At 40.3% G+C, this 512,659-nt stretch overlaps 3 protein-coding genes, 2 non-coding genes and 1 pseudogene across 7 annotated transcripts; 4 read left to right on the forward strand and 2 right to left on the reverse strand.

The window, feature by feature from the left end:
- Positions 1-10,682: 10,682 nt before the first annotated feature.
- Positions 10,683-54,917, reverse strand: SNX3 (sorting nexin 3). 2 transcript variants are annotated; one of them, XM_034991748.1, is made up of 5 exons: positions 54,497-54,917; positions 19,447-19,542; positions 12,834-12,958; positions 12,405-12,437; positions 11,370-11,456 (listed from the first exon to the last, which is right to left on the reverse strand). In XM_034991748.1, exons 1-4 carry the CDS (start codon positions 54,656-54,658, stop codon positions 12,407-12,409), a joined length of 414 nt encoding a protein of 137 aa, XP_034847639.1. In that variant the 5' UTR covers positions 54,659-54,917; the 3' UTR covers positions 11,370-11,456; positions 12,405-12,406. The 2 variants fall into 2 exon arrangements, with proteins under 2 accessions (XP_034847638.1, XP_034847639.1); XM_034991747.1 differs by lacking the exon at positions 12,405-12,437 and having other exon boundaries at positions 10,683-11,456; positions 54,497-54,912.
- LOC118001663 lies at positions 49,054-49,157 on the forward strand. The gene has a single exon (XR_004676772.1). It is a non-coding gene; the product is annotated as a U6 spliceosomal RNA (small nuclear RNA).
- An 18,032-nt stretch (positions 54,918-72,949) lies between the features above and the next one.
- AFG1L (AFG1 like ATPase) lies at positions 72,950-299,249 on the forward strand. The gene is made up of 14 exons (XM_034991745.1): positions 72,950-73,138; positions 73,215-73,358; positions 113,761-113,984; positions 149,345-149,396; positions 161,199-161,300; positions 162,223-162,353; positions 172,050-172,149; positions 195,058-195,116; positions 232,582-232,664; positions 261,349-261,419; positions 261,676-261,776; positions 293,494-293,634; positions 296,737-296,850; positions 298,807-299,249. Exons 2-14 carry the CDS (start codon positions 73,223-73,225, stop codon positions 298,933-298,935), a joined length of 1,443 nt encoding a protein of 480 aa, XP_034847636.1. The 5' UTR covers positions 72,950-73,138; positions 73,215-73,222; the 3' UTR covers positions 298,936-299,249.
- On the reverse strand, positions 194,382-194,515 carry LOC118001756. The gene has a single exon (XR_004676833.1). It is a non-coding gene; the product is annotated as a U4 spliceosomal RNA (small nuclear RNA).
- Positions 299,250-334,785: 35,536 nt separating the features above from the next.
- FOXO3 (forkhead box O3) lies at positions 334,786-460,313 on the forward strand. Of its 2 annotated transcripts, XM_034991749.1 has the most exons (4): positions 334,786-335,021; positions 336,131-336,880; positions 440,712-442,147; positions 455,495-460,313. In XM_034991749.1, the coding sequence occupies exons 2-3, from the start codon at positions 336,263-336,265 to the stop codon at positions 442,110-442,112; spliced, it is 2,019 nt and encodes a 672-aa protein (XP_034847640.1). In that variant the 5' UTR covers positions 334,786-335,021; positions 336,131-336,262; the 3' UTR covers positions 442,113-442,147; positions 455,495-460,313. The 2 variants fall into 2 exon arrangements, with proteins under 2 accessions (XP_034847640.1, XP_034847641.1); XM_034991750.1 differs by lacking the exon at positions 334,786-335,021 and having other exon boundaries at positions 335,889-336,880.
- A 17,472-nt stretch (positions 460,314-477,785) lies between these two features.
- LOC118001346 lies at positions 477,786-478,313 on the forward strand (annotated as a pseudogene).
- Positions 478,314-512,659: the final 34,346 nt, after the last annotated feature.

A 512,659-nucleotide genomic window follows, 5' to 3' on the forward strand; every position in this document is an offset into this window, starting at 1 on the left:
GGGGCTCAGTCCCACCATCCCGAGATCGCAACCTGAGCCAAAATCAAGAGTTGGAGGCTCAGCCAGCTGAGCCACCCAGGGGTCCCTCACCTTATTTCTTTTTTTAAAATCCATCTGACCTGCAAGTGAAACTCAGACACTGCTGAAGAAAGAAAATGGTAATGGTCCAGCCCACTCTATAACGCTGCCTCCGTGAGAGTTGAGAAACGTAAGCCGTCAGCACCAGACGGGATGAGGTCAGCAGGCTCTGTCGCCCAACAGCTGGCCGAGGCCTGGAAATAGCACCTCTCTTCCAGAGAGCAAGCCAGCAGAGGACTTAGAGTGCCAACTTCACCTCCTAGCTGAGTGAATACACCGACGAGGAGGGCACCTTCCCCAAAGGAAAAGGTGCCACAGTGAATTAGGCATTTTTACAAAATGCTCTTTTTAAAAAATTTTCTACTACTCTTTTTTTTTTTTTAAGATTTTACTTACTTACTTGATGGAGAATGAGCACAAGCAGGGGGAGTGGCAGGCAGAGGGAGAAGCAGGCTCCCCGCTGAGCAGGGAGCCCAACGCAGGGCTTGGATCCCAGGACCCTGGGATCATAACCTGAGCTGGAGGCAGATGCTTAACCGCTGAGCCACCCAGGCGCCCCTACAAAATGCTCTTAACAGTAAGTTAGTACACAACTTAGCAACTTATATCACAGGCCAAAGATATTCACTCATGTGAATGAATAAAAATTCATTCATAGATATACTTCTGGAACTCTGGCTCAAAAAACCCCCTGAAACATAGCAAGAGCTTTATGCATGGAGATGCTCACCATACTGTTATTTATAGTAATGAAAATAATAAAAACGTCCAATAATAGAAGGTAGCACAAATACATCTTGTGTACCCTCCACATTTATTGTTGGATCTGCAAAATTATGTGGAGGTATTAGTATATGAAATTTGCACAGAAAAGATGGTGGGATTATGGGTAAGTTTTTTAAACTACTTTCTGAACAATCAATCAGCTGGTTTTATTATTTTTAATAGATTGACATATTTCTTATATTTATATCTGCATTAGTTTTTGCATTATTTAGATTTATTTTTTTGGTTGACAAATTTATTTAAAATTTCCAAAGCCAGAGGGGTGCCTGGGTGGCTCAGCTGGTTAAACCTCCGACTCCTGATTTCGGCCCAGGTCATGATCTCAGGGTCGTGAGATCAAGCCCCACAGCGGGCTCCTCGCTCATCTGGGAGTCTGCTTGAGATTCTCTCTCTCCCTCTGCCTCTCCCCCTGCTCTCGCACCCTCTCCCTCTCTCTTTCTAAAATGGATAAATAAATCTTTAAATTTTCCGAAGCTGGAGCACTGCCTGCCTTAGTCCTGGCTGTGGCGGATGCAGGGTGCTGGAGGGTCTGTGGAGGTAATAAAGAGGTGCCTGCCTTCCTGGGACTTCTTAGGCAGGCTCAGGGAAACTCTTTGCACAGGGAAGTGAAGGTATCCCTGGGGCTTTCACCTCCCAGCGTTCTTTCCCACTACTCCCCCTTCAGCAGCCTGGGGCCTGACCACTCACTGTGCTCGAGTGTTTCCAGGAAGGGAAGAGAGTTCGGTCTGTGGTGTCACATTTCTGCACAAGTAGAAATCAAAGATGAAAGAATACTTTCTTTTCTCAATAAATTCTTAGAAATCATGACTACTTCCTCAAAGAACTATTGTTTGTTTGGTCTTTTTAAACAAATTACTGGACACATGCAACAACATAGCTGAATCTTAAAACATGTTGAGTGAAAGAATCCAGACAAAAAAATACCTACTGGGGTGCCTGGGTGGCTCAGTCGGTTGAGCACCCAACTCTTGGTTTTGGCTCAGGTCATGATATCGGGATCCTGGGATGGAGCCCCGAGATGGGCTCCAGGCTCAGTGGGGAGTCTGCTTGAGAATTCTCTCTCCCTCTGCTTCTGCCCCTCCCTCTCTCTCTCGGATAAATGAATAAATGTTGCTTTGTTTTTTTTCTAAGATACCTACTGGCCCAAGGACACACAGCTGGGATTTGAACCCAAGTGTAGGTGACTTTGAAGCTTATCCTCTTTCTACTACTCCCTGGCCCCGCCTCTTGGCTTCTGGTCTGGGCTCTGGGTCTGCTGTTAGGGGAGGGCCTGGGACAAGTCCCTTCCTGTGTCTGAATAATGAGAGGCTTGGATTGGACTGATCCCGAGATTCCTTCCAGTTCTAACATCCTATGAGTCCGTCTCTTTTTTAAAAAAAAATTTACTTGTTTTTTTGGAATACTTAATAGTCACATGAGACACAATTCAAAAATTTCCAAAGGTATACATGTCACAGACCAGAGAGGCTAGAGATGTGACCACTAACCGCCACATGGTCTCCTGGACTGGATCCTGGAACAGAAAGAGGATATTAGTGGAAAAGCTGATGGAAGTCGAAGTTTGGAGTTTAGTGAATAGTGATGTACCAATGCTGGTTTCTTAGAGTTGCCAAAAATACCATGGTCATACAAGATGTCAACACGAGGGCAACCGGGGGAGGGCGTATAGGGGAACTCTTTGTGTTATCTTTACAACTTTTCAGTATATCTAAATGATTTCAAAATAAGAAGTGGTTTGGTTTGAGTATCCAGTGAGACATTGTCCTCTCGCCCCTGCCCTTGGGCCGCCCAGTCTGCCCCCCAACCAGGCAGCCAATGGTACCTGTTTCTTTCATAACCTTTCAGAGATACTCAACCGACAATCAAAGAAAGTATCCATATTGTATAAATATCATCTCTCAAAACAGAAAGTATGTCTGTGAGATAAATTCCTCAAAGTGGAATTCCTGGGCTTATAGTGTTGTTATTGCCAAACTGCCTTCCATGAAATTTGGGCCAATTTATCCCTCGGGCAGACAATGTGTATAAGGACCCGCCGTTTCACCAACAGACTCGTCCGAGAGACCGATTCACCTCCGTTTATGTCAGACCACCAGCTCTCAAAATGCTGCTGAGCAGACCGCTCCAGAATGCTGTCCCAGAATGGTGGGTCCCTTCTGAAGCACGCAGCTGAGGCGAGGGGGGGTGGCCATGCGTGGCCAGGGGCAGCGAGGCTTGGGGAGTGATAGCCGGGTGGTTTATATTCCCCACGGCAATTACTACTGTCCTCCGGGGAAGCCATTCACAGAAGGGCATTGTCTCGGCTCCACGGCACACAAAGGGTCAAGCCTCACAAATTTGCTCATTGTGGGGGGAAAACACCCCACGGGCCAGAATGTTCAGATTACAGGTCCAAGAAAATCCCTTTACAGAAAGAAGACAGCAAATCCCCAGTGCAGTTGAAAGGACAAAACTTTCTTCACCTCTGAGATTCTCCAATGAATAAACCGGTTAAACATGGTTTGGATTTACCGAACATGAAAACAACTGGATTAAAGTATAATCTAGCTAGAAAGGAAAGGAAATGTACCGAGAAAGCTAAGTAATGACAAAGCTGCAGTGTTTATAGGTGCCAAGCATGGATGGACATTCCAGTTTTATAACCAGGTTCTCTTCAATGTTTAACTTTCCTTTAGAGGAAGATAATGAGTCTCGGCTTGCATTGGCCTCTTTGATAACAACACTGCTGTCAAGGCAACTGTGGGAGCGCTGGGGACATGCGTGCCCAGGAGGCCACAGGCCCCGGCCCCGGGGTCTGGAGGCCCCGGCTGTCGGGGTGGATGCTCACCGTGGGTCCCAACCTCACGGCCAACGGCCGGTGCAATCCATACTGGGGCCAGCATCGCCCCGGTACCGGTTCCAGAATTACAAAGACCGGGGTTTGTATGCCACTTTCACTTTTTACTGGCTGTGTGACCTTGGACAAATAACTTACACCGTCTCAGCTCTTCTCTTGGTAGCATGAGGATAACACCCACCCAGTAGGTTTTTTGAGGATTAAATGAGATAATACAGGTGAAAGCCCAGGCCGAAACCTCAGCACTCGACAGACAGTAGGTTGGTTGTCTTCCAGTCTCCTTCGCCCTCTCTCTTCTCAGGCACACGCACCCGAACAGCAAGCGAAGCCACGTCACTTCGCGCAGACTCAGGGCATGTCCAGGTCTCGCTCTGGGGTGGGAGCCTTTGGGGGTTGTGACATCACCGGCTCCTCACCCGATTTGTACCAAAGATCCCTATTCAGATGCTTATAAAAGCATAAAACACACCGGATTATGAATAAAACGAATTTGTTGAAATCATTTATTAAAGTGTTTATTTTTTTACTTTTTTTGAGAGTGCCTGCGTGCGCAGGCGCGCGCACACACACACACACACACACAGAGTCGGGGGAGGGGCGGAGGGAGCGACTCTCCAGCAGACTCCCCACTGAGAACGGAGCCCGATGTGGGGTTCGATCTCACAACCCTGAGATCAGGACCTGAGCCGAAACCAAAAGTCGGGTGCTTAACTGACGGAGCCACCCAGGTGCCCCATTAAAGTGTTTTTTAAAACTTGTGATAAAATAATATGTGCGCCTCTCTTAAACACATTAAATAAGATTCAGGGGCGGGTCTAATAACTGCAATCATTTTCAAGTGGTTATCAGTGTATTTCAAGATCTGCAACAACACGTGACATACACATTTGTATACTATTACTACCCTGGTTTGCTCCTACCGTCATAATGGAAGAAACGCTAAATCCCAGTTAGAGAATACGGAGTATAGAGATGCGACTTTTTCCCCCATCCAAATCCAGATTCCAGATTAAACCACGACACCACCTCCGGCCTCCAGACTGCTGATGAAAAGCATTTAAAAACTGTCAAACCAGCATTCCTTTCACTCGTTCACTCTAGCTTCTCTCAAGATTTTTCTGTTGGTCTGGGATTTTCTGCAATTAGAAAATGATATGCCTACGCGCTGTTTTGTTTTAAATCAGTCCTGCTTACTACCCTCTCAGCTTCCTGGTCCTGTGGTTTGGTATTTTTAATTTTGGAAGGTTCTCAGCCATTATTACTTCAGTATTTCTTTTGCTCTGTTCTCTTTCGTGCCCGGTGTTCAATACTTACACCTTTTGAAAGGATCCCACCGTTTTTGGAAGTTCTAGGTTTTTTGTTTTGTTTTTTTAGTTTTTCTTTGCATTTCAGTTTGAGATGTTTCTATTGACCTATCATCAGATGCACAGATTCTTCCTAAACTATGTCAAACCTACTCATGAGCCCCTGGAAGGCATTCTTCATTTCTATTACAGTGACTTTGATTTCTAGCACACCCTTTGGTTTTTAAGAGTTCCGTTTCTCTGATTATATTACCCTTCTGTTTTTGCATGTGGTCTTCTATTAAAACATTTAACATGTTACATAGTTATTTTAAATATAGTTATTTTAAATTCCCTGCCTGACAATTCCAAAATCTGTGTCATGTCTGGCTCTGGTATTGATGACTGCTTTCTCTCTCCAGACTTTCTGCCTTGTGACATGCCTTGTAAATTTCTCCTCGAAAGCCAGACATGTTGCATTGGATCACAGAAAGGGAGGTCAACAGGCCTCTGTGAAGATTTATGGTAATCTGGCTAGGGAGTGGATGTGTTCGGTTTTTGCTGTGGTTATAGGTACCCGAGGCTTCAAATTCCTTTAGGTCTGCTTTTGTCTCTCTTAACTTCGGGTTTCCCTCCTCAGAGTCTGTCTTAACAGTACTCAGCTATGATCCACTGGGACTCCACTGGAGCTCTGGGGGTGTGGTGGTGAAGTAGGTGGAATGTATGCATTCTATTGTGCCCAGGTTAAATGTCCATGTTGTAGTGGGCCTGTGACCCTCACCAGTGTTCCCCCAGTGGTAGAGCCTTGCCCCTCCCCCCTGCCTCGCTTCTCTGGCTCCAGCATTCCCAATCTGTTTGCTTTCAGTCTTGACAACCTTGTTGACTATATATGTATTTCCCCCCCTTAGGTGAGACAGGAAGGGGCTGGTGTGCAAAGAATGCCTTTCCCCCAACAGGGATTCCGGTAGGCCTTTGTAATAGAGAAGGTTCTGGGTGTACTTCACAATGATTATTCATCTCCTCTCCCTGCCAGAGCCAAAAGATCTTCCTTGATCTTCACTGTGGCTATCTGGTGGGGTGCCTGGAGGTAAAAGCCTAGGAACATATGCAGCCCCTCAACACTGCAGTCTCCAGGAGCTTCTCACTCTCACGCTAGGCCACACTCAACTTCCAGCAACCCAGTATTACTGTGTTTAAGTGTTCCTGCCAGTTTATGGCTCCAGCAGTTTCTGCTCCAGGTAAACAGATTTTGACTGTCAATTCTAGAGGAGCTCTCACTCTCCAGATTTTGGGGTGATGGTGTGCCCTGCAACCTCAATTCTAATGGGTTGGGTCCAAGGAAAGACATTGATTTTCAGTTTGTCCAGCTTTTCTGAGAGAAGAGTGCACGTGTGCGTGTGGGGCAGGGGACTGTGGGCACAGGGAGAGAGAATCTTAAGCAGGCTCCACGCCCAGCACAGAGCCCAGTGCAGGGCTCCATCTCACCACCTGGGATCATGACCTGAGCCAAAATCAAGAATTGGACGCCTAACTGACTGAGCCACCCAGGCACACGTCTGGCTTTTTCTCGTAAGGACAAGAGTGACAACTTTCATCTCCTTTCACATCAGAGTTGGAACTGGAAGTCCCCTTTATTTAAAAGATTTTATTTATTTATTTGACAGAGAGAGAGACACAGCGAGAGAGGGAACACAAGCAGGGGGAGTGGGAGAGGGAGAAGCAGGCTTCCTGCCGAGCAGGGAGCCCGATGCGGGGCTTGATCCCAGGACCCTGGGATCATGACCTGAGCCGAAGGCAGACGCTTAACCGACTGAGCCACCCAGGCACCCCTATCCCCTTTATTTTGAATAGCCATTCCCTTGCCTCCATCTGAACTCCCACAGCCCTTCTTGTCCTCACATCTGCCATATCTTCTCTCCGGCTAGACTCTCAGTGAGTCTTTTCATGATGATGTCCTAACAAGACTGAGTTTCTTGAGAAAAGGGGCCCTGGTTAGCCCCTTGCCTATGTTAACACTTTGTACATATAAAATGCTTGGTGTTACTGTTTGATTTTATTGCATCGTTTCCATTTATGACCTTCATTCTAACAGGAGAAAGCCTCTGGTGAGCTGTTAACCAGCATCCTCTAAACTTCCTTTTGTGCTGTTAAATGAATTTTCCTAGTCTCTGAATCAAGGTCTTATTTTCTTAACAAGGTTGGAATAGCGCGAATTTCACTTACTGTAAATTGAATTGCAAAAGTAACTTCTCAAGATCTGGTAAGTCCTGACTCCCTTGATTTCTTTTTTTAAGTTTTTACTAAAATTCCAGTTAGTTAGGGGCAGCTGGCTGGCTCAGTCTGTAGAGCACACCACTCTTAATCTCGGGGTCGTGAGTTTAAGCCCCATGTTGGGTGTGGAGCCTAAGAAATAAATACAAACAAATAAATTCCAGTTAGTTACCATACACTGTAATACCAGTTTCAGATGCACAATGTAGTGACGCACCACCACAGAACACCCGGTGCTCATCACAAGTGCCCTCCTTAATCCCCATCACCTATTTCCCCCCTCCCCTCTGGTAACCATCAGCTTGTTCTCTATAGTTCAGAGTCTGTTTCTTGGTTTGCCTCTTTTTCTCCCCCTTTGCTTGTTTTCTTAAATTCCACATAGGAGTGAAATCATATGGTATTTGTCTTTCTTTGATTCTTGACTTTGTTTTGTAATGACTTAAGTAGCTAGGTTAAGATAAAATCTGACCAAATTCTAGGAAAAGGGCCTTCTAGGTAAGTGTCCAAACTGGTGGTTTCATAATTATCTAGGAAGCTTAAAAAAAAAAAAATTCTTGGACTCAGTCTTAGGGAGCAATTATGGTACACAGCTAAGTGTAGGAAAAAAAGATACTTCTGATCAGCAAGGTATTCATGTCCAAAAATGTTTTTTATATCCACACTTAAAAAATCTAACCACAAAACAAAACAAAACCTATCCATTCATTCATTCATTCATGTTCAGCCTAGAGGACACAGGAAATGTTATTGAAAATTCACCCTTTCATGCATTCAATAAATGTACTGAGCACCAAGTAAAGGCTGGTTACCAGGTCTTGGGCCCGGTCCAAAAGAAGCAAGTGCACTAACTCAGGGCTTTAGAGTCAGACATCCTAGTCTTCATCCAGAGCTGTCACATCCCGGGTAACCATGAGCGTGTCACTTACGCTTGCATGGCCTCAGTCTTCTCACGTGGAAGAGACAGTATCATTCACTTCCCCGGGAAGCTCCGTGACAGAGATCACAAAGGAAGTACTGAGAAAGACTTAAACTTCATCCTCCCAGAACAGTTTCTAACTCATTTCTCAGCCCAAACACTGGCACTCTGTAATCTTCACAGCTAGCACCCACTGAGCAGTTCATCCACATGCCAGGCAGTGCGCCACGCTATCTGTCCATCCAGATGTCAAATTTTATCTGTGAAGGTCTAGAGGCCAGCAGCCTCCCCCTTCCATTGGCTGTGTTTATCCTCACTCCTGTAACCAAAATACTGGCAAAGCAAGCTGAAGCAACAGGACAAGGACTTTTTATCTACAAGAGGGCTGAGCTCAAAAGCCACAGGATGTAATAAAAAGGAGATCCTCCCCTGCGTCCCACCGCCCCCCAGAGGTCCTCACCACAACTGAGGGTCATGATGGCAGAACCTCCATGAACGAAGGCAAATACCAGATAAACCTATCTAAGAACTGCCATGGGTTTAATGATACCCTTTGCTGCTACTACTGGATCAGTGACTACCACCGCCATCAGATAACTATTATTAAGTCTTTACATGTCCCAGATACTGCTGTTCTAAGGATTTTACATTTAGTTCTCCACAACTCTAAGTTACTAAAGCCTTTATCACTGATGCTGACCCTTCCCAACAGCTGAGACAAGGCAATTATTAACCGAGAGGACACAGAGCCTGAGACTCTTGTAGCACAACTCACTGCCAAATTAACTTCTACTTTTAGGAAGACCCTTAAGGGCTTCTAGAACCTCCACCTATGTGGTTAGAGTTAATAGCACCTGCATTTTCACTTCACAGGGTTAAAGATGTCATTTTTATTTTTTTAAAAATTTATTTGAGCGAGTGTGTGCCCATGTACGGGGGGAGGGGCAGAGGGAAAGGGATTAGCAGACTCCCTGCTGAGCAAGGAGCTTGACTCAACCTGACTGCGGGCTCCATCCCAGGACCCTGAGATCATGACCTGAGCCACAATCAAGAGTGGGACACTTCACCAACTGAATGTCATTTTAATATGGACCATGGTTTCAATTCTCTAAGAGACAACACTGAGAAGTACTTTCCCACATCTGGCAAAAACATATCATCACCTGAAGTAAGCACCTTTTCACCTGACTTGAAACCTTCAACTTTCTAAGAGCATCCCTGCCCTCAGGCAATTGTAGAGGTTAAAAGTAAACAGGCCAGTACAACCCCTTCGAAACCACTTTATTCCCTTGTCTATAAATGACCAAAATCAAAAGAATTCCATAAGGAGTGGAAGCCTCTGCACTCCTGGCATTTTTCTGCCGTAGGACGGCTGTCCGGTGCGTGGCAGGAGGCTCAGCAGCATCTCTAACTTCTGCCCACTGGAGTCAGTAGTGTTCCCCAGTGTGACAACCAAAGATGTCTGGGGGATATTGCTACATGTGACTTGGGGGCAAAACCATCCCTGCTTGAAAACCACTGCTCGAGAGGAGTTAATTCAGAGCTACCATTACTCCGTTCTGCATACCAAAAATTGACAGCCTTTGATGTTACTTCTCCAGCGCACTGAAATAAAGTTCACCTGTTGTTTAGCTTTGTGCCTTCTTAATTTATAGTAATTGAAATGTCCGGATATGGGATTGTGAAATATTATTTAAGCAACAAAAGGCCTTACAGGGCAGCTCTAATTCCTAGGACTTCCAACCTGCTTGGTGGATATCCTAGTTTGGCCCAGACCTAAGCTGGTTTCCTCTCAAATGGACGGACGTGTTTCCAGAGGAGACAGCTCTGGAGTGGGAGGATAAACTTTCCTTACCTTGGGGTTTACCTCTGGGTCACAAGAGGTCCCCCCATGCCACCAGATGTTGTACAGATTCAAATCAGAGACCGCATTCTGGCTGCAAAGGTCTGGCTGCACCACAAGTTAGGCAGCAAGGAGTCCTGCATTTTTTGGTTTCTTATCACTTACACAAGTCACGGGCTAGAACACTGTGCCCTTCTCCCTTGGTCAAAGGGGATACAGTGTGCCACGATCCCAAACCAAATTAAAGAGAAAGCAAGAATCTGCTGACCCAGAAAAGGGTTATTACACCCTTCCTAAGTGTGTTTAAACAAGTCACTCAGATGAACTAGGAAAAAAATTCCTCTGAAAAACAGGAGTCATGGTACTGACTTATCTTAAAAGGCCTTTTAAGAATGACTTGAGATTATAAAGCATTTTTCAAATACACAAAGTGCTTCATAACAACTCAGTAAGCTTTAAGGAATGCTTCTTTTAGTACATCACTTTTTTTGTTGTATAAAAGAAAATACCCCAATTCAAAGGGTGGTAGCCTATTTGATAGCACCACTGTTTAAGAGGAATGGAGTTACAGGAATGAGAAGTATATAATTCGTAAATAATCCCTCTCGACAGTGAGTTAAGCAGGACAGCCAGAAAGGGGGAAAAGCAGCCGGGAACACCACAATCCGTGCACATCAGAAATGCTTTTTTATTTTTATTTGAAAACAACTTAAATTTTTAGACAAATGATTTTAGTATATAAATTTGATTTTGTTTTTATACAGAATATAAAGATTTCCCTCATTGATCTTCCACGTGAAAGGTATTACAAGCCTGAAGGGAGAGACTTTCTGCACACAAGTGTGTATCTTACACATGGGGGACTGGAAACCAATGGTGTAGTCCTTCTACACATAAATTAGGTCAAGGGACATCACATATTAAAAAGGAGTAAGAGAAATATTCTAGTTAATCAGATTCAAGAAGCAAACAGGACACAAAAACTGTGCAGATAAGACCAAGTCAGTAACTTTAGTTAGGACACTGCGGGTTATGCTGGAGTAACAGGTCTGTGAGGCGATGGTGGGTACCACAATAAAACAGCAAGGAAGAGCTATTTATATAGAAAGGCTGGAATGAGGGATTTTCACTAAAGCAAATTAACTTCTTGTCAACTGCCAAAACAAAACAAAACAAAACCGAGCATATGAATGTTAGTATACTGAAGGCATGTTATACCAGTTTCTGTGCAGCATGCTAAAAGTTAGTTAGAACTTCTTCACTGGTGCATATCAATAATAGTCACGGAAAGGGGTTTTTTTATTTTTTGTTTTGTTTTTGCCCCTTCTCACCAAATTTCAGGCATGTCTTATTTTAGATGGAGTATAGCTTTTATCTATAATTTCATCCTGTAAAAACATGTGAAGACAACGTTCATTCTGTGCCAGAGGATGACCAGCGACCCTAGGAATTAAAAAATACAAACTTAGTCCAACAGTATTTTTCAAAAGTGGGGCTGGGGGTCAAACACATATATTCTAAGGTTAAAAAGCACGTACGATTTAGCAATAGTAAGTGTTATTCTGGACTGCTCACAAGGCTATGCTCTATCAACGAATGGTAGGTATTTCCTTTCCTTTGGCTCACTAGGTCATTTAGAAAACATTTAATCGCTAGCTTTGCACTGCTTCTAGAAAATGTACCCAATTAACTTCTTTATATATTAACGGGTATATTCACAAGAAACCTAAATGAATTTTAATGTTCAAAGTGAAACCTGTCATTAATTCTAAGAACCCATTTTAAAGAAGGAAAAGACACAGGATCAGAATTAGAAATATACTGAAGTTCAATAAAGGCTGAAAATACTAAGAAAGGGGCGTAAGTGTCCATTTTCTTCTTCTTTTTGTTTGCTTTAAAGGTTTCCATTGCAGACTGAACATAAGATGAAAATGGGTAACCAGACTTTAATTTCTGAATTTAAAAAACACCTCTGCTAGCACTGCCTTCTCCCAAAGGAAAACAGGTTCGTAAGACAACGAAGGTTAACGTGCTACAGCAGATAACTAAAAGTTATAGGCTTTGTACAACTTTCCCTCCTGTTTAACCACTCACAGATCTTCAGTCTTTATTACTAGATAAAAACTGAAGTGTTGAATAATACTAAGCTCACACAACCATTACTCTCCAGTATTTGACCTTATTTGGTTAAATTTAAGGCCAATGCACAATTATAGCGACCCCTTTTCCTGGCATAATTCTATCACTTTGGTTTCTAAAAATGGCTATGTTTCAAAAGGAGTAAACTTAAAAGCTAGAAATTTTGCTTTAAGAGTTTCTAAAGTAAAACAATCTCAGGTCTTCTTACATGTTGAAAAAATACATTTTGCCATGAAAATTTTAAATGTGTACCTTTACACAAGACATGCTGATAATAACCTCCATCTGCAATCAAACAAAATGATTGCAAGTGTACTGTAAGTTTTATTGTTCACGCTAGAACATACCTTAAATGAGAAAAAATCATAAGTAAAACTGTATTTTTTAAATGCTGCAATTTTAAATGTAATTTGCATAAATTAACCATGAAAAACAAATACAAAACTTAGGTCAACACAAAGATACTCATTTTAATCACTCAAGTGTGTTAATATTTATCACATGATCTTCAACTTGTTATATACTTCTACTTTATTTAAATGGTACAAAAAGTTAGTTAGGAAATGGCCAAAAAGAAAAGTAGTGTTACCGTTTAGCTTAATACCTAAATTACTAGTATTCACTTGAAGTCGTCTCGGAACACTATTCCCTCTTACACCTTGAGGTACAGAAAGTACTTACTTGTTTATAAACTGCTCCAGCCCTTGCTTCCTTTCTTCAATAAAACTGTCATCAAATATTCCATCATCTCCTCTAAAAGGAAGCTGACGCAAAAATGCTTTTCCAGGGAGCGGGGGGACTACAACCTGAAAAAATACAGGAAAGAAAGTTCTTGAAGATGCTGACTGGGCTGTGAAAATTAGACAGCACAACATGAAAACAAAGTATGTGTTCCCTAGGACAGCCATTCTTTTATATTTAAACTGTAAACCAGTTTAAATATAAAAGAAAATCAGTAAAAACACACTGAAAAAAGATTCAGTGTTTGGAGGCAAGATAACCAAAATGCAGAATAGCCCAGCAGACCAAGGCTCCTCAAGGGCATGGCCCATAACTTAATTACCATTTCTGCTGAACGTGTCGAGGCACAAGTGTACAAAGAGAACATTCGAGCAACCATAAAGGCTGCGGTGCCTCCAGACAATCCGGAGGCCACTTAGGGGAGACAACGCTTTCTCATGGTGGAGACTGCAGAGATCAAGATCAACTTTCAATCACACCAAGAAATGAAGTATTAACAAATTCTCTCCAGCATGGGCAGATAAGAATTCTGTGGTCTATTTCCTCCACCTCATACCATCTGCATATAGTCTTTCCTACTTGTGTTCGAGCAGCATTTAAAGAATAAAATAATCAACAATTCTGTCACCACTCTTCCATTTTCTAGGCTAAGAAACATGTCAACTTTCTCCCACATCCATTACCCTCTCTCTCCCCAAGGACCTGTCATTTCTTTCTTCCTACATAGGAATATCCCAATTTTCCCCTTCAAAGTCTGTCCTCTAGCGCCCACTTACACTGATCTCTCTTCTAGGAATTACCTGGAGCTCAAATATCTGTTTGAGTTAAATAGCACATAGCTATTTATTTCACAGGTTAGTTTGGTTTCTCAACCATGGCACTATTAACATTTTGAACCAGATAATTCTTTAGGGGCAGGGTGGGGAGGGCTTTCTTGTGCACTGTAGAATGTTTAGCAGCATCCCAGGCCTCTACCCACTAGACTGGGTAGCACCCAGGAGCACCCCCTTGTTGTGACAATAAAAACTGTCTCCAGACATTGTCAAATGTCTCCTGAGGGACAAAATTGCCCCTGGTGGAAAGCCACCAATTTATCCTATTAATGCCTTCAAATAAGGATCCTGTGTCAGGCTTCCTATGGTTATTTTAAGAAAGGCTGGGCACACAACAGAAGCTCAAATATCTGTTAAATGACTAACCACTTAGCTGGATCCATATCTTACACAAACAGAGAAAAGGTGTAAGCAAACAATTCAGACAAGAAGAAATATAAATAGTAAACACAAGTAATAAAATTGTATGTATTCTAAAAATTTTAAACTCTTGACGTAGTTTCTATCCTAAAACAATAATCCAGCAGGGTAAAAAAAGGAAAGATCAAAACAACTTCATACAGAATAACAAAGAACAAAATAAGAGCAAAAAAGAAACACAAAACCAAATGCCAGACATGAACTTCCTAAATCCTTCCTAGATCTACTCTTCTCCCCAGATGACCAATGATTAAGACATCTAAAGATTTATCTCCATAACTCTGCCTTAGCATTTTCGAAACTCTCTCTCTATTAGCATTTGTGAAGTTGAGTGTTAAAACCTGCAGGGACCTTACAACTGAGAAGCAGAGATCATGACCACTAACTGAGCTCCAGTAGAATGGCTATCTGATGGGCAGGGAAAAACATCTGTATGTATAAAGCTATTATTAAAAAAGAAGCTAGAACCAATGTACTAAACAAATAACTACCATTAATTCAGGGCATAATTTAGCATGAAACTTAAGATTACTATGTGTTATCTTCAGAGATATATTCTTCCTAACATAATATTCAAAACAGTCACTGAAATGGATGGTGAGGTTGTAGGTAACAGGTTGTAGCTAAGAAAAGTCATGAGTGGCTTGTTCCGCTAAAATTCCAAAGATCCTCTTCAACATCAAATTACTTTCACTTAAGCAGTCTGAAAAGATCTAGTTAGAGTTCTTACCAATTTAACAGTCATTAATCCAAAGATGTTTGTGTACATGTGGGGTGAGAAGTAGACAGGAAGTTATTTGGGCCAGCATAATAAAGAAAAGCATACTAAACTAAAAGCTAAAAGATTTCACCATAATGACCAGTAAACACTAAATATCACCTACTTTCTATTTCTAGCCTCATGTAACAGATTTTGGTTAAAAGTATTAATATATAAACAAAAATACTTGATTGTTCTTAGCAATACTGTAATAAAGTACAACTTTCACACAGGTTAAATCCTTCAGATATTTAACTGGTCTATTACTAAAAGTGGAGGATTGTGCTTCAAAGGACAGCATCATGTGAAAACAATCCATCAAATGGGAGATTTTTGCAAATCACGTATCTGATAAGGGACTTGTAAGAGTTTTTATATATTCTAGATACAACTCAATAATAAAAAGACAAGGGCGCCTGGGTGGCTCAGTCGTTAAGCGTCTGCCTTCGGCTCAGGTCATGATCCCAGGGTCCTGGGATCGAGCCCCGCATCGGGCTCCCTGCTTGGCGGGAAGCCTGCTTCTCCCTCTCCCGCTCCCCCTGCTTGTGTTCCTGCTCTTGCTGTGTCTCTCTCTGTCAAATAAATAAATAAAATCTTTAAAAATAAATAAATAAATAAATAAAAATAAAAAGACAAAACACGCTATTAAAGGGGCAAAGGATCTGAAAAAAGTATTTCCCCACAGAAGATTATAAATGACCAGTACATACCTGGAAAGATTGATCAACATCACCAGCCCTCAGGGAAATGAAAATCAAAACCACAATGACACTGCACTTCACACATACTAGGACAGCTATAATAAAGACAGATAATTGTTGGGGCACCTGGGTGGCTCAGTTGGCAGGTCATGATCTCAGGGTTGTGGGACTGAGCCCCGAGTGGGGCTCTGCACTCAGCAGGGACTCTGCTTGAGATTCTCTCTCCCCCCACGCACCCCTCCCCCCCTGCGTGTGCACACGCTCGCTCTCTCAAATACATACATAAATCTTAAAAGAAAAAAAAAAGACAGATAATAGTAAGTGTTGGTAAGGATATGGAGAAAAGTGGAACTCTCAGCCATTGGTGGGACTGTAAAAATGGTACAGCTACTTTGGAAAACAGTCTGGGAGTTCCTCAAAGTTTAACAGTTATAGAGAAACCAGTAAATCTACTCCCACATATATACTCAAAAGAAATAAAAGCGTATGTCAAAAAAAAAAACCCAAACCTATACACAAATGTTCACAGCAGCATTATTTGCAATAGTAAAAAAGTAGAAACAACCCAAATGTCTAACAACTGATGAATGGATAAATAAAATGTATATCCATACAACAGAATATTATTTGGCAACAAAAAGAAATGAATTAGGAAAAAAAAAATTAATTAGGGATTAATGTTAAAAACACCCTCAGTGAAAGAAGCCAGACACAAAAGACTACATATTCTATGCTATTTAATGAAATGTCCAGAAAAGGCAAATCCATAGAGAAGTCAATTAGTGGTTGTATAGGGCTGGGTGAGGAGGGGTTGAGGGAGAAACTTGTAGTGACTACTAATGGGTATGGGATTTCTTTTATGGAATGATTAAGATGTTCTAAAACTGACTGTAGAGATTGTTGTACAACTTTGTGAATATACTAAGAACCAATGAATTTTACTCTAAATGGGTGAACTCTATGGCATGTGAATTATATATGTCAATGAAGCCGTTATTTTTTCCATAAGTGATGTCTACATGTCCCAAATGTTTAGTGTGCACCACATGCCATGTTAAGCAAAGCCCAAAACCTATCAAGACACTTCTTCCCATAAATCAGAGAAAGACAAATACTGTATGATCTCACTTATGTGCGGGACCTAAAAAAATCTAACTCCTAGTAACAGAGAGTAGCAGATTAGTGGTTGCCAGGGGTTGGGCGATGGGAGAAATGGAGGATGCTGGTCAAAGGCCACAAACTTCCAGTTACAAAATGGTCTGGGGATCAAATGTAGAGCATGGTGACTACAGTTAACAATACTGTATTATACACTTAAAAGTTGCTAAGACAGTAGATCTCAAATGTTCTCACCACCACCAAAAACAAAAACAAACCTATGTGAGGTGATGGATATATTAACTAAGCTTATTGTGGCCATCATTTCACAATATATACATATAACAAATGCCATAAACTTGCACAGTGTTGTCAATTGTATCTCAATAAAGCTGGGACTTCTTCCCTGCGATCATAAATAATTTCGTTACCCAAAACTTTCCTAACTAGTTTTGTACATTTACAACTTCAAACCACCTATAATTTATACACAGTGAGTTATAAATTTTTATTCCTAAATAGACAGCCAAATGTTTCAACCCCATTTACTGAATATAAATTATTCTCCCTACTGACTATGTTATCTGTATTACAAACTAAATTTCCAATAAACATGCAAGTAGGCTTCTAAGTTCTATTACATTCTGCTAAATCTATCTGCTTATCCCTAAAGCAATACCTGACTGTTTTAATTACTATAGCCTTAAGAGAAACTCTGATGCCTGCAGGTGCTCAGTACATGCTGAAAATATATACATATATTTTTAAAGATTTTATTTAGTTATCTGACAGACACAGCGAGAGCTGGAACACAAGCTGGGGGAGTGGGAGAGGGAGAAGCAGGCCTCCCGCGGAGCAGGGAGCCCGATGTGGGGCTCAATCCCAGGACCCTGGGACCACAACCCGAGCCGAAGGCAGACGCTTAACGACTGAGCCACCCAGGCGCCCCCTGAAAATAATTTTTTACTCTTCTTGGTGTTCTCTTTGATTGTAAAGCTCATACATAAATCTGCAAGTTTATAAAAAAACCCACTAAGATTTCTATCAGAATTAGGAGATAATGCTTTACTTTGATCATGTCTACTGCTAAAATGTCACCTCTAAGAGTGAGGCCTTCCTTTGACGACTCTATGAAAGAGTACTCTCCTACCACTCCCTACTTCCCTTGGTTTTTGTTTTCTTTAGAGCATATCACCATACTATTTATCTTACTATTTTTTCTGCTATCCCTTCACCACCACCTGGCTTCCCCAACTGAATGTAAGGACCATGAAAGTGGGGGACTTAATGTGTTCACAGCTCTATCTATAACTCATAGAACATACAGAATAGCTCTCAAATGTTTATAGAGTAAATGAATCTTCAAAGGTGAATATTCCAAACTAAGAATGTAGTATTTCTATTTATTAAGTTCTGCTTTTATCTTCCAGTGAAGTTTTAAAGTTTTCTTTACATCGGTCTTATATTTCTAGTTTTATTCATTTTTTATTTGACAGAGACAACGAGAGAGGGAACACAAGTGGGGGAAATGGGAGAGGGAGAAGCAGGCTTCCCGCTGAGCAAGGAGCCTGATGTGGGGCTTGATCCCAGGACTCTGGAATCATGACCTGAGCCGAAGGCAGATGCTTAATGACTGAGCCACCCAGGCACCCCTATACTTTTATTATATTCTTTTGAGCAAAACTCCTTTACATTTCAATGGAATGCTATGATTTGTGTAATATATTGCTCTTGTATACAGCCACAAGTATCTGGTTAAGGAAGTTTTCCTTCCATTTCAACTTATCAGACTTTAGAAATGAGCATAAGCTAACCTTAACTTACTTCAGGGCTCCTACATATCAACTTCTGATGTCCTTCTGAAACAGTGCTGAAATTAGGGACATTAGAATGAGACCTTGCCTTGCCTTGATTTTTTTTTTTTGCAGCCAAAGCCACTAAATTTTAAGAGAAGACTCTTACACCAAGGTATACAACAGTGTTTTTAAACTGCATGTAGTAACCTATTAGAGCATGGCCATCATTTAAAAAAGCTAAGCTGAAGAATATCAGCACTATCACAGAGTAAGTACTGGTTTATGAAGCTTTTGTTATATGTACATGTGTGATGATGAAAAAATGTATTATGAGTCAGTAAAAGAAAAAAACTGCAAATACAATGATATATGAGATGTACTGAGGAAGAGAAACTTGGCAAGGTGTGGGGTTGGGGGGCAAGACTAAAGAGGAAGATGAGGGAAAGGAAGTAATAGCAAAAGACTTCTGAGAAGTAAGCGTTATCCAAGTATGAGTCAGCAAAGGCCTCAATTGAGCCATTAAAGTAGACAAGAGAAGAACGAGTTCTAAGGAAAAATTACAGACTTCATCCATCTCCCATAAAATAAGACAAAATTGAGCTACTAGAAAAAAAGAAATTATACTTGCTTTTACCCCCTTCATTCAAGATAAGTTTTCTGAAAGGTCCTTAAAACATTAAAATCCAGAGTGTTTAAGGGCGCCTGGGTGGTTCAGTCATTAAGCGTCTGCCTTTAGCTCAGGTCATGATCCCAGGGTCCTGGGATCGAGCCCTGCATTGGGCTCCCTGCTCAGTGGGAAGCCTTCTTCTCCCTTTCCCACTACCCTGCTTGTGTTCCCTCTCTCACTGTGTCTGTCAAACAAATAAATAAATCTTTTAAAAAATAAATTAATTAAATAAAATTCAGAGTGTTTGGCTTTAAAATCCCATTACAAATAATTCTTACCTTGCTCTCTCTTTCTAATTCACTCCGCAGCCATTCAAAGTCACTGTATCTTCTTCTAACAGTAGATTCCTTCAGCTTGAAAATAGGCAGATTTGTCTGAAATTAAAAAAAAAAAAAAAATCACTCCTAAGTTGAAGCATGGGACAGGGACTTCAAAAACAGGGCTGGGGTGGGGAATCTGTTTGTCAAACTGATAATATGGCAAGTCTGGTTACCTTAAGATAAGAAAATCATAAAGTTATTATGATGATATTTTACCTCTAACAAAATAAAACTTGGCTAAACGTTAAACAAGTATATTATTTACACTGGAGTACAACTTTTAAAATGCATGTCTGCACATAGGCTTTAGGTAAGGTCATTCTGCCTGTGGTCAGTTACATAAATAAGGCCATTTTTTTCAATTTCAGTGAGCTGTAGAAATGTCAACTGAACAGGAGTGAGATAAAGCTAGCTCTGACTGCTATCCAGGTTAGATAGTACCTTACCATACAATGCTCACAGGGGAAAGAGACCTTAACTACTTTGACATGATATACAAAATACTTTATTATTATGACTAAATAAGACGTTTCACAATGAAAGAAATGAATAAAGGATTATGCTTAATATTCTTCTAAAAATGCCAGAAACTAGCAGGGAGAGTGTGTAATGTCTGCACTGTTACTACTAGCAGGAAATCAGCAGTCATACACATTAGATCAGGTTCAGAGATCCACAGTTTTATAGGCTGAGGGCAACTTTAAGAATTGAAAACGTAATGCCCAGTACTTTGGGGTTATGTTGGAATGGAGACTGTTCTTTATAAGACTGCAAGGACCACTTATGTCAACTTCTAAAAGTAACAAGAAAGATTTTTATTATCTTTTACTGATCCCTATAAAAAGAGAAAATACACCACCAAACCTATTTTAAAATGGTTTATGATTAAGGACTATTAGCAGAATTTAAGGGCGTCTGGGTGGCTCAGATGGTTAAGCGTCTGCCTTCGGCTCAGGTCATGATCCCAGGGTCCTGGGATCGAGTCCCACATCGGGCTCCAGGCTCAGCGGGGAGCCTGCTTCTCCCTCTGACCCTCTCCCCTCTCATGCTGTTTCTCTCTCGCTCGCTCTCTAAAAAATAAATAAAATCTTTAAAAAAAAAAAGAATAGAATTTAAAGTGCACATATCACAAAGTTTTTATGGCAATTAATGCCATACATACCATACTGAAAATGCTATTTAATACTATATACTCTTAGATTATATTTTGTTTTTAATTTGGTCTTTGCACTTGTAGAACAGCAAACTGTTTTACAGCTGAAAAGAAAAAAGGTAAGCGTCACCAGAAGAGACATCATCTACCACGTAAACCTTACTCTTAAGAAAATACCAATCATTTGTTAAACTTAATGCCACTGATAAGTTATTGTCATTCAGCGAAAGAAAATCTTTTTATTCACGGCCTTAAACCCATTTTGTAGTAGGTCTCAATTTTTTCCAAAGTGTATTAACTTCTCCGTGTTGTATACCTTATAGCTTGGAATCTACAGATGCTATTGGGCATAACACTGAATAGGTTTCAAGCATGAAACCAAATCTCGCAAGAGGTTTAAAAGCACTTGAATTTTCTTTCCCAGGTAACCACAACATTTGTTCATTGTATTAATGACTAAGAGCAAAACTGCACATAACAAGACTCTTATTATACTAAAAGTCAAGCTTATATTTAGAGATGCTGGCTTGCTGTACAGAAGGGTATTCTCATTCCCCACAGGGAATAAAATTAGGTCCCCTGGGGAGCAGGATGATAATTCCCAGAAAGAAAGCACTGGATTATTTCTCTCTAATTTCACCCATTGGCTTTTTAACCAAGTTCACCCTTCCGCATTAAAATATTAAGTCTTTCTAAGTGTCTAAAGATAGAAAGGCTTTTATAGAATTGAGTGTTTTCTGCAGGTGAGATTTTACATTTTGAATTCCCTCCTCTCAAATTACTTTACAAAAGGGATTAGCTGCTCTCTTTATTCAATATGTTAAGATCAAGCTTGTGAAAAGAGTTCCCTAAGAATTTTCATACTTCTGGGTACGGAAGTCCATAAAGTTAATCTCTGAAACAACATATCAAGCTTACAGGTACAATGTTGAGGGAAGAGTGCCAATTCAGCTCATTTTACCTTCCATTTTCCCTTTTGAACTTTTGACACAATCATGATTATATCTGATTCACTTTAATAAGAGGGGAGTGGGAAGGAGAAAAAGTCCATGACTGGCTAATAATGATAGATCATATATAAAAAAGGGTCACAGTTAAAGAAAATTCTTATATTTAGTTTGCTCTCTGGCTAGGATTTTTCTTTACATGATGACTGCTTTAAAGTTTTGATAAAGTCACATCATGCAATTCTTAATATTATTTGCCCATTACATTTGGAGTGGCAAGTTTGCCAGTTAACTTCCTCCTGATCAACACCAACATCTTTCAACTCAACTTGATCAAAATAAAAATGAAAAATTGTGGAGGTATTTTCTTTAAGCTCTGTTGATTATAAACTCTTGATCGGTCACTTTCAACTTATTTAACCCTCATAAAATGTTCCATTTTGGTTTTCTAAATAGAGAAGAGTAAGGATGATTACCTTTTTACTACAGTTTTAGGAGGATTCAACTATGTTTACAATTTGGGAACATTTATAAAAGGGCTAGTACTACTAGGTAAGTTGGGGAATATAATGCCTGAGATGGAGCCCTAACCCTTTTGAAATTTACAATATATTAGGGAGGTTAAAGGATAAGTATACAAAAAATTTAAATTTACGTGGTTAAAACTACCATATACCATAAACCAAAAAAAAGTTGAAAGACCAAGAACAAATTATAGACAAAATATTTGCAACATAAAACAAAGGGATAATTTTATTAAAATGTTTACTTAGAGACCAATTAAGGATAAAAATGAATAACCTGACAAAACAGGCAGACCACAGAAAGACTAACGGCCAGTAATGTTCAACTTCACTCACACAAGAAATGCTAGTTAAAACAGTAAGATCCCATTTTCACTCAGACAGGCAGGTATTACATTTTAATACCTAGTGATGATGAGGAGAGAGAGAGACAGACACTTGAAAAATCTGCTGATGGTAGTAAAAACTGGTCCAACCCGTAAGGAGGCCATTTTGGTGACATCTATCACTCTTTTACATGTGTGTATCTTAAAAAGAAGATGAAAACAGGGAGGCAAACCATAAGAGACTCTTAACTGTAGGAAACAAACTGAGGGTTGCTTGAGGGAGGTGGGTGGGGGATGGGATAACTGGGTGATGGGCATTAAGGAGGGCACTTGATGGAATGAGCACTGGGTGGTTTCTTTGTTTTAAATGACTTTTTTATTTTATTATTTTTTTGAAGATTTATTTATTTATTTATTTGTCAGACAGAGACACAGTGAGAGGGAACACAAGCAGGGGGAGTGGGAGAGGGAGGAGCAGGATTCCTGCTGAGCAAGGAGCCTGGTGCGGGGCTCGATCCCAGGACCCCAGGATTATGACCCAAGCCAAAAGCAGACGCCCAGTGACCAAGCCACCCAGGCGCCCCGAGCACTGGGTGTTATATGCAACTGATGAATCATTAAATTCTACCTCTGAAACTAAAAATAGTAATAATAACAATAAATAAAGGCATTTACCTTTTAAGCCAACAATTCCACTAGGAATTAATCCTACACATATTTCCACATATACAAAAATGTATCAGTATGTAGTTTACTTAAGCATTGTTCACGTAATAATAAAACAAACAAAATCTACTAAACTGTTACAAACATAAAATGAAATATACAGCTTTTATAAACTAAAATTCAGCCATAGGCTGATCAGAAAGCCTGCCTGAGATGTGTTAAATAGAAGTTTCAGAGCATGCGACCTTTTTTTTTTGAGCATGTGACTCTTGATCTCAGGGTAATGAATTCAAGTCCCATGTTGGGGGTAGAGATTGCATAAAAAAATAAAATCTTAAAAAAAAAGTTTCAGAACAGTATATACAGTATGATACCATTTGTGTAATAAAAGCACAAAGGAATTGATACTGGATTTGGCCAGTATTCTTTTAACACATGGAGTAAGCCATACCGTAGGAAGATAGTTGAGAATAGTGTGAACTACATGCTGAGTATTCTAAAGCACAGATCATGGGAAAACTGAAAAGGTTAAACTGTGCCCTGAGTATCTGGTTAAGGTATGTATCTGTTAGCACCAGGAGTTAATAAACATCTCTGAACAGGAAAAAAACTTTGGAACAGAAAAACAGCACAGAGAAATTACCACAAAAGTTGAAACCACAGAACTGGACAGATTAGCTATATGTTTGTGCATGAGGGCCATTAAGTACAGTTGGTTCTGTTCTCATCACAAGAAAGAAAAATTTTTTGTAACTATGTATGGTGGGAGATGTTAACTAGACTTACTGTGATCATTTCACAAAGTATGCAAATATGGGATCATTATGTTGTACACCTGAAACTAATGTAACATGTCAATTATATCTTTTTTTTTTTTTAAGTTTTATTTAGTTAAATAAACTCTACACCCACCATGGGCCCAAACTCACAAACCGGAGATCAAGAGTCACTAACTCTTCCGACTGAGCCAGCCAGGTGTCCCATGTCAATTATATCTTAAAAAAAAAAAAAAGAACAGTTGGTTCTAGCCATTTCTAAGGTTTATCCGCTTGAAGAATATGCACAAGAGCCAGACTACTGAGGCAAATTAAAGCAAAAATTCCTTATAGGTTTTACTTTGGATTTCATTTAAACTGCTTTATAGACTTATCCAGAGAGAAATAAAGTGGTGAATTCTGAAAGTAAATGTAAATCAGACTTAAATATGGTTAACTTATTTAAGATGACCAAAACTTTGAAACTTTTAAAAGGCAACATTTAGTATTCTCTCATCCTGACATTCGTATTTTCCCCTTAATTTTAGAAGTTGTTCTAAATTGCTCAGAATGAGCATAAACTAGAAGCCACTATTTTCTGCCTAACTACTGTTATTTTACCTAATAGGTAAAAGTGTCAAACTCAGCCATTTGTATAAAATGACAATTTTTTATTTGGAGGAACAGCGATCAGAGACAGGCAAGATCAGAGACAAGTAAAACTAAAGTCCATCAGGCAAGAACCATAAACTAAGCCATAATCTTTACCTATCTGTATAGGTACCTATTATCAGTAAATGCTGAAGGTGAGTTTGAGTAACCTTGGTCTTTTCAATTGCATTCATGTAACTGTGAAAGTTGTACAACCTATGTTTCATTATAAATCTGAAGCAAAGACACAGGCTCCTACAAACACATCAACTATTCTCATAAGATCTACGTAAGAAAGCCAGTATTAAGAGTAATTTAAAATTATGTCAGGGCTATGGCCCAAACTAACATTTAAAAAGCAAAGAATTATAATTATCTGCCTCTCAAAAAGATAAGAAGGTTGCCAAGAATTCATAAAGTTTGTAAAAACCATTTTATCCACTGGGGAACCAGGGTAGCTCAGTCGGTTAAGCATCTGCCTTCAGCTCAGGTCATTATCCCAGGGTCCTGGGATCAAGCCCCGAGTTGGGCTCCCTGCTCCACGGGAAGTCTGCTTCTCCTTCTCCCTCTGCCCCTGCTCCTGTTCATGCTCTCTCTCTCTCTCAAATAAATAAATAAAATCTAAAAAAAAAAAACAAAACAAACCTGATTTTATTCACCATTCCAAAATATGCCTTTTTAATTATTACAACCCAAATACTAGTTAATATGTCACCACTACTTATTAACATTTTTGGGGGGATGCCTGGGTGGCTCAGATGGTTAAGCATCTGACTCTCGGTTTTGGCTCAGATTGTGACCTCAGGGTCACGAGATCAAGCCCCTAGTGGGGCTCGGTGCTCAGTGCAGAGTCTTCTTAAAACTCTCCCTCTGCCCCTTCCCCCTACTCTCTCTAAAATAAACAAATAGATCAAATAAATCAAATCAATAAATACATGGCACAATGTTAAAAAGTCAGAGAAAAAGAAACCAAAATCTCTACTCTATATCCTACCCCCACTACTAAAATTAAAGATATCAGTGGTTCTTAAATCAAGTGATGCTTCAGAATTACCTAGGTACTTTGAAACAATTTCTTAAGTAGAAGTATAACATAAGCATAGAAAAGTGAACAAATAACATCGAGGGTATAGCTTGGTAAGTTTTCAGATGGTAGCCACATCTGGGTAGTCTTTAAAAACAAACAAAAAAACCAGTCTTGAGGCCTGCCTCAGAGCAACTAAATCAGTTTTTAGGGGAATGAACCCTTTAAAGATTTTACTTATTTTTTTTTTAAGATTTTATTTATTTGACAGAAAGAGAGAGAGAGGGAGAGAGCGCGAGCTTACGTGACCACAAGCAGGGGGAGTGGCAGGTAGAGGGAGAGGGAGAAGCAGACTCCCCACTGAGCAGGGAGCCCAATGCAGGGCTCATTTCCAGGACCCTGGGATCATGACCTGAGCCAAAGGCAAATGCTTAATTGACTGAGCCACCCAGGCACCCCAAGATTTTACTTATTTTAGAGAAAAAGAGAGAGGGCAAGCTCAAGGAGAGGTAGAAGGGAGGGAGAGGGACAAGCAGACTCCGCATTCAGTGCAGATGCAGGATGCAGGGCTCAGTTCCACAACCACAAGATCATGACTTGAGCTGGAATCAAGAATCCAATGCTCAAATGACTGAGCTACCCAGCACGCCGGGAACGAACCTTTTAAAAAAGTTCCCCAGGTGATTAACACAAAGTTTGGAAAATATTACTGTAACATGTCTGATTGGTTCAAATGATCATCCAACAAGCAGCTAAACCAGTGCTTAGATGGAAATTTATAGCTGTAAACGTCTGCATTAAAAAAGATGAATATCTCAAATGAATAAACTTCCACCTTAGGAAACTAGAAGAACTAAACACAAAACAAGCAGAAGAAAGGAAATAATACAGATCAGAGTGGAAATAAATGAAAAAGAGAATAGAAAAATAGAGAAAATGCAAATGAAAAGCATTCAATGTGGGGCGCCTGGGTGGCTCAGCCGATTTGGCATCTGCCTTGGGCTCAGGTCATGATCCCAGAGTCCCAAGATGGAGCCCCACGTCAGGCTCCCTGCTTGGCAGGGAGTCGGCTTCTCCCTCTGCCCCTCACCCTGCTCGTGCTCTCTCAAATAAATAAAACCTTAAAAAAAAAAAAAAAGCATTCAATGCTTCAGATAAAGAAATGAGATTTTAGTCAAATTTAAGATTTTTAATATCTTGTTTTACAAAACTTTATAGTAGTCATACTATTCCTTCTGCAGTCAAAGAAAATTAAAGTCAGTAACCCTACTCTTTCTCAACCACAACAGTGGTTAAGAGCTCAGTCTCTGTCTAGGTTCAAATTCCGGCACTGTCACATAGCTGTATGACTTGGGCTAGTTAATCTATTTTTCAATTTGCTCATCTATAAACTGGGGATAATAGTGTGAAAGTGTATCAAAATAGATGGTTTAGAAGTTGAACGAGCCCAGACAATTTCTTTTCTACTGCTTGGGAAATCATTCAAGGGATAAATATTTTGAAATAAATTAGATGTGTGGTTCTGGAAGGCCATGTTCTTATAATCATAAGAATGATGTTGTAGGGGCGCCTGGGTGGCTCAGTCGTTAAGCGTCTGCCTTCAGCTCAGGTCATGATCCCAGGGTCCTGGGATCGAGCCCCGCATCGGCTCCCTGCTCCGTGGGAGGCCTGCTTCTCCCTCTCCCACTCCCCCTGCTTGTGTTCCCTCTCTCGCTGTGCCTCTGTCAAACAAATAAAATCTTTAAAAAAAAAAAAACAAGAATGATGTAATGATAAAATGAGGTAATATATATAAACATGCTAGAATCATACACCCAACAACTGCACAGTAAGTCTAAGTTGTTTTTCTTACATTACCGCTTTTGTATCTTTTAACACTCAGCAAAAAGTTCTCATAATACTCTCCTTTACCTTTAACCAATTGTTGTTATTGTTACATTTGCTTTCTCAATCTTCTACACGCAGTTATTTTTGCTGAACCATTTGAGAGCTAACTGCAGACATCATAACCCTTTACCATCAAGCACTTTGGTGTGCATTTCCTAAGAACATTCTTTTATATAACCACAGAACAAGGACCAAATACAGGACATTAACATTGATATACAGTCCATATTCAAATCTTACAGTTGTCCCTTTAAAACTTTTTAAAAATCGGAATCCAATTAAGAATCAAGCTCTGCCTTGTTGTATCTTTAATCTCTTTCAATTTAGAAGTCTTCCTGATGCTTTGCCATTCAAGACACTGACAATTTTATTTTTTAAGATTTTATTTATTTATTTGACAGAGAGAGAGAGAGACAGAGAGAGAACACAAGCAGGGGGAGTGGGAGAGGGAGAAGCAGGCTTCCCGCCGAGCAGGGAGCCCGATGCGGGGCTCGATCCCAGGACCCTGGGATCATGACCTGAGCCGAAGGCAGACGTTTAACGACTGAGCCACCCAGGCGCCCCGACACTGACAATTTTAAACACTGAAGGGCAGATATTTGAGATACATTATACGTTTGAGTTTGTCTGTTTCCTCCTGACCAGTTTCATGTCCTGCATTTCTGTCAGGAATGTTCCTAATGGAAGGAACGTTGAAGCCTTCTCAGTACATCACATCAGAAAGACATGATGTCAGTTTGTCCTATTATTGGATCACCTGATTAAGGTTAAGTCAGCCAGATTTATCCAACTGTAAAGTTACCTTTTTTTCCTCTTTACAGTAAGTTTTTTTTCCTTATTCTTGCACTTGCTGTCTAATAAAATTTAGTGCCATTTGGAATTTATCCACTTAAATTTAAAGCTTATAGAATCGTCAGAGCACAGAATGAATCCTGCTTCTTGGAGAAATTCACATTTTTAGGTAAAGTTATTTGCCTCACTTCAACCATGCGGAGACTAGCTTACTGCACTACCAAATAATAGTGTCAACATACAGATATGTTAAGTATATTTTGTTCACAATTTGATTTACTAAACAGATTCAGAAGAGGATTTACAGTCTATTTGGCTAAAATGAAGCCCTGGATATTTGTACTTGCCTTAGGAAAAATTCAGGGCAATTCTCAAGCTTCTGTGTATCTTGCCTTTTCATTTGCAAGAAGAAAATATATTTTGCAGAGCACATGAAAAGGTAATGGACTAATTACACAAGATACCTGGGACATTCAACAATTCCCAAAGAATAAGACTAAAAACTTGAAGGAAACTATTCAGTATTATCTGTTATATAATAATATACCAGAAACAAAACTCCAAAGGGATGAAAGGTTATGAGACGTCTGTATACCTGTACTCTAAAACTGCTATTTAGTGGTGAGCATGGCATAACCTATAGACACTCTGAATCATGATGTACACCTGAAACTAATATAACACTGTGTCAACTATACACGGATACAAAATTTTTTTAAACCCTACCATTTATATAAAAGAGAAACCAGCCATTTCCCAAAAGGTATTACTAATGACAAAGAGTAAAATCATCAGGAACCCAAACAGGTATTATATACTATAGAGGAGATTTTTAAAATCATGGTACAGACCTCTAAAAAAAGTGCTCCCTTCACATTTAAGCAGAGGAAACTGTCACACTGGTCTCCAAAAAGCTGGGTCTTACACACTTACACAGGCCGACCTATTAAAAGTCAGAAGCTCACAGATACCCTATATGTAACCTGATTATCACTGATAGCCAAATAGAAAACCAAGCCTCAAAATGTGATCACCTGAATATAGCTTAACAATAGATATTAGAAAAATGTTTACTAGGTGTTTCTAGTATTTCTTCAGATAGTGTCATGTATACATTTGAAAAAAGAGACTGGCAACAACATCAAAAGTATACTCAACAGACCTTACTCTATTTAACCAATCCTAAGAGATGTAAATGGATGCCTCACTCAGGTTCTCATTAAAGGGCTGCATTTCTCCAAATATCTACATCTAGAGATAAAGGATAAGCTGAGAAGTGCTTAAGCTATTATCTGGCCCGTCAGTACTTTTGATACTTGTTTTACCCAATCTGGAACAGCATGAATAACTGGAGATATGGTTTATAACCTAGATGAACTCTAAATATGGCTGGGGAGAAGTCATTTAAGTGAAGAATAAGCTTTTAGTCCAGAGAACCTTTGAAATGTAGATTGTCAGTAAGCCAAGGTATTTAGTTTAGTTTCTTTCTTTAAAAAAAAATAATAAAATAAGGACATGGCCTTCCAGTGATACAATTTCCCATTATTTTAAAAGAAGTATTCTTTTTTTTTTTAAATTGAAGTATAGTTGACATACAATATGATATTAGTTTCAGGTGTACAACATGAAAGAAGTATCCTTTACAGCATAATATCCAAAACAGTAGAGAAGAAATAATCTAGACTGCTTTAATGCATAAATCAAGTAATTCCATATACTCTTCCTTTTTTTTTTAAAGATTTATTTATTTGACAGAGAGAGAGAGACAGTGAGAGAGGGAACACAAGCAGGGGGAGTGGGAGAGGGAGAAGCAGGCTTCCCGCTGAGCAGGGAGCCCGATGCAGGGCTCGATCCCAGGACCCTGGGATCATGACCTGAGCCGAAGGCAGACGCTTAACGACTGAGCCACCCAGGTGCCCCTACTCTTCCTACTTTGACCATATTCTTCATCTGCGAATTGGCAACAAGACTCACAAGGTTTTCACCTTTAAACCTTTAAGGAAACTGCAGTAACAATTCCACTGTAAAGAAAAATTTGTTCCTAATAGTTCATGAATATTTATACAATCCCATATAGGCTTCTGAAAGAAAACTGCTTATTAATAGTCTACGACCTTTTTTGAACTATTTGAAAAGTGCAGAACTATCTTCTGTATCTTCCCTACTTGCCTCATGGTGAGAATTGTCTCAAGAGTTGTAAACAGCCACCCATTACCACACATCCGAAGTGCCACCACCTACAGAATCTCATTCAAATTAGCCTGAGGTGGAACTCTAACATCAGTGTTTTTAGGTAATTCTAAGGTGCAGCCAGGGTTGAGAATCAGTGCCCTAGAACCACTGTCCTAGACCTACTAACTGTGAAACAGGGTACGGGAACTAAGGAATCTGTAATGATCACCAAGTCATTTTAGTTTAGCCAAAATAATCATAGGCAATAATATTTTACCTCCTCAAGTATAGTGATTTGGAACTAACCATTATGAGGATAACTGGAAATGGGATGCAAAGTCATTGTAGGTAAAACTATAATGTGGAAACCAGCGGAGGAATATTAGTTAAGAAACTCTATTCAGTAAGTGTATTCTAAACTTCTATATATGCACATATGGACTACAGGGATCTAAAAAGGATCTCCTCCTCAAGAGATATGTATAGCATGAACTCGGGAGGGTGGGGAGGGATTAAAGAAATAGAGCAGAATTAAAATAGATCTAAGGGGTGCCTGGTTGGCTCATTCGGTGGAGCATGCAACTCTTGATCTTGGGGTTGTGAGCTCAAGCCTCATGTTGGGTGCAGATTACTTAAAAATTAAAAATTCTTTAAAAAAAAACCATATACATATGAGGAATGTATTAAGTTTGCATGGCAGGCTCATAAAAAGTATCTTTATAATTGAAAAAATTAGAACAGTAATACACATTCCTTTGTAGATATTTTGATATATATCCTTTCAGATTTTTATATATACTTCTATTTTTATTAAATATGTTATAAGCTTCTCATTTATATCATTAACATGATTATATACAGACATTATCTACATAACAGGTGGTATAATACAATGATTAAGCACACAGCTCTGGAACCAGACAATCTGGTTTTAATCCTGCATTAACCAGCTACTTCACCCTTGGCAAAATGCTATGGATGAGAGTTAGATGAAACCTTGATACAGTTCCAGGAAATTTATATACTTTCCTTAAGACAAACCGCTAGAGGTGAAATTACTGAGCCAAAGGCTATGAATGTTAAGGCTTCAAAACGGCCCCCAGGGAGGCTATTTCACTACAGACTGAGGAGGCACATAACTGTAGTAGGCTATTAACTTTGGTTACCTGCAATAAATCATGCTTTCTGTATCCTTTCTCTCATCGACTTGGCCATGTAACCGCCTCTGATGAATGGCATATTAGTTAAGTATTTGTGAACTGAGGCTTGTCCTCTTGGAACATCTGTTCACAGAAAGACTTTCTCTCTTGGAACCCAGACACTATTCTGTTAGAAGTCTAGCTATCCACATGAAAGAAGACTCAGGACTTGATCAACAGCCCCAGCTGAACTCCCAGTTGGTGCCAGCACCAACTTGCCAGCCAGCCATATGACTGAATCATCTTGGAAATAAATCCTCCAGCCCGTCAAGGTGCTCCAGCAGATATCAAGGAAAACAGAGATAAGCTGTTCCTTCTAAGACCTGACCAAACTGCAGAATTGTGATAAAGTGAATGTCAGTTGTTTTAAGCCACCAACTTTTGGGGCTGTCTATTACACGGTAACAGGTAACTGAATCAGTAACCTGACTTTGGTAGAATTATGCTAAACAAGCAGCATACTGAGAGGACAGTATTTCACATATAAAAACGTGGTACCTAATAAGTATATAGACTTCTTTTTTTTTTAACCCTTTGCTGTTAACTTTTTTGCTTATTAGCTCTTGACTATGTTCTGAGCAGCTGAGGTTCCCAGAAAATCTTTAAAAAGTTCATTGATTATAGATTATTCAATTACGGAAGTGTTCTTCCATAATTTAAGCAGGTGATAAGATGAACTGAATTTTTTTTCTTTTTTTTAAAGATTTTATTTATTTATTTGAGAGAGAATGAGAGAGAGAGAGAGCATGAGAGGGGGGAAGGTCAGAGGGAGAAGACGACTCCCCGCCGAGTAGGGAGCCCAATGTGGTACTCGATCCTGGGACTCCAGGATCATGACCCGAGCCAAAGGCAGTTGTTTAACCAACTGAGCCACCCAGGCACCCAAACTGAAATTCTTCTACTCTAAACAATAGCAAGGTCCTAAAATAAGTTGTAATTTAAGATTAAATTGCTTTCTCTGCATTAACTTGATAAACCTCTAAGAACAGAGTATGAAATAATTTACCACCTACATTATAAAAGAATTACACTGAGGTGTTTGTTCAAAGAATGAAATATTACCTGGAACATGAAAACAGGTATTTAATGAGTCTTAATTCTTGAAGACACGAGTGATGCTTATGTTAATAAACCCTTTCTCTTCTGAGAGTGATTAGCTATAATAAGACCAACTAGACAATGATATTAAATACTATATACACGCATGCTTTAAATTTAGAGACTGACAGCAGTATCATTACAATACTTTATTCCTTCCATAAAGCCCCACAAAGAGTGATTATTGTTCTTATAACCCAAAAGTACTCAAATCACTAACACAAAATCCTTTTATTAGAAACCGTTAACTCTCTTAAGAACCCTCATAATACATCATTGGAAAAAGCACAGGTCACAAGAGTTTTGTAACTTGTCATCAAAGATTTCAATACAGGACGCCTGGGTGGCTCAGTCAGTTAAGTGTCTACCTTCGGCTCAGGTCATGATCCCGGAGTTCCAGGATCAGGTCCCACATCGCTCATTCTCTCTTTCTCTCTTTCAAATAAATAAAATCTTAAAAAAAAAAAAAAAGATTTCAATACATTAATAATTAAGTCAGTATAAGCCAAAAAATTTCTTGCCAGCATACTCTCTTTAACTGTTAGGTATTATCAGTGTTTGTGGTGGGGCTGGGTTCTGTCCCTCAAAATTTAAGTTCATTTCTGAGTACTTAATCTAGCCTCTTTTCTCCTCATACTTTCCATCTCTTGCTCTCTCCTCTGAGTTGTAAAGTTTGTAAGAAAAGGAAATCATTCCAGATCCTTCACCTCTAGCCCCCAAACTATTTGGAAGTGTGGTAAATATTTTAAGTCATGACACTTATAAATATTAATTATGGAGTCTCATAAGCCACTGATGTTACTTATAATGTGAAGAACCATACAGAATAAAAGTATTGAGAATCTACCACAAACGCTGACTAAATACATGGACATGGCCCCTGATTAGCAGACTTTATATAGACAAGGATAGATAAGGGTAAGGAGAAAGAAATTATAGATACTACAATACCATGGGGCAAGTTTCTGTAAGACTACACAATCTTGGGAGTACATTATTATGATAAAGACATATATGTACAACCGTTTAGGCTTAGAGGCTTTAAGACTAAAAATTTTTCTGAGGCACCTGGGTGGCTCAGTAGGTTGAGCATTCGACTCTTGGGTTCTGCTCAGGTCCTAATCTCAGGGTGCTGGGATCAAGCCCTGCATCAGGCTCTATGCTAAGCGGGAGTCTGCTTCTCTCTCTCTCCCTCTGTCCTTCCTCGGCTCTCGCTGTCTCTATAAAATAAATAAATCTTTTAAAAAATGTTACTTTCCGGGCACCTGGGTGGCTCAGTTGGTTAAGCGGCTGCCTTCGGCTCAGGTCATGATCCTGGAGTCCTGGGATCGAGTCCCACGTCAGGCTCCCTGCTCAGCAGGGAGTCTGCTTCTCCCTCTGACCCTCCTCCCTCTCATGCTCTCTGTCTCTCATTCTCTCTCTCAAATAAATAAATAAAATCTTTAAAAAAAAAAGTAACTTCCCTTCTCTAAATCTCAGTTACATCATCTTTAAAATGACGATACTGCCATTTACATCAATAATTAAAGAGAAACTATTACTACTTCACACATATTATCACTTCCTGGGTATTGAGTGTAGAGCAAATACCATGCCACATTTATCTTTTTTTCAAATTTTTAGTTAAATTCTAGTTAGGTAACATACAGTGCAATATTGGTTTCAGGAGTAGAATTCAGTGATTCATCATATACATACAACACCCAGTGCTCATCATAACAAGTGCCCTCCTTAATACCCATCAACATTTAACCCATCTCCCACCCACCTCCCTCCAACAACCCTCAGTTTGTTCTCTATTTTTAAGAGTCTCTTATGGGGGGCACCTGGGTGGCTCAGTCGTTGGGCGTCTGCCTTTGGCTCAGGTCATGATCCCAGGGTCCTGGGATCGAGCCCCACATCGGGCTCCCTGATCAGTGGGAGGCCTGCTTCTCCCTCTCTCACTCCCCCTGCTTGTGTTCCTTCTCTCACTGTCTGTCAAATAAATAAATAAAATCTTTTAAAAAAGAGTCTCTTATGGTTTGTTTCCCTCTCTCTTTTTTTTGTCCCCTTTCCATATGTTCATCTGCTTTGTTTCTTAAATTCCAGAAATGAGTGAAATCACATGGTATTTGTCTTCTTCTATCTGACTTATTTTGCTTAGCATAATACATTCTAGCTCCATCCACATAACTGCAAATGGCAAGATTTCATTCTTTTTGATGGCTAAGTAATATTCCAGTGTGTATGTGTGTTCGCGTGTGCGCACATGCACACCACTTCTTTATCCAGTCATCAGTCGATGGATATTTGGGCTCGCTCCATAGTTTGGCTATTGCTGATAATGCTGTTATAAACATCGGGATACATGCACCCTTTCAAATCAGTATTTTTGTATCCTTTGGGTAAATACCTAGTAGTGCGTTTACTAGATCATAGAGTAGTTTCTATTTTTAACTTTTTGAGGAACCTCCATATTGTTCTCCAGAGTGGCTGCACAAGCTTGCATTCCCACCAACAGTGCAAGAGGGTTCCCCTTTCTCTGCATCTTTGCCAGTACCTATTGTTTCCTGTGTTGTTAATTTTAGCCATTCTGACAGGTGTTAGGTGGCATCTCAATGTGGTTTTGATTTGTATTTCCCTGATGATGAGTGATGTTCAGCATCTTTTCATGTGTCTGTTAGCCATCTGGATGTCTTCTTTGGAAAAGTGTCTATTCATGTCTTCTGCCCATTTCTTAACTGGATTATTTGTGTTTTTTGGGTGTTGAGTTTGGTTAGTTCTTTATATATTTTGGATACTAACCCTTATCAGACATGTCATTTGCAAGTGTCTTCTCCCATTCCACAGGCTAGCTTTTAGTTTTGTTGATTGCTTCCTTCACTGTGCAGAAGCTTTTATCTTCATCAAGTCCCAACAGTTCATTTTTGCTTTTGTTTCCCTTGCCTCAGGAGACATATCTAGAAACAACTACTATGTGCAAGAAGCTAAGTAATATTTGATCAAGAGGCCTTAAAAAACATTTAAACATTGCATAAAAAGTGCTTCTGAGCACACATAAATTAACATTAAAAGCACAGTAATATTAGTAAGATCTCTTCAAAATATAAAACCTCAAAAAAAGGTAGAATGCAAAACGGTAAGTTTTGGGGGGAGTGAGAGAAGGAGAAGCAGGCCTCCTGCTGAGCAGTGGTTGCTGCTGGAATGGTGAAGAGCTAAGCAAAACCTCTCCCACCTCTCCCCCTGCAAATCAATGATAAAACTAGACCAACATGTCAAAAACAACCATATCAGGATTCTGAAAATTGGCTGAAGACATATAACAAATCGAAAAGCATTTATTTAAGAAAAAATCGTGAACCTCAGGTAAGAGCACAAGTCTGTGGTGTTTTAATCCATCAATGATAGTTTTACCAGTGTGGGGCAAAACCAGCACCATCACTGCTAGAGGGGGATAACTGATTAAGAGAAGATTGCAGAAAAATTCCATATGCAGGGGGTACTGTTGAGAAGAACAGTGATCTTGGTGGCAAACAATGGGGAAGGCCAATATTGCATCAGCCAATGGTTCCAAGATTGACTAGGGCAAGAAACAAATGAATATACTTGACGGAAATTTAGCAGAGAGGTCCTGAGAATGGCACAACCATGACGGACCTTAATACGTTATCCTGGTGGTCTGAAAGGCTCTGTGCTTGCACAAAGTGGCATGCAGGCTTAGGAAAGACTGGCAAGGACCCTACTTATCTCTGGCTGTGGGGTCTTTCACAGATACAGAAGAATCATGGACATGAGAAGACTTGGCACAAAGTAGAAGTTGGAACTTATAAATTGCCTATGCTTTGAATTCATTCCCCAACCTACATACAAATTCATTGTCTAAAGGCAGAAGCCTTATGGCTCAAGGTGCTTACGCAGAACCTCTGACCAAGTCACTGGCTAACCACTAAGCTATGCTGTCCAAGGCTGACCCCTAGGAAACCAGGCTTAAAAAACAAACAAGAATTGGGGGAAAAAAATCAGAGATACTGGCAACAGCACACTACAGACTTTGTGCAGGCAGGTCCTTAAAAAAATATATAGAAATAGACCCCCTCCCGTGTGGGAGAGGTGGGAGATGATATAATTCATGAGTCCCTAAAATGTATTATCTAGGGGCGCCTGGGTGGCTCAGTTGTTTAGTGTCTGCCTTCGGCTAGGGTCATGATCCAAGGGTCCTGGGATTGAGCCCTGCTTCAGGCTCCGTGCTCCGCGGGAGGCCTGCTTCTCCCTCGCCCACTCCCCCTGCTTGTGTTTCCTCTCTCGTTATGTCTCTCTCTGTCAAATAAATAAAATCTTTAAAAAATAATAATAAAATAAAATAAAATATATTATCTAAGGGGCACCTGGGTGGCTCAGTTGGTTAAGTGTCTGACTTCTGCTTGGGTCATGATTTCAGGGTTCCGGGATTGAGCCCTGACTTGGGCTCTGTGCTCAGAGGGGAGTCTGCTTCTCCCTCTCCCTCTGCCCCTCCCCCTGTTCGTGCTTGCTCACGCTCTCAAATAAATAAAATATTTAAAAAATAAATAAAAATATATTGTCTAAAATGTTCAAACAAAATAAAAGGTTCAGCTTAAAAAAAAAGTATTATGAAACATGCAAAGAAACAGGAAAGCGTATTCTATACACAGGGAAAAAACAATTGTTTTCAATAGAAACTCTCTCTGAAGAGGTTCAGCTGCTGAATTAGCTGACAAGGATTTCAAAGCAGCTATTATAATAAATATGTCAAGTAACTAAAAGAAACCACGCTTAAAGGAAAGTACGGCTTAAAGAAAACCATTCAAGGAAAAGTATGATGACAATGACTCAATGAATAGAGCATCTCAACAAAAAGAGATTATAATGAAGACCCAAGTCTTCTGGAGTTGAAAAGTGTAATAACTGGGGCGCCTGGCTGGTTCAGTCAGTAGAGCATGCAACTCGTGATCTCAGGGTTGTTGAGTTCAAGCCCCAGGTTGAGTGTGGAGATTACTTAAAAATAAAATCTTAAAAAAGAGAGAGAGACAAGTGCAATAACTGCAATGAAAAATTCACTGGACGGGCTCAACAGATTTGAGGGGCAGACAAGAGGAATCAGCAAATGACGAGAGATCAATAGAAATTGTTCATTCTGAAGAACAAAAAGAGAACAGAACAAACAGTGCCTCAGAAACCTGTGAGACTCCACCACAGGTACCAACACACAAGTAATGGGAGACTCACAATAAGAAGAAAAAAAAGAATAATGGCTGAAGACTTCCCAAATCTGATTAAAATCTTTATACTACACATCCAAGAAACTCCATGAATTCCAAGTAGGAGAAACATAAAGAGATCCATACCTACAAACATCATGGTCAAACTATTTTTTTTTTTCATGGTCAAACTATTAAAAGCCAAAGACAACCAGAAAATCTTGAAAATGGTAAGAGACAAATGACTCATCACATATAGGGAGACACACAATAAAATTAACAGCTGACTTCTCCCCTTAAACAACAGAGACTAGGAAGCACTGGAATATTCAGAAGGCTGAAAGAAGATACAACAAAGTCTATATTCAGTGGTAGAGAGAAATCTGGTATGCACCTCCCCACCAATTCCCATCCCTGGTATACACACCTCCCATATGAGTGTGGGAGAGGCCTACAAATACGATGGATGTCACTTTCATGACTGAGTTACATTATACGGCAAAGATGAAGGACTTCTGCAGATAAGGTTAATCAGTCTTTAGAGTTCATCAAAAGAGATTTTTTAGTGGACTTGACTTAATCAGGTGAGCCCCTTAAAAAGAGGACTTCAGGCCACTATAAATTTTACAGCTATAAGAAAATGAATTCGGGGGTGCCTGGGTGGCTCAGTCATTAAGCGTCTGCCTTCGGCTCAGGTCATGGTCCCAGGATCCTGGGATCGAGCCCCACATCGGGCTCCCTGCTCTGCGGGAAGCCTGCTTCTCCCTCTCCCACTCCCGCTGCTTGTGTTCCCTCTCTCACTATGTCTCTATCAAATAAATAAATAAAATCTTTAAAAAAAAAGAAAAAGAAAATGAATTCTCCCAACAACCATGTAAGCCTGAAAAGAATCCCAGGCCTCACATGAGACCACAACACTGATCAAACCTTGACTGTAGATCTTAAGATCCAAGCAAAGGGCCAAGCTAAGCCAAACCCAGGTTTCTGACTTAAAGAAACCGGTGAGGCAGTACTTTAAGGTGCTACATTTATGATAATTTTTAATGCAGTAACAGAAAACTAATATATCCACCAAAATTATCCTTCAAAAATAAAGAGAAGGGGCACCTGGGTGGCTCAGTTAGTTAAGCCTCCAACTCTTGATCTCAGCTCAGGTATTGATCTCAGGGCTGTGAGTTCAAGCCCCACACTGGGCTCCAGACTGGGCATGGACCCTACTTAATAAATACATACATATATATGTGCGTGTGTGTGTGTGTGTGTGTATGTGTGTATATATATAAAATAAGCCATTCCCAGATGAACAAAGACTGTAAGAATTTATAGTAAGCAGATCTGCCTTACAAGAAATACTAAAGAAAGCCCTTCAGGGGTGCCTGCATGGCTCAGTCGGTTAAGCTGAAGGCCATGATCCTAGGGTCCTGAGATCAAGCCCCACGTTGGGCTCCCTGCTCAGTGGGGAGGCTGCTTCTCCCTCTCGTCCCTGCTCGTGCTCTATCTCTGCCTTTCTCTCTCAAATAAATGAAAATCTTTAAGAAAAAAGAAAGAAAAGAAGGAAAGGGAGAGAAGGAAGGAAGGAAGGAAGGCAGGCAGGGAGGGAGGGAGGGAGGGGAAGAAAGCCCTTCAGGCTCAAAAGAAATAACAACAGATGGTTACTGGGATCCACATGAAGAAATAAGAGAAGCAGTAAAAGTAATTACACAGGTAAATGTATAAATGTGTTTTTCTCCTCTCTTACACGATTAAAAAGACAACTGCATAAAATAATTATAAACCTCTTTGTTACCCCTGTACGACGTAAAGATAAATATACATGACAATATAAAACAAAGGAAGGGGGAGGAACTGGATGTATTTGGAGCAAAGCTTATATATTTTACTAGAATTAAGTTAGCATTAAAGTGAATTACACTGTGAAAGGCTGAGTCACTGTCCTTCCTAGATCAAACACTAATAATCTTAAGAAGAATTTTAAAAGGTCTTAAGAATTAAAATGGTATGCTAAAAAAATCTATTTAATGAAAAAAGCAATAAAGGAGGAATAGAAAAACAAAAATGAGATATAATAAATAAGTATTAAGAAGTGCACTTGTAGGGCGCCTGGGTGGCTCAGTTGGTTGAGCGACTGCCTTCGGCTCGGGTCATGATCCTGGAGTCCCAGGATCGAGTCCCGCATCGGGCTCCCTGCTCTGCGGGGAGCCTGCTTCTCCCTCTCCCTCTGCCTATTTGTGTTCTCTCTCTCTCTGTCAAATAAATAAATAAAATCTTTAAAAAAAAAAAAAAAAAGAAGTGCACTTTTGGGGCGCCTGGGTGGCTCAGTCGTTAAGCGTCTGCCTTCGGCTCAGGCCGAGCCCCGCATCGGGCTCCCTGGTCAGCGGGAAGCCTGCTTCTCCCTCTCCCACTCCCCCTGCTTGTGTTCCCTCTCTCGCTATATCTGTGTCAAATAAATAAATAAAATCTTAAAAAAAAAAAAAAATGCACTTGTGGGGCACCTGGGTGGCTCAGCTGGTTAAGCATCCGACTCTTGATTTTGGCTCAGGTGATGCTCTCAGGGTTGTGAGACTGAGCCCTGCCCTTGGCATGGAGCCTGTCTGAGATTCTCTCTCCCTCTCCCCATCTGCCCCTCCTGCCCAGCTCATGCTTTCTCTCTCTCAAAAAAGCAAAAAAATAAAAAGGGGCACCTGGGTAACACAGTTAAAAATCTGATCCTGGTTCTGGCTCAGTTCGTGATCTCATGGTTGTGAGATCAAGCCCTGTGTTGGGCTCTGCACTCAGCATGGAGTCAGCTTGAGAGTCTCCTTCCCTCTCCCTATTCCCATTCCACTTGTGCGCACTCTCGCTCTAAAATAAATAAGTAAAATAAATAAGTAAATCTTTAAAATAAATAAGTGAAGTAAAATTAAAAAGAAGTGCACTTGTGATGAGCACTGGATGATGTATGGAATTGCTGAATCACAATACTGTACACCTGAAACTAATTAATGTAACACTGTACATTAACTAACTGAAATTAAAATAAAAACTTAAAAGAAGAAAAAAGTATCAAATGGCAGAAATAAATCCATCACACCAATAATTTCATTAAATATAAAACAAACCTTCAATCAAAAGACAGAGCTTGTCAGCCTGGATTTAAAAAAAAGATACCATTCATTACATCCTGTCCACAAGACACACATTTAACATTCAAAAACAGGTTAAAAGTGAAAGGATGGAAAATGATATAGCCTACAAGGAACCACAAAAATGCTGGAGTGACTATATTAATAACAGATAAAAGACTTTAAAATTTTTTTAAAAAAAGATTTTATTTTTGGAGAGTGAGAGGGCATGTGCAAGTAGGGGGAGGGGCAGAGGGGGAAAAAGGGAGCGGGAGAGAGAATCCGAAGCGGACTCTGTGCTAAGCATAGGGCTCGATCCCACAACCTGGAGATCATAACCTGAGATGAAACCAAGAGTCAGTTGCTTAACCAACTGAGCCACCCTGACACCTCTAAAACAGACTTTAAGACAAGATAAATGGGTAAGGACTGAGATTCTTGTTAAAAGGTCATGAAGAACTGCTTTCCTCCCCTGCTTTGGTAACTTGAAAGAAAAGATTATATTAACTTAACTGCTCCTCCTCCATTATTTGTGTTTCCCTGTTTTTTTATAGTGATACAACACACATAACAGAAAATTTACCATTTTATGTTACAGAGTATACCTTTTTAAGTGCACAGAACTCTGAAGTATTAAGTACATTTACACTGTTGTGCAACCATCAGTACCATCCATTGTCATGTTTAAATAATATAAGAGATTCTATAGAGTTTTGACTTTTCCTTAAGAACGTTTCAATGATATATCAAGAGAGTTTGGGAGAAAAAAATGCAAGTCTGGCAATGTATGTCAGAAAACCATTTACTGAAATCAGTACTTTCTTTTCTCTTTTTTTAAAGTAACCTGTACCCCCAATGTGGGGCTCAAACTCACAATCCTGAGATCAAGAGTCATATGCTCTATCGACTGAGCCAGTCAGGCACCTCCTTCTCTTTTCTGATAGTGCAATAGAAAGCTAGAGGCAACTCAGTAATTAAATAATAGCAACAGCTAATATTATATAAATGAGACAGAATTTTTTTTTTTTTTTAAGTAGGCTCCAGGCCCAATATGGAGCCTAATGAGGGGCTTGAACTCACAACCCTGAGATCTGAGCTGGGATCAAGAGTCAGACACTTAACTGACTGAGCCACCCAGGCATCCCAAATGAAACAGTATTTAAAGTCCATAACACTTAACATCATTTAATTCTCATGTAATCCTAAGGAAAACAGTTAACACTGTCATCTTTAGGACAGACAAAAGGTTCAGAGGGGTTAATTGTCCAAGGGCACTCAATTAACAGGCTGGGCAAACTGGGATATGAATTCAAGTTCACAATCTATGTGTTCTTAGACTATGTTAAACTATCTCCCAAAGAACAAAAACTTAATGGAGGTTCTAAAAGAATGGAGATCCACGCTATGTAAGCGGTCAATAGTTTTGCCCCTCTGCTACAACCTCTGCCCAGCGCGCCCTCACACATACAATACTCAAGTCTGTTGCCAGTTCTTTTCTACCATCCCTGGGTAGGGAAAGACTGCCCCAGATGCTTCGACCAATTTAAAGAGAAGTTTAGCTTCCTTGAGAATGAAACTTGAATATCATAAACACAGCAGTCAAAACCCAACAAGAAAATGAAGTCTGTCATTGCGTAGGGGTAAGGAGCCCTACACAGGGACTGATAGAGGAGAGAAACAAAATGCAGTATCAGGGCAAGTGTACGAATTAATAGTAATAAATAATAGCGACTATAAATTAAAAGAACAAAATTTCTCTGCACATTCTGACACAGGATATACAATTTCTGGCAATACTGATAGCAAAAAACTACCAAGATGTCTCTGAAACCACATGATACTGATAAGAAACTGTGCTCTTTCAATAAAGTCTGGTGAAACTAGGACAAACACTAATCAGAAACACAAGCCATCAAAAATTGCCGAAGAAAGTGTAACAATTTAAACCATCTTTATAACAAGGTGACTTGTTCAACAACCAAGAACTTAGGAAGTTATAAAAATGGAAGTGCTCTAGGACATTTCAATGAATCTATAACTGAAGCTGTTTTTGTTTTGCAGCTTGTTCAACCCTTTGCAGCCAACTCTGACTCCTCACCAACTTCAGGTGTTTACGAAAAGAATATATTAACGTGTAAACTGAGGGACAAAACCGATTTATCAAAGTGCTTTACAATCTAAATTTAATATCCACTGCTGAGTTGCTTTTAGTTTGCCTACATGAGAATTTAGATGTAAGACTTCAACATTTTAATCTAACAGATTTTTCTGAGGCCTTTAAAAAGAATCCTTGAGGAAGTGGGGCAGAAAAGGATTTTGGGAAGCATTTCCTCTTCTACTGGCCACAGCAAGACCTATAAGAGACCCAACTTCATTGGAAAACAGGAAATTACTTCAGGGGCCTGAGCTAAATACCATGGGAAGGCCCAGTGCTCTAAACAGACCTGAAAGCAGCTATAACTGAAATCTGTCGGCACCACACATATTTTACATCTACCTGTATAGGACTGAAGAGAAGTAAGATTCTATACACTCTGAAAGGCACCATTTACTCTCATCCCAGTTCTCTTTGGTTAAGCTATAGTTTAACTATAGTTTACAAACTTGTGCTCAATTTCCCAATATAATAAAATTATCCTATAAAGGAAATACGTCGCTAACCTTTGACTGGATTAAGAAATTTTCTCTATCTTAATCAGCAGAGAACAGGGTGTGTATCAGTGCATGGGAGTTTGGCCCAGAGGTAACAGTGAACAGACTGTGAGTGATCAATGACTGGAAACACAGTGAGATGGGGCAAAAAGGTTACAGAAACTCAAGAGAAAAAGCCCTATATACAATGGTCCCTTTATATATGACATATCCTGTAATTCAAGCCCAATTATCACTTATAATTAATTAAAGACAAGTCAAACAAGTCAACTCTAATTCTAAGGAAACAAATAGATGTCTGATAGTTTGAATCTAACACTTCAATTTAAATAGACTCATATGGCTAATGGCTACTATATTAGAACAATTTTAGACAAAGGCATATCAAAAGTTCTAGAGAAAAGCAAATCAAAGAACATATTCCTTCTAAATAATCCACTGAACAGTATTCATAACTAATAGCCTACTCTAACCTATAAATCCTTTCTTAATTTATGAAAGTTTCACCAGATTTTATAATTATAATCCTTCTTCTACAATGCTTCCTTAGTTTTAACATTCTTGAACTTTCTTCATACAGAAGTTCTGGGTGCCTTACGTATTTGATACATATATTTTATATACCTCATAGCCTTTTAGGTTGCATTTTTAAAATCTATCCTGTCACAAATGGATCTGGATATTTTAAAAGAACAGACCGTTTCTGCTCACTATAAATAAATGCCTGAAGCTAACTGCAGGTTTCTTTCCAAAATAGAAACCAAGAAAAAAAAATTGTAACATCAAAAGAAATTGTGTAGTTATACATTTTCTGCCTGAAATACTTAAATATATTTTAGACTTTGAGACCTAGAATCACAAGATGCAGAATTCAAAGTACTTTTCTCCTAATGTGTGCAATGAATGGAAGATACTATTGCTTCCAAGACCCTGCCTGGAATTATGGAGGGTCAGAGGCCTAGTAATAAAGAATAACACCTTTTCTAAGTTAAATTTTAACCAAGAGCCAATAATCCACAGTATTCATCACACAGTACTCATAATTTTACATCTGCCTAGTCTCAGAAGTTGGCTCCCTCTCATACAAGAGCACCAGAGTACAACAGCAAGGATAAACGACTGTATCAAAGATTATGTGATTCTTTCTCTTATACTCAGTTTTTTAAAAAGATTTTATTTATTTATTTGAGAGGGAGAGAGCAAGCAAGAGCACAAGAGCAGGGGGAGGGAGAAGAAGACTCCCCGCTGAATAGGGAGCCCAACATGGAGCTCAATCCCAGGACCCTGGGATCTGAGCCAAAGGCAGATGCTCAACCATCTGAGCCACTCAAGTGCCCAGGAAATGATTTTTAGTACAGGGGTATGGTCATTCTTATTAATTTCCTATTGCTGCTGTAACAAATTATCACAAACTTAGTAGCTTAAAACACAAATTTATTGCCTTAAGTTTTGGAAGTCTTCCAATAAAACTACAAAAACAGGAAAGCCCACAGCTTGCTCACTCAAGCTCTAGATCTATCAGTGTATTATTAATAATGTTCTCAGTGGGGTGCCTGGGTGGTCAGTCAGTTGGGCTTCTGACTCTTGATTTCAGCTCAGGTCATGATCTCAGGGCGGTGAGATCAAGCCCCGTGTCTGGTTCCGCACTCAGTAGGGAGTCTGCCTCTTCCTTTCTCTCTCCCTTTGCCCCTTCACCCACTCATGCTCTCTCTCTCAAATAAATGAATCTTTAAAAAAATGTTCTCAGTTACACAATATGGGGGGATCTCTGGGTGTAAATTTATCTATTTAAGATTTTATTTATTTATTTGAGAGAGTGCACTCACACAAGAGAGAGCTTAAGGGAGAGAGGGAGAAAATCTTCAGCAGACTCTGCACTGAGCACAGGGCTGGACACAGGGCTTGATCCCACAACCCTGAGATCATGATCTGAGCTGAAAGCAAGGGTCGGATGCTCAACAAACTGAGCTACCCAGGCACCCCTGGGTGTAAATTTAAATAAAGGCCTGACAATACATAATATATGCCTAGCCAACAAGACTTTTATCTACTTCTGTTTCTACTTCAAGATAATGAATAATGTCAAGGCAAGAGAGGAGTGAGATGCAAAGAACTGGACATAAGGAGGGGAGCTTTGAGACTCCTTTTTTCCTCTGTATGGATTAGAATTCCCAAATTTACTATGGAACAGAGAAACTCATCCCACAAGGCAAGAGTGGGAAAAAACATAAAGCAAACAATCTATAGGTAGCAGGTGTGGAAATAATTTAAGGAAAGCCAAGCAAACAGAGATGCTATATCAGTGATAAAAATTATTTTAAGTCTTCTATGATTCTCTGGTAAGAGACACTGAACTCACTTATTTTGGTGGCTCAAATTATATACTCCTTCATTCGATACCATCAACTAAAATGCTGGTCCTAAGTAAAACTGCCTCCATAGTTTTAAACAGCCATTGAAGAAGAAAAAAATAAAAGATTAATCATGTATTTTCAACACCTCTAATCCAACCCCATACCCTATCAGATATGCCATGTCTTCATGATTGTCTCCTTTCTCAACTCACCAAAATTAACTTTCAGGAAGAAATCAAAGAAATCAAAACTCATTCACATTTAAAATTGTCAAAACTGGGGCATCTGGGTGGCTCAGTTGGTTAAGTGTCTGCCTTTGGCTCAGGTCGGGGTCCTGGGATTGAGCCCTGTGTAAGGCTCCCTGCTCAGTGGGGAGTCGGCTTATCCCTCCCCCTCTCGAACTGCCCCCCCCCCCCCCCATGCTCACTCTTTCAAATAAAAAACCTTTAAAAAAAAAGACTGTCAGAACTAATGAGAACTCAATTTCATTTCTTACAAATCAAATGACCTTTTCTCTAAACTTTGAAATATCAGGCATCAGCAAAAAGTAAAGAATTAAGAGAGATGATCAGAATGTTGCTAAAGCCACACACCCTAGAAGGGCTGATCCCAATTACTTCTTTGCTATTGTGGTAAAGCAAAGAACTGTGCCTGTCCGTCCTTTCTTCACATGGTTGAAGATGTGACTAGATTTCCCAGCTTCCTTTGAGGAAAAAGGCAATGGGGCAGGAATACGTTTTCCCCTTGGCTAGAAGATGGATGTGATGCTGGCAGCTGAGAGTCAAGCCATGATACCAGCCCAGGCCTGCCTCTGAGACCTCTCATGTGAAAAATTAAACTCTCTATTGTTGAAGTCTCTGTGAGAACAGCCCAAACTGTATCCTAATGGATACCACCTTCCCTGAAAGTTACATCAAATGTCACATTTTACCGCCATGTCAAAATTCCTAGGTTCTAAATATTTCCTTAAGGAAGTAAAATTCTAGTTGAGAGCATTAAGTCATTTAACTAAGAAATCAGTAAAAAGTAATACCAAGATTATAGTATTGCTTTTCTTGGACACCATCTTTCTTATCTGATGTTCAAAAAACTGCTGGCTCTGGGGCGCCTGGGTGGCTCAGTTGTTAAGCGTCTGCCTTCGGCTCAGGTTATGATCCCAGAGTCCTGGGATCGAGCCCTGCGTCAGGCTCCCTGCTCTGCGGGAAGCCTGCTTCTCCCTCTCCCACTCCCCCTGCTTGTGTTCTCTCTCTCGCTGTGTATCTCTCTCTGTCAAATAAATAAACAAAATCTTAAAAAAAAAAAAAAATCTTTAAAAAAAAATTGCTGGCTCTGCTTACATGAAAGCAGCACAATATGGTAAAACATCAAAGTACCTAAAAACAGTTCAATTTTTTTTTCTTTCTTTTTTGGTAAGCATGATTATGAAGGTGAAGACAGGGAAAATTTCTACTACAAAGAGTCACCAAGACTGCTAAAAGTTAAACATTTTAGACTTTTCCACTTAAAAGGTACAGAGTGGCAATATTAACAAAATACAAGAATTTCTTTCTTGGGGCACCTGGGTGGCTCAGTCAGTTAAGCGTCCAACTCTTGATTTCAGCCGGGTCATGATCTCAGGGTTCTCCGCCCTGGGTATGGAGCCTGCTTAAGATTCTCTCTCTCCCGGGACACCTGAGTGGCTCGGTCGGTTAAGCGTCTGCCTTCGGCTCAGGTCATGATCCCAGCGTCCTGGGATTGAGCCCCGCATCAGGCTCCCTGCTCAGCAGGGAGTCAGCTTCTCCCTCTGCCCCTTCCCCTGCTTGTGCTCTCTCCCTCACTCGCTCTCTCAAAATAAAATAAATAAAATCTTAAAAATAAATAAATAAACTACCATTTCCCAAATCCCAACCCTACCCAATGAAGTAAGAATCAAAATAGTTTCAAAAGCTCTCGAGGAGAATGTTCAGGACAGGCTCTGAAGGTCAGAAAATGCAGACTCAAATCCCAGTTTTGCCATTTAATACCCACGACTTTGGGCAAGTTACTTAACCTTCCTAAACTTCATTCATTCATACTGTCCACTACATACCAAGTACAGTGCCAGGTGTTGAATAAGAAGGATTATGACAGTCCCTGTCCTCTAGGAATTTATAGTGGAAGATACAGGAACTAAAGGAAGCCACAAACAAGCAAATAAATTTAATCCTTATAGGGCTACAAGGGTACACAGGAAGGAAATCCAGTCTAAATTCCAAGGATCAGCAAAATCTCTAAAAAGATGATAGTAAGGGGGCGCCTGGGTGGCTCAGCCAGTTACGCGTCTGTGTATAGCGCAGGTCATGATCTCAGGGTCCTGGGATTAAGCCCCGGGTAGGGCTCCCTGCTCAGCTGGGAGTCTGCTTCTCCCTCTGCCCCTCCCCACACTCGTTCTCTCTCTCTAATAAATAAGTAAAATCTTTAAAAAAAAAAAAAAGATGATAATAAGGCTGAGTCCTGCAGGACAAGTAACAGTAGCCAGATGAGGCCACTAAAGGAAGACCGTTTTATTTTTTTTTAAAGATTTTATTTTTGGGGGACGTTTGGGTGGCTCAGTCTGTTAAGCATCTACCTTCGGCTCAGGGATTGAGTTCTCCATCGGGCTCCTTGCTCAGTGGGGAGCCTGCTTCTCCCTCTGCCTGCCACTCCTCCTGCTTGTGCTCTCTTGCTCTCTCTCTGATAAATAAATAAAAATCTTAAAAAATAAATAAATAAAAGACTTTCTGTTTTTAAGTAATCTCCACACCCAACGTGGGGCTCAAACTCACAACCCCAAGATCAAGAGTCATACTCTCCACCAATCAAGCTAGCCAGGCACCTTAGGAAGGCTGTTTTTAATGGCGGAGGAAGTAGGTAGACACAAGAGGCCTGGATAAAAGAGAATTCAGCTTATTCAGGAGATACAAGTAGTTCAAGAGAACTGGCACATAAAGTAAAAATGAGGGAGGGACAAGAGATGAGGACCAGATCAACAGGGACCCCAGCTTTTACAAAAGCAAAACAGGAATATTATCTATTCTCTTCAGTTACCTCAAAGATCATATATATATAGCAGTGCTCGCTTCAGCAGCACATATACTAAAATTGGAATGATACAGAGATTATCATGGCCCCTGCACAAGGATGACATGCAAATTCATGAAGCGTTCCATATTTTTTATATATAAAGCACAGTGCCTTGAATAGAAGAAGTACTGAAGTGAAAAATCTCTTTAGCTTCAACACGCAAAGAAAAAAAAGTTTGCCTTTTATAACATCACTAGCCAGCCACTCAACAACACGTTCTCTTCAGGTCATCTCATCAGAGCACAGAATTTAATAGCAAGCTCTTTGCAGCTGTTCATCTCTCCTGGGTGCATCTTACCCACTGTGCATTACTGAAGAGTCAACTCAGGTCTCAAGAGTACCAACTTGGGATTTCCTTCAAATGTTCAGACACCTGAGGGTGCCACCAAACTAGGCTGTAGACAACAAAGGTTTTAATGTCCTGTTTTAAATTAAGTGAACTGCAGCTGTGAAGCCATTCTGAACCAGGACCAGACTACTTCAAATCTAACCTTAGCTCTAACACTAGTCAGATAATTTACTTTGGGTGAGAGACAACCGTCTGTGCAGAACAATATAGAACAGTCCCTAATAACCCAATACAGCAGGACTACTTTTTAACTGTCATTGCCTCCCTCCCCAATCTTAAGGCATGGATGAGGTAAGAACAGAACCTTCAAAGGTAGTAACATGCCCATCCTTCAGGGAGATCCAGGAAGTCAGCTGAAGCTACCAGCAAAGATGTGTATCAGACAACATCTGATGGCCAGCTGATAAAGCTACCTCGATTCTGCGAGATGTCCTTTGGCACGAAAACACCTTGATTCTTTAAAATATTATTTTGAAAAAATACATTTGGGCCCTTTAATAATATGTTCTTATAAATCCTAAAAGCAAGTCTAAGAATTAATTTATTTCTCAGTTTCCAATCTGGATATTAATAACTTCCAATTTAAAATGAGAGGACTCTCCCAGAGTAAAATCACCAATACAGGTTTAGAATGGAAAACGGTTAAGATGCTACTTTTACTGATGATCTTTCCTGTCAAAATGTTTATCAAACTTGCGGCACCTGGATGGCACAGTCAGTTAAGCATCCACTCTTGATTTCGGCTCAGGTCCTGATTTCAGGGTCCTGGGATGGAGCCCTGTGTCAGGCTCTGGGTTCAGTGTGGAGTCTACCTGAGATTCTCTTCTCCCTCTGCTTCCACCCCCCCACCCCCCGCCAACACGCACGCACTCTAAAATAAATAAATACAATCTTTAAAAAAAAGTTTACCGGGACGTCTGGGTGGCTCAGTGGTTAAGCATCTATCTTCGGCTCAGGTCATGATCTCAGGGTCCTGGGATTGAGTCCCACATAGGGCTCTCTGCTCAGTGAGGATTCTGCTTTTCCCTCTCCTTTCTCCCTCTGTCCCTTCCCCTGCTCATGCTCCCTCTCTCAAATAAATAAAATCTTTAAAAAAAATGTTTATCAAACTTCAGTATTCAGCTTTATGTTTTATTTTTTATTTTTTTATTTTTTAAAAGATTTTATTTATTCATTTGACAGAGAGAGACACACAGAGAGAGGGAACACAAGCAGGGGGAGTGGGAGAGGGAGAAGCAGGCTTCCTGCTGAGCAGGGAGCCCGATGCGGGGCTCGATCCCAGGACCCTGGGATCATGACCTGAGCCGAAGGCAGACGCTTAATGACTGAGCCACCCAGGCACCCCAGCTTTATGTTTTAATAAGCCTCAATTTTAAAAGGCTACTCTGTAACTATGTGAGGAGTTGAATGTCGGCTAATCTTATTAATCATTTCACAATATATGCACATAAAAAATCATTATGCTGTACACCTTAAATACATTATATATCAGTCATATCTCAATAAAACTGGAAAAAATAGGGGTGCCCGGGTGGCTCAGTCATTAAGCATTTGCCTTTGGCTCAGATCATGATCCCAGTGGGATCAAGCCCCGCACCGGGTTCCCTGCTCAGCGGGAAGCCTGCTTCTCCCTCTGCCACTCCCCCTGCTTGTGTTCCCTCTCTCATTGGGTCTCACTCTGTCAAATGAACAAATAAAATCTTAAAAAAAAAAAAAAAAAAAACTGGAAAAAATACTAGTATAATCATCACAGGAAATGTGCTACCTTAAAATATGAAGTATTCTATTAAGTATTTTTGGGCTTAATATGAAATTTACCACCTTCCAAATGACATCACAACTTTCTACATGGAATCACACAAAATAATAAAAACTGAAAACAAACAAGTTCCTTGGTTAAATACTAAACAAGATGGCTTCTTTTATACTCCATCTGCCTCCATGAAAGTATACTTCCATGCCAAGAAAATCTAACAATTTCAGTAACTCAACTGCATAGTAATACAGAAAATGTAGTTAGTTGATCACTGTCTTTTAAATTAGAACATATCTGTTTTTAGAAAGAGGTAACTTTTGAAAGCTTAGTATGTACCAATTAGCTAAAGAGATTTATGTACATTATCTCATTTAGTCCTATGAGGTAGGTGCTATTGTTAGCATACCTATCTTTCAGAGGTGAAGTGGAGTTTAGATTGTGTACCTTACTCTGCTTATAAATGATAAATCTATTCATTGAATTCAGAGCTCAAGAAAGATCCTTAACTTCACTCCTGTTCGAAACAATTGTCTCTAGTTACAATGGATCTTAACTAACTTAAAATCCCCAGAAAATTAAGGTTACATTATAGTACAAACTTCATAAACAGTGACTGAATTTCTCCTTTAAACTTCTCTTTAATATGCAAAAATAATTCTAGACCCTGAGCTTTCCTAAACCTTTCATCATTTATGGTGCTCTCTGCTGCACCTAGCCATTAGAACAATTTTTAAAAACATTAACACTGTACCAATTATTTTCAAAAGCCCAGAGATACTAATCAAGTGATCCTAATAGTCTTAAACACTACCCTCAAACCAAAAGATAAGTGGAGATTGGGAAACTTGCATTCTAAAGTGCCACTATCTAGATAAAATTACTCTCTGAATTAGAGTAATTTCAATCAGATTCTATAAAAATTGAACATTTTTCTCAAGACCAGAATTAGAAAGTAACTATAAGATAGTTTAAGGGCCCAAACTCCACATGGCATTTCAATAGCCAAAGGCAGGCAATAGGGGCTAGGGAGAGAAGCAACAGTTTAGAAAGTAGTAATAAATAAAATTACAAAATGACTTACCTATTCATCTTGCTGGCCATTTTACCTTAACACAAGATTGTCATTACACTCAAAAATCATATGCTACTTAAATACGACCTATTGTCGTACTATATGGTGTCCTGAGTTTTAAATTAACACATTACATATTAAGAAAAACCCCAATGGCATTTCACGACCATTAGAAACTCAATTACACTTTTTTAGGATACCTGCATTTATGACTATAAACATCATTAACACACAAAAAAACTGGTTTATATAACACAAACCAATGCAGGTGCATACTTTGTTAATTCCATAACTTATTAACCACTCTTAGAAAGGATTCTTAAAAATGTAAATGATCATACCATAAACACTATTTTTAAAGTGTCACATCAGCTATGCAGTAATAAAGTATCAGATGTATTTTTTAAATAATTAAATTATACTAGAATGCACTTATTACAATGCACCCAGCAAGATAAACACAAAGTTATTAAATGGAGGAAGTGGAAGCAGGAGATTTTGCTTCGGTTGTATGACAGGAAGTACTAGCTATGGAAGTTTAGAAACAGGAATACCAAGTGTTTTAGCACAAGAAATAAAGGAAAACATGGCGGTGAATTAGGGTAAAAGAGGAAGTTCTTTTCAGTTAAAAATCTGCCATATATTTTAAAATCATTCCAAAAGTTAAAAAAAAAAAAAAAGGCCTTACTTTTTTACTAGGCTTATGTGGTAAAGTACTTCCGTAAGTATGCTGGAGCCTGGATTTTGCAATTTCACTATAACAAAACTGCTTATGGCTCAAATTTTACACATCCATAGGGGACACTAGGGTGACCTGGAACATAAACTTTAGTTTCACATCTTAAAGTCTGATTATTAAAAATCTTTTAGCAATACATGATACATTTTTTAAATGCATAAATTTCACAATTTGAATATACTTAACACTACTGAACTGTACACTTAAAAATAGTTGATGGTAGGGGCGCCTGGGTGGCTCAGCTGGTTAAGCGACTGCCTTCGGCTCAGGTCATGATCCTGAAGTCCCAAGATCGAGTCCCCCGCATCCCCCCGCATCGGTCTCCCTGCTCAGCAGGGAGCCTGCTTCTCCCTCTGACCCTCCCCCCTCAATGTGCTCTCGCTCTCTCATTCTCTCTCAAATAATAAAAATCTTTAAAAAAAAAAAATGGTTGATGGTAAATTATAGGTTGTTTTTTAACCATACACACAAAAGATGCACAAGTTAATGAGAAATTACTCCATTTAAAAATTAATACTAACTTCTTAAAGTTCAATTACTGTAAAATGAAATTATTACACTTAATTTTTAGTAAAATTTGTCGTTTTTAACAGCTAGATTCGTTTCATGTGATTAATTTTTAAAGATACTTCCATACATGAGAAAGTTCTTTAATCCTGAACTACAGTGAAAGTGAAGCACTATTCTCAATTAGCATCTTTCAAATCATCTGAATTACTTATTGCTATCAAATACTAGTTACGAAATTATAAGTGTTTCTACTTTTCTACTTCAGCTGATTCCTTCATTCAGTTAAGTGCAAATCTCTAAATTAAGAGAGCAAGATCCCTAAATGAATAGGCTTTCTTAAAGCAGATGTAGTTTTGGATTGTGAGGTAGACAACACTCGCCACACCTCAGGCTTTAGCACGATGATGGCCCAGAATGCTAAGGTCAATCACTGTTCTCTCCAGGCTCAGCCCTACCAAATTCGTCAGGCTTTTATGAACACCCACTAGATTCTGTTCCGAAAAATGTACAACCTAGGTCAGTTTGGTAGCTCGGAAAGGGCCTGGACCAACCATCCAGCTTGGCTCGGCCACCTCTGGGAAAAGTCTCCAGTTCAAGAAAACTGGGAAAACTTCAACTTTGCGCAAACCCCCTTCCTCAGTCACATCTAGCTCCCCTCCCAATGAAGCACTGTGTTCTCGAAAGATCTAGACCTTTCCAACTCAAATGTCATTCCCAGATCAGCTGCTTGAGGGGCAAGCGGGGCTCATCCCACGCCCTCTTCTTCGAGCACCTTCTCCAAGTACCAGTGCTGGGCTCAGCTCACTCTGCAGCCCCTTCCAAGCCTTAGAGGAAGAAGGGCCCTGGCCCAAGACCCCGCCCGTGGGCAAGGCTGCCCGACCGAGTCAGCCCGCGACTCCTGACCCGGGCGGCTGTAGCCGCCGGAGGGGATCAACTCGTGGGTCGGCTGGGGGAGACCACGGACGGCGGGAGGGGTCTCTCTGAAGGGGAGAAAGACGGCCTCACCTTGACCCTGATTTCGTAGGTGGTGAAGCGGCCCCGGCCGACCCCCACCGTCTGCGGGTTGCTCACATCGATCTCGAGGAAGTTGCTGGGCGGCCCGTAGGCATCATTCAGGTTCTGCGGCTTGGTGATCAGCCGCCGGGTGTCCGCCACGGTCTCCGCCATTTCTCTACTGCAGCCGCCGCCGCCGCCGCGGACTCCCTCCGCCCCCTCCGCGTTCCACCGACGCCGCCGCTGCTGCCCGCCGCGGGGACACCGGGCTCGCGCACAGCGGTCGAGGCGAACGAGCACGTAGGACGGGCGTTCTCCCCCGAGCGAAGCTCCTCCCTGCGTCTCTCCAGCTTCCGCCTCTTGTGCCTAGGGGAGAAACAGCTGACTCGCCGGGACGCCGCGCCCTGGGCCTGGGAGGCCCAGCTGAGGCCGCGGAGGGGGACTGCCGGTTAGGCGGCGGAGGAGCAGCGGCAGTCACGGGACTTGTAGTCGTGAACAGGTTCCGGCCAGACTACAGCGCCCACAATGCACCGGGCGAGCGCATCGCCGCCTGGCTGAGGTCGAAGTGCTGCGGGACCTAGGGGTCTGGGGGTGGGCGCTTCCTGTCTTTCTGCCGCCGCCTTGGCCTGGAGCGGTGGGAGGAAACACGGAATTGGGCTTCGTGGCCTTGGGGGCTGCGGAAACAAAAGTTAAACGGCGAGATTTGGGGGATTTGCCCGCAGTCGAAAAAAAACTCCCGCTAACTCTACGTCAACCTACCAAATGACTCACCGTGAACCACTGAAAATGCCTTTCTAGGTAACCATTAACGTGCCTCACATGATGAGTTTGACATCAACGTGACAGTTTGACCATTCGCGTGCCTGGAATGATAAATAGAAGGAGATAAAGTAGGAGAGTGGAATTCAGACAAAGACCTTGCCAAATCACCCCACTAAGGTCAAATCGTTTGGAGACTGTTGGGCTCTCTAAAACAAAATAACGTAGTAAGTGGGCTGAAACCTGCCTTTAATGACCTATGTTTGGGTAACCTGCAACTTTCTTCCCTCATTTCCCACAAAGTTCCAGTAAGTTAAAAAAAAAAAGTGGTAAATGTACACAAATTCTACAGCATTTGAAATGAAACTCAAGCCTTTATAAAAAATGGGGGAAAAAAAGATAAAACAAGTAGATGGTAGTTCATCTGTAGCAAATGCAGATTTCGAACTTTGAGGTAGAAGGATAAATTTCTATCCCTGCCTAGAGAGTTATCTCTGTTTGTATCATAGTTCTGCAACTATGTCTGCATTTTTAAAAGTATGTTGAGTTTCAGAAACCTCATTCACTTTAAATAATCTGACCCTTAAGATGAAAAATTGCCCAGATCATTAGCAACTATTCCTAATAACACTAAGAACAGTTGGAATAAAGGAATTACTTAAATATGATATAGACTATTTTCCAGAAAATTAACATTCATTAATTCAACAAATATTTATTGAAGGTCTAGTAGGTGTTTTTCAACTGTAGTACGAGAGAGTTAAGGGTAAATAAGACATGGAAATTCTCTGAATTCATCAGGTCTGCTATAGAGTCTATCTTGGGGAGACATAATAAGTCAATAAATAATATGACTGGTGCTATAAAGAAAATAAAGCTGGGATAATGTGATAGAGAATGAGACAAGCTCATTAGACAGGGTGGTCAAAGAAGCCCTCTCTGAGTATCTCTTTCAAAAGAGTAAGGGTAATGTCAGAATAAGTATGTTTAGACAGCACTTCCTGCTGGGCCTGCCTGCTGTCGCCAGAGACCAAATGGGAACTTGGCTGGTATGATTACAGCAGTGAGCTCAAGAATTGAATATAGATTGTAGGGGAGGAAAAAAATTTCCTTCTACCTTTCAAGATCATCCAGCTGGTTTAAGAATCAAATTGATATGAGACAGATTAACAGGAGAAAAAATCCAAAGTTTAATTACATGCTCATGGAGGCCCAATAATGAAATCGAGATCCAAAGAAATGACCAAGGCAGGCAATTTTTATACTTTTTAGACAATGAGACAATAAATCTGTGAGGAATTAATAGGACACAGAAAACAGAGGTTTGGGAGCTTTGATTAGTAAATCTGAGAAGAATTTGGGCTGGGATAATAGAGTAGTAAAAATTAACAAGGTTTTTTTCTATAACTTTCTAGACTTTAAAGTCCCAATCTCTGGTGATAAGGATTTTTAAAAAATTTTTTTTATTTCTTAGTGCAGGAAGGATACTTTCCATGTGGGAGATTTATTTCCTGCTTTCAGAGGGGAGAGAGGAGGGTCTGAGTGTGCTTGCACCAACTGTTTCCCAAGTAACTTTTACTTAAAATAATACGCCAAACTGGCACTTTTGGGGAGAGCCTGCCTTTGGCCCCTATGAGGTGACACTTTGAATTAGAATATATGTGAGCTAAGAGACCAGGAACCACTGTATTGTGCTATCATCTGTGACTCTTGAACAAAGCCGTCATGGGATATTCTCATAGGAAGCTTCTGTCTCATTCCTTGGAGGCCATGCAGAGCAGCTTTGGGCAGAGGCAACAATTGCCTGCGATGGGAAGCAGCTACAGAGGATCCAGCACAGCAACATAGCAGCCAGACAGCTAAGAAGAGCTTCCTGGTATAAACGTTGGGAGGAACATTATTTTTCAGAATATATGATTGTAGTCCTAGAAAAATCCCCAAAGAGTAAGCTACTAGAATTAACATGAGAATATAGTGGCTGAACGAAAGTACAGACCCTATTTATAGTTTTTCTCTGTCCCAGCAGAGAAATGGAGTCAGAATGGAGACTATATCTATTTTTAATTATTGGAATTAGAAGAGGAATATTCATGATGTATTGGTGAGGATCACAGAAAAATCTGTCCAGTATGATGTCATTTGGGTAAACAAACAGAACAAAAATAATATATAAATATATGTACATCTATATTGCAGATTTTTATATGTGCATGGGAAAAAGTATGGAAAGATATATAACCAGGCTGTCAACACTGGTAACTCAAGAGAGAGTGGCATTTGCAGTTGGGAAAGGAATGGGAAGACATCACCGTGTTCTAGGGATAGACTAAAATGTTAGAAAACTATTACCAGCTTTATGTTTTCCTAAATGGCCTAATTCTAGAAAAATAATTTGTTAGTATACCTGTATTACTATGGGACCATGAGAGATGAGAATTGTGTCCCTTCAGAAGTATACTACAATATATATATATATATACGCACATATACTTTTGTATCTTGTTTCACTTAACAGTGTATCTTGAAGATAGTTCCATATTTGTACTGCAGCAAAGTATTCCATGACATGATGTGCCATAATTTAACTTGTCCCCCTATTAACAAATATATATGGGATCTCAAACTTTCACTATTACAGTGTTGCAATGAATAGCCTGAATATGCTATCATCACACACACACAGGATTATATTTGTAGGATAAATTTCTGTAAATGGAATTACTAGGTCAAAGGATATATATATTTATGAAAGGTATTGCAAAATGTCTTCTGTACAGGTTTAACCAGTTTACACCCTGTTCAGCAATGTATGAAAGTGCCTGTTTGTCCATAGCTTCACCAGCATGAAGTGGTATCAAACTTTTTAATCTTCACTAATCTAACTGGTATCTTTATTTGCATGTTCCTTATTCAACTGAGCACAGTTGACCATCTTTTCATATGTTTACAAGTCATTCATATTTCCCTTTTTTGGTGATATATTTATTTGTTCAGATTCTTTGCCCATTTTTCTTTTGACTTGCTCTTTTTCTTGATATGTTGGTATTTATTAAATATTAAAAGGTAACCATTTTCTGTGATATAAATTGCAAATATCTCCCCCAGTTTAACTTTTAACTCTGCCAATGATGGTTTTTACCATGTATTTTGTAATTTAATTTTTTTTTTAAGATTTTATTTATTTGACAGAGAGAGACACAGCAAGAGAGGGAACACAAGCAGGGGAAGTGGGAGAGGGAGAAGCAGACTCCTGGCTGAGCAGGGAGCCCAATGCGGGGCTCAATCCCAGGACCCTGGGATCATGACCTGAGCCGAAGGCAGATGCTTAACAACTGAGCCATCCAGGTGCCCCTGTAATTTAATTTATGTAGTTGAATTTATCAGTCTTTTTTCTTTTATGGCTTGTGAGTTTTGAAGCATGCTTAGAAAACCTTCCTCCTCTTATAAAAGAATCCATTTTTTTCTAGACTATAGGTTTTTAATTTTTTAAATTTATTTTTTAAAGATTATTTATATTTGAGAGAGAGAGAATGGGGGGCGCAGAGGGAGAGAGAGAGAGAGAGAGAGAGAGAAAGAGAGAAGCAGACTCCCCACTAAGCAGGAAGCCCAATGCAGGGCTCTATCCCAGGACCTGGACATCATGACCTGAGTTGAAAGCAGAGGCTTACCAGACTGAGCCACCCAGTCACCCCTATTTATAGGGGTTTTTAAAAAAATATTTGATCCATCTAGAATATCTTTTGGCATAAGAGAAATATGGATCTAAATCCCCCCACCCCATTTGACTACCTAGGTGTTGCAGCACCATTTATTAAACAATCTATTTTTTTATCATTATTTTATTTTTTTAAGATTTTTATTTATTTCTTTGACAGAGAGAGGGAACACAAGCAGGGGGAGTGGGAGAGGGAGAAGCAGGCTTCCCGCAGAGCAGGGAGCCCAATGTGGGTCTCGATCCCAGGACTCATGACCTGAGCCGAAGGCAGACGCTTAACGACTGAGCCACCCAGGTGCCCCTAAACAATCTATTTTTCAAAAATCTATTCTTGGGTGCCTGGGTGGCTCAGATGGTTGAGCGTCTGCCTTCAGCTCGGGTCATGATCCCAGGGTCCTGGGATCGAGTCCTGCATCGCTCCCTGCTCCTTGGGAGCCTGCTTCCCCTCTGCCCCTCTCTCTCTCTCTCTCTCTCCCTCTGTCTCTCATGAATAAATAAATAAAATTTTTTTTAAAAATAAATAAAAATAAAAATCTATTCTTTACTCAGTGATTTGAGATGGTTGTATTATACTTGAAGTCACATGAGAATTGTATTTCTCTTTCAGTCCTGTATCTGTGACTGTATCTGGTATAATAAAAAATATATAATTTTTGTCCCTGGATCCCAGCACTGAGTTCCTAAAACCTTTGGAATTTTCTGAGTAGTAGGAGTGTCTTTTGTTATTCCTAAGGGGCCCCTTTTGACTACACCTGAGTTTATGCTAATGAGGTGACTCCCAGGCAGGACCCCTAGGTAGCTTCGGGTTGGGAGCTGGTCACCAGAAAGGCCTAATACTTGAGGAGAGGGTGCGAAATTTCAACGTCCTGGAAGGTGGCAGTCAGGAGAAGAAATAAAAGTTCCACACACCCCCTCCCCAGACCTTGCCCTATGCATCTCTTCCACTTGGCTGTTTTTGAACCAAATGAAAGAGATAAACCAGCAAACATAAGTAAAATATTTTTCTGATATCTGTGAGTCGAATTATCAAAACTGAGGGGGAGATTATGAGAACCCCTGCCCAAATCTGTATTTGGCTGAGCAGACGTGGATAGCTTTGGCACCCCATTTGCGGCTGTGGGGACAGTCTTGTGGGACTGAGTCCTTAACCTGTAGGGTCTGTGCCAACTTCAGGTAATTGGTGTCAGGATTGATTTGAATTGTTGGACACCGAGTTGGTGTTGGGGAATCAGAGGCTTTGGAGATGGTATTAATCTGTTCTAGTAGCACATCCCACAGTCCCTCTTTTCTCAAAGGTTAACTGCTCTACTTCCACAGTCAGGGAGATCAGCATGGGGTTTCCTTTTAGACAGTCTCAGTGTTTGGAATCTCTGGGAGGCTTATACTTCAGCTGAATACATTTTCACACTGATTTTCTTTGTATATTTGTTTACAGTTTTATTTAAAGAGGCTAGGTGCTGGAGCTAGTCAGGCCCAGGTTGCATACCCCACTCAGCAAAGAAATCCTGCTGGTAAGATGACTCTCACTCTCAGCCGGCAGGTTAGTAACCACCTGTTGTGTTTTAGGCATGCCCTTTGAGGGGTCTTAATCCCCACCCTGAGATCCTCTATAAAACATCTCCTCCAAAACACAAACAATTCTGCATTTTGTTATTTTGTGTGTGTGATTTAGTGCCTCTTCTGTATTGGTAAATCAGGCAGTGCCCAGCTGGTTGTATTAACATCAAAACCACTCTCTCTTGCTTTTTCCAAGTTCTTCTCCACTAATTATTCCTTTTTTCCTGTATCTTCTCCTTACTCTTTGTGGTAGCCATGAGAATGTGCCTCTCAGATCTCCAGCCTCAGGAAACATAATTAACCTATGACCTCAGCTGCTGTACTCTGAAATTTATTACTGCATTTGCTCCAAGGCCTTATTTCCCACAGGCTGCTCCCAGCCAATGGCTGAGGATCGCTCAGACATCAGGGATATAAGGCCCATTCCTGGGAGAGGAAAGACTCTTCTGATAGATAACATTGAATTCACTGTCTAGAAGTCAAAAGCAGCCATGACAAGGAGAAATTCCTGTTTCCAGTTGAGAGGTTGATTTCCAGGGTGGGGGAGTGGGAGGCAGGCACAGGATTCCTTTTGAGATAGAAGGGCCCCTGACATGCAGAGTGACTTACTTCAAACATGTAAGGACAGGCAAGATTGGTGTATACCTGGATCAGGGCAAAAATAAGTCCTCAGCCGTGGGAGCACTGGAAACCAGGCATTTGCATTCCTTCTCTCAAGGAAATGGATTACCAGCTTTCTGAGTAAAGAACCACCAATGTTATCTCAAGCAGTGTTTCTCAAATATTACTGTGCATACAAATCAACAGGGGATCTTGCAAAAATGCAGATTCTGATCCAGGAGTTCCAGGATAAAGTCTGAGGGAATACCAATACTGCTGGTCTCCAGACCACAATGAGTAGCGAAGATCTAGAAATCTCAGGAATGTGAGATACATTAATTAATTGGTGGGGTGGGGAGAGAGTCCCATTCCAGAACCAGTGGCATCATATGGTCTCTTCAGCTGAACAGATATGTCCCTCTTAGGACTTCTAGGCCCTTCTGGCCATCCATGTGACAACTATGTACTGAGCACCTTCAATAAACCAATGTGCTCGGTGCTGGGGGAAGGGAGAATATGGAGAAGTGGGAAGGTGGTAAATAAGATACAGTTTTTGCTTCCAGGATCTTTCAGACTGGTCATGGAGACATAAAAATGAATAAGCCACATCAATAGAGTGGGATAAGAGCCACTTAGCCCAGTCTTGAGGGTAGTATGGGAAGAATTCCAGAAGAAAGCAGCAACAAAACTAAGACATAGAGTTGGTGTTTGAGAGGCAAGATGCCTGTGATTGGGTGTGCATGTGTGTAGGAGGTGCACTCTGGAGATAGAGATAAACACATGCAGGGGCCCAGAGGAAAGAAAGAACATGACATAGCTAGGGAGCTCCACACAGTTCAGTACTACTGGAATGAAAAGGGACTAGAAAGGACTAAGGCCAAGAAGGACAAGTCATTGAGGGGGCATTACAGTCTATGTTTATGGTTCTGGATGTTATTTAAAGACTTTCTAAAGGAAACCACTGAATAAGGGTGATTTGATTTGATTTTTGGTTTAGAAAGATCACTCTGGTGGAATTAAGCTGGTAAGCAGTGGGAATGTAGAAAAGTGAATAGTCTTGAAAAATATCTGCCCCCATTTCCCTGGTTTGACCCAAAGAAAGTACTTCACTAAGCAACTGAAGACTGCTGAGACCAAAAGTTTGTGAGATGCCAAGTCAAAGGAGGATGTTGGGATGCAAACAGCACCACAACTCCTATTGGGACATGGAAGGCCCGGCAAATCTCTGTGAATTGGTGCCGGTGTTCTCATGAAAGACCTTAGCCTCCAGGCCATACACTCCCAGGCATACCAGGTTGGTTCCTAATCATATTTGTAAAGGAAGTAAACTCTTCTAACTAATCATTTGGAAACTTACTTGCGTAAGAGATATATTTGTCCAGAACTTGTGGGTTGGGTTTGGTAGAGAACTTGACCAAACCTGCTGGACCACGGCTTGATCTACTAGGCTGTTTAATGCTCCCGAATCTATAAAGATCTCAACTTGGAGTGGGTGTATCACTACAATGTTTGCCACTCATTGCATTACATACTCATGCAGGTACCCATATGCTGTTTCCATTTGTTGTCCAATTGGCTAAATCCAACTCAACATATCTAAAATCAGTCCCATCCCATTTACTCTCAAGCAATATCTAATATTTATATCCTTTTTGCTGTAAATATTATCAATATTTTTCTAATCACATGGACTTATGACTATGAGCTGTCTTTTTTCTCTTCTTTTTCATCCACCCTTTATTCCCCTGCCACATCTTAGTTTTGGTTAATGTTGGACTGCAGAGGTCTCCATAGTGCTTTGTTTTCCCTAATCTCTCCTATCCATTATTTACATATTACCATTCTGATGTTTTTATATTATAAATACCTCTTGGATAGAATTTTATATTTTATATAAATGTGTGTAACTTGTATTAAGACAATACTATGAGCAAATCAATTCTGTTTAATCAGGGCTTAGTAGAGGAGATGGGCAAATCCTTATAGCTGTGTAACCCTAGAAAAGTTATTTGCCTGTCTGTGCCTCCATTTCTTCATATATAAACTCGGGAAAATAATAGTACCTATCTCATGAGGTGGTTATGAGCACTGAGAGAGTTAATATTTGTAACGCATTTAGAACAGCGCTAGATACATGCTAAGCCCTGAAATCTGTATAGGAGTCTATAAGGAAATAGGCTTATCTAGAAAGAACATGGATGGAAAATCATAGAATGAGGCCCTGAACCATTGAGGATATTGAATGATTATTGTATCTAGATGAATCTAGTAGTGGAAAGCTTGATGATCCTCTTGACCAGAAACCTGAGCTTAAATCTATTAACAGAATGTTTCAAAGCCTTGATTTATTTACTGTTGTTTTAGATTCACAACATTGGTTTTCACAGGCATTGCAATGTAATGCAATGTCAATTAATTAGGTCCCAACAAGACAGCTGTCACAGGAGGTTTAAATTACCATAGCTTACATTTGAGAAAGTAAAAATTTTCAAAAAATGGTTAGTTCCAAAGTATATTTTTGATAAACCAGCTTGAATACTGCATTGTGGATAACAAGGTTAAATAAAGGTTCTAATAAGACAAACGACAATTTAAATAAATCAGATGTTTTTGCGGAAGATTACTCTGTGATTTTCTCCAATTATTCATGACATTTCACCCATTCATATTGTGATCTGCTTTAATAGTGGAAAGAAAAAAAAAAACCTTGTCTCCTTGTTTATTCTTTGTTCTCAAGGAGATAAGCTGTTTATAAAGATACGTTATTTGTTATTTAAATCACTTTTACTGAAGTTGTTTATTTCCTTGTTTCAGTTTCTAAAAATATTGCAACAATTGTAATGCTTCTTAGAGATGTCTATTCAATTCAGGAATGATTTGTACTGAAATTCTTTGCTAAATGGGCACAGGTGCTGATGTGTATAACATGCTAGAGTTAGTCAAAACTAATGCTAAAAAAAAAGATAACGGGGATATACTTATGTCAACTTTTGAAATTTGCAATTAAAAATAGTTTAGACCTAAAGTCTCAGGTATTTGTAAAGGTTATCTCTATACTTGCCACTTCATAACTATTTAATAATAGTAATAATAATGATAGTAATAAATTAGATAACACCAAAACTATAAGCAGAAAAACTGCATAATTTAAATCTAGAAATCTATTTCTTAGAAAATGCCCTTTAATTACTTTGTAAACTTTCAAGATCATAATTATTATATAAAAGTAATTACATTAGAAGATAATTTACCTGGTAGTAAAGTATCAAATTAAAGCTGAAAACAGTACTTGTAAACAGAATTATATTTAAAAAAAATTGTTGAACAGCAGACATGGAAAATTATATCTCCTGCTTCTTCTCTCTTTGCTATACATAAAATTACCTCCAGAAAAAATTCTGGTAATTTGATACTATAATGCTACATAATAGTATAGCATATAGCTCGGTATTACAAGTCTTGCATATCAATGTACAAACCCAAACTATGGCTTATCCTAAGTAATCAACAGGATTGATGTGTAAAATAAAGCCAAGTGGATTTGATATTTTAAGGGATAGTTGATTATTTGCAAGAACTAAAGCTTCAAAATCCAGCTGAGTTGATTTGGACTAAAAAATGAAGCCTGGTACCAGAAATTATAGTATGTATTCCTGCTGAGTAAGCCCTGGATACTGCAAACTTGGATCTGTGGATGCACATCTCTCCCTTTGAAGCTGATGAGAATTGCTTGGCCTAAGTGAGATACATGCTGGGAAAATTGGGTCCTTACAATTGGTGTGTATAGACATTAGAGGTCTCATGACATTTTCCTTATCTGTTCCCTTAGTTTTCCGCACACATTCTTGGTTTTGGCAGAAGACACTCAACTTTGGAATGAACCCTTCTTGAATTAGATATGTCCCATGACTAAAACGTATTCAGGTTTTATCATCTAGAGAGTCTAGATTAAGAATGTCTCTGTTGTTGGGGCGCCTGGCTGATTCAGTTGGTTAAGCGCCTGACTCTTGATTTCGGCTCAGGTAGTGATCTCCGGGTTGTGAGATTGAGCCCCATGTTCAGGCTCCACGCTCAGTGCAGGGTCTGCGTGTCCCTCTCCCTTTGCCCCTTCCCCTGCTCTCTTTATGTCTCTTTCAAATAAATAAGTAAATAAAATCCTTAAAAAAAACAACAACAACCAACTTCTCTGTTGTCAGTAAAGTTGGATAAATAAAACTCACCTTGATTTAAAACTTATCCAGGTAATCTCCCCAAGATGTCCAGTTGAAAACAAAACCAAACCCAACTGATTCTTTTGAAGTCTAGGCCAAATCATGGCCAATTTTGAGACTAATCACCTGGTGCAAGTACAAATACTGATTTAAACAAATGAGTTCATACAGTTTTATGATTGCATCTTTGAGTTTCAAACGCTGGTTGCATTTTCAGCCAACTTAAATTCCTCTGAATAAGCAGTCTATAGAACTGAAAAACATCCAGTCTATTTGATTGCCTGGATGCATTGCATCAACCAACTAACCAACCGACAAAACTAGATTGTTTTGACCATCACTAAGTGTGAATCAAAATTCTATGTAGCATGATCCGATTTAAGGGCTATTTGAAGAACTATCTCATTGAATAGACAAGGTATTAGCCCCTATTACTACTCAATTTACTTCAAAAAGGAGTAGTACCTGTGTTATTGTGGATAAGTCGTTTTTTTTTTTTTCCTCATTAAGTCTGGATATCCATTTATGTGAAGTTTTGGTTTTGTGTGTGTGTGTGTGTGTGTGTGTGTTTGTAATGATGAATACTGAGCATATATGCAGTATTAAATCTGGAACATCCTTGGAATTGCCCTGGAAGTATTCAACTTCAAATTTTTTTGGTAAATTATTTTTGTAGTTATTTTTATTAATATGATTTTTTTTTTCTAATTACAAAAAGCACCAGAACGCACTTAGGAAATAAAGGGGGTAGGGAGTTGGGGGGTGGGATCAGTTTTCCAGTTTTTCCAAAATAATATGTATATAAAGTTTCATGAAAAAAATAAGATATTTGGTAAATCACTCACGACCTGTTTTCTGGTTTTCTGAATCTAAATCATTTGACTGATAGGAGAAAATGATAGGTAGGAGCCAGAGCTTGATTTTCTAAAGGCTTATAATAAAGAAATTGTATTTAATTCTGTAGACAGTAAGAAGGCATAGCAAATTTAGAATCTGTGATGGGATGTGGTCAGATAGGTCATATTTTTGGAAACAAATCTGACAGCAGGTTGGAGTGGAGGAGAGAGATGTAGCCAGTTAGGAGGTGACTACATTTAGTATTGGAAAGACAGGAGGAAGACCCAATGATAATGGATGGGTTTATGCCATATTGAGATGATAGGATTCAGGTTTATCTGGTGAAAGATTGGATGTGAGTGATGAGGAACAGAAACTAATTGAAGGTGGCTGCCAGATTACAAATTTGCATATGAGGTTGGGGGGTTAGAATTGGTTGGGGGTCACTGCTCTTTTAAAAAGAAAGATGGCAGAGAGGGCATGTGGAGAAATTATATAAGGAAAGCTTCAACTCCCCCCCCCCCAAAAGGTTGGGTAAAGAACATTTAAGGAGGAAAAATACAGGTAAATACAGACATGTTGTCCTGTGGTTCAAATTATTATTATTATTATTTTACATTCATGCAATGTAATACTCTTTAGCAATAAAAAGTTATAAACTCTTGATATAAGCAACGATAACCAATGTGGTTCAAATTAAAAAGGAAAAGAAAAGAAAGAATAGCCCAGTAAAGGATATTAAAAACTGAAAGACAAACACAACCAGTTATTTTTAATCTGTTGTTGAGAATAAGGTGAAAGTAAATAAAGATTTGAGCATGGGACTTGACTTCCAAATATTTTCTCTTTGGGCAGTCCCTAGTTACAGGTTAAACAATGTTTCAGTAAAGGAAAAAAATGGTAACTTTAGTTGGGAAGTTAGCAAATATATAATTCTTACTTATTAGAAGGAATACACTTCTTGCAACAAAATTTATACTTCATGTAAATTCATGTTACTGAAGTAGGTGTATCTTGTTTAGAAGTTTCCATAGTGGGGTGCCTGGGTGGCTCAGTCATTAAGCGTCTGTCTTTGGCTCAGGTCATGATTCCAGGGTCCTGGGATCGAGCCCTGCATCCGGCTCCCCGCTCAGTGGGAAGCCACCTCTCCCTCTCGCACTCCCCCTGCTTGTGTTCCCTCTCTGGTTGTGTCTCTCTCTGTCAAACAAATAAATAAAATCTTTAGAAGTTTCCATAGTTAATGAGGCACTTAACCATTTTTAATTAGTTTGTGGAAATTAAGTAACTTAAATTATATTTTTGGTTCAGAATCTTTAAATACAAACGTTGGAATTTAAAAGCTGGATATTTGATTTTACTTTACAAAATGAATTGTTATAGTTTTAAATTGTTCCTTATGTGTCTTTGAATGAACCATATTGTTTCTTGTAGCTCTGAAGTATTTCTTTTTTTTTATTTTATTTTTTTATTATTTTTTTATTTTTTTTTAAAGATTTTATTTATTTATTTGAGAGAGAGAGAATGAGAGAGAGAGAACACATGAGAGGGGATAGGATCAGAGGACGAAGCAGACTCCCTGCCGAGCAGAGAGCCCGATGCGGGACTCAATCCAGGGACTCCAGGATCATGACCTGAGCTGAAGGCAGTCGCTTAACCAACTGAGCCACCCAGGCGCCCTGAAGTATTTCTTAGTTAAATTAGAAGAACCTATAATTATGAGGCACAGTAATTATGAGGAGTCATGTGTAATGACAAGTCAATGAATAAATAAGTGGAAAATAAGTGCCGTTTGATTGTATTCCATTTCTGTGATACTGAGTTTGATGGTGTTTTTAATCTTTAAAATGGACCAATTGGGTGGCTCATTTGGTTAAGCATCTGAATCTTGATTTCAGCTCAGATCCTGATCTCAGAGTCATGAGATTGAGCCCTGCCTTGGGCTCCACTCTCAGTGGGGAGTCTGCTTGAGATTCTCTCTTCCTCTCCCTCTGCCCCCCTTCCTGCTTGCACACTCTCTCTCTCTCTCTTTCTCTAAAATAAATGGATAAATCTTTAAAAACAAAATAAAATGGGCTTGAAATATTAGGAATATAACTGATTTCTTTTTTTTTTAAATTTTATTTGTGAGAGAGAGAAAGAGAGACAGAGAGCATGAGAGGGAGGAGGGTCAGAGGGAGAAGCAGACTCCCTGCTGAGTAGGGAGCCCGATGTGGGACTCGATCCCAGGACTCCAGGATCATGACCTGAGCCGAAGGCAGTTACTTAACCAACTGAGCTACCCAGGCGCCCTATAACTGATTTCATGAAACAAGTTATTTGCTTTTTTTTTTTTAAAAAGATTTTATTAATTTATTTGAGAGAGAAAGAGTAAGAGAGCATGAGTGGGGGGAGGGTCAGAGGGAGTAGCAGACTCCTGCTGAGCAGGGAGACCAATGCGGGATCCCGGGATCATGACCTGAGCCGAAGGCAGTCGCTTAACCAACTGAGCCACCCAGGAGCCTGTTATTTGCTTTTTTGTAGAGACTGAAACAATACATTTTGTAGTTTTACTAAGACTTCTCATTCAGTCATCCAACAAACCTTGTTTACTAACCTAGGTGTTATCCTAAACCTTGGTTTTACAGCAGTAAACAAAACAGACATAAATCACTGTCCACATGGAGCTTAAATTCTGGGAAGAGCAGATAATCAACTAATAAATTAGTGAAGTATGTATTATGCCATGATGGTAACTGTTGTGGAGAAAATAAAGCTGGGAGGGAGGAAAAGGAGTGCAGGGTGAGACTAATTTTATATAGGTAGCCAGGGAAGGCCTTAACTGAGAAGATATAAGGAAGTATGGACATGCGGACGTGAACTAAGTAGATCTCTTGGAGGAGAGTATTCTAGTCAGAAGGCATAAGAACTGCAAAAGCTTTGGGGTGGTAAGCAGACTTGTGAGTTCCAGGAGTAGCAAAAAAAAACAATGTAGATGGACTGAGGGAAGATAAGGAAGAGTGGCATGAGATGAGATCACAAAGCCAGTTGTGGGCCAAGTCATGACGCCTTGTAGGATGTTTTAATAATTGAGTGACAGGGGAAGACACTAGTGGATGTTAAACACAGGAATGGCATGATTCAACTTAACATTTTATTTTATTTTAGAGATTTATTTATTTATTTGGGGTGAGGGGCAGAGGGAGAGAAAGAGAGAATCTCAAGCAAATTCCATGCAGAGTGTGGACCCCAATGAGGGGCTTGGACTCAGGACCCTGAGATCACTACCTGAGCCGAAACCAAGAGTTGGATGCTTAACTGACTTTGTGTTACCCAGACGCCCCTCAATTTAACATTTAAAACATAAATCTGGCTGCTGTGTGGAGAATGGACTGTAGGGGACAAGAGTGGAAGCAGAGAGACAAGTTGGAAGGCATCTGCAACAACCCAGCAGGGAGATGATGGTGACTTAGACCAGTATTGGTGGTGGCAATGTTGATGGTGTAAAGTGATAGGATTCTGAATACTTTCTAAGGTGAAGCCAACAAATTCACTGTTGGACTGGATGTGGGATGAGAGAGAAAAAGGATGACTCTCTTATGATAGATGGCCTGAACAACTGGAAGGCCAGTTGCCATCTACTATGATGGAGGGCCTACAGATAGGGTAGTGGAAGTGGGAATGAGGGATTAGGGTATCCTGTTCCCCCAAAGGAAATGGTCAAAGAAGAACAATAATAACAATATTAGCAAATGGTATCCTGGCTTGTTCATGCCAATGGCCTATTCTGTCTGCTCCTCTGCAGTCTAGTCTCTGCATGGCTAAAAAGCACTTTCTAAAATGGCAACCTCGTGAACCTAGGGTTGGAAAATTATAGTGTATTAGAGCTGGAGAAAAATTAGATATTCCAAATCATCCAAATTTATTGTGGATTATCATCTCATTTATTTAAATCCTATTTAATTTTTTTTTTTGCTTTTAATGAGTGTCATAAATTTGCCACTTGAAGTATTAAGTTTCAGTAGAACTTCTTTTTTTTTGGTCTACCAAAGGTATGTATGTATGTATGTATGTATGTATTTATCTGAGTATTTCATTTTTTTTATTTAAAAAAATTTTTTAAATTAACATATAATGTATTATTTGTTTCAGGGGTATAGGTCTGTGATTCATCAGTCTTACACAATACAAAGTGCTCACCATAGCACATACCCTCCCCAATGTCCATCAACCAGCCACCCCATCCCTCCCACCCCCCTCCACTCCAGCAACCCTCAGTTTGTTTCCTGAGATTAAGAATCTCTTATGGTTTGTCTCCCTCTCTGGTTTTATCTTGTTTCATTTTTCCCTCCCTTCCGCTATGATTCTCTGTCTTGTTTCTTAAATTCCTCATATCAGTGAGATCATATGATAATTGTCTTTCTCTGATTGACTTATTTCACTTAGCATAATACCATACCCTCTAGTTCCATTCATGTTGTTGCAAATGGCAAGATTTCTTTTTTTTGATGGCTGCATAATATTCCATTATATATATATATATAATATATATATAATATATATATATAATCTTCTTTACCCATTCATCTGTTGATGGATAGAACTTCTATTTATTAAAATTTCTCCCTATGTTTTACAAGCTTTAGAGTACATTCCGTATTTTTACAATTCTTGGATATCATGAATCCATGCTGTCCTAGGCCCATTATTTTAGATTTTGACCTTATCCCCTTTCAGTTTCCGTTTATAAGTATATTTGACTAACCCTTTGTGTATATACATTATCTCATTTAATTCTCACAAAACCTTTGGAAGGTAGTCAGGATAGACATTATCTTAATTTTATAGAAAAGGAAAATAAAGGGAGAGGTTAATTTAGTGACAAAATCAGAACCCAAATATAACTTCTGACTTCTGCCATAGTATGTTTTCTATGGACCAAACCACTTTCTTTCCCATTTCCTTCATTACTTTATTTGTCCTTCTGTTGATACTTTCAGTTTGGTTTTGTCCTTGAGATTAGATGCCAGAAGTACTTGGCATTTTCTCTAGGGAGGTTTTTAAAATAAGGACAAGATAATGCTTTCTGGTTTTCTGATTTACTACTTCTACTTTTTCTGATAATGTTAAAAAATTACTTTCAGGGTTATTTTTGCTTTTTCATTTGTTTTAGCAATTATAGGAACTGCAGGAACACAGGATTAATGTTTTAATAAAATGGTTTACAATGGCTACTTAATTAGTCTTCTGGTCATAATGAATTCTCTTGAATACAACAAATGTAATCTAAGTTACCTCATACTGGCACGCAATAAAGTTCATTTGCCATGTTTCTGTTCACTTGCACAGCCATGTGAAAATTTCTTGTAGATGTTCCCGCCAATTTGTCATTAAACTGTCTGAGTGCTGTTTCACTTTCATAATTGTTAAGCTGTTGGAATCTCTAATAAAAAGTAATTTCATTGACCAAGGCAAGCAACTATTTTCCCAAAGCAAACAAAATGATACATAGATAATCTCTGAAAGTCTGAAGTGTGATAAATATATAAGTCAAGGAAGAATAGTTCAATCTTTTTTTTTTTTAAAGATTTTATTTATTTATTCATGAGAGAGAGAGAGAGGCAGAGGGAGAAGCAGACTTCCTGCAGAGTGGGGAGCCCGATGCGGGACTCGATCCCAGGACTCCGGGATCATGACCTGAGCCGAAGGCAGACGCTTAACCATCTGAGCCACCCAGGCGCCCTAGTTCAATCTTTTCAAAAGGTTTTTCATAAGGTGTCACACCCCAAATTAATAACATTAAATGAAATAAAGAAACATTCACTGTAGTATGGAGGAATAGTCATGTCAGACAATAGAATTAAAGATAGAAAATAGTGTAAATTGACTTATTTTGACAGATACAATCAAAATAACTTTTTCATAAATAATTTGACAGTAGAGAGTCTCCAAATTATACCATGCTATGCTCTCTTTTTCTGTTTCTTTGGAATTTTCTATTGTGGACAAACTGCTTAACTTCCTGGAATGCTTTCTAGGGTAGTTGTTTTAATTTTCACTCATCTGAAATGTGGCTTTGTCCTTCCTATAATTCAGACTTTCTTCCTGCCTGCCTTAGTTCTATTTCCTGTTCTTGGAAGGTCTTCATCTCCTGTTAAAAGTAAAGCTTCCAGAAGGCCTTCCTGATTTCCCAGCCAAAGTGCTCTCCTTTCATTGATTCCACAACATGTGGTAGAATCTTTTGTTGCTTTTTTCATCCCTCCTGGGGATTGCCCGCCTCTTCTGGACAGCAGTTTGTATTCTTAATGCACTTATAATAACTCAAACATTTTTTGTTTAATCAAATTAGGGCAACCACTTAGAAATTCGTTTTTGGATACACTATCCCATGGCCACTCCATCCACTAATTGTCCATCCTGGGTCATTGGTTTTCCCATGACAGTTACAAATTCTTTCAAAACATTTGAATGTATGCCATATTGAAAATGATTTATGCTATTCAAATATAGAAAGTAAAAGTGGAAGGAGCACATTTCAGGTACTCTGCCAAAGATGAGTTGGACGCTGGAGGCAAAACAATTAGGGCTACCATTTAGGGAGTGTGACCAGGTAGGTAACGTCAATATTTCGTTAAAATATGAGTGCCCACTGGGTCACCTGCATTTTATTTAGGTCTCGAAATCTCGGTCAGGTACTTAAACCGAGAAGACTCAGGGGTGGTTCCGTGACTACACATCATAATCCCGTTACAATTCCCCGAATCGTTTCGAGATCCTGTGCCGCGAAAGTGGGCCGGCACTGGGCGCAGGATTGCGCTCCTCCCGAGCCCATCCTTTGCCTCCGGCGCCCCCGCGCTGCCGCACTGCATGCCGGGAGTCGTAGTTCCGGCTGGAGGCACCCGGAAGGACGGAAGGGCCCCGGAGTCTAGCCAGCTCTGTCGCTGGTGGAGGTCGCGTTCTTCCTGTGGCTCTCTTTCGTTCTCTCCGGCGTAGCCTTATGTGAGCACCGCTTCATTTGTCTGTGCCGCCGTTTTTCTTTTGGGTTTCAATAAAGTTTTCTTCTTCCCTTGTACAGAGCTCAAGATGGCGGCCTCCTGGTCGCCCTTGGTTACCCTGCGCTTAGCGCAGAGCCGGCTGAGAGGGAGATGTGTTGGGTGCCGGGCCTGGGCTGCTGCTCTCGCCCCTCCGGCCACCGCCCCAGGAACTACCTTTTGGAAAGGTCAGTGACTGTGCCCTGAGTAGGCCGAGCCGACTGCATATGACCGGGGAAGTCTCCGGTCAGTCACCGTCCCTACTCTGTTTCTCCCAGTTGCCTCCTGGTTTCACGATTTAAGGAGCTAGGGGCCCTTGGAGAGGAGTTTCAGCCTCTCTTGTCCTTGTCTGGCTGCTCGTGAAGGAGCCCTGAGCCTTGAGGAAGCTGACCCAGGGCGACTTTCATTTTGAGGTCAGAGGTCGACTAAGAGTTTGGTCTCTTCAGGCTGTTAGAGTTAACACTAGGTGAGCCCAGGTGTAGGAGTGCCTGGCTGAAGGGATGCAAATGTGGGATAGGGGGCTGGGGACCCTTATACTTGCGCCTTCCTTGCTTTCTAGACCGGTGACCCGGAACTGCATCTAAAAGCCAAACCTCGGACTTTTTCTGCGGGCCAAGCTGGCTCTCGGGATTCTGGGAACGCAAGTGTGCAAGTATTCTCAGTCTGAGGAAACAATTCTTATTCAAGTCACTAGAGGCTTCAATGGGGTGGATTTTGTCACTGGGCTTGCTCCATTCATTCATTCAAATCGTTACATGTTCGTGAGTGAATGATCATATATTATGAGTAACTAAGTCTTCAGGAGTGCTGATTTTGCTGCTATATTCATATACTCCCATTAAACTGCGGGCTACTCAAAAGCAAGGACCAGGTGTCTTGTTTCCTCAGCACTTGGCACAGTGTTTGGTGCCTGATGGTTAAGGTGTATTTCCTGAATGAATGAATGAAGTTATTCTTATTGTCTTTTCCCTCCACATACTTGTTTTTTTTTTCTTATCTCCAAGCACCCCTTCTTCTGTGTCTTAATAAATTGATTCTCGTTGGCTTACCTAGCTAAAACCTTATCAGTCTTTAATTATTACCACCAATAGAGTTGAAATTAATACTAGAACTCTGATTAAGTCACCTTAGGTTCTTCTGCAAAGTTTAGCATAATTCACTTACTATGTGGATGGAATATTTTGGTAGTGTAAGGGTTGGGTCATAATATATATTTTATTTTTTTTTTAATTTATGAAATAGGTAATAAAAGCAAATGATACAAGAAAAAATATGGTAAAATGTTCCACCCCCTATCCCTTAGCCACTTAGTTTTCCTCCCTAGAGGCAACCTCTAATACTAGTTTCTTATGTATTCTTCGGGTCATTATGTGTATGAAAAAACATGTATGTGTATATGTAAGCGTCTATATTTAAAAAAAATGTGGTAACATACATATCCTCCTGTACCTTTTTGTTTTGTTTTGTTTAGTATATTTTGGAAGTCATTACATATTAATACATATAGAACTGCCTTATTTTATTTTTTAAAAGTAAATTAATTAATTAATTTGATAGAGAAAGAGCACAAGCAGGGGGAGTGGCAGGCAGAGGGAGAAGGAGAAGTAGGCTCTCTGCAAAGCAGGGAGTCTGATGCCGGGCTCCATCCCAGGACCCCAGGATCATGACCTGAGCCAAAGGCAGTTGCTTAACCGACTGAGCCACCCAGGCGCCTCTAGAACTACCTCATTTTATTTTATTTTATTTTATTTTATTTTTTTAAAAGATTTTACTTATTTATTTGAGAGAGAGAGAGAGCGTGAGAAGGGGGAGGGTCAGAGGGAGAAGCAGACTCCCTGCCGAGCAGGGAGTCCGATGCGCGACTCAATCCAGGGACTCCAGGATCATGACCTGAGCCAAAGGCAGTCGCTTAACCAACTGAGCCACCCAGGCACCCAGAACTACCTCATTCTAAATGGTTAAAATAGAATTTTATTCAATGCATATACCATAATTTATGAAAATTTAAGATTTAAGGAACATCATCGTAATAACATAAGATTTACTGAATGCTTATTCTGTGCCATGTAGTACGCAAAGTGCTTTCTACATACTTTATCTTATTTAATTCTTACTATCCTCATTTTGGGGTTGATGAATCCAAGGTTGCAGAAGTTATACAGCTAGTTAAGTGTCAGAACTTTTGGCTTCAAGTAAAGGGTATACTTGGATTTACATCTGACCATAAAGGCTTTGCTATTAACCTGTACTCATATTTTTTAAAAATTAAATCAAGATATTATTGCATTCAGAATTATCTCTTAGAATTTCAAAACTCACTAGAAACCAAAGGGTTAATGGGACTAATTGCAGCTGCAGACTGATAAGCACAGCTGCAACTTTCCCTCCAGACCTTTTTCATTTGCCTTTAAATTTTCCTCCTCCTTCGGAGAGGTGGATTTGAGGCTTGTTCTCCCATCTTCTCATTTGGCTGCCTCTCTAGTAAACCCTTTTCCTGCTGCCTACTTGATTCTCATTGATTGTCTTTGCTGCACATTGGACAGCCAAACTTGGGTTTTGTTACAGTTTTGGCAAGCTAGCTAGGAGTTCTTTGCCTGCCTGTGGGTGGTTTGTTGGCCCCCAGTTGGTGATGGGGGCCTGGTGACAAGTCGAAGCAGCTGCCGAGGTTCTTTGCCCTAGGGACTGTCCCTGAGTCCCCACCCCAACTGGGTACCTTTGACTTTCGGCACCTAATTTAACCTTTGTGGCAAGGAAATATTTTCTTGGATTCAGTTTGGACAGATGTCTCTTGGTGAGTAGTAGTTCATGTGTGATGGCGTGTGAGCTTATTTCTTCCTTCTGTTTGGTTTGGCTCTCAGATTTCTTCCTCCCATTCGGTTGCCTCCAAATAGTGCAGTTTGGTTCTCTTAGCCTCCTTTTCCTAAGAAAAGGCTTGACTAGGAAGCCATTTGGTTCAGTCTGTGAAGCCCCAACTTTTGGGGAGGAACTGATGTTCACGGAGGTACTCTGGGCTTCATTTTGTTGTTGTTGTTGTTGCTGCAGCTTTTGGTATATTTGAATAAAACAAGCTGTGTTCTAATTGGAAAATGGGAAATGACAGTTTCATCCCCACATGAAGCCTTTGGGCTGTATTCTTCAAAATTGGGCAGTCTTTTTTGGCAACACTGCTTGGCCACATCCATTAATTATAATACCATCTTGCCATTAGATTTGTGTTGGGAAAGGCAGATATTTGGAAATTGGGCCGTTAAGGTTTTGTTTGCATCTTGTGTATTTGTGTGTCCATGTATGTTGTAAATGTGAGATATTTTCTCTACCTCTGGATGTTATTGCTAAAATTAATTTTGTAAAAGAACTCTAGTTGGTTTAAAGGCAAGAACTTGTAAGAACTGGGCATTCTAAAACTGAGAAAGATGGAAACTAACCCAGCTGTTTTTTAAGTTCACATGATCTTGGAAAATATTCAGTATTAAGGCTAATTCAAGGTTATTGGTTTAATTAAAATGGACATGTCTTTAGAATTAGCAACATTAAATGTAAAGGTTTTATTCTGCCTGTCTTTATTGAAAGTCAAATAAATTCATGTTATCTCCATTGCAAAATTTGTTAGAAAAGAAAAAAAAAACCTTAGAACTTTCTTATTAAGTTTTATGGGCAGTCTAAGAACAAATAAACGGATGTAAATAATTTTAATAAATGTAATTAAGACTACTGGAAATAATAAGGGTAACAACTCTATATGCAAGGAAAGTTAGCTGGGTTACCTAAAGAGGGAAAACTCAGGACAAAATCTGAATGTGAAAAGTAAAATTGTTGTGAGAAGTTGTTGTGAGAAGTAAAGTTTTAGAAGGTTTGTAAGAAGGGAATTTTTGGAAGGGAATTTTGTGGAGACTAAAATTATGGAGATTAGTATATAAAGAAGTTTATTAGTGATCAACACTGGAAGAAGAGAAGGGAGCATAAATGAGGCAGAAGTTGAGCAGCGATATAATATCAACAGAAGCCTTAACTGATTCTCTTGAGGAGTTTCAAAAATTGAATTATCCTTCAGAACCATCCTAAATTGAGACAAAAGGGCTGGACTTTTATAATAGTGATTGGACATGACCACTTGGAAAGAGGGCTTACCCTTGGCAAGGCAGCTGTCTTCAGTCAAGACAATCCTGATAGTGTCTGAGAGTTGAGGACTGTTGGAAGCATTCCTACAGCTGAGAGTCTTTCACTCCTAATGGAGATATGTTTATGGATGGGAACAGTTTTATGGATTGAAGACAATGAAGAGCTGGATGCAATGGTGACCCATCAGCTATTGTCCATTGCTGAGGACACCAGAAATTGGACTGATTGGTCAAGGGAACAATGGATAGATTAAGCTGCCAATTTGGCAAAGACTCCAAAAATCTTCTATAATGACTTTAATGCCAGACATGGGCTTAACTAAATATCAACCCAGTATTCCTGGGAGGACCTCAAAATAGCTAAGATATGGGAATTTTTTTTTTTTTTTTTTTGGAACAGGAATTTGGACACCATGTTGGCACTAAAGCCGTTTGGAACTAAGATGAATCCTTACCCCAGAACATCTTATGGAAGAAATGATTAACCATATTCACCAAAGCACCCCTTATGATTAAGATACTACTCTTTTTTTTTTTTTTTTAAGATTTTATTTATTTATTTGAGAGAGAGAGAATGAGAGACAGAGAGCATGAGAGGGAGGAGGGTCAGAGGGAGAAGCAGACTCCCTGCCAAGCATGCGGGACTCGATCCCGGGACTCCAGGATCATGACCTGAGCTGAAGGCAGTCGCTTAACCAACTGAGCCACCCAGGCGCCCCTAAGATACTACTCTTAAGTGGATCCAGAAGTATATTGTGGGTCCCAATTTTTAGAGCACTGTTCAAAAATGTGACGTTTGTGCTAAAAGCCATCCTAAGACTGGCCCCCACCAGCTCTAAAAGGTATACAACTTAGAGGTACCGAACTTGGAGAAAACCAGCAGGTAGACTTTACTATTATGCCAAAAAAACAGGTAATTTTCAATATTTCTTAGTATTTGTAGACACCTTTACAAATTGTGTTGAAGCTTTTCCATGCCATTCAGAGAAGGCCTCAGAAGTTGTCAAAAACACTTAAAAAAAAAAGATTTATGTATTTATTTGAGAGAGAAATTGAGAGATTGAGAGAACGAGTGGGAGGAGGAGCAGAGGGAGAAGCAGATTTCCTGCAGAGCAGGGAGCCCGATGTGGGGCTCCATCCCAGGACCCTGGGACCAATTGCAGTTGTAGACTAAAAAGTGCAGGTGCAACTTTTTACCCAGACCTTTTTTCCTTTGCCTTTAGATTTCCCTGTCTTTCCTCCTCCGGAGAGGTGGCTTGCCATCCTGTCTCCTTGTTTGGCCACATCTCTAATAAACCCTTTCCTTGCTACATACTTGGTATCTCAGTGGTGGTCTTTGCCGAGCATTGGACAGGTGAACTTGGCTTGTTATAATACTGCCTCCTATACTCAACATTTAGCCGGTTTTGTGGGTAGAGATTTAATGAAAATACAGTTAAGGTAGAGGTCGATTTAATTGTAACTAAAGGTGCTCCCTCCTTCTCTTTAAATGAAAAGAAAATTTAAGTTGAAATGCTTTTCCGTATTTAGAGTCCCAATTTTATTTTATTTTTTAAGATTTTATATATTTATTTGACCGAGAGAGACACAGCAAGAGAGGGAACACAAGCAGAGGGAGCGGGGGAGGGAGAAGCAGGCTTCCTGCAAAGCAGGGAGCCCCATGCGGGGCTCGATCCCAAGATCCTGGGATCATGACCTGAGCCGAAGGCAGGCGCTTAACGACTGAGCCACCCAGGAGCCCTCTTTTAAAATGGGTCTTGTATCCCTCAATTTTGGGCGGGGGGGTATTTACTGTTTACATTTATATTTGCATTTTTTTCACCTTTTCAAGTCTACTTTTTACTACCCTGTAATGTGCTGGAAGCATTGACTTAATGTTTTTTTTTTTTAAAGATTTTATTTATTTATTTGACAGAGAGAGCGAGAGCAGGAACACAAGCTGGGGGAGTGGGAGAGGGAGAAGCAGGCTTCCTGCAGAGCTTGATCCCAGGACCCTGGGATCATGACCTGAGCCGAAGGCAGATGCTTAACGACTGAGCCACCCAGGTGCCCCAGCATTGACTTAGTGTTAAATAGAAGAAGGAAATAGACCAAGGAAAGGAATGAAGGGAAAGGAAGAGCATGTTCTTTGTTTTTATGTCTCATCTAAGCTTTAGGGCCAGCCCTGGCTCCAAGATGTTTGGGAAGCTGAGCTATGAAGAATTTAGGGGTCCTAAAATGCTCTTCATCCAAATCAGCCTACCTGATTGCCTAACTTTAAATTCCTTAGGAGATAGAACATTATGAATTCCTTTTTGGGATGTGTATTTCCATTAGTTTATTAAAATTTGAATTGAGGGGCGCCTGGATGGCTCAGTCGGTTGGGCTGGCCCCAGTTGGGCTCCTTGCTCAGGGGGGAGCCTGCTTCTCCCTCTGCCTCTGCTGCTGCTGTGCCTGCTTGTGCGCGAAGCACACGTGCTCTCTGTCAAATAGAGAAGTAAAATCTTTTAAAAAAAATACTTAAATTGAAAATTTGGTATCATATTGTAATTTAAGTATAGATGCTCAATTTTTATTTTATTGCCTGTTTTCTTTTAGATCTAAGTGTATCTTTGTTTAATGTAATGGTTGTTCAACCTCCAAATGGTTAAGGGGAAACATTTTTTTAGAGATTAGAATGGCCATGGTGTGGGTGGAAAATGCCTCAAATTTGCTAATTCAGTTGAAGCCTTGTATTAAGTGTGTGGGTGGGTAGGGGTGGTGGGGGTGGGGGTGGTGGTGGTGGTAGGGGAAGTGAATGAAATTGAGTCCCAGCCCTTGAATAGCTCACAGTCTTGGAAGAGCGATGATATTATAATAGCTAACATTTATCGAGCCTTTTCTATGTTCCAAGCGATCTGCTAGCAGTTTCTTTCTCTCATAATTTAATCTTCATAAAAACCCTGTAAAATTACTTGTTAACTCTATCTCATAGATGGATAAACGGGCATGACCACCCAACTGGGATGTGAACCCAGGCATTTTTTGCTCCAGAACCACAAACTTAACCATTGTCTTCTGGCTCCTTTTTTTTTGGTTAAAGATTTTATTTATTTATTTATTTATTTATTTATTTTTTATTTTTTTAAAGATTTTATTTATTTATTTGAGACAGAGAGAATGAGATACAGAGAGCATGAGAGGGAGGAGGGTCAGAGGGAGAAGCAGACTCCCTGCTGAGCAGGGAGCCCGATGCGGGACTCGATCCCAGGACTCCAGGATCATGACCTGAGCCGAAGGCAGTCGCTTAACCAACTGAGCCACCCAGGTGCCCTAAAGATTTTATTTATTTGACAGAGCAAGAGAGCACAAGTAGGCAGAGCAGCAGGCAGAGGGAGAGGGAGAAGCAGGCTCTCCGTTGAGCAGGGAGCCCGATGCGGGGCTCGATCCCAGGACCCTGGGATCACATCCCAAGCCGAAGGCAGACGCTTAACTGACTGAGCCACCCAGGCTAATATAACAATAGACATTAATAACCCATCATTTAGGCTCATCTTAAGTGTTGCAGGACTATGGAGGTGAAAGCAGCTCTGGAGAGGGGAGAGTGTTGTAGCACAAGCGTTGAAGTGGGTTGTACATGGCCCTTATTGGATTATGGGCCCTCAGGGAGAGCAGCTAGAAATGAAGCTGGGAAGGTGGCCTGGATCTGGTTAAAAGTCCTGTATAGTGTGCGAAGACATCTAGGCTCAGCAGGATGCTGGTGGAGGTTTTATAAGAAGAAAAGTTGTATCGGTTTTAGCATGATTATTCTTATTGCTGCCTGAAGAGCGGATTGGAAATGCCGTGGGTGGGGAATACTGGAAGCTCAGTGGTGATTTAGGAGGAAGTTGTAGTTCTGGAGAGAACGGTTCATAGCCTGAATTACTGATGTGGTAAGGTGGGAAGTAGGGCAGCAAGGGAGGGGATTCAGAGACAGTTCTTTGGTGGAATTGCCAGGCTTTGGGTGAGACAAGGAAAGAGAAGAGTTAAGATCAACTTAGGTTTCCTAGTTTGGGTAATTTGATGGCATCACCATCTGTCAGGGTAAATAAACACACAGAAAGTAGGGCCAGAGGCATTTTAGGCAGCGATTCCTTTTTGGACTTGTTAAATTTGAGGTGGTTATGACAGTTCTGGATAAATAAATTTAATTAGTTGTAGGAAATATGTGGGTCTGAGATTAAGAAAGGAAATATGAGGTGTTGAGAGCCATGAGAATGAAAGAACTAGCCTGGGAATATTTGTAGAGAGAAAAGGAGAAGACACTGACAGTGAGTCCTTGGGAAAATTGACATTTTGTGATATGAACATGACCTTGTCGGAGATCATTAAGAGAGGTCATAGGAAAACTAGAAGAGGAACCAAAGAGGAGAATGTTTCTAGGTTTTCTGAAACTGAACATTAGTGTATATGAAAATTCTATTTTATTTAAGCTAGCCTTAAATAAATTGTTTCATGGAGGCAAGGTACTGTGAGAGCCACATCTCGTGATTTTTTTTCCCATAGTTTCTTTTTGTATCTCAATGTTGTATTTTTAGGTGTCTTTATTAAATGATGACTCATGTTCACCCTTGGTTCCACAACCTCTTTACTATGTGTATACAGGAGATCTCAATTAGGCATTAATATGAGAACTAATGTACCTCAGCCATATGAATTCATATAATTTATTGGTAGTATATATTAGTGATTAAGAAAATGGGCTTTGGACTTTACTACCCAATTAGATGAATATGCTTATATGAAACTTCATGTTTCTTGGATTTTCATTAACATCTATTATATTAGAAAAGAATGTTCATGCCTACTCCTGAGACTGATAACTTCATGATAATGTTTTTTTCCAATTAGTTTTTGAAAAGCACAGCTTATTACATAGGCAAAGCTGGTGCCCTAGACATTGTTCCAGGGGAGGGAGGGGCAGATAACAAAGGGTGGGTCTAAGAATAGAACTGATAGGAAGGAATGTAAGAGGTCCAGAAATGGGTGATTGATCTGTAGATTAGCACTGCTTTACACCTCAAGAGCTTCATTTTCTTTGTTTAAGAGAATAGTATTTAAATGGGGGTATAACTATTCTTTTGATTTGCCTTTTTACTAAAAGTACCACAGAAATAGTAGGTGTTAAGATTCTAGAAACTGGAAGTTCAGCCTTGGGCCCAGTGTAGTAATATGTTCCATCTATAAATTCTCTGACAAGTGATCTAGCCTCTGCTTGAATATATCTAACACTTGTTTTCCTAGGTCACTCATATTTTTCACTGACCTGTAACTAAGATTTATTCTAATTTCTCTCTTAAAAAGCCTTTTCGATACGTCTGTTCTTCCTGCTACGTTATGTCTTCCTTACCTAAGGTCCTCGATTGAGGTCCCATTTCTGCATCTACTGTCCTGGAGGTTCTTGATATTTAATCTCCAGAATCTTTTTCATAGCTTTTGTTCAGTGTCCTGCTCGTGCTCCCTTATTTCTTCTCTTCATTGAGCCTATTCTAGGAGTTACTTTTCAATGCATCTATCCATATTCTTGACCGGGTAGCAGTTTTCAACAACTTTTAAAGCCTGAATATGTAATTCTTAGAGTAGTTCCTTCATAGCTTCATAATGCAACTATATCTCAAATGTAAACCACGTAGATTCCATTAAAAAATTCTTATGTGTATGAGTATATAAAATTTAAGTAAATGAACTTTAAAAATGTTATTTTTCTTTAGCACTTGAAAGAAAATAGATTCCTTAGATCTCATTATTAAATAGTGAATGAACAGGGTGAATATTAAGGAGTTACTCAGTATGCTAGGCCATGCCTATAATTACTTCAGAATAGCTTTATTCAGATTTTTAGGCGGTATTTTACTGATTTGTTATCATGAAATTTAAAGTACTGTTTTTTCCTTTTGTAAAGTTATACACTGGCACATTAAGATTAACCAGCTTTTAAAGGAAAAGAATGATAACCAGCAAGCATTTAGTTTTAATTTTCATAATTTTTCTATTTAAATCAAAAGCACCCTTTTAAAGCCCCCAAATCAGCCTTTTATAAATAAAGTAAATCATCTTGTGATGCATTCCTTGATGATGGCTTATGTTGTTTTTCTAAAGAAAGAGTTTAATTAAGATTTGATTTTCTTCTATTCTGCACTTTGTTTATTCATCACTGAATCAAACATAGGTCTTTAATGTCACTGGTAAGTCTGACTTTTTGGGTCATTGATGACCATTGCAGTTTTCAAAAAAACAGCTGAATATTTATATTTGGGATATGATTAGAACATAATAGAGCATAAATGGGCTGCCTATGACCTTAGTATGGGCTACTGTCGTTGTAGGAGAACATTTCTGGTCAGTGGCCACTGTTTACAGTTTGTTAAAATCAACACAAATGTACAAATAACTCATGAATAATTGTGAACACAGTATTTGAATGGATGTTTAATAAATATGCATTAAAAATCTAATTACAGTAATGAAGCTTACAGCTGAAATTTTAATCCAGCCCTTTAGAAATATTAAATGTGCTTTTCCTGATTGTGCATTTTTCTCACAGCAGTTGGGTAAACATTTTAAACTGGAAATCTAAATTCCTTATATAGTTTTGATTTCATTTAACTAAGCATGTGTTCTTTTTGGCAACAATCTTCTTCCTCTTTGTGAAGAAGTGAACCTCCTTTTATTCCGTAACTGTTACTTTGAAGAATTTTGATCAGTTCTATCTTAAGACTGATGAACATATGGGATACCAGATGAATAATGAAATGTGACCTGCAAAGACTAGATTATGATTTTGGTTTCATTGAGCGTATTGGGACAGCCATTTAATTTGGCATTTTCCATTTGCTCATCTGTAGAAATGGGATTAATTATCCTAACTCTACCTTCCTTGCAGGTCATTTATGAGGCTCAAATAAGTTATTATGTGAGAAAGCACTTTGAAAACTATAAGAATTGTCATATAAATGTGGAGCTATGCTAGGAGTAATTGAAATATTATTAAAATGCCAGAGTTGGTAGATTCTAGTCAGTGAGTAGAAATGGAATGAATTCAACTCTATACAGAATTACTGAAGTAATTTTAACTTTGGGGAGGATTCATTAAATTAATGGCAAAGGACCCAGTCTGATTTCAGTGCTTTGAATTCTAGAAAATGCAGTTTTGATTTTTTTCTTTAAGATTGTGCAGAGGGCCTCTGTAGGTAACCAGTGATGGTTTTTGTTCTCCTGGATTTAACTACCTTTTCTCTAGATATTCTGAATACCTAGAGGTTCTTTGTCATGATGTTTCAAAGAAAGCTGTTGAACTTTGATTTATAGTACACAAGTAAAATATCTTCATTTAGTAAGAAATTGATACTGTTTTCAAAAGTAACTCAAGTATATGTGAATTATTTGCTGTGCAGAAAGATATAAAGATAATATTTTATAGAATCAAAGAATATTAGAACTGAAGAGGACCTCTGGGTCATGTAGTCAGATGGTGTTAGAAAGGCATGTACTTTCTGCCTTACCTGTTTCTTCCATTTTTGGCTGCCCTATAGGTTAGAAAATTATTATTATTTTTTAAAATTTTATTTACTTATTTTAAATAATCTCTACACCCAGCATGGGGCTTGAACTCACGACCCTGAGATTAAGAGTCTCATGCTCTTCAGACTGAGCAGCCCTAGAATATTCTTAAGTAGAAAGAAATTCGAGCTTTTTTTTACGTTCTTTCCATTCATCTTGAAATTTTGCTCAGGCACAGCATATATAACTCTAGTCCTGACTGCACATGACAGTTCTTTAAACATATCAAGACTGATAATATCATTTACTTATTTACTTATTTATTCATTCATTCATCATCCTTATCCTAATTCCATTTGACAACCTTTCAAACATTAAAGACTTAGATTTCTTCCATTCATTCATTTATTCCCCAAATGTTTCTTGGTGCCCTCTATATGCTAGACATAGGGTGCTGGGATATTGTTACTATGTCTCTTCTCAGTGTCGGCTGTCCCTGTCCTGTTAGTCAAATCTCATGACGTGGTTTCTAGATCCCTAGAACTACTTCCCTTCTTGAGATTACAATCTACTTTCTGAATGTCGCTCTGAAAATATGGCCCCCATATCTCAATATATTCCTTCAGATATATCTGGCTAGAGGAGTGTTGTAGGTTACCTTTCCTGTGTCCTATTATATTTATGTCTCACCTTAAGACTCCTAGGGCTGTTAAGACAGATCTCTCCAATTTGTATTTGATTGATTTTTTCTTTTTAAAAATAAGTATTATAAAAATAGTACATGTGCATAGTAGAAAATACAGAAGAGACAACTATTAAGTATACTCAAAAAATTAAGAAGTTGTGGTGTGCCTGCCTTTGGCTCAGGTCATGATCCCCAGGGTCCTGGGATTGAGCCCCAATTGGGCTCCCTGCTCAGCGGGGAGCCTGCTTCTCTCTCTCCCATTGCCCCTCCCCTCACTCATGCTCTCGTCTATGTCTCTCTCTCCCCCAAATAAATAAATAAAATCTTTTTAAAAAAAATTAAAAAGTTATTGAGGTATAATATTCATTTAGAAAAGTACACATGATAATTGTAAAGCCTGCTGAATTTTTGTAAAGAGAATAGATCTGTGTAAATACAACCTAAATCAAGAAATAGAACATTTTTAGTGCCGGAGGCAACTGTTGTGCACCCTCTGAGTCGCTAGCCCTTTACTTGCAATGGTAATCAACATCCTGATATATATTACTATTAATTTATTTTGCCTGTTTTTAAATTTTATGTAAATAGAATCATGATTCTGGCTTATTTCACTTAACATTATGTTTGTGAGGTTCATCAATGTTTTCCATATAGCAATAGTTAATTCATTTGCTGACTATAATATGACATTGTATAATTATACCACAGTTTTCTTAAAGGTCTTTTATTTTTTTAATTGCAGTATAGTTGGCATACAACGTCACAGTGGTTCCAGGTGTACACCATAGTGATTGGACAACTCTATGTGTTATGCTGTGCTCACCACAAGCATAGCTACTATTGGTCACCAGACAATGCTATTACAGTACCGTTGATTATATTCCCTATGCTCTTTCATTTCCATGATTTCTGTGTTCTGTAACTGGAAGCTTGTACCTCCCAATCCCCTTCACCCATTTTGCCCGTCGCCCACCTCCCTTTCCTTTGGAAACCACCAGTTTGTTCTGCGTTTATGGGTCTGTTTCTGCTTTATTGTTGTTGTTGTTCATTTGGTTTTTAGATTTCACACATAAGTGAAATCCTGTGGTATTCGTCTTTCTGTCTGTCTTATTTCACTTAGCATAATACTCTTGGGGTCCATCCATATTGTTGCAAATGGCAAGATCTCATTCTTTTTTTATAGCTGAGTAATATTCCATTGTATATAAATACCATATCTTTTTTATCTGTTCATCTATTGATGGACACTTAGGTTGCTCCATATCTTGGCTATTGTAAATAATGCTGCAATAAACTAGGGGTGCATATATTTTTTCAAATTAGTGTTTTTGTTTTCTTTGGGTAAATATTCACTAGTGGAATTACTGGATTGTATGCATTTCTATTTTTAATCTTTTGCGTTATCTCCATGTTTCCCACAGTGGGCGCACAAATTTACATTCCCACCAACAGTGCATGAGGGTGCCTTTTTCTCCACATCCTTGCCAACGCTTATTTCCTATCATTTTGATGCTAGCCATTCTGACTGATGTAAAGATTCTACCAGATTTTTAAATCCATTCTACAGTTTTAGGTGTTGAGGTTGTTATTCAAGTTTTGGCTACTGCTATGAAAGTTTGTACATATATTTTGGTGTGCATACCTAAATGCTTTCTGGTGGGCAGATACCTGAGAATTGCTGGATCATACAATATATGTTCATCTTTAGTAGATAAGGCCAGTTTTCCAAAATGATTACATCAAAATATATTTCTACTAGCGGTGTATGAGATTTCAGCCGCCATGTGTCCTCATCAATACTTGTATTCTGGGCACCTGGGTGGCTCAGTCGTTAAGCGTCTGCCTTCGGCTCAGGTCATGATCCCAGGGTCCTGGGATCAAGTCCCACATCGGGCTCCCTGCTCTGCGGGAAGCCTGCTTCTCCCTCTCCCACTCCCCCTGCTTGTGTTCCTGCTCTCGTTATATCTCTCTCTGTCAAAAAAATTAATAAAATCTTTAAAAAAAAAAGCAAACTTGTATTCTTTTTAATTTTAGTCACTCTACTAAATGTGTAGTGATGTCTCATTGTGGTTTTATTTTGCTTTTCTCTGATGACTTTTGAGGTTGACTACCTTTTTTTTTTTTTTTTACATATTTATAGGACACTTGGATAGAATCTTTTGTGACACACCTTTTCAAGTGTTCTGCCCATTTTCCTAATGCATCTTTTTGGTCTATTAATAATTGTAGTTCTTTATATATTCTGGATATTAGTCCTTTGTCAGATGTATAAATTGCAAGTATTTTCTCCTGGTCTGTGGCTTGCACTTTAGTTTTTTTTTTTATGAACAGAAGTACTTAATTGTAATGTCCATTTATCAACCTTTTTTTTTTTTTGTATCCTGTTTAAGAAATCTTTGCTTACCTTAAGGTCATGAGGGTATTCTGATATCTTTTAAAAGTTTTATTATTTTTCTTTTCACACTTAGATCCATGGTTCATCTGGATTACTTGTATGTTATGTTAAACTGGGGTCAAGATTCATTTTTTTCTTTTCATGTGGATATTCATTGTCCTGGAACATTTTTTGAATAGAGTATCTTTTTACCAGGCTACTGCAGCATTACCTTTGACATAAATCCAGTGACTGTAAACAGAGAAAGACATGTATCATATGACCTCACTGATATGAGGAATTCTTAATGGCAGGAAACAAACTGAGGGTTGCTGGAGTGGGGGGTGGGGTGGGAGGGATGGGGTGACTGGGTGATAGACACTGGGGAGGGTATGTGCTCTGGTAAGCGCTGTGAATTGTGCAAGACTGTTGAATCTCAGATCTGTACCTCTGAAACAAATAATGCAATATATGTTAAGAAAAAAAAAAAAAAGAAGAAGGTAGCAGGAGGGGAAGAATGAAGCGGGGGAAATTGGAGGGGTAGACGAACCATGAGAGACGATGGACTCTGAAAACAAACTGAGGGTTCTAGAGGGGAGGGGGGTGGGAGGATGGGTTAGCCTGGTAATGGGTATTGAGGAGGGCACATTCTGCATGGAGCACTGGGTGTTATGCACAAACAATGAATCATGGAACACTACATCTAAAACTAATGATGTAATGTATGGGGATTAACATAAGAATAAAAAAAATTAAAAAAAAAATCCAGTGACTGTATATATATCTCTGGTTTGTATTTGATTAATTTTTTCTTTTTAAAAATAAATATTATAAAAATAGTACATGTGCATAGTAGAAAATACAGAAGAGACAACTATTAAGTAATAGTTGCTGTCTCTCTATAGATATATAAAAATATATAAAAAACACATTTATGTATTTATATATAAATATATAAAATATAATAATAACATATATAAATATATAAAATAGTTGCTCAATATATATATATGGGTTTCTGTTTTTTTTCCTTAGGTCTATTTTTGTGCTGATATCACAGTACCCTAATTCTTTAGCTTTATAATTTTAATATCTATCTGTTTGAGTCCTCCAACTTCACTCTTTTTCAAGATTGACTAGACCTAAGTAAGCTGTCTGGTATCACAGCCACTAGCCACACGTGGACATTGAGTGCTTGAAATATGGCTAATGTGACTAGGAAAGTAAATCTTAAATTTTATTTAATTTTAGTTAAATACAAATTTTAAAAAGGATACCTGATTCAGATATTGGAAAATGTTTTTTTTTAAAGACTTAAAAAAAATAAAATAAAGATTTTATTTATTTATTTGACAGAGAGAGAAACAGCAAGAGAGGGAACACAAGTAGGGGGAGTGGGAAAAGGAGAAGCAGGCTCCCCGCTGAGTAGGGAGCCCGATGTGGGGCTTGATCCCAGGACCCTGGGATCATGACCCGAGCTGAAGGCAGACGCCTAACAACTGAGCTACCCAGGTGCCCAAAAAGACTTTATTTTTAGAGCAGTTTTAGGTTCACAGCAAAATTGAGCAGAAGGTACTGAGATTTCTCACATATCTCCTGCCTTCATACTTACATAGCTTTCCTCTTTATTAACATAAATATTCTTGGAACAACTCAGGAATATGAATCTACTTTCTCGACTGTAGATTTTGTGAAGCCTAAGTACATATTAAATATTTCCAGTGAAAATTTAGCATCCAAATTGAGATATAGTCTAAGTGCAAAATACATACTGAAAAAAATATGAAAAAGATAACATATTTAAAAATGTAAAAATCTGAGTACATGTTGATTACAGTTCTTGATGTCAAGAACTGTGAAGGATCTGAGATTTTATCCTGCTTTCAAGAATCATGTTAGCTTGTCAGGATTTCATGAATGTTGGCAGAAGATGTGAAACCCTGGGTCAGAGACAAAGAATTTTATTACTCATGGCCTAGCAGGTGATGTATCATGTCTGCCTCCATTCCCCTTGCCCCTCAAGCCCCATGGGGGTGATGCAGAGGTTGGCCCAGGTGGATGCCGGCATACTCCGTGATTTTGTTTCACAATTGAGGAACCCTGAGCTTAGGAAACCCTATCTTTTATAAGGGTATTGCAAGCAAATCTTAGCTTTTGACCTGTAGGGAGACATTATTATACTAGACAGTAACAACTATTATTAAAAGACTCTCTAGAACAAAAGCTGTCTGCCTCTACTCACAGGTGTGCAGAAATGCAAAAGATCTATGAAAAATTAACGGTTGAAATATTTTGGATATGTTGGATTAAATAAAATACATGATTAAAATTATTTCATGTTTTTGAAAAACCTTTTTATTTTATTTTTTTGAAGATTTTTAAAATTTATTTTATTTTATTTTATTTTTTTAAAGATTTTATTTATTTATTTGAGAGAGAGAATGAGATAGAGAGCATGAGAGGGGGGAGGGTCAGAGAGAGAGGCAGACTCCCTGCTGAGCAGGGAGCCCGACGTGGGACTCGATCCCGGGACTCCAGGATCATGACCTGAGCCGAAGGCAGTCGCTTAACCAACTGAGCCACCCAGGCGCCCCGATTTTTAAAATTTATTTTTGAGAGAGAAGGAGAGAGAGGGAGAGAGCACAAGATGCAGGGGGAGGGGCAGAGGGAGAAGCTGACTCCCCACTGAGCAGAGAGCCTGATGTGGGACTGGATCCCAGGACCCCGGGATCATGACCTGAGCTGAAGGCAGATGCTTAACCGACTAGGCCACCCAGACACCCTTAAAAAACTTTTAAAAAAATGTAGCTCTTAGAAAAATTTAAATTATATATGTTCACATTATATTTCTTTTGTATAGCACTGGTGTAGGCTATTCTAGGTCCTGTGCATTGCTATATAAATTTGAGAATCAGTTTAGGAATTTCCTCAAAAAAATATGTTGGGATTTTTAAAAAAGTGAAGGAAAATTTACCTAGAGTGAAATGCACAGATCTTACATGTATTCAATGAGTTTTAGTAAATGTATTCACTGTTACTTGTACTCAGTGAAGATACAGAATAGGGGTTGACATACTTACCCTGTAAAGGGTCAGATAGTAAATATTTTATGCTTTGTGGGCTGTAGGGTTTCTATCACATTTTTTTCTTGCCCTTGTTGTGCAAAAGCAGCCATAGATAATATATAAATGAACATGGCTGTGTTCCAGTAAAACTTTTATTTATAAAAACAGGCAGTGAGCTGGATTTCACCCATGGTCTATAGCTTGCCGACTTCTGATAATGTTTCCATCACCCTAGAAAGTTCATTCTGCCCTTTTATTCATTTTTATATCCTATAAAGGTGATCTGTGTTCTGATTTCTATCACCATAGATTAATTTTGCCATAGATTAATTTTTCTATCACAGTGCTTTTATCTGTTCTTGGAATTCATAAATGGAATTATATAGTATATATTTGTTTGTGTCTGGTTTCCTTGACTTTACATGTTTTTCAGATAAACTGCTAAAACATGAAATCACATGAGTTAATTTTTGTTGAGTAGTATTCCTTTATATGCACATACCACAATTTGTTTATCCATTCTCCTTTCTTTTTAAAAAAAAAATTTTTTTTTTTAAGATTATTTATTTGCGAGAGAGAGAATGAGAGACAGAGAGCATGAGAGGGAGGAGGGTTAGAGGGAGAAGCAGGCTCTCTGCTGAGCAGGGAGCCCGATGCGGGACTTGATCCTGGGACTCCAGGATCATGACCTGAGCCGAAGGCAGTCGCTTAACGAACTGAGCCACCCAGGCGCCCTCCATTCTCCTTTCAATAGACATTTGAGTTATTTCCAGCTGCTACAATCTTATATTAATTATTTTTGGATATGTTTTCATTTCTCTTGGGTATATACCTAGGAATGGCATTTCTAGTTCATATAGAGAGTGTAGCTTAACTTTATAAGAAACTGCCAAACTGTTGTCTAAAGTGATCTTATTTCTTCATACTCTCAATAATGTATGAATGTTCTATGTGCTATGTATCTTTTTTTTTTTAAAGATTTTATTTATTTGAGAGAGAGAGAGAGAATGAGAGAGAGAGCACATGAGGAAGGGAGGGTCAGAGGGAAAGCAGACTCCCCGCCGAGCAGGGAGCCTGATGTGGGACTCGATCCCGGGACTCCAGGATCACGACCTGAGCCGAAGGCAGTCACTTAACCAACTGAGCCACCCAGGCGTATGTGCTATGTATCTTTACCAACAATTGGGGTTGTCAAGGTTTTAAATTTTAACCATTTGAGTGAATGGAAATGGTATCTTGTTGTGGCTTAAAATTGCATATACTGGGGCACCTGGCTAGCTCAGTTGGTAGACCATGTGACTCTTGATCTTGGGGTTGTAAGTTTGAGCCCCATGTTGGGTGCAGAGCTAGCTTAAAAAAAAAAGAACTTAAAAAAATTTGCATCTACGTAATGTCTAAAGATGTTGAGCAATTTTTCATGTGTTTATTACCGTTCATATATCTTCTTTTGTCAAGTGCCTGTTGATGCTCTTCTGTCCTTTTTATTATTTATTTACTTATTTATTTTAAAGCTTTTATTTATTAGAGTGAGAGCGCGGGTTGAGGGAGGGGCAGAGGGAGAGAGAATCTCAAGCAGACTCTGCAGTGAGCAGGGAGCCTGATGTGGGGCTTGATCTCATGACCCTGAGATCATGGCCTGAGCTGAAATCAAGTCAGCCGCTTAACCAGCTGAGCCACCCAGGTGCCCCACTTCTGTCCCTTCTTTTTTTTTTTAAAGATTTTATTTATTTGACAGAGAGAGAGAGACATTAGCAAGAGAGGGGACAGAAGCAGGGGGAGTGGGAGAGGGAGAAGCAGACCTCCCGCGGAGCGGGAGCCCAGTGCAGGGCTTGATCCCAGGACCCTGGGATCACGACCTGAGCCGAAGGCAGACACTTAACAACTGAGCCACCCAGGCGCCCCACTTCTGTCCCTTTTAAAATTGGGTTGTGGGGCTTATTGGGAGATGTTCTTTACATTACACTGGAAACAAGTTTTTTTTTTTTTTTTTTTTTTAATATGTATGTATTGGGAATATTCCTGTTGGAATTTTTTTAGAACTTTTTAATTAAAAAATTATATAATTCATATTCCATAAAATTCACCCTGTTAAAGTATACAACTCAGTATATTTAGCATATTTACAAAATTGTGGAGCTATCACCACTATCTAATACTTGTTAGCAGTCACTACCTATTCCCCTCCTACCCCCTTCTCCACACTCCCAGCCCTTGGCAACCACTAATTCACTTTATGTCTATATGGATTTGCCTACTGACATTTCATATAAATGGAACCATAAAACACGTGGTCTTCTCTTGACTTCTTTCACTTAGCATAATGTTTTTGAGGTTTATCCAAGTTGTAGTATGTATCAGTACTTCATTCCTTCTTATGGCTGTATTGATGGATATACCATATTTTTTTCATCAGTTGATGGGCTTTTGGCTTGTTTCCACTTTTTGGCTAATACGAATAATGCTGCCATGAACATTTGTGTATACATTTTTGTGTGGACGTGTGTTTTCATTTCTCCTGGGTGTATACTTAGGAGTAGAATTGCTGGGTCATGTCCTAACTTTTTGAGGAACTGTTACTGTTTTCCAAAGTACCTGCACTATTTTACATTCCCACCAGTAATATCTGAAGGTTCAAATTTCTCCATATCCTCTTCAACACTTATTATTGTCATTTTGATCTTCACTCTCCTAGTGGGTGTGAAGTGGTATCGTATTGTGGTTTTGATTTACATTTCCCTATCGACTACTCATACTGAACATCTTTTCATGTATTTACAGACCATTCATATATCTGTGTCTATTCAAATCCTTTGCCTATTTAAAAAATTGGGTTATAAAATTGAGTTGTAAGAATTTATATATTCTGGAGCCAAGTTCCATAGCAGATACGTGATTTGCAAATATTTTCCTCATTCTGTGGGTGGTTTTTTCACTTTCTTGATAATATTCTTTGTATAAAAGTTTTAATTTTGATGAAGTTCAATTTATTTTATCTTCAGTTGCTTTTTGGTGTCATTTCTAGGAATCATTGCCTAATATAAAGTCATAAAGATTTATAATTATGTTTTCTTCTAAGCATTTTATAGTTCTTTACATTTAGGTTTTTGATCCATTCCCACTGGCATTTAATTGGGATTCATTAAGTCTGAGTTTCACAGGTGATTGTGATGTCCAGACAGGACGGGGCTTAGAAAGTCCACACCTATTAGGAGAACAGATCAGACATTGGCAAACTTTTTTTTTTCTTTTTGTAAAGGAGTAGATAACAAATATTTTTGACCTTGCAGGCCATATGGTCTTTGTTGCAACTACTCAGCTCTGGTATTGTAGTGTGAAAACTGTCATAGACAATACATAAACTAATGAGTATGGCTGAATTTGGCCTGTAGGCCATAGTTTGCAGACTAATATACTAAATAAATAATCTTTTATTTATTTAGTTTCTTGTTTGTATTTAATATTTATATTTTAAAACCACCTGGAATTTATTTAGGTATGTACTATGAAGGGATAATCTAATTTTTTCTGTTGTCTCCCAGTGGTTCAAATGTCGCTTGTTCAATAATCTGTTGTCTCCCATTGCTTAATTTATTTATTCAACAAATACTTATGATGTGCCTATCATATGTCAGGCATTGTATGTGTTAGGTATATAGTGAATTGAACAGACAACCTATCCTCTTGTAGCCTGTAGTCTAGTTGAGAGGAACAGACAAGATGAATAACAAAAATGTAAGGTGACAAAAGAACAGTGATAAGATTTAATATGCCTCTTTTATTATATATTAAATTATGCCATGAAGACTTTTTTTTAGTATTCTATTTTCTTTTTAAGATTTATTTGAGATTGAGAGTGAGAGAGAGAGAGTGAGAGCGAGCAAGCACGCACATGTGTGTGTCTGCACATGCGGGAGGGGAAAGGGCAGAGGGAGAGGGAGAGAGACTCCCTAGCCGACAGCGCTGAGTGCAGAGCCTGAGGTGGGGCTTGATCTTAGGACCCCTAGATCAGGACCTGAGCTGAAACCAAGAGTTGGATGCTTAACCGACTGAGCCACTCAGGTGCCCCTATTCATTGATGTTTTGATCATAATGCTTTATTTTCACATCTGGTAGGCAAGGGCCCCTCTCATTACTTCTTCGCAATTTTCTAAGGATTTTTGGTGGAACTGTATTTAATCTGTAAACTGTGAAGAATTGAAGAATTGGCAGTGTTGGTAAAGTTGTGTGTGTTTCTAATATTATGTCTCTTTTTCCAAATTTTCATTTATGCCTTTGAGATTTTTTATATAAGTCTTACAAAGATAATATTGTTCATCTTTATTCTAGACCTTTTATTGTAAGTAGGATCCTTTTTTTTTTCTATTGTATTTTCCAACTGGTTATTGCTAGCGTGTTAGAAAGATAACTGTTAAGATATTTTTCCAGTAACCTTCTTTTTTGCTTAAGAGGGGACATAATCAAGCTACTGTGTTATTAAAAACTCATAAGTGGCTTCCTATTGTCTTCAAGGTTGAATTCCACTTGCTTATCATTGCAAGGCCCTGTGTCACCTGGTTCCTTTATAATTCTCTAGTATCTCATCTTTTGACCCATTCCCTTCCACTTTATATCTCAGCTGTACTGAACTTGTTTCATTTTCTTTAGTGTGTGCCATACTCTTGTGTTTTAGAGCCTTCTCACAGGCTGATGCATCTCATTCTCTTCCTCTGTCCCTCCCTCCCTTCACTGGCTAACATCCATTTGTCCTTTTGCTCTCAACTGAAACATCATTTCCTCTGAGTACCCTTCCTTAACTCCCTAGGCTAGGTTACTAGCTTTGGCTCTGTGATCTCTGAGCATCCTCATCTTTCCTTTACTACTTCCTATACTTCATTAGAGTTGTTGATCCACTTGTTTGTATCTCTCCCAGTACACAGTATTTTGAGTGCAGTTACTATCTTTCCAACTCACACCCGATTGTATTAGAAGTTTTTAGCACAGAACTTTGAGCTTTATAGATGCTTTATAAATATTGTTTAGCTGCTGACTGAATTCAGTTCTTTTATTTCATAGGTTTTCAATTGATTCTTTTCAGTCTAATTAAGCTTTTGAACTTAAATGCACCTTAGTTAAATTTTATGTTGGGAGTTTCATCCAATTTTTGTAGCATGTTAACATCCTCTTGAATCAGGATTGTGATCCAGCATTGATTTGTCTCCCAACTTTGTGTCCTCTTCATGTTTTTTTTTTTTTTTAATTTTATTTATTTATTTGAGACAGAGAGAATGAGAGAGACAGAGAGCACATGAGAGGGGGGAGGGTCAGAGGGAGGAGCAGACTCCCTGCAGAGCAGGGAGCCCGATGCGGGACTCGATCCTGGGACTCCAGGATCATGACCTGAGCTGAAGGCAGTCGCCTAACCAACTGAGCCACCCAGGCGCCCCTGTCCTCTTCATGTTTGAGGGCTAGGTCATTGTCTTATTTAGTGCAAAATATATTAGTATTTTACCATCAAAGCTCAAAAAGGTATACATAAGTCTGGTTTGTTGAAACCCTGAAAGCCAACAATGTGAAATATAAGGGCTTTTTGATTTATAGAGGGAGAGGAATTCTTTCCTCTAGCACTTCGGTTTGGGGCTTTTAATAGAAAAAGCTGCTGCTGGTGTGTTTTGGAAGTGCTGTTTCTTAGCAGAGGCAGGCTGACCCTAGCGTGCAGGCAGGGCAGAGCTCTGGCAGGGCTTGAGGAGGATGGAGATCCAGGAGAAGAAGGGGTTGGTGGTTGCTCTAAGAGGCTTGAGTACTTCAGATTAGAGGGCCTGAGAGAGGTTCGTGTTTTGATTTTCTTGCCTGGCTACGACAAGTGGGAGCACAGCCCTCACTTATCAATAGCATTATGGTTGTTTTAATGAGAGTGACATTCTGGTGGTTTGGGTCACTTAGCTTCAGATCATGGCTTGGTCATTCACTTAAGTTTTCTAACCTTTTAAGTTATTTTAGTTCCCTCATTTATAAGGAATAACAATAGCTACCTCAGATTTTTTTGAGAGAAGATAATGTACAGAAAGTGCTGTGTGCTAAGTACATAGTAGGCACTTCATAGTGTTAGTTTTCTTTACCTTTCAGAATTCTGTCACTCATGAATTTTCTTTTTTTTTTTTTCCACTCATGAATTTTCAAATGAATCCAAGTTTTACAAAGAAAACTTGAAGCTGTTAAAAGCATATAGCTTTCTGGGTTATATAAATACCTCTTGTAGTCTGTTGATTTTGTGTAACTTCTTTGATTATTCTACTGCAGTAAACACACATACTGCCTTGAAGTGGTCAGATTCATCACATTGTATTGAGTATTCTGGATATACAATCGTTTAGGAATGAATAATGCAAAAAGATAGTTACCTTGGAAACTCTTTATATTTGTATGGTTGTATGTTGTGTTGCATATCTTTAGTTCTTTCCATTAATCATAGGATATTTTTGAGCTGAGAAATCTTTATAGAAGATTTTTGAACTGAACCCCACTTTACTGACAAGTTATATGTAAAGTTTCTGCACATTAAGCCACATCTTTACTGATTTTGAGTATGAAGTTAGAGATAGGTTCTCAAAAAATATTTAACTTCGGGCACCTGGGTGGCTCAGTCGGTTAGGTGTCTGCCTTCAGCTCAGGTCATGATCCCAGGGTCCTGGGATTGAACCCTGTGTCAGGCTTCCTGCTCAGTGGGAAGCCTGCTTTTCCCTCTCCCTCTGCCTGCCGCTCCCCCTGATTGTGCTCTCTCTGTCAAATAAATAAAATGTTTAAAAAATATTTAATTTCAAGTACTAGAAAAACTTAAGGATGAAGCAGACCTTTAAAGTAACATTTTTAGAAAAATTTTTTAAGTGATCTCTCCACCCAGCGTGGGACTCAAACCCATGACCCCAAGATCAAGAGTTATATGCTCCATGACTGATCCATCCAGGCGCCCCTAAAATAACATTTCTTAATGGAAAAATGCTTACCTTCTGCTGAATTAGTCTGGTCTACCATTTTGCTTAAGTCTCTAAAGAGCATCTTCAAAATATTCTCAACTATCTACCTACGTGTAAAATTAGAAATCTGTTCCAATTTAAAGCACCAAAGAATACAAAGTTCACATATTCCCTTTGCTATTATCACTCCAGCTCTACAGAAACTGTGTTAATACAATTAAGCTTTATTAGTCAGGGTTCTCTAAAAAAACACAGCAAGTAGAATATATATACATTTAGAAAGAGAAAGAGGTTTATTGTAAGGAATTGGTTCATACGATTATGGAGGCTGATAAGTCCCAACATCTGCAGTCAGCAAGTTGGAGACCAAGAGTCCCAGGAGAGTCAGTGGTGTAATTCCAGTCCAAGTCTGAAGGCCTGTGAACCAGGAGAGCGGATAGTGTAGTTTTAGTTTAAAGACTAGCAGGCTTAACGCTCAGGAAGAGCCTGTATTTCAGTTGGAGAGCAAAGACAGGAGAAAACCAATGTCCCAGCTTAAAGGCAGACAGTAATTCTCTCTGACTCAGGGAGGGTCAGCCTTTGCTTCTATTTAGGCCTTTAGCTGATTGGACGAAGCCCATCCACATTAGGGAGAGCAGTTTGCGTTACTCAGTCTACTGATTCAAATGCTCATCTCATCCAGAAATACCCTCACAGATACATCTAGACTAATGTTTGACTAAATGTATGGGCATCTCATGGTCCAGTCACCTCGACACATAAACTTAACCATCACAACATATATCAAGACTATGATTGTCCTCCACGTATCACCCTTTTCCCTCACGTTCTTAAGATGCTTGTAGCAGTACAGGTATCCCCTTTGACAGATTCAAGTACAAAGGCAGGGGGTACCTGGGGGGGCGCTGCCGGTTAAGCATCTGACTCTTGCTTTCGTGTCAGGTCCTGATCTCAGGGTTGTGTAATTGAGCCCCTCCATTGGGCTCCATGCTCACTGCAGAGTCTGCTTAGGACTGTCTCTCCCTCTCTTTTATACACACCCCCTCCCTGCACTCGCTCACGCATTCTTTCTCTCTGTCCCTCTAATAAATCTTTAAAAAAGCACAAAGGCAGAAATGAATGAGTTCTTGTTCTGGTCTCCTTTTATTTATTTATTTATTTTTATTTTTTATTTTTTTTTTAAAGATTTTATTTATTTATTTGACGCAGAGAGAGAGACAGCTGGAGAGGGAACACAAGCAGGGGGAGTGGGAGAGGGAGAAGCAGGCTTCCCGCGGAGCAGGGAACCCGATGCGGGGCTCGATCCCAGGACCCTGGGATCATGACCTGAGCCGAAGGCAGACGTTTAACGACTGAGCCACCCAGGCGCCCCTCTGGTCTCCTTTTAAAGAGCACTGGGGGAAACTTTGGCAGAAGCTGACTTCCCCCTAGGCATCAGACATCATTGGCTAGGATGGTGATCACCTGCCCAATCTGCCATGGAGAATATTACCATGACTGAGAGTTGACTCCAGAGCCCATCCTGCCTCCCTGCTGTACCTGTTAGGGCAGATGCTTGCTCTGCCACTACCTGACTATTGGAACCCGGACCGGTTACCTACTTAGCCCCTCTCTGCCTCAGTTTCTTCACCTTTAAAGATAATGGTAGTACCTATGTCATAGAGTGGTTGTGAAGATTAAATGAGTTAATGTGTGAAAGTACTTAGAAAAGTACCTGGCACCTAGTAGGTGCTTAGTAAAGGTTAGCAGTTGTTGCTGCTACTATTATTGGCCACATGATCTTGGTCAGTTTACTTAACTTGCAGTGCTAACTCTGGTCAAATTATGGACTTTGAACTAGACTGTTGTTATAGTTTCCTAACTGGTCTCTGCTTCTACTTAAAAAATATATATGTAATAACTTTATTGAGCTATAACTCACATACCGTACAATCCATTCATTTCTGCTTCTATTTTGCATTCCTACCATCTTATTTTCTATAGAAGTAATCTTTTAAAAAATCATGTCATGCTATTGATCAACACCTACTTGTTCTTAATCCTATTTGTAAGTCTACACTGTTTACCATGGTTTATAAGACTCTGAAGGATCTGGTTCTTCCTCTTCTTTCCAACTTCATCTTATGATATACTCTATTTTGTTTATGTAAATTGGCCACATAAACTTATGTTTTCTCCCTCAAAAATGTAAAGCTTATTTCCATTTTCATTTGAGGGTTTTTGCAAGAGCTCTTCTCTACCTGGGGTGTTCTCCCAGATCTTCCTCAGGGCTGACTCCTTTTGGCATTCAGGTGTCAACTTAAATGTCCCTTTCATAGGAAGGCTTTTTCTTACAACTCTTAGGAGTCCCCAGTCATTTCCTAGCATTGTGCTTTTTAAACTTTAATGTGCATATGAAATGCCTAGGTATTTTGTTATACTGCACATTTTGATTCAGACCCCTGGTGTGGGGCCCAAGATTCTGTTTTTCTGTTAAACTCCCTGGGGATGCCCATGCTGTTGTTCAGAGACCCTAGGATATCACTTTTATTTTCATCAGTGTACTGATCACTGTCTGTTCCTTTCTTTAATTTTTTGTTTCTTTTCCCCTTGACTGGAGTGAAGGTTCCACAAGGAAAGGAATTTGTTTTTAGTGTTTTTTTCCACTGATAGTACCTCAGATGTAGTTGGTTTTCAACAAACAGTGAATGAATGAACAAATTTATCCATGGATTTTTTTAGTTATTTGTATAATACGATTATTATGAGGATTAATAAAAATAATTATGTTGTTACTTACCCTAGTCCCTGGCACAAAGTGAGTGCTCAATAAAAATGAGCTGCTATTAATAGATTTTCCTTCTAAAGCTCTAAGTTTTGGCAGTTCTTTAAAACAGTGGTTCTTGACCAGTTTTTGTTCACAAACTTGTTTGAAAATTTGAAGGAGGCTATAGTATGTTTAGAGATCTTGCCTCAGAAAAAATACACAATAACACACATACATACACATAATTTTCTTTTAGTAGGCTCCCAGACCTCTCCTCCCCGACCGCCGCCATGGACCACAAGTTAAGACCTTTTTAAAAAAAGAACTGTGTGTTATATAACAACTTTTGTCAGGGCTATTGGTGACAATTTGCCTTTTTCTAATTTCTTTTATAATTGTGCTGTTCAGTTGCCTTTTCTTTCTGCATTATAGGCTACCTATGTGCCATTAAGACAAGTGTAACTGTGGTTTATTATTTATTAATGTAGTGAGATTAGTTAAGTGGGGCATATTAGCTTGTTGACTGCAGAACTAAAGAAAAATTTTTTTCTTCCAAATTTCTGTCTTAAGATGAAAACTTAAGAATTGGGGGAGAAGAAACCCAACTCTTGCTCAGCTCCGGTCCTTGGGAACACAGTTTGGGCCAAGACACAGACAGGGACAGGAGCCAAAGAGAGGTTCTCCTGTGCAGAGAGCCAGGTACCAGTGAGTATGTTGCAATCCTGGAAGTAATTCTGCAAATTGCACTGTTGAAAAGGAACCGATATTCAACCTACTTTGGGTGAATCCAGCAGAATCTTCCCTCCAAGCACTCAACGCTTCCTCAATGACAAGATTCCGGAACTTGAATGATGTCTTTCCTCTTTCTGAGGACTATTTTGGATCTGACTGGATCAGGATGTGGAAGTGGCTCTGGAAGTGGCTTCCTAACTGAAATTGAATAAGAATACAAACCAGTAGATGAAAACAATGCTTTTTATTACAACTTCAGCCCTCTCAAGGGAAGTCTGCTCTCAGACAACCAGGACTTGGGCCAAGATGGACCAGAAAAGATGGTTTTATTATATAAGAGAGAGGGTTTCCCATCTTGATGCCTGGCAATGCATTCAATATATTTTATGTACCACAGTTAAATAATTAACTTTTGAACAAAAGGTTTTGTGGAAATTTTAAAACATCTGAAAAACAAGTTTAGGTTTTATCTTTTTTTCCCCCCATGAATTCTTAAAGCTTCCTTTACCTATCCCATTGTCCTGGAAAATACCTGTTTCCTTTGTATCATATTCAACCAACATCACTATGAAATTAACTAGACTGCCCATATCTATAAAATTGCTTTAAAGAATAAATTACGCTGTTTTTTAAAAAAAAATGTTTGAGAAGCAAATTGACAGTATTTTGGCAGTGTTTCATATCTCAGTCTTCAGAAACCGGACTCTAATGGTGAATTATAGATATGCCTCAATTCTTTTGAAAAACCCAGATGCAACACAGGGTGAATTTATAGAGTGGGTATTTGACAAGTCCAGTGTAAAATGCGCTAATGTTACCATTGCTTGTAGAGCTGGTGGACATTGTTGAGAAGTATGATTGCTGTTACAATTAGAAACTTAAGACCCAACTAAAGCGCAGTTATGCTTTCAATACTTCATACTGCTTTATTTTTTTCCTGGATATCTGTATATTTTCAAGTGTTACTCTATCAAAGCAGAGCTATAACCAATGAAAAAAATTGGGAGCAATCACTTTCCCTGCTAATAGTGCCCCAGCAGACAAACATGGTGAACATTCCCAAAAACTGTGGCGTTTCTTAGAAGAAGTGGGGCACAGAGTGACAAAAGGGGCAAAGATTCTTTGTATGTCCAGGGAAAGTGGCCTTTGATGTGGAAATGTTGAGGTTTGGAGCAAACAGTCCAGAAAGAATTCTTGAGATGTCTTCTGTGCAAAAAGGTGGTTTTATTAAAGCACAGGGACAGGACCCATGGGCAAAAAGAGCTGCATTGGGGTCGTGAGGAGTGGCCGATTATATACTTTCAAGTTGGGGGTAGGGGTTAGGGATAGTGTAAGTCTCTAAGGAATTTGGAAGTGAGGTTTCCAGGACCTTGAGGCGTCCTTTACTACGGTCTAGTAAAGTCTTAGTCATGAGACCCTTCAAGATGTATATCAGTGGGCCATATGCTTGGAGGATGATTGCTAACATATATCTTGGGGGGTAGAGTTAAAGGAAGTTTCCAAAGGGGTTTTATATGTTAAAGTAGACTTTTAGGATCCTGGAGGTCAGGATAATGTTAAGCTAAGATTGCCTTTTGCCCTTAGCAAAGTATTAACACTAAGGCAGTTGAGTTCCTAGATGAAGGTCACTCTGCCTGTCTCAAGGACTTGTCAGTGGGTTGTAAGTTATAAGGAAATTTAATTTTTTTTCTTCTGCCTTTGTTCCCCACATCAGCCTTATTACAGGAAGCAGAGAGGTTATGGTGGCAGACTAAGCATATTTTCTGGGAAAAAGCTAAAACTACAAAGGAGATGGTGCTGATGCCTGAATGCATTGAGCCCAACTGCAGATCTAGACAGTGCTGGCCATTAAGACATTTTAAACTGGGAGGTGGCAAGAAGAAAAAGGGTCAACTGATCCAGTTCTAAGCCTCATCTCTTGTTTAATATGAAGACAATAAAATCTTGAGGTTATGTTCACTTCCAAAAAAAAAAAAAGGAAATTGAAGTAATCACAAATGCAGTCAAAGGCTGGAGAAATTATTTTTTCTGGGGGTGGGTGTATGTGGATAGAAATAACTGTCAAAATACTATCTAGGAAGTTATAATCATTCAGACAGGAGGACATCTTGACTAAGTCTTGTGGCACATGGGCTATGGAGTTCAGTGGGATCTTCCTAAAACTTATTTAGGAGAAAGTAGTAAAGTAAAGTACAAAATTGAGATAATGCAGGCTTTATGGGCCTTAAAATCTTCCATTTATGTTTGTAGATCAGTGTGTGGATCTTCAGAATGGCATTTTCCCACTGTCCATTTGGAGTACAATAAGACAAATTAATACAAATCAAAATAATATGGCAGCAGCATCCCATAATTTGTGTACACTGATGTAGTAACAGATTTAATTTAGTGCAGCTTTTGAGAAGTCTTTTGTGTTTCAATTTATACAGCTGCTATCCAGGCCTAAGCTGGCCAATCTCTCAGCCTTGAGTGCCTTGTCTGACTGATTCTCTCTCTTTTTTAGACTTTTTTTTTTTTTTCAGTATCAGTTTTAGATTCATAGCAAAATTGAGAGGAAGGTACAGAGATTTCCCATATTCTCCCTACTCCCCCTCCCCCACACATGCATGGATTCCCCTGTTTTCAGTATCCCCCACCAGAGTGGTACATTTGTTAGAACTGATGAACCTATGTGGACTCATTATAATTACCTAAAGTCCATGCTTTACATTTGGGTTCACTCTTGAACTATGGGTATGTATGTATAATGAATGACGTGTATCCATCATTATAGTATCATACAGAGTATTTTCACTACCCTAAAAATCCTCTGTGCTCTGTCTGTTCCCTCCTCCCTGCCTCCCCACCCTTTGTCTACTGCTGATCTTTTTACGATTTCCATAGTTTTGCCCTTTCCAGAATGTCATATAGTTAGAATGTCTGACCTTATAATATGCAGCTTTTTCAAATTGGCTCTTTCACTTAGTTACATGCATTTAAATTTTCTCCATGTGTTTTCATGGCTTGATAGCTCATTTCTTTTTAGTGCTGAATAATATTCCATTGTCTAGATATACCAATTTATTTGTCCATTTGCCTACTGAAGGATGTCTTGATGGCTTTCAAGTTTTGGCTATTATGAATACAGCTCCTGTAAACATCTGAGTACAGGGTTTTTTTGTGGATTTAAGTTTTCAACTCCTTTGGGTAAATACCAGGGAGCATGATTCCTGGATATATAGTAACAGTGTGCTTAGTTTTGTAAGAAACTGCCAAACTGTCTTCCAAAGTGGTTTTACCATTTTACGTTCCCGCCAGGAATGAATGAGAGTTCCTGTTGCTCCACATTCTGGTTGGCATTCTTGGTGCTCTGAATTTTGGCCATTCTAATAGGTGTATAGTGGTATGCCATTATTGTTTTACCTCATGACATACGATATAGAGATTTTTTCATATGCTTCTTTGCCATCTGTATATTTCTTTGCTGAAGTGTCTGTTAAAGTCTTTGGCCCATTTTTAAATTGGATTGTTTGTTATCTTGTTATGAGTTTTAAGAGTTCTTTGTATATTTTGTACAATAGTCCTTTATCAGATGGTCTTTTGCAAATATTTTCTCCCATTCTGTGTCTTGTCTTCTAATGATGCCATGGCATTGGCTTTCACAGAACAAAAGTTTTAAATTTTAATGAAGTCCAGCTTATCAGTTATTTCTTTCACAGATTGTTCTTTTGGTGTTATATCTAAAAAGTCATCACCAAACACAAGATTATGTAGGTTTTCTTCTATATCTTTTATGTTTCTTCTATGTTACCTTCTAGGAGTTTGATAGTTTTGTGTTTTACATTTACAACTGATCCATTTTGAGTTGGAAGGGCGTAAGGTCTTTTACATTTTTCTTCAGATTTCTTCTTTGACCCATATGTTAGAAATGTATTGCTTAATCTCCGTGTATTTTAGAATTTTCCTATTATTTTTCTGCTACTGATTTCTAGTTAAATTCTGTTGTTGTCTAGAGCAGACATTGTATGATTTCTTTTAACTTTGTTAAGATGTGTCTAATGGCCTGGAATGTGGTCTGTTTTGGTGAATGTTCCATGTGAACCTGATAAGAAAGTGTATTCCACTGTTGAATGAAGTATTCTCTAAATGTCAATTATGGCTAGTTGATTGTTAGCGTTGAGTTCAATATGCCGTTACTGATTTTTCTGCCTGCTGGATCTGTCCATTTCTGTTAGGGGGATATTAGAGTCTCCAACTATGATAGTGGATTCATCTATTTCTCTTTATATTTCTGTCAATTTTAGTATCATGTAGTTTAGTTTGATATTCCGTTGTTAGGTGCACATGCATTAAGGATTGATTCTTCTTGGAGAATTGACTCCTTTATCATTATGTAATGCCCTTCTTAATCTCTGATAACTTTTCTTTGAAGTCTTCTGTGTCTGAAATTAATACAGCTCCCATGCTTTCTTTAGTGTTAGCATGTATATTTTTTGCCATCCATTTACTGTTAATCCATATGTCTTTATATATATATATATTTAAAGATTTTATTTATTTATTTGACAGAAAGAGACATAGCGAGAGAGGGAACACAAGCAGGGGGAGTGGGAGAGGGAGAAACAGGCCTTCTGCTGAGCAGAGAGCCTGATGTGGGACTTGACCCCAGGGCCCTGGGACCATGACCTGAGCTGAAGGCAGATGCTTAACGACTGAGCCACCCAGGTGTCCCATGTCTTTATATTTAAAGTGGGTTTCTTGTAGACAACATGTAGTTGGGTCTTATATGTTTTGATCCACTCTGACCATCCCTTTAAATCTTTCTTTTTTTAAAAAGATTTTATTTATTTGACAAAGACACAGCGAGAGAGGGAACACGAGCAGGGCAAGTGGGAGAGAGAGAAGCAGGCTTCTCACCGAGCAGGGAGCCCTATGCGGGTCTCGATCCCAGGACCCTGGGATCATGACCTGAGCTGAAGGCCCACGCTTAACGACTGAGCCACCGAGGCGCCCTCCACTCTGACCATCTCTATCTCTCAATTGGTGCATTTATATCATTGATATTTAAAGTGATTATTGATTTAGTTGGATTAATATCTACTATATTTGTTACTGTTTTCTATTTGTTGCCCTTATTATTCTTGTTTTTGGTTCTCTTTTTCTCTGTTTTGTAGTTTTGAGTATTTTATGATTTCATTTTCTCGCCTTTCTTGGCACGTCGGTTATACTGCTTTTGACTTTTTTCGATATACATTATTTTGAACAAACTGTTATGTGTTAAATCAGTTAAGAATAAGGAAAGTAAAAGTTTTTATTTTACTTTTACTTTCATTTTTTTCTTCTTAGACATTTTTTCTTTATGGATCTGAGTTTCTGACCTGTATTATTTTCATTTTCTCTAAAGAACTTCATTTAACATTTCTTGCAAGGCATGTCTACTGGCAACAAATTAATTTTTTATTTTTCTGAGAAAGTCTTTATTTCTCCTTTATTCTTGAAACGTAATTTTGCAGGATTCAGAATTCTAGTTTGGTAGGTTTTCTTCTCAGTACTTTTAATATTTCACTCTACTGTCTTCTGGCTTGAATGGTTTCTGAGAAGTATAGGTTGGGTGTATTTTTCTTCTGGCTTCTTTAAGGATTTTTTTCTTTCATTCTTTTTTTTTTTTTTAGAGAGATGAGGGGAAGAAGAAAAGGGAGAGCAAGAATCTTAAGCAGGCTCCATTCCCAGCATGGAGTTCTATGTGGGGCTTGATCTCATGACTCTGAGATCATGACCTGAGCTGAAATCAAGAGTCAGACACTTAGGGGCACCTGGGTGGCTCAGTCGTTAAGTGTCTGCCTTTGGCTCAGGTCATGATCCCGGGGTCCTGGGATCGAGCCCCGCATCGGGCTCCTTGCTCAGTGGGAAGCCTGCTTCTCCCTCTCCCATTCCCCCTGCCTGTGTTCCCTCTCTCGCTGTCTCTCTCTCTCAAATAAATAAATAAAATCTTAACAACAACAAAAAAGAGACACTTAACTGACTGAGCCACCCCAGTGCACCAGGATTTTTTCTTTATCCTTGATTTTTCTGTAGTTTAAAAGTTGTATGTCTAGGTGTAATTTTCATGGCATTTATTCTGCTCGGTGTTCTCTGAACTTCCTGGATCTGTGGTTTGGTGTCTGTCATTTATTTGGGAAACTTCTCTGTTATTATTGTTTCCAATATTTTTTCTGTTTCTTTCTCTTTCTTCTTCTTCTGGTATTCCCGTGATGTGTATGCTACACCTTTTGCAGTTGTCCCACAGTCCTTGGATATTGTTTTTTTTGTCCCCCCAGCCTTTCTTTGCCTTAGAGTTCTGAAGAGTTCTACTGATTCATCCTCAAGTGCAGAGATTCTTTCCTCAGCTGTGTCTAGTTTACTAACATGAAAAGCATTCTTAATTTCTGTTAACAGTGTTTTCAATCTCTAGCATTTCTTTTTGGTTCTTTTTTTAGGATTTCCATCTCTCTCCTTATATTGCTCATATGTTCTTCTATGCTGTCTACTTTATACATTAGAGCCCTTAGCATGTTAACCATATATATATATATATATATATATATATATTTATATATTGTTTTAAATTTCTGGTCCTATAATTCCAACATCCCTGCCATGTCTGGTTCTGATGCTTGTTTCATCTCTCCAAATTGTTGTTTGCCTTTTAGTATATCTTGTAATTTTTTCTTGGATGTGATATACCAGGTGAAAGAAACTACTATAAATTGGCCTTTGGTAATATGGTGAGCTATCTGGGGAGAGGAAGTATTTTATGGTTCTATAATTAGGTCTCCATGTTTTAGGGAGCCTACGTGTCTGGATTATGAGCTTCAGAAATGTTTTTTCTTCCCTCTTAGGTGGGAGAGGATGGTTGAGTGGGCTGGAGTTGAGTATTTTCCTTCTCCCACATGGAAGGCTAGAGTTGAGTGGAGTTGGGTATTTTCCTTTCCCCCAGGTCATTTAGGCTCTGCTAATACCTAGCAGGTTAGGTTCCTTAACTAGCTTCCCCCAAGGACAGGCCTTGTTAGGAATAACAAAGTGTTCTGGTGTATTTTTAAATGGTTTCTTGGGGTACCTGGCTGGCTCAGTTGGTGGAGTGTGTGGCTCTTGATCTCAGGGTTGTGAGTTTGAGTCCCACACTGGGTGTGGAGATTACTTAAAAATAAAATCTTAGGGACTCCTGGGTGGCTCAGTCCATTAAGTGTCTGCCTTCAGCTAAGGTCATGATCTCAGGGTCCTGAGATCGAGTCCTGCATCAGGCTCTTTGTTCAGCGGGGAGCCTGCTTCTGCCTCTGCCTGATGCTCCCCCTGCTTGTGCTCTCTCTTTCTCAGACATATAAATAAATAAAATCTTTATTAAAAAAACAAAAATCTTTAAAAAAAAAAAAAAGGTTTCTTTTCATTCCACATGCCAGAAGCATAAGGGGATTTTCCCTATATTAACACTAAGAACTTGGTTGAACTCCTGTAGGAAAATTCAGAAAAGTGTGAGGGCCCCTCTATGACTGGATACCCCTGGAGTTTTTAACTCTGAGTTGTCCATATTGAGCTTCCAGCAATTTGTCAACTAAGTTTAGGTTTTCCTGTCTGGTTTTGACTTGTGAGTCTCTGCTCTTATAAGCCATTATTTTCTGTATTTGCCTATCTTTCTCTTTAATAATGGGGGCAGTGGTTTGCCTTGCATCCTCCCTTGTCTTATGGATCTGAGAAGAGATGTTGGCTTTTCAGTCTGTTCAGCTTTTTCGTGGTTAGGATGGGGTGGCAACTTTCAGACTTCTTACATGTGGAACTGGATAACCGCTGTTTCCCTTTTTATGTCTGCTGACTAGCTCAAGTGATGTCTTCAGTGTGCCTTGGTTTTCTTTTTTAAAAAATGCAAATGAAGTATATACTACTAAATAAAGATCTTAGGCTAGTAAAAAATTAAAGTAGAAGCAAATAGCGTTAAGCCTCTCTAAAGGCAGATGCCAAGAGAAACAATGTACTTTCCCCGCAGTCCTGATCTTTCCAATGACTAATTTTAAAAATTAGATATTTGATGATTGTAAAAAGGAATATGAAGACTGAGGAGTAGCTTCTGGGTTTGGCAACAATAGGTCTTGGGTGGACTTGGCAGAAGCTATCTCAGTAGAAGCTTGACCACAGTGGGTTGAGAATTGAGCAGGATGTGAGGGAGTCGCCAGAAAAAATAAAGGTAACTTTTTCAAGTGGTTTGGCTCTGAAGGAAAGGAGGTAGAGCAGATGTCTCATGACTGTGGGTCAAGGAGGTTTTGTTATTATAATTTTAAGATAGGAAAGGGTTGAGCTGGTATGAAAAAGTGGATAGAGAGGGGAAGGTTGATGATATAATACAGGGCTGGTTAGTGAAGAGAATGACATCTCTGGAAAGGTAGGAACGGAGGAGATTCAAGATTATTTTTAATAAGCACCAGTTATGTACCAGGCACGGTTCACTGGGGAATACAGCATTGAACAAAGCAGATAAAAATTCCTGTCCTCAGAGAGCATATACTCTGGGGAAAACAAACATCTACTCTGGTGGGGATAGACAGAAAACAAAAAGGTAAATAAGTATAATATATGGCATTTAATATAACTAAATCTAGTGGTTCTTGGCACATATATATGTCATATATATATGTGTATATATATAGTAAAATATATATTAAAAATACCAGAGTATATAATACATAGTTGTTTTTTTTTTTTTTTAACCATTTCATACTGTTACTAAATCTCTTATTTCATGAAGTTTTTCAGTTGCATATATGTGTGTGAATATTTGGTTCACGATATTCAGGAGGGTTCCAAAATTTGAAAGCCACTGATTAGAGGACAAGAAGGCATTAATATCCTTGTTGGAATGAGCAATAACACCAGGGCTAAGGAAAGAGAAAATGATGGGGTAAATACAGGTGAATTTGGATGTTTGGTGGTAGGGAGCTGAGGGACTTTGAAGGATGGTAAGATTTTGTGAGGGAGAAATTAGGCTGGCAGAGATTGGAAGAGGAGGATGTCCAAGTCAGGGAGTCTATGAACAAAGAAAGGCATGACCATGAAGTGAAGTAACTGAAAGTGTTTCAGACACAGTAAGTAATCCACTTGACTAGAAGGCAGTTCACATTATTGAGTCTACCTTTGCATTTTCCATTCTAACTAGCTTCATGACATTTCTGCTATTGCCCATCCTAATTTGGGCCTTGATTATTTCCCACTTAGAATAGTTTCATAAGCAGTTTCTCTGTATCCAAATTCATTTTACTTGCTAAGGCCAGTTAATCTTGATACATTACTACTGCAATTTTTCCCCTCCACCCCCACTTAAAATAATAATTAAAAAACCTCTGATATTCTCTATTACCCCATTACACATTACATGTGGTAGACAATCATTTTTTGTATATGTGACTGCTTTTTGGAGAGTAGAGGGAGAGTCGTCTGGAAATGCAGGCTGGGGCCCTATTACAAATTTCTTAAACCCTAGAATGAGGACACTCTTTTTGGAGATCCCCAAAACTACCTCCAGGTTTGATGATTTGCTAGGAGGATTCACAAGACAGCATATAGTTGTACTCATGGCTATGGTTTATTACATCAAAAGGATATAAACACAGTCAGCCAAAGGGAAAGGCCTGTGGGGCAAGGTCTGGAAGAAATTAGGTGCAAGCTTCCAAGAGTCTTCTCCTAGTGGAGTCACATAAGAAATACTTAATTTCTCCAGCAATGAACTGTGGCAACAGATGTGAAATGTTGTCTATTAGGGAAGCTCATTAGAGACTCAATGCCTAGGGTGGTGGGGGGTCGTGGTGGGTACATAGCTACTCTGCATAGCATGTACCAAAATTCTGGCCACGTAGAAGGAAACTAGGTGTTCAGCATAAACCACATAGCTTGTACATGGTACAAACAGTTTAGGCACAGTAAGTCACCCTTTCCATTTCTGGGAATGGTGGGGACCCTCTTGGAATCCAAGTTCTCAGCCAAGAGCCCACCTTGCAAGCAGACCTTTCTGAGGACAGTAATCTCAGGCCTGCTGTGCTCACTCTTTTCTGGACACTGTACTTAACGTGCTTCTATCAAGTGAAAAAGTGGCTTCAGGGGCTTCTTTGGAAATGGGGGTGGTATAGTTATAGAAATGAGGGAGATGTGAAGAGGGTGGGACTTTGTGCCCCCTCTCCCATTTTTCTCTTCCATAAATTTAGGATTGCATGGAAGGTTTTATATGTAAAAAAAAAAAAAAAAGTGCTGCTGTTAAAATTATGTTTGATGTTTGAAAACCACTCCTTTAAACAATGAGATGAATTTTAAGAAAAATATTAATAAAATCACAGTTGGGATTTTAGCAAGATCATCTCTGTAGTTGATGGGAAGTATTTTCCAGATTGTGGTAGTGGTAAATTTGGGGCAGTGGAGGTGATCAGAGGCAGGGACGCCAAGCCAGAGATCATGAGAGCCCCAGGTAGCGTGGTAGCATGAGGAAGAGTGGGAGGGGATGGATTAGAGTATTTGCTCTACAAAGTGAGTAGTATTGTGATGGATGATTGGCTGAGGACCTGGTTGAAGAGTGAGATAGAAGTTTATTTTTTTACATAAAAATCCGGTAGGTGGCCCAGGGCTGGTTCGGCAGCTCAGCAATGTTGGAGAACTTTGCTCTGCTTTGTTCAGCATTCTGTGGGCCTCGCCTTGCCAGGTTGGCTCTTCCAGCTGCAGGTATCACACTTACATTCCAGTTAGAAGAAGGGGAGGGAGGGGAGGAGGGCATGCCTTTCTCTTTAAGGGCATGTAGCAGAGCTGCACAGGTTTCTGCTCACATCCCATTGGTTAGAACTGGTCATATGGCTGTGCCTGGCTGCTTGAGAGGCCAGAAATGGATTATTTAACTGGGCAGCCTAGTACCCAGCTAAAACTTCTATTCAGACAGGAAGAATAGCTATTAGAAGACAGCCCTAAAAAAAAAAGAAGACAGCCCTGCCCTCTCCCCAACACTCATGGCTTATTTAGGATTTTCTTTCCTTTCTTGGGAAAAAGATGGAAATACTATTGACTCTTAATTTTTTCCCCAGGGTATGTAATTTTTATATTACTGAAACAAAGGAAACATGGTATTCAATGAAACAGTGATAATGCTGGCAATGTATCTTTGCAAAATCTTTGACTCAAAGAAGGGCACCAGCCCTGTCCAAAAAATGTGCCAGTTTGCTGCTATTTATTGCTTCTAAAAAATACAGAGAAAGATAGTAATATTGTAATAACTCTGTATGGTGACAGGTGGTAACTACACTTACTGTGGTGAGAATTGTGTAAGGTATAGAATTGCTGAGTCACTGTGTTGTCCCCTCGAAACTAATATAACATTGTATATCAATTATACTTCTATAAAAGATGAACCGTGAGAGACTATGGACTCTGAGAGACAAACAGGGTTTTAGAGGGGAGGGGGGAGGGGGGATTGGTTAGCCCGGTGATGGGTATTAAGAAGGGCACGTACTGCATGGAGCACTGGGTGTTATACGAAAACAATGGATTGTGGATCACCACATCAAAAACTAATGATGTATGATGACTAACATAAAATAATAAAATTAAAAAAAATAAAAAATATATATATAAAAGAATAAATAAAATAAAAATAGAACAGAAGTTACTTGCTCATTGCACCTGGCCCAGATAAGGAATAGTTATGATTGATCTTGCCATGGCCAATCATTTCTCTCCCAGGAGAGGCTAAAAAAGGATCAGAAAACCTTACTGCTTTGCAACAGACACTCTGTTGTGTTTCAACTCTTTGTGTTCAACTTAAAAGTTATGGAAAAGGAAAGGAATCTTACAAGCATTGAAATCAGTGTTGTAATATCTGAATGCTATGTGGTTTGGATAGGGAATAAGGGGGCAGTAGAAAACCCTTTGTGACTAATCTCTGTCTCTGCCTTGGTACTCAAAAACCAGAATTAGACTTACCTCAAAGGTGCCAGCCCTGCTGTGGGGAAGGATCTGATGAATCCAGGTGGCCCATTTAATGGAGTGGAGGCAAAGCAGAGACTCTATGGCAGGTTAGGTTTTCTAGAAGAGGAGTTACAATGATAGCTTATGGGTTTGGGGTTTACTCTCTTTTGTTAAAATGAGATGATTATATTCATTGAACAAAATGTGTTTTATCTTTTTATTATTTTTAAGTAGGCTCCACGCCCAAGGTGGGGCTTAAACTCATGACCCTGAGATCAAGAGTCTCACACTCCACTAACTGGGCCAGCCAGGTGCCCCAAAATGTGTTTTATTTTTATCAAAATGAGATTTACAATAACTGTTCACATATATATACTTTTACCTGAAAGGTTTTAATGTGATCATTAAGAAACATGTGGAGTACTACGAAATATCTTCATTTAAGGAACTCTAAAATTTTATATATATTTTTGTTTATAGCCTATACAGTTCAGACCCCTGAGATTACATCTCCAACTGCGGCTACAGAGGTTTATTCAAAAGCTTTGGCTGTTTGCCATGGACCACTGGACCACTATGACTTTCTGATTAACACTCATGAGCTAAAGAATGATGAGAATCAAAGAAGAGTCATACAGTGTTTGCAGAAATTACATGAGGACCTTAAAGGATACAGTATAGAGGCAGGAGGCCTTTTTTCAAAGGTGAGTTTTGTGTGATATTAAAGATGGAATAGTTAAAAGTAAGCATTTTATAAAATGGATTAAATGCAGTTGGTACAATCATGAAACTGCTTGAAATTCCTCACCAGTTCCTTTTTTTTTTTTTTTTTAAGATTTTATTTATTTATTAGAGCATGAGTAGGTGGGAGAGGGAGAGGCAGAGGGAGAAGCAGACTCCCCGCTGAGCAGGGAGCCCGATGTGGAGCTCCATCCCAGGACCCTGAGATCATAACCTGAGCCGAAGGCAGATGCTTAACCAACTGAGCCACCCAGGTGTCCCTCTCACGAGTTCCTTTAAAGAAGCTCTGTTGGATCCCTATTCCTGACCTCTTGATGCTCCATAGCTTTCTTTTACCTTTGGGGGGATTCAAATAGCTTCATATTTAGGTAATGATTGATGCTATCTAGTCTGAATGGAAATTGGACAATTTAAAAATTTCCCCTCCCTCTAGCTCAGGCCTGTCCCAGGATCAGCAGTGCAGAAGGTGGAGTGATTTGTTCTTCCCCTCTCCCTCCTCCTCCTGTGTCTGCTTGCCTGGCTTCTCTGGGGTCAGGATGAGAAGATGGAAATTAGAGCAAAACAGCAAAGTCTTAAGTGAACAGTTAAGGGCCTTTTGTGTGGTAGACACTGATATGCTAGTGCTTTGTTGAAGGGGCACACTGGTGTGTTCTTTTGGACTCCCCTGGGGACCTCCCCACTGCTCCACTTTTGGACCTCTTATGACTCTGGTAGAACACCTTGCTTGCACCACTGCATTCTGCCGGTCCCCCTTGCCCTTGCACTTAACCTTCTTGGGTGGGCTCCTGTCAGGACAGCTCTACCCAGTGCGCCTTTTATGGTGTCTACTTAGGCCACAAGAAGCATAACATCTCCTTTCTCCAATCCCTACTCCAGCTTCAGTCAGCCTCCTGGAGACCTGTGGCAAGTTCTTCCAGGGACATTTCCATAGCCTGCTTTGGTTACTGCCTGTGGGATTTCCTCACCTAAACAAGCATCCCGCTGGAGAGGGGGATGCCCATCTCGTCATACACTCAATCCTAATCTCTTTGGACGCTTCCCTTGGGAGCCACCTGCTTTTGGCATGAGGTTTATCTGGGGGAGATGCCACAACATTCCTTACTTACCTAACAGCATTCTATCTTGATCGCTTTCTTCAGTTCCACTTTTTTTTAGGGCTGTTTTTGCTTCTTTTTTTTTCTTACAGTACTTCCTGCATAGATGTGACTAATACCTCTTTTTAGAATGGAGGGGAACTTGTTTCTCCTGTCCTTAGCTTTGAGCTTTTGCTGAAATTTTGAGAAAACAGGAAAACTCCCATTCCTTATCCCATTATAGAAGCCATGGCCATCAGTAGTGTTCTCTTCAAATTATGAGGGATATTAATAGTAAGAAAAGTTGGAATATGGTTCAACCAAAGAAACTAGTTTTCCTTTAATTGGCCAACCATCCTCCCCCACGTACAAATGTTCTATTATTAGGAGGTCTTTAGAGGAAAGGTAATATATAACATATGTTAGTAGTGCTTGATTTAAAAACTCTAATCGAAGTAATTTTACTTTTCAAAAAGCACTTTAGATTATACTTACAGAGTTTTATTTTTATCGAAAGAAAAATGCTGTCATCGCATTAACATCTTTTAGTTAAATGGACTAGGGATTCATTTAGATTACGGAAAGAAAGAGAGATTTAGAATAAGACTACATATGCAAATAACAGTGAAGGGCATCTCTGTTACACAGACAGGCCTCCCAGAGCCAGAGCCTGAGGCTTTGCATCAGTGGTTTTGAAAGTGTTGATGACTTGACTGGCAGGAGGCACAGGTACCTGCCGATTCTTGCTCCAGTGCTCTGCCATTCATGTAATTTGCTTACTCTGGTCTTCCTTCCCCCACGTCTGTTTCCACTTCAGTTTGTCCTGCCAATTTATTAATTCTCTTCCTGTATCTGTGGTTTAAATTCCTCAGTAAGAATCTGATAGGAAACCCAATCATGTTATCCCTGTTTGAGCAGAGCTTCCATACCAGGTTTTTTGGAGGGCACTAGCCAGTGTAAAGATCTGATCTCTGCCTAAGGTACCATCCAGGGCTCCCATGATTCTGCTGGTTCCCTCAGAAGTAGACTGTGACTGTGGTGGCCACTGTGATTGGCCGGCCCAGTGTAATGGTTATAGGAACTAATAAGGAATTATCCCTTTTGATGGCCAGCCTTTCTTCATCTTCCAGTATTTCCAAAAGTTTATAGGCGAGTAAAGAACTAAAAAGTTTGGAAAACGTAGACTGCTTATGTACTGCGTACCTAATTATAGTTTGTAATACAGATGGTCTTCCAAATAAAATACTGGCTTGGTTATATGTCATAGACAGCAAGCAGGATGTTTCACTTAACTGGGTTTTTGGTTATCAGAATGCAATTGCTTTCATGAATTTTCTATTTTGTTCTCTTTGTAGTCCTTTCCCTTTTAGAAATACAGTCCTTTTTTTCCCCCTCCTCCCCACTCTGTATCATCCCTAGGGCTCATCTTACTGTGATTGGTGAACTTACATCCAGTGAAAAGTATCCTTTAATCATTAATGTATCTGGTTGCCAATTCAACAACATTTTTTTTTTCTCTTAAGTAATTATTTGGCTCTTCTCAGGGGTATTCTCCCACACTTCCTCCTTTGATTTCTGAACTGGCAGTGATGGGTCTGCCTGGTAAATTGACAGTTATTTAGCAGTAAGTAAATGTAATATTTACTACCTAGAGTCCCTAGTTTTAATGTGTAGCTGTAATCTTATGTAAGTAAGAGATTTGACCTCTCAGGTAGTTTTATTTTATTTTTTTATTTTTTATTTTTTTTTAAAGATTTTATTTATTTATTTGACAGAGAGATAGAGAGAGAGCACAAGTAGGCAAGAGAGTGAGGGAGAAGCAGACTCTCCACTGAGCAGGGAGCCCGACGCGGGGCTCGATCCCAGGAACCTGGGATCATGACCTGAGCCGAAGGCAGCCGCTCAACCGACTGAGCCACCCAGGCGCCCCTCTCTCAGGTAGTTTTAAATGTGTCTAATGAAAGCTTGTATTTGTTTAATCCTAATGCATATGTGAATAAGTCTTTTGTAGATAGATCAGCATTTCTTTGTGGTAGTATTTGTCCTGTAGTTTCTTAAGCTTGCCAAATCTTCAACATTGAAAAAGACCCAAACATCTAATGTAATCTGAGTAAAACATATATAAAAGCTTTAGTTTTTGTTTACTTCTTTGTTTTTTAAGGAGATGGACAAAGGGGTCCTTTGGGCAGTCTGACCTGTTTGCCCTCAGACCTTCAGACCACACCAGGGAGCCACCCTGGCTGGAGACCTTCAGTTGTCTGAGGAGTACTTGGGTTAGACTGCTGGAAGCCCGAAGAGAGAAAGGAGAGGGAAGGAAGAATCCCTTCCAAGGGCAAGAGGGGAAATCCCTCACCATTTTGGGCAAGGGCAGTCTAGCTGGTTCCCCCCTGGGGCTTTGGATCCTCATCTAGGAGTAACCTCGGCCAGGAGGTGGGGGCACCAAATGTGGTGTCTCTCCCGATCAGGTGGAAACCGGCAGTGTGGGCGGTGAAAGAAGTCACCTGAGGCAGAACAAAGGAGACAGAAGTTTATTGAAAACACCGCAAGGGAGTGGTGGGCAGCATAGCAAAGCAGAGACTGTCTGCCTAAAAGCTTTAGTTTTTGAAGATTGAAAAAATGCCACAGACTTATTTCTTTCTTTTTTTTTTTTTTCAAGTTTTTATTTAAATTCCAGTTAGTTAACATACAGTGTAATACTAGTTTCAGGTGTAGAATTTAGTGATTCAATACTTACATGCAATATCTGGTGTTCATCACAGCACTTGCCCTCCTTTTTTTTTTTTTTTTTTAAGATTTTATTTATTTATTTGTTAGAGAGAGTACACAAGCAGGGGGAACAGCAGGCAGAGGGAGAGGCAGGCTCCCCCCTGAGTAGGGAGCCTGATGCAGGACTCAATCCCAGGACCCTGGGATCATGACCTGAGCCGAAGGCAGATGCTTAACCGACTGAGCCACCCAGGTGTCTCAACACATGCCTTCCTTAATCCTCATCTCCTATTTAATGCATCACCCTCTCCCTACCCTCTGGTAACTATCAGTTGTTCTCTATAGCTAAGAGCCTTTTTCTTGGTTTGCCTCTTTTTTTTCCCCCCTATGTTCTTTTGTTTCTTAAATTCCACATATGAGTGAAATCATATGGTATTTGTCTTTCTCTGACTTATTTTGCTTAGCATTATACTCTCTAGTTCCATCCACCTCATTGCAAATGGCAAGATTTCATTATTTTTTTATGGCTGAGTGACATTCCAGTGTGTGTGTGTGTGTGTGTGTGTGTGTATGTGTGTACATACCACTGTTCTTTACCTGTTCATCAGTCCATGGACATTTGGACTCTTTCCATAATTTGGCTATTCTTGATAATATTGCTGTAGACATCAGGGTGCATGTATCCCTTTGGATTAGTATTGTTGGGTAAATACCTAATAGTGCTATTGCTGGATCATAAGGTAGTTCTGTTTTTAACTTTTTGAGGAACCTCTATACTGTTTTTCAGAATGGCTGCACCAGTTTGCATTCCCACCCACAGTACAAGAGGGTTCCCCTTTCTCCACATCCTCACCAACACCTTTTGTTTCCTGTGTTGTTAATTTTAGCCATTCTGACAGGTTTGAGGGTACTATCTCATTGTAGTGTTGATTTGTATTTCCCTGATGATGAGTGATGTTGAGCATCTTTTCATGTGTCTGTTGGCCATTTGGATGTCTTCTTTGGAAAAATGTCTGTTCATGTCTTCTGCCCATTTTTTTTAAACTGTATTATTTTGTATTTTGGGTGTTGTTTGGTAAGTTCTTAATATATTTTGAATACCAACCCTTTATTGGATATATCATTTGCAAATATCTTCTCCCATTCTGTAGGTTGCCTTTTAGTTTTGTTGATTGTTTCCTTAACTGTGCAGAAGCTTTTTATTTTGATGAAGTCCCAATAGTGTATTTTTGCTTTTGTTTCCTTTACCTTAGGAGACCTGTCTAGAAAGAAGTTGCTACGGCTATTGTCAAAGAGGTTACTGCCTGTGTTCTCCTCTAGGATTTTAATGGCTTCCTGTCTCACATTTAGGTCTTTCATCCATTTTGAATTTATTTTTGTTTATGGTGTAAGAAAGTGGTCCAGTTTCATTCTTTTGCATGTAACTGTCCAGTTTTCCCAAAACCATTTGTTGAAGAGACTGTCTTTAGGAGAGACTGGATATTCTTTCCTGCTTTGTCAAAGATTAATTGACCATATAGTTGTGAGACCTATTTCTTCTAAAAATAAACACTGATATGCCAAGTATCAGAGAAGGAAAACTTGGGCTACTAGTTTTTGGTTTTTTTTTTTAGTGAAAGCAGAACTTTATTTGTAGGTTTGTTGATTTGGGAAAGTAAGATTTATGATTTTATTTTTTCTCTAAGCTTATTGAGAAATTATAATTCAAGGGATACAATGTGATAATTTGATACTCATGTATTACAAAATGATTACCATAATAAGGTTAGTTAATATCTCTATCCCCTCACATAATTACCATTTTTTTTGTGGTGAAAACATTTAAGATCTACTGTCTTAACTACTTTTGAGTATATAATACAGTATTTTAAAAAATTTTTATTTAAATTCAATTTAATTAACATATAGTGTATTAGTTTCAGAAGTAGAATTTAGAGATTCATCAGTTGCATATAACACCCAGTGCTCATTCCATCAAGTGCCCTCCTTAATGCCCATCACCCAGTTACCCCATACTCCTACCCCACTCCCCTCCAGCAACCCTCAGTTTGTTTCCTATGATTAAGAGTCTCTTGAGGAGGAGCAAGATGGCGGAGGAGTAGGAGACCTAAATTTCGTCTGGTCCCAGGAATTCAGCTAGATAGGTATCAAACCATTCTGAACACCTATGAACTCAACAGGAGATCGAAGAAAAGAATAGCAGCAGCTCTCTGAACAGAAAAGTGACCACTTTCTGGAAGAGTCATATTCTATCCCTTCGTAGTAATTAACCTTATTTTTGGTATATATATAAGTTGTTCTCTCTTTAAAATTTTGGGATACAGTTGCTTCTAACAGACCAAAATATACCCTAAATCTCTAGTGTATGGCTTTGTTCTAGTCTCCTGCCTGATCACATTCTTTACCCCCCCTTTTTTTAATTTCTCTTCTTTCTTTTTTCAACCAGCTTCTTACCATATCAATTCCTTTTATAAAATCTTTTATAATTTTCATCTTTACAGTCATATTCCATCCCTTCATTGTATTTACCCTTATTTTTGTACATATATAGGTTTTTCTTTCTTTAAAATTTTGGGAGGCACTTTCTTCTAACAGACCAAAATATGCCCAAAATCTAGTGTGTGGCGCTGATCTATTCACCAGCTTGATCATATTTAATCATATTCTTTTTTTTAATCTTTTTCTTTTTTTTCCTTTTTTCTTTCTTTCCCTTTCCTTTCCCCTGGTTTCAGGTCTCTTCTGATTTGTTTAGTGTATATTTTTCTGGGGTCATTGTTACCCTATTAGCATTTTGTTCTCTCATTCATCTATTCTCCTCTGGACAAAATGACAAGACAGAAAAAATCACCTCAAAAAAAAAAGAACAAGAGGCAGTACCGACTGCCAGGGACCTAATCAATATGGACATTAGTAAGATGTCGGAACTAGAGTTCAGAATGATGATTATAAAGATACTAGCTGGGCTTGAAAAAAGCATGGAAGATACTAGAGAAACCCTTTCCGGAGAAATAAAAGAACTAAAATCTAACCAAGTCAAAATCAAAAAGGCTATTAATGAGGTGCAATAAAAAATGGAGGCTCTAACTGCTAGGATAAATGAGGCAGAAGAGAGAATTAGTGATAAAGAAGACCAAATGTTGGAAAATAAAGAAGCTGAGAAAAAGAGAGATAAACAACTAGTGGATCACAAGGGCAGAATTCGAGAGATAAGTGATACCATAAGACAAAACAGTATTAGAATAATTGGGATCCCAGAAGAAGAAGAAAGAGAGAGGGGGGGCAGAAAGTATATTGGAGCAAATTATAGCAGAGAACTTCCCTAATTTGGGGAAGGAAACAAGCATCAAAATCCAGGAGGCACAGAGAACCCCCCTCAAAATCAGTAAAAATAGGTCAACACCCCAACATCTAATAGTAAAACTTACGAGTCTCAGAGACAAAGAGAAAATCCTGAAAGCAGCTCGGGACAAGAGGTCTGTAACCTACAATGGTAGAAACATTAGACTGGCAACAGACCTATCCACAGAGACCTGGTGGGCCAGAAAGGACTGGCATGATATATTCAGAGCACTAAATGAGAAAAATATGCAGCCAAGAATACTATATCCAGCTGGGCTGTCATTGAAAATAGAAGGAGAGATAAAAAGCTTCCAGGACAAACAAAAACTAAAGGAATTTGCAAACACAAACCCAGCCCTACAAGAAATATTGAAAGGGGTCGTCTAAGCAAAGAGAGAGCCTAAAAGTAACATAGACCAGAAGGAAACAGAGACAGTATACAGTAACAGTCACCTTATAGGCAATACAGTGGCACTAAATTCATATCTTTCAATAGTTATCCTGAATGTAAATGGGCCAAATGCCCCAATCAAAAGACACAGGGTATCAGATTAGATAAAAAAACAAGCCCCACTGATATGCTGTCTGCGATAGACTCATTTTAGACCCAAAGACACCTCCAGATTGAAAGTGAGGGGGTGGAAAACCATTTACCATGCTAATGGACAGCAAAAGAAAGCTGGGGTGGCAATCCTTATATCAGACAAATTAGATTTTAAACCAAAGACTATAATAAGAGATAAGGAAGGACACTATATCATACTTAAAGGGTCTATCCAACAAGAAGATCTAACAATTGTAAATATCTATGCCCCTAACATGGGAGCAGCCAATTATATAAGCCAATTAATAACAAAAGCAAAGAAACACATCGACAACAATACAATAATAGTAGGGGACTTTAACAACACCCTCACTGAAATGGACAGATCATCTAAGCAAAAGATCAGCAGGGAAATAAATACTTTTTTTTTTAAAGATTTTATTTATTTATTTGAGAGAGAGAATGAGAGAGAGAGCAGGAGAGGGGGGAAGGTCAGAGGGAGAAGCAGACTCCCCACTGAGCAGGGGCCTGATGTGGGACTCGATCCTGGGACTCCAGGATCATAACCTGAGCCGAAGGCAGTCGCTTAACCAACTGAGCCACCCAGGCACCTGGAAATAAAGACTTTAAATCTTTTTTTTTTTTTAAAGGTTTTATTTATTTATCTGAGAGAGAGAATGGGAGACAGAGAGCATGAGAGGGGGAGGAGGGTCAGAGGGAGAAGCAGACTCCCTGCTGAGCTGGGAGCCCGATGTGGGACTTGATCCCGGGATTCCAGGATCATGACCTGAGCCAAAGGCAGTCGCTTAACCAACTGAGCCACCCAGGTGCCCCTGGAAATAAAGACTTTAAATGACACACTGGACCAAATGGACTTCACAGATATATTCAGAACATTCCATCCCAAAGCAACAGAATACACATTCTTCTCTAGTTCCCATGGAACATTCTCCAGAATAGATCACATCCTAGGTCACAAATCAGGTCTCAATCAGTACCAAAAGATTGGGATCATTCCCTGCATATTTTTGGACCACAATGCTTTGAAACTAGAACTCAATCACAAGAGGAAAGTCAGAAAGAACTCAAATACATGGAGGCTAAAGAGCATCCTACTAAAGAATGAATGGGTCAACCAGGAAATTAAAGATTTAAAAAAATTCATGGAAACCAATGAAAATGAAAACACAACTGTTCAGAATCTTTGGGATGCAGCAAAGGCAGTCCTAAGAGGAAAGTACATAGCAATAGAAGCCTTTCTCAAGAAACAAGAAAGGTCTCAAATATACAACCTAACCCTACACCTAAAGGAGCTGTAGAAAGAACAGCAAATAAAGCCTAAACCCAGCAGGAGAAGAGAAATAATAAAGATCAGAGCAGAAATCAATGCAATAGAAACCAAAAGAACAGTAGAACAGATTAACGAAACTAGGAGCTGGTTCTTTGAAAGAATGAATAAGATTGGTAAACCCCTGGCCAGACTTATCAAAAAGAAGAGAGAAATGACCCAAATAAATGAAATCATGAATGAAAGAGGAGAGATCACAACCAACACCAAAGAAATACAAACAATTATAAGAACATATTACGAGCAACTATATACCAGGAAATTAGATAATCTGGAAGCAATGGATGCATTCCCAGAGATGTATCAACTACCAAAACTGAACCAGGAAGAAATAGAAAACCTGAACAGACCTATAACCACTAAGGAAATTGAAGCAGTCATAAAAAATCTCCCAACAAACAAGAGCCCAGGGCAAAATGGCTTCCCAGGGGAATTCTACCAAACATTTAAAGAAGAACTAATACCTATTCTTCTGAAACTGTTCCAAAAAATGGAAATGGTAGGAAAACTTCCAAACTCATTTTATGAGGCCAGCATTACCTTGATCCCAAAAATCAGACAAAGACCTCATCAAAAAGGAGAATTACAGGCCAATATCCCTGATGAACATGGATGCAAAAATTCTCACCAAAATACTAGCCAGTAGGATCCAGCAGTACGTTAAAAGGATTATTCACCACAGCCAAGTGGGATTTATTCCTGGGCTGCAAGGTTGGTTCAACATCTGCAAATCAATCAATGTGATGCAATACATTAATAAAAGAAAGAACAAGAACCATATGATCCTCTCAATAGATGCATAAAAAGCATTTGACAAAGTACAGCATCCTTTCTTGATCAAAACTCTTAAGAGTATAGGGGCGCCTGGGTGGCTCAGTTGGTTAAGCAGCTGCCTTCGGCTCAGGTCATGATCCCAGGGTCCTGGGATCAAGCCCCGCATCGGGCTCCCTGCTCGGCGGGGAGCCTGCTACTCCCTCTCCCTCTGCCTGCCTCTCTGCCTACTTGTTGTCTCTCTCTATCTCTCTGTCAAATAAATAAATAAAATCTTAAAAAAAAAAAAACTCTTAAGAGTATAGGGATAGAGGGTACATACCTCAATATCATAAAAGCCATCTATGAAAAACCCACAGCGAATATCATTCTCAATGGGGAAAAACTGAGAGCTTTCCCCCTAAGGTCAGGAACACAGCAGGGACGTCCATTATCACCACTGCTATTCAATATAGTACTAGAAGTCCTAGCCTCAGCTATCAGACAACAGAAAGAAATAAAAGGCATCTGAATTGTCAAAGAGAAGTCAAACTCTCACTCTTTGCAGATGATATGATACTTTATGTGGAAAACCCAAAAGACTCCACCCCAAAACTGCTAGAACTCATACAGGAATTCAGTAAAGTGGCAGGATATAAAATCAATGCACAGAAGTCAGTGGCATTTCTATACACCAACAACAAGACAGAAGAAAGAAAAATTAAAGAGTTGATCCCATTTACAATTGCACCCAAAACCATAAGATACCTAGGAATAAATCTAACCAAAGAGGCAAAGAATCTGTACTCAGAAAACTATAAAATACTCATGAAAGATCAAGGAAGATACAAATGGAAAAAAGTTCCATGCTCATGGATTGGAAGAACAAATATTGTGAAGATGTCAATGCTACCCAGAGAAAGCTACACATTTAATGCAATCCCTATCAAAATACCATCCACTTTTTTCAAAGAAATGAAACAAATAATCCTAAAATTTGTATGGAACCAGAAAAGACCCCGAATAGCCAGAGGAATGTTGAAAAAGAAAAGCAAAGCTGGTGGCATCACAATTCCGGACTTCAAGCTCTATTACAAAGCTGTCATCATCAAGACAGTATGGTACTGGCACAAAAACAGACACATAGATCAATGGAACAGAATAGAGAGCCCAGAAATGGACCCTCAACTCTATGGTCAACTCATCTTTGACAAAGCAGGAAAGAATGTCCAATGGAAAAAAGACAGTCTCTTCAACAAATGGTGTTGGGAAAATGGGACAGCCACATGCAGAAGAATGAAACTGGAACATTTTCTTACACCACACACAAAAATAGACTCAAAATGGTTGAAAGACCTAAATGTGAGACAGGAATACATCAAATTCCTAGAGGAGAACACAGGCAGCAACCTCTTTGACCTCAGCCGCAGCAACTTCTTCCTAGAAACATCGCCGAAGGCAAGGGAAGCAAGGGCAGAAATGAACTATTGGGACTTCATCAAGATAAAAAGCTTTTGCACAGCAAAGGAAGCAGTCAACAAAACCAAAAGACAACTAACAGAATGGGAGAAGATATTTGTAAATAACATATCAGATAAAGGGCTAGTATCCAAAATCTATAAAGAACCTATCAAACTCAACACCCAAAGAACAAATAATCCATTCGAGAAATGGGCAGAAGACATGAACAGACATTTTTGCAAAGAAGACATCCAAATGGCCAACAGACACATGATAAAGTACTCAACATCGCTCAGCATCAGGGAAATCCAAGTCAAAACCTCGATGAGATAACACCTCACACCAGTCAGAATGGCTAAAATTAACAAATCAGGAAATGACAGATGTTGGTGAGGATGCGGAGAAAGGGGAACCCTCCTATACTGTTGGTGGGAATGCAAGCTGGTGCAGCCACTTTGGAAAACAGTATGGAGTTTCCTCAAAAAGTTGAAAATAGAGCTACCCTACGACCCAGCAATTGCATTACTGGGTATTTACCCCAAAGATACAAATGTAGTGATCTGAAGGGGTACGTGCACCCCAATGTTTATAGCAGCAATGTCCACAATAGCCAAACTATGGAAAGAGCCAAGATGTCCATTGACAGATGAATGGATAAAGAAGAGGTGGTATATATATACAATGGAATATTATGCAGCCATTAAAAGGAATGAAATCTTGCCATTTGCAACGATGTGGATGGAACTGGAGGGTAATTATGCTGAGCGAAATAAGTCACTCATGGAAAGACATGTATCATATGTTCTCACTGATATGAGGAATTTTTAATCTCAGGAAACAAACTGAGGGTTGCTGGAGTGGTGGGGGGTGGGAGGGATGGGGTGGCTGGGTGATAGACATTGGGGAGGATATGTGCTATGGTGAGCCTTTGAGTTGTGTAAGACTGTTGAATCACAGACCTATACCTCTGAAACAAATAATACAATATATGTTAAAAAAAAAGAAAAAAAGAAGATAGTAGGAAGGGAAAAATGAAGGGGGGGAATTGGACGGGGAGACAAACCATGAGAGACGATGGACTCAGAAACAAACTGAGGGTTCTAGAGGGGAAGGGGGTGGGGGGATGGGTTAGCCTGGTGATGGGTATTAAAGAGGGCCTGTAGTGAATGGAGCACTGGGTGTTATACGCAAACAGTGAATCATGGAACACTACATCAAAAACTAATGATGTAATGTATGGTGATTAACAACATAATAAAATAAAATTTAAAAAAAAAAGAGTCTCTTATAGTTTGTCTCCCGCTGTTTCTGTCTTATTTTTCCTTTCCTTCTGCTATATTCATCAGTTTTATTTCTTAAATTCCACATATGAATGAAATCATATGATAATTGCCTTTCTCTGACTTGTTTCACTTAGCATAATACCCTCTAATTCCATCTATGTCATTGTAAATGCCAAGATTTCATTCTTTTTGATGGCTGAGTAATATTCCATTGTATATATACAGCACATCTTCTTTATCCATTCATCTGTTGATGGACATCTGGTTCTTTCCATAGTTTGGCTATTGTGGACATTGGGGCTATAAACATTGGGGTGCATGTGCCCCTTCGAATCACTATGTTTGTAACCTTTGGATAAATACCTAATAGTGCAATTACTGGGTCATAGGGTACCTCTATTTTTAACTTTTTGAGGATCCTCCATACTGTTTATAATACAATACTGTTAATTTTATTTTTTATTTTTTACTTTTTTAAGATTTTATTTATTTATTAGAGTGAGCAGTGGGGGGAGGGGCAGAGGGACAGAGAGAGAGAGAGAGAAGCAGACTCCCCACTGAGCAGGAAGCCCGATGCGGGCCTCAATCCCAGTACCCAGAGATCATGACCTGAGCTGAAGGTAGCTGCTTAACTGACCGAGCCACCCAGGCGCCCCACAATATGGTTAATTTTAGTCCTCATGCTGTGCATTAGATCCCCAGAACTTATTCATCCTATAGCTGGCAGTTTGTATTCTTTGACCAATATCTTGCCATTGCCCCCAGCCCCCAGTAATCACCATTCTACAAATTTGACTTTTTTAGGATTCTGCATAAAAGTGAGAAAATACAGCATTTGTCTTTTTTTGTCTGACATATTTCACTTAGCAATATGGGCGTGCGTGTGTGTGTGTTCAATGTACGCTTTATGCTCACTGTGGGGCTCGAACTCATGACCCTGAGATCAAGAGTCGCATGTTCTACTGGCTGAGCCATTTAGGGGCCCTTGGACATTTTTTAAAAAAAGATTTAGAGAGAGAGAGAGAGAGAGCGCACACACATGTGGGAAGAGCAGGGGATGAAGGAGAGAGAATCTTAAGCAGACTCTGCTAAGTACAGAGCCCGACGCAGGACTCAGTCTCAGCCCTGAGCAAAAAACAAGAGTCGGGCACCTAACTGACTGAGCCACACAGGTGCCCCTTGTGCATTTGTTTTTCATGCAGATATTTAAACATAAACATTCAATATAGTGAATGTCCTTTTTTTTTATTGTACTTCTAAGAAACTTGCTGTAAGGCTAAGGTATAATATTAAAATAAAATGCACCTTCACAAAATGTCTGAATTATTGATGAGGAGAAAACTGGTACCAGTCTATTAGGCTGCTTTTATGTATGAGTTTAACAGTGTTTCCTCTAATAAAAATTGGAAAAAATTAGCAGATGACCATGCTTTAGAAGCAACAAACTATGAGGAATGAGCATTTATGAACACTTTATCTTTGTTAACAAATAAAACGTAACAACCAGGTTAATCTGACACATGTAATGTATGCATAATTGTTATTGTGCTATGAGGTAATTAGGCATAAATGGTAAGTAGTTCATGTAAATCACTATAATTAGAATTACTTTTACATAGCCAAATCAAGCATTTCTGGAGTCAGGGAGGGAGAGAATTAGAGTGTGGAGCTACTCTGCAAGTCTCTGTTTCCATTAATCAGGGCTATACAGGCAGCCAGGTTTTCCATCTCTTGGGAGGCGACATCATAGCCCAAGACACTTGGGAATAGGAGTGGAAGGAACAATATTCCTTTCCTTTTCCTCCTGCTCTCTACAAAATAATTTTAAGTTTTTCCATAATGAGAAATTATTTCCAACTTCCCTCTACATCCTATCATCTTTTGTTTGGATACCTCTTCTTACCCTCCCAAGAACAATGTGTATATCACATAGAAAAGACCTGCCTTGCCTTTAAAGCCATCTAATCTAAGGTCTTGATGCTTTCCTTGTTCTGGCTTCTAGCCCATGGAGGCTATGAGTGGAATACCTGGAATGCTAGCTGTGGCCTTTTAGGAGATGTGGGAGGCCTAATCTGAATCCCTTTAGTTATTAATCCAAGACTAAGCTATTTGCTGTTTTTCCTCAGTTCTCCCCTTCTCTCTTCCATCTAAAGGACTGAGCACTTACTTTCTACATTCCTCTTCTTAGAACTGGCATTTCCTATAGGTAAAGTAGGTTGAGCAGCATGATTTGGGTAAAGTTTCCCTGATTCCTTTATCCGTTAGAAAATCATAAGCAACATTGAATATACAGTGGACAATATCTATAGCTACAGTTTTATTAAAAACCAGGAGTTTTTTTTATTTACATCCAGTGTGGGACTTGATCTCAGGGTCATGAGTTCAAGAGTCACATGCTCCACCACCTGAGCCACCCAGGCACCCCAAGACCAGGAATATTTTTAAATGAATGTTTCTTTTATCAAATTTTTATGACAACTGAAGCAAAAGCATTATGTCCTAATCCAATGATGGCATTGTCTATAAGAAGTGAGATCAGGAGTCAAACTACCTTGGTTTTTGAGAACTAACACATCCCAGACTCTAATAAAGTCTGAAATTTGAGAAACAGAGTGTAATAGGGCTGTTTCTGTCTCTAGAATAATTAACCAATGTATTCAATTACATTTTAAGTTTTATCATAATTCCTAAGGTGAAATTATGCCATCAACATAGGTGAGAATGTCTTTAATAAGTCCTTTGAAATGAATTTAAAGGAAAGGCTATAGCCCTATTTCATAATGTTTAGGATTGGAATTTTTTCTGTCTTTATCAACCAAAACTGACTACTTTGGTTATGAAAGCAAAATTATATAGGCTGTAAAGAGCCATCATGCTGAGATTATAGTCAGATCTCTAGATCAGGGGTTGGTCAGTATTTTCTTTAAAGGACCATGTAGGAAACCTTTTAGGCTTAGGGGGCCATATGATCTCTGTTCCAACTACTCAATTCTACCATTGTAGTCAAAACAGCCACAGAAATACATAAATAAATGTACTCCAACAAATACTTATTTACAAAAACAGGTGTCAGTCTGAGTTTGGCCCACAGGCCATGATTTGCTGACTCTGCTCTAGATGACTGCTGTTTGACCAGATTTTGAAGGCTGGTGGGAGACCATTAATTATATTCATGACTCTACTTGAACTGTACTTAGTCTAGCCTTGTAATCTAATTTCCCATTACTTGTCTTTATATATCCCTGCCTCTAGTCAACAGAACCACTCAGTGTTCCATTATATAGACAGACAAAAGAGACAAAGTACAAAGTTTGGAACTTGCATGAAAACTTAATACACCATTGAAGTAGCACACTGAAAATCAGTGGGGAAAAAGATGGTCTAGTCAATAAACAGGGATGAGACAATTGATTATGTGAAAAGTAAAATAAAATCAGGTACTTTTTTCTCTAAACATAAACATAAATTACATAGAATTAATGTCCTATACTTAAACTTCTTGAAGAAAATCTGGAGGAATATCTTTATGAACCTGGGAAAAGGAAGAATTTCTTATACAAGATATGAAAACCTAGGAGCACTTGGGTGGCTTAGTCAGTTAAGCATCTTACTCTTGATTTCAGCTCAGGTCATGATCTCAGGGTTGTGGGATCGAGCCCTCTGTTGGGCTCCATGCTCAGTGCGGAGTCTGCTTGTTCCTCTCCCTCTGCTCCTTCCCCAGCTCCTGCTTACACACTCACTTGCTCTCTTTCTCTCTCTCTCTCTCTCAAAAAAAAAAAAAAAAAAAAAGACACGAAAGTCTAAATTATGAAGGTAAAGATGGATACATGTGGTTATACTAAAATTTAAAACTTCTATCCAAGAAAAAGCATCATAGGAAAAGTGAAAAGGCAGAACAGACCAGGAGAAAATATTTGCATCAAAAATAATTGACTATGGATTGTTATCTGGAATGTAAAAACCCAGTAGAAGAATGGATGAAGAGTCTGTTTTGGGAGGATGCCACAAAAATGGATAAATAAATCAGAATGTATTTCTAAAATGGAATGTTGCATAGCATGGAATGATTTCAAAATCAGGGTTGTTAACTCTGAGGAAATAGGACACAAAGGGAGACTTCAGCTGTATCTAATGTTTTACTACTTAAATTTTGGGATAAGTATGTCAAAATATAAAGATTTAATAAAGCTGGGTGGTAGGTAACCAGTTACTCAATATTCTGTCCAATTTACCGTGTCTATTGTATTTTATAGTAAAAATATTTTTGAATGTAATTGTTGATATTTCAACAGGTTATTTTAATTCATTTTGAGGGAATTATAACTAGATAATATAATTTTAGACTTGTTCATCATTTGCTTCTTCCAAAAAGATTGAGGAAGGGGAACTGTGAGCACAGAGCTCAGGAAGGCGTAGAAAGTCCCTTAGACTTTTTAGCAATGGAAATGTTTTTCTGAAATTTCATAAGCTGAATTTTCTTGGCCTTAAATCTTTTTCATGAATGACAGATGTTTCTGAGTTCTATATGTGTAGTTATGTGTTCATTTAATATTGGATTTAATCTGACCTCACGTTCAGTAATGTTTTGTCTTTTTCGAGTAATGTACTCATTTCAAGTACTGGGGAAATAATGGGCCATGTGTTTTCTTGTCTTCTAAAGGAGAATTAATAAATCTCCACAGTGGACACCGGGGAAAGTAGTTCTATTGTGTAGCTGGGAAAATCAAATGATTTTTAGTTTTATGGAAAAGTCTATCATGCTTAGCTAGAATATATCTTTTTGCTTATCGGAGGACCCTGAATTGTTATACATGAATTCAATTCAACAAAAAGAGAGTTGGTCCTTACTACGTGCTAGGCTTCATGCTGGAAGCCAAGGATACAAATGTGAATAAGAGTAATGGTTTCTGATCTCAGTCATACCCTGTTCAATAGAGGAGATGATCCATAAACCGTTATAACTCAGTGAATTAAATAAAAATTCAGGTGGGTATGAAATGCATATGGGAACAGTCTTTGAGAGTGACTAAATAAAAGGATTTTAAATTTATTCTATATTATTGCTTCACTTGGGACTTAAAATTCTAACTCAATTATAAAGAAATTTTATGAATCAAAGTACTATTGATTTACTCTTGAAGGACCAGATTCCAAATGTGGATATATACATTAAAATCAACAGCATTAAAACCCACAAAAAATATATGGTACAAATTTATATATTTAAGTTTATATGTATTAACTGTGTACTCCTGAGAAGGATCAATATTACTATATTTAAAATACTGTATACAACATGTTTAAAAATGTGCCAATTAAAAATATATTCAAATTACTTTCACATTTGTGTTATTAAAATAAATGAAGATACTGCTGTAGGCATATGGTATTGGCTTTACCATATTAAATGTTTCCAGTTTCTGAATTGGTCATATGACTGTTTCAGTATTAAATAAATTTAGTAGTATTCCTATAATAATTATTAAATATTACCATTAAATGCAATATTTACTATCTACAGAGAATAAAATGTAAATAATGCACTTGATAAGATTAATAATTAAATACGTTATAAAACACTTCTGAGAACCATTCTGTAAAGCTTTCATTTGTGCTATTAAATAATAGCAATTTTTGAAACTAAAATTGAGAATTCAAAATTACATTTGAAGAGAGACAAAAGTCTCAGGGTTCTTCTCAGATTCAGAATGTTCAGTAGGTTTGTGTGAAGACTGAATGAAACCTAAAGGCAATCCTATCATTTTCAGGATGTGGGGATTGTAAGGGAAAATTCAGCACATAGAAAAGGAAAATCAGGATGGATAGATGGTAGGTTAGAAAGATCCCTTGGCAGAAAGTATTCATGGAGTAAGAAAACCGAGGTCTTCATTTTAAGAATTGTTCACTTAGATGCAGTGGCAAGAAGGCCTTTGATTTGGAGGAAGCAGTGGGTAAGGAAGCATGGTAGCAAGGGTGAGAGTCTGAGCAGTGGTGAGAGATCTCTTTGCAGATGAAGGCCGACCTTTGGGTGAAGGGCACACTCTAACCGGGAAAGCCATGTGATGTGATAGATTTTGATTTGTGTTCTAGAATTTCATTCTTCCTGTAAAGTCATCAGTCTGGTTCTGAATTGTTTAGATTTTCCTTTTATTTTCAGTTGTTTTCCCCTAACAATCTATTTCAGCCTGAAGTTCAGAGTTGTCCCTCCGAAGCTCTTTACTAGTTGCATTCACATTTGCTATTCCTGAAGATTCTCTATGAAGGCAGCATCTTTGAAGGATAACCTAAGAAGTTACTCCCTTTTAACAATATTAAGCCTTTTAAGAATGTGCCTTCATTTAGTTTCTTAAGTTGAATTGTAAGTGAATTTTGCCTTACACATTTTTTTTTAACTGAGTGAAAGCCTTTATTCTGAAACAAGAGGTGATAGAAGAAAAACTGAGCAATTGCAACCCATGCCCTCATCTCTCATGGAAATGTGCAGATACTAGGATCTGAACACATGTTTCAAGCCACACTGCCATGCCATGTACAGTTTCTCTAAGAGTAGCCTAAAGCACAGCTCCAAGGCAATCCGTACCTCCTTCATGGCAATGGAAACCACCACAGGGCTGCCTTCAGTTGCCTTTGCCCCAGTGAACCACACAAATGCCCCCACAAGTACTTCTTCCTGGACCACACTTTTACCTGGCAACCAGAATGCCTTGTCCGTGGAGCAGATGTGAGTGGCGGTGTCCTTGCCTCTAATTTTCTCCCATTCAATGTATTCTCCAGTGTATCAAGACCAGTGTTTCCAACACATAATCTGATTGTTCCATTCTCCTGCTTAAGACTTCTCAGTACCCTCAGGAGGAAGTACAAACTCATTAGTGTGTTCTCGAAGGTCCTTGAGAACCTGGTCCCTGCCTCTTGCCAGCTTCATCTTAGTTCTCTGCTGTTAATCAAAGTACCGGCTGTGACAGACTACTTGAAGATCCTTGACAAGACCAGGACCTTCTCTTGCCTCTGGGTCTACCAAGGCTACCCCTCACTCCATCCTTTGATATCATTTATTTCATATTGCCCACCTGGTGACCACATACTCCTTAAGGAAATACTTTGTTTTCTGGGTCTTTTAGGTCTGCAGAGCCCAGCTTATTGCCTGGTACAAAGTAGGTGCTCAGTCCTCAATCCATGTTTGCAGAATAAATGAAAAATGAGTAACAAAGCCATCACTGAAGATTCACAAAACAATCTCTGCTGACTCTGAAGGCTGTCTGAAGCTGTCAGTCTCTGCTGTCAGCCTATCTGTGTTGTCTGTGTGTGAGTGTTGGTGTCATATCTATGAGTTTCTATATCCATTTACCTCTCTGTGGATGTGTTTGTGTTCTCATTCCCTCTGTAGCATCAGTTCTTTGATAATCCAGGAGAAGTCTGGAAGCTCACTTTAATTCCTCAAATTCAGAACCTCAACCAGGTTCAGAATGAGGGATATTTTTCACATTTTTTTTTTTAAATGAATTCCAGATTGGTTTGAGAATTATGCTTATGTCTTGGACATCCATCTGAACTAGTAGTGGCCTGGAATAGATCACACCTAGCATAAAGTTGTCTAAGCCAGTCCAGACTCAGATTATCAGGTAGGAGTGAGTTAACATGAATGATTTGCTGAAGAAATTGCCTCCTGTCATTTGCCTCCTAGTGGCACATATAGACACTTATAAATGCTTGCTGCTTGAATGCATGAGGCATTAAAAAGTCATTTGCATCTTCAAACTCTGTTATAATGAGAAATTGAGCCATTTCTTATGCTAGTTATTCAAGAGGTTTAAGCTCACCCACTATACACACTTGCTAGTTATTTAGATACTTAGTCTTTTTTTTTTTTTTTAAGATTTTATTTATTTATTTGACAGAGAGAGACACAGCCAGAGAGGGAACACAAGCAGGGGGAGTGGGAGAGGGAGAGGGAGAAGCAGGCCCCCCGCAGAGCAGGGAACCTGATGCGGGGCTTGATCCCAGAACCCTGGGATCATGACCCGAGCCGAAGGCAGACGCTTAACGACTGAGCACCCAGGCGCCCTGATACTTAAATAGTCTTAATTCTACTAACAAACTGAACAAATTGGTGTACTTAAGGTCAAGGGTTCTTTTGCAATTCAGCTGAAGGCATTTAAAAAAAGATTTTTATTTGAAGAGAATTTATGGGTGCTAACATATAGTTCAGTTTTTTAGTTTTTAAAGATCTTCTTAGAAACCTGAAGTGATCTACTTTTATCAGAACGTGGTCTATGTTGAGAATGATATAATGCTAGTTTTTAAAAGATGTAATTATGCTCAGCATTCCAGCTGGAATCATTGTCTCTGATTCTATCATTTTTGGAGATAATGGAATGATGAGGGGAGTGGGGAGAAACAGGAAAAGTAGTATTCCTGCATTTTAAACAAATTGAAAACAACCCTTTTTATTTTAAAGCATCACCCTTATTATCTAATTGTCCTAATGGAAATTATGCTGGAGTAGCAGGTGGATAGTAACCCAGAAAGGTGGAGGACATGCTATTTCAATTTATAAGTTTGATGGGAGTCACCTTGGATTACTTTTTAATGCTAATATTTTAATATAAGGAACAAAACATAAGTTAAAATGATTAAATCAAAATATTCGGAATGAAGATGACAAATGTTTACTTTGTAGAAGTTAAAGGAATATTTTTGGCAATAGTTGTGAAAACACTCATCTAAAATGTAAATATGCAGATACTTTTAGAATAATTCTAGACTTAATTCAAAAGTGAAAGCAATTCACCAAAAGAAAGTAAAAGCAATTTAGTAATTAATCACCACGTTTCCCCCCAACTTTTTTATTTTTATTTTATTTTTAAAAGATTTTATTCATTCATTTGAGACACAGAGATAGAGAGAAAGAGCATGAGCTGGGGGAGAGGGAGAAGGAGGCTCCCCGCTGAGCCAGGAGCCCGATGTGGGGCTCGATCCCAGCACCCTGGGATCATGACCTGAGCCGAAGGCAGACGCTTAACTGACTGAGCCACTCAGGTGCCCCTCTTATTTTTTAATATATATATATATTTTTTAATCTAAATTTATTAATTATAACATAAAATGTATTAGTTTCAGAGGTAGAGGTCAGTGATTCATCAGTCTTATATAATACCCAGTGCTTATTATATCACATGCCCTCCTTAACCAACTGAGCCACCCAGGCGCCCCTGTCACATGCCCTCCTTAATGTCCATCACCTAGTTACCCCATCCCTCAACCCCCCTCCCCTCTAGCGACCCTCAGTTTGTTTCCTATGATTAAGAGTTCTCTTATGGTTTGTCTCCCTCTCTGATTTTGTCTTGTTTTATTTTTTCTTCTCTTCCCCTATGATCCTCTGTTTTGTTTCTTAAATTCCACATATGAGTGAGATCATATGATAATTGTCTTTCTCTGACTTATTTTGCTTAGCATAATACCCTCTAGTTCCATCCACATCATTGCAAATGGCAAGATATCACTTCTTTTGATGACTAATATTCCAAATATACACACACACACACACACACACACACCACATCTTTATCTGTTCCTCTGTTGATGGACATCTGGGCTCTTTCCATATTTTAGCTATTGTGGACATTGCTGCTATAAACATTGGGGAGCACGTAACCCTTTGGATCACTACATTTGTGTCTTTGGGGTAAATACCCAGTAGTGCAAAATGGATGAAAGGGTCGTAGGGTAGCTCTATTTTCAACTTTTTGAAGAACGTCCATACTGTTTTTCAGAGTGGCTGCACCAGCTTGCATTCCCACCAACAGTGTAGGAGGGTTTCCCTTTCTCTGCATCCTCACCAACATCTGTCGTTTCCTGAGTGGTTAATTTTAGCCATTCTGACCAGTGTGAGGTGGTACTTCATTGTGGTTTTGATTTGTATCTCCCTGATGCCGAGTAATGTTGAACATTTTTTCGTGTGTCTGTTGGTAATTTGTATGTCTTCTTTGGAGAAATGTCTGTTCATGTCTTCTGCCCATTTCTTGATTGGATTATTTGTCTTTTGGGTGTTGAGTTTGATAAGTTCTTTATAAATCTTGGATATTAGCCTGTTATCTGATAAGACATTTGCAAATATCTTCTCCCATTCTGTTGGTTGTCTTTTGGTTTTGTCGACTGTTTCCTTTTCTGTTCAAAAGCTTTTTATCTTGATGAAGTCCCAGTAGTTCATTTTTGCCTTTGCTTCCCTTGCCTTTGGAGACGTGTCTAGCAAGAAGTTGCTGTGGCTGAGGTCAAAGAGGTTGCTGCCTGTGTTCTCCTCTAGGATTTTGATGGATTCCTGTCTCACATTTAGGTCTTTCATCCATTTTGAGTCCATTTTTGTGTATTGTGTAAGGAAATAGTCCAGTTTCATTCTTCTGCAAGTGGCTGTCCAATTTTCCCAACACTATTTGTTGAAGAGATTGTCTTTTTTCCATTGAATATTCTTTCCTGCTTTGTCAAAGATTAGTTGACCATAGAGTTGAGGGTCCATTTCTGGGCTCTCTATTCTGTTTCATTCATCTATGTGTCTGTTTTTGTGCCAGTCCCATACTGCCTTGATGATTACAGCTTTGTAATAGAGCTTGAAGTCTGGAACTGTGATGCCACCAGCTTTGGTTTTCTTTTTCAACATTCCTTTGACTATTTGGGGTCTTTTCTGGTTCCATACAAATTTTAGGATTATTTGTTCCAGCTCTGTGAAAAAAGTTGATGGTATTTTGATGGGGATTGCATTGAATGTGTAGATTGCTCTAGGTAGCATAGACATTTTAACAATATTTGTTCTTTTAATCCATGAATATGGAATGTTTTCCCATTTCTTTGTGTCTTCCTCAATTTCTTTCATGAGTGTTCTATAGATTTCTGAGTACAGATCCGTTGCCTCTTTGGTTAAGTTTATTGCTAGGTATCTTATGGTTTTTGATGCAATTTTAAATGGGATCGATTCCTTAATTTCTCTTTCTTCTGTCTCATTGTTAGTATATAGAAATGCAACTGATTTCTGTGCATTGATTTTATATCCTGCCACTTTGCTGAATTCCTGTGAGTTCTAGCCATTTTGGAGTAGAGTCTTTTGGGTTTTCCAGATAGAGTATCATGTCATCAGTGAAGAGTGAGAATTTGACTTCTTGCTGATTCAGATGCCTTTTATTTCCTTTTGTTGTCTGAGGCTAGGACTTCTATTACTATGTTGAACAGCAGTGGTGAGAGTGGACATCCCTGCCATTGTTCCTGATCTTAGGGGAAAAGCTCTCAGTTTTTCCCCACTGAGAATGATATTCTGTGGGCTTTTCGTATTATGGCTTTTATGTTATTGAGGTATTTTCCTCTATCCCTACACTGTGAAGAGTTTTGATCAAGAAAGGATGCTGTACTTTGTCAAGTGCTTTTTCTGCGTGTATTGAGAGGATCATATGGTTCTTGTCCTTTGTTTTGTTAATGTAGTGTATCACATTGATTGATTTGCAGATGTTGAACCACCTTGCAGCCCAGGAATAAATCCCATTTCGTCGTGGTGAATCCTGTTGGCTAGTATCTTGGTGAGAATTTTGGCATCCATGTTCATCAGGAATATTGGTCTCTAATTCTCCTTTTCGGTTGGGTCTTTGTCTGGTTTTGGGATCAAGGTAATGCTGGCCTCATAAAATGACTTTGGAAGTTCTCCTTCCATTTCTATTTTTTGGAACAGCTTCAGAAGAATAGGTATGTATTCTTCTTTAAATGTTTGGTAGAATTCCCCTGGGAAGCCATCTGGCCCTGGGCTCTTGTTTGTTGGGAGATTTTTGATTATTGCTTCAATTTTCTTGCTGGTTTGGGGTCTGTTCAGGTTTCCTATTTCTTCCTGGTTCAGTTTTGGTAGTTTATACATCCCTAGGCATGCATCCAGTTCTTCCAGATTGCCTGATTTGTTGGCATATAGTTACTCATAATATGTTCTTATAATTGTTTGTATTTCTTCAGTGTTGGTTGTGATCTCTTTCATTCATGATTTTATTTATTTGGGTCCTTTCTCTTTTCTTTTTGATAAGTCTGGCCAGGGGTGTATCAATCTTAATTAATTCTTTAAAAGAACCAGCTCCTAATTTTGTTGATGTGTTCTGTTCTTTTGGTTTCTATTTCATTTGTTTTTGCTCTAATCTTTATTAATTCTCTTCTCCTGCTGGGTTTAGGCTTTATTTGCTGTTCTTTCTCCAGCTCCTTTAGGTGTAAGGTTAGCGTGTGTATTTGAGACCTTTCTTGTTTCTTGAGAAAGACTTGTATTGCTATATACTTCCCTCTTAGGACCACCTTTGCTGCATCCCAAAGGTTTTGAACAGTTGTGTTTTCATTTTCATTTGTTTCCATGAATATTTAAAATTCTTCTTTAATGTCCTGGTTGACCCATGCATTCTTTAGTAGGATGTTCTTTAACCTGCATTTGTGGTCCTTCCAAATTTTTTCTTGTGGTTGACTTCAAGTTTCATAGCATTGTGGTTTGAAAATATGAATGGTATGATCTCAGTCTTTTCATACTGGTTCAGGTCTGATTTGTGACCCAGTATGTGATCTATTCTGGAGAATGTTCCATGTGCACTCAAAAAGCATATGTATTCTGCTGCTTTAGGATGAAATGCTCTGAATATATTTGTTAAGTCCAGCTGATCCAGTGAGTCATTTAAAGCCCTTGTTTCCTTGTTGATCTTCTATGTAGATAATCTGTCCATTGCTGTGAGTGGGTTGTTACCGCCCCCTACAATTCTTGTATTATTATCAATGTGTTTCTTTAATTTTGTTATTAATTGGTTTATATAATTGGCTGCCCCATGTTAGGGGTATAAATATTTATAATTGTTACATCTTGTTGGAGAGACCCTTTAATTATGATATAGTGTCCCTCCTCATCTTTTATTACAGTCTTTGGTTTAAAATCTAATTTGTCTGATATAAAGATTACTACCCAACTTTCTTTTGCTGTCCATTAGCATGATAAATGATTTTTCCACACCCTCACTTTCAATCTGGAAGTGTCTTTGGGTCTAAAATGAGTCTCTTGCAGCCAGCAGATTGATGGGTCTTGCTTTTTTTTTTTTTTTTAAAGATTTTTTTTTAAAGATTTTATTTATTTGACAGAGAGAGATAGCCAGAGCAGGAACACAAGCAGGGGGAGTGGGAGAGGGAGAAGCAGGCTCCCCGCCGAGCAGGGAGCCTGATGCGGGGCTCGATCCCGGGACTCCAGGATCAGGACCTGAGCCGAAGGCAGTCGCTCAACCGACTGAGCCACCCAGGCGCCCGGGTTCTTGCTTTTTTATCCAAGCTGATACCTGTGTCTTTTGACTGGGGGCATTTAGCCAATTCACATTCAGAATAACTATTGAAAGATATGAATTTAGTGCTATTATATTACCCGTAAAGTCACTATTTGTGTATATTGTCTCTGTTCCTTTCTGGTCTATGTTACTTTTGAGCTCTTTCTTCGCTTAAAGGATCTCCTTTAATATTTCTTGCAGGGCTGGTTTAGTGATCACATTCTTTTAGTTTGTATGTCCTGGAAGCTTTTTATCTCTCCTTCTATTTTGAATGACATCTTTACTGGATAGAGTATTCTTGGCTACATATTTTTCTCATTTAGCACTCTGAATATATCATGCCAATCCTTTCTGGCCTGCCAGGTCTCTGTGGATAGGTCTGCTGATAGTCCTTGTAGGTTATGGACCTCTTGTCCCAAGCTGCTTTTAGGATTTTCTCTTTGTCTCTGAGATTTGCAAGTTTCACTATTCTATGTCAAGGTGTTGACCTATTTTTATTGATTTTGAAGGGGGTTCTCTGTGCCTCCTGGACCTGAATGCCTGTTTCCTTCCCCAGTTTAGGGAAGTTCTCTGCTATAATTTGCTCCAGTATACCTTCTGCCTGCCCCCCTTTCCGCTTCTTGTGGAATCCTAGTTATCCTAATATTGTTTCGCTTTATGGTATCACTTATCTCTTGAATTATCCCCTCGTGATCCAGTAGTTGTTTATCTCTCTTTTTCTCAGCTTCTTTATTCTCCATCATTTTGTCTTCTATATCACTAATTCTCTCTTCTGCCTCACTTATTTTAGCAGTTAGAGCCTCCATTTTTTATTGTATCTTATTAATAGCCTTTTTGTTTTAACTTGATTAGATTTTAGTTCTTTTATTTCTCCAGAAAGGGATTCTCTAGTGTCTTCTATGCTTTTTTTTCAAGCCCAGCTAGTATCTTTATAATCGTTATTCTGATCTCTAGTTCCAACATCTTACTTATATCCATATGGATTAGGTCCCTGGCAGTCAGTACTGCCTCTTGTTCTCTTTTCTGAGGTGAGTTTTTCCAACTTGTCAATCTGTCCAGAGAAGAATAGATGAAGGAGAGAACAGAATATTAAAATGGCAACAACGACCCCAAAGAAATATACATGAAACAAATCAGAAGAGACCTGAAACTGAAAAAAATATTAAAAAAAAAAAAGAATATAATCATACAAGTGAATAGAACAGAGTAATACACTGGATCCTGTGTGTATTTTGGTCTGTTTGTTAGAAAACTACATCCCAAAATTGTAAAGAAAGAAAAACTTATGTGTGTAGAAAAATAAAATTAAATACATTGGAAGGATAGAATGTAACTGTAAAAATGAAAATTAAAAGACAAAAAAAAGGGGTATAAACAGGGGAACAGAACAGAGCAGTACATTATATCCTGAGTGTATTTTGTTCTGTTAGAAGAAACTACATCCTAAAATTGTAAAGAAAGAAAAACATATATATATATATACATATATATATACACACATATATATATACATATATATATACACACAAAAATAAAATTAATTACATCAAAAGGGTAGAATGTAAGTGTAAAGATGGAAATTAAAAAAGACTTTAACAAAAAGAAAAGAGAATATGATCAGACGGGTGAAGAGAACAGAGCAATACACTAGATTCTCGATGTATTTTGGTCTGTTTGTCAGAAGAAACTGCATCCAAAAATTGTAAAAAAAGAAAAACTTATATATACAAAAATAAAATTAAATACAACAAAAGGATAGGGTGTAAGTGTAAAAAAGAAAATTAAAAAAGATTTAAAAAAAAGAGTTGATAAAATAAATTGGTTGAAAAAGGAAAGAGAGGGTGCCTGGGGGGCTCAGTCGTTAAGCATCTGCCTTCAGCTCAGGTCATGATCCCAGGGTCCTGGGATCGAGTCCCACATCGGGCTCCCTGCTCAGCGGGAAGCCTGCTTCTCCCTCTCCCACTCCCCCTGCTTGTGTTCCTGCTCTCGCTCTTTCTCTCTCTGTCAAATAAATAAATAAAATCTTAGGGGAAAAAAAAATGGAAAGAGAAAAAAAATTAAAATTGAAGGACTAAAGAATCATGGGGAAAACCCCATGAATTTTATATAATTTTTCCCCTAGTGCTGGAGTTTTGCAGTTCTGTGTGATCAGTAAACTTGGTCTTGGCCGGATATTCTTGCTGATCTTCTGAGGGAGGGGCCTGTTGTGCTGAATCTCAGGTGCCTTTGCCCCAGGTGGAATTGCACTGCCCTTGCCAGGGGGGCCAGGCTAAGTATGCTGTTCTGGATTCCTCTATGTGGCTTTTGTTCCCTGAAGGCTTTCTGAGCCTCTTTAGGGGATGAGAATGAAAATGGCAGCCTCTCAATCTGCAGCCCCAGAGCTGAAATCTCGGAGCCCCACTCCTCAGTGCATTCTCAGGGAAAAACTGTCAATCGCTCCTGTCTTCCTGGTCTCTTTCTGCACTCTGTGTTCACCCAGCTTGTGACCAAGCGTTTCTCTCTCAGGCATGGGATCCTGTTTGGAGCCTCCAAACCCAGCAAACTTCTGCCGTGCACACCTGCACCTTTCCTCCCCAGGTGAGGAAGTGGGAGGATCTCATGGTAGTTCTGCTGCTTGCTGGGCCCCTGCTTGGAGAGTGGTTGTGCTAACATGCTGGTTTATGGAATAAACTGAGATCCCACTCCTGGGCTCACTGATTGCAGCTGGCTTTCTTGCTCAGATGCCTGGGGACTCTGCCGCACTCAGGCATCCCCGGTCTTCCTGTGTCCCTGGGGATCCTGAGACCATACTGTCCCACCTAGGATTCTGCCCTGCTTCACACCTGAGCATCTTTCAGGCAGGGATGTCCCTCAAGGGAGCAGAGTTTTTAAAGTTTTGATTTTGTGCTCAGCTGCTAAATCACTTTCCAGTGCTGGCTGATGGAGGTTTACCCCCCTTCCCTGTTTATCTATCCATTTATTGCCTCAGATTGACTTCTCTGTACCTCCTACCTTGCAGAAAGTGGTTGCTTTTTTATTTGTAGAGTTGCAGCTATTCTTCAATTTCCCAGTTAAATTCACAGGTGTTCAGAATGATTTGATAGCTACCTAGCTGAATTCCTGGGACCAGAGGAAGCTAAGGTCTCCTACTCCTCCGCCATATTGGACTCCTCAAATTCCCTCCCCCACAACGTTTTATTTTGAAAAATTTCAACAATACACTTAAATCCATGAATGGTTAACATTTTGCCCCATTTGGTTTTTCTCTGTAAATATATATATAATTTTCTTTAATTAGCTGAAAGTTGCAACATAATAACACTCGACCCTTTAAAACATCATTATGTATTTCCTAACAAGGACATCCTCCTGCATAACTGTATTACCATTATCACACCCAAGAAATTTAACATTGATATGATAATATTATCTAAAATAGAGTTGCTTGATTTTACCAAAGAAAAACACAGGATGTCCAGGTATGTTATTCAGATAAATAATACTTTTTTAGTGTATGTATATCTCTTGCAATATTTGGGAGATACACACACACACATACATACATACTAAAAAATTATTTGATGTTAATCTGAAATTCCCATTTAACTGGACATTGTGTATTTCATCTTGCAACCCTAAATATGAAGCCCACATTTAAATTTCTTCAGTTGTTCCCTAAATATCCCTTTAACTGTGTGTGTGTGTGTGTGTGTGTGTGTGTTTGGATTCACACTTTGCATTGGTTATGTCTCATAAAATTTTGATAGAATGTTTGGATGTTTACTTTTTAAAATGTAAACCCCATGTTCAAAAGATTCTTTGGGTGAAAATCAGCTTTTATATACTGTATATAAACTTCAAAATGTAAATTTTACTAAACTTAGTGGCTTGGAGTGTATCACCAAATGCACAACAGCCAGGACCCCAAACGCTGGTGATATCAGCACAGTTCTTTTTTTTTTTTTTAAGATTTATTCATTTATTTACTTGAGAGAGAAAGAGAGAAGGACACTGAACATGTTGGGGAGGGACAGAGAGAGAGTCCCAAGCAGACTCTGTGTTGAGTGGAGAGCCTGGTCTCATGACCCTGAGATCATGACCTGAGCCAAAGCCAGGATTTGGACGCCTAACTGACTGCGCCACCCAGGTGCCCCACAGCACATTTCTTTATTGTACAATTGTTAGTTTAGCCATATTGTTTAAAACAATTTTAATGACATTCTTTTGACACCTGCTTTTCTTATCCTCCCTTCTGATTTAGGTTATTACAGTAAGTCTCCTAAACTTGAGAAGGCTGTCTGATTAGAGAGTTCTAGGAGTTTTACTTTTTGGTTTTTGTTTTGGGGATTCCAGAGATAAGTGATATTATTCATTATATGTGTTTTTCTTTTTTTTTTTAAGTTTATTTATTTTAAGTAATCTCTACACCAACGTGGGGCTTGATCTCACAACCCCAAGATCAACAGTCATAGGGTCTTCCAACTGAGCCAGCCAGGCACCCCAGTATATGTCTTTTTCTGCCAGATTTACTTTACTTAGTATAATGCCCTCAAGGTCCGTCCATGCTGTTACAAATGGCAAGATTTCCTTCTTTTTTATACCTGAATAATATCCCAATGTATATATTTTCTTTATCCATTTTCAATTTTTGGACACTTTTGTTATTTTCATGTCTTGGTTGTGCAGCAATAACATGGGGGTGCAGATATCTTTCTTAGTGTTTTCATTTCCTTTGGATAAATACCCAGAAGTGGAATTACTGGACAACTTTAGGGGTATCTCCAAAAGTGTACACGGGCGCCTGGGTGGCTCAGTTGGTTGGGCGACTGCCTTCGGCTCAGGTCATGATCCTGGAGTCCCAGGATCGGGTCCCGCATCGGGCTCCCTGCTCGGCAGGGGGTCTGCTTCTCCCTCTGACCCTCTTCCCTCTCGTGCTCTCTGTCTCTCACTCTCTCTCTCTCAAATAAATAAATAAAATCTTAAAAAAAAAAAAAAAAAGTGTACAGTGTGACCTCCCCAAAGGGGAGGACATTAAAATTCACTGTGCTATGAAAAAAAAAAGATTGCAGCAGTTCATATTCTTACTAATTTATGAGCCTGCCTGTCTCCTTACATTTTTGATGGTACTGTATTCTCTCAGACTTTTAGATTTTTGTCATGGCAGTATTTCATTGTTATTTTATTTTATTTTATTTTTTTAAAGATTTTATTTATTTATTTGACAGGGAGAGACAGCCAGAGAGAGAACACAAGCAGGGTAAGTGGGAGGGAGAGAAGCAGGCCTTCCGCCGAGCAGGGAGCCCGATGCAGGGCTCGATCCCAGGACCCTGGGATCATGACCTGAGCCGAAGGAAGACGCTTAACGACTGAGCCACCCAGGCGCCCTTCATTGTTATTTTAAAACATACCTCTTTTATTGTGAAGGAGAATAAGTATTCTTTCAAATGTTTAAGCCATTTGTATTTGTTTTCTTATCGGTTTATAAAAACTATGCTTACTAAGGAAACAAATTCTTGTCTGTAATATTGCCAGATTTTTTTTCTTGCCTTTTTACTGTTCTTAGCATTGTTTTCCCAAACAGATATGTTTAATTTCACTGCTTTTAATGTTTCTGTCTTTTCCATTATAGCTTTTGGGTTTATGTCTTGCTTACAAGACATTACACTTAATAGATTGTAAAAATAAATTCACAGGAACACATTTATAAAGCTGTTGCTGAAAAGGATTACAAGAGAAGTGAAACATTTAATTTGATGGGCATGGTTCCTGGGAAAGTGGTGGGGGTGAGGACTGAGATCCAGAAATTGATAAAAAGTTACATAGGAAGAAGAATCATCTTACTTCGTCGTAGGAGAGAGAGAGGAAAAAATGAGTGCAGATATGGGTGAGATTGCAATTTCTTTTCTTTTTTTTAAAAGACTTTATTTATTTGACAGAGAGAGACACAGCAAGAGAGGGAACACAAGCAGGGGGAGTGGGAGAGGGAGAAGCAGGCTTCCTGCTGAGCAGGAAGCCCCCCATGCGGGGCTCGATCCCAGGACCCTAGGATCATGACCTGAGCCGAAGGCAGACGCTTAACCATCTGAGCCACCCAGGCGCCCCAACATACAGATTTTTAAATCCCTTGAAATAATTTCAATAGTTTTTGGTAGACTGAAAATATATTAGGAGAAAATTAGCTTACCTCTCAAAGTGGAAATACTTGGAGTATATATTGTTTAGGTAGATGGTATCTAACATGTTATAGTTATATATTATAGTTACATAATTAGAAAATGTGTGTGTAATATATAGTGTAACATATTTGTTAAAATGTTCTTTCCAAAATATGTTGAGTTTGAGTGGGTAAAACAGAAGATAGAACCAAATGATATTTTTTTGGACAGCATTGATTGAGTTCTCTCTATGTCATCTTTTTTCCCCAATCTGTTAAATTTTTGCCTCGAACTTCATTTATTTAGCATATATTGATGGTATCATGTGAATAGTACTAGAGTAGACCCAGGACTATTCCTGCAAAATGTGTTGTGAAGAATTATGAATTGCTGTGACACTTCACAGAATACAGAATGTTGCTTTCTTTCTTTTTTTTTTTTTTAAGATTTTATTTATTTATTTGACAGAGAGAGACACAGAGAGGGAGGGAACACGAGCAGGGGGAGTGGGAGAGGGAGAAGCAGGCTTCCCGCTGAGCAGGGAGCCCGACGTGGGACCCAATCCCAGGACTCTGGGATCATGACCTGAGCCGAAGGCGGACGCTTAACGACTGAGCCACCCAGGCACCCCCTGAATGTTGCTTTCAAAAGATTTCTAATACATAGAATATACTTAGAGATTATGAGGTTGTATGCAAGTTTTCCAATTTGAAGCTGTTCTAAAATTATTTAAGAGCATAATGCTTTTTTCTGACAAGTTGAAAATAGAATAACCAGTGTACAAGAATGGCACATATAAGATTTTAAAACAAAACAAATTAAGAGGTTTTGGCAGGAGTAGAATCTGCTTTCCGTTGAAGTTTAAGAATAGATGGAGAGTTAATGTGCAGAAGAACACAGGGAAGGCATCCAGCTGGCAGAATCAAAGCAAAGAAGATCCTTTTGCCTAAACCATGGGGAAGGTTCTTCTGGAAGGGGCGTGCTGGAGTCAGGGGCTGGGTTCTCAGAGAAAGCCAAGAGGAGCAAGAAAGCTAGAGAGGTTTCTGAGGTATGTTGGAGTGAACCCACAGATTAAAAAACAAAAGCATTTTGTATAATCAAAACTAGATGATATCATAGCCTTTGAGAATGTTCTCTGCCGAACATCTGCTCTGGTTTGTGCTAAGTGGCATAGCCTTCACTTCTTTCTGCTTTTACCCTGTCTGAATTCTCTCTGCCCTGGCTTACCTTGGCTTTTGCACAGGTCTCTAGAAGCTGTTGCAGAGTTTGAAGATTACTCTTCTAAGTGAAACAAAATTTAGGATGGTTATTAGGGCTGATAATAATATCAGGCAAAGAGAAGTTCCACTTTGTTTCTTCCTTTGGAGCCCTCCATCCTCCTGTTTCCTTCCGGACGTGATTGCTTTCTTGATCTGCTTGTGCCTCTTTGCTTCTAGAGCAACCCTCCATCTTACCAGGGCTTCCTTCTCAGGCTCATCTGTCTTTTCTGGAGTCAAGGTGTTCCTATTTCTGACGGGGAGGTGTTTTTAAGACCCTCTATGTATGGAATGCCAATTTTCCATTTTCGTACTTGATGGAGAGATTGGATGGATTAGATTGGAAATCATTGTCCCTCAAATCTTATTCAAGTCTTTATCTGTTGTTTGTGATCTGTTCCCTTGCCCCTTTGTTATCCTCCCGAAAAGCCACCTAGGATGTTTGTAGGGTGTTCTTTGTATCCCTGGTATCTGAAATTTCAGGATTGGGACTTGGTATAGGTTTTATTTCCCTTCCTGTGCTGGGTACTTACTCTTTCCTCCCAATCTAGAAATGAAGTCCTTCAGATTTGAGAAAAAATCTTTGCATTCTTTCTTAGATAACTTCCTCCTCTCCTTTTTCTTCTATTTTCTCTTTCTGGAATTCCTTTTTTGTCAGATATTGGACCTCCTGATGAATTAATCCAGTAATTTTCTTATATTTTTCCATGTATTCTTGTTGCTGTTTATTTGTTGTATTTTTTTGAGACAGCTCCTCAAGTTTATCTTCTAATCCTTTTTCTGAAATTGTATTTCTGCTACCATACTTTTTTTTTTTTAAGATTTTTTTATTTTGGGGGCGCCTGGGTGGCTCATTCGTTAAACGTCTGCCTTTGGCTCATGAGGGTCATGATCCCAGGGTCCTGGGATCGAGCCCCGCATCAGGCTCCCTGCTCAGCAGGAAGCCTACTTCTCCCTCTCCCACTCCCCCTGCTTGTGTTCCCTCTCTTGCTGTGTCTGTCTCTGTCAAATAAATAAATAATACCTTTAAAAAAGGAAAAGATTTTTTTATTTTTAAGTAATCTCTACACTCAACGTGGGGTTTGAACTCATAACCCTGAGATCAAGAGTCACATGCTCTACTGACTGAGCCAGCCAGGTGCCCCCCTGCTACCATATTTTAAATTTCAAAATGTTCTTTTGTTCTTGATGTTCCTTTTTCAAAATTGCATTTTGTTCTTGCTTTACAGTTTTAATAGCTTCTCTTATTTTCCCCAGCATGTTAATTATGTTGATTGCAGTTTTATTTTTAAAAGATTTTCTTTATTTATTTGAGAGAGAGAGTGCATGTGCATGAACAAGGGTGGGAGAGGAGCAGAGGGAGAGGGACAAGCAGACTCTGCACTGATTGTGGAGCCCCACGTGGGGCTCGATCCCAGACCCTGAGATCATGACCTGAGCCGAGATCAAGAGGTGGATGCTTAACCGACTGAACCACCCAGGTGCCCCTGTTTCCTCTGAGTTTTTCTCCCTTCTGTACCCTTGTTCTGGTCTCCAGCTTTCATCTTGAACGTTTTCCTTTTCAAGTTTCTATTGATTGTTGTGTGTCAGTTCATTTTAGAATCTTTTCAGATACTAACAAGCCAACTGAAGGCTCTATCCGTAAGAGGTTGGTTGACTGGTGTGCTCTACTGTAAGGTGATCTAATAGGGACCAGTTATTTCTTTAAGAGAAGTCTGCACATAAGTACCTTCAGATTTTTGTTTGTTTGTTTTCCTTTTTTTCTGGAGACTATTCAGTGTCTCTAGAAAAATTCTTCTGATCTCTTGCTTGCTGGGAATGGTCTAGGCTATTATTGTTTGGGGAGCCCATTTAGGAAAGAGGGGGAAGATTACCTAGTTACTAAATGATGTAGGGGATGCAAACTCAAGTTGTGTCCCTTCAGAGCCCTTGCTCTGGGCTTTATGATTCTTGCCTCCTGCATTAAAATGTAACTTGGGCTTCATAGCCTTTTACATCAAATATTTTAACTTATTGTGTACAATAGCCCATTTTAGTCCTGTATCTGACAGTTAGGAACACTCTGTATGTGATGATATTTAATTATTTCCATGTAAGAGATTTATAATTTGTTCTTAATTTGCAGCTTTTTTCAAGGAGCAGACCTCCAAGAGGCCTATATGTTTATGGAGACGTTGGTAAGTATGTTAAAGTAAGTTTCGAGTGGTCTAAACAGGAGGCTCCCAGCTTTCACTCAGGGATATTTCCATTTCCACCCCTCAGTCCATTGCCAGCCAGGGAATAGGATGAAGCAAAGTAAAATGGGGGGGGGGGGGAGGAGGGCCATTATCTTAGTTTTCTTTTCTTTTTCTTCTCAGGGTGCGACTGTAGTTTAGGATTGGTTAGCATGGTAGGCTGCAGACATTGCTTAGTGTATAAACTGAGTTGATCTCAGGGAAGGTAATCATTTATAAATAGGTTACTAGATAAATAAGAATCTCATTTCTCAAAGCTATTTGACTCAGCTAATACTTAAAAAAAATTAGTTGTTCTTTTTTACTTTTAATTTCCGCTTATATTTTTACTCATAATCTAAACCCTTGTCCTCAATTTAGTTACTATTATCTTTCATTGAGTTATTAGTGGATATTCTTAATGAATGAGTGGTTATGTTTCCTTGGTCTCCCACATCCATATATTGGGTACAGTTTTCTTGGAAACTTTATAAGCTGTTGCTTACTTTTTAGATTTTCCTAATCAAAGAATGTCTTGCTTCTTTTCTGACTTCATTCTTGGTGAACTTGTCTGTTTTTTGGCTTCAGTTTCCTTCAAACAAATTCTTCTCTCCTAGTTCTAAACCTCTCCCTATTTACCCACCTTCACTGACGTCATGAAGGTGGCTCTTACTTTATCTGGTCTTATTGCTTATCAATCATTTCTTTTATTGGCTAACTAAAAATGCACATTTACATATAGCAAAATCAGTTTTGCTGCTCAACTGATAAATCTCAGGCTCCCCTATAGCCATAACAGATTTGTGTTATGAGGAAGTAGAGGCAAAGTTTCTTATCTTAGTAAGAATTTTAGGACAAGAAAAATAATAGGAGCCAAATAAGTAGTTATAGTGCCTTAAAGATCCAACTGTTCTTTTCTGGGTCCTCCCTCTTATTTGTTTTTGAATGCCTGTTTTACATTTATAGATTTACATTTATTTATTTAGCAAGTCTAATAAAAAGAATTGGTGAATTCATAAACAAGTGAGTGAGAGAGCTTGCCCCTTAAGATTCTTTATGTTCTTGGAGCTTACAGATTTGAAAACTGTTAAAGAAGCTCAAGCTGTTCTTTTTCTTAGTTCATTGGCTAATTGGTATTTTTGAGAACAGTGCAGGCTTACTTCTTATTTAAAAAGCAATTTATGCCAGGTGTTTGAGCAGTTTTATGTGTCCACACCTTTGGGTACTGCTAGCAGGTCTCATTCTGTTGTCTCTCATTCTTTGCCTCTTTGGAGAACAGTTACTTCCTATACCTTCACTTTCATGTTTAGTCATTGCTAAAATCAATATCTTTGTTTCTCCTGTTACTTCAACCACTTAACCATACATGGAGATGGTTAGTAAAACCCAACTGTTTCCACTTCTGCAAAAGGACTTAAAAAATAATAATAATACCCCAAACCTATAAAAGTTAATGGATTTTAGTCTGGAAAATACAGCCATATGCTAATAAATTGAAGGGAGGTGTGATAAATATAATTCATCTGAGTGCTTGAAAGAATTAGAGAGGATATGGTAACATCTGTGGTTGTTCACAGAGCTGGGTGTGTGGCAACATTTGGTTAAGAACATCTTTATATTGCAGAGAGGGGAAGAGAAAGGAATTCTACAGTAGGAAGGGAAATGAACATTTTTTATGACTGTACTCCGTTTAGTTTAGAATATTTACAAAACAGGGCACCTGAGTGGCTCAGTCGGTTAAGTGTCTGCCTTCGGCTCAGGTCATGATCCCAGAGTCCTGGGATTGAGCCCCGCGTTGGGTTCCCTGCTCAGCAGGGAGTCTGCTTCTCCCTCTCCCTCTGCCCCTCCCCTTGATTATGTGCTCTCTCTCTCTCTCTCTGTCAAATAAATAAATAAAATCTTAAAAAAAAAATACAAAACAGGTAATAAAGGATAGGTCAGATTCTTATTTTGCATGGAGGGGGGTTGCTATCTGGGAGAATAGCCTCAGAATGCTCTCACAAGCTCTTTTTCGTTACTATTTTCCTTTTTTAGACTTGGGAAACAGGTGTTCAATTTTGAAGAGATTCAGTGGGAAAGATGTCTGTTTCAGAGCACCCCCTTCTGCTCCTTATTCCTGTACTTGCCCTGGGCTCTGACATGAACACTCCATTCTACTTGTGTTGAGATGATTGACTCAGATGGACCCTCAATCCAGGGAACTCCAGTAGAGTTGATATGTAAACTGGAGACCTTATCATCATGATTCAACCTTGAAATGTTTTCATTAATAAAATGCTTAGCATATCTCATGCAGAAGCCAAATGCTGCAGTAGGAGTGTTTTGTGGCTTCATTCTTACCCGTATAGTTGGCTTCCTCCTTTTTTTTTTAAAAGATTTTATTTATTTGTCAGAGAGGGGGAGAGAGAGAGCGTGTGCACAAGCAGGGGGGGCAGCAGGCAGAGGGAGAAGCAAGCTCCCCGCCGATCAAGGAGCCCGATGCGATGCAGGACTCGATCCCAGGACCCTGGGATCATGACCTGAGCCAAAGGCAGACGCTTAACAGACTGAGCCACCCAGGCTGCCCAGTATAGTTGGCTTTCTTACAACAAGGTTTCAGCTCTTGACTAGCAGCCTGTGGTGGTGATGGCAGGGTTAATGATTCCTCCTGTACATTTGGAGAGGATCAAAGTACATTTTTGTTTATCAGTCCCTTTTCTGCTGCCTCCTGGTTGAATTCTGGGCTTGGGTGATGGAGGACAACACTTCCAGCTCCTTCAGCAGGGGGCTTGGCTGTGAAAAGGGCAACACTGGGAGGGGGATGGTCAAGTAGTCATTTTTGGCTTCATAACTATATAGGCTTGAGAGTTAGAAGAGTTTTAGCTTTTATAAATTACTCTTCCTCGTAAAAATCTGCTCTTGAGAAAAACACAAGGTTTTATTTAGGATACTATAGAGACCAAAACAAAATTGTGAAGTAGGTAAAATTTAGTGTTGGTTTCTTCCCCACATTTTTTCAACATCTGTCCTCATTCTTGTGTTCACTTGACAAATTTTATTGAACATTTGCTGTGTGCCAGGCAGTGTGTTGTTTCTGCAGATGTAATGGTGAATAAAAGCAGACACAGCCTTTGCTCACCCAAAGCTTATAGACTCTTGTGATGGCTCTGAAATATTTTTGAACATGACCCACAGTAAAACATATTTTTACATTCTGACCTATGTATGTATGTGTGTGTGCATGTGCACACATGCACACACACACCCCTGAAAAATAGTTTTATGAAAGAAAACTTACTCTGACGTGTGATACATTTGGATATTTTCTATTCTGTTCTAGTCTATGAAAAGATAATTCTGGTTGTAGAGGCAGTTTGAAAAACACTAGTCTAGTGTCTCTAATATCCATTACTACATGTTGGTGTGCTAGGGTTTTTTCCTGCTGTTTCATCTTTTTGGGCATTAGGATTTCTCATGCTGGACCTTCCACAGGACATAGCTTTCTCCTCTACTACTTAAACTGGTTGGACTCATATTATCCCAGGATCTACCTTCTAGCTAAATATCTGAACTACTTCTAAGCTGTTTCTAATCTAAACTATTCTAAACTACTTGCTAAAATTTTAATGGGTTCCATTGGATGAGTAGGTTACCTCACCAGAACATTTGCATTTAAAAAGAGTCTTCTAGGGGTGCCTGGGTGGCTCAGCTTGTTAAGCGTCTGCTTTTGGCTCAGGTCATGATCTCAGTGTTGTGGGATGGAGCCCCACATCAGGCTCCCTGCTTAGTGGGGAGCCTGCTTCTCTCTCTGCCTCTGCCCCTCCCCACTCGTGCTTGCTCTCTCTCTCTCTCTCAAATAAATAAATAAATAGATTTTAAATTTTAAAAAAATTAAAAAAAAAATAAAAAGAGCTTCTAAGAGTTAGAATTTCACTGGAACTTGATATATGAAATAGAACTGTAGTGATCCAGCTGATCACTTGGTGATTTTGGGCAGAGAAATCTTTTAGCATCTCTGAAATTCCACCATACACAGGGCTCTTGCCCACCATACTAAATCTAATGGTGTTTATCATAGCCACATTGAAAGAATTTTACATTTTAGAAAGACCTTTGTTACCTTTTTCCTCCCTTTTTTGGTAGTGTCATGAACTTAAATTTCCCTCATATTCTCCCTAAGCACTGTTTGGTGTTGAGGAAAGTCAAATATTAATAATTTTGGGGGTATATCTACTAGTCTCTGTTAGAAGTAGGAAAAAAAATTAGATGTTGGTAGAAATAAGATAAAGAATGAATACAAAATAAGTAGAGATTTAAGTATATACCATTTTCACACTCTAAAAATTAACATTATTTGTAATTTCATTAAATACTCAGATTTCTAATTGTCGTAAATGTTTGTTTTCAGTGTGCTATTAATTTTTTTAAAAGATTTTATTCATTTATTTGAGAGAGAGAGAATGAGAAAGAGAGCACATGAAAGGGGAGAGGGTCAGAGGGAGAAGCAGGCTCCCTGCTGAGCAGGGAGCCCAGTGCAGGACTCGATCCAGGGACTCGAGGATCATGACCTGAGCCGAAGGCAGTCGCTTAACCAACTGAGCCACCCAGGTGCCCAGTGTGCTATTAATTATTAAGTCTTTAGTCTCTTTGTGTGTGTGGGTGTGTGTATGTGTGTGTATGTGTGACATCATACCACAGAGATGCATCAGCAAAATTCACACTGTTACACACATATATATGTACACATACATATATAAACTAATTTGTCCTGTAGGATTTCCTACCACGTGGGTTTTGCTAATGCATCCCTGTGGTGTAATGGGAGTCTTTCAACTCTGTCTTTTTCAAGATCGTTTTGGCCATTCTATGACCTTTGCATTTCCACATTTTAGAATTGGCTGGTTAATTTCTTTAAAAAAAAAATCCTCCTGGGATTTTGATTGGGATTACATTCAATCTATAGATCAATTTGGAAAGAATTGATAACTTAAAATATTGATGTTTTTGATAAATACTGATTTTTTGATAAAAATTGAGTCTTCCAATCTATGGGCATGGTATGTTTCTTCATTTTTAAAGATCTTTAATTTCTCTCAGTGCTGTTTTATAGGTTGTAATGCAGAGTTCTGCCATATTTTTTGATAAATTTATTCCTATGTATTTTATGTTTTCTGATGCCACTGCAAATGGTATTGTGTTTTAAAATTTTAATTTCCAACTGATTGCTGCTAGTGTATAGAATCAATTGATTTTTTTGGTGACCTTGCTACATTCAGTTATAAACTCTAGTGGTTATTTGATAGATTCTTTAGGAATTTTTATGTATACAATCATGCTGTTGCAAATAAAGAATTTTTCCTTTACAATTTGTATGTCTTCTGATTCTTTTTCTTGCCTTATTGCACTAGCTAGGAACTCCAGTATAATGCTGAATAGAAGTAGTGAGAGTGAATGTCCTTGCCTTGTGTGAAATTTTAGGAGAAAAGTGTTCAGTCTTTCACTAATAAGTATGATGTTAATTGTAGGGTATTTTTTTTAATGTATTATTTTTCTTAATGTGGCAAAATATACATAACATAAAATTTACCATTTTAACTACTTTTACTTGTAAAGTTCAGTGGCGGTAAGTACATTGACATTATTTTGCAACCATCACACCATCCATCTCCAGAACATTTTCATCTTCATTTTTAAAGATCTTTAAATCTTTTGCAGCCATTATACCATCCATCTCCAGAACATTTTTCATCTTCCCAAACTGAAACTCTCTACCTATAAACAATAATTCCCCATTCCATATGCCCCTCTGTCCCAGGCCCTGGCAACCACCATTCAATTTTCTGTCCCTGTAAATTTGACTACTCCAGGTATGTCATATATAGTGGAATCATATATTATTTAAATTTTTGTGTCTAACTTATTTCACCTACCATAGTTTTATTCAGGGTTCATTTATGTTGTAGACTGTATCAGAATTCCATTACTTTTTAAGGCGGAATAGTATTCCAGCATATGTGTCCAATTTTTATCTGCTCATCTGTTGATGGATGTTTGGGTTATTTCCATCTTTTGACTGTGGTGAACAATATCTGAATCCCTGCTTTCAGTTCTTTTGTGTATATACCCAGAAGTGGAGTTGGTGGATCATATGGTCACTCTGTGTTTAATTTTTGGAGCAACTTCTATACTGTTTTCCACAGCAGCTGCACTATTTTACATTCCCACCAGCAATGTACAAGGGTCCTCATTTTTCCACATCCTTACCAATATTTGTTATTTTCTTCTTAAAAAAATAATAGCCATTCTAATGGGTGTTGAAGTGGTATCTCATTGTAGTTTTGATTTGCATTTCTCAAATGATTAGTGATGTTAAGCATCTTTTCATTGTATGTTTCTTTTTGTATTTGTCCTTTATGAGTTTGAAAAATATGCTTCTTTTCCTAGTCTGCTGAGAGATTTGGTCATGAATGTATGCTGACTTTTGTCAAACATTTTTTCAAATGTGATGATTATATGGTTTTTATATATTGAATTTTATTTTGATAGGGAGTTAAGTTACTTACATGCCAGCTTGATTCATTTGAAGTATTTTTTTTTTTTTAAGTAGGCTCCATGCTGGGCATGGAGCCCAATCTGGGGCTTGAACTCACGACCCTGAGATCAAGACCTGAGCTGAGATCTAGAGTAGTATGTTTAACGGACTGAACCGTCCTGGGGCCCCTGAAGTATTTTTTTAATTGAAATTTTTATTGAGATAATTATAGATTCACACTTGTAAGAAGTAATATGGAGATATCTGTGTACACTTTACTCATTTCCCCCCAAAGGTAACATTTTGCAAAACTATAGTATAAATATCACAAACAGAATGACATTGATATAATTCACTGATCTTATTCAAATTTCTTGTTTTACTTGTACTCATTTCTGTGTCTGTATTTAGTTCTGTACAATTTGTCAACTGTGTAGGTTCATGTATTTACTGCCACAGTCAAGGTACTGAACAGTTTTATCACCACGAGTCCCTTGTGTTGTTCATAATTTTGTAACCGTACCTACTCACCCTCTCTTTCTAAGTCCTGGCAGCCATCAATCTGTTCTCCATTTCTAAAATTCCATCATTTCAAAAATGTTATATAAATGGAAAAGTACATAACCTTTGAGATTGGCTTTCTGCCCCCACCCCAGTGTAATTTCTTAGAGATTCATCCAAGTTGTTGCATGAGTACAGTATCTCTGGAAATTGTTCATTTTACAGTTTCCTGATGGCCATTCTTTGCCTCACATCATGGAGTATCACCCTACACATGAGCAGCTAGTATTCAGCCAAAGACTTAAGAGTACCCACATGTTAATTTCTGGAGCTCTTTCATAGATAACTTCCTCCTCCCTGGCATTTTGCCGTGCAAATTTCCCTGGCATTGGACTCCCATAATTCTGATCTCTCTTAACGCAACTCAGCCTGCCCTGGGTGTTTTGTCCAGGATTCCTCCTTTCTGTGCAGCAGTCTGGAGGGTGCCTCTAAGCCAAAAGCTGCAGTGATATAGGGCTCATCTTGTTTTTCCCTTCTGTCGGGGATCAGAGTCTTGTATTTTTATTTTCCAGTGTCTGAAAATATTAGTTTCATATATTTCATCCAATTTTCTTTTAAAAAAAATTTTTTTTTTAAAGATTTTATTTATTTATTTGACAGAGAGATAGACAGAAGAGCACAAGCAGAGGGAGTGGCAGAGGGAGAGGGAGAAGCAGGCTCTGCACTGAGCAGGGAACCCGATGCGGGACTCGATTCCAGGACCCCGAGATCATGACCTGAGCCGAAGGCAGATGCTTAACCATCTGAGCCACCCAGGTGCCCCTGTATTTCATCCAATTTTCAAGGTGTTTATGTTGGGATGGCAAATCTGGAACCAGTTACTCTCACATGGTCTCTCAGAAGTTTTCGTTTTCTTGGATTCATCTGGAATTAATTTTGGTGTGAAATGTGAGTAGGAATCTAGTTTTATTTTCTGCAAATGGCTGAGCATTTGTCTTTAACAATTATTTTTTTCATATACACTGTTATTATATATCCTTAGGTCTGCTTAATTGGTTTAGTTGATTTTTTTAAAGAGTCCGGTACCACTCAAATATAATTTTCTAATTTCATGATACATTTTTATTGTATAGTTTCTCTTCTTTTCCTCCTTGCTTCCCCCAACCTCTATTACTTGCTACTTGATCTTGTTTTAGAGTATTTTCGGCACTTTAAAATGTTTTTAATTGTAATTTTTTAAAGATTTTTATGTATTTGTGAGAGAGAGAGAGTGAGCAAGCACAAGCAGGGAGAGGAGCAGGCAGAGGGAGAAGCAGGCTCCCTGCTGAGCAAGGAACCTGATGCGGAATTTGATCCCAGGACTTTGGGATCATGACTGGACTGAAGGCAGACACTTAACCAACTGAGCCACCCAGATGTCCCTTTTTCACACTTTTTAAAGAAATTAGCCACTCAGGAGAATTTTTAAAAGTGTGGGTGTTTTTATTTTATTCAAATATTAAGTACTTTATTTTTTTTCCAGTTAATTGTGGGTCTTAGATATCATGTCATATCAGAACGTATTGATCTACCTCATTCATTTTACTGGGTATATACTATTTTATTATATGAATGTTCCACAATTCACTTAATCAGTTTCCTGTTGATAGACCTTTATTTATTTATTTTTTATCAGGAGACTGACTTTAGGATCATGTTGTCAAGTTATTTCTAAATTGATTTTGATTGGGATTCCACTGAGCTTTGAAATAATTTAGGGAGCAAAAATATCTTTACAGGATTGATTTTGGTTCTGAGTATTTTAAAATACTTGTCTACCTTTTGATTGACATTGCCAAACTGACTTCCAGAAGGGTTGGTTTTATACTATCTCCAGAAGTATATTAGAGTGCTTGTTTTCTACATCTTCACGAACATAAAAATGGTATATCATGGGTGTTTTTCCTTGTATTCCTTTTATTCCTGGTAGAATTAAACTTTTAAAAATATGTTTAAAGCTATTTATATTTTTTGTGTCATTTGAATACTCATTTTTTCTTGTACATTGATCATCTTTTTTTCTTTCCCCTGTTAAATCTGTCCTGTTTAGTATTCTTTCAGTTGTAGTGGAAAAAAAAAAAAAAAAAAAAAGCCAGTTGAATTGGCTGAACCAGGGGAGGAATTTAATGGCTGGTTTAATTATTAAGTTGAATAATGGTCTGATTCAGCTGTGGGTAGATCTATATTTAATGTCTTAAGTGATATTTTTGGGATCTCTCTCCCCTTCCCTCCGTTTCCCTTTTCCTTCATCTTTTGGTTCTGCTTTCCTTTTTGGCTTCATTCTTGTTCATAGTTTTGTAGTTGGCTTCATTCTTGGTCACAATTTTTTGCTGTTATAAAAAATATTTCTGGAATTTTCTAGGTTGCTCCTTTAAAAAGAGAAGAGATGATTCTTATTTTCAGGATCCACATTAACTGCCTCTAGAGAACACTGACCTAACTGGGTCATGTGCTCATTACAGGGCCAACCACAGTGTATATGATAAAGGGGTATTTTGATTGGCTCATCCTGTGATTGATGCCCTCATAGAATCATGCTAAGTAGGGAAGTTTTCAAAAGTAAGAGATTTAGGACAGACCAAAAACAAAAACAAAAACCCCCCCAAACACCACTGTAGTTTCTAAGAGCTCTTCATATTTAAAGATATGTAAGGTTAATCTTTCAGGTTTCATGAAGACAGGGATTTTTGTCTGTTTTGTTTGCTACCAGATCCCGAGCACCCAGAATAGGGCCTCACATGTGTTATTCAGTAACAATATATTGATTAAATAAATAAGGATATTAATTTTATTTATAGTGATTTTGATATTCAGAAGGTTAATTTTTTTAAGGTTTTATTTATTTATTTGAGAGAGAGAGAGTACGCGCACACGCAAGTGAGCATGAGCAGGGGGGTGGGGCAGAGGGAGAGGGAGAAGCAGATCCCTGCTGAGCAGGGAGCCCGATGCAGGACCCGATCCCAGGACCCCAGGATCATGACCTGAGCCGAAGGCAGACACTTAACCTACTGAACCACCCAGGCGCCCCAGAAGGTTAAATTTCAGGTAGCCATTTTTTCCTTTATGATTTTTTTGCTTTTATCTCCAGAAGCTTTTTATATGATGGTCTTGTTATATTTTAAGCCTGTTTTTTAAAGACTCAGCGCAAAGATTACATTCAAATATATATTATTCACATTTTTTGTGAGTTCCTGACTTTTTTCTGGATCTACAAGCGTACTGTTTCATGCAGCAGAATTTAAAATTTTATTATTTTGCATAAATGTAATGATTCAAATCTGCTGCTACGCACTGTATCAAGAAATATTATACTAAATATTTTTTGCAAAATGATTACTTTTAAATCGAATTGGTTTCTTCATTAATGACCAGATGTGTTTGGTGAATTGTATTTTCACATACAAAAAACTTTCTGGTGATTCAGATGGCATGGGCTCAAAGCCATATGGAATGGAGGAAAGCCAAATAGATTTAAGACTTAGATCTCACATCCTGAGCCGCCTATGTATACTCGTAGCTCCTGGGAGGAGAGGATGGGCACTGTGGTGGGGTCGTGCCAGAGGAAGTGGTGAGCATGAGGGACAGCACCAGCATGCCCTGGCCTGGCCTGCTGAAGAATGCTGGGTCTGACCTGAGCCTGAGTACTGCCAATGTCCCCAAAGCTCTGGGCTTTCTGCGAGGGAATAAGACTTTCCGTGCATACTTTGTTAAATATGACTCTTCGATTACTAAAGCAATCACAGTGGTTCAAAGTTTCAGTGTTGAAGGGTTAACGGTTTCAATTTCTTCAAGTAGGCCTCATTTTGAAAGATTTATGTTCTCAGCTTTTTAAGACAGTGTTGTATCTTAAGAACACTTTTTTCAAAAGCTAAAACAAAACAAGCAAAGAAAAAAAAAAGACAGCAAGAAACAGACTTTTAACTATTGAGAACAAACTGATGGTTATCAGAGGGGAGGTGGCTGGGGGGGAAGGGTGAAATAGATGATGGGGATTAAGGAGCGCACTTACTGTGATGAGCACCACATGTTGTATGGAAGTGTTGAATCATTATATTGTACACCTAAAAAGTAATATTATACGGTGTGTTAACTATACTGCAATTAAAATAAAAAACTTAAAAGAGGATTAACATAAGAATAAAAAAAAACTTAAAAGAAAAAGAGCATAGTATCAACATGTATAAAAAAATACTGTAGGATATGCAAAGAGAAATAAAGATAAACCTACCAAAAAATTGTTAAAATTGGCAATTCTGCAGTTCTAATGTACATCTATTATTTACTTTCAGCATTTATGTTAGATACTAATCTTTATTTTTTTATTTTTCATCTTTGAGTTTCCCTAAGACCACTCCTCTTACTTATGGCCCAATAAATATTTACTTAATTAAGTTATTTTATTCATATTGATGTCTTTTGGAAGAGAAACTGAAGAATGAATAATCTGCAGATCTTACCAGTTTATTTACATAGTTCCCTGTAATGTTAATTAAATGTTGTATTTCCTAATAACAGGATTTTAACAAAAAAGAGCAATATCAACATTTTATTTTTAGCTCATTTAACATACAAAATAAGCACTCCTTCCAAAAAAGTAACATAGTCTTAAGCTTTCCAGTAGAAGAGTATGGTTTCATTATCCCAAAGCTAATGAACAATCATGAGAGCGATCAGTACATACTGTTTAATAGTTTTTTTTTTTTTTTTTTTTTAAGGTACAGGGAAAACAATGGTGATGGACATGTTTTATGCTTATGTGGAGATGAAGAGGAAGAAACGGGTTCATTTTCATGGGTTCATGCTAGATGTTCATGAAAGTAAGTTAAATGGTCTAAAAGAAGGGATTTTTAAGTGGGCAAACACTACAGAATAGTTCTTACCATCTTTTAAAATTCTTAATCTTTTAAAAAATTAGTTTGCTTAAAGTGAGGTTTTATTTGGTTTCACTTGTTTTGTGCTATATTGAAACAACTTGTGATGTAGAGTTGGTCCTAAAGACAAATTCAGTACTTCGCATTAAGAGAAGAGAGGTTACTATATGAAGGTCGGGTATTTCCTCTTTCTACTAAGGATCAATAAGAAATGTTAAAAACTCGCTTATTTCAAGAAGTTATTCTTGACTAGGTCATTTCCTCTGTGTCACCTTAGCAAGTAGGCATTCATGTGCTTGTATGTATGCCTTATTGCTTTGTCAGTGTTCTTAGATTATTTCTGTTGTGCATTATTTGTCTACCAGCTATACCGTAACCTCACCAGGGCAGGAACATTGCATTTTTCTTCTAATACTTCCAACATTCAATACACTTTTAAGGAGTGAAGTGGGATTGCCTAGAGATAAGGGAACATCTGATTATGTATGCTAGACGTAGGGCAGGATCACCTCCTCTGCCCGCATCTCTGAAATCCTCAGCAACAAGATTGATCTGTTGATCCAGCTAGTTACCATCTTGTCATCTAGGCTATCACTTTGTCACCTCTGAAGTGATTGAAGGGTGGGGATGGAATGACTACAAAGTGTCCTTACAGCCATGGGAATGTATTAAGATGTGAACAACTTATTTTGAGGTAGAGAAAATGCAACCAATTTTTCAATAATCACATTTGATTTTATGTGGCATTTAAACTTAGTTTTTATGTTCACACTGAGGTTTCATTTAGAGATTTAAAAGATACATTATAGTTATTTAAAATGAACAATTAATACAGTATTTGATTTGTGTTTAATTTCATCCATTAAAGGAATACACCGCCTTAAACAGAGTTTGCCAAAAAGAAAACCAGGATTCATGGCTAAATCATATGATCCAATAGCTCCCATAGCTGAAGAGATCAGTGAAGAAGCATGTCTCTTATGTTTCGATGAATTTCAGGTAAGGTAGAGATTTTCATAGATGTGGAATGGTATTCTGAATGACATGTGAAGATTTAAATTCTGTTCCTGATTTTATCATTGTTTTATAAATTGATTTGATACATTACCTCTTATGAGTTTATTTTACCGTCTAGTCCAGGGATTAGCAAACTATGGCTCACACAGAGCAAATCTGGCCCATCTGCTTTTGTATGGCCGGTGAGAAAAGAATGATTTTTATATTTTTAAAGGGTCTTTTATTTATTTTTTATTTTTTAAAGATTTTATTTATTTATTTGACAGAGAGGGACACAGCGAGAGAGGGAACACAAGCAGGGGGAGTGGGAGAGGGAGAAGCAGGCTTCCCGCCGAGCAGGGAGCCTGATGCGGGGTTCGATCCCAGGACCCTGGGATCATGACCTGAGCCGAAGGCAGTCACTTAATGACTAAGCCACCCAGGCGCCCCTTTAAAGGGTCTTTTAAAAAAGAAGAAGAAAATGCAACAGAGACCACATGTGGTTTGCAAAGCCTAAAATATATACTACTCAGCCTTTTATAGGAAAAGTTTGCCCATCCCTATATTAGGGTCATGGATTTACATTTCACCTGTACCATGATGGAGATAATGTCATGATTACAAAATAATGTCTTTAAAGATGTTTGTGGGTTTTTTTTAAAGTGTTATATAAAATACAAGTGATTAACACATCTCATTTAAGCCTCACAACTTGTTTGTGATGACGGGGAGTTGGCCCTACTTGAACTTTCAAAGTTCTTGTAGTTTTAGGAGTCTCTGAAATTGTGCATTTAAATTGGTAATAAGTTATTTTCTGATCTTTATTTCTTACGAGAGCAAAGATAGCATGCAGGCAAATGCCATGTCTTATGCTTTTTCTGTATCCCGGTGTTTAATAATGATAATAATAATAATAATAATAGATGCTCTAGGTTAAGAATTACTTCCTCTTTATTTGCTTTCTTCAGTGGTTCTGAAATGTAATAGTTTATTTTTCTATAATTCTTACTGTAAGAGCAATTGATTATTGGAATGAAAATAGAAAAATCCACAAATACTGAATATAAGCTTAAAAATAGGGCTTCACACCCAGAGCTTTTGAATAATATCTCTGGAGCTGAGTGCATAAACTCCTGTGTCTGACTGCCTAGAATAAAGGCCCAGAGAACTTCGAAGGGGTAGGAAGCTAACATTTGTTTTGTGCCTACTCTGAGGTGGGCCCTGGGTGAGTCACACATCTTATTTAAGCCTCACAACAGATTTGTGATGAAGTGAGGGAACTGTCCTAGTTGAATTCTAAAGCTTCTTACAGTTTTAAGATTCTCTGAAATTATGCATTTAAATTGGTAGCGAGTTATTTTTTGTTCTGGGTTTTAAAAACCTGCATTGGTGGGAAGATAAGATGGCCAGGTTGCCTTTATCCCAAATGAGGCAGATAGGTCTCCTTTAGCAACTTGATACACTTATCTAACAATGGTCTCGATTTATGATAGATGAGAAAGAAGAATTTTCACCAGGAATGGTGTTACACTGGGCCATCTGGAAAGGAGGAATCTTTCTTTCTCCTTTCAGTCATATTAAGACAGCCTGGCATTGACCTTCTTTTTTTTTTTAAGATTTTATTTATTTATTTGTCAGAGAGAGAGATAGAACACAAACAGGGGGAGTGGCAGGCAGAGGGAGAAGCAGGCTTCCCGCTGAGCACAGAGCCCTGATGTGGGGGGCCCAATCCCAGGACCCTGGGATCATGACCTGAGCTGAAGGCAGATGCTTAACTGACTGAGCTACCCAGGCATCTTATCACCTTTTGTATTGTAGAACTACAAAGGTCTTCAGAAGAAGCCTTGTGGGGAAGAAATGTTCTACTCTGAAAAAGTGCACTAAGTGTACAATGTGTTGCAGAAAGAGAAAGGCCTAGTTTAGTTCTAAAAATAGTACTGAGTTTGTTGTCGACAACAAAAGTCAGTGATAAATCAGTGAAGACCATCTCTTGTTTTCTCATTATGATCTCTTAATCACATTATCACCAATAAAATTGAATTAGGACAGTTAAATTTTTGATTAGGGCATTGAAGTTAAATTTTTTTTAAAAGTATATTAATACCTAACCTTTGTAAAATGATTCATGGTTTACAAAGTGTTTTTATATCTATAACACGGTTATTCATTTAATTCTGTAAAATAGTTATTATAGTCATCATGTAGATGAGGAATAGAGGGCATCAGAATTTCCTTGGTATCATATAAAAATCATGACCTTTAACTTAAAAAATATGAATTTTAAAACATTCAGAGAAAAGAGTGGTCTGTTGCTGTGACACAAAGACCATTGGCAAGACTAAGAAGGTTAGGAAGCAATGACAATTTGGTGGTACAAAGAGATCCTCAGAGGATTAATAGCAAGCAGGGCCAAATTACCCATTAGGTGTAGTAGGCACAGTACTTAGGGTCCATTATACTTTCAGGGGCCCACAAAAATATTTTAATTTCTTTTAAAATTTGCAGAAAGAAATGAACATATCATAATGAATTCAGCCTGTATCTATATATATTTTATACCAACCCAGTCATAAAATACTATTTATGTATGTAAACACACGTATTTTCAAATGCATTTTCTTTTTTTTTAAGATTTCATTTATTTATTTATTTGAGAGAGAGTGTGCCCGTGTACATGAGCAGGGGAGGGTCAGATGGAGAGGGAGAGGGAGAAGCAGACTCCCTGTTGAGCATGATGCTCAGTGCGGGGCTTGATGAGGGGCTCAATCCGAGGACCCTGGGATCATGACCTGAACCGAAGTCAGACACTTAACCGACTGAATCACCCAGGCACCCCTCAAATGCATTTTCTAATTGAGGAAGGGGCTCATGAAGGTAAAAGTGTCTAGGACCCATTAATGTCATAATACCACCCTAATAGTGAGGCCCTAACAGAAACCTCTCTGGTTGCACTGGGCATTCTCCATTGAGTTCAGACTTCAGAATGGTTGGGAAGAAGGAAACAAAAGCAACTCTCAGGATGCTCGTGTTCCAAATGAGTGAGTCTTGCAAAAGAAAGGCAGGCAATAAAAATGATTTTTCAAATTACATATTAAGTATAAAGGAGATCAAGGGGGAGATAGGCCCCTCACTTGTAAAATGTCGCTTGCTAACAAAGAGAGAGTGGATATGACGGAGTGGTCATCGCCTGCCCCGTCCAGAGTTGGTTTGATGTTCATTCATTCGTTTACTCATCCATCCAGTTGCCTTAAATAAAGAGCCTTATCCCAAACTACAGGACCCGATCTGACCCACAGTCAAATGGACCATGTCTGGACATCTGATCTATGAGTACCAAGCCCACAAACTTGCCAGCAACATTGCACTTGTGTGGTGTACCCTGGGGATTGGGCCAATCATGTCCTCTGTCTCATGTCTTTCAACTAAAAGGCACTGAGGGCAGTTCCCACACAATAATGAAGCAGGAACAAAGAGACATAGGAAATAACTGAATCACATTAGGGGGAGGACTACAAGGCTGCTCCCTGGACAGCTGCTGAGTTCTCCAGAGCTACCTCAGCTCCAGTTCCCAGCAGGTGCTATCAGTGCTGTTTGCATCCTGGAGGCTCAAGTAAACTCCTTTTCTTTAGCTGAATCTCCTGTGCCTGTTGCTTGCAAACAGTCTTGGGGATGGATCTGTTCAGCTCATGTTTTGCTCCTATCTGCTGTATCAGGAGGGATTTCCTTATGGCCTGTAAAAGATAGCATAAATAGGAGTACTGTGAGGAAATGTCACCTTCCTTCATATAGAATCCAGTATCTCCAGTGCAAGGAGAATTAGCTGATGAACTAAAGACCAAAGAGCAAAGAGATGAGGTATCTCCTAGGATGCTTTCTACTATAGGTAACAGAAAACCCAACTTAAAAAAGCTTAAACTCTAAGTGGGTGTGTGTGGGGAATACAATAAGACAGTGTCATTTCTTTTATTCAAGCCTTCCTGCTTTCTCTCTGATCCTATCTCCTTGCTCCTTGCAAATATTTTCCAACCCTATTTTCCTAAAAAATTAGGGAACCATAGCTAATAGTGGGTGTTATACCAAATGTTTCTTTCCCACCAGAGCTCTGAAGAACATATGCTCAGAGATGATAAAACAAGACTGAATATCAAATTGATTGCTTTTATTTGATCGCAAATGCTACTGGAATGTAGCATTCTATTATGTTAGAGTTGGCAACGTGAGAGAACCCTCTGCCTTTTTCTTTTTTTTTAATTATTATTATTATTAACATATAATGTATTATTTGTTTCAGGGGTACAGGTCTGTGATTCATCAGTCTTACACAATTCACAGTGCTCACCATAGTATATACCCTCCCCAATGTCCATCACCCAGCCACCCCATCCCTCCCACCCCCCTCCACTCCAGCAACCCTCAGTTTGTTTCCTGAGGTTAAGAGTCTATTATGGTTTGTCTCCCTCTCTGGTTTCGTCTTGTTTCATTTTTCCCTCCCTTCCCCTATGATCCTCTGTCTTGTTTCTCAAATTCCTCATATCAGTGAGATCATATGATAATTGTCTTTCTCTGATTGACTTATTTTGCTTAGCATAATACCCTCTAGTTCCATCCACGTCGTTGCAAATGGCAAGATTTCATTTTTTTGATGGCTGCATAATATTCCATTGTATATATATATACCACATCTTTATCCATTCATCTGTCGATGGGCATCTAGGCTCTTTCCATAGTGGCTGTTGTAGACATTGCTGCTATAAGCATTGGGGTGCACATGCCCCTTCGGATCGCTACATTTGTATCTTTGGGATAAATGCCCAGTAGTGCAATTGCTGGGTCGTAGGGTAGCTCTATTTTCAACTTTTTGAGGAACCTCCATACTGTTTTCCAGAGTGGCTGCACCAGCTTGCATTCCCACCAACAGTGCAGGAGGGAGAACCCTCAGCTTTTGAACAAAGTTGCCCTGCATGTCCTAGGATGAAAAGTGTTAGTAGTTTTGCTTTTATTTCCTCTGCAATTCCAGACTTGAGCCTGGAGTTTACCACTGTATGCGAGAAAAGGCCAGTTATCTCTATATACCCACTGTTGAGAAGAACCAGAGAAAGCAAGAGTATAAGGGCAAGAATATGGCCTCTAAGGGCAGAAGTGATCACTGAGCAGAACCTGGATCTCCTAGTTTCAGTATCTGGACTGTCTTCTACTGGTTTTAGAAAAGCTCCTCTAGCATACCAAAACTGGATTATTGCTAGTCCAGATCTCTCCTTGTCCCCTTTTTCTAAAATTTGGGGGTAAAAGGATACCCCCAAAATATTGTTACAGCGGCACTCTGATTCCCAACATCCACACAACTTAGAACAAACAAGCAGAGCCTTTGCACTGAACTTTCTGCCTGGGGCAGTCTCCCCCAGATACTCCAAAGAGTCTCTCACTTCTTCAGATCTTTGCTCAGTTATCTCCTTAACAAAGGCCTATTCTTAAAAAACTGTGGTTTGCCATTAACCAATGTCCCTTACTGTCTTTTTAAAAACCATTCTTTTTAAAAATAACATATATCACCTTCTGGCATATATATATTATTTATTATGTTTACTGCTTATTATATATATATTCCTCCATAATCTTGAAGGTAGGAATCTTTGTTTTGGTAATTGATGTATCTCAAATGTCTAGAACTGTGTTTGAGGATGAGTGAATGCCTAATAGCGAGTGAAAGAATGAATGAATAAATCCTAGTACCAAATGATAAATATTGAGGTAGTGTCCCAACTAAGTCCCACTTCCCTTATTTATAATAACAACCCACAATTTTTCCTGTCAACATTCTGAATTATCTTAACATTTTTTGTCTAATAGATGAAAAATGGTATCTTATTGTTTTAATATTCCTTAAGTAATAATATAGTTGAATTTTTTCTACATTTGTTTATTAACTAGTTAAAATTCATCTTTTATGAACTATCTGTTTGAGACAATGCCATTTATTGGAATGGTTACATTCCATCTATTATGTATATTCTGTTTATTGAGTACTATGTGCCTTTGTTCTTAACTACTGTACTATGGTATATACCATTCCTTCTACAGCTAAAGTTCGATACAGCTACATATAAATAATGTGCAATTATACTAGCACGTATGCCATACACAGATAGTAGTCCTAGCTAACATTTCTTGAGGATTTAATATAAGGATCATAACAATTTTGCAAGGTAGGTGTTATTACTACCTTCATGTAGGTATTATTACTACCTTCATTATACTGATGAGGAAATTAAGGGTCAGAGAAGTTAACTAACTCATCAAGGTTACACAGCTGGTAACTCTGTGTGAATTCATCATTAGTGCTCTAATTCACTAGTAGTAACAGCTATGTTATATGTTCTCTTTGGTATATGATGTCTTACATTATGTATTTAAATATACAGATCTGGAGCTGGATAGGCTTTTAGTAGATGTGTTAGTGATAGAACCTAAAAATTATCCTTAAGCCTATTAATCCTAGTACGATACACTGCTGATTTACTAGAAAAGAATTTTTTAGGCACTTTATTCTTAACAATCGTATGTCTGCAATCACCACTTCACTTTTAAAAATTGAATCCTATTAGTAGTCTTGATTTTTAACTAGTTATTATTGGCCTTTACTTGGTGTTAATTAATATAATATTTATTTTACTAGGGAGCTGAATGAGAATTATTGCTGCTTAAAAACAAGACTATATGTACTCTTGAATTTGGGGAATTTTTAAATTATGTTTTGGCAGTATTCAGATTACATTTGCAGAATGTATTCCTCATTAGCTTGGTTATCTTTAGTAAAGTATAGCATTTCAGTTTTGCCTGTGGTGTCAAATATACTATTATTTTGTTTGAGAAATTTGTCTAGGTAGGTTGTTTTTATATGTTTTAGATGCTGAAATAAAAGAGCAGATTTTCCTCAAAGTTTTCTTTAGGGTCTTCATTATGTTGACTTTGAATATTTACATTTTTTTGTTAAACCATTTATGATTCTGAAGGTATAATACTGAAGGAAACTGATTTTTAAAAAAAAGTTATTTTTTCCTGTCTCTTTTAGGGACACTGGATAGATGTTTTACTAATATGGTCTAAAAAAAAAAAAAAGAATTCTGATGAGCAGAATATCATGCAAAATTCTCCTCTATAAGCTATCAATATCATTTAAAAAATAGTTTTGACCGTTTTTGTAAAACAGGAAAGCTATTAAAAACTGCTAATAAAAAATAGATGCTTATTTTTGTGCTAATACTAATTACTGATAATGCATGCTTATGTTTGTCACTCATTACATGGCACTGTACCAATCAGTGGGTGACTGAGACTCAAGCACTTACATATGTAAATTAACCATTAGATTTTTTTTTTTTTTTACTTAAGTGAGTCATAATGGAAAGCAACTCTAGGTCATAAAAAATCTTTTCTCTTTAATGCTAATGAAATGTCTCCCCCTCTCTGTATTAGCGGACTACCCTTATTGGTAATCTGTAGCCTTCTCTTTTGTTCTTGGTGGTAATGAAATGCTGGGTGCTAAAAAAGCCCGCTCTCCAAGAATGTGTGGCCAATTGTCTTCTGTTCACTTATACTGTAAAATTACTGTTCCCCAGCAAAGCTGAACAAGTGCGGGGACAAGATCAAAAGAGTATACATTGGCACCCAGCTACCCCAAGTGACTCCTGCTTTATTAATTAGCCATAGCTTCTCCAAGTTAATTTACTCTGATAGAGCAAAAACATTTTGTAATACAAAAACAACAAATTATGATTCAACCACAAGTCTTTATTGTTTGCTTTTCTTCAACTTCCAGCTTAAACCTTTGCACTGTTACAAGCTAAATGTCTCTTTACTTTTCTAAACCGTAGGGCACGAAAAGCTATTTTTAATTTTTTTTTTCAAAAACATTGGTGAGATAGTCAAATAACCATTTTTATTTTCTTAAATTGGGCAACTTTTCATTGATATCATTCTCTTTCAAAGTCAGTGTATTGGGAATCCAATTTAAAAGTGCACTTGCTTCTAAAATTTGCAAGCTTGTTTGCTCTCTCATCAGAAATGCCACTGGTGTCTAAGCATTTGAAAAGGGCCTTCTCTGTGAGTATTTTTGCGGAAGCAAAATTTGACAGTGATCCTAAGCTCCAAATTAACTATCACTTTCCTAAATAATTAAATAGTTCGACTTTCCTTTTCATTTTAATCACCACTCTGTAAGTTTCTGAAGTCTTTTTAATTTAAGGAATCTTCAGTAGTTTTCTAGTTAATGTTTTAAAGTTAAAACCTGAGGCAGAAAAAAAAGAAAAAAAGCTCTGCACATCCCTGTTTCCTGGTTTGGTTTGGTTTTTGTTCAGTTGGGAAGGAAATAATGAAACTTTTGCGTAAAAGAGAAAAGTGACATCAACCTGTGTAAGTCAGGTGGTTGTTGTCTTATACAACCATTTGGTGGGTAACTTTCAGTATTTTGATCTAATTTGAAAGAATTACGCCAGTTTCTATGCTCTAACAGAGTTTAAAAATAACAATGTGATATTTATTGTATGTTTTGTGAATATAAAACCAATTTTATTAAGGTGATCTGAAATGCTATTAAAGATCAAAATATTTTTACATAAGAAGTATCTAAAACCCATATTATTATATTTAAAAGGGAAGGTACAATGATTAATATCTATCTTCACTATACATTTGTTTTTGAACTCAACTTCCTTCCCTCCTTAATTTCTCTATTTCCTTGTGATTTTAAAAAGCTTTTTTAAAAGTTAATAAGCTTGTTAATTGTGGATTTTTAAAAATTTTAGAAAAGATAGTTATATGTGTCTCTGTAACTTAGATGGAATAGTTTTATCTATATTATGTATTTCTACTTTTGTCAGAAGTAATTTTTTAAAGCACTGCATGAACCATTCTTGTAAGGTTTTTCTTTTCTTTCTTTCTTTTTTTTAATAGAAGGAATATTTGTGTTTGCGAAGGTTAGCAGAGGCTGGCTGTGCTGGAAGTGACTGCAGTGCCTTTTGATTATTCATGGACAGTAATAGAAGCCACTTAAAAAGAACAATGAAATTGCTTATTTTTGTGATGGGCCATCTGTTGAATTGTTTTGTGCAACAATTGCACAATAGTATCTATGTCATATCATTCTATTTTCAACAGCAGCTGATTATGTCTCACTGGCTATTTGTCCTTATTTCTAAAGTCCCATGACCATTTAAAGTCACCTTTTCAGGGACCTTTGCCAGAAAGGTATTAGAAATCTCAATCAGCTTGTTTCTTCTTCTTTTTTTTTTTTTTCTCTCTCTCTCTCTCCTCTTTTTGCCAGGGTGGGGGGGGGTGGGGTGGACGGAGTCTGTGATGGGCGTTGGAGGAGGATTTGGTCATGTTATTTCTAATTAATTAGACTTCCTAAATGTTTAAGACAATTATCTGTACTTTCCACCTGTAGTTTATAAAAGAAGTTAACATAGAACCATTTGATAATTTGCGTAGAAATGATAGGCTTGCAAAAAAGAGTCAAGTTTAAAAGACTACCATACAGTCTTTCATGCTTTTAATTATCTACTCTTTTCTTCATGATGATAATTAGAATTTTTCTCTTGGAATTCACTTCCATCCTTAAAAAAAAAAAAAAAGATGAGCCATTAGCAAATTTGTTAGAGCAGAAGTGAAATTAAAATAAAACAAATGTGTTGTTGTCCATAGGTCACTGACATTGCTGATGCCATGATTCTGAAACAGCTTTTTGAAAATCTGTTCAAAAATGGGGTCGTCGTTGTGGCAACATCCAACAGGCCACCGGAAGGTAAAAACAAACATTGTGCTAGTCTCATCCAATTAGGTGGAAACTAACAAGCTTTGAAAAATCTATAATTTTTATATTCATCTTATTGTGTTAATAAAATCTGATGACTTTGCTTATCATTAGTTTTATAAAGGACTTAATCTAGAAAATCAGTTGGTATTTGTATTTGAAAAATGTTTATATTCTTAGCAAGGTAAATTCATGTGATCTCCTGTGTTTGACCAACTTGCTGTTTTTCTCTGTATTTGATATATGTTCATATCAAAAAATGATGCTGGCAGGCCAGGTCTGAGGACCCGGAGGGGGTCCTATAGAACCAGCCAAGAGGGTCCATGGCTTTTGCGCAGGATGGAAATCAAATGCAAGCCAGCAGGAAGTGAGAGCAGAGTTTATTGAAGATATAGAGAGAGCAGATACAGAGAAGCGACTGGGAGACTTGGAAAGGAAAGGAGCATGAGTTTCGTCTTTGTTCAGGGTCTGTGGTTTTTTATTAAGGATGATGGTATGGTGTATGTGTCCTCTCAGGCATCCAGGAACTGGTTAAAACGAAGATGAGACCCAGGTGTTATTCCTTGGAGCCAGGGCATCTTGGTGTTGAGATGTCTAGCACTGGTGGTCTGGAATATGCATACGACAGCTTTGTTCAGTCATTATCACCTCATCCTTCCTTAGATGTTATTTATTCTGAAGAAATCATGAACTCCTTGTCCCTTAGAAGGAGGGCACACACTATTTGCATTCTGAGGCATGTGTAAAGTGGGGTGGGGGTACAGGTCCTAGCAAGAATAGAAGCAGGAAAAGGAGCAAAAAGCAGATTTTTATGGAATTCTTCAGTTTCTGTGTCTCAGAAATACAAGCCTTTCTAATTGCTTTTTACGGGCCATAAAAGAAACTCAATGAAATGAAAGAAAACTCCTAAATGAATCTTAGAAAAAGACTTAAATCTTGCTTACATGTAAGTGGTTTCTAATACTTAATTTATCTCTGAGGAAGCACTTGTGGGAGACATCAATTACTTAATACTTTTTTTTTAAAAGATTTATTTGTTTTAGAGAGACAGAGTATGAGTGGGGGGGGGGCAGAGGGAGAGAATCTTAAGCAGACTCCCCCCTGAGCATGGAGCCCAATGTAGGGCTCAATCCCATGGCCCATGAGATCATGACCTGAGCCAAAACCGAGTCGGATGCTTAACCGACTGAGCCACCTGGGCACCCCAATTACTTAATACTTCTGAATCCAGTTATTCTTTTGAATCCAGTGTAATTACACCTAATCTGATACACTACAAGAGAATTATGAATGATTCTGTCAGATGTGCTTATTAAAATTTATATAATGTTATGGATAGCATTCTTATGATTTACCAGGGTGGCAACTCTATGAGATAATGCAGTGAGTTTTTTCGTATTATATCATTAACAAGACTCTCCTTTAGCTGACTGTTGACTAAACAGTGTCATCAGTATTATCTTTAGACATTCAGTGACAAGCTATGTTCATAAGTAACATGGTGCTAGAATAAGCTTGGAACACTGCTCCCTCCCTCACCATCAGTAAAGACTGCTGAAAAGAAAATTGCAGTTGGCTGCTCAGTTGGCTGTGGTAAACTGAGGAAGGACCACTACAAGGAAAGGCTAAGGAACAGTCTGGAGCTCATAGCTTTGTAGAGTGAGCAAAGTTATAGGCCCACCAAGATAGCATGTAGAAATTCAAAGTGGAGCCACTTTTCCAGAGAAGACTGAAAATTTAAGATGTGAAATTGAAAAAATTGGGCATTAACCACAAACTTAAATCCTTTTTTAAAATATGAACCATAGAAGGGATACTGTCATACATTTAGTTTTTGGCTATGGCAGACAAATGATCATCATAAATGGCTTAATATTTTAATATAGAGAAGATGGCATGTATATATATGCCAGGAAAAGATAAAAGTATAGGACAAAGACTATATAGGTCAGTGGTTGCCAGAGACTACAGTGGGAAGGTGTTTGACAGCAAAGGGGCAACATGAGAGAATTTTTGGGGGTGATGGAACTGTTTTGTATCCTGATTGTGGTTATGGTTACATGTATTCAAACTGATAGAACTGTACACCAGAAAAGTTAATTAAAACTAAGAACAAATCACATGGATAATCAATGCAGAAAAGAGATTAGGACCTAAGTTTTGTGACTCTTAACACGTTGTCCTCTATAATTTCTCCTTGTTGGTCATCACTGATCTTTGTCTACCCTGTGCTAGAAAAAGCGGTATGTCCTGTTTTCCAACCATCAAAATGCATTCAACTTTTTCTTTAGGTCACAGCTTTTAATCTAGAGCCCCAACATTGGTTGTTACTGTTTTTAAATAGCATCTACTAATTCTCAGAGCGTTACAAGAGGTGGGGGAAGAATCTTCTTGTCAGAGGGTTCTCCCAAGAGCTGGAGAGAGAATGACCCATGTGAGGAATTGAAAGGTAGCCAGTGTGGCTGGAGTACAATGAAGGAGGGGAAGTAGGATGCAGTGAGGTCCAACATGAATCTGGAGAAGTGAGAGCTAGACCTTCTAAAGCAATAAAAAGGATTTTGGGTTTTAGTCTAAGAGAAATGGGAAGATACTGAAGTACTTTAAGTAGGGACTGACAAGACCAGAGTTGGAATATCACTGGGTGTAGTGTGGAGAGTGGTTATGGGGGGGGGGCAGGGGGGTGCAGTAATATGGTGGATTCAGTGAAGACATATTAGGAGACTCTTGCAGTACACTGGGTAAGAAATGGTGTTAGCTTAGTATAAGGCAGTGATTATCACCTAGGGGACTATTTGGCAATGTTTGAGGCATTTTTGTTTCTCACAACTAGGCAGGGTGGAGATGGGTACTGCTACTGGCCTCTAGTCATTCTGTAGAAGCCAGGAATTCTGCCCAAACATCCTATAATATGCACGGCTACCCCCCACAACAAGGAATTATCTAGCCAAAAATGTCTGTAGTCCTGAGGTTGAAAAACTCATAGGTATCACCTATGGATATGGAGAGGATAGATCTGAAAGGTATTCAAGAAGTAAAATGGATAGCACCTGGCTGTAGGTTGAATATTGAGGAAAAGAGAAAGGCAAATGTAGAAATTGTTTTAAAATTTCAGGTCTGTACAACTAGGTGGTGATTCCTGTCATTCAATAAAGACAGTATAATCTGGAAGTTAAAGGTCCAGAAGATAGTGCTCAGTGGAGAAAAATATTTTTTCCCTCCATTAATTTTTTTAGCCTCTCTGTTTAATTTTCTTCCACTTCATTCATTTCATTCCCTCCATTTCTAGTTGTAAAGCTTCAACTTCATGAATAAGAATGGGAATTATTGTTGTGGATGGAAGCTACTATCATACCCTAATCTTTTAACAGCTTGTAACTTAATTGTCAATTAATAGACAGATTATTAATTTTAGTAGAAAATGATCAGAAACATTTAATAAGCAATTAATAATTTTAATGGGAAATAGTTGATAACCAAGTGAAAGCAACGCCAGAGTTTAGGAACCTAAAAGAGAAAAATCCTGTAGAAGAGAAGAAAGGGATGCAATACCTGGGGAGGGGGTGTGAGGGGAATAAGGTATCAATGAGTGACTGCCTGTATGTTACTTTTCTCTAGTCCTGCATTTGAATTCCTGTCTTGGGTCCAAGCCCTCACCCTCTGTACCCCATGTAGTTGTTAAAACCCCAAACCAGGGCATGTGTTGTGATGAGCACTGGGTGTTATATGCAACTAATGAATCTTTGAAAACTAATGATGTACTATATGTTGGCTAACTGAATGCAGTAATAATAATAAAAAAACCCCAAGCTATTCCAAAAAAAAAGAAAAAGAAATAGAAGGAAAACTTCCAAATCCATTCTGAGGCCAGCATTACCCAGATACCAAAACCAGATAAAGGCTCCACTAAAGGGGCGCCTGGGTGGCTCAGTCGTTAAGCGTCTGCCTTCTGCTCAGGTCATGATCTCAGAGTCCTGGGATCGAGCCTCACATCGGGCTCCCTGCTTCTCCCTCTTCCACTCCCCCTACTTGTGTTCCCTCTTTTGCTGTCTCTCTCTCTGTCAAATAAATAAATAAAATCTTAAAAAAAAAAAAAGAGTCCACTAAAAAAAGAACTACAGGCCAATATTCCTGATGAGCATGGGTGCAAAATTTTTCAATAAAATACTAGCAAATCGAATCCAACAGTACTTTTAAAGAATCATTCACCCTCAAGTGGGACTTATTCCTGGGCTGCAAGGGTGGTTCAATATTTGTATTTCTCAACAACAGTTTATATTTATCTCACAAATATTGTCAGTAGAGTATTTGGTTATGTTTTGCTTTTCACTTTTACTGCTAGGAAGCTTAGATTCAAACTTGTAGATGACCCAGAGCAAATATTTAGGTCATTATAGTATGCAATTTGGGCTTTGTATCCTTTGTATCCTTGGGCATTTAGTATCCTTTCATTTTTTTCTTCTTTCATCCTACTTTTAATCTATGTTCCTTTGTTGCATTTTATATAATCTTAGAAGTCTCCTTAAGTCTTTTTTGGAACATTGGGATACAACAAATATAAAGTTCATAAACAAATGTATTTCAATGAAGCTTGTGTCTTTTTATGCAAATCCCCCCCCAAAAAAACCCCAAAAAACTCCAAAAAACAAACCCAAACCAGTATCAGCTGATGATTACTACTTTAGCTTTTAGCCTCCTATTTGCTGGTCTGTAGGGGTTTTCCTAGTTTCTTGCAAGCTCAATGTATGTTTAGTATATTTTAAGCAACAGTTGTAGTGTAATATTTGTAGTGCTACTATTTTATATTTTGTAGGATAATGTGGTTAGGGCTTTTTTTTTTTTTTTAAAGTGAAACAGAGAGGATATTGGATCAGATCCATAGGAATAGGAAATTGCTAGCAAATTTTCAGATAAATTAGATCTAGATATAGTTTGTATTTAATTTCTTATTTTTGTAAAGCCTCAATTAGATGACTTATTTGTGATTTTTGTCATTTAGGGAAATAGTTTATGTGGCCCATATACAAATAGACACAGTTTTACTTTTCAAAGATTATGCTGTCAGGTCATTAGAAAAGCCTAAAACAAAAATCTACAATTAAAATTTCATATATGTGCTACTCAGTTTTTAGGTTCTGAAATAAAACTTTGTTAATTACATGATACTCTATTTTTTTTAAAGATTTTATTTATTTGACAGAGAGAGACACAGTGAGAGAGGGAACACAAGCAGGGGGAGTGGAAGAGGGAGAAGCAGGCTTCCCGTGGAGCAGGATGCCCAATGTGGAGCTCGATCCCAGGACCCTAGGATCAGGACCTGAGCTGAAGTCAGTCGCTTAACGACTGACCCACCCAGGTGCCCGTATGTGATATTCTAATAGAGAAAAAAAATATTTAAGAGCATGGAGACCCTAGCAACAAATTGATAATAGGCAAGTAAATTAAATGAATTAATATGTGAAATTAATAAATAAGTTTAAGAACTTATTCAATCAAAAAATAAGAATATATTTTTATGGGGAAATAGAATATGTAAATTCATTTCAACTGTGCTTCTTTGATAGTAAAACACAGAGTGGTAAAAAGAAAAAAGTCCCCTACTGACTTAAGTTAGAACTGTGAGAACAGTGCATTCTGGTCTTTCTAGTTTTAAATTTACTGTTTATTACAATGATAATGCTGCAGGCAGCATTAGAATGCCCAAGAATAATCCTGTATTACTTAGATTATCAGGCAACAACACTATGTGATCCTTCCTCAAGCAACACATCTACAGTAAATAAAAAGCTGGATATCACTAGAAAGTTGGTTAACAATTATGTACACACATACAACAAATGTAATTATTATTAATATTATATTATTATTATATTAATATTTCTAGGGAGAAAAAATCCAGTTGTGTTCACCATCAAAGCTACAAACATTTTGGCAAAATTCAGCATCATTCTTGATAGAATCACTCCCTAAAATATAAACAGATGGGTAGTTTCTTAATATGATATCAAATATGTGTATAGCAGCTCAACGGTCAGAATTATGCTTAGTGGGGACACTGGCATTTCTATTATAAGTGTGAACAAAGGAAGGATGCCAACTATCACTTTATAACATTGAACGACAGTAGAGATAGAGACATTATAAGAACAACTAGGAGGTTAGGGAGGGGAACCACATATCTTCATTATAGGGATTCTCCAAGATTAGTCATACCACTGCTTTTTCAAGGTTATAAAAAAGAAAATACCATAATATGGGAACAATAAGTAGAAAAGAGAAGTAAGTGTTAGAAAATTTGTTTTATATTCTTTAAAAATCGAGAAAACATAAACTGTATGATACAGAAGATCTAAGCAGAGAAAAGACAGATTGAGTTGAAAACCTTTTTACTAAGAGATTGGCTGAAATAAAAGAAAGCTAAATGAAATAAAGATTAAGTTAATTAAATTAAATTAATAAAAGCATTAGAAGCACTGAAATATAGAATTGAAACTACAGAAAATGAAATCAGTGATGTAGGAAAACAACTTAAGAGGTATGTAGAAATAGAATAAAGAAAATAAAATGATGAAAAAAAAATAAGTGTCCTGGAGGAAAGAGGTCTTAATGTGAACTTATTAAAAAGAAATACTTGAAATAAGAAAATTGATGATACCAATGAATTGAGTGTAAATGAGTATTTGTAGTTACTGCTTGCTTAGATATTTGTAAATTGTGTTCTCCTTGGAGAGAGTGTTTGCTGATCCTGAGTGACAGTATCATCATTTGTTGTACTTATAACTAGGGAAATACACAGTCAAGTATTTTATTTTATTTTATTTACTATTATTATTATTTTTTAGGTTTTATTTATTTATTTGACAGAGAGAGAGAGAGAGAGTGAGCAGCAGAGGGAGAAGCAGACTCCCCGCTGAGCAGGGAGCCCCAGGTGGGGCTTGATTCCAAGACCCTGGGATCATGATCTGAGCCAAAGGCAGATGCTTAACCGACTAAGCCATCCAGGTGCCCCACAGTCAAGTTTTTTAGAATTTAAGGTATACCTTCTAGTTTTCAAATAACTAGAAAAAAGATAAAAGGAAAAAATATTTCTTAGAGCAAAAACTAGAAAGCAGGAGAAGCAGCAAAAAGTATGGGTAAAGAACATAAAACAAGATCAGGCATGTTGACCTGAAGTATAAATGGGTTACATTTCTCTATTAAAAACTAAACTTCTGATATGGCTGAGTAAGCTCCTAGCCAAATGTCTTACAGACAATAATGATAAATTTGGAAAAAATATATAACACAACTATCTGAAGGTCTTGAAGAGTAAAAAATGTCAGGCAGATTCTAGAAGGGAGGTAAGACTTGGAAGAAAGTCCAAATTTGGAGATAACATCTTTTCTTTTTCTTTTTTAAAAAAATAGCTATCACCTTTAGGGCAGATAAAGTCAGTGCTACATTGAGTGATTGAAATTCTGATACAAAACTCACAGTCTTTCTGGCCTGAAGAACCAGATGGTGGAGTGTGGGGCAAGCATTGCTACAGGAAAATGAGAAGTGAACCCCAGAGTGAACTAGATGGATGTAGCCCCAAGTTCTGTGTATAAATCTTGCCCAAACCTCTGACTGACTTCTGAATCATACATTTGCGGGGTAGATCACAAACTTCCTAACTAAAGGTAGGGTAGGGTACTGATCTGAGATTTCAGTTTGTAGTTAGAATCATCCAAGGTAATTTCTTGCTAAAAAAAGATATTGACACACTCCAGAAAATGAAACAAATCCACAAGATCCAGGAAACAATCTCAAAATGAAGAATGAAGAAAAAGTGACCCATCCTCAAGAGAAAAAAACAGTCAACAGAGATCAACCCCAGTATGACCCAGATATTGGCATTAGACTTTAAAGCAACAATTAAAATAATAATTGTTAGAGAAATGAGGTAAAGAAAATATATTCATAATGAATGAAGAGATAGGAAATCTCAGCAGAGCAAGAGAAATCATAAAAAAGTACCAAGTTTAAATTTTAGAATGAAAAAAGACAGTATCTTAAGTAAAAATTCACTTGATGAGCTTACTAGCAGAATGGAGATAACGAAGCAAAGAGCCAGAGAGAGAACTTGAAATTACTCAGTGTGAAGAATGGAGAGTAAATGAGAGAAGAAAAGAAAGCCTTAAGAATTTGTAGAACCATTACAAGCTTTCTAACATATTTCTAATTGGAATCCCAGAAGGCAAGAAGAGAGAATGAGGCAGAAAAACTTTTGAAGAAATAATGACTGAAAATTTCTTAATCTGGGGCAGACATAAATTTACAGGTTCAAGAAACTCAGTGAAAGTCAAGCAGAGCAAATACAAGAAAACACTGCTAGGCAGATTATAGTCAAACTGCTAAAAACCTAATGTGAAAGGAAAATCTAGAAAGCATCTAGAGAAAAACAGCATGTTAAATACAGGGGAACAATGATTAGCTTCTGATGACTTCCATTAGGAGCTATGGAGGCCAGCAACCATGGAACTACATCTTTATACTGGGGAAAAAAACCCCGTCAACCTAGATATGAAACAAAAATTTCCTTCAAGAATAAAGACAAAATACTGGGACTTCACCAAAATAAAAAATTTCTGCATAGCAAAGGAAACCATCAACAAAATGAGAAAATCTCCTGAATAGGAGAAGATATTTACAATGTTATGTCCAATAAGGGGTTAATATCCAAAATCTATAAAGAACATATAGAACTCAACACCAAAACCCCCCAGATAATCCAATTTAAAAATGAGCAGAGGAACTGATAGACATTTTTCCAGGGAAGACCTACAGATCGCCAATAGAGACATGAAAATGTGCTCAACATCATTAATCATCAGGGAAATGCAAATCAAACCCACAATGAGATATCATCTTACACTTGTCAGAGTGGCTAGTATCAAGAAGACAAGAAATAGCAAGTACTGGCAAGGTTGTGCACCCTTGTGCATTGTTGGTGGGAATGAAAATTCATGCAGCCATTGTGAAAAACAGTATGGAGGTTTCTTAAAAAATTAAAAATAAAAATGGCGTATGATCCAGTAATTTAATTCCTGGGTATTTACTCAAAGGAAATGAAAAAACTAATTTGAGAAGATAAATGCACCCTTATGTTCATTGCAGCATTATTTACAATAGCCAAAATATGGAAGCAACCTGAGTGTCCATTGATAGATGAATGGATAAAGAAGATTTGGTGTATATGTGTGTATATATATGTATATATACACACACACACACACATCCATACACATCCATACAATGGATTATTACACAGCCATAAAAAAGAATGAGATCTTGCTATTTGTGACAACATGGATGGACCTAGAGGGTGTTATGCTAAGTGAAATAAGTCAGACATAGAAAGACAAATATTCTATGATTCCACTTATATGTGGAATCTAAAAAAGAAAACAGACAAAAAAACTGAACAGACCCGTAAATACAGAGAACAAACTGGTGGTTGTCAGAGGGGAGGATGGGCAAAATGGTTGAAAGGGATTGAGAGGTACAGAATGGATTAAAAATTTCAGAAGATATAATTTAACTGTAAAGATAGATAGATTGAAAGTAAGTGGTTGCAAAAAGATATACCATACAAATAGTAACAATATGAAGGCTGGCATGAGTTTATTAATGTCAGATTGAATTTACTATGCCAGGCCCTGCTGGTCCCTGTGGCCTCACTAGAGGATGCTTATGCTGGGCTCAACTTCTCCTTCTTCAGTTCATGGCAGCAGGGGGCCTGTGCCCTTGACTCCTGGGCCATCGTGCTGGAGTTTGTCTGCTAGGGATTTCAGTTGTAGGTAAATCAAGTTTGTAGAAAATAGTTTTGAGCCTAAGATCATTTCAATAAGAGGACATCTTTTGTCTAGTACTAAAATGAGCATGTAAATTCCTAATCTGGAATATAGCTGCACAAGAATGATTTTCTGCTTTACCAGAATATACTCTTATAGTTACCTTCAGCTATAATGATTTATGATACCAAAAAGAGGAAATATTTTCAACATTAAGGAATCCATTAAAAGATCTTTGACAGCAAGGCCCATCTAATTATGTAGTTGACATTGCAGGAAATAAGTGTGATATTATCATAAAAGGGAAGTCGTGGAGAGAGATGCTAAGGACTCCACTGACTCATCCATACAGTTTTTGTAGAGATCAGTACAAAAACCACAATGAACTTAAATGAACTCTAAAGAAATTTGTCAAAGAATTCCATTCATTCACACTAATACTCCATCTGGTAGTAAGGACCTCAGAGTACAAAGACAACTTTTATTTAGAGTCCATGTGAAAGCTGTTGTTAACTAAGCCTCAGCCACTCACACTTGATAATGAAATAGATGGTTCTAAGAGTTAACAGGAGAGTAGGAGTCTCTGCCACTAATTTTTGCCTGGCTGGTTTTGGATCATCTTCATGCATGAAAGATTCCCGGAAATATAGAGGTTCTGTTCTCTCATTGAACACTTAAGTCATGATATTTAAATCCATTGACTTCCATTATAAAAAGAAGCTCTAGTGTGAAAAACTACTTCATTGATGTTTAACTTTACTAAAAATAAATATGTAAGTATATGGATGGTAGTATTTTTGTAATCAAAATTTTATGTGACATTTTGTGAAGTTTCTCTTTCATGGTTCTTAAAAACAATACCCTCTGGAGCCTATAATTTCCTTGGATTCCCATTATTACTTTTACAGGGGATCGTGTCCTTTAAAATGTTGTAGGATAGGGGCGCCTGGGTGGCTCAGTTGGTTGAGCGACTGCCTTCGGCTCGGGTCATGATCCTGGAGTTCCAGGATCGAGTCCCGCATCAGGCTCCCTGCTCAGCAGGGAGTCTGCTTCTCCCTCTGACCCTCCTCCCTCTCATGCTCTCTGTCTCTCATTCTCTCTCTCTCTCAGATTAAAAAAAAAAAAATGTCGTAGGATATCTAAAGTGAAGGGCTGGCAATTATTTAAATAAAAAATGGATTTAATTTACAGGACTATTTGTAGGATTGATGGGAAGGATTTCATCTTCCTGCCATCATCTCTGTAGCAGTTTTCATTGAAAATATTAGCTAAGGATATATGCAGTAACACAACATCAATAATAATAGATATGTAGATCACCCTAACTTTTCTTTCTGATTTTTTAATTTGTGTATCACCAAACACATTATTGGCATTTAAAAAAAATAAGCCCTTATGGTCAAGATAGTGGTGGTACAAAACCTCTCTAAAATAAATTTAGTTTTATTTGTTGCTTTAAACTGATTGGCAATGATTAAAAAGGAAGGAAAAAAATAGAAGGAAAGAATAAGAAAGGAAGAAAGAGTAAATTAAATAATGTAAATGTTAATTTTATATTTAACCCAAATGTTTTGTGAAGAAGAGATAGTTAAGCATTATCTAATATGCATAAAGTCTATGTGAGATCGGTACTTACGGTTTTATAAATTATATGAATACTTTTATAAATCTATAAATTCTAAGTTTCATCCAAAACTCCAAAAATGTAAATGTCAAAACAAATATTACTAGAGATTAAGAGTGACATTTCATAATGATAAAAGTCTATTTATTAGAAAGCCATGACAATCTTAAATGTATGCACCTAATAACACATCTTCAAATTACACAAAGCAAAAATTGATTTAATGAGTGAACTAGACAGTTGAATAATCATAGTTGGAAATTTGAACATCCCTCCTAAAGCAGTTGAATGAACAAAAATTTGTAAAGATATAGATAATCATTTGTTTTGACCTGATTAGTACTTATTGAACATTAAACCTAATAACTGCAGAATTCAGTCTTTTTAAATGCACATTGTATGTTCACCAAGATTGAACATATGCTGGGCCGTAAACCAAGTCTCAACAAATTTATAAAGTTTGAAATCATATAGAATGTATTCTCACCATAGTAGAATTAAATTAAATGTCAACAACAATAAGATATCCAGGAAACTCTCAAATATTTGCAAATTAAATAATATATTTAACTAATCCATGGATTAAATAAGAAATCACAATGAATGTGAATAATTGCCAGCCCTTCACTTTAGAAAATGTTTTGAAGCAAAATAAAATGAAAATGTAACATTGAAATTTTTAGGATGTTGCTAAATAAAACAGTTCTTTGAGGAAAATTTGTAGTTTAAATGTTTTTTTAGAGGAAAAGTCTCTAAAATCAGTGACCTAAGATTTTACCTTAAGAAGCTAAGAGGCAACCTACCAAATTGGATAAAATCTTTGCAAATCATATATTTGATAAGGGTTTAATATCCAAAATATAAAAAGAACTCCTACAACTCAATAGCAAAAAACCACAGTCTGATTAAAAGTGGGCAGGAGGATCTAAATAGACATTTTTCCAAGGAAGACATACAGCTGGCCAACAGGTATATGAAAAGGAGCTCAACATCACTAATTGTCAGGGAAATTAAAATCAGAACCACAATGAGTTATCACCTCACACCTCTTAGAATGGTTACTATCAGAAAGACAAAAAATAGCAAGTGTTGGTGAGGAAGTGGATAAAAGGGAACCCTTTAGTGCTGTTCATAGGAATGTAAATTGTTGCAGCCACGATGGAAAAACATGGAGGTTCCTCAAAAAATTAAAAATAGACTACCATATGCTCCAGCAATTGCACTACTGGAAACTGAACTCATAGATGCAGAGAAGGGATTGATGGTTGCCACAGGTGGGGGGTGGAGGGTGGACAAAATGGGTGAAGGTGGTCAAAAGGTACAAACTTCCAGTTATAAAATAAATAAGTTCTGGGGATGTAATGTAGAGCATGATGACTCCAGTTAATAATACTGTATTGTGTATTTGAAAGTTGCCAAGAAAGTAGATCTTAAAGTTCTTATCATAGGAAAAAAATTGTAACTGGTGATGGATAGTAACTAGACTTATTGTGAGTGATTATTTTGCAATATATACAAATATCAAATCATTATGTTGTACACTTGAAGCTAGCATATAATGTTATATGTCAATTATCAGTTTAAAAAAAGGAGAAAAAAGAACCTAGAAGGGTAAATTAAAGCTAGGTAGAAAGAAGGAAGGAAATACAAAGTAGAAACCAATGAAATTAGAAAACAAACAATAGTAAAATTAACAAACCCCAAACTGAGTTTTTTGAGATGAACAAAATTGTAAAACCTTTAACTACACTGATCAAGAAAAAAACCCCACACAAATGACCACTATTAAGAATGAAAGAAGAGGGCGCCTGGGTGGCTCAGTTGGTTAAGCGACTGCCTTCGGCTCAGGTCATGATCCTGGAGTCTCTGGATCGAGTCCTGCATCGGGCTTCCTGCTCGGCAGGGAGTCTGCTTCTCCCTCTGACCCTCCCGACCCTCCCCCCTCTCATGCTCTCTCTCTCTCAATCTCTCTCTCTCAAATAAATAAATAAAATCTTTAAAAAAAAAAAGAATGAAAGAAGAATTATAAATATTAAAAGGATAATCAGAAGAATATTGTGAGCAACTTCATGACCACAAATGTCACAACTTAGATGAAATGGACAAAATTATTAAAAAATAAAATTTGCCAAAACTGACACAAAATGAAACAGAAAATCTGAATATCCATATAGTTGCTAATGAAATCTAATTTGTTATCAAAAACTTTCCCACCAAAAAGTCTAGACCCAGATGGTTTCACTGATGAATTCTATCAAACATTTAAGGAAGAATCTTATGCAATCTTACACAAACTCTTTCAGAAAACAGAAGAATGGGAAACATTTCTCAACTCCTGTTATGTGTCCAGTGTAGCCATAACAGCAAAACTCAACTAAGGCATTCCAAAGAAAGAAAACTAACAAGATAATATTTCTCAAGAACATAGACATAAAAATAATTAACAAAATATTAGCAAAGCAAATTCAGCGGCATATAAAAAGAGGATAATAATACATCATGACTATTTGGGGTTTATTCTATGAATGCAAGATTAATTTAAAATTTGAGAATCAATCAGTGTCATCTATATTAACAGAATAAAGGAGAAAAATAATACTTTTAACAAATATGGAAAAAACATTTGACAAGCTCTAGCTCACATTAATTATTAAATGCTAGGGCTAGCATTTTGTTAAAAAAACAACCAACCATGGGGCGCCTGGGTGGCTCAGTTGGTTAAGCGACTGCCTTCGGCTCAGGTCATGATCCTGGAGTCCCTGGATCGAGTCCCGCATCAGTCTCCCTGCTCGGCAGGGAGTCTGCTTCTCCCTCTGGCCCTCCCCCCTCTCATGTGCTCTCTCTCTTTCTCTCTCTCTCAAATAAATAAATAAAATCTTAAAAAACAAACAAACAAACAAAAAAAACAACCAACCAATGAACTGGGAATAGTAAAAATCTTCCTTAATTTGATAAAGAACATCTACCAGAACCATCCACCAAAACCAGTGAGCGTATTTAATGGTGAAATATTGGACATTCTCCCTCTCACACTGGGAACAAGACAAGGATGCTTACTCTTCCCACTTCTAGTCAACATAATATCAGAGGCCCTAGTAACTGAAGTAAGGCAAGAAAAAGAAAACATGGAATGAAAAAGAAGAGCTAAAATGATCTATTTTTACAGAAGGCACTGTTTACATAGAGGTATCTTTAAAATCTTCAAATAAGCTCATAGAGCTACTGTGTGAATTTAGCACAGTCACAGGTTACATGGTTAGTGTGCAAAAATCAATGATATTTTTATATACTTGCAGCAAGGAATTGGAAAATGAAATAAAACCCCCAATTTTAATAATATCATCAAAAGCATAAAGTAATTAGAAATAGGTTTAACAGAAAACCTGCAATACCTCTCCACACTGAAAACTAGAAAACATTGCTGGGAGAAATTAAAGACCTAAATAAATGGAATGATATACTATTTTCTTGGATTGGAGCATTCAATATTAGAAAAAATGTCATTTCTTAAATTGATATGTAGATTCAGTACAATGATAATCATAACCCCAGCATGCTTTTTTTGGGGGGGGGGGTAGAAATTGACAAGTTTTATATGGCAATAAAAAAAAAATACCTTGAGTAAGCAAAACAGTCTAAAAAGCATAAAGTTGGGGCACCTGGCTGGCTCAGTTTGTAGAACACATGACTCTTAATCTCAGGGCTGTGAGTTCAAGCCCCATGTTGAGTATGGAGTCTACTTAAAAAATATATTTTTTTAAGATTTTATTTATTTGTCAGAGAGAGAAAGGGTAGAAGCAGGGGGAGCAGCAGGCAGAAGGAGAAACAGGCTCCCCGCTGAGCAAGGAGCCTGATGGGGGGCTCGATCCCAGGACCCCGGGATCGTGACCTGAGCCGAAGGCAGACGCTTAACGACTGAGCCACCCAGGCGCCCCTTAAGGGTCTGTTTCTTGATTTGTCTCTTTTCCCTTTGCTTGTTTGTTTTGTTTCTTAAATTCTACATATATGTGAAATCATAGGGTATTTGTCTTTCTCTGACTTATTTCGTTTAGCATTATACTCACTGGCTCCATCCATGCTGTTGCAAATGGCACAATTTTGTTATTTTTTTTATGGCTGAATAATATTCCATTGTGTATATATGCCACATCTTCTTTATCCATTTATCAATCGATAGACACTTGGGCTGCTTCCAAATGTTGGCTATTATAAATAATGCTGCTATAAACATAGGGGTGCATGTATCCCTTTGAATTAGTGTTTTTATATTCCTTGGGTAAATACCCAGTAGTGTGATTGCTGGATTGTAGGGTAGTTCTATTTTTAATTTTTTGCAGAACCTCCATACTCTTTTCCACAGTGGTTGCACCAGTTTGCATTCCCACCAACAGTGCATGCGGGTTCCTTTTTCTCCACATTCTTACCAACACCTGTTGTTTCTTGTGTTGTTGATTTTAGCCATTCTGACAGATGTGAGGTGATATCCCATTGTAGTTTTGATTTGTACATCCCTTATGATGGGTGATGTTGAACATTTTTTCATGTGTGTTGGCCATCGGATATTTTTTTGGAGAAATGTCTGTTCATGTCTTCTGCCCATTTATTGGATTATTTGTTTTTGGGGTGTTGAGTTGTATCAGTTCTTTATATATTTTGGGTATTAACTCTTTATCAGATATGTCATTTGCAAATATCTTCTCCTATTCCATAGGTTGTCTTTTAGTTTTGTTGGTTGTTTCCTTTGCTGTGCAGAAGCTTTTTATTTTGATGTAGTACCAACAGTTTATTTTTGTTTTTGTTTCCCTTGCCTCAGGAGACTATGTAGAAAAAAGTTGCTAAGGCGGGTGTCAAAGAAGTCACTGTCTGTGTTCTTTGCTAGGATTTTTATGGTTTCAGGTCTCACATTTAGGTCTTTAATCCATTTTGAAATTATTTTTGTGAATGGTATAAGAAAGTGGTCAGTTTCCTTCTTTTGCATGTTGCTACCCAGTTTTCCCAACACCATTTGTTGAAGAGACTGTCTTTTTCCCGCTGAATATTCTTTCCTGCTTTGTCAAAGAATATTTGACAATATAGTTGTGGGTTCCTTTCTGGGTTTTCTATTCTCTTCTATTGATCTGTATGTCTGTTTTTGTGCCAGTACCATACTGTTTTGACTACTACAGCTTTGTACTATAACTTGAAGTCTGAAATTGTGATGCCGCTAGCTTTTCTTTTCTTTTTCAAGATTGCTTTGGCTATTTGGGGTCTTTTGTGGTTCCATACAAATTTTAGAATTCTTTGTTCTAGTTCTATGAAAAATGCTGTTGGTATTTTGATAGGGATTGCATTAAATATCTAGATTGTTTTGGGTAGTATAGACATTTTAACAATACTTTTTCTTCCAATCCATGAGCATGGAATGTCTTTCCATTTCTTTGTGTCATCTTCAATTTATTTCAACAGGTCTTTTAGCTTTTTGGTTAGGTTTATTCCTAGGTATTTTATTTTTGGTGCAACTGTAAATGGGATTGTTTTCTTAATTTCTCCTTCTGCTGCTTCATTATTGGTGTATAGAAATGCAACAGATTTCTGTAGATCCTGCAACCTTACTGAATTTATTTATCGGTTTTAGCAGGTTTTGGGTGGAGTCTTTTGGGGTTTCTATATAGAGTATCATGTCATCTGCAAATAATGAATGTTTTACTTCTTCCTTACCAATCTGGATGCCTTTTATTTCTTTTTGTTTTATTATTGCTAGGACTTCCAGTACTCTGTTGAATAAAAGTGGTAAGAGTGGACATCCTTGTCTTGTTCTTGACCTTAGGGGGAGAGATCTCAGATTTTCCTGATTGAGGATGATGTTTGCTGTGGGGTTTTTCATATAAGGGCTTTATTATGTTGAGGTATGTTCCTCTAAACCTATTTTGTTGAGAGTTTTTATCATGAATGGATGTTCTACTTTGTCAAACACTTTTTCTACATCTACTGAAATGATCATATAGTTCTTATCCTTTCTCTTATTGATGTGATGTATCACATTGATTGATTTGTGAATATTGAACCATCCTTACAACCTAGCAATAAATCCCACTTGATCATTGTGAATGATTTTTTTAATGTGTTGTTGAATTCAGTTTGCTAGTATTTTATTGAGGATTTTTGCACCTGTGTTCATCAAATATATTGGCTTATAGTTCTCTTTTTTTGTGATGTTTTTATTTGGTTTTGTTATCAGGGTAATGCTGGTCTCATAGAATGAATTTGGAAGTTTTCCTTCCTTTTATATTTTTTGGAATAGTTTGAGAATTATAGGTATTAACTCATTTTTACATGTTTGGTAGAATTTGCCTGTGAAGCCATCTGGTCCTGGACTTTTGTTTTTTGGGAATTTTTTGATTACTGATTCAATTTCTTTGCTGGTTATCAGTCTATTCAAATTGTCTATTTCTTCCTGTTTCAGTTTTGGTAGTTTATATGTTTCTAGGAATTTATCCATTTCTTCTAGGATGGCTAATTTGTCGGCATGTAGTTTTTCATAATATTCTCTTATAATTGTTTGTGTTTCTGTGGCATTGGTTGTTATTTTTCCTTTGTCATTTGTGATTTTATTTGAGTCCTTTCTCTTTTTTTTCTTGGTAGGTCTGGTAGAGGTTTCTCAATTTCATTGATTTTTTTTACAAAGAACCAACTTCTGGTTTCGTTGATCTATTGTTTTGTTTTTTAGTTTTTCTATCATTTATTTCTGCTTTAATCTTTATTATTTCCTTCCTTCTGCTGGTTTTAGATTTTGTTTGTTTTCCTTTTATAGCTCCTTTGGATATAAAGTTAGGTTGTTTATTTGAGAATTTTCTTCTTGAGGTAGGCCTGTGTTGCTATAAATATCCCTCTTATGACCACTTTTGCTGTATCCTAAAGGTTTTGGGCCATTGTATTTTCATTTTCTTTTGCTTCCAAGTACTTTTTATTTCTTCTTTTATTTCCTGGTTTACCCCTTCATTGTTTAGTAGCAGATTATCTAACCTCCATGTATTTGTGGTCTTTCCAGATTTTTCCTGGTTGTTGACTTCTAGTTTTATAGCCTTGTGGTCCAAAAAGATTCATGGTATGAGTTCAGTCTTCTTGAATTTTTTGAGGCTTGTTTTGTGGGCTAAAATGTGATCTGTTTTGGAGAATGTTCCATGTGCGCTTGAGAAGAATGTATATTCTGTTGTTTTAGAATGGAATCTTCTGAATATATCTGGTAAATCCATCTGGTCCAGTGTGTCATTCAAAGCCATTGTTTCCTTGTTGATTTTTTGTTTAGAAGATCTGTCCATTGGTATAAGTGGGGTGTTAATGTTCTCTACTGTTACTGTATTATCAATTAGTTCCTTTATTTTTGTTATTTTTTTTCTAAGATTTTATTTATTTATTTGACAGAGAGAGACATAGCGAGAGAGGGAACACAAGCAGGGGGAGTGGGAGAGGGAGAAGCAGGCTTCCCGCTGAGCAGGGAGCCCGATGTGGGGCTCGATCCCAGGACCCTGGGATCATGACCTGAGCTGAAGGCAGATGCTTAATGACTGAGCCACCCAGGTGCCCCCCTTTATTTTTGTTATTATTATTATATTTATTATTAACTGTTTTATGTATTTGGGTGCTCCTATGTTGGGTGCATAAATATTTACAATTGTTATACTTGTTTGATTGTCCCCTTTATTAGTATATAGTGTCCTTCTTTGTCTTTGTTACAGTCTTTGTTTTAAAGCCTATTTTTTTTTTTAAGAAGGTCTTTTTTTTTTTTTTTTAAGATTTTATTTATTTATTTGACAGAGAGAGACACAGCGAGAGAGGGAACACAAGCAGGGGGAGGGGGAGAGGGAGAAGCAGGCTCCCCACCGAGCAGGGAGCCCGATGCGGGGCTCGATCCCAGGACCCTGAGATCATGACCTGAGCCGAAGGCAGACGCTTAACGACTGAGCCACCCAGGCGCCCCTTTAAAGCCTATTTTGTGCAGTATAAGTATTTTTACTCTGGCTTTCTTTTGCCAACCATTTGCATGATAGATGTTTCTCCATCCCCTCACTTCCAATCTGCAAGTGTCTTTTGGTCTGAAATGAGTCTCTTGTAGGCAGCGTATAGATGGGTCTTATTTTTTTATCCACTCTGTCACCCTATGTCTTTTGATTGGAGCATTTAGTCCATTTACATTCAAAGTAATTATTGATAGATATGTATTTATTGTCAATTTATTATTTTTTTTGTGGTTGTTTCTAAAGATGTTCGTTCTCTGATCCTTACTTGTCTTTCTTTCATGTTTTGCTGAATTGTTTAGTGATATGTTTGGATTTCTTTCTCTTTATTCTTTGCATATTTATTAGTGGTTTTTGATATATGGTTACCATTAGGTTTGTATATAACCTCTTCCATGATGCTTGGATTTTTAAGGAAAAAATCTGTATATCCATGTACATCTCCAAAGTATTTAGATCCTTGTAATTGCTTTAAAAATCCTCTTTGCATGTATTTTGTCTGTATTATTATAGTTATTCACTGTGGAGAATGTAGAGGTCCTTATTACCAATCTTGAAAAATGAATGTGCCATAATTTCAGTACTCTCTCTTATATGACCAAGTCTCATTTAACTCTGTTTAGAGATCATTAAAAAATTGTAAGCAAGAACTTCTGCTGAATTTTTAAATAGTATTTAGTAAACAGTGACAAATGTTGATACAAATGTATTATAAAACCTTTATGTCTGAGAGAAATAATATTAAACAACTAGTATGAAAAAAATGGTAGCTAAGTAACATTTCAGGAGATAGATCTATTGCATTGATAATTAGCGTAATATTTGAATTGCAAAAAACTCTTCAATTTAATGAGTACAGTTCTTTTTCACTTAAGTGTCCTATAAAAACCTAAAGGTTTACAAGCCAAATGAATTTTGTTTGGAATTTTATTTAGAAAATACTTTTCAGAGCATAAAGTTTGGATTATATATCCTTATAAAGGCAGAGTGTTTTTAAAGTTAACCCTTTAAAAATTTAACTCTTGAAGACTGAAAGGTATTATTTGATTTTACCTTTGCTGACGAGTGGAAACTTTCAATCAAGAATATTACAAGTGGGCGTTTTTATACCTTTCATTGTCATGAACCTACTGAAAGGTACACACTTGTTAAGTTACGTCTCAGAGCCTTTTGTGTTCATAACAAAGATACTATTCTGTAAGTGAGACCAAAAAGTTACCTTAACATAGATAAACTTTCATTTGTGTAATATCTCAGTGTTAGTTCTATAACATTGTGTTCTTCAATATTCACTTTGGTATTTTTCCCAATAAATTTTAAAAGAACTTATTGAGTTATAATTGATATACAGTAAATGACACATATTTAAAGGGTACAATCTATAAAATATTGGCATGTGCGTACATCTGTGAAATTACCACTGCAATCAATATAATGAATATTTCTGTCACACTCAAAACTCCTCTTTCCCTGTTTTCATCTCTCCCGGTCATTGTTGTCCTGCTGGCCCCTTCTCTAGGCAACCACTGATTAGCTTTATATTACTGTAGCTTTAATTTGCTTTTTTTAGAGTTTTATATAAATGGAATCACACAGTATATACCTTTTCTGGCCTCTTACTCTGCGTAATTATTTTGAGATTCATCTATTTTGTTGTGTGTATGGTTTCTACTTTTTATTGCTAAGTAGTATTTCATTATACAGAAATATCACAGTTTGCTTATCCACTCACCTAATGATGGACATTTGGATTGCTTCCAGTTTTTGGCTATTCCAGATAAAGCTGCTGTAAACATTGAGTGTATTTAAATTATCTTATTTTTTGGGACACCTGGCTCAGTCACTGGAGCTCAGTCAGTGAAGCATGTGACTGTTGATCTTGGGGTCATGAGTTCAAGCCCCATGTTGGGCATGGAGCCTACTTAAAAAATAAATAAATAAAATAAGATTATTTTATTTTCAAATTTTACCACTTATTGGTAATCATGGCTGTCAACTCTTATCACACAGCAGTGTTTTTATGCACCTTCCCCAACAACTTGATAATTAGGGAAGATTCTGAAAATACCTAACTTAATAACCCATTTCCTGCATTTTACCTATTTTACTCATTTAAGGTATTGATTATAGGAAAGGAAGGATCTCACTTTGAATTTGAAGATTCCAACAGCCTGGCCAGTATTATCTTACCTATAATATCCTTAAATAAGAATATTAAATGTAACTGAATTAAAGCCTCTTATCCTTAATTAACCAAAGAGCTTTGCAAATACTTTCTACACTATAATGACGTTATGATGAATATTTTTCTAAAGAGAATAAATGTTTCCTAATGACCATATTTTATTTCCGTAAGTAAAAGTGACAGTTGAAGTCTATCTCAGTTACCAAATTTTCTCTAAACAAGGAAGTATAGAAAGGACCCTATAAAGCATATGTAGAGGAAAATTAAGACACATAACCTAATTCATGGGTTTTATTATTGAAAAAACTTTTTACTGTTCCCATTTTTATACTTAAAAAAAAATCTCATTACTTTAGATTTTACTTTTAAAAGGAATGCTTTATATGCAATAACATTTCATTCTCTTTAATAAAGTTCCAAGTCTTCTTTTTTTAGAAAGAAAGAAAAAAGGAAGAATAAAGAAAAATATGCAAAGCTTAAAATTTGTTACCCCTTTCCACTTATTTGCCCTGGACAGTTTCATGTGTGTGGATATGTCTGAACATACATGCACTGTGACACATGCATATATAAAAACCACCATTCTAAGGCCAAAAATACTAGCTGTTTATTATTTTATAACTGCATTAAATTTATAGTCTTTTGAGAATGGAATTTTAATTTTGTGGTAATTTCTTTTAATTAGCAATAATCGCGCCTCGGATAAACCTCATTGGCTATGATACTGCCACTGTGCAAAGCTTAGGTAATTTCTTTTAAAGTAAAGTGGCCTTAGTGTCATTTACCTTAATGTTAAATATGTAGTCGATACAAATACATGCACAGTTCTGTCTTTCGATGTGTTTTCTTAAAAGGCTAATCTTGTTACACGCTTTTAATTCTGTACTGATAATTTTTACTATAGATTGAGATAAAGGGCAATATAATCCCTTTCCCAGTAAAATTCTATATGTTGAAATATTAAATACTTTAAAAAATATATATGTTGAGTTATTGACTTAGGATTATTTGTGATATCTTCCAAATTCTTTTATTGCTTTTTACTATAGTGTAAAACCAATTTGATTGGATGTCTTTTGATTTTCTTTCATAATTTTGTCAATTCTTCCTCTTATTTAGAATATAATGAATTTTGTGTAGTACCAGAATAGAAATCAATTTTGGTTATTTTTCTTTTGCGTGTTTATCTTTTTTATAAATAGAAAGCTTTATTTTCCAGACTGAGATATGAGCTAACATTAGATTTAGGCTAAGTAAAAAGCTAATAGCAATTTTTTCTTTCAGATCTCTATAAAAATGGACTCCAAAGAGCTAACTTCGTACCATTCATTGCTGTTCTAAAGGTAAAGAAAATCACTTACTTGTGTTTACTGATTAATATCATATTGATTGATAATTAAGGGCCTTTATAGCATTGCCATGGTCTTGCATTCAAGCAAAATTCATTTTGATATTAGATAGTTACAGTCAAAGACACTAAAGAAGAAAAGAATGTTTTTTATATAGTATTCAGCAATGTGTACACAGGAGAAATTATAAAATATAGTCTAAATTATTGTCTAGCTGAAACATTTGATAGTTTGCATTTATAAATTATAATTTGAGATTTGCTCATAAATACTATAGTGGAATGTTTAACCTTATACATTGATTTCTGAAAAAAATGTTTAATGTTCCTGTTTCTTTCAGGTTAATGGTCTTTAACATGTTTTCTCAGCTATTAAAGTTGTTATTCTAGAGTAGCATTATTACAAAAATATTCTAATATATTTAAATGTGATTGCCATCAAGTTATCATAAAATTATGTCAAGTTGAGGCACATAAATAGTTTAAATATTTGTGTGTATCATCACTGCATAGAGTTTGAAATAGTCTTCATTACAGTCTGAGAATAAAGTAACCTTTTTCACTGTTAATTTAAATAATTTTTTACACAATTATTCAATAATTCTATATTCTACCAATATTTGAGACCTACTATGTGCAAAGTGCTACATTAGGCATGATGGGTAATGCACTCATGAAATAGGCTATGTTTCTTGCTTATAAGTCATTTATCATCTAGTTGGGCATATAGTACATACACAAATACCTATAACACAAAGGAAAATGAAGTACCAAAAAGAAGCTTATGTGCCAAAATATAATTCTCGTAATTCTTAGTTACATAATTTTTCCCAGTCAATAACAATATAGCTGAAGAAGGGATAAAGTTGTATTATTTTTTAATACCTAAAAACCTCAAAAATTCTTATGAAGAAGTAGTAATGGGATGCCCTGGGTGGCCTCGTCGGTTGAGCGTGGACTCAGCTCAGGTCATGATCTCAGGGTCCTGGGATTGAGCCCCCGCCAGCACTGCACTCAGTGGAAAGTTGCTGGAAATTCTCTCCCTCTCCCTTTGCAACTCCTCCCAGCTCACACTTGTGTGTTCTCTCTCTCTCTCAAATAAATAAATATTTAAAAGAGAAGAATATTTTTTCTTCAAATATTCTAACGATATAGTCAGATAATCTTTTTGAAGTTGTTGTTGGTACCAAACATTATTCTCTGTGCTATACTTAGGAGAATTAAAACATCTATTTCCTTGACCAATTTTAAGTTCCCAGAAGTTTTTAATTTCTGTGAGATATTTATAGATGTAAGGAAAAGTACTCTTTGAGGATTTATGCTGTTGGTATTTTTTCCCTTTTATATTCATGTTTTACATTTGAGGAGAAGGTAAATCTGCAGTGTTTTCTCCATGCTGGGAATCCAAAGTGATTTGGTATATGTAGATACCAAAATATAAATAGGGAAGCTGAGAAAAATGGGTGCTAAAAGTAGTATCTTCATGTAGCAGAAAATATACAAAATACAAAGAATGAAGGCTCACATAATGAAACAAGTTAAAGGTTCTCAGGGAACTTTGTAGGTACACTTTTTTTTAACCACAAACCTTATTTTTTGGCCAGTAATTTATCATACTTTAATATGTAATAGCATTATTAATAAGCAACTAAATTGGCCAGATTTAATTTAATTTTTTTCCCTTTCTCACCCTTAATTTTATTTTTCTTGGAGAGGAAGGAACACCAAAGAGATAAATAATCCAAATTTGAAATTGAACAAGAACAGATAAATTTGAAATTGAACATAAACTAAAATTCATAGGAAACTAAATACCAGATTGGATGAGAAAATATTTAAAATGTCTCATTTATTCAAAAGACTTTTCACATGTAACAAAACATCAGCCCAATAAATATATGCTGTGGCTGGTTTCCCTGGAACTTTTTTGGTGGGCATATGAAGTTTTCCTTGTAAGGAAAGGTTGTTTCATATTTATTTAAATGATATTTTGCCTATTCACATATGCTCGCATTACTCTTCCATATTGGCCTAGCTGAGAGAAATATATAGTAGAAGTCAATCTTAAAACAAATAGAGAATCTTGGTTTAATGAAAAGAGATTATAGGGATCCCTGGGTGGCTCAGTAGGTTAAGTGGCTGCCTTCAGCTCAGGTCACGATCCCAAGGTCCTGGGATCGAGTCCTGCATCCGGCTCCTTGCTCAGCATATCTCTCCCTGCCAATCCTCCTGCTTGTGCTCTCTCTGACAATAAATAAATAAAATCGCTAAAAAAAAAAGAGAGAGAATATAAACCGGATAGAAATTTATTTGGGGAAAAACTACAGTGTAAAATCCATTTTTTCCTTTATGTTCTCTATAAACCAAGTGATAACAGGTCTAATTCACTACAAGAACTTGTGATTTATTGCTTGGAGTATTGCAAAAAAAAAAAACCCACAAAAAAACAAAAAACACCCAAGAGCTTATATAAGCTCTTAGTAAACAATAATATTGTTATAAGATAGTAGAAATGATGAGGAGGACTAATATGCTACTAAAAAACAAAATGTGGTATGTTCATACAATGAATTATTGTTCTGCCATAAAAAAGGAATGAAATTCTGACATACGCTACATTATGGACAAACCTTGAAAACATACTGAGAGAAGCCAGAAACAAAAGGACAAATATTATATGATTCCACTTATATGAGGTACCTGGAAAAAGCATATTCAGAGAAACAGAAAGTAAAAGAGAGGTTACCAGGGGCTGAGAGGAGAGGGGATTGAGTGGTTATTGTTTCATGGGTAGAGTCTCTTTGAGATGATAAAAAAGTTCTAGAAATAGACAGTGGTAATGATTGCATAACATTGTCAATGTACTTAATGGCATTGAATTGCACACTTAAAAGGATTAAAATAATAAATTTTATGTTGTGTATGTTTTACACCACAATTTATTACAAAAAGAAAAAAGTCATTGTGCTGGCAAGGATTTATAAAATGTTCAGGTACATTTCCTTAGGAAGTCCTCCTAGAATAACCCCTTCAAACAAAGCAAGGCAAAACAAAACAAAAAAAAGCAGAACCTTGCATATTATTTCCACTGCCTTTTAAGTACGGAGGCTCCTGTTTCGCTCTTACTTGCACTTTCTTTGAGTTTATTTTGCTGTTCTTTTTCTAATTTCCTGAGATTAATTTTTAAAAAATCTCATTTCAACCTTCATTCCTAAATGCATTTAAGGCTATTTATTTTCCTTTAAATAGCTACATTCATTAAGTTTTGATATTTAGTATTTTCACTGTTAAGTTCAAAGTATTTTCTAATTTCTATTGTGATTTCTTCTTTAACCCATGAATCACCCGGAAGTATGTTTCTTAATTTCCAAACAAACATAAGAAATTTTCTAGTTATACCTTTGTTATTATTTTCTTAAGTGCTTGATTGCATTGTGGTTAGACGATATGCTCTTGCAACTTAAATCCTTTGAAATTTGTTGAAACTTGCTTTATGGCCTAATATGTGGGCAATTTTTGTAAAAATATTCTCTGTATTCTTCCTTTTTAAAATATTTTTTTAAGTTTTTTAATTTATTTAAGCAATTTTTACACCCCATGTGGGGCTGGAACTCATGACCCCAAGATCAAGAGTCACATGCTCTTCTGACTGAGCCAGCCAGGCATCCCATATATTCTCTGTATTCTTAAAAATAATGAGTATTCAACTGCAGTTGTTTGTGATAGTATATATAACATAGTACACCCATTAAATTAGAATTTTTAATTATGCTTTTCCAATTTTTATTATTTTTTCCCATCAATTACTATGAAGCTCATGGAAAACATCACTCATTATGATTGTGAATTTGTCTATTTCTCTGCTAGTTCTGTCATTGACCTTACCTATTTGGAGGCTATGTTGTAAGTTGCATGCAGACTTAAAATTATTAAATACTGCTTGTGAACAGAACTTCCTTAATGAAATTTTTTACTAAGTAGTAATATAAGCTCCTTTGTTTCAAGCATAGTCAAAATTGCCTGTTGAAGCATTTTTGTCATTTCTGCTTTAAATTGCACATGCATTGGGTATTTTTATTGGATAATTTTAACATCTCTGTCACCTTGATGTTGGCATCTATTGATTGTCTTTTTACATTCAGTGTGAGATCTTCCTGATTTTTGGTATGAATGAATTTCATTGGAATCTTGGACATTTTCATAATTTGTCATGAGACTTTGGATCTTATTTTTTTAAATCATTTTTTTTGTGGTAAAGTACATACAACATGAAATTTACCATTTTAACCATTTTTAAGTATACAGTTCAGTGGCATTAAGTACATTCACATTGTTGGGTAACCATCACCACCATCCATCTCTAGGACTTTTTCATCTTTCCAAACTGAAATTCTGTACTCATTAAATAATAACTCCCCATTCTCCTCTACTCCCAGCTCCTGGTCGTCACCATTCTACTTTCTATCTCTGTGAATTTGCCATTTTTAGATACCTTATATAAATGGAATCATAAAATATTTGTCCTTTTGTTTCTGGCTTTTTTTCACTTAGCATAATGTCTTCAAGGTTCATCCATGCTGTAGCATGTGTCGAATTCCATCCCTTTTTAGGAAATAAGATTCCATTTTATGTATATACCACAATTTGTCCATTCATCTGTTGATGGACATTGGGTTAATTCTACCTTTTGGCTCTTGTGAATAATGCTGCTCTGAACACTTGTGTGCAAATATTGGTTGAGTCTTTTTAATTCTTCTGTGTATATACCCAGGAGTGGAATTTCTAGGTCATATGTAAATCTATATTGAAGTTTTTGAGGAACTGCCATGCTGTTTTCCTTAGCAGCTGCACCATTTTATATTCCCACCAGCAATACGCAAGGTTTTCAGTTTCTTTACATCCTTGCCAACACTTGTCGTCGTCGTCGTTGTTGTTCTTCTTCTTATTTTTTGATAATAGCCACCCTAACAGGTATAAAGTGGTAGCTCACTGTAGTTTTGATTCATATTTCTCAAGTGATTAGTGATGTGTAGCATCTTCTCATGTGCTTATTGGCCATTTGTTTGTCATCTTTATTTCACTTTTATTTTTTTTTAAGATTTATTTATTTATTTTAGAGATAAATTTATTTGTTTTAGAGAGAGCACGAGTGGGAGGAGGAGAGAGAATCTCAAGCAGACTTCATGCTGAGTGCAGAGCCCTATGCACGGCTGGATCCCACGACCCTAAAATCATGATCCAAGCCAAAACCCAGAGTTGTTCACTCAGTCAAATGTGCCACCTAGGAACCCGTTTGTCATCTTTATTTTTCTAAGATTTTATTTATTTATTATTTATTTGACAGAGAGAGACAGCGAGAGAGGGAACACAAGCAGGGAGAGTGGAAGAGGGAGAATCAGGCCTCCTGCCGAGCAGGGAGCCCGATGTGTGGCTCCATCCCAGGACTCTGGGATCATGACCTGAGCCAAAGGCAAATGCTTAATGACTGAGCCACCCAGGTGCCCCTGTTTGTCATCTTTAAACTTTAGTTTTAGATGGCTTTTTTGGACACTATTCTGACAGAAGGTTAGGTCCTGTCTCATTATTGCCAGCTATAGGTAGAAGTCCAGGTTCTTTGTTCAGTATCTATTGAGCAGATGCTCCTTGTTTCTGCTGGTGGAGAGGTTCCATTGATGTCATCAGGGGAGGGAAGCGGTGCTCATTTTTGACTGGCAAGGATGAAAGTTTCAGTTCCCTACTTGCTCTTCTCTGACATTACTGGCAGGAGGGTTAGAGTGCCTCATAACAGCCTTCTGAGAATATACTTCTAGACTCCTCTCTTGAATGGAATGGGTGGAGGTGGTACCACAGTTTGTTTTCCCTGTGGTGTTTGCTGCAGTAAAAGTTATTTTTGGAAAGTTGTCTCTTTTGTTATGCTGCCATTTTCCCAGTCCTTTGGCTAAAGAGAGCAGACTTTTGTTGGATCCTCATTTGTCTATGTCCATTGACATTTCTGAGATGCTGGCTTCTTCAGCTCCAAGTCTGAAAAATCTGAATTGAGAAGAAAAGCGGAGAACTCACCATTCTTTTGTTTCTCAGGTCTTGAGATCCCTAGCTGTTCTTTCTTCTTTCCACTTTTTAGTATATTCTTATGTTTATTTTATATATAATCTCCAGGATTTTCAGTTGTACATAGCATGAGGCATAGGGAAGGGACATCTACTTCATCTTCCCAAAAGTAGAAGTCAGTTTATTAAATGTCCTTGTCTACTAATTCTATCATTTCTGGTCTGATTTTTTTCCCCCTGGTTCTGAGCCCTACTTTCCTGCTTCTTGGCAAATTTAATAATTTGTGATTGGATGCTGGACATTGTGATGATTATATTGAGTGTTACATCCTTCTTGGCAAGTTTAATAATTTGTGATTGGATGCTGGACATTGTGGTGATTCTATTGAGTGTTACTTCCTTTAAGGCTGTTGAATTTTATTTTGGCAAGTGGTTATGTTTCTTCCAGATCAGCTTTATCCTTTTGAGCCTTGTTTTTAAGCTTCGGTAGTGTGTCTCAAGTAGCCTTTACTCCAAGACTATTTTAGCCTTTCTTTTACATGTGACCCTTTTAGGCTCTCTACTGAATCCCCTTAGTGTCACTGAAATCTCTCTACTCTGGCTGTTCAGAATGCTCATATCTTCCAGCTTTGTGTGGATTATTCTTTTCCCAGTCTTGTGAGTTTCACCTTATGCATGTGCAATTTAATATTCAGCCAAAGATTATAGACATTCTTTATGCAGCTATCTAGAGCTTTTTCTCTGCGTACTTCCTTTTTTACTGAACTCTTTCATACAAATCCCAACTGCCTCAACTCTTCAACTCATTTAGACTGCTATGCTACAGTCTAGAAATTGCCTCTGACAGAAAGCCATGGGAAATCTAATGCTTGCTTGCCTGGCTTATTTCCCACATCTCAGGGATTGCTATCCTCTGCTACCCAATGTATTATGTCTGATGTTTTACATGTTTTGTCTAGTGTTTTAGTGTGTAATGGCAGGAAGGTAAAATTGAGTTCTAAGTACTCTGCCTTGGCCAAAAGTGTAAGTTGCTTAGTTGTTTTTTTTTTTTTTAAGTGTAATTAACATACATTCTTTTAATTGGAGTATAATTAACATGTATTAGCCTCAGGTGTACAACATATTGATTCAACAATTCTGTACATTACTCTGTGCTCACCACGATAAGTGTAGTCACCATCTGTAACCAAACAGTGTTATTACAGTATTATTGACTATGTTCCCTAAGCTATACTTCTCATCTTCATGACTTATTTATTTTATAACTGGAAATTTGTACCTCTTAATCCTCCTTATCTATTTCACCCATCCCCCCACCTGCCAGCAACCATCAGTTTGTTCTCTACTTTTAAGAGTCTGTTTTTTTCGTTTTTTTATTCATTTTTTAGATTCCACATATCAGTGAAATCATATGGTATTTGTCTTTCTCTGTCTGACTTATTTCACTTAGATAATACCCTTGAGGCCCATCCATATTGTTGTAAATGGAAGGATCTCATTCTTTTTTATGAATGAATAATATTCCATTGTGTCTATACTATACCACATCTTCTTTATCCATTCATCTATTGAGGGACACTTGGATTGTTTCCATTACCTTGGCTATTGTAAATAATGCTGCAGTGAACACTTGACTACATATATCTTTTTGAACGAGTGTTTTTGTTCTCTTTGGGTAAATACCCAGTAGTGGAATTACTGGATATGCTATTTCTATTTTTAATTTTTTGAGGAACCTCCATACTGTTTTCCACAGTGGCTGTGCCAATTTACATTTCCACAGCAGTGCACCAGGATTCCTTTCTCTGCATCCTTGTCAATACTTGTCCGTTTGTTCATTCACTCTTTCTTTCTTTCTCTCTCTCTCTTTCCTTCTCTCCTTCCCTCCCTCTCTTTCTCTCTTTGCTTTTGTAGACTCCATGCCCAGTGTGGGACTTGAATTCACAACACTGAGATTAAGAGTCACATGCTCTACCAACTGAACCAGCCAGACGTCCCAATACTTGTTATTTCTTGTCTTTTTGATTCTAGCCATTCTGACAAGATGTAAGGTGATATCTCATTGTGGTTTTGATACACATTTTTCTGATGATTAGCGATGGTGAGCACCTTTTCAAGTATCTCTTGGCTGTCTGTTCAGGTTCTCTCCCCATCTTTTAATCTGATTACTTGGGGCTTTTTTTGGTGTGGGGTTGTATAAGTTCTTTATGTATTTTAGATACTAACGCCTTATTGGATATATCATTTGCAAATGTCTTCTCCCATTCAGTAGGTTGCCTTTTCGTCTTGTTAATGGTTTCCATTATCTTGGCTTTTAATTGTAAAGAAGAAGACAGGACATTTTGTAATTTAGGAACTCAGAACCATTTTTTTTTACAGATACTTCAAAAATATAAATAGGATAACTATTTTAAAAAAGCAGTGATGGGAACATCTTTCCTATGTTTAGAGGAATCTTTAAATGATGGTACAATCACATGAAGGGATATAGTATACTTACTTGGAATGATATTTTCAAAAAGCTTTTGATAATGTATAATAATGCTCACAGGTAATGTGAGTGAAAAAATGATGCAAGGGTATATCTATAACTCTCTTAATTATGGAGGTGATATACATGCATAGGAAAATACTGGTAATAAGTACCATCAAAATGTAACTAGAACTTATTTCTGGATAATAAGATTATAGATGATTTACATTTTCTCTTTTAGACTTTTCTAAGATTTCTAACATTAGACTTTCCTGGAATGATCTTGTGTTATTCTTTATACTAAGACCCATTTTTTTAGCAGGTAAATTTTTGCCTACCCTTCTTAGGAAATCAGCAGACATGGATGGGACTACTCACATTCGAAGTTGAGAAATTAGCAAAAAGCAAAATGGAATGAGCATAGGTCCTCTGTACAGAGGCTATCATGAAAAGAGCGGAATGGCGGGCACAGGAAGGAAGCAGCAGGCACAGACAGGAGAGGTAGATACACACTAACAAGTAAACGTACATGAAGGGTGTACTTTGAAAGAACTACCCCAAGAAACAGGAGACTTTTTCAGATAAAACTTTTCTGTATTTTAAAAGAAATGAAAGAAGTTATGGGTACCAATGAAATATGAGAACAGAGATGAAGTAACTGTAAGATTAGATGGAAACTGAGGTGGCAGAGCCAAGAAAAGAGGGTGAGGGGAGACCCAATAAAAAAGTGAAGAACATCTTAGAAAAAGCAAGTTAAAGAATCAAAACTGCTAAAAATAAAATTAGTGATAAAGAGACCCAACTTATGAAGAAATCACACAAAAGGAAGCTAGAAGAGTCAGAGAGAAAACTATTGTGAAAATGCTAGCTATGGAAAGCGGACAACAGAGATCAAGCATTACATAATTCATATTTCTAAAAGAGAAAAATAAAATAGAGGAATAATACATTTTTCTGGTGCATAACTGAACTTCAAGGATAAAGAAAGAGTCCTACAATTAAAAAGAAGAAAATTCAGTAAGAAAAAATCAAGCTGGATTGAGACTTATTTGCTACAAGTAGATAGTAGAATAAAATAGTTTTTATTTTATTAAAAATAAATTTGTGTCCTCTTGTTAGCTAAGCTGACATGAAAATCTAAGCCTGCAGATACATATTTTTGGATATGTGATGTCAAAGGAGTGTAGAACTTATGAAAATTCTTGAACAAACTAAGATTAAGTCAAAATTAATAACTTATAAATGGAGATATTATGGTAAGAAAACACTGGTGATGATCATGGAATTTATTAAATATTGTCTTACTCTGGTCTGGAAGTGAGTAAAATTTTTTCATAACCAGGTGGGAACTTCTGTAATTGAATTAACTACAGAATGCTAAAGAATATAGAAAAGGGGCCCCAACCAACACTAGTGGTTTGAGTGGAGTAGATGGTACATGTCAGGAGTATTTCCAAAGAACAAATGCTTAAATTAAATAAGCATATAATAAAAGTTACCAGGTGGGCACCTGGGTGTCTCAATCGTTAAGCACCTGCCTTCGGCTCAGGTCATGACCAGGATCGAGCCCCACATCAGGCTCCCTTCTCGGCAGGAAGCCTGCTTCTCCCTCTCCCACTCCCCCTGCTTGTGTTCCCTCTCTCGCTGTGTCTCTCTCTGTCAAATAAATAAATAAAATCTTTAAAAAAATAAAATAAAAGTTACCAGGCAAAGTGGGAAAGGGCATTCATCATGGAGGAGAAAACACATGGAAAAGACAGAAGCATTAGAATTACCAATTTAAAATTTTGTGATTAGTAATTCTTTGAGATGTTCATAAAATAATAACTATCACTATCCTTCTGTTTGCTTGAAACTTGGGAATTTATTTAAAAGTCAGATTTTTGGGACACCTGGGAGGCTCATTTGGTTAAGCATCTGCCTTTGGCTCAGGTCATGATCCCAGGGTCTTGGGATCGAGTCCCGCCTTGGGCTCCCTGCTCAGCAGGGAACCTGCTTCTCTCCCCCTGCCCTTCCCCTACTAGTGCTCTCTCTCTCTGACAAATAAAATCTTTTTTAAAACAAGTCAGATTTCCCCCCAAAATAAAAGAATATGTTTATATTATATGTACAGTAGTTCCTTGTTATCCACAGTTTCACTTGCTATGGTTTCAATTACCTGAGGATCCCCCATGGCCTGGAAGCAGGTGATCCTCCTTCTGACCTATTGTCAGAGGGTCAGTTGTAGCCCAACACTACATCACAGTGTCTGTGCCACTCACTTCTCTTCCTCTAACCACGTAGGCATTTTATCATCTCACCTCATCACAAGAAGGGTGAGTACAGTACAGTAAGATATTTTGGGAGAGGGAGAAACCATATTCACATAACGTTCATTACAGTATATTGTTGTAATTGTCCCATTTTATTATTAGTTATTGTTGTTAATCTCTGACTGTGCCTTATTTATAATTTAAACTTTATCTTACGTATGTATATATAAGAAAAACCTAGTATGTATAGGGTTCAGTACTATCTGCGGTTTGAGGTATCTTGGATTGTATCCCTCACAGATAAGGCGGGGGGACTTGAAATATATTTTAAAAATATAGTACTTAACATTACCTTATGTCTATAAAAAAGATGGTTGATACTATGATTATTTTGCCTGCTTCAAACTTGAAACTCCTTGCTGACCATGTGACACAATGTCCTGATTTTGCTGATTTATTCTTAAAGAATCTTTGTTGTGATTTTAATAAAACTTAGGCAGTTCTTCTAAGTATATGAACAGATATAATTGTGAAAGCATGTGTTGGTATCTACCTAGCACTATTCTCTAAAGTTAAGTACATCCGTCTCAGTTCTGTGATAATCTATACCAGGAGTTGATAAACTATAGCCAGTGGCCAAATCTGGGCAGCCACCTGTTTTTGTAAATAAAATTTTATTGAAAAACTTCATGCTTATTCATTTATGTATTGTCTGTGGTTGTTTTCACACTGCAGCAGCAGAGTTAAGTAGCTGTGGCACTTATGGTCTTCAAATCCTGAAATATTTACTATCTGGCTTTTTATAAAAAGTTTTCTTATCCCTGATTTATACAACATGCAAAGGAAAGAGAGACAAGTGTTTAAAAAGAACATATGTATATAGCACTTTTTTCTATAAAGTATGACTTGTTTTATGTGATGGAAATCATGTGTCAGCATAGATTCATTACATTAGTAGGTCTTACAGAAAGTGGCATTTTAAGAGCTTGCTATATAAATGGTTGATAGAAGGGATGAAGCTTGGGGAACCAAAAAGTAAGGGTGGTTCAGTATCAGTCTCAAATACTTTGGTAAGCTGAGAAATATCAGCTTTGTTAGGATCAACTTTCTTAGAAATATCTTCAGTTTTATACATTTAAGAAAATAACATCTTGGGAAACGCCTGGGTGGCTCAGTCAGTTAAGTGTCTGCCTTCGGCTCAGGTCATGATCCCAGGGTCCTGGGATCGAGTCCCGTGTCAGGCTCCCTGCTTAGTAGAGAGCCTGCTTCTCCCTCTGCTTGCCACTCCCCCTGTTTGTATTCTCTCTCTCTGACAAATAGATAAAATCTTTTTTAAAAAAAGAAAGAAAATAGCATCTTAAATGTGTGTTCATTGTATAAAATACATTGAACATAATCTCGTTCCATTGTAAACATCATTTAAAATCATTGTGGTTGAAAGGAACGGAGGACCAATTGGTATTTTGAACAGAAAAATAGTTTCTTAGGTTAATTTCCACTGGACTACTATTATTGGCTTTCTTGATACATGGATTGCCTGGCAAGCATTGCTCTTCTCATCTGATCAAATTCCAGCAATCCATGGTATTTTGGACAGCTGTTTTATATTTGGGTAAAAATCTGTGTCTTTATTCCATCATGCTTAAATAAACCATTGTGTCTGATGCATTCCATAATGAACCCTTAAAGAGATAAATACTATTCATAATTTTAGAGTTAAAAAAATTTGGAGAATTCCAAAACTCATATGGAGAATTTTTTTTAACTTTTTATGATTTTTTTTTTTAAGATTTTATGTTTAAGTAATCTCTGCACCTAACATGGGGCTGGAACTAAAAACCCCGAGATCAAGAGTCTCATGCTCCACCGACTCAGCCAGCCAGGCACCCCTTTTCTTTTTTTTTTTTTTTTAAGATTTTATTTATTTATTTGATAGAAACACAGCGAGAGAGGGAACACAAGCAGGGTGAGTGGGAGAGGGAGAAGCAGGCTTCCCGCTGAGCAGGGAGCCCGATGCGGGGCTCGATCCCAGGACACCGGGATCATGACCTGAGCTGAAGGCAGACACCCAACGACTGAGCCACCCAGGTGCCCCTTTTCTTAATAGTATGGACAGATCTATAATAATCCCCCCATGGGAAATGTTCCTGGGCAATATTATATGTAGTGTTTTGCCACAAAGTAATAGATTCTATTATCAGTAATGTGGCATTTTAACTTTCATTCACACTAACATTTTAGCAAACTATCTTCTTTATTAAGTTTTAAAATTTCTATTTAAAATTAAATGAGTTTAAAAAATTAAATTAAATGAATTAGGTGATTAATAGAATACCAAAATCGCAACTATAAGCTGGCCAGAAATAACCAACAAGGCATTCTACAGTATAATTTTCTTTTTGATGAATTGTAGATGATAAAATTAGAGAAAAATAAGGTACTGCATTAAGTCTTATAAATATGAATTTTCCTTTTCCTGATAAAGAGTTGTCCATTTGGAAAGCATCATAATCTGATTTGGTTTAACATTTGTTGGGTATAAATATGCAACACATAAAAATGCTTTATAACCTAAAGTAGTAATAGCTTTGTTATTATTACCATTTTTATAGTATTTGTGTAATGTTCAGGTAATAACTTCATTTCTTCTACTTGGTTGTTAATGTTTCTCATTTGTTATGCGTCCTTTATCTAAAACTTACACACACAAAAAGCCATGTATTAGCTTTTGGTTTTGTTTCCTGAGGGATTTTTTTTTTCTAAGAAATCTTATATCTATAGTGAACTCTGAGAATATTCCCATATTGTGATTTCTAGTTATAAACTTTAGAAAAATTGTTTATAACCCTTAGGTAAAACACTTTAATGCTCAGACTGCCCAGCTACCTGCATTGGGATTTATAGACTTGCTAAATATATATTTGCCATTTCTTCCTGCCACAATTTTCATTTTATTGTTGAAATTGATTTGTCAGTTTGTTCATTATAACTTGCAATACTGAAGCTTTCAGATGGCTAAATAATCAGAAGCAGCTTTCGAGGTCAGTGTCAGCCCCACTGAGTCAATGTACCAAGGATTAACCCTTTGTTCGTTAGTGTGATATGATAATATCTTTACTTATGAGTTAACTTTTTATCACTTAAGATTGGAAGAAACAAAATATAGTAAAGTAGTAGTCTGGAACTGAAGAGTTCTGGCTTTCCCCCAAAACTGCTAAAGTGTTCATTTGAACCTTAGTATTTAATGTTTTAAGATACAAAAATGACTGTTTGACTTGCAGAACATTCCTATATTTTGCCATTTTAGGCTAAAGAAATTAAGGAAATTTTTTAAAAAGATTTTATTTATTTATATGACAGAGAAAGACACAGCGAGAGAAGGAAGCAGGGGGAGTGGGAGAGGGAGAAGCAGGCTTCCTGCCGAGCAGGGAGCCCGATGTGGGGCTTGATCCCGGGACCCTGGGACCATGACCTGAGCCAAAAGGCAGACGCTTAACAAATGAGCCACCCAGGCACCCCTAAGGAAATCTGCTTAAGATATTTTCATAAACCTATTTAATATATGTTTGAGAAAATATATTTAAGCAAATTGGCTATAATAGCAGGCATTAAACTTTATTTGTGATGGTGTTTTCGTGCTGTGTCCTTGAAATGAATAAATATCTAGAATAAAAGTTGTTGTATCATGGATTTAAAATGTAATTCTTGTCTGTCTTCATACCAGAATGTACACATATTAGTCAGGGCCTGCCCATGGAAAAGTCATTTTGGGTGTATGCTTTTTAAAATAATATTTTCTGTAATAGTCTTACATAAAATGAAAACAAAGATTTTCCATGAAATATATAAATTATACATTTGTATTTATGTAATCTATAAAATATAAAAGTGGTATGTTTGTATCAAACTGGACTACAGCAAGCTATTGCTTATATGTATTATATATATGAAATATGTACTGTTAGGTCTTGAATTCTTTTTTCTTAAATAAATATTTTTGGTTAAATTAGAAGAAATCAGTTCTTTAATGGTGAAAATGGTTGAAAGGAAGTGTGTCTTAAATATGAATTAGTTGTTTCTTTGACTCATGAGATAAATTAGTTTAATTACACGTGGCAATTTTCTTGGCTAGTGATGTAATGTGAAATCAAATTTTCCCTTTACCCTCCCTGAAAACTCAAGCCAATTAATAGAACTTTTAAGCTCTTTGTCATAGGCCACCATGGAGGTCTGCAGAGAAGAACTTTAATCCAATAAACATTTCATTTAGATCATGAAAAGAAAGCATGAGGAGAAGCTCCTATAAGAGAGGGTGTTACTATGATTCCAACCATGAAGAGATGTGAGGAATTTGCCAAATTAACCAAGAGGTCCTCATATTTAACGCATAAATGTGTCAAAACTAACAGAATAATTATTTAATTTGCTTGAACTTTATATTGAGAAAACTCTAAAAAGCCACAACTGTTTTCTTCAAAGCCTTCACTGTTGGGCTGGATGGACAGGGCAGAGGGAGGTTGTGAGAAATCCAGATAGCAAATAACACTGGCCGAAGCCGGTCAGAAAAGGGAATAGATAATTAGACGTAATTAGCGTGTATGAATTGTTGTCTCTCTGCCCTTAGCTTGAATAAATTTTGAAGAAAAAACCCTGGTGGTGAAAATCCTTTGATGTAGGAAGAGTCATTGTGGCTTGGCAGCATAAAGGCAGTGTTTTATACTTCTTACATAATGGTCGTGATACAGAAAGAGTGAATGGACTCTGTACCCCCCTGTCTGCTTTATAGCAAGGACTTTTGGATTCTCTTGAAACAAAATGCATCACAAGTTTTCAGTTGTTAGTAATGAGGTAGCGGACCTCATCAGTGCTCAGAGGAAGCCATCTTTAGCTTTTGTTTAAATCTTAATCACAGTTTTTTTTCTTTCTGGGAAATCTGTTTTCTTAAATCAACACTTCTTTTCCCTTCTTTGCTTGCACTTCCAATAAGAGGAAGGAATAATGATCAAGAAAGCTAAATGGAAGAGTTAAACAAAAATTATCACATAAAAGACATACATTTTTATGTTGTGCTTTTTTTTTTTTTTTACATTTTTGTGGTTTTAGTCCCATATGAAAAAGATGCTTGCTAATTCCATTTTGCCTCAGATTGGTAACATTCTAGGAAGATCATTTTATAATAAAATGTATATGAAAACATATAGGGAATGATTTTAGATTGGTTTTAGAAGGACCTTATTTTTCAAATTGAAATTACACAAAGTAAAATGGTAAATATGTTCCTTTTTCACTGTAGTTAAGTTTTTAAATGGTAGTCATCTTGGTTAAAAATATCACTCAGTAAATTTACTGTAAACTTTACTTATTTGAGGGACATAGTGAAAATACAGGTTTGGGAACCTAGCTCTGTGTAGATGTTCTCTATCTACTACTGAGAAGACAGGAATTATTCTTGAGAAACATTGCATTTATTTTGAAATCTTCTAAGACCTAAAACAATAAATCACCTAAAATGGGGTATCAGTTTGTTCTGATATTTGAATTATGTTCACCTTGACTATCAAAAATATTTCTAAAAGTCTTCAGCAAAAAGAGAAATTAGCTATTTCAAAACTCTAAAGTAAATCTTTAGGGGGAGGGGGAGGGGAGTTGCTGGTGTTAAAAGAGTTTGCATTATTATCCTCAATATCAGACTAGTATCTAAGTAAGTTTATATTTCTGATAAATTTCCATCCTCTTCCATCAACTATTATGGTCTTACATTAAAAAAAAATCTTCCCTTTAACTGCTCAGATTTCCTTCTAATTAATATTCTTCTTTTAACATATTTTAATGATAAGACTTTCTGCAGTAGTCATCAGGATCCATTTCTTAATGTGTAATCTATGAATCTATTTTTATAAGTGTCACTTTGCTTTAGCGTATTTTTGTTCTGATGTTTTGATTCTGGATAGACTTCTTTCAAGCCACAATGCTCTGAGATGCTTTTGGCTACTTAACCCATTTTGCATATTGTGCCATTTGTAGAATAAAGTAGCCTTTTATACTTGAAGTTGATTTGAACTCTGAAAGGCAACACCTGAACATCTCACAAAACTGGATAATTATGGCTGATTGTGTTTTTCAGGTATAGGTCACAGGAAATTCATTTGGGGTAAAGTATGTACAAAGCTAAGAAATATGCAGATTTTCTGTTGTAGGATTGTGTAAAAATTATTTACAGTTAATACTTGCATAAAGGTTAGAAAGGTTGATGAAGTGATATTTAGTTTTGCTTTACTATTCACTGCATGTCAGAATGTAATTATGACTGATTCATGAAACTGTCTCAGAAACGAAGCATCTTTATTAAAATGCTGATCAAGATAAGAGCTGACAGTAATAAAGAATAGAACATTTTAGTCTTGTTGCTTTTGAATGATTGCTAATTACCCCAGAGGTCATGTATAGTGCTTGGTAGGATTCATTGACATTATTTCTTTTAAGTCTGCTGTTTCAACAACATCTGAGCATGAAGACACAAACTATGTGCACACTGAACAATAGTTTGGCCAAGTTTTTGAGGCTTCAAGATATCCAAGAAACCCTTTTCTGCTTTAGTGAATTTAGCTTTTCTCTCTCAAAATTATAGCATGTTAGAGGTGCTTGGTATAAAATACTTTATCTATTCTTTTACTACTGACTGTATCTACACTTCCCAGTTTCACGTTGGTGTTAAATAGTATACAGCTTATTGAGACAATGTCCTCTCTGAATATACACGAACAGAAAATAAATAACAAAATGTAGATTGACACTAAAATTAGAATTAATAGAAAGGACTTCTTAATGCAATTGGAATGTACTTTCAGTAGTGTTTCAACTTATTTTTGTTTTTTATTAAAGGTGCACTTTGTAATTTGTCTTTGAAGACATGTGCAAGTCCTTATAGTGTATTCCTCAGTCAATAAGGATCATTAGGATTCATATATTATAAAGATCCGGTTGGTTAGCTGAATGAACTCTGCCATAAAATCTTTAAAATTTTTAACAGCTGAAAGCAGAAGAAATCATACAGTCATATCACACATATTTATGTGGTGTCCATGATAAAGCAGAAAAACAGTGGTTTAAGAAGACAGTTCTTTCTGAGCCTAGCTCTGTTCCTGACTTTGCGCAAGTCTCTTGAATCCACTTGAGTTTACATTTTTTTCATCTGTAAATGTTGGGGTTAGACTGCAAGATTGCAAAGGCCCTGATATATCGTGCTACAAATTTTCAAAAAGATTAAGTTTCAGAAGTTTATTTATAAATTATTTCTTTTGAATTATGATAGATTTCTCCTCCAAACATTGTTCTAAATGCAGTGTTATAGTCCTAGGCTAGCTAGTCTATGAAAGCCTTATTGCCCAAGTAGCTCAAATACAACACCTTTGTAAGATAAAATAGAAGAAAAACAATATTCAGATTTCAACATGCATTTATTAAGTGCTTAGCTACTGGGATTACAGTCATGAAATTGTCCTGAAATGAATCCTGCCATCAAGGAAATCAGGATGTTCTGGTAGAGGAAATAGGCACACTAACAAATAATTATAGTATAGGAAAATATTATACTTCAATATAGAATGAGTTAGGAATGATTAACTGTGTGTTAGAAGATTGCAGCATTAACAATTATAAAAAACAGTGATAAACCCACAAATTTTAAATAAATTTTCTCCTTTCTGTAATGCTGGTGATTGTGGAGGATAAGTGAATGAAATGGAAATTTATGTGAATTCTGAATGGACTCCTGTGTGTGTCTGCAAATTTCAGAGGTTGATGAAACTGAGCCTTTTGTTTGTTTGTTAGGCCTTTTGTTTTCTTCACTTAGGTTTATCCCTGCCATCACTCTTGGTTTAATAGTCATGCTTATGGTTTCCTTTGCTCCAATTGGAATTAAGTGAAGATTTTCCTGAGAAAGCTGGACTAGGCTTAGAAGGGAAAGGTAAGGGCAGAGGGAGAAAGCAAAAAATAGTTTCAGAGTATGTGGGAGAAGATACCTGATGTGGCACTAAATAAGTTATGAATAGTGAGAGCTGAGAAATACAGAGCAAGGAGTATGTTGGGAAATCAGAGGGGGAGATGAACCATGAGAGACTATGGACTCTGAGAAACAAACAGGGTTCTAGAGGGGAGGGGGTGGGGGGATGGGTTACCCTGGTGATAGGTATTAAAGAGGGCACGTACTGAACGAAGCACTGGGTGTTATACGCAAACAATGAATCATGGAACACTACAACAAAAACTAATGATGTAATGTATGGTGATTCACATAACATAATAAAATAAAAGAAAAAAAAAGAAACATTTATACCATCACTTTATACAGTATGAGCCAATTGAGGCTCATGCCTAAGATTGCCCAGCTAGTGGCAGAGCCAAAACTAGAACCCAGATTTCCTGTTTTTTTACTGAGCGTTCTTTCCACAAACCACGTTGCTTAATATGTGTGTGCGCATGTGTGTGTGTCTTAACATTATATATTTGTTATATTTACATGTTGTCTTTGGGTAGAATTAATTATATTTTATATTATATTATAATTATAAATTATATTCTCATTTGCTTTTTTCAAAAAGGAATTCTTTTTCTTTTATAAAAGTATAATCTACTTTATTAATCTACCTTTAGTTGTACACAATGATAAATATAGTGATGTTCAGTCTTGTTTCAGCTAATAGCTTAAAATTTATTCTTCAGATCTTTTATCAGAGATTAGAATAAGTTATGAGATTGACTGAATTCATCTTCTTTCTCTTCCTCTTTCATCTTTAAATAAAAGTGCTAATGAACAGTGAAATGACAAAAAGCCAAGCAGATACAAGGCAGGAAGAGCAGAACCAGAGTTGAGAATATTTCTAAATGCTGTCCTGTATACTAAAAATCTTAACGAAGTCTCTGAAAATTATTTTTTAAGCTAAATATTTTGAGATTTAGTTTTTATCATTCTAGAAGTGATTATAGTATAAATGAATCACATGCATTATGTACTTTGTGTATTCATATGGTTTTATTTTTTAAGGTAGAGAAGTTATTGTTTACCCCTGATTATTTGTATAGAAGAAGGAAAAAACTTACGAGTAAATTTACTGGATTTTCAAAAAAATAGATTTTGCAAAGCCGCATATGTAGTGAGAAATTCCTCTTGGCCTGAGGGTATATTGCACAGTTCCTTTTTGTGGGAGAGAAAGAAAGCTTACAGGTGCTGCAGTTATGGGTTGGTAGCATGGTTATAAAAAAGATTCTCAAAAAGCATATACATCAACTTCTTTCCAGTCTGTGATGTCATTCTTATGTTTTTCTTTTTTTACCTCAGGAATGAGGACTCTGGTTTTCTTGGATAAAGTAAACAGTGGGAGAAGAAATGGAATATTAATTAAAATTCTGTTGGTTATGACAGAGCTGGAAATGTATAATGGCTGTGATTTCAATAAGACAGCTATCAGCTTTTTCCAAGTACCACTATTTGGGGACAATACATGGAGTTCTCTAAGATCTTTCCTTTTATAAAATTTCATGAAAGAGAAATGAATGCATGCTATATTAAAAAATCTGAACACATAAGTGTATATTTACTAAATATCAAATGCTCCCTCCTTCACTACTCTCTCCTCTCCCCATTTCTTCCCCTCCTCCACCCCTATTTCATTCCTACTTCCCTCCTCAGGAGTAGTTGCTGTTAAAAATTTAATGTGGAGGAGTGACATCAGTATCAGGATTGAATAAGACATCTCTTGTTTGTGCTCCCACGTGCCCCCCCCCCCCAACCAACAGTAATTTGGCGTCTATTCACAGACAAAAGTGCTTTTGTGGGCGGTGTTGGATTTAGCACCATATGCCGAGGCACCTGGGAGGAGGCTTGCCTACCCATATGTCAGGTAATAGGAATATAGACCTTGGTCCTGGCTGTGGACCTTACAGTGGTTTGTGAACCATCTCTAGCACCTCTCAGTTGTGGTCTGGGAGCCCCTGGAAACACTATCTTAAACAGTCAACCGAGGATGAGAGAGCCTTTGTAGATGTCCAGGTTTCTAGTGGAAGACTTCCAGCATACTCTTGGAGCAAAAAACAAACAAAACCTGAGTTTGGACACATTGGAGAGGGTAAGAAGAACGGTTTGACTTTACCTGCATCACCCCTCCCCCAAGGCAGTGCAGCTTAGGGCCAAGAGAGAACTTCTTGGCCTGTGATTTCTCCTGCAGGGGATCATAAGAGGATGTGAGTGATCACCCTGCTTCCGCAGCTGTGTGGGATGCTGCCTAAGAGGCTCATTTCTCTTTTGCCCCATCCAGAGTACTGAGTTTTGAGCTGCATGACTGGAGGGCAGGAAGAGGCTAGGAGAGGAGCAGATAGAACTCTTTGAAGGCATTAAAGAGAGTTGGATCCTACTAACTGCTTCACATACATTCACAAGCTGCTGGGGACCCTTGCCCAGATCCCCCTCGTTGGCTCAAGGGCATCCCCAGTGCTTTGCATATCACACACACACACACACACACACACACACACACACACACACACCCTACTTCATGGCTGATGCCCTGTGTATGCTCCCAATGGCCATGGTAAGAGTGAGCTTTGGCAGATGGCTAGTGAGCATGTTCAGAAAGCCAGCCTGAATCTGCACACCAGGGAGAGATCACAAACTTGAGCTTTAGTGCTCCCTTTGGGAAAATAAAAGGAAGGTTGTCAGCACTCAGGATGTTTCAGGATTGAGAGAAGGCATATAGCCTTAAGAATTCAAGAAGGAGCAATAACTGTGGAGCGCATGTATCCATAGAAGGTCTGAAAAAGCCTCAGAATTCCTAGCAGGCTGGTGGAAGGTATTTCTCTCTTGAAAGTATTAGTGAAGACAGGAGGAGGAGGACTGCTACTTCAAATGTGGAGACAATAGTACAAAACTTCAAAGAATATGAAAAATCATGGAAACATGACACCACCTAAGGATCACAATAGTCTTCCAATAACTGATCCCAAAGACATGGACATCTGGGATTTACCCCATAAGAATTCAAAATAGTTGGACACCTGGGTGGCTCAGTTGGTTGGCTGACTGCCTTCGGCTCAGGTCATGATCCCCAGGTCCTGGGATCAAGTCCTGCATTGGGCACCCCCTGCTCAGTGGGGAGCCTGCTTCTCCCTCTCCCTGACACTCCCCCTGCCTGTGCTTTCTCTCGCTCTCTGTCAAATAAATAAATAAAATCTTAAAAAAAAAAAAAAAAAAAAAGAAAAACAATTCCTTTAAAAAAAAAAATTCAAAATAGCTGTTTTAAGGAAACTTAATGGCTACAGGAAAACACAGAAAAGCAATGCAACAAAATCAGGAAAACCATACACAAACAAAATGAGAAATTTAACAAAGAGAAATAATAAAAAAGAACCAAATAGAAATTCTGAAGCTGAAGAATACAATTAATGAAATGAAAGAAAAAAAAAAAGGCAATAGAAAGCAATCAATATTAGGCTTGATCAAGTAGAAGAAAGAATCAATGACATCGAAGACAGGGACTTTAAAATTATCCAGTCAGAGCAGAATAAAGAAAAAAGACTGATAAAGAATGAAGAAACTCTACATAAACTATGGGATACCATCAGAAGAAACAATCTGTGAATTATTGGGGTTCCAGAAAGAGAAGAGAGGGAAAGGGGGCAGAAAGTTTATTTAAAGAAATAATGGCAGAGAACTTCCCAAATATGGGGAGAGATTTGGATATCCAAGTTCACAAAGCTTATAGGTCATCAAAAAAACTCAAAAGAGTCTTTTCCAAGGTACATTATAATAAAACATTATAATAAAACTCAAAAGTCAGAGACAAAGAATTTTTTTTTTAAGATTTTATTTATTTGACAGAGAGCGTGAGAGAGGGAACACAAGCAGCGGGAGTGGGAGAGGGAGAAGCAGGCTTCCCGCCAAGCAGGGAGCCCAATGCGGGGCTCGATCCCAGGACCCTGGGATCATGACCTGAGCCGAAGGCAGATGCTTAACAACTGAGCCACCCAGGCGCCCCGCAGAGACAAAGAATCTTAAGAGCAACAAGAGAAAGGAAATTTGTTACTAGCACACCACAAGGCTATCAGATTTCTCAGGAGAAATCTTACAGGCCAGAAGACAGTGGAATGATATATTCAAATATAACTAAAATTAAAAAAAAAAAACCTACCAGTCAAGAATACTCTCTTCAGCAAACTTATCCTTCAGAAATAAAGTATAGGCAAAGACTTATCCAGACAAGCAAAAGCTGAGGGAGTTCATCATCACTAGACCTGCTTTATAAGAAGTTCTTCAAACTGAAATGAGAGAATAGTAATTAGTAACACGAAAATATGAAAATATACAATACACTGATAAAGGTATACAGTCAAATTCAGAATAGTCTAATTTTGTAATATGGTGGTATTTAAGCCACTTAAATCTATACAAAGGTTAAAGAACAAGAGTATTAAAAATAACTATAGCTACAATAATTTGTTATTTAATACATAATATGAAAATGGCTAAATTGTGACATCAAAAACAAAAAAGGAAGGGTAGTAAGAGGGTACAGTTTTTGTATGAGATTGAGGTTGTTACCAGTGTAAAATATTCTGTTATATTCATAAGGTATTTTATGTGAGCCTCATGGTAACCACAAAACAAAGACTGCCGTAAATACACTAAAGATAAAGAGAAGGGAATCAAAGCCTATCCCTATGGAAAATGATCTGTTCACAGAGGAAGGCAGCAAGAGAGAAAGGAACAAGGAAACAGCCAGAGTATAATTAATAAGATGCTATTGATAATTACTCTAAATATAAGTGGATTAAATTCTCAAATCAAAAGGTATAGATTGTCTGGATGGATTAAAAACAAAAAAGGAAGACCTAACTATATGGTGCCTGTAAGGACACATAGCTTTAAAGACATGTAGGCTCAAAGTGAAGGGATGAAAAAAGATTCTGTGGAAGTAGAAACCAAAAGTGAGCAGGAATAGCTATACCTACATCAGAGAAGAGAGAAGATAGACTTTAAGTCAAAAACTGCAATGAGTCAAAGAACACCACTATATAATAATAAAGGGGTCAATTTATCAAGAAGGCATAACAATCATATGTGCACCCAACATCAGAGCACCTAAATATATTAAGAAAATACTCACATCTGAAGAGAGAAATGTACAAACAGTACAATAATAGTAGAGGGCTTCAAAAAATGGGCAGAGGAACCGTATAGACATTTTTCCAAAGAAGACCTACAAATGGCCATGGGTACATGAAAAGATGTTCAGCATCACTAATCATCAGGAAAATGCAAATCAAAACCACAATGAGCTATCACCTCACATCTGTTAGAATGGCTACCCTCAAAACCACAAGAGATAAGTGTTGGGGAGGATATGGAGAAAAAGAAACCCTTGTGCACTATTTGTGGGGCTATAAATTGATGTTGCCCCTAGGAAAAACAGTATAGAAGCTCCTCAAAACATTAAAAGTAGAGTTAGCATATGATTCAGCAATTCCACTTCTGAGTATATATCCAAAGGAAATGAAATCACTATCTTGAACAGACATCTGCACTTCTGGGTTCTTTGCAGCATTCTTTCTAATAGCCAAGATACAGAAACAACCTAAGTGTCCATCAATGGACGAATGGATAAAGATGTAGTATATATATATATATACAATGGAATATTCTTCAGCCATAAGAAGGAAACACTGCCATTTGTGACAAAATAGATGGACCTTGAGAGCATTATGCTAAGTGAAATAAGTCAGAGAGAGACAAATGCAATATGATATTACTTATATGTGGAATCTAAAAAAGCTGAACTCATAGAGACAGAGAATAGGTTGGTCGTTGCCAGGAGCTGGGGAGTGGGGGAAATGGGGAGATGGGTACAAACTTTTAGTTGTAAATGACTAAGTTTTTGGGATCTAATGCACAGCATGGTGAGTATAGTTAACAATACTACTGTATTTTATGCTTGAAAGTTGCTAAATTCTTGCCATAAAAAATGGTAATTATGTGAGGTGATAGTGTATTAACCAATGCTACTGTGATAATCATTTTGCAATATGTTAAGTTTATCAGTTGTACACCTTAATCTTACAAATGTTATATGTCAGTTATACCTCAATAAAGCTGAAAGAAAATCTGTATCTTTTCAAGCATTTTTCATACATTTATATGCATTACATATCTCTATATATGCCTAAGCATATAGTTTTGTTGTAAATTAACAGGGTAATAGTTACATCTATATCTGATTTGTGCTTTTATACCTTGGAGAGACCCTGGAGATCTTTTTATATCAGATATAACTCTAGCTCTTTCTTTTAAATGGATGTTTTGTATTTCTACTAATGGCTGCACTAGTATTTTTAAACTAATCTGCAATTTTTGTATACTTAGGTTTACTGTGTTTCTTTTCAAATAATGCTTTAAAAAAAAGCTGTTTACAAATGCATTTTTAGTCACAGGAGTCAATGTTTTTGTAGGGATAGGTTCCTGGAAATGGAATTTCTAGGTCAAAGGTTCTGTGCAATTAAAGCTTTATTAGGTTTTGTCAAATTACACTTAACTTGTGTATTAGATAATATTGAAAATTAAATGGTGAAACTGAATATACAAACAGTATGATGATTTTTTTAAAGAAGGCACATTAATCCTTCCAGAACACAGTAGGGTATAAATAAATAAATGACAACAAATCATGTAGAATTAATGTGTGGTACTCTAGGAATTTTACTGGTTGTTGCTTGGACATATCGAGGTAGTATCATGTCATTGCGAAGTGATAGTGGCCAGAATACTTAAGGTGGTGGAATTTTTGAACTTTTATTCCATGTCTTTTTCTGAATATAGCAGATATATGTAGTGGTGACGAGCACATGGTCTGCAGAGTTTAGTCTCTGCCCCCTAGGGGACAAATAATTCTAGACAAGTAGAGAGCAGAATATTTACTCTTTTTGAACTTTAAGTACTGCATTGGTAAATTGAGGCTGATAATCCTATTTTTAAAGGTTGTTGTAAAATTAAGTGCTCAATAAATGGTGGCTGTAGTTATTTTTATTCTTTTGTGACAGTTTTATAAAGATAACCATGATTAAACATTTCTATATAACATATATATGATTAAACATATATATGGCAGCAGAGTGTCTTCTATTATAACAAGAGGAAAACACATAAACTCTATGTAGCATCCTATGTCTCAAAGGTTACCATTTTTCTGATGAACAGAAGCATCTCTTCATATAAACATTAGGATTTTTTATTTACCACCCCTATGTCAAAATAATTTGATCATGTAAGGACAAGACCTTCATCAATTCTGACGTGTTCCCCATCCTGGCATATAGCTATTTAAGATACAAATTGGTATCTTGATCATCCAAATTAAGTCTTATCAGGACACCAGTCTACTAACAGCACCTAAGGTCTTGACCAAGTTGACAGAGGCGGTGTAGATTCTTGTTCTTCACAAGTTCCTACTTCTTGGTGGTCTAAAGATGATAAATACTATATTTTAGTATACTAGAGTCCAAATATTTTCTAAGAATCAATATGTCTAAGATGAAGAATATAGAAGGGAAAGTAAGTCATTGGCCTTTTGAACAAGGTCTCTGGTTACAGTAGCAGTTGCCACAGTCAGATGTTTCACCTTTCCTTTTATAGATGGTGAGAGTGGAGGTGTGTTTTTGAAGGGCCATGGTTTCCTCTCAGAGTTCCAAACACTGACAGAGAGATTCTACAACTGTTGTGCTGGGCTTCAGTGCCACATCTACTAAGTTTGATCAGGTATGCCACCAGATGCTGGTGCTTTGCCTCTTTTTTTTTTTTTTTGAAAATATTTTTGGTGACATCCAGGAACTCATTATTTCAGAGGCACATTGGAATGCTCCAAATCACAGTGGTGCTCAAAAAAGATAAGAATGTAGCCTCATTAACAATATGAGATGTGAGTTGAAAACCTAACTCTATAAACTTAGGGTTATCTAGTTTGAGATGTTGGAATCCTTTGTTGGACCAGTCACTCAAGTGTCCTTCTGTCCTTTGTATACATTCTCATATTTTTATTTTCCCTAAGGAAATTTATTCCAAGTCCTCTTCATCTAATCAAACTACTCCAATTATAGAATATTTCTCCAACCCATGTTAAGCGTTATCAGTCCTTTGTTTACTTAGTATTCTGTTTATTTCCTTTGTTCATTCAAATAGTTCTTGACAACTCATATGCTTTTATGTCTTTACCCCCATAGCAAAGTCATGGTGATTTCTTTTTCATCTCATTTTATCCAAACAAGAAAGGAATCAATGCTACCAATCTCTGACTCTTCGATTCTAGGACCATAAACACCAACCCTGGGTGGTCCTATGGCTTTAATTACCACCTATGATGGACATTGTGGTTGTTTTCTCCAAAATTCATTCCATCTTCTACTATGGAGTAGTCATGTAATTTGGATGGGACCAACTGGAGTTGGGGCTAGATTAGGCTAAGCCAGTGGCTCTCAACACTGATTGCTCATTAGAATGGCCTAAGGAGCTTAAAATAAAACAGACAAAAATCAGCCAACATAAGTCCTCCTCTACAAAAATGACCTGGGCATCAGTACTTTCTAAATAATTGCCAGTTAATGCTAACATGCAGTCAGTGTTGAGAACCACTGGTCTACCAGCCAGGGTATTTCCATCTTCCCTGCCACTTGCATTGGTTTAGGAAACTCAGAGTTAGCTTGTGTCTTTTTCTAAGCTACATGAGTTGATTGTGGCGGGTGTAAGCCGCCAAATCAGCATAGCTCACGACTTTTGTTTTATGAATGTGGATATGTTCTCAGTTTCATCTCTTTGTCATTGAAGAAACCCTGCCTTGGGATGAAGCTCTTACTTGGAGGAAGGTAGAATTCCTTGTCTGAATTTTCTGTCTCAGCTGAGTTCTGACAAAGACTTTCTCCTTGACTGTACTTTCGTTAGCCTCCTTGAAGCCCTCTTCTCTACTAGGCCTCAACCTTGGCCTACCATGTCCTTGTCAGTCTTTGCTGAGTCTAGTTTTAGCAAGAATCCTGCTAAGTCAGTTCCCATTTTATCATAAAAGCTCCTTGGGAAAGGGACTGTACTGGTTGGCTTTTTCCTGTAGTTTCTGACATATTAATCTGCACCTAAGCTTCGCACATAGATGAGTTTGCTAATGATTTGTTCAGTTGATCAGTATTTACTGAGCATTTACTATATATTATGTACTAGATATTGTGCTAGGTGCTAGGGACACAATGATGAACAACATAAACATGATCCTTATCTCAGAACTTACAAGCTTGAAACCCAAATCTGTTTCTGTTATCTTAGTGATTGTAAGAAAGCTTCCAATTTTTTATGTGCAGTATAATGTAACTGGATAGAGTTTCTGAAAAGTTGCTCCGTATCATTTTTGTATGGGGTATGGTTACAATAAGTAAATGAATCTATTCATTGCAACACAGCTGCTTCTCAAAATAACCATCAGGACTAGGCCTTACCTGGTTAGCATATGATCAGAAGGCAGCAGAGGTAGGACTGTCCCAAGCAGGCTGACAGAGTTCTACAAGGACTTGCAATAAACCCATGTGAATTTTGCATTGCCTTTATATCCAAGTAAGAGACCTGGTTGCTTGAACATTTCCTGGGTATGGAGGCAATATAGCAAAGTAATTAAAAATATGAACATTGGAACCAAAATGCTTGGGTTGGAATCCTGGTTCTCTTATCGAAACCCAAGTTCGGCTGCCCCTTGCTCAAAAGGCCAATACCAAGAGATGAGTTTTGACTGGAAAAGAATATGAACTTTATTCAGGAGGCTGGCCAGCTGGGTAGAAGGTGGACTCTTGATTTTTAAAGGGGTTTGATCAGGTAAGGGAGTACAGTGGTCTGACATTTCTGGATTATGTGCAGATTTGATGATGCCAGCTACAGTGTTATCTTGGTGCTCGGAGGTTGTGCAAGAAGTTATGGGTCCTTGGTGCCCAGGGGTGATTGTGCAAGAAGGTCTGGTTCCTTGGTACCTGGGGGTGGTTGGGCAAGAGTACTCTGTTCTTTCTGCAAAGGAGGGCAAGATCTACAGATGTGCAAAGGGAGGTCAGTAAAGTCATTGTGTGACCTTAAAAAGAAAAAAAAAAAAACGTTTTACTAAAAGATTGCTGGCCTATCAGAAAGCCAAGGTGGCTTTAAGCAGACTTGCTGGCCTCTGTGGCCTAGGAATGTTCTGGTCCTTCATTCCCCAAGGCCAGGGGTCTGCCAGTCTCAAAGAAAGTAAAGTAAATTAGTTCTGTTACAGATCAAGGACCTTAAGGCAGCAGGCAAGGGAGTGTGTCAACTTGAAGCAAGTTAACACTTAAGATCAGCTGGAATGCTGTTACAGTTCTACCACTTTTGAGGTTTTTTATAATGGACAGGTTACTTCTCTTGTGCTTTAATGTCCTTATCTATCTGTAAAGTGGGAATGATAATTCCACCAATTTTATAGAGTGTGAGAGGCATATATTTAAAGGGTATGCCTTTAAAACCCTTACAAAATGGTTTACCCTTTATATATGGCACATGGTAAACCCTTACATTAGTGTTTGCTATTTAATGATGTTGATGATGAAGATGGACCCATTTATTTACACCTCAAATTACCAAGTTTATGGCAGTTTTATTATGAGATCTTTTAAAATATGAGCAGAAACTTCATATGTATTTTGTAGGAGAGAGTAATTGTCTGAGATTAGTTTGTACTTCCCCTTTTTGCACCTATGAGAGAAGGAAATAAATCATCCTCATCATTGGACTCCAGTCCTGCTTCATAGGGCCTGTGAGTAGATGGTGCCATGTAGTGAGTTAAGCAGGCAATTCTTGCTCTCTTGGAGTTCACCTTCCAAGACTGACAACATCAGTTTAGATGATCAGGTGCAGGTCACAAAAATAGTGGGCCATGAGTTGACCAGACACTTTAAACATAGAAAACGTCCTATATAATGGAAGATTGCTATAATACTATCCAGTATAGTATAGAATTTAGTATAGGATGAACATATCTCATACACAGTTTTGAACTAAATAGTTAAAGGAAATTATAATGGAATCATACAGTGTGGACTTCTAGAAGACCAATTAGCATATTTATGCTGTGCAGAGGTAATTGATTTGGGACAGGGAGGGAGGAATTGGGAAACAAAAAATAATCATGTAAATTGTATAAGGCTAAAGACAAATGATCCTGTAACTACTGTGTTACATGGTGAGAAGATCATAGATTTGGGGGCATGAGTGACCCGGGCAAATCATGGCTCAGCTACCTACAAACTATGTGGCCTCTCTAGAGCTCTTTGAATTGTGAAATTACTGTATTTTCCCTTCCAACTGTGGCTGCAGAAAGAGGCAGATTTTGGCTCACCTTATAAGCAAGTGTATACAGCTGTGCTTTTTAGCTTCAGTCCTGGCTTTTTTTTTTTTTTTTTTAATGTCACAATTGTTCTTTCCTTTTTTATGGTCTTTAAAAAATGTCTTCCTGTATGCTTATTAATGGGACAAGAGTGTTAGTAATGTATTAGTTTGCTTGGGCTCCCATAACAAAATACCACAGACTGGTGGCTTAAACAACAGAAATGTATTTTCTCACAGTTCTGGAGGCTAGAAGTCCAAGATCAAGGTGTTGGCGGGGTTGGTTTCTTCTGAGGCATCTCTCCTTGACTTGCAGATGGCTGTCTTTTCCCTCTGCCTTCACATGGTCCTTCCTCTTTCGCATGTCTGTGTCTAATTTCCTCCTCTCGTGAGTACACCAGTCATATTGGATTAGGGCCTACCCTAAAAAAAACACAAAAAAACACCTCATTTTAATGTAATCACATCTTTAAAGGCTCAGTCTCCAAGTACAGTCACATTCTGCAGTACTGGGGGTTAGGACTTCAACATACAAATTTGCAGGGAGGGCGCCTGGGTGGCTCAGTTGGTTAAGCGACTGCCTTCGGCTCAGGTCATGATCCTGGAGTCCCTGGATCGAGTCCCGCATCAGGCTCCCTGCTTGGCAGGGAGCCTGCTTCTGCCTCTGACCCTCCCCCCTCTCATGTGCTCTCTCTCTCTCATTCTCTCTGTCTCAAATAAATAAATAAAATCTTAAAAAAAAAAAAAAAACAAATTTGCAGGGAACACAGTTTAGCCCATTGCAGTGATTTTAAAAAAGTAATCTCCTCCTTAAATTTCCTCAACTGTAAAATGAGGATAAAAAAATTACTCTATGATTATTGTGAGGATTATATGAGGTAAGTTCAAGTTATTATGCATTATCACAAGTGAGACATAAGAGCACTTGGCAGTGGCTAAAGTGTCTTATTTCCTGCTTTTTGGAAGGGAAGAGAAATTTTGAAACTGCTTGATAAAAGGAAGAGATGTAAACCTTACCAAGTAAGGTGGTAGGATGTGGATATTTTAAGCAAGAGACAAGTGGGGTAGCCAGGGAGTGGGGCAGTGGGAAAAAAATTTTTTTAATGTATTTTGGAATATTTGAGCAAGAAAGCAAAGGAGGCAAAGTGATTTGTGGTAGACTCTGAGCCTTAGGTCTACTTCAGAACTAAAAAGTTCTGAACAAGAACTTAGCTGTGAAGTGTGAGAACTTCAGGATTGTATTAAGAATTTTATTTTATTTTTTATTTTTATTTTTAAAGATTTTATTTATTTATTTGAGAGAGAGAGACTGAGAGAGAGAGCATGAAAGGGGGGAGGGTCGGGAGGGTCAGAGGGAGAAGCAGATTCCCCGCCGAGCAGGGAGCCTGATGCGGGACTCAATCTTGGGACTCCAGGATCATGACCTGAGCCGAAGGCAGTCGCTTAACCAACTGAGCCACCCAGGCGCCCCATGTATTAAGAATTTTAGATTGAGGGGTGCCTGGGTGGCTCAGTCGGTTAAGTGTTGGACTCTTGGTTTCAGCTCAGGTCATGATCAGGGTTATGAGATCAAGCCCCTCATCAGGCTCTACAGTTGGTGCAGAGTCTGCTCAAGATTCTCTCTCTTTTCCCCTCTGCTCCTCTCCCTGCCTGTGTGCATGCCTGTGCATTCTCTCTCCAATAATAAATAAAATCTTTTTTTTAAAGATTTATTTATTTGAGAGAGAGAGTGCATGAGCACAGGGAGGAGCAGAGGGAGAGAGAGAATCTCAAGCAGACTCCCCACTGAGTATGGAGCCCAAGTGGGGGCTCTATTTCACAATCCTGAAATCATGACCTGAGCAGAAATCAAGAGTGGGCTGTTTAACCAACTGAGCCACGCAGGCACCCCAACAAATGAAATCTTAAAAAAGACGAATTTTAGACTGAAAGAGATCATAATTCAATTCCTTTATTTTATAAAAGAGAAAACTGAGGGGAAAGTTAAGTAACAGGCTAAAATCGCAATTTCTGAGAAATTGGCAAAGGACTTAGCAACTTTGAAAAATGATGTCCATGATTGGGAGAAGAAGAAAATGGTAACTTTGAGGCAAATATCTGAATTCTACCAGGCTGTCAGAGCAAAAGCTTATTCATTATTGTATTTCTAGGAAACAGGGAAGTACCCAGTATATAGTGTTCAGTGTTTGTTAAGTTAATCCAAAGTAAATACTGAATTTGCAGGGGACTTGTTAAACTGTAAGTGTATAGTTTTTGTGATATAAAACAATGTAGCATATTTGCAAAAAATATGGGACATCTTTAGTATCATCCTGAAAAATTAACATACAAAAATATTACATTAATAATTGAATTTCTAAGACTGCTGGATATAAGGTGAGCATTCAAAAATCAATTGTATTTCTTTATACCAGTAGCAAACACATACTTAGGAATGCTCATACACCACTCTTGGGAGTGTAGGTTGTGCATCGCCTTGGAACCCTGGCAGCGTTCGCTAAAGCTAAGCAGACTCTTATCCTATGGCCAAGCAGTTACTCTTCTAGGTATATATCCAACAAGAGCATGTGCATGTGTGCGCCAAGACTCACATGCAGAAATGTTCGTGGCTGCATTATTTGAAAGAGCAAGTAACTAGAAACAGCCCAAATGTCCATCAACAGTAGAATGAGTCGATAAATTGTGGCTTATTCACATAGTGGATATGACACACCAACCAAACTAAGTATACACGACATGAGAATGGGTGAATCTCACAAACATAAAGGAGCCCAATCACAAAAGAATACATACTGGGTGGTTCTATTTATATAAAACTCCCCAAACAGGCAAAATTCTATGTTGCTAGAATCAGCATACTGGTTACCTTTGAAGAGATAGAAGAGAATACTAGAGGGACTTCACAGGTGCTAGTAATGTTCTGTTTCTTGACTGAGCTGGACATTTATGACTTGTGTATTTCTCTGTATTTATGTTATACTTACATCATAAGAAGCTTAAAAATATGTCCAAGCTTATCATGTGTTGAATTTTTATATATCATTGCTTAAGCTTAAAAGTGGTAGCACATGATTGTTTTAAATGAGATTGAAGCAGGTTTCTTAGAATGTACACCTGCTTCAGCATGTATATCTGGATGTATATCCCGTCTCAAAAAAAAAAAAGAGACCCCCACCCAGTCTCCTTTTTTTTGGCTCAATATCTTTCTTGTATTCTTACTTGTCATTGACTTACAGAATTATATTCTCAGCAAACAAAATAGTACAGTATACACTGTGGCTTTCCTGTATTTAAATGTAGTTATTTCTCTCATAGAACTTTTAAGATCTTGGAAAGAATTAAGCTTAGAACTGTGTGTATAAATATGATCCCAATTTCTCTGTCAGCATCTCTGTACATGTAGAAAAAACTTGAAGGATATCAGCTATAAGCAAACTTTTTTTCTGAGAAGGGGATAGACTTTCATTTCTACCTTTGTACTTTTAATATTTGAATTTTTTACAATGAGCCTGGATCACTTTTTTTTTTAGCTTAAAAACATACAGTTTTAAAGCACTTAAGTTAAAAGACAGATTTTAGTTATTTAAGTATTTTATTTCCTGGAACTAGAAAGGCTTCAGCCATATTTTCCTCTTATGCTTACTTATTAAAAATGTATAAAACTGATCAGTTAAATATTGTCAAAAAACTTCAATAGTGTATATCTTTTAAGTTCCTATTTAATATAATCACTTAGATAAGACATAAAACTTTGTTATGTGTTTTTTCTTTTTCCATTGTAAGCAATATTACTTTTATAATAAAGAGTATTTAAGGTAGGCAAATCTTTATTATTTCAGTCTTTGCTTACAAGGTTAATATATTGTGGTTTTAAAGGATTTTCTCCACAATATTTATTGTTCTTTTGTTCCAACTTGGAAGGAAAAAGCCAGAGTAGAAGCTATATAAAGTTATTTTGTGAGATGGCTATTTTTCTGATGGTATTATTCAAAGTTGCTAAAAATACACACAATAGATCTTGAGGAAAATGCAAACTGCTAGAATATGGTTCTTTTAGTAGTACATTTTTCTTTGCAAAGTCAAGGCCTTTCACTCATGCATATGCTCCCACGGGTGCGTTCACCTCCCTCCGTTTCCTCCCCAAATTTCCTAATTGCATTTTTAGATTGTGTAATTGTATTTGTCCTTTGTATAGGTAAATATACAAACTATTTTAAAATAACTTTCTTTTGGTAGCTGATTAGTTTTATTCACTGCAATTGGATGGTGATAAGAGGTCACAGGTCTTGTAACTATCTCTGGAAATTAGGAAATTAAACCATGCCCTTTTGACTAGAATCATCAACTTGGAATTAGTTTAGCTTTCACCCTCCTCCATCCTTCTGCAAAGTGTTCTGAAGAAGTTAGCTTAAGTGAATAAAATCTGAAAATTTGAGGTTTATTTTTCTTTAAAAATATAAACGGAGTGTTAGTATTTTTCAGACAATTAAGAGCTAAAATCTGAGGGCTTTGGTTGTAGTTCTTTTGCTGCTGATTAGGTATTCCTCAGTGGTGATTAGTGAATGTACAAATGCAATCATTCAGTAGGGCTTAATCACTCCTATGAGAGAGAAGTTAGTTACCCGGAAAGAGAAATTGAAGCTTGTATAACTTCCATTAGTCTTATTTTTTAATAGCAAAAAAATAAAGAAAAAATTTTGGCTAAATTAGGAATATTGGGTCATAGAAGATAAAGTGTGGTTTAAAAGAAATAGAGAGCCTGGGTAAATATGCTTACATGAATATATTGCTGTGCTATTTATTATATTGTCTGTGGTACAGCTAGCTTATGAAAAACTGGCCCTTACCACAGCAGGACAGACTTCCCTCAGAGAGATAGAGTGTGAAGTGCTAGCTAAAAAAGTCCATCTCCTCTTTGTACTGGGTGGCTGGGCCCCCACAATGACAGCCTGGGCAAGGGGGAGGAGGTACCTCTTTTCCCAATTTTAGTACATTACTCAAAGTTGAGAAGAAGAGAGATATATGGCTATACCCTTTTTTCAAAAAACAGATCATTTGAGGCAAGAGGAGAGTGGAATGCATGTATTTAGGCAACACCATATTCCTTTCTGGTGAGATGGGTTACAGGCCCCGAGTCCCAAGAGTGAGGCCTGGGGAGTGGGTATGAGTCACTTGGAATGGTGAGCTGTGGAGGTCTCTATGGGGAGGCCCACCAGCTGCTCAGGTCTAGCACTGTAGTGTGGCATGACTTTGTTAAGTTCAGGGGTTGTTTGTCACAGGTAGTGTTCAAGGGCTGTGTTTTGTAGACTTCCCCAGAGGACCAGCTTCTTCTTGGGGATTATTTTATTTTATTTTTTAAAAGATCTTACTTATTTATTTGAGAGAGAGAATGAGTGAGAGAGAGAGAGAGAGCTTGAGAGCGAGCACGAGTTGGGGGAGTATTTTATTTCCTGGAACTAGAAAGGAAGCAGACTCCCTGCTGAGCAGGGAGCCCAACGCAAGACTCGATCCCAAGACCCTGGGATCAAAATACTCCAGCCTTCCAGCCCTGATTTCTGGGTTATTCCTAAGGTGATCCACTGTCCCAGTTTGCCCAGGACTGTCCTGATGTGAGCACCAAAAGCCCTGCAACCGGGGAAACCCCTCAGTCCCAGGGCGATGGTTGATCGCCCTATTTTACTTTCTTGAGCCACTTGGCAGCTGCAGCATGGAAGAAGGGAAGTGTATTCTCCCTGCCACTGTGTACAGTCTCTTCCCTGCAGTGCAGAGGATAAACAGCCCTCAGCTCTTGGGTAGCAGTTCAACCCAGGATGCAGTTTTCGAGCAGAAGAATGTAGCTACATTTCAAGTGTGCCCCGATATGACTGTTCCGATTATCTATTGCTGCATAACAAATGACTGAAAAAATTAGAGGCTTAAAACAACATTGCTTCATTCTCTCTCCCTGTTTTCTGTGGGTCAGGGATTTGAGAAAGCCTTAGCCGGCAATTCTGGCTCCCTTAGTACCATAGTGGCAACAACTGGAACAGCTGGGGCCTGGTGAGACCTCTGTCTTCATGTCATCTCAGGGCCCCTCCAGGCCGTGTCTCTGTCTGGGTTGCTTTAAGCTCCTCCAGGCAGTTTGATGCTCACCTAGCAGTTCAGGGTTCCAGAGCAAGTGTTCTAGCTAGGGAGTAAGAAGCTGCCTTGGCTGTGTCACATAGGATACTGTTGCATAGCATCATCTTGTCCTAGTCACAAGATTCAGGGGAGGGGGAACATAGACCCCACTTCCCGATGGATGGAATATCAACATCATAACATGTTGGCGTGGGGAGATTATTGCAGCCATCTTTGGAAAATACAGTTTGCCACAATTACCTTGGCCCAAAAAAGCAGTTTTTCACTAATAAAGGTAATGAAGTTGTTAAAATACAATTTTCTCCTCATGAATTTTCATAAAGCAATTTTCATTTAGGTTGAAAACAAAAAGATCAGCCTGTAAATGTTTCTTGAATTGTTCTGAAAACCCTTGCTCACCATTGTTCTACTGGAATGAATATGTGTCTATAATATATAATATATATACCCCCCCTTACCCCTAAAAAGAAAGCCAGCTGACCAAGATAGGTGTAGCAAAAGTTCATAAGCTTCTACAGGAGGAGTTTCAGTGTGTGTGGTGTGAGCACATGTGCCGGGGGGGGGGGGGGGGAGGGGGATGGAAAGGAAAGAGTAATTGGGAGAATAGAAGGACATCAGTGGCATAGGACTCAGGCTGAAGGGAGGTGTCTGCAGCAGGAAAGAACGCTGAAGACATTGATGGCTGGAAAGGGGACTATAAGGGACAAGGGCAGTGGCGGTCATTTACAAATGAAGGGCAGGTATACATATAGCGTAGCTTTAGTAAGAGCATTTGGTTTAAAATGTGGATACTAATGTTCTGGCCTAGCTCTCTCCCATTGTGATGCTGAAGACCCACGAGTTATTCTTTCTGATAGCTTCTTACTTAATGGTTAACAGAAATTGGGATTTAAAAAATTTTTAATGTAATGCACATTATGTAGGAATTTGCTGATTAGCATTGTTTTAGCAAAGTGTCAGAAAGGCATGCTGCTAATCTTCTTTGAACTGAATTCTTTGGGCTTGATATATATTTAATGTTCAACTTTTATGATTCTTACGTGACTACTCTTGTTTTGTCCTAAACTCATTATTTTACTAAAGAAAAATTTCAAAGATTAAAGAAAGAAAAAGGATAGCAGACAGATCATAATTCTAAGCCACCACTTGTTTGTGTGTTTGGATTGCAGAAATACTGTAGTACGGTCCAGCTAGATTCTGGGATTGACTACCGGAAAAGGGAACTTCCTGCTGCAGGAAAACTCTACTATCTGTAAGTTTTTCTTTTTTTTAATTTAATTTTCTAAGTTTAATATCAAATAATCAGGAAAAGAGAAAAATAAGCAGGGTAATTATTAGAGCAGGAAAGGCTAGTTCTGAAGCCTGTGATTTTTAGAATACAAAATGTTATAATGTTAACTTCTTTAAACTGTGTTTTTTGCCATCCACATTTGCATGATTTATAATGTGTGATTGGATGAAACCCTAATTAGTTTTTTGGGGAGGAGTGATGACAGATGGTTAGAAAGTAATGAGATCCTCTTATGAGACTCTAGGATTAAGAGAATATCTTTATTGTGTGAAAGTAATTAATTATTTGTGGACATCTCCTGACAAATGTGCCATTTCTGTTCCCCAAAAATTGTTGTTTTATTTTGTTAGACTGTATTTATCATTGCTGATTGACTTCCATACATAACCATGTAAAATATATATACACAAGTACAACTGGATATATTTTATCTTTTAAAAACAAAGACTCTCCTGAGTAGGAGCCATTTCTAATAATAGATGTATTCAGCCCGTGCAGTTAATGCTGAAAAACAAATAGTTGGTTTTAAAATGTCATTTGTGCGAACCTGAAAAGGGACAAGTGCTTTACAAATGTAAACTGCTGTTTAGCATACGCCACCAGCGTTGGGCACATAGTGGGTTCTCAATAAATAGATCTAAGGGCTAATTGTGATTTAACTCAAAGGCGTGTTTCTGCTAATTTAAATTTTGATAACGTGTGTATGAGAGGTTCAGAAAAGTTCTTGTCTCTGCCACCTTGTAAGCAGAAGTACTTTACTGTTTTTGAAGCAGAAATTAGCTAGAAAAATCACATAATTAAAATTGCATGCTTTACAATGTACCAAGGGGGACTATTTCAGTTTATTATTCAGATTCTGATGATTATTATAGAAGGTTCTTCATGTGCCCTTAAGTACTTTGTCTTTAAAGTACTTTCTTATAGCACTTCTTTCTGCTTTAGCTTGGACTTTTTCCCTTCTGTTTCTTTTATGTTTGTGTTTTCTGGTTTTTATATTTTTCTGGTATTTGCAATCTTTTCCCGATTCTTTGCTACCAATTTCGTGATATTCCAGATGTGTGGTACCTAGAAATTAGCTTCTTATTATTCTCTGCATTCTTTTTCAAAGGGGGCAATTCTTGTTCCCTGTTTTCCCACAAAATGTATCCTTATGTGGAAGAATTAAAACATTTTCCTAATGGGAAGTTCCTTCAGTCGGATGGTAGTCTGGATCTAAATCATGAAATTTGTTTCATACTGCTAGAGAGGTCTCAGTAGAATTTACAGGTCGTGGAAAGCTGCTTTTGTTGGGAGGATAGCCATTTTCTCTCTGACCTGAGGCTGCCTCTTCCTTTTCCTGCTGAAGTACAATTTTAACACAATGAAATTCAGGTTTGTACTTAAAATATGCACTGGAGGAAAACAATATCTAACAACAACCCAGAGTCCAGGAATGAAACTTTGGATCAACTTTCTTAAAAATATATAAATTCATTTAATCCTCAAGGAAGGTAGATTTTGTTCCTGTATTTAACATCAAAAAGGGCTTCACTATAATCTGATAACCCAAACTAGAGAACCTAAAGGCACACCTCACTCAAAGGGTAAGGCAGATATGTGTCCCTGAGGAGAATCAGGAATTAAAATCCTCTCGGGAGTGGGAGAATAATATTAGATACAGAGACACGGTGCTAGGGATGTAATTTATATTGTTTCACATGAGCCCTTAGCGAGAACTTCTTTCATGACAAAGAAAATTTCCTAGGGTCATGTTAACATTTCTGATTTAATTAGGTTTCTTTTGCCCTTGTTCTTTTAGGGAAACTTACTAATTTCCCCCATAACAGATTTTAATGTACCATGTTATATATTGCCCTATTACAGCATGTGTTTCTCTTTATTACCCTATGCCTAAACATCTGGCATTCGTTCCTGAACATACTCCCCCTTTGTCAATCTCATTGGCCCCCTCAGCTACCTGAAAAGAAAAACAAAATTCTAGCCTCCCTCCAGGGGAACATGAAGCAATATCTCAGGATTTCATACAAGCAGAATCCTACATCTGATCTTTAATGAAATAGAAATATTCATTAATTCAGTGTTTTATTAGTCTAACTTTCCAAAAGCTAATTCAAAATGTCCCAAAACATAATCCAAATAATATCAAGAATTATCAGAGATTTTTAAAAGTACCCAAAAAGTTGACTCGGGAACACTTTCTATGGTTCTTAATATCGTCCAGGTAACACAAGAAGTAATTCGTATACGACATTATGTGTTTGTATGTAATCTATTTCAGTTGTAGTTTTACATCATAATAGATATAGAAATCTTACAGTACCTTTATAAATAAGTTCCAGATGTTTTGGGCCCATCCAACGACGTTTTTAATCTCATATAAAACAAACTCTGAAACTTTAAATTTAGCAAGTTACAAATGACAGAAAGCTTGAGCCCAGACATCTGAACTTTTGCAGAAATTAAAACACCCCATGGTTGTCCAATTTTTCATTCTGTGGTAACTGCATGGTCACCCCAGATATGAGCACGAAGTCATTCTCTTCCTTGTCGCTTGGTGGATTGGACTCCATAGGAATCCCATGTGGGGAATATGATTTGCCGAAATCCAAACAGGTCGACTAAGCATTGGGCTTCCTGTTTGTATTTGGGTGTATTTGGTGTATTTGGACTTGTAATTTTTTTAACTGCCTGGTGTTTGCCAAGGGTGGCCCTATCCCATACCTTCCAGAGAATTTCACTGCTTCCAATTAGTTCTCTGCTTGGGAGCTGGTGACAGTGGAGGTTATCATTTTATATATGCAATGAGGTCTCTTTTCAGACAGGCAACACCTTGTTCTTCTTCACCTTGTTCAGACGCTCCCTTGTTCTTTTCTCTTTTTCTTTTTCATTCAGGAACTGAGTAGTACAGGTTCTTTTTCTAAGTCTGTTGAAGGAACCAGGGGTTGGGGGTGGGGAGAGGGTTCCTATTCAAATACCATATCTTCATGCTCACATAAAAACACCCCACCCATAGCAGAGAGGTCATGGCCTCAATGGAAGACTTTAAACTGAACCAGAAGGGATGGGCAGGGAAGGTATTGGGCCTGGGATTTGATTTTACCCAGCTTACCAGCTAATAGGTTTGCCTGTTACTGTTTCATGGATGCTGGCAGAAGACACGAGAGATCTGGGTCAGAGACAAAGGATTTTATGACCCTTGGTGTAGAGAGCATATTGTGTCTGTGCCCTTCTTGCCCTGTGGTCCCATTGTGGGGGGCACAGAGAGTTTTGCCAAGGGCTCAGATGAATACCTGCATAGGCAGTGAGTTGTATTATAGCACAGGAACTCTGAGCTTGGGAAATCTACACCATTTTATAGCCAGAAGTATGCAGGCCTGTTTTTTGTTTCAAGGGAGACATTGCCTCATCCCTCAAGGTTTCTCGTGCCAAACACAACCTTGAGAAATGGTTAGGGCCATGTATTCCTGGCATGCTCAGCAAGATGTGCAGAAGAGTGAGAGACCCATGGAGGACTGTTCTCCCAATAGGGACATTGACCAGACTTTTAACCTTAAAGAAGCTGGGCTTTCTCCCTTTATTTCTTTTGGCTCCTATCCACTGAGTCATCTATTACTTCTACCAAATTATATCTGAACCTGTTATTCAGTTTTTTAATATTTCAGTTAAATTGTCTAAAGATCATTTCACTTTCATGTATATGGGGACTATTGATCATACTGAAATGATGAAAAATATGTTACAACTTTCAGACAAAGCCCAAATATTCACATATTTTTACCTGGTTTAATACAGTACATATAGTCATCTGTCTTTCTAGCCAATCTCAAAAAGAAGTTTCTTCTTACTTTTACCAGTAGAAGTTTCATGTCTCAAGTACTACTAATCTCCCACTTGGGAGATATCTATTCCATATAGAAAATAATTTTTGAGAATATATCTTCAAAAATTAAAAGAAAAGGTGGCTGGCAAAAACCATACAGCTCTGTTTTAGAAGAAAGGTCTGTGAAAACAAAGACTGGAGCTCAAACATGTTAAAACATCCCCACAATTAAAAACTTCGTGTTTCTTGTCTATGAGAGTCCCTATACACACTCCTCTTCCCTCAACTGAGAGAATCAGATCAATGAAAATTTAAAACATTTCTTAGCTCATTTGTCACATCTTTTCATACCTAAAACATTGGCAGAGTTCTGTCTTCTGCCTGGAAGGTTGCCACCTTCTAGTTCACCAGAGTCTCTAGGACATCTTGGGACCTTCTCCCCATCCCCCATCTTTACCATTCCAGGTGTTTCTGTCTTAGACATTGGAATTTACAGTGTCTTAGTTTTTCTTACCAGTTAGAGTGCCAACCCAGTCAGTCATTTCCTGTTCCAGTTCCCACTGAAGAACTTCTGAAACATCTGCCAATAGAAGCAACTTGAAAATTGTTAAGTCTAGTTCCTTTCCTTTTAGACCATAATTTGTTTTAGTTCCATGTTCCTGACCATCCAGAGAACTGTAGCAGGCTGTGTGCATACCCCATTGAAACAATTTTTTCTCTCATCATCTATAACAGGTTTTTGTGGTTGAATGCCAATATGTCACCTATATTCTTTTCCCTTTAATTCCCTGAATTCCCTCATGTACCTTTTTAGATTCTTGTACATTCATATTCATCCTATCTGACACTAGTTTTCATGGTGTCACAATGGAGTGGTGATAGTATTGAAGGGAAAATACCACATAAGTTACGGAATATAAAATTTGTTTAGCAGCAAAGGATACAGAAATATATCCATATGGTGATAGTTGCACAAAAATAGAGGATGACATAGCATATTCTCATTTGATGTTGTAAGTTTTTCTGGCATTTCAGGGCCAATTAGCTGACAAAAGTAGCACCTGATCAGGATAAGGATCCCATCAGGTCACCTTTGTCATTCTTGGGTTGATAGGTGGATGGGGGAGAAGGGAGGCGTATACCCTCCGGTAAGTCTTGACTGCTGTGGAGACTTTGGCTATTGTACGTGACTACTCACCAGGTACAGTTACCAAGTGCAAGCTCTAGGATATGCCTGAGTGTTCACTGTCAATCAGTGTGAATCAAAGCTCAGTTTCCAAGCCTTCATCAAGACCAGACACAACGCTTTCCTGAAGTCTGTTCCTTAAAGGATAAGGGAAAGAATTTCTGCCTCTGGCAGTTAGAGAAACTACTTTCATGGGTTAAGACTGTTGATCTGGCCAATCCTTAAGCCTGGGGAAGAGAAGATGGTTGGGGACATTTTTGATGTTTACAGATTAAATTTTATTCCTTCTTAGCATCATAACACAGAACATATAGGTTTATATACTTAAGAGATAATCATATTCACAAACCAAAATATTTACAGATAAAATAATACAATGTGTGAGATTTGCTTCAAAATAATCCAGGGTGAGGGAATTGTGGGAGGGAAGTCGTTTAGATGAAACAACATTGGCCACAAATTAAGTGGGTGATTGTGTTGAGTTTTTAATACTATTCTCTCTACATGTATGTATGTGTGAAATTTTCCATAATAAAAAGTTTTTTAAAAGATACAGAATCTTTTTTTTTTTCTGATCATACTAGCAGGAATTTTATTAATATTGATGATTCTAAAGAAATAGCTTTTGTTATTTGATTTTCTCCATTGCTTTCTGTTTTCTATTTCATTGATTTCTGTACTGATCTTTATTATTAATTTTATTCTGCTTAGTTTGGATTTAATTGGTTCTTGTTTTTCTAGTTTTTAAAGATAGAAATTTTTTTTTTAAAGATTGTATTTATTCATTTTGACAGAGAGAGAGAGACAGCGAGAGAGGGAACACAAGCGGGTGAAGTGGGAGAGGGAGAAGCAGGCTTCCCGCGGAGCAGGGAGCCTGACGCGGGGCTCGATCCCAGGACCCTGGGATCATGACCTGAGCCGAAGGCAGACGCTTAACAACTGAGCCACCCAGGTGCCCCTAAAGATAGAAATTTAAGTCCTTGATTTGAAACCTTTCTGTTCTTTTTATATAAGCATTTTAATGCTATAAATTTTCTTTTAAGTACCATATGAATTGCATCTCATACATTTCAGTATGTCCTGTTTTCCCTTGTGATTTATTCTTTGACCAATGGGTTATTTAAAAGTATGTTGTCTAACTTCCAAACATTTGATGATTTTTCTATACATACTTTGATTGCTTTTTCTATACATCTGGCTCTGAAATCTATGCTTAGTATTAATGTAGCCACATCAGCTTTTTAAAAATTAGCATTTGCATGATCTATCTTTTTGCTTTCAACTTATCTGTGTCCTACTTAAAATGGTTTCTTGTGAGCAACACATAGTCGGGAATTTATTTTTTATGCAATCTGACATTCTTTTTCTTTAATGGGAGTGTTTAAGCCATTTACATTTAATGTGTTTATTGATATGGTTGGATTTTAATATGCCATTTGTTTTTTCTGTTCTTCCCATTTACCTCTCTCTCTGACTTATTTCATTTTTAAGATTCCATTTTCTCTCTTACGTTAGCTTATTTGCTATACTTTCTTGTTTTTGTTTTTGTGGTTGCTACAGAGTTTAGAGTAAGCATCTTTAACTTATAATAGTCTGCTTTCAAATAACAATTTACCTCTTGATGTAAAATATAAAAATTCTACAACAGTATACTTCCATTTTCACTATCCTGACCTTTGTGCTATTTAGTCCTATATTTTATTGTGTAATGCATTTTATTATGTAAAATAATTATATGTATTTTATATTATATATTGCACAGTACAATGTCATTATTTTTGCTTAAACAGTCAATAATCTTTTAAAGAGATTTTTTAAATAAGAAAAAATTCTTTTACATTTACTTACATGAATACCATTTCTTATGCTCTTCATTCTGTTATATAGATTGAAATTTCCATTTGGTTTCATTTTCCTTCTTTTTGAAGGTCTTTAACATTTTTTGCAGTGGTATTCTGGTAGTGGTGAATTTTCTCATCTTTTGTGTGTCTCATATGTCTCTAAAGTCTTTTGTTTTTATTTCTGAAGGACATTTTTGCTAGCTAGAGAATTTGTGGTTGACAGATTTTTTTTTTCCTTTCAGGACATTAAATGTTGTTGCTTGATTATCTTGTGACTTGTATTGTTTCTAATGAGAAATCTATCATTCTTTGTCCTTCTTTACATAAGATGTCTTTTCACTAGCTGCTTCTACAGTTTTCTTTTTGTTATTGTTTTTAAGCTCTTTGTTTATGATGTGCCTTGGTGTGACTTTGTTTGTTTGTTTCTTTTTCCCAAGATTGGTTGTACTTCTTGGATCTGTGAGTTTATAATTTTAATTTGGAGAATTTTTATTCCTTATTTCTTCACATACTTTGTCCCTTTCTCCCCTTCTCCAATTTCTGGGACTCCAGTTACACCTATATGAGACCTCTTTATGTTGTCTCACAGCTTCCTGATTCTCTGTTCTTTTTTTTTTTTCCAATCTTTTTTTCAATCTTGTTTCATTTTGGGTAGTTTCTTTGGCATTGTGTAATCTGTTATTAATCCTATCCAGGGTATTGTTCATGTCAGACATGGTATTTTTTTCTTTCTAGAAGTTCAACTTCCAGAAGACTTTATATCTTCTTTCTCTGTTCTTAATATCCTCATGCCTTCCAGGGCACCTGGGTGGCTCAGTTGGTTAAGGGTTTGCCTTGGGCTCATGTCAGGATCCCAGAATCCCGAGATCGAGTAGGCTGCTTGTCCTTCTCCCTCTGCCCCTCCCTCTGCTCTCTCTCTCTCCCTCTCTCAAATAAATAAATAAAATCTTTTAAAAAAATATCCTCATGCCTCCCTCTGCCTTATTGAACATACAGAGAATATTTATAGTCACCGTTTCAAATGTCTTTGTCCACTAATTCTACCACATATGTCATTTTGGGGTCTATTTCTACTGATTGATTTTTATCCTTTTTATTTTTAAAGATTTATTTATTTTATTTTGGAGAGAGCACACAAGAGGGAGGAGGGGCAAAGGGAGAGAGAAAAAAATCCTCAAGGAGACTCCCCACTGAGTGTGGAGCCCAGTATGGGAGTTGATCCCAGGACCCCAAGATGACCACCTGAACAGAAATCGAGAGTCAGATGCCTAACTGACTGAGCCACACAGGTCCCTGGATTTTTATCCTTTTTAGAAGTTATATTCTCCTGCTTCTTTGCATGCCTGTTGATTTTTATTGAAGGCCAAATATTGTGATTTTATATTTTGGGCTTTGTTCTAGGACACAATTAAGTTATTTGGAAATAATTGTATCCTTTCAAGGCTGAGCTTTGTAAAGTGGGAGCAGAGTAACTTTTATTCTACAGCTAATTATTCTCACTAGTGAAGTAATACTCTTCTGAGGACTCTACTTGATACTCCATGTATTAGTAGGGCAATCTACTCTGATTGGAGGAAATATGAACTATTTCTGGCCATTATGAGCTCCATGGGTAATGCTGTGTGATTTGTTGGCGTTCTGTTGTTTGTCTGTTTGGCCCAACCTCCCTCCCTGCCCCCTCATCGCCACCCCACTCCGGAGGCCTGGGGGTACAGGAGACATTAAAGCCAAGAGTCCTGTCGTTGGGCAATTTTGAGGACTCCGACGCTCAAATGCCAGGCCTCCTGGTGACAACTACAGCCTCTTGGTCTGAAGTCATCCATTTCCTATTCTTTGCTCTGCTTCACCAGTAGCATATTCCACCTCCAGCCTTGAGTCATTTCTTCTCATGCATGCACAGATTAGTATTCAGTTCAAAGACCTGAAAGGGACCCTTTGCAGATCATGGAAACTTTGTCTTTGGGTGTGTAGCGCTCTCTTCAGTATTCTACCTTGCAAATTCTAGTTGCTGTGGCCTCCCCAAATTCTGATTTCTCAACTCAAAGACCATTGGGATCTGATCAAGTTTCCTCTTCTGAAGCCTGGAGGCTCACCTCATTTGTTTTCTTTCCCTCAGGGGTCACTGTCCTGTGCTTTCTGTGCTCCAGTGTCTGAAAAACATTGTTTCATATAGTTTAGACAGTCTGTAGTTATTTAAGGTAGGAGGATAATCTGGGCCTTGTTACTTCATTATGGCCAGAAGTGGAAGTTTCCAATCTATTATCCTGAAAACAGGTAAATAAAAGAATCAAGTATTTTTCCTGCCTGTTTTAAAAGAACTGATTTTTAGTATAACAAAATAGTTGATGGGGGATGCTTATCTTTATAGGAGTTTTATAGATAACAGAAGAAAAAAGAATGAAAATTAGAATATCACCATTTTGTAAAACCCACATAATATAATGGAACTAGTTAATGATCTTAAGTTCTGTAATAATTGCAATAGAAATGGAACCTGAATTTGATTTACAGGAATTCAATTTACAGGAAATATTAGGAGCAATGGAATATGTTAAATAACATCATGGGAGTATATTCACCAAAATGTAGACTGCAGATTTTTTTAATGACATAAATAACTTGCTTCTTCAGCAAATAAAAAAAGAGAACCTATAGTTTAAAAGAGACTTAAGGACTAGAACTCGCAGGAATTCAGTAAAGTGGCAGGATATAAAATCAATGCACAGAAATCAGTGGCATTCCTATACACCAACAACAAGACAGAAGAAAGAGAAATGAAGGAGTCGATTCCATTTACAATTGCACCCAAAACCATAAGATACCTAGGAATAAATCTAACCAAAGAGGCAAAGGATCTGTACTCAGAAAACTATAAAATACTCATGAAAGAAATTGAGGAAGACACAAAGAAATGGAAAAATGTTTCATGCTCATGGATTGGAGGAACAAATATTGTGAAGATGTCAGTGCTACCCAGAGCAATCTACACATTCAGTGCAATCCCCATCAAAATACCATCCACTTTTTTCAAAGAAATGAAACAAATAATCCTAAAATTTGTATGGAACCAGAAAAGACCCCGAATAGCCAGAGAAATGTTGAAAAAGAAAAGCAAAGCTGGTGGCATCACAATTCCGGACTTCGAGCTCTATTACAAAGCTGTCATCATCAAGACAGTATGGTAGTGGCACAAAAACAGACACACGGATCAATGGAACAGAATAGAGAGCCCAGAAATAGACCCTCAACTCTATCGTCAACTAATCTTTGACAAAGCAGGAAAGAATATCCAGTGGAAAAAAGACAGTCTCTTCAACAAATGGTGTTGGGAAAATTGGACAGCCACATGCAGAAGAATGAAACTGGACCATTTCCTTACACCACACACAAAAACAGACTCAAAATGGTTGAAAGACCTAAATGTGAGACAGGAGTCCATCAAAATCCTAAAGGAGAACACAGGCAGCAACCTCTTCGACCTCAGCCGCAGCAACTTCTTCCTAGAAACATCGCCAAAGGCAAGGGAAGCAAGGGCAAAAATGAACTATTGGGACTTCATCAAGATAAAAAGCTTTTGCACAGCAAAGGAAACAGTCAACAAAACCAAAAGACAACTAACAGAATGGGAGAAGATATTTGCAAATGACGTGTCAGATAAAGGGCTAGTATCCAAAATCTATAAAGAACTTCTTAAACTCAACACCCAAAGAACAAATGATCCGATCAAGAAATGGGCAGAAGATATGAACAGACATTTTTGCAAAGAAGACATCCAAATGGCCAACAGACACATGAAAAAGTGCTCAACATCGCTCAGCATCAGGGAAATCCAAATCAAACCCTCAGTGAGATATCACCTCACACCAGTCAGAATGACTAAAATTAACAAGTCAGGAAACAACAGATGTTGGCGGGGATGCAGAGAAAGGGGAACCCTCCTACACTGTTGGTGGGAATGCAAGCTGGTGCAGCCACTCTGGAAAACAGTATGGAGTTTCCTCAAAAAGTTGAAAATAGAGCTACCCTACAACCCAGCAATTGCACTACTGGGTATTTACCCCAAAGATACAAATGTAGGGATCCGAAGGGGTACATGCACCCTGATGTTTATAGCAGCAGTGTCCACAATAGCCAAACTGTGGAAAGAGCCAAGATGTCCATCGACAGATGAATGGATAAAGAAGAGGTGGTATATATACACAATGGAATATTATGCAGCCATCAAAAGGAATGAGATCTTGCCATTTGCAATGACGTGGATGGAACTGGAGGGTGTTATGCTGAGCGAAATAAGTCAGTCAGAGAAAAACATGTATCATATGACCTCACTGATATGAGGAATTCTTAATCTCAGGAAACAAACACTGGAGTGGTGGGGTGTGGGAGGGATGGGGTGGCTGGGTGATAGACATTGGGGAGGGTATGTGCTATGGTGAGTGCTGTGAATTGTGCAAGACTGTTGAATCACAGATCTGTACATCTGAAACAAATAATACAATATATGTTAAAAAAAAAAAAAGATAGCAGGAGGGGAAGAATGAAGGGGGGGAATTGGAGGGGGAGATGAACCATGAGAGATGATGGACTCTGAAAAACAAACTGAGGGTTCTAGAGGGGAGGGGTGTGGGAGGATGGGTTAGCCTGGTGATGGGTATTAAAGAGGGCACGTTCTGCATGGAGCACTGGGTGTTATACACAAACAATGAATCATGGAACACTACATCAAAAACTAATGATGTAATGTATGGTGATTAACAACAATAAAAATTTAAAAAAAAGAGAGAGAGACTTAAGGAACATATCAATCAATTGCTGTGTGTAGACCTTACTTAGATCCTGAATCAAACAAACTGTAAGAAAAAAGCAAAAAACAAAAACACTATGCAACAACAATCAGAGAAATTCACACACTAACTGCATATGTCATGACATTGAAGAATTAGTGTTAGCTTTGTTAGGTGTGATAAGGATATTATACTTATTTTTTAACAGCTTTATTGAAACAGAATTCACATGCCATACAGTTCACCCATTTAAAGTGTATAATTAATGACTTTTAGTATATTCATGGAATTATGCAACCAGAACCACAGTCTGTTGTAGAATATTTTTATCACTCAACCAACCACCGACCAGCCCAGGCAACCACTAATCTACTTTCTGCCTCTCTGTATTTGCCCATTCCTTTGTGATTGCCTTCTTTCACTTAGCATAATTTTTTCAGGATTCATATTATTATTGCCAAACAATATTCCATTAAATATAGAACTTTTATTTATCCACTCATTAGTTGATGGATATTTGGGTTGTTCCTGCTTTTTGGCTATTGTGAATAATGCTGCTGTGAACATTCATGTACAAGTTTTTTTGTGTGTGTGTGTGGACTTACATTTTTATTTCTTTTGTGTATACCTAGGAGTGGAATTTCTGGGTGTGGTTAGTTCTACATTTAGTCTTTTGAGGAACTTCCAGACTGTCTTCCAAAGTAGCTGTACCATATTATATCTCCACCAGTAGTGTATGAGGGCTTCAATTTCTTCACATCAGTGACATCACCTGTCAATACCTCTGTTATTGTAGCCACGTGTATTAGTTTCCTAGGAATGTTCTTACAAAGTACCATGATCTGGGTGGCTTAAAACACCAGGAATTTATTGTCTTGCAGTTCTGGAGGCAAAAAATCCAAAATCAAGTTTTTGGCAGGGCCTTGCCTCCTCTGAAACCTCTAGGAGAGAATCTTGCCCTTATCTCTTCTCGTTTATATTGTTTGCCGTCAGTACTTGGTGTTCCTCAGCTTATAAATGTGTCAATCCAGTCTCTGCATCTGTTGTCGCATGGTCCTGCTCTGTGTCTCCTTATAAGGGTATTAATCATAGAAGATTAAGGTTCTCCCACTTTACCAACTACATCTATAAAGACCCTATTTACAAGTAAGGGCACATATTAAGGCACTGGGACTTAGGACTTCATATCCTTTTGGGGAAACACAATCCAACCCAAATATAATCCTAGCGAGTGTCAAATGGTATCTCATTATGGTTTCCATTTGCATTTCTCTGATGGCTAATGACATTGAGCACTGTTTCATTTGCTTGTGACCATAGTCTATCTTCTCAGGAGAAAAGTCTATTCAGACACTTTACCCAATTTAAAATTGTGTCATTTGTCTTTTTAGTATTGAATCTTAAGTGTTCTTTATACATTCTAGATACAGATCCCTTGTTGTATATATGATTTACAAAAATATTTTCATATTCTGGGGCGCCTGGGTGGTTCAGTTGGTTAAGCGACTGCCTTCGGCTCAGGTCATGATCCCAGGGTCCTGGGATCGAGTCCCACATCGGGCTCCCGGCTCAGCAGGAAGCCTGCTTCTCCCTCTCCCACTCCCCCTGCTTGTGTTCCTGCTCTCGCTGTCTCTGTCTCTGTCAAATAAATAAATAAAATCTTAAAAAAATTTTTTTTTCATATTCTGTGTTTATCTTTTTATTTTGTTGATGATGTCCTTAGAAGCACACAAGTTTTAAATTTTGATGCCGTCCAATTTATTTTTTTCTTTCATTGCTTATACTTTTGGCGTCATATTTAAGAAACCATTGTCTAATCCAAGGTTGTGAAGATTTATGCCTATTTTTCTTCTATGAGTTTTATAGTTATAGCTCTGATATTTAGGTATTTGATTAATTTTGAGTTAGTTTTTATATATGATATGAGATAGTGGTCCATCTTCATTCTTTTGCATGTGGATATCTAATTGTCCCAGCATCATTTATTGGAAAGACTATCCTTTCCGTATTGAATTATATCAACACCATTGTTGAAAATTAATTGACTGTAAATGTAAGGGTTTATTTCTGGTCTTAATTATATCCCATCAATCTGTTTGTCTATCTTTATGTCAATGTCACGCTGTCTTGATTGCAATAGCTTTGTAGTAAGTTTTGAAATCAGGAAGTATGAGCCCTACAACTTTGTTCTTTTTTTCTCCCCAAGATTGGTTGACTTATTCTGGGTCTTTTGAATTTCCATAAGACTAGTAGGATCATCTTGTCAATTTCTACAGCAAAGCCAGCTGGAATTTTGATAAGGATTGTATTGAATCTGTAAATCACATTGGGAAATACAATATCAAATATTCTAAGTCATGAACATGAAGTGTTTTACTAGTTTCCTAGGGCTACCATACAAAGTGCCACAAACTGAGTGTCTTGGAATAGCAGAAACTTATTCTATCATTGTTCTTGAGGCTGGCAGTCCAAAATCAAGATGTTGGTAGGTTAGTTCCCATTGGGTACTCTGAAAGAGAATCTGTTCCATGCTTCTCCTGTAGGTTCTGGTGATTCCTTGGCTTATAGGTGCATCACTCCAATATCTGCCTCTATCTTCATATGGCATTCTCCCTATGTGTCTTTGTGACTAAATTTCTTCTTCATATAAGGATACCAGTCATTGCATTAGAGACTACCCTAAACCAGTATGACCTCATCTTAACTTGATTGTATCTGCATAGATCCTATTTCAAAATAAGGTCACATTCACAGATATTAGAGGTTAGGAGTTTAACATTTATTGAGGACACAATTCAACCCATAACAGATATCTTTTCATTTATTTTGGTCTTCTGTAATTCCTTTCAACAAAGTTTTATAGTCTTCAATGTATAAAGCTTTATAATTCTTTTGTTAATTTTATTCATAAATATTTTATTCTTTTGGAAGCTAGTGTAAGTGGAATTGTTTTTGTGATTTCACTTTTGGTTTCTTTGTTGCTACTATGTAGAAATACAATTGATTTTTGCATATTGATCTTGTAACCTGCAACCTTGCTGAAATTGTGTATTTGTTCTAATAGTTTCTAATAGTTTGTTTCTGATAGTTTCTAATTCCTTAGGATTTTCTAAATATAAGATCATGTCATCTGCAAATAGAGGTAGTTTAGTTCTTCCTTTCCAATCTGGATACTTATTATTTACTTCCCTTGTCTACTTTTCTTGCATAGAACATCTGGTGCAATGTTAAATAGAAATGGTATATTCCACTATAGAGTGGACACCCTTGTCTTGTTTCTGAGCTTAGTAGGGAAGACTTTATTCTTTCACCATTAATTATGATGTTATCTCTGGGTTTTTCATAGATGCCCTTTATTAGGTTTAAGACATTCCCTTCTATTGTTAGTTATTGAGTATTTTTATCATGAAAGGGTGTTGGATTTTGTTGAATGCATTTTCTGTGTCTATTGAGATGATCGTATTTTTCTTGTCCATTCTATTGATATGGTATATTTCATTAATTTATTTTTGGATTTTAAGTTAACCTTGCATTAGGGTGTTGGATTTGGTTGAATGCGTTTTCTGTGTCTATTGAGATGATCGTTTTTCATGTACATTCTACTGATACAGTATATTTCATTAATTGATTTTTGGATTTTAAGTTAACCTTGCATTTCTGAGATAAATCCTATTTGCTCATGGTATATAATCCTTTTTATATGTTGCTTGATTTCGTTTGCTAGTATTTTGTTAAGCATTTTTGTTTTTATATTCATAAGAGATATGGGTCAATAGTTTTCATGATGTCTGTCAGGTTTTGCTATCAAGGTAATATTTGCCTAATAGAATGAATTGGAGAGTTTCCCTCTTCTATTTAGATTTTTCTCTTTCTTCTTGAGTCAGTCTCGGTAGTTTTTATCTTTCTAGGAATTTGTCCATTTCATTTAGGTGATCTAATTTGTTGGTATATAATTGTTAATAGTATTCCCTTATAATCCTTTTTTATTTCTAATATTCTCTCTTCCATTCCTGATTTTGATGACTTTTGTCTTCTATCCTTAGTCTGTCTAGGTAAAGGTTTGTCAATTTTGTTCACTTTTTCAAAGAACCAACTTTTTTTTCTTTTTTTGACAGAGAGAGTTAGCAAGAGTAGGAACACAAGCAGGGGGAGTGGGAGAGGGAGAGGGAGAAGCAGGCTACCCGCTGAGCAGGGAGCCTGATGTGGGGCTCTATCCCAGGACCCTGGGATCATGACCTGAGCCGAAGGCAGATGCTTAACGACTGAGCCACCCAGGCGCCCCACCAACTTTTTTTTTTATTTGCTATATTATTTTTCTATTCTCTATTTCATTGTTTTCCACTCTAATCTTTATTATTTCCCTCCTTCCACTTATTTTAGGTTTAGCTTTTTCTTCTTTGTCCAGAATCTGATGGTGGAAGGTTAGGTTATTAGTTTGAGATTTTTCTTCTTCTTTTTTTTTTTTTTTTAATGTAGGTATTCAAATTATACTTTTCCTTCTAAGCACTACTTTAGCTGTATCCCATAATTTTTGGAATGTTGTGTCTTCATTTTTGTTATCTCAAAGTATTTTCTAATTTCCTCTTGATTTCTTTCTTTCTTTCTTTCTTTCTTTCTTTCTTTCTTTCTTTCCTTCCTTCCTTCCTTCCTTCCTTCCTTCCTTCCTTCCTTCTTTCTTTCTTTCTTTCTTTCTCCCATTGATCATTTAGGAGGATGTTTAATTTTTATATATTTGTGAATTTCCAAAATATCTTTCTGTTACTATTTTCTAATTTCACTCCATTGTGATTCATATAATTTAATCCTTTTAATTATTTAGGCTTGCTTTATGACCTAGGATATGCTCTTTCCTTGAGAATGTTCCATATACACTTGAGAATAATGTGTATTCTGCTATTATTGGGTGGAGTGTTTATATAGATGTCTGTTAGGTCTAGTTAGTGTATATTGCAGTCCAAGTTTTATATGGCCTGTTGCGTCTTCTCCCTAGTTGCCCTTACTGAAAGTTGGGGGGCACCAGGCTGGCTCAGTTGGTAGACCATGCGACTCTTGATCTTGAGGTTGTAAGTTTGAGCCCCACATTGGGTGTAGAGATTGATTTAAAAATAAAATCATTTAAAAAAAAGTTGGATATTGAAGTCTCCAACTATTATTGTTTCTCCCTTCACTTATGTCAGTTTTTGCCTCATGTATTTTGGGACTCTGTTGTTAGGGGCCTATGTTTGTAATTGTTATATTATCCTGATGGATTAAACTTTATCATTATGAAATGTCCCTTTTAATCTCTAACCACATTTTTTGTATTAAAGTCTATGTTGTCCGATGTTAGTAGTGGTTGCTGTTTGCATTAATATGTCTTTCTTCTTGTCCTTTTACTTTCAACCTAGTTGTATCTTGGAACCTAAAAGATATCTCCTATGGACAATATATTGTTGGATCTTGCTTTTTTATTCAGTCAAACAATCTCTGCTTTTTTTTTTTAAGATTTTATTTATTTATTTGAAACAGTGAGTGAGAGAGAGCATAAGAGAGCCGGGTGAGGGGCAGAGGGAGAAGGAGACTCCCTGCTGAGCAGGGAGCCCGATGTGGGGCTCGATCCCAGGACTCCAGCACCATGACCTGAGCTGAAGGCAGACGCTTAACTGACTGAGCCACCCAGGCACCCCCCAATCTCTGCTTTTGATTGAATTGTTTAATACATTCACAAATTATATTATTATTGATGTAGTTGGAGTCACACCTGCTCTTTTACTTTATGTTTCATGCCTTTTTTGTTCCTCGGTTCTCCTTTTACTGTCTTTACATTAAGTGAATATTTTTAGTGTAAATTTTAGTCTTTTAATTTTTTTTACTATTTTTTGTATTTTTTTTTTTTTAAGATTTTACTTATTTATTTGACAGAGAGAGAGACAGTGACAGAGGGAACAGAAGTAGGGGGAGTGGGAGAGGGAGAAGCAGGCTTCCCGCTGAGCAGGGAGCCCGATGCAGGGCTCGATCCCAGGACCCTGGGATCATGACCTGAGCTGAAGGCAGCCACATAACTGACTGAGCCACCCAGGCTCCCCTATTTTTGTATTTTTTTAAGTGAAGAACTATTTATCTCTGATAAGTATAAAGTTTCATCAAACTGAAATGTCTCAAATTTATAATGAAGCATTGTATGTTGCTGTATGTTTTGAGAATTAAAAGGTCAGTAGTGGTATGAATCTGTACTCTAAGCCCACCTGTAGGAAAAAGGGCTCTATGGTGGAAGAATGTAGTTGGTTCTCAAAAGCAGATGCACAGTATCTTTCTTATAAGAACCCTTGTTGATATTTTATGAATAAGTAAGGCTCTGTGACATTACAAACTTATAATTTTATATTAGTAGACAACAACAACTTTCTGCTTTATATCTTGTAGGGCATAGTCAGGTAGGCTGTTTATCATGTCTTAAAATCACATAATTTAGATGCACATTTAAATATTTATTAATCCTGTATTAACTTAGGGAGTACTGAATTAAAAATTTCAAGGGTTTGAAACTATTTGAAATACCGCCTAAGAAGTGATACAGCAGCAAAAGAAGTTCATCTTGTATAAACTTCAGTATCAGACCCCATCAGTCAGCTCAGCATACCTTTTATCTTCCATTCCTTTATTGAACAGTAATTTGACAATAGCATATCACAGTGTTTATTCCAGCAGGCCAGACAGGACCAGAATAGAGCTGGCCCACCATTTCCTGCTGAACACATTGACAAAGTATTCAACTGTATGGCTGTCCTCATCTAGTAAAGTGTAAATAAGCTATATACACAATATGTACATGAGTAAATGATATGTATGCTTATAGATATAAAAGTACAGTTAATAAAGTTTTTAGATTTCCTTAGAATTCTTATCTTTTATTTCATCTTCAAATAGATCACATTTGAAATAAAGGTCATTTATGAATTTATAAATAAAGGTCAATCTTCAACATTAGAAAAGCTGATCTGGCAAATGCCCAAGGTCTTTAGTTCCTTGCTGTGTACCTCTTTTAACTATTAAAACTCCCTTGGCCTCTTTTTCCGAGGTGGATGTGACCATTTTCTTCTTCTGAAAAGGAGTCAGATCTTCTTACTCTCTACCTTCTTCCTCGTTTTTATTTATTTATTTTCATCATCTTCAGTCCATTCTAGCTTTTCTTAAGTTTTATGAAAAGGAAATATTATTGTATCTACCATGTTGTAACTCTGCGTGTTACACCACTGACTTATTTGGGGGAAAATGCTATATTTAGATTTGGTAGAAATTTTATATGGAGTTTGGGGCTGAGAAGTGGGGGTGAAGGTCTGGAATTTGAGAGCAAAAGGTGCTAGGTCCCACTTTCTGCATTATACACAGGTCAAGATTAATGGAACCAGGTAAGTTACTCTCCAGGTGATTGAGAACGGTGGGAAATTTAGAGATTGAAATGGATCTCTGAACAGTCAATTAAGCCTTTGAATGACTGAGAAGATAAATAGTAGGACAAAATCCATTCTAACAACTGATTCCGTTATGTAAAACAAACCTACAGGATTTGAAATGCAACCAAGTCTGTTTTATATTAAGGCAAATATAAACCAACTTAATCTTAGACCTGCCTCCAGCCCCAGATTATGTTTGGTAAGAGCACAAAGAGCTGTACAGCATGAATGCACAAGGAATCAGTAGAGTGAGAAGGCTCCCTGCCAGGGAAGTTTGGCACAAGAACTCTAAGAGGAAGGGGAAATTTCTCCCTCGTTGAATCAACTTTGGCTCTCTGGAATAGAGAACATGGAGAGAGAGGGACCAAGGAAAGCCAACCCTATTCTACTTGTTGATACCCTAACAAGCTGTTGATTTTAAAAAGGGGATAAAGGGGCAAAGTGTGGGTAGCATTCTGTTCCTCTGAGTCAATCCTAATGAAGTGGGAGGTTCTTGAAGAAATTAATTTCCATTTAAATTCATGTGTGACCCTCTTCTAGAAACCTCCACTTCTTTTGGAATTTTTGTTGAGAATTTCAAATGATCCAGCAATAATAAGGTCTTTTTTGACATGTTCTATTTCTCCGTCTAAGTTTTGTGTTGAATGCCTGATTTTGGCTATAGAAATTTTCTTAAAATTGGAATGACTGATTACTTTCCTCTCTGTTTACTAATTTGATATGGAAAAATAAATCATGATTCTCATACTTCCAAAGCAATCAGGCTTTTAATCCAGGGTACTGTACTCACAGGTTTCCTGTAGGAGTTGATGCCAAATTTCCTGGCAACGAAACAGTGGTTGATTCCAGGGCTTTTCTGACTTAAAGACACAGTGGTATTACTTAACAGAAAATAGAAACCTGCCCCTCCACTGCAGTTTCTGAGCTTAGCAAAAAGTGACAGAAGCAATGAAATGGGTGGATTTTACCAGGGCATTATAGAACAAAGGAAAAATAGTCTGCACTCTACTTGGGCCCTATACCCTCCACTCTCCAAACAAAAATCATTTGAAAAGAGTGACTTCGCTTTTTCTTCAGAAATGACTTTAATTCTCTTACTTTTGATTATTTGTGGGCAGATTTTCTGTTTCACATCTTATCTGCCCCAAACACTGCCATACAGTAGCATCCCAGTGGTGGGGCAGTGACCCAGAATTGAAGGAAGTCACTTAAATTCTTTATCCCTACTCATTTGTAGGAGCTTATGTTTCTGTTTCCCCGAGAGGAAAGGGGCTACAATTCATAGCATCTGAGCTTAATTCCAGTTTTTTCTCCTGATCATATTGATGTTACCCAAATCACTCTTTCTTAAGATATGCCACTTTGTGGTTAACACTGAACTTCACAGAGCAGAACAGAACATTTTCTTCCTTGCTGTGTGACATGATATTCTTGTAGCCCTGAAAGAAAGCTCTGAATTTAGCTTCCCTTCTACACTGAAAAAACCATTTAATTTAGTGCCGTCTTCAGGCTGCCGCTTTCCCATGCAACTGCTCTTGACTACTAGCTATTGCGCTTTCCTCGAATTTTACTGGTTATGCTGGAATAATTTTAAATTATGTTTATAACTTGGGTCTAATTTTAATCACTATTTGTATTTTTGTATAATCTATATCCTTGAGTGTTTTTTGTACATTTGTTTTCTGAATATGCCTTTGGCCAACTGTGGGTCTTGTGTCCTAAACACTTGATTTTTCTTTAAAACCATCTGACACTAGTTTTTTTTTTAAGATTTTATTTATTTATTTGACAGAGAGAGACACAGCAAGAGAGGGAACAGAGGCAGGGGGAGTGGGAGAGGGAGAAGCAGGCTACCCGCTGAGCAGGGAGCCCGATGCGGGGCTCAATCCCAGGACCCTGGGATCATGACCTGAGCCGAAGGCAGACGCTTAACGACTGAGCCACCCAGGCGCCCCTAACCCTAGTCCTTCTTTGGAGCTTCACAAGCATGGTTGTATTTTTGAGTATAGATTTTTAGTATAAGGTAAAGTTGCTGCCTTTTAAAATAGTTTCCCTGGAAAACTGACTAGTGGGGCCCTGGAGTCATAGACTCTTTCCCATTACTCCTGTTTTTCTCCATTATAAATTCTTTTCCTATTTTGAGACTAAAGTCATTTTCTGTGGCTGAAAATTTTACAATAATGTTCTTGAAATTTCCTGCCTAAAAAAGTCAAGAGATCTTAGTGTTTTTAATTTAATGTTATGTATGCCATAATGACATCTTACTAAGAAAATGCTTCTGGATTAACTATTGCATTAATTATATTTGTATTTTTATGCCCCACCCATCTCTAAAAATAATTTGAAGCAACTTACCTTAAAATCATTTATAATATGTCCACTAAAATTACTAAAATGGAAGAAATGGAAAAACAAGTGTAGGCAAGGCTGTGAAACAAGTAGAACTTTTTGTACGTGCTGGTAAGAGAGTAAACTACTACAACCACTCAGGAAAATTGTTTGGCAATATTTACTAAGCTGAACGTTGGTATACCCTATGAGCAGTAATTTGGCTCCTAGTTATACACCCAACATACATGTATACAAAAGGTTACCAAAAGGCGTGTGCTAGAATGTTCACATAGCACTCTGCATAGTAACCCTGAACTGTAAAGTACACAAATGCTCATTATTAAGGACTGAATTATGTCCCCCCAAAATTCATAGGCAAAGTCCAAACCCCCAGTGTGACTGTATTTAGGGATAGGGCCTTTAAGTAGATAATAGTGGGTAAATGCAGCTAGACACATGTTAATAAGGGAAACGAGTTTATATAAAGCAGTATGTACCCTAATGCCCAACTTGAAAATAATTTAGGACACACTCTTAATGATTTGATCAATGTCAGTGCCAAATGACATTTTCCTATGCCTGGAATAGTTGTCAACCAGCAAAGATCAGGACTATCAGATACGGTGATTATGCTTTGTGTTTTAAAAACCTTTAATTTAGAAAATAACTTTTACATACTAAATATTGGAGATACTTAAATTTTAAAATAATCTTATTTGCATTTATTTTGTGTTAAAGTTTCCTTTTAATATTTCCTACTATCAAGTCTGTATCTGGTAGAGATCATTTTTATGTTATTGAAATGTATCACAATATACATAATATAATATAGAAATATATGTCCTAGTATATTGATTTGTAATAGTGATAAGCCATGAGTTTATTTTTATGCCATATTTTTCATAGAAAACCACCAAAGCTTTTAGTATAACCCAGTAACAGAAAAATAATTCACTGTTTATTAGTATTGTGATAAATACAGAATAACTTACGATTTCAGGAATTTTCAAGATTAATATCTTCAGGGACTTTGGAAACACTTGTGGGGATTCCCCAGATTTCCCACCTTGCGTGGTTGCCCCCAACTGTCCTCTGGTTCTTCAGGCCAGGACTGCAGGTTTTCTGTTGGAGTTGGAGTTGGAGTTGCCCTGAGCAGTCCTGATTTTATTGTCTTCAGTCTGAAAGCTGTAAAATGGGTAATTCACCCACGTTTTTCCCTTTTCCCAAGTGTCTGCTCCCTCCAGAATCTGCCTGCTTCTCTTCACTGCCCAGTGCCTTCAGGTCACCTATTTTTGTATTTTGTCTGGAGTTGACAGCTGCCACGGGCAGGAGGGCCAATGGGGATAGAGCTTATTTGGTCCTACTGGACCCAGAACTCTTCTCCCTGGTCTGAGAGAGCCCAGCCTACCTAGTATCTTATGAAGAAGGCTGCACAGGAGATAGCTTTTTTGAGAACTCACCTGTCCAAAAATGTCTTTATTTTTCTTGATTAATAGTTTGGGCATGGTTTGTTTGACAATAACTTCCCTTTAGAAAATTTTAGACGCATACCATTCTCTTCGTGCTTCCATTATTACAGCTGCAAAGTTTCATGAGAACTGACACAAATCAGTTTGTTGACCTTTTTATATTTAACCTGTTTTTCCTCTTGAAGTTTTTAGGATATTCTTTCTTTATTCCTGGTTTCTGAAGTTTCCAGATAATATGCCTTGGAATGGAGCCTTTGCCCCCAGTCTTTGTCATGGGTGTTCACTGGAGTCTTTCAACTTAGACATTCATGCTCTTCAGTTCTAGGAAACAATTTAATTTTTTGATTGCTGCTGCTTTTATTTTTTTCTCCATAGCCTTTGGAGCTTCTCCTGGTTAGATATTGGGCCTTCTGGATTTATTTTCTGATTCTTTTATTTTCCCTTCTGTTTTCCAGTTTTTGTTCTTTTTGTTCTATTTTCTGAAAGATTACTTCAACTTTTTCTTCTAATTCTTTTCCTGAATTTTTTATTTAACAGTCATATTTAGAGCTCTTTCTTATGCACTAATTGTTCTTTTAGGTTATAGCATCCTTCTTTGTTTATGCATGTAATATCTTCTTCTCTTTAGGTGTATTAGAGTGTATTTCTCTTTGCTTCCTCCAAGATCCTCTTTTTCTATCTCTTTTAGTCTTTATTTTATATCTTAGAGGCTTTCCTTAAGTGCCTAGAAATACTTGGTTGTCCATTCACAAGATTGAGGCATTAAAAAGCTGATTAGAAGTTCTGTGTGCATGGATAGGGTTTTATTGATTGGAGGATGGTAGATAAGGTGGCAGGTCAGGTTTTCCATTGAAGAACCCCCCAATGTCAGTATCTGCAAGTCTTTCTTTTGGCTATTCAGTTTCCTCCAGAATGTTTCCTTCAATCTTTCTACTTCCTTCAGTAGAAGTTTTGCTGGTAGGGTTCTGGATGCTGAAGAGGGAAGTACTGTTGGTTTCACTGTTAATATGTAGGATTTGAGTATGGTGTCTCTCCCACTTTCTTCATTGTTAAAGATGACCCAGATGGTAAACTTATTAGTTTCAGCTGGAGTGGAGGAGGTGTACAGGACTCTTGCTGTCCAGGTAAAGGCAGGGCATCTAAAGAACTGTCTTTGTCTTATATTCCAAGAGTGCCCCTATTTCCAGCCTGCCCTCTCACCTGTAACTTCAAGTATATGTAGTAGTGCTAAGCCTTTGGAGTGTTTTTAGTGAGAACTGGCTTGCTTCATGTTGGCTTAGCACTCCACCTCCCATCTTCTGATTTCTCAATCTACCAAGGTCCTACTCATCCAGCTAAGGACAATGCCAGATTTTTCTTCTTTCAGGCTCCCCTAATCTTTCCAGGTGACTTGTGTAGAGAACCTTTCCTCCCTCCCATCACTTGTCTTTGGGGGAGGGTAAGTCACCCTCTTCTTTCCTAAGGGGAAGGCGCTTATATCGATAATACAGATCATCTAAACAGAAAATCAGCCAGGAAACAATGGCTTCAAATGACACACTGGACCAGATGAATTTAACAGATATATTCAGGACATTCCATCCTAAAACAGCAGATACACATTCTTTCCAAGTGCACATGGAAGATTCTCCAGAAGAGATCACATATTAGGTCACAAAACAAGCCTCAAAAAATTCACAAAGATTGAAGTCATACCATGCATCTTTTCTGGCCACAACGCTATGGAACTAGAAGTCAACCTGAAGAAAAATTCCTAAGGGGAAGAAGAGAAGAAAAAGGCTCTTATCACAAATACTAGACATAAAGATTCCTGACCCCTTCTCCCCTCCTCATAAAGACACTGTGGTGTGGTGGAGAGTAGGGAATGGTGGAGGAGGAGGAGGAGGAGGAGGAGGCATTTGGAATAGGGCTGATTCTCTTCATGATTTAGCCATGGGGGCAGGAGTCTGGATCCAGCCATTGGTGGCACATTGGTGGTTCTCTTTAGAAACTTGGGGGCACTAAGCACTTTTAGTCATCAACTTGGACCTTAACTGCAGTTCCAGGACTAGGGAGAAGAGTTGTACTTGAAAACTGCATACTATTTCATTGTGTGCGTGTATTCAAATGTACTTCATAGTCCCCATTGAGGGACATTAGAGTTTTATTTTTTTTTAAGATTTTATTTATTTATTTGACAGAGACACAGCGAGAGAGGGAACACAAGCAGGGGGAGTGGGAGAGGGAGAAGCAGACTCCCCGCTGAGCAGGGAGCCCGACTCGGGGCTGGATCCCAGGACCCTGGGACTACGACCTGAGCTGAAGGCAGATGCTTAATGACTGAGCCACCCAGGCGCCCCAGGGTTGTTTTTTTCTCACTTTTTTGATGTTAGAGGTGTCACAATGAACATCCTTGTAGTTGTTAACCATTATTATTTCCATAGGTGAAATTCTTATGAGTGGAATAGCTGGGTGATGCGGTATGCATGTTTTTAACGCTTTTATCACAAATTATCTGGTTGCCCTGAAATCTTGTACCAATTTTATACCACTCCCAGCAGTATGTGAAGAGGGTCCATTTTCTCCTTACCTAGGCTTGCTCTAGCTTTTTCCTCATCTCTGCTAGTTTAGATAAAAGAATAGTATTGCATGATTTTACTTTGCATTTGTTATCACTAGTAAATGAATGATTTTACATAGGCTTCTTGCCCATCGAGCTTTTTTTTAATGCAATTTTCCTTTCCAGATCCTTTGTCAGTTTCTCTATTTGTGGTATTAAAATTGTATTAATTTTTAATACATTTGATAATAATATGCCATACATGTTGCTACTGTGTTTCCTGGTTGCTCTGCCTGTGTATTTTATTTATAATACTTGGTTATACAAAATTTTAAATTTTTAATTTTTCAGATCTTAGATAAGTGAGGGCTGAATTCTCTGAGTCTCGGTTTTCTCGTCTGTAAAAATAGGATAATAGCAAATACTACATGGACAGGTGGGGGTAGTATAGGTAAACTAACTGTTACATAGTAGTTGCTTGATAAATGCAGCCTTTGTTATTCTTTGTGTGACACATTGAAATAGTTCAGAACCATCTAAATTTTTTACTAGAATTACAAAACATATTCAAAGATGTATAAACCAGATATGAACCTGGATAATGAGTAAAACTCTGAATCTTTTAAGCTAATATGGACAGGTAAGTTTTAATTTCTCTTTTTACTTTCCTAATTCTCATCCTTCAAAAAAGTTAATGAGCTCTGATTGATGCATCCTTTTAAGTAGGGGAAATCTGGTCTGAGTGGAGTGTGAGAAGACTAGTGTTTTCTTGTAAATTATCTGTTAAGGGATTATGAATAAGTTCATTTCTGGTAAGGATTTCTTCCACAGCATCCTCATTTATTTCATGTCAATACAGAGATATATCTAATAAAACCAAAACACATACTAGCCCCTCCCGCTTTTAAAACAATATGAAGCTGAGGTTTCTGCCCTTCAACTGGTCAATAGAACTCACTCCCTGAGGTCAAGTACAATTTGGCTTAGATGGATAACAGGCTGTTCAATTTTAAGTTACATGAACTACTTTTGTGAATATTTATTTTTAGGCCACTTAACACCAGTAAAAATTTTTATTTTGCATGTTGTAACTTCTGAGTAACTTTTTACAATAATTTAATAAAATTTTATCTATCTATCTATCTATCTATCTATCTATCTATCTATCTATCTATTTTTGAAAGAGAGTGTGCACGCGCAAGCAGGGATGGGGGTGGAGGGGCAGAGGGAGAGAGAAAGAGAATCTTAAGCAGGTTCCATGCTCAGTGTAGAGCTCCATACAGGGCTCAATCACAGAACTCTGAGATCATGACCTGAGCCAAAACCAAGAGTCAGACACTTAACCGACTGAGCCACCCTGGTGCCCCATGTAGAATTTTTTATAAGATACTGCTATAATAAAATAATTATGCCACTTCACATATAATTTCACTGTAAGTAAATCATATATAGTAATTTCATTGATGATGCAGAAGATGTGGCCTGACTGAAGTCTTGTGAGCCACATTTTAATATTATAGTATATTAGAGCACTGAGTAAACGAGAAATCACTACTGAGGAAATTTGTAAGCAATTGTTTATTCACTAAATATGCTCTTAGAAATGTGACTGTCTTGGTTATTTTTCAGAATTCATTTCTCCTCCTCTGTTGGGTAACATGCCTCTCCTAAGAAGAAGTTAACTTTCTGCAAGCCAGCAGAAACCCTGGGTGGCTGGTTTTGCTCCTTCTGTTTTATAGCCCTTAAAAAGTACCTTTGCTTCTTTTCCAATAGTTGAGTGTGTTTATGCCACTATAACAAGGTGGGGACAATTCCAAATGAATTCCCAAGAATAATGTTGGCAAAGCCATATAAACATACATGTGCTTGGTGTAGACACTGACATTTATATTGGCTTGTGCGATTTCTTTGTACCTTTAAAATTGTTTTTTGTCTCTATAATCCCTTTGTGTAGTGTCATTTTATTATGTAATACTACCCAATTCAAATGTCATAAAGCCTTTACTTAAGTCAAATAGCATTTCCCCTGCAAAGTTAACCATTGCAGATGATGTTTTTAATATCCTTTGAGGTGGAATGGTTATCACTTGGAGGGTACAATTCCAAAACCCTTCATAATGACCGTGTGCTGTCCTGCATTTTAAAAGCATTTGCTGTACAACAGTTGAAGAATTAGGTGCTTGTTAAATGCCTGCCACCTGGTAATTATCTCAAGGGAGAAATGAGTTTGGTTTCTTTTACACTTAAAAAATAATTTGTCATATTAGTTTTCAAAAAGACTTTATTAAGATGAATGTCCAGAATTGAGTTTAATTGCTTCCACACCTAGATAAGCAAAATTAAGCATATCGGCAGGTCATACTGTATAAGTTTGTATGTAGAGTTGAAGTAAACTTACATTTACACTTGAAGTTTTTTTTTTTAACAGCATTTATTTCTTCTGCCAGATATTTTATTTTATTGACAGTTAATTTACAAACCCCTCTTTAAAAAAAGTGACAGGAAGAAAGGGCATAGTGTTATCACATTTGTGTATGTGGGTTCCCTAAACCATATGGCGATTTGTAATTAGAATACAAAGGATTCTTTGATGAGACTAACTTCCGTAGGAGCCGCAATGGTAGGCATCACAGAAGGAGAGAGTTTTCTTGAATTTCTGACAAGGACATTTTTGAGAGAAACTGTGTGGTCTATAATTGTCCTTATATTCGAAGTCCCATAAAGTTATTGATGTGCAGATCAAGTTGGTATTTTGAAGCTGGTGATTTAATTCTGGATGTTTGATCCTCTCAGTCAGTGGCTTGACTTGATTTTTTTTTTTTTTAAGCAGCTTCAATATTTAATTTCACATGTACCCTCTCAGTTGAGATTTCAAAGGATACTTTGCTGGATGCTTGACTGCCTTGTCTATTTGCTCTTGTTTTGCATGCAAGAGAGAGCCAGAAGCCTTTCTTCTCATTGTGTACACATAGTATTAATGGATTTACTCTGCCTGTATCGTCTCATTACTGGAAACAGCCAGAAGCACAGAAGTCTTTCAGTGTATGCAAATAAGGCAGAATCATCTACCTGAGAGTTAATATTCTCTGCTTTTAAGTGTATTCTAAATCTAATGTTTGTATTTAGAGCATAACATCCTGTTCTCTTTTTTTGTGGGCAAAAAGCTAAGCAGGCTCAGGCAGCTGTTTGATGTTGGCTTCAAGTGTTATTAATTTCATATTCTATTATTCTTTTCACTGTAGCACAAGTGAAGCTGATGTGGAGGCTGTCATGGATAAGTTGTTTGATGAGCTGGCTCAGAAACAAAATGATTGTACGTAAGTTAATTTCTCTTGAAAGAGAATACATTTAGAACACAATGCCCAATCTCCACTGACCAATTAATAAGTTCCATTGCTGTATATGGGTTGATGCCACACTCAAGTGGCAGTCATTGTATCAGCATTTTGTCTAATTTATGTGTTGAATCATGTGCTATTATTCATCAAGCTATGCATTTCCTATCTGTAAGAGATGAATTTTATAGTAATTATCCAGACAAGATTGAGTCTTTGTTCCTGTTCCCATAGTAACTAGACCAAGGATTCTAAAAGTGCAAGGCAGAGAGCTGCGGCTGCATAAAGCATGTGGAACTGTCGCTGACTGCACATTTGAAGAGCTGTGTGAGAGAGTAAGTATCCAGACACATCCAGACTCATTGGCCTTTTCACTTGTTAAAATACCTCGTATTTTCCTCTCTGCCTGGTTCACATTTTAAAATACTGTTCCCAGAGTCGGCACTGATTTAACAGTCTCATGAAGGGAAATACTCATCCGTCTATGTCATGTGCCTTTTATAGACGTTGGCTCAAAATTTGCACTTAAGAAGGATGCTAAAGCAAAATTGGAAATACGGAGAGAACTATCAACTGTTGCTGGAAGCAAACAGAAACCAGTTTCAGGGATGTTTTGTGAAAGTAAAACATAAGAGAATTATGTTTTTTGTCATTGTGGTGAGGTTAGTATTGGGGCGAGGAAGATGAAGTAATACTACCATGATCCAAGGAATCATGGTAGATGATTCGAGACGAATGACACGAGAGAATTTCTAGCCCTCATTCTCAGTGCCCACCTGTGATTGCCATTTCTGATCTGTTTGGGCTACAAAAAGAGTGAATTCCTATTTCTGTGACATCTATATTATATAATAATATATTCAACAGAGGAAAAAATGTTTGTAACACACACATTCATATAAATGAGAAAGACCTTGATTGCAAATTCATTATTGATATGAATTCTGTCTTTTAAAAGCTCTACTCAGTGGATATTCAATATATTTATTGACTGTAAATCTTGAGAAAAACAAATCCAAATTATACATAACTTTAAGCATAATTTCTCAATTGTCCTGTAAGTGGTCTCTGACTTATCTCAAGTTTTAAGATAACTAAAAAAGAATTGTTTTCAGTGAAGAAGAGAAAGTCTTTGTAGCTGCCAGCCATTTTGTGAGTACTTTTCTCAAAAGCTAATGACTTATTTACCTTTAACCAGTGTAAATTTGTAATTTTTAAACCAGAGAGATGAATCTAATATGCAATTATTATTAGAGAAATAAAGCACTTCAAATCGATAAGATTTAAGATCAAGTAAGATCCTCTGACAGGGCAAAAATATCATCATTGGTGGTATGGAAAGTCATCCTAGGTCGTATGGACCCTTCACATTTCTATGGGGTCAGTTTCGTCAAGGTCCTAATAACCTATTATCTCTAGACAAAATTCTCTTAAGGCTTCCATTTAAGATTTACTTACTCTGCTAGAGAAATAAACTTGAGAAAAATCTTGTATATTGAAAAGATGAAGCTCCTCTTCCTTCCACAAAAGGGGACCTAGTGAGGAAAGGGAAGGACAGACCTGTTGTATCTTGGGCAAAGAGAAAAATCTTGTATATTGAAAAGATGAAGCTCCTCTTTCTTCCACAAAAGGGGACCTAGTGAGGAAAGGGGAAGGACAGACCTGTTGTATCTTGGGCAAAGATGGTCTCTTGGAGCAGTCACTGAGTATTTATATTTTTTATGTGTTATTTCAGGAGACACTTAGTGCCAGGAAAAGGCCACTACTCAGGGGCCCAAATCTTCATAGTCTACTCTGGGGAGGTGGTGGGGAAGAAGGTTGTTGCAGAGAATTCTTTTTCCTTTATTTACAAAGTTTCAGAACAATTAAATAAATTCAGGTAAAATGTTACTAATGTATATCTTACCTTTTTAAATCAAATTATGGTATAAGTCAATCACAAGATTTTATTCCACCCTTTTTATATAATTCTCGGGACCCATGTGAAACAGGCTAGGTCCAGGTATGTGTGTTGAAATTTTACATTTTAAACTTTTTTTTTTTTTAAAGATTTTATCTATTTATTTGAGAGCAAGAATGAGAGAGAGAGAGCACATGAGAGGGGGGAGGGCCAGAGGGAGAAGCAGACTCCCCGCCGAGCAGGGAGCCCGATGCGGGACTCGATCCCGGAACTCCAGGATCACGACCTGAGCCGAAGGCAGTTGCCTAACCAACTGAGCCACCCAGGCACCCCGAAATTTTACATTTAATGGCATGTGTCCTAAATTCCTTCTCACACATTCTTTTTTTTTTTTTTTTTAAGAATTTATTTATTTATTTGACAGAAAGAGACAGCAAGAGAGGGAACACAAGCAGGGGAAGTGGGAGATGGAGAAGCAGGCTTCCTGCTGAGCAGGGAGCCCAATGCGGGGCTCGATCCCAGGACCCTGGGATCATGACCTGAGCTGAAGGCAGATGCTTAATGACTGAGCCACCCAGTCTAACTGCATTCTAACTGCATCCTGCAAATTGACATTGCAAGGCAGCTAAAGGACTAGAGTTTGTAGGGAGGATTCAGGATTGGTTGAACAGATGGATAAGATAACTTTCAAGTGTCTTTCAACACCAAGATTATGAATGTTTAACTTAAGGGTTGATGAGGAATGTGAGGATGGAAAGAGAGGACAAAAAGATTTAGGGATAATTTTTGACATTGGATTCACATCCTCCTTATAAGGATCTGACCCATTCTCTACTAAGCTCTTTGTAATCTCACTTCTGCCATACCTGTCCCCCCCCCATGCTTTAGCCAGGCTGTCTGCCTGCTTATTTGGACATGGTATTGCCCGAGCTCAGCATATTTGGGAAATGGCACACACAGATCAGCAATGCTGCAGGAATGGTTTTGCTGCTGGGAAGGTAAAAGGCCAGGGAGATTCCTGGGCTGCCTCAGTTCTGGTGATTAATGCCCTTATTCCCTGATGCTAATCACCACTGTTGACATCCAACACCATCAGCCTTGACTCTTGGCCAAGTAGTAGAGATAAAAGCTATTCATCCTTTAGTATTTACTGAGAGTGTACCAAGCACGGGACACAAACCAGAAGTAGTTCCCATCTGGTGGTTTCATTTGGAATACATGAAATGAAATAAAGCATAAAATAGAGATAGAGAAGTGAAATGTTTTTTAACAATTCCCCAAGAGATACTGTTAGGTACAGTTATAAGTCTAACCACATATAAACTAATTTGATATAATCAAGATTAATAGATAGATGAAGGCCAAAACATGTATCTGATGGATCTCCATTCCTTGAATACTAAAAACCAAAGAAGAAAAAAGCTAATAAACAAGAAGTTGACAGGGAACATGTGTATACCCATGCATATGCATCAACTGATATATTTCTCTGCTTAGACTTTTTACAAACACACCTGGCTACCTGTCATTATTTTTAAGACACAAATAACAAACTACTCTTGCAAATAGTTACTTGTGAGCACAGTTATGAGTTGAGGAAACAATTTTCTGCAGGTGTAAAAATTACATTTTTCAATAAGGAAAATTTAGGTATAGTCAGTTTACTCATTAAGCCTTTAGAATTCAGTTTTGGCTCACTTTGAACAGTGTTCTTTCATTTTTGGTCTACAAAAGCTTAACCCTAAAGCAAGTGGTTCTCAAACTATTTGGTTTCAGGACCCCTTTACACTCTTAAAAATTATTGAGGAGGGCGCCTGGGTGGCTCAGTTGGTTAAGCGACTGCCTTCGGCTCAGGTCATGATCCTGGAGTCCCGGGATCGAGTCCCGCATCGGGCTCCTTGCTCAGCGAGGAGTCTGCTTCTCCCTCTGACCCTTCCCCCCTCATGCTCTCTGTCTCTCTCATTCTCTCTCTCTCAAATAAATAAATAAAATCTTAAAAAAAAAAAAAATTATTGAGGAACCCAAAGAGCTTTTGTTTATATGGGTTGTCTCTCTTAATATTTACTCTATGTTTTAGAAATTAAAACTGATAAAATTTTAAAGTATTTATAATTGATTTAAAATAACAATGATAAAACCCATTATATTCAGCCCATCAAATTAACATAAATATCGCTTTTATGAAAAGTATATTCCAAAGTGAAAGTAACTTAGTAAGAAGAGTGACAATATATTATATTTTTTGCAAAGCTCTTTAATATCTGGCTTAATAGGAGATAGGGACATCCTCATATCTGCTTCTACATTCAATCTATTATGATACGTTGTTTTGGTTGGAGTATATAAGAAAATCTGGTCTCATACAGATATGTAGTTCGAAATGGGAAAAATATTTTAATAGCCTTATCAGATAATTGTGGATGCTCCTTTTTGATGCTACATGAAAATTCAATAAGAACTTCCTTCCAAAAAGCACAGTATGGAAAGTGGGAAAAGAGTAACTTTATATTAGAGAAACCTGACAAACACTACCTCAGGCAAGTGTGATCAACATTAACATCAACAGCAATGATTCATGTTGATAGTTTATGCCCTTGATATGATGTGATGAAAATAGCACTTGACCTCTGTGGTCTTTCTCCCATTACCCATAATTCCACTCTAATCATGAGAAAAATATCAGGCAAATTCTAGCTGAGGGACATTCTACAAAATAACTGGGCAGTACTCTTCAAAACTATCAAGATCATCAAAAATAAGGAAAGTATGAGAAACTGTCACAGCAGAGGGGAGCCTAAGAGCCATGATCACTAAGAGGTAATATGGTATCCTCAATGGGATCCTGGAACAGAAAAAGAACCTTAAGTAAAAAGTAAGGAAATCTGAACAAAATATGGACTTCAGTTAATAGTATATCAATATTGGTTCATTAATTGTAACAAATGTGCCATGCTAATGTAAGATGTTAATAATAGGGGAAACTGGATTTGGAAGTGTATGAAAACTCTGTACTATCTTTTCAATTTTTCTGTAAATCTAGAACTATTCTAAAAAAGTCTATTTACATTTTTTAAAAAAAATTTGACAAGTAGATTTTATTTCCAGAGTTTATTTTTATTTATTTATTTATTTATTTATTTGAGATGAGAGAGAGTGAGAGAGAGAGACAGAGAGAGAAGGAGCAGGGGGAGGGGCAGAGGGCAAGGGAGAAGCAGATCCCCACTGAACAGGGACCCAGCCATAGGGCTCTATCCTGGGACTCCGGGATCATGACCTGAGCTGAAGGCAGACGCTTAACCGACTGAGCCACCCAGGCACTCCAAGTAGATTTTAAACTGTTAGTTACAAGAATCTGAGACAGTATCAGTGTATTTTTGACATACTATTATATTAAAATCCACTAATCCTTTTTTTAAAAGATTGTATTTATTTATTTGAGAGAGAGAGCATGAACAAGAGAGCACAAGCAGGGGGAGCAGCAGAGAGAGAGGGAGAAGTAGACTCCCGCTGAGCAGGGAGCCTGACATGGGGCTCCATCCCAGGACCCTGGGATCATGACCTGAGCCGAAGGCAGATGCTTAACCGACTGAGCCACCCAGGCGCCCTTCCATTAATCCTCTTGAACTTTATTTTTCTTTTAAAGATTTTTTATTTATTTGAGAGAGAGAGTGTGAGCAGGGGGAGGGGCAAAGGGAGAGGGAGTAGTGGACTCCTCACTGAGCAGGGACCCTGACGCAAGGCTCAATCCCAGGACCCCGAAATCATGACCTGAGCCGAAGGCAGACATTTAACTGACTGAGCCACCCAGGCACCCCTCCTTCTTGAACTTTAAATGGATCTTTATGCAGTGGTTATTGGAAAATATTGGTTGATTGAGTTATATAGATCTTTCAAATGTTGCCACATTTAATTATATAATATCAAAGCATTAGATTCCTTAATGTCACCAGTCTCATCAGAAAAAAATGTTTAAGAATTGGAAAGCTGTCAAGTTCATGATGGCAGCAACAAGTTTTCCAAAATTCTAATTTTCACTTATTTGCTCAAATCTTATCACTAGCAACAAATTACTTTTAGTTGTTTTCCTTGAAGTGAAAGTCTTACTTGGTTCATTTTCAAGAAACTGTCTGTGGAACATTGTAAGAAAATGTCTGCCCAGTCTGAATAACCATAGTTTACCTGTAACTTAGTCTTTCAAATAAAAATGATGTTCCATGATGAAAGTGGCTAGTTCAGCTAGCAACTCAAGCAACTGGACACATGCTTTTCCTCAAGACAACCATTATATTTGGTGTATAGCAGAAATACTTTATGTGTACTTCCTTCACCACAAAGAGTACTAAAAAGATGTGTTCTTAAGGGTTAAGATTTAACAAAATCCTTTTTACTGAGTCTCTAAGGATGTTCTTTTTTTTTCCCCTAAGGATGTTCTTAAGTAGAACTGAATTTATTAATTTATTTTATTTTATTTTTTATTGTGAGTACACGGGCAGTGAAGAATACAATATGGTTTGGTGCCACTGCTTTGATTCATGCTTAAGTGCCAGCAGTTTTACCCACCATTGCTTTTGCCCCATTACTGCAAATGTCCCACCAGAGTGGAAAAGGTAAATAGTGTCCTAGTGTTATTATAGAAAGTTTTGACCTCAAGGACCCCTGAAAGTGTCTCAGGGACCTCTAGAGATCTAAGAACTGTATTTTGAGAGCCACTGACTTAAGTAACAGTATTTCTGACTTCTCCACTGCCCTCTACTTGAGCCAAGTAACTATGTCAAGGAAACCTGAACAAGTCATGTCCATAGAGATGAATCTGCCTCACTTTCCCTTGCTATAGCTTTGATATGGAGAGAGTGACAGGGATGACAGGGAACAAAGACCACCCAAATATTTTCTCTTTTACCCTTCCACAGTTCCCTAAAGCAGGGCTTCCCAACCTTTTTCATATCATGACAGGGAGAGAAAATGATAATATTTTTATTAAACAGTGAAGGAATGAGGCTGCCTAAGGTCACTAGCCTGGAGGTATAGGTCTTTTCCAGCTTTCAGGAAGACACAGGGGTCAGTAGCACAGCTACTGGATAGTGTGGATCTGCCAAGCCACATGAGTTGGACAGTCCTGTACTAAGAGTCTCAGCACAGAGGGGGCTCTCACACTGGAGGATGTCTGTTTCCCAGCAAGCTTCATGCTCCATAAAAAGCTCAAAGGTTAGCTCAGATATGGGAACTCACAAGTATCTGATTGTATTTCATGGTCGAACCAGAATTGAAGATTTGATGTAACTTGTCCAGAACATTTTCAGATGGAGTGTAGTGATTAAGAGCACAGAATCTAATTCCCAGACTAGCAAGGAGTTCAAACCCCGGTTCTGCCACTTGCTAACCATATGATCTTGTGAAAGTAACTTAACATCTCAGTGCCTCAATTTCTCCACCTATAAAATGGGCACAATAATAGTGCCTACCTATTGTAAATATTAAATGAGTTAATACATATAAAGTGCCTAGAATAATGCTTAATACACGGCAATGTGTGCTTTATTATTTTGCAGGTGCTATGGGGCTCTCCTAATTGGGTTTCCTTTTCTGGGCATGACAATATTGAATTGTAGACTTGCAAAGAAAGAGAATCCCAGAGATACCAAGAAGCTAGATGTTAACCTTGGAGCAGGGAGGGAGAGAGGTGTGAGAAGAGGAGAATGATCTGGGCTTTTTAAGTTTTACTTATGGCATACATCAATGGCTTACAGTCAAAACCTTCTTTTATCTATGATGGCACTAATAGACAAATTTCTACCTACTATATAAATCTATAAATATATCATTTTTTTCTTGGAAGGGGCCATGGCTCAAAAATAATCTTTACAGACCATCAACCCATTCACTCCTTGCCAAAGATTTTGTTTCATGGTGGTGTCAGGTGTGGTGGTTGGGTGAGTCTCAAGCTTTAAGAGCTTCCCAGAAAACCAAGCCATCTAAAGCTGGGACTGTCTGAGACATACCAGATGCCTGCTTTTTCACTTGGGGTTAGATGTGTTTTTTTCCCTTATTGAATGATTTTTGTTTACTGAACTATTTAGCCTGATTCAGAAGATCATTTTAATTAATTAAGAATTTTAGGTTACATCTGAAACTGAATGATTTCAAGAGTCCTCTTCATGCAAGTATTCAGTATCTGAATTGCCACAGTTATAAGTTTGCAAAGTAATGCAAAATTATCAGGGCACTTGGGTGGCTCAGTCGGTTAAGTGTCCGACTCTTGATTTCGGCTCAGGTCATGATCTTAGGGTCCTAAGATTCAGCCCTACAATGGGCTCCACACTGGGCGTGGAGCCTGCTTAAGATTCTCTCTCTCCCTCTCCCTCTGTCCTTTCTCCCCCTGTGCACACACGCTCTTTCTCTCTAAAAAGACAAAAAAAAAGAAATGCAAAATTATCATAACAAGAAAATAGTCATAAATGAACTGACCACTTAAAAATGTAGCCCTTCCTGGGGTTCCTAGGTGGTTCACTAGTTAAGTGTCTGCCTTCGGCTCGGGTCATGATCCCAGGGTCCGGGGATTGAGCCCACATCGGGCTCCCTGCTCTGCGGGAAGCCTGCTTCTCCCTCTCTCACTCTCCCTGCTTGTGTTCCCTCTCTCACTGTGTCTTTCTCTGTCAAATAAATAAAATCTTAAAAAAAAAAAAAGTAGCCCTTCCTCAGACATCTTTCACAGCTTAATACTAGTTCCTAGTTCCACCCATCATGTCAGTCTTTTGCCAGTCATTCAGTGCTTGTCTGATGTAGTAAACATCCCACCATAACAATATAGATAAAAGTAAACCTATCCATGCAAAGCCACTGACAAGTGAAGATTGGCCGACTTGATGAAAGAAAAAAAAAAAAGAAGGATAATGACACCATAAAAGCTTTAAAAGAAAATAATTGAAATATTTATGAATTAAAAGAGAATTTTGAAAAACCTGATGAAATCCTTAAATATTTTTGTAAAAATATTTATAAAATATTACAAAAGATACTTTTGTAAAAATATTTTTCTGTGTAGTTGAACAACCAAATTGTGAAATGCAAGAGGTACTATTTTATGAACCTACAATTTGTCAAGAAAGTTATGCTGAAAATTAATAGCAATTTGTTCATTATCCTAGGAATTTAGTTCATAGTTACAATCACCCATATTTTTGTTAAATAAGCTAAAATGACATTTTTATGTGTTATTTGCATTTTTCGAGATAAAGCAAGATTGGAGGTTGAATTGAAGGATCAATTTTTACTAATTGTAGATGGTGATTTGTATCTTCCAAGGAAATAACTGTATATTGGGTTATAAGTTGTTATGGGTTTGTTTTTGTATTTTGCTGGTTTAAAAAGAAAAAGAAAAAAAGACCTTTACAGAAATGCCCATAAAAGAAGGCTGGATTAGAAATTTGGGAACTATAGCCACTTGGAATGTGGCCATTTCCATGATGTCAAGGTGGGGGTGAGGGGAGAAGCATCAGAAGGAATGAAGAAAAACTGGGTTGAGCAAACACCTTCCTACTTTCTTCACATGACAAATGTTCTATCACAGGGCACATTGTGAAGCCAAGCAGTCTTGCTCACCGTCCGTTCCCAAGCTAGGGCAAGAACAGCTCCTTAGGTGATGCAGTATATGGCTGTAGATTTTAAACTCTGCAAGCTTTTGACGACTTAGACTCAGCTGCCTGAAGCTTCTCCGAGGGAGAAAGCTGGCTTTCATTTTCTATGAAAATGTGTCTGGTCCCTGTAATGGGGAGGAAGCCCCTAGGGATTCCCTGAGTGTCTCGAGGGACGAATGAATGTGCTGAAAACTGTACACCTTCAATATATTTCTTTGTCTTAGGAGTAGAATTATTTTGAGGATCAGATTTAGGAGTAGACACAGCTCCTCATGTTCCCTTTAAGATCACTTCTGTAAGAAAGTATGACAAACTAATATTTAATATTTGCTTTTGTCTTTGAGAGGAATGTGTCATTTTCCTGCTCAATGATTAAGAAGTATGAATTAAAATTTTAAAAATTAAAGTGGTCTTTAGCTTTTTAAAATTAGAACTTGTGTTTAATTTTAAAGTGATCTGACTTGGATTTAATAATAAATATATCACAACCCTAAACTACAGAATCTGATTCCCAGAGTACTGAGGAGTTCAAGCCTTGACTCTGCCACCTACTAGCTATGTGATCTTGGGAAAGTAACTCAACATTCCAGTGCCTCAATTTCTCCCCTTACAAAATGCAGACAATAAAAGGTATAGTGTTCAAAACAGAAGATCTAATCAATGAAAACACTGGAAAGTGTTGAGGAAACACAGATCAACCAATTAATAAGACTGTAAAAGACTGTATAGGTACTTTAAAGGTATTTTTTGATGTTTTTTTGAAGTTTTAACACTGGTTTTTCTAATGCTTACCTACCAACTGGCTCTTTCGTTTTTTAACAAAAAGTTTTATATATCAAGTAATTCTTTGATTTTTAATTTTCAGGTTTTTCTATTTCCCACCTCAAAACACATGATTTGATATACTCTGTAGTACTTTTCCCTGGATTAGGTCAGTTGACTCAGAATTAGTGATTACTCAGTTCAATGCTAAGTATATATTTAGTAAGATATATCCTATATCCCGTTAGATATATTATGACTTTGAAATGTATTTTATAGAAAAAAAGTTTGAGAATTGTTAGGATACACGGTTTTTGTCTCTTAAAATAACTCGGTAAAGATACTAAGTCAGGCAAAGATTTTGAGAAAAAACTAGAAATGAGTTGTAGTATCAAAAAATTGTAGGATTGGGGTGCCTGGGTAGCTCAATCGGTTAAGCATCTGCCTTCAGCTCAGGTCATGATCCCAGAGTCCCAGGATCGAGTCCCTCATGGAGCTCCCTCAGGAAGTCTTCTGCTTCTTCCTCTGCCGCTCACCCCACTCGTGCCCTCTCTCTGTCTCTCTCTCAAATAAATAAATAAAATCTTTGGGAAAAAAAGATTTCTTAAAAAAATTGTAAGATTTCTGTGAATTTTAGGATCAAATATTACTTAGCTCTTTTATCTTTTATTGTTAATCAAGAAATATATGTTGTGTAAGACTCCCCCTTTCCCAAGATTGTTACATTGATTCAGTGGCCAGCAACTATTTCTTTTTTTTTTTTTTTAAGATTTTATTTATTTATTTGACAGAGAGAGACACAGCGAGAGAGGGAACACAAGCAGGGGGAGTGGGAGAGGGAGAAGCAGGCTTCCCGTGGAGCAGGGACCCTGGTGTGGGGCTTGATCCTAGGACCCTGAAATCATGACCTGAGCTGAAGGCAGACTCTTAACGACAGCCACCCAAACGCCCCATCAGCAACTATTTCTTAAGTGCTTCCATATTGGTATGCCACTATGTTATGAGGAATATAAAAGAAGTATAAGAAGTTTCTTTCAAGGAGTTTATAATTTAGTAAAGGAAATAACATGAACAAATATCAGACAATGTTGTAGAGTAGAAAGAGGTCCAAATGAATCAAGAGATAGGAATTCCAATCCTTATCCAGATACTTTGTAGCTGAGTGGTCTTGGGCAGATCACTTAACCTCTCTGGGTCCAAGTACCTCATCTGCAAAATGTGGGATGTGATCAACTAACTTCTTCCCTTTGTTTGAGCTAGAACGGTCTATTTTGAGGATTTGTGCTCATTAGTACATATAATGAGTACATCAGGAGTTAAAAGTAAGGGTAGTAAGGATTGGGAAGACTCTGAGGAGACATGAGATTTCAGGAGGAACTTCATCTTGACCTTGATATGTGAAAAGAATTTAGATGAGTAGAGTGAAAGTATTTCAACCATGAGCTGAAGCCAAGCACTGAATGTTTCAGGAGGAATAGAAGATACTTGCCTAATGAGAGCAGGGTACATGTTAGAAAAGGGAAATAAGAATGAAAATCTCAGACAGATCCTCCATAAAAATCAGGCAGAGAAATTTAGACCTCTTACCATGATCCACAGAAAGTCATTTTAGATTGAGCAGGACTATGGTACATAAAGTAATAGGATGACTAATGGGGCCATATACTCTAGGAAAGTTTGTAACTTTTACCACCATGTTCCAGTGGGTCAGCAAATAGTATCTCCTCTTGGGAATGCCCTCCTTTCAAGAAGGAAAACTTTGTTAAATAAACCAACATGCTAGATAATTGTTACCTTTTATGCAAGGTAACAGAGAGAGGCCTACCCTTTTTATATTTTATGGTACTTCTTTCTAGTCATTCAACAGATATTTACTGAGTACTTAATGGAAGGCTGACATCATTCTAGGTGCTGCACGGGGTACCAAGATGAATAAGAATTAGTCTCTACACTCATGCAGTCTTAATTTAGAAAATACCATCAGTACATAGACCATTAGAATGTGAGGTAGATTATAATTAGTACTGCAGGATCAGTAAGAGCAGAATGCTTTGGGTAATTAAAAAGGAACTAGGCCTTAAGGGCTAGAGGGCTGAAGATTCTGCTGGTGTGGGAGAAGTGGGGGAGAGTGTTAGGGTGGCTCTTTGGTTGTTTCTAAGAATAACGGATCATGAAGGCAACCTTTGATCTTTTCCTCCTCTGAGGTTTTGTGTTTTTCTGAAAAATACAGACGTAGGAAATTACAGAGTATATTCAGAGAGTGGAAGACTCAGGAGGGTTCTACTTCCATTAATTATAGAGTAACACCTATTTGACCAACCCACTTTTATTTATTATTATTTTTTAAGTAGGCTCCATGCCCAGCATGGAACCCAATGTGGGGCTTGAACTCATGACCCTGAGATCAAGACCTGAGCTGAGATCAAGAGTTGGATGCTTAACCAACTGAGCCACTGAGGTGTCCCCAACCCACCTTTAGATCGTAACTGTAACTCTGGGCAAAATCTAAGAAATAACTCTGGAAGGCACTGTTGAGCAACCAAAACAGGGAGAAAGTGGAGCACAGACCACACTGGAAGAGAGGATTGATGCTGGTGAATTTATTTTTATAATTTTTTGCCAGAGGACAGATCACAGTTGTTCTCATATGGACCATCTAAAACTTAGTAGAAACCTGCAATATTCCTGGCCTGAGGAATGAGAAGAGATTGACTATAGCAGCTGGAAAATAAGAAAATTGTGGAAAGGAGAGAACCACAGAGGAAGAGCCCAAAACTTCACAGAGACTGCCCAGATCTTGGGCCAACCTGTGAACTACACATGTACAACTAAGACTAAAAATACTGAACAGAGATTTCAGTTGCTGCCCAGAGGAGACAGAGTTTGGAGTTTGAGACTAGCCAAGTTAATTACCTGCTAAAATAGCAACAACAGAAAATCAGTATATTTTGGTGGAATATAAAAGAATTCCAAATCTCCAATAATATATCCTTCACAATATCTAGAATATAATCCAAAATTACTAGATGTATGCAGATACAGGAAAATCTGATCCACTTTTAAGAGAGAAATGATCACAGAAACTGACCCTGAGATGATACAGATGTTGACATTAGAGGCAAGGATTTTAAAGTAGCTTTTATATCTATACTCAAGGATAAAGGAAAATATACTGATAATGAATAAACAAATAGGAAATCGTAGCAGAGAAATTAAAACTATAAAAGGAACCAAATGGAAATTCTCAAACTAAAAGTTGATAATTCTAGACCTAAAAATTTTGAAGTTTACTATATGTACTTAATACCAAATTGCAGAAAACAGGAGAGTCAGTGAACTTGAATATAGATCAATAGAAATTATGCAGTAATCTGAAAAACAGAGGGGGGAAAAAAAGCAAAGCCTCATTGCTTAAGAAACCATATCAAAAACCAAACTATATCATTAGAGTCCTAGAAGGAAAAGAGAGAATGGGGTAGAAAAAAAATTGGGGAGAAATAATGGCTGAAGCTTTTCCAAGTTTAAGAAAAGATAGAAATTTACAGACCCCAGAAGCTCAATGAACCCCTAGCAGATACAAAGAAAATCACTCTGAGGCACATCATAGTCAAACTGTTGAAAACCAAAGATGCAGCCCAGGAGAACAATAGTATGATTAAAGACCTCTCATCAGAGGCAGTGAACACCTGAAGACAATGCAATATCATCTTTAAACTGCTGAAAGGAAAAAAACACCCAACAATCCAGAATTCTTTTTCCAAAGAATTTAAGGGTCACGGGTGGAATTTAGTTTGTATGTAGGAGAGTGGTATGCACTCAGGCAGGATAGATGGGTTGAAGTCAATATAAAGGGGCTTGCATATCAGGCAGTAGAGTTTAAATTAGAACCTTCATCAGCATAAAACAAACTAGTCATTATTTTTTAACAGATCTATATTGGATAATCCGGCAAAGTTGTATAAGACTTTGGCATTGCTACCATATATGGAGGCTTTGTGTGCACTAGATAAAGCTCCCCAAGACGGGCATGGAGCTAAGTGAGCACATCATGCCTTTATGTGGTCCTTCCTTTAGATGGATGCTGTCCCTCACCAGGGTCCGTGGCTTGGCAAACAGAGCATGGACTGAATCTCTGTCCCAATTGCCCCCTAAAACAGGTATACATGATAGATTGGAAAGAACAAGGTGAATATGAGGGAAATCTGTAAGATTGGATGTAGAGAGGTACCAGGGCCAAGGACGAGCCACCTGGGGCTCTGACGTTCTTAGTTTGGATGACCAGAGGGATGGCAGGACCCTTAACAGATAACTGTGGTAGGAGAAGGGGACTTAGAAACAACTGGGAATCTAAGACTGAAGATCCAGATCTGGAAGTCATTTATAGAGATGTGTTCTTCTGAAGTTGAAAGGAGTCAATGAAATCACCTGAACTAACATTGAAAATGGAAGAGATGAAGGGTGTGGGTGGGATTGGAAAATCTCGTCATGGGATTTAGTGGAAGGAAACAGTTAGGGTCCTAGTACATCTGAATCAAAGTTACATTAGAAACAACTAAACTTTCCCACCGTTTTCTTGAATTTTTAAAAATTTATTTATTTATTTATTTGAGAGAGAGAGTGCACGAGCAGGGAGGAGAGGGAGAAACAGGCTCCACACCAAGCAGGGGGCCTGACACGGGGCCAGATCCCAGAACCCTGAGATCATGACCTAAGCAGAAGGCAGATGCTTAACCAACTGAGCCACCCAGGTGCCTCCTTGGATTTTTTAAAAATGGAAGTAATTTACTAGATTGGTAACATCTTGGGATTTGGAGGTTACTTTGTAGAAGGTCTTAGTAGACATATATAATAAGCCTCTGCTCTTAATAACCTAATCTTACTGTTTTCCAGCCTTAATATATATGGAAACACTCTATAAAATGTAAATTCTTATTCACATTTACATGGAGATAAAAAAATTATTCTGCATACCTTTTCCCCCAGTGTTATTGAGAAATTATTGACATACATCACCGTTAATAGGTTTAAGGTGTACAGCATGATGGTTTGATTTACATATATTGTGAAATAATTACCACAATAGGTTTAGTTAACATCCATTGTCTCACATAGATAAAAAGAAGAGTAATTGTCTCATAACTGAAAGTTTGTACCTTTTGACCACCTTCCTCCATTTCCCCTCCTCCCAGCCTCTGTAACCACAGAGCTGTTCTTTTATTCTATGAGTTTGGTGGTGTTCCACATATAAGTGAGTTTAAGTTAAGTAACACACTTAAAAGAGGTTTTGCAGGGCGCCTGGGTGGCTCAGTCGGTTAAGCGTCTGCCTTCTGCTCAGGTCATGATCCTGGAGTCCTGGGATTGAGTCCCACATTGGACTCCCGGCTCAACGGGGAGCCTGCTTCTCCCTCTGACCCTCTCCCCTCTTATGCTGTTTCTCTCTCTCTCTCTCTCAAATAAATAAATAATAAATAAATAAATAAAATCTTTTTAAAAAAAAGAAAGAGGTCTTGCTGTTTGGTATCTGAAGTTCTTACATTTTATTTCCCTGGATGCCCTTTTGCTTCCTATTTAAAAGCAAACTAAAAACAAAATAAGCTTTAAAAACAAATAGAAAAAGAGGGGCGCCTGGATGGCTCAGTCAGTTAAGCGTCTGACTCTTGATTTCAGCTCAGGTCATGATCTCAGGGTCGTGAGATCGAGCCTGCTGTCGAGCTCCATGCTGGGCGTGGAGCCTGCTTAAAATTCTCTCTCTCCCTCTCCCCCTCCCCCCCCAAAAAAACAAATAGAAAAAGAATAATGCAGGCATGTATTTATTTATACTTTACTTGGTTCCAAAAAGTATTACAGATACACATGTACACTCACAAATAGAATTACGTAGATTTTTTTTTAAAACAGGGCAAAGAGAAAACAGAATAAGTTGAAAGGAAAAGTTAGTATATGTAAATCTATGTCATAAACTTCTGTGAGGTTCTTAAATTGAACAATTATATCAGCTCTCAGCCTTCTCTCAAGTAGGGGGAAAGATGTTCAGTAAGTTAGAAGACAGAAAATTAGTTAGAAGTGAAGGTCTTTCTGGCACTTGGACCTTTCATATAGGGACTTCTGAAAGATGCCAGCACATGGCTTTCTCAGCACTATCCCTGCTGCCAATACAAGTTTGTATTGCACAGATTCTTATAGTCAAGTGGGAGGCATAATGAAAAAGCACTTTTCAATGAAACTAGTGCTATAGAGGTTAAAAAAGCACTTTATGAGTAAGCTTTTCTATGTATTATCAGGCTTGACCCAGAGAAATTGTTTAGAGATTAGATAAATGCTTAGAGATTGGATAGACTCATGTTCAAGCCTCTGATGAATGTTGTATATTTTAATAAAACTTGAGCAGCAGATAATTCAAGGTTATCTTTTTGGTAAGAAGGTGGAATGAAAAATTCTATTGGTCTACTCAGTTTGAGGGGTTCAGCCCTTTGTGTATCCAGCAGCACAGAGAAGCATTCAACCTTGCTCTGATTAACTTTTAATATCTTTAGAATATGAATTAGCATTTTTCGCCAAGTATTTCCATGATTTGGGAAGCAGAAGAGTGGGAGGAAGAATAATTCTTTGATAGCCATTTCTTTTCCAACTCTGATTAGGCTTTTTAAATATCCAAGTCTAAGAGGATTGGGGAGACCCAATGAACTCTCACAAGGAAAGCAAAACAAAAATAACAAAATCTCTGCATTTATAAGACTTTAACATTTTCAGAAGTCATCCTCCTTAAATTTAAAATAAGTTACTTGCAGGGCGCCTGGGTGGCTCAGTTGTTAAGCGTGTGCCTTCGGCTCAGGTCATGATCCCAGGGTCCTGGGATCGAGCCCCGCGTTGGGCTCCCTGCTTAGCGGGAAGCCTGCTTCTCTCTCTCCCACTCTCCCTACTTGTGTTCCCTCTCTCGCTATCTCTCTCTCTGTCAAATAAATGAATAAAGTCTTAAAAAAAAAGTGTCTAAAATAAGTTAACTTGCTATTCTAAAGCCTCTTCTTGTATTATAGTGTGTTGTTACTTTTTATGCCTCTTCATTTTGATTTCCAAAGGAAGAAGTTTGCATCGATGGACCTTTCTTTTCAAATGCACATGTAGGACCAGTAGCAAAGGTGTAGAACCTCCTTTGGGAGTAATCTTTCAAATTTCTTCTGGATCTCAAAGCCAGGCTAATTTATAACAGTTTCCTCCAACAGAGATGTAGCAAATCATCCCCTCTACCGAGGGGATGCTCAGGATAGCTTGATTATGTTAATAATCAAAGTGCTAGTCTTCAGCTACTGATTTCAGTGAATTTGGTAGAATCATGTTGTTACTAATTACTTCATCATTACTGTATATATTCTTATTAAAATCATTATATTCAAAAATAGACAACAGGATGGAAACATATTTCAGCCTTGGCCACATACATTTATTACCTTCTGTAGTCTGTACAATCAGATATTATAATGTCTGAGGCATTAACAATAATGTTTAAATTTCCATTTGTTTTAAACTAGCTAATAAAATCTTTTTTTGCCAGTGGGAAATTAGAAGGGGGTTGTTACAGCATTGTTTTAATAAATGAGTTTGTAAAATAATTCTAGTAATAGTTGGGCTATTTTTCTTCCCCCACCAATATTTTTTTCAGTGTCTGCTAGATTGCTAATGTCTAGATTAGTCATTTCAAAGAACTAGCTGTTTGTGCAGCTGAAAGAAGTTTTCTCTCATTCTTTATGACTTTAATGGGTTAATTATATATGGCTAATTATCAGTAGAGGATCACAGTAAATACCTTCTGACCAAAAACTTTAAAAAACTAACCAATGAAATAGTTACAACACACTCACATACATTTGTATATGGAATGTTTTTGAAAAGTGTTATGTTATCTGTGTTCTGGATATGAAGAATATGGGTTCTCTTATTATGCTAAATGCTTGATATAACACTTTGTTCAACTAACTTGTTTAGTTCCCATTTTCCTAGAACCTGATTTGCTTAGGGTTGGCTTGAAGCTAAACAAATTTTAGGAGCCATGAGAAATAAAACCTCATAATCCGAAGTGTGCCCATGGCTTCTTATAAAATCTAAAGCTTAAGGTCACCTAGCTGGCTCAGTTGGTGGAGCATGTGACTCTTGATCTTGGGGTTGTGAGTTCGAGCCCCATGTGAGATCTTGGAGTTGTGAGATTACTAAAAAAAATAATAATAAACTTTTAAAAAAAATCTAAAGTGTAAACCTCTTGTTACCTTAACTCAGAGATTTTAGGTACTTTGAGAACTAGTAGGAGAGTCTAGCCAGGTTGAATAATCTCATGGGAAAGCCAGGTTCTAGGATGAGGTTAGCCAAGGTCTGTGAGGGAGGCTGTAAAGGTTCATTTTCCTCGGCCTTAAAAACCAAAGCAGCAGACCTGTTCTTCATAGACTCTAGGGTGCTTTCTCATTGAAAACGAGCAGAATAAAATACTTGGGCAGGACTTTTTAATTCCAGAAGTATCGAGGGTCTTTCTGAGTGGAGGGATCTAAGCTACACTAATTCATTCATTGTTGTTAATTCCTTTGGCATGGTTGAACCCAGTTTATCCCACTTCCAAAAGGAGCAACTCTTCAGTCCACTGAAGTTTTAGATGTCTATTAAACAATTGAACATTCCATCCTAGTCAGATGCCAGCTCATCATTTAACAAATTATAATCTGGTTTACTCTAGCCCAGGTTGTTAGTATAATCCATTTCAATAATTCCTACCATCTCATGGAGAGTCTTTTGTAGTTTTTATGTTGTTTCCTTGGAACTTTATTGGTGCTTACATTCAGTGGTGCTTGTTAGTAATAATGATGATGCTAATGATTTCCTACTTCTTCATATTCTTCTAATGTTGTGTTTTTAACTTATCTCCACATTTTTCATTTTGGTTTTCTGTGCTATAGGCAATAAATCAAATGTCTTTGTGCCAATTGTTGGGGTTTCTATTTCCCAAATGAACTGGAAGTATTCCCAGGAATAAACCCAGCACAGTGCTTTTCATATAGCAGGCACTTAATAGATCTGATTTGATGTGGTTTGTGTTTTAAGAAAGCTGTCAGTTCTGGAATCTCCAGAATTAGATATCTTCAGAATTTGGAGATTTATTACATACACAAAGCTAGTCAAGTCAGGGTGAGGAAAGAGTGCAATCGCCTCTGGTTTGCCACATTGATTTTGTTTGTTTGTTTGGTCATTGTTTCTATAAACTCTGTTAAAAATAAGACACACCCCAAAAGAGTACTGTATTTGGCCATAGAGGGGACAGAGAGTTTAGTAAAGATCTGGTAGTTTTGGGTAGAACTAGCCTCCTGCCATTGAGACTCCATAAGTCAAGCAGTAAAACTTTTCTTCAGCACACCAGAGAACACCTTCCGAAGTAGAATGTGTAAGAGATGGTAGTATTTTCTGGAATGGTGAGATATTTCCCAGTTGGATGTTACAGACTTCATATTAATGAGATTTCTCATAGTAAGGGGCCTTATTACCAATCTTGGGAAATTATGTACTCTACAAATACACACCATTCAGTGCTTTGTTTTTCCAATTATTATCTTTACTGATTTGATGCACGTAGTTGTTTTAACAAATTCATATGATATTCTTAGTTTGTTTTGAAAAGAACGCATTCATCCTAATGCCGTTAAAGTGCTTTTTTCTATTAAAGAGTACTTTTCTTTGAGATATGAGGTATTGCCATTTCTGTGTACACAAAGCAAGATGCCACACATACTTGTTTAATGAGGAGTTATCAGGGTAACACTGTGAGGAATTTATAAAGAGGAGTCTATAGAGATAAAGAGTAACCCTTAGGACAATATGATCTAGACAGCGCTTGAAATAATAATCATCCTACTTGAGCTGAAATAATGGTGGCAGAACAAGCATTAGCCAGGCAGAGAAAAAAGAAACTCAAGCTGACAGCTCATTCGTGTGTGCTGGAGTGGATCAACCGCTCCTTGCAGGGCAGAAGGCAGCCCGGTGGTAAGGCTCGTGCATTTCACTGGTGTGGCTTTGAGAAAATCCCCACTCCCGGCACTAGGGTCAAACCACAGCGGACAGCTGTGCTGGTTCTCATGCGGGAGAAAGTAGACCACAGGCAAGCTCTTTATTCCTCAAAGTTTGGTAGAGAAACTGTGCCACATATAATCCAGCTGTATACTCACGGTAATTAAGGAAAACAAATGCTCTTTGCAAACTCATTATAGATTTAAAGTTCTTTAAGTTTTCATCAGGTTTCCACAGAAACAAAGAGTTTGAAACAATAGTCGAGAATGCACAAACCATCGAATAAGTGGATTTTAATTGTTTCTGTTTAGAAAATTATTCAGATAACCAGCCACATCAAAGACTATTAAACTTTTTAATTGCTCAGGTAGAAAGATGGAGAATGTCATCATTGTCTATCATAAGAAGAATCTGCATTAGATAATGCTACTTGAATTTTGAGCTAGAATAACGTACTCAAGGATGCTACCAACTGAAGTGGCATTTAGTACTCAAAAATAATCACATGCGTTAATTATTCATAGGACACAATGCAGGAATTTACAATACTAATTACGGTTTCAGAAGGTGTCTTATGCTATGGTTTGCTTACGGAAAAGGATCAACTAAAGCAAAAAAAAGTATAAATTCTTGCAACTGCTGTAGATATCCTGTGCATGCAATTTAGTGGTGTGTTAGGTCAAAAGAGTGGAGAAATGTGTCTTTATGTTTTGCCAAGTTCTTGTAAGATTTAGTACAAAACTTGTATTTTTTAAGCAGTCAGGAGTTATCTTTGATTCTGAAGACTTGGTGAGAATGTGTTTGCTTGTTTACTCATCTTGTATTGTGCAAGATCCTGTTCCTGGTCTGCTTGGCGCTAAGGACACTTGGGTGGACAAGAGAGTACCGACCCTTTGGGGACTCCCCGTCTCATACAGTGGAGTAAATGAGGGTGGCAAGGGTAATTTTGAATAGATTTGTAGCGCCTCGAGCTCTTTAGTATATGCACGTACGGTGGCTGTTTTACACACTCTTCCCTATTAGGGGAGATGCAGGGGATCAAATAGCTGAAAAACAAAAACAAAGAGTATACTTTGGACTCAGTAAAGATCTTCAGCATTGTTTTGCCACATCATTCTGTGATGTCTTTTGTCATATTTTGTTTCTCTTTTGAAAAATACAGAAAAATCTAAAAAATAAAGATGATTAAATATTATAAAATATAGTCCTCTAAGTCTATCACTCAGAGATACCACTTGGAGATAGAGATATCACTTAGAGATAACAGTTGTTAGCATTTTTACATATTTACTTGGCCTTTTCCCTACATATATATTTTAAGCAAAATAGATACCGTAGTACAATTATAATTTTGAATTATGCTTTTTTTTCACTGAGCTTTTTATCATAAGCATGTTTCCATGTCATAAAATGTTTCATGAACATCACCATATGTTGGTAATATATTCCATTATATCAGTGTGGCATAATTTATTGAGCCATTCCTCTGTTGTTATATTTTAAAGTTGGTTTTGGTTCACATAGTTATAAATAATCCTGTATATAGCCTTTGGTTGAATTTCTGATCGTTTCCTATAAGTTGATTTCTAGAAACAGAACAACTGGGTCAAGTTTATGGCTTCTCCTAGGGCTCTGAATACAATCCAACAAATTTTTTTTTGAGCCACTGAACTAATTTACTCTTTTAGCAACAATGGATGTCTCATTACCTGCTTGCCAGCATTGAGTAGTATAATTTATGTTTCTTCGCAAAATTGCTATATGAAAAATGATATTCTTATTTTGTCTTTCTCTGGTTACTAGTGAGCTTGACTATATTTTTCATTTGTTTATTAGCCTCTTAGACTTTTTATACTTTTTGTTCCATGAATTATCTATTCATATTCTTTATCCATTTTTCTGTTGGAATGCTCTTACAATTTTAGTTTCATTGCAGTCAGTCCTTGTCTCTCCCAGTTTCCTTTTTCATGTCAACTTGTTTCCTCTCTCTGACTTTCTGTTTTTATTTGACTGGGTCCATGTCTTCTTTCTTCTAGAGGGATGCCACATAATTTTCTTCTAGTTTTTGTATACAGTAAATTACAAGTTTTATTTTTAGAAATAAGTTTTATACTACACCATAAAAATTCCAAAACTGATTAGGAAAAATAAATGAACATTGGGGTGCCTGGGTGGCTTAGTTGGTTAAGCGTATGCCTTCAACTCAGGTCATGATCTTAGGGTCCTGGGATTGAGCCCTGCATCGGGCTCTCTGCTCAGTGGGGAGTCTGCTTCTCCCTCTCCCTCTGCCACTCCCCCTGCTCATGCTCTCTCTCTCTCAAATAAATAAAATCTTAAAAAAGAAATGAACATAAAAAAATGACAATATGCGTTTTTATGTATCTTTATCAATTATGTAAAACCAGTCTTGCTACAAAAGCTAGACAAATTTTTCTACATGTGCTGAATTTGCTAAGGACTTTTAGAATATGGGCTTTTCCTAGTAAATCTCACTGTAGAAAGTATAGTGTTTCAGTTAGTTATTGCTACATAACAAACCACCCCCAAATTCAGTGACTTAAAAAAATAAGCATTTTATTATTGCTCTCTAATCTACAGGTCAACTGGGAAGTTTTTTTGGTATATTTTGGATTCACTTAAACATATGCAGTCAGCTTTGCTTGTCTTGGTTTGGGTTCTCTCATCCACTGTGGGTGGGTGGGGAGGGCTGGATGTAGGCTGGCCTAAGATGCTTTCTCAGCTTAGACAACTGGCTCTCCTTATGTTCTCTCCTTCATCAGCCGGCCAGCCTAGCTGTTACAACACAGTGAGCAGAAGCACGCAAAGCTTCTTGAGACCTAAGCTCAGAACTGGAAAATTGTGACTTTTGCCTTATTCTGTTGACCGTGGTAAATTACAAGTTCAGCCCAGATTGAAGAGTTGGGCAGACTCCATGTCTTAATGGGAGAGATGGAAAGACACAATCCAAAGCATGTTGACAAGGAGGCAAAAACAAATGGAGCCATTATTATAATCAGACTGCCCCACATAGGCATTCTTCATTTCTCCAAAAATATTTTAAATGGGTTTTAAATTATCGTAATTTTTTAGAGAATTTTTAACTTAATGCACTTGAATGTGCCAAGCACACTTAAATACTGAATACAAGGGAAAGGGGATCAGTAGTCCTGTGGCAACATACCATTTGGGTGGTGCACAGGGCTAGATAAGACAATTTGTCAGCACCTTATTTCTATGATATAATCAGAAGAAAAATAAATTTACAAAAATACTTCAAATATATCAAATACTGAATTTTAACAGAACTTTTAAATAAAATCTTTTCAAATTTGTAATAAGAAAAGTTGGCTCCATGAACATAACTTTTTAAAAATCAGCTTTGATTTTTTTTATTTTATTTATTTATTTATTTGAGAGAGAGAGAATGAGAGGTAGCACAAGAGGAAAGAGGGCCAGAGGGAGAAGCAAACTCCCTGCTGAGCAGGGAGCCCGATGTGGGACTCGATCCCGGGACTCCAGGATCATGACCTGAGCCGAAGGCAGTCGCTTAACCAACTGAGCCACCCAGGCGCCCTAAAAATCAGCTTTGATTTGAAATGGCTAGGTGCAGTTTCTGATTAAAAATCTTCAATGATAAATTTTTTTTTTTAAATATGAGCAGTAAGCTCTTTTTTTTTTAAGGATTTTATTTGTTTATTTATTTGAGAGAGAGAGCATGAGAGGGGGAGGGTCAGAGGGAGAAGCAGACTCCCCGCTGAGCAGGGAGCCTGATGTGAGACTCAATCCCGGGACTCCAGGATCATGACCTGAGCCAAAGGCAGTCGCTCAACCAACTGAGCCATCCAGGCGCCCAATGATAATAAAATTTTTTAATTTAAATTCAATTAGCCAACATATAGTACATCATTAATTTCAGATGTAGAGTTCAGTAATTCATCAGTTGCATATAACACCCAGTGCTTACCACATCACATGTCCTCCTTAATGCCCATCACCCAGTTACCCCTCCCCCTCTCCACCTCCCCTCCAGCAACCCTTAGTTTGTTTCCTATAGTTAAGAGTCTCTCATGGTTTTTCTCCCTCTCTGATTTCTTCCCATTCAGTTTTCCCTCCCTTCCCCTATGATCCTCTGTGCTGTTTCTTATATTCCACATATAAGGAGTGAAACCATATAATTGTCCTTCTCTGACTGACTTATTTCGCTCAGCATAATACCCTCCAGTCCCATCCATGTCGATGTAAATGGTAAGATTTCATCCTTTCTGATGACTGAGTAATATTCCATTGTGTATATATACCACATCTTCTTTATCCATTCATCTGTTGAAGAACATCTCGGCTCTTTCCATAGTTTGGCTATTGTGGACATTGTTGCTCTAAACATTGGGGTGCTGGTGCCCCTTCAGTTCACTACATTTTATCTTTGGGATAAATACCTAGTAGTGTAATTGCTGGGTCATAGGGTAGCTCTATTTTTAACTTCTTGAGGAACCTCCACACTGTTTTCCAGAGTGCATTCCCACCAACAGTGTAAGAGGGTTCCCCTTTCCCCGCATCCTTGCCAACATCTGTCGTTTCCTCACTTGTTAATTTTAGCCATTCTGACTGGTGTGAGTTAGTATCTCATTGTGGTTTTGATTTGTATTTCCCTGATGCCGAGTGATGTGGAGCATTATTTCATGTGTCTGTAGGCCATTTGTATGTCTTCTTTGGAGAAATGTCTGTTCATATCTTCTGCCCATTTCTTGATTGGGTTTTTTGTTTTTGGGGTGTTGAGTTTAATAAGTTCATTATAGATCTTTATAGATCCTTATCTGATATATCATTTACAAATATCTTCTCCCATTGTGTAGATTGTCTTTTAGTTTTGTTGACTGTTTCCTTTGCTGTGCAAAACTTTTTATCTTTTTTTTTTAAGATTTTATTTTATTTATTTGAGAGAGAGAGTGAGAGAGAGAGCACAAGAAGGGGTAGGGTCAGAGGGAGAAGCAGACTCCCCGCTGAGCAGGGAGCCCGATGCGGGACTCGATACCGGGACTCCCGGCAGTCACTTAACCAACTGAGCCACGCAGGCACCCCAAAAGCTTTTTATCTTGATGAAGTCTCAATAGTTTATTTTTGCTTTTGTTTCCCTTGCCTTTGGAGATGTGTCTAGCAAGAAGTTGCTGCGGCCAAAGGAATATGATAATAAAAATTTTTAATGATAATCTGAAGAAAATTTGAAGAGAAATTTTTGATAGTTACCATCTTGTGTGAACAAGAATCCTATACACATAGGAATGTCAGAAGGTCTTCCATGTCCAATAATGGTGAACTCCATCATTAGGACAATGAAGGAAGATGGATGAAATCAGAATTAGTGTAGGCTAATATGTATTTCTTGCTCATATCACCATCCAGTATAGGTTGGCCAGGTCACTGCTCATGCCGTCCTTCTTAGAACCAGGCTTTGTACCTGTTGTGCTTCTAGCCCTCTTTCAAGTCTTCAGAGCCCATCTGTTCAGCCTGCAGATGAGTAAAGGAAGTGAGGATTCTGTGGGCCAGATCAGGAAGCCATGCTGTTCACTTTTTCTCACATTCCACTGGGCTGCACCTGATCACATGGCCACAACTAAACACAAGAGTATGAGGAATATAGTCTAGCTGTGTGCCCAGGAAGGTGAGGAAGACATGGATAGTGGTGAGTGCTAGCAATCTTTTAAAAAATGAGCCTTTAGCAGCCTCACTGGGTCAGTGGGACAAAAGTCAGAGTTTAGGGCCAGTCCAGGATGGGAACCCAGTAAACTGTCCCCTACTTTGGATGGAGACCCGAAGGACTGCATGCTAGGAATAAGTGTGAGCCAGAAGTCAACCAGCTCTCTAATGGACTTCAGTCAAATTCAGTGAGCTGAGTAACTTAGAGTACTTCAAGCCTTGAACTTGGATTTTTTTCTACAAGTATTCTTTTTTTCAAAGATAAAATCCAATACACAAAGATAACCAAACATATGAGGAGACAAGACACTGTGGATGTGAACAAGCAAAAAGAACAAATGATAAAATTAGGAACTCCAGGTATTGGAATTATGAGTCCATATTTTAAACAACTAAGCTTACATATTCAGAGAGGGTTTTGTTTTTTTGTTTTTTGTTTTTTGTTTTTTGTTTTAAAGACAGGCTTGGAAATTTAAGTGTAGGGGTCTAGAGACTATAAAGTGAGATATATCAGCTTTGGGAAAGAATCAATAGAAATTCTAGACCTGTAAAGCACAATAACCAAAATAACTCAATGGATGAGTTTAAGAGCAGATAAACCACAGCTAAGGAGAAATACAGTGGATCTAGAATATAGGTCAGAGGAAAGTGTCCACAATGAATCGTGAAGAAGTGAAAAAAGGAAAATAGGAAATAAAGGATAAAAGCAATGGAGAATACGCAGCTTAACCTAGGTTCCCTCAGAGAGCCAGAAGGGGGAGAGAGACGGAGAACGGAGCAGAGGCAGTGTACGTATACAGACGGCCTGGGGACTGTCCGACATTGTGGAGAAAAGGCTACGGACAGCACACTAGTTAGTCATCCAGCTTGCATGGGGAAAATGTGCTCAGGTTAAGACATGATATAAATGGGAGTATATCTACCTGCCTGTGACGTCACTACGCCTTTGATCTGGGCAAGTCTGGTGCTTGGCTGCAAGAGCTAACTGTGAACTACTGGGGGATGCTGCCATCCACCTCATCCCCTCTCTCTCTTGCTCTGCTAGTGTGAAGCAGCATGAGCTGAACGTAACTGTATAACTGAAGTCAAATTTTACCCCAAATATGAAATCCTTTATGCTTTTGTCACACTGTAAAGGAGATCTTTATAGATCTCCTTTTCAGCCTTATGTTTTATTTTCTTTTTAAATGTCCCTGAAAAAATTCCGCTTCTATAGCTTAAGAAAACCTTGGGGGAAAAAATGTCCATGACACAACTCATGTTATGATCTCACATGTGTGAGGTAAGTGATAAGATGCCCATTATAAAAATGACCCCCCCAAAAAAGCATTATTGTTTTTGCTGTTTAAAAGTAAGTAACACAAGTTCATGGGGCGGGGAGCAGTGGCGAATCAAAAAAGTACAACAAAAAAACAAAATTCATCTTTTATTCCACCACCTAAAGGTAACTGCTGTTAACATTTTAGTCTATATCTTCCTAGACTTTTCCTACGTACATACTAGGTTATACAACAAAGACTTGCCTTGGGAGTGGGGAGTTTGAGCCAACTAAGAAAGAGTGGGATTTTTTTTTTTTTTTTTTTTTTTTTTTGGTAGGTAGTTCAATTGTTTTTGGAGACAAATGGATATAAAAGAAGGAATAAGCCTGCTCCTCGGGCTATGTTGTGTTTTATGCATCATTCATTCACTAATTCATTCCGTAAAGATGAAGCCCTTCCAATGTGCCATGTGCTGGGGTAGGGGCTGTTCGTTCTGTGGGCCTGGGGCCCTCCCCCACATGTGGTGCTAATGGTATTACCAAAAAAGTGGGAGGGAGAGGGCCTGAGACAGACGCTATTTTTGTCATCTATAAATGACTTCATGGAGGGCTAAGGCGCCTGGCTGGCAGATATTTTGGTAGACCAGAGACAGCAGGAAGGAGCAGAGGAAAGAGCTTTTACCTCCTGAGTACAAAGGCAGAAGCAGACTGGAGTCAGCCAAATCGTTCACTCATTTAGGCTGCCTGGCCTCATGAGCTCAGGAAAAGGTTATTTGATAGTTAATAAAAAAAATAGCTACTGTTCATTAAGTATCTATCTGTTGTATGCCAAATAGGTACTATGCATATATCATTTCATTTGCTTTTCACATAAACTCTGTAAATAGCATTTATTGAGCACTTACTGTGTGACGGCCACTATTATAAGATTTTACATGCAGTTAGTACAGCGAGGCCTCAGGACAAATCTGAGACATGTCCTGCCATGATCCCCCATTTACAGATGAGGAAATGGAGGTTCAGAGGGATTGCTCAAGGTCACATGACTGGAAGTGACAGACCAATGAGTCCAAAGTGTCTTAACATGGTTTTTGCCCACAGTTGTTTGACTTATTTATGTAATGAAGAATAGCACTTCTGAGTAATAAGGAAACCCCCAATCTCTCACCAGAATCAGTCCTGAAAGTTTGTCACTTCTTGGATACTTCAACATCAAAGCCAGTATAAGAAAACACTCTTTTAGATACCTTCTAAAAACTTCATATTTTAAATTAATATAATAATTTAAATTAATATAATCTTATTGATTGATCTTATTGATTTCCTTGAAGATGTCCTTCAATTAATACACTTCATTCTTCCAATGTTTTTTAAAAAGATTTATTTATTCTAGGAGTGTAAGGGGCAGAGGGAGAGGGAGAGAGTCTTAAGCAAACTCCTTGCTGAGTACGGAGCCCCAGGAGGGGCTCGATCTCATGACCTTGAGATCACGACTGAGCTGAAATCAAGAATCGGATGCTTAACTGACTGCACCACCCAGTTGCCCCCATTCTTATGTTTTTAAAGAAAAAAGTAATATTGTTATCTTTTTTTGTGGCCTAAATTGGGATTTCTTTGGCAATAAATAACATTTCTTAGTTTTAATGGCCTTTTTTTTTTTTAAAGATTTTATTTATTTATTTGAGAGAGAGAGAGTGAGAGACAGAGAGCATGAGAGGGAGGAGGGTCAGAGGGAGAAGCAGACTCCCTGCCGAGCAGGGAGCCTGATGCGGGACTCGATCCTGGGACTCCAGGATCATGACCTGAGCCGAAGGCAGTCGCTTAACCAACTGAGCCACCCAGGCGCCCCTTAATGGCCTTTTTTTTTGTGGTGGTAAAATAATACATGATGTAAAATTTGCCATTTTAACCATTTTTAAGTGTACAGTTCTGTGGCATTAAGTACATTCACATTGTTGTGCAACCATCACCACTGTCCATTTCTAGAAATCTCTTCATCCCAAAGTGAAACTCGGGATCCATTAAGAACAGTAACCCCTCATTGCCTCCCATCACCATTGTTTTTAAAGGAGATAGATAACTATATAAAGCTTAATTTTCTTTACGTGAATGAGCACATAATTGTTTTAGGGATGTGAAGGAAGGGGATATTTGCTAATATAACGGCAAATGCAGAACCTACTGACAAAGGTATATAATTTGTAAAAATAGCTGAGTGGGCAGAATCCTGATTTTCAGTTGCCCCAGGCACTTCAGGGCGCTCCTGATGATGATTTTCCTTGGGCATGTAGTTATACTGATAGAAATCACATCCGTGCATAAAGAACGAGTTTAATTATACATAACTACATACCTAAGATGAGCTTTTACATTTTTTTTTACATATACTTTATGATTTACAAAAGATGAGACACTAAATTCTAACTGATCTCAAAAACATGGTGTGTGTCACCCTCAGAGCCTGAGTGTCTTATTGTAGGAATTTTGCTTTTTATCCGAAGAGGCCGTATCTTGCCCCCCCCCCCCCCCTCCGCCGTAGGGAGTTGTCTTCTTTACGTGGGATCCCACAGTCTCCGTTGGTCCCTGCTGTGACCCTGAGGGCTGGCAGATGCACAAAGACTGATTTAGGGTTTTGGATATAGCTAGTGGTGGAACAAAACTAACTGGTCCTATTGAGAACGACACTTCTTTACGTCCTCAACTTGTCAGTATTGAGCCTAATCCTAATCCTTTGGGCTCAAAATAATCTAAATAAAAAGCAGCCAAAGTGATATGGGTGTAATGTGTGCCCTAGGCACTGTGCTAAAGGCTTTACACATATTCTTTCGTGTAATCGTCACCATCCTGTGAGCTAGGAATCAAACTCCCGTTTTATAGATAGGAAAACTAAAGGAAGAGAAAGATGATGTGACTTGCCAAAGGTACCATTAATAAGTAACAGACTGAGGATTCACTCCTGGTCCGTAACAGGCCTAACAGCAGGGTTCCCTCGTAAGAGAGCCAAGGTTAAACAGACAAACCAACAAACCCCAGACTCCAGTCCCTTTGTGGCCCAGTGAGTGGGAGAGTCTCAGGTAAGGCCAGGCACCAGGTCTGGAGGTAAAGGCTGACCAGCCAGGGGAGGGAAGGGGGAAAGCAAGAGTCCCCTCTTCCGGCCCCATTTGTTACCTGGTGGGTGAGAGGAGATGGGAGGAAGGGACATCTCTAAGCAGATTTACAAAGAAGCTGGGTTATTCTTTGTGCTCTCTCCCGTTTCCTACTCTTTGCCCAGGGTCTCATAACTGCTGCATCCTTCTTAGAGCTGCTCTCCCTTGAGGGAACCACTCCCCCAGAGCTTCACTCTCTGATTTACTCACCTCCCCACACCTCCATGAGAAGTCTCTTTTCCTGAGTGTGACTGGTTTCAGCTGGTTGTTAGGACACTGTAGGCTTAAATGGATGGGCTCTGAAGCGGGGATGATGGTCTCCCTTCCTCACAAATCCCTAATTCTCCCAGGAACTTAGCCATATCTACATTTTTGGAAGAAGTTTTGATGCAAATGACTCCCCAAGTGAGGGAGACATTTCTGGACAGGGAGGAGTATTGACAGATTCTGCCAGAAATGGAGGAGGCTCAGCCATCTGTGTCCCAGGGATGGGTCCTGGTGATCCAGGAGCTTTCAGAGGTACCTCAGAGTAGCTCCTGGCCCACTCAGGCCGCGGTCTTGTCCACACTCTAGCAGGGCCAGAAACATCATCCACATGCAACTTAAAATGAAGAGAGGTAATGCTTGCTGGGAATGTTCTTAACCCCAAAGAATGTGTTTGCAGATAGTTTTCATAATTTTCATGAGTTAAATTCATGTTTCAGGGACAAGTGCCTTACATTGTAGGTGGCACCTTTGTGGATAGCTTTGTGAACCTTGAGTGTTGTACCCTCCTCACATCAAGAGGGAGAGTGCCGCACCAAGTTATGCTCAGGTCTCTGTCTGCTTCTGGTCATTGAACCCTCTGGCACTTCCTGCAGAAGTTAGCCATCCGTGTTCACTACATTGTACCTGAACAACTGTAGTTCACATTGAATGAAAAAGATTTTCTGATGAGTTCACACTGAAACATAGTCTTTATTTCAAAATGGTGACAGGGGAGTTGGCATGCCGTTATAAGATGGCTCCATTTAACAGTAGTGACAGTTTGCAGTTGAGCCATAGGAAGGATTGGGGAAATGTTTACAGTTATGTCATATAAATTAAACAATGTCTGGGTTTAGGACAGGGACCTACAGGGACCTACAAGGTATCAACTGAGGTGGCTCGAGATATTTTGTCACTCCCCACCACACTCGTCTTCTCTCTCTCTCTCTCTTTAACATTATTATTATTATTTTTTAGATTTATTTATTTGAGAGAGTAAGAGAGAGTGAGAGCATGAGAGAGAGCACAGCAGGGGGGAGGGAGAGGGAGAAGCAGGCTCCCCGCTGAGCAATGAGCCTGATGTGGGGCTCGATCTCAGGACCCCGGGATCATGACCTGAGCTGAAGGCAGATGCTTAACTGCCTGAGCCACCTAGGCACCCCTCATCTTCTCTCTTGTCCCTTTTCTACATCACTATTACAATTACAGTAGACACCATCCTTAGCCCGCAGTTGAAAACACTGCTCCATTTGGTCAAGTTACCCCAAAGCTGCCACCTAGATCAGACCATGACCAGAAAAAGAGGTGTTTTCAAATTCAGGGCCACCGGAATTGGCTTCAGTGTTCTAGTCTTTATTTTCATTTTAATTACAGCCACTTGGAGCCAGTGACTATCTGGAACTGTCAAAGAATTTTGATACAATATTCCTACGAAACATTCCACAATTTACGCTTGCAAAGAGGACACAAGCTCGAAGATTCATAACCCTCATTGATAACTTCTATGATTTCAAGGTAAGGATGTAGTGTATTTTCTCAAGACTAAACATTTTGGACTGTGGAGTCAGATTGCCTGGGCTGGAATCCTGGTTTATTCTCTGGGCCTCAGTGTCCTCATCTACAAATTGGGGAAAATAGTATTTCCTTCGGAGCATTATTGAGGGCAAAATAAGCTAATCCATGAAAAGCACTGAAAGTGAAGCTTGGCACAAGCCAAATGCTGTATACATAGTATCAGTGATAGCAGTAAAATCATAGTATTGTAAGGCTTCCATCAGAAGACTCTGCGATATCAACGATGCCATCATGCACAGTGTGTGTGCACTACGATGATGTGCAGTGGAATGCCTTACCCACACTGAGTGCTCAGTCAATTCACGAGTTGCATGAATGCACGATTGGATGGAAAAAATAATGAATGAACAAATGAATGAGTGACTAGAGACCCTCCTCAGGATTGGAGCTCTCTCTCCCTGTGACCCAGAAACCCTCGTAACTAGCATTGCATCATTGTTTGTTGGTTTTAGCCATGTGTTTTAGGGTGAGTTACGGAGCCCGTGTCCATTCACCAAAGGCAGAACAGCCCATTGATTAAAGAGTGGGCCTCGGGGCCAGGCTGTCTGCCTTGAGGACCAGCTTAATCTCTCGAGCTGCAGTTGCCTTCTGTAGAAAAAAGAGGGGGGAATAATGGTACTTACTCTATATGGTTGTTGCAAGGATTAAATGAACACATAAGGCACTTAGAACATTGTGTGGCATAGAGTCAGATTTCAGTGAAGGTGAGCCACTATTTATAGTATATATCTGTGGGGTGCCTGGGTGGCTCAGTTGGTTGAGCATCTAATTCTTGGTTTCGGTTCAGGTTGTGATCTCAGGGTCGAGAGATCGAGCCCCACATCAGGCACCAGCCTCAGCACGGAGTCTGCTTGAGGTCCTCCCTCTCCCTCTGCCCCTCCCCACCGTGCTCAAGCTCTCTCTCTCATAAGTCAATAAATCTTTTTAAAAAATAGTATATATCTGTAAATACATACTTACAGTAAAAGCATAAGTACAACTTCAAAATAGAGTTAAGTATCATTTTACTGTTAGATATAATTTTTCTCCTTATTGTACAGAAATAGAGCAGTGATTCTAAAATTGAAGGGATCTTGAGGGGAGGAGGAAAGTACCAGAATCCACTGGGAGGAAGAGATGAAATTTTAATGTTTCTTTTTTTCATTCATTCAACAACCTTTCTCATACCAAGTGCAGTGCTAAATATTAGAAATTCAACGACAGGCAAAGCCAGATCTGGTGCCAGCCTTCATAGAACTTAGAGTCTGGTGTCAGAGAAGCATTAATCAAATATCCACAGAACTGAATGTAAAGTCGCCCCTCAGTGCTGGTCTCTTGGAAGGCTTGAGAGAGGAGTATGGTGCCATGAGGGTCTGGGGGAGAGTAGATTGATCTCTGTGGGGGTGGGGGTGGGCCTAGGGAAGTCCTGCTGAGGACGGCCTACATCAGAATCCCCTGGGCTACCTAAGATCTATGTTCCAGAGCCCACCCCACCCTAGCCCAGTAAATGAACCCTCATCCTAGAGGATGGACGTGAAAACCTGCATGTTTGCAAGCCACTCAACTGTTGCTTGTAAGCGCTGAGAAGTGATGCCTAAACGCCAATGCAGGGGGGACGTTTGTAGCAAAGGCCCTGGGGCGGGCCTGAGCGCAAAGGGCAGCTGGCTTGGCTCAGGTGCAGTGCTGAGAGGAGCCTGCCATAGTGAGTGACATCCAAATGTGGCACATGCTCCCAGGGGGCCAGCGTTCATGTGCCGGCCTCTGGACAGCAGGGAGCTGAGAACACCAAGCAAGGGGATCAAGTCCCGTCACTTACCAGACACTGCTCTGAAATACTCATGTTGGGTCCGGAATGAACGGAATGAGCCTGGAGGTGGCCTTCTGTTTTTAGAGGGCTAATGCTTCAAGAAAAAAGTGGTAGAGGGGCTTTAGTAGGTGGTTCTTAGAGTGGGAGGATTGATAAACTCTTAACTTGTCTACATGGCAGCTAGGAATACCTTAAAGAAAACATATGGTCCCCAGCCCTCTGTCCTACCCCCGGTCCTGTCTTACCCCCACTGTTTCACTTCTTAGTTAATGGGAAGGAAGAGTTCTGTGGCGATATGATGGAATACCAGAACCACTCTCCTAACATTTGCTTTAACTATATCACACATTTAGAGTTTGTGTTCTTTGTTTAAAGACTAGTTGAAATTATCTTATTTCAGAAATTGGGAGCATTAAACAGGCATTAGTCTAGAATGTATTCATGGAAATTGGTGAAATCAGAGTATTCATATCTAAATAATGAAAGAAGTGTCATTTGTGATTAAAAGAAATGTATAAGAGGAGGTAGAAGGCCATTCAGATATGGAAAAACTATTCCCAAATGTCATACATTATTTTAAGGTATTGGCATTGTTGTTTAATGATGTTTAAAGGGTAGCTGTGAATCCTGAAAACAAATTCAGGACTTTTTAAACAACAAGAAGAGTATGTTTTGTATTTAAACTGGTGGACATAAAATTTATAAAGATTTTTATAAAAGGTGTTTCCAGTATATGATCACATATGCACATTCACTCAAACACTTGTGTAATCAAGAAATATTAATGTCAAGCTTAGTCTTTTTGAAGAATGCCTTGGTAGGATGCTGATATAAATGTGGGTTCTAAAAATTCAGGGTCTAATTAGAGTAGTGATGCACTGAACTTACCAGAGGTGGTAACCTCTTTGCAGCGCATGAAAAGTACCCCCACATGCACGGGCCCAAAACAGCCAGGTGTAAATGTCAGGCTCGGGGTGTAATGGAAAGACCACTGGACTTCGAACTGGGAGACCTGAGCTGGCCTCATGAGCTGAGACCTCTCCAGGCCTAAAGTCACCCAATAAAACCTTTGCTCCCTACTTTATAGGATGTTACAAGCTGTGTGGAAATATTTTGAAAAGCACTCTGCAGCTTAAAAATATCACACAAACTAGCTCCCTGTGATGACAAACAGATTTTATTTTGTGCGATATTTGTTCCACCTTGAACTTGTGAAATGTAAGGAGTACTACCATTCACTCATCTTCCTCTTTCAGGTGCGCATCATTTGCTCAGCATCGACTCCTATAGCAAGCTTATTTTTGCATCAACATCATGACAGTGAGTTGGAGCAAAGCAGAATACTGATGGATGATTTGGGGCTGAGCCAGGTAGGCAATATTAACATAATCTCTTTTTATTATAAAACAGCCTAATTGTTTTTGGTTTTATACGTGGCTACATTTTGAAGAAGGAATGCAGTATGTATTTAACCATTGATTTGCTGCTCCTTTTAAAGCCAAGAGAGCAGGCTTTTTCTCCGTATCACTAAATGTAAAGAATATAGTCTTAGGGTAGAAGGAATCTTCATGATCTGTTTTTGCATATAATGAAAACAAAGACCAGAGGGGTGGACCAGTGGGCCTGTGGTCACACAGCTGACTAATGGCAGGCCAGAGCTGGACACCAGGGACCCGTATCTGGTTCTGGGCTCATTCTGCTACACCAGGCTGCCTGTTCTAGGTACTCTTCGTGTCTCCTGGATTTGTAGAGCGTGAGATACAGTATCCAAGCATGTGGGCTGGCTATCCCAGGACCAGGGAGTGCCTGGAGCCCTTGGCTTACAAAGAAATCCATTATTCATCTGCCAGCCCCATTCCATAAACATTTCAGGAGCACCTGTGGTGCAGTGCTCTAGGGACACTCTGTGGAAAACGAGCCAGTGCTGGCCCAGTTCTCCTGGAGCTTGGGGTCTGGTGATTTGCTCCAGGCCAACTGGAAGTGATTTTACATTTCCTTCTTCTGTATGAACATGGCAGGATATATTGCTCAACAGTTGAAATATTAGTCAAAATTTTAAAGCTATCCATAAACACTTACCTCCAGGATGAGGGGAGCCCCATCCTTCCCACCCCAGAAATGAAAGGCCATTTGGAATGAGGAAATAGTTCCTTAGTGACCCGAGTAGAAATTATGCATTCTTAGGAGTCTGGGGGAAATGAGGCCTATAATACATTAGAAAGTGAACTTTCCAAATATGACTACTTAAACCTATGTGTAGAAATAAGTGTTGCTTATAAACCCATATGCTGGGAACCTTCAAAATGGTGGTTTCTCTAAGAGCAATACATCTGTCCAAATAATGTATTTTACTGTTTGAAAAATATACTTGAGGGGCTATATCATTTGTTTCTAAAGTTCCTTAAATCATTGGTTCTTCCATTTTTCTCCATAGGATCAGGGTTCAGATATAGGGTCAAGCAAGCTCAGCATGCGGGGCTAACAGTATATGAAGAAATGAGGGCTCACGACCACAGGGTCATGTGGTTTTGCAGTGGGTCAGCGGGAATGCATGGACTAAGGAGTCCAGAAGTTTTCTCTGAGGAAGTGTGACAGCAACCCCCTAAGGAAAGAGACACAATTTTTACTGGCCACAAGCCCATGTTGGTGTCACCCGTCCCAGGCTGTTTGCTGGCCTCACAGAGGGATTCCCAAACTTAACCCTGGTTAAGTAGCTCAAGACCCAAGGCAGCTCTGCCTTCCCAAAGTAGGCTCGCAGGCCAGATCTCTAGGCCCACAGGAGACCTCTCTGTCAGCCGGTGCGGAAAAGGCTCTGCGGAGGCTTGTCCTCAGGGCCTCCTGTGGGGCACGTGGCACTGCCCGTGGTGCTCCAGAGGAGGGTGTCAGCCTCTTCCTAACTTGCCTGAACGGCTGGGGTTTTTTTGGTGTTACTTATCTCTGGCGTACATTTTTGGAGAAAGAATTCTTTTTCTGACATTGTCTCTCCTTTAGGTTTTGCAGAAAATTTCCATCCTGCAAAAACTTTCTTCATGCAAAAATCTTCATATTTGGATTTTGGGGCATTGGTTCAGCTTTAATTATTCTTGTTTTCCCTATTGTTTTCTCCCTGGTAATTTGTTCTGACTATTGATTATTGGTTTAAATTAGTTAATTCTCCAGTCTAGTTTAAGAGATCATATATGGAAAAAGTGTATAGAACATTTTATGATCTAAACCTAAGAAGTTGTTTTAAACCTGTACTTAGTTCTGTAAATTTTTATTTGTGGTAGTTTTAATTAGTGCTGGGTTGTTTTGTTTTGTTTTTTTAATTGTATTTTGGTAACCAGGACTCAGCAGAAGGACTCTCTATGTTTACTGGAGAAGAGGAGATCTTTGCATTTCAGCGCACGCTTTCCCGACTCACGGAAATGCAGACTGAGCAGTACTGGAATGAAGGGGACAGAAGCAAGAAGTAACCATTGCTTCTGCATGAATAGAACTCTGGACACATGATTACGGCAGGGAGAACTCTTTTTTTTATGGGACTTGAAGGAATCATTTTTCTCATCATTAATTATGCACTTTGTCCTCTGGACCATTTTTATCTCAAAGTGCTCTCAAAGATGGACTGGATTAGTAAGTTAACGCCATTTTTATAGGTTTACTTTTTGCCTATTTATTTGGCTTTATTTCTGCACTACAAAATTAAAATCATCACTCCTGAAGATTAATGTAGGACCAGACATTTTGGCTTCATATTAAGCCACCTGAATAACACACACACACACACACACACACACACACATACACACGTGCGCGCGCAGCTAAATGCAGTGTTGTTCTGGACATCTCCAAGCTTTGGCTACATGGTAGCCATCTGATACAAACATGCCTTTTATGAGAGGGAGAAAAACCCTACATTTCAATACAAAGCAGAGGAACTTTCTGATTCTATTATAAACTAAAGAGAACACCATTTTAGAATATGGTCTTATCCATGTGATTTTGGGGGGCCATAAATTATACTAAATCTCCTAGGCCTCAGGTTTCCTCACAACTGAGAGTATGTCTTTTACCCTGAGATCAAGCTTGGCAGGCAGGACCAGATCTTCAGTGGACACAGAGTTGCCTGAAAAAATTGGGGATTACGACACCAGTAGAATAAAGCAGCATGGGTGTCAAATTCTAACCGACAGGCAGAGCCCGCAATGCTGACTGACAGTAGGAGGACAGATCCCAGGAAAAGGGGCCAGTGAAAGCGAGTCAGGAGGAGACAGAGTCCTGGACACACCAGCAGCAGAGTGGATTCCAGTTCATCTGAGGCCGGCAGGACCCCCGTGGACGGGAGCCTCCTTCCCACGGCTCAGACGCATTTGCTGTGCTTGCAGAACCCCACCGTCCACCCTTGCCTCTGCTTCTGTGATGAGATGAATTTAATAGTAAATAGGGAAGAACACTTGATGAACCTACTTAAATAAAATCTGACTTGTCCTTCATTGAGGCCATTCCATGATTCATTCAAGTGCCACCTGACTTTGCTAACTCTTACCACAGAAGGTGTCTTAGTTGAGGCTGTTACAAGAGTCTAAGTCCCTCTTCAAGAAAAAAAGAAAAAAGGAAGAATGTGACATCTTATAAAGTGTTGTGAAAATCACATATTTTTTGGGGGGTAGGCCCAGTCAAATAAAATGGTTACAGCTGTCAACATAAGTAAGCTCTTCGAATCTATTTAATTTGTAAGTGAATAGTCTATCCGCATTAGTCTATTTTGGACGTTAACCTAAGTCAAGCAGATTGATGGATAGGGTACCCAAGTATAGAGAAAAGTTTAAATCATGGCTTCTGAAAATTAAATGGGGGTTTAAAAACATTAAAATTTTCTAAAACTGAAGTACAGTTGACACAATATTACTTCAGTTTCAAGCATATGGCATGATTCAACAAGTCTGTACATTCTGCTGGGCTCCCCACAGGTGTAGCTCCTGCCGCTCTGCACCCGGCGCTATTTCAGTACCATTGACTGTGGGCCCTACGCTGTGCCTTTTCATCCTGTGACTTACTCATTCCCTAACTAGAAACCGGTACCTCCCCTTCCCCTTCACCCGTTCTGCCCCCCTCCCCTCTGGCAGCCATCAGTTTGTTCTCTATATTTATGGATTTGTTTCTGCTTTTTGTTTGTTTCACATATAAGTGAAATCACGTGGCCTGACTTAGTTCACTAGCATGATATCCTCCAGGTTCATCCATGTTGTCGCACATGGCAAGATCTCATCCCCTTTTATGGCTCAGTATAAAAATACCTTTACTGAGGTGAGACAAAAAAGAGTTCAAAAGAGCCACATTTATTGCTAGACATTTACATGATCTCAGAAAAAAAAATTTATCCTTGAGAGTTATGTAATTGTCCCTGTTTATCGATAAGGAACCCAGTCTTGGAAAAGTTAAGTAGCTGGACCTGAGATTCACAACTATAAAACTCACGGACTATACCACACCACCTCTGTGAAGAAGAGATTATTTTAAATAGTGATTTTTTAAAAAATTCCGTGAAGATGAATTTACAACAGAACCATTGCTTTGAACTCTATAAATATAAAATGTGTAACTCATTTCTATCAATCGTAGCTTTTTGCTTTTCATTTTTTTTTTTGTTTTTTTTTTTTTGCTTTTTACATTTCTTTGGCAATTATGCTGTATCTTAATAAAGAGACAGTAGGAATGGATGGACAAACAGATGGACAGGCTGATTGATAGAAACAGGAACTGTCTCTGAGTGTGTTGGGTGTATGTGAAATAGTCCCCACTCAGGTTCTGTTGTAAAAGTTCAGTTGAGGTCAGGTATTTGGACCTAGGTTTTAATTTTTCCATGGAAACAATGATGTGATATTAGGGCCCTGGCTCAATGCACAGAAGCCCACACGATTCTCAGTGCAACTGCCCCAAATTTTGGTAGTAAAGAACTTAAACTTTTAAATATTGTTTCTGTAGGGCAAAACTACAGTTCTGGTTTCACCTGAGCACCTGGATCATGTCCCTGCTTCTGTCCCGTCCCCTATGCCCCACGTTCTCCTGGGCCTGGTAGGATAGGCTGTAGTGAAGGGGCTGTCTGAGCTGGGAGTGGGGGAGGGGAGTTCCATGGTGGCTGGAAATGGTACATCTTTATCCCCATCTCTTCTCCACAAAGTCTGTTTCATAAAACAGCCTGCAAGAAAGAGAAACAAAAGTCGTAAAGAATAGCTATTACAAAAACAAAAAAAAAACAAACAAAAAAACTGTTACCAGGAAACAATATGGTACTAAAAGAAAATTAATGCCAAAATGAGACATGAAAAACAACTTTTAGATTGGAAAGCAGTGTTTCAATTCATGTGTTTTTCTTCCAAGTCCTGTCCCTATTACATTCTCAACATTCCAGTCTTTCTCCCTGGGGTTGCATGAAATCTCTCAGAGCAAATGCTCTCTGTCTTTCTCTCTCTCTTTTTTTTAATGCTTTAAATTGATACTTGAAGACGGGCATTTGAGCTGAGTGTTGCTGTGGAATATTCCCAATTGCCTAGAAACTCAGACCGAGGAAATCTTTAGAGTCGGGAAAATGCCCAGGGCACCCTCCGAAATGATCCCTAATTTCCAAACTTGGAAGAAATTAAATGGAGAAAAAGGAAAGCTTTTCTTTAAAAAGGAGAAAGAAAAATCTGATCACTGCATTATTCTTGCCGGACAGGCTTATGTGCCAACACTGGTAATAATGAAAAGAAAAACATGGTGGACTTAAAGAATCTTTAACCTATTTCTTATGTTTATAAAATGTAAAAGACTCTAGTACCACTCTAATCAAATTTATGCATTTTCAGTGGGATTTCAAATTTTAGTCATAAGGAAATATTTTAATCTTCCTAAAGTACATTTTTTTGTACCCGTAAGTGTACAAATAACATAATATTTAAATTACTGAAAAAAATTAAGATTTCACTTGTAAAATACATAAATGGATGTGCTCAGATCCATTTATTTATTTAACATTATTTAAGAAACACATAGTGCTGGGCGCCTGGGTGGCTCAGTTGGTTAAGCGACTGCCTTCGGCTCAGGTCATGATCCCGGAGTCCCGGGATCGAGTCCCGCATCGGGCTCCCTGCTCGGCGGGGAGCCTGCTTCTCCCTCTGACCCTCACCCCTCTCATGTGCTCTCTCTCTCTCATTCTCTCTGTCTCAAATAAATAAATAAAATCTTAAAAAAAAAAAAAAAAGAAACACATAGTGCTTACTGTGTGCTGGGCATGGTTCTAATGCTTTGTACATAAACTCTTTTGATCCTTATAACAGTCCTGTGAGCTAGGTACTGCTCTTACCACTTTACACACAGGGAAGCCGAGGCACAGAAGATGGTAAAACAACATACTGAATTGCTAACATGTACATGGGAGCTGTAAACTTACCCACATACTAGTTTATGAAGCTTTCCGTGTAACTGCTTCGGTCCTGAAAACAGTCTCCCTAGTCCAAGTACTTGAACTTACACTTGTAGCCCCTTCATCTGGAATAGAAGCACCCAGAGACATTGGGGTCCTGGGGCCCTGACATTTGGGTTCCTGACTGATTGCCAGAACCTGGCAGCAAGTCTGTAACGAGTGATGTCGTGATCTTGGAAATTATCATCATCAGATCTGCTAACTTGTCAGACATCCCTTGCTCGTAGAAAAAGATTTTCTTTGGAGATGGAGTTTACACCTTTTTCTTAAGGCAGAATTGAGATTTGTTTTTCCCATTGGCATAGCAGTTCATTTTCCTGGAACATAAAATTAAAACTAATAAAATCTGTCCTCTTGTTGAATGTCTGCTGATTGTCCAGCTTCGCACTGGAAACTTCTCATCTCAGCCGGCCACTCAGCCCGGTCGAACTTGTCTACTGACCTGTCGTCTGTGACAGTGTGAAACTCCAGAGGATATCTGTCTTTCCTGCTTGCTTACGAAGTCTTCCAGAGGTTGTCCTGAGAATTTTCCTGCCTCTGGGCTGTACTTTTTGGGTCCCAAGGGGTTGACTGCTGGTCTCTATGCTCTGCCTGTTCTTCTCATCTGAGCACAATGGGAAGGGTGCAGGATCTGGTTCTGCCAACTTTTGATCTCTGAGCCTCAGTTTTCTCGTCTATAAATGAGAACAGTGATACCCATTTCCTAGAGTTATTCTGAGACTAACTGGTGAAGAGTACTTTGCAAATGGTAAAAGGTTAAGTGAAGAGTAGCTGTTATTGATACTAATAATGAGGATCATAAAGCAATAATAAATGCCAACTCTGCTTTGCATTATAGCCTTTGAGGAATATAAAACAGTAGATGACACATCCCGACCCAATACGGTTTCTAGCAGAAGGGAAAAGAGACGCATTAAATGGCTAGACCCAAGGGCACAGAATTCTGGCTTAATGAGATGCTGTGAAGATTGTCAAATTCAAATGTATTCTTTCAGGACTAGAGAGAAAATAGACTTGCCTGTTCGGCGAACATCGAACATTTCCCGGAAAGAGAGCTCCATCTTGTGGTCAGTGGGATGAACTGACAGAAAAAAAGTCCAAGAATCCCACAGGGTTGGAGAACGGGCTCTCCCAGCCGCATGCTCCCAGACCCAGGTCCCACCCGGGGAGAGCCTGATGCACTTGGTCAGAGTGGGGTCTCAGGCCCAGTATCTGTTAATGCTCCCATGGGATTCTAATGGCCAGCGAGGGTTGACAACTGCCCGTCAGGAGCTTGTGCCCATGACCGCACGGCCAGGAAGAACATGGCGTTGAGCCTATAGCTGGGTCTCCGGACCCCCATACCAGGCCCTCCCTGCTGCCTCCCAGGGCCTGCTGTCCTCCTTCCTCCTATCAGGTTTTGTGCACTCCTTCCATTGTGATGCGATACATCATGTAGCTTCCAGAAAAGTCAACTGTATACTTGTGAGGGAGAGTGAGAAAGGTCCAGAGTGAATCAGTGATATTATGAAAAATAGTTTTACCCTCAACAGTCTCACTGGAAGAAACTTTGGACTACACTTGGACAAGGTTGAGTTTATTGCTAAAGGGATAAAGGATTCCTGGGAGCCCAGTGGGGCCCAGTGCCCAAGAGCTGGTGTAGGGAACCGGACTGGGGAGAGGGCACCGAGCATGGAGACGGGGTGGGGCTAAGCCAGATGGGAATTTGAATACAGGAGAAGATGGTGGTCAGTCTACCTAATGAAACCTCTCTCTCCCTCTCTCCAGCCAGCCCTAACTTCCTCATCACCAAGGGCAGAGCCCTGGCTTTAGTCGCCAGTAGCTCCTGCTGTTCTCAAGCACTTGGCACTTCGCCACCCCAGCCCCACCCTTACAGCTCTCTCTCCTTGAGCTGCCCTGAACCAATACTTGGTTCTCCTCCTGCCTCTTATGTCCTCCTTCTCTGAACGCTTCTGGCTCCTTTTCCTTTTTCTCACCCCCTAAGTTCTTTCTTGAACCCATTAAAAATGGTGATTATAAAAAGACCCAATATTATACAAAATGCTTTCACACCTATCATCTTCATATTCTCTTCCTGATTCCCACAGCTACAAATACCACCCAATGCTGATAAATCCCAAGTGCGTATCCCCATCCCTGACTTTCCCCAATCTTCTGCTCTCTATTGCTGGCTGCCTACTGGGATCTCTCCTCCTGAATGTTCTGTCAATTCGGTATGTCAACCCAGTCTTCCAAGTCCACAATATCTTCTTGCAATGATATCATCCCAGGCACTCATGCAGCCGCAATACTCGATGAATTGGCAAGGGCCAGTGATGCTGGGAAAAGGAGTAATAGACATTAGAAGCATGTTGATACCTGCTTGAGAAATGGTTCAAGCAAGTATTTGTACAGGACCAGACCTGATACATGGTTAATTATCAGAATGAGTAGCAAATGAACAATCTGAAGATAGGAGCGGTTTGAGCAAACATGATCCCAAGCCCTCTGGGCCTGTCCTGAGTTTCCACAGGAACTGAGTTAGGTCTGGTGTCTCCCCCATCGTCCTTATTCACCCTGGGGCTGAGGAGAGTTTGGAGTCTTACAGAAGGGCGCTGGCCTTCAGGAGTACAATAGATAGTTGATAGTTCTCATTCCTCTTATTCATTCTCTAACTGAAGGAATGAAGAGTTTCTTATGGTGAGACCCTCTGCCAGTGCTATGTGGGGTATGACAATGTAAATGCTTACAAAATTGTGGTTATTTTGATAAGGGAGTCTGTGTGTTGACTCAACTGTTCCTTAAGGAAATCTCTCCAATTAAAATCAAAATAAAAACTAGAATTGGGCAGGGACGAGCCATACTTGTTGAGTGTCCCCAAATCTTAGCTAAGACAAAGACTTGATTCATGTTTGGGGATTCGGATAATAAACTCAGAAAATGCTTGGAATCTAGATGATCTGGCTTGTCACACTTCATGTTCTTATCTTCAGCCTGCATCTCCCCTCTGCTTCAGCTCTGCCTCCACAGTTCAGACACCCTCCTCCATTCCCTGCCAGAAAGGGATACTCTAATAGACACAAAAATCCCTCCAAGAACTCCCCCAGGGAAGACCAAAAAGAACCTCCTTCTCCAGCTTTGGCAGATGTTACTGGAACTTGCCCATTGTCCAGTTCGCCTTTCCCTCCAAGCTTATGGGAGGATCACACCTCCTGGCCCCTCCACAGTTAGGCAAGGCCATGTGATTAAGTTCTAAACAATCAGTTGTGAGCAGAAATGATGTGCCGTGTCGCTTCCAAGGTGAAGCACTCATTAGTTGGTTTGAAATCTTCTAGACTGCTCTTCTCTTGCCATGGAAAACATAGAAATATATTAAGACAGATATAGCCAAGATGAAAGTAGCCTGGGGGCACCTGGGTCGCTCAGTCGGTTAAGCATCGGACTCTTGATTTCCACTCAGTTCATGATCTAAGGGTTGTGAGATCGAGCCCCATGTTGGGCTCTGCATTCAGCATAGAGTCTGCTTGGGATTCTCTCCCTCTCCCTCTTCTCTTGCTCTCTCTCTCTCAAATAAATCAAGAAAGAAAGAAAGGAAGAAAGAAAAGAGAGAAAAAGAAAGTAGCTTGGAATGCTGAGCCACCACATGGAAACCCGTGGTGAATGTTGCATGAGCAAGGAATACAATTACATTCTGATAAGCCATGGAGATTTTTGTGCTGCTTGTGTATTGCAGCATAAACTAGCCTCTTTTGACTAGGTACCAGCCATCCCCCAGGCCACCTCTTTTCATTTTTGTTAATTGTCTGAGGACTGCACTCTTCCCTGAGAATTCATACTAAGAATGGCTTCTCTCTTCAGCTCTATCTCCACATCCACCTGCTGGTCCCCTGGGAGGGCGGAGCAATGTCAGCTTCTCTCTATATTCTTCCAAACTCCAACATTCGTACATATGCTATAACTGTCCTCACCAGCCCCACCTCATTCCTTAAGTACTTTTTAAAATACTTGCTATCTTTTTAATACTTTCTTCTTGTATGTGTTCATGGCCACAGTGAACACATTAAGTGGACAGGTTCAAATTTATCCTATGACTTTAAATCCATCCTCGCTTGCACTCTCGTGGCTAAGAAAGCTTCTTCAAGTTATTTAATGCTTGGAGTTCAGTCACCAGTTGCTTAAAACTTCAAGTAGCTGCAAGTTATAAAAACCATCTGCTCAAGTACAAAGTCTGTACCCAGGGAGAACCATTTTCAGAGATGAAACCCATCCAACCAGAGAAGAAAAGATATGGCATAAAATCAAAAAGCACTAGAGCATATGCTTATGCTGATTCATATGGAATCCAATCGCTTCATTCATCCAGTGGGGTAGGAATCCAGAGGCGACCTGATAGAAGGGCCAGGTGGGAAGAACTGAGCACGTGGTTAGGAGTCAGGATCCATCTGAGACCCTGTACTGCTCAACTTGGGTACGTCATTTAACATTACTCTTTGGGACTCATCTGTGATGTTTTCCTGTGAAGCTCTGACATTTTATCATTTGGTTCAGGAGTGTACAGATATAAGTGGCCAATAAGCTCATGAAAAAATGCTCAATAACTCATTAGGAAATGCAAATCAATATCACAACGATACCGCTCCACACCAGTGCGATGGCTAGAATCAAAGAGAAAAACAAAATAACAAGTGTTGAGCAGGATGCAGAGAAAGTGGAACCCTCATACATCACTGGTGATAATGTAAAATGGTGCAGCTTTCGAAAATAGTCCGGCAGTGCCACAAAATGTTAAACATGAAGTTACCCCAGAACCCAGCAATTCTTCTCCCCTTTGTATCTATCCAAGAGAAATGAAAATATATGTCCCCACAACAACTTGCACATGAATGTTTATAATCTCATTCGTAGAGCCAGAAAGTGGAAACACAAATATCCAACTGATGAATGCATACACATTACATGGTACATCCAGACAAGGGATTATTATCCAGCCTTTAAAAAATGAAGTCTTGATACCTGCTGCAACACGGATGGATGAACCTTGAGTACAGGAGGCCAAAGGAAAGAAGCCAGTCACAATGGCCGTCTATTATATGATTCCATGTATATGAAATGTTCAGAATCAGCAGATCCATGGAGACAGAAAGTAGGTCCCAGGGGTAGTGGCAGGAATGAGAAATAATTGATGATGGATACAGAATCTTCCCTAGGGGTGGTTTCAGGGGAGCTGACTATTAGATGTCTGAATTATTAGATGTCTGAAATTCAATTGTGGTCGTGACTGCGCCATTCTTTCAATATACTAAAAACTACTGAACTGTATACTTTGAATGGTCGAATTTCATGGTATGTGAATTCTATCTCAATAAAGCTGTTAAAATAGGGTGCAGGTATTCACTAACCATTTATTCATTCATTCATCATTTACTTGCTCTCTACTCTGTGCCAGGAGCTAGGCACACCGAGGTGAAGGAGACAGAGTCCCTAGCCATGATGTGCGCATGATCTTTCAGGGACAACACAGGGACATCATGTAGTAAATGCCAAGAGGGCAGCTTGCCCAAGGGTCCTGGGAACACAGAGGGCACTCAAGTCCGCCAGGAAGTTTAGTAAAATGTGGAGAAGGGACAGAGTGACAGACACTGTGTGCTGAGGGAGAGGTGCAGGGTGGCAAGACTCGTTCCTCCTCTCCAGGAGATGAACCTGGGGCAGAGGCAGTACTAACAGAGGGCAGGCGTGATAAATACCGCGAGAAATTACTCAGTGTTTTGGAAATTCAGAAGAGGGAGAAATAATGACTTGAATGTTATTCTTCTGAATGTTGAGAGAAATGGGATATAATTTGGTCCTCCCAGACTTAATTCATTTTTAGAACCCCAAATTTAGGGTGCAGAGTGTTAAAAACCGCTGCTGTCATTAAAACATGCCCACATTTTGCACTAATAACCTCTCGTATTTTTAACCAGATTCTGTAACATGCAGAGTATTACATTCAATTGCTAAAAAAGTAGCAGTTGATTTCTGCTGATTAGAGTAACATGGTCTGTAGAATTAAAAATAATTGCTTACACCTCTGTGGGTACTGAGACTCAGATTCAATGGCACAAAAATAATCCTGTGACCACGATACGGTAGCGTTAGGTTTGGGGCAAGGAGACACCCAGAGCTTGGGTGAGCACCACTGTCGTGTTGGGACGCCCGTGACCGAGCACCCCAACCTGGGGCGGGCCGACAAAGGACTCCTTCGGGGAGCACGGAGGAGGAAGGACAGGCTATGAACGCCCAGAGCTGTAGCACAAGGCAGAGCGTCCCAGGGCGGCCTTCTGATGCCAGCGGGGGGACAGCCCCTTCTTCCTGCCCTCGCTGGTGTGACGAGCGCCCGGAGAGGCCCAGGGCACGGCTCCCTACGCGGGGCTGACGGGCATCTGCAGCCTGTGTGTGGCCTCTCCGGGCCCTCCTACCTCCTTGGCTCAGAAAGGGCTTTCTCCCCCAAGGCTCTGGGCTGTCCCCAGTTCGGGCCACTGAGTTACAGCCCCATCAACTCTGTCTCAAGGCCAGAAATCGCGCCCAGGGTTGCGTGGGTGGGGGGGGTTGTGCTCACCCGCGTTCCCTCCCTCACAGCCCGCATTTGCCCGGCGGAAGTCCTAGGCGGAGCTTAGCTTCCATTGGTGGTGGCACGGGGGGATCTGGGACCACGTGACATCAGCTGGCGCGGAGGGCAGCTCTGCGCAGGCGCTGGGGGCAGGCAAAGCCCGGTGCCTACGGACGGACCTCGGCGTCTTCGCTCTGCTGTCTGGAGTCGGACCCGCGGTTAAATGCCCGCGCGGCCTCTCGGTGGTGTTACCTCGGCGCGCCGTGGGGCGGAGCACGCCGACCTGGCCGCCCGTTCCAGGACGAGGCCGCGGCGCGGCGGCCTGCGTTCACGGTCAGCGTCCTCCCGGACTCCCTCCCCGAGACACGTGCCGGGCACACACCCGCTCTGCCCCGTTTCCCAGGGCCAGCGTTTCAGTTCCATCTGGAGGACCTGAGAGCGCTCCTGAGGAACCTGCCCCAGGAACTCGGAGGCGCAGAGGGCGACTGGACGGCCGCAGACCCTGGCCTGGGGCAGCGGGCCGCCACCTCGGGCTTCCTCCGGCCGGGCTCGCGGCTGCCGGCCCGGCCCCTGCTTCCCGCGCGGCGGCCCCGGTGAGCTGGGGGAGGGCCGGCCTGGGAAGCCCCGCAAGGGCCGAGGCCCGGCGGGACGGGCCTGCAGGGGAGCCTGGGCGGCGGGCGCGGCGAGGCCCGGGGAGCAGGCTCAGGCTCTCCTCACCGCTGGGCCTCCTCGAGAGCGAGCACGAACGCGCAGAAAGGGCTTCTCGGAGTAAGGGCAGCACGGCCCACGCTGTACACGGATCCTCTGAGGCCTTTGCGTGAGAAGCCCCGCGGGGCCAGTCCCTCCGCGGCTGCGTGCCCAGCCAGCCTCTCCCAGGAAGGGAAGGGGCCCAGGGGCCGCCTGCTCTCTGGCGGGTGCGGCGTTCGGGGCGGCCCGGGTGCTGCTCGCCAGGCGCCCCGCGCGGAGGAGTGTGCGCTGCCCTCCCGCGAGGCAGGCCCGGGGCCCCGACGGGCCACCCGAAGGTGTCTGCAACATTCGGGAGAGTCTGGCCACATGTCAGCGTTATAATCAGCAAACCTGAAGCAAAATCACTGTTTTCCCACCATTTCCCTCAAACAATGAGCCCTCAAGCAGTACAACGAGGCCTTGACACTGTTTGCTGACGACCGGGGCAGGCTAAGTTACTGTCCTGTTCCCAAACCTGGGGAGCCACACAACCACCTGCGAAGCCTAACGCAGAGTAGAGGAGCCCCCCTCAGACGTCCCTCTGCGGAGGGGCCTGGAAATCTGTATTTTAAATAAGTGCCCTCAGAGAACCTGAGGATTGATTGAGACGGGGAAACAAGGACTTAGGACACCTAACATTTCTAGAGAAATCTGTGGACAAATCAAATACTCAAAGTTATATCCCCGACGTATATATTTATTAGTTCTACCAACTTGTCTACGACCAAAGTAAGGTGCCTTTGAGAGGTGCATAGAAACACAGTGAGGTATTTTTTTGTTTTGTTTTTTAACTGAAGTAAGAGAAATGAAACAAACCAGATTTAAAAAGAAGTTATACTAAAGCTGCCTGGTAACCTCATACATCAGATTTCACCGGAGCAATTTCTACTTTCTTATATTCCTCTCTCTCTCGCTCTCTCTCTCTCTCTCTCTCTCTCTCTCTGTTTTCCCCTGTAAGTGGATTTGGGGTTGTCTCAAGTGAGACTGTTTCATCAAACTGACCTATAACAAGTATTTTAAGAGGACCTGAGTGAAGTCTCTTGCTCAGTATTCATGCTTAGCAGCCCTGACCCTTATGTTAGTGTGTGTGTGTTGGGGAGGAGGGGGACAGACAGTTAACAAACCACCATAAATAACCCAGAAAACATCAGGGTGTACTTGGAGCTGGGATGAAAGTGAAGAGAGTGGTAGGACAGAGAGGGCCCAGCTTCCCTCCGTTAGGTCAGAGAGGCCCTTGAGGAGGTCGCATCTGAGTGCAGCCCCGAACGACATAGGGGACCAACACTGTGACGCTCTGGGGGGTGTTCAAGACAGAGGGAAGCTACCGCAAGCACCCTAAGGCAGGACCATGTTAGGAGTGTGGGGGAAACAGAAAGAACATCTGTGAGTCTGCCCCTAAAGACCTTTTTTTTTACTCACTAGAGAAAAATTTGTATTCGAAACCCAGTGTATCTGGAATACTGTAGGCAAGGCTACTGTATTGTTCCAGCCCGTGACCTGTGGATTGTTTTAATTTGTCCTTGAGACTGACATGGTGAGCTCTTCCTTTTCCATCCACACTTTCCCCTGACAGGTTCTTCTCCTTGATGACATCTCTGATAGGCCACTTCCTCATCTTCTTTCCATCCTTTCCCCTTGTTGCAATGGTACACAAACCAGTACCACTGAACAGCACACCACCTCCTCCAGGAAGCCTTTCTCAATCCTTCTAGGGAGAATGAACCAGAACCAAGAGTCTTTAGCTTCCTTCTCCCACAGCTCCTACTTCATTCCGCCTTGGATTGTATGTCATTCCTCATTTACACATCTCTCAGCCCAGTACATGAGGAAGCCTCAAGAAAGGGGTCTAGGCTTTCTTCATCTGAGCCCTGCCCCCCACCAGGTTGATGGGCATCTGTACATCAGAGGGCTTATTGTTGATGGAGCCCACTCATTCCAAGGTCATGGAGCCCCTGAGCTCTGCTCTCCCTGTGCTAGGTTCTTGGGAGGGACGGGAAGGACAAGGCAGAACCCTTGCTCTTAAGAAGCTTAGAAATCTATAGTTGGGGTGGTGGGGGGACAGGCAAGACTGGCCCACTGGAAGCACTCTCAGGGGCAGTGGTCTCCAGATGAGGGGGCGTGCACACCCCAGCAGCACTTGACGGCACCAGGATGCAGGAGGAAAGCACGAGCAATTATGCTGTATTGATGATTACAGATTTAGAAATAAACACTTAGAAATAAAAATTGTGGTACTGATTTTCGCTATCTGCCTTGTCCTTGACAAGCCAGCCACAGCCATGTGACTCCTTAGGGGGGAGGTGGTAGTGGCTTGAGGAGATTGGCCCCCTTCCCCCCCCCCCCCCCCAGCTGCTAGAGACGCATCACCTCATACTCCTGTCTAGGGGCCGCACAAGGCCATTGGCATGGCTACTTTTATAAAGGCAAGACCTTTAAATAATAGGAACTTTATGGTATTTTGTACGTGAAATGGTGGGGAAGAGGAGTTGGTCATGAAAATCTCTTGTGCCATGTAGAGGTTTTGGACTGCTCCTGGCAAAGGGTTTAAAAGAATTGCTGGACTTAAAGATGAATGACACGTTTTTCCTTGACAGACAAATAGAAGAAGAAAATGGGGGTGCCTGGGGGGCTCAGTCCGTTAAGCGTCTGCCTTCAGCTCAGGTCATGATCCCAGGGTCCTGGGATTGAGCCCTGCATCAGGCTCCCTGCTCAGCAGGAAGCCTGCTTCTCCCTCTCCCACTCCCCCTGCTTGTGTTCCCTCTCTTGCTGTGTCTCTCTGTCAAATAAATAAATAATCTTTAAATAATTTAAAAAAAAAAGAAATAGAAGAAGAAAATGTACCTTCTAACTGTGCCCGCCTTTCCTGGTAAGTAGTTTAGTAGTATGCTGCCAGTGAGTGTGCTTTAGTTCAGTCCCGTCAAGGCACGGGTGAGATTTTTGAGTAAGTGTGAGAAAGAAGCAGCCTTCCCACAGCTGTCGCTGCTGTACAAAGAGAGCATTTTGAACATGTCTGGGAATATTGCATCATGACAGGATTTGTGGCCAAAAATGATGTTAAGTGTCATTAGTAAGAACTCTCACATCTGCACACTTAAAGAAACAAAGTCTTCCAAATTAAGGGTTCATTTATTTAAAAAAACAGAAAATAAAATACCCTTTGGTGTCAAGAAGGTGGAAAAAAACCTTATACGTGGTGGATAGAACTGAAATACTGGTGTCATGAATTAGTAAGTGCAGCCATTAATACAATTTTCCTAATTTGAATCTACAAACAATCTCTTGTTCTGCGACAACAGCCTTTAAAACCGAGTGTGGAAATAAACCTAAGACTGGGCTTTTGAATCCTAAAGTATTAAACTCTGATTTTTAAAAGAGAATAAAGCACTTCCAATCTTTTTTTAATTGAGATATATTTGAGGTATATATATTTTTTAATTGATGTATAATTGACATCCAACATTATGTTAGTTTTTGGTACAATATAATGACATGTGTATATACTGTATTGTGAAACGATCACCATAATAAGTCTAGTTAATATCCGTCACCAAATATAGTTACAAAAATATTTTTCTTGTGATGAGAACATTTAAGATCTACGACTCTTATAGCAACTATCAAATATTCAACACAGTGTCATTAACTCTAGGCACGGAGCTGGACATTACATCCCCAGGGCTTATGTATTTCGTAACTGGAAGTTTGTACCTTTTGACCACCTTCACCCATCTCCCCCATCCTCCAAACTCTGGCCTCCCCTCTGGTAACCGTCAGTTTGTTCTCTATAGTTATGAGTCTGTTTCTTGGTTTGTCTCTTTTTCCCCCCTTTGCTCATTTGTTTCTTAAATTCCATACATGAGTGAAGTCATATGGTATTCATCTTTCTCTGACTGACTTATTTCGCTTAGCGTAATACTCTCTAGCTCCATCCATGTCATTGCAAATGGCAAGATTTCATTCTTTATTGTGGCTGAGTAATATTCCATGGTATATACCACATCTTCTTTGTCCAGTCATCAATCAAGGGACACTTGGGCTGCTTCCATATCTTGGCTACAGTAAATAATGCTGCTATAAACATTGGGTTGCATATATCCCTTTGAATGAGGATTTTTGAATTCTTTGGGTAAATACCTAGTAGTGCAATTGCTGGATCATAGGGTAGTTCTATGTTTTAACTGTTTGAGGAAACTCCATACTGTTTTCTTTTTCTTTTTTTAAAAAAATATTTTATTTATTTATTTGACAGAGAGAGACCGTGAGAGAGGGAGCACAAGCAGGGGGAGTGGGAGAGGGAGAAGCAGGCTTCCCGCGGAGCAGGGAGCCCGATGCGGGGCTCGATCCCAGGACCCTGGGATCATGACCTGAGCTGAAGGCAGACGCTTAACCGACTGAGCCACCCAGGTGCCCCTCCATACTGTTTTCCACAGTGGCTGCACCAGTTTGCATTCCCACCAGCAGTGCAAGAAAGTGTGGTACACCTTTATTGGCTGCCTCCCTAGCATTTATCCCTTTTCTTCCATCAAAATTCAGGGTCCAGCTTTCTTTGGAGAATGCTCCCACCCCACTTTGTGGCCCTGTGAGACTGCTGTGTGAGACCGATTCCACCCTAACTCCAGAGTGGACCCTGTTTGGCTTAAGTTAATTAGAGGATCCCACCCACTCATTGTGATTGGCCTATGGATAAGAGCAGGACCCATTCTGGTCCTCACAGAGATAGAGGAAAATACTTACCAAGGGCTTCTGACTGGGAAACTGTATTGTGAAACGATCACCATAATAAGTCTAGTTAATATCCTTGATCTTCCAGGCCCTACCAGCAGAGACAGCTTGTCTGTCCCTGGACTGTGCCGTGTGCAGATACGAGGCGTCATCTGGTGCTGCTACAGTGAGTTCTGCAGCCTGTGGCTGAGGCCAGCATACAGAAGGGTCAGAATAGAAAGAATCACACAGACAGACCCAGAACCCTGAAGGCAACATGAACCTCTGGGTCAATCCATGCCTGAAGTTTTCCCTCCCTTTGCTTTTTTTCAGTTATATGAGCCAAGAAATTCCTTTTATTCTGTTGGTATTTTATGTTACTCAAAATATGGAAAGTCCCCATTAAAACATGTAGAGAGTTGTCTACTATGGAACAGAGACATCGTAAATGTTCCGGAATATCACCAACGGGAGGGTGCAATGCTGGTTCAGTTAAGACTTGTTTGCAAAGCCTGTCCTCAAGCATAGTTAGCTCTGCACTTTAGAACAAAGTTGGGCTGATGGGAAGGCCCCAATTCTCAGGGCACCTCATCTACCCAATTTCAGCAAAAGTTCAACTTGGTAAAAGTTGGCATCTGACGTTTTCTGCCTCCTTTTTTGATAACTTTGCCATGCTCTCAAACAATCAGTTTCTTTTCCCCTGTTTCAGACTAAGGGGTAAATGAATTATGGGTCTGGTGGATTCTTCCTCTCATGGTGTGGACTGCAAGAGATGGAAACTCAGTCTCATTCTTCAGAGAGCTCGGGAGATGAAGACTGGAATTTGTACGTATGCTTGGCTCGCAGCCACAAGATGGCAGGAGGAGACCAGGAAACACAGGCAAAGACCCGTGTCTTTGGGCTCTGCGGAGACCGGCCCTGAGAACGCCGCTCTACCTTAATAAAACCACAGCTTGCCAGCGCTGGCTCGCCGGACTCGGTAAGTTAGAAAGGACAGAAATCATTTTTTTAAATCTGGAGTTCTCTGTAAAACAGTGAGAGGCGCTGAGGAAAGCAAGTAGAGGCTGTGAAGTTTGATAGTGACGGTAACCAGAGGGAGCGATGCATGTTTCTGCTTTCTCTCTCCATCTGCCTCTTTCTCCATGTGCAGAATCGGGGTTCTGGTTGTGACCTCATTCACTGTGATAAAAGCAGGTGTAAGATGCACAAAGTGCCCTGAGAGCCACAGAGGGAAGATATTTTTCCAGAAAGACTGGCGTCAGGGCACCATGTATGTCTGACCCTCCCGGAACCTTCTGGGCATGTCTAGTGTGGCCTGGTATTCTGGTGGCTGTGGACCATGGATGGTCTCTAAATGTGCCTCCCATTTTGACCTCATTCTCCACCTAAGAAGACACTGACACCCACTGAGTTACAGACACTTGTGGGAAGGAGTTGCCTCTTGAAAGAGACGCCAGGGGCAGAGGGAGAGACGTTTTCTTCATGGGGAGGATTCTGGGAAGGATGGATTTGGAGTCAGGTGCTGTGGTGAGTCCCCAGCTTTGTTCTGACCGAGCCGTGGTTCTCGGCCCCAAGGCTTCCCCCTGGAAATGAAGGAATGCCTACACTGTGACCCCTTCACAGGGCCCAGGGGAGATGACAAAAAACATTAGTTATGATCTGAATAAACTTTGTACATAATCAGGTGTGGCAGTTAGAGACCGTCTCTTCCCGGTCCTTTGTGTTGAATTTTGCCCTTTACTGAGAAGATCTGAGTGTCCTTATCAGGGAAACTCAGAGTCTAGGTACCTCATGATATTAGAAGTGGTAGGAAGGGCATCATCTGTGGTCCTCTGGTCAGCCAGTTTGGGTTTCTTTCTTCTTCTACTGAGTAACTTCATCCTATTTCATAAATATCCTTGTTATTTCTTGGCACCTTAAGCTGGGAGATGAACAACATAACTGGGATTGCTGTATATTTTCACTTTGGTCAGGAGATTCTTCTTGAGACTTCTACTAAAGGTCTTTCTGTTCCCATCCTGACCCTCCAAATGTGTTACACGTGGTAGCTGGCAGGTGAACATTAAAATTAACTGTAGGAGACTCTGGCGTTCCTGGGACAAAAGCGCTGGTGGGGGTAGGGGGTATGTGTGTGCTCAGACCTTGGCCAGTAGGTTCCCTCACGCGATTGGGTTTTCTCCAAATGTAGCTGGAGAAGCCCTACTGGCTCTTGGGGAAGCTGAAAAACCTGGCCTAAGAACAAGCCTTTCTTTTTCAGGCTTTTGTTTGTATATATATTTTTTAATTTTTATTGTTATGTTAATCACCATACATTACATCATTAGTTATAGATGTAGTGTTCCATGATTCATTGTGCATAACACCCAGTGCTCCATGCAGAACGTGCCCTCTTTAATACCCATCACCAGGCTAACCCATCCTCCCACCCCTCTCCCCTCAAGCCTTTCTTTTTCCATCAGAGTGTTTCTAGAATGGGTATCAGGAGGAAGTCTGGTGGCTGGAACGAAAGGCACTTGAGAAATAGAACTAAAGTGAAGACATGTCACTGGTACAAAACAACTCGGGAACAGGCAGGCTTAGGTGGAGGTAGGCTCTGGAAGCGCCGTGGAGCTGGAACAAGTGCTGAGCTCCTCGGCCTCACCTGAGAGGCCTGCTGTGCTGCTCATTGCCCCCCGGGGGCCGGGCAGGGGGCTCCCTGATGGGGGTCCTCCTGCACGGAGCTAGGGGACCATGGCAGCTGGTGGCAGCAAGAGTGGGGAGCCCACAGCTAGCGGGTTAATGACAATCCACAGCGACCCTCGCAGAGAGACTGATGTCAAACAGCACCACGCGGATGCTTCCAGAAGGATGGCAGCGGCAAGGGGTATGGGGACTATTGGAACAGCACTTGGCTTAGGACACAGAGTAGCCCAATCCACCCTGGCTCACACAGGGTTCGAGCAGGCAAACAATGGCGCAAATACTGATGGAGGCCTCCGTTGGCAAGCCCCAGTTTCAGCTTGCAAGATGAGTCTGAAAAATTACCCTTTCGGGAGAAAAATGCTCCAGACTTGGGTCTCATCCCCCAAGTGATTGAATCACTGTTCAGCAATAATTCAATTTTTTTAAAGATATGCAAGATTAGAATGAGGGTGGTGGTGGTGGTTATCAAACCCAGAATAAATGTTAGGGGCTTTCTTACGTAGCTCATCTCTTTTTAAAAAGGGATTTTTTTTTTTTCTTTTTCCCGAGCTGAATCTTTCCTATGGCGACAGTCACAGGCCAAGTAAGGCAGGAGCATAAAGACATCAAGCCCATCCGTCATCCACTGATGCAGAATCCCCTTGCTGATGAGAAAGTGTTGGCATCTTTCCTTAGCCTAATCCCAAAAGAACAGGAAGTCAGGGATCAGGAATGGGGCTAAAGGGCCGTCAGTCAGATAAGAAATACCTATTGCTATCTTTTGCCCAACCTTTCTGTAGATGAAGGCTTCCTTTTAGTGTTAAAAGGAACTAAGGCCTCTCTCATGATTGTGGCTCCACTTTATTGTCCATTAATTGAGAAAAAATTAATAATGACAAGTGTTTATAACAGTGCCCAAATACCATTCGAAAATAGTAACACATGGATGTGTAAGATACTGTTTTTCAGTCTCAGACAATGGTTGGAAGATATTGGCAAAGCCGTTGTAACAGCTCCTGGAAACGCAGGAGGAGAAAAAGCTAAGACATAATCTTACCCTTAAGAAATCTATCATCTTGGGGCGCCTGGGTGGCTCAGTTGGTTAAGCGACTGCCTTCGGCTCAGGTCATGATCCTGGAGTCCCGGGATCGAGTCCCGCATCGGGCTCCCTGCTCGGCGGGGAGTCTGCTTCTCCCTCTCCCACTCCCCGTTTGTGTTCCCTGTCTCGCTGTGTCTTTCTCTGTCAAATAAATAAATAAAATCTTTAAAAAAAAAAAAAAAAGAAATCTATCATCTAGAGGTGCCTGGGTGGCTCAGTCGGTTAAGCATCTGCCTTCAGCTCAGGTCATGATCCTGGGGTCCTAGGATGGAGTCCCACGTCGGGCTCATTGCTCAGCGGGGAGCCTGCTTCTCCCTCTGCCTGCCACTCTGCTTACTTGTGCTCATTTTCTGTCAAATAAATAAAATCTTAAAAAAAAAAAAATCTATCATCTAGTTTTAAAAGTGACCTCACAGCGATGGGATTAGCGTAGCCCTGGGAGACTGAGAGCTATGGGACAAGTCAGGGATTTACTTGGTACCTTTCACCCACAGAGTTCCTCCGGAAGTGCTGCAGGGGATTACTGAGAGGGAAGCAGAGGGGAGGGATCACCTGTGGTCAGAGGCTGTCCCAGGACCGAGCTCCATGCAGGAGAGAGGCAAGTGGCTGTCTAGGGGCTCCACACCTGGGGCCTTCCTTCAGAACGACCGCATCTCCACTGGCTTGAGAACTGTGGACCTTACAGACAGAAACAGCCTGAAGTCAGCCTGTCTCTATTCCAGGCTCACTGTGGTGCTTTGAAAAATAGAGTTCACCTTTCTACCTAGAGATTCGTCCTCTTCCCTTGGATACCTTAGAGGGAAGTGGTAAAGAAAAAATAAATCAGCAGCCTGATCCTCTAAGACCAGCCAGTGGTCAGACTTTTGGGGGTGGGTGGAGGAGGGTGGAAGGTGGCAAGTCTGTTTCACACCTCCCTGCCCCCCAGGGAGAGGTCTGGAAGTGGAAGTCCAAAGACTTCTTTCTCAGATGGCAAGGGGTTGTCCTGTGAGTGCAGGAGAGCACCCTGGCTAAGCATAGGAGAACTCGGTTGAGCAAACTAAAATTTTGTGTTTTACACTTGAGTTAGGGACATGGTGGTAACTATGGGCTGGAAATGGAACTGGGGCATATTCATAATAAGTCACAGGTCACCAGGAAGTTTGGCAGAGCCCAGAGCTAGACCCAGGTAAAGAAAATTAGACCTTCCTAAAGAGCACCTCTAAAACACACTATCAAAAACTAACAGAAAGCAGGTTGCCTTATATTAATGCCAATTCAGCAGAAATAAAGGATCTCCCAGAGCCGTCAACTTTCTATGGTTAAAAGCCAAATGAGTCTGGTAATTTTATTATAATACTTTTCCCTTCTCCTTTGCCCTCAGGAACACTTGGCATCCTTTATCAAGGCATTGATAACATTAGGTACCTGCAAAATGCTTCAGTAAAAAAATGTAATTTCATACAGCTCTGATGATCTACTGGTTCAGTAAAATGTCAGAGCTTGCTACCAAAGGCACCCTCCATGGACAGGGACTGTGGTTTAAATATTGACTCGCTCTGTGCTCAATGATTATCACAAGTATGGGAAGATTCCTTCTTTTCTCCCTCTTGCCCTTCCTTCCTTCTACACTTATTGAATGTCTGCTCTGTGCTGAAGATACAAATTAGACACAATCTCTTGCCTCATTGAGCTTCCAGGCCAGTTGGGAAATAGCAAAGATGGCTCTTGCTAAAAAAGAACTAAATCTAATGGTTAGCAATAGGTAAGCCACGAAGAAATAACAAATGTCCACAAACATGTAAAGAAGGGAAAACAAACCAGCTCTGCAGCATTTTATCTGAGTATCAATGATACGGGCCACAGGTTTTGTTTGTTAAAGGGTACAAACAGAAGGTGTCAGATAAGTGCTTTTTGAAGAAATTAATTAACACAGTCACAGATGCTAGCACCACCAAATGCCTCTGAGATTCTCTAGGCCAATGTTTTCATTTTATAGAAGAGGACATTGAGACATGGGAAGGTCAAAGGGCCTGCGTGAGCTGAGGATGGAGCAGGGAATGGCAGCCATGTCTCCTGGCCCTTGTGCTTTTTCTGCTGTGTTGCTCCTTGTCTGGGCATTCAACATACAATTTTTTGTTTTGTTCGCTTATTTTATCTTATTTTATTTTGCTTTAACCACTTTACTGAGGTATGAGGATTGATGTACAAAAAGCTGTACATATTTAAGGTATACAAGTTGATGAGTTTAGAGATAAGTATATGCCCCTGAGCCAATCAAGGCCATAAACTTATTCATTATCACCGCTAAAAGTTTATTTCTGCCCTGTTTCTCTCTTTCTTTTTATTATTATTATTTTTTCTTTTGTGGTAAGAGTACTTCACATAAGATCTACCCTCTTAGCAAAATTTTAAGTATATGATACAGAATTGTTTGCTATAGGTCCTATGGTTGTACAGATCTCCAGAATTTATTCATCTTGCATAACTAAAATTTTATCCCCTTTGACTGACACCTCCCCCATGACATGTGATTTTTTTTTTAAAGGGATTAAAACATAGTCTTTGTCTTCAAGTAGCTCAGAGTCTGGGAGGGAAAATGCTACTGCAAAAGGACTAAGGCTGAGCTGAAGGAGAAGGAAGTGGGTTTCTGGGCATTAAACAAAACAGAGTAAACTAGTTAAAAGAGTGTTTAAGAGGAATCCTTTATAACAAGAGGAATGTGGTTCAGCTGGGTCAGTGCAACATGAGCTTCTGTAATGTTCCCTTCAGGTGGTGGACTCTGTGAGCTGAAGCAGGTACAGAGCCAGGGCCTGGCACCCAGCGAGGGCCTTGGGTGGGCTCGAGGCAACATACTCCCAACCCAGGCATCTGTCTTCCAGATTCTGATGAGAGGAAGCAGAGGGCGGAGATGGAAATGCAAAGGAACGTGGAGAGAGTGTGGTCTTCGTAAGTCAGCCAGACCTGGGTTCTAGTCCCAGCTCTGTCATGGCCTCTGCTGGGAAACTTCCAGCTTGTGGCTTTCATTTTCCTCATTTATGAAATGGGGAGAACATCATCTCCTTTCTAGGGCTGTTGCGACTTAATAATGATCAAATACATAGAGCAGCTCCTAGTACACTGCTTCTTAGCAGGTGCTCAGGAATCTCAATTAAATCTAAATCGTTTAAATCCATCATCACTAAAAGAAGAAAATAGAAAAATTAAGCAGCTCAACAATTTCAATTGCTAGTGAGAATGTGGACAAGGAGCCCACTCAGCAGTGCTGGTGAAAGTGTAAATGGTACAACCCCTTCAGAGAACCGTCTAGCATTCAGTGAGGTGGAAGATGCACATGCCCATGACCTGCCTATGACCCAGAAAGTCCTCTATTAAGTATACACTAAACTCATGCACACATGCCTAGGTATGTCAGAACAATGTTCGCAGTCGCACTAGACTGGAAACAACCCAGGTAGCCATCAACATTAGAACAGATAAACTGACTATAGATTATAGCTAGATGGAGAGCTCTTCATGCAATGGACGCTATGGCAATGAAAATGAAGGTCAGCAGCACACAGCAACATAGGTGAACCTCACAAACATAGTATCAAGAGAGAGCAGCAAGATCCAAAAGAACACATGGAAAAGACCACATATGGGGCACCTGGGTGGCTCAGCCGTAGAGCAAACGACGCTTGATCTCAGGGTTGTGAGTTCGAGCCCCACAGATGGGCGTGGAGCCTACTTAAAAAAAAAAAAAAGATCACATAAGAGGTGTGATCCTATTCATATGAAGATCAAAAACAGGCAAAACTAAAGGATTATGTTTAGGGATGCAGACATAGGTGGAAAGCTATAAAGAAAAGCAAAGAAATTACGACAAAAATTAGAAGTGATTACTTCTAGGGAGAGAGAGGAGGGCTTTGATGGGGAAGAGCATCCCAGGGATTTGTAGGGTGCTGGTAATGTTCTATTTCTTGACCTGTGTGTTAGTTATATGATGTTCTCTTAACAAGCATTCATTAAACTGTACTGTCACATAAACTAAACTCTTCTGTTATTTTCTGTAGGCATGTTATATTTCTCAATAAAAAAGTGGAAAAAAAAGAAAGTATATGTTGAAAGAGGAGATAGGCATATCATCCTTATAGATACAGGACAAGTACAAAATACAGATGTATCTAAAATATTTTAAGTGCCTTTGTTTCATACTGGATAAATTGAAAGATTCGAGGTTAATAAACTTTTTTTAATATCTGAGAGAATGAAAGCATTAGGCAGGTCCACATGAAGGACTTCTAGAAGGGATTTTCCAAGCATTCTCATCTTCTGAGTATTTCTTGAATCCAGAAGTTGAGCAACAATGACGTAAGAATTCTGACTGGCCTGATTTCAGTATTAATAGACTACAACTGTGGAAAAGGGGAGGGAACTAACTTAAACATACCCAGATAAACTAGTTCTTATACTTATTTTTTTAAAAAAGATTTTATTTATTTATTGACAGATAGAGACATAGCGAGAGAGGGAACACAAGCAGGGGGAGTGGGAGAGGGAGAAGCAGACTCCCCTCCTAGCAAGGAGCCTGATGCAGGGGACTCGATCCCAGGACCCTAGGATCATGACATGAGCTGAAGGCAGCTGCTTAACTGACTGAGCCACCCAGGCATCCCTAGTTCTTATACTCTTGAGAAAGGAATGCAATTCTAATTGTTCACTTGGGGGTCAAATCATTTAAAAAGAACAACTTCTTGATAATATTGTGTTTTGGGGGGAAGGCCAAAATGACCATTTCCAGATTGGGCCTCATGGAGTTCCTCCACCTGTGGTTTCCCAAGACGGGCTCTGATTCTTGATTCAGCAGGTGAAGAAACTTGATTTCACCACTTCCTGAAGAGTTGTCAGGTCTGGGGGGCAGCTGAGAAGGGTTTCTGAGGCCACTGACCTTCCCTTGGCTGTTGGACTCTCCGCTCTGCCCCCTGTGCCCTGGAGGTGCAGACCACAGTTTCTCCCTTTTCTAGGCTCCCTGTGGGTCGCAGCCCTTCCAGTTGGTTGTCGTGACAACCAATGCACTCTCCAACAACATAGTTTCATAGCACAACAAGTGAAAAAAAAAGGGGGGGATTGCCTCAACCCTCATCTTCTTATTGGTGGGCAAAATTCCTACAAACTCCACAGGGAGTTTCACTCTCCATAGTGAATAGGAAAGCCTGACCCAAAGTGGTCCGGTTTGGTTAGTTTCCTACACAGGACAGGTACCCTAGGGATTGTGGTTTTTTATGGAATAATTCACTTGGATTCATTATTTGTTTCCAAAATACAGATTTTATAAAAGTCATTTTAAGAGCAAAAAAAAAAAGGCCCTCACATTATACATTTGAGAACTGGAGTTGTAAAAGGGCTCTCAACGCTGTGCAAATGTTTGAGGTTCGGATGTTGTGCTTTCATATAGGGACTTGTGTTTGGAGGCCTAGACACTTCTTCCTCACATATGTCTCCTTAGCGATTCTGTCACCCATTTTGTTGGCATCAGCTGTCTCTCCAGAAATGAGCACGAGTAGCCCCGAAGAGGGCACAGATATGTGATATTAGAGGAGAAATATCCAGAGGGGCAAAGGAGTGAAGGTGAGACCTTTCCAACATGTGGAGAAGAGTGGATAGAACCACCAACCGGAATTTCCTCTCTGGTGAGAAGCCAGGTGCTCAGGCCAGTCACCCGGAATGTTTCTTGGAGTGGACTCAGAAAGCAGGTCCCAGTAACACCACTAGGACACCTGCTCAGACAGGCCGCCAAGAGGGGTCTACCAGCACCTGAACTGAGAGAAATGTTCCTCCAACAAAGGATAAGCTTTCTCCTAAGACATTTGAACCGTCACTAATGGATAACATTCAAACTGAAATACACCATCCTTACCAAGCAACTGTGGTAGCTTACTTGGTACTCTTCTATGCCGGGGTTTGCTGTAACATATGGGCAGGCCTCAGACATTGCTAGTTTGAGAATTTTAAGCTGACTACATCAGACCTGCAAAATCTGTCAAACTTTTATATGTTTCCCCTGTCATCTTCCTGTTCCACAGGTTTACTCCATTTCCAGCTGGGGATATAGGAGAGGCAATAATCAGATCTAATATCTCTTGAACCCTGTTGGGGTTTTAGTATTAGAGTCCTCCTGGAAAACTTGACACACTAGTAGACATGCCAAATTGCACCAGGTAGATGTAATACAGTCTGAAGAGTAATGAATGGTTCCATATGGCCTTGATTTCTTTAAAGTACTGCATCAATATTTTATTTTTTATTTCTTTTAAAGATTTTATTTATTTATTTGAGAGAGAGAGCACTAGCAGGGGAGCGGGGCAGAGGGAGAGGGAGAAGCAGACTCTGTGCTGAGCAGGGAGCCCGACATGGGGCTCGAATCCAGGACTCCGAGATCATGGCCTGAGCGGAAGGCAGATGCTTAACTGACTGAGCCACCCAGGTGTCCCTTCATCAATATTTTAAAGTAATTTGTAATTAAGAGTCCAATTACTAGGCATTTAAAATATATTTTCTTTTTTCTTTTTTTTAAGATTTTATTTATTTATTTGACAGAGAAAGACACAGCGAGACAGGGAACACAAACGGGGAGTGGGAGAGGGAGAAGCAGACTCCCTGCTGAGCAGGGAGCCCGACGCGGGACTCAATCCCGGGACTCCAGGATCATGACCTGAGCCGAAGGCAGTCGCTTAACCAACTGAGCCACCCAGGCGCCCTAAAATAGATTTTCTAACAAGTGGACATAGACCCAGGCTTACTTCACTAGTATTCCCAAGATGAGAAATGGAATGGGTGGACCACTTACAAAGCCCAGTGCTGTCTGTTGTAGGCTGGCCGGCAGGCAGCACTGCATTAATTCTGCCTTCATGCCTTCCTTTCCTGTACAAGTGATTTGTTGGATCTTACAATAGGATTTTAAAAACTGTGCTCACAAACTCAGTTCTTGCTGCTGGCTTTCAAAAGAAGAGTTGAGTACTTCCTTCCTTCATCTGACAACCACAACCTATAAGGTATTCAGCCTGGCCCCTATATGTCTTCAAGGACCCAAAATCTAGTTGGGAAGAAAAAATTAAAAATAAATAAGAAGTACTTTGATTTCAAATTTGTTTAGCTTTTTTTTAGACGCTTGTTCTCTTTTATTTCTTGAAATATATTAAACACACTTATTATCTGTGTCTGCTTATTCGAATACCTCAAATCTTTGTGTATCTGATCTTATTTTTTGTTTCTATCTGCCTTTACTTATGGAGGCTTGCTTCCTTATTTGTTTTGTTTCTGATTGTAAACTTCCGTTCTTGAGGCTTTATCTAGGGACATTCTTTGGGGCCTAAGTTCAAGATAATCTTCTCTGGAGAGGATTTGTGTTTGTTTTGCCCGTTGTCTGGAGCACCCCAATCTTGGTCTCATTGAGTTTTAAAAATTCCATGGTATCTTGAATTTAGATCACAATCTTCCACGCAGGCCACACTATAGTTACGAACTCTCAAGGAAGAGTCATATCTCCTTTTTGTTTTTCTCCATCCAGCACCAGGATCAATACAGGCAGATTTTTCGGGGGTCCTCTTCTGTACAGCAAGTCAATTTCACATTCATCTTGACTTTGGTTCTTTTGGAATCCCAGTTTTATGAAAGAGGTTCTTTTTAAAAAAATATGTGTGTTTTATTTTAAATGAAATTATTTTCTCCCAACTCTATTGAGGTATAATTGACATGTAACATTGTGTAAGTTTAAGATGTACAGTGGGTGCTTGCTCTGGCAGCACACATACTAAAATTGGAAAGATAGTGTGCAAAGGTGACATGCAGGTTTGTGAAGCATTCCATATTTTTTTTTAAAAGGTGTATAGCATGATTATTTGATATGTGCATATATTGTACCATGATTATCACCATTAGGTTAGTTAACACATCCATCACCTCACATAGTTACCCTTCTGTGTGTGTGTGGTGAGAACATTTAAGATTTACTCTTTTAACAATTTTCAGGTATAAAATACAGTGTTGTTAACTATAGACACCATGCTCTGCATTAGATCCCCAGAACTTATTTATCTTGTAACTGAAAGTCTGTATCCTTTGACCAACAGCCCTCCATTTCCCTCACAAAAAGCCCCTGGCAACCACAAATCTACTCTCTGTTTTTGTGAATTTGGCTTTTTTAGATCCTACATATATGTGAGATAATACAGTCTTTCTCTGTCTGACTTACGTCACTTAGCATAGTGCCCTCAAGTTTCATCCATGTTGTCACAAATGGCAGGATTTCCTTCTTTTTATGGCTGAGTAATATTCCATTGCATATATGCCACATCTTTATTCATTTATCTTTCAGTGGACACTTAGGTTGTTTATATGCCTCGGGAAACAGGCCTTAGGTATTGTGAATTATGCTGCAATGAATATTGGGGGTGCACGTATCTTTTTGAGATAGTGATTTCATTTCCTTTGGATCTCTAGAAGTGAGATTGCTCGATCATATGGTTGTTCTATTTTTAATGTTTTGAGGAACCTCCTTACTGTTTTCCATAGTGATTGTGCCAATTTAAACTGGGATAGGTTCTTACTTTGCTTATGATCTTGGGTAGGCTTGAGGGTTTATCTTCTGTGTCTCCATCACAGCACGCCTGTCAATGTGGAAGTTCAAGGACACTGCAGTTTGACAGATTTTCTAGGAGCTTGCTCACTTAGCAGGGGTCCTACCTTAACTTTGTTTTTTCCTTCATTTCTTGCCAGCTCAATGATTCATTTAAAAAAAATAGTAAAAAATCTTATCCAACTTTGGTTTTCATCAAAAGGTTTGTTCTGAGAATCTATTCCACACATTAAATTGAAGTACTTTAAAAATAAGGTTAGTGGGTGCCTGGGTGACTCAATCGGTTAGGCATCTGACTGTTGATTTAGGCTCAGGTCATGATGTCAGGGTCCAGCCCTGTGTCAGGCTCCTCTCTCAGTGGGGAGTCTGCTTAAGATTCTCTCCCTCTCCCTCTGCCCCTCCTTTTGCTCCAGTGCTCTCTCTCCCTCCCTAAAATAAATAAATCTTGAAAAAAGAGAAAAGGTTAGACAATGTATAAGCAATTGCTTAGCAGGATTGAAGTAGTTTTTTGTTTTTTTTTTTTAAAGATTTTATTTATTTATTTGACAGAGAGAGGCACAGCGAGAGAGGGAACACAAGCAGGGGGAGTGAGAGAGGGAGAAGCAGGCTTCCCGTAGAGCAGGGAGCCCGATGCGGGGCTCGATCCCAGGACCCTGAGATCATGACCTGAGCCGAAGGCAGACGCTTAACGACTGAGCCACCCAGGCGCCCCTGAAGTAGTTTTTCAAATGCTTCCATTCCCTTCACTTTCTATTCAGAACAAATCTTTGTCTTCAGAACACCGAGCAGTGGCTGAGTGGAGTGGGGGCAATGGTGCGCTAGCAAACTGACTCTCAGGAAAAAGAAAACACAACAAACCCCACAAAAGACTTGATTGTTAGCATTTGCCAATTTCTGTGGGGCAACAACTCCCACAACAGTCCATTTCAAGTAACCAATTTGATTCACTGAACAGAGAGCCGGGAAGGGATGAACACAGTTGTTTCTCATGAGCTGCAATGAGCCAGCCCCACTGAGTCCTGTAGAAGTAGAAGATAGAAGTTAGGGTGGCTAAGTCCAATGTCTAGCGGTCCATCAGGAAACATAAGTGAAGAGGACCTGATGATGAAGAGGTGAACTGGAGAGCACATACCAGCTCATTGTTGCCACATGTCACCAGATCTTATTTTTCAAGAAGAGTGAGAAATCTGACTTTCAAGTGAAATATCCTCCTTTTCAAATATTGCCAATTGATTCAAAAACTTTAAAAACACATAAGAGATCCAAGAAAACAACCTGATGGATGCAGATTTGTCTAAACACCAGCTTTGGCTTGGCTGAGTTAGTGCTTGAGGTTATGTTTGTGTATCTGGTTCCAGCTTTGTTTCTCTAGGCTAAATGGCCCACATAGGGAAATACTGTTGGAAAAGCATTGCAGGGTTTGGGAAAGAGCACATGTCACGGATTCATACAGCCTTTGGTTCAAATTCTGGGCCTGCCACTCATTGTGTGACCCAGGGCAAAATGCTGTGAAATGAGAGGGATGGTCCCTGCTGGGGTAGGTTGTTCTAGAGACAAACTGAGCTATTTTGGTATGGGACCTGCCCCCTTTGTGCATACTTAACGATTGTGTCATCATTCTTGAGCAGAAGTCAATAGTCATAGCGGAGGGCAAACACTGGAGTGTAAAGAAGAGAGACCTCTAATTCAGTGTTCTCAGTTTTCACTGCCTTAGATTCACTTGGTAAATATTAAAAAAAAAAAAAAAATTAACACCAGACCGCACTCTTAAAGATTCTGATTCAGTTGGTGCAAGATGGAGACTGGGCATCACTATATTAAAAGCCAACCCCTCCCAGTATTCTAAGCCTAATGCTTTAGATTCATCTCCTTTAACATAATCTTTCCAACAACCCCAAAAAGTATTATTCTCATTTCATGAATGAGGAACTGAGGCCAACTGTTAAATAACAGCCCACGGTCACATAGCTGGTAAGTGAAGGGATCAGACTTGACCTCAGAGCCTGACTTCTTAAACCCCATGCCATTTAGCATCACTGTATCCACCTCGGAAGGCCTTTGGGAGGGCTTACGTACTGCAAATAAAGTGCTTAGTTCAGGGTCTGGAAGCAACAAACAAAGGTGAGCTATCATCATTACCTTATAACACCAAAACAGAGAATCCTTTCCATTTTCTCTTCTCTATGCAGTTCCCTTTCAGGTAAATCTTCCATCTTTTTTGGATCCCCTGCTTCTTCCCTGCTGTAAACACACATAGTTGTCCTCCACATGAATCCTAGGACAGTCACTGTAATGACTGGGGAAGCTCTGTGCCAGGGTGGGTCATGCCTGAAGAAGGTAAAGAGGAGGAGAGAGGACAGGAGCCCCAGATTCTTGGAGAGGACGGTGATGAAACCTGCCTCAAATGATGTCCTGCTAAATAACAAAAATTCAACTGGTAAATTTGAAGATCAAATTGGCTTTGTTAACCCATTCATGAATTGAGCAGCATCCCATCTAGCAATAGAAAGGAGCTCCACCAAGCTGTAGAGAAGGAAAGGTTTTTAAAGGTGGAAGGGGGGTGGACAAAGGAAATTATTAGAAAAGAATGCATTGTTTCAGTCAAGGTTGCCTTCCTAAGGGGACTAGACAGTCTATCAGGTTGGTTATCTCATTAGTGCTGACCAGGTAATTCCATGTTGACTGGTTAAGGGTTACATTCCTGGGGGTGGGATGGGGTGGGTGTTGAAACTGCAATTAGGTTAGGTATGAAGTCTTGGTTTGTTGATGTGGGACTTGGCATAAGCAACTCCATTTGGGGCCTGCTGTCTCCATAACACCCTGAAAGATAAGCCAGAGTTCAAGCTCTTCAGTATATGGTATTCAATATGTTTTTCCCATGAGTAGTTTGCAGAAGAATGGGGAGGCAGAGGAAGGGACTAATGGGGGTGTCAGACAAAGGGTGGGGAGCAGCTATAGACCTGAATATTGGGGATCCTTCTTTCTTTCCAGCTGGCTCACGAACTTGTTTGAAGGTATTTGTTTTCACTCTTCATTGTTGAGATGGAAGTAGAAGCCAGTCATAGAGGGAAATGAGCACTTTGTTGACAGGCAGCATGCTCAGTCCCCAGTATTTAGGGTCTGGGGTCAGGGAGTGTGTAGCTGACCTAGGTGAGGGGAGGATAGGGCAAGGACACAGGTGCTTAGTGGTGGCCCCCTTAGAGGCAGAGCTCTGATATCTACCACCAACTGCCTCACAATTAGATATTGGAAATGGTGAATTTACTTAGCTTATTCAGGTAAAAAAAAAAATTTGTTCTAAAGATTGCATTTATTTGAGAGAGAGTGCAAGTGCACGAGTAGAGGGAGGTGCAGAGGGAGAACCATACTCCCCGTTGAGCGGGGAGCCTGACTTAGGGCTCCATCTCAGGATGCTGGGATCATGACCTAAGCTGAAGGCAGACTAATCGACTGAGCCACCCAGGCTCCCCCACGTAAATAAAATTTTAAACAAAACAAAACAAAATGAAGTGGACAATGACCACCTTAAGTCATTTGTAAAAATTAACAAGAAGTGAGGAAAGTTTTGACCAAAAATTCTACCACCAAGGTAATGTTGGCACTCCTTCTCGATCAACAGCCATAACTTACTCAGCTTTCCTATACAGATCTTCCTTGACTTATGATGATAGGGCTATGTCCTGAAAATATTGTTAAGTTGAAAATGTATTTAACACACCTACTTAACCTACCAAACATCATAGCTTGGCCTAGCCTACCTTAAACACGCTCAGAACACGTAACATTAGCCTACAGTTGGGCCAAATCATCTAACACAAACCCTATTTTATAATCAGGTGTTGACTATCTCATGTAATTTATTGAATTGTGTACTGAAAGTAAACACAGAATGACTGCATGGGTACAGAATGGTTATAAGTATATCGGTTGTTAACCCCCCTGATCAGGGGGCTGGGAGCTGTGGCTCACTGGGGCTGCCCAGCACCACGTGCAGCTGTGGGGGTGGGGAGTGGGGGAGCATAGATTAACATTCAAAATTGAAATAGGGTTTCTACTGAATGTGAATCCCTTGTGCACCACTGTAAAGTTGAAAAATCCTAAAATCCTAAATTGAAAAATCGTAAGGTGGGGATTATATGTACTAAAAAGTTGAGGGGAAAAAAAGGTGGACAGAAGAAATGAAGGACCAAGGAGGCCTTGGAGGGGAAAGTAAAGGTCAAAGCAATTTCCTGCGAAAATACAACAATTACTGAGGTTCAGCCTCTTAGTTTTCAAAGGTTTGCCCACAGGGGACAAATTACAAGGGTAAATTCTCTGGGTATGATGCACATTTACCAAGCTGAATGTTTATAGTTGCTGCCTTTTGAAGTTTTTGTTGTTGTTGTTTTTCCATTTGAAGTTTTGATCCTCAATCCATTTGAAATTTGCCCAACACTATGCATGACCTCTTGTGTTTTTGTCTTGTACTGTTTTTCAACTCTTGAAATACTGAACTTTTTAATGTCTCTCTCCCCCCACGACTGTAAGCTCTTTGAGGTACATAGATATATCATGTCCCCAACCCCCATTCCTCACCAATAGGGTCACAAAGAGCTCAATCTACTGAATCTTTAACTCTTCCATTTTTTTGAATGCCCTTGGGTTATGTATTCTGTAAATGGACACTCAACAGGTTTATAGTGAAAATCTAATGGCGGAGATCCCAGCCAGTGTAAACGCATTCTTTCTAAATCTGTATGTATTTTAACGACAAAAGATTGCTTAGATTCAGAGAGGGAAAAGCGTGCATTTCTTTTACAGTGTGTTATAAATATTAAGAAGGAGCAACTGAAAGTTCTCTGGATTTTATGCTGTATCACGGTGCAAAGCACTGGGTGATCTGGCCTCCGGGTTCCTCCCGCAAAGCTGAACACGACTCCCAGTAATATGCCCAAAAGCACCCCCCCTTCGATGTGCACTTTGAAGCCCCACTCTGAAGCCCCGATCCACCCCTCCCACCCCCTACGGACACCTGCAGTTGAGTGTTGTGGTCCTGTTTCAACGTCCACATTGCCATGCTATAAACCAAACGCAAACTCAGGGCTTCTCAGGTCAGGCCCACAATGAGGAGAGGAGCAGCAAGCACAGAAGCAACCTCAGGAAGCAGTCAAAGCCCCCTTTCCCAAAGTCCCCTTCCAAAGACAAGCGGAGGTAGCAAGAGCGTTGTACTTGGCAGAGCTGTAAGCCCCAGTGACGGGTGTATAAAGGGCTGGGGACATTCTGAGCTAGGTAGCGAGGTCACCAACTACGCAAGATGGTAACAGTCTACCTCGTGGCCAGGGTGTAGTGTGCCAGGGAGTATGTGAGCGTGTGAAATTGGCTCTGGAACCTGTGGCCGCGGAGCCCGGCCTTGTGCGGCCTCCAGGGCGAGAAGTAGGTGGCTTTGTTCCCGGAATGTGAATGAGGGAGCCGAAGCCGGGCTTAAAGAAGGCAGCTTTCCGCGGCGGGAACTCGACGTCCCCGTAGAGGCTTTGGCAGCGCGCGAAACTCGCCATCAGGCTCCCCGGCCCGCGCCAGCCGCTGCGCTGGAAGCCCGAAGGGGGGACAGCCTGTCTGGTCGATGAACAGAGCCCGGAGAGGCCGTGGCGCAGGCCTGCCGCGTCCCCCCAGCCAGCGCGGGCGGCCCCACGCGTCCGCCACTCAGCCGCGCGGCCAGCACAACATTCCATTTAAAAATAACACCCACGTGCGCTGGTAAACAAGCGCGCGCGGCTACTGTGCCGCGCGCCCCAGGCGAGCCAGTACGGCGCGCGCCCGCCCTCCTCCCGCACGTGTCTGCCGGCTCCGCCCGCGCCGCTCCTGCGTTGCTCACTCTCCTCCCCCTCCGACGGCCGCGCACCGCCCCGAAGCCCCGAGTCCTGCCGCTCCAGGGCCCTAGCTTCCTCCCATGCTGCCAGGCGCGCCCCGCTGGGTGCTCTCCAACTTTCCTTCCCCGACACCGCCACAACGCGGCAGGACCCATCGCCCCAGGTCTGCTCCCCTTCTCCCCTCCCCTGTCTTCTTAAGCCCCCTCCTTTGAACTCTCCCTCAGCGTGCGAAGGACTGGCTTCTGGGTCGCCCTCTCTTTCTCCTCTCCTCCCTCCCCTCCTTTCTTCCTTAGAATTTTACTCGATTGTTTATTATTTGCCGGGGGGCGGGGGCGGGAGGCGGAGAGGGGTGTCTGGGGCCTGGAGACTGGTGGCCGCGGCCAGTCAGCACGCGGCGTGGTTTGACGAGTAGGCGGCGCAGCGAATGGGGACGCGGCGCAGAGCTCCCCGGTCACGCGCGTGTGGATACAATGACATCATCTGTTTGTACGCGTCGAACTAGCTTGGTGCAGGGGCGGGGCCGCACGTCACTTGAGTGACGGGCCCTGCGCAAAGCCCGGAGCCTGGAGTCCGCTGGGCGGGCGGACTCCTGAGTACCCTGGGTTGGACCTTTTTGTGTATTGGATTGTGAGGAGCTAGCTCTAGACTCTGAGCTATTTCCAGTGACTTAGGAGGATTTAAGAAAAAGGGGGAAAAGAAAGATACTTATGAACCAAAGTGAATAGGCTTTTGGTGTGCGTGTCGCATGTAGTGCATTCGTAGTGCACAAATGAACAATTTAGATGCTGATAGTAGGATAAGGACTTGTGAAGATGTTTTTCTAAACCTAAAGAAATATCTTTTTAAAAAACTAAAAAATGCACAAGTAGCCGTTCTGGAGTCATTTACAAGTTAGAATCAAATTATTTTCCATTCATAATTGTTCAAGATCTGCTCTTGCCTTTAGGAATGGGGAATAATTTGCATTTCTCCTGAGTTAGTTACACTTCTCCCCTCATTTGCCATGAAATCCATGAAAAGTGAAACACCACTGCGTCGGGCGTCCTAGGTAAGAGACTCGGCTGCAAACCTCTCGGTGCCTGATCAAATCTGAAGGCATCAGTTTATCGAAGTCCTGTAAGGCACCAGCATCTTTGCTTGTCAGTATTTCCACGCCGTGGTAATCCTTGGAATCTGCGGTCAGCATCTTATCTCGGGTGTTACCTGGTGTCCGATTCTAACAGGGAACCGGACACCAGGGCGGGCACAGAGCCTGGCGGACGAACGCGCCCGCCGGGGACCCCCGGTAGCAGGCGCCCTGCCCTGAGTCTGAGAGGCCACGCGACTGCGCTCGTGGAGCGTTTGGGGCTTTGCTCTCCCCCTCCCTCTTCTCCTAGGCCAGCGCCGCGCTTTGTTGTCGTTGAGGCTCTCGGAGGGAGGAGGAGCCCAGCGGGGACGGCTGCGGGAGCCCGCCTGGTCCCGGCCCGCGGCGCGCTCCCTGACACCCACGCCCGCAGGCCCGCGGAGCGCGGCCGCGCAGGCGCGCGTGCGCGAGCCCACATACACACACACACACACGCACACACACGCACGCACACAGCACACCCGGGCCCGCCGCCCAGCCCTCCCTCTGGGCGGGGATCCGCCCGCCCGCCCGCCCGCCCGCCGTCAGCCTAGGTTGAGGCACCCTGCGTGTGTCTATAACTTTGTGCTGCTGCCGCGGCCGCCCTGCTCGTGGAAGGGAGGAGGAGGAATGTGGAAGGCGACGGCGCGCAGGCTGACAGGCGTTTCCTCAGGCGGGCTGCGGCGGTGGCCGGAGCGCCTCTCCTTCGCCGAGGTTGCGCGCCCCCTCCTCGCCGTGCCCCGGGCCCGCGCGGAATTGTGCTTCCTCCCCCCTCGTCCCTGAAGGGAAGGAACTGAGGTAGGCGCCGGAGCTGTGCAGCGGGGCGGTCGCCTTCCCGGTGACTCCGGATCTGCTTCCGAGCTGGGCCAGGCGCTTCCCTTTTCCCTCCCCGTGACTCGGTGTGCGCGCCCCCCTTCCCTCCCGCTAGTGTTTTTAAAGGACTTGAGTGAAGGGGGGAAAACTGTCAAGATGGCAGCAGCGGGAGCAAGGAGGTGATGAACGTGCTGGTCCGGGTTTTCTGGCAGTCCGGGAGACTTGGCGCTTCCTGACCTGTTGGAAGATTTATGTTCTGACTTGTCCCCTCCCCCCCCGTTCTTTACTGGGAAGGGGGTGGAGGATACAACGCCCGCGAGCAAATAAACCCCACAAAACCCCAAAGTGGTCGTTCCTGCTTGGCTCGACCCTTGGCAAACACCCGTCGAGCTGCTGCCCCGCTGCTTCCCGTCTTGTCCTTTTTTTGGAAGTGACAAGAGCCCGTCCGCGCTCGGACCCGCGTTCGTCCTCCTAGCCCGCGGGCGAAGAGGGAAGAAGGTGGCTGCCCGCGCCGTCCCCGGACTCGGGCCCCTCGGCGGGGAGAAGGGAGTACAAGGGGGCGCGGAGGCGGCAGGGCCGGGGACGAGAAGAGCGGAAGACGCCACAGACTTTGGCTGCGGCGCCGCGGGAAGCACTTGAGCGGGCCCGAGCGAAACATAAACAAACGCACGCCCGCTCGGTCTCCGACCGCGGCTCGGCTGCGCCAGCCCTGGCTGCTGCCCGCTTTAAAGGCGCGGCCCGCGCCCCTCCCCCCGCCCCCTCCCCGCCCCTCCCCTGTCCTCCCCTCCCCTCCCCCTTCTTCCCCGCCCAGCCACCTAGCCCAGGAGAGACCTGCAGATCTGGCGGCCCCGGCGGCGGGGGGAAGGGGGCTGCCCCGTGCGAGCCCGTCGATTCGCTCCTGGCTCCCCGGCGGCCTGGCCAGGGGGCGGTGTCTGCTGCGCCAGGTTCGCGGGACGCACGTCTCCAGGTCTGTTTCTGGGAGGCGGGCGCCGTGCGGCCGGGAAGCGGCGGCGGCGGGCGCGGAGTCGCCGAGGACTGGGCTCCAGCCCGGGATAACCCAACTCTCCTCTTTTCTCTCTTTCGTGCTTCTCCAGGCGGCGGCAGTAGCGGCAGCGGCTCCCCGGAGCCCGAGTCTTCGCGGCGCCCCCGTCCCTCCCCCGCCGCACCCCGCCCCGGCGCGAAAGGAGAGCGCGAGAGCCCGAGCCGCGGGCGGGCGGGCGGCGAAGATGGCAGAGGCACCGGCCTCCCCGGCCCCGCTCTCTCCGCTCGAAGTGGAGCTGGACCCGGAGTTCGAGCCCCAGAGCCGGCCGCGCTCCTGTACATGGCCCCTGCAGAGGCCAGAGCTCCAGGGGAGCCCGGCCAAGCCCTCGGGGGAGACGGCCGCCGATTCTATGATCCCCGAAGAGGAGGACGATGAAGACGACGAGGACGGCAGCAGTAGGGCGGTCTCGGCCATGGCGATCGGCGGCGGCGGGAGCCGCACGCTGGGCTCCGGGCTGCTCCTTGAAGACTCGGCCCGCCTGCTGGCTCCCGGAGGGCAGGACTCCGGGTCCGGGCCGGCCCCCGCGGCGGGCGCGCTGAACGGGGGGACGCAGACGCCGCTGCAGCCTCAGCAGCCACTGCCGGCGCCGCAGCCGGGGGCGGCTGGGGGCTCCGGGCAGCCGAGGAAATGCTCGTCGCGGCGGAACGCCTGGGGGAACCTGTCCTACGCCGACCTGATCACTCGCGCCATCGAGAGCTCGCCGGACAAACGGCTCACTCTGTCCCAGATCTACGAGTGGATGGTGCGCTGCGTGCCCTACTTCAAGGATAAGGGCGACAGCAACAGCTCTGCGGGGTGGAAGGTGCGTACCCACCTCGGGCGGGCGGCCGGACCCGCCGGGCCTCCTGCGCAGTGCGAGACGCGCCTTCGATTCATCGGAGCGCGCCTGCGGGCGCTGGGGAGAGGGGTTGGCACCGAGAGCCTCCGCTGTGAGGTTTCGGGGGGATCTCTGTGACCCCCAGAGGAGGGGAACCTAGGGTCGGCCGCGGAGGGTGGGGCGGGGAAAGGAGGCTTCCGAGGAAGCCTCGGTCATGGCCAGGTGAGGAGAGGGGGCAAGGGATACCGGCGAGGGAAGGACTGGCGGACAGGAGTGCATTTGCTGGATTCCCGGGACTGCACGGAGGAGGTAGGTCTGCGGCCAACTTCGAAGTAGAAATCACTGTAGTGGGGATGCGGGGAGGGTTCTGCGGGTGGGGTGAGAGGATGTGGGGGAGTGTTTGGGACTCGGAGCCCCGAGGAGGGGTTGGATTTGTGGTTTCCAGTCAGTCACAGGAGCATGGTCGTTGTCACTAGCTGGATGAAAACCCTTGCGTCGAAGTTTCTGGCTTGTGGGTGTTAGTTCCCACAGGCACTCGGATCCCATTAGAAAAAGTAGTGGTTGTAAACCTTTTACTGGCTGGCTGTCTTTCCTTGCCTCTGTTGGCACCTTTATTCCTTAGAGATGTTTCTCCAGTAAATCTGCCCCCGAACTTGTGTTGTTCCGAACGGGCCAGCCCTACCACCTCGAGGCGAACTAGCCGCACCTGCTGCTCGCGTTGAGGCCTGGACTCTGGCGCTGTTTGCGGCCGGGTCCAGGTGTGGAGGACTGAGGCCTGGAGCTTCACCTAGGCCTTTGGGAGGGAGGTGTGGTGTCAGGGCTGGGCCATAATGGCTTCTACCTATAAGTGAACCAGAAGAGAGGCTCTCTCCTGTTCTTTTCAGCCTCTTGGGGCACTGGACACGTGGTAGGGAGAGAGGTGTGGAAAGGCCTATGATGTAATGACTTCCTGCAGTTGGGCATCCGAACAGATTAACTCCTGTGCCCCTGCTGGGCTGCTGATGCCCAGCTGCTTTGCTCTTCCTGGCACCTCATCCTCCTGGCCTCTTTCCCCAAGACATGAATGTGTCAGTACCAGGCAGAGGAGTCCTGTACAGTTGGAGATACATATGGCTTATCAGTTGGTTCTGTTTGCAAGTTAGCTTTTTTTTTTTAAATTAATGAGGTAGTTCCTTCCTCATTTCGTGTCTTTGGGGAGCCCTGTATCTTCCTGGGTTCCAGGAGGTGTATACAGTAAGAACAGTTCAATCTTGGTGGAGAACTGGAGCACTGGAGAAGAAACCCGTATGTGAAAAAAACTAAAGAATTTAGTGTGTTGAGTTTTAATTTGCTTTAAAAAAAAAAATCCTTGCAAACAAAGTATCTCCTTTTTTAAATTTTTTATGGCTAGTATTGGAGAGGACTTGTTGAGATACTTTAAAAGCAAAGCATATGCTTTGAAATTATTCCAGTTATCTGTCTCATTTCCTTTAACAAATGCCGACATTATGAATCTTACATTTGATTTAATTTTACAGCTTTGCAAAGGAATGCCAGTTGTGTGATATGAGGGCCATTTACAGAAAGCTTGAGAGTGAATTCCATTTCAAAGCAGTGCTACTCTGATATCTTTTAAAACTGAATTTCTAAGTGAATAGTGAGGGTTAATCTCAGGGTACAGTGTCAGGAAGGGGTGAGTTTCAGGATCTAAGAAAATGGATATAGGGGTTTGGAATATTTTTCAAATTTCTCAACTTGAAGTTAGTCCTGTATATTTTGAGTTTGGTGCAGAGAATCTGCTAGTTAAAAGTTAGGTAGCTAAAAGTTAATGTTGGAAAGGTTTTCACTTTTCCTTTTTTTAAGTTTACTCAAGTAGTTTAATCCCACAAATAACATCTCATTTTGTAATTAAAGATAGTAACCATTTAATAGCATTTTTTTTTTTTTTTAAAGATCTAGGTGAGAAAGTAGTATTACCAAAAGTAGCCATGAATTGTGATTCAGTTGATTATATTTTCATGTAACTTGCAGGACTTGAGTAGAGATTTTGGGCCTAGTCCTAAACTTTATGGTTTTATGTCCTTAACCTTTTTTTCTGATCTCATGGTTTCTTTTTCCTTCTCTGCTATCTCATTTCTCTCTCTCTTTTCTTTTTTTTTTTTTATGAGGTATAGTCAACACACAATGTTAAATTAGTTTCCATTTCACTTCTTTTTAACTAAAATTATGAAAAATTGTAAATTGAAACTCAAGCCTTAGTATGTTTAATACAGGACATGAAAAATATTTTTATATTTTATGAAGTAGAATTATTTTTACTTTAAGATTTTACATCAGTTCTATTTCTGAGTATCACATAGCAGCTAATCCTTGAAGACTATGGGGATATAATTTAGTTAAAGAGTTTTTGTAAGATGACCTTCATCAAAAGATGCACCCATGCAGGAACTTCCAAATCTTTGATGATGGAGAAAGCCCTTTGAAACTAGGGCTGGTTTCATATTCCGATTATGACTAATAGCCAGCCTTTTTTTGTGTTTGTGGTTTAGTAGCAGTGGAAGAAGAGGGAGAAGGGAGAGGTCAGGAGCTAATTGTGACCCATTTCCATGCGTCCAAGTTTCAGGAGTCGATTCCTATCATGATTAGTCATTTTGAGAGCATGTGTGTGCATTTAAACCACACTACTTTCATTCTGAGTTATGCATTAGGGTTTTTGACTTCTGAAAATGTCTAGAATTCAGGTTAACCTCTCTTTGCCCTGCGTGCACATAGCTACAGTATGCAGGGTTTAGGCCTTACTTCTTTTGTGGCTTTTTGGACTGTTGCATTATGAGATCCTGTCACCAGAATTATCACCCTAAGACTAGAGAATAAAAGAATTAGAAAAGAAGCCTTGAAGATCAGAATTAGGACTAGTGGTTTGAAGCCCTGGTTGCATATTTGGATCACCTTGGAGCTTTTAAAGAGTACCAATACTTAGAGAATAGGTTTTAATTGGGTTGGTCTGGGACTTAGCATTGGTGTTTCTTTTTTGTTTTATTTTTGTTTTTTAAGTTTCTTAGGTTATTCTGATGTACAGCCAGGATGAGGTTTGCTGAGATTGTTCAACTCCCTTATTTTAATGGTGAAAATCCTGGTTCTTCAAGTTAAGGACTTCTCTAAGATCACACAGTTAGTTAGGTAATTAGTAGCTGCAGTTTTGGAGATTTTTATTCTTTATCACACTGTTTTCCTCTTTAAATTGACCTATTTTTTTAAAGGTTTTTTACTAAGTAACAAGTAGTCTTACATAAGTAGAAGATGCTTTCCTGAAAAGCATATTTGCCTCTCAGTCTAAAAATGTCTTGGTTATTAGTTCAGCGTCAGAAAGACGAATATTGCTGGAGGCTGATGAGTTCATCACATTTGTGTAGCCATCCACTGTCTATCAGTAGGGGTACTTAGGAACTGTGAAGTGATAGAGGTGGCAGAAAAGATAGCGTTTTAACAAAAGGAGGAAGTTCTTGGTTAACTTAGGTTTGTCAGATACATATTGTGCCAGAGAGAAAGGTGATGGCTATCTCACAGGTTCCCTTACCTCAGGCATTAAAGTAGATGTGAGTAGTCAGATGTGGTTAAGAGGGGAAAAGGTTACATTTCCTTTCATTCGGATTAAGTTTACTTGCACCGCACCACCCCTAATCCAACTGCTATGTTCTCTCAGTTCCTCCTGTTGTGGGACAGACGTCTAGGATTCCAGGGTTTACCTGTTAAGGCCTATGTATCACTATTCATCTTCTCACACCCACACACCTGCATTTCCCAGGAGATTAGGACATGATTACATTAGGCAGCCATGCGTTTCCATGCTGTTTCTCACAATTTCATAAACGTAGGATCCTGTGCATGTGACGACTTCTCCTGCTGCTGTGGACGTCTTCTTTCATGTGAGAATGTGTGCTCTTACAGCTTCTTCCCAGGGTAAAAAGATGAGGGCCCACCTGCACATAATGCCTGTTGATGTTCTCACTGTTCTCATTCTTTAGATTAATGCATCCAGTTCCTTCCCAACATACTGTATTAAGAAAATGTTATTTTGACTGCAACTTTCATGCCTAAAAATATGTTTTTAAAATTTCAAAATGACGAGGTTGTGATAATTCCACGTTGGCTTGTAATTTTGGCCTCGGTCACCTTTTGGAGTAACTCACCAAAGGGCCAGCCATGGTCGTGTGTAAGGAATCTGTCTTCTGCTTGGCCCATGTTGCCAAAATGCTGTTTTGTAATTTCCTTTGGCAGTACTGTCTTCGTCAGTGATTCTCAACGAATATACTTCCTCTTCCTACAGCGGCAGTACACTGGGGGGCCTGTTTTTCCTCTTTTTCAAAGCTGTGTCATCGACCTATGAAGTGAAGAAATTGGCCCTTTTAAACTTTGATCTGTGAGCCCTATGTCGCAGAGAGACTCTTTAAAAAAGAAGCTAAGTGTTTGTTTTGATATGTTTATCTCCTTCTTAGAAAATGAAATGAAACCATGCAAACTTATTTTTAGGAGATTTTAGGAGGGTTCTATTTTAAGAGAATGACACCGTAGAAGAACATCTTGTAGTTAAACTTTTTAATACGTATGATTCTTACTTAAAACCTGCAAGATATTTTCATTTGGAAAATTAATGAAGAGTCCATGTCTCACTGAAGAGTCATTTATTTGGTCTGGGAAAAGTTTAGCAAATACTGTCCATCCAAAGATCTTCATAAAAATGCAAAGGTAAGACTGTTTCAGTCTGTACATTCTAGCAGGGCACCCTGCTTACCCACTGCTTACCAGATTAGATTCCTAGGGCTAGAGAGAATATGGAATTTATTTTGTTTTCATATCTTGCCCATCTTGCCTGTGGGGAACAGACTCAGTCCTATTCTTGACCCCTCATTTTTCTCCTGAACTTTTCCTGTATCACAAGTCCTGAAGAGCCACTTTGCCTTTTTGCTGCTATAAAAGGAGCTCAGAATGACATATATAGGTGGATTTTATCTCCATATCTATATAGAGATAGATACATGTGGATTAGTATCGGGACATTATAACTGGTATACAGTAAGTGACTACAGATTAGAAAGAGAAAACCTTTTTAACGATTTTCATCACATGCCATTTTATTCATTCAACAAATACTTATCAAAGGCATACGGTTCACAGGGCATTCTGCTGGGTCTCAGGGATATAGTAGTAGCACGAGGCAGATGAGGTTCCAGCTCACAGGATTCAGGTTCTGTTGGAGGAAGACAGAAAATAAACATGCAAATCTGTGTTCTGTGAATTTGTCATTGTCGTCATTCTCTTTGCCTTTTTTCATGTCTGTACTTCTGCTTTCCTCGATATTTCAGCTCTCTGCAGAGAAATTACTGGCAAAAGGTAAAGTTGGTGTTGAACTTTGGTTGGAACTGGTCTTTAATTCTCTGCAGATCATTTTCAGCTTGCTTTGGAGATGCAGGGCCGCTATAACGTGGCTCTTGTAGTTTGGGTCTGTTGGGGAGAAGCTGGGGCTTTCCCAGGGCCATCTGGATTAGAGCACACCTGTGGTCCTAGCCTGATCTGGGGTCTCCAGTTCTGTCTTGTGGGGCCTGGTATAGGACTGGCCTCCCTCTTGAGTGGAGGTGGAGCCTTGATACAGCTGACTCATTCACATTGCTTCTTGCCTCAAATTTAGAACTAAAAGACGTTTTAGAGATCATCTAAGTACTTCATTTTACAGGTGAGGAAGCAGGACAAGAGCATGTGAGTGACTGGCTCAGGAACCTACAAGCTAGCAGAGATGGAGCTAAGAGTGTGTCCGCGTGAGCCCTGGGCAGCACTGTTCTGTACTGTCTGCTGTTAACCATTGTGGTTTCACAGCTGTTTGTGTCAGTGCCTCCATTTCTGCAAACTCTTACTTCATTTGCTCGCCTCTGCTTCCCCTCCTCCGTCCTTTAGGCTGGCTCATGCTAGAGTAGCTGCGTTGGTTTTTTAGTATTTCCATCAGTGTTCTCAGCTAACCTTGCTGAAAAAGCCATCTGTCTTAAGCCCACCCCACCCTACCATGTCCAACCGTGACTCCCTCCTATTTCTTTTTGTCATTTTTCTGTGACTCCTGTATATTCCCAAGGACAGTGTAAGAGCCTCCAAAGCATGGAATGTGTCTACCAGACAAAAACATTTCTGATACTCGGAGCTATTCTTTGAATCATTATGTCCTCAGCCCATAAAGATAGCCTTGTTCTGGGACTCTGACACTGAAAGGAGGTGATGTGATTCGGGAGTGAAGTGACATCATGTGTAGAGTCTTTTGAATACTTACAGCTATGAAGTCTTGGACCTCCTAGCATTAATGTTGATAAGATATAGTATAATTACGAAAGGATGCTCTGCTATCCAAGGCATTTCTTGCAGTGTCTTGTTTCCTAGTGATAGCAGTCCCTGAAAACTTCATTAGTGCCAGTCACTACCCATCATAGAAACTGAGGAAAACCTTGATCTAGGAATGACTTCATTTAGAGACCGTTGAAATCAAGTCTCTTTTCTGTGTGTGTACCCCACCAATGCCGCATCAATATGCACCATCTAGAAAGATTCATCATAGGGTTGTTCAGCCTAAAATTCACTTACCCACTTCTTACAGGAGCAAAGCTGTTGTGTAAAACTAAGTTGTCCGTGATGTTCTGCATTTGGAGGCAGAAGTCCCAGAGGTACTTGAAGTTTTATATCCATGAATTGGAAAATAGAAGTCACATACGAAGGAGGAAGAGACAGCAAGCACTCTCTGAGATGGATCTTTTCAAAGCCAGTCTGTAACTCTTCCAAGTTAAGAGTTTTGTAAATAAGTGGTTAGGCTGTGATTATGATAGAAGACCCCAATTCTGATGGCGTCATTACTGACAGACTCAGTATCTTTAACCATTTAATTCTTAACCAAAGAACCTTCATTTCTTAGTATCACAATTTCCCCAATTGGAAAAAGTACAGTAGCAGGCATCCATAGAATATTGTGATGTATCACTCCTTCTTGATAAAACACAAGTGTACGATCGGTGCATGTATCAAGCTGGGCTTTTCCAGAGAGTGTGTCTTTCACTTTCTACTCAGACTTTTTTTTTTAGATTTTAATCTTGGGACTTTTTCTTTGCAGTTTGTCAGTTACTATTATGGGATAACATAAAGCGAAATGGACTAATTTCCCTCATGGGCCATGGCTCTTCCAGTAATTTGCTACTCTAGTAATTGCCTATGATGAAGAAGCCAGGTAATCTTCTAGGGGCTCACCATGCCTGGGTGTCCAGATGCACCCTAGTCCTGTAGTGGAGAGGTACGAAGGAAAAGAGCAAGGAAGAGTTGTGGTACATTTGTAGGGGCAAGGCCGATGCAAGAAGTGACTTCTGCTCCAAACAAATGGAATGCATTAGCTTTCCTTTGGAGTAAATCTATACTAAATCCAACGGAGATGCCTTTGGCAGATTTTAGTAGTTGTTTTCGAATTACTTACTTCTTTGAAGACCTTTGCGTGTGTGTGTTGGGAGAGAATCCACATAGCTTTTTTTTTTTTTTTCCCAAGATTTTATTTATTTATTTGACAGAGAGAGAGACAGCAAGAGAGGGAACACAAGCAGGGAGAGGGGGAGAGGGAGAAGCAGGCTTCCCGCCAAGCGGGGAGCCTGACCCCAGGACCCTGGGATTATGACCTGAGCCGAAGGCAGGTACTTAATGACTGAGCCACCAGGTGCCCCCACATCATATCTTTCATTGTGTTTTAGATGTCTAGTGAAATTAATAACTTGGCTCCTGAAGCCATTGATACTTTAAATTCAGAGCCAGCAGAGGGAGTACGCAAGTCTTTAAGCTCATCTCAAGTATTTTTTTCCCCAGAAAGCTAAAATAATACCTTGATTAAAATAAAAAGAACTGTGAAATATAGTACCTTCATGTAGGTTTATATCCTTATTAGAAAAGGATAATTTGGGGCGCCTGGTTGGCTCAGTTGGTTAAGCGACTGCCTTCGGCTCAGGTCATGATCCTGGAATCCCGGGATCAAGTCCCGCATCGGGCTCCCTGCTCGGCAGGGAGTCTGCTTCTCCCTCTGACCCTCCTCCCTCTCATGCTCTCTGTCTCTCATTCTCTCTGTCTCAAATAAATAAATAAAATCTTTAAAAAAAAAAAAAAGGATAATTTGGAGAGGGGGCTGTTAAAAACCTAAGGTAATTTTTTTTTTTTTTAAAGGAAACCTTGGTCTTCTGAGACGCATGGTCTACTTTCCACCCCCAAATAGTTAAATGAAAGCACTTTCAACTGAAAAACATCCTTTCCTGTCTTTCATATTTTTTGGTGTGAGTGTTTATACCTAATAACAGATTTTTCAGAGTGTGTCAAGTGTCTGGGCCAGTGGAATGTTGTTTTTTAGTGCTATTTTGAATGGGACTTTTTGTGTGTGTGTGAAGATTTTATTTCAGAGAGCACGTGCATGTGAATTTAGGGGGGTAGGGGGAGAGAATCTTTCAGGCAGACTCTCCGCCGAGAGTGGAGCCCATCTTGGGGCTCCATCCCGAGACCCATGAAATCATGACCTAAGACGAAACCAAGAGTTGGACGCCCAACTGACTGAGCCACCCAAGTGCCCCTTGAATAGGATTTTTGATATTTTCTAAGCCTTCACAGTTTCCCACAGGTGAGAGAAAGGCAAAAGGTACATTATTTCTAATTGAGATTGGAAGTAGTCCACTGGCGATTATAACTTTGAATTTTTTTTTTTTAAGATTTTATTTTTCGACAGAGAGAGACACACAGCAAGAGAGGGAACACAAGCAGGGGGAGCGGGAGAGGGAGAAGCAGGCTTCCTGCTGAGTGGGGAGCCTGACGCGGGGCTTGATCCCAGGACCCTGGGGTCATGACCCGAGCTGAAGGCAGACGCTTAACGACTGAGCGACCCAGGCGCCCCCAATTTTTTTTTTTTAATATTTCTGTAATGCTGTGATTTGTCATCTTCCACTTTGCCTCATATTTTGTAATGGTGGTTTATTTATTTTTTAAAAAGATTTATTTATTTATTTGAGAGAGGGTGAGAGAGCTTGTGTGTGCCCATGTGCCTGTGTGTGATGGAGGGGAGGGGCAAAGGGAGAGAGAGAGAGAAACCTAAGCAGACTCCATGGCGATTGAGAAGTCCCATCTCATGACCAGGAGATCACGACCTGAGCTGATACCAAGAGCTGGAAGCTTAACCAAGTTGGCCACCCAGGCGCTGCATTGTGGTGGTTTATTTTAATTTGGGAGTTGTAGTGGGTTGAATAGTATCCTCCTAAATTCATGTCCATCTGGAACCTCAAAATGTGACCTTATTTGAAAATAGGGTCTTTTAAGGGGTAATTAGTTAAAATTAAGTTATATTGGATTAGGGTGGGCCCCAAACCCAGTGACTAGAGTCCTTATAAGGAGAGGAGAGGACAACTAAGATGCACTAGATGCTGAGAGGTCTGCATGAAGACTGTGGCAAAGGTTGGAGTGATGCAGTTACTAGCCAAGGGCACCAGGCATTTCTGGAAGCCACCTGAAGCTAAGAAGAAGCCAGGAAGGGGTCCCCCACCCAGCCTTTAGAGGGAGCATGGCCCTGCTGACACCTTGACCCTGCTGACACCTTGATTTTGGACTTATAGCCTCTAGGCCTCTAGCACTGAAAGAATAAATTTTTGTTTGAAGACCGTGAATTTGTTATGGTAGCCTTACGAAACAAATACAAGAGCCTAGAGATGAAAGAGAGGGACAGGCAGGGTTGCAGATAGAGGAGAAGAATACAGAGTTTTATTTATTTTATTATTGAGATATAATTGACCTATAACATTGGTTTCAGGTGTACAACATGCTGATTCAATTTTTGTGTATGTCACAAAATGTTCAGAACAGTAAGCCTACTTAAGTTAATGTCCATCAGCACACATAGTTACAAATTTCTTTTTTCTTGTAATTAGAACTTTTAAGATCTAGTCTCTTCTTTGATAACTGGAAGTTTGTACCTTTTGACAACTTTCACCCATTCTGCCTGCCCCCCCTTCCAATTTTTTTAGATTAAAATGTTAATCATTCACAGGCTGCCTTATGGTAGTTTAAATTTGTACTTCATCCTGCTTGGCGGGACAGAAGGGAGGCATGAATACACCTGATTTCCCAGTCAGAACTACTAGAATTCGGGGCGCCTGGGTGGCTTAGATGGTTAAGCGTCTGCCTTTGGCTCAGGTCATGATCCCAGGGTTCTGGGATCGAGTCCCACATCGGGCTCCCTGCTCAGCGGGGAACCTGCTATCCCTCTGCCTCTCTCTATGTCTCTTATGAATAAATAAATAAAATCTTAAAAAAAAAAAAAAGGAGCTAGAATTTGTTCTTCCCTCCCATTTCTAATGTGTCCTGGGCTCTCCCTCATAACACCTCCTCTCCCCCTGTTATTGAATTTATTTCTTGGCCTATTTCTTGAAGCTGGTGGAATGGCTGTACCTGTGGAGTGTGGGCTTGAGGTTTACACTGCAGCCCATGAATTCTGGCTGAGAGCTTTGGTCTAGAACAGCCAGTCTTTGAGGGGAGAGAGGAGCCTAGGGTCCTCAGCAGAAGGATAGTGTTGAAGAAGAATCCTTTCTTCCATGTCATGGCTTGAGAGGGTAGAACCCTATCAGATTCATTGTCATTGGTTATGGTAGTAAGGCTAATCCACAATCTCTCTGGAGTCCCTTTAGCTCCTCCTGTGCTTGGTTCAGGGACTTTCAAAGTCTCTCACACCTGAGGCTTCAGGCTCATGTCTCCTCTGTGTACATTTACATCCAAAAAACCAGCCATCCTGATCTAGCATAGAACACAGAGTGGTTGTCCTCATAGAAGTGGCAGCTGACCTAGAGTATAGGTATAAGAATAGATGAACAATGTAGATAGTACCAAAAATAGAGACATATATTTGGTTGCTTGATTTATGTCAGACAGAGTAAATAATGTTGAAGAAATACATCAAAGACATTGAGTCAAGTAATTTGATGTCCATAATGGAAAAAAAATGAACTTGATACCTGTCTTACACAGTTTGGTGTAATTGACACAACTTAGTTCGTAGACATAACTGTGAAAAGAAAAAAAATCTAAAAGTAGCAGTAGATATTTTCTAGGTACCTAGTAGGTGTTTGGGTTGAATTGTTCTGAAGTATTTAGGAATCAGAATTGCACTGTTTAATTTTATATTTCAAAATGATATTTTTGGGAAGGGGAGCCAGGATGATTTTTACAATAAAAAGGAGTCTACGCAACCACATTTTCAGGCCTAGGTATAATAATAATAATTATAATAGTAGCTATGATTTATTGAACACTAAGCGCCAAATGATCAGTTAGGTTTTTACATCTAATGTTGATCTTGTGTGATAGGCATTTCATGTAAATCCCAATTTAAAGACCAGGAAATGGTTCAAGGAACTTACTTGGGATCAGACTAAGGTTTCTTTGACTCTGGAACTTTTGCCTTTTCTGCTACACTCTACTGATTCCTGGAGTGCAGGTGGGACTTTGGGCTGGGTGGGGGGTGTATAACAATAACCTTAAATAGCTGCCATTTCATTTATTTACATTATTCATTTGGTGGGGAGGGTTGAGTTTTTATGTGTTTTTTAATTTAGGTAAATTTGACACAACATTAACTTCAGGTGTATAACATGATTCAGTACTTGTATATATTGCAAAGTGATCACCACAAAAAGTCTAGTTAACCTCTGTCACCACACATAGTTACAGAATTTTTTTTTTTCTTGTGATGAGAACTTTTAAGATTTACTCTCCTGGCAACTTTCAAACCTTCAGTACAGCATTATTCACTCTAGTCACCATGCTGTATTTTCCATTCCTGTGACTTTATTATAACTGAAAGTTTGTACTTTTAGAAAAAAGCAGCCATCTTAAAAGTTGCTGTGTGCCACATCTTTGCATATATTACCACTAACCCTCATAGTGATCCTTTGGAATACTGTTCTGAATGCTCGTCTTCCGATCATTGGCTGACTGAGGTAGCACCTCTTTGTGTGCTGCTAGGGGAGTGGACTTGGACCCAGGATGTAGGCTCCTTTCCTTGATTTTTATTAGCTAATAACTTAAGAATTGAGTCCATGCCTGGCTTTTAGTGGGAGAGTAGAAGAGGCTTGAGAATTCTGTCAAAAACCTGCTGGTTTGGGTATTCTCTTTTTTTTTTTTTTTTTTAAGATTTTATTTATTTATTTGACAGAGAGCAGGGAGGGAGAGCAGGAACACAAGCACGGGGAGAGGGAGAGGGAGAAGCAGGCTTCCCGCTGAGCACGGAGCCCAATGTGGGGCTCAATCCCAGGACCCTGGGACCATGACCTGAGCTGAAGGCAGACGCTTAACAACTGAGCCACCCAGGCGCCCCGGGGATTCTCATTTCTGATAGGTCACTTCCTTGCATGGCCATGGTTTACTCTGGGTCAGATACAAAGTGTACTATTTAGTACTAATAGAATGTGATACATAGTGTGTAGAAATACTTTGGGTTGGGCTCTTATCTCTGGCAAATTTCTGCTTTGGGAGAACAGGGTATCTGTGCTTCTATACTGTAGGCTTTAGGCAGGTAGATGAATGGAGACAAGACCACCAAGAAAAATGGATTTTGGGGGAAAACAATTCATAAGTTCCTGGCAGAAGTTTGGCTGCTAAATCAGATCTCATTACTAAAGGTATTAAAATATTTTGTGATTGACTCTGCAGTGCAGTTACTGTTGGGTTTAAAGGCAGGTTGCCAAGACAGAGACAGAAAATGTTGCATAATGCAAGGTGCTGGCCAGGTTAAAGTGTTGATCTCTACTGAAAAGTTTACTGCTTTTATCTTCAAGGTAAAGTTATATATGGGTAGGACCTAAATGATGGTTTTAATTGGCCCCGGGAAATGCAGTATTCATGCGCCCTAAGATAAAACATGGCTAGCAGAATAGTAATCCTATGCGTGTTGGAAAAAACTTAAGAACTCTCAGTTTTATGGTAAAGATAGGTGAGTAGTATCTGGATAGTGTCCAGAAGATAGACTGAAACACTGTGATAAGTGTGGAACGGGCAAACTGGTTCTGCCTGATAACTGAATATAGCAGGGTGCTGGGGAGGGAGGGTGATGGGCCTGGAGGCAGTTGCAGTAGAAGGTGGCAGTGGCCACAGTGGACTTTTAAAGGTACAACTCTGGATATAAACCTGAAGTTTATGGTGGGCATAAAATTATATCCAGTGGAACTTGTTAGATGTCTCCTTGAAAATTGGTACTACTTTAGAAAGATCAAGTGGATAGTTGAGTCATTAATTCACATAATTCAAATCTCAAACCGCTTTTAAGCTGAAATGTCCTAATAATTGATTTTTAAAATGATATTTCTTTCATCATAAATTATCTAGATAATTGCCTCAGTTCCATATTTCGTATTAAGCTCAGCTGAGTGATGTTTAACGCTTCCTGCTCGATTCCTCTCCTTTTCTTTTCAAAGTTTTAATTTTAATATTTTTAAAAGCTTGATACATTTTAATTTTTTCTAATACTGTAATGGTTTTATAAAGTAAAACTTTTTCTCTAGATCTCTCCATTAGAACTTGTCCTTGTCATAAATTCTTTAAAAATTTTTTTACCTAATTTAAAACTCAGGGTTGGTGTAGATCTTCTAGAGTTTTTACCTTACAGGATAGCTGTCTTGGGACTTCCTGCTAGCATTCATTTCCAAATCGAGGATTTGCTTTAATTTCACCCTTCATACATTTGCATCTATTTTTTTTTTTTAAGATTTTATTTATTAATTTGAGAGAGAGTAGGAAAGAGAGAGCAGGAACCAGGGGGAGGGGCAGAGGAAGAAGCAGACTCCCTGCTCAGCAGGGAGCCATGGGCTTGATCCCAGTACCTCAGGATCATGACCCCAGCCAAAGGCAGCCACTTAAATGACTGAGCAACCCAGGCGCCCCATTTGCATCCTTTTCTTTTCTTTTCTTTTTTTGAGATTTATTCATTTATTTTTAGGGAATGCACAAGTATAACTGGGCATGCAAGCAGGGGGAGGGGCAGAGGGAGAGAGAGAATACAAGTGGACTCCCTGCTGAACTTGGAGCCCAGGCCACCCAGAGCTTGATCTCAGGACCCTGAGATCCTGACCTGACCTGAAATCAAGAGTCTGATACTCAACCAACTGAGCCACCCAGGCACCCCCATACATTTGCATCTTTGTATTGGGTACCTCTTTTTTTTACCCCCCAGTTGGTAGAATGAGAAGGGATGTATCTTTATTCACTAGTTTTCAGTACAGTCTCATTAACAGGGTTATAATTTATCATATATGCATATACCCATCTTACAAATAAATGGCAGACCACAGACTAAAGTTTCAATAGGATAACTTTTTAAAAAGGAAACATTGAAACTTTGAGCCCAAACATTCTGAATTTGTTTAAAAGAGTAATGAGCAGTTAGATTAGGTGTACCATTTGTGTAACCCTGTGAAGCCTAGAATGGGCTTATGAAAATTGTGGGCCTGATTATTTTAAGGTTATCTTCGAGCTGATTCCAGGGTGAGTGTGCTTGCTTTGGCACACTTAGGTTCTTAAGCTCCTGATAGATAACTTCCTAGGTGAGCTAGTATACTGTTTCTTGAAATTAGTGGCCTAGATCAGGCCTTCTATCTCCAACCCTGTCCAATAAAGATAAGCTTACAGCCTTCTGTTTAAATAGATGCATGTCCTCTGCTGAACTGAATTATCTAAAGCAGTCCTATTAGTCTTTTCCCTTTCCAAGAAAGAGCCTTATTTCAGGCTGAAAGTCTATGTGTTCAGGGCCATACTTTTGGCTTTGCCACATTCAACCTTCACGTTAGTTGCTAAGGTGAAGTTTGGCACTTTGACCATAGATATCATTTCGTAGGGTGTTCTTTGGGAGGAGGGGAGAGATTTATTCTGATAGTCTCATAAAATCAGGGAATACTGCTTTGAGTTAATTTTTGGGTAATCAGTACTGAATAGGTGAAGTATATTAAATTAAGAAAGTTAACCTGAGGTGTTAGTGAGAACTGTGGCTTCTAAATTGATTTTAAAATAATTACTTAACAAATTGATGTTTTTAATCAAAAATTATAGTTTTCATTTTTAAGATGCAGATTTATCCACATCTTAGTTTTCTAATCAAATCAAAAACTGTAGATTGATGAATTGGTTTTAACTGTTAACACAGTGGAAATACAGCTGAATTTTTCTCTCTGGGCTCCCAGTGTTTGACTTGTTGGTGTGAGCAGAGATAATTCTCACCTGATGTCTGTCTGTGTTACCTGCTCTGAGGTGCTCTGCTCTGTCTGTTGACTACCAATACTGTGTTCTGTTTTGGGTTCATCATTCTGCCTTAAACAGGATCATAAAGCTTTCAAACATTTTTTTCCCAGCTTGTTACCTCATGCATCTATGGTAGTCAAGAAGGAAGAGAAGAAAATAACTTGGTTTTATCATCTGAATCACATGATTTTACAACTTTGAAAACTCCTTTGTCAGTGTGGTTACTGGGAAGATAATTTCAGTTATCAAGTGCTTGGAGTTATTTCAATTTCCTTCCTTTTGCCTCTCCTTTAAAATTTTTTTAAAAATTTTGTTCAGGGTGGTAAATTTTCTGGCACATGATTTCAGAGTTGAACCTTTAGTTAATTTGTTTGTGAGAAATTAAAGCTGTTTGCCACAAGTCCCTAGTTACTAACTCTTCTGAAAAAAAATAGTACATTTTGTTAAAACGGTTTATTGGTGTGTCCTTTGTACTGTTACCAAGTCTTTGACACATGTGGGCAGTTCCTTGATCATGTAGCCATCTCTGATTTTTTGAACCTGAAACAGCCAACAACACTGTTGATTTTTAGATCAGTCTCAGAATCTGAGAACCTCCGTTTTACCTGTTGTCACCCCCCAGCTGCTCTCCCATTCTTTTCTCTTTCCTTTTATGTCATTAGACATTATGTAAAGGGGACTCACTGCCCTTCTCTTTTTCCTATCCATTTGCTATCTCTGATCTTTCTCCTACATCAGTGGTTTTCAACCTTGGTTGCATTTGAGAATCACCTGGGGAGCTTTGAAAAAGCTGTGCCTAGGTCCCATCCTAAAACAATTAGATTAGAATCTCTAGGTATGGGGCCTGGGGATCTATATGTTTTGAAGGTTATAGTATACAGTTAGGGCTAAGAACCATTGTCTTAGAGAAATGAGATTTTGGCGGTGGAAGTTATCAACTATTTTAGAATTGACTTTTAGACCTATTTCTACCCTTTCCTCCATGGGAAGATTACCAAGGAGAATTTGCTCCCTGGAAGCTGCATATAAAAAGGAGTGCTGCCTAACTTCTCCAAAGAAGACATACAAATGGCTAACAGACACATGAAAAAATGTTCACCATCATTAGCCATCAGGGAAATTCAAATCAAAACCACATTGAGATACCACCTTACACCAGTTAGAATGGCAAAAATTGACAAGGCAAGAAACAACAAATGTTGGGGAGGTTATGGAGAAAGGGGAACCCTCTTACACTATTGGTGGGAATGTAAGTTGGTACAGCCACTTTGGAAAACAGTGTGGAGGTGCCTCAGAAAATTAAAAATAGAGCTACCCTATGACCCAGCAATTGCACTACTGGGTATTTACCCCAAAGACACAGATACAGTGAAAAGAAGGGCCATATGCACCCCAGTATTCATAGCAGCAATGTCTGCAATAGCCAAACTGTGGAAAGAGCCGAGATGCCCTTCAACAGACGAATGGATAAAGAAGATGTGGTCCATATATACAATGGAATATTACTCAGAATAATGGAATAATACTGCCTGAGACCTCACTGGGCTGTTCATCCTTATCACATCTCTCATTGGCTTTAAGAGTAGAGAAAGGAGGGGGGTTTGCATGATCTTGTGTTAAAATTAAGACATGTGTTCTACCTGGCCAGTCACTCTTTCAGAGCCCATGAAGAACAGACTGGAGTGTGAGGTTGGAGATAAGCATTCATATTGAACCCAACAGGCTTTTTTTTTTTTTCTTTTAAGACTTGCACTCCTGTGAAGTATAATTATTCTTAGGAATAGGACTCTGCAAACTGCCTATTTTCTCCAGGCTGCAAAGCAGATATAAGTGATATTCTAAGAACGGTGACCCAGGTCCTATCTTACAGATCAAGAAATGAGACACAGAGATGCTTTGACTCTGGACCACATCTAAACTTCCCTGTGAGGACTGCTTTTTCTCTCCCTCTCCCTGGGGCAAGTGGAAGCAGTCTAATTGTGTTCCAGCACCTGGTGAACAGCTACATCTGCGTGGCCTGGCTTCAGAAAGGATGAATACCCAACTTTTACATCAACATGGATGGGACTGGAGGAGATTATGCTAAGTGAAATAAGTCAAGCAGAAAAAGTCAATTATCATATGGTTTCACTTATTTGTGGAACATAAGGAATAGCATGGAGGACATTAGGAAAAGGAAGGGAAAAATGAAGGGGAAATCGGAGGGAGAGATGAGCCATGAGAGACTATGGACTCTGAGAAACGAACTGAGGGGAGGGAGGTGGGGGGATGGGTTAGCCCCGTGATGGGTATTAAGGAGGGCATGTACTGCATGGAGCACTGGGTGTTATATGAAAATAATGAATTGTGGATCACTACATCAAAAACTAATGATGTACTGTATGGTGACTAACATAATAAAATAAAATTAACCCCCCCCAAAATGTAACTGTCCCTTAAAAAAAATAAAAAAAAAAGGAGTGCTGTCCAGCTGGGATCTAAGAGAACAGTTGGTTTCTAAGACAAGGGCATCATTTTTTAACTGTGTTTAACTAGGATTTCCTCCTCTAATTTTATATAAATGAATGTGGTTTCTTTAACATTTCCAACTTCCATATATTTTTCTAGTTTCCACTGGACCCTATAGGGTTAACATATTTTAAAGTTTTCAGGAATTTATAAAAAGAGATGGTGCATGAGTCATCGTTCAAGTCATTGCATGAGATTTGAACACTGAGACACATAAATTTACTGTCCTTCTTTTGTGCAACCTAACCTGATATACCCCGAGGGGGGTCTACCATATTCTGATGCATTAAGCTAGTAGTTCTCAAAGTGGGGTGTCCAGATCAACATCAGCATCACCTAGGAACTTGGAAATGCAGATTCTTGGGCCTACTTCAGACATACTGAATCAGAAATTCTGGGCCCAGCATTCTCTTGTAACAAGGCCTCCAGGTAATTCTGCAAGCTGAAGTTTGAGAACCACTGCTTAAGTCATTTGCTAAGACTGGAATTCCTCTGGTGATAGATTGGGGGTCAAAAATCAAAATTCTCATGCCACGTTGGCTTCAGAATCCTGACAAGAGTGAGAAAAGATGAACAGCCATCTCATGGTGATATCTGTTGAAATGTAACAAAGATCCTAGCCCCTTGGGTATTCTAGACTTGCCACAGATCCTGGATGCTGTGTAGCTTTCTGTACAGGGCAAGGACACCAATCTTCCTGGATGACCATAATGAAGGATCTGCTCAGGTACACAGAGGTTGCCAAATGTTCATCCTGGTGCGTATGTTATGTTCAAAGGATTTGTATTGAGGTTGGATTCTTGTTTTGTGATCTTTTCCCCTTATTTGTTTTGGTCTTTTGGGAACGTTCTTAGTTTTAAGACTAGCATCAGACGGGAGTAGTCGCAGTGACTCATCCACAGACAGACGTGGGACATGTGGGAGAAAGATAAGATTAAAATGTGCTGGGTGTAATCGGTGTGGAGGGTGAGTGAAGCTAAGGGGAAAGTGATGAAGCTCTCATGATGAGGTCAGAGGCGACGCTGTGGTGAGGAGATGGCATCCATCTTGGCTCAGAGTCCTAAAAGGCACATAGCCTCTCCCACAAGGTGAAGCCAGGTAAACAGCAAAACAAGTTATTCCTGCTGTCGGTATCACTGGATTCTGTAGTCCATTAAGCTGGGCCTCATGATCAGCCATATCAAACATAGCTGATGGCTTTAGGAATATAAATAGTGCAAAGAACAGTGGGTTGGCCAGACTTGGAAGTTCATTTCAGGACCTTATGTCTGGGGCCAACATTTGGAGGCTGTCCTAAATGTGCCATGAACACTGTAAGCAGCATTCAGAGTTGGACCCCAGGAGGGGGTATAGCTCAGGGGTAGAGCATTTGACTGCAGAGTTGGACCCCAGGAGATTACTAGGGTCTTCTAAGATCAGAATTCAGTCAGATGCACCTGGTGGAATGTTTCCCAAAGCTGTCACTGCTCACAGATGAAATGTGTAAACATTGTTAATTCACTTCCATTTTGGTTTTCCAAAAAGATGGGTCATTGTTTCCATGTTTTGGGGGCAGGGGAAGGGGGGTATCTTGGGAAAAAACCCTGGCATTAAGAATGCATTTACAGAGGAGTAAAGTGCCTTAAGGAGCAGTCAGGCTCATAAGGAAAAGCCTGCCTGGCAGCAGTCTAGAAGTCTTGGCTCCTAGCCCAAGGATCAGAGGGATCGGAGTCCTTGGCTCCTGTGGCCCAGATCTGAAGATGGTAATAAGGGACATCTGTCTGCTTGACCCCTCTTTTAAAATCCCCTCTAGGAGGCTGTAGAGGAGGCCTTTGGTTTTGAGAAGAAGGTCCCTGTGCCCTGACTTCTACATGCTGCTGAACTGGGGAGAGTTGTCATTGACGCTGGAAAGCTTTTATCCCCTCCCCCAAAAAAGGGCAAAAGCCCCTATATCTTCAGTCTGCATTGGTGCGAATTGGAGTGATATGTGCAGTCTCGGCCTTAGGTGTAGCCATCATTTTCATGGCTGTAACTAAAAGCTATTAATTGAACACTTATTAAGTGCTGGATGTTGCTAAGAGCTTTCTGCATATTAGCTCTTCCTCTTTACAGAGGAGGAAACTGAGGTATAGGATGGTTAAGTGACTTGGCTAAGACCACATGGTTGGCAAGTGATAGAGGTGACATACCTGTATCAGTATGTCTCTACTTTGACTAAATTCTAAAATCAATGATTTAGCTACACTTTAGGAATTTTGATTTTGTAATACTGCCTGAGACTTCACTGGGCTGTTCTTCCTTATCACATCTCTCATTGGCTTTAAGAGTAGAGAAAGGAGGGGGGTTTGCATGATCTTGTGTTAAAATTAAGACATGTGTTCTACCTGGCCAGTCACTCTTTCAGAGCCCATGAAGAACAGACTGGAGTGTGAGGTTGGAGACAAGCATTCATATTGAACCCAACAGGCTTTTTTTTTTTTTTAAGACTTGCACTCCTGTGAAGTATAATTATTCTTAGGAATAGGACTCTGCAAACCGCCTATTTTCTCCAGGCTGCAAAGCAGATATAAGTGATATTCTTTTTTTTTTTTTTTAAAGATTTTATTTATTTATTCATGATAGACAGAGAGAGAGAGAGAGAGGCAGAGGGAGAAGCAGGCTCCCAAGGAGCAGAGAGCCCGATGTGGGACTCGATCCCAGGACCCTGGGATCATGACCTGAGCCGAAGGCAGACGCTTAACCATCTGAGCCACCCAGGCGCCCCTCTAAGTGATATTCTAAGAAGGGTGACCCAGGTCCTACTTTACAGATCAAGAAATGAGACACAGAGATGCTTTGACTCTGGACCACATCTAAACTTCCCTGTGAGGACTGCTTTTTCTCTCCCTCTCCCTGGGGCAAGTGGAAGCAGTCTAATTGTGTTCCAGCACCTGGTGAACAGCTACATCTGCATGGCCTGGCTTCAGAAGCCAGTGGATCATTTAGGTGTAGTTTTCCTTCTTTTCTTGGATCTTTTTCACACTTCGAGCCCCAGGATATTGTGTGTGGTGGTTTAAGGTGACCTGAAGTAAGCAGGTGTTGGATGATGGAAGCATTAGGAGAAGGAGGCTAAGTTGTAGTGGACATGGGTGATTACTTGATTGGCAAAGAGGGATCTAGGAGAATGGGTGATGGCCCAGTAAAAATACCTTGGCAGAAGCTGGAGGGAGGGTAGTAGTTGTGTTGATTGAGAGGAAATATGAGGGGCAATGGCTGGGTTTAGGACAGTTAAGCCATTATGTAATTTCTGCAAAGAACATTATCAAACAACACATACATACTGTCACTTAAGTGATATCATCAATGAATACATTTTATGATTAAAATGTAAACAATTTGCGGGGCGCCTGGGTGGCTCAGTTGGTTAAGCGACTGCCTTCAGCTCAGCTCATGATCCTGGAATCTCTGGATCAAGTCCCGCATCGGGCTCCTTGCTTGGCAGGGAGTCTGCTTCTCCCTCTGACCCTCCCCCCTCTCATGTACTCGCTCCCTCTCATTCTCTCTCTCTCAAATAAATAAAATCTTAAAAAAAATGTAAACAATTTGCTTTCAGTCTGGCATGGAACCATGGAGAAAAGGGAACCATAGCAGTTCTTATTCTGGAAGGAAAAAGAGGAAAGCAAAGTTACTTGTGATTCTGGGATGGTAAAAAAGTAATAATGTTCTATGTTTTGGTAGTGTCTTTCAGGGAGTTCAGAATTCTGAATACTTTTTTCTTTGTCAAAGTGGGAGAGGCATTCTGTCTGTAAACAAATCTCCCAAAGTTCCTGATGTTTGAGGGGCAAAGGAATGAGAGGAAAGGAATAGGAAACTGTATGTGCCATCTTTTTCCCATTATCACCCTGTCAATGAAAAATGATCTGTGACTTGCTGCCAAGACTTTGTTAAAAGAACTTGGTTGTCTGGTATTTCTCATCTGCATGAAAAATAAAGTATCTCCATTTTTTCCTGAGATTAATGATAAAGATAGTGTTTCTTAATACTTTAAAATATAGGCTGCGCACACTCTAAGAAAAAGCCCTAAAAGCAATCAAGGCTATTTTTTGAATATTTATTATACAAACAGTGTTCACTGTCATATAGAGACAAAATATTTTCCTTGCACTTTTAACCCCCATGGAAGAAAAGGAGAAATCAGCCTTTGTTGGTTTGGTGTAGACCATATATTTACTACCTGCTTAAGCAAGTGCCTACCAGTTGCATTTAGATTAGAGGGACCCCTCCTAAACATCTTGTTTTCCAGATGTGGGAAGCAGGCCCAGCAGGCTTGTGACCTCCAGCAGGCTTGTGACCTGCCCTAGAACTCGTGAGTGGAAGTGAAGGTGAAGCATATGCTAAGAAGTCCAGGATTCCCAGTCCTGTGTTCTAGTGGAAGACAGCTTTTCATCTAAGAAGTTGCGTGGAAATCTTTTTATCTCATTGTAAGAATTCAGAAACAGCTCTTTCTCAGTCATTGACTGATATTTTTAAAAGTGATTGGACTTTTTTAAATGAACATTTTGTATTCTGCATGTAAACAGAAATGCCCTGAAAGACCTTAAAGAAAATAAAGGAGCTGTTTGTAAGGTCATGCATTTACCCTATTTAATACCTTTCAGTTAGGTTTTTGTCACGTAGATGTGAGTGACTCTTCTAGAAGATGTTAAGGGGTGAGGTTCTTTTCTTTTTTGAGGAGACCATTTTCAGGGCAGACTTGATGTTGGGTTTCTCTTACCTCCTGTACATCAAGGTGGAAAAGCCAAGTCTGACCCAGAAAAGATAGTGCAGTTGGTCAATCCATTGTTACTTACTACCTGTATTAGGTGTAACTGGCCTCACTCCTGACCCTCAGTACCTAGACCACCCTTCTTGGCAGCCCTCCTTTATGTACCTGACATTGCTCTGTCCATCTCACCTGGGCCCTGTTTCCTGAGGGATTTTCCTGAAGGGCTGGAAGCAAATCAATGCTAAATTGATGATGGAACCTCTGAGTTCCAGAACTAAAGGCTTTGGATGTCATCTGGTTTATCCCTTTATTTTCTGCATGAGGAAATTAAGGATGAGAGATGTAAAGGAGCTTACCTGAAGTGCATAGTTTGGCCACTCTTAGTTTTGAGCTGCCTAGTGGTCACCATAGTCACCACCACTCTTATGGAGGACAACCTGCCCGACTGCCTCATGAGGGTCTGTGAGCGTGCCCATGCCTGCCTGGACATGTTCCTCACTTCAGACAGCACTACATTATTCTCCAGGGAGGAACAAGGCTTTTTATTTCACTGTGGCCAGTGTGGAGGCGTCCTCTGGAAGTGGACCTGTGAGAGACTTTCTCAGGTGGCCAGATGTTGCCTTATCAGTCTCCAGACCTTGAAGCATGACTGATTGGTGGCAGCCCCTATAAAGCAGAGTGATGGGGCCTGAATTTTCTAAGTAGTTGTATGAGGGTTGTCTTGGGGTAAGAGTTCCATTGCATATATTTCTAAGAATAAGTGACTTTGTGCCAGAGAAGTGGGTACAGTTAGCTGGATCAGTGGCTTTAACTGTCAGCAGTTTGCTGCAAGGAAAATCTGCAATTGCACCAGTCGGGATGCTGGACAGGCCATACATTAAATGGTGTTTGGTAGACTTGGATATCTTTTGTTGGAAGTTAAGTCCCCAAAGCAGCTTTCTGTAACTCTTAAAGTCTGATTGATATGCTGAACTCTTTTGTAGGCATTGAAGAGATTTGGTAGTCTTTGGAATGAACAATTTCTTTGGCACTGAGAGCAAAAATGCCCCTTATGGTCACTTCTGATAAAGGAGATTGCAGTCTTGACACTGATTATTGAAAGGTTTATGGCAGATGGGATTTCTGATGCTGCGGTGAATTAATCTATATGTCCTTTAAAGGTGAAATAAAAATATGGCAAATTATCTGAGTCAAACTCCTGTAAACAGTTTTCTTGTCCTTCGGCAGTGGGTTGGTGGCAGTGTTGCTGGCTTCTATAGCCTGGGCTAGGGTCTAGGCCCAACTCCAGGGCCCACGTGGTATAGTCATTTGGGGACAGGGCATGGGAGTGTGCTGCCTGGGGCACAGCCATGATTATTCATCTGACTTATTCATCTGCTTTCATTCAGCAAATGTATTGATGTGTTGAGGATCAAGATGGCTGTAGAAGTAGGTGTTGCCTTTGATGAGTTGATAGTGTGATGAACGATAGGGAAGTGCACACAGAAAGTGTGTGCAGTGTTTCCTGGGAGACTGCCTTAAGGAAGGCCTCCGTGGTCCCAGAGTCTACCTTGCCTGGAAAGAAGGGAAGTTTTGCTCAGCTGTATGTCCTGGCACATATTTCTGCCCATCCTTCATGTTTCCACCTCTTTTAGTGAAATTTCTGACAGTATAGTATGTTGTTGGAGTTCATTTTCTTTTGTTGATAAAAGTATTACAGTAATCAAAGAATTCCTTGCAAAACTTTTGCAACCCTCAAGGAAAAGTGATAAAACACAGACCCTGCTTGATAAATTGCAGGGTACAGGGAGGGGAGGGAGTTGTCCTTCCTTTCACTTTGGCTTTGCTATTTGTTTGTGTAACCGTGAAAGAATACTGAGTCTGCTTTTTGTAAAGGAGATAACTTGGCTCATCCCTAACATGCAGAGTGTTGGGTGAATTAATGAGTGGAAGGCACGTAATAATATGTGGCACTTATGTAGTCTTTTGATGATTTCACCTAAAATCTTGCCATCTGGAAACTTGCATTTACTAGGATGCAGAGCCAGTTTTGGATGAGACTGAGTCCAATGTGTATTTAAAGTGGTTTAGATTTTCATTTGGCTAAAACTTAGGAGGTTATAGACTAATAGAATAATAATAATGATCGCTTTTCCTAAGGAGACCTGAATAGCCTCAGAAGCACTCTAATGAGAGATAAAAGGCAGGAATCTTATTCTATTTCCTAGCGATGAAATTGAAACATGGTAGCCTGCACAGGGTCATAGAGCTGTCTCTTTTGAAATGAAAAGTTGATTTCACAGTCTATGGTTTTGGCTCTTGCTTTGCCATAAGCATTGCTGACTGCAAAGTCTCCAAGTCATGAAGAATCTTTGTCATCTTATTTTTCCACCTGGGGAGCAGAGGTTCCCCACCTGGAATTTAAATTCTGCTGAAGGTGTCGAAATCCAAGTCGAATAGATCGCAAAGCTGGTCGGGGTTCACAGGCCCCTTAGCCTGGGGAGCAGCTGCTGCTGAGTTTGGAGGCCAGTTGGCAGTGCATCCATAGCTCCTTGGCCCTCTAGGAGGGCCCTCTGAACTTCCTTCGCACTTCAGCTGAATGAGGCTGGGCTCTTCTTCCCAAGACAGCTGAGAGCCTCTGCAAGGTGTGCCCCTTGCTTTCCTATAATTTAGAGTTGCCTTTTACCTCCCATTAGAGTGCTTCTAAGGCTATTCAGGGCACCTTAGGAAAAGCGATCATAATTATTGTTCTATTAGTCTACAGTCTCGAAGGTTTTAGCCAAAGGAAAATCTAAACCACTTTAAATACACATTAGACTCTGTATCATCCAAAATTGGCTTCCACGGAGTGATGGAGTATGCTGCTGCGCCCTTCATTCTGGCTGCTCTCCTGACACATCCTTCAGTGTGCGTGGGGGAGAGACGAGGGGCCTAGGTCTAAGTTCTGCTTCCACCTTGTTCCCATCCCACCTTGTCAGCAGGTTCCTTGCTTTATTATTGGCTTTAAACATTGACCCAGCTTTGCTATTCCTGGATAGACCCAAACCAATAGAAAAGCAAAGACTATCTTTGCCTAAAGATGTTAATTTCAAATTGATGTTTGTTTATGCTCCCCTTATAATACAAAAATACATGCTGTATAAAAGGATGAATCTGAAGGTAAAGGGCAATGTAGTGCTTGACAGGTGTTAGACCACAGATTTTGCTCGAGTTTCATAGCAGCTGAAGCAAAAAAGGATGTAAGTTCGGCTTCCAACTTTATAATTGCCTTTAATAAAAACAGATCAGTTTCACAGAAGAAGCACGGCTTTTTCTATTACTGAGAAACTTTTTCTCTTAGGCCATCATAAACAGAACACTGATCTAATAGATGACATTCTCATATTTGAAATTTGGTTCTCTAGGGTAATGAGCCAGTCCGTTTGAGTGTTCTTTCTCAGTGGTTTATTTATTTGTCTGTCTAGCCTTGTAAATCCTTTTTTGACTATATGACAAATTAAGGTTTACAAAAAGAGTTTGGTTGAGTGTGTGTGGCTCCAGACTTAGGGAGTGACTGGAACTTACACATGAAATAGTATGGATGAAGCTCTTTGGGAAAGTTGTCAGAGCTGCCCATGGAGAAAACCAAGGCAGGTGGGAAAACAGGAATCGGAAGAGGTGGGCGGAAGGCAAAAATCTGGATATAAGGACTTGCCTATTACCAAGAATTAGTAGCAGGGACTCAGCAGAAGGGGCTGGGGTTGAGGGCATTGCCAAGGAGCTGGTATGTAGTTGGTGCTCAGCACAAGGGCACTGCCATAGTCTAGCTTCCAGGAGGCCTTGGGGTGCGAGACAAGGCTGGTTCTCAGGGAAGGGGCTCGGGTCAGTAAGGAAACTGTAGTAACATTTATTGAGCACTATCCTCACAATAAACCTGAAGGTAAATCTTATTTTTCAGTTGCTAAGGAAGCTGAGACTAAGAGCTGGGTCTGGCCCCTGATTGGTTTGGCAGGTGTCTGGTGCATCCAGTGGATCAAGCTCCTCACCCAGGTTTCCGGGGGCAGAGTGAATATAGATGGAGCCTGCCCACTCCACCTCCTACTTCCCCCTCCTCTATCAGAGGTCTCTGTCACTTAGAATAGTTCCTCAGGGCTGAATACACCTCTGCTCGACAGATGAAGGGATCCTAAGACTGCTTCTCCTTGGGCAGAATTAATTGGCCCTCAAACTGCTCAAGGGAATGAGGTGGTTCCGTTGAGGGGCATTATATGTAGGGATTGATGGGGTGTCAGGCAGCACGAGGAGCTTTGTGTGCCCACCTGTGGTACATATATTTTGCCAATTTATAGAAAAAAAAATATATGTGTGTATATATATATATGTATGTGTACACACACACACACACACACACACACTCCTCATTTGCCTTTGAAGTGAGAGCTGTGGCTCAGTGCCGCCCCTGTTTTTCTCCCCTCCATTTTAGGCCAGTCCACGTTCCTGCAAACAGAAGAGGCATTGTTTAAAGTACAATGTACTCTCCTGCTTTTGCATTGTCATCAGAAACCCTTGACAAAATGTTTAATTTCTCTTTGATGTTATCTGTGCTTAGTTGACTTGCCTGATGGTACATTTGGTTCCGAAACCTGGAACTTTCCTTTTGCCCACCTGTGTTGCATTAAGTCTGTCATAGGACACAAATATTTTTATAGTAAAACTAAGGATTCCTGCATTTTGCGATGACTCACACCAGTGTTTCCAAACTAGTAACATTAACTGGGACACGTGCTGGAGAAGGGCTTCCCCTCCCACCCCTGCAGCTTTTTGCTGGTGTTGCCCTTCCTAAGACCCCTGTGTACAATAAAGCAAAAGGGACCTGCCTCCTAAGTGTGAGGTTCCATCTTAAAATGAAGAAAGACTGTTTGTTTGTTTTTTACAGATTTTATTTATTCATTTGACAGAGAGAGACAGTGAGAGAGGGAACACAAGCAGGGGGAGTGGGAGAGGGAGAAGCAGGCTTCCCGCTGAGCAGGGAGTCCGATGCGGGGCTCGATCCCAGGACTCTGGGATCATGACCTGAGCCGAAGGCAGATGCTTAATCAACTGAGCCACCCAGGTGCCCCAAGAAAGACCGTTTTTAAGGCAACTTTAACATAGTTAACATAAAGTTCTAGTTGTTGCGGTGATCTGCTAACCAGTTGCATTGCTTGTGACCTCATTTAAGAATATGTTTTATTTCATCATCTTCAAATTGATAAATACAACAAAGGTAGAGATGATATGTGTCAGCTGGTTTTTGAGTAAGTTCCTTTTGAACTATTTTTTAATATATTTAAAAATTCAATTCCTGTTTCTCTCTGCACTTGGACTTATTCTTTTGCTAGTGTGCTGATTCATTTGCATGGACCATTACCTGGATATAATAGTATTACTTTTTTAAACTAAACTATATGACCAATTAAGATTTACAAAAAGATACAAACTGAGGTGGTTGTACAATCACATTTCTTTAATTAATGAGCTGTTACATTTTAAAGAATCAGATTTCAGAAGTTCAGTTATGGTCAACTGTACGAGAATACATTTGTTATACAAAATGAGATATATGTGTGTTGGTACAGAAAAAGCTCTCTGCCTTCTTCCTTCTGGTCAGCACGGCTTCTATTTTATATCTTTATATTCCCTAGTCCCTTATTCCCCACCCCAAAGACACAGGCTAAGAAGAAACTTAGAATATCAAGACACACTGAGACTGTCTTTGTGGTGCGTCAAGATACAGTGTCCTGCTGTCTGGAAACCATGGTCTGGGCCTCCCAGAGTATAGTAGGTGGGAGAAACAGAGCAATACAGCTTGACTGGGTCTTGCCCTCAAGCTCAAAACCTCAGTAGGATGCTTTCGGCTCTGCTGGGATTATTTTCTGCAACTAGGCAAAAAAGAAAAAAAAAAAAACCCACAGTTTGTTCTGGTGTGACTGGGAAATGGAAAAGCTTGACGGAATATTTAAACAGTTTTTGATGGAAAGTAATGATAGTATCTTAGTTGCTTAGCATTTATTAAGTAAACATAATGATAATGTTGAAGGTTCTGCAGTAGGACATTTAAAGATTGACATTCCCGAGGCTGTTTTCTAAGACCGAACAGCCAAACCTATTTTTGGTCTGGTGGAGTTGGAAGTTTGATGCAAATGTGTCCTGAGGAGAAAAATGGGTGGCATCAAGGTACCTGTGTGCTGTTCCTGTGGACCATTCCCCATGTAGCTGTTTTCCATGTTCTGGCTTTACTTAACTTTTTCAGAAAATTATTGTTCTTGAAAATAAAAAAAATATCTAACTGGTAGAGAGAAATACAGGCTGTATTTAAAGTGGCCTTTGTAATTTTTCCTGGTCACACGCAGCCCACATTTTGGAGCTTTGTGACGTCAGCGCCCCCTGACTGGGAGTCGGGAGTCTTGACCGACCAGGCCTTGGCTGCCCTGGGCCACACGGACGCCTGCATAACCCGGATCCTTGTTTACTTCCTCCAAGTGCTGGGGACATTTAGTACTAAGAAGGACCATGCGCCTGCCTGTACAGGCGCTCCGGCCAGTGTTTTCTCATCCTGCCATTCCTGTCTTGGAAAGTGCTTCATCCATGAGGCAGGCTTTTATTCTTCGAGTGCAGCCATCCATCCTTTTCCAGATTCCGGGGTGGACTTGCAGGCCCCCTCCCTGCACTCTCATCCAGCGGTGGAAGCTCAGCTTTAGCTGCTGTTAACTTGAAGAGCAAGAGGAAGAAGCAGGCAGGGAGTGGATGGTGCTGGAGCAGAGTGGCTGCCTGTCCTGAACGAGTCTGTGACTAATATTGGGGAAAGCAGTGCTTGCTTTAGATGCTTATGGGAAATTGAACGGGCTTTTGGATTATACAGGGTTGCCTAATGTGGATTCTAAGACAGCCTTCTAATTGTGACTGTATAAAAAAAAAAAAAAACCCTTTCATACTGAATGTTAGTCAAGCTTTAAGTGATCCTTTGCAGTTTCATGAAAAATCAAAAGCATGTTGCCCAGGAAAAAACTATTGCAAAATGAAGTGGTATTTTTCCCCCCCAAGGAAACTTTTCACCCTCTAGAGATTTATTCTTAATCAAAGATGTCGGGTTCTATACAGTGTCATAATAAAAACCCTTAAGCATCAGTATTCAGACAAGAGGCACTCAGATATGTAAAGTTAAATGTGAAGACTGCAACTCATTAATAAGATTTAATTTCAATGCTTTTTTTTGAGGGATAATACTCAAATTAGAGGAAAACAAGAGGTAATGGTAGACAAAATGAAAGTATTTATTTAAAGACTGTAACAGCCAAGAATTATAAATGGAGAATTGAGACTAATGTTTCTTTTCTTTCTTTCTTTTTTTTTTTTTTTTAAGATTTTATTTATTTTTTTGAGAGAGAGAGAGCGTGAGCAAGAAAGAGAGCAGGAGCAGGGCGGAGGGGCAAAGGGAGAGGGAGAAGCAGACTCTCTGCTGAACAGGGAGCCCGATGCGGGACTCCATCCCAGGACCCTGAGATCATAACCTGAATCAAAAGCAGACGCTTAACCAACTGAGCCACCCAGGCTCCTACAACTGATGTTTCTGTCAGAATTTTGGATATCATGCTCACAAATTCTATTATGATTCAAAAAATACGCTACTTTTCTCCTTTTAGTCCTGGGATTATTGCTCTTTTATGAGACTCCTATTACAGCTTTCAGACTAGAGGGTACATTAGAGTCCATTCTAGGTCAGTGGCCTCATTCGATAGAAAAAAGAAACTGAGGCCCAGAACTTGGTGGTGAGCTCAGAGCACCCACTAGTTGATTAGGCAGAGTGGACAGGAAATAGTCTTCTCAGTCTAGGACCTCTCCCTTAGAAGATGCTGCTGCCTGCCTTTGTAACTGTTATAAAGACCTGCTTGGGCATGGGTAGGGCAGTGGGGGCTGAGGGTATGGAGATTTCCTTTTGCTTCTGGGGATTAGAGTTTCTCATTTCACAGGTATAGCTGGCTCACTGGGAGATCTTTGAGAGACTCTTGTTTTATCTTTGTACCCAACAACTGGTTGGTTAAGGGTAGTACATTTACATCCAGGGTATAACATGCCTGTTATAGGCAACCATCCTAAACCTAAGTGCCATGTGAGGGATGTACATTATATGTTAGAACAATATTTCCCAAATTGTAAAATACTAGTAGTCTTCATGATTTTAGGTTAGGTTACACAAATTTTAAATGGTATGTTTATTTCCTTTTCTAAATAGGACTTCTTGGGGCAATCCCATGACATCCTTTGGTGGTAGGATAACTCAGGAGCCAGCATGAAATCCAAAATTCTCACTAATCAGGCAAAAGCAGAAGGATCAGAACCATATTAAACTGTAGCCCTGAAGTTCACTTTTCGGTCAGGCATTCAGGAAGCAGCACATGAAAATTTGCTTGGAGACAGTTTCCTCATAGTTCTTCAGCAGCTTGGAATGACGTCTTGAGCTGGCAGTAAACAAAAATCTCAGGTTATCATTTTTCTTTCCATTGGATTGAACAGTTTATTGTATCGGGAGGTGAAACAAATAAAACTTCATGTTCGTGAAGCCAAAGGTTTTGTGGTCTGCACTTTATACAGTTACTTATGGGTTCCAGTTACCTTGAGAAAAAGAAATAATGGTATTCTTGAAAAGTTTTATGTATGTGTTTTATTTTTTAATTATTTTAAGTAATCTCTACAACTAACGTAGGGCTCGAACTCACAACCCTGAGATCAAAGGTCGCTTGCTCTTCTGACTGAGCCAGCTAGGTGCCCCAGTTTTATGTATGTGTTTAAAGTTAACCATTGCTGCCTTTTTGTTTAAAAAAAAGTTTGGAAAATTGTGGTATACTGATACAAAGGGAATACTACTCAGCAATAAAGAGGAACAAGCCACTGATAGAAAACATGGGTATGTGCAGAAGAGTACATACTATTTGTTCCCATTTATATGAAGTTTAAGAAAAGGTCACGCTAACCCATGGTGACCGAAAGCAGATCAGTGATTGCCAGGGGCCATGGGGGTAGGAGAGTGACTGCAAAAAGGGCATAAGGGAACTTTAACTTTGTAGGGATATGAAAATGTTCTGTATCATTATTGTGGTGGTTACACTGGTGCATACAGTTGCCCAAATTCATCTAACTGTATGCTTAAAATGGGTGCATTTTTTTAAAGGAATTTTTTTTTTAAGATTTTATTTATTTGACAGGGAGAGAGACAGCGAGAGAGGGAACACAAGCAGGGGGAGAGGGAGAAGCAGGCTTCCCGCGGAGCAAGGAGCCCGATGCTGGGCTCCATCCCAGGACCCTGGGACCATGACCTGAGCTGAATGCAGACATCGCCCAACAACTGAGCCACCCAGGCGCCCCATAATGGGTGCCTTTTTTGGTACATAAATTATACTTCAATAAAGTTGATCTAAAAAGAAAAAAAGTTTAGGAAAGGCTATGGTTGGAATTTCTTGAAGAACAAATAGTATATTTTGGCCAGTTTTTTAGCACTGTAAGCTAGGCCCTTTGCTTTCACGGTCCTTCCTCTATTCATGCTTACTCAAGAGTCTTTCCTTCTCTTCTGTGTCCCTCCTCCTCCTCTCATGATTTGAGCAATAGAAATTCTTCCCTTTCAGGAACTTACAGTCCTTGTTAGTAGCAAGCAAGAATGAATTTTACATTCACCTGAAATTATTTTTCAAGTAGGAGGTCCTATAAGCATTGGTGGCCTTTTGGAATCGAAGGGTGGTGGGTGGAAGTGTGTGTGTACGTGTGTGGAAGGGGGTGCGTCCGTTTCTCAGATCATGGTGGTGTGGTTCCTCACACCTGTGTGAGCTTCTGTGTGAATGCTAAAAGTGTCCTGAGTTCGGCTTCTGGCATATGTCTGCCACAGCTGGGGCCTCAGGTTGCACATTTGTTGTGGGTTCAGAGTTGGAGAAGCCATTTGTTGAGAGGGCACTGAGAGTGGTCTGTGTGGTAGTATCTCAGTGGGTGAGGGGAGGAGGGGGGTCTCAGTGCTTTCACTGTTTTTCAGTCTTTAGTATCAATCTCAACACCATTAGAAACTAGAGAGGGCATTTCTCGAGTGTATCTTCAGAGAAATGGATGCATGCTGAGGAATGTATAATTTAGTGGGTTATTTGAACATGGAGCTATTGGGAAAATTGTTGAGTGTTTGTTTTCAAAGTTCATGTCCTCCATGTACAAAGTTAGCCTCTAAGAAAGAACTAGCTTGTTCTTAATGGATCATGTTAGTTGGATTTGATACAAGTGTTTTTTCTTAGAAGGGAAGATTATACATTATAGTAACAAGATGTTCTTTTATTTCCTAGTTTATCAAAAGATGTTGATTGTGAAATAGGGTGTGCAGATATTTTAGATCTTACTGTTTTTAAATAGATGAGCTTGAAAGACTGAGTAAAGGTGTTTTCAGAAGGTTAACTGTGCCTGAGGAAAGCTAAATAATTGAGGGGGGCAGGTGGTAGGGAAGGAAAAGTAAATATTTTTTTCCTTTGCTATGTATTTCTTTTGGACATCTTTTGGTTTTGTGTTTGTGTTGTGGTTTTTTAATTTTGACTTTTCTTAAAACTGCAAAAGCAAAGAGAGGAGAGAGAGCACAAAGCTATATGCTGATATTCTTCCCTCTTGTTTTCTCCGTCCCCAAACAGTTGTTGGCAAATTAATTTCAAAAGGGGGGAGAGGAGAACTTGAGATATTTAGATTGATTTAAGCTGTGTGTTTTTTGTTTTTGTTTTTTTACAAAATGAAAACAGGTGACATTTAGAGCTTTAGAGCTTTAGAGAAGAAAAAAAAGAGAGTCCCTCTTCTCATTTTCCTTCTCAGGAGAGTTGTAGGATATCAAAAGCATGTTTCATACTCCTTAGGTTTAGATGCCAAATAAAGAAAACAAAGCTGTTAAGTAACTGGAGATTTGGTTTCTTATTAATAGGATAAAGGTGTGAGATTGCACTATCCATGTTCCCCCAAATTTTCTGTGAGATAAGAGGCATCCAGTACTTCCTTCCCTCCTGCCTCACCTCAGTCCCATTTCCCTCTTTGCTCTTGCCTCCCTCTCTGGCCCCCTTCTTCTTTTGGTTCTGGCCATATTGTTTTTGTATTTCTGCTTTCTAAACTCCCAAGAATATAGATGGCAAATATGAACTCTGCCTCCGTGGTGGTGGCCCCGGCTTCTGTGCCACCTTGAGTCCATGGGCCTCTGGGTCTGGCATGGTGTGGCATGTCACAGTGACTAAGCCATTGTAAGAGTTCAGGACAGCCCGGCCTCTCATCCCCAAATCTGGCTTTGTTGAATTTGGCAGAGGTCCAGCTCTTTCCAAACTGACTCCGGCCAGCTCTATGCAGTGAAATAAGAATGGGCTTCACCTGAGCAGTTTTGTGGGTGGCTCTCTCTTCCTTTGTGTGTTTATAGAAGCCACTTCAGAATGCGCGTGAGTGTTCTGTATGTGTCAGGGAAAGTATGTGATTTTTGGTGGAGACGTTTGTGATCCAAGGTATTTTCACAGTGGTTCCCCTAACAGCACTAGCAAGAACCAAGAGTTGAGTTTATCCTCCTGGTATTTTAATGTTGTACTCAAGGAGAGATGGCGAGGAGTGGGGGAGGGCAGGGCCTGTCTTCCACACTTCCCACTCACCCCTCTCCCAGACAGCTGGGCTTTGCAAACCCTTGTCAGGCTACAGGTTGTTGAGGCCAAAAGCCTCCTGCTTTTTTTTGGTTGAGTTTATGAGAGGTGTGAACATATAGTATTTCTAGGTAGTGATGTGGAATGCAAATAGAGTTTTCAGGAATACTGGAAATACTTCTGGAGAAGGAGGTAGGGTGAAAATGCTTTTTTTTTTTTTTTTTTAAGATTTTATTTTTAAGTAATCTCCGCAACATGGGGCTCAAACTTACAACTCCGAGATCAAGAGTCAGACACTCTACTGACTGAGCCAGCCAGGCGCCCTGAAAATACTTTTCATTATAACTCACCTCTCCAACTCTTCAACTTAACTTGAATTTAACTAGCAGTATAGAAAAACTTTGGTATGAGCTTCATATTTTTGCTAGAAATTGATTTTGCATTAATGAGCCAAATATAGAATGTTTTTTTTATATGCTAGTTAAAGAAATATAATGGTGGCAGCCCTGTTCCCCATCATTCTGTCACACCCTGCCTAGACTCTGCTTCCTTCCTCCTGTCCTTTTTATATAAACTTATCCTAATTTTTTCTTCCTAAAATGTTCCCTTACTTTGAAGAATGCCCCCCAAATTTATAATCTGTCATTATGTATTATTTTACCATAAAGGTCAAATTTTTTTTTATATTTCTCCTCTCCATTCCATTATGCCTTTAGCATTAAAAACATTTTTATAAAACCATGTTTGCTATATGCAATTTTGAGAAATAATTGACCCCTTCAAAACAGTTGTACTGCCTATCCCCAGAAAGATGTGGTTACATAAGACATTTTGCATCTGATTTGCATAGGATTTCAGGGGCTTAGGACCCTCTAAATCCCATCCATGGACTCCTGGTTAATTCCCTAATTAAAAAAAAAATTGTTCAAATAAAAGTAGTAATGTAGACTCAGAGATATAGGGGGGAAAGTCCAGATTACTTGGAAAGTTATAGGTTGATGAAGGATGAACATCTCAAATATGTTTTGTAAGCAGGGAAGGAAAATGTTTGAGAAGGGGTGGGAAAGTTTAGGCAGGAAATGGAATCAAAGATAGGAGTACTGAGAAGGGATGTTTAGGGGAAAGAAAGAAGTCAATGTACACCTGTTCATAGGCAAAATTAAAGGAAGTTTGGGAGAATCTAGAACCCTTAGACCATTTCCACATTTTTATTAAAAGAGAGATCTGTGGTTCAGTGAGTTCAGAAAATACTTAATATGCTGTTGCCCTTTAGGGGCTTTGGGACACATATCTGCAGGTTGAAGTTCCTGAGAAGTCCTGCAGTAAAAAAAAAAACAACCTGTTTTACATAGTTTAATTCAACATATCCCAAACAGCTTTAGGTCCAAAGGATTTTTTTTCCCCCCAGAAAACAGTTATCAGCAGAACACACTTTGGGAAGTGAAATGCTTGGACTAGATAAATTAGTCCTTTCTAACTTTTTAGACTCTGAGGTGTGGGTGATAGCCTGAACCACAATGAGCAGAGAGAATCCCAAAGGATTGGAGAGAAAATTTCACTCTGGAGATGGCAGCAGCTAAGTGACAACATAACTAGGCCATGCAGTTGTGCCTTCACTTGTCCCAAAGGGGGACATGCTGGAATGTGGGTGATGCTGTCGGGCTATGTTGAGAGACACACAGCTCAGAGCTGTGTAAGTTCACGGTGGCTACATGAGAAAGAGAGGCAGACCTGAGACTGTTTGTGGAGCTGTTAGAAACAATGTCACCCTAGAGATTTACTCTTTCAACTTTTTTGTCCCCATTAAGTCCAGAAGCCCACCAGAATGAGAATAGTTAATGGGTTTAGGCATAAAAAAATTGGTTGTGATTCTGAATGTGGAAGGCATTTTTCTTTTTAGCTGTGAGGGTGCTTATTTAAGAAAAATTGCTTTCTTATTAAACAAAATGATTGTGCTGTCTTTAATTGGATCAGGACATCTCTGAGCTGCCTTGTGGTGTTCATACCCATTCTGGATAATGACGATGTGAAATTAGGGTCTCCTTGGGCTAAATTTAAGCTAGCAGTGCAGAGCAAAGAGCCCAGCATTCTCTTGGTTAGGTACTCCATGTTTTAATATGTTTCAAGGAATTTTTTACACAGATACTCTGCAGTATTAATAGGCTTTGGTGGCTCATACTGTAGACCTTTATGTGGCTGAGTCCAGCCGCAGCATGTGCGGTAGCCAGAGAGCTATTTCAGGAACAAACCTCATGTTTCCTCTAATTTTTAATAAGCACTTAGGTCTGCCTGACTCTTGAGATGTATCACAGAGTCCATCATATGCCACCTACTAGAGTACTAACGAGGTCCTAAAATTAGAATTTATGCTTTGGTTTTTTAAAATTAGTGATTCTTCTTCCTTTGCTGAAACGACTTAAAGTCAGCCATATTTGTTAAATAACCTCTTCTAACCCATAAATCCTAAGCTGGAATTTTTGAACCTTCTCATAAAGAATGCAAGAAAAAAACTTAAAAATAAAAACGTAATTCCTCTCATGGAGTTTTGAGGTTCCCCATTATTTGGTGGGGCATGTATTTTCCTTTAAGGGTTCAGTTCACATGCACTTCATAATGTACCATTTTGTAGGTTTTTTCTACTTTAATACTTGCCTTCTTGCTCCTGATCCTCCCCCTTCTTCTGTCTCCCCCAATTTAGGGAAGGGAAAGACCCCTGTGCCTCTCTCAGTCTGAAGTAGTCTTTTTGCCCCAAAATTATGTTCTTCAATATTTTTTTTTTTCAAGATTTTGTTGAGAGCAAGAGAGCACAAGCAGGGGGGCGGGGAGGGTGGCAGGCAGAGGGAGAAGCAGGCTCCCCGATGAGCAGGGAGCCCGATGCGGGGCCCAATCCCAGGACCCTGGGATCCTGACCTGAGCCAAAGGCAGACGCTTAACCGACTGAGCCACCCAGGCACTTCTTCAGTAGTTTCTTAATCTTCACTTGAGTCACCTCAGTTCCAGAGGAGGAATGGATTGACTGGCTGAATTCAGCTGACTTGTTGCTACCCAGCTCTGCTGATATGGACATTTGTAGGGTGGGGATGACAGGGGATTACCAAGCAGTTGCTGAGTGATAAACTGAGCTGAAGCAACCGCAAGCAGGGTACTCAAAAAAGAGTCACTGGGACGCACTGACCCATTGCTCTGTACCAGCTGTCTGTGCTGGAGCCTGCTGGGAAATGGGAAAAAATCGAGAGCTTTCTCTTGAACGTTAAGTACAACATGAGTCAGAAGCATAATTCCAAAAGGTTTTGGGGCTGTCCAGATTTGGTGGTGGGGGCAGGGAGGGAGAAGTGTTACACATTCTGTGGTGATTGACTTACTGGAAATTCACCATCATGGAAACAGAAATTTAGGGAAAGAATTCTAAACATGTCCTGGGAAGGCTCCCATTCATGGAATTGGTTTGGCAGATAAATGGCTTCCAGGAATGCCAACCAGAATTCTGTATCAAGATGTGGATGGTTGGATAGACTCTTTTCCAGTTACTGCAACCTGGTGGTGGTTGGGGACTTCAAACCTAGGGCAGGGGCCCTCTCTCTTCACATATGACCCTCCACCTCCTTCACTTTTAGCTTCTCCTGATAACCAGGAAGGAATTTCTCAAGTTCTCATCTGTGCACGTTCTTTCTCTCTCCCTTTTCTTTTTCAGATGTAATTAATAAAAAGATTACTAACAGTTACTATAGAAGAAACTTGAGGTGCAAACTGAGTTCATTAGAAACTTGGATGAATGCCGTCTGCTCATTCCTAGATCAGGATAACTACGAGAACAAGTTGTTTTTATTTCCTGTTCTCCATCTTCCTTTCCCCCCGTTATTATTCCAGGTAATAAGTAAATGACACTTCTGAACTGAAACAGATTCAGGAATGTTCTTTAAAAACATAACCTTTCTTACTGGAGTTTTCTTTTAAGACAGGACAATTTTATATAAAAGAGAAATATATAATCCTCCTGGGTATACTAACTTTGTTGCTTATTCTAGGACCAAAATTATATTAATTTCTGTACTTCTGTGTGCTCTCAGCTGTGCTTAGAATTGTGTACGTGTGTGTGTGTGTGTGCATATCAGAACCATAGTTTTTGGATTTATGCTTTGAACAGTTATCTCTTATTTGAATGGTGTTCAACAGTCAATTTAATCATCGAGCACCATAGTTTAAGATTATAGGCTTCTCATAATGATCTTTCACCCAGGATGTGTCTTCCTCTGCTTCTGGTCTTTTCCCTCATCCTCAGCCACAAAAGGCTTTCCCAGGTTTGAAAGTTTTACAGTTCAGTGGATTTGCTTTTCTAAAACTCTTCTCTCACTTTCCTTAAAAAAAAAAAAAAAAGTACTCAGTCCATGAAAATCTGACTCACAAACTTAGAAATGCTTTAAAAATAAGTATCTGAGAAGCAAGCCCACTCTACACCCGTCATGTACAGTTGTTTCTGTTAAGGGCTATCCCATTTCTTCAGACAGATTCCAGCCTCTTTTCATTCCATTTACTCCTGTCGATGTGGGTTGTCCCATTTCACTTTTCCTTTCAGAATAGAATACAGATATTACAGATATTCCATATAATAGCATGTAGCCATATACCAGCAAGAAAATATTGGGTGGCTAGTTCTTTCTTTAAAGATCCATCTGAATCTGTATCAGCCTTCTGTTTGGTCAAGATTGATTTGCTGAGGGCTCCTGGGTGGCTCAGTTGGTTAAGTGACTGCCTTCAGCTCAGGTCATGATCCCAGGGTCCTGGGATCGAGCCCCGCATCAGGCTCCCTGCTCCGCGGGAAGCCTGCTTCTCCCTCTCCCACTCCCCCTGCTTGTGTTCCTGCTCTCACTATCTCTCTCTCTGTCAAATAAATAAATAAAAATCTTAAAAAAAAAAAAAAAAAGATTGATTTGCTGGCCAGCACAACTTGCCCCTAGATATTCCTGTCTTTCAAGACTTCTGAGGGGTAAGCCATTCACTTACTTTATTTTTTATTGAGATATAATTGACATACAATATTGTATTAGTTTTAGGTGTACAGCATAATGACTTGGTATATTTGTAGATTACAAAATAATTACTGTGATAAGTTTAGCTAATATCCATCACCACACAGTTATATTTTTTTTTCCCATTTAAGCCATTCAGTATTTGTGTTTGTTGAAAAAATTTGGAAAACTACAGACTGCAAAAATGAGGAAAATAAAAACACCTGTAATTCTGCAGTTTATTGTTAACATTTCTTTGTGCTTATATCTTGGTTGGTTGTTTGACTGGGGTTATGTATTTACCTATGACTTTAACACCTGGTTTCTCCCTTAGCCTCAGGAACTTGGTAGTTTGATATCTTGGCTAATTTTCATAAAGGAGGAAGGATTATAGATACTTTTCCATGTCTTTAGGTAACTGTTAATGATTTCATTTTTAAAACTTAAATGTCTTATTTTGAGATAATTGTAAGTTTACATACAGTTGTAAGAAAAAATTGAGAGATCCCGTGTACCATTACCCAGCTTCCCCCAGTGATAGTATCTTGCAAAACTGTGGAACACTCACAGTCAAGATATAGAACATTTCCAAGGATTCTTCCTGTTGCCCTTTTGTAGCCACAGCCACCTCCTTTCCCTCATCTCCATCCTGGCGCCTGGCAACCACTAATATGTTCTCCATTTTTATGATGTCATATCAAGAATGTTATATAAGTGCAGTCATATAGTACGTGACCTTTGGGATTGGCCTTTTCAATTTAGCCTAATTCTCTGGAGACTTATCCAAGTTCCTACATGTATCAGTAGGTTCTGATTATTGTTGCCTAGTATTCTACTGTATGGATATATCACATTTTATTCATCTATTTATCATTTGGTGGATATTTGGGTTTTTCCAGCTTTTGGCTCTACTGAATAAAACTTTTCAACATTTGTATACATGTTTTTGTGTGAACATAAGTTTTTCTCTGGGATAAATGCCCAATGACTTCATTTTAATGATGGCATAATATTTCATTTGTATGACATTGTTTTTCATTATATAAAATAAATATGTCATTTATTTAGCTGGTTATTTCTAAATTGATTAAGGCTCTTTTCCTTTCAGTTTTTCTTTCTTTCTTAAGATTTATTTATTTTAGTGCACATGAGCACAAGTGGGGGGAGGGGCAGAGGGAGAGAATCTTCAAGCAGACTCCCCACTGAGTGCAGAGCCCAAAGTGGCTCCATCTCACCACAAATGAGATCATGACCTTAGCTGAAGCCAAGAGTGGACGCTCAACTCACTGAACCACCCAGGCGCCCCATCCCTCTAGTTTTTCTGCTGTTACAAATACACTGATGAGAATCTTATAGGTAAGCCTTAATGCACATCTGCTTTTATTTCTAAAATAGTGGAATGGATGCCTCAGAGGATGCAGATTTTTTAAAGCTTTGCTTTTTTTCCCCTAGTATCTTTTTCTTTTACAAAAACCTGTTAAAATCCTACCAGCAATGTATGAAAGTGCCCATTTACCCATTTCTCATACCTTGCCAATACAGAGCATTATTACTTTATAAAATCTTTGTAAATCTCTACCATAACCCCCCCTCTAGCCACATGTACTTACAGCTTGACTATTAGTTTTCCATTCCCACTTAGCCTAAGAAAATCTTTCAGAGTAGTAGAGGTACCACTATGATCCTGTTTTTATATGAAGTTTGGGACTCTGCTGAAGTGGTGTTTTTAGAGCCTCAGAGGATTTGGTATAAGATGGGTACAGAGGGGTGCTTGGCTAGCTCAGTTGGTGGAGCATGCTGCTCTTGTTCTCAGGGTTTTAAGTTTGAGCCCCACATTGGGTGCTGAAATTACTAAAAAAATAAAATCTTCGTGGGGCGCCTGGGTGGCTCAGTCGTTAAGCGTCTGCCTTCGACTCAGGTCATGATCCTAGGGTCCTGGGATCGAGCCCCACATCGGGCTCCCTGCTTAGCGGGAAGCCTGCTTCTCCCTCTCCCACTTCCCCTGCTTGTGTTCCCTCTCTCGCTGTGTCTCTCTCTGTCAAATAAATAAATAAAATCTTTAAAAAAAAAAATCTTCGGGAAAAAAATGGGTACAGTGAATTATAAGAAATCCCTCTGAGTCTTCCTGTTCTTGTGTGTTGTCTCTTGTACCACCTGTTCATCCAGAAGAATTAGTTAAGGGTGTGCTGCCAACATTTAACAGCCTTAAAGACAGACAAACCTTTGAGATGTGAATCACTGTTTTAAAAAACTGATTAATATAAACAATATAGGTGTGAGAGAGAAAGTGTGTGTCTTGTTCAGTATAGCAGCCCATTTGTACCTCTTAGAGATGGGAGTTAAGTATAGTCCTTTAATGGAACTGTTAAGAGTAGGTAGAGTGGTAGATGCTTTTTTTCTCCCTTCTTACACTAAAGTGTTTTAGTGTTTTTCTCAGTGTGGCTAGGCAGTGATTTTGAAGGAATATATTTACCAAAACCTGAAAAATGTATTGGTCTTCTGAGATAAATGAAATCTTTGGTTTGAAAATTAGTTTCCGGTAGGATATGGCAAACTGACATTCCTTTCAATGTAAGATATTTTTTCTCTTTGTGCTTTGAGATCTGTAATTTGTTTTCTTTATATGTGGGTACCATATTTAAGATGAATCAGGCTGATTTCAGTTGTTTTATTGTTAGAATGGCAGATCACTCTTCTAGAAGATTGGATGATTTCAGAAGAGATTGTGCTCACTAACTTGTTTGGTGCTCAGTAAGCATCCTGTGACAAAGACCCGATTCTTAACAAATAGATGAATTAAAGAGACTGGCAGAACCTGGTATTTTTCTTTTTTAAAGTTATAAGAATTCTTATTCACCCATTTAAATACCTTCTGCAAGTTTGTAGCTGAAGACTAATGATGAATATAATGAAATGTGGATTAAGTAAAGCATCATCCATGAAAACTATTCACTTTCTCAGGTATGATAAAGAAAACCTTCTCTTTTCATTTTTCCCAATTTATCATGATTCTTACAGCACCAGTGATCTTAACATTAAGTATCTAGAACATTCACACTTATTTGGCCTAGGAAGGAGAGTATATTATTGAACATCAAGCTGGTCATTCTTATATCCAGGTGTTGCATATTTCTAAAATGTTACTTTTGGTTTAAAGAGCATGCAGGAAGGGAATTCTCCTTAATGGGGGAGAGATCACTGGGGTAGTTTTGGATGGAGCATTTTCTTTGAGCTCAGCCTGAACAGATTTTCCCAACTGTCTATCACAGTTTTCCTTCAGGGCTGTGGAAGGGCCCTGGAATCTGTCAGCTTTGTTGAAGCTCAGAGTTTAGTTTTATTTTTGAAATAAAAATTTCTCTACATGGTATATTTAGACAATTATTTTTATTTAAAAAGAAGTATTTTTATAATGATTATGGAAATATCTGTGGGTCTGAAAACTCCTAGAAGAATCTTTGACTATGAATTTGACCAAGAATGGTGACTTAAGCAACGTGAAAGAACATGATGTTGAGAATGATCAAATGCAAACAGCATCAAGCCCTCAGACTTCTTTGACAAAAATGGTGATGTTCGAGTCTGATCTGAGTGATTGTCAGGAGAGACAGGTCAGCAGCATGCAGAATTAGTTTATTGAGGAGGTCAGGAGATGCTAAAGAGAAAAACATTTTAAGCAAACAAGTTTTATTACATAGATATTTCATGAAAGATTTGCTCATGAAAATCTAGAATTATAGTGGATGTAATAAGTAATAAAGAGAACTGAAAGACAGCATTATATTTCTTGGTGGATAAATGAAGTAAAAAGCACTGGATTCCTTTGCCGTCTTCAGGGAAGCTTAAGTTTTTGTGGATCATTATACCTTTGTGTGACTGTGTGGAAGAACTTCCCAACATATTTTGTGTTCTTTCTGGATTTGGATAACACTCAACAGAGACCTGCTTTTGCCTAAAATGAGTGAATAGTCCTATTCTAAAACTGTATTGAAGTGTGGAGGCTTCATATGATTTATTAGTACATAATACTATGTTTGACGTTGACCTGTTTGTGAACAAGGAATATTCAGTTCACATTCATTGTTCATTATTGTGTTTAAACCACAAATAAATGTTATAGTTGTAGGGTCTGTGCTAGAACTGAACAGCCTATGAATTTAGCCAAAGAAAACAGCTAGCCTGGATATTTCAGGATCCCTTAAGTTCTTGAGGGTTGGTTGGTTTGTTGTTGTTGTTGTATTGTTGTTGCCTTTCTTGCTGTTAAGTGTATTTGATTTGGGCTCTTTTTTTAGTAACTGAAGAATTGTCTTAAATCCAGTTTATCTCTGTGGAGATGCCCTCATGGCCGTATCAGAATGTAATGAATGAAAAAAAAAAAAGAATGTAATGAATGGGTAGTGATTTTGAGACTTCTCCCATTTTCTTGTGCCTCGCTCTCCTGTGGATCATGACAGCTCAATAAGAAGACAGAAAAGGGTATATATTTAAAGCCAAATGCTTCTGTTTTGCAAATTCTCTTCACACTGTTCCATGTGGGCATGGCCTCTTGGCTTTACTAATTTCATTTCTAAGCGTAGGATGTTCCTTAGGCCAAAATAAGCTTTTTAATTGAGATAAGTGAAGTTCATAGTCATATTCTCCATTATGGGGGTCCTTCTGTTTAGTACTGCTTTTTTGTGTACACAATATGTATCAGATACATATTTCTAATCCATAATCTAAAAGTTACTCATTTCTCAGAAAAATAAACAGAAGCTTAGACCAACAAGAAGCTTGCCCTTATAAAAAAAGGGGGGCGGATTTTAGATCAAATTATCTTAATTTCACAGATGGTTCAGGAATTATTGGAATTACCCTAGAAAGAGAAGATTTGTTTGTTTTTGTTTTAGCACAGGGAATATTGGGATGGTTCCTGTTTTGATAACCTACTTAGATAAAATGAAGGACCAGGCTGGGATGGGTGAGGGCAGGGTGGTGAACATGGAAATGTAGCATGAGATTGAAGTAAGACAGCAAAGTAGAAGAAAATTTGATTAAAGGGAGAAGTCACAAGATGCATTTATTTTGTAAAATACGGTGCTTTCACATCACTCAAAAAAAAAAAAAAAAAAAAGACCAGAAAACAACAAAAACAATCCTGTAATGTGAACATGTAATGTGAGCAATAATTAATTGCTTTGCAAATTGTCATTGATAAAAGTTTTAGATTTTTTTAAATGTAAGAATTACAAGTAAAATAAGACAGTTTGTGCCACCAAACAACTTTGGTCTGAAACAGAACAATTATGCATTTACAAGAGGTGGGACAGGGTCAGAAAACAATTAATTTGAAGATTGGAGTTCTGTGTAGTTTGACAGGAGGCTGATCAGAGCGTCTTCCTTGGTTGTCAATAATGTTCTCAGTTAATGACTAATTGCTGGTCTTGCCCAGAAATCCAGAAACTCTGGAGATGAGGAATTCTTTTTGAAACTAATTCCACAGTACATCACCCCTTTTGTTCACCACCACAGACTGTACCCTGGCTCCTCTTCCCAAAGGCGGTTCATTGGCACGTCTGTCTGGTAGGGCGGTGTTTTCTGCATAGTAATCAGGCCTCTGCAATTGTGACATTCCTCCCCCTCACCCTAAACTCTTTGGGTTCTTGACACACAGTGGCAATGCCACTGGTAGAACAAAAATCAAAAAGAGAAAAGGAAAAAAAGAAATCTTCTAGAATTTGATCTGTCTGCATAGTTCTCCCATGCTGTGGTTAAGGAAACTCCATTAAAAACTTTCTTGTCTTCTTCCCGGGAAGCAGCCTTGTGAATAGGCAGGTTCAGAAAGCCAGGGAACCGACAAACTTTTTCTGTTGCATTTACCAGCCTGTCCTTCTTTCACCAAGGATTTAGTGATCAGTGTGTGCATTTTAAATGGTTAAAATTTGTATTTGACCAACTTTAGTGTGTGCTAATTTGCATAACTTTTTTTTTTTCAAAGATTTTACTTATTTATTTATTAGAGCACTAGTAGGGGAAGGGCAGAGAGAAAGAGGGACAAGCAGACTCCCTGCCCAGTGGGAAGCCCGATGCAGGGGTTCAATCCCAGGACCCTGGGAACATGACCTGAGTTGAAGGCAGACACTTAACTGACTGAGACACCCAGGCACCCCTGCATAACTGTTTTAAAAATTGGCTCTTTGGCCACTGTTGTATGCAGTTCTCATTTTTGTTGCCTGCGTGACAAGAGTGGGGAGGGATAAGAGTCCCATAAAGAGGGGTACCTGCTGGGTGGCACAGTTGGGTAAGCATCTGACTCGGTCTTGGCTCAGGTCATGATCTCAGGGTCCTGGGATCGAGCCCTGAGTTGGGCTGTATGTTCAGTGGGGAGTCTGGGTTAGGATTCTCTCTCTCGGTCTGCCCTTCTCCCCTGCTCTCTCTCTCTCAAATAAATAAATCTTAAAAAAAAAAAAAGTCCCATAAAGATAGCTCAGCCGGAGTATGTTGAAGGAGGCAGTGCAAGTTTGACCAGCAAGTGTCCATGTTTTTTGTTTTGTTATGTTTAAAAAACAAACAGATCCCTGGGATATTATATATTCTAAATATAGAATATTTAGGAGCAAGGTGTTGTCATTGGTTCTTGGACTCACAGAATTTATAACTAGACTTTTAAATTACTAATTTGTGTGTTTTGTCTTGCATACCCCAAAGGGCATACTTAGGAGATGAAAGATGGTTTTTTTAAATCACAAATTGAAATACTATAGAAGAATAATGTTTCCTACATTCTCTTCAGAAACTTGCTTCACTAAATTTGTGTTTTTTGATTCTGATAAGGTTACATGTCTTGAAAATGGGATGTATTTGTTTCTAACCCTGTTGATCTTGCTTTATTCAGATGCTTAGCTGATTATGGATAAATTCTGCTCAGTCTCCAAAGCCCAAAGGAGTCCTCATATTCTTATTTTTCTGAGAATCCTGATGCTTAATAAGACATAAGCATCCTTATGGGGGTTCACAGATTACATTTCTTGGATGCCTTGCCACAAATGCTAAGGAAGAAATTTATTCATTTGTTCAGTAAATGTTTATTGATGCCTACTATGTGCCAGGCACTGAAATGTGTATTCCATAACAGTGGATTGATTACCCTGGGAGAACTAATCTTGATCAGTATCAGTTTCTTAGTTTAGCATAGCAGCATTCTGAGCATTGATAGCAAGTCTGACCTTCATTCCTGTCCCATCTGCTGCTGTTTTCCAAGGACCTTGGGATTATAGAATGCCAGAGCTGAAAGATATGTAGGTAGACAGTCTAGTCCAGTTCCCTCAATTGATTCATTAGGAGTAATGTATTTCATATGTTGTATACTCCCAGTTGGTCTCAAGATCACCTCGAGTTTCTCTGATTTAAATGTGTCATTTTTAGAATGCTTCAGTTGGGTGAAATTTCTGGTTCAACCCCTTGAAAAAGATGACTAAATTGACAATCCTACTTAAAGATGGTTGAGAATTGGCTATCACAGATGTATTTTCTGGTATTACAAATAGTCCTGCCAAAGAGGCTTATTCTAACAGGGAAGACCACGGAGTAGATTAGAGACACAGTCCAAACAAAGTAGAAGGATGATCAAAGAACTTTTCAGAACTTGTTGGATTAAAAATAAAAAACAAAACCAAACCCCAATCCTTTTCTGATGCTGCTGTAATTTCTCTGTCAAAAACAAAATCCAGAAACAAAAATACTGACAGAAATCAGGAAACCAAATATCCTACCTGCTAGCCAACTCAATGGGTTCTGAACAGAGTGTACCATTTAGGATCCCTTTTAGCTGTCTTTAGGTTTATTTGAAAACAACTCCAGTGTGTTCATAAGTGAAAAACAATTTAAAAGCCCTTCTTTTTGGCCTTGGTACTTTTATAACATTTAGCATTTCTAATAGTTCTTCAAAGTTTGAAGAGAAATATGCTGTTATCACAGAGGAAAAAAAAAATCTTTTTTTTCTTTACCCCACTCTCCCATAGTCAGAAAACTGGCCCTAACTTTCCTGGACAGATTTGTTTCACTCTGAAGAGAGCTGCTTAGGCAGTTAATGCTCAACTGTGTAGAGCGTGTTTCCTTTTGTTAACACAGAGGTAGCCAGAGTGCTTCTACCAGCTGCAGAGGTTTGTTAGCCTGACCTCAAGACTTTTGCCTTAATCCAAATGGACAGTTACCAGAGGACATGATGCAGAAGAGGTTATTGGAGGTTAGTTCTTAAATGTCCTAAGATCAGCCTACTGTAATTTACATTCAGTAAAGCAGTGGTTTATAACTGGTAAGCTGAGTAAATGGATTATCTCTAAGCCTTACTATTTTTAGCCTTTCCCCAAAAATGAATGGTGAATTGTCACGTCTCTCCCAAAAGCTTTTGTTTCAGTGAGTGATTAGAGACAAGATGGAGCCCCAGCATTACTCCTAGAAGAAAGCAGTGGGAAGGAATGGTTGTGCTGACTCGGGGTAACGTCCAGCATTCACAGAGAGGCACTGGGAGTTACATACCCAGGTGCCTGTGGGCCTAGGTTCTAGTCCAGGTTTAGCCACTTAGTAGCTGAGTGACCTTGGGCATTGTTGTAAACTCTGGGTCTTAACCTCTTTAGTTTTAAAATTAGCCAAAATGCTATCTGTCCTGTCTTTCAAGGCGGTGGTGACAATACAGTATTGAGATTAAAGATGGTATATTAAGAACGGGGGAGAGGACAGAAGGCTAAATAACAGGCAAGTGAATTTGTTTCTCACTGTATCTCTATATAATGCTATGGATCACCTTTTTTTTTAAAAAAAAGATTTTATTTTATGTATTTGAGACACAACGCGTGCATGCATGAGTCGGGGGAGGAACAGAGGGAGAGGGACAAGCAGACTCTGCACTGAGCGCAGAGCCTGACGTGGGGCTCAATTTGACGACCCTGAGGTCATGACCTGAGCTGAGATCAAGAGTCAGATGCCTAACTGACCGAGCCACCAAGCTGTTCCCCTATGGATCACCTTTAAGGGTGAATGTATTTGTGTTTCTGGGTTAGCCACGTAGGACAACAAAGTGATCTCTTAAATTGGAAAGCAGTGTTGTTCTTACCTGTTTCTTCATGTCACACTCCTTTAGTGGTACGCATCATCACCGGTCCTTCTGTTGTTGCTTAGAACCGGACAGCACACATACGTACATGCTGGCAATATGTCTACAAGATTTAACTTGACCACAGGGCTGCTTGTTCCTAGGCAAGAGTCCTTTCATTAAACTCAGGAGACGTGCATACTGGATTAAAAAATACATACACACATACACACACACACAGTTTTGAAAAAAGTTGGAGAAGACCTGTTATAATCCTTAATTTATATGAGTTCCTTAACAGTTTTAGTCATTTGCACATGAGCTGTTTATTTAGGTTCGTTGAGAGATTTTCTGTTCTTTGTTTTCTGTGTTTTGTTTTTATCCATGCATAGGCTTTATAATTTATTATTTTAAGTGGACGAAGATTGGATGTTTTTATAATTTAACATTTCTTCACTGGAGAGCACTTGTTATTTTTTCCTTTAATATTCTATAATATTATAGTTATTGTTTTTTATAATTTTAAAATAAAAGGACTGCATCTAAGAGTCCCGTAAATTGCTAAGATTCTAACTGTGGACTCCTGACCAGGAACTCACAGTAAACTAGCTGTAGGGAGATTTGGCCACAAGAAACTGAATAGAATTGAGCAGAGGATTCAGTGTTCTTAAGTGTGTACAAATGAGTAGGAGACTGGACCTCTCAGCCCAGCAGGCTGAGCCTCTTCACCTTTGTGCTCTGAGTCAAAGAGGAGGAAAGTATAAAGAACTGAGGTGTGTGTGTCTGTGTCTGTTTGGTTTTTGTGAGAGAGAGAGACAACACATTTCCATTCTGTGGCCTTTATAAGTAGATATGAGTGATAGGGGTAGGGGTTGGCAAAATTTGGAGCCTGTAAATGCAGTTTAAACAGTTCAGAGGACGACCCCCACATTTTTCTTGTGCTTATGCTTTTTACATTTTTCTTAGGATTTTTGTTCCTGCTCCTCCCTCCGTCCCCCACCTCTGATTTGTGACCCAGGGAGGATGAAGACTTTTTTCCTACAGTCCCGCTGTTTGAAGTATTTGGATAATTTTACAATGAAATGAAATTGTCTCAAAAAAAACCAAAATCAAAACACCACAAAAACTATGGTGATTTATTTCAAAATTCACCTGTGGGGGAAAAAGTAATTAAATTTATTGAATGGTATAATTTGAATACAATAAAATTTGCTGTTTTATGAGCAAAATTTGAGTTTTGATAAAGATATACAATGGTGTAACACCATAATCACGTAAAACATTTCAGACATTTTCATCACCACAAATAGTGCCCTCATACATCTTTTCAGTCATTCCCCTTCCCCTGCTCCTGGCCCCTGGCCACATCTGAGCTGCTTTGGCCTTTTCTAGAATTTTATATAAACGGAGTCATACTGTATGTAGCTTTTCATGTTAGTTCCTTTCACTTAGCACAGTGCGTATAAGATTCATTCCTGTCTTTTATTGGTAGTTCGTTCCTTTTAATTGCTATGAATTCACATTTTGTGAATATCCCATTATATAAATATAGCACAGTATTTTATCCATTTACCAGTAGATGGACTTTTGGGTTCCTGGTTGTTGTTTTTTTTTTTAACTATTAAGAATAAAGTTGCTAGGAATATTCACATTCAAGTCTTTTTGGGATATATTTTTCATTTCTTTGGGATAAATCCCTAGGAATAGGATTGCGGGGTCATATGTACAGTGTATGTTAATTCTATAAGAAACTGCCAAATTGCCAGACCACCAAATCAGAGTGTAGGAGAGTTCTAGTTGTCCTCCCTCCTCTCCAATATTTGAATGATATGTTAGTTGTTTTACTTTTATCCACTGTAGAATATACTGACTATGTAGTGGTAGATATCTTGTACTTTTATTTGCATTTGTTTAATTAGTAATATTAAGCATCTTTTTATGTGCTTATTTCTGATTTGTATATCTTTGGTCAAGTGTTGAAATCTTCTGCCTTTTTAAAAAATAGGAATATTTGTGTTCATACTATTCGGTTATAAGAGTTCTTTATATGTTTTTAATACAAATCTTTTTTCAGAAATAAATTTTGCAAATATTTTTTTCCCATCTTATTGCTTATTTTCTTAACAGCATCTTTTGAAGAGCAAGCTTTTTTAATTTTGGTCAAGTCCCGTTTATGCATTTTCTGTCCTAAGAAATTTTTGTCTAATTCAAGTTCACGACAATTTATTTTTTCCCAATTTTTTTCTATAACAAGCTGCATAGCTCTTAATTTTAAGTATGATCCATTTGGGGTTAATTTTAGTATATTATTCATTTATCCATTGAACTGTCTTGATACCTTAGTATATCCTGGACTATGTATTCTATTGATCTGCATCTTTTCTTTTACCAATACTGTGCTGTTATTATTCTGAATTTACAGTAAATCTGGAAATCAGATAATACAAGTCTTCCAACTTAGTTATTTTTTAAGACGATTAGATTCAATCTTCTTTAATTTCTCTAGCAGTGTTATACATATATATTTCAGAGCACAGGTCTTGCACATCTTTTGTAAAAATGATTCCTTTTGTAAATGGTATTTTAAAATTACGGCTTCCATTTGTTCATTTGATATATAGAAATACAATTGGTTTTTGTATATTAACCTTACCTCTTGCAGCTTTGCTAAACACACCAATTAGTTCTAATACCTTTTTTGTAGCTACCTTAGAATTTTCTACTTTGATGATCATATCTGTGAATAGAGAGGTTTTCTTCATCCTTTCCTACATACATGCATACACACATATTCCTTTCCTTATATATAATATTATAATTTTACTGTATAATGTTATGTATATTATATACCTTGTGTGTGTGTGGGGGGGTGTGTGTGATCCTTTTATTCTTTTTCTTGCCTTATTTCACTGGCCAAGATGTCCAACACATCTTGAATAGAAGTGGTGAGAGCAGAGATCCTTGCTGTGTCCCCAGTCTTAAGGGAAAACTTTATTCAGTCTTTTACTGTAGTATGATGTATGATGTTAGGTGTGAGTTTTTCATATGTGCCCTTTATCAGATTGACGAAGTTTCTTTTATTCGTAGTTTGTTGAGTGTTTTTTTCTTTTTTAAAAATCATGAACAGTTATTGAATTTTATCACATGCTTTTTCCACATTTATCAAGATTGTATGGTTTTGTTTTGTTTTTAGTCTTTTAATATGAAGAAACATTGATTTTCAGTGTTAAACCAATCTTGCATTGCTGGAGTATATCCCACTTGGTCATGATATGTTACCTTTTATGTTGCTAGATTCAAGTTGCTAAAATTTTGTTAAGGATATTTGTGTTTGTCTTCATGAGGGATATTGATCTATAAATTTCTTTTTTTAAAGATTTTATTTATTTATTGGTCAGAGAGAGAGAGCACAAGCAGGGGGAGCGGCAGGCAGAGCAGGCAGAGGGAAAAGCAGACTCCCGCTGAGCAAGAAGCCCAATGCAGGACTTGATTCCAGGACCCTGGGCCGAAGGCAGCCGTTTAACCGACTGAGCCACCCAGGCATCCCAATCTATAAATTTCTTATAATATTTTGTTTGGTTTTGGTGTCAGGATAATGATAGTCTCAAAATGAGTTGGAAATTGTTCTCTCTTCTGCTTTCTGGTAGAATTTGTATTATCTCTCAAATGTTTACTTAAATGAAAACTCAACAGTTAGTCCTTAAGAGCCTGGAATTTTCTTTTTGAGGTTTTAATTACTAATTCAATTTATTTAATAGATAAAGGGTTATTGGCTTTTAAATTTTTTCTTGAGTGACTTCGGATAGTTTGTGTCTTTCTAGAAATTTGTCCATTTCATCTAAGTTGTCAAATTTTTGAACGTAAAGGTGTTTATATTATTCTATTTTCCTTTTAATACATGTATGATCTGTAGTGATTTTGCTTTCATTCTCAATATTGATAATTTGTCTTCTCTCTTTTTCCTTATTAGTCTGGCTAGAGCCATATGCTATTATTGATCTTTTCAAAGAATCAACATTTGGTATCATTGATTTTTCTGTGTTATTTTTATGTTTTTAGTTTCGTTAATTTCTGCTCTTTAATATTTCTTTCTCCTTGTTGCGGATTTAATTTGCTTTTTTTTCTGGTAACTTAAGATGGAATCTGAGGTCATTAATTTGAGACTTTTCTTCTTTCCTAATACAGATATTAAAAAGATAAATTTCCTGCAGAAAACTTCTTCAACTACATCCAACAATGTTTGTTTTACATTCAGTTCAAAACACTTGCCAGTTTACCTTGTGATTTCTTCTTTGACCTATAGTTTATTTAGAAATGAATTATTTAATTTCCAGGTATTTGGAGGATTTTCCAGATATCTTTCTATTATTATTTAAGTAAGCTCTACACCCATTGAGGGGCTTGAACTCATGATCCCCAAGATCAAGAGTCTCAGATTCTACAGGCTAAGCCAGCGAGGTGCCCCGTTACTATTTTCTAAATTAATCCTTTTGTGGTCAGAGAATCTATTTTGTATGAATTCAGTGTTTTTAAAATTTATTGAGACTTGTTTTATGGTCTAGAATATGGTCTATCTTGGTGAATGTCTTATGTGTATTTGAAAAGAATATTTATATGCTGTTTTGGGTGATCTATAAATGCCAGTTAGATCAAGGTGGTCAACTTTATTTGGTGAGTACTTGTTTTATTAATTACTGTGAAATGAATTTTGAAATTCAAGCTGTAATTGCGGATTTTTCTACTTTTCAATTCTGTTTTTGCTTCATGTATTTTGAAATTCTTTTATTGGCAGATAAACATTTAAGGTTGTTCTATATCCTCTTGATATATTGGTTCCTTTCCTACTATGGAATGTCCCTCTTTATCCTGGCAATATTCTTTGTTAAAATCTATATAATAAAACAAACATATGCTACTACTGCTCTAGCTACTTTTGATTAGTAAGCTACTCTAGCTTTCTTTTATTAGTATTTGTATGGTACCTCTTTTACCTTCCTTGTACTTGTAACCTGTATCTTTAGATTTAACTTATCTTTGTCTTGTATGTGTGTAGACAGCTTATAGTTGGGTTTATTTTTACTGTTGTTGCTGTTGTTTGATCCAATCTCACACTTTTCTGCTTCTTACTAGGAGGCTTTTTATAAAGACCGTTTCATAATGTAATTATGAATTGTTTAAGTTCAAATCTATCTTATTATTAGTTTTCTATTTGTCCTATATGTTGTGTTCTTTCTCCTCTTTTCCTGCTTTCTTTTGTTTCTGTTGTTTCAATGAATCCCATTTACCTCCACTCTTAGCTTAGTAGCCACACTCTTTTATTTTATAAGTTGTTCTAGTGTTTGTATATCTTTAACCAATTATAGTCAGTCTTCAGATAAGACTTTACATAGAATGTAAGATCCTTGAAGCAATATGCTGCAATTTCTCCCTTACTATTCTTAGTTCTATTTTACTTCTACATATTATAAACACATTATAAACAATATATTACTGGGTTGCTTTAAATAGTCATTATCTTTTAAAAAGATTAAAAATGAGGAAAAAAGTCTTTATATTTACCCATACATTGATAATTTCTGGCTTTTCATTGCTTTGTTTAAATTCAGATGTCCATCTGGTATCATTTTCTTTCTGCTTGATGAACTTTTTTTAATAAAGGTTTTTATTTATTAGAGCACAAGCAGGGAGGAGGGGGAGAGGGAGAAGCCGACTCCCCACTGAGCAGGTAGCCTGATGTGGGACTTGATCCCAGGACCCCGGGATCATGACCTGGGCCGAAGGCAGAAGTTTAACCAACTGAGCCACCCAGGCGCCCTTGATGAACTTTCTTTTAACATTTCTTACAGTGCAGCTCTGCTGGCAGTGAATTCTCTCAGCTTTTGTTCGTCTGAAAGTCTTCATTTTTGGAAGACAGTTTTACTAGGTATAGAATTCTAGGATGCTGCTGCATTTCTCTTCCCTTAGTTCCCTTATTAAAGGTGTTCCTCCATTTTCTTCTGTCTTAATAGTTTATGAAAAGTACTTTGCTCTCATTCTCTTTTTTTAAAGAGTTTTTATTTAATTTCCAGTTAGTTAACATACAGTGTAATATTAGTTTCAGGTGTACAATACAGTGATTCAGCACCTCCATACATCACCCCGTGCTCATCACAAGTGCACTCCTTAATCCCCATCACCTGTTTCACCCATCCCTCCACCCTCTTTCTTCAGTTTGTAAAAACTATCAGTTTGTTCTCTGTAGTTGAGTCTGTTTCTTGGTTTGCCTCTTTCTCTTTTTTTTTTCCTCTTTGCTCATTTGTTTTGTCTCTTAAATTCCACATATGAATGAAATCATATGGTATTTGTCTGACTGACTGACTTCACTTAGCATAATACTCTCTAGCTCCATCCATGTCATTGCAAATGGCAAGATTTCATTCTTTTTTTTTTATGGCTGACACACACACTCTCACACACCCCGTATCTTCTTTATCCACCCATCAATCTATGGACACTTGAGCTATTTCCATAATTTGTAGATAATACTATTGTGGATAATGCTGCTATAAACAAGGGTGCATGTATCCCTTTAAATTAGTATTTTTGTATTTATGTTTATTCCTATCAGTGTGTCTTTTTCTCTGGCTGCTTTTATTATTTTTTTCTTTATCACTAGTTTTGATATGTGCCTTTGTGTAGTTTTCTTTATAATTTATTTGGAGTTTAAGTTTTCTTGGATCTGTGAAAGTATAGTTTTTTGCAGAAATGTTTTAAATTTAGCCATTGTTTTTTAATTATTTTTCCTGTCCTCTTCCTCTCTCTCCTTCTTGACTGTAATTACACATATGTTAGACAACTTAATGTTGTCCTACAGTTCACTGATACTCTTAATTTGTTTTTCAGTCTCTTTCTCTCTGTTTCATTTTGCATAGTTTTATTGTGTCTTAAAGTTTACTGATCTTCTGCAATGTCTGATCTTCTTTTAATCCTATCCAGTATATTTTTTTAATTTCAGATATTATATTTTTCTTCACTGAAAGTGCCACTGGATTTGTTCTTTATCTGTCTTCTCTGCTTCCTTTTTCTACCTGGAATACATTTAGAATAACTTTTTAACAGCTTTATTGAGACATAATTCATGTTGGTATATAATTTATCCATTTAAAGTATATAAATCAGTGCTTTTAGTATATTAACAGAGTTGTGCAATCATCATCATCACAATCTAATTTTAGAACATTTTCATCACCCCATAAAGAAACTCTTTACCCGTTAGCTCCCCTCACTCCTCTCCAGCTCACATAGCCACTAACCTACTTTCTGTCTCTATAGATCTGATTAATCAGCACATTTCATATAAATGGAATCATATAATATGTGGTCTTTTGTGACTGTTTCTTTTCACTTAGCATAATGGCTTTAAGGCTTATCTATGTTGTAGCATGTATCAGTACTTCATTCCTTTTCATCCCATTTGTAAGGATATATCACAGTTCATTCATTCATCAGTTGATGGACATTTGGATTGTTTCAGTTTGGGGGCTATAATGAATAATACTGTTGTGAATATTTATGTACAACATTTATGCATTTTCATTTCTCTCGGGTATATGCATAGGAGTGGGATTGCTGGGTCATATGGTAATTCTGTGTTTAACCTTTTGAGGAACTATCTAATTGTTTTCCAGAGAAGCTATACCAGTATAATAACTTGTTTAATGCCCTTGTCTACTAATTCCATAATCTCTTATTATTTCTGGGTCTATTTCTTTTGATTTTTCTCCTAATGATGGGTCATAATTTCTTCTTCCTTTGCATGCCTGGTGATTTTTACTTGGATACTGTTTTTGGATGCTAGGTTTTGTTGTATTCCCTTAGATAGTACTGGGCTTTGTTCTGGCATGCAGTTAAGTTACTGGAAACAAGTTGTATTATTTTTGGAGCTAGCTGTTAGACTTTATTAGGGTAGGCCCAGAGCAGCCGTTGGTTTAGGGATGATTCAGCTCCAATACTACAACAATACTCTTCTGAGGATTTTATCTGATGGTGTGTGTATTATGAATTATTTCTGCGTTTACTGGTGGAAACATGAACTATTCCTAGCTCTTTGTGAGTTCTGGGATTTAGACCAACTGCTTTTGGTGCTTTTCTCCCCAACTTTAGGTGGTCTTCTCATACAGATCAGAACTCAAGCTGAGATTCTAAGGGACTTTTGCACCGCCCCCTCTTTGCAGGTGTGCGGCCTTGCCAGTTCTAGCCAGGTTGGCCTCCCTGAATACTGATCTCTGCCCCCTCAGCTCCATATGACCGCCATGCTCTAAGTTTTCCCTTCTCTGTTCTGTGGCTTGGAAACTGCCTCCTGGCAATAGTCAGGCAATCATAGGTCATGCTCATTTGTTTCATTCTCCTCAGGAATTAAGTCCTACATTGCCTGTTGTCCAGTGCCTGAAAATAATTGCTCCATATATTGTCTGGTTTTCTAGCTGTTATTCCATCATGGCTGAAATCCATGATAAATGTGATGTCAGTGCCAAAGTCTACTATTGTATTAACCATTTAAAGTAGAGCCTGTTATAGGGAGAAAAGAAGGAATTAGTCTTAACTATGGGGCCAAGGCAGCAGACATTCTGCCTGTATACTACAGAAATGGTACCTTTACTTTCTGACTTAGGGCAATAATGATTTAAAGAAGAGATACCTGAATTTTCAGTACACTAGTCACTGTTTGAAAGATTGTCCCTTTTAGTCAGCCAAGTAATATTTATTAAATATCCACAGAGTACTTGGTGCTGTGCTTGGCATTATTTCTTATTCCTACTTCTTAATGGTTGGGGTATGCCAAACAAATGAAATAAAAATAATTTTGCTATTCTGGTTACCAGTTAGATTCTTGGATTTATCTCTCAGGCTTTGACATTCAGAAACTGGGAGTGGAATATAGTATATTCTCAGCTGTAAAGTGGATCTCATTTCCTCACTGGCCATCTGTTTGTTTGTCTCCACGAATAACAAAAATTTCATAGCCATATCTGTACGATTTAATTACTTAAAATAATGAATGGGCTGAACCATACTTGCCCCACTTTTGAAACAGTTCCTCCTATAGGCTGTTGCAGTAGGAAGCTAATACCTCTGATTAAGAATAAAGACCAGACCTACATAAGCATATGTTGTATTGATGTATCTGGAGTCATGAGGGTGTGATTAATGGTCCTTAACAGTTTTAATTTGGCGTGTCTTACTCCTAAATCTCACTTAAGCTTGGTTGCAAAGCCTTACAAATGAGTCTCTCTACCTGCCAAGCTAAGACAAGTCACTGCCTTCTTGGGGCCTCATTTCCTAAGTCTTTCTGGGTTCCATAGAGGTTAAATTACAGGACCAAGCTTGCATGGAGTCATAGGGAATCTCCATAGATCATTCTTGGAGAATAGTTAAGTAACATTCTTTGCCTAGGAACATGGTTCGTTTCCTAAACGCAGTTCTAACAGTGTCCTCTTTTAAATCTTTAAGTTAGTTAAATCTTTTCATTATCTTTTTGGGGTCAGAAAAACAGACCATGCTTGTACTCAGGAGCCTAGAAATACACAGCATCAATGACTGATTACTTTCTTAGAGGTCTTACATGGTTTCATGCTGCCTTTTGATTTGTTTTTATGTGTGAAACATTTTTCTTAACACATTTAACAGTACATAATTTTTTGTCCTTTTCCTTAAATAGGAAGGTGACAGTTTCTTTAGGAGGAAAATATATGATGGTAAGTGGCCTCAGTTTATTTCATGTGGGATGTAGATGTTTCCCCTAAAAACTAAAGTTAACTGTTTTTTGCAGACAGGACCCCTGTGTTTCTCCCATAGTACTTTATAGATGGAAGAGGTTGTATGTGTTTCAAGGTGTGATGCTCTTCTGGAGGAGCTGGGATCATTTGTATTATGAAGCCATGTTTCTGCGTCTGAGGATGAGGACACCACATTGTTACTTACTCGTGGAAAGAACTGATAATTTGTTTATAGTAAGAATTTTTTTTTCAATAGCAGCTGTTCTTGGCAGCTTATTACTAAAGATTTCAAGTTGTAGTATTTAATCTGGGATGGGATTAGGGGAGAACAAAATTAATACTGTTAATATTTTTACTTGATAAAAGTTGCTTTATTTGATACAGCTGGTGTTTTTATCATATACTGTTTTATTACTGGCACTCAGCAAATGATTCCCTCTCTGTACCTGCGACCTCCCACAATATCAAAAATGTAGGTACTTAAATGTTTAAATGAATGACACAACCAAAAACTACTCGAATGTCTATTCAAATTATGCCTTACACATCCTTGCTTCCAAAGAGAATTTTGAGGATAACTGGTATTTCAATTGTTTAAGTTGGATAATTTTGTTTGGATGGAGAATCTATGTTCTTGTGAAATTGGAGTTCATGAAATAAGATTGGAAAAAATAGAGTGTATAATTGGGCACATCCTGTACTGCTTAGTGAATCACCAGCCCAGTGTAATTGCCATTAAGCATTTTGAAAACCAGGCTTGTATGTTCTTGCTCTGCCTGAAAAGCTAGGAGTTGCCCATGAGGAGCAGCAGTTCATCCAGGCTGTAGTCACTGGGGTGACGCGTTGAGCCACTGCTCGTGTGAATGAGCCAGTTGCATTGCTGGCTGATTGCTGATGTGAGTCGCAAAGGCATCAGATGCCATCAAACCAAAGCAGGACCCTTCCTTGGTCATTTTTAAGGCCACGACGGGAGTCACATTCAAAATAGAAGTAATTAATAAGGCAATGTCCAAAAGAAAAAAGTAATTATATGTGTAGTGCGTGATGCACCTCAGCTACTGCAATGAAAAATCATTGGAATGAATCTCTCGCCACATTGGCTGATGAGGAGCTCCTCATCAGTCCAGTACAAACCTGCTTTGGAAGGACTAGATGGATTGTCAGGATGAAAATGTCTGAAAAAATGAAATCCACATCTAGGGCCAAATTAGGTATTCATATCCTTCCAACGTTGTAATGTGTGCAAGTTTTTTAAGTGTTCTTAAAATGGTATGCTGGAGGATGTGTGCATGGGTGTTTTTCTGGGAAGTGGGTGCATAGCATTCACTGGACTCCTAGAGGAATCCACAGGATGAAGATTCACTGACCTAGAGCTATGGGTATGGTTGTGAAAAGAAAGTTAAAGTTTTAAACCCAGTTGAAACGGCAATACTCATCCTTGGAAGAAAAAGGAACATTTATTGACCTTCATCTGTTCCTGCCTGCAACACTCCACTCACTCCAAGCCGAATCCTTTTAAGGAAAGACTTTGATTTTCCTTGTGGGCAGTAGTGTTTACAATAGCTGTAGGCTGCTGTGTGAGACATGGAGCTAAGTTTTAAAGAACTTTTTGCCTTGGAAGTACTATTTCTTCTCCTTTGCCAACCCTAGGGCTTGGCTTTCCTTTGAGAATTCCAGTGGTCTGCAAGTACCCTGCCCTCTTATACTCCTGCAGTGTTGCGGGCTTTAGCGTTGAGTTAAATGAGTCTGGAATGAAAGGAATCTATATTTGAATTCCAACTCCATTGTGGATCAGCTGCGTGACTTTGGGCAAGTCACCTAATCTCTTTGAACCTCAATTTTTTTTCAGCTGTAGAATAGGGATAGTAATACTCCCTATGTTGAAGGGGTTTTTTAAGAATTAAAAGAGATAATGGTTATAAAGTGCCTTGCATACCACTTGGCACATTATGAGCTTCCCATAACCGTAGCTGCTGCTATTAGATGGTGTAGATGTTGGTGAATGTGTAATTAATCTTTTCTTTTCCCCACTTGATTGTCATCAACGTGAGGGCAGGAACCATGCCTTATTCTTTTGTGTGTCATCTAGATTGCCTAGAATAATAATTGTTGGTTGCTTTTTCAATGTGGTCCTGAGTCCCTGAATCATTCCACATCATAGGCATGTGTCTCAACTATTCCAGTTTTTCTATGTGGAGCACCAGGGCACTTGTCAAGTGCTCCTAGAGACATTCCTCAGGCAGAAATGGTGGAATTTTGGGCTTCATTTTATTGGCAAGGTTGAGTTTGACCCTTTGGTCATGGGTGTTTGTGAAATTCAGTCTTTCTGAGGTTCTGTAACTTCTTACAGTGTGGAATCTGTATTCCTTGGATAAGACAGACTTGAATTAAGGTCCACTCCCTCATAAATAGGGGGAAAGGCAGCTTCAAGTCCTGTGCTGTGAATGGTGGGTCAGCTCTTTCTTCTTGTACCATTGGCAACATCCTCCGTTCCCATCCCCCACCTCAGCCCTGCCTCAGAGGCTGAGCCCACTTGGTGTGGTGATATCCTTACCAGGCTGTATTCCTCTTAGAACATAGGTTAATTCATACCAAAGTCTTAGTCATTGGGAGTGCCGTTCATGTCTTACTTCTCCCTCTAAGAATATGAGAATTTACAAAGAGAATATGCAGAGCCAATACTTTAAGCCAGTGGTGATCAACATGGGTGGGGCAGGGGTGTGTGTGTGTGTGTGTGTGTGTGTGTTTGCCCCCAGGTGACCTTTAGACACTTTCGATTGTCACAAGGTGGGGGCCATGGCTGCTGCTGGAATCTAGGAGGTTTAGACTAGGGATGCTCTAAACACAGTACACCACACAGGATAGACCCCCACAGTAGAAATCTATCCAGCTCAGAATGTCAGTAGTGCCAAGGCTGAGGAACCTTCCTTCAGTGTGATGGGTACAGGTCATCTCACAATTTGTTGGGGAGAAAATGGGAGGTAGCAGGTATTTAGTTCTCTTAAGTCAGGCCACTTCAGTACTTGCCAGGTAGGCAGTGCCCAAGGGCAGGACATGCTAGAAGGAGTCCTGAATTTGGCCTCAGGTCTCATGCAGTCATGTTTATGTGGCTTTAGGGATGGTCTGGGCCTGATGCCTCTGAGGAAGAAATTGCATGTTCAGTCTGCAGAGTTGGGAAGAAAGAAGCAGAGGCATCTGAAACTTTGAGGAGTGGTTGGTTAGGCATCTCTCCTTAAATTCCTCTTGGAGAGCAAGAGAATCAGGGAGAGTGGAAGCTTTCTGTCCTGAGGTTTACTTTGTACCTGACAGTCCACTTGAATCAGCCAGGAGAAGGTAGGTAGTGGAGGAAAGGAAGATGGATCTTGTCCAGAGTAATTTCCTCTTGGGATCAAATCAGAGGACAGAGTCCCTGATTTGTCAAGTGCTCCTTTGGGGAATTACTGAGGAGCTGGTTGAGATTTTTTTTTTTTTTTTTTTTTTTTGAGCACACACACACACACGCACTTTTTTGGGTATTTTTTTGTTTTCAACATCTCTCTTTTCTCCCCTTCCCAGTATGTCCCCTGCCCCCCCTCCCCCATAACCAGATAGTCACTGAGAGGAGCCTTTCTGCTCCTGTAGGGAAGGAGCCAGCATGTGTTGAAGCAGCAGGCATTCGTACCGGGCTCCTCCTTCCCTGCTTCTGTGATAATCTTCCATGTCCAGTTTCCGCAGATCCATTTGGATCCATCTGCCTTACTCATTTACTCTGAACAAGTGTGGCCACAGTACCAGCAGTGGCTTAACATAGATGAAGTGACTCGTCTTGCATGATGTCTCTGAGAGCCGGGGCCTCCTTTGTGCTGCGTCTCCCATTCAGGCATTCTTTGAGGGACTTGCTTCTCTAGAGTTCTAGAATTGTATGTAAGAAGGCCTTTTTTTAAAAGTTGGAAATGTTCCCCTTCCTGAGCTACAGTGGAAGCAGCAGAGGGTCAGCGACTTCTAGGGCAGTGGGAGAGGCAAAGGAGAGGACATAGAAGAAGGTCTAAGCCTGGGCAGATGCTTTTGTGTCCAACTCCATTTTATGGCACGGTTCCCTTTCTCGTCTTGGCCATGTCATAGGACCAAAAGCATGCCTCAGAAGCCTACCAGAATGTGCTCATGGCTTCCACATCTGGTTTGGGGGTGGATTCTCAAGGGCTGTCTCCCAGGAAGGGTCAGGGCAGACATCCTGAGCCCTGATGTCTTGGGAGCCTTTCTCCGATGAGCTTAGAAACTGGCCTTCTTTCATGATTTCTGGGTCCTTGGTGAGTATGGGTAGTAGTTGTAGGACATTTTGTGGAGTAGAAGATACTTGTGGCAGGTAGGTTTTAGTGAAACCACCTCCACATGTAAACCTTTCCTTATTAATGTCTCACCTCCTCCAGGTTCCTTCCTAAGGATAACTAAGCGCTATCACAGGTTCAGGATTGACAGACACTGGCTCAGCCCCACTGTGGGCTGCTGGGCCTGGCCTTCAGTTGTGGAAAAGCTTGTTTTTTTCCCTGGGCAGGCCTTGTCAGACTTTTTGCTCCTGGGTTGTTATTTTTTTTTTTAATTATGATACAGAATCACTCAGTCTGTTTGGGGAAGGGAAAGGAATATATCCCTCTGGAGCCTCCAAACTTTGTAGAAACACAGGTGTAACAAAGTATATACCAGTTTATATTGTTTGATTAGGAAGTAAAGAATCACAGCTAGTAAAATGATGTAGGAAGGAAAGAAATTCAGGTCTTGGGCTATGGGTTCATAAAGTAGACTTAACAGGAAAAGTCATCCTCTTTCATGATGCTAACTGTTCTTAATGTTTCCTTTATGAACAGTTGATCAAGAGTTTCTACCTTTCAGCTAAAAAATAGAGAACCACATGCAAGTTGTGTTAGTGCTCTCATTAAATGGATTTAAAAGTAATGGAGAAAAGTATATTCCTTAATAAAAAGAGGTATCAATTAATGGGTGTAGGTAGGAGTCATCGTGCCACCAAAATTTGGACATCTGGATCGTATACAGACTGTGACAAAAACATTGTAAGATAGCGTTGGGGCCACAAGGATTGGAGGCTCAATTCTAGCATCTTTGGGTACCTTTCAACAGATGTGGATTTCCAAACAAGAATATGAAGAAGGAGGGAAACTGTGTGTAGAAAGGATATGCTCTTGAAAAGATTTCCCAAAGCTCTACCTTCCTGTGTCACCTTAAGTTTCATAGCTTTAGTATACTCAGGAAAAGAATGACCATCTTTTGTAGAATGTTTATACATTTTTGCATATTTCAATTTCCACTTAAATTTTTAAGGCTTTAATTAGCTCTATAAATTAAGATAAGTTTGTGCTTTCCTTGAAATGCACTTATTATAAGCATTTTATAGTTTTGTATAAATGTCTATTTTCTCTAAATATTTTGCTTTCAGTAAAATGCTTTCCAACTCTGTTTAGTATGTCAGTTACCAGGGATTAGTAGAATTGGTTTTTATTGACTAGTAAAATTTATTGCCTATGCTTTTTACCTTAGGCTTGCAAAATTAAATAAAAATTATTAGCCATCATTCTTCCCATGAACCCATTTGATATTGTGGGACTGTTCTGAGGGAGGTTCTTTTACTTGCTTGGTGAGCAAGCAAAAGAATTTCAATCCAGATCAGATTATACCTGGGGATCCCCAAGGATTTATGTTGAGCCAAAGACTTGGAAGCCCATGGATGATGGAATTTAGGGTGTATCTCCTTTCCTTGCTCTGATGAGACATTTCTTAGGATAGACTAATGGTAAAAAACAAACTCTAGATTTTTACTCTAGAAAGATATAGCTCCTTGGACACTAATCCAAGGAAGTACAAGTGAGGATTAGGTTTTCTAATTCTATTTCAAGATGAGAAGGGGGAAATTATCAAGCTTATCAGACCAGTAGGTAGCTTGCTTAATAAATAGTGGCAAAGAATAAAGCTACGGGTGCAGGATGAGTGCACTTTTTAGAAAAGATCTTTTGTTTTTATAGGGCATGTCCTATGTGGGCTTGGAAAGAAGAATTTAGGTTGCCACTATTTTCACAGGGAATAATCAAAATGTAAAAAATTAAAGTTAGTATTGCATTTTGGTAAAGCTTTAAATGTATTTCATATTTCTGGGGTGCCTGGGTGGCTCAGTCATTAAGCATCTGCCTTCGACTCAGGTCATGATCCCAGGGTCCTGGGATCAAGCCCCATATCGGGCTCCCTGCTCAGTGGGAAGCCTGCTTCTTCCTCTCCCACTCCCTCTGCTTGTGTTCCCTCTCTCGCTTTGTCTGTCTCTGTCAAATAAATAAATAAAATATTTTTTTAAAAATGTATTTCATATTTCTTTAAATGAACTTTTTTCCCCCTATACATAAAAGTAGAGGTCAAAGAAATCATAAGAGCATCTTCAACTGAGTGGGGATGGATGCTGGTGTTTCTCACATACATAATTTTTTTGCAGTTACTTGACATTTTTAAAGGCTCAGATTAAAAAGTTTATTCAGAGAGCCCGGATAGCTCAGTCGGTAGAGCATCAGACTTTTAAAAAGTTTATTCACTGAACACATGCCATGTGCATAGGATTAAACTTTTTACCTGGTATTTGTTATAATTTAAGCTGGAGTGCTGATAAAACTACACATAGTGAACATAACTTGTAGTTATGGTTTTCTTACAATTGTAATTTAGTTTCTTGTGAAAAGTTCCATTTCTCAGCACTTCTATGCTCTTTGGCAAGTTTGCTCAACTGTTTAATCATAAAATAACGGTCAAAGAACTGATTTTAGATCATTAGGTGGATGGTCTCCCCTTTTGGGTAGTCATAACAGTTTACTTCAGTCTTTAGGTTTATTGATGAAAACTAGTGAAGACCTAAGTTGTTCACAGGACCACAGTTAAAGGTGCATCCGTGTGTCTAGGATGAGATACTTGTCTTCACTAGAGTAATTATTTGCACTTACCCAATAAATTTTAGTTCTAAAGATAAGATGGGGGGAACCCCATGTAATAGTGAAATGAATTTCTCTAAAACTAAGGAAATCCTTACTCTGGAAGACCATGGTGAGCCCTGTAAACTGTGTCAGGATCTTCTGGTGAGGCCTTCATGCCTCTGTGACTCAGCTTCGGCTTAACTGAAGGATGATGCTCCTTGGAGTCAGAAGGCTGGGACCCTGCCCCACCCTGCCACCCACCATCTCTGCAACGTTGGGTGAACCAGCAACTTTGCCAGGACCTTATCTTTAAAGTAGAAATAGCGTTACTATGTGCTGGGTTGTGTCAGGGAGCAACCGGAGAGGATGGAATACTGAGGTGATGCCTCCCCCTGGCACAGGTGCTTAGTGTCTTAGGGTTCTTTCCCTGCCTTCAACCCCCTTGTAAGGGGCCCAGAGCATGTTTGCTTACAGTTGTGTCTCAATTCAGCTTGTGTGTTGCATAAGCTTAGTTATCTGCTTTTCCTTTCAGTTCTTTCTAGGTACACAGCTGATTAGAGGGAGGTGGGGCTGAGGGTGAGGAGAGGAAGCTGCTCACAGCAGGTGCTGAGGAGAGGAAGTAGTCGGAGGCTATTTAGTGTCAAGCACACTTTAGTATGACCCTAGACATCCAGAAGATGTTAAATTTTGTCTACAGTCTTTTAAAATGACTAATATTTTAATGTTTTGGCATTGAGAAGTAAGCATTCGTTATTTGAAAATTTCACTTATGTGTAATTCCCTTATTTTCCTGTGGTACAAGATAAGTAAGGTGTATCAGTTGGCCTGCGTAGAGTTTGAATCACAGTTACCAGTGTGACCTCCAGGGATGCTGGTTTTCTTTCCTTAGGTGTCGGAACTGATGGGTCGTGTTGTCAGCTCAGATACCTATAACACCTTGTCCTCCCAATAGGTGGTCCCTGTTTTCTGGAATATGTGCCACTACCTTAAGGCAAGCCACGTTATCCGTTTTCCTAGGTTACTTGATGACTTGAGCACATGTATCAGAGATAAACAGGCAGGCCATTGATTTTGTTGAGATGAAGAACAGCTATATAGCCAGGGAGGGAAAGATAAAATCAGTTTATAAGTTACAGTGGTTTAGGGTGCTCTGCCTCCTCAGATTATTCCCCCCAGGCCAGGCATCATTGATTTCATGGATTTTTATCTGAACCTTTACTGTTCTGCATATTTCAGAGTGAAACGTCCTGTGAGGATAATCTTACTAATCTTTAATCTGGAATTTTATGTTCCTCCACTGACTATGCCAGTATTTTTACTAGGATTTTTAAATATACTATAAACTCTGGCATGACTCGCTATCAGACAGATACTTAAAACTAGGGGTATCTCCAAAGGTTTCACATAGGAGGTGGCATAGGAGCTGAACCTTGAATGACAGCTGTGGTTTTTTAAGGTGGGACAGGATGGATGAGCTCCATGAAGCAAGACCTGTGCATCTCTAGTTCACCTGTATTTCCAGCTCCTAACAGAGACCCTGGCGTATGGTGGTTACTTGCTGAATAGCTGTCCAAGGAGTAAATGATGGCATGGTGGGACTCCCTGGTAAGGGTAGGTGGTGGGAAGATAGGGGATCCATCAACCAAAGGTAAACTGGAGCCTGGGAGAGGCCTGGAGTGTCAGACCAGAGGCTTTGTTCTTTCTGCTGTAGGCAGGGGTGGTTGGTAGATGCCCTCTTGCAAGCTGACATTTTGGTTAGCGGTGGCTTCAGAGGTCACTCACTCCTGGGTAGAGCAGGAGGTAGGGCTTTGAGCTATGTGGACGTTGGGCATGGGGAATGGAGCAGGATGTGGCAGTCTCGTTGCTGAGTTTGCTCTCTAGTGGTTTGGAAGTGGGGGGAGTAAAGAAGCCAGTCTTGATGTTAGACCATTTTCAATCTGTACCAGTCTGCTTTTACATGTCCCCAGAGTGGACCCACACAGGCTGGCCAGGAGACTTTGGGGACTGCTGAGGTGGGAGGGGCTAGGGGCAGTGGAGCTGACAGGGAGAGCTCCCAACAGTCAGATCTTCCATGTATTGCACCAGATTCGGTTATTTACTGATGACCCTGCCTTAGCTGGTTCACAGTACTGATTGCTGAGTGGGATATGAAACGTGCTCCCTGTCCTCCAAGGGCTTGCATTCTTCTTGGAGAAACAACAACCCCCAAAATGGTTAATTAAAAACCCAGGGAGTGTATTTGTAGTAAAGCTCAGTGACTAAGAACACAGATGTTGGAGCCTTAGTACCTAGGTTTAAATCCTTACTGTTACTTATCAGCTGTGTGACCTTGGGCAAATGACTTAATGACTCCCTCTCTGTTTGCTCATCTGTTAGTGTACCACCTACTTCACAGGGCTGTTGTGAGGATTAAATGAGTCAAGATATATACATATTTAAAATGCTTAGAACAGAGTTTGGCACACAGTAAGTGCTATATAATTGCTTTGGGGGTAGAGTCCCTAAGCCTCCATGTCCTCCTTATAATAAGAGCTTCACAGGATTATGAAGGTTGGGTGAAATAATGTCTGTAAAGTACCTAGCACAGAGTCTGACCAAGACAGACTGCTCCATCTGTAGTAACCATCATCATTCTTAGTATTTAATACTTGCCCCTTGGTATAAGTTTGTTTGGTTCTCCCTCTGTAGAGATACGGGAAGATAGAATGTATTTTAGTCATCTATTTTTGCTTTCGGTTTCAGAATCTACTTTTTAATACAAAATAGGCATTTGTTATCGGGCTGCTCCATGCTGAGAAAAATGACAAGATTACCTCTGTGTACTTTTTTCCCCTCCTCCAAAAGCTCTATATGAGCTTGAAGTCTCTGGTGTGCATATTTAAGTCTTAACTAAGATAAAGCATGAGCTCAGCAGGGACTTTCTAATGGCTAATCCACAGTAACTCATTTTCTCCATCTTTTTCTCCCACACAAGAGAAGAACTAGCAGTGACAGGATATCTTGGTGGTCCTTGGAAAGGAATGTCACCCGTGGGGTTTGGGGAGATGCGGAGGAAGAGCCATGTTTCACCTTGGAGCTTTGTGGCTTGCTGTGTGACTCTCCTCCAGGTCCATTGGCTTCACCCAGGATGTGAGGTGGAGACAGAGAGGGGGAAGCAGGCTTCATCAAGGCTCTGAGCAGAGCCTTGGTGCTGAATAAGAGCTTAAACCCACACTCTCAGCCAGATATAATTAGAAAGGTGTGGAATGTAGAGGGGAGGAAGGGGGCATAGGTACAGAAAGTTTTGGGGGATATAAGTAAGAGTGGGAGCCATTATCAAACAGAGAAAGATATCAAGAAGAGGGGAGAGAGGAAAGAGCAGTTTGGAAGAGAAAGGGTGGAAGAGGGACAGGATGGAACAGCACTCTACCCTGGGACAGGATGAGGAGGCCGCCTCCTTTTTCCCCTGGATAGGCACTGTGAGGAAAAGACACAAAAGATGAGAGGAACCTTGGGTGGGTATAAAGGTTTTTACATAGTGAGTGTTGATGGTCTTCTGATCTCTGGGGATCTTCGAATTTCTGGAGTTGGGATGGAGGTATAGAGGGTCCTTTTTGGGTAAGGTGGTATCATGGTTAACAGTTTGGGCTTCAGAACCAGACCTGGGTTTCAGTCTGAACTCCTTGACTTACTGGCTGAGGACCTTGATCAAGTTCTATAAGCTTTCTGTGCCCCTGTTTCTCATAGGTAAAATCCCAATTGAGGATTACATTGAGGTTATACATATTAAGGGCTTATTAGCATAGTTGCTAGCACAATAAATTGAACATTTATCTATTTAGTGTTGATGGTAATAGTAGTAATCACCAGCGATAATCAGAGGTGCCACGGAGGACAGATAGAATAGGAAACAGGCAGCATTCTCAAAGGTGAGAGATCAAAATTGCCTTCTAGATTATGAATGATCCTTCTAAAACATTCTCTCTAGGGGTCTCTTAAGATCTGGGACACAGTGGAATCAAGTGGGGGTAAGGGGAGAACTGCCAGCAGAAAGGGGTGTGGTCATTTGTGGTTATCAGTTTGGAGGGAGGTCATTTGTTATTTCTCTTCTTACTGTCTTAGGCAGCATGTTGTACTTTGATGCCATTGAAAAGTCAAATGATAATAATGTTATAAGCAGTAATCTTTTCAGACAGATTAGGAGGTGGTTGAAGCTTTATTTGGGTAATATTTTTGCTTCATAGTAAAAGTTTTCAGAAATTTTATTCTGGGGGCGCCTGGGTGGCTCAGTCGGTTAAGCATCTGCCTTCGGCTCAGGTCACAATCCCAGAGTCCTGGGATCGAGCCCCACGTTGGGCTCCCTGTTCAGAGGGGAGTTTGCTTCTCCCTCTCCCTCTGCTGCTCCCCTGCTTGTGCTCTCTCTCTCAAATAAATATTTTAAAAAATTAAATTAAATCTTTAAAAAATTTTATTCTGTAATCTTAAAGAAAAACTTTTAAATGACCAGAGACCTTAAATAATCAGGGTATCTGCTGTTAATGTGCTTTTCTCAGGCTTTTTCATGAATAAAGTAGCACTTGTCTTTAGGTACCTTTGGATAGGAATTTAGATCACAAACCAGGGAAAAGAGATCTTTTTCATTGGTAAATCCCTGTGGCCTTGATGGTGAACCTGTGATAAAAGGATTAGAAATACCAGGAGGCAGATTTAGATACATTTTCATGTTTATAGAAATTCTGTACTTCTGGCCCTGAAATAGGAAAGGCCCACCTGAAGCTTTGTGGGCCTCCTTACTACTTTCTAGGTCAGCCTTCAAGTTGTTTAAAAAAATTTTTAATGAGACCAATTTTTTAAAATATTTTTTTGGTTTAAATTCCATGTTCGCCCTAAGATTTTTTTTTCCCCTTTAGTCATAGACACAAGTAGCTTCTAGGTGTGGAATGTAGAGGGGAGGAAGGGGGCATAGGTACAGAAAGTTTTGGGGGATATAAGTAAGAGTGGGAGCCATTATCAAACAGAGAAAGATATCAAGAAGAGGGGAAAGAGGAAAGAGCAGTTTGGAAGAGAAAGGGTGGAAGAGGGACAAGATGGTGAAAATAGGTGAAAAGGAACAATCCGGAGAGGAAAAGAAGGCACTAAGGTAGGAATGGTAGAGGTGAAGTTCAAATGAAAGGGTAGATGTGGGTGAATGTGGAAAAGAGAACTATTAGGTTTGGGAGAGACAGTGCCCAAGGGATGCCTTCATGGTCATGAGGATTTCAAGGGAATTTGAACATTTGGGGTGTCCAGGGTGATATTGGGAACCTGGTTGAGCAAGGGAGCTCTTGGGCATTTGTGTCTACTGGGATCACCTGAACTTCTCTGTGCTTTGGAGGAGGGTGGAAACAGTAGAAGGCAGCTTTGCCTGTCCTTTTATGTTAGTTTTCTTGTGACTTTGTTGGGTCAGCTAGTTCTTCGTTTCCACCCGCTTTCTCTAAGTTAGATAAACTCATGCATAAGCCTTGCCACTTCTCTCTACAACTCTTTGTGACTTGTTTCACTTGAAAGAAGAAGAAACTCGGGCGCCTGGGTGGCTCAGTCGGTTAAGCCTCTGCCTTCTGCTCAGGTCATGATCCCAGGGTCCTGGGATCAAGCCCCACATAGGACTCCCTGCTCTGGGGGGGGGCCTGCTTCTCCCTCTCCCACTCCCCCTGCTTGTGTTCCCTCTCTTACTGTGTCTCTCTCTGTCAAATAAGTAAATAAAATCTTTAAAAAAAATAAAGAAGAAGAAACTCTAATAGACTTTCCCAAGTTCTGCTACCCCCTTCTTCCCTTTTCTTCCTATTGCCGCCAAGGGTCATCGTCCTCCTTCTCAGGGAGCCATTATAAAAAGTGTTTGTTAATAAATTGATTAGAATGCATAAAATAATCATGAACTTTAGGATCATTGCTTTTAATTCAATAAAGGTTTGGGGTTTTGTTTTTTGGTTTTAAACATATGTAAGTGCCCCAGCCCTTTTATAAAATTAAGACATTTTAATAGTAGCTTTCTAAAATGTATTAAATTGTTCTGCTTTTTTATACCGAATCTCTGGAACTTAGCTCATCATTGTGGACATCAGTATTTTCTAAGTCTTCTGGTTTTGAGAAGAGAGAAGGCTGAGGTAGTTATGATTATGGATATATTTCCTCCTCTTCATCGGAGTGTGTATTATGTGCTGGGCACCTGGGGGTATAGTGGTGAACGAGGCCGACCCCATCCCTGCACTGTTGGAGTTGAAGTCATAAATCTGAAAGATGATGATGCAGATGGGTGAGGTGGAAAGTGCCAGTTTTGTCAGGCTGCCTCCAAATAAATGAGGGTATTCCTCTCTTTAGGGATTTGGCTTACACATAGGGTCAATTCCACCTCTGGTCTGCAAACACCTGGCCCCTCAATCCATATGCCGTTTGGGATTTTATTTTCTTGGGTGTTAGGGGATGAAAGAGGGTAGGAGGAGGCACATGTTGATTTGCATAAAGACAGGATAGTGTTGGTCTAGGAGTTTTGTACTCTCTAAATGATTATAATCTTTTTAAAAACACACTGTTTTCTTACAGAAGACATTAAGTATGGAATCTACTACTTTTTATGTGGTTTTCCAAGGCTTTTTTTTTTTTTTTTTAATGAAGTAGCACTTGTCTTTAAGCACCTTTGATAAGAATTTAGATAATAAACCCATGAAAAGTATGGTACTGTGCCTATAAGGTACCTTCTGGTGAAACTAATATAATGTTCTGTGTCAATTATACTTCAGTTAAAAGGGGAAAGAAAGTACTTTTTGTGACACTCTCTTACCCTGCCTAAGTTTCTTCTGCTTTGTCCTTAGCATTTCTCTTTGAGTTGCTCCCTGAGGCCTGGGTGTAATTGCTGTCCTTCCTGGTGTAGGAAACATGTCAGTGGTCTGCTGAAGAAACCATGTGTAACGACATGCTTATAGCATTCCTATTTATTATTCATCTGACAGCATGTAAAGTGTCATGCTCTTGTAAAAAAAAAATATTTGGTAGAGGTAATCAGAAAAGAAAGCTTATTTTGTTGACCTAATGAACCAGCTGTGAAGTGAACATGTCTCATTTTTAGGTTTGAAAATATTTGCTTACTTTTTGTATAAAATAATTTGAATTACTGCTTTTGCCTGCTTCTCCCTCTCCCTGCCACTCTGCTTACTTGTGCTCTCTCTCTGTCAAATAAATAAATAAAATCTTTAAAATTATGAAAACAACAGAATGGAGTATATATCCAACAGCGATCAAGATTTTGCCTCATTTGGTTAATCTATTTTTTCTCTTTCTTTTTTTCCTTCCTTGAGAATTTTAAAGCAAACCCTAGGCCTCTTATTTCACTTCTACATACTTCAGGGTGCCCTGAAAAGGCATGAATAGACATAGGCATATTCTTATATAACCATTGTGCCATTATCATAACTGTACTTACCATATTTTGTTGGTATCATCTAATGTCCAGTTTGTAATAAAAAAAGTTTTTCTCAGTTGTGTAAAAATATTTGTGTGTGTTTTTTACAGTGTTTTTTGTTAGAATCAGATGATTAAGGTCCACACATGGGGTATGGATGTTATGTCTTTTAATCAGGAGTAGTCCCCAGTTTTCCTCCCCCTTTTTTTTTTCATGCCTTGAGTTGTTGCAGAAACTGGGTCAGTTGTCCTGCAGAATGTCCCACATTCTGGATATATCTGTTTTCTTGTGGTGCCATTATCTTGTTCCTCTATTGCCTGAATTTCCTGAAACTGGAAATTAGCTCTAGAGGCTTGATTAGATTCAGGTTTAGTCTTTTTGGTTGCATAGTGCTGTGTCCTTCACATTGCTTCCCACTAGGGGAAGCCTCCTTAATTAAATAAATTTTATGAGTGAACACAGAGTTTGGTTTGGACATGATGCTAGGCACTCTGGGGACTACAGAGATGAACAAAGTATAGTCCCAGCTGCCTCGAATTTCTTTTTTGGAAGCAGACCGTGACCACCAGCATGACCGAGGATAAGTAAAGTGTAGCCAGGGACCAGGAAGTCAAGAGTTAACCAGTTAGTAAATAGCTCTTATCAAGAGAGATTGCCAAAGAAGCCTTTGAAATTTTAGCACACCAAAAAAGTTAATACAGCAAAGAAATACTGTCTACAATAGCAACTATGCTCTTTCTATAAACAGTTTTATTTTATATAATTCTTTCTGGAGTATTTTTTATCTCTCCCTTTACCTATTGTGCATATTCAAAGTATTCTACCGTTGTTATAGATGCTTTTTAGTGTACCTAGGTCAGGATAAAACCGACAGACATCCCTTTAACTTCCCATATCTAGTCAGCGAAACACAAAAGGCAGGTGAAGTTCACGGTGAAAGAGAAAGCTGGCACCCTGTTTGAACTGGTGATCCATCAGTGTCAGCTGGCTCCATTTCTCCATCTCCTCCTGCCTGACTTAACGTTAATTTAGAGCATGCAAATAGTACACTGTAAGAAACTTTAGCTTTCTAGCGAACACTTTAGTATTTCTTTTCCCACTTTACCTTCTTTTGGAGGGATATTGTGGAGAGGTTACACTATCAAAGCTGAAGCTTTTTTTTTTTTTTCTTTTTTTTTTTAAGATTTTATTTATTTGACAAAGACACAGTGAGAGAGGGAGCGCGAGCAGGGGGAGTGGGAGAGGGAGAAACAGGCTTCCCGCAGAGCAGGGAGCCTGATGTGGGGCTCGATCCCAGGATCCTGGGATCATGACCCGAGCCGAAGGCAAATGCTTAACGACTGAGCCACCAGGCGCCCTCAAAGCTGAAGCTTTAAAATTGTTTATGTGGACTTTATAAAACTATTTTAAAAACCTATGAAATAGTATCTGTTACCGTAGTATAGTCTTTTTACCTATCTTCTCTACCCAATCCCCACCCCTCGTAAATTCTTATTTCCCATAAGGAAGTAAAATTTCAATTGATGTCCTCTCAGTTGAGGGTTCATAAGTCAAGAACTTAAGCAAAAGGAAATTCCTGTGTATATTCAAAATAAAGGCTCCCTGAGGAGTATCTTGTTCACTGATGTATTTGAACATTTAATGCAGTGCTGGATACTCAGTGCTTAATAAATACTGATTGAGTAAATAAAGTGAGACGTTGGGGCAATATTTATTCTTGTTTAGATATTGCAAGAAAACAATATGATCATGAAAAAAATCCAGTAGCCCACCTTGGATAAGGAACTTTGGCTCAAGCACTTGGGGTTGCTTAGAGGGGAGTGTGTGTGTGTGGCACATTGGTAAATAGAAGAGAAATTTTATCTTCTTGAGACTGTATGTTTATAAAGAAAAAGCATTTAAGATTTATGGCCTAAAAGCTGCTGAGTAAAATTCTGGATTTTGTTCTTAAAAGAAAAAGGACATTTCTTCCTTAAGAACCAGTTATTATAAATGACCCAAAATTGTTAGAGACCAAGCTTTGATGCATTTACTACTGCATAAAGGTCAAATACTTAGGTCATTATAATTCTGCCTCTTTGTGTGCATGCAACACAATGAACTCTTTGATATGGAGATACCATATTCTCAAGATGAAGGAAGGTCACGTGTTTTCAGGCATTAAGAGACTGATTTCTTTTTCTCTTCCCTGTTAAGTGGCTGTGGAGAGGGGAGCTGGACTAATGAATGGCTTTTGTCTACCTTTGTACTCTTTTTTACTTTTCTTACACAGAAGTCAATTTGATTGTGACCTCTTAAAAGGAATATTAAGTTGAAGAGTATCATAGAGCTGAGAACCAATTGCCCAGAGCATCCACAGCCAGCCTTCAGTCTGGCTCGGCTGCTCAGATTTTTACCACATATTTGCTAGTGGAGTTTTGATTGCTTCCAAACATTCATCAAGGATGTGGCTTCTTTGAGTTCCACTGGGAACTGGTCCTTTTGCTAAGGAGGCAGTGTGGGTTGTCATGTGGGCCCTGGAGCCGGTCCACCCGAGCTCAGTACAGGGCTTCACTTATTAGGCACCTTGGGGAAATTACTTAACTCCTCTGTGCAGTTTTCTCATCTGTAAAATGAGTTAATAGTACAACCTGAGGCATGAAAAAAATGCCTGGCACAAGGCGCATGATAAACATTGGCAACTAACCATTACATCTGTACGTGTAAATGTATTTGGAGATGCAGTTCAGGTATTGAGTATGTTAAGGAGGATGGAGTTTTTCTCTAGGTGTCAAGAAGATACTATCTTGGGAAGTTAAAGTATTCAGAGAGAATACTGAGCTGGAGGTGAAGGTGGTGGGCAGTGGGAAGGTTCACAGATGACCTCACTGCCTCAAAGCCACTGGGAAAGGAGAAGCTCATGGTTAGACTCCTGGTCCCTAACCAAAGCTGGCATTCCTTTGTGCCTTATTGGATCCATTTGCTTAATGATTTGAGCTATAATTCCTAGGGTGGTTGAAACCAGGTCATGTATTTGTTCCTCCACGCCCCTCCCCCCTTCTGCCTTGGCTTCTCTTAAAAAAAAAAAAAAAAAACTAGCTCCAGTAGAAAATAGACCTTAAGGGTTTAAGGTCCAAAAGTTTTACCTATATGGGATTTGTTACAGAGTGATTGGGGGGCCAGGAGGGGGATGAGTGAGTAGGGGATGGTTATAATTTATGTATATAGATAGAAGATTGGTCATGAGGTTGGATTATAAGTACATGGGGGTTTATTACAACCTTTTTATTTTTGCATATGTTTGAAACTTTCATAAGAAAAAGTAAAAATTGAGCAAAAAATGCAAGTTGCTTAACTATAGTGTGATGCCATTTATATAAAGTTTTAAACCATGCAAAGAATATATATTGTTTATGCATATATACTTATGTAGTAAAAATTCTAAATTTTTATAAAAATAACTAACTTTAGAATAGTGGTTGCCCATGAGGAGAGTGGAAGAGAAGTAGAATGAGCAGGGTACACACAGGGCATTTCTGTAATGTTTTTTTTCTTTTTACAAAAGTTATTTAAAGCAAATATTAAGCTGTGTTAAAGTTGGGTAGTGGGTAAATAGATGTTTGTTACATTCTGTATAGTTGTTTTGTCTGTTTAAAATATATCATAATAAAAAGAATAATAAAATGCCATGATTCTATAGCAAGAGGTGTTTTTAGATATGTCAGGAGTCAAGCTATAGGAGGTGGAGGGATGCCTTCCTCTTCTGTTATGGCATTTCACTTGGCAGGGGTGATGAAATGGCCAGTCACTCATACAGTTGCATAATGGGAAAAAAAGCCCTCATGGGTCAGGAGAGGTGGTGGTAGGAGAGTCAGTATTAAAGGCTAGTTAGCTATGGCAGAATTAGTGTTTTCTGGAACATGCTGACCTATTGCCTTTATCAGAAGGTTTGGGCTAAGTCATGGGGGATGAGTTGGTTATAATGACTCCAGTGTTTAGAGACAACAAGAAAAGGAGATTTTTTAAAAGCATAGCTTTTGTGCATAATTTAATAATTGGTTCCCTTGATAAGACTTAGCAGAAAAAAGAAAGTGATTTCTACTACTGATTGGTTATCCATGTGGTAATCTCGTCAGCCTTCCCACACAAAGTGGGATTAAGCTGTGTCACTCCTCAGCTAGAGAGGCAAGCCCCCAGTTGGGGAAGTAAGAAGACCAGTTGTTCTGAGGCCTGGTTTCATGGCCTGCTTCCAAAACATGGCTAGTGCCTCCATGCCTCCATGCCTCCCTGCCTGAAGACTTGGAGGTTGGAGTGATCCTTGTGCCCAGGTCCCATTCTGTGTGATTTAATATATTTATAGATGTTGAGGGTAGTGAGCATGTCAGTATGCACACAATAAATGTTAACTTGATCTCTTGGGGAATGCAGATGTAAGATGTTCACTTCTTTGGTATTTTTGTTCACTCAGACCTCTCAACCAGAGATCATTGTTTCCTAGGCTTGAGAGAACTCATTTAACAGAGAGAAAGCATAAACCCCATGTGCCTTACAGGTGAAACATTCTGCTAATAGAACACATGCTGTGTTGAGCCCGTGTGGAGCTGGGGAAAAAGGGATGCGTGTGGCAGGAGACCCAAGCTTCTAGAGACCCTGCTTTTTAGTATCCTAGAATCTGAGGAAGCTGGTGACTTGAAGACCAGACGAGCCTGTACCGCTATGGGTCCTGGAAATGACCTCCTCCCTTCAGTAGGGACGGAGGTCTCTAGGGTTATGTTCTGGAAGTTTGTGAGGATGAGGACTGGAGTGAACTCACCACCTGGGAAGGGACCTTTGGTGTATGCCAGGTGAGAAGCCACAGCAAGCAAAGGCCACCCAGACTGGCAGCCACTGAGGAGAGCTCTGTTTCTGGGGGGCACTCACTTCTTGTTCTGCACCTTTCCAGGCTTATTTGCATTTCCTGGAAGAATTTGAGAGGCTACCAGATCCAGGCAGCTCTGCAGCTTCCTCCCAGGCATTCCATTGAGCTGCTTCTATTTAAATCCCAGCTCTTCTGAGTGAGCAACCCTGTGCAGGGATCAGGATATCTTCTGACATGCAGGGAAGAACTGGGGAGAGGGCGCAGACCTCTGCAGAGTGAGGGGGCTTCTGGGTGCCGGGCAGGGTTTGGTTACATTGCCTCTGGTCTTTACTGTTGTTTTCAGCTTTATGTCTTCCTTAATCATGGTTTTCCCCAAAGCGACAAAGAATAAAATAAATTGAGGTATTAGAAGCACACACATATATGACCAAGAGGTTATTTTTCTGTAATCTATTTTTTGTCTCCTTTATTGTTTGGCTAGATTAGTACCACTCGGTAAAAACATTATCTATCTATCTATATCTATATCTATATATGTATATTTAAGCTTAATGAGTTCCATACGAGCGTATGAATCAGTAGCTTCTTGAGGTGCTGCTGGGTCCAGTGACACAGCATAGACCACAGTTAGAAAGCCAGAAACCAGCCTAGGAACTCAGTAGAGGCCTTTGTTCTAAAGTCCCACATTACTTGGACCTTGTTACAGATTTAAAAGTGTCTAAATCCAGCCCTTGGTTCTCTTCCAGAATAATGGGGGCAAAGTTGGTTAATAGCAGAATGTTGTAATTAGCCTCTGAATGTTTTCATGGATTTGTAAAGTAAGATAGATGAGTTAAGTCTGTATGGGTTTACTGTATATATCAGACTCCTGGGAAAATAGAGATAGTTCGTTTTTCTAGAGTTGTGGTTCTTTCTATTAGACTTATTTCCAGCAAGAATTTCCTTAGCATCTCTTTCTTTTCCCTTGAGTCTTTCTCCCCATGTGATAGTCAGCAGCGTAGACCTTCCCTCTTGTCCTGGTCTCATCTTTCCCCAGTAGCTTTTTGATTGTCTTCCTCTGTAGCTAATATTATCTCTGTTAAAATCTTTCCCCTCACTTCTGTTGCATGATTATAATGTCCCAAGTTTTCTGACATATTTCCTAAGGTAGCCATTTATCAAAAAGAACATCCTGAAATCCTTATGAATGTTAATAAAAATTTAATTTGTTCAGTAAATATATGTCCACTGTCAAGTCAGGGAAATAGGACAGAAAATTATGTTTTCAAATTTGTAAAACAAATATACTTAGAAGAAAAAAAATGAAAACAGAATATATCAAACTGTCAACATTGGTGAAGGCAGGGTAGCTGGAATATGAGTACCTTTTTATCCTCTTTTCTGAATTTTCAGTAATACCATTATATGTGTGCTTATATTTAGCCTCCCCCTCCCCAAACCATGTAGCATTTTTAGGTGTGTGGGACAGTGGAGCATAAAGGAGTGTGGTGTGAGGGGAGTTGTTTTCAAGTGCAGACATAAGAGACCCTAGAAATCCCCAGTGAGGGGCCGCAGGACCCTGAGGGAAGATGGGGGTTGTAGAAAGGGGACTCTGGGTCTTCTTCCCCCCCCTCCCCCAGAGCATTTCTACTGTGATTTCTTCTGCATATCAGGGTTTGACTAAGGTGATATAGAAAAGAGAGTGAATCTTGGCATCAGAGCCAGGGAACCTGGGCGTGGGCCGTGGCCCAGCCTTCACCAGCAGTGTGTGACTTTGTGCAGGTTGCTTCAGTTCTCCGGACTCTGGTGGTTTAGGGTAAAGTGATGTCTGAAGGTCCCCTACAGCTCAGACATCTTAGGACATTTTAGGATTAAATTCAGATGATGTTAAAAAAAATTAATAACTCCAGGAAAAGAGAGCTATGATTCCCAGCCTCCTCCTGCTCCCCCCATCTGGAGGTTTTTAACTTGTGGTTTGTTAATACTTATGTATCTAATAGGAGTGTGTGGTTGGGACAAGGAGCAATAGGATGCTGTTTTTAAAGATGTCTTATTGGTTTAAATTAGAGGCCCAGGCTCTTTAGGAGAAGTGGACAGTAGTTTCTCTCATCCTAAAATTATGCCAAATTGACAATAGGAAAGGGGCCAGAACAGTGGCACCCCTGTCCTGGCTAACAGTCCTCAGGTGTCCATTTCCAGAATCTTTGCCCACTGCTATGTCAGCACCATCTAGATGGCCTTAGATGGATGTGAGGAGGCTGTCCTGATATCCAGGTCTATAACAGTTAATGGGCCGTTAATGGGCCAAGAGGAAAGGTGACCTCGGGATCTGTCCTTTCTCACTGGAGATGCCAGGAGCCCTTGCATGCAGAGCCCCATAGCTCCTCTAACCTGATGGTAGGGCATCCTCCTTCAGATCTTGCCTCTCACTGCTACAGCAGGTGAGGCCTGAATCCTCCCTTTCATATGCAAAGCATGGACTCTTCACCAGAAAGCCTCTGGGGAAGGGAACAAGAACTCCAGTGGTTGCTACACTCATTCAGTCATTAGCTTTTTGATTTGGGAAAAAGCTTTCATCTTCATGTACATAAAGTATATGGTTTGTAGATAAAATAAAAAAACTCAGTTTGTTGGTCACAAGTGCATTGGACTGAAATGAGAGAAAGCCAGATGAGCCGGTCTTATTACTTACTGTATTCCTCTCTCAGAAAGCATTTCCTGGGACAGAAAACTGTACTTAAGCATGGATGCAGCGACCCCAGGTGACAGCAACAACAGGGGCCCTTCAGAAAGGAGCAAGTGGAGCTGGACCCTGTTGGCTTTGCTCCCGGTTGAGCTTAATATTCCTTCCCTAACCCCCACTCCAAAATCTAGCTACTGCAACTACTTAGGCACCTTCCCTTTCTCTTTAACCTGAATAAATTAAGTGTGGACTAACTCTCCCTAAAAGCTACAATCAATTTTAAGAGAACAAAACCTAGATGATTAGTGTATTGAGATCTTTTTCCTTTGGCATAAAACTGTAGATTTTACTTTCTGAATATATATTTAGCACCACACTGCATGCATCAGACTGTGTCATTCACTCAGAGGTGCAGAAAGAGTAGAAAACTTGCTTGTTGGTCTCAGTTTACGATCAACTCGGAAAGGCAGCATTAAATAGAAAAACAGGCACCTGTGAAACCACTCAAAGCACGGAGTGTAAGACCATTCTGCTTTTAAAAATGGGGTACCTGCCTCCAGATGCAGAGGAGTACCGCCGTGATTTGAATGGAGAGAGCCGGTCTTGCTGGAATATGAAGGAGTTGATGGGCATGAGGAGGAGGAGAGGCAGTGCTGCCAGAGAGACTCATGGAAGGAAGCAGCAGTTTTCCTTGGAGAAGAAAGGTAGAGATGATGTCATTGAGTGATAATTGGGATTGAGGCTTTGAAAATACACCCAAGACTGCTGAAAAGCTTAACTGAGCACGGTAGGTATTAAGATAGGAGAATCTTTCAAGTGACATAATTTGGGCAGCAGTACCTATAGGCTGAATTGAAATGGAGATACCCCTCCTCACCCCTGCCCTCAGGTTACCCATATGCTTGGACAGTGAGTGTTTTAACAGCAGCACATTATACTTTTTCTGAACACCAGGCGCATATTAAATTCACAAAGATATGCTTCATAAGTAACAAAAAATGTCAGTTTCTCATGTGAATATTGTTCCGTTTGTTCTGATGTTTAAAATTTTTTTTATCCATTTTCAGTTGTATGAACTTTTTAGCATCCATTATATAGCATGTTTAGGACATTTCATTAATTGGGGTATTTTGATCCTTCACAGTTTCATATATGTAATTTAGTAGATATGACATTTGAGTTATTAATCATACATCTCATTAATGCCTTCCAGACTTCCTTCCTACCACTTTGAATTATTTTGTCGTTTTCATGTTAGGTTTTTCTACAAAGTTGACGGATCCCATTCATTCATAAGTTCATTTAGCAAATACCTATTTGGCCGTACTTTGTTGTTACTGATTAGAAACAAAATTCAGCATTTCAGTGGGATGGGATTGGTTTAGTTCATTTTGGTTTCCCTCTGATGCCTTTGAATTTATTGATTTAATTTATTTTAAAATATTTCATCATCGGGGCGCCTGTGTGGCTCAGTTGTTAAGCATCTGCCTTCGGCTCAGGTCATGATCCCAGGGTCCTGGGATCGAGTCCCACATCGGGCTCCCTGCTCGGCGGGAAGCCTGCTTCTCCCTCTCCCACTCCCCCTGCTTGTGTTCCCTCTCTCGCTGTGTCTCTCTCTGTCAAATAAATAAAAAATCTTAAAAAAAAAAAAATTTTCATCATCAGCAACAAAAACGAATCATTCTTACTAATGGTATTAAAACATTTCTGTAAATGCTTTTGAAAGCAATGAATTGTGGTAAATTTAGTACATTGAATTTTAGTGAGCTGGTCTGCTTCCCTCACCTAAGGCCCTAAAGAACCTCCACAGCTCCACTAAGCAGTTTGAACACCACTGAGTTAATTGATCTCTGATGTCTCTTCCCATTCCAGATTCTGCCTCAACTTCTCTATGCCATTTTTCTTCCGCATTAAATAGGGTAATAACATTTAGCTGACCAGAGTTATGATGACTACTTGATATAGATTTAAGGTGTAATTCCCCTTAATCCATTTTTGGGTCTTTTTTTCCCCCTTTGGTGGCTTGGTTGTCCCATAGCAAGCAGGATGGAAAATGGGAACTGGGGAGTACAGAAGCAACCATAAAAATCCTAGTACCAGGTATGCGAGGGACAACCTTAGGTGTGATGTGTGCAGTGGGACTTAGAGCTGTCCCTCTTTTCAGAACAGTTACCTACAGTCAATATCCCTCTTCCGTTCTGCTTGTAAAGGATAAACTTTTTAGTTGAGGGGGGGGTGGAACGTTGTACTTTGAGTACAGTTGCCATTCATTGTATTAAAACATGTCTACACAGGTAGACTAGCTGGAAGGGCATTCTGTATGGGATTGAGGAAGAAGAATACAAGAAGACAGGAAACCTGAAATATTAAGCCTTAGTAATTCAGGCTTTGGGTGGTTTTTTGGTTTTTGTCTCCACTTTTTTCTGATTTTGCTAGATTTTTAGAATAAGCATGTATTACTTTGGTAATCAAAGGAAAGTTAAAGACTGAAAACAAAAGTTCAGCAACTTTTACCCAATTCAAGGCTTGCAAATAAAAAAATTTTTTAAAAATTAGAGTAATTTGTATATGGCAGTAGCTACACTCTACATTACTGTCCTCCCTGAGATAAGAATTTTAACTCTTAATTTGCATTGTTTTAGACAATTGCTAGAAGAGTCACAGGTAGGATTGCCTGACCCCTGTCCAGCCGAGTTAGCATGCAGCCTCATTAGTGGTCCCATGAAGCTAATCCGTCTCCAGCTACTGCAACTTCAGTTTTTGTTATTGCTGTAGCTTGTTTCTAGTCCTTTGCATACAGATTGAGCTCATTTCTAAGAATCTAAACATAATGTGTATTTCACATGATCTGATAAATACAGCTGAGCTTCCTAGCTAAAGAATTTCTTTGTGCTTTCCACTTCCTAATTCAAAGAGACCAACTCATAAAATGTTAAATATGTTTTCAAATTCTCCTTTCCCCACCTTTTGGTAATCTATATGGGAAGCTTTACTTCAGGAGGAAATGGATTTCACCCTGGTTCTTGTGCAGTGCTGTTCTATAGAGGATGACTTCATTTTTTTGTTCATTCTTGTAATTTTACTGTGTAAACAATAAATTCTTTACCCAGGGCCAGCTTGACCTGTATGGACTTAGTGTACATTAAACTGGCTGAAGGCAGAAAGGACAGGAAGGGTGGAGGAATTCAAGGATCATAGCTTACTTTCATTACTGGTTTGTACCATTGAGATCACCTCAGATACTAGCACTCCCCTCTCGAGTACCTAAAAAATGATTCCCAGGTGGAGGTGAAGGCTGTGGGATTGCTGGGTTTTGAAAACAAGATGAGCAGACCTCAGAAGAAATGCACAGCTGCTCTGTTTTGTGTTTGCCAAGGAATGAAAGGATTGTTCAACAGCAATCCGTCACTTTCTTCTCATTGCTCTACTTTCCTTCCTGCCTAAACCATGTAAGGAAAGGACACACCGCCAGAAGAATCCCATGTGTTTTGCTTTGTCCCTGCCCAGCCTGTGGCAGTGGGACCCACAGACTAAAAGTGATACCGTCCAGAGCTGAAGTGCAGAGAATTGAGGCTGTGGGGCAGGAGTCCTAACACCTGGCTAAAGTGGGGACTGCAGCACGGTGTGCCCCTTAGATCATCTCTAGGTTGAAATTATTTTCAGAGGTCTCTCACTGATGAATGGTGGAAAAGCAAGTTGGAAATTGTCATAGTATGTATTCTGGGATGTACCAGCCCTTAGACGGTAATTATTTTCTCCAGATGAAAGGACAATCCTATGGCCATTGCACCAATAGAATCTGCCTGTGGAATCTTCTTACCTCATCTCATGACCTCTGCTGGGAAAGTCCTTTGTGACTCAAGGGCCAGGACAGTGCCAGTCCCTGCCTGTAGGCCCTGGGTCCTATTCCCTCACCCTCCGAGGCCTTCACTGCATGGTGTTCGGGCTCTGGAGCCAGACCCCTTGAGTTCCAATCCTGGATCCTCCACTCATATCATGTGGTCTTGGGCAGGTTTCCTCAAGCTTCAGTTTTCTCATCTGCAAAATGGGGGATAATGTTACCCCCGTTGTTAGAATAGTGTTTAGTATGTAATAAGCACTCAGTAAATGTTAGCTTTTTTGTTACGATTAGTGATTCCTTGCTGGCATCTTCCCTGGTTTCTGCCACTAGCACTCAGTCACCAGCGATAACCTCTTTCTTGCCAAAACTCATGGACATTCTTCATCTCCTCCTCTTTTTACATTTTTCAGTGGTGACTGCTCTCTCCTTCTTGAAGTACTATGTTCTTATGGCCTTGATCACCACACTCCCCTCCTGTGTGGTGGCTCCTGTTTATTCTCTTTTGTTTGGTCCTTATCTCCACCCGACCTCATGTTGCATGATTTCAAGGAAAACTTAGATTTCTCTTCCTTTTTCTCCCTAGGTGAACTCATCCACTCCAATGACTTTTGTTACTTGGTTGCTCATTCTCCAGGTCTTAGGTTTTCTTGACTTTCCAGTCTGTCTTAGGTCCATCCAAACCACCCATTATTTTCTCTCATGGTACCCTGTTGTTTTCCTTCAGACCACTTTTCAGTTTGTAATTATGTATGTATTTATTCATTGTAATTAATGTCTGTCCCTCATTTCCTCTTCACTCCACAAAATTATAATGAGACCAGGGACTATGTCTGTTCACTTGTATTTGTATACCTGGTACATGGAAGGACCTCAGTATAAACACCTGTTTGAATACTGTATGTATGTGAGGCCCCTCCGCTTCTTCCTGCACAGCTCCAGCCCAGGAGGTTCTAGTGAGGCTGAGGGGAGAGGCTGAACCTTTGTTGTTAATTCCTTCTACTCCCTGCCAACCCAGATCTACCCTCTGTGTCAGAGGAAGTCTTATAGAATTGTGCCATTTCCCTTTCACCCTCAAAACATAGAAGCCTCAAAGTTAATGATCAGAAGACTAAAGGTAGCACCAGGTGCTAGTTCCTGGGAAGCAATTAGGATGGAACATCCTGGGTGGTCTGCTCAAATCCCTAAATGAAAGGAATTCGGGACTTGATGTAGGACATTTATACCTGATGACAAAATATTAACAAACTAAAATCACTTTCCAAAACAGCTATCAGTTTATCAAACATTTGTGACTTGGAGGGTTTTCTCCTTTTTAACGTTTCCATTAGTGTGGTTACAAGTTTAATGAAGGAATGTTTGTGCCTAGTCCTGTGTGAGGAGTTCCATGGGAGACACCATTGAAGTTGGTGCTTCTGGCCCAGTGGCCTTACACTGGCAAGGATGTTGCTGCCACAGGGGCCGTTTCAGAACCAGCACCTTACAGGTTTATTTATGAAGTGCCAGGAGTGGACTCAATAGCATAACAAGGGGTTAAAGATGTCAAAGGGGACAGTTAAACTCTGAAATAAACCCTTTTCATCCCATACAGGCTTAGGGAGCAACTATGTCATATTTATTAGTAAAATGAATATATCCGTTACTAAGTAACCACCTTTCCTCTGAGTAAATGGCCCATCTTCTCTTCTCCTGGGGATGGCCCTGATAACTAACAGTGACTATAACCCAGCAAGTACATACCTAACTAGGAATATTCAGGACTGTTTCCCTGGCATGTTCTTTCTTACATACTGACAGAATTGGGCAGCATAGTTAAATATTCGTAATGCTGCCCTATTTACTAGGCCTTCATAGACACAGTTCTTAGTATCTAGACTTTAGACATGAAAAATTGAGATAGTCAAATGGTATCTTAATGCGATAGAGTTTTTATTCTTTTTTTTTATTCTTATGTTAATCCCCATACATTACATCATTAGTTTTAGATGATAGAGTTTTTATTCTTGTATAGCATTCATTATTCACAGTATTGGAATGGCTTTCTGACAGATTTCTTCATTTGCTCATTTCCTGATTTTTGAAAATTCGTTTTAGGGAAGGATAACTGACCACAGTTTGGTTCAGCGGGAATATAGAATTATTTGTAATACTCTTACTGGATGCTATCCCACATTGTCCAGATATGAGGCCATCGGTTTCCTTATTGGATAGCATTTTTATTTTTTTGATTTGATACTCTAGGCTTGAGTGGAAACTGATATGTCACCACTATGGCTGCCTTATTTTCTGCTCATATCTTGTTGCTCCAGAGTCAGAAGAGCGTAAGCCTTCATCCAAGTTATGACATTGTGGTATATTCTAGATATTCTTTGCTCGCTGGCTATTGATGTTATTTCTGATAGTTTTGTGAAAATTGTTGCTGGCCCAGTGGCCCAAGCATATTCCCAGATTGGTAGAAATAGCCTTTTAAGACCATCTGTCTCTCTGAGCCATTTTCCCCATAATTCATTTTTATGTCTTGAGGCCTCCAAAATGCTCTTTCTCTTGAAACTCAAGTTGACCCAAAACAAGTTTTAAGAGGTTCATGATAATACAGCCTCTTCACTTGTAAACGTGTTGAGTCCCTATCCTCAGTGGTCTCCACCTCAAAGCTTCTCTGGGGCCAAAAGGATCACTGCTCACTTGCCCTGCCAACCTTGTAACATTGGAGGAGGGTAGTGTCTGGCACATACACAATCATTCATTGAAAAGGACTTTCAAAGTGCTTGATGACACTTGCTAGGTATGTCTATTGCATTATTTACTTGATGTGATTAGAAACCTCTGATTACCATTATTAAGACTTGGAATTTTGTAATCACCTATTTTTTATCAATTAACATATGCAGAAGTTGAGAGAGAGAACACATATGGATAACACATGCAGAAGGGCGTAACAATAAGATTCATTTCTAAAAATAGTTTTTGGGTTTATCAATCAGGGTTAGGTTTGGCTATATATAACAGAAAACCCAAATTTAGTAGTGAATTATTTTCATGTAAAAGAAGTCTAGGGCTGATAGAGCCATTCTAAGAAGTGATTGAGGATTCATCCCTGAGATTGTTCCATCACTGCAGGTGGTTTTCATTCTCAAGGTTCATCTAAATGTAGATGGAAAAAAGAAATGCAGAACAAAAGCGACTATCTCTCATCTGAGTCAGCTTTTATTTTTTGTTGGTTTTTTTTTTTTGAAGATTATTTATTCGAGAGAGAGAGAGAGAGAGAGAGAGAGAGAACATACGGTGGGGGGAGAGAGAGAAGCAGATTCCTGCTGAGCAGGGAGCCTGACACGGGGATGGATCCCAGCACCCTGAAATCGTGACCTGAGCTGAAGGCAGATGCTTAACCGACTGAGCCACCCAGGCGCCCCCTCCTCCTGTATTTGTCCACTGGAGGCATGAGTATGATTTCTAATAAAACAGATAATATCCACATTTTGAACTTCTAGTTGCTTCTGAAGTTTAAGGCAGACAACTTAATTTTTTAAAATCTGATACTTTATTTACAGTGTATTTGCTCTGACTTTCAATGCTGAAGGTAGATTTCTTTGGAGATGAAGAACCTGGGAAAAGAGAGTCTATTTCTTTAACGCTGGACTTCCTGGGTTGTATTGCAGGTGGTAACTTTATTCAGTGTGGTTTAGTTCAAAAGAGAAAAGAGTTCATTTCAAGAAATGAGAGTCTTTCATTATCAGGCATCTTTAGCGTTGATAAGGAGAAGTAGTTGTGCTTTCTTTTGCTATTTAACACTTTCTAGCTGTCTTCTTATATGAACATATATGAGTTCATATTTTTATGCACCTTTTCCTTCCAAGAAATATTTTAATAATCATCACTAAACATAATACTGCATAAAAGAGAACTGTCAGGAAGAAAGAAAAGCTAGAAGGCTTTTTAAATATCCAAATGGTATCTAAATTTTAAAACTTTATTTTTTTTCTATTTTTAGACCTCATATATGGATAAAGTAAAACCTGTTTTACTACAGTAAGACTACTGCACTGTAGCTTAAATTGGTGTTTTTTTTAAATGATGGCTTTTGCCAAGTTCTTTTGGCAGCTACTCTAGACTGAAAGTACTAGAAATTGATTGCTTGCAAGTTGTTGCTAATAGTTTTTTTTATGCAGCCCTTGTCAACCCAGCCCAGGCTGGGGTGCCTGTAAAATGTTAGTATCTGCGGTGACTGTGTGGGGGACCTATTGCCCAAGTAGAGTGAGTTGGCTCTAATTTACTCTGGATGTCTGCATTCTTTTCCACGTCTGTCCACAAATAGCGTCACAGCAAATTAATGTAATTTTCTGATTGATGTAAAGAGTAACCAAAGAAAGCTTGTTGTGTTTAGTGGCCAAAATACCACACAGTGCGAGCAGAGTAGAACTGCTGGCCCATTTTATAGCACTCTAATTGATAATTATTTCTCAAAGAGCACATTATTTGGCCATGTGGCAACAATTCAGTATTATTCCAGAGGCACTGGACGTGTAGGTGCATGTGAACACTGTAGTAAATATATGCCTCCTTTTGCCAAGAATGGAAGTAGGTTATCCAAGAGGAAAGGGGAGGGAAAAGAAAATATCAATTTCCTATGTACCAGAACAGGCCTGGCTTAAATCAGTTCATTAAAAGACTGTAGAGCATGAAATCTTGTAAAGTTTTTGTATTTTGTAGTAGAGGCTTTTGGTTTATATTTAAGAAGCTAGAAAATTAACTCTCTTCTGGAAATTTGGAGAAAGTATATAAATATATATATATATATGCATGTGTTTGCTTTTGGTTTCATGGGCACTGCCTAGTCCCATCTTCCTTTCTACAGGTCTAAAGCTGCTAAATACTTTCAGAGGAATGAAGAAAATGGATAGGGGAGAGCTAAAATGGCAAGAGGAGAGAATCCTGGGTTTCTAACGTGTGTGACCTGTTACAGTGACGAGGTCACTGCTGGAAGGAGAAAGGCCCGACAGCATCTCCATCAGGGTTAAATTTGGAGCAGCCCATGGACAAGCGTAGGGGACTAAGGAGAAGCTCTTCCCCCCGAGAATGGCCCAGGCTCCAAAACGGTGATCTGGTCCCTGTGGAAACGCAACAGATGTTACCACGAGGACTGCCGTGCGATGGGGCAGTCGGTTGTCAGGGAGATGGGGAGGGTGGACATAGCATGATCTGCTCTCGCGTCTGGTCGAGGAAGGCGAGGAGAGAGAAACCTACACCTGCTGCCCACTCAGCTCTGCTCTTCACAAGCAAACAGCTGCGTCGAGCAACAGCTAAAAAAGATGGTGACCCGATGCAGATGAAACACAGCAAAGTGACTGTGTCTGGGGAGCTGCTCTTTTATTAATGGTTTGTTTTCATAAAGCCTTATGGGTCCTCAGCAGAGCCGGATCAGAATATTCAAAATGCTGGAGCCATGCATGTCTGCCTCCTACTTGTGACTTCATTTTCCTTCTTCATCCCCTTGTCTTGTGTTCCTTCTCATTTAGGTAGGGGTGGAGAAGAAGGCTAGCTGGAGATGAATTGCCAAGTTGCATCTTTGGCGTTTGACCCCACTAGCCGTGAGACTCTTAGGTCAGAGGCAAAGGAATCGATTACTCACGCCCCGCACAGCAAGCGCACATGCAGTAGCAGATTTTGCGTCGGTTTCCTCTTTGTCCCCAAGTCCCACAGGAGTGACACAGATGGGCCCCGGTTCATGCCTGTGCATGCGGTGGGTTCTGTTAACAGGAGGGGAACCTTGAGTTTAGGGATCCTATATCTTTCATAATGGGCAGTAAGTGTATCTGTATGTTGCTCTGGAGGGAAACACTATCACTATCTTTCAAGATTGTTCACTATGCAGATGCACACATCCTAGAAATATAGTCCAGAACAGAGGGCCATTAGTACTTTGCTTGCAAGACATGCAGAAACACCAGAGACCTATGGAGAATTGTCTCTCAACTTGGATTTATTAATCCTATAAGAAGCTTGTGTGACTTCTGTTTCTCTCCACAAATTAACATCAGGACTCGGCTGTGTTTGGGAAGACTACGGAGGTCACGGCTGTTCAAAAGAACCTGATGAACTTGTTTCTGGAGAAAGCTTAATACTGGGTGATATTACTCCACATAATGCCTCAGAGAGTTGGAAGTGTATTATTTGAAGCTACCTTTGAACCTGAAAATAGCTCAGCAACATCTGTCCTTTTGTATTTTTCTTCCCTAGTCTTGATTTGAAGGGATTAATCTCAGTGGCCCCTGTATGTACAATGATTTGTTAGGCTTTAGGGGAAGATCTGGTAGTACCTGGTCGTGCTATGAGCTCACACACACAATTTCCTATTAGCAAACGAACAACTTGACTAAGGGGAAAGAATTGGAAACTTCAGGGAGCCCCAGTGATGGGCTCCAGGAAGTTGAGGAGAAAATCTGTGGACTAAACCTGCCAAGTCAGACCCAACCAAGGAAGCAGTTATAAGGCCAGGGGTCCCATTTCCTCAAGAATGGCCTTGGAATCACAGACAGCTGGTATTTAGGGACCATTGAGCCCTGGAGCACTGTGACACCTGCTGGGTGAGGCATGGGCTCACCCCCTAACTCTCCACCGTACTGAGAGTCTTTTATGTGCCTATCCTTGCCAGTTAATATTATCCCCCCTGCCCTTTGGGTGATAGATACTATACTACTGATCCTCCTGTTCCCAGTTTTTTCAGTGCTTTCAAGCTTACCTCCACACATGAAGTTGATTAGAGCCCAGTACATATTAATACAAAAGGACTGCATTTCTGTCATGGCCTTTAGAAAAACTGTGGTTTATCCCATGTACATTCAGCCTTTTTAATTCATAATGGTTTGGAGAGTAATGCTAATATTAACTTGTACATTTAGGAACATCTTAGATTTTAAGTTAAAATGCACGAGTATCTAAATGTTTTTTCCCCCAGAACAGTGGAATGAATGCCTGGTTCCTTAGTTGATGAAAGTGTTCTCTCTTTACTTGATCATTTTATGTGGACTTTTGAGCTGTGTGGTGCTCATCTGTATGTGTACTTGGCACCCAGAAGCATCCTGGAATGAATAGTTGATTCACTTGGCATTTAGCAATATCATTACACTGGTCATCAGCCACTTTTGCATCCTGTGGTTTTAAACAAGAAGAAATCTTGCAAAACCAGTACAGTGAAATGCTGCACATGCAGGTGAGGTTACAGGGTAGAGAAAGCAGTTCCTCAGGAGGCTCCTTTTTAGCTGAATTTCATTAGGGTATGGAAGGGAAAGAGAAGGGTAGGCTTCTACCTGTGACTATAGGCCTGAGTCATTTTTCAGAATTGACTGCTGTGCTCTTTATTCCTATAAAGAGAAAATCTATCAGTTGTTTTCTTTGCAGTAGCCAACAGAGATATTCTGTTGTGTGGCATTTACTTTTTTTTGTCTTCTGCCTTTTTACCATTATCGTCTTGATTTTTGATGACTGTTAGAATAATGAACATTGACATTTGGAAGATAGCTGCTGCCAAATGCATACACACTTGTCTGTTTTGTAAATCCTAGCCCAAACTTTTTCCTTCCCTAGTTGAAAAATGTGCCTCTACCCCTCCCAGTCTTTCCAGGGTGTGGGCCTGTGCTTAGCTGTGTGACTGTGCCCACACGCTGACATATATTTTAGAGCTACCCAAAAGAAAGCAGTTGCCCTTGAAATAACAAGATGCAAAAGAATGGCTTTTCTGAGCCATGACATCTGAAGAGCTGGAGACCGTTGTGTTTGTATGTGTGACGCTAAAGCCAGTGAATTTCATGTGAAGGAAGGGATTGTAAACTAAGAACAGAAAAGCAGTTTTCCTGGATTTCAGATGACAAACTCTCAAGCTGTCTGACTCTCCCACTCAGCACCTCCACAGCCATCCCTTTAATGTGCTTGTATGCATTGTCCGTAGTTTCTGTTTCTGCAGGTTTTGTTGCCAGAAGACAAATAATAAAGTAGCGTGCATATACAACCTTAAAGCAGTGTTCTACCAGTTTTTGATTGAGGTTAAACAGAAGCATCCTGATCAGTTGGCAGGCAAAAAGCATATTTTAAAATTCACGTAGATTTAAAGCAAGCTAATCTTTTCTGGCTCTATAATAAACTAATTACATGTTTAAAATAGTATAGAGCTGAGTCCCTGTTTCAGATTAAGCTTCGTAATGGCAAGGTCAGGACAGAGCAGACATTTGCTGGCTTTGCCCGCTGTTTCTGGCTTGAGGACCCATAGCACGGTGCCAGCCGTTTGAGGGCCTGAATAAGTCTGCCAAGGACGCCAGGTCATACTGACTTGACTCAGCGTATGGGTTAACACTCTCTGAGCACAGAAGCCACCAGACATGCCACTGAGGAAGGCCTGGATACTTAATAGCTTATGACAGTAATTGTGCTTGGTTGTTCCCCTAAAAGTGGTGATCCCAGGTCAGGTTAGGACATGCCAGTAGTGTCTCTTGGGGTATATCTGAGAAAAAAGGTGTCATTTCTAAAGATGATCTAGTTTCAACAGGGCTCGCTTCATGGCTATTCATTTTTTCCACTCTTTACCTTGCTTTCATAATCCTAGGGACCATGTACAGAAACCTAAAGATGGGAACATGTGTAATTCAATAATATAGATTTTATTCTTTTTTTTTTTTTTTTAAAGATTTTATTTATTTATTTGAGAGAGAGAGAACACATGAGAGGGGATAGGGTCAGAGGACAAAGCAGACTCCCTGCCGAGCAGGGAGCCTGATGCGGGACTCGATCCAGGGACTCCAGGATCATGACCTGAGCCGAAGGCAGTCGCTTAACCAACTGAGCCACCCAGGCGCCCTAGATTTTTATTCTTGTTCCTTCATGTTCCTTGGTCACCAGTTAGTGGTGCCTCTCTTCTTAGGCAGTTTGGTGACATCAGAAGGAAACCCGTAGTACAGTGGTGAGAGCTTCACTTTGGAGTTAGCCTCAGACTTGATTACTTAGCACCACTACCTACCAGACAAGTTATTTAACTTTTCTGTACCTCCATTTCCTCCTGACAGGTTTGTCGTGAAAATAAAATGAGATTAGATTTGTCAAGCACAGAGCCTTGACCCCGGCAGATATCAAATACATTAAGTTCTTTCAGATTGCAGGTGAAATAGACTCTTATGTTGGATTTTCCTTGTTCTTGTTTTTCTTTGGATGTGCCTTGGAGGAGATTTAGTACCAGAGTGTGTTATCTGTGATTTTGAGTATGCCTCTGAGGGCTCTGGGCCAACTTCATTACCAAGTAATGAGGCCCCATAGCATCCCAAGATAGGTAAGGAGTCAGCTCTTCTCCCTAGATGGACGTGAGACCTTTGCGCCAAGCCCTTGCTCCACCAAGTAGCTCACTCACACGCTGTCATTTTGCCCTTCTTAGCATCTCTTATTATAGAGAACCTTATGTCTACTAATTAGACTGTCGTCTGGTTTTTGGAAATTGGATTGTATAATTGAAGTTAACACTCAAGGGAGAGACTTGCTACTTCACATTTTACAATGGATGCTTGCTTCCATCTTCACTCGTGAGGATTTTTCACTGAGCTTATGTTTGATAACATTGCAGAGTATAATTCAGGTTTGTTTCATGGTTGCTGCCCCCTTCCCACCAATTCATTGATTAAACAAATGTTTTTTGAGCACCTACTATGTACCAGGCCCCATGCTAGATGCTAAAACTATAATATGGTAACTGGTTGTAAAGAGTTTGATATGTGTTGGAGGAGACAGACTTCTGTTCCTCAAACTGTAAAATAAGGCAGACTTAAGTTGGAGGGTGGGTGGGTGGAAGATACTCCCCATGCTTTGTGCTCCCAGCACTTCATCCCTTCCATTGGTATCGAAATCCAGACATCGGGGTTGATGTTGTTTTGGGTATTACTGTTATACGTTAAGGCTGGGAGATTGGAGTTTGTCTCAGCTTGGAGTCCACTTACTAGCTGATTGAGTTCAGGCACTCCCCTGTATCTCTTTGGTCCTTTGTTTCTTTCACTATGAAGTTAAAGCTGCTTGTTACTAGATGGGTTTTACAGCCCTCTCCATTTCCCCCAGTTTACATTTTACTAAACTTCTGCTCTGATCACTTATATAATGGCAAGAAAGTGATTAAACTCTCTGATGTATTCCTGAACTATGGTCATGTATTTCCAATGCCCTTTTATTCTATTTCCACCCACAATAAATTTTCAAACTGGAAAAATTTACGGCCTTATTTTTTTTAATCTAAGTGAAAATTATGTTAATAGTAAAACTATTTCTGTTCTCCTTTGTTCTACTTGGCAGAGTCTGTTCTGCAACTTCATGGCTTTTAACCCTTTGAAGCATCCATTCCATGTGGCTGGTCATGCATGGTCTTACCAGGGAATTTATGTAGCATGTGCTTGCGGAGCCCCTTGTGGGAAAGGGAAGTGGATTCAGTAACATCGGGGAAGAAGTTTGGAAGAAGAGAGCAGGGACCGCCAAATGCTGTAACTTTGACTGGCTTTCTGGGGACTGTCATTCTCTTGACTGCATGCCTTGAGCTGCTTCTCCCTCAGTCTGGAGAGAACAGACAGGGGGTTGGAAGTAGGAGGGTTTGTGGGGAGGGGCAGGGTGCTGCAGGGAGTGGGTGTGGGCAAGAGGTTGCAAGGCTGCCAGGGTTCTCTTTGTGCCGGAAGTGCAGGTTTGGCTGTAAGGAATGGAATGTTCCCTCTTGCCCTCCAAGAACAGAAACAGCTGTGGAAGAGCTTGAAAAGAAGATTACTAAATGAAAAAAAAAAATGAATATGAAAATAAAACCCACATAGAAAACCCAGCAAAACTGCAGTGGAGTGGTTGCTGTCTTTTTCATGCTCTTCAAGAGAACTTTCTTCCTATCTAGGATTTCTTTTTCAGTGGGGGGCAGGACAGGACAGATTGCCTGCCCAGCCCTTCCTCTTCTAAGAAAGCCTCATGTGTCTCATTTTGCTTGGATAGAGAATGGGTTCATTATGCTGATTATCAGATGATTGTTATTTTATTCCTTATTTTTTTTAAGATTTATTTATTTGAGAGAGAAAGAGTGGGAGCACACAGAGGGAGAAGGAGAAGCAGATTCCCTGCTGAGCAGGGAGCCCGACACAGGGCTTTTGATCCCAAAACCCTGGAATCATGACCTGAGCTGAAGGCAGACACTTAACCGACTGAGCCACCCTGGCACCCCTATTTTATTCCTTCTAATGAGATACCAGAACCTGTCACTTACTGCATAAAAACTTGAAACAAATGTTAGTTTTCAAAGAGATCTCTGTGGGTAGAGGATTATTGTTAGCAAATTTAATGGAAATCTTGTTTCTAGTTGGAAATTTAATCCTTCAGCCAAGTTCCTGACAATATTTATTTTAGAACATCGTCTTTTTAAAATAAGTCCCTTAATGGTTTAAACTTAGTGTTTTAGACAAGAGTAAGAGTAGAGCTAGCCTGGAACTTGTCTTACACATCAGGGTTGATTGCACAATCCTTTATGTGAATGTTTATTTAAGTTTTCTTCCCAGTCTGAAAGGCTTGCTTGGCTATTACAGCTGGTATTCCATATTGTCAGAAATAATAACTGTTTCTGATTTCTAGTCTGTTTTATGCTATCAACTTTCTGTTCTTGCTTTTGAACGACAAGTTAGCCCCAAAGGAGACAAAATCTAGTAGAAGAAGATAAGCCAGCTAAAACCTCGACTCTCCCGGTATCTAATAGGGAGGACCAGCCTCACACTTCTCCCTCAGATGGTGGCACTGCTTGGCTTCCAGCAGCGTCCACCCAAGGATCTTTGCACTGAGTGTAATGCTGTAGTGTTTTGCACAGTTGAGGAATGAGAAGGAATGAGAAACAGAGTATGTGATTGTTATTTTTGAGGCTGACTATGTCCTCAGGGAAGTTCATTAAGTAATACTTTGCTGTATTCTTAACAGTGGGAGCTAATAAGTACCTCACGATTGGGGTATGGCTTTTTCAGGAATAATTTTTACCCAATTTGTCTTTTTGGCATTTTGCTTGAAGGGCAAAGGGATTGCTGTGAAATTTGCTGTGAAAGGGATTGTATGAGATTGCATGCTACTTCAGGGAGGCTCCTGAAAATTATAGGGATCAGTTACTGTCCCAACTCATCCTTTCTTCAGCCTATATCAATTCTTAGTTTTGCACATGTCCACATGATCTCTTTTCTGTCCATGCCTATCTGTGCCGGGGGGAGAAGTAGCATGGGACAGAATGAGATGACTGTCGCAAGGTCCAGGACTCTTCACCCTCTCCCTTGCCTTTTTTTTTTTTTTTTAAGATTTTATTTATTTATTTGACAGAGAGAGACACAGCGACAGCAGGAACACAAGCAGGGGGAGTGGGAGAGGGAGAAGCGGGCTTCCCGCAGAGCAGGGAGTCCGATGCGGGGCTTGATCCCAGGACTCTGGGATCATGACCTGAGCCGAAGGCAGACGCTTAACGACTGAGCCACCCAGGCGCCCCCTTTTTTTTTTTTTAAGAAAAAATATATCTGGATCCCAGTGGCCTGAACACTTGATCTGTTTTACTCTGCATATATAATCGCAGCTTGAATCTGTAGCCCCGGCTCTCACCCTTATTTTCTAAATGGGGGGAACTTGGATTTAGACATCGACTATGCTGTGCTACCAGATCCGGGAAGACTAGGGATTATTAGGTTGGATTTAGCATCTCAGTCAGTGGAAAGGTAAGGGGGAAATTCCAGTGATTCTCAGCTCTAATTGCATATTAGAATAATCTGGGGAGCTTTAAAAATGTACCTCTACCCAGCCCTTACCCACACCAGTTGAATCAGGGTCTCTAGGAGTGGGGCAGGAGTACGTAAAGCCTCCCCCAGACCATTCTAATGGGCAGCCAGGGGGAGGAATTAATACTTGAGAAGTCAGGGCCTTGTCCAGAGAACTGCCTTTGAAAGAGCTTGTCATTATAAATCAAAGGCAGCTTCCCAGGCCTTCTCCTGAAGCTGTATCTTCGTGTTACTCTGCAGTGGCATACAGCCCCCTGGGTCTCCTCGTGATTTGTGGTTTCCATTGGGCTTTTCACGTGACCTTTATCATCTCCTGCTAAGGAGAGGCATATATTAGAATTCAGGCATTTGGCAGCCTCATTCTGAATTGTCATTGCCCACAAGTCAGAGCAGTGAGACCTACTTGAAATGCTGATCCTGTGTACAAGGTAGATGAGTACTGTGTCTAAAGGCAATCCTTTGCAGATTGTCCCCACTGAAATCCCTTAGAAGGACCAGGTGGATGCCTACAATCTGCCTGGTGGGAGGCAGTGGGTCTGGCTTAGGAGTTGACAGCCATGACAGCCTCTCACCTTTTGCTGCTTTGGAGACTGCACAAAAAAAGAGGGAGAGGGATGGGTTGTCTTTATAAAAAGGAGGGTGTGCAGGGGCCTTCAAGAGTTAAATTATACAACTCCCTTTTTATTTTTAAAGTCAGTGGATTCCTTGTTGCCGTTGCTGAGAAAGATAAATTGATACCACATGTTGCTTCCAGACAAAACCCTCTCTGTGCTCCAGGGGAAGCACATGCAGCTGGCGTCTGGGTTAGTGGACAGTCCCCACAAGGTAAACATGGGTTGGAGGGGGCTGGAGTGGACATAGGATAGCAACAGTTAGGAAATTACCAGTCACTCCCGACTGACACGGCACCTTTGAAATACTTTTAAGAGTGTGAAATCTTTTCCTGGAAGGAGCTGCCCTCTCACCTTTTGGCTTAAATTATACGATGCTCGGAAAACAGTAAGTGAACGTTTGTGATGTCACTGCTTCCGTATGTGGGATCTGACAGTAGAGAGCCTCTTTGTGCTTGGCATTCCAGTGGGTACTTTGCATGCGTAATTTCATTTAACCTTCCCGAGGATCCTAGAGTTAGGCAAGGAGGGTAATTTTATCCTCATTTTATGAAAGGGGCATGCGAGGTTAATTCAGTTGCCCAAGGTCACTGGACAAATTTCAGAGCTGGGATTCCAGCCCGGACCTGACTGACATCAAAGCTTGTAGTCTTCCTTCAGCATCACGCTTCCCGACCCACCCCACCCCCCCAGCCACTCGCCACCTTAAATTGCATGTGTGAATTATCCACTCTGTAAACTATCAGTGGAGAATACTTGTTCATTTCAGGCAGTTTCTCTCTGTCACCTCATCTCATCTGTTTTGGGTTCATCTGTCTTCACAACCCGTTGGCACATATGTAGTGACTGTGTGCACATATGTAGTGACTGTGTGCAATAAATGTATCTTACAGTAGAAGATTGTCTTGCAGGATAGCAAGAAAAGTAATTAACAGATTCTGATAAGTACAGTCATCTTTATGCTAATTTCTTCAAGGAGGGCCAGGTAAAGAAATCTCTAGGCTGTGGCCCCCCAGTCATCGTGACTGTGAAATATGAGTCCCTGGTGCTCCCTCCTTCACACACCTCCTGCACATACCTCCTTGAAGGATTAGGCCACTAAATGCAGCTGCAATCACATAGAACACAGGTTTGCCAGTTCTGTTACTACTTAACTACATGTAGAAGCATTTCTGTCTGGTACAGGGCTTGCTTCGGTGTAAATCATTTTGTAAAAGAGCATTGACATGAAGTGGGATGAAGAGTGTTCTTATTTCTGCTCTCTCTTCAGACATGTTCTGTTAGAGGTGCTTTAAGGATTTTCTAAATCTTTGGGCCAGGTTGGAGAAAAACTGGCATATTTGTCCCTGACACTAAAGTTTGCTTCCTAGAAGATGTTTGCTTTCCTATAATTCATCAGTATCTGGATTTCTTAGGAGTGGACTTAAATAACCAGAACTCTTCACATGATTTTGGGTTGAGATTGTAGTAGCTTCTTGGCTCCTTTAGTAAGTAAATGTGATGACAGAATGGCCTGTGCTCAAGTCCTGGTTGTTAATATTTACCTTATCACCTCAGCATTAATGAAAATGTATCTCTAGTACTTCAGCCAATTAATAATGGCTTGCCTCACAAGGTATTTCAAAATGTCTATTAGAAAAATCACTCTAGTCCTGTCAAACCATTCCTGCTTTACTTCAGCTCCCAATCCCCAAACTTATGTAAAATCTTAGAAATATAGATTGGTATGATATATGAATTAGTCGAAAACCATAGACTATTTTTAGTGGTGGTTTTATTTATTTATTTATTTATTTATTTATTTATTTATAAAGATTTTATTATTTATTTGAGACAGAGAGAATGAGAGAGAGAGAGAGCACATGAGAAGGGGGAGAGTCAGAGGGAGAAGCAGGCTCCCCGCTGAGCAGGGAGCCCGATGTGGGACTCGATCCAGGGACTCCAGGATCATGACCTGAGCCGAAGGCAGTCGCTCAACCAACTGAGCCACCCAGGCGCCCTAGTGGTGGTTTTATAGTTTAAAGTACACATAGTACGTTGGAAACTAATTTACAGACCCTAATGCAGAGGTCTTTAGAGAACTTAAATGATAGGTCATTAAGAAGATTTTACAGTTGGCTTGTCTGTTTTTATAAATCCCACTTCTCCTTCCTGGGACTGCATGAGGGAATGGCTATTTGAAACTTGTAGAAATCATATCACCATTAACTTTCATTATCAGGGAAGGTGTGGGGAAACATTGCAGTTCTGACATTTTATTTGGCATTTATTTATTTACCTTTTCCTGCTTCCAAAATTTAGGTAGAGAAACTAGTGATTAGAATCATGACCTGTGAGGAAAACCAGAATACATTCCTGGCATCTGACCTTGTTAGGGTGAGGGGACATTTGAACTGGAAATGGACAGAGGGGCCCTATTCATTGGCCTTCTGTCGGTGGCCCATCTTCAGATCATGGATTTTGTAAATGGAAAGCTGACCAGCCAGTATGGATAAGGGCTGCTGAGATAGGGGACTGTCACAATGCTGGTGGCAGCTTTTGTGTTGTCTTAGTAATGTAACTGGAAGAACCTGTCAGTGTTGTGTAGGTAATATGCCTTAGGGCATGCATCCTGCTACTAATAACCTCTAAAACAGGAGTTGAGCAAAGATTGGAAACTGAAGCTAATCACCAATTTAAGAAGTCAGGTTTTATTTCAGAATCTAAGGGCAGTTAACGTTGGTTTGTATGGTGACCACTGTGCTCTCCCTAGAGCGAATGCTATTATGGCCACCTAGTAAACAAGTACAAACATGGGCTGTGTGAGCCTTCACTTTCAGATCGGTTCTTCTGAAAGACCTTCCTTAAAAAAATTTAGTTTAGAAAAGACCCATCAAATTATTATCCCTATTTCATAAACAAAATTATAGTAATGTTGTGCTTTTTTTCTTCTTTTTTGGAAAGGAATCTTTTTTTTTTTTTTAAGAGAGAAAGAGAGCAGGGGCCTGGGGAGCGGAGGGAGAGGGAGAGAGAATCCTAAGCAGGCTCCATGCCCAGCGCAGAGCCCAGACACGGGGCTCCATCTCACAACCCTGAGATCATGACCTGAGCCAAGATCAAGAGTCTTGTCCCTTAATTGACTGAGCTACCCAAGCTCCCCGGGAGGGAAGCTTTTTCTCTGAGCAGAATAAGGTTGTGCCTTTTATATCCTTCTTTCTTAAATGTTTCTTTAAGTTGGCACAAATAGCTCAAACAATGACTTCTAAATAATTTGGTGACAAAGCTGTGAAAAGTTATAGTAAAAGCATTGGATTGGGTTCTGGAAAACAAATTTCACTCTGGGTTATATAGACACTTAGCTGTGTGACCTTGTGTTAAGTTATTTAATATCTCTCAGCCTGAGCCTTCATATATATGACGAGGGTACTGTTACCAACTTTGCAGGTTTATTATGAGGATTAGAGACCATGAATCTAAAAGTTATGGCCCAGTAACTGGCAGTGCTCTAATAGGCTGGCTGTCATTTCTTAACCCTTGAGATCAGGGACCTGGGCCCTGACACCCTTCAGTTCTGATCCTAGATGTGGGTATGCCAGCCTCTTTACCACATGCCCTTCCAGAAGCTTAATTTCTGTCTCCAAATTTTAACCAATTGTAGCTTGTAAATTTTACTAAATTATACACATACATTGAGGTTTAGAGTTGTAGTAATAGATGACCATTAGAAAATTCACATAGGGCATTTTGGAGTTTTTTTAGTGTTGCTTTTTTTTTTTTTCCTCCTGTTTGGTTCAGGTTTAGAGTTTAAATGTAAAAATACATTTAAAAAATGTATATATTGTTGGGCACCTGGATGGCACAGTTGGTTAAGCGTCCAGCTGTTGATTTTGGCTCAGGTCATGATTTCATGGTCCTGGGATTGAGCCCTTTGTTGGGCTCAGCGCTCAGTGGGGAGTCTGCTTGAGATTTTCTCTCTCCCTCTCCCCCTCCCCCGCTTATATTTTTTTTCTCTCTCTCTCTAAAATAAATATCTTTTTAAAAATGTGTATTGTTCCCTAAGTGCTTTTAATTTTTATTTTTTTTTAATTTTATTTGAGAGCACACACGTGCATGCATGTGCATGCACGAGCGGGGGGTGGGGGCAGAGGGAGAGGAAGAAGCAGACTCTGCTGAGCAGGGAACCCAAATGGGGACTCGATCCCAGGACCCTGAGATCATGACCTGAGCCGGAGGCAGATGCTTAACCGACTGAGCCACCCAAGCGCCCCTCCTAAGTGCTTTGTAAGGGAGTGGGGGGGTAACCCAGTACATAAGATGGGTCATTGTTAATCCTAGACGTTGATATGAACTCTTTCCAAAATCTAGAGCTAAGTGGGCTGGCCAGGGTTGCACATTGCTCCCACAGAGCTTCAGAACCTTCCTGTTTTTTCACCAAGAAGTTTAAGTTTTTTATTTAATAGATCTAGTCATCTGAGTACTCAGATAGTAGAAACACCTTGCACTTACCTGCTTTTTGAGCCCTGCAGAGTGAATTTCAAAAGCATGCTTCATATCTGATTTATAAAGTATTTTGCTTTTTAAAGAAATGTGATTTCTGAACCATTAGTAGAGATGCCATTATTCTTTCAAAAACCATAAGAGTAGAAGGGAATCAGAGTATATAGTCTCCTGGGCAACATTTGTCTCATCAGATACTCAGCATAGCATATTCCCTGTTTTTTTCTCTCAAATGTGTCTTTATGGCCATCATAGAAATGCCAGCATATGACCCATGGTTGCAAATGTTCATTGCCCAACCTGAGCTGTAGGCCCTCCTTGCATGGGAACATAAATATGGGAAACACGGTTTATTTGCTTATGGTAAAATCCTGCTAATTTTCTATGTTCTAAAAACATTCTGGGGGAACACATGTATTTGCATCTTCTACATAAATACAGTTAGTGATTGCCAATTTTTTAAAAACTATGGTAACTTTTAGGATTGTATTTAATATACAGCATCAGGAAATACCTTTTGTCTTTAACTTACAAATAAAAACTCATCTGGCCTGTAGGTGCTGTTGCAGATGTGGAGAATACCATCAGCTCCTCTCTTTTACTGCACATGAGGCATTTTACGGATTAGAATGAGGCCACATCAGGTGATGAGCTCTCTCCACCATGTGTACTGTGTGTTCTATAATAGCAATGAAAACACCCTGACTTGGTAGCATGACCGGTTCCTGAAGTATATTATCATATATCATTCTTACATCATCCCTGTCAGGGAGGGATGGTTTGGATGTTATTATGGCTATAATGAAGATAGAGAAGTAAAGTTGTTGCTTACAGATTAAATGATTTGTTCAAGGTCACATGGTTGATCAGTGGCAGAGATAGGACTGGATCTGGGTCATCCCAGCCAACCAGGCTTATCTACCAAGCCAAGAGGAGGATCTTGCAAGATGGCTGCAATTGTTAGGATTTTGAAGATATTTTGCCCTATTTCTTTCTTTTTTTTTTTACCCTTAATATAGAGTAGTTTTAGATATACAGAAAAGTTGTAAAACTAGTACAGAGAGTTCTCATATACCCAACATCAATTTTACCCTATTGTTAACATCTTACCTTAATCTAAGGTTTGGCTCATTTGTCACAACTAATGAACCAATACTGATACATTATTATTAACTGAAGTCCATATTTTATTCACATTTCCTTCATTTTTACCTAATGTCCTTTTTCTGTTCCAGCATCCCATCCAGGATACACATTACATTTAATCATCATTCTTCCTTAGGTTCCTCATGGGTCTGACAGTTTCGAGGAACACTGAACAGGCAGGCATTTTTTAAAATGTCCCTTAATTGGAATTTGTCTGATGTTTTTCTCATAATTAGACTGGTGTGATGGGTTTTAGAAGGAAGACTACAAAAGAGGGTGCCATTTTCATCACATCAAGAATGCATATTATCAACATGACTTAGTCTTACTGATATTGACCTTGATCACCTGAGATAGTGTTTGTGTCTCCACTGTAAAGTTACTTTTTCCCCTCCTTTCCATGCTGTACTCTTTGGAAGGAAGTTACTATGCTCAGATCATTGCCTTGAGGGGGGTATCTATATAAATTATTTGGAATTGTTCTGAATGGAAGACTTGCCTATTTCTGTCAACTCAGCAAATCCTACTCTGCCATTTTTTTCTCATGCCTGTTGGACAGGTGTGAAATTATGGCAAGAAGAGGTGGAGTCATAGAAGGGATCGGTAACAGTTCACACCAGTTCTGAGTTTTTATAGACGTGGTTAAGAACAGGTAGATGCTGCCTTAAATTAGTGGAGGAGGGAACCATAAGAGAACAAAATGGCCCCCCCAAGTGATTAATTACCCTTAGAGAGCCAGGGAGGTTTGTTGCAAAGTGCAGGGAGAGAGTGCTATGGTAATAAATTATAAGTGTGAACTTCAGTATAGGAAATAGAATTATAGAAGGGACAACAAAATTTAGGAGTTTGGGGAAAACAACATCATTGAACTTTACACATGTCCAGCATCTCCTGGATATGAAACCATCTCCCACCTCCTAAATACCAAACTTGGCCATTTACAGTGTTGTCATTGAATTCCAACTTGGGTGGGGGGCATATCATACAAATGTTTGTCTTTTTTTTAATTTTTTAAACCTCCAAAGTTAAGGAGTCCCCCAGCCCCAAAATGAGTCTGATTAACTACCTCTTCTGGGTGCCTAAATTTTGGACCATTTTGTCTCATATTCTGCATCTTCCTTTCTCTCTGCAGAACTCTATCCGGCACAACCTATCACTGCACAGCCGGTTCATGCGGGTCCAGAATGAGGGGACCGGCAAGAGCTCTTGGTGGATCATCAACCCTGATGGGGGAAAGAGCGGGAAGGCACCCCGGAGGCGGGCTGTGTCCATGGACAACAGCAACAAGTATACCAAGAGCCGTGGCCGTGCAGCCAAGAAGAAGGCAGCCCTGCAGACAGCCCCTGAGTCAGCAGATGACAGTCCCTCCCAGCTCACCAAGTGGCCTGGCAGCCCCACGTCACGCAGCAGTGATGAGCTGGATGCGTGGACGGACTTCCGCTCACGCACCAATTCCAATGCCAGCACCGTCAGCGGCCGCCTGTCACCCATCTTGGCGAGCACAGAGTTGGATGATGTCCAGGATGATGATGCACCACTCTCCCCCATGCTCTACAGCAGCTCCACTAGCCTCTCACCCTCTGTAAGTAAGCCATGCACCGTGGAGCTACCACGGCTGACCGACATGGCGGGCACCATGAATCTGAATGATGGCCTGTCTGACAACCTCATGGATGACCTGCTGGATAACATCACCCTCCCATCATCCCAGCCATCGCCCACTGGAGGGCTCATGCAGCGGAGCTCTAGCTTCCCATATACTACCAAGGGCTCCGGCCTGGGTTCTCCAACTGGCTCCTTTAACAGCACAGTGTTTGGACCCTCGTCTCTGAATTCCCTGCGCCAGTCTCCCATGCAGACCATCCAAGAGAACAAGCCAGCTACCTTCTCTTCCATGTCACACTATGGCAACCAGACACTCCAGGACCTGCTCACTTCAGATTCACTCAGCCACAGCGATGTCATGATGACCCAGTCAGACCCCTTGATGTCTCAGGCCAGCACTGCTGTGTCTGCCCAGAACTCCCGCCGGAACGTGATGCTTCGAAATGACCCAATGATGTCCTTTGCCGCCCAGCCTAACCAGGGGAGTTTGGTCAATCAGAACTTGCTCCACCACCAGCACCAAACCCAGGGCGCTCTCGGTGGCAGCCGTGCCTTGTCGAATTCTGTCAGCAACATGGGCTTGAGCGACTCCAGCAGCCTTGGGTCAGTTAAACACCAGCAACAGTCTCCTGTCAGCCAGTCTATGCAAACCCTCTCGGACTCTCTCTCAGGCTCCTCCTTGTACTCAACTAGTGCAAACCTTCCCGTCATGGGCCATGAGAAGTTCCCCAGCGACTTGGACCTGGACATGTTCAATGGGAGCTTGGAATGTGACATGGAGTCCATTATCCGTAGCGAACTCATGGATGCTGATGGGTTGGATTTTAATTTTGATTCCCTCATCTCCACACAGAATGTTGTTGGTTTGAACGTGGGGAACTTCACTGGTGCTAAGCAGGCCTCATCTCAGAGCTGGGTGCCAGGCTGAAGGATCACTGAGGAAAGGGGAAGTGGGCAAAGCAGGTCAGTGCCCAATGCTATGGCATTTAATAACAAAGTGGGGATGATGGGGGGGAGGCTGACTTTTATTTACTTTGAACTTTACTCCACATTGAGAAATTGAGAACCACGGAGCAGTGGTAACGTGGCTCCCAGCCATTTCATCTCCACGTCAAACAGGGCCATCAGGTGCCCCTCCCCACAATTTGCTGACAGCTCAGGAATTTTACTGCGAGTAAAAAGAAATACACACATTCACAGATTTCATTCTTCTTTGTATCCAGTCACCCTCGCTTACCCATGACACAGGTCTCCCTACTTGATGGATGGATGAGGATAGAATGGAAGGGGAGGGAGGGGGACCTTAGGTCACACAAACTTCAAGGTTAAGGACCCAACCAGAGGACCTTCTTAGCCTCTCAAGTCCACCATTACCATTGTCGATCTTCGATGTTGTGGTTTCTTCATCTTTTTCCAGTAAAGTAACAGTTTGCAGGTACTTCTGATTTAACTGTAGAATATATATTCTGGACTCCTTCATGCATGACTATTTCCACCAAAAGCAAGGTCTGTTAGATTCTTCACCATAGTACTAATTGTCTTTATTGGTTAGTGTTCAGCTTTTATGCATTTAAAAGAGCAAAAGAATTAAATTGAAAACAGTTTTTATGTGAGAGAGAGAGAGAGCAGTTGCTCATGTGCTTCTTGTTCCCCGAAGTCTAAGTGAGGTCAGGTTCCAAACAGTGACATGGGTTGGGAATGGGAGCAGAGATTTTCTAAATTGTGGCATTTTAATACTGTTGGAACCAGAAAGATCACACATGATGTGATAAGAAAAATACCTTATTAGAATCAGAAATCAAGGGTTCAGTTCCACTTCTGCTACTTTCTGGCTGCTATCAGGAGTGTGTTACTTAGCCTCTGAGCCTCAATTTCCAGTTTTATAAAATGAGAATAATCACCCCCTTGTCACTTCTTGGGGTTATTGTAAGAATCAAATGCACTGAAGTATGTGAAAGTGCTTTGTAAAACTGCAGTGGGCTGAAATATGTGTAGTGTAATTAGGTAAACATAACTGACTGACAGGTGAGTAAGCAGGGAGCCCAGAGAGGTTAAGTAGTTTGCCAGAGGTCACACAGCTGGACCCAGAATCCATATTTCTTGAATGTCTTGAACTGTGATAGTTTTCCCTAATTTTCTCTAGGTAGAAAAAAATAGGAAGCGCTCTGAACTGGAGCCAGTGGAGCAGATAATACACAGGCTTGCCCTGAAACTCTCCTTAAGAAGTAAGGTGAGCACTGGGTATTCTGACAGGTTCGTACCCCCAGACCCTACCCATGTTCAAAGACTGTTCTGTGCCCCAGCTCCTCTTTTAAAAACATCTCGGCAAGGCTCTTACACCCTTCTTTAAATGGTGTAAAGGGGAAATGGGATTCAAAGCCATTAAAACCTGAGCCTTGTTTAACCCTCTGCCCCTGGGAAGGAATTACAAGGGTCTCCTATGGTGAGCTCAGTGCAGTTCACGGGGTAGTTGTAGAAAGGGGAATGTCAAGAGTGTTGTGATGCTAAAGCTTCTCAGCTTTCCCAGGCATAAGCAGGCCCCTAATGGAACTCAGACATCTGTTTTCAGTCATTTAATAGCCCTTGAGATGGTAAAAAGACTGTAATGGAAGCTAAATAGAGTGACATGCTTGCATGCCAGCCAGTTCAGTCCCATACCAGAACTCAGACTGGTGAAGACTGGCCTTGAGAAATACAGATATTTGGCTTTTAGAAGAATAAATAGTTTGTCTTCCTTTAAGAAGTGGAATGTGATTGTGGCTTCTAATGACCCAAGTAAGTTTTAATTTTGGTGTAGTTGTAAGGAGGCTACTTTCTAATTCATTGAGAAGAGGTAGTTCAGAAGGAAACATACTATCAATTCTTACCTACTTTTTCAATGTAGTTCAATAGCAGACCTTTCTTGTGTATGTATACTTCTGAAAGATTATATAAAAATATTTTGAGGGAGGGTGCGCCTGGGTGGCTCAGTCGTTAAGCATCTGCCTTCGGCTCAGGTCATGATCCCAGGGTCCTGGGATCGAGTCCCACATTGGGCTCCCTGCTCGGCAGGAAGCCTGCTTCTCGCTCTCCCACTCACCCTGCTTGTGTTCCTGCTCTCGCTATCTCACTCTCTGTCAAATAAATAAATAAAATCTTTAAAAAAAAAAAAAAATATTTTGAGGGAGATGTAAATACATTTTAAGGCATATTTAATGAATTATTATTTGGATGATAAAGAACTACTTTTGGGATAATGCATTTTATTATTATGCCCTAACGTTCTCAGAACATTTTGGGGAGATTGTTTTGAGAAGATATTTCTTCATTTAAGAATGAAAAGTCATCAAAATTTCCTGAAGGTAAGTAAACCAGCTCAGTGTGATCAGAGCAAGAGAAGAAACATCCTAAAGACGACAGGGGCTTTGAGGGAGTCTGGTGTCTGAGTTTAGGATTTCCATATTGCTTTGGAATGAATTACTCCTCTAACCAGCCAGGAGCACAAATGTCCTGAAGTATATTCTTTACTTTTAAACTTGTGACTCTCCCAAATTTGCAAAACCGGCCTGAGGTCACCACCTCAGACCTCCCTTCTCCCAAATTAAGCACCCCAGCTTCCCAAGACATTTTTGGTTTGGCTTTTTTTTTTTCTTTTTTTTTTTTTTTTTTCCACTAGTAGTCATGGTATTCTCCAGACTCCCTTCCTGGCCTAACAGAAGGTCATGTGACCCTAAATTAGAGCCCTCTGGTTGTGGAGTTAATGGAGCAGCTCTGTCCAGTTGACAGACAGTCTTGCTAGAGAGCTGTGGAGAGGTGCTCCTCTGGAGGGCTGGGTGTTTCACACACGTCATTCATCTTAGACCATGTGTAAAATCCTTTGACCTATCTGGAAAAGAAAAAAAAATAACCATACCTTTTTATGAGTGCCAGCTACTGGGGTGTGAAGGGCACTGTCTTCTCTCCTACAGCCTGGTGCACATACTTGCCAGTTGGCAGCAGAGATGTTGTGAGCTGGTGTGGTTGCAAGGCCAAGCTCCCAGCAAGCCCTCCTGTGTCTGATGTGTGTCTCCTCAGAGGGTGGGCAGCCTCAGTCTCACTGTTGTTTTGAGGTCAAAAGATGCCTAAGTTCACAAGCTCTTTCATTCATCTTCATCTTTTTGGCATTTGGAGACCCCATTAGGGAGCAGCCCTGTATTTAGTTTTAAACTACTTTGCGATAAAGATTGGAAGACATCAACCAGAAAAGGCCCAGCTGGAGAGCGGAGGTATAGTTCTCTCCCTGCTTCTGCACATCACCAGTGAGTCTCTCACAATAGTAGGCTTCTCATCTGTCAGATGAGGATAGAATCATAGTTTCAAAAGTGCATAGTAGATGTAATTTTAAACCCGAAACATAACATTCTGTCTGTGAAGTGGCCCTAGTAAGAGATACGTGATGGTACAGAATTATAAAGAAACAGTGGTATACTAGTGTGGGAACGTCAGGATCTAGTGTTGGAGGCCATTTATGTTATGGAGTTTATGTTTAGGCTACTTTCCAAAAGGAGCAACTTTTTGATACTTGTTGAACTGATATCTGAATGCTCTGATTCTGTTATGTATTCATGCTGGGGAATAGGACTAATTCTAACCAAATACAGGCAATGTAGGCTATTTGTATCATGTTTTTTTCTTGTTGTAGATATTTCTGTGTTACGCAATGTAACGTATGATAAGTATGAATCTGTAAGTATTGCATGGAGAATATACTCTGTTACTTGCACTTGGGGCTGTAGTCTTAGTCTGTGGTTACAATATGCCCGTCTCAAGAATTCTGCATTTGCAGGGATCTTTATTCTTACCTTAAAAAAGCCTGAAGTCTGAACTGTCATTCATTGAGAATGGCTGTCCGGATCTTTTTAGTGTTGACAACAGTAAAGGAAAATTGACAACAGCTGTGAAGGGGTTTTCTATGCAGAGGCTGGTACACTCCTTACACACATTCTTTTCCCTAGAAAGCAGTGATATCCAGCACTGAGGCTGCTCCTCTGGGGCACAGGGACAGAGCCTGAGTGACTCTTACTTCAAGCAGTTGCATTTATAAATGGCTTTCTGCAAGGTCTCTTTGGCCACAGAGCTTATATGGAGCATGAATAAATGGGGTGAAAATCACCTGAATTACTACTGGGAATTCTTGTAAACTTTAAGCTTCCTTTAAATGCTTCTTTTTCCAGGGTTCATAATGCTCAATATTCAGCATCTCATAAATAACGTTTTCTCAAGTAAAGTCTTCCCCCAGGTGCCACCTGTGCTTCTCACAGTCTTCCCTTTCTTTATAGAGATGGGAGAAAGGGGCTTGTCGGGATCTACCTCTGTGCTGTCAGTGGAGAGATGGGCCAGGGTTCTGCCTTGTTCCTGGGGCAGATAGAAGGATGTTTGCTGACTGCTTGCTTTTCCCGACTTGGTGATGCATGTTTTAACACTGGATTTTCATTCCAAGTGGAGATTCCCCACCTTATAAGAGACATCATCCACTTCACCCTGGTTTTGTGGATGTGTTCATTTGATGTAAAAACATTGCTTTCCCCCAACTTCCAGATTGTTTTGAAGTTTAAAGTTCCAAAAACTAAAATGAATTAAAATTTTTTGAAAATTAGTGTGACACTTCTGATATTTAGAGGTCCCATAAGTGTTTCTCAGTGTTCCACAGAATACTAGATCCTCAAGGTATTATGGGTATTAAGTAGAAAATGCATTCTTTTTTAAATTTTATTTTATGTTAATCACCATACAGTACATCATTAGTTTTTGATATAGTGTTCCATGATTCATTGTTTTGAAAATGCATTCTGTGGTCAAATAAGTTTGAGGAATACCATGTTAAACAAAGTGAAATAGGGTTGTTGCCAGTCGGGCTTCTCAGAGCCTTAAATTTTTTTTTTTTTTTTTTATTCATGAGAGAGAGAGAGAGGCAGAGGGAGAAGCAGGCTCCCAAGGAGCAGAGAGCCCTATGCGGGACTCGATCCCAGGACCCTGGGATCATGACCTGAGCTGAAGGCAGACACTTAACCATCTGAACCACCCAGGCGCCCCATCAGAGCCTTAAAATTTAATATATGTTATGAACCTTCTAGTATAGGATTGCAGTATTTCCCAAATTTACTTGATATCTTGAGTCAAATCCTTTTTGATCAAGAAACCATAGGACCCATGTTCTAAGGAAACCCCTAAAGACATGAACCAGCCACCCACTTCAGCTCGCTGTCACTGGGGTTCTGCTCTGGTGGGAACCGTGGGTTTAAAAAGCCTGCCTTACAACCCACTCCAAGTTAAGTATCATCTGTGTGGTAGGGCAGAGGAGCTGTGGGATTCTGTAGCAGAAGGCTGCCATTTTCATGGCTATGTGTCAGAGTTAAGTCACTCATCTCCCTCAGTCTCAGTTTACTTATCTGTGAAATGGGGTTAAAATGGAGACCTACCCCACAGAGCTCTTATATGGGTTAATGTCCTTTGGCTACTTTTAAAGAGCTACTTAATGTTTATTGTTACTGACAGTGGCTCCAGAGGTTAATACAGAATAAGGGAGGCAGCCAAGCCAATCTTACACTGTTGGCAGAAAGAACAAGTACTTTCCTCAATAAACTAGAATGAGTCTGGTTTCTTTTTATTAAAAAGGTATAGCAGTTGGCTGTTGTGTGAAACTTTGGATGCCCCCTAGAAGTCCTGCCTACCAATTTGGAGGTACCCATGAGAGAAACTATTGTTTCACGAACAGGGAACTTCTGACGTAGATGGAATGAGGAGATTTGTGTGTGGTACCCAGAGTATTTCCTTAGCATCTTTAAAGGATTGTCTGAGAAGTCCTAGCTGTCTGGCTTCAGCTTTCCTTGGGGTGTCTGTCAGTATCCAAAGGGTGGTAGTACTTTGCGGAGGGAACAGCCTCCCCCTGCCCCTTCTCTGCTCCCTTTTAGTGTAGCCTCTTCCTGCTGGTAGGGAGCCTAGAAATCCGATCTTCCCCTTCTCACTGCCAGCCCATCCCAAGCCACAGAAATAAAGCAGAGAAATAAAGAGCTGTTCCAGCCCTCCTAGGGCTCTCTTGAGAGCTGAAAGTTGCCACACAATAAATAGCTTGCTGCTGGCAGTGGTCTGGCCATGGACACCCCCACCCCTGGGGCCGGTGGTTTACCCCCTTATTGGCTAATGTGACACAGTTTGGGATTCAGAAAATGTGGTCACTGTGCCCTTAAGATCTCTTCCAACTGTAAGTTCAGTGAAAACCCAGAGAAAATGGGCTGTTCTTCTCCAGGAGCTTTCCTCCCAAAGAAGCAGGACCAGCCTTAGAACTGAAACCGTCCACTTCCTGAAGAACTGCGTGCTTGGGTGCAAGTCTTGTGCTTTGCTTTTCTTCCCCAGTAATAGATGTGGACTGTACTCTATAATTCTAGATTTCCTGTTCTTTTTAATAACCTCTTTTTGGCTAAAATCTATGATATTCATTTATTAAACGAGAATTACTTAGTCATGGAAACCTCAGAAGGTAATCCCAGTGTTTCTGGAGGATAAAATGTTAATTGCCAGTCTTGGTTTGATTGAAGGTTTGGGAATCAGGATGTCTTCTCTCTCCCTCCTCCCCTCCCCTTCTTCCTCTGTCTCTTTCTCTCTGATGAAAGAAGTCTGGATCATAAGATTTTCTTTCTTTTTTTTTTTAAAGTATTCATGTCTGTGTGGACTGTTTGACTCCTTAAGGAAATTTAATGGCCAAGAAGAGAAGGCCAGAGGTTATGAGGTTGAAATTTTAAATTAATTTCCGGTGGGTCTCCACGTATACGTTGCCACTGTAATTAATCGGAACTTCCATTGGTCATTTGTATGTTCAGAAATGATCAGAAAGCAATACAGCCCAACATACCTACAGATATGGTAGAAGGTGTCCCTTATGCCTGCTGCCTGAATGCCTCAAGCCAAAGCACTCTCTGTCCAGCTCGTTCGGTTCAGGTCGCCTGCTGGCTGGGGTAGGGGGCCCCATGGAAGGGAGCTCCATGCGCTTAACCAGGCTGAGCAGGGACATGAGGGCCTCCCATACCTCACTCCTGGGGTCTACGCTCCTGGCCAGGCTGCTTAGGGCGGTCCTGTCGATCTTGGAACCACCCCTGAGACCCTCCTTTCAGTTCCCTCCTTGGTTTCCTTCTTCTGCTGCCCTGGTAGAATTGTTGCTTCTTGGCCACCACCTGTGTCACCTGCATGTCCTGGTCTTACCTTACAGGTGGATGAGTGGTCTGGTCTATTTGTGGAACTAAAACAGCTGTTTTTGTGTTTTCAATTTCAGAATCACTTGTGGAAAAATTAGATGGTCTTCAAAACCCTGTATATCTAAAGCAGGAAAAGAAGACTTTGGAGACTCTTTTCTTCTGTAGCTGCTGGTTGTGGAGCCCTTAGACGGGCTGGCACACTAGACCTACACTTGCAGTCCCAAGTCCCAGGGATGCCGTGCGTCCCCAGCCTGAGGAGGTGGCTGCACACTTGCAATCATCTCCTCCCCCCGCCAGTAAATGCAGTGAAGAGTCACACAGGCAAACATAAACATGTGATATTCGGGTCACGGTTTATGGCTCTACACATTTCTTCCCGTACAGTTCCCTCTTGTTTGTAAGTGGTGAATCACTAAAGCAGTGATAGCAATCTGAGAGTTAGAGTAGCAAGACTGTTAATTTTGGTCCTTGTAATAAAGAATGTGTATGGTAGGATATACAGAAAAGATGGGAGAAGGTAAATATTAAATACTTTTTTAAATTTTTAAATTAATTTTTAAAAATCTTACTAGTTGAGGGGCACCTGGGTGGCTCATTCAGTTGAGCATCTGACTCTTGATTTTGGGTCAGGTCATGAGCTCAGGGTTGTGAGACCGAGCCCTGTGTCAGGCTCCGAGCTCAGAGGGGAGTTGGTTTGAGATTTCTCTCCTTCTCTTTTCTGCCTCCCCCCCACCCACCCGCCCACTCCCACGTGCACACGTGCGCGCACGTTCTCTCTCAAATAAACCTTTAAAAAGGCATCTGTGCCTATGGACTACATTTCCTAGAAACTTGACTTTCCTTTACTGAGGCTCCTCAAACTGAATACAAATTTGGCTTCCAGCCGGCCAAAACCTCCATACCTATCCTGTTTCCCTCATAAGCTATTCAGTATCTAAAGTGGCAAGTTGACAGCATTTGTCAAAATGTATTTTTATAGAGCTGCACCACCTCATTCCCCTTCTCTGGCAGTCCTGGAGGATGGCACTGTTTGGCCAGCATTGCAGGCCGAGAGCTAGATTTTCATCTGTCAGGCGCCTGCTGCCACAGTGACCTCCGGGCTGGCTTTCCGGTGCTTCCGTAAGTCTTTGTCTCCCGTTCCAACCTGGGAGATACTGAAAAATTACCAAATTAAGCTGAAGTGGTGTACCCATTAGGTGTTTTCTTGAGCTGTTCCGTGTTTTGGCTGTGAAGGTGGACTCCAAGGGAACTGCCACCATTTTGGCTCTCCAGAATTAGATCCACAGAAATGCCGTTTTTCCTGGGGTGACACCAGCTCCAAAAGCCTAGGTGGATGGTGGCAAATGGTTGTGGCTCGTGATGGATTGGGTGTCCCGGAGATCCCTCTGGGAGCAAAGCAAAGATGGTGGCAGGCAGGCATTTCTTTGCTCTCTCCTCAGGGGTGGAAACATTCATAGTCTGAAGCCCACACCTGTTCTCTGAACTCCACATGAGGTTTCCCTGTCAGATCGAGTGAACATTGATTCATTTCCTTTTCTGTCCTAAATGTTCCATATTTAGTCCCCAGCTTGTCCTGGGGATTGCAGGTTTGGCCTAAATTATCTTTATGTTTAAAGAGTAAGGAAAATAGGTGTTTCACTTTAATTTTGTGTTTCAGGCAGTCGTCTTCCAAACATCTTTTGTTTTAGCTAGGAAAGCAGTGGATAACCTTCATGGATTTGTGGATGCGAGAGTTTCATGCTACTGGCTTGTTTTCCTTCTGTGTCATATTTGGTATTAGGGTCCTATTCCTTTCCTCTGTGCCAAGAAGATAAAACACTGCTGAGAAATCCACGTTTGTCACAGTGGAGTTAAGTTGTGGGAGGACAGCAGTAGGAACTTTTATGTTTTATTCCCAGATTAAAGTTGATTGAGGTTGTTATGTTTTGTGTAGAGTTTCTTGGAGGCGTTGCCCTTTCTTAGAACATCATGTGATTTAGTGGTGATAATTAGGCAGAAACTTGTCTTCCCTACAGATGCCAAGATTATAGAGGGACTTACTCTCACCAGAGACCAGATGACAGCATCCATAGATATTTTTAGAATAGGTCTCATCATTTGGCTTCCCCATTTCATTTTCCTTGTATCAACAGTCTGATTTCAAACTTATTTATTGGGCACAGGGGGGGAAGAGAGGGGACCTTCTCCCCATTAATGAAAGTCACCTGGGACAGGACATTTTTTGGGGGGGGCACTTTCATATTTATTGTTAGTTGGCCTATTGCCTAGTAACTGCAAAGTGATAACTATAATTCCCTTCAGCTGTATGCTTCCTTTTCCTTCCAAATGTTTTGCTTAAATCTGATGTGTTTTTAAACTTAGAATCAGCATCAGCATACTTAAACATCTTATTTTAAACAATGTTAAGAATGGGGGAGCTTCATTGAAACCCACCACACCTGTACCCAACCTAAGTATCATTAAATTCCCAGCTCAGTAGCTGGTGTCATCATTTAAAGTGCTCCCTCTATTCTTGCCGTCATTGATGGAGTCAGATAAACATTTGCAAACAGTGAGTCACCAAAGAATGGCTAAAAATCTAAGGCAGATAAGGAGCTGTGTTCTTTGTGACTCTTTTTAATCATAAGGTCTTCCTAGTGAATGGTGATTCTGGTGCTTCTTTCTTTTTTTTTTTTTTTTTAAAGATTTATTTATTTGACAGAGAGAGACAGCTAGAGAGGGAACACAAGCAGGGGGAGTGGAAGAGGGAGAAGCAGGCTCCTGGCCGAGCAGGGAGCCCGATGCGGGGCTCGATCCCAGGACCCTGGGATCATGACCTGAGCCGAAGGCAGACACTTAATGACTGAGCCACCCAGGCGCCCCTCTGGTGTTTCTTTTAAAGAAGAATGCTTGTATTTCTCTTCAACATTTATCAGATTTCTTTATATTTTTACAATATTTTATAATGTATTTGCTTTCTATCACAGAGAAAACAGGTCACCTTTCTGTCCTGTGGAGTGGGATTTCCTCATTATGTTTGTCCTTGTCAGAGCTGCCTCGGAACCTGGGCCTCTCCTTTCCTGGCTCCCTTCTAAGCACACAAGGTTTCCCTTGCAGGCTGAGAGGCATGGCCTGGGAGACCCCCAGGGAGTGCCGAGACTTAGTGCCACAGGGAGCCCCATGCTCATTCTGCAGAAATGGAAGGAGTCCTGATCAGTGCATCTCCTTTTGAAAGATGATGTTCCCTGAAGATTCTGGGCCTTTTGATGAGGGAATGTTTATTTGGCCTGGGGATTGTTGTTGTCTCAGTGTGGGCCTCCTGCCCCTGGTTTCAGGGCTAATGCCCTGTTCTGCTTAGAATGATGCCACGTGGGGGGTTATAGGTGCCCTCTGCCTCCTTTCCTCTGATGCTGACCCAGCTCCAGCATAGGAGCAGGCTGCATGCTCTGCCTCTGTACTTGGGGAATGAAGTGTGTCACCTTCCCAGTATGCACTGGTTTCCATGGCCGAATAATTAATACCGGAGGGAACCAGGATGGGGTCTGAATTAGGTAGTGCTTTACAGCTTCTCTCTTGGCACCTGGGGAGCATAGTCCTTGATGGCTAATCGCATAGTAATGTTAGATTGTGGTTTATTAAGTGTTACTGGGAAGGAAAAAACTGAATACCCTTCCAAAGAACCATGTCTGTACCCTTATCCATTCACTCCTCGGGGGTCCCAGGTAGAGTAGCTAGAATAGCACTGGCTGGCTCTAGGAGGCTAAATGCTTCACAGATACTTAGATCTGGTATCTGTTTTAGCTTTTTTTTTTTTTTTTTTTTAAAGTAATCTCTACACCCAGTGTGGAGCTTGAGCTCACAACCCCGAGATCAAGGGTCACATGCTCCACTGACTGAGCCAGCCAGGTTGCCCCGCTGAGCAAGGAGCCCAATGCAGGACTCGATCCCAGGACCCTGAGATAATGACCCAAGCCGAAGGCAGGTGCTCAACCAAGTCAGCCACCCCTGTTTTAGCTTTTTCTTGCTCTGAAGCCAACAAGTCCAGGATGATATTGTCTAGTACCTTTACAAAGCAAAAAAAAATCCATCAGCCGGGGAAATTAAATACCAGGGATGGGTGGGGGACAAGGCCTTTTTTCCTTCTTTATTGTTGCTGCCTCTGATAAAACCCCTAAGTGCTTCTGTTTGGAGCTGTAGCAAGGGTAATTGTGACCATGGTTCTGCATCATTACCAATACTAAGCCCTGCTGTCTTTATGAATATTGGTAGTGAAAGGTAAGATTGCCAGCCAGCCCAGCCACAGAAGAGATTGAAGTCATAAGTGCATTTGTGAAAATTCCAAATGAACCTATGATAATATCTGGTCTAAAGAGTGGGAAGCAGATGTGTAACGTATATGTGAGCTTACTGGTGCACATTTCATGACTTGCTTACCTTCTCTGATCAGAAGATGGTGAGTTCAGCTTGCTTCCCTCCTACCTCTCTATCCATTTCTTGGCCTAGAGCCATTTTTTCCCTACGGTGACAGCTGACACTGTCTCCGTAAACCAAAGGTCTTACGTCCTGAGGTCTGTTTTGTTAATTCCTTTATTTATTTATTTTTTTTAAGATTTTAGGGTGCCTGGGTGGCTCAGTGGTTAAGCGTCTGCCTTCGGCTCAGGTCATGATCCCAGGGTCCTGGGATCGAGTCCCACATCGGGCTCCCTGCTCGGCGGGAAGCCTGCTTCTCCCTCTCCCACTCCCCCTGCTTGTGTTCCTGCTGTCGCTGTGTCTCTCTCTGTTAAATGAATAAAATCTTTAAAAAAAAAAAAAAGAGTTTATTTATTTGACAGAGAGAGACATAGCGAGAGAGGGAACACAAGCAGGGGGAGTGGGAGAGGGAGAAGCAGGCTTCCCGCCAAGCAGGGAGCCCGATGTGGGACTCGATCCCAGGACCCTGGGATCATGACCTGAGCCGAAGGCAGACGCTTAACCACTGAGCCACCCAGGCGCCCCTGTTTTGTTAATTCCTTTAGCTACATCTCTGTGAGTATACTTTTTTTAGTCCTTTAACTTTTCTGGGCTCAGAGGTCTCAGGAAGTCTGCTCAGACATGTAAATTCAGATGGTCTGAGAGGACCTCTTTTGTGCCTCACCATTGAAGACTGTTGAAGGCAAAATAATAATAGATTGTTAACTGTTAAAGGGATGTTTTGTGGGAGGGTTTTTTGGCCATATGTGTGTGTTAGATAATTTTTTTTTTCTCTGCAGACTTTTAATATTAAAAAAAAAAAAATCCCACACAGCCCATTTAGAGATAACTTACTCCTTTAATTAAAGCGAGGAAAGTCAAGATGATCTCCATCCAGCAGTGCAGACTGCGTAAGCCTTTGTGGAAAATGGCCATTTCAACTCCCCTCGTATTGATGGTAAACAAGGTCGGTTAGTCCATATAGCCAGTGGGAGAGAACCAGAAAGGCATAGGCTGGTCTGCTTAGGGTGACCAACTTTTCTCGCTTCAGCTTGAAAGTTCCATGTCCCAGGATACCCCTCAATCCAGAAGTCTAGAGCAAAATCCCATCTGCACCCTGACTGACTTAACTTACTTTTAATGGGGCACCTGGGTAGCTCAGTCAGTTAAGCGCCTGCCTCTTGGTTTTGGCTCAGGTCATGATCTCAGAGTCATGAGATTGAGCCCTACATTGGGCTCTGCACTCAGCATGGAGTCGACTTCTTTTCTTCTCCCTCTGCCCCCTCTCACCCATCACGTGTGCGTGCACACACACTCTCAAATCAGTCAATCAATCAATCTTAGAGATATTAAAAAAAAAGGAAGGGCCTACTAAAACACCCCTAACTTGCCTTTCTTTTTAACCACCCAAGATGAATGACCTCATTTCCTCTAGGCTTTTTCAACTTGAGAGCATCTTGTAATCAAGCCCAGAAATACGGTAAGTAGTCTCCATGCTTTGTCCTTAGGTTTTCAGACCTTTGAAGCTAGTGTAGCAAAACAGCTTTCCTGTGAGTACCCTTAGTTCGGAGGTGACGTGAGGAGACAGGAGGCTGGTGAAGTATGACCCGGAGGTGCCTACAATTGCTTTTTGAATGTCCTTAATCATCTTTGGTTTTCTTTTCTCCTCCTGCAGACCCTCAAACTGACACAAGACCTACAGAGAAACCCTTTGCCAAATCTGCTCTCAGCAAGTGGACAGTGATACCGTTTACAGCTTAACACCTTTGTGAATCCCGCACCATTTTCCTAACCCAGCAGAGACTGTTAAAGGCCCCTTACCCTGGGTGAAGCACTTACCCTTGGAACAGAACTCTCTATATAAAGTATGCAAAATCTTCCTTGTACAGGGTGATGAGCCACCTGCCAGCGAAGGACAGCACCCTGTCAGCACCACCCACCCTCGTTCAGAGCACACCGTGAGCTCCTGTTGGCGATTCTGTGGCGTATTCATATCACGATGGTTTATGGGATGTTTTAAGTGTCGTTTTTGTGTTTGTTTTCCTTTGACTTTGAGTTTTTCACATGCATTAACTTGCAGTATTTTTATGTTAAAATGTTAATCATCCTTCCCCTGGCAAATTTAAAAACAGAAGGAAAATGTTGTACCAGTTACTATTTCTAGCTTTGGGCATCACAAGCATTTGAGCCCTTGGAACTCCATAAACTAACAAATTACATAAACCAGAGGGGGATTTTCTTTCTTCTTTTGTTTGGTAGAAAACTGCTTTTCTAAAAACTGAACAATGGCACAACTCTTTGCCGTGAGCACCAGTCCAGGACTGACCCCTGCATAGGCCCAACGAATGGAGTGCTGCATGCGACCCGGTGTGTTTTCGTTCTGAGTGAGGGGTTGGGGGGAGGGGCGGGGAGAGACCCCCAGCTCCTGGTCTGCAGTTGCCAGAGCAGTCGGGCCTCTGGTCTCCTGGCATTATCCTCAGCTGATGCAGTAAATAGTGATGGTATGCGGGTTAGAAATTAGGATCTTTTCAAGAAAGAAGTCAGCTCAGCTACCCACTCATTGCCAAATGCCACTAAAGGATTTAGTTTTAAGGAGAAAAGAAAAAGAAAAGTAGTCCTGTTTCGCTTTGCAGAAGAAATGAACTTACAGGTGAGCATTAAGCCTATAGTGAGAAATGTGTGAAAAGTACAAACCAGAGTCACTATTTTCCTAAAATACCCTTGATTATTTTCAGCCTTGCTGTGTATAATCAGATCTACTAGACATGTATGAGTGAGAGGCAATAGCATACAAACTGATTTTTATATATATACACACACACAATCTAATATATATATAAAAGCTTAGATTGTAATTGTACAAGTGACACAATGGAAGTACAAGATAGGGCAGTTTTGACATTTTTTTTCCCTCCACCTTTCTGCTTCTATGGATTTCATTTTGTTTTGTTTTCAAAAAGTTATGGTGCTGTATAGTGCTTTCTGTTGAACCTGGAAAGTGGGATTATATTAGTTACCCTCTTTGGTAGGCAGAATAGTTGGGAACACCTTAGGTACATATGAAAAACTGGTGTAATGAAGCTCTGATTAGCACAGCATATGCATACTTCTCCAAAGTGATATATGAAGACTCTTTTCTTTGCATAAAAAGCATTAGGTATATAAATGTATAAATAAATTTTATGTACAGTACAAAAATGGACCATTCTGCATGGACGTTAGGAATACAGGCTAGTATTTCAGCACAGACTTCCCTGCATGAGTTCTCGCTGACGCTTGCACCGTGCAGTGGGCACTGACTCCCTCCCACCAACACAGACGTGCCACCTGACCCCTGCACCTACCACTGGCCACCAGGGGACCCCTTGTGCACCTTCACTTCGTAATTCCTCTGGGGGTGATAATGGTGGTGATAACAGCTCCTAGCATAATGAAAGTTCCATTTGGTATTGTCACACATCTCTCCCGCCTCGCTTGGGTTGTCATGTTTGAGTGATGGCCCTATTGATTTCACCCTGCCTTTTACTGAATCTGTAAATTGTCGTGCAGTTGTGGTTATAGTAGGCCTGTAGCGTATCGCCTTTTCTAAACTGCTACACGTTTATAATCTTCATTTTAAAAGTATGTATAATTTTTAAAAATATGTACTCTATTCACGTGGTCTGCTTGTCAGTGAGACAGACTTTTGCTTACTGTATTCCTTTATAATAATGCTAGCCACTTCCTTGACTCTTTGGTAGTCCCCTGCACGCAAGAACTGTCCAGTATCATTGAAAGGAGGCTGCCTGTCTGGGTTCCTAGGTGATGCTGCCCTGGTGGGGGTGCCGATGGGACTCAGCTGCAGCAGCCGCAGGGAGGGAAAGGTGAAGGGAGGTCAGATACAAGAAGAATCTGGAGTGCTTACAGCATGAGGGCCCTGAGAATTTCTCTCCTGAACGCAAAGAAACAGCAAACTAACAAAATAGCTAATTTGCCTTTGCAGTTTTATAGGCCCTGGGAGCTACTTTGGGAGTAAGAAAAGCAACTCTCAAATATGTTTCAACTTTAAAATGTTGACTTCCTTTCAGACATGTGGCATCTCATTTATTCTCCTTTTTTCTCAGTGTTTGTTAAATTTCAGGCAGAATGTCTTACAAAATGTCCTAGAACCAGATTATAATTTAATTGAAAACAGCTGAGGGAGGGACAGAGGAGGTCTGAGAGCAGGGCAGCCACAGAGCACATCAGGAAAATGGAGGGGGAGGGGTGCTTTGAATTTGTTGGGGTTTTTGTTTCTTAATAATGCAAATAGCGTCTACTTGTAGAGCATTGTGGAGAGCTGAGGTCAGGACAAAGTCGAGTGCCAGCGTCAGTTTCGGGAGGGAGTTGGAATAGTTAGGCCCATCCAGGATCACAGCAGCACCACTCTCAGCCTTGGCCACTGCCGGCTGACTGTACACCCAGAGGCCCGACACCCCCCCACCCCCACCCCTCACCCCTGCACTCGCCAGGTTCTGCGGTGGCCAGACAGGGCAGAGATGCAGCCTAAGACCTCCGCCTCTTACACTGAGACTCTGCTCTCAGGAAGGGCCAACTGTTGGCCGCCGTGTGGAGTTCTCACTGTCATGGGTCCCTCACAGTAAGTTTTCTGATCTGGAGTATCTCGGTGGAATACTTGCCTCCAGGGGCCTGGCAGCTGTAATGTTTGCATCCTGATGAGAACTATTCCAGGTTATCTTCAGCCTCTAAATAAGCTGCTCTAGGGAGCCTTCCACTTGTAATGGGAAATTAGAAGAGTAACTAATGTTGAAAACATGACATGCACTCTTGGGTTCTGCTGTTCTCTCTTCAGGCTCCAGCACCAGATACCTTGTACCAAAGTTAGAAAAGAGCTTTATCATCAGCCTTCTCTGTCCTGGTGTGAGAGCTGCCTGCCAGGTTCAGCTCACCCATTAACTGTGAATGAAGCTGAGCTCCATCTACTTTATTGCATCCTCTGCAATAGGATGATTGCTGAAACATAGATTTTTAAAAAATTTCAGAAGTTTGTCTTTCCTGTTAACGGGAGGATTGTGCAAGTGGACAGTGATACCGTAACACACACGTGTGATACAAGGTGGGCTGTGTGTGTGTGTGTGTGTGTGTGTGTGTGTGTGTGTGGTGTTGAGTTTGGGTATTCTGTGTTTGGCACTTGAGCACCCTGAGGGGAGGACCTCACGACTCACAGCTCAGGACAGCTCTGCCCAGTCTCAGGGTGCCCTTTCAGGTGGCTTCCGATCTTATTGAAGACGGTAGGGACAGACTTGGCCTACACCCAATGGACCCCGCTTATGGAAAGAGGACTGTTGGAATCTCTTGGGGAGACTGTCAAGAGTAAAGCGGTCAGACAGCCAGTCCTGTGTCACGTGCTAATGCCATGGGCTGCTAGAGGGAAATGGGAATGTCACCCTTTCCCTCTGAACGCAGAAGCAAAACCCTGATAGCTCTGATTTCCTTTTTCTTGATGTATTTGGGGAACATGTATGATTAGGCATACTGTTGTATTTTTTGACTTAGCAGAGTTTTTTGTAGAAATGCAATCACTGGCAAAGAGGTACGAAAAAACCAGCCTGTCCTGAAGACTGGGGGCAGCAGGGGCAGTGAGGGGATAGTGAAGGCCTTGCGAAATCCTGTCTGCACACGAGATCGTAACGCAGACGCCCAAGGAACTGAAAAGAGTATATCCTATTTGATCTAAATCTTCGGTGGATAACATTTTATGCAGTTCGAATGAATGAAATATTTTCCTCTTGTTTAATTTTGTGTGTATTCTTCTTTGGTGAATGATTGGTTCTGAGGCCTCTGCCACACTCCATAATTATTTGTGTGGCTGCTTTTAAAAAACTATGTGTCTGATCACTTATTTCTCTAAAATTATCTCATTGCCTGGCAATCAGTCTTCTCGCGTATACTTGTCCTAGCACATTATGTACACAGGAAATGTAAACAGATGTGAAGGAGGACCAGAAAAATAAGTTGATATTAAAAAAATATATTGTACGTTTTGGCTTCACATGTTTAACTTTTTTTAAGAAAAAAAAGTTGCATGAATGGAAAAAAAAATCTGTATACAGTATCTGTAAAATTGTCTTACCTGTTTCAGTTTCTTGCTCATGCCCCATTCAAACTAGAATTAAATATGGTGCATGGCCATATTCAGACACCTAAGAGTCCAGCAGTTGGTACTTTGGTTTGAAGCACCTCATCCTTTCTTTCCACGCGAACACTATCATATTGCATTCTTGCTGAGGATTTTGTCCAACCATTTGTTGCCATGAATTAACTCTACCACCTCTCTTCTCAAGAATCAAAACCAGTTTGATTTGGGAATCTTCCCCTTTCCAAATGAAATAGAGATGCAGTACTTAACTTTTCTTGGTGTTTGTAGATATTGCCTTGTGTATTCCATTTAAAACCGTAATCTAGTTTGTAAAAGAGATGGTGACGCATGTAAATAAAGCATCCGTGACACTCTGTCTCACTCCAAGAAGTCTTTTGTTCTCCTTTCTCCTTTAACTCCAGACGTGAAAGGGCTGCATTTCTGTCAGGGTCTTCCTGTGGAATGACTTCATAGGCTGGGACAGGCACAAAGCTGAGAGCCTCTGTCATGAGCTCTCTAAACCGAATGATCTAGCAAACTTTCTCTCCAGCCAACTTGTGAGCTCCACAGACAACCAGTTTAATAAAAGCAGATCAGATCTATGGCCTTGTTCGTGGTGGCTGATAGTCACTTTGGTGTGCATGGTGTCATATTGCCCAGGTGGGGCTTTTAGGTAGGGAAGCCGGATTTAGACTCTCTGCCTTCGCTGAGTGTCAGAGATTTTGACCTATCAAAACTGACCCTAATAAGGTCCCCCTCATGTGAGTGCCGTGGATGAACATCGGCCATCGACAGAGCCCTCCTGCACATTGAAAATCAGGCACAATATTTCAGGCCTTTGGTGGCAACAGCATAAATATTTCCTCCATGTGTTCATTTAGGGCCTCTCAGTCAAGTGAGGAGAAACTCCACCCTATTGTAAAACTATCCCTCATAGCCTGGGTGGTATTTTTCATTTTAATAGACGTAGACATTATTCCGCTTTTAGAAACTCCCCAGTATTGGGTTCAAAGTCCCAAGGAACATGATGGACTCATTTCAGATCAAGTGAGTAAATATTTTAAAGTTTGCCCTTCGGAAAAAAAAATAAAGTTTGCCCTTTGAGATAAATTTTATATTGGTGGAGCGTCATGCTTTCCTAAGTGTCCTTTCCATGGTTTTAATTACCTATGAAGGTAAAACCTCACCATCTTCTACACCAAAGCCAACTGGGAGAAGGTATTCCATTTGAGATTGCTTCTCAGTTTTGATTTTGTTTCCCAAAAGATTAAAGATGGAAACCTAATACTAGTTATCATAAGATTCTCAATAGAGCCTTCTCCCAAACCAAGTAAAAATTCAACCAAAAACTAATTAAAGTTAATGATCAACAATTACTAAGTCAAGTGTGGCAGTGGGCCAGACACTGATGAGCACCAGAAGAACCAGGACCTGGGCCCTGCTCCCATGAGTTTATATTCTAGGTGTAAGTGTCTGCTCCACTTTGATGAATAAAGGGCTAACTCTTGCTGACTCCCTGCTTCAGCTTCTTGTTTAGAAGAGGAAAGATTTGGACTAATCTCTGTAACACCTTAGGGATTTGATTTTGCAAATAAAATTCAAGTAATGAGGGCAAACCTTTAAGCTAGCAAATCTGACCTGCGTCAACCCAGTCACCATAGCACAGCTAGAGTACAGGGCTGAAAGGTAAAGGAAGGTAGACTTCAGAGCCACTGTCTTCACCCTCTCCCAGCACAGCCAGGCCCCTGGGACATGGAAAAGTAGGGAGATGGCTCTGGGGTAAGGGTAGGCAATGAGGGGGGGAGCGTGGCCAGGGGAGCATGTTGGAAGTGTGGGGGTAAAGAAAGGAGCATTCAGAAGGAGACCCACCCTAGCTCTGCTTTTATCTCCATCTAAGAGAAGCAATGGTGCTGGGTCTGAGGACTAGACACCTTTGGAACTGGAGGAAGAGGAGGCCCTCCCCTGGATTTTCCTAATTTGAATGTTAAAAGGGGAAAGCCATCGGCAATATGTAAGACCTGAGAAAAATCATGCGTGTGTGGTTCTGCCTAGTGTCTGTCATGTAATAATGGCTCAAACCTGCATTTTTGCCTGCCTTCTCTGAGGACTTTCTAGAAACACTACAAACATGCCCACTCCCACTCAGGGAAGAAAAATGTCGACGCCCTTCTTATATTGACACAGGACCTCCTCTGAATCCCACCCTCATCCATCTCAGCAGCACCTACTATGGGCAGGCACGGTCTTTGTCCCAGACAGATGGGCACAAAGGGGCTGAAGTGAAATGTAGGGCTGATGGCATGAGTTCTTGTGTGGATGAATCCTACCAACGCTACTAAAGGTATGATGGGACAGAGGAAGTAAAGCCATGGGAGCCCAGAGGAAGGGAACGTTTGAGGGGAAAGGCAGAAATGGGTTGGGTTTTCTAGCTCAAGTGAAGAATCGCAGGGACAGAGGTGGCAGGAAAGATTGGAACGTATCTGGGAAACAGTGAGTAGTGGACTTGTTTGGGGCTTAAAGAGGTCAAAGAAGATCAGTGAGAAGTCAGGCAAGAAAAGTGGGCTGCCAGAAAATTCCAGAACAGTGGCTTGGACTCTGATAGTGGAATGGGAAGAGAGCAGGGCAGGGAGCTGTTTCAAGTGGGCCTTGAGTGGGCCTCCCACACTGTGGGAGGTGGATCCTAGGAGCAAGATGTTGAGGAAACGAGAAGTCATGGTTTTTCTGGAACTATTTTCACAACATGCTACCCACAGAAAATGATGATGTGTATTGCCTACTGGGATGACAGAGGAAGCTGCTCCTGGTCCCAGGTGTCTTGACAGCCACAGGCCCTAGAAGCTGCCCCAAGGGCTGACAGATCAATAGCTCTCGGCATCCTTGTGACTTTGCAACTGAGGTAAGAGCCCTGATCTAGTGGAAATCACAAAAAACTTGGTGAAATCTGGGCGACACAGGCAAGGGACTTTGGCTTTCAACTCTTTTGTACAAGTTTAATTTATCAAAGTGCAAGTGTATTACTTTTATAAAGATAAATAGTTTCATGCCAGGACCCATCCGCAGAAGACAAATGTCCATTGTACCTGGCAATTGGGTTATGGAATTTTTTGTCAAAATTATCTTCATTTTGTTGCACTGTATTTTTAAATATTTTGAAAGGTAATGCATTCACATGAGCCAAGGTGGAAAGGCCGGCTTTGAGTCCTCTTTTAAGACTGTAAGGAATAAGGAATAAGGTGGGATAAGGGTATTAGGGTATAAAAGTGGAGATAATTAGGTAGCAGTACCGCGTAAAAGGAATCTGACCGATAAGTGAATAGTACCACTGCAAAATTGTATCTTTGTAACTTCAGATTTCCATAATTTCATCCTCTTAACATCTTGTATAGGAAATACCTAGTCAGAACAAAGAAATATTATGCATCAATTAAAACAATAATTATGGAAGTTATTAATATATATAGAAAATGCTCATATCAGATCCGCTCTTAGAAATGTAATTATTGCTGTCATATTATAACCTTATACATTAACGTAAGAAAAACAAAGAGCAGAATAGAAATAGTACTGCCAGGGTAAACTATGACTAGGGACAGGTCCTAAAAGGAAAAAAGCAAAAATTGAAATAATTCTTGTGTCCGGACACTTTGGCCTCAACACTGCACTTAGGACCTCAACTGTTGCCGCCGTGAACTGTTCCTCAGTTGCTCCTCCAAATGCAAAGTGGAGGGCACCTGAGTCATCTGCTTGGAGCCCCACTGGCAGGGGCATCAGGAACCATGTCCTGCTCCAGTAGGGGAGGAGGGGCTCTTCTCCCACCAAGATACGCCTACTGGGTAACTCCTTCAAGTAGGAAGGGGACTTGTCCCCAGAAGACAAATGCCCTTTTATCTGACAATTGGGTTACGAACATTTTTGTCAAAATTATCTTCGTTTTGTTGCACCGTATTTTTAAATACTTTGAAAGATAGTTCATGCACAAGATTCAAAAGCTGGAAAGCATATAGATACACACAGGAAATGTTTTCTTCCCATCCCTGTCTAGTTCTCTGCCTCGTTCCCCTCACTTCAGAGTTTATTGCTCATCCTTCCAGAATTTCTTATGCACCTACAAGCAATAAAAACACAAATTCTTATTTTCCCCCTTTTTTTTATTTTTTAAAAAAGATTTTATTTACTTATTAGAGAGAGAGAGAGAGCATGAGCAGGGGGAGGGGCAGATGGAGAGGGAGAAGCAGACTACCCGCTGAGCAGAGAGCCCGACTCGGGGCTCCATCCCAGGACCCCGGGATCATGACCTGAGCTGAAGGCAGATGTTTGAGCCTCCCAGTGCATTATACACACTGTCAGGCATCTTACTTTGTTAATAATTTTCTTAGACATAAAGAAAATGTACGTACATAGAAAGCCTCCTCATTTTTATAGTTACATAGTATTCCATTGTATTATTGTATCATAGCTCATAGAACCAGTAGTCCCCTATTGATAGACAACATTGTTACTAAATGCTTGTTATTATCAGCAACACTGCAGTCAATAATCTCATACATATATTACATACACATGTAAGAATCTCTGTAGGATTAATGCCCAAACTTGGAATTGCTGGGCCAAAGGATATACATACATTTGGGATTTTAATAGAGATTGACCAAATTGCCCTCCAAGGTACCAAGTCACATCACCAACAATATGGGAGAACTCCTGTTTTCCCACATCCTCATATTTTTAATATTTTAAAAATTAAATTGCAAGTCTGTCTTTCCCTCTCCCCCTCCAAGCTTCTTTAAGTCCTACCTAAGGGGCTGAGGGCCTGGTGAGAGGGAGGGGAGCAGGTGAGAGAGGTTCAGGGAGACAGGCAGCCTGGCGACTGCTGGGGAGGGAGGAGGAGTTCTCGGCACTCACAGTTGAGCACCCATCCTTGTGCACGCTGGGGATCATGCTGCCAACCTGTCCATCCAGTCTGGCCACGGGCTACACCCCTCATGCCACCGGCTTGGACCGCCCAGCCTCAGGGTCAGCAGCCTGACCTCGCAGCTGTGCTCCCTCACCTCCCAGAATTCCAGAGGGGAGCTATCACCCGAAGGAAACAAGTCTGGTCTCTTTGGCACCAAACCACACACCTAGACCTATTCATAGCAAGATTGCACAACCAGCTGGAGAGCAGCCCAGCTGGTCATGGGGAGAGTGGGGCCACATGTGGGCCAGACCCTGACCCATTGGTGCCCCAGGCTGGCCTTCCAGCTTTCAGAGCAAGGCTGTCCCTGGGGGGTTCGGTGACCTCAAAAGTCTGACTGGCTTCTCCTCCTCAGTGGGGGAAACCTGCTCCTCCAAAGGAAAGGCTCTAACACTCTCCTGCAGGCTGCTGCTCCATGAGCCCTCCTTTGGCCCTACTGTGCAGGTGGGCACCTGGGGTAGGAGGGGGGGGCCTCTCCTTAGTTAACGCAGAAACCAGGAGGCAGGCTTTTACACAAGAGGAAACTGAGTCACTTAATGACTAAGCCCTTTATGTCTCTGTAGGGAGCCAGTATCATGGAGTAGGAGAGGGAAACTCAACTTTGGAATGGGACAGATCTTGATTTGCACCCAGCCCTGCCTATTCTCTAGCTGAATGACGAGAGATGAGTCAGTTAACTTCTCTGGGCCTCTGTTTTCTCTTCTGTGAAATGGGAACAAGGCCGCCCATGTTGTGAGTTGTGAGGATTACCTGAGAGCGAGCCAGTGAAGTTGCAGCCCGCTTCCACATCGACAGAAGACCCTCGTCAGAAGTTCTCTCTCTTTATACACAGCCCATTGGCCCACACACTGCAGGGTGTGGGATTTTTTTTTAATTGAAGTGTAGTTGGCACACAATACTGCAATGGTTCCAGGTGTACAACACGGTGATTCAACAAGTTTATATGTTAGGCTGTGCTCACCACAAGTGTAGCTACGGTCACTCCGCAACGCTGTTACAATTCCATTGACTATATCCCCTACGCTGTGCCTTTCATCCTTGTGACTTATTCATTCCCTAACTGGAAACACGTGCCCCCCACTCCCCCTCACTCCCCTTCACCCACCTCTCCTGTCTTCCCCCCTTCTCCCCTCCCGCAAACCATCAGTTTGTTCTCAGTTTTTATAGGTCTGATTCTTTTTGTTTGTTTGTTTGTTCATTTGCTTTGTGTGGGGTGTTGGTTTTCATCATATAAAAATATAAAGCAAACTGACATATTAATGAACCCCATCTGTGTAATTAGATTGCGTAGTAATTACGCATAAAAGGTAACAACCAACTTGTAAGGTTTTCCTGCTCTCGGTTTCTTTGAAGTCGTTTGGGATCTGTGGGCAGCCCCATGTGCACGGTCCATGCTGTGTACCATAAAGTCATCATCATTATCACAAAGAGCTCAAAGGTCATGGCAAGAGTGTTGGAAGACTTGTTTCTGGTCCTGGCTCTGCCACTAAACACCGTGTGGCCTTGAGGGCGTCATTTCCCCCCCTCTCTCTGGCCTTCAGTTTCCCCATCTACAAAGTCTACTCCATGAACATTCCATACTTCACAAGGCTATCATGATGAGCCCAGATGCAGAGCACACATTTTACAAACCACAAAGCAAGTACAGAACCACAGACGCTTTTTTGAGTCAGGAAGTTGGCAAATGTTAACACATTCATTTTCCAGAAGGGAAACGGAGGCAGAGTCCAAAGTGGGCTTCAAGGCTCATGGTTTCTGGCGACAAGCCAGCCCTCCGCCTGGGGCCTCCGAAGCCACACAGGCCCAGAGAGCCTGGGTCGAGAGCTGGGGTCCAGCGCCCCTAGGGAGGCGAGGAAAGAACTGGACAAAGGGGAAAGCCTGGCCGAGAGAACGGGGAGCGGGGGCCGGGCGGGGGGGTTCGGCAGCGAGAGTGGGGAAGGGGCAGCTCGCCGCCCTCCGCAGATGTCCGCCCTAGAGCCCCGGTGGTGTTGCCGTGAGTCTCTCCAGTCTCTGGCCTCAAGAAGTGGAATGACACAGGCGCTACGGGGGCCCAGCTGGAAGGTCTCTCGGACAAACACTGGGGGCCAGCCCCATCCCCGGCTAGTTCCAGGGGTACAAGGAATGGCCGCGGGCTGGGGGCTGCGGGCGTAAGGACCGGAACCTGTCGGCGGTGTGCGCGTGCGCGAGCGCGAGCGCGTGCGCATGCGTGGAGGGCGGGAGGCGGAGGACGAGGCCTCGGAGTTGCAGCCTCCAGGATGGGCCGAGATGGCGTTGCCTTCATAGACAGACTCCTTCCTGCCCAGGGCCTCCCGGTTGCCCCGCTGGGTGTTCGGAGAAGAGCTGAGTTAAAGAGGACCTCCCCGTGTGGTTTGAAGCTTCTAATTGCCGCGTCTGTACCTCCCTGAGCGTAAAGGCTCGGGCCCACCTCCCTGGGCTCGGCTCTGCCCAGGGCTAGCTCCGCTCCGGGCGAGTAAGAGGAAACGTCCAGCGCTGCGGCTGCCCCTCGGGCCCGATTTTGTACGTTCAGAAGCCACTTGTTCACGACGGAACCTAAAGTAGGTTTAACTTTTACAACAGTAAAAAGTCTAATAAAACAAGCATGATGAGAAAACACTCCTTTGCAGGAGCCTGTGGACTGCGGCTTGCAAGGCCCTGGTGTAGTGAGCAGCGGCATATGGACTTCAGGGTCAGACATGGCCGTGGAGCCGGTCCTCTCCACTCGCCATCCGGTGCCTTGTCTGTTTCCTGGGGATAATAATAATACCTCCTTTAGGATTCTTACAAGGATTAGCTAAGTCATACCAACACCTACTTATTTATTTACCCTAGAATTCAACATGTGCTTACTGACACTCCCCCCCCCCGCCCCCCGCTTTGGCTACTTGTTTCTTGTTCATTCACTCTCTGGTGCTCAGGATAGCTATTGAGCAAGACTCATGTACATCAGGCTTACATGCATCTTTTTTTTTTTTTTCTGATTTTATAATGAAAATCTTCAAACATACAGAAAAGTTGAAAGAATGATTACACTAGATTCAACAATTCTTAACATTTGCCATGTTTGTTTTATATTTATATATGCATGTATATATTACAGGTATATATGGTTTTGGGTTTTTTTAAGATTTTATTTATTTATTAGAGAGAGAGATGAGAGAGAGAGAGAGAGAGATGAGAGAGAGAGAGAGCACGAGCATGGGGGAGGAGTAGAGGAGCGGGAGAAGCAGACTTCCTGCTGAGCTGGGAGCCCAGTGAGGCGGAGCTGGATCCCAGGACCCTGGGATCATGACCTGAGCCGAAGGCAAATGCTTAACCGACTAAGCCACCCAGGCACCTCTGTATGGTTTTGTTTTTGCCAAATCTTTTGACAGTTCAGCCATCATAACACCTTTAATACCTCAGTATGTATCTTTCAAATTGCATAGTATCCCTGCAAAGTCAGTACAGTCATTGGCCCCATTTTACACCTGAAATTTTTTTTTTTTAATTTTTATTATTTATTTGACAGAGAGAGAGACAGCGAGAGAGGGAACACAAGCAGGGGGAGCGGCAGGCAGAGGGAGAAGCAGGCTTCCTGCTGAGCAGAGAGCCCGATGTGGGGCTCGATCCCAGGACCCTGGGACCATGACCTGAGCCGAAGGCAGACGCTTAACGACTGAGCCACTCAGGCGCCCACACCTGAAATATTTGAAGGTAAGAATTTGAGGTTCTAAGAAATTACTTGGCCAGAATCACATAGACAATAAACAATGGAATTGAGATTTGAACCCAGGTTCTCACCGTCTTCTGTTTGAATGGTTCTAGAGCTCGGAATTATGGTCATCCCAGAAGGCATGGTTCTGGTCTTGGGTTTCTTGCTGTGAGAAAACTCAAAGCATTTCAGAGAGACAAAATTTCCTCTTAACAATATCCCCTTAAGGTCAAAGCTACCACTTCCCAAGAGGTTGGGTAAATTCCAAGATGTCAGGTTACTAGAAAAGATGTTCAGGGTGCAGGCCCCAGAAGAACAGATCATGAAGGCTGCCAAGCTCACTGCCCCTGGAATGAGGTAGCGCTTTGGAGCACCCCCAGGATACACCTGAATGTTCTCCCATCCCAAATTTTCTTAGTTGCCTACTCACTAAATGTGTGAATAGGACCTCACCCCCTTTTACTATTTGACATTTTTTTTTTTAGATTTTTTTTATTTACTTGAGAGAGAGAGAGAGAGCAAGAGCAGGGGAAGGGGCAGAGGGAGTGAGAGAGAAGCAGATGCCCCTGCTGAGCAGGGAGCCCAACACAGGGCTCCATCCTAGAACCCTGGGATTGCAACCTGAGCGAAAGGCAGACTCTTAACCTACTGAGTCACCCAGGTGCCCCTCTATTAGACGTTCTTAAAGTCTTATGTTATTTTATTTTTTGTTAAATATTTTATTTTTAAGTAATCTCTATACCCAACGTGGGGCTTAGACAGAGCCAGCCAGGCACCCCCTTAAAGCCCTATTTTAGCTTTACATTTCAGAAATGGTGTAACATAGGTCTGTTCAGTAAAAGATGAAATAAAAAAAAGGGGGAGGCACTTAGCTGGCTCAGAACAGCATGTAACTCTTGATCTTGGGGTCATGAGTTCGAGCCCAAGTCGCTATAAAGCAGGAGACACGCTAATTGTCCTCATTTTACTAGTAGAAACTTCAAGGCATACAAGGACCTGTTCACAAAAGAATTTCATTCCCAAGCAATGAAAAAAGGCTGAATAGTGGGTCTCAAATTGTGGGCCATTAGCCATCTGAACCCAAACAACCTGGGAAGCTTGTTTAAAATGTAGACTCCAGGGTTTACCAGGGAATCAGGTCACCTGCGGATGGGGCCCTCTTAACACCTTACCCAGGTGACTGTTGCCAACGCAAGCCAGAGAACTAGTGGCCAAATTCCCAGACTACTGCATTATACTTGGCACCTAATACAACATCATACTACACTATGGGACTCCCTACCAAATTGCTCTACTTTCACAGTGACCCATTTGTAAAAATTCTGAGTAGTTTATTTTTTAACTTTTAAAAATCTGTTTTAATTTACTTACTGTAAAATTCACTCCTTTTGGTATACGGTTCTATGAGTTTTAACAAATGCATAGAGTCATGTAAACACCACCACAATCAAAATACAGAACAGGTTCATCACCCCCCAAAAACTCTTTTGTGTCACTCCCTTCTAGTCAAATCCTTCCCGAAATTTACCTCTGGTAACCACTGATCTGTTCCTAGTCCTACAGTTTTGCCTCTTCCAGAATGTCATATAAATGGAATCATACAGTACAAAGTCTTTTGAGTCTGACTCTTTCCACTTTGCATAAAGAATTTGTTGCATGTAACAGTCTTTCATTCCTTTTGTTGCTGAGTAATATTCTGTTGCATGAACATACCATGATTGTTTCTCTATTTCCCCAGCTGAAGGCACATTGGGGTTGTTTCTGGGCTTTGGTGATAAACTCAATGATCCAGATTTAATTAACTGATTCTTTTCCATGGGAGAGTCAAAATCTCATATAGTGCCAGTCATAAGAGAGGGCAGCAGTAGGTGGGTTGAAAACAATGGCTTCCACATGGTTCCTGCCAGTGGGTCACCTGTTTAATGGGCCAGGTTCCATCATGGAGGACTTCAGTTTGTCATTATGACATACCTTCTAGTCTTCCAAAATCATAAAAATAGCAGGGCCTTACAGAGTGCCTCAGAGCCTGTTTCCGACAAATGAAATGAAAGGCTCTTGGCATGTCAGGTCCCCAAACTCACTCTGAGATCACCCTGGGGGGGGGGGGCTCTCTTGTCTTAGACTATGTTGTGTGCCATGGCAGAGTCGGAGTCATCCAGCATCCTTCTCTACAGTTTCTGATGCTTTTGCATCTATTTGATTTTCCAACCAACCCAAGAGGGAAGAAAGGAAGATATTTTTACTCGCACCATTTTGAAGATAAGGTTGTGGGAGCTCAAGGAAGCTGGTACTTGTCCAAAGTCAATGAGCCCCGTTGGTTAGGGAGAAACCCTGGTTCTTCCAACCCACAATCTAGTGTTTTCTGGTTTCAAAGTTTTTTAAAGTGGTGGTTATCTCTTTAATCTGCACATCTGAGAACCAACTCTTGCTCAAAGTAAGTGATAGGGTGGGCAGAAAGAGAGCAAAGCCGTTTAAATCCTGCCTTTGCTCGCTGGGGCTGCATGGCCTCCATGTTCTCACAGGACAAGTGAAACAATTCCTACCTCCTAGTTAGTGTTCAAAGCTGAGAGGTCTCAGAAGAGCCAATAACGCAAGCGGGTAAGTCATACGAGGTACTCCATAAATGGCCGCAATTATTATTAATTTGCTTTATTAGGAGAAACTCTAGACCGTGCACACCATCAGCGCCGTGCGGTGGGTGCTGTGCTCCCGAGCACCGCACAGGATTTCTGAGGCCCAACTCCGCTCTGGTGGCGACGGAGGAAACCGACGGGTTAAGGAGGAGGCCGGGAAGCTGGCACAGCTGGGGACCGTGGGGTTCTGAGGAGGGGCCGGCCCTGGAAGGAGGCCTGGGAGGCAGCTGTGCGCTGGGGCGCGGACGGACGGTGTCTGCGCGCAGGAGAGTTGGGCTGAAGGCTTTGTTTTTCTTCTTTCTGAACTCGGTTTTACCCTCCAGAGGGGAGTTCTTCGTGTCTGAACTTGGTGTTTGAGCCCCGGCGGTTCCCGCAGTAAATGGCTTGCCACTCCTGTGGGGCAATATTGCCATTGATGTCGGGCCAAGGTGGTTAGGAAACGGGACCTTCCACATGGGGACTCTGTGGTTTGGCCACACCGCCCCGCGCCTCCACAAGCACAGCTGGGGGTTGAGACAGTTGCCCACGCGGGGGAGCAGGAGGGCGCTCCGTCCGCCTTCCCAGCAGCCCTAGCACGGCCCCGCGTCGCCTGGGTTGGGGCCTCCGACTGGAGCAAGAGAAGGGGCTGTGGAGGAACGACGGGGCCCCGAGGAGCCTCCTGAGAGCGAAAAGCAGGAGACCAGGGAGCCGAGGCTGTCCCCTGACTGCCTGTCCCCCGCAGCACGGGGCCCTTTACAAGAGCCGGGTCAAGGGGTGGGAAGGCAGCGGGCCCGGAGACGGCCGAGTCCCCTCCGCCCCCGCGGGGAAGGCTTCGGCGTCCCTCATGCGGCCACAGGCGCCCTCTGGCCTGTCCCCCCCGCAGCCCCGTGGCCCCGCCTCCATGCAGCCCTGTCCCACTGTACTGTAATGGGCCGCCCCCACTGCACCCGCCGTATGCAGCTCATATGCAGCACCTGCTCAGAACACGAGGGCGCGACTGAATGAATCCGAAGAGACCAAAGAAATCCGAAGAGAGCTCCCAGAAGCCCAGGGGGCTTCCGCACAGGGCATCAGCAGCTCTGCGTTTTTGCCCGATGGAAAAGCTGTCACAAGAGTGGCAGGGAAGAGCCCTCACTCCTGCCCTTTGAGTTTGATTTCCTTTGGAATTCTCCTTCGTTTTTGTTCCAGCTGTTGCCTAGAAGCCTTGAGGACTGGCTTAGTTTTAGGCACACGTGATGTTTGGCTTCACAGCCACCCCTGGAGTTAGAGACCTCCCCGCAGTTCTGCTGTCCGCTCTGGTCGGCCAGGCGGATGAGCTAAACTTGTTCACTGAACTCCTTCACCTTGTTCTTGACCGTGGCATCCGGCCCGGGCCCTTTGGTGCTGAGGTAACAGGGCTCGTGACAATAAGGAGCAAGCTCAGTCCTGACTGCTCAAAGGGGGAGGCTGGAAAGGAACAAAAGCCCTTGAGCCAGGCATTTACTGTGTGCTGGGTAATGGTGGAAGGGAGGAAAGAATCTAGAGCCCCTGCCCGTGGTCTGATGGCGAGATGACAGCTAATGATGAGATAGCGTGAGAAGAGCTGGGATGGGGCGAACGACCAAGGAGTTCCCACATCGCAGAGCTGATGACCCCGCTGGACTTGCCATTAGTTCAGGGGTGTGCCCCTCTTCGTCTGGACTCATGCGGGTAGCCTGTGTCCTTCAGCAGGCTGATTCTCTCCTTCCCGGCACAGAGGCAGACGGGACGATGCTCAGGATCCAGTCTAACAGACCCAGTTAGACATTCAGTTGACTGGCAAAAGCTTTTATTTCCACAAATCCATTTGTTGATGTTTTTCCTCATCCTCGTTGCCCAAGAGGATTGATTATACACAAAACCGTGATGTGTATTCTATGATCTGCCTAGAGAATTACTTCAATATTGGCCAGAGCTTTGCATTCTTAGCCACATGGGACTCCGGGAGTGCATTCAGCAGGACCCAGAACTCTTGGATGCCCTGCAAACTGAGAGCACGTTCGAGAAGCAGGGGCTAGAATGCACAGTAGGGATGGAGGGTATGGAAGAGCCTAAGGCCCTGGGCTGGAATCCCCCTGTCCCTGAAGTGTGCCTGTCCCACTGACTTCTGAACCCCTGGGCTTCTGTGGGCTGCCTCTGCTTCTCGGACCCGCGTCCTCTCCTCCCCACCACCTCGTTGCCTTCGCAAACCCTGAAGCCCAGGCACAGGAAGACAAGCGGTGGAACAAGTCTCCCAGCTCAGGCCAGAGAGAGAGGAATACTAGGCCATAGCTATTTTCACAACTAAAATTGAAGCCCATGGTTTATTTCCTCAGCACTTAATTAGACTCCAGCGCTGCACAGGGCTGCCTCCTTCCCGCCCACGAGCGAAAGCCTGACCAGTGGGTTCGGGAGCTGACGCCATGTCACAGGCGGGAGAGCTGGGGCCTGGAGTATTTTTACTTATGGGAGGCTGTGGAGAACAAAACCACTTGGCCCCAAGCCAGCTAGACTAAGTCAGTTGGGAGAGGGAGGGAGCAGGAAAGCTGTTATATCATCCTTCCTTCTTTGAACTGCGTTGTAAATCTGCTAGACAGGAAATGGGGATTGGGAGGGGAGAGAAGGAGGGGGCTGCACAGTGAGGCTAGAGTGGGGGCTGGAGTGGGGGCAGAGCCTGGCGGAGGTGAGGCCCTGTCCTCAGGGGAGGGGGAGGGTCGGGGAGACTCCCATGGGGCTGGGGGAGGGGCGGGCGAGAGGGCACGCTGCGTGTGTTCAAAGCTTCCTGGGTCAGGTTGGTTATGGGGTGACTGTATAGGCCTGTGGGTGATTTCTGGGCTGGCTTCAGGTCCTCCAACTAATACCAGTCTTACAGATATGGTTTTTAGAGCTGGAAGGAACTCTGAGACCCTTAAATGAGGCTGTCAAGGACAATAGAGGAAAAATAAGTTACCCAAAGCCACACAGCTAATGAGAACCGGAAGTGGGGATGGGGGGAGGGGTTCTGACTGTAAAATGGCTCTTCTAGAGCTCCCCTTCTTACTGCTGTTTCTTGGTTTTCATTCCCGAGCGAAAGTAGGCATAAAATGCAAATACACTTGGGCAAAATGACACATTAATTCATGTTAAGAGCTAAATAATTGATGTTTAACACTTTACTGAGGAGACATTTTGGTGAGTGGGAGCCCCTGAACTCCATGGAGGAGCACTTCTGACCACATGGGTGGGAGGCATCATCCATTCATGATCAACCTAGGACTGTGCCAGCCTCAGTGTTTCTGGAGTGGGGAGGTACAGGGAAGATGAGACCTGTGAATGTCTTTGAAATAGAACCTGTTTCTTGCTAGGGAGAAGTGAAAACAAGAAACCTGGCTAATGACTTCCCAGAGTCATACATTTGTGCAATGTTTCTCCGAAAAGGCCTGGATACCAGCCTGAGGAGCACCATCCCTGTGGGATTAAACTCCTGCTCACCCAGAGAACCATGGAACCCCCTGTTTTCACCTCTTCCTTCCCCTCCCACAACACTCCCAAGGCTGCCTCCCAAATGAGGAATCCAATGACAGTAGTCTAAGACCTTCCTACACACTCCAGGACCCTAAATTAAATTAAGTAATGGCCGTAGCCAACCTTTATTTTGCTTTTGTTTTTTGGGTTTTTTTGCAAAGCACTTCACTAGCATTATCTCATGTCATCTTGATTATTTTTATCATCATCTCCATTTCACAATGACGATATCGCAGCTCAGAGAGGTTTAAATAATTTGCCCAAAGTCACCCAAGTGACAGTGAGAGCCAAGACTTGAACGAAGGCAGACTTATTCGACAGTCTCTGCTTCTCCCACAGACTGCTTCCACCGGTGGAAACAAAATTCTTTGGAGTCCAGAGGAAGCTAGACAGAATACCATCCAATAGCAAGAAGGAGACCCACCCACATTGTGTATTAGAAGGCTCAAGGATACAAAAGGGTGAGGAGTGTCTGGCCCTGAAGTTGGAGTGGGATTGCCATGTTCTGTGCTCTGTGCCTGGTGTTTGGTGTATACTTCTGCTTTTCTGGGCCAACAGCCGAAATATCCCCTTCACTTCTCCTTGGCTGGTCTTGGGCCATTAATACCATATCACACCCATTCCATTCTTATATGGGTCACCCAACTCAGTTCCGTGGCCTAAATCTGCCATTATTTGGTGTCTGTTGAATGCAAATAAAGCTGATTCTTGATACCCAGGGACAGTTGATGTAAGATTTTGATTGTTCTCTCTTCTCTTCCTGTTACTTCTTCCCTGCTACTTACTTTAGATATCACCTCTGCCAGAGAGCACAGGAGTGGAAAGAAAGCTTGCTCATTGTCAGTCTTTTGCTGTAAACTAGCTTTGTTAGTATTTCCCACTGGAAAAAGACTACTGGGGGAGTAGTCTGAGGCTTGTAGATTACCTTTTTTTCTGTGCATTCTCTGTCATCTGATAGCCTAGATAGCATCTAAACTTTTTTCTTAGTTGGGCCTTGGCTGTGTTTGTTGAATTGTTGTGTTGTGTTTGTTGAATTATATATTATCTTTAATCCATGACCCACCCTTGGTCAAATTCTATGATTAAGGGATATGAACAGCACTGGACTCTCACTCTATCCCATTAAATGAATTAATGCATGGGACATACTAGGACATTTCCTGGCCCAGAGTAAACACTGAATAATTGTTATTTCGTCAATATTATACAATATGCCTGAAAAATAATATTCAATATCCAAGGCATTAGTGTTTTGTTGTTTGTTGTTTTTTTTTTTTACTTTTTAAAAAATTTATTTGAGACAGAGAGAGTGCACAAGTGGGGAGGAGGGTCAGAGAGAGAGGGAGAAGCAGACTCTCTGCTGAGCAGGGAGCCTTATGTGGGGCTTGATCCCAGGACCCTGAGATCACAACCTGAGCCGAAGGCAGACGCTTAACTGACTGAGCCACCCAGGCACCCCAAGGCATCAGTTTTGTTGTTGTTGTTGTTATCCTGGAATTTTTTTTTTTTAAAGATTTTATTTATTTATTTGAGAGAGAGAATGAGATAGAGCATGAGAGGGGGGAGGGTCAGAGGGAGAAGCAGACTCCCTGCTGAGCAGGGAGCCCGATGCGGGACTCGATCCCGGGACACCAGGATCATGACCTGAGCCAAAGGCAGTCACTTAACCAACTGAGCCACCCAGGCGCCCTCCTGGAATTTTTCATTACAGCGGCCAAGACTGTTTTAAAGCAAAGTTCCTCAAGGGCAAGAACTAAGGATGATAAAATGGAGCAGTACAAGTTATAAACTCCTTAGGGGAAGACTTCTGCTTCTAGTTATGATGGACTAGCTTGTATCAGATCAATCCTCCTTATGAGAACAACTAGAAAAGCCTAGATTTTTTTTAACAGTGAGAAACATCTATTTGAAAGCATTAGAGAAATACTAAGAGTCTAAGGTATTAGAGAAAAAGGAAACACAGAGAGGTGAGCAGCTTAACATATGCAGCTACTTTCCTTCGTGAGGCATTTGATTATTCTGAATACGTACAGAGATGCTGAGCAGGACTGCTGGCAATCTTACAGGGGTAAGGAGACAAAAATTGGGATTCAAAGCTTTCCAAAAGGAGAGGTCCTCGTAAACAGCACAGTCTTTCAGCTGGGAATCTTGAAGGACTACACCCTGGTAATAAAAGCTAGCCTGAAAATAGACTAGCATTCACAGAGACTGAAACTCAGATCTGAATCAAATCAATCTCAGATTAGAGTAAAGAGATATTCTCCTGGCTAATTGCCTACCTGACCAAAGTAAATCTTCTTTGGAGGAAGAAGTCATCCAGACTCTCAAATTATCACCACAACTTTTCATGCATAGTGTCTGGCATTAAACAAACAACAACAATAAAACTGGGCATATCAAGAGATAGGAACAAATGACTGAAAACCAAGAGAAAAAAAATGCTGTAATTTAAACAGATACGTTGAATATATTTTTTAAATAGTCTAATAAAAATTGTAGGACTGAAATTAAGAACTCAGTGGAAGGATTTAAAGGCAGATTAAACTCAATTTCAGAGATGATTCATGAACTTGCGTATAGACTAGAAGAAAATATGTAGACTTCACTACAATTACAGCAAGATAAAAATTTTAAGAAATACAGAAAAGCGAGACTAAGTGATAAATGGGACCCAGTATAAAACATTTGTGTAATTAGAGTCCTGGAAGAGAAGGAGAGAGATAATACAGCATAAACAATTTTGATGAGAAAATAATCTGAGGATATAAAAACTGACAAAAGACATAGAGCCACAGATAAATACAAAGAAAGTTACAGCTAGACCCGTCATGTAAAACAGGTGAAAAACAACTAAAGGCAAAAACTGTAAGTATAGCTAGTATAAAAAATAACAGGACACATTTTGTTCAGAGGCACAATAATAGTCAAATTTTCAATGAAAATAATGGAAGCCAAACAATAATGAAAAGCTATCTTTAAAAGGCTAAAAGAAGGGATGTGGCTGGAGTTTGAGGTGTGTGGGACCTAGAGCCGCCCCGGGGCAGTGGATAACAGCTCTTCAAGCCTGCAATTAAAAAAAAAAAGGCCTCCAGTAAAATGACATTGCAAAAAATGGGGAAGAAACAGAAAGGAAAGAGTAAAAAAGTAGAAGAGGCAGAGCCTGAAAATTTGTGGTGGGAAAAGTACTGGACCAATGTGTAGTAAATGGGAAGAGGGAGTATTTCCTGAAGTGGAAGAGATTTACTGATGCTGACAGTACTTGGGAACCTGAAGAAAATTTAGATCGTCCAGAGTGAATTGAAGTATTTCCTAATGCTCAGAAAGCTGGTAAAGAAAAAGATGGTACAAAAAGGCAATCTTTATCTGACCGTGAATCTGATGATAGCAAATCAAAGAAGAAAAGAGATGCTGCGGATAAACCAAGAGGTCTTGATCCTGAATGAGTAATTGGTGCCACAGAGAGCAGTGGAGAATTCATGTGTGTCATGAAATGGAAAAGATTCAGATGAGACCGACTTGGGGCTGGAAAAAGGGGCACATAGGAAGTGTCCTCAAAGTGTAATTGTTTTTTACGAAGAGAGACTAACTTGTCATTCTTCTCTAGAAGATGAAGTTTAGTAATTGTTTCCATTGCTTTATATATATATATAAGATCTGGGTCTTGGTTTTTTTATTTCTTTTTTAAGATTTTATTTATTTATTTGACAGAGATAGACACAGTGAGAGAGGGAACACAAGTAGGGGGAGTGGGAGAGGGAGAAGCAGGCTTCCCGCGGAGCAGGGAGCCTGATGCGGGGCTCGATCCCAGGACCCTGGGATCATGACCTGAGCCGAAGGCAGACGCTTAACCGACTGAGCCACCCAGGCGCCCCGGTTTTTTGATTTCTTAGGATGAGGAAATAACATTCTAATGAAAATCAAGTTTGATATATTTGTTTTGAAGTAGTATCAGGGGAGTTGGTGATTTTTTGCATCTGTAGCACCAGTTACTTTGAACAAATAAAAGCTTTCTGTAGTTGCTTCCTTTATCAGAAAAGAATATTTGAGGGGCGCCTGGGTGACTCAGTTGGTTAAGCATCTGCCTTCGGCCCAGGTCATGATCCCAGAGTCCCGGGATCGAGTCCCGCATAGGGCTCCCCCACCTTGTGATCTCTCTCTCTTTTGTGTCAAATAAATAAATAAAATCTTTAAAAAAAAGAAAGAAAGAAAAGAATATTTGACACCATGGTGTGTTATTCCCCTACATTAGAGAACATCTTTTCTAAATGTTGGGGGAAATCTTCATAATCGTTACTCAATCAGGATTTGTGTTTAACTCCTATATGCCTAAGGACTCTTCTGGGTTTTTTGTTTATTTGGGCTTTTTTTGGTGTATGTGTGTGTGTGTGTGTACATAAAAATACATGTGTAAATGGTTTTTTTTTTCTTTAAACATTCACCAAAGTAAAATCAGCATTTCATAACCATGGATAAGCCCTTGTTTCTGGGATGCCATCATTTTCAGCAACCTAAGAAATAAATCACTTAAGTAAATTGAAATTTTTCCTGAAGTCTTAACCTTTCAAATTTTGTAATTAATTGAAAATTTAAATTGGACAATTTAAAAGCAGCCATATCAGAATCCATATCTATAGTCAGTCATATAAATGCAAGTTTATTTGCAAGATACTGAAAGGAAAATTTTATCACTACCAACAACCTCCCCACACAAATGAGAAAACTAGACAAGTCTTGGTGTGTTTTAATTAGGTAAGTAACACTTAGTTAAATGGACATTTAAAGGTTCCTTCTAATGAACCATTCCCTTTTCAAGAAGTTGAAATCCCTGTTCTATGTTGACTAAAAGATCATGACTCATGGAATGTCTAGGACTTCATTCATGGAAACCTAATCATAATCAGAGGGTTAATGATGTTGGCAATTTAGGACCAGCTGGAATAAATGGGTGGGTGAACAAACTCCTATAATCTAAATTCTTGACCTGCATGTTTTTTCTTTACACCAAGTCATTCCCTACGTGTAAGCTCAATCTTCTCAGTATTTGAATTCCTGGTTCAGCAGAAACCAGGAAAAACAATAACTTTGTAGTAGTCAGAATGTTATCCAACTGTATCTGGTTTATTTTATTGTAAATACTGGCAAACAATGGTCGATAGTTTTCTATTGAAAAAATAAATAAATAAAAATAAAAGGCTAAAAGAAAATAACTGCTAACCTAAAGTTCTATACCCAGAGAAAGTATCATTCAAAAATGAAAGTGAAAAAAAGACATTTCCAGCCAAACAAAAACAGATGATTTGCAGCTCACTGACAGACACTAAAGGAAAAACTAGTTTTTCAGGTAGAAGGAAAAGAATTCCAAATGGAAGCAAGAAGATGCAGAAAGGAATAAAGAGTAAACCTACAAGGAAATATAAATTAATATTGACTGTGTAAAATTATAATATCTTGAGAGACTTAGAATATTTGTAGAATTAATGTATATACAATACATAAAATATAAGTAGGAAAAAGGAGTTAAAGTATTCCAATGTCCTTAACATTATCCATGAATTGAAAAAAATACGAATGGGATTTTAATAAGTCAAGGATGCATGTTGTAATCTTTAGGTCTAGGATAACCAATAAAAAGATAATAAAAGAATCAATGATGAACTAGTTAATAAGAGATTGAAATGAAATAATAATAAAAATACTTTATTCCAAAGAAGTTAAAGAGGGGAAAAAGAAAACAGAACAATTGTAACAACTAAAAAATAAGAAGATGGTAGATTTATATCCAAATATATCAGTAAGGATATTAAATGTAAACAGATTAAGTATTCTAATTAAAACATGAAAAGACTGGATTAAAAATAAACATATCACTACACCCAAATATAAACATACAGAAAGAATAAAAATAAAAGGAAGAAAAACATATCTCTAACTAAATAAAAAAATCTGGTATGTCTTAACCAATATCAGACAATGTTTAAGGCAAGAAACTTTACAAGAGATAAAGTAGTACATTTCATAAGGATAAAAATGTCAATCCATCTGGAAGATATAACAATTCTAAATTGTACCTAATAACACATCCTCAAATTTTATAATGCAAAAATAGACAGAAATAAAAGGAACAATGGGAGATTTTAACACAACTTTCACTTCTCTTACTAACTTTTAGAAGAGGAAGCAGAGAACAAAAACCAACCACAAGGTTATAAAAAATTTGAACAATACAATTAACAAATGCACATGTGACCTAATTATTATGTAGGGAATGCTTCACACAACTGCAGAATACAGTTTTATTTGTATTTTATTTTATTTTTTATTTTATTTTTTTTTAAAGATTTTATTTGACAGAGAGAGACACAGCGAGAGAGGGAACACAAGCAGGGGGAGTGGGAGAGGGAGAAGCAGGCTCCCAGCTGAGCAGGGAGCCCGATGCAGGGCTCGATCCCAGGACCCTGGGATCATGACCTGAGCTGAAGGCAGACGCTTAATGACTGAGCCACCCAGGCGCCCCTGTATTTTATTTTATTTTTTAAGATTTTACTTATTTGAGAGAAAGAGCACAAAGCAGGGCTCTGGAGTGGCAGGGGGAGAGGGAGAAGCAGGCTCCCTGCTGAGCAGGGAGTCCCACGCTGCTCCATTGAGGACACTGTGATCATGACCTGAGCAGATGCTTACCTGACTGAGCCACCCAGGTGCCCCCAGTATACAGTTTTGAAATTTTGATTGCACATGGTATATTTACCAAAACTGGCTGTATGCTGATCCGTAAAACAAATCTCAACAGATTTCAGAGGATTTAAATCCTCTTTTCCTTTCCTTTTCTCCCCCTACATAATATCTTTGTCAGGTTTTGGTACTAAGGTTAAGTTGCCTTCATAAAACGAATGGTAAGTGTTCTTAGCTTTTATTTCTTTGGGAGAATTTCTGGTCTATGACCACAGTAAAAGTCAGCTAAAAATCAATAGCAAAAGATACCTGGAAAAATCCCCACATTTTAGAAAATAAACTTCTAAATAATCTGTGCATTAGAGAAAAATGAGAAAATATTTTAACTAAAGGATAATAAAAATATAACATTCAAAACGTGGGATTCAGTTCAAGCTGTGCTTGAGTGGAGAGAGCAATTTGTAGCTTTAAATGCAAATGTTGAAGAAAAGCTGAAAATCAGTTATGTAAGAATCTATCTCAAGAAATTGGGCAGGGGAGGAAGAACTCAGCAAATTAAACCCAAGAAAGTAAAAACATAATAAAGATAAAACAGAAAATTAAGGAAATAGTAGACAAATGTACAATGAGAGAATCAACAAACCCAAAAGTTGGTTCTACACAAAGATCAGTAATCTTGATAAACCTCTACCAAGAATAATCGAGAAAAAAGTGAGAAACAAAGTATCGATAATAGGAATGAAAAAGAGCACCTCATCGCAGATCATACCTTTAAAAGAGAATACAAGGGGGAGTGCCTGGCTGGCTCAGTCAGTGGAGCATGCAACTCTTGATCTCAGGGGTTCTAAGTTTGAGACCCATGTTGCGCATAGAGCCCACTAAAGAAAAAAAAATTGGGTGATGGACATTAAGGAGGGCATGTGATACAATGAGCACTGGGTATTATATAAGACTGATGAATCACTGACCTCTACCTCGGAAACTAATAATACACTCTATGTTAATTAATTGAATTTAAATTAAAAAAAACTAAAAAAATTTTTTTGAATTAAAAAGGAAAAGATTCTCTCTCTCTCTCTTCCTCTGCCCCTCCCGTGTTCACACACATATGTACAGGTATTCTCTCTCTCTCAAAAAAAATTGTTTTTATACAGAGGAAATCATGTATATATATGTGTACATATATATATATATATCCATCTGTGATTTGTCTTTTTTGCTAAAAATTGTTTTTGAGATTCAGCAATGTTGAATTTCTAGCTTGTAGTTAATTCATTTTCACTGTGGTTGATATTCCATTAAAGGATTATACTGCAATTTCTTAAAAAAAATAATAATAATAAGGATATTATAAGTTTCTGCCAATAAATTTGAAAATAGGAAATAAATTCTTCAAAAGCGACACTGTACTAAACCTGAGACAAGGGAAAATAGAAATCTAACTAGTCCTATATATATCGAATATATAATTTAAAACCTTCCCTCAAGGAAAACTCCAGGCCCATGTGACTTCATCAGTGAATTCTTCAAGAATTTAGGGAAGAAATAGCAACAATCCTACATAAACCATAAACTCTTCTAGCGAATAAAGAGGGAACAGCTACTACCTTGTTTTATGAAGCCAACTTAACCTTAAATCCTGACAAATATCTTCAGGAAAGGAAAATTGTCAAGCTCTCTTATAAACGTAGATATGAACATTCCATTCAAAATATTAGCCTAAAATATATGAAAAATATAGCCATTTTGAGTTTATTCCAAGAATATAAGGGAAGTTTAATATTTAAAACTCAATGAACACTGGCAGATACCACTTTAACCAAGTGATCAAGGTTACCATCACCAGTAACAAGACATATCATGCACCCCCTGAGATGATTGCGAAGAGCATCACCTTTGCTCAAAAATGAAAGTCTTCAATCTAATCGTGGGAAGACATCACACAAACCTAAATTAAAGGAGAGTCTAACAAAATTCTCTTCAAAAGTGTCAAAGTCATGAAAGACAAGGAAGGACCGAAGAACTGTCAAAGATTAGAGCCGACTAAGGAGATTCCACAACTAAATGCAATATGGCATCCTGAAATAGAACATTAGTGGGAAAACTAGTAAAATCTGAATAAAGTACATAGTATGACTAAAAGTATTATACCAGTGTTATTTAAGTATTGTCATTTATCCTATGGTTATATAAAATGAGCATTTGGGGCAGCTGGGTGAAGGGTATAAGGGTAGGTGCAGGGTACTATTTTTGCAACTCTTCCATAAATCTAAAATTGTTTCAAAATAAAAAGCCAAGAAAACTCAATTAATGTAATTTATCACATGAACAGAATGAAAAGGAAAATCTTACGATTATGTCAATAGATACAGAAAAAACATTTTAAAAAATTCAATATTGGGGCACCTGGGTGGCTCAGTTGGTTAAGCATCTGCCTTTGGCTCCAGTCGTGATCCGGGGATCCAGTCCTGTGTCGGGCTCCCTGCTCAGCAGGGAGTCAGCTTCTCCCTCTGCCCCTCCCCCCTGCTCATGCTTTTGCTTGCTCATTCTCTCTCTCTCAAATGAATAAATAAAAAATCTTTAAAAAATTCAATATTCACTCATGATTAAAAATAAATTCTTAGCCAATTAGAAATATAAAGAATTTCCTTAATCCTATAAAGGAAATCTAGAAACAACCCTACAGCAAACATCATAATCCCCCTAATTTGGAAATGAGACAAAGATATCTGAGAATTTGCACCAGTGGTTAGCTGGGTTTATTTAAAAGTTACAGTGATTAAGACAGCGTGGTATGGTTCCTAAACAGATGTTTAAGATGAAAGTGCTAATGCAGACTCATGAGGGAAAAGCAGTCTTTTCAAAATCATACCGGATCATATGGGTACCCACATCAGGAAAAAAAATGAACCTTTGTAACTACCTCACACCATTCACAAAAACTAGTTCTAGATGGATTGTAGGTTTAAATGTAATGTATGGTGATTAACATAACATAATAAAATAAAATTTAAAAAAAGGCGTTAAAAAAGTGATAGTAAAATAATATAACAATCAGAGGAAACAGTATTTTCATTATTTGGGGTACCTAAGCAAATATTTCTTTAAAGAGACACAAAAGCACTAATCTTAAAGCAAAAGACTGATAAGATAGACTACTCTAAAACTTAAAACTGTTTAAAATCAAAAGACATCGTGAAAAGAGTGTATGATTCTATTTACTTAAGGTTCAAAATGGGTAACATGAATCTATGGTGTTATGGTCTGTGGTAGGCTGAACAGTGGCCCCCCAAACATATCTATGTCCTAATCCCCTGAACCTTGGAATATATTACCGTATACTGTAAAAGAGATTTTGTAGATGTGATTAAATTAAAGGTTTTGAGATGGGGAGATTTTCCTTGATTATCCAAGTAGGCCTAATCTAATTATAAGGGTCTTAATAAGAGGAAGGCAGGAGGATCAGAGTCAGAGAGAAAATGCTACAATGCTGGCTTTGAAAATGTAGGAAGAGGGCCATAAGTCAAGCAATGTAGGTGGCCTCCAGGACCTGGAAAAGACAAGGAAACATTCTCCCGAGAGCCGCTAGAAGGAACGAGCCCTGCCAACACCCCGATTTTAACCCAGTGAGACTGATTTGGGATTTCTGTTCTCCAGGACTATAAGAGAATATTGTTCTAAGCCACTAATTTTGTGTTAATTTGTTGTAGGAGTAAAAGGAAGCTAATACATGGTCAGAACACTGGTTACCTCTAGGAAGGAGGGACGGGGTAGTGTTGGGAAGAGGCGCCAGGTAGCTGATAATGCTCTATTTCTTGACGTGGGTGGTGGTTGCATTAGCACAGTTATTTTGTGAAAATTTATGCTTTGCATAGCTTTCTGAATATATATTATAATTCAATGAAAATTTATATAATAAAAAAACCAAGGCACCTGGGTGGCTCAGTCGGGTGTCTGCCTTCGGTTCAAGTCATGATCCCAGGGTCCTGCTCAGCGGGGAGTTTGCTTCTCCCTTTCCCTCTGCCCCTCCCCCCTCTCATGCTCTCTCTCTCTCTCTCTCTCTCTCTCTCAAGTAAATGAAATAAAAATCTTAAAAAGAAGTTTAAAAAAAAACCCAAAATTCCTTAATGGGGACTATATGCTGTGGTCCCCCGCTACAGCCAGCACAGACTTTTGCCACGAAGAGGAGTTCAGTGTTGAGAGCACAGCTGAGTAGAAGAGTAGCTCCCAACTGTTATTTAAGGCCATCACTAACGGGAGCATATATTTAATTTTATGAAAAGAGGAGTCCTGTGCTCATGTTAGAAGGTAGTCTTGGCTTGTCTCATCTCTAAGGATAATCCTCCCTCTTGAAGAAATTTAGTGCCTCCAACAGCCTCATCTCCAGTCAACAGAGAAAAGATTAATAAAAGGTTTTATAGCAGGAAGGATGAACTTCCAGACCTCATTATCTCAAGTGGTGATACGAGATTAAAAGAATAAATCGGTTTTTGTAAATTTTAGATAAATTCGTGGGTGTTAGATCCATAATTGACCGTTAACCAGAAGCCGGGGTGCTGGAGGTATGGCTCTGGTCTTGAAAGTTGACCTCATGAGGTCATGTGCTTCCAGTGTCAGTGGCTGTTGGGTCTGATTCGGTGTCGCCATTCTGAGGCTGTTAAGAGGAAGCAGGCCAGCAGCTGTGTCAGATGAAGCCTCTGAGGATCCAAGCATCAGCCTCACAACTGTTAAATTAATAACATTGTTAAAGACCATGTGTTTTCACGTGGGAACAACTAAGGTCATGAAACTGAACCTGGTGTTGGACTTGGTAACCTGGTCGTCCCGGCTTTAGTTCCGGGTCTTCCCCTCACCACCTGTGAGACACTGGGCACTGGGCATGTCCCTTAACATAGCTGAACCTCCTCTGTGAGTGGGGATCCCAAGACCACCCCAACAGGGTTATTTGGGGAGTTGGATACGAAGTGATATGAAAGCACTCAGTCAAGTGTGGTACACTATTCAACTGTGGGGTATTACTGTTGGTTTTATCCTCAAAGGAAAAAAAGATAGTGCTCGGATTACAGTACTGTACTATCAGAAAGATTTTTCTAGTGCAGTAAGATGCCCCGTGATAGAAGGATTCTATGGTCAAAAAAAGTTCAGGAATCTCTGAATTTAGGTGTCTCTGTATTTAGAGATTCCCAGTGTTCATTAGTCTTTCTTATCCCCTCCAGAAATACACTCATTAGCCTTTTGTTTTTATTTATTTTTAAAGATTTTATTTATTTATTTGAGAGAGAATGTGCATGTGCACCTGTGGGGGGGCAGAAGGAGGAAGGGACAGAGAGAGAGGCAGAGAGGAGGGAGGGGCAGAGAGAGAGGCAGAGGGAGAAGCAGACTCCCCACTGAGCAAGAAACCTGTTGTGGGACTTCATCCCAGGACCTGGAGATATGACCTGAGCTGAAGGCAGCTGCTTAATCCACTGAGCCACCCAGGCACCCCACCCATTAGCCTTTTATTTTTTATTTTTTTAAAGATTTTATTTATTTATTTGACAGAGAGAGAAAGCATGAGCAAGGGGAGGGGCAGAGGGAGAAGCAGGTTCCCCGCTGAGCAAGGAACCCGATGCGGGGCTCGATCCCAGGACCCTGGGATCATGACCTGAGCTGAAGGCAGACGCTTAACCGACTGAGCCACCCAGGCGCCCCCCATTAGCCTTTTAAAGGCCCCTGAGAGGTCCTGCAGCAAAGAATCCAGTTTAAGTATCTTTAACTCAGTGTTCTCCAAACAAACTTGACCAACGAAGCCACATCTCTGTACATATTCATACTTTCATACTCTGCCTGTGCAGCCTCATTCACCCTGTGACCTCAGTAACCCTCATACACCAGTGACTTCCCAACTGATACTACTATCCCAGGCCTCTTCCCTGAGGTTCAGATGCATTCACCCTGTTGCTTCCACTTGGAGGTCTCAGGGACACCTCCAACTTAATCTGTCCAAAATGTCTAAAATAGTATCTTCTTTTCAAGGGTTCTCTAAGTTGATAATGACCCCAGCACCCACCCAATTCCCCTTTATAGCCTCCACACCCAGCCTATCACCATTTCCTGCCAAATTTACATCTAAATATGTCTCAAACCCATCCCATTCTTGTCCACACCCTGGTCCAGGCCACCCTGTGCCTCTCCAAGAGCTTTCTATCTGGTCTCCCTGCTTGCTCTCCTGCCCCCTCAATTCCACCCACCATGAACATGTAGGACACGTTTTTAGAATCCAAGTCTAATTCCTCCCTTAAACCTTGTTATTTCTCCTTGTTCTTATGTTCACTGTGCCCCAGTCACCAGGTTTCTTCTATTTTTTCAGATGTCCCCATGACAGTGCCTTGCTCGTGCCCTTCCCAATGCCTAGAATGTTCTCACCCTGCCCCCACTCCACTCCCTTAGCCTAAATAACCTTTGCTCAACCTTCAGATCTGCACCTGAATTCCCCTTCCTCAGGGAAGGTGTCCCGACACACCCAACCACCCCCACCACCATGGGCCTTTCCTGCGCCGCTTCTCAACCGACAATTACACATTTGTTTTTATATTATTTAAATGAATGTCTTTTCTCCCCCACTAGACTATAAGCTTCATGAGGGTAGGGCCTTGCCTCTTGCCTCTTAGATAGATATTATCTATCTAAAAGTTCCACAAATACTTTTTTTGTTGTAGGAAAAAAAAATCTTTTCTCCTCAATACATCTCACACTTCTAATTTCTGCTGTCCTGCCTCACTGGCCTCTCGCTTCTTCTGAAAATAAAAATTCAACCATTAAGCTACCTTCTTTTCTCCCCAGTGATCTCCAGAGAGCCTCTTTCCCACAAGCTCTGTTCCAGATGGTGCATGCTACCCACGGCAGGGGCCCCCTTCACAGAGACTGTGGTGTGTGCGGCGCCCCCCGGGCCGGGCCGTGCTAGGAGCCAAGACTACTTGACTTTGCCTTTAATCAGAAAGTTCATTATTTCTGTATATTTAGTATCTGACCCAGAGCTGGTTTGGGGGCTAAAGTTTATCACCACTCTGGGCTCCCATTCCCCTCCTGGAATCCCACCCCCACTGCACACATGCAGAAACAGGCTCAAACTTTTGCTTGGATCCTTCGGGGAAATTGGGGTGCTTTAATTTGCTGGTTGGTTTGAGCCTCAGGTCGACCCCTACTTTTCCCAACTTCAGGCCTTAGTGTGGGCTGTTCTGTTTTTTTTTTTTTTAAGATTTGTTTGAGAGAGGGAGACAGCGAGGAGGTGGGGAGAGCATGAGTAGGGGGGAGGGGGAGAGGAAGAAGCAGACTCCCCACTAAGTGGGGAGCCTGATGCAGGGTTCGATCCTGGGATCACGACCTGAGCCGAAGGCAGACACTCAACCGACTGAGCCAGCCAGGCGCCCCCGGGGCTGTTCTTCCTGCTCCAGAAAGCCACCCCACCCAACAGCCAACCTCCTTTCTCGAAATGGTTTAACTCCCACTCATCCTTCAGGCCTCAACTTACACATGCTGCTTCTTCAGAGGGGTCCTTCCTGACTAATCAATTTAATTCAGTTCACCCCGCTCTTCTCTCTCATGGCATTCCACACTTTCCCTTTAAGACACCGGTCCCAGTTTGTACTTCCCTGTCTGTGTGTGTACTTATTCAGGTAGCCATTGTCTCCCGGCTAAACTGCAAACTCCATAAAGGCAGAGCCAGTGTCTCCTCTCACCCACCCTGAGCTCAGCCTGGGGGCTGTTGACAGAGCAGGACCCGCAAAAACGTGCACAGAAAGAAAGACACAGTGAATTAACCGATGAATGTGGTTGCTCTCAAAACAGCTTTTGACCTTTGGAAATCTGCCTGGCGGGAAAACATCTCCAAGCCCAAGCAAAACTTAAGGAAGTGTAATTTGAAGAAATAAATTCTGTCCTGAACTTGTCAATGCCAATTCTTTATTTTGGTTTGTTTTTTCATCTGCTGGGCTCAGAGTGGCCTTGCCAGTCTGTAATCTCCTGGGTCACGTCCTTGCCTTCTGCCCTGTAATAATAGGCCGCCTGGGGGCTTGCTGGCCTGTGGTTTAAAAAGTCCACAGGTGGCTTCTCTCCACAGCTGGAGGGGACGTTTTGGAGGGCAGGGCTGTGTATCCACCTTCCCTGGCGCCCTGGCCCTCAGAGGCAAGGCTGGATAGACGTGGTCTTCTGCTCTGTTGAAACAGACTTGCTCTCCCCTCTCGGTTCCCTGTCTTGGGCCTGAATTCATTCTTACTGTGAGAGCGAAGCAACTCTAAAAGCATTTCTGTAGTAAGCTGGTAGCAGAAAATGCCCGTGCCCCTACCCACACTCACCCTAGTCCTTTCCACCATTTCTGGTGCACCCAGGCTTTGGCATGCTTTTGCTTCTAAGCCAGCCCCTTGGTTCTTTCTGGCAGATGGTCCTCAGGGCTCTGGAGCTGCCTCGGCCGCCCGGAGAGAGAGCCCAGAACACCCTTAGAGCACACGGGGTCAGGCTGCAGCCGCCCTCTGGGAGCCCCGGTCCTGTCTAAACCCACCACTCCCTACCAGGCTCCTGCATCGTGCGCACGCACACAGATCCTCATCTGGGGGCTGCTTTGGGGGACCTGACCTAAGACAGCTGGTAACAGGAGTGGAGCTGGGAAGTAAAGCACACTGAAGCCAGGAGTGAACAAGGAATCTCCGAGGATCTGGCAGAGCCTAGACACTGCCCCTGAACATCCCACATTCAAGTTCAGAGCTTTCAGGATGGAGATTGACCGTGGTTTATGGGCAACGTATAAGAGGAGGGTTAGCCGGACAATTCAGAGTGCCCCTGCTATAGCTAGTCTGGAGAAGAAATGGATTTTCACGTAACCCTCCTCCATTCCTCCACCCCTCACCTTAGGCCGGCTGGCACTCTGCGGGCTGTTCCCTGGCAGGGGGACCCTGCCCTGCATCCTGGAGGAGTCTGAGCCCCTGGTTACCATGGCTCTGCTTGCTCTAATTGTTGGGGCACAGTTAACCCTGGGCATGGGAGCAACCTGGAGCTGCCTCGAGTTCCACACATACTCCTGCCTGGCCCGTGGAAGCTGAGACAGAGCCTCCTCCTCATGACTCCTTAACCCCTGCCAGGATGGCAGCTCCTTTCTTTGCCTGATGGGTTGCCAGTCAAGGAAGCCTCCAAATGACCAAGGGGTTGCATAGATTTAGGCTTAGTGGGGCTCTTTTTGTGTCCCTTGCCAGACGCATTGTCTCCCTTTTGGGAATCAGGGCCTCCGGACCCTCAGAGCTGGGGGAGTTGTGGCAATGGTAGACACAGCTTCTCCCAAGTAGGTCACCGGGGCAGGATGGCGCACAGAGCCACTCCCACTTCCATTGCCTGCCCTTCCCTGTCTACACCTCAGGCTCCGTTTCCCTCAGGCGGGGAGGATCACATGCTCCAGGGTCCCCTGCAGGGTCAGTCTAAAACTGGCCTCGGTCAGACTGCTCAGACCTCACTCTTGTTTGGCCTCCTCACTTTCCCTGTCCTGATCCCCCTTCTCCCTTACTGGTTACTTCTGGGAGCACTGCCTTGATGAGTTGTTTGTACCCAAAGTCTGCTTTCTGGGGAAGCCAAGCTAAGACAGAACTGAAGTCATGACAAGTGGGGTGGGCAAAGAACTCCCCTTTTGAACAAAGGAAGTGGATTGACATCAGGGCTAAAGGAAGGAGGTTTGAGCTACTGGGTAGAGCTTCACACTGGAAGGTTGGGAGATGCCCAGGTGGCAGGGACGCAGGGACACCTGGGTGGCTCAGTCGGTTAAGCGGCTGCCTTCGGCTCCGGTCATGATCCCAGGGTCCCGGGATCGAGCCCCATATGGGGCTCCCTGCTTGGTGGGGAGTCTGATTCTCTCTGCCCCCCCCCACTCACGTTCTCTCTCGCTATCTCTGTCTCTCTCTCTCAAATAAATAAATAAAATCTTAAAAAAAAAAAAAAAAGATGGAAGGTGGGAGTCACACTACTATTGTCCCTCACTGAAAACCCCCAAAACAGGCCTCAGCCCTACACTGTGTCTGACACCGATAATGTTTAACTTCGAGCAACAGAGAAAAACTATTCTCATAAGGTACTCATAGCGCATTTATTTAAATGTAATGAATTATAATCATTTGCAGATAGTAATAATATGTAATAAGATACAGTTGACGTTTGAACAATGTGGGGTTTAAGGGCATTCCCCCCAGTCCCCAGGACTCGGGACTTCGCTGGAAATTCATGTATGAGTTTTGACTCCCCCCAAACTTAACTACTAATAGTTTACTTTTGACTAGAAGCCTTACCAATAACAGTCAATCGATACAAGTTTCGTATGTTGCATGTATTATATGCTGTATTCTTACAATACAGTCATCTAGAGAAAAGAAAATGTTATTAAGAAAATCATAAAGAAAAGAAAATACATTTATAGTACTATCCTGTATTTATTCAAAAAAATCCACATGTAAGTGGACCTGTGCAGTTCAAACCCATGTTGCTTGAGGGTCAACAGTAACATGATGATAGCTACCACTTCCGGGCATTTCTCCACTAGATTCCCTCCTTTGATCTTACATCCACCCCATGTAGAAGGTACGATTATTAGTTATTAGTCCCATTTTACAGATGAGGGGACTGAAGGATAGAAGGTGATTTGCCTGCATGAGCTGCAGAGCTGGGAGTTAATCCAGGACCCAGCTCCGAACTGCCTACTACAATGTAAGCAGAGGGACATATAAATGTTCCATTTCTCCCAGTGTGTCTGGGGCATGCAGGGGCTTTGCCATTCTGGTTTTTAAGTTTGCACCCACAGAATCTATGGTTTATTTGAATTGACAAGAAAATGCTACTTGGCTGGGCTCTCCAGGGAAGCGAGGGATGGCCCCAGAAACTCCACTAGTCCTATTCCAGTGCAGGAATGTGGTTGATATTAGTATCACTTGATATGACTAATGGCTTCATTTGGTATTTTCATGAGGATATCGTGGCTTTCCTTGGTTCTTGGGTGGAGAGGTGCGCCCCTCCCCCCCCATGAAGGGCACTACAGGGGCGTCAACAGCTTCCCCTGTTGGTTCGAATGTGCCAAAATCTCTTCCAGAGGCCAGAGTCACCATTAAAACCCACACCTACCCTTAGGGCCGTTTGCTTCAAAAAAGATTCAATTTTGGCTCCTGAGAAGTAGTTTGTCACGAATCTTGATCACTAAGTGAATTTGAATTTGGTTTGGCAGTTTGTGAATCTGGGTTCCCACTTATCCTGGCCTAGTTTTACAGACAAGACACATATGGAATGAACATCTTTGTTAGACTAAAAGCCTTGGCGGTGAGGCTTGTGTTTTGTTCACTTCCAGGGGTGGAGCCTGCCACTTAGTAGGCTCTCTGTAAATGGTGTGGACTTAACGAACGGGTTGACAAATGGCTAAAGAGATCCAGTACAGTTCAGGGGAAAGCCCAGACTCTGGAACCACAAGCCTGGATCCAAATCCCAGGACCTGTGTGACCTCTTAGTAGCTTGGTTTTCCCATCTGTACAATGGGTGCAACATCCCTCAAGATCAATGGGAAGATTAAATGAATAGGTAAAGTATTCAGAACAGTGCCAGGCACATAGCAAGGGTGACATCACTGCATTTCTTACAGACTGTGACATCTGAGTGTGGCCCTGGGGTCGGCACACTCTCCTCATGATTGTGGCCCTCTCCTTCTGCCGTACTAGAGAAAACAGGTTTTGCTGTGTCTGTGTTAGCTTGAAACCCCCTCATTCTCATTCTCTACTGAAGTGTCTTCGTATCTGGAGGCGGAACCCTACAGACACACACAAAAAAGTGCTGAGATCCTGAAAAATCTCCCCTGCGAGGAGCGAGAAGAGATACACTTTGTTTTTCCTGAAGCAAAGCTGACAATTTATCACTGCCTGCCAACATCTTCTGCTAAGGCATCCCTTCTCAAACATTTTAAACCCTCTCTTTGACAGCCCCATTAGAACAGCAAAGTCCCGAGTCCTGAGAGAGAGAGAGAGAGAGTGACAGGACTGAGCTGGTGGCTAGAAGCCAGGTATAAAATACTTCAGCCGGAGCGGGGGGGGGAGGAGAAGCGGGGGTTACAGCTGAGGCTACCATGAAACACAGTCTGCAAGCCACCACAGGTAGGAACTGGCCGTCTGCTGATGGCCATCACTGTGGGCCACTTTGGCTCGGAGGGACTGCTTTGTACACGCTCAGAAAGCTAAGCATTCGTTTCTTTGTTTTGTTTACTCTTTGTTCATTCAACAAATATTTTCTGAGCACTTACTATGTGCCAAGTGCTGGGAATGTAGAGATGACCAAGATAAAGGCTTCTGTCTGCATGGAGCTTACATTCTGTGGTCATTAATATCATCATGATCACAGAATGTAAAATCATAACTAATATCATAGCAGATCATCACCTGCTTGCCACCGGCTGAAAACACTGCTCCCCCAGGAATGGGTCATGGAACCACAGCAGTTCCTCAGCGATTGCCTGAGACGAAGCTATAACATGCCCAGGGATTTTCAGCAAGTCAGCAAGAATCACTTGGTTTCTTTGGCCATGGGGAAAATGTAACAGGAACTACTGTTGTCACGTGGGAGTCTCAATCCTGGCATGGGGAGGCCCAGGCTCCCGCCAGTCTGTGCAAGACTCTGTGCTCAAAAGTTAAGGCGCCATACTTCACACCCATCAGGATGATCACTATCACAAACAAACAACAATAACAGAAGATATCAAATGTGGATGTGGAGAAATTGGAACCTTTGTGCACTATCTGTGGGAATATGAAATGGTGCCATGGCTATGGAGAACAGTCTGGAGGTTCTCAAAAAATTAAAAATAGAATTACCATATGATGCGGCAATCCCCACGTTTGGGTCCCCAACCAAAAGAACTGAAAACAGGATCTCAAAGGGATATTGGAACCCCCATGTTTATAGCAGCATTATTAGCAATAGCCAAGAGACAGAAGCCACCCAAATGTCCTTCAAGGGAGGAATGAATAAACAAAAAGCGGTATGTAGAAACCATGGAATATTATTCAGTCTTTAAAAAGGAAGGAAATCTTGTCACACACGACAACATGAATGAGCCTTGGGGGACATTAGCTAAGTGAAATAAGCCAGTCACAAAAAAAAAAATACTATGTGATTCCACTTATATCTAAAATAGTCAAACTCCTAGACACAGAAAGGAGAATGGCAGTTTCTAGGGGCTTGGGAGAGGGAGAGTGAAAAGGAGAGCTGCCATCTAATGGGTATGGCTTCAGATTTGCAAGTTGAAAAGGTCCTGGAGATTTGTTTCACAACAATGTGAATATACTTAACACTACTGAACAATACATTTAAAAAATGATTGACACTGAATTATATGTATATAATGTATATAATATATAAAATGTATGTTATATAATATATATTTTATATATATGTGTGTGTGTATATATATATACATACACATACACACACTTACCCCAATTAAAAAAAAAAAGAGTTCAGGCTTCAGCGGCCAAGGGCTGTGACTTCTGCCTGGACCCAAAAGGAGGAGAGGGGTGTGTGTGTGTAGGGTTCTGCGGGGCAGGGGACGGATTGGGTTCTGCTCTGCTTCCATCCTGCTGCAGAGGTCCTAGAAGCTGAAATGAACCTGGTCACTAGAGAGTCTGGGGTGATTTTTACTTGGACTAGGCCCCCAGGGTTGTGCATTGGGGCTCACCGCCTGGTGGTTGTCCCTGCCAGGTCTCAAAGTCCCCAACTTTCTATCACAAGAGAGGAAATAGAATATAGTGTCGAGCAAGCACTCATGAGTTCAAATCCCATCTATGGCATTTACTTGGCTATGTGGCCTTCAGCAAGGTACCTGAGCTCTCAAGTGCCTCAGTTGCTTCATCTATAAAATGGGGGCAGCAGTAGTACTCCAATCACAGGCATAGAGTGAGGACTAAGCAGCCATGCTATGAAAACCCTTGAACTTTGGGCCAGTGTGCTGTGTTAGGAAGGTCAGGGCTTCTTGACAGGGTCAGAGCATATACGGGAAAATTCATGCTGCATCTGAAGAACTGGGCCTCTGGGTGGACATGGGTTCAGTGGAAAGAAAATGTGGCTCAGGCAGAGTGGCACCACGCGCTCTCCAAAGCCACTTTGCTCGGCCGTGGGAGGCCAACCTCAGGGCGGGGTGGGCGGAGAGCAGGAGAGCAAGGTGGCCAGGGCTCCCCCAGCTGTATCATCCCTTTCTCTGAACGCCCCGCCCGTCGGGAGGGGGCGGCCAGGTGTGTGGGACCGGATAGGCCGCACGTGCAGGAAGCTGCCAGCACCTGGGGCGGGGGCGGCGGACACAGGCCATCTCCGGGGCTTGGCGCCTCCCACCCAGGCTCCAGTTTCCTCTGAAGAATCACCCAGACCAACTACTGAGGGCGCATTTTAAAACCGGTTCTTCCAGCTATTAACCCCGCAACTCCTGACAAAAAAGCACACGCCCCGGTGGAGCTAATTAGGGTGGGAGTGGCAATCAGGACTCCAGGAATTTGGTGCCAGCCTCCCCTGCAGGTCACTCAGGGGTTGGGGCCACACAACCAGCAGACACCACCTCCTTTCACAGAGCCCACATCTGATGGGGGAGGGCCCCCCTCCTCAGGCTACTTTCGGAGGATGCCCCCCGGTTTGGGGGAGCTTCGGAATCCCGCAAGGTGACCACTGTGTAATCATAACACCTAAAGCTGAAGGATTTGGATAAAGGACCACTTCTTGGGCACTTTGTCTATGGAGCAAGGCACTTCACAATTGACTCCAATTGGTGGGTACAATTATTATTCCCCATTATACGGATGAGAAAACTGAGGCTCAGAGGTAAGAAGATGCTTGGTTAAGGCCCCCAGGCTTTAAATGATGGAGTTGGTATTTTAAACCTGGGTCTGTCAGATTGCGAATCCTACTCATCACCGTTTCCCTTTTCTGCCTCATACTGAAGATAAAATGATCTTATACTACTGTGCTTGGCTAGTATGCTTTCCTCTGCCTGTCATACTTATAGGCAATTGCTAGTGTTAAATGTTAATGCTGAGAGCAATGTAGTTATGATGCAAAACAGCCAAAAACCTTAAAACTCTGCACCTAAATTAGGATCACATCACTCCTGTTTTCAAAAATCTTCAGGGATTACTTACCAGATCAAATTCAAACTCTTTAGCCTGCAGTGCAAAGTACTAAATAGAGTATGACAAAATGCCAAACTCCTGTTGCTCTTTCCTCTTTCAAGAATGATCTTCAATCTGGACAGGGGAAAATAACCCTACTGAGTTGGAACTGGAGCCCAAGGTTGGTGCAAAGATGCCTGTGACAGGGTTGGAAGAGAGTCCGGATGCCCTCCCAGTGCTCCCCAGTCCCAGCACAGCCAAGGGGAGAGCAGGAGCCCAGCTTGCTCCGTGGCTGTTGTTATCTTTCATAGACCGTAGCAAATGTGAGCGATCCAAAGATTGGGGTGGGCAAAAGTCCTCATCTTCAAAAGAGAGAGTACTTGGATTCTGCAAACTACATATGTACAGGTATGAGGCAGAGTGCCAAAAACCTCACCGCAACTGTAGTCCATGCTAGTAAGCAAATGGTGTATGCACCCTAGAAATTGGAACACAGAGAGCTGAGGAGCTGCAGGGGTCCCCTCGAAACAAGTCAGGTTCGTCTCACTCATTTCCTGTTCTGATGGGGTTGTTGGGCTGGTAGGTCAGGGAGATGTTGATGATGCTATATCCAGATTTCGGCAGGACAGCTGATATCTCTCTCAGGACTTTCTTGTAGACAAAATTGGAAAATTGTGAGCTGGATGTGTTTGTATTTAGAAGAACTCATGACCTGAGGAATGCCGACTCATGGTAACTCAGAGGAAGTCTGTCGTGGTGGGCAACAAGTCTCTGCCCAAGCCTGTTGTTTTGGATACTTTTATCAATAACAGAAAGGGCAGCTGATGCAGCATTGGCAAGGAGAATTAACAGTTTGGGTGTGCAGAAATAGGATCCAGACTGACTAAAATAATGGGCAGGATCTAATAGGATGAAACTGAATTGGCATAAGTGAAAAGTTCTGGACGTTAGTTTAACAAATCAATGAGGCAGGGTGAAAGGACTTAAGGATTTCAGTGGACTAAAAGCTCCACGAGTTAATAGAAATGAAGTCATAGAAAAAGGCTTGTGGCCCCCTCTGCCTTCAGGATGTCAAATCCTTCCAAAGGGTCAGGTGGAGATGTGGTCTGACCACCAAATTATTTAACAAGTTCTGGAACGTGCCACATACTTGCACACCTCCCTACCTCCTCACGCATTGTTCCCACCTCCTCTAGCTCACCTGGTGGATTCCTATTCACTCTTTAACGTCCATCTCCCAACCACCCCTGCTACAGAATGCTTGCTCCTCTGGGCTCCCTCGTGGCACTCACACTTTGTTCAAGTGACCGATTCCCTGTCTGTCTCTTTCACTGGACTGTATCCTCCTCGAGGACAAGGGCTTTCTCATTCACAGGGTGGGTGTTCAACAAATGCTTGTGGACAGGCTCTTGCGAAGGGCCAATCCTGTCTTGCTGTGTTTGTACAAGAACGATGGGCAGAAATGATTTCCTAATTCTGCTCACGCAGGGAAGATCAGCCAACTTGAATATGGATTTCAGTTCTGGGTCCCACACTTCAAAAGAGACAATGAGACAGGATGGAGTGACCCCAAGCTGGCTGGTAAAGGGTTTAGATGTTCTATCACATGAGGAAAAGCAAAAAGATGGGAATGTTCAGCCAGGAAAAGAAGAGGCTTGGCCAAGGACTCAAGAACCATCTTTCAGTGTTTGGGAGAATGACAGAGTGGTCCCTCACTGTCTGGGGGGTAAGAGACTTCTTTAAGCCCTCAGTGAAGTTCTGGACACACACACACACACACACACACACTTTCATGGAGTGGGAGGCGGGTTAGGGTGTGGTTAAGAGTCCAGCTTGAGACTCAGACTCAGGGATCTGAATCCTGGTTATGTCTTGGGCAAATTGCTTAACCTCTTTATCTGTTTCTTTATCTGTGAAATGGAGGTAATGATATTATATGCCTCATGGGAGGATTACCTGTGACTATATATGAAATGTGTTTAGAACAGAATATGCCATATTCCATAAATTAGCTTAGAAATATCAAAGGGCGTGTTGTTCCGCAAAGCCTGAAGGAGTTTGCTCAGGAGGGCTGCAGATACCAGATTCAGAAGCCCTGGACCGCCCCAGCCCCCCGCCTGCCGCCGTGGGTATATAGTCCTCTGCATCCCTTCCTGGCCTGTGAGCATCTGTGGGTCTGGGCTTCTTCTTCCCTCTTTGAGCCCCACACTCTCGGAGCCCAACGTCTGGTTAAAGAGCCGGACTCCTTCTGGCCCAGGCCCACACTGAACCAGTGTGGGGGCCGCAGCAGGAGGGTACATGGCAGCTCCTAATGCATGAAAGTTAGAAATCAAGCCAACAGCCGCTAAATTAAATATGTTCTGTCCTCATAACCCAACAGTCACATCTTCGTAACAACCTGGAAGGCCAGGTTTCAATGGAGAACTCCTTGAAATGCTATGCCAGAACATCATGGCATGTGGAGAGCTGGCCCCAACCCCCAACCCCGGGCAGGCAGCCTGTCCCCCTTCTTTGCACACCCCTCGTTACATCCCTCCCCAGGAGGGGCTTCACAGGCAGGTGTGTGGACACCCCAGGTGTGTGGTGTGTAAGCCGTGTTTATAACCATGACCCTCCCTTCCCTCCTCGCTCCCCCATGAACGGTCGCCCTTCAGGTCTAAGGATGCCGTCTCTGGAGGGGTGGTCCATCCTCAGGAGCAGGAGGAAAGACCAGTCAGGGCCTGTAAATGTGCTCCAGGCTCCTTGGGCAGGGAATTTGATGTCAAACACCCAGAGCGGGGTGGGGGGGATGGGTGTTGCTAGTTTCCCTTGCTTTTAGAGTCTTGGCCTTTTAAAAGTGAGGCCCAGGGCAGGGGCACCCCAGCCCAAGCCTGAGGGCAGCACTGTGCCTGTGAACCCCCAAAGCCTGTGTGCTTCCAGTATGGCTGTCCCCTCCCTACCCCGCCCGACAGGATGGGTTTGGCCAGGTGGGGTGGGGAATGTCTGCCTGCCTCAAGGAGCGAGGAGCAGAGCGTTGCCTAGAAAGAGGAAGGGAAATCTATTTGCCCTGGGGTCAGTTTAGAAGGTAGTGATGGCTTTAGAGAGAGGGATGGCAGGGGCAATGCCTGGAGCCTGCAGCCAGGGGGACAGGCTTCCGTGCTGCGAGGCCACGTGATGTCAGGATTTCTGGTCTCCAGCGCTGGGCCTGGGGCTGCTTGCGCTCAGGCCTGTTCCCGAGCCTCCACCCCGCTCTGTACAGCAGGGAGCAGGCCCTGCAGGTGGCACTCTCTGCAGGTAGGTCAGCGGCCAGAGGCTTTGGCAAGAGGTGGGAGGGGGGCCGGCGTGGCCAGAGGCACGGTACTTCTCTCCCTCCTCCTCTGCCTTGGGTGCCATCTCTGGCAGCCGTGCCTCTCTCATGACCCTGGCTCCCACTGTGGCCCTGCGTTTCCTTACGCTGACCTTCGTGCTTGCCCTTGGAGAGCCTGCCCTCTGCCTGTGTCCCTCCAGCCTCTGGCGGTGGTGGCATCCGGCTGGGCTGCCTCACTGTCCCCTGATTGACTTCTTAACCTTTTCTGTCATCTGGAAATCAAGTCCTTGCATTAAATTCCTCCTGTTTTATATCTTCAGAAGCCAGTTTCTGTTTTCCTGAAATCAACATGCTTGGAGCCCTATTATGTATCAGTTGATTTCATATATCATCAGTTTGACTATTCAGACCCAAACTAATGCAGAGAGCATTTATGTATATATAGAGAAAACTGAGTTTCTAAGAGGTGACATACGTTTCTAAGATTCCCAGCTAGTAAGTGGTAGAATAGCTAGGATTTGAATCTAAGTTCGCTTCACCTCCAAGCCCATTCTCTTTCCAATACGCCTACTGCTTGCTTGGACCACGTGTTGGGAAACATTTGAGGCAGTGTGGGAAGCCAGTGGAAGGAGAGTTTTGGGGTGAGGGTGGCTTTTGACCTCGCAAAATTACTCCAGCAGCCACCTCCTCATTGCTAGGAAGGCATAAATAAGGATAACTTTAAAAATTCTCATTTTAAGTATTTTCAGAAAATCTGAATAGAAAGAGATCTCACGGAGTCCACCCCAGACTTCCATTCCGACTGCTGGAAACAGATTTAAATTGTTAAGCTGAATGGAAAGCTGGGTGAAACACTATGATTTTTTGAGACACAAGAAGCTTGGCTGAAAGAAAATGCCTGCTATCGTGAGACAATTTTAGATTTAATCCATGTAATACCAATGCAAATACTTCTCCCCCCTCCCCTTTCTCTCTCTCTGTTTTTCTTCCTTCACTTCTCTTTTAAAACCTTAAACCAGTGGCTCCCAGCTGATGCTGGTGCATCACAAGCTGGATTGGGGTGATTTGTTCCCAAGGCAAAGAACTTGGAACTTTTCCGAATTCACGGGAGGGGGTGAGAGTGGGAGGAGAAGGTGGGAAATTAGGTTCAGGGTATAATTTTCCTCAGTTTTAAGAATTTTCTTATTTAATTCTTCTTAAAAATCACCTGAAATGCTTCTGTGGGCCAGAATCTAGACGATAGTGTGAGGTGCCATCTGATTTATCATGACTGTACTCAGAAATCCTTGCAGGTGTGCCACAGAGTGGCAGGGCTCCCGTCACTCTGCCCTAAAAACAAGCTGACAAACCGCCGCCTTCAGAAGCGTGCCAAGACGCCTGCCTGGACGCACCATTCCGACTCCATCTTGGGAGGGAAGGCACTGTGAGGTACAGTTATGGTGACTCCCAGCGTCCCAGACTAGCCTGGCCCCAGCTCACGTGACCCTCCGTGAATTCGTGTTGCACACCAGACCAGGAGTCCTCCCAGCCTCCATCTTGGTTCAGAAAATATGGCAGTTCCACGCACGGGAAACTGCTCCAGGTAGGAGGACCCAACACACATCTCGGAGGGCATTGTTCTGGAGTGACGTAGAAGCATCGAAAGGGTATAGGAAATGCCTTCCTTACTGAGGTATGGGGAAAGAGACTCTGTGGCTGGTCAATGTCATCTTTCTCTCCATCACTCCTTGTACTAACCCAAAAGGTAGCCAAGACCTATGAGTGGATTGGTAAAGCTGAATAGTTTTATCTTTCAAGCCTGGCCATGGTGGGCAGTCTGTTTAAGGTCCACGGCCTGGAAGTGGAGGAGAATACCAGCTCCACTTTGAAGAGGAGAACCCTGAACATTTCCCCTGGAGCCTGCGCTCTCACTGTCCCCAAATGTTTGCCGATGACCTCCTATGTGGGAGAAGAAGACTCTTGTTAAATTAAGCACAAGGCATTCAGAGCCTATTTTGCCATGTGCTTTGCCAAGGACAAAATCAATTCCCCAGCAATCAGTAGTTGGTGGTGTTTGCAGATCCCATCCTAAACCCCATCTCAGTAAACCAGGGCACTCTATTCAGTATTTGCACCACATCCAGGTAGGGGTTAATGGAATCTAAATCTATCCTGCAGGTGACTGTCTTTTATTATTTCTAATAAGTCACCAGAATTGGCAGATTGCAGGCCAATTTTTCAGAACAGCCCATATTTAATAGACTACCTCAGATGATTAAGTGAAATGTTTTCTTGGAGTGGTCCCAGAGATAGCTCTAAAAGTTGTCTCGGCTAGTTACTCAAAACTAAAGGAGAAAGTCATACTGCCATTTGCCAGTTAAGTTTGGTTTCTGCCAAGATTAGGGCCTCTTAATCTAGTACCTGCATGCCCAGAAGGTCCATGGTGAGGCCACAGACAGTGAGAACCTTAGGTTTACGCAAAGTTCTGTGCATTTGTATCAGTGATCATCAGATTCCCATGTGGATCCATGACCCTAGAGAAGATAAAAATGCCTACCTGGGGGCTTGGTGTCATTCATTTTTCAGGTCCGTTTCTACAAGCTCTGATTTATTTTCCATTTTCATCTCAGCTTTTATCCCTTTACTCTGGGTGGCTTTTGTCTATGGACCCGAGAAAACTGATGGATGATTTAGCAAACTGTTTTTGCATCTAGGAAAGAAACTGCATCATCTGTTTGGGAAACTAACACCTCACTGCCCGTTCCTCCCCTCCCCTGCCCAATATTAAAATGTTCACATCTAAACCTGGAATAGTGGGGCAAGGTTCGGCGTCTTCAAAATAAAGGCAAACCCGACTTCCCCTCTTCACCCACAAATTACATGTAAAGTCAGATTTCCAAACATCTGAGGACAGTCTGTTTCGTGTCTTCGGTGGGATTACTAAATTACACTTAGCTGCCTCCGACGAGGTCTTTTCCTTCCCACACCCTGGCAATTACTTGCCAATTAATACAATCGAGTAACCACCGTATGAACAACTTTTAATTTTGAATATCAGGTTGTACATTTTCTTCACTCTCCTCCACCCACAATTTCCTGAATTTTCAAGGTCTGGGTTTTCCTCTCTCTTTCTCCTCTTCTTTATTCAGCAGGGCTGGGGCAGTGAAGAATATTCATGAGAACATCTGTGTGAAGGACTTCTGCCTACTTCCTTTCTCAGTGTACTAGTCATATAGTCTAAGCTGTAAGGTCAACACGGGCTGCAGAAAAACCCTTACCAATCTAGCTGTGGGGTTTGTGAGCCAGCATTGCAGGTCTGAGTGGTGGTTTTCTTGCTACCAGCTGGGATCTCCAGAAAACAAAGCCCTCTTGTTCAGGTAGCTCAAAGCTCTTTAACATCCACACGTTCATTCCCTCTTCTGCCCAAAGCCCCACCTGGAGGCATGTTGGGTGGGGGTGAGTCAGCTGCACCGTCATGGTGCAGTCCTCCCAAGGGATTTGCATCTGCGTCTGTGTCCATTTTTGTCCCAGTGACCCACTCCCCACCTTGGGTGGATGGAGATAATGGTAACTCCTTTTCTTACTCTCTGCCACTAGCTGTGTGTGACCCTGGACAAGTCACTTAATTTCCTTCCATGGCTGTCAACCAGTGATAGTGATGCCTACATCATCAGGATGCAGAGCCAATTCACTTAGATGAAATATCAAGTGGTTAGCATTCTTTGTTAGGTTTCTTCTCACTTGTAAGGTAGGGGTAATAATACTTGACGAGAATATAATCCTACTTACTAACAGCCTCCTAAGGGTTGGGTTCTGTGGAAAGCTGCAAGGAGTGAATGTGCATGAATTTTTCTAAAAAGATTTGATGTGGAGGTTGAAACTTCTGAAGTATAATGTTACTAAGCCATATGTAAAATTACATTCGGCTTTCCTAGAGTTTGTACCTTTGTAACCAAAGAGACAGTGATTGTGAAAGAGTTCTGAAATCAAATGTGGTGTTTGGGAAACTCTACAGCCTATATGTTCCTCTTGGAAGTTGGCATTGCGCATTCGTATCTTAAAGTCCTGTGATTTAAAAAGAACGTTTAACTATGATTAACTCAGTGTTTGCACATTTATTTGACCACTTAATAAAAAGGAGCCTTTTATTCATGTTACACTATTAATATCCCTGATTTGATGTAACGCTTTGAGATATGCTAAATTACCCTACTCCCAGTGTAGGCTATTCCAAGGATTGGATGACACTAATTGCTGTGATAATTTTAAAGATAGATTTTAAATTGAATTGGAGATCCAAAATGGGGGTGTTCTATGACTGTGTATTTAGTCATCAGGAATTTTCATTAACCTGTGATTAAAAACAGACGGCCTTCTTGTGAAAGATGGTTTGGTACTTTTGGATTCAGATACTCCAGCATCTGAGCATTTTGTTTAATCAAAAACAATGCCACTTTTGGATGTATATGGCTTTTTATCTAATTGGTCTACTACTTTATCTAATTGGTCTGCTATTCAGGATCATCAGGCACACAGGGAAAAGTAGAGAAGCCTTTATCCAGATATTCCTGGAAGTATTTTTCGCCGCCCTGAGCTGAAGCTGCACTGGGGTGTTTGTCATCCCAACTGGGCACGCTTTGTCTTCACTCTGAAGGATCAATGCCTCAGAGTTTCACATCTAACAGCATAGGCAACAGTTTCTATTTTTTTTTAAACATTTTTTTAAACAGATTTATTTATTTATTTGAGAGAGAGTGCACCAATGTGCGAGTGGAGGGAAGAAGGGGCAGAGGGAGAGGGAGAATCTCCAGTAGACTCCCTGCATGGACCCCCCTGAGCCTGGGCTTGAACTCATGAGATCATGACCGTGGCTGAAATCAAGAGTCACACGCTTAACTGACTGAGCCCCCCAGGGCCCCCCCAGTGTCTACTGTTAAATGTGTTAGACACACGTGGTATGCTTTAATCCTCACCACAGCTTTTCCACGTAGGGATTATTTCCTCTATCTTACATCTGAGAAGACTGAGGCTCAAAGTGGTTCGTTCAGTCAACTTGCTTATAGTCATATGTAGAACTAGGTCTCAAAGGCCAGGTCTGCTGACTGAAAAGCTGTGGTCTTTTTAATCCTTATGTCACCTTCACACCTCTTCCCCAAGAAGTCTGGAGCTTTCCATGGCAGGATCTCATATACCACACTTTTTCTTACCTCCCTAAAACTACGTCTGTCTTAGTGCTTAGTGTATATGTACCATCCCCCACCCCCACACAGATACATATGTTGGAAACTGATCCCCAATGTGATGCTATTAGGAGATGGGGCTTCTGGTAGGTGATGATGTTGTGAAGTTAGAGCCCTCATGAATGGGATTTGTATCCTTCTAAAAGAGGCCCCATCCTTTCTGCCATGTGAGGACAAAACAAAAAGACAGTCATCTGTGAACCAGGAAGTGAGCCCTCAGTAGACATTGAATCTGCTGGCACCTTGATCTTGAATTTCCCAGGCCCCAGAACTTTGAGAAATAAATTTCTATGGTTTATAAGCCAATCTGGTATTTTGTTATAGCAGCATGAGCAGACACTTAGTAAAGGAGGAAAACCATTTCACCATTTCAGTCAATGCAAAAAAAGCACTTAATAAGATTCAGCACCCATGCCTGATAAAAACTCTAAGCAACTAGAAACTTCCTCAAGTTGATAAAAAGCAGTTCCAGAAAACCAACAGATAATATCATACTTAATGGTGAAAGATTAAATGCTTTATCCCTAAGATGAGAAACAAGGCAAGGATACCTGCTTTCATTTGTATTTAATATTGCACTGGCAGCTCTAGCCATTGCAATCAGGCAAGAAAAGTAAATAAAAGGCATAAAGACCAAGAAGGAACATATAAAATTGTACCTTTTTGCAAATGTTACAATTGTTTATATATAAAATCCCAAGGACTCTACGATATAACTAGTGGAAGTAATAAGTGAATTTAGTAAGGTTGCAGGATACAAAGATATTATAGGAAAAGCCATTATATTCTTAAATACTAGCAGCAAACAACTTGAAAATGAAACTTTAAAAAAGCAATTCCATTTATAATAGCATCACAAAACATAAAATAGTTAGAAATGAACCTAATAAAAATGTTAAATCTTCCATGCTGAGAGCTACAAATCACTGCTGAGAGATATTAAAGAAGATATAACTAAATGGAAAGTGATACTGGGTTCACTGGTTGGAAGAGTCAGTGTTCTCCCTGAACTTATCTACAGATTCAACATATTTTCAATCAAAATCTTAGGAAGAAAAAAAAAATCTTAGGAAGATCTTTTGTGAAGATTGATAAGCTTGTTCTACAATGTATGTGGACTTGTAAGGCACACAGGACAACCAAAGCTAACTTTAAAAAGAACAAAGTTGGAGCACTTACTCTACCTGATAGATCATGGGAGGAGATGACCCAGCCACCTGGAGCTTGAACAATAAAGAAAGGAGGTGAGACTGATCTACTCACCAACACTCCATTCAAAAGCTTGATTTGACATGGAGACATAGGAGGAAAAGCATGGAATTCCAGGAACAGCAAGAAGGAATGAGTGTTAGGGGACTCAAGAAGCCAAAAGGGCCAGATGAGTCTGGCCTTGAACAATTTGGGCTTCAACTCAGAGAGAAGGGTAGCCATGGAGGATTTAGAGCAGGGGAGTGACATAGGCTGGTGAGGGGTTTTAATAGACAGTTTTGGGCTCTTGAGGAGAGATAGTGAAAACAGAGGAGGCTGGTGACCCAGAAGAAAGAGGACAGGGCCTGAGTCGGACAATGTGTTCCTCACCCCTGTCCTTGGCCCTGTCACAGTAGCCTATGACACTAAGCTATCTCCCAGGAGGGTGGAAAGAGCAGGCCTGCCCTTTGTCCCCACACTCACCCCTCCCACTCAGGCTATCCATGTCCCAGTGTGTCACTGTGAGCATTGTCTGTCTGAGCTTATCTCTGAGAGCCTCCACTTGCGCCCTGTAAAAATGTGTGTGGGTTTTGGTTTAGGCTTTCCTTCAGCTTTTGCCCCAGTGAGTTGGAATTGGCTTCCGGCCTTTGACATTTGGGACACTGAGGCAAATGATAGTAAAATTAGGAAATGTTGGACATGTTAAAAATCAAACAACCCCTAGGGCTAGGATGTTTCTAGGCAGTCATAGGGTCCAATGCAATCACACTGTTCAGTTAGGATAAGCATAATAAAGCCTCCAGAAGAGAGGTCCTCATGGCCCCCACAACTGAATGGCAGAGGAACGTAGCAGCATAGGTCTGCTCTCCTGCACGAAGCCGGCTGTCCCATCCCAAGAGACTCTTGCTTAGTGGTTTTCACTAAGGTGACTTTGCCCTCCAAGAAAGATTTATGAATTTCTAGAGACATTTCTTTGCTATGATTAGGGGTGCTACCAGCATCCAGTGGATAGAGGCCAGGAATGCCACTAAATATCCTACAAGGCACAGGACATCCCCCCACAACAAAGAATTACCTCGCCCCAAATGTTTGCAGTGCCAATGTTGAGAAATCCTGGGCTAGTAAGAAAGCTGGGTGCAAATTCCAGCTCTGTCATTTATAGCTGTGTGACACTGGGCAAGTCACTTACTTCTCTGTGTTTGTTTCCACATTGGTAAAATGAGGGTGATAACAACAGTCAGTACCCCATAAGGCTGTTGTGAGCATTAATGAGTTCATAGTATGTCCAGTGTTCAGATTAGTGACCAAGCCATAGGGAAACACTATCTAGGAGTTTGTGCTGGACAAGCTCTTATTAGAATCACTTAGATGGTCATTACCCAGAAGAGTCATAGCTCTTCCCCCAGGAACTACCCCATCCCCAGATAAGTCCTCTCTTCTCTGGGCTACACATGTCCCTTCTCTTCAACTGACTCAGCTCCCAGATACTTTACCAAGCTGGTCTCTTCTGGAAAGATTCTAATGTGTCAGTATTAAAATAAGCCTCCAACAATTGTACCCAACTGAAAGTATAGAGGGCCCACGCTATTACCTTACTCTGCTAGATGAACCCTTGGCTGGATGTGTCTAAGTGGGGTTGGCTTTTACTATAAGAGCCATGTGCTGCAATTGGCTGCTTCTACTTTGACCAACTGGGATTTCCTGCCATTCTTCCACAGAAGAGGAGTCTCAAGGTAGAGAGAGTGTTCTGGGCAGAAATCACAGAGAACATGGCTCCCCCATGACAAATGCTATATCTAAAAAGAATTTTCCACTTAGCCTGAAAATTCAATAAAACAAAACTCTGCTTTCTTTGAGGTTAAGTGCAGTGTTGTTGAACTGGAAAGAACTTCACAGAAAATCCACGTCACCAAGGAGACCCTGACACCTGCCCTCCTCCCCTCCGGGTCAGGTCCTTGGTCTGATTGACTGTTTTATCAGTTCCTAACACCTCAGAGAATAGCCCCTTCTAGAAACAGGAGCTCATAAAAGATTTCCCTTTGTCTAACAGCTTTATCCCACAGCAGGTGGGAGAGTGGCTGTTTGACATGGAGACAGCAGACCCTGCTATTGTGAATAACAAGAGCAACTTCACCTCCAAACTTTCCGAAGTCTTGGGGGAGCCCACCTAAGCATGCCTCCATAGGCTTCTGAGAGGGTCTGTTAAACTGTCATGGCTTCATTTTGGTCCAATTAACCTCCCGCTGGGCTAACTTCTGCCCTTAGCTGTGGGTTGGCAGCTGCTGTTCATTCCAGGTACAGCAGTGGGCAGGGAACAATGGACACTAACTTAGTGTATTACAGGAGAAAATGTTCACCACGTCCTCCAAGTGCGAGGGAACAAACAACCTGGCTGAGGCATACTGATCAGAGGTGCATGGTCCACCCAGAAACCTTCATCAAAGCCAAATCAAGTGGAAAGGAAGTACATGGCCAGCTTTGAACGTGAGATTTGCTAGTTTGTTTTATGTTGCCGGCTGCCTTTTACTTATGGAATATGTTGAATGGCTGTTAATTCTAGCTCCCTGTGATTAGGGAAAGTCTGAACCAATTTCTTTTGTCCAAAGAAGTCTTTTTTAAAAGCCAGTTTTCTTTGGGTATCCTGCACTCGAAGCCCATGCTTTCTGTGTAAGGCTGTCCCCCGCACCCCCCCCCCCGCCCCCGCCAAGTGGGGCCCACAGCTTTCCTATGGGAGACCCAGAGCCTGTCATTTCCTTTCTCACTCAGTGTCCTTTTGTGGGATCTCCACATCCAGGATGAAGCTCTTCTTCCCATACGTCTGAATGGTGGTTTTTAACTTAAGGGCTACGGTTTGTAACTGGATGAGTCAGCGAGGGCCCTGGGTTGCTGAGGGCCTTTGACCCAGCCATTCACATTATAGTAGGAGGAATCAGGACCCAGATTCCAAGCTGGGTTCTGCAGAATCCTGGGGATCTCAGGGCGTTAAGGGAAGGGAGATGATGGGAGAGGCTGAGCAAATCCCAACCCCCCTTCCTTTTCAACCAGACATCTCCACTTTGATTTTTAATTTTTCAAGTTTAACATTTATTTAGAAAATGGCAGTGATCATAAAGGTACATGTCAGTGAGGTTTTACCAACTGCACACACCTGTGGAACCGCACAGCTCCAAAAATAGAACATCTCTAGGTCTCCCAGGAGCCCCCATACTCCCTTTCAACGCTGCCCCCAAAAGGCGAGACACTCACCTGACTTCTCATACTTATTGATGTATTTTATATATCAGGGCATAGATATCTTTTTCACTTTTTATTTTAAAATTATTACAGATTCAACAAAGATAATACAGTGAGGCATTCTTTTTAGATGTTCGAAAAATTCTTTTTTAAAATAGAAGTTTAAAAACCAGTGGTATGGTACAAGAAAATGGATGGGTTTTGGAGTCAGACCTCATGGGATTGAATCCAAATTCTTTTCCTTACCAGCATGTGACCCAGTGTGTCCCTCACTAATCCTGAGCTGCAGAGAAGGTTCATTCTACTTTCCTGCTGTGGGGAGGGTCCGGATCAGGGCGAGACAGTGTGTGAATGTGTAAACGATAGGGCACTGCGTGAAGGCAAGGCCTCTCCAGGGCTCTAAGTGGAGTGATGGCTAGACCACAGGTGCCCAGCGGCTGCTTTGTTTGGTTTCCAGTCAGGTATCGCTGAGCACCCAGGGCCCGGCTCTTCCGCCATTCTTCTGCCTCCCACCCGGGCTCTTCCGCCATTCTTTGGCCTCCCACCCGTGCAGCAGCATCGCCCTGGAGCTATTTGGGCAGGTGGGGTGTGGAGGAGTGGCAGCCTGGGCAGGAAGGCTGGGGAGGGCTGGCCACGCAGGCCCAGGAGGTGTGTCCCTCTCAGGCTGCTCCGGCCCGGCCTGCCCTCGGCCCCTCACCTTTGGGCTGGCCACTGTGAAATCAGCCCTGTTCATGTGCCACCTAGAATGGCCACCGCCCCCCATTCTGGGGGAAGGGTGTGCCTTACTGCTCATTAAAGGAGAATTCCCACTGTGGATGAGTGACAAAAGACGGGTTCAAGGAGTGCCCTTACTAAATCTGAAGGAATCTGACCTCTCATTATCGGGAGGGGAGCTGAGGGCGACTCTTGGCCTCCTGGCCCTGAGTCATCCCAGGGAAGACAAGACAAGCCCACATGACCCATCCCAGAGGCCTGAACCTGGGCAGACAGGTGCCCGGAGCCACCCGAGAGAGAAAATCTGGGCTGGCCGGATCCACTAGTGGTTAACAATGGACAATGGACAAAGCTGTCCACTTTGCCCACCTCAGGCTGTACCGGCCACACCTCCAGACCAGAAAAGGGGATGCACATAGAGGAAGGACTTCGTGCCTCTGGTAGCCTACCATCTTTCTGGCTTCAGAATGTGGCACCCACCAGTGTCCCCTCTGGAGACCAGCGCGTGGCCCAGGCTGCCTTGAGACAGCCATGCCATTCAGTTAAGCTTTCCAGGACATCTTCGGGTGCAGTCTTAAGCCTAAGGTCGGGGGATTGTGGGTGGGAGGAATGAGGATGATGGTGATGGTGAGAGTAATAGCAATAATAGGATGGTTGGGGGTGCTGGTGAGCAACATGGGCGGTAGCCTCAGGTAGCCTAGATGCCCTGCTAATGACAGGTATCGCTTACTGAATGCCTGTATGCACCATGCATCGCTCAGAGAGCTTTGCATGCATGGTGTCATTTAATCCAGTAACCCTATGGAGGTCATCATCGTAATGATGATGTCCTTTAAGTAACTTGCGGAAGGTCGTGTAGCTGGTAGGTGGCAGAGGTGGGACATGACTGAAGTCCCTTTCTTCCTTCTCCCTCCCGGCCCCTTACCCACCACACAGAGACGCTCAACCTCCCTAACCTTTTCTTCTGGAAAGTGTTTATTCTTAACAGCCTGCTACCCCTGTTACCAGTGACTGACACCTGTCAAAGCATAAGCTGTTAGCTCAGGGGTGTGTGTGTTTTCACAAGAGCCTGGGGGATACGGCAGCGACCAACGTTTCCGGAGAGCTGCCGTCCTCACCGTGAGGACGCCGTTCACATTCATTATCTCCTTGCTGTAGAGCAGAGCTTGTCTGACGTCACAGCGTGTTGGAACCCCCGGGGGACTGGCGCCATCACAGATTGCCTGCCCCCAACCCAGAGCGTCTGAGTCTGTAGGTCTGGGGTAGGAGAGCCTGCGTATGTGCACTTCAAACAATCTCCCAGGTGCTGCCGATGCTCTTCTGGGGACCACACTTTGAGAACCACTGCTTTGTAGCAGTCCTGTAAGATTAGAAGAGCAGGCATTACTGCTTCCATCTTCTAGATGAACACGCTGACGTGCAGGGAGGTTAGGTGACTTGTGATCGGGTGACAGTTATTAAAAAGCATGGGAGGGACTTGAATGCAAGGTGTGACATCTTGTACCCCAGAGCACTACTTCTCCACAGGGCTGTGCGTGACAGATTTCTGCAGTGATGATCCCTCCAAATTATAGGAGCTTCTCCTGGGTCACCGGGGTGACCACCAAGACCTGAGTGCCACCCGCTCTTCAGGACCCGCCCCTGCATTTGCATCTCTGAAGGCATCGGCCCTGGTGAGGGAGACCTGGGCAGGAGAAGCCTGCCAGACTCAAAAGTCCACATCCACAGGCGTGTGGCTGCCATGTCACACGACCCATACCTTTACTTTGTACCTGCAAGATCGGGCCAGGACGCGAACCTTACCTTCCAGGGGAAAAGACAGAGGTTTCAGGTGGCCGCCGCAGGTAGAGATGCTCTCCGGGCTTCTGAGGCTTGCTGCTGGCAGAGCTTTGGTTAATATGAGTCTGATGACCCAGATGGGGCAAAAGAGCCCCGCGGTTATGAGCAGTGGTGTTTCCCACAGTGCATCCAGTGCCCCAGGCCCTGTCTGCTAATGGTGGTCCTGAGGCCAAATGCAGAAACAAACATTTAACCTCACACAGAGAGTGTCATTTCAGCAAGGGCGGACACTAACCGAAGAGTCATAAGGTTTAAGAAGTTTTGATTACATTTCGAATCTAGCTTATAATTAGTTTGGACACAGTCAAGAACCAGAGTGAAAATAATTTAAATCGATACTAAGAGGCGTGAGGGTTTGCTGTTGTTGTTTGATTAAACAGAGAGACATACTTTTTACGTTTAAGAAATGCCCTATTCAGGGGCGCCTGGGTGGCTCAGTAAGTTGAGCGTCTGCCTTTGGCTCAGGTCATGATCTCAGGGTCCTGGGATCGAGTCTCATGTCGGGCTCCCTGCTCAGTGGGGGGAGTCTGCTTCTCCCTCTGTCCCCCGGCTCGTGCTCTGGAAGGAAGGAAGGAAGGAAAGAAAGAAAGAAAGAGAGAGAGAGAGAGAGAGAGAGAGAGAGAGAGAGAGAGAGAAAGAAAGAAAGAAAGAAAGAAAGAAAGAAAGAAAGAAAGAAAGAAA

The sequence above is a fragment of the Mirounga leonina genome, unplaced genomic scaffold (genome assembly GCF_011800145.1).
Source record: "Mirounga leonina isolate KUSES-001 unplaced genomic scaffold, KU_Mleo_1.0 Mir_53, whole genome shotgun sequence".
Lineage (NCBI taxonomy): Eukaryota > Metazoa > Chordata > Mammalia > Carnivora > Phocidae > Mirounga > Mirounga leonina.

Bases quoted from the DNA above. Each gene is read 5' to 3' on its own strand.
- SNX3 (XM_034991747.1), bottom strand. From the start codon at position 54,658: ATGGCGGAGACCGTGGCGGACACCCGGCGGCTGATCACCAAGCCGCAG. The intron at 12,959-19,446 runs GTAAGAATTATT...GTATTTTTTCAG, and splicing joins AATTAGAAAGAGAGAGCAAG to GTTGTAGTCCCCCCGCTCCC. The intron at 11,457-12,833 runs GTAAGTACTTTC...TTTAATTCCTAG, and splicing joins CTGGAGCAGTTTATAAACAA to GGTCGCTGGTCATCCTCTGG.
- AFG1L (XM_034991745.1), top strand. From the start codon at position 73,223: ATGGCGGCCTCCTGGTCGCCCTTGGTTACCCTGCGCTTAGCGCAGAGC. The intron at 113,985-149,344 runs GTGAGTTTTGTG...CTTAATTTGCAG, and splicing joins CAGGAGGCCTTTTTTCAAAG to CTTTTTTCAAGGAGCAGACC. The intron at 172,150-195,057 runs GTAAAAACAAAC...TTTTTCTTTCAG, and splicing joins ATCCAACAGGCCACCGGAAG to ATCTCTATAAAAATGGACTC.
- FOXO3 (XM_034991749.1), top strand. From the start codon at position 336,263: ATGGCAGAGGCACCGGCCTCCCCGGCCCCGCTCTCTCCGCTCGAAGTG. The intron at 336,881-440,711 runs GTGCGTACCCAC...TTCTCTCTGCAG, and splicing joins ACAGCTCTGCGGGGTGGAAG to AACTCTATCCGGCACAACCT.